A 576,716-nucleotide genomic window follows, 5' to 3' on the forward strand; every position below is an offset into this window, starting at 1 on the left:
GATAAAAAAAACAATGACCCAATTTTTTTCCCCCTCGGCGATCCAACTACACCGTACTGTAGGAACATCAGCTGATACATGGTTATCAGCCCCAGCAATCCAACATTAGTCACCCCAGCAAAAACACTCATGTATACCTTTCAGGCAGGTCCATCTACCAGTACTGCAGCATCGCACACACCCACGGGACTGCTGTAAACACACACACACACACACACACACACACACACACACTCTTGTTTGTTAATTCTTTACCCATGTGAGAGATTGGAAGCAGAAAGTGTTTTTTTTAAAGGTACTTAAACCTCTCCCCATTTTTGTTTCTTGATTTTATTCATATTTGTGTGGATGTGTCTCTAGTGTACAAGTCACTGGAAAGTCAATAGGAAAGTGAAAAGTCCCTCTGTTTAAAAGACAAACCTTCAAATTGTTAAAGTGCAGTGTCGTGTGAACCAGTTTTTATAGTTTTTTTATATTTTGTACATTTTAACATTCCCTTTTTAGACTTTGGACATTGTATAGATCACACTCCTGGCATGTTTTTTGTGTGCAGTTCTTTAACTGGACAGTGTTTCCTGTGTTCAACATAGACCTTATAAAAGATGGACGATGGTAGACTGACAACCTGAGTTTGTCATCAGGTTGTTGCCTCTTTGAAGCTGCAAGTGGCTGTTTGTGGGTTTAAAAAAAGGCTGGATGCTTAGCTACTAGCTGGAAATATCTAACTGCTTGATTAACGAAGCAAACTAAAAAAGAACGGATACAGAGAAGGTTCAAACATCATTGCTGACGTTGGAAACTGTTCTGTACACAGCGATACATGACAACCAAATAATAGTTGATGTTTTATGAAAGGGAGTCTGTAGACGGGATGGTTTGTAGCCATATCCTGTATATAAAAGATGTGTCGTCACCTCTGGCTTTGTAAAGCTCAAGTTGAGCATTTTTCTTTTTTCTTTTTTTACCAAGGGGCTGGATTTGATTGGTGCACTTAGGAGCTATATGCTCATCGGCTAATGATTCATGAACTTTTTTTATTCGATTGGACCTGAAACGAGCCCACAGCATCACCAGGAAAGTGTTTTCTCAGACTCTTATACGACTGGATGAGCAGTCAACTCCTGCTGGCCATTAGAAATAATATATGTTTAGGAGACATGTGCCATTGGCTTCATTTTGCAGTCCCAGTGGCTACGTCCATCTTTTATATACAGTTTGCATTTGTATTGGCATCAATGGTTTGCACTTACAGGCAGTCACCATGGCCCAGTGACTGCATCTATCTTTCTATATAGAGTTTATGGTCCTGCAGTTGTGTGTGGCATTTGATCAACGTGATCAAACTACTCCAGATGTTGCTTGTAGCGTAGCCGGGCTGGGTAAGGTTGGACATATTTTTTGATGCTGGTTTTTGTGTTGAACTCTCTTTCTCCTTTAATATTTACAGCAGCTCTTTATGTGGGAATTTGTTTAGTTTCAGGTGATTGTAGGATTGAAATCAATGGGGAAACAGATTTTGACACAACTATAGAAACGATATAACAGTTTGAGTAGTCTACATGCATATTTTATAAAGTGCACTTGATCTTTGTTTTCTCAAATCTGATGTTGTTTAATGTTTTAATACACAAAGTACTACAAGTTGTAAATTAGAGTATCTACTACTGAAGTATGCTAGTGCCCCGTCCCAAAAAAAGGTGACAGTAGAAAGACTTTTTCTACCCACCCTCCACTCAAATGAAGATTTGTGTAATTACCAGGGTCAGTGTGTCAGAATGTGGGCCATTTGTTACAACGTTACATAACACAGGTAATAATGACTTTTACAAACATGGAGTTTGTTCATCTTGAGCTGAGAGCTCAGTGATGAACGAAGAACCGTTGGGGGGAATCTAGGCTGTATAAATTTGTAGAGCAGGCTCTGCAAGGAGCAGGTTTAGGATGTTTCTTATTTTGTGTGTTAATATCTTTGTACATACTGATTAAAGATGCAGCTGTAGTGATTTAACCTGTTTAATAAGAGAAGGTGAACATTCTCACAAATGAAATAAAGTATTCTGAAAGCTGTCTTTTTTCCTTGATTTCAAAAACACTATGAACTCTCTCGGGCATGTTAGGACATGGCTGTGCTAGCAGCTAACACAGCCCTGCAACAAAGAGGGCCAAATAACTTCAAGGGCCAAATTGCAGTATATTGTTTCACATCAATATACGGGCCACAAGTAGGGGTGATGTGGGTCTAGTATATTCTTATAAAGAACAAATGCACTGAGTAGCTCAGCAACACCAAGAGGCCTGGGATGCAACAGATGACCTCGAATGTATGATGACAGAATTATTTCCATAGTTAAGCAATTTCACAACGTCAAGAACATGAAAGGAGGAGGGAGCATCACTGTAGAGGCCTCCAGTCAAGTGATGGGTTTAGCTTACTGAAAGCTCACCTGCAGCAGTCACAGGCAAAACATATGCAGAGCAACACACACTTGTCCAAAAAAGCTGTTTATGTGGGTTATAATGATAATGGATTATCACTATTATTACAATATTAGTATTGTGTAGAAAGAAAGGGTCTGCCTGCACCGATTACATGTTGGCTAAAATAACTCAAACATGTTGTTTTCTGCTAAGTAAGCTAACTAATACTAGGAAAGTCGAGCAGTTTCTTTCATGTGGACTTTGCTATGAGTTTAATTGCCACCTGTGGGTTTTTTTGTTTGTTTGTTTGTTTGGATAGTCAGACTTGGCTTTTAACTGAGCCGTTCTACAGTCTCTCGCACTCAGCATCAGCCAGGAGTGGGTAACCTGGACCAAACCAAATCTTGAAGGTTAACAATTTTCGTTAAAAAGCAAAAAACTGACAGTTGTACTGTTAGAATCGTCATCACTGTTCTCCCCTTTGCGATGCCCCTGATTCCATATAAAAGGTCGAGGTCTCCCTCCGGGCCCTCCCTCTTCCCTCAGCTGGGTTAGACGCATGGTTGTCATCGGGACGCGTGGCCTCGGATCTTCAGCTCCCGTGGATGCTGTGGATGGCGGGCGTCTCCTGGGTCTTGTATATTTGTTTGTGAATCTCCCTCTGTTTTGTCTTTTCGGTGCTGTGTATCATTAGAGTGCCTTGTTGCAGAAGTTGAGGACCCAGCGTCTCTGACTTCACCCTTGACCCCCCCCCCCATCTTCCCCAAGTTGGATTCTATAGAGGTACAATTACTGTTTTATGCCTAAGTAGGGTAAACAAAGGGGTAGACTGTACAATTGGGTGGTTGTTTTTCTGTTTGGAGAAACAACAGATGTCAGAGCAGTAACTATTCTATATCATACACACCACAGGCATATGTAGTCCACTGTTATTTAATAAAATGAAGAGCAGGGAATTCTTTGTATGCATGCCATGGAGCACTAGAAAGCAATAAATGTAAAGTAACAATCATCATATGAATGGGGATTAATATTGTCTGTAATAAAGAGTCAAGTAATTCTCTAAATGAGATCAACCACTCTCCTCAACACTATATGGGCAAACATTTGAGAAAGTTCATATTGTTCCATTTCCATGTTGTGCATTTGATGGAAAGCTGACTTGGAGACCTTAAATAGATCAAATTAAAACCAAACATAAGATCAACAATCTTTCGCAGTGTTTATCAGGTTGTTCTTGGTGGGCATCTGGCCCGTCAGTGAAAACAGTTACTGGCCCTGAATGAGATCTCGACTGTTCTGTAGCTTATAGGCTAGATAATGTATCAGTGTACAGGAGACCTGGTGGACATGATGTTAGGTTCACCATGGGTTGAATAGAAGAGTCAAAAGAATATAGTTGTTAGATCAGATCATTTATTAGCACCTATTAGACCAGGTAAACAATGCAGACTAGATGTTACATATGAAATATATTCCAATTTGCAAATGTTGCACAGTAAGTGTTTATTTCCTGCTCATGTAGGTGTGGAAAGAACTGGATGTAGATGTATTGGGGAAACAGTCACTAAAGTTACAAACAGCTGATTTACAGATACTATTAAGCAAAGATGTCAAATTATTATAGTTGTTATAGTCATGATCAAGTCAAGAGGCTTTATTTCAGCCATGTGCAGTGAAGCGAGACAACAGTCCTCGACCATGGTGCTACATATGACATAACAGACGATCAACACCGGACTACGTGAAGTGCAACACCAGACAGAACGATAAAGACACAGGACAGTAATAGAAAAGTGCAACAATGACAGTGGGTTGTGCAAAAGATTGAACACTGCAAAAAGTCACTTGATGTATGAAGGTGTGTGTGTCAGTCCAGTCACTGAGTGTTCAGGACTCTGACGGCTTGGGGGAAGAAACTGTTTCACAGTCTGGCAGTGAGGGCTCGAATACTCCGGTTCCTCTTGCCAGAAGGCAGCAGGGTGAAGAGTGTGTGTGTGTGGGGTGTGTGGGGTCCTCCACAACGCTGGTGGCTTTGCAGATGCAGTGGGTGCGATCGGTGTCTGTGATGGAGGGAAGAGAGGCTCCAATGATCTTCTCAGCTGCTCTCACTCTGTTGTAGGGTTTGCAATCCGATGCGGTGCAGTTACCAAACCAGACAGTGATGCAGCTGCTCAGGATGCTCTCGATAGTCCTTCTGTAGAAGGTGGTGAGAATGGATAGAGGGAGATGAGCTTTTCTCAGCTTCTGCAGGAAGTAGAGATGCTGTTGGGCCTTTTTAGTTATGGAGCTGGTGTTGAAGGACCAGGAGAGGTTCTCCGCCAGGTGGACACCAAGGAATTTGGTGCTATTGACAACCTCCACAGAGGATCCATTGATGTTACGTGGACAGTGATCTTTATGTGCTCTCCTGAATTCTACAATCAGCTCTTTTGTTTTGTCCACGTTCAAAGACAGGTTGTCGACTCTACACCAGACTGTTAGCTGTTGCACCTCCTCTCCGTTTGCTGACTCTTCGTTCTTGCTGGTGAGACCCACCACAGTCGTGTCATCGGCAAATTTGATGATGTGGATTAAACTGTGCATTTATGCAGAGTCATGAGTCAGCAGCGTGAAGAGCAGTGGGCTGAGCACACAGCCCTGAGGGGCTCCAGTGCTCAGTGTGGTGGTGGAGATGCTGTTACCAATCCAGACTGCTGTTCAGGCCCAGCAGGCTCAATTTTCCAATCAGGTGCTGAGGAATGATGTGTTGAATGCTGAACTGAAGTCTATGAACAGCATTTGACATCATCGATGTCAAAAGCTACTGATGTAGCTGGTCACAGATGTGTACTCCTCCAAAGTGGTGTGGTTGCAGCCTCCCTGAACACGTCCCAGTCAGTGTACTCAAAACAGTCCTGAAGAGCAGAAAGAGCTCCTGTAGGCCAGGTTCTCACCCGTCTCAGCACCGATTTGCAGTGTCTGATGAGCGATCTGTATGCCAGAATTAGCATAACAGATAAGTAGTCTGAGTATCCGAGGCGAGGGCAGGGCTTCGCTCGGTACACACTGGGAATATTTGTGTAAACAAGATCCAGCGTAAGATTCCCCCCTTGTTACAAAGTCTACATATTAATGGAATTTAGGAAGCACTGACTTTAGTTGATGATAAACGGTAAGATCCTAAAAGTATGGCAGGAGCACTGAAGCATCAATGACCCAGGAAGACATCTAATATTCAATTAAGTATTTGATGAGATGTGCCAATATTCAGAAAAATTGGCAGGATCTGAATGGAAGAAATAATAAATACCTGTTTCAGAGTAGAGCACACATTGTATTTAATAGACAAGGATCCAACTGGTCTCTGCATGCACTGCAGCCCAAATCTCTCCAGCATGTATACTTGGAGCGTCAGGCCTATGATCAGGAAAGAAAAAGTATATTATCATAATAGGAACTTTCAAGAAGCTGAAGATTCATTTTACTTTGGAAGACCTCATTGGAAAGCCACTGCTGCAGGTCTATAGGTAACTGGTGTGGTTACGAGAAGGATAGATTTATTAGAAAGAAGCTTTTTAAAAAATATTTTTTTAATTTAATTTTGTCAAGTTCAAGGTAACACTCCAGTTCAGTAGGTGGCGCTAATGTACCTTTAGCTGGTCTAACAACCGCCATTAAACCAAAGAGTATAAGAAAAAGAAGCGGCAGAAGAAATATTAACCCCCCCACCTCAACACAATCGACCAAAATGGAGTAGTGCCGAAGGCAGTACTAGATGAGCTTTCGTGTAATGTAATTCATTATTCGAACAGACATTATTCCATCGCAAGGAAAATTTAAGACTTTGAGAAACCGCAGACACCGTTTTTGTTCCTGTTGTCAAGCTTTCTGCAAGGAACAGGTAACTCCAGCGAACTGGCTGGGTAGCTAGCAAAGTTAGCATTAGCGGCTAGTGCTAATTTTAGCTAGCTATCCCTGTAACTCGACAATAGTAGAAAGAAATCTTAGCATGATTTCTTTGGCACAAAATATTTACATAAAACATTTATCTCGAGTCATATTTACTGTCACATTGCAACATCCCGAATAAGGCTATTTTTTCCATCGCACGCTGCAAGGCTAGGATTGCTAATCTGAACGGTGTGCAACGTAGTTTGCACCAGCGTACAGCTTAACACCCCCTGTCTTGTCTATTCTACTTTGCTGTTCAGCACAGCGCTGCTTTGGTTAACCTAATACGCTAGTCTTCCATATAGAGGATGTTCAAATCGCAGTTCATTCATTTTTAAACCAGACCTTACTCTTAAAGGTGACAGACCGCATGACGTTAGTTGTTGCCATTCGGTTCAGCCGTCCAAATTGTTGTCAAATGCCATTCTATCGTATTTATGCAAATAATCATGAGATGCACTGTGAGCCGCTATGGCTGAGGTCTTAATTCAACAGGGTTCGTGCTGTGGAGGTTGTTCAGTATCGCGGCTTCTCTTTTTTCAGATATAATGGAGCCATCGGAGCAATCAGGCCCAGACTCAGGCTCTCAGGATGTCAACCCAGTGTTTCTGCAGCAGCTCAGAGAGCTGGACATCCCAGAGGAGGCGGCCAAACAGGTGGGGCTGTGCAACCTCAGTGTGCACCTTATATCCTGTGACAGCATCACATTTCTTTAAAAGTTCATGGTACTTACTGTGTTAAATAATGTTTGTGTCTGAATTTAGGAATGTTTCTCACAGCTGTGTCACAAACACTGGAAATCGTAAAGCCATACTTGCACAGTGTGTGTATGTGTCTACCAATGTCTGTGTTCCAAATCTAAATGTATTGTACATAAGACACCTATTTTATTTTTATGTTTTTATCTTTATATTGATTTAGTGTACACTGAGGGTCATGGGAGCATTTTAATTTCAAATTCCTGTGTATGATCTGTACATATGGTTTTTGACAATAAAGCTAACTTTGACTTTGTCTAAATCGTAATGAGTCACAATAGCAACTTCATTGCTCCAAATAAGATTACAGTGTTTGGACTATTGATTTATTTTGTCCTCGGGAACAGTTTCTTCAAGGACTGATCGAGGATACAGCTCTGCAGTCTCAACCAAAACAAAAAGGACTCACCAATAATTAGATATGCGGAAATAATTCCTAATAATATCTAATCAATGAGGAAACTAACTGCAAAAGATGACAATTATTTCTATAAATGTATTTTCTTGGCTACCAAAATAAAGTCTACTTTTACTTCACGGTTTTGTTTCCTGTCCCTCTCCATTGTCTCTCCACTGTAGGCACTCTTGCATACTCGGAATGTGTCTGCCGAGGAAGCGGCCATGTACTACTTCAACAAGCTGGAGAATGAGGTGCCCATAAGCTAGCCTTAATCCCTGCAGGTACACCTTGGTACATTGGACCTTGTGGAGTTTATCCAAAGCCAAATCTCAGTGTCTCTTTGTGTGTCTGCTGTTTAGGAGGAGGGTGATGATGACCTCATTTACAAGATGGTGTTTGTGGTGAATATGGACCTCGCCATGGGCATTGGGAAGGTTAGTTCAATGGGACCATTTTTTCAGCTTTTTGTGTGTGTGTTAATCCCTGAGGAAATGATGTGGTTACAGTTGTGCCCAGACGATAAGGACAGTAACAGACTGAATTAAATAAAACGAAAGAATATATTACAAAGTTACAAAATATAACAAATAGCTTTAATATATACAAATAGCTCAATTACAGAGATTACATATATATGATTGAAATTTTACACTAAACTGTAAAACCTTATTAGTTAGTTTTACTTAGAGGATATGCAAAAGAGTGTAACTGTTGCACTGCGTACGGTCACTCCCTGGATTGAAACAGAGGCCACAGGTTTCCTGGTCGTCCTAACATCCAAAATCAGTTCTTTGGTCTTTGTCACATATTCTGACGAAGCCATCATTACTTTGCATGAACAGTGCACTTTGAGGTCAGCGATGTACATCGGAGGCACTCCAGTGGTCATTACAAATGTTGTATTTTTAACAGCTGCTACTAAACCAAAGAAAACAAGGGAATGAAATTAGGGTTTCCAGCTTTCCTTCCATTGGAAGAGGAAAAACAAGGAGAAGGAAAATTCCAAAAGTCTTCTTGGCACGTCTGCTTGCACGCATCTGAATCACCCATCCAGTGTTGGTTTTTGCACTAAAAAAAATAAAAAGTATATTTTTTTGTCTCATTTTGGGTTAAAGTGGGAGTCATTAAGCTGCTACATACTGCTGTCGTTTACAGCTGCGGTACTTTTTCTTCTCCACATGTCAGCTCATGAGACAGCTGAAGTTACATAAGATTTAATGTTGTGTTACTGTAAACAGTGTTGTTGTTGCTTTTTTTGGTTTTTGTCATTTTATGTTAAGTTTGTGAGAAATGTAACACTGAATTGATTGAACTCGACACTGTTTGTGTGCAGGTGGCTGCTCAGGTTGGTCATGCTGCTGTGGGCTTGTACCAGGCTCTACAAGAGAAGAACAGCTGGAGGGAGATGGCCTGGAGGTGGGACCACAGTGGGTAAGACCGCAGTATTATTTTCTAGAAGACCTGATGCTTTATTTTGGAGCTCTTCTTAAATATTTTTCAGCATTTCTTTGTTCATTAAAAGTCCTCCTATGTCAGAATAGTGCTCCAGATTGCTATCTGCATTGACAATCGGAGGGGGAAAAAAAACATGTTCATGTTGCTGATACAGGGCCAAGAAGGTGGTGGTCCAGGGCACCAATGTGGCTCATCTGCTGGAACTGCAAGCCCTGGCCATGAGCCTCAGTCTGCCCACATATCTTGTCCAAGATGCGGGACTTACCCAGGTAAAAGAATTTTTATCTTGTATCCAAATATCTGTGGTGGTGCAAGTAGACATTCCAAACATTGTTACATTATCAGTAGTAATAGTTGTAATAGCATGAAGATGTGTAAAGCTGAGCTCTAAACCAACCCTTCTGGTCTTTGGAAGGTGGAGTCTGGGTCCCGCACTGTCCTGGCAATCATGGGGGAAGAAGAGATGGTGAATAATGTCACTGGCAGTCTGAAGCTGCTCTAAACCGCTTCTAGCTACAGCTCGGGAGAGGCATGGCTCTGCAGTGTCACAACGATGCCAGCAGAGGACAGCATTTCCCAGCAGTAGGGAGAGTCTTGGACTTGACTCCCTGAAACATGTTCCTCCCCACCAGAAAACAAACACTCTGCCATTTGTTTCCCTTTCTGTTCTCTGTATAAGCTGCTTAGTAGAAAGCAAGAGGAAGAGAGACTGGTTCCTCACTGAAGAATAGGACAAAGACAGTAGGAAAAAAGTGCCCCCCCCCCCCCCCCCCCCCCCTCCAAAAAAAAAAAAAAGAGACCTAAAAAAGTAACCTGTTAAGAATAGTCTCAGTAGAGAGTAGAGTCAGTATACACATGCTTAATCTGGCCACTTTCAGTGTATTTCCTGGTTAGCCAATATTGTATATATGCTTATTCAAAGGGCCTTTTAATGCAGACACACACATTTATGTCATTAAAGTTAAAGCTTAATCAGATGTAGTACTTCTGGAGCGTCACTGTTCCTCAGTGAGGGTGATCTATTATCTAATATGTGAACACTCTTTTTGATGATGTAATGATTTTGTGTCTATATGCAACTTCTCACAAAGATCCCTGATCTGGAGAGTCACTAAAACCACTTATTGATAAACAACTATATTTTATATACACCTGCTTGTTAGGGCCATATTCTTAGAACCTGTGGTGTGCCATCATAAACAGTATGCACAGTTACTAGACATTGATGTTTTGTTTTTTTCTTCTTGCAAAGGAGGTAAAAAGTTAAGTTTGGATTTTCTTGTTTGAATTTGATGATAGAAGTTCTGTGAAGCCAAATTGTCATGTAATAAGTTTCTGCACATTAATATCAATACACAAAAAATTGTGTGAGCTGTCATGTTTCCATGTTGTCACTAAAATATATATATATATCTTGAGCAAGTCCCTTCTGTTCCGTTCTGAGCTTATTACTTAGGATCTTGTGTAACAACAATCATAGAGGGGGCAAGTAGTGTCATGCATGCAGTATTAATATTTATTGAACAGACTGTTGTGATCCTATGGTTATGTCATTTTTAGTAATGTGTCCACACTTTGATAACACCTGTCTTATAAATGGATTTGTGTAAGTGCTTCAGATTATAAGGACAATTAAAAAACCAACAACAACCTCCAAATGAAGTAACAAGGTGTGCATTGTGTTTTCACATTACAGAACCTCACGCAGAGACGGTGAGCAGATGAAAGATTTACTGAAGCTGTGGCAGTGGGGGAGGGTTGAACACAGCAGTGTTGCAGTGCATAGTTTGGACTGGGCCACATGACACTGCTTTTTCACGGCAGTGCTGTTAAGTATGGCCACAGCCTGCCAACACAGTGCGGCTGGGAAACTTGGTAGTTTTCCATCTGTTAATAAGCTCAAGACCTGCTTTTAAAAACGATTTCAGTGTTCAAAGAGGGATATGTGAATGTTATCTTAAGTAATCAGATAAACATCAAACACTGCAACTGTGCTACGTACCTGTTCACCATAAACACATTTGTGTATTTAGGTAGATTGATACTAATTTGGAACCCTGGCTTTGACATTTACTTTAACACTTCAGATGTATTTGAACAAAACATAGTTCTTATGTCCAAAGTTGTACCTCTAAAGCACTTCTGGGCGTGGTATACTACTCTAATCGGTCAAATATAACCAAAATAGAGCTGTCAAATCCTTTGACGTCGATTGTTTTTCTCGATTCTGTTATCTGAGTATCTAAGAGCTAACTTTATTATAGAAGCCCCAGAGTACAATGTATAAATTGTGTTATTCTTGCTGTCTAATCTCGTCGTTCGTCAGACCCTGCAACAAATGACGTTGGCATTTATCACCGTAGCCAATCCAAAGTCGCTCCTGAGTCTCATGACACGATAACAAACCAATGGCGTCATCGTGACTAGTTTGATTATAAATGTGGCAAAATTATCCGTCGTGTGCTTGTATCTTTTGAAAATGTATCCCCTTAGATGATTTTGTATATCCAATGTGTGCAGTAGGCTGGGCGACAATGTTATACTTCGGCTGCGTTCTTCTGTATAAATGCTAAAATCACAGAAAAAGAAGGTGCTCATTTTTCGGATATAACTCCCGGGAGTGGATTTATTGAGCAACGGCTAGCGTTGTTTTCGTTGTGACGGCCACTTTTTTCTGTACAAGTGTAGGAAGATACTGGTTTCGGCAGCGGGACAGAAGTAGGAGGGACCAGTAATAAGTGGATGCAACCCAGGAGTACTGGTCAAGTTCCCTGTCCAACCCCTCAGCAGACGCTACCAAAACGACACCTCATACTCCATTCATCTGACATATCGGTAGGTGGGGCTGACCCAGTGGGCTAACCCTGCCTTTGGTGTCCCTGGAACTGGGCCCCAGAGACCCCGTGTAGCTAACGCTTGCTACTATGTATTAGTACAAACACTCCTTCCACAGTAGATGAAAGTAACACACAAATAAAAAGCAATAATCCCACTAACGACTTAAAATAAATTCCACGGCATGTGAATTTAATAAAGAACAATTCCCGAAACTCTGAAGGTACAGATCCTCTGCTGGGTATCAAATTATCTCCCGATCCTGCCATTCACTCCTGCCTGTTCACCACCACTACACACATATAATGAAAGGAAATTTTCGCACCACTCCTCAAAGCAGTACCCGCCCTGTTTTACGTAGTAAAAGGAAAAAATAATCGACGCTGCCTTTCGCCAATGACTTGCACGTATATCGCGTGCGTAACATGAGTGACATATTGGAATCGAATCACTGACGAGAGGCGGGAAACATCAGCAAGGGCCGCCCAAGGAGAGGGCCCCTGCACGGTCGCCAGGGAAACCCCGTGGCGTGGTTGTGTGTCAGTTTCGCTGGGACCCGCGGTCGATGCCGGCGAGGAGGGGGATGGGCGCCTCTGCGAATGTAAGGACCGAGACAGAATCAGAGCTCTGTATCACATACAGCAGCTTATGCCCCATTATAAATAGCGATTGTAAATATACAAGACACTAAAATAAACTGATGTATTTGCCGGGGAGCTGATATAGATACTCAATGGATGCAGTGCACGTGAACAGCACAGGGAATTTAACTTTCCGTCTATGCGTGGGAGACCCTGAGAAGTTTGTTTCCTAACCCTGGAGAGGGAGCCACTTATAAGGGCAAAGGATACAGGAGACTCCGAGGCCGATATACAGGCCTACTGGTCTGATTGGAATTGATGTTGGGATGCTCTAAGGACTTCCTACTTTACATTATATTACCTCGTTTATACAAGTTTGGAATGCCTCTTTAGGTGAGTACCTAACATTTGTGTCAATTGGCTATATAGTTCTCGCTATATACGAGGGTTTGTAACTATAACCAACACACCAAATAACCATGTTTTCCGTCTACCCACCTCAGCTACCAAGCTACATAACTTAGCTAGCTAAGTACCTAGCGCCTACTTCAATTTATTACAATAAGTTATTTCCAGAAGAGTAGCTTGCTTGGCTGGCTAAAAAGCGACCTTTATCGATGGTCTGCCTTACAGGGCTGCTCCGGGCTGTGTCTGGACTTCCGTGCCCTTTTCGTCGGCTCCTCGTGTTGTTTTTTATAGCTAGCTCGGTAGTCTGAGAATCCATCACACTGTTAGTTTTGTTGAGCTCTAATGTTCGACCAGTATTGAAACTACGTACGTAAATCTGTTAGTAACATCATGTAAGTTAACACGAGTTTTACTCGTGTAGCATTTAGGCCATTAGAGGTCCCTTCATTATTTTTCTTATTATTTTATTGGTGTTAATGCGAAAGCTAAACGTGTCCCAGTTGGCTGTCGTTCTAACGTTACACGAGTACTTAAGTAAACTGTATTTTTCCACAAGAGAACTAATGTCGTTTTCAAACATTTATAAATAAACTTCAAGTTGTTTAAGTTTGAATAACGAGCCCCCGCAGTGGTTAACCTTACAAATTCAAAACATCAGTAACAGCACACTACACTTTTGCGTTTCTAGGCATGTTATTGTGTTAGTGTCAGATTAGAATACAAATGCATTCTGTTTGTTGGGCTTAAAAGTTCAGAACCAGAGCGCACAGGAAAATGCAAACTTGTTTCACCTTAAGTCAAAAACGATTTGTTGCGTTGTTTATTGACAGCATTGTTTTAAATAGTTTCCATTGTTACCACGAAATTCTCAAAGTGTTTGAAAGTAAAGTCATGAAATGGTTTGCCACTCATGTAAGCTCAGCGGCCAGCTGCTGCGTTGGAGAACGTTAGCAGAGGCAACAAATGCTAACTTAGCCTTTTAGCTAACTTTCTGAATGTTCTCCAGGCAATTGTGTCCTTATTTTGAACCAGTATTCTACAGCTCATGCACACGCAGAGAAGTCTTTGATGTGTGTACACACGATGATGTGTTTGCAAGCCGAAATCCCGTGGATTTCTGCCCCGAGTTTTATGGAAAATACGGCGCTCACATCATGGTGGTGTTTGCTACATCATGTTAATGCATTTGTCTCATTCCTAGCTTCGCTCGGGTGTGTTGTTCATACTGAAAAAGCTCAGTTGTGTTTTGGCCATACATCTCTTGCCTCTTGTTTTTCCTCTGTGGATGTAGGCTCTAACAAACAGAAAACCAGAGTTGTTGGGTAGTGACTTGCTGTTCTTCACCTCCCCCAACCTACCAACCCCCAGTCTCCGTGGTGGCGGTTAAAAGAAATGGGTGGTATTTCAGAGAGGGGAGCGCTTGTTTCCTTTTTTAGCCTCCATTTTTTTTAATTCCAGCGTGTGAGTAGCACTGTTGAAGTCTTACTGTAGCAATCACAACTTTTACTCAAGTTGAAGACTACTATAACTTCTTGTTACGTTTTAACACGTCGTACTTTGTGGTGTTTGACATTCCCAACCTTTTCTTGATTATGACACCGTATTTCGTTTTCACCTACACCTCCGTTGGGGTGAGAAGGAAAGAAGCTCTGGATTGTTATTCGATTTCGAAGTTTAGATTAGAGTATCTCTATGCAAAGTAATAGCATAAAACAATACCTTTCCCTGTGTGGCTTATTTGATGATGAGCGTATTTCGGAACACAAACTGTTGCCAGAGTAGAGTTTCTCCTCTGAGTCGCACCACATAAGCTTGCATTGTGCGGAGCTGAAATTCGGCGCTGTGGACGCAGCAAGTAGAGAAGAGAGACAGTGCTTTTGCTTTGGTAGGACAGTTGAATCATAACCACTGGACGTGAGGTCTGTCTTGAATTCACAAGGGCTTTATTTTGTTGTCTCATTTCCATTATTATTTTTCATTTATTTTAGTTTTAAATTACTTATGTAACTGAATACTATACTATGAACCCAGATGGTAATCGTTAAGTTATTTGTTGCTTGGTTGCTCACCACAAAAATCTACCTTATAAGGAGATTTAAGGCTACAAAACATATGAGGCTTCTTCTCCACTGAACCCTCTTTTACCTAGCTTCATGAGTACAAAGGTTACACGTGCCCTGCTGGGGGTTGTTCAGCCAGAGTTAAGTATTTGGATTGATCTGTATGACTATTGGAAGCCAGACCAGTTTTCCAAGGATTGTTTTGATCTTGCAACTAGCATTCTCTGAATATGTTTCCTGTCTTTTAATAGACAGAGTGAGCTGCAGTCCCCCCCCATTTCTTATCCTGAACAAACAATACACTTACTAACAGACACAAAGACATGGGAGAGAGTAAGAAATGCATTTAGTATTTAGGACAGGGGCAAGTACATACAGCAGCAAACCTTACTTCCTTGACCCACCACTCCAGGGAAGCTAAAACTGTACTGCTGGGTTGCTTGTTACTGCTCTGTCGGAAAGCCGTCTGCCATATTGGTTTTCCAGGCCTATCAAGCAGCTTTGCATATGTTTTAGCGAGAGGTGTGTGTTTTTGTGGTGGGGGTAGGGGTAGTTACATCAGTTAGGCTGTCTTTGAGAGCATAATAATCAGTACTTGTGTGTACATGTGAGTGGAAATGTCTGAGGGACATGGACCCTTCTTTCCCACTATGGGCCGCTGAAAATTTGGCAATACGAAGAATGTGCAGACAGACAAGGTTAGCTTGGCCCAGTTTTTGTGTTGGTGAGAAATGCTCCGCTTCACCTAATAATTTTCACCTAGCAATTTAAGACAAAGACATATAACTGCTTCGTGACATGTCCTTGAAAGCATAATTGGCCCCGGTAGGAACTGTGGATCATGCAAAATCTTTAGAGGTTTTTAACTCTGGTTTATGTTTATGTGCAGAGGAGAATAAAGCAGGATGTTGGCCTATTTCCAAATGAAGACAGGATTCTCTCTGCGTGCAGACAGTGGGAGAAGGGCGCAGGGATTGTTGCTGTGAGGAAAAGGGGGGGGGACCCTATCCTCTTAGCTTGCCATTTGCATGCTGATGACACTCTGTATCATTACATGGAGGGCAGGTGTAGCTATTGATATTGTAATAAGGTTTTGTGTGTGCGCTGTGCTCATGTGATCAAGTTAGCCAAGTTACCATTGTGGTTCTATGTAACCTGTATTCACTTCAGTGAATATGTCATATGCATTTTAGTTGCGGTGCATTTTATTAACAATGTTTTATTCCTTAAATACAAATCTTTTTTAAAATAAATTCTTAAAGTGTTATTTATCTTTTTAATATCTTCAGTGCCCTTGAGCTACCCATCAAGCCTTTTCTTCTTAATTTTAGGTACATATTACTTTCTCCTCTGTAGCATTTCCTCTGCAGCCGCTGTGTGTTATGCGGCTTGCTGTCTTTCACAACAGGGTTAAAAACAAGTCCCTGTGACGCCTGCCTTAGTGGTGGCTTCCTATTGGTGCATGAGCTCTGAAGTTGCTCCAATGGGGCGCAGCTCTTCCTCAGTGCTGGGGGAGCAGTGTTGCAGAGGGCTGCACTGGTTAATTCTGTTTTGTGCCGAGAAGCAATGCTTCTTGGGAGAATAATGGAGGAGGAGGAGGCGGCTAGGGTTAAAAAAAAAAAAAAAGAAACACAAGGCTGAAGGGGGGTGAAGCAGGCAATCTATGTAATCGTCTCTTTTGCTTGCTTGCTCGCTCTCTCTCTCCTTGTTTTAGTGCACTGTGATGTTGTGTCCTTCATTTCCTTTTCTTTGTCTTACCTCACATTGCTCATCTTGCTCTCTACTGGTATGTGGTTTTGCATACAGCTTAGAGTTTCTGTCTGTCCCGTCCACCTTTTGAACTGCAGGCAGCCATTTTAGACTTCGCCACATTAATCCTGTTTCTTTCTTTCCTCTCCAGTCTTACTGCCTCTTCCAGTGCTCACCACAATAATAATTGTGACGATGATGATGAACTGCCCAGCTGTTTTGTAAAAAAAACATCAGATTGGAAAATCTAAAAGGACAAATCTGGATGTGAGTGCCCTGAGGGTGCTGTCAGTCTGGTAGAAAGCTTAAAAATAAAACAGAGCAGAAGGAAAAGCATTTTTTTGGTACCAAAGTCAATCCAGACAACAGTCTGCTCACAGATGCCCTTTTTTCTAATGCACAACACTGGGACTAAAAATGGGGTAAATGAGTGACCAGTGCAAACTGGGGGGGGGAGGAGAGAGAGAGAGGGAGATCTGACTTGGACTATGAAAGGCTTATATATAACAGCAGTTCAAAATGGCTGCCAAGGTCCACTCTTTTCTCCTTTGAGTGACACCTTCCAGTCTCACACCAGAAAGTACAGCATATGTATGCTGCAGCAACGTGGTGGCAGGGCAAGGCCTCGTGCCACTCCAGATAATACTGTCACCCAAAAGAGGAAATGGAAATGTCATGTAAATGTGTTTGTCATGCAGTGAGATCACGTGGTGGAGGACAGAGGGTTTATATTATGTCAGAGCATGAGCTTACCTAACAACAAGATTCCTCCTCCTTTTGTGTGTGTGTGGGGTGGGGAGTTCCTCTCATACCTTTGCTAGACTACTCCTTGGGAAACATCTCTTCCCACATTTAGTAGTATTTTAAAGGGAATGCTGCTATTCCTGAACGCTCGAGTGTTCTCTGAAGCTTTTTAAAATGTTTAGCTTAGTTAGCTCAACAGAGAAATTTTCAGTTCAGGTTTATCACTACAGTAACCCTGTTGGTTATTATCCTTTTAATGTTGCTGTTGTTTTGGTGCGCTGAGTCAGTCTTTAATAGCAGCCCATTTGACTTCAGGGGAAGAATGACCATACAGGTGTGGCAGAAAGACACTGTCCGAATTTTGCTTAGTCCTTTGTTTTTTCCTCTTCAGGGTTACTGAGCCTGAAATGGACAGTAGCTGGCTTGTTTGGCTTGAAACAGATGATTGATTTTATGTCATGCTTAGCCCTGCTGTCGACTGCTCTCTCCCTCACCCTTCTTACAGCACCCACTTGGCCTTTGTTCTCTATTGTGTGTCTCTCATCTCCAGTCTGGTCCTGGTCCATTCAGGCAGCTGGACATTGTTGTGTTAATGGCAGGCCACACTGCGCTCCCAGGAAGCTTGACCGCGCAGCATGACAACAGCCACATCATGGCTAAAGTTGAAGCATTATCTAGTGACAGATAAACTCAGCTGCAAGTCACTATAGCATATAATATTCTTAACTGTGTGTGGACCTGATGCTTGCATCACTTATTCATACTTCGTCCCTTTACCCACATGTTTCGAGGTTATGCCGAGTAGGCTTTGTTGTTTATATTTGTGTGCAGTTGTCTGAACAGTTGGCCGATGCCTCAGTCACATCACAGCTTGTTCCAGGAGCATTATCAGCTGGCTGGCTGTGTGGAAACCATATCTGTTTCAGGCAGCTCTTGCACTTTGTAATTGTGGTTGAAGCCGACGATTATGCTGCTGCAGTGCAGTGAGGGATAGTCTGTAGTCCCAAGTATCTGAATGTTTCATCTTGTTTATTCAAATGTTCTATTTTGCCTCGTTCAAAGATTTCAGGGAAGAGAATGACACAGTTTGGAATAAGCTACTGATTGAGCTGTGTGGGTGATTTTTGCCTTCTTTTTATGAGAATAATAATAGTAATATTTTGTTGCTTGAGAGAAACAAACTGTTATGTCACCATGGCAGTGGAAGCCATTGTTAGTCATATTAGAATGTACAAATGAACTACATGGATAAAAATACCTACCATAAAGGCCATCTTTTCAAATCCTCCCTTAAGAGGCTCATTATCCTGTAGATGTTCTGTGTTTAGAGAAATCTGCGAAGCAGCATTATAATGCATGTCAAAATGCTCGGTACAAATCTATGTTAAAGTCCCTCACATCCTGTTTAGTGTGTGTGTTTATCATTTTGTTTTATTGTGAATTTGTTTGGGTAAGTGTGAAATAAGATCTGGACTGAGCCATGCTCTCCCTGACCGCATATCCCGTTTGTCTTTAAGCCAGGCGCTATTGATTTGCCTGCTCTTCATCTTCTATTTCCTTTTGCTGTTGCTTAGAGTGCAGTTCAACCTGCACATTTCTGGGGAATGGCAGATATATTCATATCCTGCCTAGTACAGCCAGCATGTGTGCGGGGGCAGAGTGAGGGGGTTGGTGTAATCTCACTGGACTGTACGTGTTGTGGAGGCTTGGTCGGGCACAGGTGGACACTGTGCATGGACATGCTGTTAAACTCCAGTTTTGTTTTTGGGGAATTTTTTGTTTTTGTTTATGTTTGTGCCTGTGAAGACCACTTATTGGTTTCATCAAAGCTATAGGTGGCAAGACATGGTGTTTGGCCTGCTTCGCCAGTTAATTTAATGTCTTAGTCAAAATTGTAATGGCACATAAAATAGAGAAAAAAAAATACACGCACAGGTTAATCTTTGTGAAATTGAAATCTGAGAATAGCCACTGGCTTTGTTTTTCTTTCATTTTCAGAAAGAAAAACAAAGCCAGTGGTTGTTTTTCAGTGTTCTACCTGTAGTGCCATGTTCTTTGTCTCTTGGAGGTCATTTAGCTCTTAGTGTAGCTTCAAAAACAGTATTTTAAATTTGCAACACTGAAGTCAACATTTTACTGTAAACAAAATGGCCACAGTACATGCTCTAGATTTTGTTCAGTTGACTTAATTGCATTTATTCCAGTGCTGTGCCTTTCTCACATGGTAATATCAGCATTACCTTAATGCAGCAGTGATGTTGCAGTCCTATTCTAAGGCTTGGAGGTGAAGGATTTTATAACTCGTTCTTAAATGCTACTTAAATGTTGTATAGTTCTAGTCAACCACATTACTGGATCATTTTTAGAAGGAAGGTTGGTACTCTAGCCGTCTCGAATGTTGTGGAGATGTACAGCTCATTGTCCTGGCTGGTGGCGTTGAACTGGTCACTGCCATTGTACATTGAAAAAACGAGAATAAAAATGTATCTGAGTAGCATTTCTGGCATCGATTACCAAGGGCAGTTTGTGAAGTTGGCTAGTTGCACCATCTAAAACAAAGCCGTATTCCTCAAGGACACATTATCTGTATTGGGATTGAAAATGTTGGTGTAATGCTCACCAGCAGCAGGTATGATGCTAAACTTTTGAACATTCACCATAGTTTTTTGTTACTCGTTTGATGTGGGAAACCAAATCTGGACTTCCTGTAGTTTTTATTGACTTAATCTGTACATTTCTTTAGAACAATGTTTTGTTTTGGTTTGTTTATTTGCCAAATTAATATGGTCCACCATGTAAGGTCGTTATAATTTGGTTACATAAAGACTTGGTTAATAGTGCTGCAGTAGAGGAAAGGATCTGGACTAAGATTAAATTTGCCATTCTGCTGTTATTTGTGAAGCACCATGTTAGATTGTATGTGTATGTATATGTATATGTATGTATATATATGTATGTGTGTGTGTGTGTGTGTGTGTGTATATGTATGTATATGTATATATATGTGTATATATATGTGTATATATATATATATATATATATATATATTTATATTTATTTAAATGGCCTAAATGTTATGCATCTATCTGCCACCAGATGGCGTCTCTTTGAGAAATGCCAAACATCTGTTAATCTAGGTCTAATCTTATTATTAACGCTATTAGAATGAGATCACGGATACCGGTAGTATAAATGAGCTTTCTCCGAAAGGTGGATGAGCTCTGGCCTGGCAATAGGATGACAAGTTTAGTCATGCGGGAGGGGTTCAGAGTAGAGCCGGTACTCCTCAACATCGAAAAGAAGATGGCTGTTGCCTCCAGGGTAAGCTGTTCCAGCCTGGCATGTCCTACCAGGACGAGGCTCTGGCGTAGATCTGGGACATGCTGGAAATATTACAGTATATTAGGACCATAAGGCGCACTGTCGATGAACGGGTCTGTTTTCATACATAAGGCGCACTGAATTATAAGGCGCATTAAGCGAAACAAAATCAGATCAAACTTTACTCAGCTTATTCTTTTTGCTTCCTCAACTTCCGTACCATTGATTCATTAATGTTGAAATCTCTCGCAGCTGCTCCAATCCTTTCTTGTATATTGTATATTAATGAATAACCTCGTATTGTGGATGGATTATCTCAGTTGTTCTCCTGAAGTTTGGTCCTTTTACAGCATCAGGAACCCTCACGTTAACTTTTATCAAGTGAAAAAAAGTCAGCGTTCATCCTCCAGCTTCACTGTGTTTATGTTATGCTAACATAGCTGTGTCGCTAGCGATCACGTAGCACAGCATTATATATGAGCTAGCCCAACTTCAGTAACCCTACAAACATCACTGCTGTTTAGTTTTTTGTCTTCATTTATGTTGGAAGTGATAGCAGAGCTGTATGTTTGAATCTTTCAGAAATCTCTCAGTCAGAACATGCTATATCATGTTTAGGTGGAAACTAGCGAGCTAACTTCCTGCTGACTTCTAATTTCATAAATTCTGTTTTCATGGATGTCTGGATGTTAAACTTAATTGTTACACCTGGTAAAGCAGCAACACTGATAATTTTATTAAAGGTGAAAATTTTTAGTTTTTAGCTCTCAGTGATGCCGCAGTGTTCGTTTGACTTTGGGGCCTGAAGCGGACTGAGTTTGGACCTGGATTACTCCGCCAGGCGCCTGACTACGGTAGCCGTAATGCTCCGATAATCCATCAAGCGGTGCAGCTTCATAGCTTACCAAAGTCATACTAAAACATTTTTGACAGATTTTTGAGTGCCGTGTACCTCATAAAATCGGTTCGAGGTCAGTAAGCACAACCAGAAATCATACATAAGCTGCACTGGATTATAAGGTGCACTGTCAATTTTGGAGAAAATTAAAGTTAAGTGCGCCTTACAGTGTGGAAAATACGGTATGTCTATGAGCTGGCCTGGGAAAGGCTTGGCATTTCCCCGGTTAAGCTGGTGGAGGTAGCTGACGAGAGGGAGATCTGGGATTCCTTGCTGGTGCTCCTGTGACCCACTTCAGATAAGAAAATAGCTGGATGATGTTGTGTTTTGTTATTTTAGAGTTTATCTTTTAGTGCAGTGCGTGAGCAGCGTACATCATTCATAGTGTGGCGCATTGTGTCATGCACTATTCAGACGCAGTTCATTTGTTTTTCTGATGTTAATTTGTCATATTTTAATAATATATATGCATGCTCGTCACTATAACCAGGTATTTGTACAATATAAAAAGACTCGTCTGGCATTATGAGAGAGATTTAAGTGACGTTTGTGTCTCCTTATGAGCTGTTCATTTTGTGTGCATGTTCCTCCCCTTTGGACTTGTCTCCGAAATGGCCTCTGTTCTACTGAAGTGAAAAGACTTTGAGCCTTTTGGTAATTTGAGCCCAGTATTCATGGCTGGAGGAATGAACAAGGGAGAGAGGGTGGCGTTAGGGAGGAGAAGCGAGGTAAAGAAAGGATTTCCTTCTTCGTATGGAATTTACCTCCCTAGCACCCCGTCTGGTTCTTTTGGAAGGATCCCAAGTAGTGAGACTTTGAGTTGGGTAGGCCCAAGGTGTCTATTTCTGAGGCAGTGATCTTCCACAGGGATCCCCAGCAGCTTAAAGAGCCTCTGAATGAGGTGCTCTACTACATGCCATCTTCTAAATATCTAAATCTGAGGCAAACTTCAGTTAAGTCGTTGTCTGTCTGTGCTTGTTGTTTGTTTTCATGTATCCAGTAAGTCATGCTTAAAGAGGAGCAGTTCCTGAATGAGCAAAATATTTTTGTGTGTCTCTTGTGTCCTTATCTGATAGATGCATGGGAGCTGTTTTCTTCTTGTCACCTACCCATGTGCATAGGCACCCATGCATTTTCAGCTCTATGGTGCTGACATTCTTTTTGACAGTGAGCTGACCTTGACATTATTGGAAGCTCCCAATCTTTCTGTAGTTGCCTTGGGGCTGGGGCGCAAGGGCAGCACTCGCTGTAGCCAAGGGACCACTCTAGAAATGTCATGCATCCTGTTGTTAATTAACATGGATGCCTGCTATTAAAGCAGCCTGTTTGAGTGTCGGGCTTACTCTTGTTGCAATGGATCTTATCACTATGGGGTTTTATAAGCGAATGTATCTATGTGCTTGTTTGACCAGGGGATGACCTTGGTGAGAGCCAAATCCTCTGATTGTCGTGTGAACAGCGCACAGGAAGACTCGTTCCTCTTTCTGCAGATCTTGCCTTTAGCTCCGCTTCTGTCAGGGTCGTTGAGCGAGCGCAAGCAGGAGAACAAGATACAGTGTGGGTCAGTGTTTCAGCTAAGTGTGGTCACATGACAAGAGGGATGGGCCTCATCTTGAATGACTCACCTCTACAGCTGTCTGAGCAAAAAAGCGCCTCCTATTGGTTTCTCCATTACTGCATCCTGATGGGAGTGTAAGCAGAGCTGTAAATCCCCTGGTTGTTTTTTCTGCTCTTTGAATAGTCTCACCTCCCTCCATGTTAAACACCTCCGTATGGATAAGAGATGGGCCCATCACACAATGTCCATATCGAGTTGTCATTGTAGATAAATGCTCTCTTCGACTACATGAAGCCTTTATTGTCAAGATGACTCAGCAAATTTGGTTCTTCGGTATTTGTGCAACAGTGGGTTTCCAGTTTAATGTTTAGGTTACGTGGTCGTGACAGCCTGACAGCACTGTCAGTTTTCAGTAAAGGCAGTAACCTGTTGTAAACTCTGGTAGTTGTTTATATATTAATGTTTATATATGGTAAAGAGCCCTTATAAACAAGCCCTGTCTCTTTCATTAGGGGATGTACATTCAGTTAGTGGTCATCTTTTTGTGTCTAATCAGAAATATGGACTTCACCATAAATGTTGACCTTTGAAAAGCTGTTGAAACAAATAAATTGTCGGAGGCAACTCAGTAACTTATTCATTGTTTAATCAAACAGCTGTGACAAGGAAAGTTGTTTGAGTAGGTATAGAGTCAGCGTTTCACTAAACATAAGTCTGTAGCCCTTTTTCAATGCTGACACTCTGATTCCATAACAGGAAAACCACACTAAATATGAAAATGATTAACAGCTGCATTCAATTTAGCGGTGTGTCCAGGTTCCTGGCATTGCACACACTTTCCCTTTGGTTTACTGCAGTGATTTTCAACCAAGGGTACAAGTACCTTTGTGGGTGGGAGTCGGGGTTGCTTTCGTGGGAAGTAACTGACGGTCCACTCCCCAATGAAACGCTTAAATAAACAAAACTAAGAACAGGAAGTATAAATTAACGGCTAGGTGTCATGAAAAACCTGTAGAAATACACAAATAAATACAAAAATACCTTACTTGGTACTGGTAACAAGTGAAAGCTTTTTGTTAAAGGCCTACACGAGAAGTTGAAACTAGCTAACAATAAGGATAAATGAGCAGAAATGTTAGCCAAACATAACAGGAAAAAATACCATGTTTAGCAAACAGTTACGTTTTGTAAGACATTCGAAAATTATTAGCTGTAAATAGCAGTTAATTATGATCTAAACATAAAGAGTAAACCATCTGACTTTTCATTTTTAAAGGATTTGACTAAATGTAAATGATAAATACTGCAGTTGAAATGTCAGACAACAGGTATGGATGAATAGTTGTTGGATGACAGTTTGCAAAAACGTGAAATGGATTTGAAATGTGAGTAAATTGTTCTCGAGTCCAAGATTTTCAGGAAATGGGGCAAAAAGGTTGGCATTTGATGCCTTACTGGAACCGTTTTATATCTGTGCCATTCCTGATATTACAGTTAAATCACAATAATACTTCCTGTTTTATGATATTAGACACACAGCTGTCTATAGAAGATAACATGTCTATGATTGAATATGCAGTTCATTCCAAGATGCATTGATTATTTTGAGCCGTTCGTTGATTGTCTGTATTCAGGCAGTGGATCTGTATGTAACTGATGGCATGTCTGTCTTGTACCCATTCTTCTCAGGTCCCCCATGACCGTGAGCCGTGGGCTACGGCTCGGCGGCACCCCACCTCTGGAGTGGTCTGTTGCTGTAATTGGGACCCTGTGATTCCTCGCTTCACCTCTCCTCCTTCCCCTATCCCATCCTGTCCCCCCCCTTCCCCTCCCCTTCCTCCCCCCTCTTCCCCCCCTCCCACGCGTCGCTGTGCTGGACGTCATGAGCATAGTAATCGCTCTGGGAGTCACCACACCTGAAACGTCTTATTCAGATATGGCTGCTGGATCAGAGTACGTAGTCAGTTTCAGCAAGGTGTGACTTGCAAGAAATGTTCTGTAAGAGCTGGGTGTTGTTGTTAAGATCATCAGCTCGACTGATTAAAATGTCTCCCAACCTCCTCATACTCACATGCGGATGTAACATGGCTTAAATAGAACAAGAGTGCCAGGAAAACAAACTTCCTGTTTAACCTGATTATCTACATGTATTGCTACTGTACTGCATAACAAGGAGTCAGACAAGTTTTCAACCATCCAAAGATGTCTGGAAAAGATAGACTAATGTTTATGTGGCACTATATAATGCTCTAGCTGCTCATTATTTGTTAAACATAAGCATTGATGTGGTTGAACAGGGAATTTAAGATTGCAAAGATCTGACAAAGGGAAAAGAGTCAAGTAGCTTGAGTGGCAAAAGAAATGCTGAAAGCAATGGCAGTCGTCATCATAAAGCAGAACATTTTCTTTCTGTTTGAAGGGCATTTCCTGTGTTTGGAAAATGTGATTATTTGTTTCTAACAAAGTATGAATATGATGCTAACACTGCTGCACCCCCAGTCCCCTCTATGAATTCAAGAACCGCTTACACAATGCATAAACAAATGTGTTATTTTGAAATAATTTCTAAGGGGACTGCTTTGTACTTTGAACATAAAACTGTAAAAATAGAGTACATGATGTTACATGAAGTCTGTAATTTGATAGACATTGAAAAAAATACCAGATGTGACATTTTGACATGACTGTAAAACTGACTTCTAAAATGAATTTTCAGGGTTTTAAGTTGACTTGAAACAACCACTGTCTGTTACACTGACAAAAAGAAGAGTTGAATTATTCTCCCTGTGTCACAGGTTCTTATCTTCCACCTCTTATTAAGAAGCTAGATGCATGTTGTTCTTCTCCGTGCCCAAACTATTGAATAGCATCTGAAAAAAATGTATACAGACAGATCAAGTGAGCGCAGTTGCCACTTCTTTGAAGGTAAATCTGCCTACGTGACTGAGGTTATTTGGAATGCAGTTGGACCCTTTCCCATCCAACCCTGTTCATGGCCCCCTTTAGTTTCCTGCAAAGCTCAGGCAGGGGAGTTAAAAAAAAAAAAGACAGACATACTACACACACATGGTTATTTATTATTATTATTATTATTATTATTATTGTTTTTAACCTTGATGTTAGCTTCAGTATTGGAGTACGAGGCAGGAGTAGGAAAGGTTGTTCCCTGTCTGGTTAGACCCTAACTAAAGGGCGAGGGAGTTGCATAACATAATGGCGGCCCACATTCCATTTCCTAAATTGCTGTTCTTCCAGGCGGGGCAGCGAGTGAAGCATCTTGGTGCCATCTAGTGACTGATCTTTATTAAAACAGATGCTTGTGTAACATTGGTAAAAAAGGCAAAGTGGGGAAATGTCTACAGCATTATCTATGTGTCACTTACAATGTTTTAAATATATATGTTGTTATTTTTTCCAGCCCTGAGTCAGTTGAAGCAAGCCCTGCAGTGAATGAGAAAAACTACAACAACCACAGCTGTGGGAGCGCACAGAGTCATGGGTATCGGGGGCTACCATATGCTGTGAGTTCACACAGCTCTTCCCTAATCATCAGCTCTAATCATAGCATGTCTTATTGAAGTATTACTTTTCATAATAGGATTACTTGTGTACAATTGTGAATGTTTTAGTGGCTTAAAATGACCCAGTTTAATCTATCTGATCTTTCCTTTTTCCTAATCTTTTCAAGTGTCTTCTGTTATGATTTCACAATAAGAGTAAAGCTAAGAACTGGTGATGTTTCTAGTTTAGATGTATAAATATGAGTCCTGCTATTAGTCTTTTGCAACCACACACTACTTCTGGTATTAACAACTGAACTGTTTCACATACTTGGTTTTTTTTTTGCCCTCATTTTCATTCGTCTCCATTTTCCGTTTCCCTTTTTTGCCTGAACACCCGTTGTTTGAAGATGCAACAGTCTTCCGTTGTGTGTTGTCAGGATCACAACTATGGCGCGCCCCCTCCCCCAACCCCACCCGCCTCCCCGCTCTCTCAAACCATCATTCCCCGTATGGATCTCAACGGCGTGGTACGCAGCTCTCACTATCACGATACTGCTGAGGACAACTCGGCCGACAGCGACAGCTCCTCAGAGGAGGACGGGGCCTCCTGGTGTCACTGCAACCTGACGCCGGACGGCCTGCTCATCAAATGCGACAACTGCAGGTGAGACGTGTAAAAGCCCGTCTTGTCTCAATGCTGGAACATAGGTGTGTAGCACTTAACCTGTTTAATGGAAATAAGAGAAAATTATTATTTATTCAAATTCAGGCTGTGACAATAATACAACATGCGGTAAAAGCCTTTATCACATCACCCCCTTTAATTTTTTTGTCTGATTTGTTGCCTTTGTATCACAGGGGACTGGACAGAAGGAAAGGAGTAAAAGGCCAACACAGGAAAAAAACAGAAAATGTCTCAGGTATCACAGTTCACTTCATAAACTACAGTTTTCATCTCAGAGAAGGCGGTTTATCAACACCTGCTAATTTGCTCTTTTTTTGTAGCTGGAGAGAGTAGCGCAACAGAGAGTGGTGATGAAGAGGTGTCACCCTCCACCATCTCCTATACTGCCACCCAGCACACACCAACCAGCATCAAACTCACTGTCAACAGAGTCAAAAGGAGCAAATCCAAAAAGAGGAAGAAGAGCACAGAGAAGGCCCGTGGAGCACAGAAGGCCAAGAAGATTAAAGTGAGTAAAGCAGAGTGTGAGAAAATACAGTTTCCCACATACAGGTGACTGTTATTATTTCTACATCATCTTGTCATTGCACGTCCTGCATCTTACAATATTAAGTGCCTTGAGGTGACTGTGATTTGGTGCTATATAAATAAGATTTAATTGAATCAGTTAAAGTATTTTCAAATTTCTTCATTCTTCTTTTACAATTTTAGTTAATTTGATGCAAACTAGCTAGCCCACAGCTCTTCCCACAGGCTCATTACTAGGGATGGGTATCGTTTAGGTTTTATCCGATACCGGTGCCAAACCGGTACTTTTGAAACGGTGCTGGTGCTTAAACGGTGCTTAAAGAATGGAGAACACAAAATTGGTCCAAAAACCTCTCATGTTCAGCTGTTTTTTTTGTAAAAAGATAACAATGTTAGCCTTTTCTGCAGCTATGGGGCATATATGGTATCACTCTTGGCTGGAAGCAGTGCTTAATCAATGGAAAAAACACAAACTTTGTCCAAAAACCTCCCATGTTTAACTGTTTTCCACTTTTTCTTTGGTCATTTTAGCCTTTTTGTCCAGGGTGAAGGGAGCATCTGCCATCAAACAAGAAGACAGCCGCATGTAGCTATGATGATGTTTGCTAGTTCACCTTACATGCATTAATGTAATAACGTGGTTAGCCTACTCAACGTACAGTGGGGCAAAAAAGTATTTAGTCAGCCACCGATTGTGCAAGTTCCCCCACTTAAAATGATGACAGAAGTCAGTAATTTGCACCAGAGGTACACTTCAACTGTGAGAGACAGAATGTGAAAAAAAAATCCATGAATTCACATGGTAGGATTTGTAAAGAATTTATTCGTAAATCAGGGTGGAAAATAAGTATTTGGTCACCTCAAACAAGGAAAATCCCTGGCTCTCACAAACCTGTAACGTCTTCTGTAAGAAGCTTTTCTGTCCCCCACTCGTTACCTGTATGAATGGCACCTGTTTGACCTCATCATCTGTATAAAAGACACCTGTCCACAGCCTCAACCAGTCAGACTCCAAACTCCACCATGGCCAAGACCAAAGAGCTTTCGAAGGACACCAGGAAAAGAATTGTAGACCTGCACCAGACTGGGAAGAGTGAATTTACAATAGGCAAGCAGCTTGGTGTGAAAAAATCAACTGTGGGAGCAATCATCAGAAAATGGAAGACATACAAGACCACTGATAATCTCCCTCGATCTGGGGCTCCACGCAAGATCTCATCCCGTGGGGTCAAAATGATCATGAGAACGGTGAGCAAAGATCCCAGAACCACACGGGGGGACCTGGTGAATGACCTGCAGAGAGCTGGGACCAAAGTAACAAAGGTCACCATCAGTAACACACTACAACGGCAGGGAATCAAATCCCGCAGTGCCAGACGTGTTCCGCTGCTGAAGCCAGTGCATGTCCAGGCCCGTCTGAAGTTTGCCAGAGAGCACATGGATGATACAGCAGAGGATTGGGAGAATGTCATGTGGTCAGATGAAACCAAAGTAGAACTTTTTGGTATAAACTCAACTCGTCGTGTTTGGAGGAAGAAGAATACTGAGTTGCATCCCAAGAACACCATACCTACTGTGAAGCATGGGGGTGGAAACATCATGCTATGGGGCTGTTTTTCTGCCAAGGGGACAGGACGACTGATCCGTGTTAAGGACAGAATGAATGGGGCCAAGTATCGTGAGATTTTGAGCCAAAACCTCCTTCCATCAGTGAGAACTTTGAAGATGAAACGAGGCTGGGTCTTCCAACATGACAATGATCCAAAACACACCGCCCGGGCAACAAAGGAGTGGCTCCGTAAGAAGCATTTGAAAGTCCTGGAGTGGCCTAGCCAGTCTCCAGACCTCAACCCCATAGAAAATCTGTGGCGGGAGTTGAAAGTCCGTGTTGCTCGGCGACAGCCCCAAAACATCACTGCTCTTGAGAAGATCTGCATGGAGGAATGGGCCAAAATACCAGCTACTGTGTGTGCAAACCTGGTAAAGACCTATAGTAAACGTTTGACCTCTGTTATTGCCAACAAAGGTTATGTTACAAAGTATTGAGTTGTATTTTTGTTATTGACCAAATACTTATTTTCCACCCTGATTTACGAATAAATTTTTTACAAATCCTACCATGTGAATTCATGGATTTTTTTTTTTTTCACATTCTGTCTCTCACAGTTGAAGTGTACCTCTGGTGCAAATTACTGACCTCTGTCATCATTTTAAGTGGGGGAACTTGCACAATCGGTGGCTGACTAAATACTTTTTTGCCCCACTGTAAATTACACACGAACAACATTAAGCTACTCACGCAGAGAAGAACGGCTGCTGCTGCATCATCATCCTCATCATTTCTGCTACACTGGCAGGGCTAGGGGCCAGGACTCTCCTCTTCGGGTTTTTGGGGGATGTTGCTAACTCCAGGTCCGATAACAGGCACCACACCCGCAGTAGATGTGCTCGGTGTGAGGTCTCGCAGCAAGCTATGAAATACTGTGGATTTCTCGGCTTAAAAAAAAACCCCGCTATGCGTCGCCAGGTGTTTCATCAGATTTGAGGTGTTACCTCCTTTGACAGTATCACAGTATCAGCTTAAAGCACTTGTTGCAGGCTGCTGAGTTTGCATCTTTTGCTGTGAAGTACAGCCAGACTTTGACCGCTTCGCCTTGGGCGTTTTTAATCTGTAGCTCTGCTCTAAAAGAACGTACGTACCTGGGCCCGCCTACTATCCTTGGAAACGTAAAACGATCGGCTAGAATCTAAAGTGTATCACAGCTCAGGAAAATAAAGCACCGAAATGTGCGCTGCTTTTCGGTCTGGTTACTACCGTTTATGTCAGAACCGGTGCCATCATGGCACCGGATACCGGTACCCATCCCTACTCATTACATTACTTTTGTGGTTCCCGATGCCAGTCGGCTGCTCTCCGGGAGATCCTCCTGTCCTATAAACTTCAACTCATTGTTGATTGTTCTTGAAATTGGGCGTATATTAACTGAATGCAATGCTAGCAGGTGGGGCAGATTCAGCTATTCTTAATGTATTTTAATGTTTCATCTAAGAAAATCATCTTTTATGCACACAATACATGCATGGACACACAAACCCTCTCTGCCTCATAAGATTACATTGTGTAAGATCCACAATGGAGTTTGTTTTGTTTTTTTCTTGTACTGATATATTGACCCCAGCTCAGTTTTTATGATAAAATCTCCATCTCTTTAAATTGGTTTATTTTTCTTTCTTTTAGGCTTTCAGAGAGGGTTCTAGGAAGTCTATGAGGATGAAGGTAAGATTAGACCGTTCTAGACAACAGAGCCCATTAAGAAAAAAAATCCTCTCTGTGCATCTCACAGACTCTTAGACAGTTCTCTTGATCATGACTTTTGCACAGAACTCTACCACAGAGGCTAGTGTGTTGGATGAGAACACAGAAGAGGGATGGGAGAGCAGGATCCGCCAGTGGACAGACCAGTATGAGGAGGCTCTTGCCAACCAGTACAGCGCAGATGTGCAGACACTGCTCCAGCTTCACCGATCAACCAGTACCACCATCTCAAAGGGCGAAAGTGGTGCCACGACACCTGCTTCAACCACACAGATGCATGCCTCAATGGATTCTATGGACACCATCAACCGCACTGAGCTGACCTGTAACAACACGGTTTTGGGCTCACAGATGCAGGTCAGTCATAGATTTTAAAAAATGTTGAAGAACATCCCAGTCTGTATGATAAGTGACTTAGTTGTGCCATTGTGTCTGCATTACTGGTTTTAATGGAATCTGCTGGCTAGGGATGAGAATTAATAAGAATTGAGCAATTCTGATTCCATTATCGATCGATCACTTATCGATTCGATTCCTTGCTCCAATTTGAGAATCATCATCTCTGAGCAGTATATCAAAGATATTACATTCATGCAAATGAATTTGTGCATGTTGGATGTTTTTCCCGTCTTTGTTGTGATCAGTGTTGGGGCTGTTACTCAAAAGTAAAGTTAAAAAGTTATTACACAGAATACTTTCTTAAAAGTAATGCAGTACGTTTCTTAATTACACCCAGGAGAAAGACATTCGATATACTGCTCACGTTAGTTTCATCTTACTCTGTAAAATGACCTCAAAGACACTGTCTCATAATTACAATTAACAATATAAACCTGAGGCTACAGCCCCACAACAACACAAATCCCTATCCTAATGAGGACACAGGATCTTTCTTAGTAGTTAGGTATGGACACAAAGCAAAGATGAAAACCACAACAAAGAGACTTTAAAGCATTTGCCACGGTCGTTCTACTGTAGCAGTCTCCACTCAACCAATGTGCTCTCATCCTTTTTATGTCATAAAAGTAATATCCACATCCACGCTGTAGACTGCACCACTATTTTCCTCCTGTGACACACAAACTGAAATCAGCTGATCGTAGCACGAGTGCGAGAACCCATAACCAAACTAACGATTCCCAGGAATTGGACGACTGGGAACTGGTTCTCTACAAAAACCAGTTCTCGATTCCCGTCCCTACTGCTGGCTGCTTGCTAAGATCCAATCGCAATTCTGTTTTCAAAGAACCCAGTGATATTAATTTTATCCTCTGATCTTTTCTGATTGACAGTTAAAAATGATCCTTTGTTATACTGACCCTCTGTGCAGTCTTCACTTCATCCGCTATCTAATAGCCCATTTTAGTTCCTCCCCCCTTCCAGGAAACTTTATTCTGATTGGCTGTTTCTTGCAAGGAAAAGGATTGAACAGGAGCCGCTCTCTGAGATTAAGGCCAACCCCTCTGAGTGCAGTCTGTGTCCAAGAGTCCAAGATTTTGGTTTATAGTTTTTACTTTATACCCTATGTACTTATGAAAGAAGATAAGGAAAAAGTCTAATATTTTTAATGTTTGCCTGTCTCTTTAAAAAATAACTTTATAGCTTCAGCTTGGCCGAGTAACACGGGTGCAGAAACACAGGAAGATACTCCGAGCAGCAAAGAACCTGGAGCCGGACACACTCATTATTGAATACCGGGGAAAGGTCATGCTCAAACAACAATTTGAAGTCAATGGGCACTTCTTCAAAAAGTAATTGTTAATGAAAATACTAAACTACAAAATATGTAATCGGAATTTTGTCTGAATATGTTGTTTCACCTGTGAACAGCTTTTCACTCTATTTTTCTTTCTAGACCATACCCTTTCGTGCTGTTCTACTCAAAATTTAACGATGTAGAGATGTGCGTTGATGCCAGGACTTTCGGAAATGACGCCCGCTTCATCAGGAGGTCTTGTACACCCAATGCCGAGGTCAGCTGTTAAGCATTTTGAACAATAAATCTAAATGCTTGCTAGTTAGCAACGTTTGACGTTTTCAGTTAATTCTTGCAGCTAAAACAACCCATAAGCTTGCTTTCTACCACAGGTCCGGCATATGATCGCTGAGGGCATGATCCATCTGTGCATCTATGCTGTCAGGCAAATCACAAAAGACGCTGAGGTCACCATTGGATTTGACTACGAGTTCAATAGCTGGTCAGTTGCTGTCCTCTCCGCCGTTCTCCTTTCTTTTAATCGGCAGTTTCTGTTTTCTTATTGTTTTTTTGTTTTTTTTTAACAAAATAACAGTAATTACAAAGTGGACTGTGCCTGCCATAAAAGCAACCAAAACTGCCCAGTGCAGAAGCACAACCTGAGCCCTAGGGATAACTTGGTGAGTCCCCCTTCCCTGCCGCCTCCTTCCCCTTTGATTGGTGCCGAGACACGAAGGAGAAAAGCCCGAAGGAAAGAGCTGGAGGGCAGTCGAGCTGCTGATGGAAACCAGATGCTGGAGCAGCAGCAACAGGACACCAGCGATCTACAGGGGACCAGTGACACAGAGGTGTGTGTGTGCGCACAGGTGCGCGTGGTTAGATTTGATTTTCCAAATAATCGTGTTCAGCGTCGAGGTTGGGCAGCAATAAGAGTTCTACATTAGCTTTAGATTAAAAATCGCCACATCTATAAACACTGCGTTAATACATTTTTGTAAAGTGCAGGCTTGCGGTTTTTTAGAAGTCGTTAAATGATTCAATTTGTTGCTTGTCAGGTAAGGTCATTACCTCATGTGATGCTTGTCTGTGCAATTAGGAGAGACTGACAGATGAAGTTAAGGTGGAAGAGGGGGACGAAGGAGAAGTTGATGAAAATGGGGTCATCTCCAATAAAAAAGTAAGTCACATTGCATTTCATGATTTAAGTTGTCCACTCTCGGTAATTCAAAAAAAGATAGATTGTCACATAACACTGACTTACATCTCTGCCACATAGTCTCTGAACATCCTCGAAAGGAGGAGGAGAAGAATAGGAGGAGCTGAAGTCAAGGAGGAGGGTTTAGAAACTGAGGATGGGGCAGGAAACCCCACAGGGAACTCCTCCATCCCCCAACACACTGGAGTTGGGATCAGCACGCGACGCACCACCTATGTTGTGGTCAGTCACGAAGAAACATTTCAGATTTCTAATTTCTCTTGTGTTCTATATTGAGCCAGTTTAATCATTGCATTTATTTTGCAGGAAGCACCATCTATTGAAGAAAAACCCTCCCTCCCCATCCCGCCTGCCCCTGTTGCTCCCCCTAAACCCATAAAACCCACCAAGCCTCGTCCTAAGAGTCGAATATCTCGCTACCGCTCAAGCTCATCCCAGCGTGCCCGACGGCAACGCCAAGCCCTCGCCCAACAAGCTGCAGCAGCTGCAGCAGCAGCGAGGGCAACAACACCAACATCAGCAGATCAGGGTGCTGCTGTGGACGAGGAGGGAAGTCAGGGTGCATACGGTGCTGAACACAGCCACGGGGAGAACAGCCTGGGCGGTCCTCTTGTAGATGGAGATGGCCAAGGCCTTAACTGCATGAACAGAGGCAATCTGCGGTACCCCAAGACCAAGAAGGTAAGACTTTCTACATATACTAGAAGTGATACAGTGGAACCCCGACTTACGAAAGTCTAAGCACCCATCGCGCCTTTTGAGTAACCGATAGGCTATAGGCTAATTGCTAACTGCAACAACAATACGTCGTTCAAGTGGAACAGCGAAGTGCAAGTACGAAAGCCAAGGGGGTTGTCACATGATTCAGAGCCAGCGGATTTTGTTACGCGGGCATTTTGCTGTAACACGGGCAGAAATATTGCCGTTCAGTGCCTTCGTAACTTGAATTTTTCGTTAAATGGGGTATTCGTACGTCGGGGTTCCACTGTACCCTTTACCTTCTATGAACTGTGCAAATGTAACTTTCCATTTTCTTCTCAGTACCTGGTGACAGAATGGCTAAACGACAAAATTCCTGGAGGAGAGAGAATCCACCAGGAGGTGCCTGTTGAGCGCCCACTGCGGATAACCACTGACCCCACAGTTCTAGCCACCACGCTGAACATGCTTCCAGGTCTCTCTCAGTCATCACTCATCTGCACCACACCCAGACACTACATCCGCTTCGGTTCCCCGTTCAACCCCGAGAGACGCCGGCCTCGTCCGCTCCAAATGGATGGCACTTACGGCTGCTACAAAAAGGTAAACGTGGAAAACGGTGTTTGTGGGATGGGTGGGTGTGTATCCCACACACACATTTGATGTTTCACATTTGGTGGCAAAACAAGTGTGTTCTTGTCTGTTTTCTCATAAACCCTTTGTTGTGGTCGTCTTTATGCAGAGATGGATCAAACAGGTGGAAGATGAGAGCTGCTCGGCCAGTGTGGAGGATGGCACAGAGTCCACCTCCTCCCAGCAAAGCACCAGTAGCAGATCCACACCGAACCCCCTGTCCAGTGGTAATTGCTTCCACACCTCCATCTAAGAAAGCACCAAAGCTAGCAGATCAGTGAAGCATGATTCAGAACTCGTTTGTTTGTAACTGCAAATATAAATAACTGTGGTCCTAGGCTACTTAACGCTCTTGTGTTGTTTTTGTCGTGTTTTTTAAATCACAGAAGTCACTGCACCTTTTAAAAAGCGTCGCTCCAAGTATATTACAGAAATAACACCAGCACCCTCGGACCACCTGCTTCGCCCGCTATCACCCATCACCCCTCCGCTTCCAGAGGACTCCCTCCACCCACTGCTCCAGACTCCCTGTGGCTCCCTGCTGCCCAACGGTCTGGCCTATTCACCTCTGCCCTCGCTGCCTGCCAGCCGCTGCAACACGCCGTTGCAGTTTGAAGTAAGGGCATAAATATCCACAGTTTTCTGACGCCTGAGCTTATTTACTATCAAAGTCCAGGGAAATCCAACAGGCCACAAAGGAGGGTTTAGTGATGTACAAATTTCTGTCACTCCAAGGGAGCTGCACTCCGCTCAGCTGACTCATCTGTGTCAGGACCTGTTGCAACAACCTCACATTACCTCACTTAGTTGTTCAGTCTTGTTGCACAGCAGCAAACTCTAGAAGGGCTGTGTGTAAGCGCCCCTAAACATCTCAATCTCTTGGTTTTGAACAGATTGCAAGACTTCAGGAAAAGACACGCTTGGTTTGACTCTAATAGACTTTGTTTTGTCTCTAGAACATATCATCCCCTGAGGCGTCTCCTGTCCATCGTCCCGAGTCCATATCCCCTGAGGTACATTTCTTCTCACGTATCATGGCACTGATAAAGGAAATGGCTTTACTGTTGACATAACGATGACGTTTATTTATTTGTTCTTCCCGTTTCCTCCGTCCTGTCCTTCAGCCATGTCTTCAGACAGACTTCGATGCCTCTCGGCTGCAGTTCCCAGACCTGTCACTCCCCTCCAACATGGAGAGCCCTGTTGCCATGACCTCGGATGATTTTTCCCAATCTGGAGCAGGCCAAGATTCGCAGGGCCCATCTTCTGTAGGGACCAGTTCCCTAAACCCACTGTCAGACATAAACCCCCAAAACAGGGAGCAGGCCTTCAGGACAGAGTTCAACCTCATATATACCTGCTCTCCCCTCAACGCCAACCTGGGCAACCCGACAGCCACCGACCGACGCCTCTCCCAGTCAGAAGGGGGATTCTCACCTGCAGATTCCTTCCACGGTTCGATAAGCGGCCAGGGCCTGTTTGGAGAAGTGGGCCCCGGGTCCATGTCACCGTTTGGAGAGCCCCATTTTGGAGGAGGCTACCCTGACAATGGCACACCACCTCACACCAGCAATCCACCACAAAAAAAGAAGGCAAGTTCCCCAATTCTTAATGATACACGGAAAAGATGTTTGAGGTAACTTTGCAGGTAAAGTTACTTCTCAGACACAAATAACTTGTGTGAAACACAAACTGAAAAGCCAGAACTCATGATGTGCTTTTCCCCTTGCTCTGTTTGCCCATTAACTTTGTCTTAAATCTGTTTGGTCCCCTGTGTCCGGTATTCAAAACCAAACATCGCAGGGATTTAGAAGCTGACCTCTTATTTGTATCTGAAATGATTTCCAGTCTGTAGATTTTACCCTTCCTCCTTTTTCCTTTACTCTCCTCCTCTTGCTCCTCCTCGTTGCTCCTTGACACTCTTTGCCAAGTCTCTCTTCCACTTTTCTTCCAAGGCAGAGGGCCAACCAGCATACCATTAGTCTGCTGACAGGGAAGCCAGATTACCAGGCAATAGCTGTAAGAAGTGAATACAAGCCAGTACAAAATATGGTGAATATTCTCCCTACAACTACATCTTTAGAAGTGTGCATGTAAATATTGTTTCTTTGCATCTGCATACAACACCCACGCCATGCTCCAGCAGCTCTGCCCTCTCCCCTTCTCCAAAACCTACATCGAATTATGATTCTGTAGTTTCCAGAAAGAGTTATTTTGCCATTTCAGTCAAGCTCATTGAAGTGTGTAAGGTTCATCCATTGCCTTCAACACAAGAGACAAATCCCACAAATTGTTATGATGGTGTCGGGTGTGCTCATGCTCCATCTCATCTATGGCTCTTTCCAAACTGGGACTTGTGGTTTATCCACATCCACTGTAAGAGGGGCTAAATTTGTCAAAGTGGTTTACAGCAACCCTCCCCCCCAAAAATGAAAACAGACAGTATCACGTGGCACCAGAAGAGGGGCGTAGCATGCATAGATTAACATTCATTAATCTGATTGATAATTGTTCTGAAGCTGCTTGGAAAAACTTAAGTAAAGCAGCAATTGCTCCTCAGACTGCCAGTAACATGTACTTCCTTACTGCCTTAACGAAAAATCTGTGCCTTAGTCGTGTTGTAATCTCAAACCCCTCTGAAACCCTACGCTGTAATCTGATGTGCGCCTCCCTGGAAATATAACTGTTGTGGTGACACAACCCTCAGCTATTGTGATCGGCCTGTTTAGTACCATCGATTCCTGCTGTGCATTTCCGAGTACTTTTCAGCTGCAGGGTTTGAATTCATCTGTTAGAAAATAACAATCACGACCAGAGAGAAAGTCCCAGCATTTTATTGGTTTCTACCAGCTGGCACTGCAGCAAAACAAAACACTAGAAAACGAGCACAAGGTAATTAATCCATATGGATAAAGGGTGTTAGCAACTTATGTAGGTTAAGTCATATGCTATAGAACAGGAGTAGGCAACTCCAGGCCTCGAGTGCTGGTGTCCTGCAGGTTTTAGATATCACCCTGGGTCAACACACCTGAATTGAATGATTATGTCAATACCAGGCCTCTGGAGAACTCCCAGACATGTTAAGGAGGTCATTTAGCCATTTAAATCAGCTGTGGACACAGCAGCAAGGACAAATCTACAACCTGCAGGACACGGCACTCGAGGCCTGGGGTTGCCTACCCCTGCTCTAGAGAGACTGACCACAGCCTTCAGTCAGCCACGTTGACTTGTTTACTCTTCAATCTAAGTTTCGTTTAAGGTTGTTAAAATCAAAATCAACAGAAGCATAAAAAACATCTTATAATTAACTGCGCTCGGCATTTAAACATCTTTCATGCTCTTTTAATAGGCGACCATTTGTAGACCTTATTGGGGGGTAACTGATAGCTTTTGGTGCTCTGTGGTAACTTGATCCTGACATCTGGTCCCTCTGACAGTACAGCCTTGTAGCTTACCTCACATGTGATGTTAAACTGGTTGAAAGATTCAGGCAGGAGCCATCCATGTCAGTCATATATATATTTATATTATATATATAAATATAAATAAAAAAACATAGATGTGTGCGTGTGTGGTCATGCCACTCCCCTGCCTCTTTCATAACCCTCTGTCTGTTCTTTTGTGTCATGATGACATTAAGCTGGGATGAGCATTCTCATTGTAAACAGTGCAGGTGTGTGTATGTGTCGTGTGTGTGCTCGAACCTTCTGTGGATATGTTTCCGTAGTTATTGTTTCAGCGTGATTGCATCATGGTGTGGTGCATTTAAAGTTGCTTGCTCCTCTGTCGAAGCTTATGTACTAACACTGCATTGACAACGCAACAGTACGTTGTGTTTGAGTCTCTCGTGACTACGACTCTGTTCGTGGAAGAACAACAGATGTTGCTCTCTGCTGGTGAAGGTGTTTCTCTAAAAACTCTTTAATAGTAATTACAGTTTTCAGGTGAGTCCTCTCTAGCGTGGTGCATGCGGTCTGCCTGTCACTCAGTGCAGTCTTGGTGAATGGTGTGATTGAGCGAGCAGCCTGGCATAAGTGAGTCCATCAGTTGCTCAGCAGCAGGGTTTGAACAGACTCCCTCTTCCCTCTGCTGCTGTAGGTGTCTTTGCTGGAATACCGCAAGAGGAAGCAGGGCAGCGGTCGTGACTCGGAGCCAGCCAGCAGCAGCTCCTCTCTGGGTGGCACTTCCATACAGCCTGCCTCCCACTACAACAAGGAGTCCCATCATCCTCATAACCATCAGCAGATGCCGCTTCCAGCATCTCCACACAGCACCTTCTCATCCTCAGCACACTCCACCTCAGTCCCACACGTAGAGGAAGTCAGTCCTCCGGAGCAGCAGGGCTTGTCAGTGCAGTCCAGACGCCAGGACAGCAACAACCAGTGGTGAGAAGTCCTTTTAAAGATGACTCACTTTCAGTACATGTTCGGCTTTGTTAATTGCAATAATTCAGAGCCTAGCAGATAAATAAATAAATGAATGCAGATCTAACAGTTGTCTGTTTTCCAAGGATGGTCCCCACTACTGTTGAGCGTCTGAGGGAAGGCCAGGGGGTTCTAGAGCGAGTGCTGAGAAGCTTCAAGGTGGACCGGAGTTACAAGAGGAGTGAAGGCTCCATAGAGAAGGAATCTGGTATGAATGCATTCGAAACGTCACAACAACAAGAATATATTGTTAGACTTTATAGACAGCCTAGTATAAAGCAGTATTTTAGGGATGGCTATTTTAAGGAAAATTAGTGTTCACTGTTTTTTAAAGGACACCCAAAGAATATAGTAATCGTCATCTTTGGCGTCTTTATTTCTTTGTACAGTAGGAGATGATCCCATAGCACCTCTAACAGCTAAAACCTGGTGGTAGCATGTTCTTTTATTTTATAGTAGTTGGTAAATGACTTTGGCTTTGGCAGTCCCTTACATCCTGCTGTGTGCCACTCTAAAGCAAAAGCAAATCTATAGTTTAATACAACAAATGGTCACAAGCAATTTGATTCATTTATATTTTAATAACTGTTGAAATATCTGTGTATGCTCTTTAATTTTGCTCTTTTCTCAGTGGTGAAATTGGTTTTCCTGTTTTGTTTTCAGATGTAGATCGATATGAGATGCAGGCAGCGTCCATGGCTCCTTCCACGAAGAGTCCACACAGATACAGCCCCTCTGTTTACTCTCACCAGGTAGCTGGTCCACATCACTTTGAACTTGCTGTCCGTGTTTTGCGTTACTTGTAAATTAAGTTCAGTATTCAACAATGACTTCTGTTCTCCAACCGTTATGAAGGAGATGATCAAAAACAATTAGTCCGCTGAATTCATTTGTCCTATTAAATTCAGCGCTTCCATTTTCTTTAGAGGTGCAGTCATCCCTCTATACAAGTATGTTTTTCAACAAGATACGATAATAGAGATCAGATGGCCTTTATTAGTCCCACACGTAGGGAATTTGTTGTGTCGCTGCAGAAAGTGGGCAGCGTGAAGTTACAGCAGCAAAGTTTAAGAGAAACAGTGGAACAGGATAAGAGATCGTTGTAGAAGTAATAGTCAAGGTTTCGATATTTGACCCTGTGTAGCATCACTTCAGGCGTGTCGGCCTTGAAAGATGAATACAGTACCTGAGACGAGACTTGAGGGAAAAAAACTGCTCAAACTTGCTTCATTTTAAGAGCGGCTCCCCTCTTAAAATAAAAAAGGGAGTTGTGTTTTTGTTTTTCCCTCCCCCCTCTTCTCTGAAAAACAAATTAAACATCTAGAGCTGGAAATGAGCTGAAGTGTCACACAGTGTGCCTATGTGTGTACTTGTGTGCAGGCCACAGAGAGTCACAGACAGACTGACAGCCCGATGTTCCTCCAGCAGACCTCCAGCTCGCCATTCCGGTGTTCCTACAGCCCGTCATCAGGCCAGAACGTCTACCAGCGCCTCTCCTCTTCCCACCAAGGACACGCCCAGGACCACCCCCCAGCCTCATACTCAAGTCCCACCCCCACTTCCTCAACAGACTCCAGGCCAGCGACAGGCTCGCTTCACCAGCAGAGTGGTAGCAGTAGCGCGGACGGAGGCTACAGCAGCAGCCACTTAAAAGCCAGCCTTTTGAACAGCAGCGGCCTGGTGGGGGCTCCTACCCCAGGATCCCGGGTCCATGGGCAGACTAAAACAGACTCTGGTGCGCAGGCCTCCAAAGGGAGTCAGCATCAGGCACCTCGCAGCCTGAAGTCAGGCAGCCCAGGTCAGGCAGTGCTGCAGGCTAGCCCCAGACTGCTGTCGGCCTCCGGACCGACACACTACCCCCAGCGAGGGACGAACCTCAGTCAGTTCCAGCACTCTTCCCTCCAGGGATCCGGAGTAAGGACACAGTCAGGAAGCTTTTAGGACCTTGTTTGTGTGTGTGTGTTTGTGTGTGTGCGCGCGAGTGTGAGCTGTGCATCTCCTCAACCCCTGAGGCTGCAGTACAACAGGGATCAGGAGTTTGGGGAGGGCAAATGTACAGACCTAAGAAGAACAAGGACTTGTTTGAGAATTTGTCCCATATTATTTTTTGTCTTTTCTTTTCTTTCTTTTCAGAAGAATAAAAAATAATTAGCACATCCTGCACAAAGATGAATCATTGACTTTGGACATTATTAGCGAATCAGAGGGAAAAGTGATTCGGACGACACGTTCAGAGAAAAAGAAAAACAAAGAAATCATATGTAAGTTGAAATTGTTCCTCGAGAGGCTCGATAATGTCAGAAATGAAAACCTTCCACACAAATGTCTGTACAAAGTTCTACCACACCTGTGGTCACTGTGGTATCCAGGTTGGAGAAATGCTGAAATGCATATGTAACTAAAAGCAAGAGTTATAGTTTAAATTGTTTGTTTTGGTTGAGGTTACCTGATTCGGCGAGTGGCCGAGTCTGTGCTGCAGTAATTGTTTCATTTGGTAAGGGGGGAAGACGACCTGTTAATCATCCGTTATATAGATGCATTAGAGAGACGGGGAGTTTGAGCTCTCCCTGAAAACTAGGATCATTCCATAGAAATACCAGCTTCCGTTTTCTCAAACATGAAACCAGCCCATTTCCCCCCAGCGACCCAGCCTTGGTGTTATCTTCTGTTCTCTCACCTCACTGGACTGTTTTGGTTTCACTTTAGGACTGCTCTGATATTATACTTGAGAAATACAGCTCTTTGATTCATGGTGCTGCATGTTTTGTTTTGTTTGTATTTGTTATAAGTTTATAATCCAGTTATGTTCCACCCCACAAGGCTGCATTCATCGTTTTTGTTCTCCAAATCTACACACTCATGCAGGAAAAAGAAGTTTATTAGTGGGGCTATATTTCTAAGCCAAGCTGTTGGGTTTTCATATTGCAGAGTTTGTTTGTTTTTCCTCTTGTCTGACCAATCGTTGCATTCCGTGTGACGCTGAGGGGAATCAGGGGCGAGGATCTCCGAGGGAGGTGAAAAAAAAGCTGCTATCCTCTCCTGTTGGAGCTGCTTCCCTTTCCACAGAATGCTGTATTTTGTTTGAATTTTTTCCCTTTTAATTACCAACACATACTGACTTGTGAAGAAAGCGACGGTCCCCCGTCGGCCGCAGCAGGACCTAAGACTAATGTCAAGGCGACAAGGGTGGCCGCCTGCTCCCTCACGTTTTCATTTAGGACCGGATGTGGGGGGGAATGGCCGCGTTTGCGTGGACGACTTCAAGGACCGAGGGGACCAGTTGTGCAACTGGACACCATCACACACCCACCACTACAACTCACCACCCTCTCCCCTCACTAACACACAGGAGGGTACTCATTTTACATGAATGTTTGACAGATATGGAAAAAAATAAAAGTTGTGACCCAAAATTAACCAGCACCTTAAACTGAAAGAGATACGACCTAAAAAACACAATAGGACATTATGTATGATTATGTGTACTTGTATAGAAAGAAATGTGATATAGACTTGTATGGAGAAAATATCGTACACTGAATTTACCGCATGATCTTTGTTTGTAGGGTCTGAGTGACCACCTTTTGTCAGATGGATGGAAGCGAATCATTGGGTCTGTTCTGGGGTTCCTCCAAAAACCAGGCGCTGCGTTTTTTTCTGTTGTTTTTGTAAAGATCCTTCTGTTGGTTTGCTTTTATTTTTACACAGATCATAGTAGTAACTATTTCAATTGTTCTCCTCCAGAAGATTTAAAAAGCAAGAGATGTAATGCATTTTGATAATAAAACAATCATGATGGTAATGTATTTTGAAAACTACCATTGTGATGGCATCTGAGGGAGACTTCTTGTGTGATTTGCACCTGTCGAGCTGTCTGAATGGGATTTACATCGTTGGGGCTTGTACGATAGTTAAAAATGGTCAGTTTGCTGCAGTATTATTGAAAACATTGCAGTCTTGTTTCAGCTAGCAAAACGTCTTCATCTCCATTAACAGGGTTGCTTCTCTTTCAGTTAATAGTTATCAAATGTCAGTGCAACATAATCACTTTGCTTAACCTGCAAGGATTTCTCTGGCTAGAAGAGTGTTAATTTGCATATGAAAGTTTCCGAATTTATACGAAAAAGCGCTATTAGACAAATATAAATACAGAAGGGTTGATACAGCCTTTCAAAGAAAAACTCTGTTACATGCGCTTTATTTTTTAAAGGTGGTGATGCATTGAACCAGTTGAAGGTTAGAGCATACTCATGGAAATGAGTGTCAGTGGCTGATGGTGGTTTGGTTCATGCACTGGCCTGTGGAGTTGGATGGGATAGTTTTCTGTATATGCTCAACTATTAAGAACTATTATGCAGCTTAAAGGTTTAAATGTACTTTTACAGAGTTTTCTTAACTGCATCAGTGTTTCTCAGTGCCGTCTCTCTCCACTAGAGAGCAGCATTGAGCTGCAGACAAACGACCCAAGTGAAAGTCAGCTTCTCCATTGTCACTCTGATTGATCTGATAGATACTCGAGCTGTGTTTGATCATATGTTCAGTCTCAAAAGTTAAGCTTGCCCATGGAGCTGTTAAATACAGTTATTTAGGGTCTTTGCCTTACAATATAAAGCGTTTGAGGCACCTCTTGTTCTGATTTATCACTACATTAATAAAAATGAAATGAATTAAATATTATGACAAAACAAACCCTGAACTTTTCTGACCTTTGGAGCTGTTGATGACGCTTTCCAAACAAGTTTTGAAATTTAACAATGAGGTTATATTTTTACAAAAGCACATTTCTCAGTTACAGCATCTGCTAAGTTGATTTGGTTTTAGTGTTTTACACAGATATATAAATAGTTTAGTACGCTGTTTTCAGTTTTATCTGCGCTCATAATCACTCTGCAAATCTTTCTGTAATAGGTGAATAACACTCTAAGAACATCATGCTCTAAGTTGTAGAACTAAATGAGTTACAGCAAATAACCCATCAGTGACCTGGAGAGTTGCACTGACGGTCTCTACAGAACGACTTTTCTGTTCAGTATAGAAAAATGTGTTTTCCTTTACTGCAATCAGTTTAACCCAGCAACAGCAAACATCCTCCTGTAACCACTTGCAAACCAGTCGTTGAATACGGATTTTTCCCTCATGACCAATAGTTATCAGGTGGCCACCAACTGATCAATAGTCTCCTGAAAATTGATGGATGGATGTTATTGTTGCTAAAAACAGGTTTACTGCACCTTTTGTCCCACTCACATTATGCTGACACTGCCAGTGGACGTCAAGGATCAGAGGCAGCAGGGAGAATGTAACGTGGTATGTAAATGCAAGAGATAAAGGGTTTCTTTTCTTGGATCTTACTGTGCATGGCAGCTGCACTGGTGTCGCTTTAAGTGAGAACTTTATGAACCTCATAAATCGGTTAGGGTTAGGGGGCATTCCTTGGAGTCTGTAGCATGTCCATAGCAGAACTGGCAGACTGTAATGGAAAGTCTGCACTTTTATTCTAATGACAAATATAAGCGTTATGTCAATGTTTGTTTGTGGGATGCTGCTATAGTGTTCTGGGTTGTGCCACTTTCAAAGCAGGAAGATCAGTTAAACAGAGAAAGGTCGCTGACGGATGTTTTCAGTTTTGTCAAGCCAGCAAATGCAAAAACAGAACTTTGTTAATTACCAAGACCACACTGAGGGGAAAACATACTGCAAAGGCAGTGGGTTGTCACCAGTGTTGGTCAAGTTACTTGAAAAAAAGTAATCAGTAACTAATTACTGATTACTTCCCCCAAAAAGTAATCCAGTTACTTTACTGATTACCTATTTTCAAAAGTAATTAATTACTTAGTTACTTAGTTACTTTTTAAAAACACGATTTACAACCTGAATAGGTGATAAAGTGATAGATCTTTCAGCCCAATTCTACTTTTTCTGCATAATCATCATACAAAATGTAATCAAATGGAAAAGTCTCTTTTTAAAACTTGTTTTATTAGTTTTAATCTTTTAACTTTATGCATCAAGCAAATATTAAATTATACGCAACATTCTCTGACTGGAAGAAATTTGTTTAATATTTAAACCTATTTTCTGCACATTCCAGCACATAAAATAAAATATTTTTTGTGTGTGTTTACACTCACTCTTTCAAATAGATGCAAGTAAAACACAGCAGAAAATAAATAAAGTCAAAGACTAGCGGTCCTGTTGCTCTATTTTCACCTGTAAAGCAGGAGTGGGGTAGGCGGAGGGTTACCCTGGTGCAGGTGTGCCGCGGTCAGTGGAAGAATCCGCGAGTTTCTCTGTAAATTTCCCATTACGTCGTAGCTACTCGGAGCTTGTTCGGAAGTTTAGGGTTTTTTTCGCTGTAAAAAGAAGTTTTCTTCCCACGCACAACGGACACTAATGTTTTTGTCACTTTTTATGGAATCAAACTCAAAGTAAGGTCAGTACTTCCACGCTTTAAACGCTGCACGCTCATACTCTCTCTGCACTCGATATATGATCCATTGTTGATCTGCACACAGCTGTTGTCACGAACGTCGCACTCGCTTACGTCACTGTCATGAGACATTCTCGCAAAAAAATCACGGTTTTAGTAACGCAGTAACGCAGCGTTCCTACGGGAAAGTAACGGTAATCTAATTACCGTTTTTGCAATAGTAATCCCTTACTTTACTCGTTACTTGAATGAGGCAGTAACGCGTAATCTCTGGTTGTCACACATGGTCATTTCTCACCACATTATGTATTGAAACACTGAAGTACATAACTAAGTATCAAAGTAATTAGGAATGTCCAGCACTGTACCTGACCCTCCCTGAGGCAAACCTGAAGGACCACAGCTGCTCTCTGAGGTCACTGCTCCAGCCTGAGCAGATGGAAGGCTGAGAGAAGGCACAGCAAGGGACTATGTTACTATTCAGCCAGTAGTCTGGACACACAGCACCACAACCAAGAAAGCAGCGATCACCCATGACTTACTGTGTAGCCTGCTGCCCCTGGTCATTTTTTAGAAATAACAGGAAACATGGCTAACCAACACAGGGGTAGGAAGTTGTCCCAGGACATGATGATAAGCTGAGAAATACACCAGTTAAGTTTGACGCATTTGTTTATGTAGTTTCATATAAATGTAATTAAATAAATAAATATAAGAGAAAGCAACTGTCTGAGTACGGTCAGGTTTATCGTGTCTCTCTAAGCTTGATATTACAGCTTTTGGTAGGGGGGAGATTCATAAAAATGTATAGAGTTTATCTGCGGTGTTAGAATTATATTGGCAATTGTCATTTGTACAAATGACAATTTGTGGAGGGGCGGGGCCATCTGCTGCGACCTGTTGGGGAGAGAGGAGGAACATTTAACCCTTCCAAGATGTTTTACACCTTTTCTGACAGCTGGAATGATCATCTGTTTACAACATCACAGCAGTCATAAGGAATTCCTTCCCTGTAGCTGCCATGCCATGAAATATCCAAGGTGGCTCAGGTGCACAGGAATTTGGCCTTTCAAAACAGAAGTCTTCAGTCTTACAGTTGTGCTGTGCCACAAACTCCACCCTGCTGCCACACAGGCAGTTTCACCCTCACACTCCTCCTTCACCAAAAATGCAGCATAATATGTTTAGCATGTAACTTTATTTGCATAGCATATAGATTGAAAGTAGATAATCAAAGTAACTAAAAATATGCTCATTTTGAATTTGATTGATGTCAGTGGGGAAGTTCATGAGTTTTGATAACAAACCAGGCCCCAAATGCACTGTAACACCACAACCAAAAGTCTGTTTAGGTTAGATTAAATTCTTCTTTGTTGAGGAGTCTTAACTCTTTGCTCCTTGATAATTCACGGTCACGGTTCCCAAGCATGTCTTTCATCCTGTCTTCCTTTTCTCTCCCCAACAGGTTGTGGCAGATGGCCCCGCCCCTCCCTGAGCCTGGTTCTGCCGGAGGTTTCTTCCTGTTAAAAGGGAGTTTTTCCTTCCCACTGTCGCCAAAGTGCTGCTCATAGGGGGTCATATGATTATTGGGTTTTTCTCTGTATGTATTATTGTAGGTCTACCTTACAATATAAAGCACCTTGGGGTCATTGTTGTGATTTGGTGCTGTATAAATAAAACTGAATTGAAAATCGAATAATTCAACATAGCAACTAGCTAAGCTGGCTAATGTTGTTGCTAGCAAGATATGATCTGAAGCCAGAATTTGTTTTGCTCTCATTTTGTGTTGGAGTCTGTGTTGTGTCAATTTCCAGACTGGTACTGGTCACCATGGGCACTGACAGTTGAAGAGAGGCATCCGCAGTCTCTTAGAGGCGACCCAGAGTGTCACCAAAAGTCATGACAGTCAGATACATCCAGACAGTGCCAGTAAAGGGCATTTAATTACTCATGTTTGAGAAGATTCAGGAATCCAGGCTTCACCGGTATCTTATCTGAGATCAGCTCGGAAAACTCCTTAAAGGTATGGCGAGATGGAATCACTGGTTCCTTACATGAAGGCGTCTCATTGACATGTATGTAAATAGAATGAAAGACTTTAACTAATGTTACATATAACAGTCATTCATCACCAATTGATCAGTATTAACTGTAAATTATATTTCATTTGAATCATGAGCTTTGCTCCTCTGTGTCTGTAAAACAGAAATTAAATTTGTTAGTTACTGGTTTATTATTATTATTATTTTTAAAAATGACACTAATGGTGATAAACAGGTTATATGGCGCTGGCAGCCATGCTGGACTCTCCTCTCCTCTCAAACATTCCTGTTTCACTACACAGAGACATCAGAGCATCCCATAACCAAACTAACACTCAAACAAAGGCAGAGGAAAAAGAAAACAAGTATAAACCAACCATTTTCATCTTGATTAGGTACAATTAAATAACAGTCTTGGGAAGGAAGACCAAATCTTTTTTATTTATATATTTATTTGCATGGATGTGTCTTTGACATATGACTCATTCAGAGCAGCTCAAATGTCATTGCTGAGTATGCCACAAATTATTCAAGGAAAAAACAAATCATAGCAAATACCAATTTACTTTTGCTGCTATTAGTACAACTGTTGAATTGATTGGAGGAAGATAGGGTGGTGTATAAGTGGAGGACGGTGCACACAAGTGGACTACATCTTATGTAGTAGGAGCAATCTGAAAGAGGTAGGAGACTGCACGGTGGTCGCACAGGAGAATTTAACTAGGCAGCAAAGATGGTAGTCTGTAGGATCGCTTCAATCATCAAGAGGAAGCGAGGGCAGAGGCTCAGGAAGGAATCGAGACGTGCTCTGGGTGGAAGGGAAGAATTACAAGCTGACTGGGAACATACAGCTGTAGTGCTGAGGGAAGCTGTTTGGTGCATCCTCTGGACAGAGGAAGTATTGGAAGGTTAGTTATGGCAAAGAGAGAAAAAAAGAATCAATCTATCAATTGGCCAGGCAGAGAGAGACTGAGATGTGCAGCGGGTTAGGATGATTAAACACAGAAATGGAAATGTGCTAATGATGGAAGAGTCTGTTGACAAGACAGAAGACAGAAGAAATACTCCAAGGAACCGATGAATGAAGAAATCGAGAGTGAGAGGAGGATAGATGGTGGAGAGTTTTTGAATCAGGAAGTGCAGAGGATTAGTAAGGAATAAGTGAAGGCAGCTATGAAGATGATGAAGAGGGGAAAGACAGCTGGTCCAGATGACATAACTGTGATGGTGTGTGAATTACCGGGAAACTGGTGGAAATGTTGACACGTAAGGAGTAGAGATGAGTTTAAGTACCTGGGGTCAACCAGCCAAAGCAACGGACACGGCAAAAGAGAGGTGAGGCAGGGTAGGAAATGAGTGTCAGGGGTGCTATGATAGAAGGGTAGCAGCAAGAGTGGAAGGGAAGGCTTACAAGGCGGCAGTGAGACCTTACTCCACCACGACAAGAGGCTGAGATGGAGGTGGTCGCAGAATTTTAGATGTTAAGATTTAAATTCAGATTGACCAGAAAGGACAAGAAAGAGAAATGAGTACATCAGAAAGATATCTCTGAGTGAGTGGTTTGGAGAGAAAGTTGGAGAGAAAAGGTGGAGATGGTTTAGGATGCAGAGGAGGTTTGTGGACGTAGTGCAGGGACAGATGGATGCAGATGATCTGCTGTGGGATCCGCCAAAACAAGTATCAATACATGTGTTGTAAACATATACTTGCTTGTGCAAAAACTAGTTGAGAAATCTGTACTGGAAACTTTAACCCTGAGAAAATCTCACAAACACTAAAGATCCTTTGGTGCTCACATGTTCTTAACTGCTCCAGTCACGCAGGTATTCAACCAATGAGGATCAAAAGTCAAACTAATATTACTGCAGATATTATATGATGATTGAACTGGATAAACAGAAGAGAACGGTTCGATGGATGAGCAGGAAAAAGGAAAAAGACTCCTGAGGCTGGCAGAACATGAAACGAATCTATCACTTGAGATGACTGAGTGCAATATCATAAATGCTCAGGAAACTCTTCTAAAGGTTAAATCTGCATACTTTCATTCACTGCATGCCTCTGTGTGTCTGCCACTACACCAGCGTTTTGAATATAGATGATAAATTTAATGCTCTTGATGATGTATTTTTTAAAGATGCCCAAACTGACAGCAGTAGCATCATTTGCCTGCAACAAGCTACACTGATATACAAATCCAAAACATGGTCACTAAATAGCTTTGATATGTGGTCAAAATTGAGGTAAGATCAAAGCCTGTCTTCTGACATCTCATTTTAAAGTTTAAAGAAAATATACTGTAAAATGTACAATTCATGAGGAAAACAGACTTCAGTGACTTTAGCTGGTTAGCTACGGCTAGCCCACAACCCTTTTTTCACTGAATAAAGAGATGCTCTAGCTTTGTTGAACATCAACTTTACAACTGAAATTTACAGAAAATATTAAAAACAAACAAAGAAACTTTCCCAGATAGGCAGAGTAATTAGTTTAAATGCCTTTTACAGCATTTAATTCATGATAAATGATCAAGCTAGCCCCTGACTATAAATGGGCGCGCTAACTAAAGCATCTTACAGACTTTTGCATTAATCACCAGAGATTTTCCACAAGGGTTTTTAGGCCACTTTAAACCCCAATAGCATCCTAAATGTTCCAAAGTTGTTTTCTTTCAGAAAATTATCCACGAGGCTTTTTTGTGGTTTTTATTAGATCGTCCTGATCTGAACCTGTGTTGACTTTCTCTGTATTCATGATCAGCACCAGGGTATTAGTGCGTCCATCAGAATCTAGATTCTATTTTGTTATTCACTGACTTTACAGAGCTGTTGGATTAAATCTGTCTGATTTTCAGGCAGCAACTTGGAAAAAGCAAGTTTAAAACTTTAAAAACATCTAAGTAAATAATGATCACGATAGTCTTTCTTTCCACCTTCTCATTCAGTTATGCCTTCCAGAATGAAAATGCCTTGTATAATCATCATGTCAGCCAATTGTCTGTGCCCATATAAGATTAAATATGCAATTCTTTTTCTTGTCCTCTCAATACTCTTCAACTGCTGGGCATGTAGCAGGACAGTGCAGCAGACTGAGTCTGAGCCCCGGCATCGTCTTTCAGGCCTGAGATAGATGCAGCATGCAGGGCTGTTTTTGGACACACAAACAGAACCCAGCTGAGGAAGCAGAACAGATATCGCCCCTTTGATGAACAAACCAAAAACTGTAACGTTGTGAAATACGAACGAATGAAACAGCTGGTTCTGCCCACCTGTTGGTATTATTACACACAGAGTAAAGGACAAACACATTATACTGTTAACAGCTGATGAATATGTGGTTTCACGTATGGGCAACAAAAGTATCTATTTACCTATTTCCATAGAAACATGTTTATTTTGACGTTCCCGGGCTCAGACTGTGTCGTGTACAAAGAGAAGTTGAAAATGAACCTAAAAAAGACTTCAAAATGACACCTTGTCTAAATTGTACAAAAGTTTCATTTCTTTTTTGTCATAAGTAGCACCTGTGTGCTTTTACATACGCACTTCTTCTTTTGACTTTTAAAGCTGTAAAGTGTTTTTTTCTTCATTCAATAATCACATTTGTTAACTCTGTGATGTAATAACTCCACGGAACAATACGAGCGTGTGTTTGCGAATGATTTTATCCCAGAGTTTGGTAAAGCTGATCATCCCACTTTCTCTCAGGTTTTGTTTCTTCTCAAACAGTTTGACTTTGTTAGATTCGTCCGTGTCAGTCCTGTTTAACAACCTTTGACCTCCAAAACCCAAACCAAAAGGGTTTCACCTGAAGAGCTTAGGACAGGAGATGGAGGAGGTGAAGTATCGGGGAACGAGGCACAAAGCTGGAAGAGGAGGAAGAGATCTTTGGTTCTCAATGGAACCGCTGAACACAAAATCTTGGATCCTTAATTTCTTGTATTTCAATCTGGTTAAGAAAGAGAGAAAGAACAGAGACAGTGTCAGGACAGCAGCATCTGAGCTGAGAAATAGAAACTGAAACATGCCATGAGAGACAGGAGGGGGTGGCAAAGCAGGTGTGTGCCAGGACTCATTCTTGTCCTGCATGCTATAAACTATTTTGTACTCGCAGGGATAGACTGTGACACTGGGGTTATATGTCAAGCACAAAATTAGGCATCATTTGCACACATTTCTATCTCATATGCAACAGTTTAGAGTGGAAATGTCTCTGTAAAATCATGCACAATTCACAGGCCTGCACAAGACTGCACACATGTGTTAAAACAGGAAATTCCTTTCTCACCTTCAGTGAATTTCATGTGTTTGTTATGTTGTGAAGAACACCAAGACAACGCCTCCTATATATTCTGAATAAAATCTGATACGTATCTGAGAAGATATGATGTGACATGCCCAACCTGTCCTGTCTCACAATGAATCCAAACATTCCTGGATCCAGACTTCTGACTCTGCGTTTTGCCTCAAAGTCAGTGGGGTTATTTTTGGTATATAGTTGGCACATTTAGATGATGACTGTATTCTAAAGCTTCCGGTGTAAAACACATATAACTGCTCATTACTGCCAAGTACCAGACTAATAAAATACACAAATTTCCCTCAGCACAACCACACAGCAGGTATTATTATTAATCGACAGGGACATTCATGAAGACCATAAACACTATCGAGCTGTTATGATGGATTAAATTCAAGATTTTTGTTCTTTTTTGTTTGTTTATTTGTCCCGGACTTCGGTCTTCAGCATGAATGTTTCAGAGTGGGATGTACCACAGAGAGAAGTGTCACGCCTTGTAGTTCAAACCAGCCTGCGATCTTTCTGTGAACCGTGTAGTTTAATAAAGTTATTTAAATTGATAATATCATATCAAAAATAGCTGCTAGTGTCGAAATCTGTTGGCAGTTGAATATTTTCCCTTTAAAAGTGGAAAAATAATTATTTTGTATACAAATGAAACCAGACGGATGTTAGAGGCTGTGACTACTGCCTGGTATGTGGCATTCGGACATTTTCTAGTATTTTCAGTTCTATTCTCCTGTAGATCAGTTTTGCACATTCATTATTTTCCTGCTGACACATTCAGCCACGACTGACTCTTCTTTCCTCTCCTGTTTTGTTTGGTGTTGTAACCTTTTTCAATTTAAATGAGTGATGTTAAAATTCAAATGACTGTTGGAGCTTCCTTTGTTTATGTCACATGACCGCAAGTCAAAGTAGGGGAACTGTCACAAGGACTTTGACATATGAATCAGCAGGTGGTGAATAAAAGGCCAAAAACATACAGAAACATTGTAATGTGACAGTCTTTAAAGTTTTTCTTACAGATTTTGCAGCCTCATTCTGACACATTTTCAATGTAATTTTATCCTTTAGAGTAGAGATGCACCGATACTGATACTGATACTGGTATCGGGGCCGATACTGTAAAATGTGTGTGTACTCATACTCATAAAAGTTAACCGATATCATGAACCGATACTAACTTATTTCATTAATCAGAGGGTGGCTTGTCATTTCTGTTGTAGTTTGTTAGATTGGCCACTAGGGGGACATCCCATGCTAAACAGGCACAGGGTTAGGCGAGTGAGACTGGCGGCTCCAGATAAAAAAGAGAAACTGGAGGCTGCTGTAGCTAGGCTAAACAAAATGTCAGCAGTGTGGAACAGCCAACTTTAACTCAGGTTTTGGAAAAGTATAGTTGTTGTAGTAAACTGTAGTAAAGTTGTATTTATTTGATTCCAAACAGAAGTGTTTATTTATTATTCTGAAAGCTCGAGACAGTGCCAATAGTTCAGTGATATTTTGTTAAATTACAATGTGAAGACTCTGCAATAATTTAACAGAAGTGCTTATTTTTCACTTGAAATTTTTTTGTGGTCATTTTTATTAAGATTTAATTTTTTATCAGCAGAGAATAAAATAAAACCTGTCTTTCAATTCATTGCATTTGTGTGTGTGTGTGTGGTAGAAGTATCGGTTTTTGTACTCAGTATCGGCAAGTACTCAGATCCAAGTATCGGTATCGTATCGGTTTGAAAAAATTGGTATCGTTGCATCCCTACTTTAGAGCTGCTATGTCTATTTGAAATGCATAAACCTTCATGGTTCTGCCATGAGATCTTTAATGTTTTATTAATGTTTATTGATAACTCAATGAAAAAAATTGTTTCTTTTGATGGATTAAGAGAACCGGAAACTATTGTAAATGTCACAAATACAAATGGGAGCAACTTGCTGGCCTGTGAATACAAAGGTCAGATCAAGTATAATTAAACTCAGTTAAGCAAGCAGCAGTCTGATTTGAGGATCCATTATTTAGCCAGTCACAGCTGCCCCTGGATGAACCTCCTGTTTGTGGCTGTAGGCTGGATGGGGGTTGAGTTTGAATGTTGCTGATGAAGGCTGCCTGTGGAGAAGGATAATCGCTCCAGAACTTACCGGATGACTCATACTCAAAGCAAAATCGTCGAATGAAAAAGATTTTTTACCCAAAGTTGGTAGGATGTTGGGTGACATGTGGAGATTATTGAATATTGTATTATCTGTTAGGTGCCGCGCCTCCAAGAAATACATACATACTGGACTCAGTTACACTGTGAGGCGATTTTTCTTGCACATTATGTTTCTTGACATTTATGTATGTTTGTAAACACTAAATTCTCTGAGCCTGGTTCTGCCGGAGGTTTCTTCCTGTTAAAAGGGAGTTTTTCCTTCCCACTGTTGCCAAAGTGCTGCTCATAGGGGGTCATATGATTGTTGGGTTTTTCTGTGTATGTATTATTGTAGGTCTACCTTACAATATAAAGCACCTTGAGGTGTTGCTGTGATTTGGTGCTGTATAAATAAAATTGAACTGAATTGAATTAAATTCCTACTGTATCAGATATTTGACGTGGTGGGCCTCATCACAACGGTAAGTCTAATATGGTTAAAGCTGTCAAAGAACTTGGAGTGATAAGGAGGAGAGCGAAAAGAACATTACACTGCAAACACCAACAGACAGCTGCAGAGTCAATGCTTTGCCATTTTAACTGAGGCCCACCAGTCTTTTAAAGCATAGGTTCAGATTTACATTGCAATAACGTCATAATGTTGCAAAAGAAAGGACGGCACAACATCGTGTGTTTACACACAAACGCGCCCCACTGTTGATCATTATGAATAATGCAGCCTAACTAGTAAATAAAACCCTCACTCCAAGAAATTTGAGATTTAAATCACTTCTCACAAACCCACAAATGATTCACAGCATAGAAAACATATCAAGTGATTAAACTGAGACCTAACATTTCATGACAAATATAGCTCATTTTGAATATGATGGCAGCAGCACTGTCACGGCTGGGTCCTCTTTTGTTTTCTTTGTTTTTCTCAGTGAATCTAAGCTTCAGTTGGAATGGTGGCTCCACCTCTATCTATCAGTACCTCTTGAGCCCTCTCTGGATTCACTCTTGTCCCTTTGTTCCCATTGTTGATCCTATTAACCGTGAATTCAAGCTTCCTCTCAGTCACCTTTGCATTATTTTTTAAATGATTTTGTGCAAATAAACTTAAAAAAAATGCAATCAGCTGGAATCTGCTCTTAACAGTCCGTAAATATCCATGGAGGTAACCAAGGAGACCAGCTGCTGGACTAGTGAAACCTATTCCTGCCTGATTCTGTTTTAATGCAGCGCTGCAGAGATTTCTCCAGACTGGCTGAATCTCTTGATATTATGCACTATATATGGTGAGATATTAAATGTTTTTACAATTTGAAATTGATGAACATTATCTTGAAGTTATTGCAGTTTTTTGCTGACTTCTCTTGTCTTTGGAGAAGCTCTGCAGGGTCACGTTGTGGTCAATGGTTGTTGGACATTTGATAAGATACTTATGTGGTCATATTAAGGTGCATATATTTCTACTTATTTAAGCTATGCGTTACATTTAACATCATTTTTAACTTCTTTAACAATGGACTTTTCCTAATTTTGGGATATCTTAAGTTCTTTCTGTTAAACAGAACTGAGAAAGGCTTTCTTTCCCACTCATGGTCTTCCACTCATGCGTCTCATGTTTGCCATTTTTTAAACAAGATCAAATCATCTGACATTGAAAATCAACTCTCACATGTTTTAATGTTATTTTTTCTTACTTGTTCTGTAAAGAACAGATACATAACACGAGGAATCTGTAGACAAGGCACAAGCTTTTTTCATCCATCTCCTGTTTAAGCACAGAACATGTACGGAGCAAAAGGACTACGTTGTCTTAACTAATAACTTTGCTTTTTATTAGCTTTTAAAATGGTAAATTTTGAACTAGTGTCCTTGTAATTGATATCCATCATCTACTACCTGGATATGATGGCTATACCAGAGGCCCTGAAAAACGGGCTGTGTTCCCCTGTGGGGAGTTAACATATTCCCAGAGTAGTCACCTCCGTTTCTTCATATAGAGTCAAATCCACCAGAGAGAGGGAATAAACCCTTTTGTCAAAAAGCAATTTATGAGGGATATGAAAATTGTCCTAATATGAATGTCCCATGAATAATTGATCATCATGATGATCATAATAACAATAAAAATAATAATTATTAACAACAACATGGCCCTGCGACAAATTGGCGACCTGACCCGGGTGTACCCGCCCTTCTCCCTACAGTAGCTCCAAACCAGCACGACCCTGAGCTGGAAGAGCATAAGAGAATGGATCAGTGCCTTTGGTTTTAATTATTCAGTTATACGCCGAATACTTAAGGTATGTAAAGTGCAATCCACAGCCCTCCTTAAAGCAGTAAACGTGGGCCAGTGCTGACCAATGAGAAACATAGACTATATATATTGCCCCCTGTGATGGCTGAGAAAGACTGAGGTAAGATCCTGTTTGATGTCCAGATGCAGATGGATGCAGGAAGATGACCAAACACTTTCCAAAAACTTTGAACACTTTACTTTCACTTTGTAAACTGTATTGAGCGCTTTCTTTGACAAGGAAGCTAATTAAACAGAATTACAAAATAAGGATAAGTAAAAGTTAAGTGCAAAGTTTCTCACAAGACAGGAAAGCCATCAAGTAACTGATCAAAGCACATGCAAGGAGAACATGCTGGAGATTAACTCGACAAAACTGCAGCGTCTTACACCATCCATTCGCAGACGGGGGCCAAGATGGAGCTAAAGGAAGGAAGGAAGCAGTTTTAATGTAACACTATGGTAACTAAAGGATCTCACTGTGCACGTATTTCGAACATTTCACATTCATGATGGTCTGCTGGTTTGTTTAGCGCTAGTAGTGTAGATTGCTATCCCATCAATGACATTGGTGCTTAAATTAAATCAACCTGATGAACATGAACACCATTGGATACAGCCGAATCCTCAAACTTAAATTCTACTTCTTTTCTTAAAAAACAAAAAAGTCATGATCTCAAAGAAAGAAGAAAAACTTAAGGATATAAGTGTTTCATAGGCCGACGCCAATGAGCAAAACCGAGGCATAAGATGGAAAATGCAACGGTATTTTCATAATGAACTGCATCTCTGATGGTGGATGCACCTCGTTAAATTGAGCATCATTTGCTTTTATTTCATAAAGGACATTTCACTATATCTTGTACTAAAACCGGAAATTAGAGCATATTTCATAGCTTAAATTAAAAAAAAGACTTCAAAGAAGCACCGTTGATATTCACAGTACTACCTCCAGTGATTGTAATCACCTGTCACCCATTTATGTGTGCAGAGATTTTTAAGTAGACCACACACATTGACGAATACACACAGAAGCTTGACATCCTGCATCACGCACAGTCTTCAGTGAAAGGCCTTTCCCGACTTGACGTCTCGACACATCCACTTGCAGTGGGTCCCGCTCCTTTGGGAAAACGTGCCCGGGGATGTTTTGCTCTACACGTGACCACCCACTACATTCTTTCGCATTTCTAGCTCTGTGCTTTTTATTTTAGCCTGCATTCACTCAAGTTGATACATGAGTATACAAGAGTCTCTAAAGTGAAGGAACCATCGCTCTTGTGACGACAAATGCTAAATATCTGACCTGACAGCAGGTCGGCTGAAGCTCAGACTGAAAAGAAATCGTTTACTGTGCCATTTTAAATCGACATAATTGGCAATTTAAAACAGACACTATTGATCGTGCCTAAATTAGCGATTAAGAAAAATGCATGGATATGCACAGGATAGGAAGTATTGAGACTCTCTGAATCATGCTGTAGATATGATTTTAAATGGATACCGTCAGTTTTCAAAAAGGGTAACAAAAGTAGCAAAAGTAGTGGCTCATCAGCAACTGCTTACACTTTTCAGCTAATTGAAAATCTTATTGTGTTGCTTTACTGGCAATACAATAAAAAAATACTGAAATAGGATGGCAGGATGTATTTCTATTCTAAATAATAAGCAACAGGATATTATTCAGACTAAATCTGAAGAGTTTAGTGTCTGTTATATTCATAAATACAGTAAATCATGAAACCACAGACTGAAGACATGATGTACTCGTACATGTGCACTTACCCTTGACACAACGAAGTCTGTGGAAAAGAAACAAGGACAAAGGTCACACTTTGACTGATTGAAGGTTGTTGAATGAAAACATGCCTGGTACTGGCTGTGACCTGACAGCTTTTAACAGTATTCTAACTTTATTTAGTATTAAATAATTATCTTATGAGATATCCAAATGTGACGTAATGTTTCAGTTTGTGCACTGATTGATTTTTAAAGCTCCCTGCATGCCAGAGCTTATACAGAATAACCATGTTTCACTTTTCAAATAATACTCGACTGTTTGCGGTTCATAAAAAGGGATCAGTTACTATGTTTTTAAAAATCTTGCAACAGCCAAATACTTCATACATACATAAAGGGAGTTCCGGTCACATAGTTAAGTCACTATATCAGAAGTGCCATCACTGTCTGTGAGTGCCAGTTAATGTACTCCAGTTTGATAAGCTGTTTGCTGAAGCACTTGTCAACACTCCTACTGTAATAGTCAATTCAGTTCAACTCAAAATGTATTTGCACACATTGATTTAGCACCAAAACACAATGGAAGTTACCACAAGGTGCTTTATATTGAGGTTAGGTACGTTCTCCTTGTGCCTGTATGGTTTCTACCATGAAGTCCTCCAAAGAGATGCAAGTTAGGTTCAGTGGAGACTAACTTTCCACAGGTGTGGGTCAGTGTAAGTGGTTGTCTGAATGTCCTCTGCTGATGAAAAGCAAAAGCAGAACCAACTTTCAGACAGAAGCTTATCCCAGTTCTTGTGCACAGTTTATTTTCAAGGCTTAAATGAGAAGCCTCTAATGCATTTACTGCCTCTAATGTACACTATATTTCCAAAAGAATTGGCTTGCTTGCCTTCACATGCATATGAACTTGAGTGACATCCCATTCCTTGGCCCAGATATAACATCTTCAGCTCTTCTGGGATGGCCTCTCCCTTAGAGATAGGGTGAGAAGTTCGGCCATCCAGGAGGGGCTCAGAGTAGAGCTGCTGCTGCTCCACATCGAAAGGAGCCAGTTGAGGTGGTTCGGGCATCTGACAAGGATGCCTCCTGGTTGCTCCTGGGTGAGGTGTTCTGGGCATGTCCCACCAGGAGGAGGCCCCGGGGCAGACCCAGGACTTGCTGGAAAGATTATCTCTCTCAGCTGGCCTGAAAACGCCTTGGTGTTCCCCCAGACAAGCTGGAGGAGGTGGCTGGGGAGAGGGAGGTCTGGGCTTTTCTGCTTGGGCTGCTGCCTCCGTGACCTGGCCCCGGATAAGCGGAAGAAGATGGTTGATGGATGGAAGTCTTCTGGGAAAGCTTTCCAAAAGGTTTCTAGAGTGTTTATGGGATTTTTTTTTACTGTTCTTCCAAAAGCACATTTGGGAGATCAGAGGCTGATGTTTTACAAGAAGGCCTGGCTCACAGGTCTCTGCTCTAATTAATCCCATTAGGTGGAGGTCAGTACTCAGGCTAGTCAAATTCCTCGACACCAAGCTCATTCATCCATGTCTTTATGGACATTGCTCTGTGCACTGGTGTGCAGTCATGTTGTCAATCCTGGAAATGTTCCCAAAGTTGGAAGTGATTATTTGGAGCATGAAATTGTCCAAAATGTCTCGGTATGCTGAGGCATTAAGAGTTCCTTTGACTGAAACTAAGGGCCAACTCCTGAAAAACAACCCCACAACATAATCTCCAAATTTCACCAAACTTCACACTTGGCACAGTGCAGTCAGACTCTTCTCCTGGCTACCACCAAATCCAGATTTTATTTGGATTGCCAGACACGGTGTGATTCATCACTTCAGAGGGCACAACTCCACTGCTCTAGAGTTGAGTGGCGGCGTGCTTTACACCACAGCATCTGACACTTTGCATCGTGCTTGGTAATGTAAAGCTTGGATGCAGCTGCTCAGCCATGGAAAGCTATTCCATGAAGCTCTCTAAGCGCTGCTCACTAATCTGAAGGGCACATGACGTTTGGAGATGTGTCGCTATGGACTCTGCAAAAAGTTGGTGACCTCTGCGCACTGAGCTCCTGAGAATGACCCATTCTTCATTTGGATTGGTAAGTGAAAACTTTTGGCAATAAGGTTTTCTCCAGAAAATCTTATCTTTAACCTGAAAAACAACTCTAATAGCCCCAGTGCAGTTTGTCACAGCCAATCTCTGGATTTTGGTTGGTTTTTAAATAAATGATGATAATATGCCATCTGTTATTGTTCATATGAGGCTGCTTTTACCTGCTATTGTTGTGATATGGTGCTAAATATACATCAACAAATATAAATAAAATGGAATTGAATGGAACTGAATGAGTTTTTATTATGTCTTGATATGTGAAACATGGTGTACTAACCCTTTTGTCATGAATTTTCTACATAACATAATGATGCTCTTTATTTCCAATGAATGTTTCTGCCTTGGTTTGTTTTCTCCGATCCTCACCTTTGTTTTCAGCCTTCAGCTCCTCCTGCAGGAAGTCCCTCTGCCGATTGCCCAGCACGAAGGCCAGAAAGGAGAGGATGAGGGCATCCAGCACGCCGATGATAGCCAGAATGTAGGCCCAACGAACAGAGCAGTTGCCCAAGGTATACTTTCCAGTGTCCTCACCACACATGTCCTGGATCACCTCTGCGTCCCAGCCATCCGGGAAGATCATACAGCCAAGCACGAGACAGATGGCTAAGAAAAAAAGGCCAGCAGTGAGCAAAGGGATTACTCAATTAATAGTACAAAGATGTGATAGATAAACAGTAGTCACAACAGCCTGAGTGGAACTGTATTTGTCTTGTGTGATACGGGATTTTGTTAGGGACCACGTATGATATCATGCAGAGTGATGGGTCAACGTAACAGATGTGTTACATTTAAAAACAGCTCATGACAGAAAATGTCAAGGCTGGCTACGTTGCTGTAGGACCCAAACGCACGATTCATAACATGAAGGAATAACAAAAAGCCTTTCTTTGCTGTAAGACCCAAACACAAGGAAACCTAACCTAGAACTGGAAACTAGGAACTGGGACTGGGACTGGAACAGAGAACTAAGAAACCGCAGAGCACAGATGACACACACAGCAATGTGGGGAAACAACAAGAGGCAGAGGAAGACAGGACTAAATACACAGAGGAAAGCGAGGGGATGGGATATACAGCTGGAACTAATCAGACATAATGAGACAGGGAGGAAGCCGACTGAACGTACTGAACACAGGACTAGGGACTATCAAAATAAAACAGGAAACATGTTTCACAAGGGGTAATGTTGCATGCTGAATTGGCATGTTTTAACTTGCTGTGTTTTATCATTTTTGATAATGTTGTTTTATTCTTACAGTTTTATTGCATGCTTTTATTGTGACATTTGTTGACCTGTTTCTGGGGAGCACGTCGCCCCCCCCCCCCCCCCCCCCCCTCTCCTATACTCCCCCACCCCCCTCTCCTATACTCCCCCACCCATGATCACTTAACAGTTTGACACACAGATCATGTGACACACCTGTGAGAGATCATTCCCTGCTAAAACTGCAAGGAGATTGACCAATCAGGGTTCACCTTTTGGCCACTGAAGGCCAATAAGAGGGCCTGGCAGGACGGATGAGAGTCATCGGGTGGTGAGCGGCGGCACATAACGGGCAAAAGGACTGATGATGATGATGATGGTGATGGTGATGGTGGTGATGATGGTGATGGTAGTGGTGGTGGTGATGATGGTGATGGTGATGGTGGTGGTGGTGGTGGTAATGGTGGTGGTGGTGATGGTGATGGTGATGATGGTGGTGGTGATGATGGTGATGGTGGTGATGGTGGTGATGGTGGTGGTGGTGATGGTGGTGGTGGTGATGGTGGTGGTGGTGGTGGTGATGGTGATGATGGTGGTGATGGTGATGATGGTGATGGTGGTGGTGGTGATGGTGATGATGGTGGTGATGGTGATGATGGTGATGGTGGTGGTGATGATGGTGATGGTGATGGTGGTGGTGATGGTGGTGGTGATGATGGTGATGGTGGTGATGGTGGTGATGATGGTGGTGGTGATGGTGATGGTGGTGATGGTGGTGATGGTGATGATGGTGGTGGTGATGGTGATGGTGATGATGGTGGTGGTGATGGTGATGGTGGTGGTGATGGTGATGGTGGTGGTGGTGATGATGGTGGTGATGGTGGTGGTGATGGTGATGGTGGTGGTGATGATGGTGGTGATGGTGATGGTGGTGATGATGGTGGTGGTGATGGTGATGATGGTGGTGGTGATGATGATGGTGGTGGTGATGGTGATGGTGGTGGTGATGGTGATGGTGGTGATGGTGGTGGTGACCACGAAGCAACGCCGGGTAAATAAATGAAACTGACTGCTCTCTTTCTTTCTCTTTAATTATTCGGCTAAGGCCAATGGAACTTTTTTGTTTTATTGTTTCTACATAATTAAGTTCTTGTTGGCCGTTGTCTTATTGTTTGTTTCTATGGTAAATAAATTATATTTTAGCAATTTTTATTAGTTTTATTTCTCTACTGCCTTGGCTCTGTTTGGCTTATTGTGACATTAGCATGATGCATACATTTTCACGGCAATATTTTCTTTGCTGCTGAACACAATGAGCTATTGATACCTCGTCACTTAGAATGAAGCAAACTGAAAGCACTGATCGGGCAATCTCCAAATCTTTCCTGGAAAGTCTGGCTGTCATGAAGCTTTTTCTTCGGTTGCTAGCACACCAAACGCAAATTTTTCCCCTTTGAAATCAGCCAGTAAATTGTAGCCACTGGACATATCTTTTTGTACAGAGGTCACAGACCGTATATAAATTCCTCCATGTGTACTCAACTGTAAATCTCCACATTACATCTGATGGCCCTGTTCTTGTGACAATTTGGATCACTTTTTCCCCCATTTTGAACTACAAAAGGATGCATCTGTGGAAACTTTGTGTGTGTGTTTATATGTGCATGCCCCCATAAGGCCCAAGTGATCCCTTGGTGTGTATGGGCCCAGCTGACGTCAGGCTGGCCCTAACAGATGGGTCCCTGAATGCCTCATTTACTGGACTATTGCTACTATTGAGAGCAGCACAAGGCAGAAACCCCCCCAGAAAAACTTGTATGAACTCAAAACGTAGGAACATGCAGGAATGTTGAGGGTTCAGCTGTTATAATGGACACTGAGCTGCATTCAGTTTACTTCAATGATAACAACACTATCCAAACACTCCATGTCTCGTTATAGACTGTGAAATAATACAGTTAACTATTATAGAAGGATTTGCATTTTTATATTCATTTGTGTAAATATCTGGATAGATGTTTATGTTAAATTTACTAACAAAACAACAACATGTAAATGGTTTGTTCTTCTTCAGTGGAACAAACATGTGAAGCTCTAGGCATGGAGAGTTTTTGTAAATCTGGACTCTGCCAGGGCATGAAGTAGAACCATTGCTCTGCATCTCCACCAGAAAAAAAGAGAGAAATTTGCTGCCAAAACCTGAACAAAAGCAGCTTTGGTGCGTGGTTTCCCCATTAATTTATTATTTCTAAGAAAATCATGGTCTAATAGTCATTTTAGTTATGATGCCAGACATCCCACAATTTTGAATTGGTTTCTGGGGATGTTATTTATGAAATACTAACCCAAATGAAACCCTCATTTAGCTCAGCTGATATTTTACCCACAATCTAATTTGTTAAACTCTTTGACTCTATCGATTCCTCTGCGGTCCCTCTAAATTGCTCTTTGCTATCAGGCTGTGTTCCAGGCTACTTCAAACACGGTGTTGTCCAACTCCTGCTGGAAAAACAAAGCCCAAACCTGGACTTGTCACTACCCATGGGCTATAGGACCATTTCAAAACTTCCTTTTATTGCCAGAATATTAGAAAAGCTTGTTGAGACACAATTACAGAAGGTTTTGAAGTAGCAAAACTTTCAGTGTGGGTTTCAGAAAGTTTCATTCCACTGGAATAGCTCTCCTTAAAGTCCTCTAATGACCAAATATAAGTGACTGTTCAGTCCTTGTTTTGTTGATAGAGTAGACAAACTGGCTTTCCAGGCTAAACGATAATCTTCTAAATTAGTGGGAGATGCTAGTTCCTCTTCAGCTTATGCCTTATCTGCTTTAAGGTACACATTTGAGAGTTATGTCAGGGAGTCAAATAGTCGACTACTCTTGTAAGAATTTTGGATAAAAGGAAGGTCGAAGATTGTTTAGCAGTTTAATTACTATCTGATGAAATAAAAACAAATGTGCAATCTGAAAGAAGTGGATCTATCAAATGATCCTAGATATATCACCCCTAGAGTCAGTGTCAAAGGGACTCTAAGTGAGAGTTTCTATGACAGACACTGCACAAGTATGATCTTTGTACCTCAGTGTTTACAGGCACATTTAAAGTACGTCATCTAATTTATGCCATTTACTTCAGAAGCAACGACAACAGGTTTAATGTGCTGTTACTGTATGACAGAAGTGAACAACATTCACTTTTAATGATTCATCCAGCCTCATTTTAATCCACGTCAGGAAAGCTGGGGAGGTCCCCTGTGTGAGTGTGTCTCTGAATGTGCACTCATGCATATTAGAGAAAAAAAATCAATGTAGGTTTCCTGTGAGTTAGCTCACTGCTGTGAGAGACAGTCGTTTGTGTGTGTGTGTGTGTGTGTGTGTGTGTGTGTGTGTGTGTGTGTGTGTGTGGTTTCCAGAGTAGCACAAACATGATCCCATTTTTGTAGCGTGATACTTTGATGTCCTCATATTCCTGTCACTCTTCTCACGGTGTGAGGTTTAATTTAGCCGCTCTCTGCTGTGGAACATGACGTTAATAACACAGCTGTGGCCTCACCGAAAGCTTTGCTCTGTCTTTTTCTTTTTAAATCTCTACTTGGTGCATGGACTTCCCCAGCTACGACGAGCCCCTAGGACTCAGTAAGGTTTGGGAAATACAGTTGTTTTGATTACAGGCTGCATTAAAGGTCCCGTGTGAGGGTTCAGACTAGGCATAATAAATCTAAACCTTTCTTGAAGTCTAATGTGCTGAAAGCTCATAAAATTAATCTTTTTTTAACATTTCATTGAAATGTAAAAATATGTATGAATTCAATACTACAAGTCACAAGCAACCACATCCTTTTTATATGAGACATACAAAAAGTATGTGGTTGGATTTTGATTTAGATTTATTCTACATCGTCTAGTTTTACAGCTAATTACGTGGAAATTTTGCTTAAAACCTTTTATCACTATTACCTGATAATTTACATGGATAAGTCAATGGCCATTAGAAGAGCTTTTCTTGCTTTAATCTTATTGAAATAACCCTCCATTAAAATTGAACCCCCACAAAAATTAGAGCCTATTCATTATTTTATACATGAGCAATCTTCAGCAATAGATGAAATAATCATTTCCCACACTCTATAGTGAAGCCAGTCAGCTATTTCAGGCATGCAATAGATCTTAGAGCAATGATTTGTTCTTCTCATATCCTATACCAACCACGCCCTCCCAGGTCAGGGATTGATTTAAGCTGAAGAATGTCATTTCTCCTGTCAGTGCTGCCCTGTAGCCTCCTTAATATCCACCTGTTATTCATCCTGCTTTCCCTGTATTGGTCATTTTTGTTGGGAGAGTTGAGCTTCAAGTGCATCCTGCTGCTGTAACAAATAAATGAGAAATAACACCTGTTTGTGCCGGCGTTATATAAGGGACAATCACAATGTAGCTGCTGTCAATTTACAATGATTCAAGATTTACTGGTTAGAGGTTCGTCAGTAACAAATGTTAGTCTCAGAAAGGAAGGAATGCTTAGCATGCAATTTAAAGAAATAAAAACAAGCAAAACAACCCAACAACCTACTGTGTGTGCGTAAAATGCTCATTGGATGTTCTGGTCTGTGGAACACCGTTCTTCCAAAGTTATTCACTTCAGTTGTGTTTTATTAGGATGCGTTCATGTTTGAGCTGTGGTGACTCAAAAGGCCACAGAATCTGATTCATCATCAATTCTGGGATCAAGCTGTATTTCCTAAAGAAGGAGAAATGTGTGCAGCAAAATGCTGAAGGTTTTCTACCACTCAGCTACGTCACGCACAGTAGACTGTGGCAGTATTGGATCTGGGTCTAGTCCAGATTAAAGCCCAACAATGAATAACAATTCTTTTCATACAAAGTTATAATGAACGGCCCCTGCTCTGCACAGACATGTGTTAATCTTTAGTTAATCACTAAAGTTCATTGTATGTTTCCACTTATTTATTTAGCTTTTTCTTTCCCCTGCCTTTCTTCTAAATGATTGTAAGTTTCATACATGCAGTACAGGTTAAAAGTACGAGTAGATGAGAGGCCATGGCTGAGAAGAGAAACACAAAAAAGAGGGTGGAGGGATGCTGCTGGGTGGAAAATGAGGCTAACTACACAAAAGACAGAGACATAAAGACAAGGTGGTGATGAGGATGGAAAGATTTGGAAGAGGGGAGAAGGAGGTGGTGAAAGGGCAGCAAGTGGCAACAGAGCACATGGTGGCCATTGTTTTTGATGTGAGGATGAAAGAATGGGATCCAAGGAACACACAGCGGCAGTATACGCACTGTCAGCCAAAACACGGCAAACAGCCAGGGCAAACAGACGGAAATCCAACACTTCCTGTGGTGTGCCAGGGAGGACTATCCCATTTCCAGCTGCTTTTTAGAAAAGTCGTTGCTCATTGTGTGATTTATTCTAGCATAATTTAAACTGATCGTATGAGCTAGTGGGCATTTGGGCTTCTTTGGGACCAGTGGAACAAGAGAAATGCCTTTCTTGTGTATTTTTTTAAATAAAGAAAATAAAATCACACTGATGTTATTTAATATGTGCTACATTCTAAAATAAAATCGGTTTTATAAGTCAGGAATATGCACTTAGTCAACTCCCTCCACTCCATAAACCCATTAATGGACACTACAAAAGAAAAACACTATTTGGGTTCAGGTTGAGCAGGCTGTTCCAGCCGGTCCAATAGCCACTGTTGAATTCCTCAAGTAGAACAAGATCCACCAGATGGAGCACATGGTGCCAAGAAGGCTGGGTACTCTGAACTTTCATTCAGTGTGTAAGTAAAGTTTGACACTCAGGACCCATCCTCTAACCTGGAGGTACAGGGAAGTAACCAGTGTTGGGAAGGTTACTTTTAAAATGTATTCCATTACAGATTACAGAATACATGCCCCAAAATGTATTCTGTAACGTATTCCGTTATGTTACTCAATGAGAGTAACGTATTCTGAATACTTTGGATTACTTAATATATTATCATGCTGTTTACAACTACATGAATGTACTATTGCTGTGATTTATTACTGTTACTGAAGGTCCGCGGCTCCGAGCCGTAGTAAAGGGACCTCTGACTAATACGGTGGGTTCGTGTCGGGCTCGTAGCCGAAAACTAGCTTTACTTTGTTGTCTGGGTCAACTTTGCTAGCCAGAGACAGAGAGAGGCGTTGAAAGGCTGCTCCAACGGAACTTATTGTTTTTGGAGGAAAACACGAACACGGTGTACAGTCGAGTCTTAATAGCTTACTTACAGCTGGGCTCGTCAGGCTCTCTTCTTGGCTGCAGTGGTTATTATTATATTTACATGCTTCCAGCTCCCGTTTTTGCTCGATGACAGCTCGTACTTTTCCTTTTTCTCCCTCCCTCGCTCACAGACACATAACGTGTATGGCAGTCCATTCTCCCTGCAGCACGGACTACACTGCCCATGATGCTACATTCTTTAGAGCTATACCTGTAGCATTCTGCCTGTTAGCTTAGCACAACAACAACAGGCCTCTCTCACCCAGGAAACACGCAGAGAGAGAGCGTCACCCTGTAACCATGGCAACCGTAAGCTGCCGCCTGGAACAACAGAACGTAGCTGTCAAACAAAACCCAAACAGTCCTGACGCGACAATATGAAACAGGGAAGTACCGCCGTGTAATCCATTTATTTCAACAAAGTAACTGTATTCTAAATACCACCTTTTTAAACGGTAACTGTAACGGAATACAGTTACTCATATTTTGTATTTTAAATACGTAACGGCGGTACATGTATTCCGTTACTCCCCAACACTGGAAGTAACCCTTTCATCGACTGTCTTCTCGCCCTGTAGTCCTAACAGTAACCTCTCCTAAGTGGACATCAACTCAGTCCACTCTGTAAATCTAGTATCTTACAGCTTTTGTTGTAGCTTTGAACCTCTGGTGCCTTGGATACTGGAGTTCAAATGTTTACAAAGACAGAGCCACAATTAAATTTGAACTTTGTGGCGCTTTAGCTTGAAGAAACTTTCTCCTCAACCCAATGAAATGCTGTGTTTTTGTATGTTAAAAAAAAGTACCTCGCTACCTGATGTAATAAGTTGACATCCCATTCATTTAAATATACCATTGTGGCGTGGGTGTGGTCTCTGGCCAGCTGCAGAGGAGGGGTGACGCAGTGAGCTCCCGGGGCGGCGCAGGGGCGGGGTGAACAGGTGTGCTGGGATCTGACAGTGATTGTGTCTCTTTATATGTTGGCAGTGACAGTCGGAGGAGGAGAGCGGACGTGACAGCAGAGAGAGCGGGAGTGTCTGTGTCCCAGTAAACGAACCACAGTATTAAATAAAAGTTCTGCTGTCATCATATTCGCTCCAGCCTATGTTTCTTGGGTCCAACGTTACAACCATATATAACTATGATTTGTTTGAACAGTGTCAGAGTAGCAAGTGTCTTAAAATAGCCTCTTGCATTTGTATCCATCTTTACGTAATATCTGGTGAGTTCAGTGTACTGTGTGTGCAGGCAGAGCAGAGCAGCTCACTCGTATATCGTTATGTTTCCTGGAGCAAAGACCAGATTAGGATCAGCAGTCAGCCTCTCAGGTTGCTTCAGAAAACAAACAGTGAGGACTCATTAAAGTAAAATATCTCATTTCAAACAAGATTTTGCATCATATGTTTTTGGTTCTTTTGCACTTGCAACTTAGTTGGCTTCAGTAACCGTACAAGCTATTTATGGACATTGAGGCTGTATCATTTTGTGTTTGACTAGAACGTCTTTGCTGTTATCACAAGATAATCGTGCAAAATATTTGAATTTATCAAGAAATTTTAAAGATAAAGACGTACTTTATTGCCCCAGGAGGAAATCTGTCTTGTGCAAACACAGATCAAACACACGCAACAATACTCCACGGTCTCTAGTCCATTCATCTATTTTCTTCCGCTTATTTGGAGCTGGGTTGCAGCTGAACAGAGGTCTCCCTCTCCCCCTCCTCTAGCTTATCTCCAACGAGGAGAAAGCTTCTCCAAAGGCTTCTCACTTAGAGTTAGTATGATGAGTTGGAGCGTTTGCAGCTCGGAGTAGAGCCACTACTCGTCCACATCCTCCACATCCTTGCTGGGGTTGATAAAGGTTTTCTTTGTAATTATGGGCACAATCAAACCTAGAAACAAATTACAAACAAATTACTAACTAGGCCAAGTTCTGCTTAGAAGGCAGTGCCCAAAACAATAACAACTATCCAGAGAAAGAGAGAGATTATTTGGTAATGTATTCTTTGCATTTTGTCAAAGTAGACTAATTAGAAGCACACATCTACAGAAAGCTGCAGGCATGTTACCATGCTCGATATTTTAATCTTATCACGTGCTTGCTAATTGGTGGATTGGGATGAGAAACAGAAAGAAAGTAATTTTACATGTTAAAAAATACTACTACTAATAATAACTTTATTTATAAAGCACTTTCAAACGTGCTGAACGGCTATTTGAAGATAAAAAAGATGAATGAATAAAAACAATACAGTTTAAAAACTGATGAAACAAAAAGGAATAGCAATAACAACCATTTAAAACTTAAGGCATAGAATTAAGACACATAGGAAAGAGTGAACAAGTAGGTCTTTAACTTAGGTTTAAAACCCTCCTAAGATGGGCATGAAAAGAAAAAGCATGCTGCCCAATCGTCTTTTTTCTGGCTTCAGGAAGTTTTAGAAGGCCAGAGTCCTGAGATCGGAGAGCACAGGATGGAACATAGAGGTGCAAAAACCTCTGTGTTCCATCCCGTGCTCTCCGATCTCAGGACAGAGAGATACGAACGTGCCAAATCATTTAAAGCCTTGTAGGTGAGCAGCAGGACCTTAAAATCTGCTTGAATCTGAGTTCAGTACTGGGGTAATGTGCTCAAATTTCTCCGTTTTGGTTAAAATGCAAGCAGCTGGATTTTACACTATCTGTAAACCTCTAAAACTTTTCTTTGGTTAACCCAGAAAGAAGAGCGTTACAATAATCAATGTGTGAAGACACAAATGCATGGACAAGAACCTCTGCAGCTTGTCCAATTTTAGCTATGTTCCTGAGGTGATAAAAGGCAGTCCTTCATGACCTGAAGGAGAGCACTGTGTCAAACCACACGTCCCTGCAATTTATGACAGTCATCAATTTTCATGGAGAAATTTTGGGGCAAGTGCTAAGATTTTTGTGGTCCAATGACCATCAAATCTGTCTTATCAGCCTTAAGAAGCAGTAAAATTATCAGATAACCAGCCTGCAGATAGACAAGCTTCTAATTTAGACACGTCAGCACAGTTTTCTATGGTTAAAGGAACATATAGCTGCAGGTCATCGTAAGAGTGAAAGGTTACATTAAAAGAACGTGGAAGAAGAGGCAGCAGATAGAGAGAAAACAGCAATGGGCCAAGTACAGAGCCCTGAGGGACCCCATGCCTCACAGCACAGGTCTCAGAGAGATCATTCTTAAAACTAACAGTCTGAGATCTCCCAGACAGGTAGGATCTCAGCCATGATAAAACATTTCCCGTAACTCTGTTAAAATGTTCTAGCCTAGCCAATAAAGTACAGTGATCCACAGTGTCAATCGCAGCAGTAATAAAACCAAGGTGCGATCATTGTCTGCATTCACCAGCAGATCATTTACAACTTTGATTACAGCTGTTTCTGTGGTGTTGTTGGGTCTAAAAGCAGGCTGAAGTGGCTCAAACAGATTGTTTGTTGACAGATGGTCAGTGAGCTGCTTAAAAATAACTTTTTCAAAGACCTTAGACAAAAAAAGACAGATGTGAGATAGGTCTATAGTTTGCAACCGCAGAAACATCCAGTCCAGGCTTTTTTAATATCAGTACTAACGCAGCTGATTTCAAACAGGCAGGGAAAACTCAGGGATGTTTCTGCGGTTCACCTCAGTAACCACAGAAAGGGAGTGATTATTGCTTACAAAATGTTTTTACTGGACAAATACACGCAGTTCAGAGTTTCCTGCTCCCATGGCCAGTCTGTCAAAAAATAATAAAAAAAAAATCTCCTTCCAGCCTCGCACCTACTAAATACACGGGGAGAGACTAATTAGCAAATCCATGCCAAGTGTGCACTCTCCCCAACGGATACCACAACCTTAGCCATCTTGCCCAACCGCTCCCTCCTAACACCAAGCCACAAACCACACCCCCTCATCCCTACATTTGTAGCACAAATGCAATTTCTTTCTTCTTTTTTTTAGTAGTCCAAAGAGTCCTTCATGACCGCATCTGTCGGCCTATGTATCATCAATAGGGGGCTCACCTCAAGCCACACTTCATCACTGTCTTGCTGTCCTCATATATGTATTCACCTTTTTCAGATTGTACATCTGCATAAGACATGGTCAGAGAAAATGACGTATTACTGTAATCACATTGTATTTATCTGTAACCATAATTATTTATTATTTGGGTTACATAACTGCTTTAGTTTGCTGGTGTGTGGCAGTTAAAATATAACCAAAATTGCCACAATGAATAATTTGTCATTAGTGGGAACACTATGGGCAGCAGACAGGACTTTAACAGTGTTAAACTGGGAAAAAAGGAATATTATAATGTGTCAGTCAAATATTTGTAAAGAAGACTAAAGCAGGAAACATCATCATTGTCAGTAACTGTGGTATCATAACTGAAACTGCTGCAGTAATTTTAGCTCAAGCTTCTGTCTTTGACCCGTTTGATTGGCTAACTGATGACTGACCGGTCCATTGCTCCACAGACCAGTGTTTAATATCTTGTCCTTCTTAGGCTAACTATAGCTACACCCCACAATCACCACACAGATACTGATCAAGATGCCAGCATGACCATTAGCACTTAATGTTAAAATGCAGTGATAACTCATTTTTTATTGTGATATTACAGGAAGATTATCATGCGTCTTCTAAAAAGGTACTCAGCATTTTCACCAACACTAATGCACCAAGAGCAAATACAGACCCTTTACCATTTAATGCACTCAGCACCAAGAGAGCTGAGTGCATTAAATGGTCTGTATTTGTATAGCGCTTTCCTTGGTCCTAAGGACCCCAAAGCGCTTTACACAATACACAATCATCCACACATTCACACACTGGTGATGGCAGCTACATTGTAGCCACAGCCGCCCTGGGGCCCTGCCGGATACTGGCGCCACCGGGCCCTCTGAATGGTGAAGTGTCTTGCCCAAGGACACAACGACCGAGACTGTCGGAGCCGGGGCTCAACCGGGGCAACCTTCTGATTACAAGACGAACTGCCAACTCTTGAGCCACGATCGCCCCATTAGTGCACTTACACATTTTCCCTGGCTTCCAGTCAGTCCTAGAGCAGTTTTTGAGTGCTGCTGTTAGTTTATGAATCACTTAATGGCTCAGGGCCAAAATATATTTATGATGTACATAAATAACAGTCAATTAGCCCTCAAGGAAGCAGTCAGATGGTAATGCTTCCAGGAAACTGCATTTTTCTGAATATACGGGAACTTCTTTTGTGACCTAGAACGCTCTTTTACCATTTGTAGATTGTAGTAAAACTCTCTGAATACATACAGGACCAAAGCAACTCCTGTTTTACCTACTGATGGAAAGATTTTGTCATGGTCCAATGTCCTAGAGTCAGAGTTTTGAAGTTTTGAACTTTATATTCTTTTTACTGGATGTTCAATTTGGTTCCTACCTTGTTTGTTGTGTATATTTCATATTCCTTTGTATCTTGTAGCTTTAAGTTCTTTGTTATGTACATTTGTATTCCAGTTAAGGCCTCCACCCTTGTGTCTTTAAGTTTAAATGCATTAGAGTCTCGTCACTGTGTGGAGTAAAATTAGTTTCAGCCGTTTCTTGTTACCCCGGTGTTTCTCTTATTGGACCTTTACATTGATAGTTTTTTCATTTCCCTAAAACAAATATTTGCTTTCAATCTGGCTCTTTGCATTTGGGTCCTCGCACTTGCTACACCCGACAACTTATGACAGGTCTCCCCATCTCCTCTTTGTTGGTCTTTTTGTGCTGTGAAGCATTTTGAGCAGGACCAGCCTCTCTAGGCTGCCACAGCTCTGCACTGTCCACAGCCAACTAAAGCAGAGCTGCACCACAGAGCTAATTAAACCATTATCTGCACGCTGCCCCAGAGTCTTCGGCTCGACTCATCCCATCAGGATATCACAGACACATAGGAATATGCCCTTCATTTTCTGAAACAAGAGGAAAGAAACCTCTTCCACTAGTAAAGGTTAGAGGAGATGGAACAAACAACAATGAGTTTGAATGCTTTGTAAAATGCAAAGAAATAAAATGCAATGAATTTATATTTTGGTCATGATAAAACATGGAGAATATATGTAAAAAAAGATAAAATGCAATAGATTATTTTTTTTAATTTGATGGAAGCAACAGGTCTCAAAAAAGTTGAGCCATGGACGTGATTACCGCTAACAATGCCTGAGAAGAGCAACTTCAGACATTCAGGAATGTTGTTCTTATGCAATGCAGGATTCCAGCCCTGATTCTGTGTTTTGTTTTTTACTTCATCATCCACAAACTTGTTTTCACTGAGTGAAAGGTTTGAATTTCAGGCAGGCCAATTCAGCATTGTCTTGCTGAAATATGAAGGCCTTATGTGGCTCGAAAACCTCTACAAATGATATAAAATTCAAATTTTGATTTGTCTGACTACAGAGTAGTTTTCCTACTTTTCCTCCGTTTATTTTAAACACTCTGAGACGATGTAGCATTCCTGGATGTTTTGTTCACGTATGGCTTCTTCTTGCATGATAGAGCTTTAACCTGCATTTGTGGATGAAATGGTGAGCTGTGTTCACATACAATTGTCAGAATCATGCCTCTTCTTTACAATTTCATACTGAACATTATTCTCAAATTGTACCACAATTTGTTTATGCATTTTTCTCTTTTTTTGCAGAACTTTTGCTCATCTGTACTTCTGAGAAACACTGCCTCTCTAAGATGCTTTTTAAATAAAACAATTATCTGCAATATCTTCCTCCAGCTGTACCCGTTTTACACACTTTTGTTGTCCCGTCTCAAGTTTTTTGAGACCTTTTGCTACCATTAAATTCAAAACAAGGTAATGTTTTTCTCAAAATGATAAAAAACTAACTTATTAAATAGAAGACCTTTCTGTGTCAGGAAAAAAATTGGGGTTTATGACTTGATTATTTGCAAATCACTGCATTCTGTTGTTATTTTACTAAATATCCCAACACATTTTTGGAACTGGGGTTGTAAAATAAGGACACTACAAACAAGATATATATAGCCACTAGGATAAATAATTCAGCATGAACTAATTTCTTTTAAACAGAAGATCTGAGTTTCCAGTATAACATCCAGCTCTTGTAGTAATGACCACATTTAGTCAGATTGGGGTGCTGGTGATGATTTGGGTTCACTGGTGTGATGTTGTCCCCGTTTTCTTTGTGGTTAACTTTAAGGAATTAAAGAAAAGCAATGTGCCAAAGTCCATGTAAGTCAAAAGAGAAAATGAGGTCAGACTAAGTCATTAACTTAAAGAAAAGTCGTAATAAATTAAAAAGAAGAACAAACCAAAGTCACCTTATCTGCTGCTCCATGTGGGACTAAAAAGAGTAATAGTGTGCCGTCCTTATGTAATGTGTGCCAAGTTGGCACAAGGAGCAAAGAAACTTAGGAACCAATCAGCAATGAAAAAAAGAGATGAGAGGAAATGAGGTGGTGAAGTGTGGGTGGGGCTACAAGGCAACAGGGCTGACTGCTGCATCAACACAAATACAGTGACTATTGACAAACATGAGTATGTCCTTTACCATCGTGGACCTTTAGTATATGTTGCAGTTAATAAATTATCATGAGCAGGATGTATCATTTCTTATGGCTAAACAAGCTCTTCAAAGTCACTGTTTAAACGGCACCAACAGAAATGTCTTTGAAGCTGTGTGAATATTTCGTTTCCAAGAAGAAACTGTTTCCATAGTTTTATCCGGTTTTTTTGTGGATCCAGGTAGTGCTGGAAAACGGTCTATGCTTACAAAAGGTCCCAAGTCCATTGCAATCTATGTAGCCCGGCTCCAGCTGCCAAATAACTGAGCCAGCAATATCTCCTCCCAGTTAATGTCAGTGCTTCCAGACCAATTCACAAATATACTCCCCAAACACATACACCACACTAGACTCCATGTTTTCATAAAAAACACGCACATGCATAGAAATTCAGACTTTTAAAAACTAAAGTGAGGAGTTCTGAAATAATCATGCAACAAGAGTATCAACAAAAGCCAAACCTCCAACACAACTATCACCGCTATCAACACTCACTGACTTTTTAAACCCATTTGAGACCAGTTTCAGGTGCATCACGTCCAGTTAATTAGTGTTTTTTATGATTAGGAATCTTCTAGGGGATTCTTGATGTTACTGAGCATGTGGGACACACTTGTAGACGCCACCTGAAGTGACACAATCTGTTCAACAGTCTGTGATGGGAGAGCTTTTTAAAGCTCACACAAAGAGTTGTAACTGAGATAGCAAACACCTCTGCGTCTAATCTGGCTCCTTTTGGAAGTTGACACTTGGTTATAGTTTAGTGAATGTTGAATGGGCCAAGTATGGCTAAATAGTCATGAGCAAGGCTCAAGAGAGATTATTGTTGTCTGGGCCACATTTGGCTAAAATGCCACAACACACCCAGCATCTGGTGGACATGAGAGGAAGTCAATCAGCCAGCGTCAATGGCCAAAGCCAAATGTGGCCCATAACAACCTGCAGATCAAATTTAGGCCAGACTTGCTATCAAGTGTTTCACATACAGCAATGCTGTGACTCAACAAAGCACCACTAAGCCAGATCATAGGCTGTATATAAATGTGGAGCCTCAGCATGCGAGTATTGGCCACTATCATCTTTTTTTGTTTGGGACCAGAATTGAACATATTTGGATGAAGAAGTGGGGTTCTGACTTTATCATATAAAGCTAGGATCTTTAACCAGCTGATACTTCTATACTAGAACTTTATTCACAAAACCTGAAGCACAAACTGAACCACACACACACCATTAATTAATTAATTAATTAATAAAGCATAAATAAATCAAAGCAGCCATGACCTTAACTCCAGTATTTAAATAGATGAAAATTATTAGGAAATTAGGAAAGTGAATATTATCCATTGAGTCCTAAACTGTGCTTTTAAAACCAGGCTGTAAAAATGCTTTTTAAAGCATTTTTAAAAATAGGAGTCAATACGCACTCAATCGCTTTTGGAGGCAGCTTCAAGTGCCAATTAGAACTGTAGTTTTTGTCCCTCTGCTTCATTTTCCAATCCTGGAGGTCACAGAAAAAATGATCAGTCACTGACAAAACTGAAAAGCTTCATCAGCTTAATGTGAAGAAGAAACACTTTGCACTGCACTCAGCACTGATGGGAGAGACTCCCCTCTCAAGTCAGCTCTACATGCTGTTTGTTCTGGTTTTGTATATATGAATGAATGAACGTACTGAGGATATATTATTGAAATGCACGATTTGTAGATCACACATAATGTTGGCTAATCTTGTAGATATAACAACAAACATAGAAACTTTGATTCAATGCTGCTGAAGGCTTTATTATCATAATTCCATATAATTACACTCTGACACATTATTTTAACTAGCCTTATGTAAAACAGGGTGATAGGGTTCTTGAGGAAAGACCCAATAATAGCCAAAGGCTGGGATAAAGAAATTATTTTAACTCTGAGGGATGATCTCTATTCTATGTGACCTCCCCCAAGCGCTCATCCTGCTGCACTGATTCTGTTGAGGACCTGGTGACACTTTTTGATAACGACACAGAGTGTGGGTAACACAAGAGGACCCCGTTCTCCTCAAGCCTGGGAAGACTCAAATCCCCCCTCTACCTCAAAACACACCGAAGTGTCTTCCATCCATACCGCATAGCAGCTGCATCCAGGCGCAGATCTTGTAGACCGTGGCAGTGTTGCAGAAGAAGAAGAGGGCGAAGCAGCCGATGCAGGTGATGATGAGCACCATGGACATCAGCACGAAGAATGAGGCCGCCTTAAAGGCTCCTGATGGGATGGAGCCGAATTCGGAGAAGCTGCCCTGGCACGAGAATTCCCGGTTGGAGTTCCCGTTACCCACGCAGTAGTGGAACAAACCGAAGTAGCAGGCTTGAGGTGTGTTGACGCTGTCGCCAATCCAATAAGGCTGGAAGAACACCACCACGTTAATGATGGCCAAGCAGATGGTGAATATGGCCCACAGGACCCCGATGGCCCTGGAGTTGCGCATATAGTTGTCATGGTAGATTTTGGAGGCTTCTTGCGAAGGCAGCATTTTTCTTTCCCACCCCCCAAACCCTCCTCACCCACCGTACACAACAGCGCGCCAACCTGCTATTTCTTCTTTTCTCGAACTAACTTCTTAATCCGCAAGTACAAAGGATGAAAATAAATTTATATTCTATTGAAAATCTCGGGTGTCTGTTCCCTTCTCCATCCAGATCCTGCTGTTTTCTTTCTTTTTTGTTTTAGTCTCACATCCACACGCCCCACTCCTCCTTCCGTTTTCCTCAGCTCTGATCAGTCACTCAGTCAGCGGTGAAACGTGATTCGGCTAACGGGAAAAAGCTCCCCTCTTCTCCGCTTTTCTCAGTGTGTAGAGAGCGGACGGCCGAGCTCAGAGCGAAACGCTGCGGCCACGGATGCGCATCATTTCAGCGCTTCTCGGGCGAAACGGTATCCGCTCTGCTGCGCATCCAGACCAGGATGTTCGAGCAAAAATAACACAATTAAACTGAAATAAAAACGCTTCAAAACGATGCGCGACAGCAGTAACTTTCACCGAGCTGATGAGGAATCTTTCTGAACATCAGCAGAGATCCAGAAGAAATGCAGAAAGACTCGTGCAGCTTCTGACATGCTGCACGAAGAAAACTCGCCAGAACACAAAGAAACCCAAGTGTACGCTGATGGACAAATCAGTGCTCCAACACCGCTGCACACACTGACAACCTCATGACTGTGGTTTTGGAGATTCACTTCCTCTCCTCGCTCCCTTGTCTATCTCTCTGCTCTCTCTCTCTACAGCCAAAAGCACGCACGCATCACTAATCAAATAAGTGCTGACATTAATAAAGGGCACAAGATGTAAACATTTCTTACAGCGAAGAAAGACATTTGCAGCTCTCTGCTGTAACCAGCTCTACCCAGGAACTCTCCTACAAACAAAGATTGCCAACCCAGCAGATCGAGGCTCCCGAGATGTTTCTTGTGGTTTCACTCAAAATATCTGAAAATTAACTCATAAATCAATTAACAGAAAATGAAGATCTCCATTACTGTTCAAGACCCGTTTAATCTATTGAAGAAGACTTCCCCTCCTGATAGAAGCAAAAGCAGTCATTATATGACCACTTATTGTGATAGTTCAAAGGACACCAGGACATAGAAATGCTTGACTGTAATCACCATTCACATCTGATTAAAAGTGACTTAAGGATTTGCTGTTTACCACAAAACAATGGTTTTGAACTCCTTTTCTTTTTCTCTAGAAATAATACTTACCAGTCGACTTGTACTACAGAACTCTCCACTAGATTTTGACTTGGGGTTCTGAGTTTCGTAGATTCTCCTTATATGACATCTGATCCCACTTCCCTCAGTTTACCACCAAAACCAGCTGAGCCAATTTTTATGCCAGAATTTTACCCCCACTGATGAAAATGTCATTGTCAAAAGAAATGACTACCAGTCTAGACTAAAGAATATTCAGTGTGTTGACACATCCAAGCTACCTAAACTGGGTTTAAGGTTTTATCTACTGCACCTACTAGAGGAATGAAATGTAGCCGATATAAAGGTAGTCATCGGTTGTATTTTGGTAGTAGCCATAATAACAGCTGTTAGTTTTCATCTTGTGTGTGAGTGATCATTGCAGATCATGGTCCCTGTGTGAACTACTCCAGTACTTATACAGAGATATGACAGCTGTGCAAAATACAGTCGCCAAATTTAACAGGTTCATATTTGAACTCAAACTTACGGCTGGCTTAAAAAGGGACTGGTGTGAGTGTCCAAGCTGATAGAACAGAGACAAATAGGCATTTAAAAAAAAAAAAAGTTTATTGGTTTTTCAATGAAATAAAAAAATAATTTTAGACCCATGAAACTATTTAGCTAAAAATATGACCAAGCGCCATTTAAAACACATTGAACTCAGGTGCAGGTAAAATAAAGGGTGATCAGGCCCTTAAGACGCAAAGAAGATAAAGTAAGACATGTGTCACGCCTGGCGTAGCAGACGTGTGGAATGGAGATAAAGACCCAAGATGCGACTGCTAAGTAGTGAGTGGGCTTTATTAACAAAAAGGTGAAATACAGCACAACAGGAAGGGGGGGGGGGGGGGGGGGGGCGAGGAACAGAACAGAAAATACTCTAAACTGGGAAAACTAAAACTTAACACAAAGCCAGAACACGAACGAGGGTACCTTGCAGGGAGAATCACCAGGAAGACGGAGGAACAAACACGGAATAACGCAGACGAACCAGCAACTATTAAGACAGAAGACACGACTAAAATACACAGAGGACACGGAGATTACACACAGCTGGGAGTGATTAACGTGACGCGACAAGGGAGGCAAACTGAAAACACTCACATAAGACGCAGACCTTCACAATAAAACAGGAAACAAACCACAGAATAATAGTAACATAAACACAGACTCTGGATCATGACAACATGACTGTTCAAACTATCCAAGATGCAACAGAGTGGTACAAACAAATAGCTGAATTGCAAAATACAAAATTTACCAACACTGTTACCAAATGTCTTGATGCATGCTCAATCATCCAGGTAAGGAAAACCCAAAAGTTGTTTCTGTTCATCTGGGAGAAACGTTTCGTCACTCATCCAAGTGAGTGACCGTTGACCACTGATCAATGGCCGTGAGTACCATTCACAGAGTTGGGGAATGGCTGCAATCACAGCATTGTAAGATGGTGAAAGATATACTCTTAGGCCCCCTCCTCGATTCAGAGATGGTCTTTCTCTTTTCTTGATTCCCCGCCAGCGTTCCTCCCTCTCCAGGATGTGAACATCCTCATTGAAAGAGTGTCCACTGACCTGTAGGTGTGAATAGACATCTAAACGCTACGTCCAGATGAACAGAATCAGGTTTTTGGGAGTGTTACCAAGTGGATGTTTGTGGATTCCACCACTGACGCAAAGGTTATGCGGGCATTAATGACTGTCAGAGTTAACTTACAGCTTGGAGGAGACCGTGATCACAACTGAGTGTTTCAAGGTTTATTTACAAGTGGTAAGAAATAGAGAGAAGGGCACTACAGGTGAACTCAGGTGGTGTTTGTAGAGAAGGGGCAACTGTTAGACGTGGCTGGACTGATTCAGAGAATTGCAACAGCTGAGAGAGAGGTGCCGGTGGGCAGGCAGAGATCTGAGATGAGCGGCTGGGAATCAATGGAGAGCAGGCAGGGACGTTATGTGGCAGGTAGAGCCTTGAATCCACAGGGAGTGTTTGACTGTGAGAGTGATGAAAGTGTATTTCTAGTTGTGAACTCTAGAAAATCAACCTGTGTTCCCTTAAGGATTCAAAAGGGTGGGAATCAGACTTCAGGCAAGGAACTGGGAGACTGGGTTACAAGAGAAAGCACAAAAAAAACCTCTAGACTTGAGAGAGCCAAGTTACCACCACTGTGGACAAACCAACTGTGAGAGAATGGAAGATATACAACCACAATGTATGTGTACACAGCATGTGTGAAAGTCAAGCCCAGAAAGTGCAGCTCACACCAAGGGTGGAACATGGACCTGCCCAGCTCTCCACCTTAAAGAAGAGAGAAAACACAGATGAACTCCACACCTGGCCAGATGCTGATAGACTGGGAAAAACTGGTATTAATGGTATAACTTCAATTTCTTCATAATATGACTTTAGATAAGGTTTGACTAGTTTATTAATTGTATTAAGCAGAACATTAAATAGAGCATAAGGAAAACTGTTGATTAAAACATGGCTCATGCAGTGTATGAAAGTGGGCCGATTACATTTGCCTTCATATCTGCACATCAAGTGGTGACTGCTGGATTTGACTTTTACAATCGTCCATATAGATTAATGTCACCACAGTATCACGTCCCCTGGAGAACAAAGCAGTTCTAAGACTAAAGAGGCAGATCATGCCAACATAACTGCCACGAGGATTCAGGTATAAGAAACTAAACAGACTGTCAGCTCAGCTGGGTTCAATTCTTCATGCCGTCTGTTGCAAGAACTGCTGTTCAGAAATGGGTGCATTCAGTCATGCTCTGAAAAGGCACCCCAACTTTACCCCGTAAGTATAAATGCCCTGTCCTACTCTGCATACCGTCTGTGTGCAAAAGAACTTGCATACACCACTTAGTTCTACCACAGGAAACTGAAGTCTAAACAATGTCATTTAAATTATGTTCTTTTAGTCAGAAAAGAAAAAAAAAAAAAAAAACCTGACCATGGTAGGCTAGTGCTTCTTTTCTCTGCTGCAGGCTACAAACTCCAAGATACATAAGTCACTATCAGCACAACACATCCTACTCTGACTTAATGGAGGATGAGAAACAATCTGGGTAACAGACTCCAAGATGTGACTAGAACAGAAATGGTATAATTAAAGAAAATCTCTCAAAGCACTTTGACCATGTTAGCATTTTGGCTCCTACCATACTTTTTACAGTCTGTACCCTTGTCATGAACTGGCTGTGTGGAGGCAGATGAGGACCCAAACGCAAAACTCACAAGACAAGAAGCTGAACTCAAAATCACCGCTTTATTGTAGGCTTCACAAAGAAACAGAACTAAACTGGGAATGCTAACTGAGGACCGAGGCCCAGAAAAGCACACAGGTTCGGGGAGGAGACGTTGATGACGCGACACTGAACTGAGGGAGACATGCACATAAATACACAGAGGGTTAACGAGGGAAGTGGGAGCACATGGGGAACACAGCTGACACAGATAATCGTAACGAGACAGGGCAGGAGTAAAACACTGACGGGAGACTGTCAAAGTAAACCAGGAAGTACACAGAGGGGCACACAGGAGAGAGAGAACAATGGGAGAGCACAGGCATAATGGGCTGGGGAAACATGGAATAAAACGGGCTCACAGACACACACAGAGGGGCTCACAGGGGGTAAAAGTCACAAGGGGAAATAAGGAACAACGTAACAGAGCAACCCAGGAACCATGGCCTAAATAAGGAACAAAACACATGAATACTAAGAATGCTGGGCCAACATGGCCCAGGGTCATGACAACCCTATTTGGATAAGACAGTCACAGACTAATTTTTCGGGTAAGTCAAGCATGCTTGACTGTAGGGTTTAAACAAAAATACATTTTTAAGCCACGTTATTTGTCAGATGAATATATTTGTGCTCCAAAAGGCACCAATGCAGTTGAGAAGTATAGTTGAATAACTTGAATTAGCAGAGGTGAGGCTGAGCAGGCAGCTACAATTAGTGTGGCAACGCCCCTTTAAGCTTTATCAGTAATAAATGTAGTAAAGGGCAATCTACTGGAATTAACTTGCTTTGGCAGCTAGCTCAAGTGGACATTAAAGGACACACACGTTACAGGGCCTTTCCCTGTCATGTTTTCCCTGTGCCTGCATGGGTGTCCTCCAGTTACTCCATCAACACAAGTTGACCATCGATGGGAGGTAGATAACGTGCTTTGTGAATAAAACATTGTATGAAAATATAGTTAAATGTCACTTGCAGCAAAAAATGCTTTAGTCAGTAAGACTAAAAAAGTACATTACATTTACAGAGATCATGTAAACAAAGCAAAACAAATTTACATACTCTGTACATCATCAAGCACAGTGCAGCTAAAAAAAACGAATTAGAAAAAGACAGCAAAAATCTGAGTCAGAAATCTGTCTAAGTTATATGGGCTGAAGTTTATTACTCCACATAGCTGGACACCTGTCCAGTTTGTTATCTATAATGAATGCTGGCAGTGTTTTTGTAGACACGGACCTGCACTAGTCAAACTGGAGGGAAAAATATTTTTCTAAAAATGTTATCCACATCATTCAGGACCTTTTGTTTACTGACAACACTGCAACCATGTTATGCATCAGGCACTGGAAAATTAGTCAAGGATTTTTTATGTTGTGTATGTAGCCGCTAAGACTGGTGGACCTAAATCTTCACCTCCAAGTCCGTTCACATACAAGAGGAAGGGGAGCGAGCGGGTCAGCGCTCAGGGCACAGAAACTAAACTGGCTTTGAACACACACAACATTTATTTCCATAAAAACACAGACAGAATCACAAATACAAGTTAAAAATCCCCCGTAAACAATAAAAAGAGTTTTCTCAATGCGCTAAAAACCCTGCCGGCAGAAATAACTATACCCTATTAAAACAAAGCTAAAAAGTTTTCCATATGCTAAAATTACCCTCCCACAGTCCCATAATCCCACAGTGCAGCCACACATGGGCGAATGGTCCTTATCTGAAACAGGAGAGGAATGTCTCTTGCTGGATGGAAACCACGCAGGCCAGAGGAACAAGGAGGGGGCTCCAGTCGCAGACCGGTCTCCTCCTGACAGCGCGTCGCCGCACAGTCCCGCCCCACTCCACACCTGAACACGGCCTCCCTCGTCTCACCGTCAGATGCAGGCAGAGGGGCATCCCTGCCCTGTTGTGAATTGCGGCCATCGCCACCCGCTGTTGCTGTTCCTGCCGTTGGGACTGGACCGCCGAACGACTCGCTGCTCCCCACAGTCAGGCAGCAGTTCCTTCAACACACGTGCGGGTTTACACGCGTTCCTTTTTCTCCTGCTCACCTTTCATGCGTCGCTCCTCTTGTCTCTGCGCTCACTATCCCCTTTAACAGGTCAATCTGGCGGCTGATAGGCCACCTTGGGGAACGCCCCCACCTCACAGGTGCCTACAATTGTCTGTTTAGTCCACAGTGGATTAAAGGAATATGGTACTACAACATTAACACACATAATATAAATATAAGGATAAAACCATGCAATATAAATATCACAATAAAATCATGCAAATAAAATCAACACTATGTACACAGATCGATTAAACATAAAAACACAAATTTCCACTGTGTGACATGTACTGGAAGCTTTAAATAAGGGTTAAAATAGACTGCAGTTTCAGATGGAACAAAGTACAAACAGCACATGACCTGCTCGATAATATCAAAATAAAAGCCCCCCCTTGTTAACATTGTCCAGTCTATGACAGAGCCAACACACAACCATTCACTCTCACATCCACACCTACTGCCAGTCACCAGTTAACAGATCATGCACGTCTTTGCTCCTGTAGCCCAGCAGGTTCAATCCGACAACCTTCTTGTTGTGAGACAAGAGTATTAATCACTGCAACAATATGTGATCCACTTTTTTATCAAACAAAAGTGCCAGTTGTATTTTCATTGAAGACCACGTTTCATGTCAATTTGTTGTAATTTGATGCAATAAGCGACCATATTTAAACAAGAAGAGTTCGAATTTATCAGCAAATATTAGCAGAACTTGTTAGCAAGTTTCATGCATTGCGCCCCCCCCCCCCCCCCCATTTGTTTGTTTCAGCAAACAGATGTTTTTTAGTCAGCTGCTAAACCTAATCCCCCAGCTATCTCTCCAGATAATATAGTGAATCTGATTAAAATGTTGTAACCAAATAATGAATGATAGATCCAAGCTATATATAATGGACTTTAGTGCCTATTTTCAGTAACTCTTCCTCTTCTGTAACAGAACCACATTGTGTTACCTCGTAATGTTTGATAATGTCAGCACTGATGAATTTGGAGTGTCAATTAAAGAGGGAACTCTTTAACTGAACTCTTTAAATAAGACTTCATGATTACTGAAGAAAAGGTTGAATGTTTTGTTTCTACTCTAATTAAGCGCTCGCTAATTGAGTTATTGTAGTGACGCACTTTGGGAAGCAAAAAATTAAAATTTTACAAAACAAAAGCAAAAAACAAACAAACAAACCGTAGCTCATTTTTTCTGTATGCATAGACCGAGCTCTATAATTTCTCCAATATAGTTTCTCATATGAAAGTGGTCTGCTTAACCTGGCTAGGATAATTAGAAAGGTAAGTAAAGTTAAGGTTAGTAAAATCATCGGGTTTTTTTACTTTAATTTTTAACACTGTCTTTATTTCCGATCAAATACTGTGATCAGATTGTTTAACCAGCTGTAGTAAAGTAGTAGTGAGTCCTTCCAGCTTGTAAGTTTACTAACAAAACACCATGTTTCTGTCATTTTTTAAAGGATGTGGAAATGTACATACAATCAATATCAGACTCCACCAACAAAAAGGCTCTCAAAACAATATATATATATGTGAATTTTTGCGTGTATTCTTATAATTGTTACTTTTTCCTTTTACCCCTGGCTTTATGTGTTCATGTTCTGTTGTTTTGTATACTTCATCTGTTCGTATGTTGTATACTCATTATTTGTTAAATAAAGTAAAAAAAAAAAAAAAGTCCTCCCAGCTGATCCAATCAGGCACCACTATTTAAAAGGGGTGATGGCTGTCACATGGTTAAACCTGCTTCCTGTTTATCGGCTGTTTTACTTCAGTATCTGTTTCACAGCTTGCGACACCACTCGGTATTGCTGAGGCTGTTATCCACTTTTATTTTGCTACCTTACAGCGACAGGACAGTTTACTGTATACATTTAACAGTTTATGGTCGTGGTTTCTAAGGAGACAGGAAGACATGGCACTGAGGAAACGTGAGTAGGCCGGGAAGGATCCTGGAGATTTCCTGACTCCAGGTGACGGGGAGTTTTACTTTATTGGTGCTGAGAGATGAACGAAAGTTTACCCTATGTCAGAAAATAAAACGGCTGTTTATTTATGTTGAATGAATTTACCAGGGCTTTGATTTGGTGGAAAAGACGAACGATAGGCTACGCCTGGGGACCTGAGCTAGCCTGTTAGCTAGTCTTGCTAACCTCTGTAGCCTGCAGCGGCAGCAGCTGTGGTTTGAGTGACCGGCTTTACTGGCTGGCTAACAGGCTGTGTTTGGAGAGTGGAACAGTTCGCTGGTGTCCTGAATTCAAGAAGACTCCCCGGCTCCGGCTCCCTCAAGCGGGCAGTCAGGAAAAAGCTGGCTGGGAAGGGATGGCCTGGTCGGTCTCCCCGTCCCAAAGGACAAGGCTCAGCGGTGTTTGAAGGAGGTCGAGTGCGGCTCGAAGCCACCGCAGCGGGTCCAGGCACTATGACTGACATCCACCTCCCCACGGCCGGCGGCTTCCCGGCTCCCGGGCTGTTGGTCAGAAAGAGTGAAGAAATAACGGATTTGATAGACCTGTTTTCCAAGACGCAGTACAGGGCAAAGGAAGTCACTCCTCGGGTACTTCTTTTTTCTCTCTACTTTAGCTTCATGATAAGTGACTACTTTTGCTAAGGATGCGCCAAATGCTATTTGTATTAAATCAATCAGTTTAAATGAGTTGCACTGAAGACATGCTCAACTCGGCAAAAGAATATCCAAAAAGTAGTACGTAACTTGCATGCATGTTTTTAAGTTGTATTGCTCAAGCTAGACTGTCTGATTTGGCTGGCAGTTTGACTGCTCAGTGTCTAATAATGCAATCTAAGGGTATGCATTTGGACTGTGTGGCTAGAATCTGCCATACCAAAACAATGGGATCTTATTGTCTCTCCACATGAGCCTTTTGGACTATAGTATTATCTAAAGGAACCATTAAGTACTATTAATATAATGTTTATCTCCTTCAGGTGGAGGCCATAGAGACACGCTGTCTGCACCTGTTTGCCAGAGATTACAAGTACAGCATCATCCAGAACACCAACGGAGAAGTGTGTGGACACTACCCCCGACAGATAGTTTTCCTGGAGTATGAATGCCTAGATGTGGAGAAAGACAGGTATATCTCTACTGCTCAGTCATCCGCTGATACAAAGTTCAGCCTAGTTACAAATTACCCACTTGTTTGGACCAAAGATCATCCTCCGTCTGCAGCCTCTCTGAACACATAAAGGAGGCAGAGGGGTAAAGTGACTGTTGTGTCACATGGAGTCAGTCACATTATAGCAGTGATTCAAAAAGGCCCTCTTTCTCATTGCTGATTCATGTAGCGCAACAAATTTCCAGTAGAGTGCTAGAAATAGCTGTAAGACAGCAGAAAATTCCTTCATATGCACAGCAAGATCTATAGATCTTGTCAATTGGTTTTACACAATTGAAACTCCTACATTGAAAAAGACATTTTCTTTCAGTTAAAGTGACTCCAAAGTTCATGTCAGCTGAAAAATTGTGGAACAAAAAAACCTGATTGCAGTTAATGCATGCAACCACATGTATAACTGCACCCAGCGGAGTATAGAAGCAACTTATCAGTTGACAATAAGAAATGTTAAGTCATTTAGTAATCTAAAGTAGCAAACATGGTTGAGGTCAAAATGCTGGCAGACTTTACATCAGAAACATCTAAATATTCTTTTTGAATGTATTCATGTGCAGCCATGTTTCCAGTTTTTAAGTGTCAGTTAAAAACAAAATGCACTTTCTCACAAATGTCTAAGCTGCACGTTAAATTGAAAATGGCAATGGACTGTGCATATTAACTACTGAGTATGATGCAAGAAACATGGTTACAAAAATTTATTTATGTAAATGTATTGTAGTGAAGACAAAGTGCACTGAGAATCAGGAAAATTGGGAAATTGTGTTTATCACTAAAGTGAATGTTTAAGAAAATCCAGAGTTGCACAGGGTTTCAAGTCTGTCGCAAAAATGTTGCAATGATCTAAAGTTGGATACAAAGTTAATACCAATATTGCAGCTTGCATCTGTAATAAATGTTTGCATTATGGGGTAAAAAGTGTGAGTAATCTGTTAAGTATCAGTTATTGACTCTAATCGTTGAGTGTCTCTGGCCGCTCTATCACGTTTGATCCCTTTACTTTAGGTAATCCTCAAGTGTTTCTGTGACTGCACTTGCATAAGGTTAAGTGTGGGTAAAGTATTGGTGGCTATTTAAAAAAAAAAACTAAATTTGTAGCGGAAGCTGAACGTTCTGCTCAGATCTTACCTTTGGTTTACATCAATTGGAGAGCAACTTAGTTTCCTCGTCACTATTGCAGAAGGCCTCTAATATGAAAGTAATGCCAGTGTTTAAAGAAGCTCCTTCAGCAGCGCAGTGCTGCTTCCCTGCCACTAACGATTTTTATATTAGTTTAAACTTTCAAAATGGAAGAGTCCAGTGATTTAGTCAGGTGGCAGGATGTTTAGTTAAAACGGTCAAACCAGAGCAATGTATGAAAATGCTGAGGGCTTTCATGTGTCAGTGTGCTAAAGTTTTTCTAAGAAAAGAGTTTTAAAAAAAGCTGCAACTGTCAATTTCATTTCTGCTATAGTGGTTGCAGTTTAGTTTTTGAAACTGGGGGAAGATCGACAATATGAGCGTAAAAGCTTTTAAGATTTTATTGTAAATTTGCATAAATGAGACTGGTTTCATTTGGAGTAGAAATTTGTTAACTGCTGGATTCTGTTGTGTAGTTGATGTGCAGAGCATGTGGTGGTTCGTGTGTACAGGTTTGAGAGCACGGTGCAGATCTCTAAGCTGCAGGACCTGGTGAACCGGAGTAAGATGGCTCGCTGTAGAGGGAGGTTCGTCTGTCCAGTCATCCTCTACAATGGCAAGGTATCTATATTGGTCTTGGTTACATACAACTGTTCTGTTTCCTCCATGTGGCAAAATTCTGATGTCAAAGGTGTGACCTCCTCACGCTGTGGTTGCTCCTTAACACTGACGCTTGTGAAGCAGGGAAAAAATGTACTCAAAACAAACCCAACCTAAATAGTTTGAGGTTAAACATGCGGGTAAAATGTGTACAGTGCTAACAAAGAAAAATCCAGCTGAGTTGGAAGCAGAAGCTCGTTTGAATTATGTATCCTTGTGTTGTTGTGAGGAACCAAAGGGGACGAGTAGAAGATGAATAAGGGCCAGAGCATCTTGGACCCAATTCAGCCTGCATGCATCAAACTTAAGTTTATTAGATCTGTGTGGGTGCAGTGAACCTGCAACACTAAAGATTACGTAGTGTCAGCTCCAGCTAATGTTACATCTGTGTTAAGGCACGAGGCGCTGAGCTACAATGATTCTAGGGTACTAATGCTAACTGTCCGTGCTGTTTTGTGAGGCCATAATTTTGGTCTGACTGACTTTGTGGAGCATTTTCCTTCTTTAAGAAGTAAAGTAGCTGAAGGTTCAAAATTTTCAGTTTTCTGAATGTTTAAATTTGACAATGACTGAAATATAAAATGTGGTGTGTTCTTTGCTTGCCATATTTTAGCATATATGCCGATCGTCCACACTGGCAGGCTGGGGGGAGCTGTATGGACGCACAGGCTACAACTACATTTTCTCAGGTAAAAACCACACACCTGCAAATGGCCTAAAGTTTAAACGTGAAGTTGTGGCTGATTTATTTTCATGATAAGTTTCAGTTTAGATTGTGACCTGTGAATAGCTGCAGCACTTTTCTTTCTGAGCCTTTGTTTTAACTGAAAGTTGCCTCCACTGAGAATCACAGCTCATCAGGGACGACTACAGTTGTTTCTGTTTTAGTTCCCTTTTAACATCAGTTGAGGGGAGCGTGTGGGGGGTGGAAATGCACCGAATATTAAGATCACTTAGCATTTCTCAGGCTGCAAAGTTCACTGCTGTGGTACAGCAGCTGTACTTCCTGGCAGTCTGACAAATGGTGCCATTTCTGCACACACTGACTCTATGAACTAAGTGCAAAGATTATGTCTGCATTACAGAAGCTTTCAGAAAATTCTCCAGAGACTTGGGATTGACTTTTAGGAAGACACTTGCTGTTAATGAGTGGAAACGTCTAGACTCACACATGCAAATTTCTTTGTATTTGACTACACAAGAGTGCATTCACTGTTTACACTCCATTTTAGGACTAGTGGGTGGAACAGGGTCCTAGTTTCAAGTCTGCATACTGGTTGGGCCTTTCTCTGTGGAAGTGTCTTCCTTTGATGTGGGTTCTGCTTGAGTACTCCAAAGATGTGCGTTAGGTTCAGTGATGATACTACGAGGTGAATGTGAGCTTGAGTGGTTGTCTCTGTTAGACCTGAGGTGTACCTCACCTCTTACACATGACAGTGGGGTGGGTTCCAGCCCCCCATAACTCTTAAATGGATGAGTGGAATAAGATGGCTGAATGATTTCCCACTTCCGTTAAGGTGTTAACTTCCCCCTTTATTGGAACAATGTTTTATCTGATGCTGCACTTATGCGAAGTCTGTAACAATTAATATTTCCAAGCCTGTATGTGGAGAGTGACCCACTAATGTGTTCCTGCTATTTTTATAATTTATCTTTGTTTAGGGGGCAGTGATGACACATGGACGGAGTCGGAGGAGTTTCCAGAGGATGACAGGGTAGTCAGGTAATGGTTACCTTATCTACTGTACACACAGGACATGGTTCTGTGGGTTAATCAGGACTGTGGGATGGCTTGTTTTTTTTAAATGTATTTATTTTGTAATTGTGTTAATCTCATGGAGTCAAAGTCTCATCTGTGATAAACAAAAACAAATTAATCCATTTTAACACTGTCTAATAAGACTTGTTTTTAAGAGAAAAGTCAGAATTTGGATTTGAGGGTAGGTTTGATGTTGGCACTGACCTGATCATACAGGGTTTAAAAAAAAAAAACTACAAACAAACCCCACAGCATTTACATCCTGGATATTTGGTCTTGAAAGTTAAATCTTAATTTTTTTTCTTAATCCAATCATTGGTTAACAACTTGAATAATTTAATGCTGTAACACCTGTAGATTTAGCAACTGCACCCAGCAAATGCCCAACATTTATATGCTATGTGCACAATCTCTATAAATTGGTTTTCTTTAAAGTGAAATAGAAATGACAAGAATTTTAACAAGTGTTAAACGTTAGTCGTACTTTATTTTGCTCATTAGATGAGGAGCCAAAATATCTCAAATATTGAGGTCTAACCATCTGCCTGGTCACTAGTTATGCTCATGTGTAGAAACTAATAAATGTACAGCAAGTACACACATCTGTGATGTGCCCCCCCCCCCCCCCCCCCCCCGTCCCTGCTGTATTTTGGAAAGTGGCTTGTTTTCCTTCTCCAGTGTTTTAGATCATTTAATAACAGTTACTATGTGTCAGATAAATTGTCTATGCTATCATTTTTTTTTTTTAACATTCCTCTGCATCTCTTCACTTTTCTCCTCGTCAGGAACGGTGACTCCCATCTCTTCGATAAGGTTCGAGGTTATGACATTAAGCTGCTGCGTTACCTGTCAGTTCGCTACATCTGCGACTTAATGGTGGAGAACAAGAAGGTTAAGTTTGGCCTCAAGTAAGGAACAGACTGTACTGGTTCATTCACTCTGTGCCATTTAGGTCAGTTTCCTAGAAGAAGAGGGGTTGGAGGGAGGCTTCTGATGAGGCTTCTCAGTTTAGCGTCAGATTTTTGTCAGTTTTGTCGTTAACAGCTGGGTGTGTGCAGTGTGATGGGATTATGGCGAAGCTTTTCTTTTCAGTTTACTATAAACAGCTATGTCTAGAGCACCGCAATCACTGCTGCATCATTCAGTGTATTATAAGGTCTGGAATGGCTGAGGGACAGATTTTTGATTGAAGATACATGGTGACAAGGCAGGTCAAAGGTCAGGAAAGTGCAAGTTTAAGAAAAAAAGGTAGAGGGCCAGGAAACAGTTGAAGTGTGACGCAGCAGTATCAGCAAGAACTAATACACTACGAATAACAGGAACACTTCAATGAAGTGGAGTAATTAAGTTCCAGTTTCCCCCAAGTGCTGCTCTGACACGGATTTTTTTTATTTTTGTCATTTGTGCAAATATGAACAATTTTATGGTTCTTGAATGAAAAGTTTGTGCAAATGCATTTAATTGCAAGGGAGACTTAACCTGCTTTTTTTTAAATGTATATTTTGCAACATTAATAAGCTTTAATTTTAAACAATATTGTCGGCTTTAGAAAGGTCAGAAGCTGCACTGCTAGTTTATCACATTAAAACAGCTTTTAATTAAAGGGTTTATTTCATGTTTCTGGGTGACTGCTTATAATGCATCTCATTTGGGTTCCTTGTGTCCCTGCAGTGTGACATCATCAGAGAAGGTAGACAAGGCCCAACGCTATGCAGACTTCACTTTGCTTTCTGTGCCTTACCCAGGTAAGGACCCTTTCACCAGAGCTAGGTGTGCTTTATCAGCCAGTAATGGAATATGAGTGGAATTACAGAGGCGGTCCACGAACAGCTGTGACTTATAGAACAAAGCCCTTGATTAATGATGATATAGAAATAAATTAAACTACCATTTGGTGTTTGTGCTTAAAACTTTATTACTGCTACTCTTTCATAACATGCACCTGTGCTGTCTACCCAAATTAAAGCTCTGGGATGTTGCACTTGAAGCTAGTAAAATCTGTCAAATCTTAAGCATTTGATGATTCACATTTTTCTGCTTTGCATAAAGTGCATATTTGCCATAAAACCAGGCAGAAAATATTTGGGAACTAGACATTTTATAGCTTTGTATACTATTTTTGTATACAAAGTATACAAAAATAGTATATTTAGTATACAAAAATATATATACACAAAGTCGGCTACTATTATAGCTTGACTTTGGGTTAATTTACTGAGGAGTTTGTTAGGGGGGGCAGATATGATTGTTGGGTTTCCTCTGTATTATTGTAGGGTCTACTTTACAATATAAAGCACCTTGCATGACTGTGATTTGGCGCTGTACAAATTACATTTTACTGTTTTTCAGGATGTGAGTTTTTCAAGGACTACAAAGACAGAGATTACACAGCAGAGGGTCTGGTGTTTAACTGGAATCAGGTAGAGAATCTGCTCAGACAGATCAGGCACTGGTCAGAAGTCGGCTCTGTGTTGAGCTTATTCTTTGTATCTTCTGACAGGACTTTGTGGACGCTCCTTTGACAATCCCCAGGTGCTTTACTCACAACTTGAACATTGACTGGACTCAGTACCAGGTTAGTTCTCTTCTCTTCCTGCTTTTACGGAGTTATCTGCCATAACTGTCATGTGCTGATATTACTGGTGTTATAGCTCCATCTGTTGTCCAACTTGCATAGATCTTAGCTCGTTATTCATAACTTTACTGCTCATACACTAGCATCACGATAAGTTTTTCTCCCCTGATGCTTTTACTGTAATGGGTTGACAAACTGGCACATTTATAGTAATATTATAGTGTCTTATAGTAATATTTCTGTGGGTTGCTGGTTTACTCGTGCTGATAAAAAAAAAACGTTACAGTCAAATGGTGTCTGACCTCACAGAATGTGGTTTTAGAGTCCACAATTGTAAAGCTAAATGTGCAGAAAATGATTTTCTTCCTGGGTTTTAATCCATTGATTTGGTTAAATGTGGAGGAACGGGTCGAGCTTTGACACACAGTATGAAGGACATTTCCAGTTTAAGATGTAATCCAGTAAGATCATTTCCTGAGTGCAAAGTAAGGTTTTATCAAACAATTAATGTTTGTTTCTCTGTGAAAACTGTCCAGTCATGGGACCTGGTGCAGCAGACCCAGAACTACCTGAAGCTACTTCTCCACATCATCAATAGTGATGGTAGGTGTGTGTTTCTTGTTGTGGATTGGAGGCAGCGCAACATTAATATAAGGCAACAGTCAAAGTCATGGTAGAAGGAAAGCTTGCCATTAACTGGCTACCTTGGTAACTCCTCCAGTGGTTTATGTTCTGTCAGAATGAGTGGTAATCTCGTTGGTCACTGGGATGTAATATAGACTCAACTGTCAAATAAGAAACCAGGTTTAGCATAAGGTTTTGTAGGCTAATTACTTCCTGTTCTGGATAATTCTGTGGTTAATGGTTAACCACCAAACAGCTGAAGACTTTGAGTAGACTGTCACTGTTTCAATGTCCAACTTCTAACATAATCTGAGTAGATATTTCTTCTTCATCTTCTGTTTTACTGGCAGTTGGCAACCCATTTAATTGGAGCAGGTAGTTGTACTGCCCTCTAGTGGAAGAGAATGTAATTGTTCTGCCTGTTACTCACACCGATCGCTTCGCGTACTAATCAGGTGGAATCAGATGATCTTCCACGGCACATCTGATCATTTCTCACGGCACAGTGGTTGGGAAACACTGCCTTAACCTAATTAATGGTCTGTGTAGCCATCTCAAATAGCCACAAAGGCCTTAAATAAGCATTAGTTGGCAGTGCTTTATTGTCTGTGAAGGTTCTCAGTCATCCAGGACATCGTAGTCTGAGGAAACTTGGAAAGAGAAGCGTCTGGACTTTAAGTTGCATGAAGATGTTTCACCTCTCATCCAAGAAGCTTCTTCAGTTCTAGTTAGAACCATCTTAAAGTCCAGACACTTTTCTTTCCAAGGTCCTTAGTTGATTTATTTTTTTGTTCATTTATACTACGTCAAATATTGGTACTATTTTAATTCCATTTATTTAGTATGATTTAGAATAGTTACATAAACTTCATTTCAACACACCAGTTAAAACTAAATCAGGCTAATGGAGTATAATTAATAACACTAGATGGTGTTTAGCATGATCAGGTCATTGCAGAGGATTATTATGCCAATTACTGTCTATTGTTTTGTCAGAATGCAGATCAATAAACAAGTTTCTCTGCATTTCCCTGCACATCTATACATGTCAAGCTGTGGTTCAGCAGCCTTATGAAGGCAGTTCAGCGCAGAGCTGTTGTACTGGCACTCACTCTGTGCCATTGCAAAACAGAATATGCATGTTGCTCAGTCTCGGTGCTGTCTTCACTTTAATCATTCAGTATTGTTTCCAGTTCAGTACACAAGTTGAGTTCATCTATCGAGTTCCTGTTACACAACACTTCTGCATTATGTACTCTACCTATTCATAATACTCTTGCTTTCCAGAAGGTGCTCACAGCATTGACCTCTCAGGTGTTGTCATTTCAGATGATAGAGGCCTCCTGGTGCACTGCATATCAGGATGGGACAGAACGCCTCTGTTCGTGTCTCTCCTCAGGCTCTCTCTCTGGGCAGTAAGTCTTTTCTATTCTGTGATTTTTAAATCTTATTTTCTTCTGTTTCTCCACATGACACCAAACACCTCAATGGGTCCTTCAGACCTTCATTAGAGAATCTTGTAAATGGTAAATGGACTGATTCTTATATAGCGCTTTTCTACTCTCCCGGAGTACTCAAAGCACTCTATACAACATGCCTCATTCACCCAATCACACCCATTCTCACAAGCACTTAATCTATACGTAATGCTTTCTAAGTACATTCATACTCCGATAGACGCATCGGAGAGCAAGTTGGGGTTAGTATCTTGCTCAAGGATACTTGACATGCAGACTGGAGGAGCCAGGGATCGAACCACCAATCTTGTAATCCCATGCTTAATCAGTCTGCCACAAATCCACCACTGCTCCTTGTGTCAATTTTTCTGTGCCGTAATTGGCCTCGCTGTATTCCCATTTGTTTTTTTTAAATTCCAACTTATGCAAAAAAAACTTCTTCTGAAGATGTGACCCACGTGGCTATCTTCTGATAAAACTGAAACTGTTGATCTGTGGACAACTAGTCAGCTCTGTCATGGTGTGCTGATACTGTAGTGCACAGGCAGCGGAAACGGCAAAATTAAGGCCATAGTGACTTTCTGAATCTTGTTCAGAGAGCAGTTCTGCTACCTTCTGTAGACTCATGACTTTGACATGTTTTACACTGGCCAATGTGACACAGCAGAAATGTGGCATTTCTGTAAAGGGCAGAAATGCCAACTCGACTTTTTTTTTTTTTTTTTTTTTTTTTTAAACTGTATCGGTTCTGTTTTGGCGATGTGGACAAATTGGTGAAGCCAGTGTAACCAGTACCTGCAGGAACTGGGAAGTTGATTCAAGCACTTTTAGGCTAAGCTCACCAAAGCTACAGTTGGTGGTCCACAAGACTGTAGTTGAAGTGAATCCATGGCCTGAGGAACATTGTGGAAAAGCAGCAGATTATTACCTTTTTATATAGTTACCAATGGTCAATATAATTGTCTTAAACCGTGGATAGTTTCACTTAAGTGCATTCATTTAAACCAGACTGCTGTCATGCTCCCATGGGCTTTTCCTGAGAGGTCTATTCAGAAGTAAAGCGAGCACTTGTACACAGTACCTGCTGAAGCCTAAACCTACTCAAATGCCACCCGCAGTGCGAGCTGTTTGACTCAGGTATTCCCATCTTTCACAGGATGGTGCAGTGCATGCCAGCCTGGAGCCCACAGAGATTCTGTATCTGACTATCGCTTACGACTGGTTCCTCTTTGGGTAAGAATGTTACATCTGTCATTTCAGGACTTCACAGCAACTTGTTAAGATGTTGATTTGGCCAGCAGAAATATGTCAGCGGTGATTTGGACACTTCGTAGTGCCGCCTGACTTGAGAGACGCTTGGTTGTCTACAGTACATATTTGAGTTGTGACTGATTAATGGAAGAATGGGAAGTAAACTTGCGACGTGCAGCATTTAAGATAATTAAGCCTTTTGATCCCATCACCGAACAGCTTAAACTCAGTCACTCATTTTCAGATCTTTAAGCTAAAATGTTTAGCTTTCAGGTTCAGTTTGTTTAAAAGTATTCAACTAAATCTGGTGCTATGAGTTTATCCCAAACACACTTGGATCAGTTGAATATATGGTGCATTGTCGTTTAAGTATCAAAGTCCTTTAAAGCTACCCTCAGGTGCAGATGTTGATGTGCTTCATCAACATCTCAGATCCATTTCAGCTCTGCTGGTATTCTGTATTTATCCTTTTTAACTATGACAAAGAACTGGTCAGTTTAGAACTACTATATAACTTTATATTATAGTGTTATTATGCTATATTATATTATGCTGAGGTTTGGCAATGGGGAAGCTTTTCAGTCATTCCTTTTTTCCCTTCTAGTCACATGCTGCCAGATCGACTCTCCAAAGGGGAAGAGGTATTTAAAATGAAGTTGTAGCTCTTTCTAAAGCCAGTAAAAATGACACTTAATCATTTAGCTTAATGTGGAATAACAACTCAATTTTGGTTTGTGAAAGGCTACATGCACTCTCTGTACCCCTTGCTATTACCAGTTTCTATTTTTGTCTTAATGGTTTGTTCATTTCATCACATTCTTCTTTCCTCCTCAGATTTTCTTTTTTTGCTTCAATTTTTTGAAGCACATTGTTTCAGAGAAGTTCTCTACTGTTAAAAAGCAGAGGTGTGTTTACCACATTACCCAGTCAAATTCCAGCTGTGTGGATTCACCATCAGTAGTTCACTAGTCTTTTAATGTCTGACCTCTTTAAGTTTTAGAAGGAAGAACTCTCACTTCAAAGACGGCGATTTCACTGTGGACGAGCTCTGCCAGCTGAGTGAGTCACTCTTGCACGCTTTCATCTGTAGAAGCTTTGACTGATATTTCATGGATCTAATTAATTACAGATATGTTGGGAGCCTATATTATAATAATATAATACCCAAATGCACCACTAAATGACACAGAAATCATTCCTGCCTGTACAAATCCATCTAATGCACAGTACAAACTGTATATATGTATGTAAATAACAAAGTTTTACAGTTTAGAGTAAAATGTCAATCATGTATATATTAGAGCCATTTCTTATGTTTTGTAATATATTTAATTAGTTCAGTCTGTTACTTTTTGTCTTGGAGCAACTGTAACCACATAATTTCCTCAGGGATTATTAAGGTATTCCGATGATATGTAGTATCAGAAGTTCACATGCCTAATCTGTTATTTAATCTAGTGAAATGTAAAGTGTTCAGCTTTGTGCTGGAATAGTAAGGTGAGTGATTGTGGAGACGAGATCGCTTTAAGCAGAAATGAATTGGGCAAAGAGGACATTTTAATCATATGGTGTGACTGGTAAAGCAACAGGCCTTTCAGCCCAATTCTATCTTTCTTCTGCGTAATCCATCATATAAAATTGAATCAAATGGAAAGTCTCTTTTTAAAACTTAGTACTGAGAAATTAGTTTTAATCATTTAACTTTATGCCCATTAAATCATCTCCTGGACAGACGGGTGCAATCCAGTTCAAGTACCAATATTAAACAAATTATGCAATAATAAAAAACATTAAAACCCTTCAATATTCAGGAAAATTAGGAAGTGCTTTAAACTGCAGAAAATGTGTTTGACAAACTCAACACAATGTAACTTAAAACATCCTGAAACTGTGCTGGCTCTCACTTTAGTAGGAGAAATTTGCAGCTAGCATTTTAAATTTTTGGTGAAATGGGGTCAATGGATGCAAATGTTCATTAGTCAGTAGTGAGTGAATTTTGTCCATTCATCTTTAAATGCCCAATTTTCATCATCCACTTTACGTATTTATGACAAAGCCATCTTCTTTTACTCATCTGTGCAGCACCAAGTCATAATTATACTGTCAACAAGCCTGAGCTAGCAATTTAGCAACCCGCGCTGAAGGGCCTGCATGGGTTTACTTTGTGTTTGTGTTGCACTATCGCCACCAGCTGCTTGGAGTGTGGACCTGAATGTCGCTGCCCCACATAGTTGCCCGACGCGCCTGTTCAAAAGTCAGCCACGGTAGCCGGCAGGAATAAAACATTTACCTATGGCAAATGAGAAAATGCTTTGCGGTCTGGGGGAAAAAAAACCCTCTTAGGGTTCAGATTTAGGCTGGAGTCCAGATGTTGGGGACCCCTGATCTATACGTTACAGCACGTCTCACTATGGTCTTTAAATGGCTTTGTGACATGGCTGCTGAAAACAACCATCAGAAGTTGGGTGCTCTGTTCAGCAACTCTATATAGATAGAGAGATGTATATCCTAAATGTGTCAAATGACCATCATTTGGCACTAAACACCTAAAAGGTATTGAGCATTAAGCAGTCTCTGGTGCTATGCTACAGACTGCAGTGGGAGCTCATCCTACTTGCCTCTGGTCTGATGCAAGGAGACTTTAAGTGCCTAAAGCAAAACAATGAGACGTGATTTTAAAATGGTACTTTAATCTTTTATAAAAGTGCAAGCCTAAAACCCAAAACGTGCTTGAACAAACTCTTAACCTTTTAATGTGGTAGTCACATCAGACTCGATCAGTTTCATAGGTGCAAATGGTTTGTTCAGGCCTTTGCTGCAGTGTTTGAGGACGACACTGAGCAGCAGGCGTGTGACTGCAGAATCCCCGGTGTATTGCTCCAGCCTTCCCCTGTAAATGTCTTTGTTTTAAACATCTAAATAATAGATTTAGCTGGGGTGGGGCGGGCAATACAGGAGCTTTGGGGAAATTGAAGGAGGGGGTAAACCTTTATTGGTTGGTGCTGCTCAGGCTCTCCTGTCTGACATGTGAAATGCTGTTTGCTTTCAGAGTCCAGGGACCGTGGCAGTGTGACTAGTTTGAACAGTGACTTTTCCCTCATCACTGAAGAGATTGCTAGTGGATCAAGCTTGACCAATGACACTGTGGACCTGTCCTCCAGTCAGCCCCAAGCCTCCAACTGGTCAGCACCACACACGCTCACAAAATTCAAGGATTAATTTCTCAAAGTGTCTTTAGGTTCTTTTCTTCCAGTTATTGCAAGCTTCTTAGAATATTTATACTGCTGTATAATGCATACGGTCCAGTAAAAAACAATCGTAGAAAATGCAAATCTGCTCTCCTTCAGCGGATAACAAAAGGTCTGCAAAACGCATGTAAAAGCTTTTCAATCCACACAATTACATTTTTTGTGATTCTGTCTGCTTGAGACCCTCCTCAGCTCACTCAGGAATCTGACTGGTTATGTAGAGGTGCATGAGTATTATGTAAATGCTCACCTCCAAGTCATTGCATTGTTTCATAGGGTGTTTTGCATTAGTCTCCAGGTACTTTATTATTAAACATTTTGCAGTCATCGTATGCAAGCTAGTTGGAGTGATTTGGATGGTTGTTGTAACCCTATGCTGGACTAGACTTTCTTTTTTTCAACCAAGGCCTCAAAGTGTCTGAAGTTGATGTGTCATCTCAAACAAGTTCTTTGCATTTTAAGGAAATGCTCACAGCTCCAACACTTTGCTAGTTTAGAACTAACACACACGTTCCTGTCTAAGGAATACCAAATACAACATCTAACTTATGCAGTGGTGTCGTTGGCCTCATAACAAGCTGTTGCTAATGGTGATTTTCTCTCTGCCCTCAGGAGAAAAGGCACCGCTTCCTCTTCTCCAATGGTGGTTTGGAATAAACAGAACCCTTTGGACGACCGCCTCTCCCACACAGCAAATGACGCCAGGTCTTCTAGCTCCTCATCCAATCATTCGGAGCATGGCGACACTCGTACTGGCAGCAGCCCATTGGCTGTTCCAGGGAGAAGGTGAGGGAGTCCATGTAGCTTAAGCCACCAGTTCAAGTTTGCTTGACTGCGTACTTTTACACACTTAACATTTTGGACAATCACCAGATGCACCTCCTCAGCTCTGTTGCTTTTACTTACAAGCAGTGAAATACAGTTGCTACGACAGTGCAACCACTGTTGTCATCTGAACATGTTAAAATGTTCAGGGTCTCGTCAGCTTTGAATTCTTTCATTTCTGTTTCTATCATTTCCCGTATTTTGGGTTTAACTGCAGCATTTGACGTATTCGGAAATTTTCCAAATCAGAAAGCTTGAAGTTCTCAGTCACTTAAATGCTACTATTAGGCAAGTGTACATGGAGGATTTTGTTGCATGGTACCTGCTCATTTCCTTCATTACAAAACTGCAACTGCAGAGAAACCTTTTTCCAGTAAAAGAGAAGTCTAAACTTGCTGCTTTTTAAACAGTCTTAGAAACCCTGTGACGGGTACAGGAAAAAGCACAAACCCTCTGAACACTTCCCATCCTAAGGAAGACAAGATGGTCTACATAACATGCTCTTTGCAGTTGTAGGCCAAAAAAAGTTTAGTGCATAACAGACCTGCTTTGTGTGGATTTTGACAAATTGGATTCCACTGTCATCAACACAGCACAACTTTTTAAGCTTTAAGTGATTGTATTGTTTAACTGATTTTTGCAAAATCCATGCAAAGCTCCGATAGTGTGCAGCTGCATCCAAAAGCAACAAAATGCCGTATGCTAAACAGTTTCAGCTTATTCAAATTTGCAGCATCTTATTAATTTGTATCACTTTTATCTAGCAAGAATACTTGAATAAAATGGATACATATGAATCTGGTATATTTTATTTATGAGACTGTGTTCATGGATAGTCCTTAACAAAAAGATTTAAAGTATATGGTAAGAAATGCAGACATTGGTACCAGTGTTGAGACTTGGGCAGTATTTGGCTTCTCCAAAAACAGCTGCAACTGTGCAAAGAAACGGGACAAAGTGAAGCATGGAGTGGTGTCAGTCATCATCAGTGTAGTCCCATTTGAAGGCTTTAAGATTCCATCATTCAGCAGTTACAACACAATATTCTGATGTCATACATCTGACACAACACTATGGTTTTAAGAAAAAGGTGCTATTGGAAAAGGTCCAGTGTAAGGTAGACATACAATGATGCATGCAGAAAGAAACCCAACAATCATGACTCCCTATGAGCAGCACTTTGGCAACAGAGGGATGGGGGGAAAAACTCCTTTTTAACAGGAAGAAACCAGCGCAGCCAGGTTTAGGGAGAGGTGGCCATCTGCCACAACCGGTTGGGATGAGGGAAGGAAGACGAGACAAAGACGTGCTTTGGACGAGAGCCAGAGATTAATAACAAGTTTGATTCAATGCAGAGGTCTATTAACACGTTGTGTGGAAGCCTTTAGCAAGCTTTAGAATTCAAAGTCCTACAAGGGTCTGTCCACAAGCAGCACGTTTTGTATTTCAATCCATTTGCTATGCAGCTATTAAGAAGCGTGGTGTGAACAGTGGTCGTGGAGGTCATGGGCACCTCTGGAGCGCCAAAAATCAAGCTGATTGTGGACCCAAAGCCTAAAACATCTTAGATGCATTATAGGAACAAATATAATGGTTTTGTTTTAGCAGCACTTGTTATCAGGATACAACTGGTTTGCTGATACAGACTTGAAACTGAGTCGGTATCCTAAATGGAGATTGCTACAACACAAATTTCAGTCATGCTACTGATCAAGATGATGAGCTCTGGGGGCTTTCTTTTACTTTGTCCCTCTTATCTGTCTCTCAGGTTAGCAGCGGACTGTGCTCGGTCAAGTTCCTCCCTCTCTACAGATTATGGTAGTTGGCAGATCGTTTCCGGTTGTGGCAGCATCCATGACCATACCCATTTCCCTCCACCTTTGGCCTCATCCTCCAACTCATCTGCTGCTATCGCTGCCTACGACTCCCCCCTGCCATTCAGCTTTCAGGATGAAGCCAGTGGACGAATGTAAGTACCTCTCCACTGGTAGAAAGATTTGTAGATGATGGCATGGTTTCATAGTCTTAAACAAGAGGTTCACTTCCCAGTGGGACGAGGATGCAGAGAAGCAGACCGTCACCCTTTTCTCAGTTGGTAACAAACAGCTTAGACTTCTTAAATTAAACCACGGCTACCTTTATGCTCAGGTATCTCCTCCTTCATTCCAACACTGATCTGTTTGCCATTACAGGGTCCAGTTTATTGTGAAATTTTCAGTTGTGATGCCATTTTTATTTTGTGCCAGTTTAGGATCTCTTTAGCAAATCAGTAACCATAGTTTGTGCTGGGCTGTATGACTGGGTGTAGTAAGAGTTTGGTTGTGCAAACCTACATACAATGCTAAAGTAACTGAAACCAGCAAAGTGATCTTTGTCATTAGTCTGTATTTCTTTTCAATGTATCTGTCCCTACTGTTCTTGACTATAACAGTGTTTCCTGGCTGTTAACACACTCCTGTGCTACCCAGCATGGTAACTTGTCTGTGTCACAAATGTTGTGCCCTTGTGTTTTTGAGGTGACCGTGCTAACCACTGTCACTTAACAAAGTTCCTGGTTTGGACCCCAGGGTGGGGCCTCCCAGGGCCTTCGGGTGGGGCCTCCCAGGGCCTTCGGGTGGGGCCTCCCAGGGCCTTCGGGTGGGGCCTCCCAGGGCCTTCGGGTGGGGCCTCCCAGGGCCTTCGGGTGGGGCCTCCCAGGGCCTTCGGGTGGGGCCTCCCAGGGCCTTCGGGTGGGGCCTCCCAGGGCCTTCGGGTGGGGCCTCCCAGGGCCTTCGGGTGGGGCCTCCCAGGGCCTTCGGGTGGGGCCTCCCAGGGCCTTCCTACCACAGTCCAAAGACATGCCGGTTTATCACCAATTCGGACTTGTTCACGGCTGTTAGGTTAATTGTATGAATATGAGTAAATGTACCACATTTGATCACATGATCAGTGATGGTAAATGTCGGTCCATATGAAGTTGACATCATAATTAGAACCATGAGGAGGGTGGACGTCTCATAGAGGTCCTATTACTGGGGAAGACCAGCTCTTTTGACCAATAACAGGGTTCAGAATTTTAAAAGGGCCTAATGACTGACTAGTGCTGGCAGCTGTACCAGTGCATCAAGTTAAGGTGGGGTAGTGTTTGCCATGGAAGATCATTTAATATCTTGCCATTTGTGCTGACATGAATAGTGCTACTTCTAATACAGCAGTATCATAAAGTTTGTTTTTCTTTCTCAAACAAGCTTTGATTTGTCAGGAAATTGTTTTTTAGAAGTTTTTGGAAGCAGGGCACTGAAATGTTCAGTAGACATGGCTTACTGCCCAGTAGACAGTGAGAATTGGGGAGATGCATTTCCACTGGGTCCTCCCTTTGACTCATCTGCCTTCCCTCTGGTCTTGGCAGGAGATGCTTTTTCTCAGACCTTTCCCTCCCATCTTATCCCCCCTGCTTCTTTCCTGTCCTCTGCAGGTGTTCCTTCCCCTCTGAGCGTCAGGCCCGTCTGGAGGCAGTACGTGAAGCCTTCTTGGCAGCCTACAGCTCCACTGTCGGCCTCAAATCCTCAGCTCCCAGCCCCTCTGGTGCCATCTCTGGCCTGCTGGAGCAGTTTGCCCGTGGGGTCGGCCTCCGCGGCAGTAACGCCATCGTCTGAGCCTCTTGATGGGACCTTGGATCCTCCTGCTTACATCAGTTGATTCAGCATGTCTGTGCCAAACAATCCCCTCTTCAATTTTAGGGGTGAAGCATTATTTTTTTTAATATTTTAATCTTTTTTTTTTTAATTTTTTAACATGCCCTCCATTTTATTTTAATTTTCCCCTGTGGACTTTAAATGTCTGAGGTTTTTGTCACATTCAGGAAGGGAAATGGTTTCAAAAAGGGATGGTGATCAATTTAAATGGCTTGGAGGTCTCATGTTATTACAGTGTAAAGAAGTCTGCCTTGGCCTGTTCATAGATTTGTAACTCAATGTCCAGTAAACAATATCACTGGATTTCTTTTGCTTATGCTGCTATTCTTCACTGATCCAAACAGTTCTGTGGTTCTGCTGGGCAGTGAAAACGAGACGAAGAACTTTATGTTTTTGGTTTTTTTCCCCTCAAATCTTCTAAAAGCAGAAAAGATTTGATGCAGTTCTGATTTTGAATTTGGCACAGTACTTTATCCGATCTGTTTTACTGCATAGAGCTTCATATTTGTGGGGGTCTAAAGTTAAAGGGCTTTTGGTGTTGATGTTCCCATACAGGAAACGTTTAGAACAGTTTTTGTTCCCCTGATGACCCATGAACGCTTTAGCTGAAAGACCTCGTCTAGTCTGACCATTGTCAACTTGGTTTAAAGAAAACTGAATCATGCTGCTTTCTTATTTTACAAACTACTCAATGCCAGATATTTGGTGCCTTGAAGTGGAACAAAATAATATTGGACAATAAAAATTTAGTAAAAACTGAAATTTTTCTCCAACAATGCAGTTTGGCTTTAGTTGGCACCATTAACTGAACAAGCCAAATGTTGCCTATTTGGTTATTACTCTGTTTGAACCTCTGCTTTGACTGGTGGAAACAGGACTGTGCCTGTGGCCAAAAGGCTGGTTAAGACCAGTTATCAGCAACAGTCTAGACACTGCAGAGGTTATCACTTAAGTCAAAATGCTAAAAGTTGTATATGGATGCATTGCTTTTAAACTTGTCCAGGGAAGCTCAATATCATACTACATGCAGATAAAATTAGTCTGTGACTGACAGATCAAATTATTTGCTTTGTAATTTTCGTAGGAAACGCTTAAATTTCAGGAGCTAAGATTTACATTAACCTTTTTTTTTTTTTTTTTGGTTGGGTTGAGTTGCACGAAAAAACTGACCTTAGATTTATGTGATACTTTAAACTTTTATAGAAAAAGACTAAATATAAGGACTGTTCCTTCATGGCTCTCACAGGGTTGATTATTTTAACCTTGCCAATTACAGTATCACCATATTGACTCATATCTGTTAAAGGTTTAGTGACTGTGAAGAAGCACTGAGCATTGTGGTAGCAGATATGAACTAAAGGCCTTTTCGATGTTTCGTCCCTCCAGTGAAGGGAGGTCCGCTTCATTCCTGCCAGTACTGAGATTCCTGCCCAGCTGTTATCACATTCACCTCCTTTCAGGTCACACGTGGACTTTCCTGCCCACTCAGTTGGGTCAGTTCATGCTTAAGTTGTAAACTAGCCTATCGGTGTTGCCAAACTGTTTCACAGTTGCTGTACCTCAGGGCCTTTCTGTTGTGCCTTTGTTGTTTTGGTCCCACCTCTTAATTCTTTAGCACTGGACGAGTCTTCTGTCCAGTTTCAGGTATATTTTTCTGTTAAATGTGTGCATTTAATTTTTAAACATTTTTGTTAAAGAGCTTTGTCTTAAGAGTCGACTGCAGTGAAACCCGTGAGGCTTTCATGTGGTTGCAGTTTGTACAATGACATAACGCTTTTTGTGGAGATTGATGTTGGCTATCGGGCAGCAGTCTTTCAGTTGTGCCTCTGTAAATGGCAGTTGCTGAAAATGACTGGTATCGTAATTTTTATTTTTATTTTTTTATGAATATAATATCCTTTTGGGAAATGTGCTCAGGATTGAGATGAAAAGGTTGGCACCAGGATAAGTGCAGCGCTACAACAGGATGTCTAGCCATGATTTGGATCAAAGATTAAACCTTAGTTTAAAAGAAGACTTTCAGAGCTTTGTTATATAGAGACGGTCTTGTAGGAGAGTGGAACAGCTTTGAACTTTATTTTTTATTCCCCACCCTGAAAAATAAACTTTTGGACAAACTTGAAGCCAGCAGCTTTTCCTTGGTTGAGCGAGGCTATTCTGACTCGCTGTCCTTGACACATGCAGCCTTTTGCTCTTGAGCCATCTCCCAAAATCTTGAATTAACAGAATGTTTCTTTTGCTATGCCTGAAACCAAAGTCTGTTTTCTTTATGCCTCAGATCATGAGCTGAGGCGTTTTAAGTCACTTGAATACTTACTGTGTCACGATTATTTATGATCTTGATGCAGTAAGTACTCTGAATGTGGCATGTACCAGTTGTTTGCACGAGCTGCCAGTGGTTTAATCTTGTACTTCCAAAGAGACTAATGGATCAATCTGCCCTGTTTTGATGTAATGAAAGTCTGACTGTTATGACACCATCTCCCTGTCAGGTTTTGAGCTAAATCCTTAAATTCAGTTCTCACATTTATCTGTGGTTTGGCAAAGTATCTAGCATTCAAAAAACATTGTCAATTTTTTTTTTTTTTTCTTTTACAATTTTTAATAAACAAACGCGCCGCCCTCAGTCTCTCAGTTGGGGTCGATCATTGTTTCACAAATGAGGTTTTAACTTGTTGAAATGCTGCATTGCTCTTGTCTAGTGTCCTGTGTAGAGTCTTTGTATATCTGATGCATTTTTAAAGAAAGCTAATTTTTTTTTTTTTTTTTTTTTTCCTTTTGGGTTATCAAATACCATTACTTGTTGATGGATGTTGAGCTACAGTTGAAAGTGACTTTTTTGAATAAAGGAAAAATAATAATTCTTGGTCAGATTTTTGTGGTGTTTTGTTTTTGGGGGGGGATTTAAAGGCAAATGGTAAATGGACTGATTCTTATATAGCGCTTTTCTACTCTCCCGGAGCACTCAAAGCGCTCTATACAACATGCCACATTCACCCAGTCACACCCATTCTCACAAGCACTTTATCTATACTTAGTGCTTTTTCTAACTACATTCATACTCCGATGGACACATCGGAGAGCAACTTGGGGTTAGTATCTTGCCCAAGGATACTTGGCATGCAGACTGGAGGAGCCTGGGATCGAACCTCCAACCTTCCGATCAGTAGGTGACCTGCTCTACCTCCTGAGCTACAGGGTGGCTGTAGCTCAGGAGGTAGGCCAGAAACCTATTCACTGTCATACAAGTGAGGCATAATCTATTTATATCATTGTAACCCTGAAGGACACGACTCAGGATGCTCTTTGTTTTTTATTTTATTCACACTGGCTGTTTGTGGCTCAGTGCTCTCTGCTGCAGCCGAGCCACTAACCACACACGCCCACCGCCCCCTGGCCTATGGACCACTTTGAAGTTAAAAGGCTGGAGGGCCAAATACCTCTACGGTGTTCCCCCCCCCCCCCCCCCCCCCCCCGCTGTGGGATCGGGTGGGCCACCCAATGCTCTGTGGAGCTTGGTCTGGATGGGCCCGGGCTCCCTGCCCTTGGTGGATTCTGGGAACTGGTGGTACCTGTGGGGGAGTTGGTTTGAGAGAGGGGCTACTTTGCCCTCCCCCAATCCTTTCATCCCTATCCCCAAGCGCCTCCCGCTCCATCACACCACAGCACATGCAGGCAGAGGGGAGGCATTCCTCTGTCCACTTGTGCCTCAGTTTTATTCCACAACTTAGAAACTCGCATTACTTACACTCATGACACATGTGTATAGGGTCTTGGGGGGTGGGTACACTAAACCGCGTCCAGAGGTCGGTCTGTTTATTCAGCCTCACCTCTGGTGCCGGTGCCCACCTCTCAGTTTTAACTACATGTAGACATTGAGGGTTCTCGGGAGGGGCCGTGCCGACACGAGCTACTATCTGGCAGAGGGTCGTTGGCACAATGCCCCCCTCCTGTTGTAAATGCACCTTAGAACAGCACGCATCAACACCAGATATGAGCAGGCGGAGTGAGGTGTGGGGTCTTCAGACACCTCCGTTCTGTTTGACATCTGGGGGGGGTGGGCTGGGAGGAGGAGCTGGCCTTCTGGTCGGGATCTGGGCTGTTGGACTTTGCTGCTGCTGCAGGACCGGGGACGGTCTGCTTGTCTCCACTCCAGAGTAAAGGAGCCATCTGCTGGGTCTGGGGTGGATTGTGTGTCCCTGTTGAGTGAGTGCTTAGTATTTGTGTATGTGTGCATGAGGCTGGGAATGCATGTTTGTCGATGTTTATGTGTTAGGTCGGGTCTTAGACTCACCTCTCTCAGAACAACTCAGGCCCCCACACCAGGGGGGCGGCTATCTCCCCCCCCACCACCACACTGCCAGTGGCTGATACCTGAGCACCCAGCCTTGGCGGGTGGGGGTAAGTACTGTCTCACTACCAGCGGCTGCTTGGTTGGGCCCCTTCTGGGGGTGTGGAGGGGTCTCGGGTCTCTGTGCCCCGTGCTCAGTCTGTTCTGGCATAGCTGGCTGCCAGCGGCGCCTGCAGGCTCGTCGTCGCACCTCCCCATGGTTTCTGCACCACAACCCTGTCCGGGGCTCCCCTCACCTCTTTTCTAGGTGGGTGGCGCGACTGCCCCTGTGGTGGTCCTCCTTGGGCTCTGGGGGGCTCTAGATGTCTAGGGCCTGGATCTCTTCTATGCCTGCTTCATGTCCTTTGGTGCAGAGGCTGTGGCTCCCCACACTTACTATTAGACAGTTACATGGAGCAACCTTATGCTTCCATGTGTTTGGCTGATTAGACACTTGCAGGTGTACCTATTAAAATAGCTGATGTAGATGGAGTGTAGATTGCTGTGTTAAGCCAGCAGAAATAAACCTTTATAGCCTGGCATTAAAAAATAACTGCTGATTGGGTTTTTTAATGAGAATGAGATAAGTAATCCATGTCTGTGTTCTTCCAAGAGAACGATGGGTTACTGTGGACATGTCCAACTGTGTCAAACACACAAGGGCTTGTTTGCCCTTTACTGTGGTGAAAATAAGCCTTCATAGCTGAGTTTAATAGAATTGTTGTTGGACATTCAAATGCATGGAAAACATACTGTTAATTAACATTTATATGGCTCTGTTTGTCTAAATCACTGAACATGCTGGTAGCCAAGCAGTGAAGCAGCTGGTGGCAGTGAGAAGTAACGTCCGGGGAGAGCGGTCACACAACCTGACCACGTTAGAGTGGGAGGTTTTTGTTAAGCTTTTATTTTGGTAGAATAAATTTGCATATTAGCTAAATATTTAGTTTCCTGTAACATTTAGTTTTAAATATAAAAAGTTACAAATATTTTTGTAAATTTGTAATTTACAAATTGCAAATTAATTTACAAAAGTGCCTCAAAAAAACATGTTTTATAAGGTTTGGAGCTAAATGTGGAAAAATGTTGCCGTAAATTTCAGCATGTTTCAGTTTACAAATGGCGCCCCATATGGTTTTGCCTCAGTTTGTTTTAAAAATTTAAATGGCGATCTGTGTGTATATAAATATAAAACAATTTTATAATGTTCTCGAAAAGGTCTTTCTTTGCAAAGGCTCCCTTTTGTTTTTTTGGGCACAGATCACTTTCCATACCAGATTCCTTGTCGAGCCCAAATACGGCTGAAAGATTTGTGGATGTCTGTCTCCACCTGGCGATGGAGTTAAGAGGAAAGAGGCGCGGAGAAGCTTGAGCATCCGGTTCTGTCAGCTTCGCTCTCTCTCTCGCTCTCTCTCGCCGTAAATGAAAGCCTCATCCTCAGGTATGCCTCCTAACCCGATGCGCTCCAGCGGCAACAACTACTACTACCGGAGGCGGCCGATTCACTCTCTCGGTTTGATGGAACACACACACATAGCCAAAGGAAAATCTGCGCTGTAATAAAAGTAGGAACTTCAGGGAGAACAGCTGATTTAAAGAAAATAAATAAATAAAAAATAGCCTCGGCCATGGCGACAATAGGGGATTTCGACCCACTCAACTCCACCGTACCTGCTACAAAGATTGAAATCACCGTTTCTTGCAGGTAAGCCCCGGATCTTTGAGCTCTGACAGATTTAGACATTACTGGATGTTTGTAATTAAAGTCAGTTTTTTTCTTCCAGATGTTTGTTTTATTTTTATTCCATCCTATATTCTCGTGCGTAATTTTCTGCCCTCGGTACACTTTTCCATGTTTCCATTCCAGTGTTCCTTGTCTTTATCCTGGGCTAAACAACTCTTTTTTTTCCTCAAAGGAGGAATTTGCATGTGCTGTGGGTGTTTAAGTGCGTGGGGTTGCAGCAACCAACCGTAGCAGGATTTATTCCGAGTGCCTCGGAGAGCTCCGGAGAGTGCAACTCTCAGATCACACGAATATCTAGATATTAAATGTACCATCTGTTAAAAAAGAAAAGAAAAAGATTCGCACGCCAACAGTGTTCAAAAAATAAAAAAATAAGTTATAAAACAACTGAAAGAGACCATATCTTAATTTACAAGCAGGATATCAGAGCACGGAAACTGCGCTCCAGCGCTGTTACACAGTAGTTTGTAAATAGTTATTAAAATCTCAATATTTTGTATTGTTAATGAGCCTATAGAGCAAAAGAATAAGATGTACAAGTATGCAAGGTGCTTAAACGTGGTCAAAGTTTTGATGTGTACTAAGAAGAGGGTCTAAAAGCGACATAAAAAATGAACGAAACGCGTCCGCTGGAGTTCATGCTGCAGGATGAACGATCTCCTCCCATAGGTTGACTCACGTACATTTGACCTCCAATGTTTAGATTTCATAAATTCCCCGCAAAAAATGATAGAAAGAGGGACTGGATGAAAAAAAAAACTAAAACAACATATGCTCACCAAGAAAAAGAAGTCTCACGCTTTTAATGTCTTTAACACACAATGTGCTGTGAAGACACAGCTCTGGGTTTTTGGTCATTTTTCTTTCAGATTTTCAAAGTGCTGTTGCCATTTTTGAAGGAAATCTTAAGGAAATGTCACCTGCCTTGTTTTCAGTCAGCCTCACTGATGTAGTTTAGATGCACATATATGATTTCATAAAATTAACTGAGATAGGCATGTGCTGTAGCCATGACATGTTTTGAAAATGGATTTATGAAATGCAACGTTGACACACATTTAAGCAGGTAAAGATACAAAAGCACCCATTCACCTTTCCATCCATCCATCCATCTATCCATCCTTCCTTTTCCATGTATCCATTTAGGGTTGCATGGCCACATGGCCAGGACAGATAGACAGATATACCATTCGCACTGACAGTTACACTTATGGACAATTTAGAATGACCACTTAACCCAACTCCATTAATTTCATGACTTTGACTGTGGGAGGAAACCGGAGTACCCGGAGAGAACCCAAAGAACACAGAGAGAACATGCAAACTCCACACAGACTCCAGTCAGACGGTGGAACTTCTTGTTGTGAGGCAACAGTGCGCCGACGTGCTTCCTTAAAACAATCATATTTAACATTGTATTCGTTTGTCCAGTCACTTTTGAGACGTTCAAAACTGGGATATTTCTATAAAATTGGCTGTAAATTCTTAATAAAAGCTGAATAAAAGCTGAAAATCTTCACTTCAGTCACATCTTAATTGTTTGATTTAAAACCTGCTGTGGTGGTGTACAGAGCCACCATTGCCAAAGAATATTTAATTGTCCAAAACTGTGTGTTTGAGTAGCTCACTCATTGTTGACGCACACAAACTTGCTACACGTAACGTTGAATTATGGTCGCAGGCCCTAAGGAGCTCCAGCTGCCTGGGCTTCTTCCATATCATTCCTTTTTTATAATCCAATTAATCTTTCATTTCTTGGCAGTTTGCAGGTCCTTGCTCTCCTCCAAATAAAAAAAGAGTTCTGTGGCTGTAGCTTAGGAGGTGAGAGTCTGCAGAAGATCAGTGATGGACATCTAGTTCCTCCATTCTGCAAGTCAAAATATCCTTGGACAAGATACTAAACCCTGAGTCATTCCCCCCCTATATTCATGTATGTGTGTGTGTGTGTGTGCCTTAGGCACTTAGACATAGAATTTCCCTCTTTATTTGCACATAGCAAATATTCACTTTTTGATTATTAGGTTAAAAGTAATTAATCAGTAATAACAATTATGAACACTGTTATTAACACTGCAGGCCTGCAGCACCTTTTTCCATATTTAAAATTCCATCGCAGATCCAAATTTTGGTGAGCATTAGGTTATTTATGGTTGACGTACATGTGAAACAATCATGAATGGAACAATTTGCAACATTGCATTTGCAGGGAGATGATTATTTATTTAGATGTTAATTATTACATTTTAAGGAGGAGATATAACGAGCTATAATGAGCATTGCTATAACTATGCTCGTTATAGCACGAAGATTAAAGAAATCAATGAACTAATTGATAATCGGTGCTAGGAAAGGACGAGGGACAGGGTCACCAGTCTGCCACAGGGTCAGGACAGATGTACCATTCACACTGGAACGACAACGTAACCCAACCCCACTAAGTTCATGACTTTGGACTGTGGGAGGAAACCTGGAGAGAACCCAAATAACACGGAGAACACAGAGAACATGCAGACTCTGTGTGTTTGTGTGTTCGTGCGCTTGGCACTGTGGCGATCAGGCAAATCTGGTAGCTCTTATTTCATTTGCACTGCCAGAATGTGTCTGCTCTGATTTTGCAAATTGATTTTCACCTGCTTCTCTACGCTAATCATAGCTCGTTATACGGGTGGGTTTAAAACTGAAGTGTTGGGGAAACAGTGACAGTGAGATTTATGGCTGAGCAACTGGAGACCCTTTGAGTTTGGTCCTGGCCCTTATTCAAAGCTTTACAAAAAGGAAACACTGACACACTTTTTAAAAGTTATGTATGCAGGTCAGCACTATGTAAAATAAGCCTTCAGTATATTTAATTAAAACTTGAATCCTTCAAGGGAAGCCAACGTTTTGGGGGACTAACTCTAGTTTTCTTGATATATATATATATATATATATATATATATATTAGGGGTGCAACGATACTCGTATCGATATTGAACCGTTCGATACAGTGCTTTCGGTTCGGTACGCATATGTATCGAACAATACAAAATTTTAAATTTATTTTATCAACTTTTCATCTGACGATGCTGTCTGTGTTGACAACTCAGTCGGTCTGCGCTCGACTACTCCGCCTAGGCTCCACTGTCGAGCGCAGATCCACTGAGCGCAGCGCAAGCTAGCAAGACAGAAGTTAAGCTCGTTGCAACATGGCAAATTGAACCTCCCCCACCCTCATTCAGATCTGGCCTTTGGAACTATCTTGGTCTTCATGTGACGTATGACCCTGAAGGTAAGCGCGTCATGGACTAAAGTAAAACAGTATGTTGGATGTGCCAGCAATGCTCAATTACATGGGTGGGAACTACTGTGTTAGCGCAGTTAGCTCATTAACTGTCGACGCCGTCCAGCCCCACGCACGGGGCGATCTGCGGGAGCTCGTTAACGGAGATTTGCCGTGTTGTGGCGTTAACGTCATTTCAGATTAACGCTGACAGCACTAGTGGGAACAACGAATATGACTGCACATTTACTCCGACATCATCCTAGTGCAAAGACAAGTGGAAGCAGACAAAAACAACAAGCAGGCATGCTACAAACTTTACCCGAGTCATTTAGACAGCCGTTAGCACATGATTCTCCTTATGGGGACCTGATATGTTTAATATGCTGCTGAGAATATAGCCCAGAAGAAGCGTATAGTATAGCTTTTATTTTGGAAAGAGACATTTCTCTGTAATAAACTCTCTTTTCCAAAGATGAGTGATTTCTCCATCAGATAGATTTATTATTTTATCCTCTTGTTGTTTCAGCAACATTAAATTTAAACTGTATGTTTGAGTTAAAATATATATTTATAATTTTAATAAATGACAAATTAAAAAGGCATGAACATGTTTTTGTATCGAAAAAATATCGAACCGTGACACCAAAGTATCGAACCGAACCGTGAATTTTGTGTATCGTTGCACCCCTAATATATACATATATATATATATATATATATATATATATATATATATATATAAATATTGTATATGTTAACATCAGAATTTTAATATTAACTGATAAATCCTATGCAGCACTTTAAACGTGTCTTTTATTAATTATGAACTGACAGCATGGATATTTTTTGTATTATTTACATTTTTTAATATTTATTATTTTTTATTATTATTTGTTTAGCTAAACATAACAGAAAATTGGATGCCTTATAAATATCTGTCTTTTGCATTTCAATTAAGCAAATTTCCTCATCAGAATTAAGTGTCTGACCACTAAGCATCCATGTCTGTTGTTATCCTCGACATCTTTTTATAATGAATCGTTTCACTAGTCTCGCTGCTCTCGACTAGCTCCTTTCCAGCAGTAGCCAGCACCACTCTTGTGACGTGTTAATAGTAAAAGCTAAGAAATGACTGAGTTATGTGATGGTAGCTATCTCATATATTGAGCTGTTTTTGTTCCACAAATCGGCAAAAGCAATTTCAAAAATTGGCACGAAGCCACAGCTGGCTGTCCTTCCTGCATAGATCACCTGTGTCAGACTTTGAAAGAGAAGTTCATGCATCCTCTCAGACAGCAGCATTTCCATGTCCTGGGTCATGTCTGTATGCTGATAGTGTCTGAAGACGCTGATCGTGACAAGCTGTTCCTGGACCTCAGTGTCTCTGGGCACCAGCAGTCCAGAGGGTTTAGGAGGGAGCTTTCTCAGCTCCCTGACACTGACAGAATAGGGTTGGCTCAGTGGAAGGATCCTCACTGCATACAGATCGAGCACACACAGCTGTGAGTAAGGAGACAAGTAAGGGAAGTAAGTCATCAGGAGAGGGAGACTGTGTTTTTGAAAAAGTGAAGTAACCTGGTTGTGGTTGACATTATGGTGCTAAAGCTTTGAGCTCCATTCATCAGAACAGGTGACCAATAATGCTGATAAACATCAGTGACCCAACAGGAAACGGTGACTCTAAACACAGGGATCCTTAATCGTGTTAATCATGGCTGCATTTCATTCAGATGGATCCTTTCTATAGAGTAGCTTGACCTCCTCACAAACTGCTAATTGGCCCCTCAGTGGGTCAGCATTTCCACCAAAGACACCACAGTGACACTGACACAAAGCTGCTTTCACACTGTTTGCGAGATCTCACAAAAGTTCATCGTATTTTTTCCTCTCCCATGTCCCTTGCAGGGCTCCGTAGTAACCCTCTGGGGTCCAGGGTATATATTGCCTTGTTTGGTGTCGTTGTTTTCAGCACAACCTCACGTGTCTGAATTTACAGTCATGTTTTCATTTTGACTGTACTAACACACTAATCTAAAATCAGACAAAAAACATAAAATCAGAGTAGAAAAAGTTATATTTTTACTGTAACAACCACAAACATGTTTATTGAATCATATTTCATAACTTTAAATGCAGATATAAATTGTCAATTTTAAAATCATACGCACAATCTTTGCAAACAACAACGTTTTTGCAGCCATTTACCTTTTACCCCCTTTTTAATAACCATTTCAAACTATTGACAGAACAATCAGCTGTTCTTCAATAAGATGTCACACAAATTATTTGTGCCACTCCAATAATTTCTGTCCACTATAAAGGAAACATCACAGAGTGATACCTGCAGGTCTGACAGCAGCAGGTGTATCACTCCTGTTTCTACCTGGAGACAGCAGTCGCCTCATTGTTGTGACACACAACACAAAACTATCCACAACACTACACATTAACTACACACTCCAAACACGCTAAACGTCACAAATCTCTCACATCTCAAAACTCGCTCTCTCTCGGTCACTCCTAAACTTCCTCCTCTTCCTAAACAACCAAATGTCAAGTTGCCGTTTTTGACATGGTGGATTTTCCCACCAGCACAAACGGGCTGTTTTTTGTTTTTTTATCTTTTGCTCATAAGCAGAGAGCGCTCGCTGCGCTGTCCTTAGACAGTAAACGTGACGAAACCATTGAGAAAAAAACACACGTAGATATTGTTGATCATGACTCTGGTTTCTATCAACTCAATTTAAAAACTGGTAAATATCACCTTGTTGGTTTGTCATCTTAAAGTAGTTGTGTGATTGGCTTACCACGACAAACAGCAGCACTCATGCGATTGTTTTGCCCCCCTGAGCTCCAGCTGTTGTCCCAAAAAGTGATCGTCGGGCAGAAAGTGATTGCCGCCCGCGGGAGCCGTTAGTAATGCCGTTACTTGTAACAGTTATTCCCATCACTGATAATGTGACGTCTCTTTTGTACAATATCATCACAGGATAAACCGTGGCATGTTTATTGGCTAATGACCTGACAAACTGTTAGCCAATGAGCACGATGTGTGCCTCAGGGAAATTATTTTCCAGCCATTAAGCACAATATAATTCATGAAGGTTTAGAAAGGTTGGTGTTTGGGGCTTGATGTTTCTGATACATTCATAGCTTTTTCTTTTCGAGCACTTAACTTATAAAATATAATCGCTCTGCTTACTCTAACTCTAATAGTGTGAATGTGCCTTGCTGCTTGTGCATGTCTCGCCTCGAGCTTTGTCTCAAGTTGTGAATCATAAAGATCAACAGCAGTCAGTGCACCATTGCACAAATTGTGTACAAATGCAAACCATCAACCAGAAGTAACATTTTAGTCACCTTAAAAGTTCAGGAAAAATTTGGAGTAGTCCATGTGATGGTACTGAAAATGAGCCAATCAGATCTGCAAACACACTTCAATCTTAAAGGTGGATGCCAACTCTGGGTCCTCTCGAAACTGCCATCTCTCTCTAGGACCTTTGAACCGAGTCTGATCTGAGCTGCAGCTCTATACGCATCAGCCTCTTTCATCTCCCTTTGTCTAAGAAAACCCATACCTGATGTCTTTTGACACATATTTGACATTTGGATGATTTTAAAAAGATTCCATGTAGCACGCTGTCTCATTATTGTGCAGATGTCAACACATCTGCAGTAGAGGTTACCTGGAGGTGAAAACGACTCGCCTGCTCTTTGACTTAGCTGCTATAAATCTTCAATTAAGTCAGCCATGCTTTTAGCATAAAGACAGTTTTGCTCCTTGAGAAACAAATCAGTCTCTACGCACTTGATGTCCCAGCTGATCTATTTTCAGGTATCGTTTTTTCCGTTGGGATTTCTTTCTCAAACAGCACAACAGTCGTGTTACAGCTCAAAGCCACCGCAGCTGGTAATGAGGGGATTGCTTTTCCCATTGAGGTTAAGATGGCTGACACTGGGATTTCTGTTCAAGTGGATTAGACATGAGTGAAACGGGGAAATGAGAATCATTGTTTTATGCAGAATGAGTGCATTGATTGGAAAACAGGCTTCAACTGATTGTTCTAATGCAGCTGTTTGACGTCTCATTGGCACAAAAATAGAGGAGACCACCCATGTTTGTACATTCTGCTAGAGAAATGGAAAGAAGGGCTACAAGAATATAAGTATTTTGTTTTCTGTAGTTAAGATTTAAGATAAATATATTATGCAAAATTCAAAGGAGCTTTGATTAATCGTTGCACATTCAGGTGCTCACTGAGTTGTGAAAGCATTCAACTGTAAGATGTGCTTTTAGGAGTGAAAGCTAATGTCATTCAAATCAAATCAATTTACTTATATAGCACTTTTCACAGGATAAAAACCACAAAGTGCTTCGCAGTAATATAAAACAGAAACACATAAAATACATTAATAATCAAACACACAATCTAAATAAACGAGTCTTAAGCTGCTTTTTAAAAGAATAAATACAATCAAGGCAACGTAATGATGGAGGGAGAGCATCCCACAACCTGGCGGCCGCCGCTCTAAAGATCTATCACCTCTGCTTTTAAAATATGTTCGAGGGACCAACAGCCTTTGATTAGATGATCTCAGGCTGCGAGAGGCCATTCAGAGCATTTAAACAACTGATTTCTAGTAAATAATTAGAAATATCTGAAGTTACCAGCACTGCTTCTAACATTACCAACGTACTGATTACCAGTTAGAACAGGATATTATATTAAACATTCAGTGTTTTCTAAAAACTGTTTGAATTTCTAAATTTCTACTAATTGAAAAAAATGTTATTTTCAAGCAGCCGTTGAAATTTATTTATGTATCGATTTTAAATCCTGATTATGATTTGAATGCAACACAGTTTGCTTTTCCGAGACGAGCTCTATAAATTCTCTGTAGGCTCCTCTGGTCATGTGTTTCTTTTACCTGCTTATTCATTCATTTCTGTTTCATGTTGTCTCAGTTGTCATCTATGAAGCGCCTTGAGGCGACATTTGTTGTGATTTGGCGCTATATAAATGAAATTGAATTGAATTGAATTTTATTATTTGCTTCGAGCCCTGTGTACAGGAGCTGCATGCTAAAAGATCTTTTGTTAAAAGGGTTGGCGTAATAAGCAAATGCTTCAGCCAATACCTTTTGATTAGCCTTGTCTCATGCTTTCTTGCTTTGTGGTAAATCTTTGTTCTGTCTTCACTGAGATATTTGAATGCTAATCAATAAACATATCAATCAGTTGTTACAGCGCAGGTGGTTTAGTTTAGTCTAAGGCAGCAAAGGCAGGACAAAGAAGAAAGAAGGAAGGGGGGAGAAAATAGGGTTAATGTACAAATAGAAATGCACAGTCTTCTTGTTGTGTGTGTGTTATTCAAATTTAGTTGGGTATGATTGATGGTGTTATTGAATTCAATTCAATTTCAATTCAATTTTATTTATATAGCGCCAAATCACAACAAAAGTCGCCTCAAGGCGCTTCATAGATACAGAGAAAAACCCAACAATCATATGACCCCCTATGAGCAGCACTTTGGTGACAGCAGGAAGGAAAAACTCCCTTTTAACAGGAAGAAACCTCCAGCAGAACCAGGCTCAGGGAGGGGCGGGGCCATCTGCTGCGACCGGTTGGGGTGAGAGAAGAACAGTACAATACCGTACTGGCGGCGTGGTGGTTGGCAGTGTTGGCTCAAAGCAGGAAGGTCCTGGGTCTGAATCTGTTTGCATGTTCTTCCGTGTCTGTGTGAGATCTCTCTGGATACTTTAGCTTCCTTTGACAGAAACAACACATCATGCTACAATCTAGCAAGAACAGATGAGAAATAAAGTAATTCAACAGAAGTGGAAGTTTTGCCTGCATTTCCCTCGGTATTCCCTTGTGAATTTAAGCCCTGTGTTTTCCTTCGTCCGTTGTTGCGTCGTTCTGTCATGGTTAGCTGTGTGGCAGGCAGGAGGTAGGACGCAAACGCAGGACTCGAGACACAGAAGGATAACCTAAAGGAGGCAGCTTTATTTTGCTGTTCAAAACTCGAACACGAAATACAAGAAAACATAACCAGAAACATAAAACTCAAACCAGAAATCTTAGGAAACTAGAAAACTAAACTGGGAAACCAAGAACTAGGACATTAGTTCACGGGAGAAACACAGCTGGGACTAATCTGACAAAACGAGACGGGGAGGAAGCAAAACTGAAAACAATCACAGGAAAACAGGAAACAAAAGACATACACAAAGACGCGGACTTGACACTGTGACATGGAGACTAGACCAAAATGCTTTCACAGTCCACACTGCAACGCGAGAACAGCGTTTTCAAGTTTATCCACTTTGGAGAGCGTTTTCAAGTTTTCTCGACCATAAATGCTGTCTCAGTGTGGACAGAAGGCCAAAACAGAGAAAACGTATTAGTGTGGAAGCTCGGAGACAAGAGGAGCTAACCATGAAACACAAGCAGAAAACAATAAACCAAAGAATTTAACTAGAATTACACATATGAATTCAGTTCTATTCATTTTCAGAACAGTATATAAAGCACCAATTCACGGTCACCTCGAGATACTTTAGATTTTGTAATATTACTAATAGTCACAGTGTGTGTTTGTTGCTCTGTTCGCTGCAGTCAGGGCTTGTTTCTGACATCACCATAATGACACAACATAATTCTGCTGTGTAAACACACAACTGTGACTTGATTTGCCACTTGTCACTGACATTATGGAATCTGTGTCTTGAAGAAGAGCTCTGAAAATGGGATTTGGCCGCAGCACGGTGTCTGTGTGGAAATCGCTCTGCCAGATGTGTCATTGTGGATGTGGGTCAGAAAGGGAGTCGGACAGTGTTGAGGGAAGCTGTGCTTTTTGTCTCCTTTTAAACAAGTGGCTGCCTGCCTGCCACCCAAACGCTGCTCCTCTAGATCCTATTAGACAAGCCTAGTGTGGCAGCCTGCCTGCAGTCTGCAGGGATTCCTGCTGGCACAGGATTGCTTGAATGAGACGAGGGAAAATATATGACCTGCGTTCTCTTGCAAGTAAACGACCTATTAACCCCAATACACATTACAAAGTAAACATTTTCTGGTGGCAACAGAGAGACTTTGTTTTCTCCTCAATCAGGTTCATGTTTTATAAGTAATCTGTATCTCATGCAATTATTAGTACTGTTGCCTCATAGCAAGAAAGCACCGGCTTGATGCACGTTCCAGATACCTCGGATGTCGGAGCCAGGGAGCCAGGGGAAAACAGGATTAGTTTTCTTAGCAAGATTTAGGTATCACTAACAATGCAGCATAATACTCATGTTTGTGCTTTAAAAAGGCATCATGTTTGGAGAGCATCAGTGTATGGCTTATTTACAGTGTTAAAAATACACAACAGTGGCAGTACAGATTAAATGTTCACAGTTTTACTGCTGTTTACCTTCAGTGCCGCCATTTTGGATCACTAACTTGGGGTATGTTGGTCAGCTCTAACTTTCTGAGTGGGAAATCTGAGTTGAAGGGATGTTCCAAAAAAAATCCTACTGGGAACTCCTAATTTCCGACTTCCGACTTCTGATGTATTCAAGAACACACTATGACACCTGTGGAAAACAGGCTTTATTTCAAGGGACTCGTGTGCTTTTAATGACACGCTGAAAGTCACAAGAGCATCTTTTCAAACTAATTTCTGCAGGAAAAAGGAATCCAAATGTGCTGTGAGCATCATTTCTCCTTATTCTCCATTGATACCATTTTTTCCACATAAAGGCTACAATGACTTTCTAAAATGTTTTCTAGAAAATATTAATTGCAGTAGCAAAAACATAGCTCCCACATATAGTCCCTTTAATTCATCGTCCTCCACATTCCATGATTATGGAGTTTTTTCACCTGTTTCTTTGGAGGACATTTCCTGAAATACACAAATGAAACTCTCAACAAGACCAACTGATATTTTACCCAAATCTCTGTTACATGTTTTTTAAAATATGAGACAAAGGAGACAGAGGGACCTCTGGAAAAGTGACCCCGTGAAAACAGAATTAGTGAGCCATTGCAGTTCAAGGACAGTCCTTTGTTAGGACATTAAAGAAGTGCATACTTAAATGTGCCATGTAGTAACCCTGGTGCCATCTTGTCCTAGCATTAGTATGTTTTTAATTAGATAATTAGTTAATTAGATGGAGTGTAATTATTAACTGAAGAGAGAAAAACTCATATCAGCATTAGAAGGTTTTGCTGTTCTTCTGTGAAGGCGTTTGCATCGATGCAGCTCTCAAACGGTGATGGCTGTGCAGTGTGGCTGATGTTGTGATGCTAAAAAGTGGCATTGGCAGCACTTTAGGAGTGAAATGCCAGGCAGGTCAGCGAACACGGGGAGCCAGGACTTCTCAGTGGGAGAATGTCAATGTCAGCAGGCGAGGGCTCTGATTGGCAACCCAGCTTCTCTCATATCATGTCCTGAAGGTTTCAAACACAAGGCCACGTTACAAGAAAAAACTTGTCTCCTAAATGAGATTAGTATCTAACAGATGTTAAGCTTCAAAGAAGGGCTCTTTGCTTTCTGAGTAACAGGATGGATCTAAACAAAGCACGATTCTAGATGCTTGTCTGCTTCTTTAGGATTTTCTGCATTATTGTAGCGTCTTCACCTTACAGTGGAAGCACCTTGAGATAACTGCTGATTTGGCTTTATAGGTATAAATAAAACGGTAAAATGGTTACCAGTAGTTACCAGTGTTGGTCAAGTTACTTGAAAAAAAGTAATCAGTAACTAAATACTGATTACTTCCCCAAAAAAGTAATCCCGTTACTTTACTGATTACTTATTTTCAAAAGTAATTAATTACTTAGTTACTTAGTTACTTTTTAAAAACACGATTTACAACCTGAATAGGTGATAAAGTGATAGATCTTTCAGCCCAATTCTACTTTTTCTGCATAATCCATCATACAAAATGTAATCAAATGGAAAAGTCTCTTTTTAAAACTTGTTTTATTAGTTTTAATCTTTTAACTTTATGCATCAAGCAAAAATTAAATTATACGCAACATTCTCTGACTGGAAGAAATTAGTTTAATATTTAAACCTATTTTCTGCACATTCCAGCACATAAAATAAAATATTTTTTTGTGTTTACACTCAGTCTTTCAAATAGATGCAAGTAAAACACAGCAGAAAATAAATAAAGTCAAAGACTAGCGGTCCTGTTGCTCTATTTTCACCTGTAAAGCAGGAGTAGGGTAGGCGGAGGTTTACCCTGGTGCAGGTGTGCAGCGGTCAGTGGAAGAATCCGCGAGTTTCTCTGTGAGTTTCCCATTACGTCGTAGCTACTCGGTGCTTGTTTAGGGTTTTTTTCAGTGTAAAAAGAAGTTTTCTTCCCACGCACAACGGACACTAATGTTTTTGTCACTTTTTATGGAATCAAACTCAAAGTAAGGTCAGTACTTCCACGCTTTAAACGCTGCACGCTCATACTCTCTCTGCACTCGATATATGATCCATTGTTGATCTGCACACAGCTGTTGTCACGAACGTCGCACTCGCTTACGTCACTGTCATGAGACATTCTTGCAAAAAAATCACGGTTTTAGTAACGCAGTAACGCAGCGTTCCTACGGGAAAGTAACGGTAATCTAATTACCGTTTTTGCGATAGTAATCCCTTACTTGTTACTTTAAAAAGTAATCAGATTACAGTAACGCCTTACAAGTAACGCGTTACTCTGGTAGTTACTGGTTGTGACTATCTGTGATGAACATGTCAACCCAGCATGTCCCAGTCCAACAGAAGACATATTTGACTAAATGTCTCCTGATCCAGAAAGGCTTGCACTAGTGTGGGGGGTGGGAACAGAGCCACAGGGCACCTCAATACATCTATGACACTGTGCCACAAGGACACTGGTGACTATGTTGTTCATGCATTGTTTTTTTGGTGTTTGTGTGTGTGTACATGTTTAGACATCTTTGTGAGGACAGAAAATTGGCATGCTACTGTACTTGTGGGGACCAACAGTCACTTATGGGGACAAAATGCTGAGGCTCAAAATGTGGTTTTAGTGTCAGGGTTGTAATTAGGTTACGGTCAGGTTTAGGCTGAGGGTTAAATGTAACCAGTTTTCGTGACATGTCCTCACTAAGATGGTAAATGGACTGGTTCTTATACAACTAATTCATTTACCCAATCACACCAGCACTTTTTCTAATTCAATTCAATTCAATTTTATTTATATAGCGCCAAATCACAACAAAAGTCGCCTCAAGGCACTTCATAGATACAGAGAAAAACCCAACAATCATGTGACCCCCTATGAGCAAGCACTTTGGCGACAGTGGGAAGGAAAAACTCCCTTTTAACAGGAAGAAACCTCCAACAGAACCAGGCTCAGGGAGGGGCGGGGCCATCTGCTGCGACCGGTTGGGGTGAGAGAAAGAAGACAGGATAAAGACATGCTGTGGAAGAGAGACAGAGGTTAATAACAGATATGATTCAACACAGAGAGGTCTGTTAACACATAGTGAGTGAGAAAGATGACTGGAAAGGAAAAACTCAATACATCATGGGAATCCCCCGGCAGCCTACATCTATTGCAGCATAACTAAGGGAGGATTCAGGGTCACCTGGTCCAGCCCTAACTATATGCTTTAGCAAAAAGGAAAGTTTTAAGCCTAATCTTAAAAGTAGAGATAGTGTCTGTCTCCTGAATCCAAACTGGAAGCTGGTTCCACAGAAGAGGGGCCTGAAAACTGAAGGCTCTGCCTCCCATTTTACTTTAAATACTCTAGGAACAACAAGTAGGCCTGCAGAGCGAGAGCGAAGTGCTCTAATAGGGTGATATGGTACTACAAGGTCATTAAGATAAGATGGGGCCTGATTATTTAAGACCTTGTATGTGAGGAGCAGGATTTTGAATTCAGTTCTGGATTTAACAGGAAGCTGTTAGTGCCTTTCTAACATTCACACTCCGATGGATCGGAGAGCAACATGGGGTTAGTATCTTGCCCACGGATATTTGGCACGCAGACTGGGGAAGCCAGGAATCGAACCACCAACCTTCCGATCAGCGGCTGACCCGCTCTACCTCTACAGCCACCCCAAGATATGAAAATGAGTGTGTGTCAGAAGCCACAGCAAGAGCTGACACAAACCAAAGTCGTCAATTCGAATGTAGTTTTTAACAGTTTGACAGGTTTGTTATCAGAAGTGAGAGAAGCTGGTGCAGTGACAGAAAATGAATCCTGCTAAGTTACAGTCATCACGTTTGTAGGTAAGCTGTTGCAGCATCAAAGTACTTGCTCAGGTTTAATGACTCACATTAGGTTAAATGATACATCGAAGCGTTTTAGCACTGAAGTCTCTAAAAATCCAAAGATCTAAAAGGATGGAACGTGGTTTTGGTAAGTTTTTTAATGCTTGGTTGTTAACAGTTTATTCACAATCAGCTAGTTTTACTCCATGTTGGATGGTTAACAAAGTGGTGTGAAGCCAAACCAGCTGCTGTCAGAGAGTGTGTGCAAACTGTTGGGATGCCTGCTTGGTAAACAACGATGTGTTTTCTATTACAAAGAAGATGCAACATGTGGGAGCGAAAGTTTTTAAAGGCTTTCTGTTCTTTTGGGATCCTCTTTGAAAGAGCGTGCTATTGTTAACTGAGACTAGACTGAAGATTGACAAGCTTATTCTCACAGCTCTATCTATTGACATTTAGCCTGCTACCATCTTTACCAAAGAATTATATTAAATAGCTATTTAAATGGTGTTGATTGCTTTCCAGGCAAATTGAATGAAGAGTATTATGTGTGGCTTTTTAGGACTACTCGTATTTGTGAACCTTTTATTAGGTTTTCTTGCATCTTGCTACAAACTGAAAGTTCCAGGTTTATTTGGTATCGCTGCTCAGTCTGCTTCTCTAGTTAAGGGAGAAAAATGTCCTCCAAAAAAGGCAAAAACCGTAGGATAAAATCATCTGCGTGGGGTACTCGTATGGTTGTTTTATAGCACTACAAGCTGCCACAGTGTGCTGACAGGCGAGGGCTGTTTTACTGGTGCCCACACATGCATGTGAACATACTGTATTCAGACACGAACAGAACAGTGTGAACATGCGAGGATGTGTGTGCTCCCCGTAGCCACCCTCATCATCCTGACAGCTCCAAGTCCTCAAGAGGGCAATGTTTCAATCTGTCATCTCCCACACCTCAGCTCTTTATCAAACGCTGTTTGTTATCACAGGCGGTTCTCAGTAAAGTGTCAGGTTGTTCGACGGAAATTGGGTTGTAATCCCGGCAATGATTTGACACACAAGTGTGGCTCTTCGTGTGTGTGTGTGAGATTCATTTTTCTTCCTGCAGGAACAAAATGATGAAGGAAATAGCACGTTTCTATCACTGTGGTAAAAACCGTGTGGTGCATGATCTTAGTTCACTTCAGAATGTATTTAGCTTTTAATTGTTGTCTTTTTCTTTTTACAAAAACCTGATTTGATCGGTTTTAGATATGTTTGCAGTAATATTTCCACTGGAATTAAAGTTTATTTGGATAAATCTTATAGAAGAACTTCACTGAGTCTGCGACAGTTAACACTGTAGGCATTTTCACGATATTGTGCAGTTACAGTCAGCCAATTAAGGTGTTTGTGTATTGTTGTAATATTTCTTCTACACCCACAAACAAAGAACCAATCATGTGCCTCTATTTTGTAGCATTAGCAGTTTAATCTGACCATAGTTGATTAGATTAGTTAGATTAGGTAGATTAGATACATTACCATAGTGTATGCTACCATTGTATATAGTGTATTATCTTACTTTTTTTCATTGATTGTACTTATTTGTGTTTTTGTATTTCCTTCTGATATCTGTACCTGAGCTGAGGTGACGCAAAAATTTCCCCGTTGTGGGATCAATAAAGTCTTATCTTATCTTATCTTATCTTATCTAGTTACATTCTTGAAAGCAGAGTTCGCTAAAAGGTGACACTAACATACGACTGCACATATATACAGTACACAGAGTGCACCATGCTTCTGTTGTAAGAGCCTCCTTTTTACAGTGCTGAGAGAGTTTGAAAGAAAGGACAGCCTTAATGCTTTTAGAACATGACTATGAACACATGAAATATTTTGTCATGCTGTTAAACTTCTCATGAACCATTTGTCCTTGCAGCACTTTGATGCTTCTGTCTTAAACACTTTTTTGTTGCAGGAACCTGTTAGACATGGACACCTTCTCCAAGTCCGATCCAGGTAACTGCCTCCTCTCTCACACTGATTCTTCACATTCATCATTCATCTGTGTAATTACTCCTCTGTTATGATTTTGTATTCTCTGCTTGAAACTGTCTCGTGCAGTGTTTATTAAATCACTACCTTTTGCATGTTAATTCCACACTTGGAGCATCAGTGAGCAGTAATATGGTGACTGTCTCCCACAGCGCTCACACACGCAGAATAGCAACTGACTGAATGAAAACCTGCATCTTGGGATCGAATGGGAAGGACTCTTAATTAAGTTGGTCCTCATTAAGAGTGACTAATCATCGGCGCCTGATTGACACTTTGCAGTTGCTGGGCCCACACACTGAATGTGATTATATTATAGTAACTTTTAGAAACAGCAGCTGCATCTGCAACTTAATGTAACAAAAGAGTGGAGGAAAAAAAGCAAAATGCACAAATGCCAAAAAACTAATTGAAAATGAAAGGCTTCTCTGGATCCGCTTATCTGTCAATGCACCTTTTCAATCATTGTTCAAGTCAGAAGCTGGAGCACTCCCTAGTTTATCCTCCTGACTCTAGTAATGACCACAGTTTACCAAATAAACATAGTTTCCTATCAACTTCCATAAAATCTAAAGTCCTGCACCCAGAGAAGTTAGAAGTTAGTCAAAGAACACAGGTTTAAGGCACTGTGATGGACCGAGCAGTGAAGGAAACTTAGGCCAAAAAAATGATTTTTTATTTAACCCAAAAAACATAATTGGTTAAATCATGCAAAAAGAATCAAAATCTTGGGCCCATAAAAGAGGTCAAAATAACAGAACTCTACTCAAAGTTGACAACACTGCTGATAACTCAAACAAACTGACCTAAGTTAACGAGACAAAGGGGAAACTTAAATAGTGGCTGATCAGCCCACAAAAACAGGGGAAGGGGTAAAACACACAAAACCTAACATAATGAACTCCAGTTCCCCCCCATGGTCCCGAGTTATGGCATGAACCAATTTGTAGTCTTCCTTTAAAGCTGGCTCCGCCCCTTTTCCACCTTTTGGCTCCTTAATCAAGGGACTGGAACAGCTGCAACTAAGGTAACTCAGAAAACTAAAGATTAATCACACATAACAGTGTAAACTAAAATGTGCGCACTTATTTTAGAATGCAGTGTTATGTGGATATGTGAATGAACTCTAAACCAAAACCAGTTATTTATTGTCCTGTAAATTAATTAATTAAAGAAAGACATGTGAATGCGATGTTACTTATAAGCCTCTACACTAACATGGTGGGTATTACCACTGTGTGGCTGTAAGTGCAGCCATCACAGGCACACATTGGCTTTACTTTTTAGACCTGGATGCTACATCATTCTTTGATTATGGAGTTTACAGTCAAAAATAAAGAGATCCTGACTGTTTTCTATGTAGACACACGTAGCTTGTAACTTTTTTCTTGCCGTCATGCTGGTAGAGGTCGGTCTTGGTTTCATTTGTTCAAAGAAAGCTTGTTTGATGTTGTCTGTTCAAAGCAAAATCTTCTAAATGCAAGCTCCACACCTCAAATCAACTGCAGGTCTTTTATCTGCTTAACTGATAATATTCACAACATCTACAGTCTTGACATAATGAAGAAATTGCCCACACCTGTCCGTGAAATAGCACTTTGAGTAAACTGTCCAATTACTTTTGTTCCCTTTAAAAAGAGGGTGCCACATGTTAAGTAGCTGAAACTCCTAAACCCTTCATCCAGTTTGAATGTGGATCCCCTCAAATGAAAGCTGAGAGTCTGCACATTATGTCCAGAGTATAACTATAACTGGAACATGTTTCAGTAAACAGGCAGTGCAATATACGCAGTTTTTAAATGCCTTCACAGTCTTGCCCCACCTTACCTCTCTGAGCTTCTTCATCCCCACATACCCTGTCGGTCTCTCAGGTCAGCTGACCAGCTGCTCCTGGAGGTACCGAGATCCAGGAGGAAGAAAATTATGGAATAATTTGCCCATGCATGTTAGAGAGGCCCCTTCACTGTCCACTTTTCAATCACGTCTTAAAACCCACTTTTATTCCTTGGCTTTTAACCTCAGCGAGACTTCGTTTCTCTTTTAATTGAAGTAGTTATTTAATTAATGATTTCACTCTTCTTTTATTTGGTTTTTACTTATATCTCATGTAATTTTATTTTACAGTTCCAATGTACAGCACTTTGTGTCAGCTGTGGTTGCTTTAAAGTGCTTTATAAATAAAGTTGATGATGATGATGATGATGATACAGCCCAATGAAAGACTGATGACTTATAAACACAGCATGCATTAGTAAACTACAGCCAAGCACATGGTTAAATGTTAGACTAGCTTTGACAACATCATACAAATATTTGTCTGATGAGTGTAATCAGCTATCACACGTTCCTTATATAGCTTTGCTTTGGTAAATGGACTGATTCTTATATAGCACTTTACAAGATGCCACATTCAACCAATCACACCCAGTCTCTTCCTTCTGTGCTTTTAAGTGCTGACTAACTAACATTCATACGCTGAGGGATGCATTGAGATCAACTTGGAGTTAGTATCTTGCCCAAGGATGCTTGGCATGCAGACTGGAGGAGCCAGGGATCGAACCACCAACCATCTGATCAAATAATAATGAAATAAAATAAACATAAGCAATAATTACGTAAGTTGCAGATGCTATGTTTTCTTTCTGTTAGGGTATAAATTAAAATCATAAATCTCAACCATCAATACAACCACTCTGACCATTCAGAAAATGTTCTTGGAGAAAAATGTGTCACTCCATTGTGCTACAGCATCAAGTTTCACTCTAAGCACCCAGATTTAAACCCACTCAGTGGACTGCAACTTAAATTTTGACCTATTTAATGTTATTTACTAGCAGTGTTGGGGAGTAACGGAATACATGTACCGCCGTTACGTATTTAAAATACAAAATATGAGTAACTGTATTCCGTTACAGTTACCGTTTAAAAAGGTGGTATTTAGAATACAGTTACTTTGTTGAAATAAATGGATTACACGGCGGTACTTCCCTGTTTCATATTGTGGCGGGTCAGGCCTGTTTGGGTTTTGTTTGACAGCTACGTTCTGTTGTTCCAGGCAGCAGCGTTACGGTTGCCATGGTTACAGGGTGACGCTCTCTCTGCGTGTTTCCTGGGTGAGAGAGGCCTTTTTGTTGTTGTTGTGCTAAGCTAATAGGCAGAATGCTACAGGTATAGCTCTAAAGAATGTAGCATCATAGGCAGTGTAGTCCGTGCTGCAGGGAGAATGGACTGCCATACACGTTATGTGTCTGTGAGCGAGGGAGGGAGGAAAAGGAAAAGTACGAGCTGTCATCGAGCAGAAACGGGAGCTGGAAGCATGTAAATATAATAATAACCACTGCAGCTGTAGCCAAGTACAGGATAGGGTAGGGAAAGTTAAAGTAAGATGGAGAGAATGGGCCAATAGCTAGATTCGTAGGAGGGAATAAGTGAGTTGCGTGGAGAAGAATGACTGGAGCCACAGGTAAAGTTGCTATGAATTGTATTAAACTATTTAGCAACAATTTAACAGCATTTCATGAACAGAAATGAAAACATAAAATAAAATACAGTGACAGCAATAATAATAACAATCAGAATCCTATCTGAGCTCAGATATGTCAGTCTTGCCGGCTTAATAGTCAGTGTTCAGTCAAGTCAAATCCAATAGGTCAAAAGTCTGTGATTGGTGCGATTTCGTCCTACCGCACTGTTGCAATTGTTCGTGAGAGAAGAGCAACCTGCCCTTCTAGGCCAACTCGGAATGGCTGTGGTTCGGTTCAAAGGGAAAGGCTCGCCATCTTCCTCCTCAGGAAGAAATCCAGGTCTCACGATCCCATAAAAAAAACCTAGCCTGTAAACAACAGGACTATTACTAATTCAGTTCACACTCTAATGATATACATGGCCATATGTGTAAATAATGCAAGTGCTATAACAAAACAAGCACAAAACATTAATTCTAATTTCTAACTATAGTCTATACAGTGCATCTTCATCATGAATGCAATCTTTAAATCACAATCAGCTTATTCATCAAGGTACACATTTCTATCAGAAATCAGAAATAAACCATAAACTATGGTAGATTATTTTTTTACAGTATTGCCCTTTAACTGAATTACAGGAACATTGCTTTACACTGCATAGCAATGAAGCAATATATTATTTACACTCAATGTACAGAATAAAATTACAAAAAGAATATACAAAAACCCACAGGCTGTAGTTTTACAGTATGTGGTAACGTATCAGCACAGTAAGAATACACACGGACATCTATCCAGTGCCGCTCGAGCATCAAATGTAACAAAAATAAAGTAAATTCATGACCTTTAAGATCAAAATTAACTTATTCCATCATCTTATTTTAGTGCATTTAATATTCAACAAGTAATACTAGAATATCATCAGCACACAAGCTGAGTGCTCAGAATGGCTGAACTCCGTGGGAAACCCCGTGTGTTCTCCCACAGTGAAAACGTGGTCAGCTACAGCTACAGCTATAAGCACCAGGCTAGTTAGCTTTTCAATTAGCCTGATTCGCCCAGTCCCAGTTTAACTCACCAGCACACTTCTAATGTTCAACTCTCAGAGAGGATCTTGTCCACTTCATCCGCTCCCGTGCAGATCTACAACATTGAAATTGGGCCATTATATTCCCCGTTAACTTCTTGTTAGCTTTTTAGCTTCAAGGTTAGCTTAACAGCTTCTGACTCACCGAGATGGTTTCAAGGTCCAAAATGTTCACAACAAATCAGGTCCGTTTCTCCAAGGTCCATGCAGATCTCCAGTATGGATATTTGCTCAATTTATCAAGTTAATAGTTATTTTCCAGCAAAAAGCTTGGCGGTGAAAATCAGCGATGGTCTCATGCACCTCCGTCTCTCTCTGTGTCTGAGCACGTGACGGTACAGAGCAGGGGAAGGCGGGGCTTGTTCCTTCCTAACCAGTAGGGGTGTTAAATATACTCTTTGGATTTTATTCTTATATTTATAGTATTTATCTTTTATTATTGATTTACTTTTGATCAACTCAGTGATTAACAGAGTAATGATGAATCACAATTAACAATAACAATGTTGTAGTGCGTTACTGAGTTGTGTAAACTCACTGGGTTACACAGCCAAGAAGAGTGCCTGACGAGCCCAGTTGTAAGTAAGCTATTAAGACTCGACTGTACACCGTGTTCGTATTTTCCTCCAAAAACAATAAGTTCTGTTGGAGCAGCCTTTCAACGCCTCTCTCTGTCTCTGCTAGCAAAGTTGACCCAGACAACAAAGTAAAGCTAGTTTTCAGCTACGAGCCGACACAGAACCCACCGTATTAGTCAGAGGTCCCTTTACTACGGTTCGGAGCCGCGGACCTTCAGTAACAGTAATAAATCACAGCAATAGTACATTCATGTAGTTGTAAAATGCGTGATAATATGTTAAGTAATCTAAAGTATTCCGAATACATTACTCTCATTGAGTAACGTAACAGAATACGTTACAGAATACATTTTGGGGCATGTATTCTGTAATCTGTAATGGAATACATTTTAAAAGTAACCTTCCCAACACTGGTTACTAGGTACGTAAAAAGACAGGACTCTTATTCACGAGTCAATGTTTCATCTTTACTTGAGTTGTCAAGAAAAAGGGAAAAAGGTGATAGAAAAAGCAAGGCTATAGTGAGCAACAGTTGAGTAGAAAATCAATTTCAAAGGCTTGGAAGGAGAGAAGAGAAGTGCTGACGAGATGCAGCATGTAAGACAAAAAGCAACCTTGGAGTCAAAAGACACAGACGACATATTTCGTAATATCATTTTTATTGTCAGTTGCATTGAAGTGTTACGGCTGATGACTCAACAGACTGAAGAGGACACAAGGAAAAACAACTTGGCTTATTAAAAAACAATCACTACTTGCTGTTGATTGGATTAAACCAATAAGTGGCCTTTCAATCAAACACGGGTTGAAGGATAACATTTTTATTAAAACAGAGAAATTTTGAGTGTTATTAGTTTTTCCTCCTGTGAGAGATCCACTCACTTCTATTGAATCTAAGAGAGAAATAATTAAATTCAGTTCAATTCAGTTTTATTTATATAGTGCCACTTCACAACCTCAGAGCACATGAAAAGCAAGGACCCTACGATACTGGAGGGAAAACCCCAACAGTACTTGACGACAGTGGGAAGGACGTTCCTTTTAACGGGAAAAGAGCTCTGCAAGAACCAGGCTCAGTGAGGAAGCTGAGGGATGAAGGGAAAGAGAAAAGGAAAAATGAGAGGACAGTGAGACCAAGATAAAACAAAACTATGGAGGAGAGAAGAGAGTTGTTGGCATCCCATCAAGGTACCGCACTGAGTTCCCGAGAGTGACCCAATCTTTCACGAATGTTTGTAGAAGCAGCAGTCTGCGTGCCTAGGTTAATTTATACACCTGTGGCCATAAAAGTAATTGTAAAGCACCTGAATTCAGTGATTTGGATTGGTTCTGGTAGGATATTGTGGGTCCATTGTGAAATACTTCATGTGGAGGGTCATAGCGTAGCGGGGGCGCTGGAGCCTATCCCAGCTGTCATAGGGCGAGAGGCGGGGTACACCCCGGACAGGTCGCCAGTCTGTCGCAAAGTTTTCTTTCACTCATGCTGAATCTGAAATTGTTAGCTTACGGGAAGAACTGCAGAGAATTCTTCACTTTTTCCAACCTTGCATCGTTGCTTGAAAACATATGCTGTCAATTTGTCTGACCAGCCAAATCATATAGTTGAGATTGCTGAGCAGACCCTGTTGGCAGTGTTGGGGAGTAACAGAATACATGTACCACCGTTACGTATTTAAAATACAAAATATGAGTAACTGTATTCCGTTACAGTTACCGTTTAAAAAGGTGGTATTTAGAATACAGTTACTTTGTTGAAATAAATGGATTACACGGCGGTACTTCCCTGTTTCATATTGTGGCGGGTCAGGCCAGTTTGGGTTTTGTTTGACAGCTACGTTCTGTTGTTCCAGGCGGCAGCGTTACGGTTGCCATGGTTACATGGTGACGCTCTCTCTGCGTGTTTCCTGGGTGAGAGAGGCCTTTTTGTTGTTGTTGTGCTAAGCTAATAGGCAGAATGCTACAGGTATAGCTCTAAAGAATGTAGCATCATGGGCAGTGTAGTCCGTGCTGCAGGGAGAATGGACTGCCATACCCGTTATGTGTCTGTGAGCGAGGGAGGGAGAAAAAGGAAAAGTACGAGCTGTCATCAAGCAAAAACGGGAGCTGGAAGCATGTAAATATAATAATAACCACTGCAGCCAAGAAGAGAGCCTGACGAGCCCAGTTGTAAGTAAGCTATTAAGACTCGACTGTACACCGTGTTCGTGTTTTCCTACAAAAACAATAAGTTCCGTTGGAGCAGCCTTTCAACGCCTCTCTCTGTCTCTCGCTTGCAAAGTTGACCCAGACAACAAAGTAAAGCTAGTTTTCAGCTACGAGCCGACACAGAACCCACCGTATTAGTCAGAGGTCCCTTTACTACGGTTCGGAGCCGCGGACCTTCAGTAACAGTAATAAATCACAGCAATAGTACATTCATGTAGTTGTAAACAGCATGATAATATATTAAGTAATCCAAAGTATTCAGAATACGTTACTCTCATTGAGTAACGTAACGGAATACGTTACAGAATACATTTTAGGTCATGTATTCTGTAATCTGTAATGGAATACATTTTAAAAGTAACCTTCCCAACACTGCCTGTTGACTGTGTCCTATAGATGCAGTATGTTAATCAAGAGAAATAATGAAGCACTGATGTGCACCCTCTTCCTCAAATTAACAGCGGAACAGCTCAAACTGCCTCGGTGGACATTTCTTTTGGCACTTTTAAGATAAAATCAACTTTTAGTGCTTCTTCCTTGTTATATGAAATTTTGTAGTTGAGGTTTGTTTGATGTAACATCTCCTAAGACTGCAAAGTGTTGTGTTTACATGCAACCTGACAGTACCAGAGCAGTCTCACGGTTCCCTAACGAACTCTCACGAGTCCTGATAGAAGCCTAATTATCTAATGTGAGATTGTAGATTTGGATCTCTTTCATCAACACAGATTAGAGAATGTTTCCCATCGTGTTTAGACTCAGTAATTACCACAAAGCTCCATGAAGCCAAAGAACCTCAGGTAAACTCTTTGATTTGTGCTAAATGTTGATTCATATGCAAGAAAGAAAATTTAAATGTCATCTGGGATCAAATGTTCTGAGCAGGCTGAGCATTTGTCACGTGTATCATTTTAGAAAGTCAGTGAGAGGAAGGCAGATTTATTATAATGAACTGAGCAACATATAAATGGGATAATTGACAGAATCTTTATGTCATTGTTTTAATGTTGAAATCATCAGTTAAAGGTACTATCCATTGACTAATCATTTACATTATGATGTGTAACCACAGTGTATATTATTGTACTGAATGACACTGATTTTGAAGGCAAAGAATCAAATACGGTCTCTCCGCAGGTCAGGGCTCCTTTACTGACACATCCCATAGATTTGCTCCTGTGCTGGGTGGGGGTGGAGGGTCGTGCTGGAAGGTAATGATTGTGTCAGATGGGGTCCTGAACTTCAAACTCTTCCTCCCCACTGAGGAAAAGGGGAAAGCTAGACTGACAGACCACAATGCCCCCTCAGCTCTTTCATGTCCCTGGTTAGATCCCTCTATCTGACCCGGTCCTCAAGCCACAAAAGGACAGCGCAGGTCAGTGTAGACTCAGAATGTCACAAAGCACTGGCAGCTAGTGATGAAATGATTGAACCTAAGCCACACTTGAACTACTGATATGTTTTAATGCTTCTGAGTGGCTGCGAGTAAACAGCTAGTTCCTCATCCATAAATAATTAGAACGAAATTTTGCATGTAACAGGTGAAAATTCCTGTTTATAGACTATAAATATCTTACTGACAACTCAAGCAACATTTTTAACCAAACATTCATATAGTGCTACAAATAGCCACATTGGAAACACCAGTATGCCTTTGGACTGAGGGAGGAAGCCTGAATACATGGAAAACATGCAGGCACAGGAAAGAAAGAAGGATTCAAACCTGGGACAGTGCTAACAGTTATGCTACCATGCTGTCCATGCTTGGACAAAAATTAATGACAGTAATCATAAGTAAGATATCGTATTTTTTATAGTATTTTTCTGAATGTAATCCAACCATTGATTACTCAGCCAATAAATGTAATTGATCAGATGACTCAGTTGCATAGAAATGCAGTTTCTTAGGACACATCTTTGAAAGATTAAAATGGCCTGTATTTATTTATTTATAGGACCCCAAAGCGTTTTACACAACCAGTCATCCACACATTCACACACACATTCACACACTGGCAAGCTACATTGTAGCCACAGCCACCCTGGGGTGCACTGACAGAGGCGATTAGAATATTAAAAGTCAAAGAGATACAGCTGCAGCTAATTTTGTCACAGACTGTAAGAAAATATCTTGATAGCATCCTTTGCTCTTGTTCTCTTCACATTTAATCCACTGTTAATATTAACCCAGTTAACTAGAATTGCATAGGTGATTTGTCTGTAGAAAAAAATGTTTGTAGAAATACTCCAGTATAGCAGGAGAAACAACTATTTCATCCGCAGCATGTCTTTATCCTGTCTTCCTTCTCTCACCCCAAACGATAGCAGCAGTTGGCCACGCCCCTCCCTGAGCCTGGTTCTGTTGGAGGTTTCTTCCTGTTAAAAGGGAGTTTTTCCTTCCCACTGTCGCCAAAGTGCTTGCTCATAGGAGGTCATATGATTGTTGGGTTTTTCTCTGAATGTATTATTGTAGGGTCTACTTTACAATATAAAGAACCTTGAGGTGGCTGTTGTTGTGATTTAGTGATGTATAAATTAAGTTGAATTGAACTGAATTTGTAAATTTGCTCACTTACAGACAAATGATTTATTTCAATTATTATAGTATCATTTCAATAGAAAGACAGAATATCAACCAAATATTCAGAAAAAATCCCTAAAACTGTTATAAAAAGATTTGAGTGAAATAAGTCGAGTTAGTCTTAGTTAGTCGAGTTTCGCTCTTGATCCCAGAGCGAAACTCGACTAAATTCGTCCTCGGGCTAAATATGGGTTGATGAGTGCTCAGTTTTGTTTTGATTTGACCAAAGCATGTTTTCCCCACTCTTCTCTGAATCATGTTCACTGGCAAACTTAAAATGGGCCTGTAGGTCTATGTTGTTGTTGTTGTTGTTGCTGCAAGATTTTAATTAGTTATGGTGTAGTGTGTTAACAATAGTGCAGTTGGTGATTGTAATTGCCATCAAATCATTAAGAAGCTTCCTTCCGTGTAGTTTGGGGCTGATCCAGTGTCCAGGTCAGGAGCTCCAGACTAAAAAATAAGCCAGTGGTACTTTTCATTTTAGATTTGTGTAGAAAATTTGCTCTGCAGACAAAAATTTATGATACCAGATTCTTGGACACTTGATGTGATTTCAGAATCACAAAATTAGGCTGGAGACAAACGATAAACACAAAGGCTGAAAAAGTCCAGTAAAACTTCCATGTTTGCCTGTCCTGAGCTCCTCCAGACGTCAGGCAGCTAGTCTCAGACTCCCAGTGCAAATATTTTAGAATTGCTGCCCTAAATCAAGAACATGCATTGTGTACATGAATGTGGATCATCATCAGCAAGCTTGCTGTTGTTGTTCTCTGTCTCCATTTCACTCTTACTCACTTTTTCTGTCTTACCACGCCTCTTTCAGACAGGTGAGTGTCCATATATGAATCACTTAGCCAACCATCCCTAAACTCTCTGCCTCTTGCTTACCACTTTGATCTTTATCAGTTAACACTGTTTTGCTTCCCTTGTTTCATCTGCATTTCCCTTTGGAGAGAAAAGCAGAGAGAATGGGGATGTATGGTTCCCAACACTGACTGGGTCATCGTGGCTGACTGGCCTCCTGTCCCACTGAAGCAGAAACATGATGGTTTCTATACATGGCCTGCTGTTACCATGACCTGCTTTGAAGTGAGAAGACGAGAGGCTGGGGAGAGGAGTGGAGGAGAAGAAGTGAAGTAAAATGAGTGAGGGAAGAGTAGAACGAACAGGACAGGGGAGGCACAGAGAGGGAGGAAAGAGAGGACATAGGAGGGAATGAGAGAAAGAGGAGGAAAGGGTGAAGGAGAAATGGAAAATCAGTAAATGGAAGGAGGACTTTAACAAAAAGAGACCACAGGGATAAGGAGAAGAAACTGATTTGGGAGCAAAAGGAGAAATGTAGATAAGAAAAAGTGGAAAGGACAGAAGAGAAAAGGCAAAGACAGATTTCAAAGAAAATATCTACATAAAGGAGGATGATGAGGGGAAGGAGAGAGAAATGAAGAAGGGAGAGTAGTCAAAGATACATTCATTTATTTATTACTGGACTATACAAGCTCAGTATTTGGCAAGATTTCTGCTGGTGTTGAACCCTAATCCAGCACAATTGCTTTCACTGCTGCAAACACCTGAGATGAAACCTTTCGGTAACACCGACTGAGGGACTGTTATTTCTTCCTTCCTCAGGATTGAGGTCATTTCCTCCTCCAACAGCGCTCTCTCTGTGGCATCGAGGGGGGGAGCAGTGCGTGGACACTGTTGAAAGGTGGAGGCTCACAGTAGAAATGTGATGCGTGGCACTTCCTACTTCCTCATTATATAGTCTAAGCAGAGAGGGAAAGAGATAATGACATATCAATAGATGGAAAAACCAGCCTGTCCCTCTCATTGTGCCGGGGCAGCTGCTTCATCTCTCTTTGTCTCTGGTGGCATGCACTTTGAGCTGAACACTTCTCTGTCATTCGCATCGGTTAAATAAACTGATCCATTGTGCTTGTTTTGTTAATAAAATCTTTTTAGTGTTTTTACTCTTTTACTGTGTAAATGTTGAAAAGACCCAGCCAGTGAGCAGGTTAGGAGCCTCCCTTCAGCTCATCATTTGGAGAAAATTTCAACACAGTCTGAGTTTTGGTATCCAAAGAAAGTCAGTGGCAAGACGAAGCCCTGCTCGCTGAGCCTTAAAATGACTGAAAATGGAACTCAAGCTTTTTGTTACAAAAGTAGCATAGCATAGCATCTTTATTTATAACGCACTTTACATCCAACAATGTTGACCAAAGTGCTACAAATATAAAACAGAGAGGAAACAGTTTAAATTACATATAAAATATCTTAAAATTAAAAATAATATAATTAATAAGAAACATATTAAGAGACATCAACAAGTCCTGCTGTGCTAAAAGCCAAGGTAAATAAATCTGCGGCTTAATTTGACTCAACACGGGAAACCTCACCCGGCCCGGACACGGAAAGGATTGACAGATTGATAGCTCTTTCACGTTTCTTTCTCATAAAGTAATACTGTATGAGAAAGAAACCTGACTTACAGTTTTAAAAAGATTATTTTCAAATACTACTTTAAAAGAACATTTATATATATATTTTACATCTTTAGAGAACAGCGATTTCCTGCGTTTACGGCTACTGATTTTGAGATATCCATTAGTCTTGAAAGGTGCAAAAATAACTTTAAGACATGCATCTGTGTTTCTCTTTTCAGTGGTGGTGTTGTACGTTCAAGGCCTGGGGACAAAAGAGTGGAGAGAGGTGAGTGAGGCACACCGGCAGCTTCAAGGTTTGTCCTGGGAAACCTGTTAGATCCACAGACTCCAGTGTTTTAACTGAGCTACAGTTAAAACCTTTGTCTGAAAAAGCACAAAAATCCTGATATTTTTTTGCGCCTGGTATATCTGATTACAGAATTATACTAACCTCTTTTTGTTATCATTTGTTGACACGCACGTACAGATTTCAGAGGTCGATGTTTATATTGAGGGAAAAGAGAATGAAATATCACAGTATCTATGGATTATCTGAAAAGAGAAATAACAGCTATACCACTATCAGGAAAATTTATATCTAACTTTTCTATCATGTGCTACATTTTTTTGGCAAATCAATTAAACTCAAAATATAAGTTACAGAGTTAATGTCTCTGAAATCATAAATATACGAACGCACACAAAAACAACAATAATGCAGTTTCTTACCTTGTTATCATATGTGCTTTATTGACTTGGTGTTATTTTGAAATATCATGGTTATCCTTGAATAACATCCCTATTCCACACACAATGGTATGTATATGCGTCACTGACATCCAGATGTTTTGATGAATGCAGAAATGTAGGAAGTAAACTCTGGCAGCTGCTTTTGGTTTTTTAAAGTTTGCGGTCCATAAATGTAAAAATCTCACGTGTCGCATAAATCAAAAACATGTTCTGGCTTTCAAGACTGCATCTGCTTTCCTTGGTTTACCTACTGCTTTAGTTTAGCCCTTTAAGACCTGCCATAGAACCAAGTCCGCCAGAGCTTATATTACATTTTTACATGCTGTGGTGCAATTTTTGGGAGCATTTCAAGTTGCTATACATCAATACAACCATTATAGCCCAAATGTTAATAATATGTCTGCATTAAGTGCAAAGAAATTACATAAATTGCAAAAAAGTGCAATAAACTACAAAAAAATTGAAAATCGTTTTTGTTTTTTTAACATATTTTTCTAGTTAGAGAAATTTAAGAGGCTTATCCCTCAAAACTGTAAATACAAAAAAGTTGCACAAAATAGTTTCCCACCACAGGAAATTTATTTTGAGTTTCTTCATATTTTTATTTTTGAAATACACCAATTTTTATACACTGCAGGAAAAACGAAAATAAATATTATTGTGCAAATTTGCAAAAAAGCAGCATATGCATCAAAATAAACTATTTCCAGCAGTGCAATATGAGTCCTAAGCATCCCAGAAACGACACAGAAAGTCATAAAGTCAAACATAACTTTAAAAACACCAGTATAGGCTCATGAGGCCCTGATGGTAAAAAACTACATTTCCGCGGAAATGACATCACTTCCGGTTTCAGGCAGGTAATGGCAGACATGGATAGTTCGAGCTGATGGACGTAGGAAGAGTTACGAACAGCTGATCGGATCAGCAAAGTGTGTTTCTGGAATATTATGTTTTTGTTGCTACAAGTGCTTTTTATGCAATTTTTGCAAAGCTTTATGTGGAAGGAAACTGTGACCGAGGACAAGCTGATGGCATAAGCTGTAAGTACAACTCCTCCGGTTTCATATGCAAAAAAATTATTGTGCTAGCTCACATGGTTGCAGTTCTACAAGGATTTAAAACAGAGCGTGCCTGCTCTGACCGGTTTTAAAGGGTTAACCTGATTTTTAGTTTAAGATGAACAAACAAACACCTGTTTTAACCAAAAGGTTCTGCAAAAAATGCTGCAAAAGATGCTAGCAATGAAAGACCCATATATCATTAGATTAAAAACAGTGCAAACACAGTAGGGAATAGTGGACATTTTTAATCAGGCGTAAAACAAACTTCAAATGAAATGCCTCAAAGTACAACAACAATAATAATTTAACCAAGGGGTGCTAAACCTTTTAATGCCACATCCTAGCAAAGCAGTCAGATTATTATTTAGAATTTGAACATTTTCACAGCTGGTTCTGCTGAGACTATTAAAATACCAGGGTCTCACTGAGCTTTATATTTGAAGTTTATTTAATGCATTATTTCAACTTTGAGGAGCTTAACTTGGCTGGTTTTCCATTTTCAATACTCAAAAGATGATTTCTAATGAATCACTCCCAAAAAACTCAATAAGGCTTCTTTTCAAGTGAAGTCAACAAGCTTGAAAGGATTTATAGCGCACTTACTTCCATCTCTTGTGGCATCAAATGATGTGATATATTACCTTAATTACTCCAATACTACATTGCTAGTATGTTAAAAATAAAAACAGCCTCAGCGTGTCAGCTTCCCTGTAGTGTGTCTAAGGATGGAAGGAAATATTTAGTCTTCTCCCACCTGCCATCAGCACTGTGCATAAGGAGTAAACAATACAACTAATCCAGCAGTGCTGCTGGTGCTGAATGTCAAAATTACCACTTATATTGCCAACACTCAACGTCACCTTTTAAGAGTCATAAATATGCTCTGTAGTTAATTTCAGTCAATTCTAAATTCACTCTTTTTGGTGACAGTGTGAGTGCACTGATGAAGGGTTTAATGCAATTATTCAACACAAAAACACGACACAACACGAGGCAAAAATCATTCGGAAAGTATTTGTGATTCTCGGCACACTTGCAGTAACCCAAATAAACTGACATATTAAAAATGACCTGTGCAGTAAAACGAGTCCGAGACTCTGGAGCAGACGGTCCTAAAAGAGTCTGATCAGAGTGTTTTATGGCAAACAAAACATAATAAAAAATAAGCCCTAGTGTGAAGCCCGAGCAGCCAAATATAGGAATTCATAAAGGGGAAAATCATTTGAGCTGCTTTGGGATGCCTGAGAGGAACACTGGCTGTGTAAACATATAGAAAACCTCTCAGCTGTGTGTGTGTGCTGTATTCATCAGTGTCTTTCAGTAATCTGCACTATGTGCTATCAAAGAAAACCAGGCCCACCTCTGTGGGGATCCACACACATGCACACAGGTCTCAGTGAGGCTCAATTAGACTTACAGCGTGGGGATGCTCTCAGCCGAGTTGTGTACCCTCACACACAACTGAGGTGAACACAATCTGAAAAGTGCTGCTCCTAGTACCGATCAGTCTGAAGGAATGAAAAGATGATGCTCGTTTAAAGATTACACAAATGTTGGATTGATTGCGCTGAAATAATTTCAGCCAGAGTTTTATTGTTGTTGTTGTTGTCTTGTCTTTTATACACCCCCCCCCCCCCCCCCAAAAAAAAAAAAAAAAACCCAAACAAAAACAAAAAGAGTTTTATAGGGAACATCTCCAACAGGAAAGTCATTCAGAGTCACCAAATGCTCTAAATGTGGGTTTGTCTAATCCTGCTAGCAGGTGCTAGCTGAGAGGAAATCCTGTAGCAATCTCCTTCTGCACTACAGAGCAGCTCCATCACTGGAAATGTAGTGGACACAGATGTGACTGCCATCACAGATAGAATGACTGGAAATAATATATGCAGCATAATACTGTTGAAATCCAGCGATGAAGAAGAACATTTCATACAACAAAGCTATTAAAGGCAAAACATATGACACACTCTGTGTCAAAAAGGAGGTTATGGCCCACGATTTATGAGACTGGGGAGGACTTTAATCTGATCCCTGTGAAACAGCTGTTCAGGGGGTAATGAACCCTCCTCCTCTTCATCTTCTTCTGAAGTCAGTGATTAGTGAGAGACCGGAAGCTCTCGCCTGCCTGACTTTTAGCTAATGCCCAAGACCATGGCTCACTGTTTGAGCCCCGAGCTGGGGATCCTACCTGAGGCCCTACCACAGACCCTTACCAATCAGATAGCCAGATAGCGGGAGACAGTTTTGACACTCTGACACCATTGGACTGTCTTCAGAGAGTTGAACCCACGCAAGGCTGAAACTCTTCGTCAGTGGGCGACTTCATGGGGGATGAATCACATCTTCAGACCGAGGCCATGTGGGCGCCTGAGGACCCCATCTTCAGGCCTACACCGCCAGGAGATCTATGAGGGCTACGAGGTTTCGTCCCTGACAATTGTAGAGAGCTTGATTCGTTTTTTGCTTATTTTCTCAAAGTTCTCTAAAGTCCAATAAACTCTAACAATACATTAATGCAAGAAATACATTATTAGAGTATTAATAAAATATTAAATGGATTGTTTTAGGTTTGATAATTAGAATTAGATGTACAGGTTTATATATTAGTAATTAGAACTAATTGTCCTTTTGTTGTTCTTTTTATCAAATATCCAGCTACAGTGGATATTACACACACCCCACTTTGCAGTTATTTATTTGTAAAAAATGTTTGGAATCATGTCTGATTTTCGTTCCACTTCTCACGTGTACACCACTTTGTGTTGGTCTTTCATGTGGAATTCCAATAAAATGGATTCATGTTTGTGGCTGTAATGTGACAAAATGTGGAAAAGTTCAAGGGGGACGAATACTTTTGCAAGCCACTGTATCTGTTCCTATCTCTGGGGCTCAGTGTTTGCAGCTTGACTCACAGCGAGTGCCTAAAACATTTTCCATCCTGCTTGTTGTGGTGATATACGTTCTGAAACTTCACAGCTATATCGCTAAGAAAATGCTAGATTGCTTGGAGTGATGGAGCAATAATCCTAAAACAGATTTAGAAACTGTGTAGGATAAACTTTCAAACTTCCATCAGAGCAAAGACGTCACAGATAGGAAATATCATGAGCTGCTTCTCGCTTCTGTGAGAAGATAAAAGTTTATCTGGGAGCATCCTAACTTTATTTCCCTCTCTGCCTTTCTATTTTAACACTGAGCCAAAGCTTCCACATTCACATGGTTTGAATGCGAATGTATTTTCCGCTTCTCTGAACTGACGGAAGAGGAAAAAAACTGTCTCTGGTTGGATTGCAGCCACCGTTGAATATGCTTCCAGGTCCCACTCTCTTGGCTGCGTCCTCCACTCGCAGCCTTCTTGGTGTCTGTTGGTGTGCAAATGGAAGCAAGCATCCTTCTTGTGACACGTGTATTGTCACCAGCTTGTTGTGTGTGGGCTGTTTGAACACACTGGCAGATTTGGCTTCAGGCAATTCTTGATGCAATTAGCAGAAATCTAATTCTCTCACTAATGAGGAGAAAGAAATAATTACAACTCTGCCAGAACGAAGCTATCAGGTTTGTGGGAGACAGAGAAGAATAGAAAAGTTCCTAAACAAAAAGAGAAGCCAGAGAGAGATAAAGACAAAGATTATACTGCCACACTGGCAGAAAAAAGGTGAAGCCGCTACAGCTCCGTACCATTTACACCAGCACTCAGGGTATGCTGCAGTATTCTCCTGAATTATTGGTGTTGCTGCTCAGTCAAAGCCTCCATCAGTGCTGGTATAGGAGGAGAAAAAGTCAAAACCAGAAGTCGAGAAAGTTTTAGAAAGCCTCATCTTTTCACATCACCGCAAAAGTGAATTGTGAGCTTCTGCACTGATATATCACTAAACTGGCAGAACAAACTGACACGAGCACGCACAACCGGCCAAAACAACACCAAACTGCAGCTTGCACTAACAAAAATAGCATCACTGTTATTATATGGCACCATTCACCATGGCCTCATTACTGTTACTCGTCTGCACTGCCTGTCTTAGCCTTGTCAGTGTTGGGCTTGTTACGCCTTAAGAGTTGTAAAGAGTTGTCATTTTTGTTTTTTCTTCGCTCATTTAAAAATAACGTGACTTTGCATTTTCAGGTTTTTTTTAAATACTGTGCCAGTCTCCGGTGCTTCTGCTTTTGTGAAAAACACAGAATTGGCCTGAGGCATAAGCAATCTCAGCAGATGCTTAGAGACTTGTACCCCCCCCCTAAATTAATTATTGAAATTTATTTATTATTCATTTCAATAATCAAGGTCTTTGTATTGAGAACAAAGACAAATACCTAAAGCTGACAGATTTTAATGAACTACAAGAAAAACAAGAATCTCAGTACAAGAGGCAACATTTTGAGTTAAGAATATTGACAGAGAATCGTTTAGGTTTGTTTAAATTCACCTTCAGTATTAGGGATGCACCGATACCGATACTGGTATCGGGTATCGGGGCCGATACTGTAAAATGTGTGTGTACTCATACTCGTAAAAGTTAACCGATACCATGAACCGATACTAACTTATTTCATTAGTCAGAGGGTGGCTTGTCATTTCTGTTGTAGTTTTTTAGATTGGCCACTAGGGGGACATCCCGCGCTAAACAGGCACAGGGTTAGACGATTGAGACTGGCGGCTCCAGATAAAAAAGAGAAACTGGAGGCTGCTGTAGCTAGGCTAAACAAAATGTCAGCAGTGTGGAACAGCCAACTTTAACTCAGGTTTTGGAAAAGCGAAGAAAAATGTCAAGAGAAAATCCACGGGCAGTTAAAATAACAGAGGCTCTGACTCATTTTATCGCTCTGGATGACCAGCCAATGCCGGCCGTGGAAAACATAGGATTGCACCGTCTTCTCAGCATACTCGAGCTGCGATATGAAATTGGACACTCTGCAAGTTTATTTTATTCTCAAACCTAATTTGTATTTATTTTATTCCAAACAGAAGTGTTTATTTATTATTCTGAAAGCTCGAGACAGTGCCAATAGTTCAGTGATATTTTGTTAAATTACAATGTGGAGACTCTGCAATAATTTAACAGAAGTGCTTATTTTTCACTTGAAATTTTTTTATGGTCATTTTTATTACGATTTTATTTTTTATTGGCAGAGAATAAAATAAAACCTGTCTTCCAATTCATTGCATTTGTGCGTGTGTGTGTGTGTGTGTGTGTGGTAGAAGTATCGGTTTTTGTACTCTGTATCGGCAAGTACTCAGATCCAAGTATCGGTATCGTATCGGTTTGAAAAAATTGGTATCGTTGCATCCCTATTCAGTATGATCACGGTGGCTCATGCTGACTTTGCTCTTTTTGCCTTGTTCTGTGTAAAAATTTGCCCTCGTGTTGCAAGTCATTTCTTACTTTCATACCAAACCCCTTTTCAGTCTAGCCTCCATCTTTTCTCACTTATGTTCTCCTTGTGAGGCATTGGTGAAATGCATAAATGCAGATAAAGTAGTGATGGCTCTCATTCTAGAAAAGGCTCTGGATGTTTTGCAGCATGATGCGATAGCTCTGTTTCTCTTACGTTTCTCTTGCAGTCTGACTTTCTTCTCTGTAACTAGCATCACTGTGGGATTTCTGGCCCTTTTGGCCAGAAATCACCTGCACTGATTTGTACTGATTTGTACTGATTGCAGGCACCCTGTCAGCATAACAGAGCTGCTAGGTCCTCTTATTGTAGGGGCAAATTTCACATTCTCTTTGTCATCTGTCAGTATCTATTCCTTAAAAGTTGCTAATAGTTTTGAGCTCTATAGAGCAGCACAGTGTTGCACACACATTTCCTGGTTTGAACCCCTTTCTTTGTGGTGTTTGCATGTTCTCCTGTTTGTGTTTCTTCTATGTACTCTGGCTCCACAAAGACATCCATGCTAGGTTAATTATTTCAAATGGGTCATTCTGTGACTTAAATATATGAAATAGTGCACTATATAAATGTATGTTTAGAAATGTGACTTGTAGTCTAAAGTGCTTTGAGTGGTCAGCAAAGAGTGAAATGGTAAATGGCCTGTATGTATAGCACTTTACTATTCCCTAAGGACCCCAAAGCGCTTTACACAACCAGTCATCCACACATTCACACACTGGTGATGGCAGCTACATTGTAGCCACAGCCACCCTGGGGCGCACTGACAGAGGCGAGGCTGCCGGACACTGGCGCCACCACCAGTAGGCAACGGGTGAAGTGTCTCACCCAAGGACAAAATGACCGGCAACCTTCCGATTACAAGGCAAACTCCCAACACTTGAGCCACGATCGCCCGCAAAGAGTGTCACATAAATACAAACTGTTAAATGGTTTTACAGTATTGTGAGATTGGGCAACAAGATTTACACAAGACTAAAGTGTAGACGTCAACATCTCCACACAGGGAGGAGCTCGTTCTTACAGAACCAGCATCAGAATACTTTATTAATTCAAAGGGGGGATTTGCTTTGCTACAGATGGTCAATTAAAATATAAATACAAAAGTAGTCCTCAGGAAGGATTTCCTGTGGCATTACGTGATGCATTTGTGGGGGAACGAGTCTTTTGCTGAGACTCTTTTCAACGTGACTGTTTGATATTGACTATAACTTGGACACCATCCTCCTTTCAGAGACTCAAACTCCTGTTCTTAGTCTTCTTGATTTATTATTTTTTATTATTTTTTTAATTAATTTTTCATCTAAGTTTAAATGTCAGACAGTATTTAATTGATAATTTTGCATATTTGGAGTGGGAAGTGTTTCCCGATCCTGCTCTCCACAGCTTGATGAAGTAGTGTTGCTTTACTAATGTGTTATTGAACTGGACACTTCTGTCTTTCCTCTCTTCCTCAGCCTGACTGTAAGCCCAAGCTATTCCCCGTGGAGTCACACAGCCTTAACATTCATTAAAAGAAAAAGAAAAAAATCCCATCTCAATTTATGCTGACATTTTGTGTCCACATTGTGACTGTTTCATGCATTATTGGATCCCTGATCTGTTGGGAAAAACTCACTTTTTCTTATTGAGACTGTCTCTGTGTCCTGCTTTCTCTCCGTCTACCACTGCTTCCACTTTTAGATGGTTCATTACTGATGCAGCTCACTGAAATAGACAGAAAATCTGCCCTGATTGCCTCCATGCTGCTGTTTTCCTGTTCGCACTACTTCTGTTAGCAGGGGTATAGAGACACACACTGACAAAAATGCAATGCAACAGACTGCGTTGTGCTCAGAAACCACCAAGCCACACTGTTCAATCGCATTGAAAAGAAGGGGCCCTCTGAGATTACTAGATGCTTCTCGACTCCAGTGTTGCGTTGTGTTTGACTGAACATGATGCAACCCTTTAAGGAACAGAGGGACATATCCATTTTAATACAGGGTTGACTTGCCAATTAGTTTATAGCAGTCTGGTGTTGGTTGCTCACAGACTCATACTGTACTTACTCAATAAGTAAGAAAAAATGTCAGTTTACCTTACGTGAGCCCCACTGATTATGAAATAGAAGTAAAATAAGATATCTCAAAATTAACAAAGCAAAACAGAATTTTAATAAAATTTTAAAATGAAAAAGAAAGAGACTCTTTGCCAGACTGATACATTGCATTATAAAGAGGAACTGAATGTGGCGTGAAAGATTTCCTGCATCTGTCGTGTGACAGTGGAGCTGAATCAGTCCATTACGTTGTGACCTTCCTCTCCATTACCTCAAGTGTTCAATTTGAAGCCAGTCACAAAAGCAGCCTTTATGATGAGTCCTTTCAGTCTTGTTGGTGTCATTAGCTCTCATGCTGTTTCCCCAGCAGACCATAGCAAAGTGCACTGTTCTTGCCACAGACATTGTGCTGCACACATCAGTGGACTTCAGCTTCCTCTGGACCGAGAGCCCATTCATCCACTTTTTGGTTACGACTTCTCTGTTGGTCAATCGATTTAATTCAACATCCTTTGTCCAGTATAAACACTATCCCTCCTCTGCACGTGTCCAAACCATATCAGCCTTCCTCTCTAACTTTGTCTCCAACCAAACCGCTCAACCGTCCCTCTGATATACACATTTCTAGTCTTGTCCATTCTCCCAATGAGGATCTTATGTTCAGCTCTGCCACCTGCAGTGTAGCCTCCTGCATCTTGTCCCACTCATTCCTCCCTGCGCTCTCTTCACTTCTGTTCGTTGCTTTGGATAGTTGAACCAAAGTATTTAAATGTAATCTTATTTCATCAAACAGCATGTGTAGAATCACTGCTAAAAAGCATAAAACTGCTTCCATAGTTGGCTGTTCAAAGAGTAAGGTTGTACCTCTACTTTGACTACGTTTCATAGTTTTACAACATTACAGGTCTATTAATGTCTCATAGTCTGGGTCCTTCAGCAGAGGAGTGAAAATGCTCAATCATTTGTTGAATACAATAAGCTCAGACAAACCTTCCTGCTACAATATATAGACATGTCTGCAACCACACAGCTACATTGTTGCGATCACCCACTGTGTGCGTGCTTTAGTGTGATTGGCACATATGCTTTGACCCTCGATTGACTCTCTGGTAGTGAGGTAGAGGTAACTGACCAATTCTTTTATAGTTTTCTATATAGTTCTAGTTCTATATAGTTTTCTTTTCTGTGGGTGACATTTCTCTGTCTTCTAATGTCCCTGGTGTTTTCCAGAATGTAATTCATGGCATAAAAGCATCCACTGTGATGACCTAAACTTCTTTTCTTTGTTTTCTATACTGAAACTGTACAATCTGAACCTGATACTATGATGTCATAAACTTAAGATAGAGAGAACTATACATGGTCAATATTTCAGTATTAGCTTCTGACTATGAAAATCACTTTGAAGAGCAGTAGCTCAGAATACTGCGGAAAATGTGTGTCAAGTGCAGCTCACAGGAGCTCTCCCTCCAAGTCACAGAGTATATTTTATTTTTATGACCACACACCTGCCTTTAGGTGTGTTCTTTCTGGAGAGTAAAGGCTGTTTTACTTTATGTTAAATCCAAGCTTAAGAAAAAGGCAGGTGTACGTGTTCTGTGGTTATTCATAGAAGATCGATAGATAGAAGTTATGGAGAACACAGATATCTAATTTCCTTTGCAGCAGTGATTGTGGAGGACCAGATGAGTCAAACACATAAAGCATTTTGTGATTAAATAACTATTGAATTGTGCAATAACATTAATAAATTCGTATATTTACTTTAAAAATCCTTTTACATTGATTTTTTTAAACATCAATAAAATAAGTCATAATATCTTTTGATTCACGCTCAATCCTCCAGGTAAGGAAATCCCAAAAACTTGAGTCTGTTAATCTGGACGTAGTGTTTTCAGTGGGAGAAACATTTTGCCACTCATCGTGACTGATGTGACTGAAAACACTACGTCCAGATGAACAGTATCAACTTTTTGGGAAGTCATAATATCGTAAAGAGAAGTTATAAATAAATATTTTTAAGACAACTATCAATCGATTGATAAATACTTTAAATTGAGTTATTTAATTATTTACGATAAAATAAAATAAAAAATTAAATTCAAAACGTGAATTAGAAATAGAGAATCAGTTCCACCCTTCCTTTCAGGTCCATTTCCTTTTCCTAGTAGTTTCTGGATCAGCTTTATTTAGGATTTCACTGCTGCTGTATTTGGGGTGATGACGTTGTATTGCTAAGACCTGTTAAAGAAGTGTTTGTGTTTGCTTCATATTTACTGTCTATATATGAAGACACTGCAGTGACATGGAGCCCTGATCCTCTCAGTGTGCACAGGTGGACTCAACCTGACCACCTGTGGAAAGTAGTGTGCTAACATGGCTAACTCTACTGTCACTGCATGTAATCTTTCAGTCATGTTAGCTTGTGAGCATATTGGTCCCTCTAGTATTAGCTAGGTGTGATTAAGCTAATGTATTTTTCACACATAAAGGTTGGAGGACCTAGCACTATTGGAACTACCAGCAAGCCCTGTTACATTTATACGTAGTGTTAGAACAATGGCAGCAACCTTACATTTAAAATTGAAACGCTGTCTCATCAACTTAACTTAACGATACTTGGGAGTTAAAAGAATGAAGATAATGACAACTGTCAGTCCCATCAAGACTAGAAAGGACACTTGTCATGAACTAGCTGTGTGGAGGCAGATGAGGACCCAAACGCAAAACTCACGGAGACAGGAACTGAACTCAAAATCACTGGTTTATTGCAGGCCTTCCAAAGAAACAGAACCAAACTGGGAATACTAACAGAAGACCGAGGGAACACAGAAAGGCACACAGTTCGGGGAGGAGACATTTACGACGCGACGCTGAACTGAGGGAGACATGCACATAAATACACAGAGGGTTAACGAGGGAAGTGGGAGCACACGGGGAACACAGCTGACACAGATAATTGTAACGAGACAGGGCAGGAGTAAAACACTGACGGGAGACTGTCAAAGTAAAACAGGAAGTACACAGAGGTTCAGACAGGAGGAGAGAGAGCACAGACATAACGGGCTGGGGAAAACATTAAATGAAACACGAGGGGAAACGAGGGCTCACAGATACACAGAGGGGCACACAGGGGGTAAAGGTCACAAGGGGAAATCAAATAAGGAACATCTTTAACAGAACCTAGGAACCACGGCATAAGAAACAAAATACAAAAATACAAGAAAACTAAGAATTATGGGCCAACATGTCCCAGGGCCATGACAACACTATTGATTGAACAGTCAACTCGCCGTTGCAGCGCAATTTCAACATAAATAGAAAATTTTATGAAAGCAAAAAAAATATTTATCCTAGGGAAATGTAGAAAATGTAAAGGACATGATTATAATTATATATCATTTTATTATTTTCATAATAACATGCAGCATTTGTCTAAATGGACGAAACACTTATGTTTCAGCAGCTTCTACAGTTGATTCCTCTTTAACACCGGATACCTCAGGAGTGCAGCTGTTCAATATGTTGAATAGTCTCTCATACGCGAAGTCAGCAGCCTCGGTGCTACCCTTAAGCATTTCTGCTCTGCTCAACATATCTCTACTAACTAGTTATCTCTCCAGTACTTCAAAGGACACCACTTGCTTTGACAGTAAATGTAACTGCTACTGACTGTTCACTTGTATAAGGTCTCAAAGGAGCACCCTATCTTCATTTATAGCACACATTACTGCTAGGGATTTAAGCCTACCTACTTACAGTTCAGGGCTCACAGAGCAATGGTGGTTTGCAAAGGCAGGTAGGGAGAAGCTGTCTGTCATACCCACCGAAATTTAATTTAGATGTCCCAGTTTCATGCCAGGGTCCACACATGATGTGCCCATCGTGGGAGGTGGAAACTGGCGGGTTTCTCTCCAGTCACCCATGACCATGTATAGAACTACTGTAGGTGGGTGTGACGACCAGATGGTCCCCGTATTATGTGGAACTGTAGTTTTTCATATTTAAATTAAACAATAAGCTACAGAAATTCTGCAAATTCTGAAAACACTGCAAGAATTGGTGAGTGAGAGTAGATCAAATGCAGATGTTTATTCCTTTGAACAGGAAAAAAAGAATAATTTAAACTTTTGCAATAACGTCTGCCAAGAACTGCAAGGAGGAAGACAATCAAAAATAAGGAATAATAATTCATTTACATTTTTCCATAGTTTTTGAAGGTTTCAGGGAGTAAACGTGTCTGAGTTAATATGTCTGCTTGCAAAGAAAAGCGTCTGGACGTTTCACTTCTCATCCGAGAAGCTTCTTCAGTTCTAAGGTCAAATGGCGGGGAATCCCAGATTTAAGTCTGAATTAATATTTCTAATAAATGTTTATCTATCGATTTATCTTGGCTTTCCAATATTAAGTGCCTTGAGGCAGATGTTGTGGTGATCTGATGCTATTTAAATAAAATTGAATTGAATGATCTTTTTCATTATGAAGGGCAAACTGTCATATTATACGAAGCATCTGTGAAGGTTTATTGCTTTGTGTTTGCACATAATTAACAAACCTGATAAATTCAACATGTTAATTTTTTTTAAAACTGGTGTCACATGACTGTACAAGTTCTGCAAGACCAGTGGATTATCTTGCTGCTTAAAAAATACTCCCACTGAGTTATAAAAAAGGTCCGTGACTCCAGACATAACTGGGGCGATTTAAATTTGGCCTGGACCAAACACACCCAGTGCATTAAGATTGCTTCCCTCAAAGTCTGGCATTTGCTCTCAAAGTTAACTGTATCAAACTAACCCAGCTTTTATGCTGAAGGTCAACGTTTATGTTTACAGGTGAAGGGGCCACAGTGTTCAAGGTTAAAAGTGGTGCATCAGGACACAACCATGGCCTGAGGGACCTGTGCACTCAAAACTTATCATATTTTCAGTGTCCAAACCAACCAGAGTTGCTTACATAGGTGCTGCACTGCACGTGGAAACAACCTTACAATGGAAAGCAGCTGAATTTTAATTACATTTTTTTATTCGTGGAACTCTTTGATTATAACTCTTGAATCATGGTTTTTGTAGTTTGAACATAGCGTGGCAAAGAGCCTCCAAACTACAAAAAGTAAAACACACCTAAAAATGGCTTCTCTTGTATATGTGCCCACAAACATTTGTTTAAAAAATTGCTAATCATATAACCTCAAAATGGATTGTTCTGTAATAAACTGTACTTATTCTGTACTTTTACTAAGTGTATTAATGTTATCATGCATGTCATTTTATGGATAACATACTAAGACCACAAACAAATTCATTAGGGAAAACGATATACAGCTAACAGTTACTAATAACGGAGCCCTGCAGGGGACATGGGAGAAAAAAAAATTAAGACGGACTTTTGCGAGATCTCGCAAAACTAACTTGGGATCTCGCAAAAGTTTTAGCCGCATTCTTCGGCCTTCTACCTCCCGTTAGCTCGAAGCTAACGGGAGGTCGAGACCTACTACAGCCGGGAGGAACACCGCTTTCCCGGCACATCATGCCTCGACCTCCCGGTCGGCTTCGAGCCAGCGTCCAAAGAATGCGGCTAAAACTTTTGCAAGATCTCGCAAAAGTTTTGCGAGATCCCGAGTTTGTTTTGCGAGATCTTGCAAAACTTTTGCGAGATCTCGCAAAAGTCCGTCTTAATTTTTTTTCTCCCATGTCCCCTGCGGGGCTCCGTAACTAATCACTGATTGCTATAAAGTGATAAATATAAAGTTCACATCTGTCCAAAGCGACAGCGTTCAAACTCATCAATGGAAGATTTCAGTGCCAAAGACTCACCAGAAGCTTTGCTTACAGTACACTTAACAGTACACACTTCCTGCCTTTAAGAGGGTGTAGAAGTTTAGGTAAGTGGACTTAAAAGTAAATGACAAACTGTACAAATATCTAGGTTACATTGCATCGTGTATATTCAGAAATTTCTTAAGAGAGTCGTCTTGTTCTTTAACTGTTCTATGAAAACACAGGTCATGGCACATGTCTGGCTGTATGGATTCTGCTGGTCTACACCAGCAGCAGCTGTGTTGCAACTTGGCAGCACTTTAGTGACAGCTCACAGACAAACACGTCCATTTCCACACTATTTTCTTTCACGGTAATAAAACCATTGCTAGTGGCAGATATTTTGACTTCTCACAGCAGGAAAAGGACTAATGCTAAGACATCTAAGTGGAGTCCAGCTGTTACTTCTCTTAATTGTACCTTTTCTCAACATGTCAAAGTGTCTTCTGTGAGAAAAGAAAATCGGCTTTCTCTTTTTGTTGCAGCTGTCCATCCTCTAATGCTAAGAATTTTAAATCTAAGAAATAAAATGCAACATAAAGTATATATATTTATTACTCACTGATGGAGATGTCAACTGAGATAACACTTCAAGTGGTAGCTGAGCACATGATATGGATTCAAGATATTTATCACAGGCATAGTTATACGAGTACAACACCCAGTGACATGTGTCCTGAAACGCTCCTCGACTGTGCAAAAAGACAACATTATATACAGTAAGTGAATATGTACAAGCAGGACATTATGTGCAGTAAGTGAGTGAATTATATATGTTAAGCAAATTTAGATAAAATAAAATAAAATAAAACAATTTGGAAATTTAAGTTGAAAAACTGAGAATACCATTTAACATCTCAAAGAAGAAGGCCAAGATAAGCGATAAAAATGGAAACAAATTTGACATCACTTTATATAAAATACAAGATCATTCGATATATATGCAAGTTTCGTTCTTTAGATATATATATCTGGAAAAGTAGATGCTTTTGTAACCATTTGTAAAATATAGAGGTACTTGTGTTGTTTTATAATTTTTCTGGACAGTGAGCTGTATGGTCTCCATGCTGCATGTCACTGCTGGATCAAAAACTTGTGATGCAAGAGTTAGATAAGACATCTACAAAGACACCCACACCCTCCTCACTCTGTCCCCATTTGAATCCAATGAGAATATGATGAAATATGTCCTATCCCGCCTTTTGATACATGTCGAGCCTCTTCCACTGAAGCTTGACAGAATAGTTGGGACTATTCTTTATGGAGCAGTGCAACTGCAGCTTCCACTGCTGGGCGTTTTGGCAGCTGTCTGCAGTGTAGTAAAAGGCAAGGGGGTAGGAAGTTTTTTTGCTATCCATGACAGGAACCCACTCCTTCAGGTTCACCCCACCTCTACACTGCAGGGAGGAGGAGGTCGTCTCTCTGTCTCTAAAGTTGATGTGTAGACTTCACAGCATGTCAGTGCATTCATTTATTTCACATGAATGACCTGGATAACAAGTACAGGTGGCAATTAGGGGTGGGCGATAGAAACGATATAAATTTGGCCAACGACAGAGATTTTGACTGTATCGCTCTATCGCGATAGCGCATGTTGATGATGTCATCAAGCGGCGCCTGTTTTGGTTGAAAGCATCGCAGCGGCTAAAACCATTATCATCTGCAAATTATGGCGGGCGACAGTCACAGCAAAGAGATGAAGCACTTTTGAAATATGGGGAAAGCCAAACACTGCACTACCTCCACTTCCGTAACATTGATTCATTAATGTTGAATTCTCTCGCAGCTGCTCTATTTCCATGTTGTTGCAGTGTATTAATAACTAACCTCGTATTGTGGATGAATAATCTCAGTTGTTCTCCTGACTGAAGTTTGGCCCGTGTACAGCATCCTGCTATGCGATTGCATTTGTCCCTGACCAGCAGAATCCCTCACGTTAACTTTTATCGAGTGGAAAAAAGTTAGTGCTCATCCTCCAGCTTCACTGTGCTAATGTTATGCTAACATAGCTGTGTCGCTAGCAATCACGTAGCACAACATTATATACCAGGTAGTCCAACTTGAGTAACCCTGCAAACGCCACTGCTGTTTAGTTTTCTGTCTTCATTTATGTTGGAAGTGGTAGCAGAGCTGTACGTTTTAATTAGTTTCAAAAATCTCTGTCAGAACATGGTATGAAATGTTTAGGTGGAAACTAGCGAGCTAACTTCCTGCTAACTTCTAACGCAGTTAAATTTAATAAATTCTGTTTTCATGGATGCCTGGATGTTAAACTTAATTGTTACACCCGACAAAGCAGCAACGCTGATGATTTTATTAAAGATGAAAGAATTTTGACCGTTTTTAACTCTTAGTGTTCGTTTGACTTTGGGACCTGAAGCTGACGGAGTTTAGGACCCAGATTACTCCTCGAAGCTCCTCACTACGGCAGCCGTAATGCTCTGACAATCCATCAAGCAGTGCAGCTTATCAAAGTTGTACTAAAACATTTTTAACAGATTTCTGCACGCAGAAATCGGTTCGAGGTCAGTAAGCACAACCAGAATTCATACATAAGGCACTCTCGATTTTTGAGAAAATTAAATGATTTTAAGTCCTTATAGTGTGGAAAATACGTGATATGAATTTTAGGCCATATCGCCCAGCCCTAGTGGCAATGCTTCTCTAGTATACATAAATAAGACAAATAAGGTGTTGATTCACCCAGCCTAAGTGCATTTCTTAGAAGCGACATATAAATTCTTTAACTGCATTCATCCTACAAACATAATGGATGTGACAAAAGCTTGTAGTAAGGGAGGCCTACTCGACAGCTGTGATTTCCTCTCCATGTCCCCTGTGGCATTTTGCATGTTTAGAAGAAACAAATCTGTATCTTTCAACCAGTAAGCTGACCATTTTCATAAAGCCTTCTAATATATGCAACACAGCTGTGTTGTTAATCTCAGCCTGTCTTTGTGAGTTTGCTGGAAATGCAGATTTACTGTACAGGCTCACTTTTATGGTCATCAGCGTTAAGCCGGATGATTTACATTAGCAACCACTGCATGTTTTTCTTGGCCTTCATGCATTAATTAAAGTGCAATTTGTGGTGTGTTTTCACGTGGTTGAATAAGTTAGTTGTGCTGCTTTGCAGTGTAGACACAACTCTGCAGCACGTTTTGCACATGATTCATCTTAGTTAACATCACTTTTGCTAAATCTGAAGTGTTTCTAAAAAGATGATGATTTCCTTTCAGGGGAAAGCTCTTTTATCTACAGCTGTGCCAGATATTTAAATGTTGTTGTTATTTGTCTTTAACATATTTTACTTGTTCAGAATGATCTAGTAATAGGCTAGGTTTGTAGCCTCAGTAACTAGTAACCTAACTAATTATTATTTCTATCGTTACAACGTTGTTACCGTTACTAACAAGAAAATGCAGTGCGGACGAGTTACTATATTTTAACACACATACGGTTGAACCTGTCTTCAGCTTACTGGGAAGGCAAAGCAGGAGAAACAGTTACACAAGTGCTGCTGATTGGCTGAGGAAGAATAAAGTACTTGTGGTAAACCAATCACATGACCAATTTAAGTTGACATAGCAAAAAGATGCTATCTCATCGCAAGACAAACCTGATTCTCAAATTTTGTGTTTAAAGTGTGGACTTAAACTATATACTACTTTTTAAATTGTAGTGAGAGCCCACGTCGAACCAGAGTTAAGATAAAAACTCTACACGATGTTTTTACTGAATGCATCGTTACGTTTACTGCAGGAAGAAACGGTAAAAACAGCATCTGCTAAGGCAGAGATTCCCAAAGTGTGAGGTTCGCCCCCTAGGGGGGGCGCAGAGCCATTGCAGGGGGGAAGGGAAAAAAAAAAAAGGACGCTTGCACACTGCTAGCATCATGGACAGGTTTTTGACGGGGCTTCCACACAAACGCAAAGCAGGTGATGAAGCATCGCCAAATATGTTTCCAAACCAACTTCATTCTAAGCCAAAGACTAGAAAATATGGTGAAGCAAATCTTCCCTTTGGCTTCACCTGCACAAGTGCCGAGGTAGGTCTCCCTGCAGGATTGCTTTTCCCTACGTCGGGAGAAGCGCTGGGCTGTTTAAATCACGGACAAACAGGATCCCACATTCTTGATTTTTAGTTCACAAACACTTCTTGTAATGACTAACTACTCCTGACATTTTGGAGATGTTACTTCTTTATACAGTGAAGTTACAGCGGGATACAAATAATATCAGGCTGATCCTGCCACAATTTGTTCCCCGGTTCAAATCACGGACAAACAGGATCCCACAGCTGTTTATGTTTTTGAACCTATTTTGCACAGAGAGGCATTTTTTGAAAAATGTATTGATAGCAATGTTGAACATTATTACACAGGAAAAAAAACAACTACACGCAAAATAATTACACCATAACGCCTCTGCCTTTGTAAATGAAGGGACAGTAACTGCATGTGTATGTAAGCGTGTAAAGCCTGACAGTGAGATTAACAGTATTTTGTCTCTGCCATTGTAGAAATTCTCATGTAAACAATAACGTGGCGCACAGCGTGACGTGAAAAAAGACACATACCTTTGACGTTGCGTGATGAACTCTGTATTCCTTGTCCACACGTAAACGCAAAAAAGGAGTTTTAAAGAATATCAGTTTTCGCTGATTTGAAACGCCGTTTACGTGTGGATGAAAGGCCCAAACGCATAGAAACAGCTGCGTTTTCAAAAATAACCGTGTAGGTGTGGACATAGCGTAAGAGTTACTAGTGTATTTTATTACTACATGTAATTTATTGCAGTTTACTTTTATGTATTTAATTGTTTAATAAATGTTTGAGGTGTGAAATAAACGCGATGGAGTTCTGCACTTCTGCATAGGTTTTTTTTTTTAAATTTGCAATTTATATTTGCATTTCAAGTTATGAAATATGATTCGTTAAACATGTTTGTGGTTACAGTAAAAAATATTAATTTTTTCTACAACATTTCTATAGACGTGAGGTTGTGCTGAAAAGAATGATATGAGCCCCTCTGGACCCCAAAGGGTTAAGCGTTTTTTCAAAGTAATGCAATAGTTACTTTTCCTAGTAATTAGTTACTTATATAATATTGTAACTCAGTTGCTATCTCAGTTACTTTTTTGAAGAAGTAACTATAACTAATTACTTTTTCAAAGTCACTTGCCCAACACTGCTTGTGAGGTGATGCTCAAGTGCAGTGTTCTCTTACAGGAAAAGCTAGCGAAACAGGCGCTGCAGCAGAAGCAACAGTGTTTTTCACTCTTTTTTCCACTTTGTTTACTGAAAGTGCTTTCTCTGTTACTAAGCAAACAGATTGACTTGTCAGCTGTTGACTTTGTTGTCCTCAGTGTCTCTCTTGTCTGTGTCTTTGCTCTAGTTTGGCCGGACAGAAGTGATCGATAACACACTGAACCCTGACTTTGTCAGGAAGTTTGTCCTCGATTTCTTCTTTGAGGAAAAGCAGAACCTTCGCTTTGATGTGTAAGTAGAAATGTCTCTGTCTTTTCCTTCTACAATGCCACTGTCTGTTTTCCTTTGTTATCACAGGGACTGAATCAACCCTACTATTAGTTTGGCCTTCTGACTCATACCCACTAGATTTAGAAGCTCGCAGTCATTTAATGACTCATCAAATTGTTACGCGGCAGTGATTTGGCAGGGAAAAAGTTTTACATGCCTTTGGGTGACAGCCTTCTTCACACTTTTGACAATTATTATTAAAAGTTTTATTATCACTGTCTGAGTATTAACAAACAGTTAATAAAATAAATAAGATAAGATAACTCTTTATTGTCATTGCACAGTCATACATAGTACAGTAGTACAATGAAACTGGAAAACTGTCCTACGTCGGCACTACATATAACACAACACGACACGATATGACACATCACAACGCAACACAAACAACACAACACAGTATATTAACTTAGTAATAAAAAAGAAGAAGAAGTGTATTTGTATTGCACACTGTTATTATTGCACATTAATTATTATTGCACCTTGTTATAAATATAAATATTATTATTGTTATTGTTTTAAACATTGTTACCTCCCCCCTAAAAAAGTCCAGGGAGGTAGCCAGTCAGGTCAGCTATCTGCATTGATCAGGGCTGTTGCCCTGTTGTAACAGCTGTCCTTGAGTCTATTTGTTCGGGACCTCAGCAGCCTGAACCTCCTGCCAGACAGCAGCAGCTTAATACATACATATAATTGCACGCTTTACATATAGTGGATAATTATTTCCCTGATGTGTGATGTCTATGTTTACCATCTCAATTTATTATAACAGGCAGTTTTGCTATTGTATTTTGAGATTTTGGTTCATTTTAGAAATCACTTTTATAGTGACATATACAAAAATGAAAATATTCAAAGATTTTGTAGTGGTATACAGCTGCTACAGATGTTTTTTTTTACATTTACATGCTGTTCTGGGTAAAATCAGATCTCTACCTGGTGTATCAGGTGCATTTTGGATCTATCACTGTGGGTCAAATAGAGAACGGTGATTTATGGAATTGTTAAACTGTGAATCTGTACATGACATATCTGTATGCATTTCTTCCACTGAGGCAGGGTATAGGGTACTCTCAATACTGTCACAACAACTGTCTGTGTTCCCCTCACTTTTGCCGAGGTTCTCTTGGGGGAATCTTAAGCAGTATAATAGTAACATAGCTGGTACTAATCCCAAAGTCAAGAATGGTAAATGGTAAATGGACTGATTCTTATATAGCGCTTTTCTACTCTCACGGAGCACTCAAAGCGCTCTATACAACATGCCACATTCACCCAATCACACCCATTCTCACAAGCACTTTATCTATACTTTAGTGCTATCTAACTACATTCACACACATTCATACTCCGATGGATGCATCGGAGAGCAACTTGGGGTTAGTATCTTGCCCAAGGATACTTGACATGCAAACTGGAGGAGCCTGGGATCGAACCACCAACCTTCCGATCAGTAGGTGACCTGCTCTACCTCCTGAGCTGCAGCCTAAGTTGATGAGCTCAACCTTACATAACTATGAGATGTAAACATTGTTCAATGTAAACATTGGATACTATTACATAATATCCTGTTTTTCTCCACTATAATTAAGTCATGAAAGTCAAGTCATAATGTTTAAAAAGGACAACCAGTCTCTTGGGGCATCGAGCTTAGGTCCTCCGATCTCCATGTCAAAATAACCTTGGGCAAGATACTGACTGTCCCCAGTGCACTGGAGTGCGAATGTGTGCATAATAATTAGAAAGTGCTTAAGGACACAGAATAAAATTCTGTATGATTGCAAATAAAACTAAGATTAAGATTAATTTAATTTCTGCTACTCTTCTCTCTCTCTCGCTCTCTCTCTCTGCGTGTCTAGTCGAATAGCTGACTAATTATCACTGTTATCAATAGTCTGTATCAGCGTTACTAGTCGTTTAGTCTAGTAACATTTTAATTGATGCGTAATGCTGGTAACTTGAGTTCAAAATGCCTCAATGCCACCAGATGGTGCATCGTTGGTAAGAAATGCCATAAATGCATTAATCAAGGTTTCATCTGTTTGTTAAAACTATTGGACTGAGGTCACGGATACAAATGGCGGAAATTAGTTTTCTCTGAAAGGTGGAAGGATTATCCCTTAGGGATACAGCTCAGTCATTATCGACAGGCACAGAGTACAGGCATCCTCACTGGTGCATCAAACTCTTCATGCTTGAAACTTTCTTGGATGTCTGCTACTGTAATGGTTACCAGAGCTTGTTCAGGGAGGTTGCTGTGGTCTGCTCTTGGATCCACTAGCCACTGAGCATTGTTGTTATGGGCTGCATCCTTCTCCCATATGCTCTTTCGATATTGCTCTGTCCCCAGCCTTGGTGGGCCTCTTGTCGTATTGTTCCCCTGTCGCTGAGTGTACACCTATCTGTCTGGTATACCTTTTCAGGTGGCTAGCTAAGGCTGTGAGTCTTTGGCAGTTTTCAAGGCCTCAGGTATGGCAGCTTGCTGTACCTCTTAGGGATCCCTGTCTTCATCACACCTTGGCTACCTTCCCTTCCTGTTGCCTTAATCTTGGCCTCTAGCCTCTTTCTCCATTTTCTCCATGGCGGGTACTGCTCCTCGTGGCTGAAGTATCAATTCTTTTTCCATGTGGGCACATTCACACTTTGGATATTCATTGGAACAAGTCCAGAAGTGTTTGGATAATGGCCTCTGGTTGTGGCTGTCGTGAATCCTTGGTCTCTGGACAACACATTTATCCAGCTTCTATCCACTCCACTGCCCAGTGCTATACTCCTTACAGTTCATGCTGTAAATCCTCCTTTAGCCTGAACAGCAACAGAACATGAGGCCCTTCCATTTTCCACCCCACTGTTCTGTAACTACTAGACTGATTCAGTCCCCTTGTCTGCAAAGCTGCAACTGAGAGAGGTTTGCCTCCATGTTCCATTATTGTGAGTTTTGCTGAGTATGTTGCGACACATTTTGTCACCAGGGCAGAACGATGATACAGCAGCGTATCCATCTGCTGGTTCTGATTAATTTTCTGTTCCCAGGAGGCTGTCACCTTCTGTTTGACTGCATTCTGTCTTCAGTGGAAGCTTTTGTGAAGATGCTGAGTAGAGGCCACCTTTCACACCATACCTCATGGTTTCACCTGGCATTTTTCTTTGATTTACTCTGATAAGAGTTCAATTTCAATTCAATTCAATTTTATTTATATAGCGCCAAATCACAACAAAAGTCGCCTCAAGGCGCTTCATAGATACAGAGAAAAACCCAACAATCATATGAGCCCCTATGAGCAAGCACTTTGGCGACAGTGGGAAGGAAAAACTCCCTTTTAACAGGAAGAAACCTCCGGCAGAACCAGGCTCAGGGAGGGGCGGGGCCATCTGCTGCGATCGGTTGGGGTGAGAGAAGGAAGACAGGATAAAGACATGCTGTGGAAGAGGCATACGCTTCTGTAACTGACTAGCTGCTCTCCTGGTGCTGTCACTCCTGACATGCTGTCTACACTCAAAACACTCAAAACACTCCTACAGTGTCTCCCTTCTTCATTTAGCAAGATTATAATAGGTATATGTGTAATTTGTGCAGTTTTTGATACTGTTGACCATAATATTATATTACAGAGATTAGAGCATACTGTAGGTATTAAAGTTTGAATCATTTCTAACACACTATAATTTGTTCGTGTAAATGGGGAGTCTTCTTCACACGCAGAGGTGAATTACGGAGTTCCACAAGGCTCTATGCTAGGACCAATTATGTTCACATTATGCATCCTTTCCCTAGGCTAGAGGTCAGCAACCCGTGGCTCTTGAGCCACAGAGTAGGGTTAACCATGCCTATTAGTACATATACTATATATATTGATTTGTCATCTCCCAATTACACCTGCCAGCTGCCCATCTGTCTCCCTTGGCAGGAGGAGCTTTAACAACGTTTGATGTTAAAGGTTGACGATCCCTGCCCGAAGGAGTACCATTAGAAGGAATATCATATATTTTCACGGCTTTGCAGATGATACCCAGCTTTTTATATACATAAAGCCAAACAACACAAACCAATTAGTTAAACAGCAGTAATGTCTCAAATGTTTCAAAGACATAAAGTCTAGTTGGTCTAATTTTCTGCTTCTAAATTCAGATATTAAACAAATAGGTAGGGAGTGCTTTCCTTCATTGGCACAGCATCTCTAAACTGAATACAATACTGGATGTAATGCACTAAAGAATGGTACTGACACTAAACAGGACAACCATCCTGTCTCAGGGTGATACTGAAAAGTAAGTTCATGTATTTATTACTTCTAGGCTGAGCTACAATTCATTATTACCAGGATGTCCTAAAAATATCCCTGAAAAGCCGTGAGTTGATCCAAAATGCTGCAGCGAGAGACAGACACATGGCCTAGACCAGGGTCAGCAACCTTTAACACCCAAAGAGCTATTTGGACCCAGTTTCCATGGAAAAGAAAACACTGGGAGCCGCAAATACTTTTTGGCATCTAAAATGAAGATAACACTGTTATTGTTTTTTACCTTTATGCTTTGTATAAACAACTAAATTGTGTTGCTTATGAAATCCATGAAGTGCTGCAGAGAAAATTAAATGTTATTTATATAATGAGCACATTTTGAACTCTTAAAAAATATAACAAAAAGGAGATACACCCAGTTGAAGGTCGCTTTTAAATGACGCTGAAGCTGAACTTAAATTATTCTTATAGCAAACAAAAACTGTAGTGAGCCGTCAAGCTTGTATCACCTTTGGAATTTCGCAGCCTGTAGCGGAGCCTTGACCTGAATTACCTGAAAATATTTGGAAAAAAGTACTATGCTGCTAAAGAAAAAAAGGGAAAATAAATATCTGCAAAATATCTGAATAAATATTTATTTTACGTGGTTAATGTGTGTGGCGGGGCGTGGTCTGCCGCTGTAGGGGAGGCGGACGCACCTGAGCGGCATCCGCAATCACGCCTCGCCGCCTTAAAGTCTGTGCTCTCGCTGCTGTTGTGTTGGTGTGTGTCGGGCTGTGAGCTGAAAAGCTACACCTGGCTTTGTGCGTACAGCAACCATGTGTGAAAAGTGGTCAATAAAGAGATGCTGAAAAGCATGTTCATGGAAACATTGTCGGGTCTGCCGTGATATGTTTACAATGGGACTTCTGCTCATGAACCTCTGCGCACAGCGTCTGCAGATCGAGGCTGCACGAAGTCACTTCATCTTTACGCAGGACTGTAAGCTGTCATCTGTGAGGCGTGAGCGGTGTTTGTTTTTACCATAGTTCATGGTGGAGAACAGCTGCTGACATAATGTGGATCCGAAGATCCATACTTGGTCTGCCTGGGGTTGAAAGTCTCCATAAATGGCATTTCGGCGGGTATGGTTTAAACGAGTGTGACGCTTATTTTCAGCAATGAAAAATAATAACATATAACTTTATTTTTAGATTTCAATATCACAATAATCTTCCAATTTAGAACCACAAGTTAAAAATAACGAACACAAATAAAATACACTTAAGTTAAATACCTATAATTGTTTTTCCAAACCACGCGGAGCCGCAGTATAAGGACAAAAGAGCCGCATGCACCCCTGGCCTAGACAGAGAGAGCATATTTTCAACGCCCCATCTTTTCTTAAAGACCTAATACTGATCACCTGAATAGGGCACTTTATTCTCAATAATGAGGGGCAGAGCCTTCAGCTTCCAGTCCCCTCTCCTGTGAAAACAGCTCCTAATTTGGATTCGGGAGCCAGACACTAGCTCTACTTTTAAGATTAGGTTAAAAATGTCCTTTTTTTTTCTTAAACATATAGTTAGGGCTGGATAAGGTGACCCTAAATCCTCCCTTAGTGATGCTGCAATAGACCTTGGCTGCTGGGTGCTTCCCATGATACACTAAGTGTTTCTTCTTCACTAACCTTTTGTCACTGACTATGTGTTTATACACCACTTTGCATTTAACCAGAAGTTGTTATTAATCTCTGGCTGTCTTCCACATTTCATCTTGGCCCTGTCTTCCTCCCCTCACCCCTGCCTACCTCTGCCCGAGCCTGGTTCTGTTGGAGGTTTCTTCCTGTTTAAAGGGAGTTTTTCTTTCCGACTGTCACCAAAGTGCTTGCTTGTAAGGAGGCCATCTGATTGTTGGGGTTTTCTGTTTTCTCTGTAGTATTGTAATTATTACCTTACAATATAAACACCTTGAGACAACCGTTGTGATTTCACACTGTATAACAAAACTGAATTGTACTGAATTGAATTGAATTATTAGAAATCTAAAAAGTCCCTCTGCAGATCTTCACTCCTTTGTTTGTTACAGTCAGCTTTATAGAAGCGACCCCATCATAAAACCCCCACGGTGTGCTGCAAACTCTGTGTCTGTGTGTGTATGCACGAGCACGTGAGTGCCTGTGTGCGCGTACCTGTGTGTATGTGTGAGTGCACGTGAGTGAGTGTGCATGTGGGTGTGTGAGTGTAACAGTCAAAGCACTGTGTGTGTGTCGGTATACGTGACTTCCTGCCGGTCATAAAAGTAATCTCCCCACCCAAGCTACACCAAATTCCTTTAGACAACATACAAACCAGAGTTAACATATTACAAACACTGAGACCCCCACTCTGCATCCACTGGGCCGTTGGCCTCTTATTGTCTTACATTTACAGATAAGCATGTGGAGAGTCTCCTGCAAACTTGCTTCTAAGTTAGAACAATTATGAGTTTTTATTAAAGGTACAAGCATCAGCCTCAGCAACCCCCAACTGTAGCTTCCTGTCTCCTTTTATGACAGGCAGACCCCCAGTGTCCATAAGTTCCTTTCCCTGTACACAATTACACACACTCTCAGGCTACAGCTAAGCCAAACTGAAACACAGACAAATCCTTCCCTATTCCTCTCATCTACTGCTGGACCCTCTCATCTAAGCAAATTTAACACATTGTATTCTAATAATTATTTTCTTGTACTCACAAATTGTTGGACAGGTTTTCAGTATATGTCTTTGGACTGAGTGCAATCAGTCCATTGACATATAGGACATTATTTACATCCATACACCTTCCTTTACACTGCATCTACTTTGTGCTACAGTTCTTTACATTTTCTTTCTAATTCATTACCCAGAAATGATCAACATGCACTTTATAATCTGGTTTCTTAATCACTACAATCTTCTAGCAACAACAAACTAAAAATTTGAAACGCAAATTTATGCAAGGCTTTTAAAACCATGAGAACTATCCACTGGTGTCTGGATCCTGAGATCCCCTCCTGCATGGCTTTAGTCAGGGTTACAGGTGGACATCTTCTGCCCCGAAGATGTCTTTGTACTTTGAAGAAGGTACTTCTGACTTTTGCTGGAAACTCCTGCCAAGTAACTGAATTTGTCCTCTCACAGTGGATCCAGTCACTTTCTTGTGTCACGCAAGCAGATGCCAGAAGAAAATAAGCAAAACAAATGAAAACAATATGCAAATGTCAGAAAATGACCAATAAACTCATCTACATGTTTTGCAGTGACATTAGGTGGGAAGGGTAGTTGTGCGGGAAAAGTTAATAAATAAGGTAAATTGAAGTTGTGCAGTGTGTTAAGTTAATTCCTTTTCTGTGTTAGAAATAATTCAGAAATGAATTTCAGTGTTATTCTCCCTACATAAACCTTTTCAGTTTAAAGCTTCCTCCTATGGGACTGCAGCCGCCCCGCTTAGTGAGGAGTCTTAATCTCTTCACAAGGTAAACCGTTAATGTTGAAATATTAAGTCATGCAAATTATAACTTATCCACTCTTACTCTGTTTAATGCCTGACTAAGTGTCATGCATCATAGGTTTTAGTGTGCTGTACATAGTTACCATAATCCCCATACTTCAAAGAGGCCAAGAAATTATTTGTAGCTGTACCAAACTCCTACTGAGTGCATGTGGCTTCACTTCAGTAAAGAATTTGTTTTCCAAATGTACGTTTAAAATAATTTTCATTGCAATGAACATTGTCCCTGACCGGCAGAGCTCTACCAAGTGTTTATAACATAGAAATAGAAAAAAAATAGAAAAAAGATATTTGAATAATAATAAACATGAAAACATTTTTGTCACTTAAAATCACTTCAAAAATTACCAAGCAAACAGACAAAAAGATATGAGGTACAATGTGCAGGTACTCAAACGGAGCACTAATGAAACAAAAATGTCTGCAATTTGGGAAAAGAATGAAATAAAATGAATGATGAATAAAATGTAGTAATGTTTCCAACTAGGGCTGCCACGATTAGTCGACTAGTCACGATTAAGTCGACTATCAAAATCGTCGACGACTGATTTAATAGTCGACGCGTCGTTTGAAGCTTTGTAAGATCACAAAAGACGCAGGAATAAGTAGTAGGATTTAAGAGTGTAATAACGGACTGAAACAGAAGATGGCAGCACTGCATGTACAAGGATGCCAGCTGCTGTTAAACCCCGAAGAAGAAGAAGCTGTGTCCCAGAATTCATAGCGCAGCCCAGCTCAGTTTCCAACAATGGCGGCAGCTAGTTAGTTTTAATATTACTCTTATTATTCTTTCTGGGTCACAAAATAAACGTTTAACATATTTTCAGGCGAGAATGTAGCTGTGTAAACCTCAAATATCTGCTCAATTTATCAAGACACCACATATTTTCAAAAGCGCTCCGACGTTTTCGGAGACGTCTGTTAGCCACTAGCTCGATAGCTAGCCGGGGGCTAGGCTCACTAGAGCCGTGAGAACACCGGACTCCCGGCTAATCGTTTTCAAACCCACCGCCGTCTTTCGCTACTCAGGTTAAACATGATATATAAGTCACTTAGATAACTTAAAAATGTTATTGTTTGGTTTTTTAGTATTTTATTTGTTCCTGAGTAAATCGGTTTGGCTGAGATTAAAGTTATAGTTTTTACACAGCTGAATAAACGTCAAGCAGACAGCTGATTATCAGAAGTGTGAGATGCTCGAGAATATACTCTGGTGTCCTGTTTTATTTTAGATAGCAAGGAGTTTATTAAACTTCACTGAAACAATCTGCAAACTTCATTAAAATTTAATAAACTATCATCTTGTCTTTATTTTTAGTTAGCACATACCTTAAACACTTAAAGCTGTAAGCTAATGATAGTTATATAAGAGCAGATGCTGCTGGTGCAATAAGCTGTACGTTGTACGTCCAATGGATGATGATCTGATTAGTTGACTAATCGCAAAAATAATCGGTGACTAATCGACTATCAAAATAATCGTTTGTGGCAGCCCTATTTCCAACAATATAAGTAGATGCAGAGAGTCTCATAAAAACATGTAGCACTGTCAATTACGGTTTTGTTAATGAACCTACGAGTAATAACTCTCCTACAGTGGTGATGAGTCTATCCAAGGCTCAAAGTGTGATTTTGCATGCGGGGAAACCCTAAATATTGGTGTAGTGGGGGAGGTGGAGGAAATGTGTCATTTAGAAATAAGTCACATAAGAATTTATATTATGAGTTCATGCTGTTTTCTTTGTGTAATGGGTGTGGTCAGATGTGCTGTAGTTTGAGGCTCTTTGTGGACTTAGTCAACAACAATCAACTCTATATAAGCAGATGTCACATCCTTTCAACCCCTAAACAGAATAATGCTACTGTAGTATAAAGGTGGAATTGGGGGCGTGTTAATAAAGAACATCAGCTTAATTCAAATTGATTACTTCTACCAAAGTACTTCTAGAAACAAGCCCTCTCACTCAGCAGTCAAATGAACATTGGTACTTTTTTTATTTATCATTTCAGTGGTCAGTGGGACACTGCACAGTCAACTTTGATTTAAAAAAGTTTTTACTTTTATGGGGTTGTGGATGTTATGTAAATGTTTCATAAATTTTAATTCAGAATTCTGAATTGAAATTCAGAAAGACACTGGATTGCCATTCGGATTTGAGAAGTGTAGTCGGATGGTAACGAAAAAGGGGAAGGTAGTCAGAACTGAGGGGATTGAAATACCAGAAGGCAACATTGCAGACATCGAGGACAGCTAAAAGTACCTGGGAATCCCACAGGGATATAAGAACCACAACGAGGCTGCAAGGAAAGCTGCAACCACCAGGTACCTGCAGAGGGTCAGGCAAGTCCTTTAGAAGTCAGCTGAACGGTAAGAACAACATCCGGGCTATCAACACCTACGCCCTGCCTGTGGTACCCTGCTGGGGTAATAGGCTGGCCAAAGGAGGAGATAGAAACCACTGACATCAAGACAAGAAAGCTCCTGACCATGCAGGGTTTCACCCCAAGTCCAGCACCCTGACGCTGTACGCTAGCAGAAGGAAGGAAGCCGGAGACTGGTGAGTGTCAGCACCACAGTCCAGGCAGGATGAGGCAGCGAACATCCACGAGTACATCAGCAAGATGGCCCCAACCAACCGTGTGCTCAGTGAATACTTCAGGCAGCAGAAACCCAAGATAGAGGAGGAGCAATCATGGAAGGACAGGCCCCTGCACAAGTATGGACCACCGGCAACCAATGGCTGAACTAATCATAGCATCACAGTGTAACAACCCTTAACATTGTGGTATAGCACCGCTAGGGGGTGTTGCCCTACTATTGTAGTAGTTGGGTTGGGGGGAGTCTCCTAGTGTGTGTGACGTGTGTGTGTGTATGTCATGTGTCTGTCCCAAGAGAGACCTCACCATTGTAACGGGCTGGCATCGGTGCCTGTCCATCCCCGCGCATGTATGTACGAACGGAGTAGAGCTGTGGAGACCTGGCTTGTATGGTCTTATGTTGCTAACGTCAAATAAAGGTCTGTTGTTCGATTTAACTGACTGGCCTCGAGTTATCCGGCTAACCTCCACACCACGCTAGCCGCTCTTTCCTCGCCAGAGTGCCGTTACAACAGGAGCAAGCTCTGAGCGTAAGATCCATAGAGGCTGGGGTCTATCACACCAGGCAATATTAACCAGGCAAGAGCCCAGGTGCAGGCACATAACAGCAGGGTGCATGGTTAGCAGGCAGGGCATACATGGAACGTCATAACCAAGTGGCTTTGTGGAGTATGGCCCGCACGTCCCGAGGTCAAAATGGGAGACGCCCCTTAGGGTGGTGGGGAATGACTAAGCTGAGGTCCTGTGGGACTTTCAGATACAAACGGACAAAATGCTGGTGGCTAAACAACCGGACATAGCAGTGGACGACAAGCAGAGGAAGACGGCCGAAGTGACAGATGTAGCGATACGTCTGTAACAAAATAAAAATGCAGACAATAGTGTACACATCAGTTTTTGACTGCTAGTGAAAATTGTTTTCTTTACAAATAACTCTCTCACTGGACTAACTCAGCCAATCCCTCCACGTTTGTGCTCTCTCTCATATTGCCCTCAAACTATTATTATTTTTCTTTTTAAAGAACTTTTTAAGTGGCCACAAGTGGCCCCCGGGCCGCGAGTTTGAGACCGCTGATATCGGGTCATGAGACGGAATTCCAATAAAAGCGAGCATCTCAGCGGAGAGCAATCAATTATTAAACTCACACCTCTCCATGCAAGTTATTTTTAGTCTCCTGAATCACAAGAGATAGATGTGGACGAAAGTGATCTCCCATCTGAACAGTATATCTATTTCTTAACCTGCATTTCACTCTGTGATGTTTTGCATATACCACATTTATTTGATAGGTCCGGTTAACAAATTTAACATGATATAATAGGGATTATTGTCATCAAACAGCAACTATCATTTAAACTGAAGTACAGATACTCGTGTTAAAATTGTCTAGAAAAAAAGAGTAAAATCCACCCATTCATGAAAGTGTTGTTTTTTTCTGCCTAAGCACTTAACATTCACATACTCACTGACTGCATCGAGAGTCACACAGGTTTGATATGTTGCCCAGCATACAGAAAATCTTTGATTAACAGAAGAGTTTTAATGAGTTTAATCAATTCCAGGAGAGGGACGTTGATAGTTCTACAGTTTCTACCAATCTGTACTTAATAACTATCATTTGGTTCAAACAGTTGACAACATGTGTGGCTTTCAGTTCTCAGACTGGCGTGTAAAGATAGCAGATCAGGATCAGTGGCATACACTACCAGTCAGAAGTGAATGGATGGATTTGTCCAAACTTTTGACTGGTGCTGTACAAACACAGTGGCAATAACCACAACATAATCAGAATGTGACCAAATACTATTAGTGATTGTGGTTTTTATGTGCAGATACAGTATGCTTTGGTGGTGAATAAACTGTAATGCAACATGTTTTACCATCAAAAATAGGCTCTGCACAGACACATTCAGTGCTGTTTGTGTGTGAATGAGTGAATGACTGAATGTAGTGTAAAGCGCTTTGGGGTCCTTAGGGACTAAGTAAAGCGCTATACAAATACAGGCCATTTACCATTTACCGTGTTTGGTCAAAGTGTGACATAGGTGAGAGAGGAATATAAAGGCCACAGTGAGATGAAAGGAGCCATCAAAGGCTTTCATTTTAATTTGTGATGAATGCACAACATGCAATCAAGGTAAACCGTTTTAACATCTAGCTGCTCGTGTCCCTTAACTGACACACCTAGTGAGTCACCAAGCTTCCAGCCCCCAAGCTAATCCATAAAGACGAGTATAAGTCACATGGCCTCTATATATGGCCTTTGCCTAGGAGGACACAAGCAGTCGTAGCTATATTTAGCAACACAGCTCCTTCAACACCTCTTAGAACTGATATAAAGGGTAGAAGTTGACATAAGTAACTTAGATGCACCATTGAAGAAGAGAGAAACTACATGCCTCAGCAACTAAACTTATGAAAAAACCCACTGGCCAGTGCAGTAAACAAACACCAGCTCAATTCTTAACAGCATAAAGTACTATCAAAGTGAGCACACAGGTGCTGCAATCACTGGTTATTATAGAAATAGGTAATTAGAGCTGGTGCACATTTTGTTGCTGCACCCTAAAGGAATGAATCAGCTGTTACTTAATGTTGCATATGCTGGGGTGTAATTCGTTTTTTCCACTTGTACAAAGCTCTCTTTCATTCAGGGCTTAAATGGACTGATACTTTTATAGCACTCTTCTGCTCTAAGAGTAGAAGAGCATTTAAAGCAATTTTATACAAGAACTGTTTTTCAGCACCTTGTCTAACATCGTCACACACACTCATGTGTTGTCAGTCTGGCTACACTGCTGGAGAGAAGCCTAGAGTTGTTTTATTTCCTTCAATCAATGATGGATAGTGAGGTGTTCTAGCTTTAGGAGGGGCTTTTTATTTGAAGGCTTTCCAGGCTAAATGATGATCTTCTGAATTTGTCAGATGCTATTCAACTGCAGCTTATGAGTTTCTGTTTTAAGGCGTGCATTTCATAGTTATACCAGGGAGTCAAGTACTTACGGTGGCCCTGAGAGGTGAAACGGACTGCAACTTAAGAAAACACCAGCAATAAGAAAAACGCTGCAAAAGCACATAAAACACAACGGAAATAGGAAAAAACAGATTTTCAAAAGCACAAGGGAAGTGTTTCTGGGGAGACAATAACCCGACGGACCAGTTGAGGGAACCAATGGCTGTGTCCCAATTCAGGGTCTGCACGCTTGAAGTACGCGCACTACGCATACTACGTACGTGCGTACTATAAGTACGAGAAGTGCGGAAGTGAGAGGCTTGTGAAATGGGACGGTCTAGCCTTCATCGCGCTGTTCAGGTTGCCTAGCAACCATGATACTAACCGCGAGAAACGTTACATACAGCTTTGTGTGACAGAAATGAAGGAGAAAAATGTTTTGTTGGTCATTCATTTTTGTCATGACATCACTTTGATTAGTTGAGTATCTGAGGCTGAAACCACAGGACTGTAAAACATGATTGTTGGGCTTCATTTCTGTACTGAACAGTCATTTAAGATTAGTGAGTAAATAACAATTAATTGATGTTGGTCACGAGACTAAAATCATCTCACTGTGGTAATGTAAATACAATATGGCCAATATTATAGTTATTGTCAGATTATTATGATATATATATATATATATATATATATATATATATATATATATATATATATATATATATATATATATATATATATATACACACATATATACATATATATATCAATGTTTTAATGTTCTTCGTTATTAAACATTCGCACATAAATAAGTGACGTCATATTCAGTACTTACTTTTGACAGTTCGCTCTTCGGCCGCTCCCTTCTGCCGTATTTTGCGGCAAAATTATCCACACCCACCGCCGCGCTATGAATTGTGGGATATATGGGACCACGAAGCGTGCACCGGACCACGCTTGATATTTGGGGAAATCGACGGCGCATTTGGAGTACGCATTTGAAGTACACTTCGAATTGAGACAGCCGTCGTCACGTGGCGGTGACGTAATCGCACTTAAAATGCGTACTTCAAGCGTGCAGACCCTGAATTGGGACACAGCCAAAATATGCTAAGAATTGCGCTGAGACACACTTAAAAGAAGTGAAGGATCTCTCAGTTTTGTGAGGAAAGAAAAGATGAGCGGTAAGTGTGTTAGCCTAACTATTAGCCTAAAATCAATCATCAGTATCATATGAATCATGATAAAACACCATGTTTTGTGCCATTTTTGTTCACCTCTACACTCATTTTTAAAAATTCTTCTGTACTTCTCTCTGTTACAACAGTGCTAGTCTCACTATTTGGCTTTTACACATCGGCAACCTTCAGTTAGTGACAAGTTAACAGTTCAGCGAGCCTCTTCATTAACTTTCTCAGCACAGCCTTCCCCCATCCAGCATCAATGTGCTTCCCTTTGGGACACTTGACTCTGGCCCTTTGTATCATGCTTCTAGTCCATTCCTTCATTATTACTCTCTCTCTCATCCACAACATTTCTTATTATCACAATTAAACTTGATAAGTTGTCTAAATCATAAATGTGATCATCCTCTTAAATAGACCAACTATAATCCCTGAGACATCTCTCTCCATTAATGCAGACAGCGTGGCCTTGATCAACATAATGATCTGTCATCATCTAATGTGACTACATTTAGAAATTTGACTTATTTCAGTCTATTCCAGTTTCAACCTGCTTTTCAGAAGTTTCAGTGTTGTGACCCCATTTCCCAAACCCATCTCTTCCTGTAAATTAAAATGTGCAATATAAGGTTATCACAGTGGCATGAATTTCATCTAAATTAGAAACTGGTTCCTCCCATCTACCTTTAATTATCAGCTGTCACTACTTATTACAAGCTTTCAGCACTAAATGCATCTTTCTCGCTGTCTAGTGTTGACTTATGATTTCTTCCCGCTGCATCATTAAACTCCATTGAAACACATTAACAACCACCTGCCACATATGCGTAAATTCAATCTGCTGTCTTTGGGAATCTGACACTGTTAGGGCACTGCTGACCTTGATGAGACCTTCCCCAAACCATTATCAATAAATCATTTGTCAGTCACATTTGGGATTGGCATCAAGTGGTATTATTTTTTAAAAACATCATCAGTGTGTGAATGTGTGTGTGAATGGGTGTGTGACTGAATATGTAAAGCGCTTTGGGCTCCTTAGGGACTAGTAAAGCGCTCTACAAATACAGGCCATTTAAAAACATCATGTCCAGGTTTCAGTGCTTAGCCGTGTAGCGCCAAGAGTGTCATATTTGATGAGATGTGTTTTTGAGATCGCTACATAATCTGTTTTTTTCCTGGTAAACCTGATGTATACAGACATAAGCAGTGCAACTGTGAGCACAAAAATGCAGTAAGTAAGCAAAAATGATACAAAATTATTAGTTTTTATTAGTGATGTGCGGATCGATCCTGAAATATCGATTCCTCCGATACCAGTCATTTATGTTCTAGAATCAATTCTCACATTAAAATATCGATATTTTAGTAATTTAGGGTAAATTTGTAGTTTATCATTAACAGGAACACAGTGGAAAGAAACTATATCATTCGGATTGTCTACAATTGGAAGGAACTACTTCCTCTTGCGCCTTTCATAGTGCGAAATAGGGTTTTATAAATGTGGCAGCACCTTACTGTGCGCACTCACAACAATAGCTGAGCGTAATTGGAGTTATGTGCGGACGTATTTTACCTCCACGAACAGCTGAGACGTGGTTTGCAATACATGTGGCAAGAAAGTGAGGTGCTGTGGCAACACCACAAATTTGTCAAACACCTCAGAGTAAATCATATCACAGAATATGACGAGCGTATGTTGAGGCGAACTCAAGAGGAGGACAGGGACAGGTGCTGCCGGGGCGAGACAGTCCTTTAGTGCTGCAGGCAGGCAAGGTGTTCAAATAGGCACAACTACAGGTTTTTTATTTCTATATGATGAACTCTGCATTATTACGTGATAAGAACAAGTAATCTGATGTCCTGTAATTATTATTATGCTATAATTTGAGATACAATAAATAAAATATGTTTTTGTACAAAGTATCGGTATCGGATCAGTATCGTCGATACCACCCTGAATATTACTTGGTATTGGATCGGAAAGGAAATCAGTGGTATCGCACATCACTAGTTTTTATTTTGTCAGAAGGTTCAATAAAGACTTCAGTTTCAAAAAATGTATTTTTCTGTGATATATTTCATGGCCCAGACTCAGTGTAAATGCTCGTAGTCATGCATTTATGTGTTCAAGTTATGAAATTCTCAAGAGTGATCAGGAACTGCTCACTAAGGACTCCACATGTAAAACTATTACGGTTTTCTTCCCCCCAAATAAACTTCATTTTCTGTCTTGGATCTCTTGGATGGTTAAAAACATTACCTTCATTATGGTGTTGATTTTCACTGCCTGTCACTTGCATAACAGTAATGTGATTTAACTGCACTAATCACCACCATGATGACTGTATGAATCAGCTTAAATTACCCTGCTTCTCATTTTGCACAGTTCTCTTACTGCTGAGGCAAAAAAAGTATGTATAAATGTCACAAAGTAAAAGACATACACATGTTTTTTTTGCCATCTGAATCTCAGGGGTACAAAGGATGCAGCAGACAAATCATCCATCTGATCTTAATCCACGATTTAGAAAAAATAAAGAAAATGAATAAAGTGAGACATATTTTTTATTTATTTATTTTTAGAAAGAGGGGCGATACATATTAATGAACATTTTAACAAATGTAAATATGCCAGATTATAGCCTTGGGCTAATTTCCATCTGCAGACCCTCTGGCAGGTTGGTGTTAAACACAAGTTAGTAAAAACATACAGAGACATTATTTACAGGTCATGTGACAAGGACAAAAACAGTCATCACATTATACTAGAACAAACAAGGACAAGGAGAGTGGACACAGAGGACAGTATAGATAACAATAACGGAAACACATCAATTATATTGCACAAACCCCAGCATTGTACATGCCCTGACTGTCGTGATATTGTGTTCACCCATCGCACTAACAGTTGTTTCCCTTTTTGTAATACACTAACTCTTTTTCCCGTCCAATACAAAGCATGATTATTAAACATGATCACATGTTTGTGTGTCCCTCAGCCGCCCTTTTAAGTCACTGACAGTGGAAGACTATTCCAGAAGCTCCGCCTGAATGTCACTTCACAATCACCTCTAACAGTGGCTCGAGTCAGTCGAGACCCGGCAACACTGCTAGACTTTTGTTTAATAAAATCACTCATTGGTGGAGGCGCCAGACCATGTATAACTTTGTATATTAGGCAGGCAGATCCAGCTGCCTTTCATATAAATGAAAGTCATTCGAGTTTCTGGCAACTCTATTGCTTGTCCTTACTTAAATTTCATTTGGCAATCCTCCACAGAGCTTTGAGTTGCAGGACGTAGTGAGATTGAAAGATACTGGTGATACACTCAGGACAGCGATTTAATAAAAGTGTATATGTATAGAAGTGTGGGGAGGAAGTGTATGCAGTGACTCCTTCAAATGGCAGCGAACACTAAATTTGGCATTTTTGGGTAAGCTGGCTCTTTGGTATTTTTTCACCTGCTTTTAGTTCCTTTTTCAAAGCCACACACTATGCTTATTCTAAATAAAATCAATAAATACAAATAAAATAACAAAAGCAACCAGCAGGCAAAATAATTTCAGTGAGAACTATAATTATACTCATCAGACAGTGTATCTTCATAATTTGTATTCCTTATCAGCTGATGTGACAAGAGGAAAAACATGATATTTACTCAGATGATACTCAAACTAGTGATGTGCGATACCACTGATTTCCTTTCCGATTCGATACCAAGTAATATTCAGGGTGGTATCGACGATACTGATCCGATACCGATACTTTGTACAAATACTTATTTTATTTCTTGTATCTCAAAAAATAGCGTCATAATGATTACAGGACATCAGATTACTTGTTCTTATCACTTAATAATGCAGAGTTCATCATACAGAAATAAAAAAACTGAAGTTGTGGCTATTTGAACACGTTGCCTGCCTGCAGCACTAAAGGACACCATGAGAGACGTCTGTCTCTCCCTAGCAGCACCTGTCCCTGTCCTCCTCTTCAGTTCGCCTCAACATACGCTCGTCATATTCTGTGATATGATTTACTTTGGGGTGTTTGACAAGGTTAGTGATGTTGCCACAATCATACATGCCAACCCTGCTGATTTTTCCAGGAGAATCCCGAATTTCAGTGAGTAGATTAAATTAAATTTAACTTTATTAATCCCTCGGGAGGTTTCCTCCGGGGTTTTCACACAGCTGAATAAACGTCAAACAGAAAACGAATTAAACAAAGTCTGAGACGGTCGAGAGTTTACGTCAGCGCCCGGTTATATTTTAGATAGCAAGGAGCAGATGGCAGAGTTTCACTCCACCGAGGGAGCTCGTGACGTACTACCCGGCTTTAGACCGCGAAGGCCGGGTCCTCAGGTGGAAGCAGCCTCTGAATTTGGACACCCCCGCTGTTTCCGGGCCGGCCAATAATAACGGTGACATTTAACGTATTTTACCCGATAAATAAACACTGAAAATGTAATTTTAATGTCTCCCTAATTCTGAGGTCTCAAAGTTGGCAAGTATGGCAACAACATCTCACTTTTTTGCCACATGTATCGCAAACCACGTCTCAGCTGTTTGTGGAGGTAAAACACGTCCGCACATGACTCCAGTTACGCTCAGCCATTGTTGTGAGTGCGCACGCCAAGGGGCTGCGAGACTTTTATACAGCCGTATTTCGCACATAACTATGAAAGGCGGAAGAGGAAGTAGTTCCTTTGAATGTAGACAATCTGAACGTTACAGTTTCTTTCCACTGTGTTCCTGTTAATGATAAACTACAAATTTACTCTAAATTACTAAAATATCGATATTTTAATGTGAGAATCGATTCTAGAACATAAATGACTGGTATCGGAGGAATCGATATTTCAGGATCGATCCGCACATCACTAACTCAAACTACCAACCCTGTCTTTTTCAGGTGGAGACCATGTATGTACACGGTTGTAAAATATTTAGAGCTAAGCAAAGTCAGCTGGTTTTATGACGACTACAGATGTTTGTAATTAAATTCACACCAATCCATCCAATATTATACTTTATATTTATATAGTCTTCACTAAATTTAGTAGCTAAGGAAGGAAAGCATGAGCTCTACCACAAGTAAACATTGTAAAATTACTAAATGTAGCTAAAAGAACAGATAACTTTAGGCACCAAATAAATAAGTAATAAAATAATGTGGTTAGATTTTCCTTAGGATTAAGAAATTGTTGTTAACATGATTAGTAGTGTCACGGCCTTTTATGTTCCAAACACCAAAAAAGTCCAAGAAAAGGTTTGTTTTAGAACGCACTTCTGACTCCATTGTTTTAAAATCATATGGCGTTTATTTCGTGGAAAATTATAAACAAAAATCAACCAAATAACTTCTTAAAATTTAAAATTAAACGAAAGTTAACTTACTTTGCTTTAACAACTTCAAAAGTGGTCAAAAAATCCTTTTCTAACCCTCCCGTCTTCCCATCAGACATTTGGCAAACAAAAAAAATATCCTTACCACACCCCTCCAGGGTGCTCCTAATCCCGTGATTAATGGGAGGGTCCATAAGCCAATAAACCAATCACTTTCCAAAACCTTTTCCAATAAAATGAATTACAAATTTACATAACAAAACTAGGTCAGCATATTCTTACAACTTTAAAGAAAAAACTAAAATTAATACAAATTGAATTATAAACATTCAACAAAAATGGCCACAACAAGTAGAGTTTTCCCATTGCCAAGAATGAAGGAGAAAACAAGGTGGTGTAGTATGTATCAATCCAGGAGTCACTGGATGTCTCAATATCACTGAAAATTGAATTTTCATACTCCCGACTAAGAGAAATAACCTCAATTGAAAGCAAAAATGACAGAAATTACATCTAGTCCACAAGAGCCACATGCATCGAAATAAAGAGTTCTGTGCTTTAATAATGAATTGGACAATAAAAGCTGCATCTGTAAATTCATTTATGAATTCTTTAAAAAAATCATTTTATTTATTCAAACATTATTTTAAATTAAATTATTACGTAATAAATTACTTTAGTAAAAACACTATTTTTAAATCAGTTTTTCAAACCGAATTACTAATCCACCAATAAATACTTTAAATCGAAAATGAATTTCACCGTATCCGTAGGCAGCGTTGTTAACGATCTCACTGAGGGGCTTCAGGCCGATGCAGAACAGCAGTGGGGACAGAGCATCTCCTTGGTCGATCCCGCACTTGATGGTGACTTGTGCTATTGGCTTGAAGTTGGCCTCTAGCGATGTCCGCCACATCCCCATTGAGTACCTGATGAAGGCTCTCAGGGTCCTGATCTTCTATAGTTCTCGGCATTCCAGGATCCAGGTGTGGGGCATTGAGTCATAGGCCTTCTTGTAATCAGTCCAGGCAGTGCACAGGTTGGTCAGCCTAGTCTTGCAGTCTCGGTTGACTGCTCAGTCTACCAGTAGCTGGTGTTTTTGCGCCTCTGGTATTCTTGCCAGTTCCTTTCTGTGCCCCACTCATGTATTGACCCATGTGCCTGTTCATCTTAGCCGCTATGATGCCTGACAGGAGCTTCCATGTGTCACGGCCAAGGTCGGCTGACCGGAGGACTCAAATGCAGAATGCACATATAACGTAGACGAGAAAACATGAACAAAACTTTATTTTTTCCAAAAAAACAAAACGTCAAGACATAAATTACTAAATACTATGAACTAAGGCGTTCCTTCAATGCCTGAACCAAACCTGAAACAAGAACTTGATCTCTAAGTAATAATTGGCAAAGCTTAAATCTTCATAGAAACTCCTCATGACCAAAGAGGGGAGACGCAGAATGCGGGAAATGCACCGGGAGTCTCAGCACACTGCAACGAGAGGAGAGTGGCTTTAGTGACGAAGCTTAGGGAAAAGTATCCGGGTAAAGCTTGAAAACATGGCATTACTTTGCCTTACTGTTCCTGGGCGGAGGGTGGACGCAGAGGGAGTACAAGGTCCGGGAGTGGTGGCTGACGAGGCCAGCTGGAGGCAGGAGGGCAGGTGAGCGCGGTTGACAGGAGCTGAGAAGACTGAGCTGACAGGCATGAACCAGCGAAGAGGGTCCAGTAGGTATTGCCGTGGGTGGAGTGGATAAGGACTGAGCAGCTGTGGGGAAAAACAGTAAGTCACGGATGGCAAAATTATTCCTTGGCTTGAATTGCCTGAAGCAACACTGACCAGGTGTAGCAGAAACCGTGGCGAGTAGTGGAGTGAGCGCTGGTCCATAAATGCTGACAGCTCAGCACAGGTGAAGAGACTCGTCAGTGTGCGGTGACTCCACCCCAAGGCGGAGACAGCAGCTCAGAGACAACACAGCTGTGCCCACCTGGATCATGACACCATGTGGTACTGAGGCAGGTTACTGGCCGATAGTTGGATATAACTGGTCCTTTCCGGGGGGGTCCTTGGGGATCAGGCCTGTCTGGCCTTCAGTTAGCCAATCTGGGTGTGTCTCGTCAATTAGCAGCTGGTTCATTTGTGCTGCGAAACGCTCATGGAGTGCAGTCAGCATCCCAGCCAAGCATCTCACTGGTAGATCAGCTGATTAATCTTGTGAAGGTCTCAGTAGAAATTGTCTAGTAGACCTTCCTTCAGGCTTGGTACCCATTGTTGGGTAGGGATGATGATAATATTTCAATCTGACCTGTCATCCTGGCTCCCCCTCGCCGTTGCATTTGTCTTGTACCTTGTCAATTTCTAGTCATGAGAGCAGTTCATTCACCGAATGTTGGAACACTGAGCTACTAGTTGTTTCACCGTCAACCTGGACGCTGGGTATTCAGTAGCTCCCACATCCTATTCATGTAACTCCTTCCGCTGGGGTTACCTGGATAGTAGCATTGCAACAGCGTCCTGTTATCATCTCTTGCCCATTTGTGCCTTCTTGTTTCAGTAGCTCACTTCTCATCAGTGGTTCCTGAACACTTTACCCGAACCTTGTTAATTGTTAATATCTATCTATCTAATCTATCTAATCTATCTAATCTATCTAATCTATCTATCTAATCTATCTATCTATCTAGATGTATGCTGTCCTATACATGCTGTCCTATGCAGTTTTCATTGGGATAGGGATGTATGCCAATCCTAACATATCTAACCAGATATATTTAGACATGATGTCTTAGCAATTCAAATATCTGGGATGGCCAGTCTTAAGTTCTCTTTGAACCCAGAGGACTTTATTAGCCACCTGCCATGCCTGGTGCAGCCACAGCCCACTGAGCCCATGTGCCCTGCAGAGACCAGAGCCCCAGTCCAGAAGTACATGTGCAGCTCCAGCCAGAGCCAAAGTGTCCACAGGGTGCTGCACACACATCTCTATCCAGAGACTTGGCAAGCAGGGCTCTCCTGCCATGTGAAACTGCTCCACATTCCAAGCTCCTGTATCAATAGCAGGGCACTCCTGACCACAGACTGCCGGAAAAGCCAAGCTAGCCCACCTTGGACTTGTTTTCATTGGGGATGTCTGGGAGCTGCTCCTTAAGTTCTCTTTATTATGAGATATTTTCTGTTTGATTATTAGTTTACTTATTGTCTGCCCACCATACTACCAAGCCTACCTGGGAAAATGTGCAAGAGATACAACGCTGAAGCCATGAGGATCCATGACATAGTGTTTAGAAGTAGGCTACTGGAACAGGGCATACATGGAGAATGACTGACAATATGTTATTGATGGAATAACTTGGAGAGACCAAACAGCCACTTCACAAGCGCATGGCACAACACAGAAGAGCCACCTCCACAGGACAAGACTCAGCAGTCCATCTGCATCTTAAGGATAAAGGTCACTCTTTCGAGGATGCCAATGTTCACATTTTGGACAGAGAGGACAGATGGTTTGAAAGAGGAGTGAAAGAAGCCATCTACGTCCACTGTGAGCGACCATCTTTGAACAGAGGCGGTGGTTTACGACACCAACTCTCTGCCATCTATAATCCAGTTTTGAGATCCCTTCCCAGACGCCTTAACGCCCACTCACATCCTGGGCCATCTGACCTCAGGAATTCGCATGATAAGGTGGGGCCAGGTTTCACAATGAACTCACCCGAAACTCTGGCTGATTGGGACCCACACCCAGTTTCACACCTTGGCTCAGGCGATTAGAGGATCATCAGGGGGTCCTTTTGTCCCTCTGTGGGGGGACACTCCCACTAGGGTTATATCTGGGACTCTCCACCATTTGACCTTAGAACTGAAGAAGCTTCTCGGATGAAGGTGAAACGTCTTCAAGTAACTTAAAGAAGTCCAGACGCTTTTCTTTGCAAGCTCCTTTGATTATTGGTGGAATAGTACAATGACAGCCAAGCCACTGAGAGAGTATCTCAGTGCAATAACATCAGGAGACTCATATGGATACAGTGGGAAAACCCAGGTAGAAAAAAGCAGTGGAATTAAACTAGATGATGTCTAGCCATCGAGGGCACGACTCCCCAGATCACTAACAAACACTCATCAGAGTAGATGCTTGCAGATTTGATCACTGCTATATGCACCATCCCCATCTACAAGTAGAGGAACTCCAACCCTCCATGTAGAGGAAGGCTGGAAGCCAAAATCGAGGAAGCACAGAGGGATGTACAGAAGTCAGGGCTCTAGACTAACCTTTTGACATGGGCGCACCGCTACGCCTAACTTTAAAAATTTAGGCGTACCGGCACAAAAGTTAGGCGCACTAAAATTTTTCAACTGCATCGCTTAACGCCGCAGTTTTACGTGTGCACTTTCTTTGGGGGGGAAGTCCATACAGACAATATTAATTTCTAAATTATTAACTAACAATCTTGTGCTTAAAGTGCTTTGTCAATATTGTAGAAAATGATAAACTTAATCATCATCTCGGCTCCTCTGACGATGAAAGGCAGTGGGGAGAGGGGACACTTGGGCATTTATTGCAGCATATAATGTGTTTCCTGGATACACTGCTGCTTTTTCAGCATTCAAAGATTGATGGCACCGTGTCAGAGCTGGCTATGAATTTCAGACTGATCAGGCCTTAACTTAACAAAAACGTTATCAATAGTTCTTTTCATCTTTTCTCATTACCCACAGCTACATCCATTTCTCTCAGGCCTAGGCTGCTCACTAGGGCTGGGTATCATTACTGATTTCTATAATCCATTCAATTCAGGTTCTCAAAGTCCTGATTTGATTCAATTTAGCCTCAGGCAGTCAGAAATATTATAATTCTGATCATTTATCAGTACTGATACACATGAGACTTCATCAGAACTGTGAACATCACAGCAGATGCCTTTGTGTGAAAGTAACTGAGAATAAAACACAGAAAAACATGAAGATTTTCCTGGCCTGGCTTTTTATAGCAGATAACCTTAAAAATATTCTGCAATATTTTGCAATTTTGCATAGTTTTAAGAAGTTTAAATTTCTTCAGTATTGAACAGCAGAAATTAGGCTTTCTTGTCCGAGGTCATTTAAGTGAAAAAAGAAAAAGACAGCGCTGTAAACAACGGTAGACTGGTGGGTGATAAGCGAATGAATAATGCAGAAAACAGAGATTTGAGACAGGAAACTGTTCCTGAAGTACAGAGAGAGAGAGCTGTGCAGGAAGTGTGATTTTTATCGTGGTGGAAGCAAAACAGCAAAAGTCAGAGGACATTGATCAAATGTGAAGCGTAGTTTGCTGCTTCTTTTGCTGCTGGCTCAGCAAATTTTGGTTGGAGAGAGACAAAACCAGAATCAGCGCAAAAAGACGTAAACACAGAGCGGACCGGACGCATCAGAATCGCTAAGCTCCGACAGCGTGTCCGTGTTCGGGCCGTCGGGTGAGAAAGCCGAGAAAGACAAAGCTGATTCTGATGCGTCGGGTCGCTCTGTGTTTACGTCTTTGTGTGGAATCCGTTAATGAATCGATATCGCTTTATTCAAGCTACTCACCTCTCTCTTCCACCTGCACTTTCAACTGGACCACGGCCAATCAGAGAGGTCCCGCCCCTGACTATCTCTGATTGGTTTAGTCCACGATAGGGGCATAATGTGTGTCTGTTGTTGACCACACGGAGAGTTGCAGAGATTTTTTTTTTTTGTTACCCGAACAGTTCATGAAACATCTACTTAAAGCAGTGAATACCAGAGTAGCAACACTTAAGGTGATGTCGGAAAAGTGGATGATGTCCAAGACAAGGACAATGCTGTACAGCAGCGGTCTCCAACCTTTTTTGCACCACAGACCGGCCTTTAAGGTGTCGCGGATAAATACAACAAAATAAAACTAGTACTGGTACCGAAAAAAAGAAGATTTATTCATAACACACGTGAAAAGACCCAGGAAAACCGAGTTAACGATAAAAACGATAACAAAATAACGCTGAAAACCGATAAAAATCCTGAAAACTATACATTTCACACCTGAGCCTCAACTCTCGCGGCCCGGTACCAAACGACTCACGGACCGGTACCGGTCCGAGGCCCGGGGGTTGGGGACCGCTGCTGTACAACACCTTCCACCCACTCCATGACGTGCTGGCCAGGCGCAGGAGCACCTTCAGTAGAGACCGAGATTACCCAAATGCACCACTTAACAACACAGGAAATCATTCCTGCCTGTACAACTCCTCCATCGTATGCACAGTACACAGTGCACCATTACACAGCTACACACCTTTGTGCATCCTCTACAGTGAAAATAACAAATAACAAGTAAAAATAAACCCAAAGAAAGTAATTATTATAATTGACAAATTTACAGAGATAAAAACAAAATCTGTCTATCAACTCAACATTTGTTCCTCTGCATATCATTTTGGAACAAGTATCTTAGAGTGTACTACCCCACTGACAAGGCACGGTAACACGGCGCTTTATTTTCTGAGAGTGTATGTGATTAGGCAAATGGACATAATCAGTGATGACCAAAATCCCACTCTCAAACTTTACTCTGTTTTGAAACTAGCAAAATGTACGTCTTTGGAAAAATGCAGTCTAAAGTCATCTTTGATGTGTGTCGGGAAACTGTGGGTTTTTCTTTTGATTGCCAAAAAGTCTGTGAAAAATTCTAGAAAATACAATTAAAATGAAAAACATGTTAGACACAGTATGAATTACAAGCACTGACAGGTCAGAATGAAGGAAAGCTTTCTAACACTCTGTAACCTTTAACAGGTCTCTGACGAGCTTGAGTCAGTGGAGGGATCAGGTTCTTACACTTTATATAAAATTATCATCAATGTCACATACCCAAAGAGAGATAATAGAAGAATTATAAGACTGAGATGCATGTAAGAGACTTGATTTGAGAGGTGAAATCTTCTAGTTACTGAAAATTAGGGGTGGGGAAAAAAATCGATTCTGTGTAGTATCGTGATATTTTGTTTGCTAATAACGTATCGATACAGGGACAGCAGAAATCGATACTTTGTTACAAAAAGGTTTTTGTGCTCTGACTTCAGAGCATGTTGATCCTTTTTCTGAGCAAGAATCCTGACATTCCTTCACTGTCCAAATGTGTTTAACTTGTTTTTTGGCAGCAATAAACATGACAGTTTACTTATTTTAATTTAAGACATGTTTTATTTTAATTAAGTTTAAAACTTTTTTATTTAATGTAAAATTATATTTAGTTTTAATTTACTTTCAAATTCTTCAGTTGCTGAAGGGGCTGCATAGTTTTCATAAATTGCATAGTTCAGAATAGCTATAATTGTACCAGATGGTTGATTCAGTTAAGTTGGACTAGACTGTAATACAAACCGTTCAGTTTGTCAACAATCAAACTGAAATGAGAGAAAGACTGAGTGTGAGACTTTGTTATTAGATAAAATGAATATTGATAAAGTTTATCTTTATGTACAGAATCTGAATATCGCAAAATATTTTAAAAAATTGCAATAATATCGTATCGTGCGTTAAGTATTGTGATAATATCGTATTGTGATAATATCGTATTGTGAGTTGTATGGTGATTCCCACCTCTACTGAAAATGTGCAGAAAAGTGCAACTGAAGACTAACCCCAGCCTGCAAAGCAGCAATGACCTGACAGATGAAAAGAGGTTAAATATATAATCCATGCAAGATTTTATTTCTTACAAAATAAATATGTTGGATGTGGAATGAAACAGAAAATATGAAAAAATGAAGTATTTGCAAATAAAGACAAGAAGTTTGCTAAAGACTGAAGATTGAAGGTAAAACAGGCGCATAAACATTCAACCATTTCAAACTATCCGCTTACATTGAAATAATACTTTGGAACAATGCCACAGAATGTCTGAAAAAGCATTTAAAGACAGGAGTTTTCTTCTTTCAACTGTTGAAAGTGTTTCAGATCATTTTGACAAACCTATTTTTTTGCCTTAGCATTGCGTTCGCCTAACAGAGAAGCAGCTGTTCCCCTGAGCTTCAGCACAAGTAGTACAATAAGGACCTTCATCACTCTTCTTCTGCAAGGCTGCCTGGCCTCTGGAGAATAGATGACTGAATGAGATAGTGCAGCTAAGATCTCAGTGGTTTACCTGGTCTATGATAATAAGCATGAACCTTCATGGGCCATTGATTTCAGGACCCCTTAGAATCCACCCAGAAACAAGGATGTTAATTTGTGTCAGAAACAGAAGTTTCTTTGGGGAAAGCACATTTTAAAAGAGAAGAGGCAAAGACAGCAAAAGAGAGAGTCTTCCATCTGCAGATCAATCCTTATTGTATGTTATGTGTCAGTGTTGCTCCAGATCCATAAATTTCTGTTTTATAACTCTTGACTCATCCCTCCTGTGGAGACCATATCGTATTATTTAATTAGCATACATGAATTTTTTCTTTGTTCTCCCACCAGAGCTGTCCATCATGTGTGCGTTGCTTGTCAAGTCAAGTGCAAAAGGGAAATTAGGAAGGTGTCTCTTTTTCTCCACAGTTGTAATTTTTCTGTATGCATTTGTGTTTTATGATGTTGTACAGGATGCACTCTAAAGGAAACACTCTAAAGTCTGCAATTTTGCTTTTCTTCTGCAGGTACAATGTGGATACTAGGAGCTCCAATCTTTCCAAACATGTAAGCAGCTTAATATGTCCAATGACCACAGACCACTGGCATGAAGCCCAGAAAAAAATGGAGTTAACCTTATTTAAAAAAATAAAAATAAAAAATTGAATCAAGTTTTATTTCAGTGGGTTTCACAAAAGTGGTTTTGCTTATTGTAGTTTGGGTGGTACTACTAAAAAATATGTTTTTGTTATTATGATAAGTGTGACATTTGTCAGACTGTAAGAACAGGTAAAATACTGCATCACAATACAAACATTGGACACCTCTCAACATGTCTTGTTGTCTACTTTGCATTAAAATTGTTATATTGATATCGATTGAAACCCATCTTATAAAAAACAAAATTCCTCATCACGCGTCAGATTCAGTTGTGGAGCATCAAGAGCCAAGAAATGGAGCCCTCTATTATTTGCAGGTTGACAGATGTGAACAGGCAGGCATCTCTGTGGACTATACTGTTTACAGATGACACTATGATTTGTAGTTAGCATTGGGAGTAGGTAGAAGAGAGCCTGGAGATGTGTTATTATGCTCTATTGAGAAACAAGAAAGAACACATGTGTAAATAACAGGGAGACACATGTAACAGTGAAGATGCAAGGAGTCGAGGATGTGAAGGTAGCAGACAAGATTAGAAATAATACATCAGAGCTCAGGCTGAGTGGTTTTTAGAGGCAAGGCTTTGGTGAATATAGAAGATGTTGAAGATGGGACTGCCATGCAGAAGGATAGGAGGACCACAGAACAGAAGGCAGACATGCAGAGGGTTGGTGTGCCTGTGATCCGGGTACTGCTGCCTATATGTCAGATATGTAGCAACTGACTGGCACCTTGTCCAAGGTACATGCTACCAGTGTCAGTGTGGTCCGGCTCCACTCCAGCTGTAGTTTTACCTGAATTCAACATCAAACAAAGTTTAGTACAGTACTAAAGTATCTACAGAAAGCATAAATCAAACCATTATTTTTTAATTTGCATCCTACAGTAATGATTCATAAAAGCATTACTTTAAGCTCAGTGCACTGCAGCTCTGACTGGTCTTCATCTTTCTTAAATTTGGAAGAAAAATGAATTTATTTGTGAACTTGAGGTCTTTTCATTGTGTCTTTCCAGCTTCTCTAACATGTGTCTGCCTTTCCTTACTGCCTCCCCTCCTGGATAAACAGAAGGTAAGCTATCATTATGTTCTGTACTCCCTGCTTACTGCACCATTTCTTTAAGTGATGTGGACCCTAGCACCATAATCCTAAAGCATTTTTTGGAGAAAAGCAAAAAGAACCCAAATCTATATAAATAATATTTTGATTTATCTCAGAATTATTTTTTGCCAAAACGAAGACTACAATGAAATCTTCTGATAGTATAGAGTTAACCTCTAAGCAACGTGTTAAGCATACAGCAAACTGACCTTTCAGTGTGTTTCTGTAACTGCATCGCTAATTCCAACAGAAATGAATGAAGCTGCACTGAGATTACAGAGATTACAAATGTAGTCTGAAAATCCTGTAAGAGAATGTTTCAATTTCAATTTTAAATTTCAATTTCTTTATTGTCCCACAAGGGGAAACTAGTTTAGCTGCAGGATATAAATAAACAGAACAATACTATAAAATAATAATGACAATAATAGTGATAGAAAGTCCTAGGACAATTATTTGCCATTGAGGAGACAAGATGCAGTAGGGATAAAAGAGACCTGGAGTCCTTTAGTCCTCCTCGGTGGTACTCTAAAACTCACTGTGAAGTGGATGGTTCAAACAATTAATAATAGAATGAGCCTTTCTAAGCACATTTCTATTGTAAATGGCCAAAAGTCCATCTTGCCAGCGCCCTGAAATTTTGCTAGCAGTTTTTACCAGAAGTCCCAACCGATTCTTATTCTTCACCGTCAGGTTACCAAACCAGCCAGCGATACAAAAAGACATCACAGATTTGATAAAACTTCTCAGATGAGACATTAAAAGATCTCATTTTCCTTAAAAAGAACAGTCTTTGTTGAACTTTTTTAGTAGTGGCATCAGCATGAGATTCAAAACACAGTTTATAGTCAAGTACCACACCTAGATATCTATAACTCTCAGCAATCACAATATCGGCAGTTTTAATGATAGTGGGTGATGAGCTATAAGAGGACTTCCTAAAACCAATAATCATGTCTTTAGTTTTTGACACATTAAGTGAAAGGATGGACTCATCACACCAATTCACAAAATCATCTACAACCTGAATGTGGCTTCATCTGTGCCTTTTTATGACAGCTTACCAAAATACCTATGGTGTATTATTTTGACTACAAAAAACATTGCTTAAAGCAGAACAATTTAATTACCAAAGCTCAATTCAATGAAGTATAAAATATGGACAAAATGCAAAGCAATTAGACAGTTTCAGTAACTAGGTGCTAACTAGCTGCTGTGTTAGTCCTGAGCAGTCTGCTGTAATCAATCAACGTCTAGACAGCTCATTACTATTGCATCTTCAATTAATGTTTACAAAAGAATTTCCGATTACTTCTTTATTTTAAATCCAAGTAACCCAAATTGAAATCATATATCACATGGTAGCTGTAACTTTGTTAACCTATCAACAGCCACATTTTAGAAATTAGCCAACGTGCAGCACACAGGGACTGAGTGCAGTGAATTAACTATGATGATTTACTCTGTAAAGGACTTCCTGGGTCAGATGTTCTGCACATTAGGTGAGATCATTGGTTCACCTGGCGGCAGGCTGGAAAGGACTCTTTCGTAAGTACACCATACACACAGCGTCACCCATACAGTAGTTGTCTTTGAAGCTGGTTTAGGACACTATCCTTAATGTCAACATCTTCTTTAGTCCTATTTACAGCCTGATTAACAAATACAAACAGTTCAGAGGCGACATCTCAGCCATAAGCATTTCAAACATTTAACTGGGTTGAGATCAGAGATCTGACTTTGACCGTGCCACTACAACCCTGTGATTGTTTTTGTTTTCAGTCATTGTGTTGTAGCTTTTCTGGTGTGCTTGTGGTCATTGTGCTGTTGTATGACCCACCTTGGAAAGCTTTATCAATCAGACAGCTGGCCTCACCTTTGACTGGAATACTGTAGTGTGCAGGGGAGTTAACGGTCAAGGGGTGGCTGTGGCTCAGGTGGCAGATCAGCTACTGATTGAAAGGTTGGTGGTTCGATCCTTGGCTTCCCCAGTCTGCATGTCAAATATCCTTGGGCAAGGTACTAACCCCAAGTTGCCCTCCAATGCGTTCATCAGAGTGTGAATGTGTGTGAGTGTAGTTTAGTTTGCACTTGTGTTTAGAAGTGCTTGTATGAGTGGGTGTGAATGGGTGAATGAGGCATGTTGTATACAGCGCTTTGAGTACTCTGGGAGAGTAGAAAAGCGCTGTATAAGGCTACGTCCACACGTACCCGGGTATTTTTGAAAACGCAGATTTTTCTATGCGTTTGCACCTTTCGTCCACAGTAAACGGCGTTTTCGGTCACTGAAAACGGAGATTTTTAAAAACTCCGGCCAGGGTGGATATTTTCTAAAACTCAGTTTTTGCATTTACGTGTGGACAAGAAAAACGGAGAAAACGCAGCGTCAAAGGTGTGCGCCTTTTTTGACGTCACACTGTGCGCCACGTTATTGTTTCGGTGAAATGAATTTCTACAATACTGTTACTGTTAATTGTCTCTGCAGTGTTTAAATGCTTACATATACACACACAGTTACTGTCCCTCCACACATACCACTCGGTTCTGCTTCTATGCCCCATCTTTGTTTACTATTTCCCACCGAGGCTTCTAGACTTCTGATTGGCCAACATTTCTGCACGGTTAGGAATATAGCGCCACCTGCTGCTTTGGCATGTTCCTAGCAGCGTTTTCCTTCATTTCTGCCTTTACGTGTGGACGGGATTATTTTTTAAAACGAAAACGGAAAATCTCAGTTTTCAAAAATACCCATGTACGTGTGGACATAGCCTAAGACTCAGCCCATTAGCCCTCCACCACCATGCTTCACAGTAAGCATGAGGTATTTTTGCTCATATCCTATGGTTGAAAAAGTGCATTATGGCCAAACAGCTCCACTTGTCTGTCCGAAGGAAATTGGTCCAGAAGTCTTCTGGTTTATTTAGATGATTGATACTACAAATGTTTGGTTTTTTGGTTGATTTTTTGTTGTTGCATGGTTTGAATGGGTTACGACTCCTACAAATATTGTGCCATTGTGTTAACACACACCTGAATACTCCAGAAGACTGCCTAAAACTTGCTGATGATCCCGTTTAATTAAGGACTTAATTTTTCTCAGGACTGCATAAAATGTTGAAAAAGAAAAACATTTTCTTTTTCACTCTATTGTGAATCACCTGAACGAGACTCACCTCCTTACTTAGGCAAGTATAACTTGAGCCAACAGATAAAATGCTAACTATGTGTTTGTCTAAAGGTGTTGCATTATGGCACAGCAGTTAGTACTGGTGAAAGAATACATACAACTGTACTGCACTTTGGGTGAAATTCAGAGGCTGACCTGTCTACCTTTGATGGATCCATCGTCACCTCAGCTCAGGACGGCACATCTGATGAAGCTGCAGTTAGTGCTCTCCAACCTTGGAGAGAGCAGAAAAGCAAGTGGAGCGTTTGCCCGAGGCTGAGAACATAAAACAAGATGAGGTTCCTATTTCACCTAGCGTCCTGTTTATGTGCTTTTAGAGCCTGTGGCCTTCCATATGTTCTGCCTATAATTAGATGGTCACCATAACTAACTGAGTAGCAAACTGTTCAGGTTCAAACCATGATGGTAAAAAGAGGTCATTTGCTTTATTGCACATATGAATGAAGTGAAATTAAAACTTAAATGATGCAGTATGTCATGTGTCTTGTAGAGATATACAATTAGTTAAAAAGAAAGAAGCTACCACTAAATGAAAATTGTGTTGATTGTGCGCCACACTGCAGTTCCTCTTTGTTGAAGCCTGAAGGAGCATTTCCTAGTTCAGGCAGCTTGTCAATGAGTGGAGGAAAGGCTCTGATACCCGTGGATTCCAGTGCATCATTGTGTGTGTAGAACTGCTGGCCTGATCCTATCACCTGAAGCCTTATAAGGGACGTGGGTTGTGTTCTTAAGAGTCAAAGTGTGCAGAGAGATTATTGATTACAGGAAGCTACAACATGGATTGAAGTCCCACTCACTTGGTAAAAAGCAACATATGTATGAAGGCAACAGAAATATTTGATGAACACTGATGTTCATGGTCTAGATAAATGCCAGCACAGTAAAAATTCAAATTTAGTGACAGTCTGACATTTACTGAATGTAATGATACGACTGAGAAATTTAATCTTTGTGCATTTCAGTTGGCTTAGCTTAAAACCTGGGTGAAATAGTAGGGGTGGGTAAATCAACCTTCCAATATCTCTACAATGTGTTATTTAATTATATTTTAACTAGTAACCCTCAACAGAGGAATGACAAGTCCATGCATGTCTTATGATAAGAAAGTCTTAAGTCAAGATTTATAAGTTCCAGTGACGTCAAAATCCAAAGGATTCGTGTTTTAATTCCTAAACTTCTGCCAAGTTCAGAACATGTAATTCTTAATATCAGTAGTGAATATTCTTCAAACTAAAAATGGTTTTGTACTAAGTGACAAAATAATTCCTCACAAGTGAAACATTTGTAGTCACCACAGAGCAGATAGCTTAAACTTTGATTTGACACACACACCGACGCACACAAAGAGTCAAAACACAGAAAACACAGTTTATATCATACATTGTGATGGACCAAGCAGTAAAGGACAGTCAGACACAGGTCGTGTCCAAATTCATGGGCTGCTTCCTCCTGAGGCCGCATTTGTAGACCGATTACGTCACAGCGACGCGCCGAAGGCTGTCCAAATTCGTAGACTCCTCCGAATGCAGCCGACAAATGCGTCCTCCTTTTCCCCGAATTTGAAGGATGGGTCGGGTGTGTCCTTCGTGGCCCACCATATCCCAGAATTCATAGCGCGGCCCAGCCAAACTCCAGTTTCCAACAATGGCGGTTTTAAAATTAAAATTAAAATTAAGTTTTAAAATTACTCTTACTAATCTTTCTGGGCCACAAAATAAACTTTTAACATATTTTCAGGCGAGAAAGTAGCTGTGTAAACATCAAATATCTGCTCGGTTTATCAAGATATCGCATATTTGCAAAAGTGCTTCGACGTTTTCGGAGACGTCTGCTACCCACCAGCTCGATAGCTAGCCGGGAGCTCGAGGGTCACTGATGCGGCCGAGAACGGCACAACTCCCGGCACATCATTTTCAGATCACCGCGGACTTTCGCTGCTCGGGTTAAACGTAATATATAAGTCACTTAGACAACCTAAAAATGTTATTGTTGGGCTTTTTTCAGTGTTTTGTTTGTTCATGAGTAAATCGGTTTGGCTGAGATTAAAGTTATTAGATTAGATAAAATAAAACTTTATTAATCCCCCGGGTGGGTTCCTCCTTGGTTTTTACACAGCTGACTAAACGTCAAATAGAAAACTGATTATACAGAAGTATGAGACAGTCGAGAATTTACGCCAGTGTCCTGTTATATTTTAGATAGCAAGGAGCAGACAGCTGAGTTTATTAAACTCCATCGAGACAGCGGTGATGCTAATCAGAAGGCTAGACCGTCCAATTTGCCCAGCCGTTTACTTCCGGCCTACCCGACCTTCTGAGGACCCGGCCCACGTAGACCGCGAAGGCCGGGTCCTCAGGAGGATGCAGCCCATGAATTTGGACACGACAACAGGTTAAAGTAGAAAAAACAAGAGCTTGGGCTCATAAAAGAGGTCAAAGTAACAGAACGCCACTCAGAAAAATGACAACACTACCTCAAGCAACCTGACCTACCAAAATGAGACCAAGAGGAAACTTAAATAGTGGATGATCAACCCACAAAGACACAAAAAGGGGTAGAACACACAAAAACCTAACAAAAACTAACATAGCAAATCCCATTCGCCCCCATGATCCAGAGTTGTGGTATGACCCAATTTGCAGGTCTCCACATAGGCTTGCCCCGCCCCCTTTTACACCTCTTAGGGACTTGAGCAGCTTTTACTAAGATTAAACTAAAATGTGGACACTTATTTTAGAATACATTATTGTGTATGAGATGGTAAAAATAAAGAAATTATAAACTAACACCTATTCTTTATTAATCTGTAAATTCAATCCTATATTTAAAGAAAGCACAATACAAGTGTAGTGTAATAAATACGTCTCTATTGTAGCCCTGTGATGTTTGGCAGATGTAACTGCAGCCATCACGCACATTTTGACACGTAGATAGCCTATAGGAGAAGCATGATGATGTAAGAGTTTTCACTTCAAAGTGAAGATACAGACAGGATTGTATTAGAAAAATACTTGTTCTTTTAATAACAGATGTGTTTCCAAGGCAACTGTGAGCACGGAGTCTACTTTATGCTCCCTACTGCTGAAAAATCCAGTTGGTGAGCCATTTTCTTCATATTGGCCCATTCTCCTCTGATAAAGATGACATCAGAGCCATGGCGAGGATCTATTTTGAGATAATGGGTGGGGAGAGGAAGAGAGCCCTGTGGCATTTAACGTGTCAGATGAGAAAATTATTGGGGAAACCCACCTTGCGCATCAAGTCACGATGCACACTTCTTTGTTTAACCAGGCTAAGTGCTTGCAGGCAGACACATTTTTGCATATGCAATAGCAATCACCCACCTGCTGAACTAAGTTCATTTGCCTCCTGTGCTTTTCCTAATGCACTCCACAGTCAAATGCTGGATTAAGATGTGTGGGTGCAGGGACACTTGACACATGACCAAGGAACAAGCTTATTAGAGGTGCATTTATTGTGTGTGAAAAGAATTGTTGCAGTTTGTGACGGAGAACTGATCTAAACGGTTTGTTTTAAGAAAATTCTAAACTTTCATCTGTTTTAAAGTAATTCCTGTTCACTAAAGCACAAAAGCAGACTGCATTCTGTGAGGAATATACAGAGAAGGCATTTTCGTGCTCAAGAGCGAGAACAAAGAAGCAATAATTAGTGTGAAGCAGTGCTCGCTAAAGCATGTAGTGCTAAATCATTCTGCATATCATGTAATGTGCAGATAAGTATGTTTTATTTTTAAAGAAAGCAACCCTTATGGTTGGGATGGGTATCGTTTAGGTTTTATCCGATACCAGTACCAAACCAGTACTTTTGAAATGGTGCCGGTGCTTAAACGGTGCTTAAAGAATGGAGAACACAAAATTGGTCCAAAAACCTCTCATGTTCAGCTGTTTTTTTGTAAAAAGATAACAATGTTAGCCTTTTCTGCAGCTATGGGGCATATATGGTATCACTCTTGGCTGGAAGCAGTGCTTAAACAATGAAAAAAACACAAACTTTGTCCAAAAACCTCTCATGTTTAACTGTTTTCCACTTTTTCTTTGGTCATTTTAGCCTTTTTGTCCAGGGTGAAGGGAGTATCTGCCATCAAACAAGAAGACAGCCGCATGTAGCTATGATGGTGTTTGCTAGTTCACCTTACATGCATTAATGTAATAACGTGGTTAGCCTACTCAACGTAAATTACACACGAACAACATTAAGCTACTCACGCAGAGAAGAACGGCTGCTGCTGCATCATCATCCTCATCATTTCTGCTACACTGGCAGGGCTAGGGGCCAGGACTCTCCTCTTCGGGTTTTTGGGGGATGTTGCTAACTCCGGGTCTGATAACAGGCACCACACCTGCAGTAGATGTGCTCGGTGTGAGGTCTCGCAGCAAGCTATCAAATACAGCACATTTCTCGGCTTTTAAAAAAACGCTATGCGTCGCCAGGTGTTTCATCAGATTTGAGGTGTTACCTCCTTTGACAGTATCACAGTATCATTAAAGCACTTGTTGCAGGCTGCTGAGTTTGCATCTTTTGCTGTGAAGTACAGCCAGACTTTTGACCGCTTCGCCTTGGGCATTTTTAATCTGTAGCTCTGCTCTAAAAGAACGTACCTACCTGGACCCGCCTACTATCATCAAAACGTAAAATGATTGGCTAGAATCGAAAGTGTATCACATCTCAGGAAAAAAAATAAAGCACCGAAATGTGCGCTGCTTTTCGGTCTGGTTACTACCGTTTATGACAGAACCGGTGCCATCATGGCACCGGATACTGGTACCCATCCCTACTTATTGCTTTACGTAGCCTACGACCGATTCATCTGGATTTTCTTTCATAGTGAATCCGCAACAGAAAAGCACAATTAACACAATCCTCGTGATGACTCTGATGTTCCCATCATTCTTGTAAAACCTTTCAAAGGTCAGTTTCAGCTCCTGAACATTTCTTATTGATAACAGATAATAACAGTGCACTCGGCCGATTGAGCGTTGCACTTCTGCTACATTTGCACGCCCAGAATAGGTGATTAAAAAAAAAACGAATGGAAATCAATGCAGCTGTACCACAAATTGTATATTTTTTCCCTATGAAAACTCTGTACCTATCTAAGATCTAGTCAGACTCTGTGTGTTATACCAATTCTGGTTAATGCATCCTGGAGTTTGTAGCCTGCAGAGAAGATTAGTAGTGAACTGTAGGGTTTTTTCTTTACTCTTTGAAATGTAGACTTTCCCTCTAAAGAGCACTAACCAAACTGATGCTACTTGAGGACATCTATAAGCTGAAAAGAAGGGTTTAGGAACCTTTAACACCTTTAGAGAAATAAAAAAATCATCCCTCAATTGTTGTTTCTGAAAGGTGTGACGCATAAAACTCAGATATTCAGCATCATAAACTAAAACAATGAGCACTCCAAGAGCATAAATCTCTGCCACAGGAACTGCGTAGGCAGTATTTATTTTACCTATTTAACTATTTACAGGTCAGAGGTCAAATAAATGTTAGTCTTGGATGTCTAACAATCCTGATGCGTCCACTGAGCGAGACCTACTGAGCATTATGCAAATGAAATAAACTATAGCAACCATGAGTAAATTAACAAACATATATTCTCTCTCAAAGGAATAAAAACACTTTCATGGCATCGTGCTTGTTATGTGGAGAAATCGGGCATGGGAGGGCTGAAGATAGATGTTAACTTACTACCTCTGAGAGTGTTTACTGATGCTCCCTCTGACCTCACGCCACACTATTTATATTATTATGCTATCAACAACCCTCATGTTGTACTAGACAAGATCCGAAAGCCTACAAAAGTTTGGATGCTTATCCAAATTTTTGTAGGCCAAGATGGGTAACAAACCTCAGTCACTGGACTCTGCCTGGAGCTGCAGTCACTTGAACAAGTCAACCACGGTCACTGGTCACTTCTAAGGTATTTACCCAATGTTTATTAATTGTTCATATTGCCACGTCTCTGTGTATTGCCCCTTACACTGTCAAAGTGTCAACACAGCTCATTTGTGAAGGATGACGATGATACTGTGTTCAGTTGAGGATATCCTTAATTTTCGGTCACTAAATGCTGCTGTTTTTGCCTGTTAGCTGCTGTCACAGCTGTTCCTGAAAGTTTATTTTGAAGCACAGTGATATGAGAAGATAGTTCTCATATCACTGTTTCAGAGGAAAATTACGTAAAGAGTCTAATATTAGCTGGCATAATGTTAGATTATAATATTATGTTGTTGTTTAGCCGAATCTTGTCAGCTGTCCAGCGGCAGGAGGGCTGCATGTTTGTTGATAACCAACTGTGGAAATATAAAGAATGAATGAACATGTTCCTGTGGGATTTCTTATGCTAGAACCCAAACCTCAGGTGAGGAGTGAGTGATGAGCCTACCAGCTGTCACATCCAATATAACAGCTCTTGAGCAACGTGTGCGTTACGTCACATGCAAAACCTCAATATGGCTTTTTTGTCAGTTTTCAACCAATAAATTATTTAGTTGACCTTAGATTTTAAACATGACCTTACTCTACACCCCTACAAACAATTCCATCAAAACGTTTCAAGTTATCGTGTTTACACTATGATAACCCTAACCCAGAATGACATACAGGCAATCGCTACCCAAAACATAATTAGATGCCATTTAATTATGATTGAAATGCTAAACTCTTGTTGGAGCACAAAAATATTTAATTTTTCAGTGGACTTCTGGCTAATTGGAAGGCATGTAGAAACAAATACAGACATTTTGCAAGCCATACCTAAACTAAGCATATTGTTTTAATAAAGGGTCCAACTTACATACACTACAAAAGTTTTAGAAAACCCCAATATTTATGCTTGAAATGGTACAAAGGTAAGTCGTGAACTGCCAGGTTAAAAAAAAGGTAAGGTTACCCAAAACTGAAAAATAATGTACGTTTCAGAATTATACCAAAAGGCTTTTATATGCTGTTATATCTGCCAAAGGTTGATGACTCAAAAGTTTAGAATACATTTTGCATAATTTTCAATGAAAAACTGGCAAAATTGGGGTGTTCTAGAACTTTTGACTGTTAGCATGTGTGTGTATATGTGTATATATATATATATATATATATATATATATATATATATGTGTGTGTATATATATGTATATATATATATGTGTGTATATATATATATGTGTGTATATATATATATATATATATATATATATATATATAACACGGGTTGAACCAAAGTGCTGTACATAATGAAAACACTAAACATTCATAAAGAAAAACAATGAAAGACAAGTCACAATTGAAAGCTAAAGAATACAAGTGTGTTTTCAAGCAGCTTTTAAAAATGTCAAGTGTTGGCGACAACACTTGACAGTCTGCTCTGGAACAGCCCGACTGTTCCAGAGCTTGGGGGCAGCAACCGCAAAAGCTCGGTTACCTCTGTTAAGGTAACTCTACGTGGACAAACTGACCGAAATGCATTGACAGAAACAGTTCAGGGATTTTGAGTCATTCTGCACTCCAAATGCGTTAAAAGTGATAAATTTTTTGTATCGCGTTAATCGTGATGACGGCTTAATCTGTGTTAACGCGTTAATTTTGACAGCACTACTTTTTACTTCTACATGGGAAGCAGCAAGCAGTGCCTGTGGTTAGTATTTACAGCACAGTGAGTATGAATCACTTCTTTGGTCACAGAAGTGAATAAGTGAATTGTGGAGCAGATTTTCAGGCCGTCAAAATCATAATTGATTTGCTCTCTGTCCTCCTGAGCTATGGGATCTGCTTTGCAGATATATTTTGACACATTGCTTCTTGCTTGATTCCACATTGCCTTCACAGGCCTTTTTGGCAAAGCTAGGCCATTAATCTCAGCTAAACCAAACAGCTCAGACACTGCTACATACTCATCTGGGATCTGACAAAAGTCAGCTGGCACACTTTATTAACTTTCTTGCTTAATGAGGGATCTGCCTCTCAGATGTAAATCTTTTTCTATTGGTCCGTCTGATTAAATATTAAAAAGTCATATGTAGAAGGACGCTTGATGTTTCTCCCATCCAGTGTGCCACTGGCAGATCAGTCCCTATAACTCTTGTAACAGACCTTTGCACTGACTTGTTATTCCATGGGACCACTCTTTATGGCCCACCCAATACTTAAATATTAGTTCTGTTCATCTGACAAGAACCAGATGATCCCCATCTCTCTGAAAGCTTCAGATTTAAACCTGAAAGTAACATTGAAGACGCGGTTTTGCCGTTGATAGGTTGCACGAGTTTTGATAGAGGAGGACTGATTGTTGCTTTGATCTGATTGTCACCTGCGTGTCCTTCTACTGTCTGAGTTGTAGTTAGTGTGAGGTGTTCAGTGATGAGGTTGCCATGGAAAGTTGTACTGAGCCCCTGTGTGGGAGACTCTGACTGCTGCTAAGCTCTCAGCCAGACAAGTATCGAAAGGAAGCTCTAAATTAAGTCCTTGGAGAGTCTTTGGAGAAAAAGATATTCTCAGGCTGTTTTCACGCACACAAACTCTGGAAATTGTTGAAAGAATCAGGACAGACACTGTCAAAATGTTGACCTTTCAGACTTGTTGCACTCAAATGGAGATTTGTTAGATGCGTTTTCACTACTGGAAATACACCAGTTTGTTTGGGATGCCTGGGCACAGTGCAGAACTCTGCCTCACTCTGTCTGCGAAGTGTCTAAAAGCTTTAAATACAGCTGGACTTGAAAAGTGTAGAACTATTCAAGGTAGCATTGTATTTGTGAAAACTGCTTTGGTGGAAAATTTTAAGGGTGGCAGTAAACCTTAAGAGTGAAAGTGAAAGTACCGTATTTCCCGGACTACAAAGCGCACCTGAATATTAGCCGCACAAGCTAAAATCAGGGGAAAATCCCGTTTTGTACATACATTAGCCGCACCTGACTAAAAGCTGCAGGTGTTTCAATGTTGACTTATCATATGTAAGAGAATATGCACAAAGGGAATTGTCAGGAAAGAGATGGCTGTTTGGAGACACACCCCTTTTATTAATATTTTGAAAAACAAGTCATGGTACATATTTGTATAACTTTTTAAGGTATATGTACAAGTAGCGGTAATTACAAGTACGACACGTACTGTGCTTCATAAATGAGTAACAAATGTAGTACATAACAATAACCTACAGCACACCAGAAAAATAGATTGGACTACCTTTAGGCTCAGGTGCAGTGACACAGCTTTAACAAGAAGAAAAGTCAGTCATTCACCACCATCTTTCTCTTCTTCCTGCGCACTAAAACCATCAAAGTCCTCTTCTCCAGTGTCGGATACGAACAGGCTCAGGATGGCTTCGTCATCCACTCTCCGCTTCTCTCCTTCGTTGTCACTTTCAAAACCAAAGAAATCCTCGTTGTCAGTGTCAGAGTTGAACACCCTCTGAAGGGCCGTGGCGCTGTCCTCCTCTCCATCATGCAGCAGTCCAGCCCTTCGAAATCCGTTGGTGATCGTGGATGTTTTCACACTTTTCCACGCTGTCAGAATCCACCGGTGGAGTTGAGCATAACTTGCTTTTCGCAAGTTTATCGCTGCTCGTCATCCACGCCTCCCGCTGAACGCGTAGCGCGACTTTGAAGTTTGTTTTTCGCGCTACTTCGTACGGCACTATGTTGCCTGGCGGACGGACATGTGACCAACATACTTGAACCCCGATTGTCACGGCTGAGGAGGCGAGCCGTGTGGTGTGGAGGAAGGAGGATCCAAGATGCAAGCAGTGGATGAAAATGCTAGTGAAGTTTATTTACAAGGTGGTGTAGTGGCAAACGAGCAGTGGGGCATGACAAAATAACTGAAGACACCTAAACTGGGAGAACTAAAATAACAGACCTGGGAGCATACGACAAAGGGATGAGAGGCAGACGAAGAGCAGGACACCGAGGAACACAGAGTAACACAGACGAACCGGCAACAGGCAGGAGAACACACAGGGCTTAAATACACACACCAGTAATCAGGGGATGAGAGACAGGAGGGCAACACAGCTGGGAGAAATCAGAGCTGACGGGACAGGGGAAACGTAAACTGAACACACTCACATCAGACGGTGACCTTCACAATAAAACAGGAAACTCACAGACACACAGAACTAAACAGACAGATTCACAAGCAGACAGTGTGACACCATGGACAGACGGAGGGAACACAGAGAAGTGGGAGCAGGCAGGCAAAGAACAGAAACCTAACAAATGGCAAATCACAACAGAATACATACTCGGAATGAACAAAAGCATAAGGAAACACAAAACACTGAGTCGGCAGACTCAGGACCATGACACCGATACTGTGTGTCTGATCACATGCCCTTCCGCCAGGCAACGTAGTGCCGTACAACAGCGGAACAAACAAAACAAATCCTCTTACGATATCACAAAAATCATGGACAATCCATAGAAAAGCCGCACCTGACTAAAAGCCGCAGGGTTCAAAGCTTGTGCAAAAAGTAGCAGCTTATTACGGTACAAGTTTTCCACTTCTCCACCACAGTCTGCAACTTTGTGTTGGCTAGTGTTACGACCTGTCTAGGGGCCAGGTCGTAACATGAATGGAGCACTCGCCCCCCCTTCCCCCCAGATCCAACCAACCACAGGAAACAAATATCTGTTCATTGCAGTGTCATTTATTCACAACATAACGAAAAGGAAACAACAAAACAGGAGTGTCAACACTTCGGGATGAGCCAAGGCCGATTCCCACAGACATAACCTTACTGAAAACAAGAGGCAAAAGCAAAGACAGAGTCTGACCTGTCCGACTCAAAACAGGAGACAAACGAGTGATCAAAAGAAAAGGCAGCTCATCCCTACCCACTCCACTTCGTTAACTGCTACAGGGAACTGCAGCTGTCACAGGCATACTGCTCAGGTGTTGGGAGAAGCATGAGAACCTCCAGACTTCATTTAACAGGCAGGTCCTCCAGTCACTCAGGAGCTGTACATCCACGCACCAATCGCAGCAGGGCCCCTTCTTCAGCCGCCTTTCTCACTCACGATGCATTTATACACCTCTCTGCATTTAATGATTTGTTACTATTAATCTCTGGCTCTCTCCCACTGCATGTCTTTGGCCTGTCTTCATCTGCTCATCCCCATCCGAGAGGCAGCCTTCCTGAGCCTGGTTCTGCTGGAGGTTTCTTCCTGTTAAAAGGGAGTTTTTCTTCCCACTGTCACCAAAGCGCTTGCTCACAGGGGGTCATATAATTGCTGGGATTTTCTTTGTTTTCTTTGTATTATTGTAGGGTCTTTACTGTACTATATAAAATGCCTTGTGGCAACTATTGGTGTGATTTGGCGCTATATATAATACAATTGAAGTGAAGAATCCACTGTTGCAGAACTGTTTTGAAAACAAAGATTGGAAATTGATTGTAAAGAGTACGTGCCTCTATACCTCTGACAGTATGTTTAACCAGCTGTTAGGGGGACTTTACCCGGATGGATTTAGTGGCAAAAACACACACGAGCACAGAATAGTAGTGATGCAGATTTATATACAATGATGGGGGAATATTTACAAGGGAAGGGGCTATATACAGTGACAGGTAAAAATGTGCACGGAGAGCAGCGCTGAAAGGATGAGACGGAGCCGAGGTTTGCGGGCGGACCGATGACGCACCGGAATTACCTGAAAACGAGGGACAAACAAAGTTACAGAGTACGTCGATAGCCGAGAGTTCAACTAAAAGTGGACGAGGAGAGTTGGAGAGCTTACTTGCAACACCGACATACAGCTGTAGCGGTGGTCACAGCCTGGTACGAAGTAACTCTCCGTCACGGATCCAAAGAAGCCAACACACAGAAAACTAGGCAGGCGAGCAGGCAGCGGGACAGGCTAGAACAAAGGAGAAGCAGGCAGGTGATGGATCCTAAAAACATGCAGCTCAATCGCGTGGAATCAACAGATTCAGCTTGCAGCAACACGTTACCACTTATGAAAACGACAATACTCCGACATCAGACGTCCGAGATTCAGCTCCATAAAAGCGCTCACTGATGACGTCCGATGCGCCGCAGGTGTGCCGGAATGCCATCAAGCCCCGCCCCGCCTACCTGTGCCAAGAAGGAAAACAAAACCCAAGAACAACAATACACCTACCCACCAACTCCTAACACCAGCAAGACCATCAAGTTGTTTCCAAACCAAAAGTGATGCCTTGACCAAAATGTTCGGTCTCTCTTTGAGGCACAGGGGAAAAATCTCTTACAGTAATGCCTGGAGAGAAGTGAAGCTCTGCTCTCTGTCATAGTGCATTACATACGCTACACTCCAGAAAACCCAGAGCCTTTGCCAATTAGTTAAAACAACATAAATGACTGTGAGAACCAAGTTCTTCACATCGAAACCTGTTCCCCTTCCTTCAGGTAAAAGACACAGAACCATCAGGGCACATCCCAATATACAGGAGGGCACTGACAAGACATATGTGTTCTTTCTCATCTAATGATATAAAAAGCTTTGCAGTGGCTGTTTTCTCCTCCTGTCCATGCTCCATTTAAATAGCTCTGCACCCATCCATAGGTCACTGTACCACCATAAACTGTTCTCAAATCTACTTATTTTCTTCAAACATGCTTAATTAAATCTCATCCAGTACAGAGGATGGAGTTACTTATAAATAAATTAAATCCCAACAAACATCGATTTACAGCAGGAACAAGGTGCGCGCGCACACACACACACACACACACACACACACACACTGCCTTTGGCATTCTCAGCACCGTGAGAAATAAATGTGAGAAATAAATGATGGAACGATAGAATTGTTTTATTTTTCATTTGCATTGTTCAGCTGAGTCTCTGACTGGCTGAACAAATGTATTCTCTCTTCCTTTCTTCAGTCCTTTCATGTATAACGTGGTTAACAATTAAATGATGCAGCACTGGACTAAAGCCATTCACAAAGCTATTACACTGACTCACTGTGACTGACGGCTAAATCACTTTGAATACAACACAATGTGACTAAAAATGTCTGAGATGTTCTTTGCCCACAGGTATTTTTATTCGCCGCTTTGGGTTTGTTCCTTCTCTCTCAGCCTCCTCTCTTGCTAAGCATCCAGGAAGGTCACAGCCTCTTAAATTCCTACAAAGGCAATCCACATTTCTTGGCTCTGACAAGATTAAGATTTAGATGAAAACTGTGATTGGGTTCCAAAACTGCCCTCCTTCCTATCTCACTTCATTTGAGTGTTTTTCTTAGTCTCTCTGACCACTTGTTTTGGCCCTGTTAATTAAACTATGAACCCCGTGTGCAATTATGATAAAATCATCACTGAAACAAAACAATGTGGTGCTGTTCACTTGAGCTTCTGAATAAAAGACTTTCCTACTATTCGGTAGTTGAAGCTGGATGTAATTCTGTACAATATGACTGATTGTGTTTGAGATTATCCCTGCATCACCAGGCACCTGTTATTGTGTGGGACATATTAGGTATTACAGAGCAGGCGAACCTTTTGTCCTCACTGATGCACGTAGGAAGCGAAAGCTGGGCTGTGTAGTCGGACCCAACAGACAAGCATACAAAAACTACAAATGGCCCAAAAAGTTAATGCTGGTTCTGATGGAAAGGTGTCAGAATAAAGTTTCAGTTTGTTGCATACACACGAGTTAGCGTGCCCATGCATCCCCTCTCTACTGCTGACCAGTGTTGGTCAAGTTACTTGAAAAAAGTAATCAGTAACTAATTACTGATTACTTCCCCAAAAAAGTAATCCAGTTACTTTACTGATTACTTATTTTCAAAAGTAATTAATTACTTAGTTACTTTTTAAAAACACGATTTACAACCTGAATAGGTGATAAAATGATAGATCTTTCAGCCCAATTCTACTTGTTCTACATAATCATCATACAAAATGTAATCAAATGGAAAAGTCTCTTTTTAAAACTTGCTTTATTAGTTTTAATCTTTTAACTTTATGCATCAAGTAAAAATGTAATTATATGCACCATTCTCTGACTTGAAGAAATTAGTTTAACATTTAAACCTATTTTCTGCACATTCCAGCACATAAAATATATATATATTTTTTTGTTTACACTCAGTCTTTCAAATAGATTCAAGTAAAACACAGCAGAAAATAAATAAAGTCAAAGACTAGCGGTCCTGTTGCTCTATTTTCACCTGTAAAGCAGGAGTGGGGTAGGCGGAGGTTTACCCTGGTGCAGGTGTGCAGCGGTCAGTGGAAGAATCCGCGAGTTTCTCTGTGAGTTTTCCATTACGTCGTAGCTACTCGGTGCTTGCTCGGAAGTTTAGGGGTTTTTTTCGCTGTAAAAAGAAGTTTTCTTCCCACGCACAACGGACACTAATGTTTTTGTCACTTTTTATGGAATCAAACTCAAAGTAAGGTCAGTACGTCCACGCTTTAAACGCTGCACGCTCATACTCTCTCCCACAATCGATATATGATCCATTGTTGATCTGCACACAGCTGTTGTCACGAACGTCGCACTCGCTTACGTCACTGTCATGAGACATTCTCGCAAAAAAATCACGGTTTTAGTAACACAGTAACGCAGCGTTCCTACGGGAAAGTAACGGTAATCTAATTACCGTTTTTTCAATAGTAATCCCTTACTTTACTCGTTACTTGAAAAAAGTAATCAGATTACAAGTAACGCGTTACTTCCAACAATGATCATGTGAGCATCATAACTGGACTGCATTGATACCCAGATGCGTGTGTCACTTACCTGGCACACACCTGGCAACATGATACACTGTGGAAAGAAGGCGAGTTGGTTGAGGCAATGTGATGCTTTGGGCAACGTTTTGCTGGGAAAAACCGTTTGCCTCTTTCAGATGCATAATGTTCTCTGCCCTAAAGCAAAAGATGGTTCAAGAATGGTTCGAGAAGCAGCTGCGTGTTTGAAATCTTGACTTGGCCTCCAAATCGCCCAGATCTGAATCAAATTAAGCACCTGTGGGATGTGTTGGACAAACAAGTCTCATCCATGGAGACCCTGCCTCACATCACCAGCAGCCACATACCACAGCACACCTTCAGTCTAGTGCGCACAAATCTTCTTTAAGTTATTAAAAATTATCCTGTACAACGAAATCCTGTTCATTTCATACTGAGAACAAACAGTTTAATGCAATCATGAAAAGCTCACCATTACCATGTCATTCATGGCCATGAAGAGTGGAAATAAACTTCTGACCTCACCTGTAAAACAGGTACTAGGAGTCTTCAGTCAGTGTTCCCCCATTACACCATGTGATCAACATCACACATGTTTGTGACCACTTACAGTTGTTGATAAAGTAGAAGTACCGTGATGTAAAAGGGCTCCGCCAACAGGTCTGGGATAAGTCAGCCTCCATTGTGAAAGCTCCAGCTGATTATCCTGTGAAACACACGACTTTGGACCTTGACCTTCGCAAGGCTGAAAATAATTTGCATTCTATTAACGCCGTTTATGCCGTTTGGACATTCACACGTGTTTTTTGAAGCCACAAATAAAAAACCTCCCCACATATATAACCCCAACTTGAGATACAACTATGCAGCAAAGAAGAAAAAGTATATTCAGTGTGAGTGACATCCAGCCAGCCTGTTACTGCGCCTAAATAAAATATTCTGATCACCTGCAGGGTAAATACAGCAGAGCCATTGAAAAACCTCTCACCTAAAGCCCTCACGAACCTCTCAAGATCCCTCCCCTCACTGACACCACCCAGACCATGACCCACTGGTAAAACTGGATCACGTTTATTTGCCAGCATTTCCTCACAGCACGGGTGAGACGAGGAGACAGTGGGTGGCGTACTATGGCATCTCCAGCTAATTATCTATTTGGACAAGGATCAAACACCCCACTGTGGAAATTATGTCCATGTTATGTTTATGCATGTGTGAGCATTAGAAATACCAAAAAGTCTGCTTACTGACAGGAAAGAGGCCAGAAGGAAAGGGCTCTAACAGAAGCACTGACACACACTGGGTGTAATGTGATTGTTACTGTAATCATGTTATATTTTTCAGTTATGGACTAATGTAACACATTATTGTACTAAATTTAGTAATTACACTACAGTTGCAGTTATGTAGTTTCTTCAGTTACAAAGGTTTGTTGTTCACTTGAGCTTCTGAATAAAAGACTTTCCTACTATTCGGTAGTTGAAGCTGGATGTAATTCTGTACAATATGACTGATTGTGTTTGAGATTATCCCTGCATCACCAGGCACCTGTTATTGTGTGTGACATATTAGGTATTACAGAGCAGGCGAACCTTTTGTCCATGTATCTGCAGTCCAGGTAAATCGAAAAGGGATGAAAAAATAGTGTTTTTCTTCAATTCCATTAACTTCCGTTTCAGTTTGTGTCCCAGAAGGGGGAAAATGGTGGAGTGACATTAAAGTTGAGTGCTTGTTAAAACCAGTCGAGGATCCCTAAACTTGCTTTGTCTCATCCCTTTGTCCTCATGCAAAACTAAAATATGTGTTTTAATCCTTATGTTTCATTATTTGTCGTTTATTATTTAAGTCAAAAGGGGGATATCGTGGTCTTTGGGTCTTAGTTTTGAGTTTTGAAAAGTAACATGGCAGGGGTTCCCCTTTTATGTTACTTCCTGTTTGATTTTGGGAGTTGTTTTCTTCTGTGTCTTGTTCCTGGCTTTAATATCACAGGCATCCAGTCACCATCACCACCAGTCTCATGAAAGACACTGTCTCCATTACTTCAGAGGGTTTTTGGCTCCTTCACCTTTGCTGCCCCCCTGCTTGGTCACCACAGGGACTCCACCTCCTATAGCTTAGGGATGCAAAGTTGCATCTGAAAAAACAAGACTTCTTAACCGATGTCTGCTGGATAAACTAAAGTGGAGATGTTTGCACATAGATGATACGTTTGGTAAAAACACAGCACAGCACTTTAGACCTACAGTCAAGCACAGTAACGGAAGGCTGATGGTTTGACCTCCTCTGCATACTGAAGTATCCTAAAGTCAAATGTGAGCCCATCTGTTTGATAGCTAAAGCTTGGCAGAAAGTGAGCCATGCAACAGCATAATGACCCCAAGCACGCCTCTAAGAGAGTGGCCCAATCAAAGTCCAGACATCAACCCATCTGAAATCCTTTGGGAGGAACTTACGAAAGTGTTACATAAATTAATGCCACAAATCTCAATAAACTAAAGAAGAGTGGGCTGAGATTCCTCCACAATGATGAATCAGAACACTTTATTAATCCCTAAGGAAATTATGTGGGTTACAGTTGCTCCAATACAGTAACAGAAACAGATTAGACTATTTAAAAATACAATATGTTACAGATTTACAGATTTAAGAAATAGCACAATACATTCAAATCACTCAATAATAAATATCAAGGATCGACAGAGTTGATAGAATTTTGACAGCAACATTACTGAGTAGAAAAGAGCGCGTAAAAAGGGTGTAACTATTGCAGTGTTTACTGGAGTTGTACAGGGAGATGGCCACGGGCAGAAATTTGTCGTTCAGTGGTGCTTTTTGGTAATCTCAGTCTCTCACTGAACGTGCTCCTATGGCTAGCCAGCATGTCATGGAGTGGGTTGGAGGTATTAGCCAACAATGTCTTTATGCTGGACTAGGGATGCACCGATACCGATACTGGTATCGGGTATCAGGGCCGATACTGTAAAGTGTGTGTGTACTCATACTCGTAAAAGTTAACCGATACCATGAACCGATACTAACTTATTTCATTAATCAGAGGGTGGCTTGTCATTTCTGTTGTAGTTTTTTAGATTGGCCACTAGGGAGCCAATTATTATTTTATTTATTATTTATTTAATAATAATTATTTTGTTTGTTTGTTTACAATATGGACACTCTGCAATAATTTAAAAGTTCATTTTATTCTCAAACCTAATTTGTATTTATTTTATTCCAAACAGAAGTGTTTATTTATTATTCTGAAAGCTCGAGACAATAGTTCAGTGATATTTTGTTAAATTACAATGTGGAGACTCTGCAATAATTTAACAGAAGTGCTTATTTTTCACTTGAAATTTTTTTGTGGTCATTTTTATTAAGATTTAATTTTTTATCGACAGGGAATATAATAAAACCTGTCTTCCAATTAATTGTATTTGTGTGTGTGTGTGTGTGTGTGTGGTAGAAGTATCGTTTTTTGTACTCTGTATCGGCAAGTACTCAGATCCAAGTATCGGTATCGTATCAGTTTGAAAAAATTGGTATCGTTGCATCCCTATGTTGGACAACATCTCCCTCTCAGACACCACCTTAAGGGTTACTGGCCTTACGGATCAGTTTATTGAGTCTGTTGGCATCTGCGACCCTCAACCTGCTCCCCCAGCATGCAACAGCATAGAGGATCGCAGTGGCCACAACAGGCTCATGGAAAATCCTGAGCATTGTCCGACAGATGTTGCAGGACCTCAGAAAATAGCCTTTCCTGTAAAGTGCAGCTGTGTTTTTAACCCAGTCCAGTTTATTATCTATGTATGCGCCAAGATATTTTTAGTCCTCCACAATATCTACATTGACCCCTTGGATTGAAACAGGGGTCAATGTAAAAGATTAGTAAAGTCATACAGAAAAGAGTTACTTTAATGTGTTGTTGTTGTTCATCTGAGGCTTTAGCACAATTATGAATGGCAAAAGATATTTTTCAGGGTATTAAGGAAAGGATGGAGCGACTTTCAGCTGTTCTTTTATTCACAAGGAGTTACTCCAGTGGGCAGCTTTTGTGCATACCGGACGCCCTTCCTAGGACAATCCCAAGGGGATTTGTTGTCCTCCGGGATCAAAATGAGGATCTAATACACTATAGAGCTATTTGGAAGTATTGGAAGGCGTTTAAAAGTGCTATTTTTCTTGGATAAAGTAATATTTTTCTTTTTTCTTTCCTCCCAGCTATCTCTTTTTTTGTGTATTACCTTCATCTGAACAAAAAATACCTTGAAAAGTGGAAATTCTTGAATAGCAGCTGTGCTTTTGTTTTTTGGGGGTATTTTTCTGATCACATAGCTGTGGTTTTCAGCTTCATCTCTTTTCATCTCTGCTTTTATCTTTCGTGTTTTCCTTACTGAAGGTTCCTGTCAGGAGCAGAACATAATTTCTTGCCTGTGACTGTTTGAGATCGAGATCATATGCTGACTATAAATAACTTGTCAACCCAGACTGGTGGCCATTATTGTGTGATTCAGTTAAATTTTAAGAAAGTAGTTGTTTGTAGTTCAGTGGTTTCTTTGAACAATGGAGAACAACAGATTTCAGGGTATTAAGAGAGATGTGGATCTCACTGAGGAGTTTAATGTTTAAACTGTCAGTTCAGACCATAAAGTCATCAGTGTTTTGTCAGGGACCAATCACTCGACATGCTTAGACTGCTGTCGCTCAAAACCATGCAGTGAGGTAGTGTAACTCCATTTTCAGGCTAGGTGTACACCTTCATCTGGGATGGTCAAAAAGTCTCTCTCATAATGGATGTATACCATGTAATACATTACACTATACCAAGCCCATTAACTGAATGGTGAAGACAGGTGAGAGATCATCGCTGATAGATCTGAACACCAGACTGGGACAGTAAGCTTAAATAGCTATGAGGCTCCCCGTACTCGGCTATTCTAAGTCAAACGTTTTGGAACACCCTAATTTCTACAGCTTTTTATTGAAAATTATGCCGTTTACTGTCTCATTGCACTCTGGAGTGAAAGCATAGTACAAATAAGCAGTTGGAGTTACAAAACAAATCATGGAATCAATTTATAGACCCAAATGTATTCTAAGGTTTCGACTCATCAAAGTAGCCTCCTTTGGCAGATGTAACAGCTGAACACACCTGCGGCATTCTTTCTACAATAGAAATCAAATATTCTTCAGAAAGTTCTTCCCATATCTGTAGCAGAAGTTCCCATAAATGTGGCACTTGTAGGTTGCTTTGCTTTCACTCTTCTGTCCAGTTCGTCCCAAACCAGCTCGATGCAGTTTAAGTCTGGAGACTGTGCTGCCACTCCATGTTTTAAAACTTACCATCTTGTTCTCTTTTCTTGAGGTAGTTCTGGCATAGCTTGGACTTATGTTTTGGTCCTTATCTTGCTGTAGGATGAACCTCTGACCGACTAGGCACATACCAGAGGGTACTGCATGGTGCTGCAGACTGCTGTGGTAGCTGCTTTTGTTCAGAGTGCCTCACTCTGCACAAGTCACCGACCCGGGATCCAGCAGATTATCACACTTCCTCCTCCATGTTTGACAGTTGATGCCACTGTGGAACCATCCTTCCACCTACTCGACGGTGTACAAAGATCCTGCGTGATGAACCGAAGATTTCAAATTTTGATTCATCTTTGCATAATACCTTCTTCCAGTCTTCCAGTCGCTGTAGTCCGGTGTTTCGTGGCCCAGACAAGCCTCTTTGTCTTACTCTGACTTCTGGCCTTCTTGCTGCAACTCATCCTGTCAAACCTGCAGCTCAGAGTCTTCTCTTCACAGTTGAAACTGAGACTTGCTTATTATGACCACTATTAAGCTGTGCTGCAAGTGCAATGGAAGTGTGCAAAATGCAGAGTATTGTGTGCATGTGTGTGTTTGTGTGTGTATATGTGTGAGATACTAAGTGTTATGATGGTCTGTCTCTCTTCTATTGTTCATTGCCTTTTTCTCACCATTTTTGTAGCAACACACTACTTTCTGCAGTACAGTACTGTTCAACTGATGCTCACGAGGGTTTGGCACCACAGTGTGTTCCAACACTGCTTTTGTAAGTAATTCAGAAAAGTTGGAACAACTGTAGGAATTAGCAGCGCCAGTTTTCAAGGCTTGATCAACCTCCATTTCTGCAAAACAGCTTTAAATTGTAAACCCATGTTGTGTTCCCTAAAAAAGGCCTTTTTGTATAATTCTGAAATGTACATTATTTTTCAGTTCTCCGTAACTTTACCTTATTTTTTAACCTCTGTCAGTTCACCACTTACATTTGTAACATTTCAAGCTATTCATTGGACTTGAACGACTTGAATTGCAATAAATAACTGGAAAAATTGGGGTGTTCTAAAACATTTGACCGATAGTGTAAATATTTTGGCGAAATGTATGAGGACTGAGGGTCCATAGATGTGAGAAACCTTCATTCTATATTTTCCTCAGTCACTCTTTCCATCACCACTTTCTGTACTTCATAGGAGCAGCAAAAGGAGGTCAAAGTGTCTCACGAGATTTATGTCTGTTTCCTCTTATTCATCCATCAGCTCTGAGCCTGAACCTTTCTAACCCATCACTCATATACACGATACAGTCCAGCAATCATTTAGTAATCAATTAGTCTAAGCAGCAACACAGCTGTGATGTTTAGTACGAGATCACTCTTAAATGAGTCTGTACTAAAATAGCCAAGGTAAATATGAATTAAGACGAGTTTGCGACATCACTTCAAATTCTATCATTAAAGTTAAGAACTTCCCATGAGAAGACATAAATTACAGCCGAATTCAACTTTTTTCTCACATGCTCTCAATGCCCAAAGCAAGTTCCCAAGAGCTATTTCTTTGATTCTAATGAGGATAATAAGCATTGAAGGCATTGCACAACTGACTGATGAATGGCTTTCTTGGTATTTCACATCCCCTTCTAGATGCTCAACCTTACTCCCGGCCATGTATTATTAAAGGCAACATAATAGCAGTTCGCTGAGCTTTGGTTCTAACCTAGATAGCAGTCTCAGCTGGGGCTCTGTACAGACTCCTCACTTTGGAGCTGAGATGACATCATACATATTGTATAAGACAATAGCAGTGTGGAAGCTGTTCTGCTGAATATGTTTTTTTTTTTATTTGTTTTTTGACCTGAAGTGACCATATTTGGACTAAAGGCTAAAGGACAACACTAATACCAACTATGGTTTGTATGGTTAGCAAGCTGCATACATCAGCTGTCCAGGTATAATGCACAGACAAACCGACCTAATAATCAGTGGTAAGTAACAGACTAATAACATTTCATTCAAGCAAAAACTGCAGCACATTATTCTTGGATGAGCTTCGCAAACAGCATTACTTATCACATGATTCTGGCACAAACACGACACCCCGTGGAGTCCAAGAACTTGATGAGGATCATAAGAGCAAGGCAGAGGTTGGTTAGCAGTCTTGGGAGTGAGTGGAGGCTTGGAGGGAGCATGAACGCAGCTGGTGAATATCGGAGAGTTGTCAGACCAGGTTATCATGATCAGGTGTTTGCAAACAGCATCATCTAATGTTCACCGTAGTAATAATCTTGCAGAAAACCTCTGGCCTAATATACTCCACAGCTGATTAACAAATAGAAGGTCAGTGTAGGAGGGACCTTTCAAATGGAGAAACTCTGTCCTGGGGCAGAGCAGGAGAAAGGATTTAGCCCAGCAACTCCACCTGTAGCTTCAAAACAAGGAAAAGGTTAACAAACAGCAGATTTCCAACCAACCAGAGGCCCCATGTCATGGTGGTTGTATCACAGCCAATATCAGACAACTCTTGAGCAATAGGCTCATGATGTAATGTAAGAAACTTCAGTACACCACAGCTATAGTTCCCCACGTTGGCACACAAATCAGATCCTGATAACAATTCAGTGTAAACCAGTATTACACTGGGTAAAGCTACATATTTAAAAAAGAGATTTATAATCAGTTAGCACGTTAATTACTACTTAAATCAGAGAATAAGCAACCTAAAAATCGCATCGTGGCACAACTCTTATAAGTGACAGAGACCATTCAGTAGAAGGATTTTCCAGTACATGTTCAAGAAATTATGAAGTGCCTGACTCTGACCTCCTTTTGTCTAAAACATTATTTTTCCAGCACTTGAAGTCTTTGGAGTGTTTTCTTTTCATGTAGCACTCAGTGTTTGTTCCTATGTAGGCCAAATCAGCATGAAACTGGAAAGCTTCCAGAAAGACAAAAATAGAAAAAAACAACTTCTGTCTCTCCTAATTCACTTCCTGTTTTTCTGCTCTTAAACTTCGGTATATTCCATTTAAAGCACAAGAAGAAAGAATAATTGCCCACAACACTTTTTGACTTCCAATTAAAAAGCCCTTGTCTCATTTTGTGTAAAATTTCTCATCACATTCCACAAGAGGATGAGCACAGTGTAAGAACCACAAATACAAAGCATAATGAATCAAACTCCTTTTATGAAACAGGCCAATGAACATAGTTCATCTCTTATTATTGGCTTCTGTTTTGGATCTGTTATGCTTGCCCACTCTTTGTCTGCTGTGAAATTGGGGTTTGGTTGGTGGATAAAGCCCAGGTCCAGTTTAGCATCGGGGGAAATAACTCACTTTTAATACTTTGCACTTTTGTCTTGATCTGCTGGCCTCTGCTCCTGCTGTTTCTGAGCGTTCCTGCTCTTTGTGGATTTAGCCAGTAGATAAGCACATATTGCACAAGCTATCACCTTGGCAGCTTTTGGATCGCTAGCCAGCACAAAGTTAATATAAAGGCTGAGGTGGGAAGTAATGAAGTACAAATACTTGTACTTAAGTTGAGTCTTAAGGTACAGGCATCTATTTTAACTTCATCTCATTTTCAAAACATATCTCTACTTTCTATTTCTTGCAATTTCCCGGAAAGCTTGTTGCTTTAGCTTTAAGACATTTGAGGGGAGCTGTTTCCCTCAAATGTATAATACTAATAATACTACTAATAAAAAAAATAACACTAATAAAACACGCGAGTCTGCACGCACGAAACACAGTGGTACAAACAGTTTGTACAAACAGTTACATCCAGTTTGAATGTAAAAGTAGAAAACAATAACTCACTGGTGCTTATTGCACAAGACAAGCTGGGAAATACAGTAAATAAAATTTATGCAGCATTTAGTAATATACTCGGGGTTAAAGTGGTTCAGGCCATCTGGAATTGCTGCATGCATGCCAGTGTGCATGCACACATAATTTGTTATTTGTTTCTAAGGCTATTTTATGAGAGTGACCAATTTTAAATTATTTAACTATAACTGAAAAAAAAAGACACACTGAATCATCTGTTTTCACAAACTGCTTACAGTATGTGTGTTTGCATTTTCTCTTTTCTTTACTGTGGGTCACTGTCCGCTCTCTCTCTGACTTTGATCTCTCTCAGGAAAATTTTGAATTTGCCACTTTTTCACAGAGTTAATGTCAGAATTATGGATATATCTGACATCTTAGGTGAAGGAGGATTCATCCAGTGGAGGTCTGCTTTATGACAAACTCTTCCACCATATCACCCTGAAATCTTGCAGAAACATTTACTGTGAGACACTGTCCATGAAGTTATACAGTAACTGTGTGTGCACATCACCATTGTCTTTTCTCTCTGTATGCCAGGTATTTCTTAAAGTTAGTACTTTTACTACATGAAAGTAATTTGAGGCGTTGCAGAGCTGTATCACTGTAATTGTGTACATTATGAACTGATGTCTAACAAAAAGAAAATGCGAAACACTGCAAATCCTGCAGTCCACGCCTGCAATCATCTTATCATGTGACTCCCCTGTAGCACTCTGAAGAGAGAATTTCTTAAAAATAAATATTTAATGAAGCCACCTGCAAAAGTAGCTTCGTCCACGGGACACATTTACCAACACTTAGCTCCACAGCAAAACCCTCTTTTGGCCTTAAAAAGCTACTGTCGGGATTTAATGTTTATTTAATGCATTGTCAATTTGGTGACTGGAAAGCGAGGACACAGCAGGTATTTTGGTGGCTTGCCTTATTGCATGTGTGTTTTTAGGAGTTTCCTTTTTACAACATACAAATTTAGCAGGATAATGTATTAATGATTTGTACAAATGTGATTTGCTAAGGTTTGCAGCCCACAGTTTAACCCTAAACTCAATGCTGTATTTTAGCTTTGGGGTTTATGATAGTTGGGGCATTCATCTATTGGGAGTGTGTTGTTCTGATGGGCTTACAGCTGTGAGTGCAGTGTCCTAAAACTTTTCAGTCATCCCTCATCCAACATGTTTAGAGCTTATTGCCTTGCTGCTCCTCAGTAATGATGCTAGTATTTTATTGGTAAATGGACTGGTTCCTATAGAAATTGAGCCTCAAAGCACTTTATACAATATGCCTGACTCAACCATACACAAACATATACACTCTACACATAAGTGTTTTCTATCTGATGAATGCATCAGAGAGAGGTTGGCTTCAGTATCTTGCTGAAGAATACTTTGTTATGCAGACCAGGGCCGTGCAGAGAGGTTTAAAGGGGCGGGTGCTCAAAGTTAAAAAGGGGCACATTGAACCAGGCTGAATAACAACAACACACATTCATCAAGAATCTAATATGGGAAGGGCAGGGCTGTGTTGATCTGAGACTGTAGACATTAAAAAGTCCATAGGAGAGATGGTAGCTGATTAAACAAGTGTCATGAGATAATAACAAAATGCAAAGATTGGTGACAGCGCTTGGAAACATAAGGCAACAAAAAACTGTGAGAAATAATTTAGGCTCTGCCTGTGAATCACTCTTTGCTTCTCTTCTTCCTTCCATCCCATCATTTCATATATCACTCTCCACTTGCTGTCTATGTGAGAACAAGGCACAACTTGCTATTGCAATAAACTATAATCTAATTATCCACACCTAACAACTCTTGCACTTAATCTATAATAAAATGATGACAGAGTAGCCTTTAGTAGCCTCACACAGCTCCTACTGTTTCCTCCTCATGTCCTTACCAGCCATGTCTGCACAATGTTATATCATGAGTAATATTTTTTTTTAAAAATCCATCTAAATAAAACACACAAATGCACGCACACACATTTTAGACCTTCTTCAGAATACTGTATATACTATGGGCATCACGGTGCTAATCCAGAATCCTTACATTATTATTTATTACTAGAGCTACAATAATAAAGCAATGAGGAGGGGGAAGTAATAAATATGAAATAATGTATTTATGATTATTCCATTTGTTTCACTATCCACTCTGTGCAGGGGCAAAGCTTTTTTAAACTGTAGAGATAAAATCATTTTACTGCTGTAAAAACCAAATTTTGTCTTATTTAAAATATAAATCTAATATAATCTGCTTCTTAATGTATGTTCTTTAAAATACAGCGTGTGTTTTTTAATATAATTATAATAATGCATAATTATGTGGACATGCATATTAGATCGTTTTTTTGGTGAAATATAATCCTTCCAGAAAGGCAGGAAAAGCCCGGAAACTTACTTTAAAACTAAATATGTTCCCTAAAACGGTGACAGAGCTACAGACCCATGACAGCCTTACACAGGTAGCCAGCAGCTATGACCAGCACTACTTGTGCAGTTAATAAAAGGACAGGTAATGTTTGTCGCGCTGTTGCACACACAGCACGCTCGTTTGTTTCAGTTCGTCAGTTGCAACAAGACAGCTTACCAACGTGTCCGTAATAAGCTAATACTCCTGTGTGCTACACACTACAGTGTACGCTGTACACCTACTTACTGGTTTTGTCGCATTAGTCTGTGTCTCTGAGTTAACTTGTGTTTCTCCTACAGCTCCGGACCGCAAAAAATGCGCGTGCTCTTTGTGAGCTCGTTCCCGGCTCGTAACCAGCGCCTTCTGCCGTCAAGGGCGATCATTGGTTAAATGTGATCATGTGACAGATGCAAGCCAGATCCTTTTATTTAGCAAAACTGTGATTAATAGTTAAATATTATTGTTGAGGGGCACAGACAGGACTCCGCACGCACACACACATTAAAAAATTTTTAAAAAAAAAAAAAGTTGCCTCAACAAAAGGGCACTTTGGGCACCCATCAGGAAAGGGGCGGGTGCTCAAGCCCCTCTAGCCCCCCCCTCTGCACGTGCCTGATGCAGACTGTAGTAGCGAGGAACTGAACCAGGTCCACTAGTCCTCTAATTGGTAGATGATCTCCTCAACCTGCTGAGCTACAGCCATTAGAAACCAAGCCAAACTGAGCTAAACTGCAGTTCAGGTTTTTAGCTGCTTTTCTGCACTGAGATCGGTACATAAACGTCTTTGCATGTCTCAGCAGTTCACACAGAAAGTGATTTTGTTCTTTTGTTTTTTACTTTTCTCTGACCCATACATGCCACATTGAAATCAAAATGCAACTGTTAACATGACTGTCTTAGTGTGTCAGATTTTATAAGTACATGCAGCAAAGAAAACCAAGGCAATGTGTGCATTTACAAAAAAATGGCACCTAACTATATGCTTTAGCAAAAAGGAAAGTTTGAAGCTGAATCTTAAAAGTAGAGATAGTGTCTGTCTCCTGAATCCAAACTGGAAGCTGGTTCCATAGAAGAGGGGCCTGAAAACTGAAGGCTCTGCCTCCCATTCTACTTTTAAATATTCTAGGAACAACAAGTAGGCCTGCAGAGCGAGAGCGAAGTGCTCTAATAGGGTGATATGGTACTACAAGGTCATTAAGATAAGATGGGGCCTGATTATTTAAGACCTTGTATGTGAGGAGCAGGATTTTGAATTCAGTTCTGGATTTAACAGGAAGCCAAAACAGGAGAAATCTGCTCTCTCTTTCTAGTCCCTGTCAGGACTCTTGCTGCAGCATTTTGGATTAGCTGAAGGCTTTTGAGGAGTTTTTAGGACATCCTGATAATAATGAATTACAGTCGTCCAGCCTGGAAGTAATAAATGCATGAACTAGTTTTTCAGCATCACTCTGAGACAGGATATTTCTAATTTTAGAGATGTTGCACAAATGGAAGAAAGCAGTCCCACATATTTGTTTAATATGTGCATATTAAATATCCTGGTCAAAAATGACTCCAAGTTTCCTCACGGTGTGTATTATCTGGCTTCATGGATAGATAAAGTTGGGTGTCATCTGCATAGCAGTGTAAATGTATGCTATGTCTTCTAATGATACTGCCTAAGGGAAGCATGTATAATGTAAACAGAATTGGTCCTAGCACTGAACCCTGTGGAACTCCATAATTAACCCCAGTGTGTGAAGAGGACTCTCTATTTACATGAACAAATTGACTGTTTAATTGCTGCCAGTTAATTACTGTCTTATTAAATAAAAATAAATTTGCAGTATAGATGTTTGATGGCTTTTCAAGTAAAGGTTTAACTACTGCCAGCTTGAAGGCCTGTGGTACATAGCCGATTAATAGAGATAGATTAAAAAAATAATTACTGGTAGGACTTCTTTGGGTAATCTTGTAGGAATGGGATCTAAAAGACACGTTGATCACAGTGATGATTCTAACTTTATGGAAGGCTTTTTTTAATAAAGCAGCAAACTATTTTTCCAGGCTAAACGATGACCTTCTAAACTAGTGAGACACCATTTCCTCTCCAGCTCACGAGTTACCTGCTTTAATCTGTGTGTTTGAGAATTATTCTTCTGAGGCGACTGTTTGATTTGGCGCTATGTAAATAAAATTGAATTGGATTGATTTGAGGCTTTCTGTTGCAGAGGACCTACAGTATCCAGAGTCGTACCCAGCGAAGAAGTAAAATCATTATGACATGAATAATGAACTCACTTGACAGTATGTTTTAAAAAGATGACATATATATTAAATTACTCATTGAAAGTATTTTGAACTCTAAATTATGGACAGCTACCCCAGGGGAGTCTATGAATCCAGAAAGCCAGAAAGAACCACAGTAGGGCCTTAACCACAATGCTACTTTGAACCAAGCAATGATGCTTGCATGCTAACATGCTATATTACTATGATTTTGCTCATTTACAAGCCACCTCCACAATCCAACTTCCTGCTGAGATCATCTCTCTATGCACCATTTGTTATTTGAACCCTAGCACTAGTCTTGGGAATTCCTCATTCTGCAGCTTGCCAGAGGAAAAGTGAAGCTTAGTGGGTACGACCATCGGTAATAAACAAAACAATGGACACAAGTGACTATAAGCAGTTATTTTTTTTAGATGATGAAGACGTGCCCGCATTCCTGTCATGATCAACCAACAATGTGCTGAAGAGGTGGAGAATTTTACATATCTTGGCAGCATCATCTCGAATGACGGGGTCTCTGATCGGGATGTTGACGCCAGAGTAGGGAAGGCAGTTGGTGTCCTGCGACGTCTCCAACCTATTTGGAACTCGACCTCCCTGAATGTTAGGGTCAACATCTTCCCTACTGCACTTTATGCTAGTGAAACCTGGCGCTCAACAAGTGCAATTATTCAACACCTGAACGTGCTTCAACAACGTGGCCTGCGGCGAATCCTGAGAATTTCCTACCGGGACCGAATAACAAATGAGGAGGTCCTACGAAGAGCAGACACCCGCCCATTAGCCGATGTTGTTGCACAAAGGCGCTTCCGCTTTGCGGGCCATATTTTACGCCTACCCTCTCATCGCCCAGCTAAGATTGCCATGACATGGCGTCCACGCACTGGCAAGCGAAAGCAAGGCCGACCAAAGACCACATGGCGTCGAACATTCATGGACGATCTGAGAACTGTCGACATTGCCTGGGACGAAGCTGAAGCAGTCGCTGCTGACCGACATCGATGGAGATCACTAGCTGCCCGATGCGCCGCCCGGCGTAGGAGGAACTAAGCTAAGAAGACCGCAGGAGTGAGTGCTGTGGCTCGGGCTGTGCAAGTCTTCTGCTAATAAAACGTTTTGTGGATTGATTACAGACTCCTTAATAAGATACTGAACTTTGACTTGCACTGGTATGTATGAAAAAGTGGTCAGTGAGGGAAGTGTTACATGAACAACTGTTCTGACCCCATCTGCTTTTGGTAATGAATGTGGAGTGCTGTCACTATATCTTATTTTGTTTCCTATAGATATATATATATATTTTTTTCCAGTGGTTCAAACTTTTCGATAGGGTTCTCTTACTTAATTTTCTCCTTCATTCATAGGATAATTGAGAGATAAGAATGACTTCCTTTAGGTATGGGCACACGCACATTGATAAACAGAAGTCTTTTAAAGTCCATGGATGACTGCTTTTCATCTATCAGGATAGCAATAGAACAAAAGAAACTGGGATAATAATATCTAAGTGCAGTCTCTAATTGGACTGGAAGAAACAAGACAAAATACGCTCTTCTATAATCCAACTTAATCCCTTTCCTCTCTTGTTTAGTTCTTTATTCTTTTATCTTTCCTTTCACTGGCTACTGGTTACCTTTAAACCTACATAACAGAAGAGTTACTGCCAACGCAATTAAGAAAATGATGTGATTAAAGTTGTGATACTCCTAGCCTTCTATTTTTGGAGTCTAAAGATAAAAGTCTTGTGTGCTGCAGTACACACAACCAAACTCTTTGGAACTCTGAAGCGACTGAGTCAGCAGAATGTTGGCAACTGTTACATTATATGTAAAAGTCCCTAACGTTACCACCAGGTTGCAACACCTGGTAACCCCACTCTCTAACTATGTGGTGCGATTAGAGCTGACGTAGGAACGAACTGCTCTTGTGTATTTTAATAGCCTTTTAATCAATTTCACCGCTCCAACTGCCACTTTAAAGTCGTTCTTCTCCACAACTATTTTTTTTAGATCTGAATGTTTTTGATGTATTGTAACGGTGCTTCCATCATCACCTGCATCCTTCACCTCCACCGGTACCAAACCAAAGACCTCATCATCCAAAAAACCAGGAGGAGAGGGAAATTTGACTACCGAGGCGCGTCCATCCATATTGTCGAGCCAGCAGGCGTAGTACAAGGACATCATGATGGAGCTCTACAAGTGAGGTTTGAAGGCGGCTTTTCTCTTCAAAGCCCGGCTTCAAATAACGCAGTCCAGCGGCGCCATAAAGTTTTTCAGCTCCATGGATGATGCTCAACAGTACACTAAGATGCTCCCAAAGTCTCCAGAGCCTCATAAAACAACATTACTAACTAAACACTGACATTAGTTTCAGGTAACAAACATCACACGCACACACAGAGGGCACAGTCTGGATTCACTAAGACACTGCTCTCCTCCTTGAAGTGCAGTTATATAGTTTGAATATCAAGTGTTATACTACTGAAAAACTGAATGTTATGTTCCCTTTGATTCCATAATTTACCTCAATAATATTTATCAGACTGTGGGCTAACAACATAATACCTGTTGCATGGAGATTGGGAGCTTCATTTTATTTATCCTTGCTGTTTATTTTAAGTTTGTTTTAATCTAGTTTTATTAGCACTATTTATTGAATTGTGTAAACCTTTTTTTTTGTTTTTAAATTGAATATATTTGCACTCTGAATTGTTCCAGTTTTGATATTTAGACTTGGTGTCCAATACACAGTTTTATCAGCTTACTATTCTATGCCTAACTGGAGCAGTGGTTGGTAGGGATGGGTATCGTTTAGGTTTTATCCGATACCAGTACCAAACGGTACTTTTGAAACGGTGCCGGTGCTTAAACAGTGCTCAAACCGGTGCTTAAAGAATGGAGAACACAAAATTGGTCCAAAAACCTCTCATGTTTAACTGTTTTCCACTTTTTCTTTGGTCATTTTAGCCTTTTTGGCCAGGGTGAAGGGAGTATCTGCCATCAAACAAGAAGACAGCTGCATGTAGCTATGATGATGTTTGCTAGTTCACCTTACATGCATTAATGTAATAACGTGGTTAGCCTACTTAGCGTAAATTACACACGAACAACATTAAGCTACTCACGCAGAGAAGAACGGCTGCTGCTGCATCATCATCCTCATCATTTCTGCTACACTGGCAGGGCTAGGGGCCAGGACTCTCCTCTTTGGGTTTTTGGGGGATGTTGCAAACTCCGGGTCCGATAACAGGCACCACACCCGCAGTAGATGTGCTCGGTGTGAGGTCTCGCAGCAAGCTATCAAATACGGCGCATTTCTCGGCTTTTAAAAAAAACGCTATGCGTCGCCAGGTGTTTCATCAGATTTGAGGTGTTACCTCCTTTGACAGTATCACAGTATCAGCTTAAAGCACTTGTTGCAGGCTGCTGAGTTTGCATCTTTTGCTGTGAAGTACAGCCAGACTTTGGACCTTTTGACTGGTGCCATCATGGCACCGGATACCGGTACCCATCCCTAGTGGTTGGATTGTTTCAACACTTTAATTCTGTTGCGTTTGAAGAGCTTGCTGCTTGTTTTTTCTGGCAGACATTCTAGTTGGCGGAGGGTAAGGGTCACTACCAAGAGTCTCACACATCTACTCAACTTTCTTTTTACCTGTTCTGGACTAATTCCCACCTACTGCATAATTATTCCGTCCCTATCATTTAAGGCAAGTCTGCACATTCTCTTTGTTCTAGGAATCAAATGAGTCAGCATTTAAACTTTCTAAGATGGATGTTAAAGGTTTAAAAGGTTCATCCATTTGAGAGAAGGAAGGTTTTCTTAAGCACTATAACACTGATGTGGCTTGCCTGGAGCTCTGATAATAGCTGTTTCCTTTCACGGTGGAGGGGCCAGCACTTCCACTCACTGAGAGGTCTTTTTACTGATCACCCAGAATATTCCCCATTGAGGCTCCGTTGTTATAGTCAGTGAGAAATTGTGCAACACTGGTTGCTCTAGTGTTTATGGTCCTAACAGAGATTGATGGGTAATTTTAAGACTTTAATTGTCGGCTTAGTTCTAGTTCGCTTACCTGTTAAGAGTAAAGTAAAAGCAAATCTGCATTAGCCATTCAAGCCTTTTTATCTCAGTATGGAATCATAAACTAATGCAATGAAATTAATGACTTTCTTGCTAATCTAAGCCTAACATTCCTGAAATTCCACCAGAACTTAAAACAAGGTTGGTTTCCTCAGCCATAGCTTCTGACAGCTGCTCAGGTACGGATGGTTATCCTGCAGAATTTTTCAAACGCTTCTCTACATTACTGTCTGCACAACTTGGCACAACCCTCACTGACTGCTTTAATCTCTCCCTCTGTCATGTTACGAAGCCTGTATCACACTTACTGCAAAACAAGGAACATATCCAATGGAACGTGCCTCTTATTTGACCGATTCCTCTCTTGAACACAGACACCAGAATATTAGCCAAGATTCTTGCCCATAGACTAGAAACAGTTCTCCCCACAATTAAAAGACCAAACAGGCTTCATTATATTTCAACATAAAAAGGCTTCTTAACATAGTTTCCAGCTCTGCATGTTCTGCTCAATGTGTTGTCTCTCTTGATACTGAAAAAGCCTTTGATTGAATTGAGTTTCACACTTGAGAGATTTGGATTTGGAGCAAAATTTACTTCATTGATTAAGCTACTGTACTCTCAGTCGTCTGCTACAATACAGACTAATGTCCAATTGTCGCCCTCTCAGCCCTCTGCTTTTGGATCAGGCCATAGAACCCCTTGCCATTGCCTTTTTGTAGTTGCAAAGAAGTATCTGGGATTTGTTGAAACAACACAGAGCACAAGGTCTCGCTTGACGCAGATGATCCTCCTGCTTTTTCTTTCCAAGCCAGTAACCTTACTGCTGTCTGCATTGAATCTTCTTAGACAATTTCCCAGCTTTCAAGATATAAACTGAACTTCAATAAAAGTCAGCCTTTTCCCTTCTGTAAAGCAAATATGTTATACTTCACTAACTTAAAATAAATAAAAACTAAAAATAAGAGTTCTGTTATTTGTATATCTTATTTGTATTTTAACATGACCCCCAACAGCACAGATACACAAAATAGCGTAATAAAGGGAAACTGTCGACTGCCTGCGTGCGTGCATACCTGCTAATCAGAGCAGGCACACCACTAAATTTTCCCCTAGCTTTTTTCATAATGGCTTCAAGTGGCCATTAGAGGAACAGTAGTGTGGTTAGTGTAGTTGTATTGTAAATGGACTGCTTCTTAGATAGCACTTTACTCATACTCAAAGCTTTTTGTACAACATGCCTCATTCAAACACATGATGTGGCAAACAGTTAAGAATTTCCTGCATACTATATACCGTATTTGTCTTTATTGCCAATAAATATATTTAGTCCTGCTGGGCCTTTGGTCAGTGGTCTTTGTTGGTCTCCCAGACACTTTCTCTCCTACCCGCCTGACTTCCAACAAGTTTTCCTAAAGGATCACATTGGTACATTCATTCATTCAGATCACTTGAACCTTCGTGCAGGGCTAAGAATCTAATGAAGCCAAGAGGACTGGGGAGAAAATTCAGCCCCGCTGAACCTGTTAGAACCCCAAATTTCCATAGTTCACTATATTTCCTAGGATGTTGACAAGAGCCTGTCCTCTGTAAGGTACCACCACGAGGAAGAGAATGTTGTGTGAACTCATACAGTGTTGTGGAAATGGTCAATTCCTGCTTGGACATTGCTACATCTCCAGCTAATTGGTTGATGAATAGTGCTTGGGACTGTGACATAACCAATGTAATGTGTTATGAGACCATTGCACAGGGAAGCATCAGCTGTATACATGTAATATAAGGAGATGGATGCTTTCTTTTGGTTTGAAATTTAAATACTGGCCATTAGAAAGTCATCAGAATGATGAGCCGCTGTGTTGTAAAACTGTACATATGGCCAAATGGTGACTGTTGTGCTTTCTAAAGTGGAAGCAGCATCAAGGAGCAGAGGTCACAAAGCTAACTTTACCTTCAGCAACATTACAAATATATGTGCTTGTATCACCACAGAATTGCTATACTGGCAAGTTATGAGACAAATATGCCATTGTAGTTATCCATCGTAGCACTGCTGCTATATTACACATCTTAGGCGTGCCAGCTGTAGCTGCATAGTAACTAGTGATGAAAGAGAGCCAGGGACAACAACAAGAGACAACATCGTCACATTAGAAAGGTAAAGTAATCATCCACAACTATTTTTATTTTTAGTTGCGGATCATAAAGGATTCAGAAAGTTTATTCATGCAGTGAATCCTATGTATGCAACTCCAAGCAGGAAAACACTCTCTCCAAAAATCACCCCAGAATGTGCATTTTCTTTTTGTTTTGCATATTTTAATTTATATTTTATTGTGTTGTGGTTTGCAGTGTTTTGTGTTGTTTCACTTTAAATTTGTTTAAAAGGAGAAAGCTGAAAATTTAAATAGTTAAAAGTTGAAATGTAAATGGTTAGTTTTTGTATTTTATAGTTTATTTATTACATTTTATGTGGAGTGAATAAATAAAAGTATATTTACGGTGGCCCCTAGATACACAGCACGTACAAACTCCAAACCACGCACAAATTCTGAAGCACGTACATATAAATGTATATAGATAAAACCACATTTTTTTTACATCAGTAATTCCTTTTGTGCATAATTTTATATTGTTTTTGATAATAAATTAATGAAAGCAACAATGCAACCTGCAGAGCCGGTTGGGAGCTGAAAGAGCTCGGCTCTTTTTAGTGAGCCAAGCCGAAAGAGACGGTTCTCTAAAAAGAGCCAGAAAGCCCATCACTAATAGTAACATAGCTAGTCTTTATGTTCTTGTTATTTTAAACAACAGCCTATAAAATGTGACAGTGTGAACTTGACTGGGTGTTATCGTTACATTTCACCAGGAACATCTGTTACATAGTTACAGGTTGCAGGGCTGCTGCAGTTTAGCTAATCCAAACAAACTCTTTATGCCTTTTTATTAAAAACCCCAACAGATTCTGAAATACAACAATGTGAAAGCAAGCTTGAAGCTCTTTATAATTTCTTAACTTGTTTGATGTGTAGGTGCTCACAAGAAAGTCCTGAGCAGTGCTGCCCTGTTCATGAGTTTTATGAATAGAATTTCTGGGCAGAGCCAAATGAACCTCGGAGGCTTCAGGATCTCATCTGTGCTTTTTGTGGATGAGCCGGCTCATCGGGTGGTGGCCGGCAGCTCGCACTGGGGCTAAGTGTGAAGTGGCAGAATGAGAATTAGCACCTCCAAGTCCAAGGTTCTCAGCAGGAAAAGAGTAGAGTGTTTACTCTGACGAGTTGCTGCCCCAAGTGGAGAAGTTTAGGAATCTCATGGTTTTTTTCCTGAATAAGTGGAGAGTAGAGCAAGACACTGTAGCTGTCCGCTGTGGTGAAGAGAGAGCTGAGCATGAAAGGAAAGCTGTCAGTTTACTGGTTGATCTCCATCCCTGCCCTCACCTGTGATCATAAGCTCTGGGTAACACTGAGATTACAGATACAAGCAGCAGAAATGAACTTTTCCAAAGGGTGCCTGGAGAGAAAGGGTGAGAAGTTCAGTTATTCACAAGGGACTCAGAGTACAGCCGTTACTTCCTGACATCAAAAGGAGCCAGCTGAAGTAGTTTGGGCATCTCATTAGAACGCCATCTGGGTGGCTCCTGGGTGAGGTTCTAAGGCAGGGGTGGGCAAGTCCAGGCCTCGAGGGCCGGTGTCCCTGCAGGTTTTAGATGTGTCCTTGAACAGCACAGCTGATTTAAATGGCTAAATTAGCTCCTCAACATGTTTTGAAGTTCTCCACAGGCCTGGTAACGAACTAATCATGTGATTCAGGTGTGTTGACCCAAGGTGAGATCTAAAACCTGCAGGACCCTCAAGGCCTGGAATTGCCCACCCCTGTTCTAAGGGCATGTGCTACTGGGAGGAGGCCCAGGACGCGCTGGTGAAGGTGTGGCTGAGGAGAAGGGACCTGGGTTTTCTCTGTTTAGGCTGCTTCCCTTGCAACCCAGCCATAGATAAGCAGTAGAAAATGGATGGATGGTTGGATGGATGCATGTAGTTGTGTAATATGAACTCCCCCCCTAGGGTCAGTTCTACTGAGCAGAAAATGCCAAGTAATTTAGGCCATTAAAGATAATTAGACATATTAAACCACATGAAGGGTGGTCTAAATTTTTGTTATTTAAAAAATGAAATTAGTATTAATAAAAGTCTAAAACTGCAATTATCTCATATAATTAACATAGTCATTGTGGAAATGAGGACACACTATGCATATTGCCTGCCTCAGGATGTCACTCATTCACTCTAGTCAGGAACTCTCTAGAAACTTGCTATTATTATTATTATTATTATTATTATTATTATTATTATTATTATTATTATTATTATTACCAATTTATATGCCACTATGACAACCATTCATCCACAAGCACGACAGGGTCAGTGATGTCTCACCGCTGCCAGAGTCATCACACTGACCACACATCTCTCTCTCTGCTGAGTGGCTATGATGACAGCCAGCCTATATGGGGCAAACTGCTAGAGGCCATCAGTGCAGCCTAATGACAGGCTGCGAGGAGAGCATCCCATTTTCTCTATTTAAAATGGATTTATAGGTGGAAATATAAGTACAAAATTATGGGGCAATATGTTTCTGCTGAAGTAGTTTTTACACTATATATGAACTGCAGCTAAGTGCTAATTTTAAAACTACGCATAAATTATATTACATGATATTTGAGAAAATGAATTTCTCATTTGAATCACAAGGATCCTATTCAAGGCACTCAAAGGACACCTTAACAACACAATACACAGTAAAAATCAAACAAAATAGCAATGCTGTAAAATACTGTGCAATAAATAATGGTACAAAATCTGCAATCTGAGCAATCTGGAGTTTAAAAAAGGACATTTTAAAGTGCATTTTGTGTGAAAAATGCAAGCAATGTTGCATGTCTGTGCAAGAGAGGCCTAAACACCTTCCCATAGCCACATATGCTTTGCATTCAGACATTCAGCAAGGTACCATAGCTGTATAAGGTACATGTTACCAATGTACATGTGTAAGGTACAGGTTACCAACTAGCCATGAAATGCCCCAGACACATCTGGCCAGTAAGTGTACTGAACATTATGTAGTTTGTAGCTATGCATTACAGTTCATCTCTGTATGGAAAAAATCTACAGGTTCACAAATTTCAGACCAGAGTAAACGAACTACAAAATGCCCCTAAGGCAGTGGAGGCGCTGTCATGGTTTGGAGATGCACTTCAGCCAGTGGTTTGTTTTTTTTTTTTCAAAACAGATGGAATTGTGAACACAGAAAAGTACCATCAAATTTGGATCCATCGCTGAACCATTTTCAAAGCATCTAATCGGCAACAGCTTCATTTTTCAGCAAACACACTGCCAATGCAGTAAATCCAGGATGGAAGTCCCAGCTGTATATCTGTAATATATGGTTTGGTTTGAAATTTAAATAGCGGACATTACAAAGTCATCAGAATAATTAGCTGTGTTGTAAAATTATACAACTGTACATGTGAACAAATGGTGACTTTTCTGGTATTTCTGGTTCTCCCATAGACCTGTGCAAACTGTTTCTGCCTTATATACTGTATATCCATGTATGCTTGCACGTTTTAATAAATCATTGCACCTACACTGCCAGTCAAGTTGGGACACACCTTCTCGTTTAATGGTTTTTCCTTCATGACTGTTTACATTGTAGATTCTGACGGCATCAAAACTATGAATGAACACATATGAAATTATGCAGTAAACCAAAAAGTGTGAAATAGCTCAAAACATGTTTTAGAGTCTTTAAAACATCCACCCTCTGCTTTGATTACTGCTTTGCACACTCTTGGTATTCTCTCGATGAGCTTCAGGAGGTAGTCACCTGAAATGGTTTTCCAACAGTTGGGAAGGAGTTCCCAGATATGCTGAGCACTTTTGCCTTCACTCTGCGGTCCGTCTCATCCCAAACCATCTCGATTGGTTTTAGGTCAGGTGACTGTGGAGGCCAGGCCATCTGCCAGAGCACTCCATCACTCTCCTTCTTGGTCAAGTAGCCCTCACGCAGACTGGAGGTGTGTTTGGCATCATTGTGCTGTTGAAAAATAAATGATGATCCAAAAGGTCTGATGCATAGAGTCTCCTCTGAACAGTTGATGTAGAGATGTGTCTGCTACTGGAACTCTGTGCTGCATTAATCTGGGCTCTAATCTCAGGTGCTGTTAATTTGTGATTTCTGAGGCGGGTGACTCGGATGAATTTATCCTCAGCAGCAGAGACAACTCGTGGTTTTCCTTTCCTGGGGCGGTCCTCATGTGAGCCAGTGTCACAGTAGCGCTTGGCGGTTTTTGTGACTGCACTCGGGAACACATTACAAAGTTTTTTAATTTTCCAGATTGACTGACCTTCAGTTCTTAAAGTAATGATGGACTGTCGCTTCTCTTTACTTAGCTGATTGGTTCTTTCCATAATAGGAATTCTAACAGTTGTCACAAAGAGCTGTCAGCTGTGTACCAACTTTCTGACCAACACAGCTGATGGTCCCAACCCCATTAACCCTTTCACGCATAGTGGTCACCAGTGTTGGTCAAGTTACTTGAAAAAAGTAATCAGTAACTAATTACTGATTACTCGGTAATTAGTTAATTAGTTAGTTAATTAGTTAATTAATCAGTAACTAATTACTGATTACTTCCCCAAAAAAGTAATCCAGTTACTTTACTGATTACTTATTTTCAAAAGTAATTAATTACTTAGTTACTTAGTTACTTTTAAAAAACACGATTTACAACCTGAATAGGTGATAAAGCGATAGGTCTTTCAGCCCAATTCTACTTTTTCTACATAATCCATCATACAAAATGTAATCAAATGGAAAAGTCCCTTTTTTTTTTACTTGTTTTATTAGTTTTAATCTTTTAACTTTATGCATCAAGCAAAAATGTAATTATATGCAACATTCTCTGACTTGAAGAAATTTGTTTAATATTTAAACCTATTTTCTGCACATTCCAGCACATAAAATATTTTTTTGTGTGTGTTTACACTCAGTCTTTCAAATAGATGCAAGTAAAACACAGCAGAAAATAAATAAAGTCAAAGACTAGCGATCCTGTTGCTCTATTTTCACCTGTAAAGCAGGAGTGGGGTAGGCGGAGGTTTACCCTGGTGCAGGTGTGCCGCAGCGGTCAGTAGAAGGATACGTGAGTTTCCCTGTGAGTTTTCCATTATGTCGTAGCGCACTCGGTGCTTGTTTGGAAGTTTAGGGTTTTTTTCGCTGTAAAAAGAAGTTTTCTTCCCACGCACAACGGACACTAATGTTTTTGTCACTTTTTATGGAATCAAACTCAAAGTAAGGTCAGTACTTCCACGCTTTAAACGCTGCACGCTCATACTCTCTCCGCACTCGATATATGATCCATTGTTGATCTGCACACAGCTGTTGTCACCTCACTGTCATGAGACATTCTAGCAAAAAATCACGGTTTTAGTAACGCAGTAACGCAGCGTTCCTACGGGAAAGTAACGGTAATCTAATTACCGTTTTTGCAATAGTAATCCCTTACTTTACTTGTTACTTGAAAAAAGTAATCGGATTACAGTAACGCGTTACAAGTAACCTGCCCATCTCTGGTGGTCACTACAGTGTAAAGCCTTTCAAAGGCTGTTTTCTTGTATTTGCGTCAGTGTTGATCGTATACTTGCACATAAAGCACTACATTGGACACTGATGTGTCACTCCATACACTGCCACCTTCTGGTTGTTTAATGTTACTATAGATGTATGATGTGTTTCATTGTAATCATTGTTATTTCAGGTGACTATGTCATGAAGCTCATTAAGAGAAGGCCGAGGGTTTGCAGTGCTGCCAGCAAAGTAAAGGGTGGCTGCTATAAGGACTGACTGTAATGCTCATATCAGCTGTTGAAATCTAAAGTTGACATTGCTGGATTATATTGAACTTCGTGATGGTCACTGGTGGAATTAACACTTTATTTGCATCACATACACACTCACTCAACTCACAGGAGAAATATTACTTATAGCTGTAAAGAACATTTACTTATGATTACTGCAAAGGGTGATAAAACAATGCAGTGAAAACAGGAAGAAGTCAAAATGTTTAAAACAGCCTTCTTGGTAGTCACTGGTTAAGGAATTACCATCACTGTTTATCTTGCAAAGGCGCAAGCTGCAACAGCTGGTGTGCCTTCAACAAAGCTGTCTTCATCCAGCAGTGCAGCTTCCAGTATATTAGTTTCAGGTTGCCATTATAAGACACACAAACAAACAGCAGGGATGAGTGGGGTGGCGGCATAAATACCCAGAGGTGAACAGAATAAAAAGTTGGGAAAGGAACAGAATAAAATGTAACAGAAAAGAAGAGATCAAAGCAGAAAAGAACACAGAGGGGTGGCTCTTATAAGAGCCTTTGGGTTCACTTTAAAAAAAAATGATTCTGTAGGTGGTGATAAGGTAGTAAAAGGGTTGGTGAGAAGAGCTGCAAAGTAAAAGATTTATAAAACCATTAAATAGAATCTCATAACTCGGCTACTGTAAAAATCTGAACTTCAAAATGTCACGAGGTGCTGTATGAAGTTAGAGTTAGGACACAAATGCATGGGAGCAGGACTAATCTTAAAGGCAGTGTGATTGTGATTCTGCTTTGTATCATTGAACATACTGGTAACTGTTACTAAATGTTTAACTCACATTAATAATGAAGAAGTCTAAAAACAAGCAGATTTGCAGGACTTCTTTTGCGTAGAAAAATAAAATAACAGTCAAGTTTCTTTGTCAAGGGAACTGTACTATGTCACTTCCCATGTTGGCGGTTCCTGGGTTGTTCCTGAACATCCTAGGCTCAAGCCTGAGATGAACCAATGCCAATATCTTCAGTGAAGTTTTACATCACCATGGACTGACCAAGAAAAAAAACCCAATTGCCTCAAAATTTACAGCGTCAAGCTCCCCTGAAATCTGCGGCTGCCCACATCAACCAGAGAAATGCCTTCTGGATAAAAGTTTTATGGTCAGACGAGACAAAAATACAATGCCAGCTGTCAAGCATGGTGACGGGAGCATCATGTTCTGGGGTTATTTTGTTGCCAGTAGTACTGATATATTGCACTGGGTGGATGAGATAATGAAGAAGTAGAGCTTCATCTGAAATCAGATGCTACATGGTTAATACTTGGACACAGTTGTGTGTTCCAGCAGGGCGATCATCTCAAACACAAATGACAAAAATAGGAATGGATAAAGCACAGTGTTCATATTAGCTGTACTGTGACACAGGTCGGCACTGTGAGAATAGAAGAGAACCCTGAGGTACACCACAGGCAGTGTTGGGGAGTAACAGAATACATGTACCTCCGTTACGTATTTAAAATACAAAATATGAGTAACTGTATTCCGTTACAGTTACCATTTAAAAAGGTGGTATTTAGAATACAGTTACTTTGTTGAAATAAATGGATTACACGGCGGTACTTCCCAGTTTCATATTGTGGCGGGTCAGGACTGTTTGGGTTTTGTTTGACAGCTACGTTCTGTTGTTCCAGGCGGCAGCGTTACGGTTGCCATGGTTACAGGATGACGCTCTCTCTCTGCGTGTTTCCTGGTTGAGAGAGGCCTTGTTGTTGTTGTTGTTGTGCTAAGCTAACAGGCAGAATGCTACAAGTATAGCTCTAAAGAATGTAGCATCATGGGCAGTGTAGTCCGTGCTGCAGGGAGAATGGACTGCTGTACCCGTTATGTGTCTGTGAGCGAGGGAGGGAGAAAAAGGAAAAGTACGAGCTGTCATCGAGCAAAAACGGGAGCTGGAAGCATGTAAATATAATAATAACCACTGCAGCCAAGAAGAGCGCCTGACGAGCCCAGTTGTAAGTAAGCTATTAAGACTCGACTGTACACCGTGTTCGTGTTTTCCTCCAAAAACAATAAGTTCCGTTGGAGCAGCCTTTCAACGCCTCTCTCTGTCTCTCACCAACACAACAAAGTAAAGCTAGTTTTCGGCTACGAGCCCGACACAGAACCCACCGTATTAGCCAGAGGTCCCTTTACTACGGTTCGGAGCTGCGGACCTTCAGTAACAGTAATAAATCACAGCAATAGTACATTCATGTAGTTGTAAACAGCATGATAATATATTAAGTAATCCAAAGTATTCAGAATACGTTACTCTCATTGAGTAACGTAACGGAATACGTTACAGAATACATTCTGTAAGTAACCTTCCCAACCTTCCCAACACTGACCACAGGTTACAACATCAGCTGCTAACACTGAAAGAAAGACTTATTAGTCAAATAAGACTAGAATCAATTAGTGCAACAAATACCGATACATCGATGAGCTCACAAGATGTGAGATCCGCATGTTGTGGTCCACTGTATTATCAGTAAGATCTCAAGTACAGTGGAGTCACTAGGATCGACAATACATAAAAGGTCATTAAAAGGTCATTAAAAACTCTTGAAAGAGTAGCTTCTTTGTAATTCAATTTGGAGTCAGACTGAAAAACCTCACCAAAAACTACAACTGCTGGAAAAACCAATTTCTCTAACACTTTAGATACTTTTGATAGAGAGAGAAAGTCTAAAATCTGATGGACAATTTATTATTTTTCGTTTTTGGTGAGAGAAGATAAAATTCCATGTTTACAGTTGGCTGGTACCATTCCTCATGACCAAACAAGCATTCATAATCGTTAAAATTGATGACACAATTACATGAAAACGTGTATGTAAACAGTGAAGCGGAACTTCAGTCTATGGGAATGAGAATAAAGCAAATTGGAAAAGTGTTTTTGTGTTTGTTTGTTTTGTTCTTGAGGTCCTGAAAACCTCCTGATATCTGTTAAAATTATTTTCATAAGACACCAGAATTAATTTATCCCCCTTCCTTTCTGCTCTCCTACATTGTTGACAGAGCGCCCGAGTAGACTCATTTAGCCAAGGCTGATGTTTTAATTTAGGGCACTAAGATCTCAAAGGAGCAACAGAATCAAGGATAACAGTGCAAATATTGATAAAAGAATTTAAGGACTCTTCTGCATGAACATGAGATTTAAGGGGTGGAACTTAATAGTTCAGCTTAGTTTCTATTTGCTATAACGAACTGGACAATCTGGGCAATGAGCTACCACAAGTTTAGAATAGGGTCAAATATAACACAAATATAACACAAATATAACACTCTTAAGATACCAGAGTCTACCAGAGTGCTAAAGTCAGATTTTGTCATGCTTGACTGTTGCCAGGTGGTGTCACTGGTACCTACATGAGCAGTAATTATATTGACTGAATTGGGGAGTTGATTTGAGTTCAACTGGCATAACGGACACTGGAATTACTGTTTAATAGACAGTAGGTTCTGCTGGCATTTCTGGTGGATGGTCGGTGGACTTCATAGGTGAGGCAGAGTGGGCAAGTGCACCTATAGGTGAGCTGCAAATCTGGTAGTTGAAGAGAGGAAGAGCATCATTCTCTGTTTTTATTGCCACCTGTGGTGCAGTGATCAGCACAGTGGAACAGGTCACGTCACCTTGTGGTGCCATCGTAGAGTAGCGGCCCACAACATAAGTTGCTGGATGAATGGCTCTGACCACGGAGCTTAAGGGAATTGAAGCGTGTGTTACTTCCAGAGATGCTGGGTCAGCAAAGATCCCGTCCTTCGTCCACCACTGCACCAAACTAATTGGACTGAGTTTCAATGAAATTATTTCCTTGGTTAATGGTTGTTTTAGCGTGACTATCATTTTAGCTTGTTCCACAGCAACGGTGAAGAAGTTCTGCTTTTTGTTTGAAGTCCCAGACCTCCATGTGTTGTCCTTTGGACTGGATATATCCTCAGTTGCATTTTTTACTGGAGGCACTTTTCAAACATATATGCTTTAGGTAATTCATAGGCTTCATCTGAAATCCCTCATTTAATCATTTTAAAACAAATACCACTGGAAACATCTGGTCTGTTCTGTAGAACAATGGTTCTTGTACAGATGCAATGAGTCTTACACACAATGGTTTCTTCTGAAGAGATGAATTTTACCACTGTACTGTAACAGAGTGCCAAATGCAAATCTGGAAGTGCTTAGAGATGAGAGCAACGTAGCCAAAATGTGGCAGACCGTTTATGTTAGAGAGTGGCATTGGAGAGTGCTAAGGCACATAGTGCTTAAACATCACAGATGCTCTGTTCACTCTGCAGAGTCCCAAGCTTACTTGGGCATTAACATTAGCACAAAAACAGTGTTTTGGGAGTTTCATGGAATGGGTTTCTATGGTAGAGCAGGTATGTGTAGGTATGATTGAATTTAGTTTTATTTATACAGCGCCAAATCACAACAACAGTCACCTCAAGGCACTTTACATTGTAAGGTAGACCCTACAATAATGCATACAGAGAAAAAACAAACAATCATATGATCCCCTATGAGCAGCACTTTGGTGACAGTGGGAAGGAAAAACTCCCTTTTAACAGGAAGAAACCTCCAGCAGAACCAGGCTCAGGGAGGGGCGGGGCCATCTGCTGGGGTGAGGGGAGGAAGACGGGGTAATAAAAATATAATGTGCAGTAATTTGTAGTTGACCCAGTACTTATGTCTGTACAGTATACTAAATACTGGACAAATCCAGTCTTCATGTTCAGCTTTTTCTGTTTTTTCTGTTATCAAACTGTTCTCCCACTAGGAGCTCAGTCTGAGTGGAGTTTTTTTTCTCCTCCTCTTACCTCATGTTATGTATTTTCGTTGTTTTATTTCCTATCAGCCTACCTTTCTGACATGTCTCCCCAATGTGATGTTTGTAAAGTTGGTCAGAAGGTTCCTTTGTAAGTGCGCATGCGCCATTAGCGTGCTGCCTGCTGTAACCCTAATTTCCTTCGGGATTAATAAAGTATTCTGATTCTGATTCTAACTAGTGGGTGACTACAGGCTGCTTTGCAAACGTGAGGACATTATCAGTCTAATTCAGGTTAAGAATGTGTATTTTTGCTATATAAGTGTATTTTCTCAGAACTATTAAGAACAGTTGTAGGACAGAGGTCTCAGGTTTTGGTCCACACACAACTATATTTAAGTATCTTGCTAGAGATATTCAAAGTGAGAAAATCCACACTGCCGCCTGTTCTGTGTTTTCATTCTTTTCCCCTCAACTTTCATATCATTGTTGCTGGAGTATTTTGTTTAATGTCAAAAATGTCCTTGCATAAAACAAAATGAGAAGGCTTTTGTGTGCAATGTTACATGACTCTGTTACTGTGGAGTAATTGTGATTTTGTCTTGTCTAACATATGTGGGAGTGGGAAACCCACATTAGGCAGTGAAAAACTGAAGTGGTTGGACGACAAAAAATATGTGGGAAAAGGCCTGCTGAGACCCCTCCCCACCTTAAAACACACACACGCCCCGATGTCGTCCACGTTTAACTTATTTTCTTCATCTGTGTTGTAGTGACCTGTTTTGTCCTGCCATGCACAGTTACTGCAGTTTAACCACAGCTAGGCTGTAGCAGCAGCAGCAGGAATGTGAATAGGAGGTTCTGTGACAGTCGAGAGAGGCTCAAGGTATCTTCAATATCCCACATGACCTTGCAAGATTCATTATCAGAACTGCTCACAGACACTCATGCATTACTGATAGCTTTCTTTGTTTAACTGAGAGGGCCAGCAGTTAAATTAAAAAGCAAACCAAACTGAGATTAAATTGTCAGAAGTGTTGGAATTAATACTTGTTTCAAGCCAAATCTTTGAGTTTTACCTGCCCTCGTGCAGCTACGGTTACGTGACTGGGTTCATAAAAGAACCAGCAGAAGGGACAATGGACTAAATGAAGCAAAACCAGTTTAAGGTCACAGAAAACCGTCTCTCAAGGATAATATATTCTTTGTTTGTGTGGAATCTTCCGACTATCCCTCCTGCATAATGTAGTGTGCATGTGTAGCGGTGTGTTGGTGCCTGCGTACGTTGTCACAGTTGTTTACGGCAACATCCTTGAATCTCAGCTGGCGTTTTAATCACAGTGCAGCATCAAACAGAAGCGCAGCGTCGAGTGGATGGAACGAATCACTGTGTCACACTGTGAGGTGGAGTGTGATCTGCAACCACAGGGGATTATCAGGAGGATGATAAAGGCTTCCCCACTTCTCTATCTGGCTTCAACTTGTCTTGAAAAACTTTTAATTATGCACTTTTCTTTGTCAGGGTGTAATTTGCTTGCACACAGATCTCAGATATTTCAGACAAGGACCAGGAGGATTATGGGCCCAGAACTAGACAGGTGTGGTTTCATGATGTCTGCTTTGGATCTATAATTAAGACGGTGTGCATCTATGCACAAAATAAGATGATCTCAAATTGAGCGGCCTGATGATATTACACTTTCTTGAAGACGTTTCATCCGAGAAGCCTCTTCAGTTCTAAGCCTAATAACAGGAGCCAAGAAGTTTCGGGTAAACCCACTGTGAGACCTTGTCACAACCTATCATGTGATTCACTGAGGTCAAATGACCCAGGATGTAAGTGGGTGTTAAGGCGCTGGGAAGAGTCTCAAAACGGGATTATAGGTGGCAGTTGGTGTCGTAAGCCACCACCTCTGTTAACTGGGTTGATAAGAATGATATGAGAAATCTGAAAGAGATAAGCAACCACTTCAATATGGTCCATTTAACTGAAAAACCAAGGAAACAAGCAAATACACGCCTGAATAATTATTTTACTGATGCAGTAAACTGCTCAGCATTTCATGACATAGTCCCAAAACCCAATACTTAAATCTGTCAAGAGGCTTGAAGGAGCTAGGATGGACTGAAATTATTTCATGTGATGATGTTACAATAAATAGTCAGACACCCTCTAGTCCTAAATTAAAGGTGTTATGTTATTCAGAATCAGATGTGGCCGCTATTATAGACAAATTTAAAATAAAATCTAAAGTTAAAGATGTGTGTGGTTTGAATATTTATTTTAGAAATGCTCACAAAGATTCTTTGATGTTTCCAATAACACATATGATTAATCTATCACTCAGGTTTCCACATTGTTCCAACAACATGAAACTCCAATGTACAAACTGGGGAATAAATCAGATCTTAAAAATGACCTGTTAGTATATACTAATATCCTGAAAACATGGTTGTTAGTTTGAGGCAGATAGATTGTAAGTATAGTAAATTCATGAAAAAGAAACAACAAAGCATCACTTCCAGCAGTTTACAACAGGGCACGAGCAGAGAAAAGGGCACAGAGGCTTTGCTTTAGCAGGTGATTTCTCTCTGTGAGAAATGACTTCACGTTTCATTTTCTAATCTTAATTAAATTTTAATGCAATTGCCAAGATTGTTTTGTAATTCATCACTGAATGAAAAGTGCTCTTTCCTCTGAGACAAATTGGATGACAGGTTGACTTCTGGTTGGAAACAATCATGGTGACGCGCCTCCTGAGCCTCCAGAATTCCTCTTTTATCCTCTCCTATATCTGACAATGATAACTTGTAGGAATCAGCTCCTGGGCCAGTAAAGCTGCTGAGATTAATCACTGTAATGGAAAGTTACTGGCGATAAAGGATTTAGCAAATTGACTCTTCCTCTATAATTGTGTGATTAACTTAATGTTAATATAAATTAAGAGAAAGTCAGAAATTATGTAGTCTGCTTCATGAAGCATTTATAAAGACTGAAATAGGAAATCCTGCTATTTCCAAAGCTTTACATAGAAGCTGTGTAGACATGCAGTGCAATGAAAGAGTATTTTCCCCCTTCCTGATTAATTAATTCGTTTTTGTGCATCTTTATCCTTCAAACTCACGTACTCGACCAGTCTGGTAGCTTGAGGGTCAACATCAAAAAACAAGCAAAAAATAACACAAAATAAAGCAAACAACAACAACAACAACAAACAAACTGGTTTAAAGACCTGAAATAATTATGTCCTCTTTCTCTTTATTTTATCTTCCTTCATATTTCTCAACCAAAAATTAAAGTTAAGTGATTTTTTACAGGGAAATATAGTCATTGCTCATTTGTTGATGTCTATAACATTGTAAATTTAATTTCTGGCCACAGCTTATTTCTCTGTTATTTTCTTATTTTTGATTTATTCTCTTATTTATTTTTAAAGGACACTAAAATTTTAGCATAAGCTGAAATTGGGAAGTAGTCAGATTTTCCCAGAGAACAGTAAACTATAGCTTGAATGATTCATACTTAGTTTTAAGTATTATTCTTTTATTGTGAGACATATAATTATACAGCCACAAATCTTTTTTCAAATACTTGTTGTCCTGTATCTTACACTTTTCTCTCTCCCTTTCTTAGTGGTATTCCTGGGAAGAAGTGTGGAACCATCATCTTCACCGCTGAGGAGCTGAGTAACTGCAGAGTTAGTATCAGCTTAGACGAACCTTGTGATACAAACAGTAAGAGGAGTTAGAAAGTTAAGCATGGCAGCCCGACCTCATGATGGTCACAGTCTGTGTTTCCAATTGTTAACCAAGTAAATTTAAATTACCTGGATATTGAATGACCATTTAAATGACTTCAGGATAATTTTGTAATTTGCATCATACTCTCAGTGTGATGAGAAGAGCTGCTCATGAATTATAAATCCTTTTTTACACTTTGTTTTTTATATCCATGTTAAAGAAAATCAGATTATGTATATATTAGGGGTGCAACGATACACAAAATTTACGGTTCGCTTCGGTTCGATACTTTGGTGTCACGGTTCGATATTTTTTTTATACAAAAAAAATGTTCATGCTTTTTTAATTTGTCATTTATTAAAATTATAAATATATATTTTAACTCAAACGTACAGTTTTTAAATTTAATGTTGCTGAAACAACAAAGGGATAAAAAAAATAAATAAATCTGATGGAGAAATCACTCATCTTTGGAAAAGAGAGTTTATTACAGAGAAATGTCTCTTTCCAAAATAAAAGCTATACTATACGCTTCTTCTGGGCTATATTCTCAGCAGCATATTAAACATATCAGGTCCCCATAAGGAGAATCATATGCTAACGGCTGTCTAAATGACTCGGGTAAAGTTTGTAGCATGCGTGCTTGTTGTTTTTGTCTGCTTCCACTTGTCTTTGCACTAGGATGATGTCGGAGTAAATGTGCAGTCATATTTGTTGTGTTCCCACTAGTGCTGTCAGCGTTAATCTGAAATGATGTTAACGCCACAACACGGCAAATGTCCGTTAACGAGTTACCGCGGATCGCCCCGTGCGTGGGGCTGGACAGCATCAACACGTGAACAAGCTAACTGCGCTAACACACTAGTTCCCACCCATGTAATTGAGCATTGCGTGGCACATCCAACATACTGTTTTACTTTAGTCCATGAGGCGCTTACCTTCAGGGTCATACGTCACATGAAGACCAAAATAGTTCCAAACGCCAGATCTGAATGAGGGTGGGGGAGGTTCAATTTGCCATGTTGCAAGGAGAGCTTAACTTCTGTCTCGCTAGCTTGCCCTGCGCTCAGTGAATCTGCGCTCGACAGTGCAGCCTAGGCAGAGTAGTCGAGCGCAGATCGACTGAGTTGTCAACACAGACAGCATCGTCAGATGGAAAGTTGATAAAATAAATTAAAAATTTTGTATTGTTCGATACATATGCGTACCGAACCGAAAGCACTGTATCGAACAGTTCAATATCGATACGAGTATCGTTGCACCCCTAGTATATATGTAATCAGGTTTGACCTTCTTTGCTTCAGTATCAGACTCGTGGTGGTGGTGACAGCTCAAGAGTCCTTGAGAACTCTGAGAGCCCTGTTGGATTTATTGTTCAAATGTTTGTCTCTGAGCAACAATGTATCTTCTATACATTTCAATTAACGGTCAACCCAGTACTGCAATACCTTTTGCACCAGAACCTCATTTTTTTTTTCTTAAAGAAACAAAACAAATTGGTAGAAATATACCAGCCATTCACAGAAGTAGGCCCATTTCCAGAACCCAAGGACCAATGGGATTTACAATCTCTGGATAATATCTTTGCTGAAGATGAAGCAGAGGACACAAAACAGCATATGGATGACCATCTTTCTGAGGATCCCAAAAGGTTGATTCTGTTCATCTGGACGTAGAGTTTTCAGTGGAAGAAACATTTAGAATAGAATAGAATTCAACTTTATTGTCATTGCACATGCACAGGTACAGGGCAACGAAATGCAGTTTGCATCCATCCAGAAGTGCTTTAGTGATATAGATATATTATACAATATATATTAGCAATAATATAGATATGTAAGTATATTACAGAAATGGGTCTATTATGGTATGTTATAATGTACACGGTATGAAGTATGTTATGAATATTCTATAACTATAAGTATGTACAGGCTGTAGTGAGTACAAGCTATGTACAGGCTATGAACAGGATATAAATATGAAATAAAAAAAATATACAGAAATCTGACATATACAGTTATACAGAAATGTTAACTATGCAAGTTATAAACAGTTGTAGGATTAAAAATTATCGTCACTCATCCAGGTGACTTCTTAAGTCTCAGCTGACTGCAAGTCTCCCCAACCTTATAAGCAGTACATTTGCAGAATGACTGAAACTAGCACCACTGAATGAACAATGGGCTGGGAGGTCAGTTCCTTGATCATTAATTCTCATGACTATTGATTAACTCCACTGATAAAATCCCACTGATCGAAGCTCATTGATCAAAGATCACTGATCAATGGAAAGAAAGCTCCACCCGATCCAGGATTGAAGGACAACTGTTGCCTAAGTGAAAACCCTTATGTGTCAGGAGTATCGGAACAGTTGAGAAGCATTTTTTCTAAACACCGCGTCTCTGTGGCTTTTAAACCACCCGACACAAATAGAGTAATATAGTGTACGCTGATGATTTATACACCAGGGAAACCAAACAACCTCTAGCAAAGCTGATGGTACGATGAAGAATTCGTCAGGCGAGGACTCCGCAGTCTATTTACACCTACAGGCCAGTGGACACTCTTTCAATCATGAGGATGTACACATCGAGCGGGGAGTCAAGGAGGTCATTTACGTGAAAAGGGAAAGACCATCTCTGAATCGAGGAGGGGGGCCTAAGGGTACATCTGTCACCATCTTACAATGCTGTGATTGCAGCCATTCCCCAACTCTCTGTGAAGACCATTGATCATGATTACTACTATGTCCAGCCTGGGAGCTTGAGGGTCATGCCCAGTATCTTTGCTGTTCCTAAGAATGTGCTCTTCTAGACAGAGATCTCGGATGTTGTTCTTGAGATATGCTGGAGCCACTTGCCCAGTTCTTGACTGGTGTGATAGACCCCAGCCTGTATCATGTGCTCAGAGCTTGTTCCTGTGCTGTCTTCAGTCCAGTTTTGTCCAGCCACTGGTAGGATTCCTGGATGCCAGCCACTTCCTCTATCTGCCGGTGCTACATACCATGCAGGGGCTTGTCCTTCCATGATGGTTCCTCCTCTTTCTTGGGTTTCTGCTTCCTGAGGTATTCACTCAACATACGGTCGATTGGGGCCATCTTCCTAATATATTCCTTCCATTTAGTGTAAAGCCTCAGGGTGCTGGACTTGGGGTGAAACCCTCCATGCATGGTAAGGAGCTTCCTTGTCTTGATGTCAGTGGCTTCTATCTCCTCCTTTGGTCAGCTTATTATCCCAGCAGTGGACCTGACCACAGGCAGTGAGTAGGTGTTGATAGCCCGGATCTTATTTTTACCGTTCAGCTGACTCCTCAGGACTTGCCTGACCCTCTGCAGGTACTTGGTGGTTGCAATTTTTCCTAGTGGCTTCTTCAGGGTTCCTGTTTGCCTGTGGGATCCCCAGGTACTTGTAGCTTTCCTCAATGTTATATATAGTTTCATGACTTTTTAAGCAGTTCCTCCCCGAACAAGATCTTCCATGCTACTCAAGCACACAGTTTTCACACAGAAGTGTCATCAAGGTTTGAATCTCATTGAGACGTCTTTTGAGGTGGACATACTCATAATTCCATTCCCAATAAGTGGTGCTTTAACTGTTTCTGACTATTAGCATATCAGTGTGTTCAAAATATTTTCTTTTTCAATGTAAAGTCTGGGGCAAATGAAAATGTGTATTTATATACAGTTATAGCATTTTCATACTTAATGAACATTTTACACACCACCACAGTCATGCCATTTAATGAAAACTTGCACTATTATAATAATATAATACTAATTCCTGAAGGCTTTGCGGACTAAACCAACCCCCTGACCCCCTCAGAGGGTTGGGAAGCGCATCTGTAACCGGAAGGTCGCCGGTTCGATCCCTACCGCCTACTGGTGTTGGCCAGAGGGGCCGATGGCGCGATATGGCAGCCTCGCTTCTGTCAGTCTGCCCCAGGGCAGCTGTGGCTACAGCTGTAGCTGCCTCCACCAGTGTGTGAATGTGAGAGTGAATGAATAGTGGAATTGTAAAGTGCTTTGAAAAGCGCTATATAACTGCAATCCATTATTATTATTACAAATGGCTCTGTGTTATATCCTGTTGCCACTAGGTAAAGTTCTTGTTGGGTTTGAGTCATGTGCTCAATAGACTTTTTGTCTACGGATATTACAGTTTGCTAGACAACAGCCTCTTTTAAGTACTTATTGTCAAATTATGTTCAAAAATTCATAAGTTCATTCTTAAAAAATAAACTTGAAGATAGACAGGATTCTGAAAGAAACTGTTCTTGTTTTCCTAGGACATAGCCACTATGCAGTTTTGTGCAAACAAGCTGGATAAAAAGGATTTCTTTGGCAAGTCTGATCCTTTCCTTGTCTTCTACCGGAGCAACGAGGATGGCACGTGAGTGTTTTTGTTTGGAATGTGTGAATTGTTAGAGAAACTGTATATCCTCTGATATGCAGTCAATCTGTTAGCTATAGTTATCTAAAGAAAAGCGCTGCTCCTCTGTTCCAGTTCTGGCCTTATTACTGCCGGTGAGTAAAAAAAAAATGCTAACACATTTGTCTTTTGGATCCAGTCCCACGAGGAGAGTGAAAGGTACTAACTCTTCAGAAGGAAGAAGTAGTTATAGATTTTCTCTACACTAAAGTAGAATGTTTTAATTTGTACTTCGTTTAAGTTTTAAGTATTTCAAAAATATAGTTCAGGATAAAAACGTTCTGTTTACTCTGGACTGTTTCTGGTGTCTAATGTTACATTTCATTTAGATGATGAGTAGCATGAAGCCTTACCAAATGTCGTTATTTAACCAGGGATATGTGGTATCCAGGGATACATTTTGTTCACTATTTCCTGTCAATCCTAGAGCCCACCAACATGTGTCTCATGAAAAAAAAAAAAAACTCTGACATTTCATCTGTGTTGAGATGTCTCCTTTTGTTTGCAGGTTTACGATCTGCCACAAGACTGAGGTGATCAAAAACAACCTAAATCCTGTGTGGCAGTCATTTACTATTCCTGTTCGAGCGCTTTGTAATGGAGACTATGACAGGTGAGAGAACAGTGCACTGATTACTTTCTTATTTTAAATCTTTTCTGTTTAATAACAATCTTTACTTCTTCGTACGACATTATGCTATCAAATATAAAGGTTTATACTGAGCTAACACAGGGTCAGCTACTGCAAAAAAAAATAAAAAATAAATAAAAATAAAAATAAAGACAAAAACCCGACAGCTACTACTTCAAATTTAATTTGCTACTAATTTGTAGTCGAACAAAAAACAGCTCTCACCTCTTTGATATGTGTCTTTACCAGTGTTGGTCAAGTTACTTGAAAATAATAATTAGTTACTAATTACTGATTACTGCTCCAAAAAGTAATCCCATTACTTTACTGATGACTTATTTTCAAAAGTAATTAGTCACTTTATTACTTAGGTACTTTTTAAAAACATGAATACAACCTGAATAAGTAATAAAGCAACAGATCTTTCAGCCCAATTCTATTTTTTCTGCGTAATCCATCATATTAAACTGAATCAAATGAAAAAGTCTGTTTTTAAAAATTGTTTTATTAGTTTTAATCTTTTAACTTCATGCACATTGCATCAAGCAAAAATTTAATTATATGCAGCAGTTTCTGACTGGAAGAAATGTGTTTAACATTTAAACCTATTTCCTGCAGTTTCCGGCTTATAAAATAAAATAAAGTTTTGTGTTTACACTTTTTCAAATAGATGCAAGTAAAACACAGCAAAAAATAAATAAAAGCAAAGATTCAGCAGCACTGAGTCCTGTCTCTTAAATCTGTTGTCACCTGTTTAGCAGGAGTGGGGCGGGTGGAGGTTTGTCCGGTGCCACAGCGGTCATGTCAGTGGGAGGATCCGAGGGTTTCTCTGTGAATGTCACATTCCCGTGGCAGCGTGCTCGGAGCTCGCTCAGATTTGAAGTTTAATTTTTCGCTGTAGAAAGAAGTTTTCTTCCCACGCAGAGTGAACAGCAGACGCTGATGTTTTTGTAATTTTTTACAGAATCAAACTCAAAGTAATGTGAGTACTTCCAAGCTTTAAACGCTGCATGGTCGTACTCTCTCCTGCTCTCCATATTATCCATCGTTGATCTGCACACGTCTGTTGCTGTGCAGGCTAATTTGTCACAGACTTTTGCCACCTACACTATGTCCAGGTCACAGTCTGCTAGTCAGAATTTGGTTATATCATGGAAATGTGATGCAGCTACAGTGTCAATGCTAGTTTTGCTTTCCCTGTGTCTTTGTCAAGTCTTTCCAGCTGTGTTTCCAGTGTGCTTCCATTCTCCCTAATCACCCTCGTGTGTGTATATATTTTGTCTGTTTTCTCTTTGTCTCTTATCAGGACGTCTGCTTCTCTTGTCCATGTTTCAGGGTTCCCTGTCCCAGTCTTGCTAGTATTTTCATTCAGCTTTTAATAAATGGCTCATGTTTTGTTAAAACCCACTACTGCCTGTACATGTATGCATTTGGGTCCTTATCCTCTTTCCTCACTGTCTGCTGCCATAGTCTCATGACATACTGTGCTTTATTGGACAACCAGCGTCCCTAACCTTAAACCCATAGAGGTATTGTGAGGAGGAAGATAAGAAAAAACCCAACCTAGAAATATAGATGAGCTGAAGGAGGGTGAAGGAGCCCCAACCAAGTACTCATTACATTTTCGACTGTACTAGTAGTTTGAAGTTTCTTATTTCTTTACTTTTTTCTAATTACATAAGCCACCTCTGACCATTGGAAAAACATCACCACAAAAATATACTTGTCATCCACATGTAAGTTTTTGACATTCTTATCTGGAAAAATATTTATAGTGGAAATTTCATGTTTCCACTATAAAAAATATAGCTGTAAAAAATATAAAAAATATATTTTTCAGCTATAAAAAATATGCAGCTATATTTTTTTAATACAACATTTACAATATGAGAACTTACATTCACTCTGATGTTAGAGGCACACAGTGAATATGAATCACTCATATATCCCAAATTAGTCAATTTTTTGTTGTAGTTTCTATATCAGCTTCTTATTCATCTATTTGTAGCATATTTTTCTTTATGGGATAAACAGTAATCTTTCAGAAAGTTCATCTAGGATTTTACATAGAATTGTGCAAAAGACCACATTAGTTGTTTGTGTTGTTTTTCACTTATTTTATAGTCTAAAAAAGAATTAATGGAAATACTTACACTTAAAAGATACTGTACAACTTAACGTTTCTACACACTTCGTTGGATTTGTAATGCCTGACGTAAAGTACAATGAAAAATAATACAAGGTATAATTGAGAAGTTCCATGACTTCATCCATGAAAAGCATAGAACGTCTGAAGGTTCACGTGTACTCATCAGGACTGCAGAAACATCTTCTTTCTTAAACTGGGTCTGCCTTCAAATTGAAGATTTGAGGTTTGTCTTTCCATATTCATACTGAATCCTGTATAAAGCTGAACTCTGTGGTGGTCAGAATAATGCCAGCAGTCGGCCGTGAACTCAGTGTCGGGCCAGTGCTGGTGTTATTGAGACTAATGCAGAAGTAATAAGCAGCAAACACACACGAACAGTATGTACATCTAAGCCTAAATCAATCAACAAATAAGGGATTACTAAGGATTTTCCCTTAGACAGTAGTTGTCTTTCTTCGCACCTGAAGTGAATGTCCAGTTGGGATAACCACATTTACTCAGGGCCTTCTTGATAGGATATTCTTCTGCTTCCATGGCTGCTGTATCTGTGGGGATGCCTCTCATCATCCACTGGAGCACAAAGTGTCTGTCATCAGGAGGCTACAACACAGAGCGAACACCAGCACAAGTAGCACATAATCACCAGACTCTTAATAGAGCAGATTCAGTGCTGTGGTGAGTTTTAAAACAAGATTGGAACACTTCCAGAATTTCATATTCGTACAGGAAGGACTTAAATTGAGTGTAGACAAAAATTTAAAGGAGTTTAGACAACAAAGGTAGCTTGGAGACAGGCCCGACAAAAAAAGGGTTAAGAAAAGGGTTGCACAATAGCATCTTTAAAAAAATTTTGGCACCACACTAGAGGTCAGACTACTGTTAATAATGGCTAGGATGAATGTGTGGGGGGTATGTGTGTGATGCTAAATTTTGAGTCCTGGATTTTTGAGGGTTCTTCGCAGTATCTTAGGTGAACCTAGGACTGTGTTGTTCTGCACAGAGACTTCTTATACACTCGGATTCTGCTGGAGCTGCTCTTCCAGTATCAGGGTTACAACTCCTGTTACCACCGTGACTGCTTTGGACTTTACTTTCCACATCTGCTCCAGTTGTTCCTTCTCTATTTTCTTGTCCTCCTTCCTGATGTTGCTGTCTGTTGGGTTTGCCATATCTATCACAATATTTTGTCTTCTGCTCCTTGTCACCCACTGCTACAGGGGTGTCAAACTCCAGGCCCCAAGGGCCGGTGTCCTGCAGGTTTTAGATGTGTCCTTGATCCAGCACAGCTGATTTAAATCGCTAAATTACCTCCTCAACATGCCTTGAAGTTCTCCAGAGGCCTGGTAAGGAACTAATCATGTGATTCAGGTGTGTTGACCCAGGGTGAGATCTAAAGCCTGCAGGACACCGGCCCTCGAGGCGTCGAGTTCGACACCCCTGCACTACTGTCTGGTTAGTTTGCCAGCAGCTGCTTGTCTGTCTGGAACTTTTGGTGCCATAGGACCTTATTGTTCTCCACCTCCTTTGGTGGTGTCTTGTATTGGGTATTTGGGACTTCTAGTCCATATAGTGTATACTGTTCTTTGCATCTTACGTTCTGCTACTATATGGTGGATAGTCTCTAGGGCACCTTTGGACGGACTTGTTGGCTTTGGTATATTCCTGCCTCTATGGCTGGTGCTTAGGGCCTGTTATTGGGCTGCCATGATCAGACATAACAATGAGGTGGAGTTGTTGCTACGAGTAACACAAAAGTACAAAGCTGCAAAAGCGAGTGAGAATTAAAGAATTTAAAGAAAAGCTATCTGGAGCATGTACAAACTGATATCCATCTTTTTTAGGGCAGTCAAAATTGAGAGCAATCAAAACAACCGCTGATAAGGTACTCCACTATCTTTGTTTATTTGGTCACATGACTGCATCACATGACTAAAATACGTCATCGTTTTAGAAAGTCTGCGTTTTCGTGTGTCCACACTGCAACGGGACAGCTGCGTTTTGAAATGTGTGCGTTTTCGAGAGCGTTTTCAAAACGCTGCCTTTTTCCTTGAGGAAAAAGGCAGCGTTTTCAAAACGCTGCCTTTTTCCTTGAGGAAAGCGCCGTCTCAGTGTGGAGGGGAGGTCAAAACGGAGAGAAAACGATGCGCTTTCAAATGAAAATGCATTAGTGTGAACGTAGCCTAAATAAACTCCTATCAGCAAGGATATCATCTGATTGTTGGGGCTTTGTCTCAAATCTTGTAGGGTCTTTACTGTACAAAATAAAGCACGTTGAGCGGACTACTGTTGAGATTTGGTGCTGTTTGTTTAGACACTAAAGCTGGTGGGCCTAAAGGAGGTTCTTTAAATACGAGGAGTATGTGTATCAGAAAACCAGGGCACAGAGACTGAGTAGGTCTAATCAAAGAAAGTTTATTCCCTGAGGAAGAAAACAGGCATAAATACTTTTTACACTAAAAATCCCACAATAAAATTGTCCAAGAAACGCAATACAAATATCAAAGTAAAAAACTCAAAAATAAACACTAAAATCACAATAAAACCGACTATAAAACAAATACAAATTTCTGCTGTGTAACATATAAATGTATTAAATTTAATTACATTTAATTACTTCTTACACAGTAGCTGTTTAAGTCACAGAAAACTGGACCTGCATGTCACACAGGCAATCAACCTGTACAGGAAAAGGGTAACACGAGTCCCCCTCATACTTGTGCCTAAAGCACAGCGCACACAGTCACGTGGATGATTGCACGGCTGAAAGAATCTGAGTCATAGCACCGACTTTAAGGATGTTTTTTAAAGTTGTCTTATTTCAAATATATAATCCATTATACATATTATTTTTTCCATTATTTTCATTATTAAATGAATTTTTATATATTATATAATTATATAATTTTTGACATGACAAACTGTATAACTTTAGGGTCACCATTATTTTAATTGATTTCATAATGTGAAACATCTTTTGAAGAAAAGTTAACTTACTCAACTTTCTGACAGTCTCTCTCTATTGTCTTCCTGCCATTTCACTTTCTCACCCTCACACTCCCGCTTATCTTCTGTAAATCTCACCTATGTCTATCTCACCTTGGCTTCCTTGTCTCACCTCCCTCCAGGACAGTCAAGGTGGACGTTTACGACTGGGACAGGGATGGGAGGTACGTGTTCTCACTCGGTGTGACTCTCCTTTTCCTTGCTTTAATTTTCAGCTCCACACGTAGTCTCTGAAATGTCACACATTATTCTTTCTGACCCAAGGCATTTTATTAGAACAAGTGAAGAGCTCCACCTGCTTGGCACACACTGGGCAATGAATGAAATCTTGTGAGTGAAAGGTTGCAGCTAAGTGGGTAGGAGGTCAGGTTATACATGGCTTCTGCGTCTCATCACAGATGCTGGCTACAGTAGGAGCCCTCATACATGTGGGGCTTAATTTGCAGATATCTTGTGGGGGTTTTCAGGCTGTCTGACCTCATGTTGCTGTTCCACAAATTTTATTCTGAAAATAAGTTTTCAGTCTGTTCTATCTTCTGTCTCTCTTTTCACGTTTTGTGAGAAAAAAGTAAACCTGAAGGAAATGTTTGTCTTCATCAGGCTGTAATTCTGATGCATTTTTACTCAGTTTCCCTTTTAGGCTTTGACACAGTATTCTGTTTTGTCAAAACATAAACATAACAATGACAAATATATACGCATAATACATTTTTGGATAAAATATCTCTTAAATATCTCTATCGACCAATGACGTGTCATTGTGACAGGGACAAAGAAAGGGAGTGCTTTGAGGCTAGACACTTTTTCAAAATGCAAACAGACACTGACTAACGAGCCACACATCACAAAAGTTAGAGCCATTAGAGGATCTGAGTGCTCTGTTGGGGCTATACACGTCGAGAAAGTCTGTTAGGTAACTGGGCGCCATTTTTAAAAGTATACAAAAGGATTTTAAAAACAATACGGTATTTAACAGGGAGCCAGTGTAGATTGGCTAGAACAGGGTGATGTGATCATGCCTTCTGGTGCCAGTTAAGAGGCGTGTTGTGGCATTTTGAACTAATTGCAAACGCTGGAGGAGAGAGAATTGGAGGCCCATGCACAGAGAATTGCAATAGTCTAGTCTCGAAGTAATAAAGGCATGGATAAGCTGTCCAAGGTCTTTATGTGGAATATGGGGCCTTGCCTTGGAGATTTAGCGTAGCTGGTAAAAACTCGTTTTCACAACTGAGGACACTTGTTTGTCTAATTTGAATCTTTGTGATCTAAAGCACAGGACAGCAAGGTTTAAAAGGTAAATAAAGCCTAGTTAAATTAAATATCTACAGCTGATTTAATTCGGAGCAGCTCAGTGGTGCGGTAGTTAGGGCTGTTGCCTCACAGCAAGAAGGTCCTGAGTTTGACTCCGTCATCTGGCCAGGTCTTTCTCTGTGGAATTTGCATGTTCTGCCTGTGTTTGTGGGAGTTCTCTCCACTTCCTCCCACAGTCCAAAGACATGCAGTTAGTGGGGTTAGATTGACTGGTGATTCTAAATTGCCCATAGGTATGAATGGCTGTCTTTCTCTATGTGTTAGCCCTGTGTCAGATTAGTGACCTGTCCAGGGTGTACCCCGCCTCTCGCCTTTTGGTATCTGCGATAGTTTAATGTGTGAGAAATACCACATCATAGAAGCTGAAAAGGATGCACTTCTCTTTAAATTAGTGCAACTTAATTGCAACTATTTTGTATAAGTTTGTAATACAAGACAACAAAAGGAAGATCCATGCAATCCTTCACATTGGTTAAAGGGAACCCCGGCTATTAAGACATGTTTGCGCTAAAATATGTACTGTGCTTTCAATAACACATATGTGGTACTAAAATACGCCAAATGTTTTCCTTAAGCACCATCCATCCATCCATTCGCTTCCGCTTGTCCTTTTCCAGGGTTGCGGGGGGCGCTGGAGCCTATTCCAGCTGTCATGGGGCGAGAGGCGGGGTACACCCTGGACAGGTCGCCAGTCTGTCGCAGGGCTAACACACAGAAACAGACAACCATTCGCACTCACATTCACACCCGCATTCACACCTATGGGCAATTTGGATTAATCAACTAACCTATCCCCACAAACTGAGTTTGACACCCCTGTTCTAGAGCATCGTCTACTAGGATGCTATATGAGCACAAGTGGCATGTGTTTGAAAGCTGGTGTGTAGAATCACAGGCCATCCCTTTTCAGTGCTCTGTGGCTGTGATTCTGTCATTTCTTCAGGCCCTGAGTGATAAGGGTAAAGCCTTCTCCACCATCAAGGTGTATTTGGCAGCAATTTCAGCCTGCCATATTGGTTTTGAGGGGAAGACTGTTGGCCAGCATCCCTTAATATGCCGTTTCATGAAGGGTGCACGGTGTAAATTGCCTACATCTAGGCCACTGGCTCCATTGTGGGACCTTCCCACAGTATTAGCTGCGCTCTCCTGTTGCCCATTTGAACCCCTGGAACAGGTTGAGTTAAAATTTCTGTCCTTGAAGACGGCTCTATTAATTGCTTTAGCTTCAGCTAAGCATGTAGGAGAGATCCACGCTCTCTCAGTGCATCAGTCATGCATTCAGTTGTCCTCGGATAATACGAGGGTCAGTATGCAGCTAAACCTCGCCTTTATCCCAAAGGTTGTTGGCACATGTTCCCCTACAGACGTGCCGGCCTTTCACCCACCGCCTTTCTCCTCAGAGGAGCAACAGCGGCTGCATACCTTGTGTCCAGTCCGTGCAATGCGCGTTTATATGGACAGAACCCAGAGTGTCGGACAAAGTGAAAAGCTTTTCATGTCCTGGGCTAAACCACATAAGGGAAAGCCTGCGTCTAAACAGCGCCTCTCCCATTGGATAGTAGGAGCAATTGCCCAGGCCTATACTAGCAGGGGTCTTCAGCCCCCTGCTGGCTTGCGTGCACATTCAACTAGAGGTATGACAACCTCATGGGCTCTCTTTAGGGGAGTTTCTATTCAGGAGGTGTGTGCAGCTGCATGCTGGGCCTCACCTCACACATTTGACACGTTAGATGTAACAGCACCTAACCAAGCGCATTCAGTCCTCAGTGCAGGTTCTTCCCCTGTGAAGTGCTGTTGGGGACAGTTGTCTTCTTAACAGGCATGTCTGGCAATCCAGGAGTCAGTATTCCTCCCGTAGTGAGACAAGAAACGAATGCTATGAAAGAGAACTTAAGGTTATGTATATAACCCCGGTTCTCTGAGTAGCATGAGTGAGTGTCTCACCAGACCGCCCTCCTTGCTATGGAAGTGAGGAAGAGGAAGAGGTGGGCTTGTTTTGAATGACATCTGACGCTATGTCAGCCTATTATATAGGGAGGCACTAGCTCCTCCTGACATGGGTGTCACTTAGCCAGCCTGTAAGGGCTGGCGTAATGGTATTTGAGCTTCTGATGAGGTCATGCAGGAGGCGTTCCCATAGTGAGACACACACTCATGCATGTTTCGGCTTTTCCACGTCCCACGTCGGTTAAAGCGCTGCGGGAGTTCTTGGGGGGTCTACAACCACTTTCTCCCCAGAGCTGTGCACCTGCTGCAGCCACTCTATGCTGCCTTAAAGTAAAACAGCTAAGGACCCGGTTGATTGGCTCCCTGAACGCATCCAGGCATTTTCTGGGGCCAAGTCCCTGCTGGCTAACGCCGCCCTGCTGCCCCACCCGTTTCCGTCGGCGGAGATTGCGTTGACCACCGACGTGTCAGACGTGGCGGTGGGTGCGGTGTTAGAACAGCGGGTCTCCGGTGTCTGGCAGCTGCTCGCTTTTTTCAGTCGCACGCTCAGGGACAGTGAGCGCAAATATAGTATTTTTGACAGGGAGTTGCTGGCCCTGCACCTCGCGACGCGGCATTTCCGCTTTTTTTTGGGGGGGGGGGGGTCGGAGCTTTACCGCGTTCGTCGATCATAAACCCTTGACATTTGCGATGTCCAAGGTCTCTTCTCTGTGGAGTGGGCGCCAGCAGCACCAGTTGGCTGCCATTTCTTAGTTTACAACAGATATTCAGCACGTGGCTGGTAAGTCCAACTGTGTGGCTGACTGTCTGTCCCGCGTGCTGGTTTCTCCCGTTTATGTTGGCATAGACTTTGACGTTACGGCCGCTGACCAGTGTGCTGACCCGGACGTCCTTGACCTCCAGTATGCGTAAACTGACCTTGTACTGGAGGACAGACCCGTGTGGAGGCTGTTTCCATTGACAGACTTAAACCGGCACATGTTCTTCTGGATGATCCAGTGGTGCAGGCCCAGACCCCCCGCCATGGCCATCCGCCTTCCACTCGACTGCACAACTCTGCTTATTCCTTTGGGAGAGCCCCCCCCCCCACCTGGCGGGCCCGAGCTATCTTCAGCTTTTCCTGACTGCCCATGCCAGCCTGGTCCTCTTGCTCGTTTCCCCACAGCCAGTTTTCCAGGTTCAGCCGTTCTGGACATTTGATTAAAGCAAGGGCTTTGGACTAGGGGATGACCCTAGTGGGTGTTCGGGGGGGCATGTATGGTGGACCACTGGAGGGCTGCACTCACACCCAGTTCTCAGGAAGTGTTGTTGCTGTGTTTTGGAGGGAAAACTGTTCAGTTGTGTGGTGATGAGTAATAAACGAGGAGTGTTAATCAAGAGCTCCCATGGCATCTGTGTTTACCTTTACAATATTATATTTAGATGTATTTAGATGGAAGCTAGCGAGCTAACTTCCTGCTAACTTCTAACTCAGTTAAATGTCATAAATTCTGTTTTCATGGATGCCTGGATGTTAAACTTAATTGTTACACCTGGCAGAGCAGCCACACTGATCATTTTATCACAGATGAACAAATTTAGACAGTTTTTCAACTCTCAGTAATGCTGCAGTGATCATTTGACTTTTGCAGCGGAGTTTGCTAAGAATGCTAATAACATCAGACTCAAAGACTAGATAGTGCTGGTCTACCAAGTCGTAACCAGGTCACTAATAGACAACTTAATTGACACCATTGCTACACTATGAAAAACAAAACAGGTTAGCTGAACTTATACTGCTAACAACCAATACACGTCATCGTCCCAGAATGCATTGCGTGCGAAAAAACATGGCCGCTCCCACGGCTCCAAAATAGTTTTAAACAACAAAGATTTAATGAATAACAACAAAAAAATTTTAGTTATTCTTAAGTATGTTTTTATGTGGTGGAGATAATTTGTAACATATTTAGAGTTCTTGTCATAATAGTCGGGTTCCCTTTAAGTGGACCCTTTCTATTTATATTTTTTATATATTTATATTATATTTTGTATTTCACAGCTTAAAAAGAAAGAAAATATTCGGACACCATGTTGTTGAACAAAAGGACTATAATTTTTTGTCAAAAAGAATAGAAAGTCATGTTACAGATACAACAATATCTGTTTTCTTTTTATTTGTTATCTTTATCTCATTCTCCCTTCCAGTCATGACTTTATTGGAGAATTCACCACAAGCTACAGAGAACTATCCCGAGGCCAAAGCCAGTTCAATGTCTATGAGGTAAAAAAATGAAAAGAAAAAAAAGACAGAGTGCAACAAGAAGTTTCACTTTGGTCACAAAATAACAAAGATTTTCTCCAAAACCTATTTTTTGTTGATTGTGTCGATGGTATTAAAAACACAGCAGTGCTTTAGGAACAACACACTAGTTCCTTCAGTGTTATATATTATTCATGAAGTAATATTCCTTGTGTTATGAATTCCAGCCTTTATTTGAGGACAGTATTAAATCGCCACCTGTTCATATTAGCTTAGAAATATGAGGAAAGACTATATAATGTGTTCTGAAAAGCTTGTTTCATGTTTCCTCTCTTATGGTCAAGGTGTTGAATCCTAAAAAGAAAGGCAAAAAGAAGAAATACATCAACTCAGGGACGGTAAGACTCGTCAGTGTGTCACGTCGGATGACTCATAGCAGTGATTTATCAGTCCAGTAAATGTATAATGTTTGCCGTTAGCCTGTCTGTAACCTCTCTTGGTTCTCTTGATATTTTTCCCTTTCTCCCAATCTTCAAGGTGACCCTGCTGTCTTTCAAAGTGGAGTCAGAGTATACATTTGTCGACTTCATCAGGGGAGGGTAAGAACTCAGTCAGTCATGTTTCATTAGGGTAGAGTCGAACATACACAAATGATATTACTGGAAGGTAGTACAAAGGGTGCAATGTGTTATAAATAGGGATGGGTACCGGTATCCGGTGCCATGATGGCACCGGTTCTGACATAAACGGTAGTAACCAGACCGAAAAGCAGCGCACATTTCGATGCTTTATTTCGGTGCTTTTTTTTCCTGAGCTGTGATACACTTTAGTTTCTAGCCAATCATTTTACGTTTCCGAGGACAGTAGGCGGGCCCAGGTACGTACGTTCTTTTAGAGCAGAGCTACAGATTAAAAACGCCCAAGGCGAAGCGGTCAAAGTCTGACTGTACTTCACAGCACAATATGCAAACTCAGCAGCCTGCAACAAGTGCTTTAAGGTGATACTGTGATACTGTCAAAGGAGGTAACACCTCAAATCTGATGAAACACCTGGCGACGCATAGCGTTTTTTTAAAAGCCGAGAAATGCGCTGTATTTAATAGCTTGCTGCGAGACCTCACACCGAGCACATCTACTGCGGGTGTGGTGCCTGTTATCGGACCCGGAGTTAGCAACATCCCCCAAAAACCCGAAGAGGAGAGTCCTGGCCCCTAGCCCTGCCAGTGTAGCAGAAATGATGAGGATGATGATGCAGCAGCAGCCGTTCTTCTCTGCGTGAGTAGCTTAATGTTGTTCATGTGTAATTTACGTTGAGTAGGCTAACCACGTTATTAAATTTATGCATGTAAGGTGAACTAGCAAACATCATCATAGCTACATGCGGCTGTCTTCTTGTTTGATGGCAGATACTCCCTTCACCCTGGCCAAAAAGGCTAAAATGACCAAAGAAAAAGTGGAAAACAGTTAAACATGAGAGGTTTTTGGACAAAGTTTGTGTTTTTCCATTGTTTAAGCACTGCTTCCAGCCAAGAGTGATACCATATATGCCCCATAGCTGCAGAAAAGGCTAACATTGTTATCTTTTTACAAAAAAACAGCTGAACATGAGAGGTTTTTGGACCAAGTTTGTGTTCTCCATTCTTTAAGCACCGGTTTGAGCACCGTTTGAGCACCGGCACCGTTTCAAAAGTAGCGGTTTGGCACCGGTATCGGATAAAACCTAAACGATACCCATCCCTAGTTATAAACTTTGACTAAAATGTTTACACACTTTGCTTACATTCTGGTTTTCCAGTGAAAAAAATCAGCCCTCATTTGATTCTTGAGTCACAGTTTAGTGACTCTTCACAGCTTCTGTCTTTTATCCCCACTGCTCTGTTTGTCGAAGCTGACATTTAGTTTGCCACTGCACGCAATGTTGTTCAGATAAATGAACCAAAATAGCAGATTTCACTAGAAAATGTCTGCTTCTGATTGATGAGAACTTGAGTTGTCACTGAAGATGACCTTGACTGATGTTATACTTTTTACTTACATCAATTATTCAAAACAAAAAAGACACATTGAGTATCACGACAAGCTGGGCAGTCATGGCATAACATGAACATTCGTCTTGTTCCAACATGACTGTATACAAAGCAAGCTCCATAAAGACAAGGATGAAGAACTGGGCCTGGAAGAACTCTGTGCCTTTGGGATGAATCAGAGCAAAGTGGATTCAGGCCGTCATGTCTGACCTCACAAATATGCTTCTGGAGAAATGGCCAAAAATTCCCATTCTAATCTGAAGCCAGATGAGTGAATACTTTCAGCAATGTAGTGTGTTTCTCATACTTTTACTTTATAAAACTAGGGGTAGAAAATGTTTTGGAACAAAAGAGCATCTGTAATAATGCTGTGGTTATAAAACAATAACATATAAATAACTAACCCCCAACATGCCAGAAAAATGCAATATAACTCATTAAACTGAAATGGCAATAAAGCAGAGGGCATAACACAAGAAAGTCAGCTATGCTAACTGCTCTCAGCACAACCTAAACACAACAGTAACTAAATCTAAAGCAAAAGCTTAAGAAAATTCACAGTAATTCAAAGAAAGTGCTTCACCCCTGTACTTCTAGTTGGTTTACTGACAACCACAGATTGCATCAGGCAGAGCAGACAAGTGTAGCTGATGATGTCATATTGCATCAGCTCTAACTTTGACCAATATGAGCATGCTTTGAGTTGCATCAGCTGCATCAGGGTCACTCTGAACGTTTGATTTGTTAACCACGTAAGCTGAAGTAACTAGCGTTTCACTCATAAATACTGTGTGATATTAATACAATAAATGTGTTACATCAGTCAAGCAAACAGGCTGGAAGAAAAAAATTCCAAGGTAGTGCACTTTATTTGAACACTGATGTCTCTTAAACCATCAGTGAGGCGTTTGCTGCTGCCTCACTGCTTTTGTTTTAGAGTTTTATATTGCTGAATTACCCTCCGGGTACTCCGGCTTCCTCCCACCGTCCAAAGACATGCAGCTTTAGGGGATAGGTTAATTGGATAATCCAAATTGCCACTAGGTGTGAATGTGCGAGTGAATGTGAGTGCGAATGGTTGTCTGTCTCTGTATGTTGGCCCTGCGACAGACTGGCGACCTGTCCAGGGTGTACCCCGCCTCTCGCCCTATGACAGCTGGGATAGGCTCCAGCGCCCCCCGCGACCCTGAAAAGGATAAGCGGAAGCGAATGGATGGATGGATGGATATTGCTGAATTTGTTTTCTCATCATTCTGGACAGTAAAAATTATTTTTGTTGTGAAATGTAAGTTACAGAAAGCTGAAGAATTCACTGGGCAAAAACAAAACTACATACATTAATAATTTGTAGATTTCAAAGACTTTAGATGTCTTACAATTTCTAAATGGCACCGGTGACCAGTACGTACGTTTCTCGATCTGGCATGAAGAGCTGTAGATGTTCTTCCAATCTCAAGTCCTGACCACTGTGACTGATATCAATGTGCTCAATCTCCCACCAGGACACAACTCAACTTCACTGTAGCCATAGACTTCACAGCATCCAATGGTAAGACAGTGTTTCATCTTAATGCATGCAGGAAATGTCCACACATCTGTTCAGTGAGATTTTTTTGCCCACAAAATAATTTGTTGTCGCTTTTTTACTTTAGTTAGACTCTTTTTGTCTTCTTTGGAAAAAAATCAATTTCAATGGCATCGACAAATAATTGCTACACAAATATTTGTCTGTCTTGGTGGTGGTCTATATGGAGACACTATTCGTGCTATTATGTTCCCAAATGTCTATCATGCTATCATCAACCATCACACATATGCACAATATGTACTTTTTTTTTTTTTTTTTTTTGCCTGTCCTGTTTGGCTCTTTTACCATCAGAATTATTGTCTAAAGGCGAAGAAAGATGCCCAACAGATTTACTTTACCAAATTGACCATCCCAGCTTTGCCGTAATGGTCCATTTGATTCACCTTTTATTGTTTATTTTATTTTCACTTGCTGAATACGGGACAGAGTTGACTGGGGGAAAGAAAAGGGAGAAAGAAAGAGGGAAAGAAAAACAGCTGAGAAGAGGGACGGGGGAGAAGGACAAAAAACAAAAACCAACAGAATAAGCAGAAAAAAAATACATATATCGATCACCTGGATCACCTGTTGAGAAAGAAAAAAGAAAACAAGCAGAAGAAAATGAGAGTAATAGAATAAACAACATCACAATGACAATATGTACTTCTGTGTAAAGTATGGAAACTGGAATATGTCCAAAAAATATCATAATGGACCAGCTGAAGAATATAGCGCACAAGCTGATTGTCCATTAAAAATGACCTTCACATTGAGAGTTGCTTTTTGATTAGCCACTTAAGAGCATTTTTAAAAAGCCTGAACACCAAGTCCCTGTTATTCTACAGAGGTGCCTGCAAAGAAACACAATGACAGTCACCTATCAGCCAGACAGGAAAAAACAAACTCCTAACTGCAAAGTCTTTAAGTGGAAAAATTCTCAAAGAAAGAAGCTCTGTTAAAGAAATAATGAGAGATTAGCAATATTACACCTAATCTGGTTGTTCAAATACTCCATCAGTCCATCAGGATAATGGGACTTACTAAACTGAGGCAGCCAGATTATTGTTGTATTGTAATGAGTGTTTATAAGACATGATTGATAGTGCTGATTGACAGCACAATTTGTCAGTTTCAGCACTGTTGCCAAACCACAAAAGGATCATTGGGCCAGGAGTTACCTCTGTGTTTGCAGGATTTTTATTTTTTTTATTTTTTGAAAGACCGTGGCAGCGTGCTCACTCAGATTTGATCATTTTCTGCTGTAGAAAGAAGTTTTCTTCCCACGCAGAGTGAACAGCAGACGCTAATGTTTTTGTCACTTATTACAGAATCAAATTCAAAGTAATGTGAGTACTTCCTGCTTTAAACGCTGCACGTTCGTACTCTCTCCTGCACTCCATATTATCCATCGTTGATCTGCACGTCTGTTGCTGCCACGGACGTCACACGCTCGTCACTGTCATGAGACACACTCACCAACAAAATCATGGTTTAGTAACGCAGTAAGGCGTGCTTATGGGAAAGTAACAGTAATCTAATTACTTTTTTGCAATAGTAATACTTGTTCTCGTTACTTGAAAAAAGTAATCAGATTACAGTAACGCGTTAACACATTACTGCCTATCTCTGCTCAGCACATTTCAAAGCATGGAGTAAAGGACGCTGCCACAGCATATGTTTCCTGGAGTTACAAATCACACTTCTGTATTCTGTCTGATGTACTTGGCTGGGTTTGACAGGTGCCTGGAGAACGATACTTGCTCTGCATTGTACCAAGTGTAATCAATAAATACATATTCCCCTTTACATAATTCTATTATATAATCACCCCACATAATTATGGTGTGGGGTTGTTTTTCAGGAATAGATCTCACAGGCTTAGACAGCTTAATGCTTCAGGGGATGGCCCCTTCCTCTTCCAACGTGGCTGTGCATCAGTGCACAAAGCAAGGTCCATAAAGTCTTTAATGAGCAGGGTTGGTGCGGAAGAAAAACGTTGTTATCAAAAAGTTGTTATAGCTGCAAAAGGTGGGGTATTTTATAACTTTGTGACCACTGACAGGTAAGGTGAATAATACCGATTATCTTCTAGTCATGGCACCTGTTAGTGATTGGGATATATCAGGGAGCAAGTAAACATTTTGCTCTTAAATGTAGATGTGTTAGAAGCAGAAAAAATGGGCAACCATAAGCATTTGAGTGAGTTTAACAAGGGTCAAATTGTGATAGCACGACAACTAAGTCAGATTTCCAAAACTGTGGGGTGTTCCCAGTTTGGAGTGGCCAGTATCAATCAAGGCTATCTATCAGGCTCATGGATGTGGAGCTAAGGCTGGTTCGTGTGGTCTGTTACGGATTCAAATATTGGGAATGGATACAAGAGGAAAACCCAAAATAACCACACTGGTCCGGCCGGGTCAAGTCAAACGATGATTTAATGAACACACGCGTGGGAGATGGACACCATACACAGACAGCATCAGATCTCAAAATGGTGGAGCCTTGATCAAACTCTTATAGCCTCTAGTGGCCCCCACCTAATCATCAGAGCCTAAACATTCTTTCTCACACAGCGCCTAAGCTACGACCTTGGCTCCCTGTTTATCTGCTCCTGATGAAATGGGGCAGTATGCTCTGTTCTCTTCAGACAAATGAGACGATGACTTTCTGTGAACAGTATTTCTTATAACTCAGCAGTATAATGCATCATAAAACAATATCATTCATTCACAATAAATCAACAGTCTAATGTAATGCAAATCAGTTTACCAAATGTAATAATTATCACCTTCTTCTAGTTCAGGAGCATAATGCAAACTGAAACTACATAATAATTCACAATCTTTAATTAGGGGTCTAACATGGCATAAAATAATATCATAATCCCACAATTCCCCCTGATGAGCTCTTTAGACATAAAGAGCTCACTTACACCCTGCAATCCAGTGTTGCCGGGTTCATTTCTCCTTACTCCTGAGGCCTTTTGTCCCCCTGTTGGGTGAACCATATGTGAGATGACCTCTGTGTTTACGCAGTTCAGATGCAAGAAAAACTTTTATTACAACAACAACAGTAGGTACAGATTATACTCCCATCACTCCCCAGTTCTCCCACAGCTTTATTTCGGTGCTACCTTATACCCTCCAAACGTACTCAGACTAGAACCTCTGTCCAAGGAGCTTTTAACCTTTATTTTATTGCTGTAGGCACCAGTGTCTTCCAGTCGGGTGATCCTCTGCTCTTGTTTCCTTCAACCTCAGGGGTTAGACAACCCTTCAGTCGTTGCACAGATCAGGGGATTATTCTGCCCCGATTTCAAACAATGATCTGTGTATTCTGGGATCACAGCTGTGTTCCCCAGGAAAAGGAACAGAAAGGTGTTCTCCTTATGACCAACAGCCTCTCGAACGTCGTTGGTGTGGTGTTCCTGGATTTCCGTCAACCCCTTCGTGGTTATTGCTGTGTTTATTGGATCCATCCTTTTGAGGTGACTAACTGGAGCCCAAAATGCCATGACACTTGAACCCCGTTGATGTTTCAGCAGTCACCGTAACTGTCTCTGCTGCCAAGGATCCTCGTATATCTGTGACCTCGTCTGGTGTCTGTTCCTTTCTCTGTAAGAGACAGAAAACCAAAACACCTCTCTTCCTAGCTCTAACAATCTAATGTTGCTGTCTACTGATCTTTTGGTGATTCAGAATTTGTTTAGAATATTCAGAATGTCCCAAGGACTTATCCTAATTTAGTGTATGTGTGTGTAAGCGTGTTTGCATGTAACCCGCTGCACTCAAGGCATTTCTTACACTTTATCAGTCCGGACTATCGCCGAACGAAGCTTATGACCTTCAAAAGACCGAGTGCCAACTCATTATAAGCACATTTGCAAGATATATATAAAAATGATTAAAACCACTCATTCTAATAAAAGACATAAAAAACAAATTAGCCATTTCTAATTCTAACATGTGTCCATTCAATTAAGCTAGAAAATTAAAAGAAAAGGTTAGTGACCTCATATCTTAGAAAGTATCAGACTTTCTCCTGTCCAGTGTCGTTGGTCCAATCTTGTTATTCTGTGTTAGGGAATGAAATCAATTTAATTGTCATGTTAGATCTGTTCAACACCTGGCTCCGCCCAGAGCCTGCGTCTTCACAATCGTCTACAAACAAAACCTGTATTATTATGAACTTCACTTCAACATGAACTTGTTGACTACTTTTGACACCTGTAGATAGAAGATTAACATGGGGTTATAACAATCACTGTAATACAAATGTTAATATGTCAATAGCTTCAATAAGTGTTCAATGCAATGCTTGTTATATGATTCTGATGTAACAATAATGCTGATGCTAAAATAACAGTAAAACACACCCCTTTTTATCCCTCACTGACCACAGCAGGGGCATCTATGTTTTGATTCAGCCATGAAGCTCACCTGGTTCATCACTGAGCCCCACCGGCACTGGCATCTGACAGGGTGGTGCTGCATATTCTTCCTTTAATGTCACTATTTTCAATCTGTTAATTAGAGTGCTTAAACATGAAGTAGACTACGTCCACAACAAGTCAATACAGCTATAAATGTGGCCAATTATCAATCTATTACCAATCAATAACAAACGACAGCTTTTATTTTATGCATGCTTTTAGTCAACCACTCACCCACAGGATCTCCAATCCCAGAAAATTCCTTCTCCTCATTTAATAAGTCTGTCCTCCTTCCATGCCCTGGTAACTGGTCCATCCAGAGCTGTATCATTATGAAATATACATACAACAAGCCAAACCACACCTTGGTCACACCAACCCTTTTCCGCCCTGAAGATGTCCAACGCCATCTTAGTCTGGACTGTCAAAGGTGATTTTAACGCTGATTGTTCCGACAATCCATTTATAACATTTCCTGGTCAGATTAGCCAATCCCTGCACACTGGAATAAACATATTCAACATGATCAACATTTTTCCTGCGTGTTATTTCCCCATCTTATTAATTCCAATGCTCCATCCTTACGTGGTTTGCTACATTATGTTTATCTAGAACTCCACTCTGTCTCTAAATGTTTGAAGAATTTTTCATGTTTGGGGTCAAGTTTTAAGAATTTGACCATACGTGAAATTAATGGTGTTATTGTAACATGGTAGACTAGTGTGCCTGTGTTAATTCAGCTCCATATTATTGTGTGAAGTTGCACTGGGTTGGGAGTGGTTTTTTGTGCGTGTGTCACATTTTTGGTGAGCCAATGGCTGGAATGGGGTTGGACTAATTAGAGACAGGTGTACTTGATTGCACTGATACACTGGTCTACTTATAGCCCACACTGCAAACACTGCTGTGTCATTTTGTCTCTCTGTGCATGTATGTAATGTGATAATCTGATATGTTTGAGATGGATGGGTTTTGCGCTATGAATTTTATACTGAAGGTGTCATTTTGTCTCTCTGTGCAGGCCAGGGCCTATTATATGCCACAGCCTAAAGGCAGCAGAGTTTCAGAGGCTGGAGTGATCACTGGCTATATGCTTGCAGGGTAGTGGGTCTCCAAGGACAACTTCTACCCCTGTTAAAGGCAACATGTGGAGTGCAACTGGCCGTGTGGCATAGCTGGCTCTGGCCTTGGGACTGTGTGTTTTTATTTGATTCATAAATGGGACACTGGACTGTTTTATCTTTTATCTCTTGATATTTTTGTCACTAAATTATCTTTTAGAATTTTATTGACTGTCATCGTTTTGCCCACGACTGAGACGGTTGGTCAGACCTGAAATCTTTCTTTGGGTGTGTTACATTATCACCCCCATCGGGGCTTACCTTTCCCACTTCTGATGATATTCCTCCCTATTCTTTGCAAGTACCCGCTTTTGGTGGCGAGAAACTGTTGGCGTGGTCAAGTGGGCGCTGTAAACACAAAAGCTCAGGACAGAACAGTTATCAGTCATGTACTTCATACAAAATTAGCATATATTGAATTTCATATTGATCCTCTGAGTGTAATGGTACATTTTAATTTTAATTTATCAAAGCTAAACACAATAATTTTTCTTTATTTTGCTCTTGTTCTTGTGCAGCACCACATGCCCCTGTCGGTTCTATCTTACTTTTCTAAATTATTGACTATTTCAATGGAGAACCTAAATGACGTGGACCAAGGTTTGTCATTACATATCTCTATTTTGAATGTGACAAGTCTATCATTCCCCTGTTATTCATACACAGCAAATTCAAAAGTGTTAAATGTTTTGGTGTTAGTAGTCTTACAGTTAATTTTACTCTGAGTAGAGTCACATTCTTTTAATGTAACTCTGAGGTGTAAAATGATAGTAGTTAAAATCGAGTGTTAAAAATGAGTGTTTCTATGTCAAATCTGGAGGTGTTACAATGGAAACATTAACGCTTGACCTCTTAACTCTGAACTCCTACAGGGGCTATGACACCAATAGAGTAAATTCACAGACTCCGCCCCCAGCACGGCTCCAATCGAAGCTGAAGTGAAGCCGTTTCAAAACATTTTGCTCTACATATTTGAGTTGTTTGCCATGCTTGGTAAGTCATGTTTTCAAAGATTGTTTCAATTATTGTTATTAGCTTTTACTTCTGTGGCTCTTTGGAGTTGAGACAAAGCTGTGTGAAAGGCATTAGCCATGTTGCTCGGTGATAGCATAATATTCTGTTTTAGCTAGCTGAAAGGTATTGTTTGCGGGCAAATACCACAGCCTTGAAAAAAAAGCTTGCATGTGAATTTTCAGTCAAATTTCTTGGTCAAATACACTTAAAACAATGTCTAGAATGTGAAATGTTGATATAATGGTGCTACTTGAAACCTGAAAACGATCTCCCATAAAAACGAGCAAACAGCAGTAGCAGATGTCCCAAGTCCCGACTGAGTTCTACGTTAGCACTTAGATCCCTCCAGAGTTTTGTGCACACGGTTTTAGGTAAAAATGAAAAAGGTTGAGGTTTTACATTTAGTTCAGCATTACCTGTTGTCTGTGTCCTTGTCTTTTGGGAAAATACTTTACACAAGTAATGGCTCAAAAAGGATTCCTTTTTTTTTTTTCTTTTTTTTTTTTTTACTGTGCTGCAATTGATTTGTGCCATTAATTAGTGTCAACTAATTTTTATTCAATCTCCACATAGGATATGCTTGTGAAGATGGAATATGGGGGAGAGCAGAAGTGCGTTGAAGTTCCACAAAGTGATGAATGAAGGACATGCATATTGTATTTTGTATTTATTGAAATAAGTGATGAGAATGCTGTTATTTGCATTTACCAGCTCACCTATGTCAGACCTTTTGATAAACGAAATTCTAATGAAAGTGAGAACATGTACACTGTTACATCTTTCAGAAAATGTTTTGAAATTGTGGTGCACAGTTCAGAATAAATGTTTTTCAAGAACCATTGCGTCTTTTTAGTAAATGTTTATTTCCAAAAGAAATTTCTAGAAGTTCAGAACAGTAAAATTCCCGCTTTTTAGAATTAATTAGAAGATAACTCTTACGTAGCTAAACTAAAATACTCTTTGAGAGTTAATATATAAACTCTTAACACCAAGTGCCAAATTATCAACTCCAGAGAGATTTGGTGTTCAACACTAAATCAGAGTTAACGTACCAACTCTCCAAAAAGAGTCAAATTAACACTCTCTGGTATGGACCCATATAGACACTTTAAAAGTGTTGAAATCAAATCTGACAGTGTCAATTTGGACATGCTGGATTTGCTGTGTAGGTATCAATAGAGTTTTTTCTTGCTTTTTCTATCAAAATTGATTGACTTTTTACAGTGGCCCGCTATGGTTAATAATAACATGTTCAGTCATGAGTGAAATCAAAGCTTCTCTTCACTTTAGCATTTAACATTCCCAACAATATAATGTGCTGCATTAATCGAAACACAGCTAATAAAACACAATTTTCTTGATGGAAACATCAGTAGCTCAAAATTAGCAACCAAAGGGTTAAGTCTGCAGTTCACACTCATGTGAAGCTACAGCCTCCCCCCCTAGTCTCTGTCCTCCTACTCCTGCAAAAACAAAACAAAGCGAGACAAAACATCCACCCTTCTTTTACAAGCTGGGTGAATTGTTTGTAGACATTTACTAATCCTAAAGTCGGTATCGTTTTTGTCTCAGTGTCAAGTCAGTTTAAACATTTAGTCGTCAGTCCATCACAGTCCAGTCACATGCATACATTCACACACATTCATACCAGATATTGCTGATAATGGAGTCTCACGTGCAACCTATTCGAGGCTCCATCACCAGCAAGATGACGTCATCATTTTAAAGGAAAACAGTTCCTTGTTTTTTGACTGGATTGACTCGCTGCAATCCTTTTAGGCTCAGGACTTCTCATGTGATCAATGTCCCATATAAGTGAATTTCTCCAGAGCCCATTATAATTATGGAGAAAAATACTTTGCGACTGTTTCTAGTAATCATGTTTTATAGCGCTTTAAAGTTCAATCTCTCAGGCCTGGATTAAAGAGCTGATTTGTTAAATCAGGAACTCACAAAATACCAAAATATCACCACCGGTGGATCACTCCTCTCAGATGTTCTTATTTCAGTGCACTGTAACAAAAGCAAAGACAAACGTAACCAATAAAATACTCATATAATAACAAATACTGGGGCCCGTTGGAAACATGTCCAAGCATAAAACCATCTTTCTCTCTCTTAGAGAAAGAAAACAATCCAAACCTCACTGATAAAATCAACCTAGTGTTAAGCAAAACCCAAAATCAACCAAAACTTCACCAGAAAGTTTTTCTCCGTCCCGGGACAATATTGTGTAAGCATACAGGTACCGTAACTTCTTTTTTGCACTGACAAAAACATGTTGGACTTACTTCAGTCAATAGTGGACACTAGTTGCACACAAATGTTTTGCTTTGGTAGAAACTTAAACAACTGAGTTAAATCAACACAACCTTTTCATATTCAGTAAACCTGTGCATTTTGAGTTCATATTACACGATTAAGACATGTTCAGATGGAGTAAGTTAAGCTCCTGGAATATTTTAATCCTTCACAATTCTGTCATTTTTTCAACACTATTCACTAACTTTTATCCAAATTCTACTTGGTCCCTTAAATACTACATGTTGTCTTCATATTGCCTACGGTTCAACAAAGTCTAAATTCTGATTACCATAAAAATTGAATGGGTCTACAACAACTACCATCCTCCTATCTTTATCCTGATTACACGAGGGCTGGGAAATAACTCTAAAGTGATACGTTACCAGGCAGGGTGCACCCCGAACAGGTCACCAGTCTATCACCTAGAAACAAACAACCATTTACACTTACATTCACGGATAATTTAGAATCATCAATTAACCTAACTCTAATAGCTTCATGACTTTTCACGGTGGCAGGAAACCAGAATACCCAGAGAGAGACTACTGCAAACTAGCCAGACTGTGGACTTGCACCCAGGACCTTCTTACTGTGGAGCAACAGCACTCACCAGCATGCCAACAATGTAGGAAATACAGGGAAGCTATGATTTCCTGTTGAATTTTGTACAGATCTTTAAAGCCTGAGGCAATTGTGTTAAATACATGTAGGATGCTTACGTAAATCCGAGGGCTGGCCCCCTTTTCTTCTTTTTATTTTATATTTTATTATTGTTATTATTTTTATTTTTATTATTATTTTTTTAGTGTGTCCCTCCTTCAATTAAATCTCAATCACAAAAATGTGGTGCTCCGAAGTAAGGCTCACACCGTTAATTCATCATTTTCACTCTGTACCACTGCTCCTTATCAGGCTGTGTGAAGCACAGTAAACAATTCAGTCGAGGCCTTGAGCCATAAACAGACATCACTCACAGACATTGTTTTCATAACCAAACTGCTTTAGACCCTGTCCCCTAAATCTGCACAAATGCCCTCTGGGTGACATGAAATGCATTTAACCAATTAACAATCAATGGCTTCTTGTTGTTGTAACAAATTCTGTATTTGGACGTTTGTGTGCAGCATTTTGCGTATCAGCATAGCATTTGTTAGTAAAGCATTCTTCATTGCAGCAGCGTGTGTGTATCACTCTTCATTGCACAAACATGTGTATGTGTATGTGTGTATGTGAGTGTCTGTGTGGATCACTTCTCAGTGAATTGAATCAGCATTTTGATTTGTGTGCATGTGTGTGTGTCATTTCTCAGTCAATCAACAAGTGCATATGTGTTCATATGTGTGTTTCTCTTGATTCTGAGTCAGTGTATGTAGAGGTGTGTGTTTGTGTGTGTGTTTGTGTTCATCACTTTCCTGTTCTGGTGTTCTGGGTAAACCATGGCCTGAAGCGCACCCTGGGGTCCTGCCCTCCCCCTTTTCAGTCCGTTTGGGTCCATTGGTGCTGCTGCCCAAAGTTCTCTCCATACTGGTTCTGGCCCCAATTGAGGCAGTCCTTTTCTCCAGTGTCCTGCATCTTCTCCTTGTCCAGCTCCTCCTTAACTTGACCCTTTTTGCTTCTGTAGGTCCTTCAGGGTTTGCTCCTGTGTTGGAGCTTCTCGTCAGGTTTGGCAACCTCCTGCTCCAGCAAGCTCCGGCCTGATTTTAAGTCCTGTATCTGGGACTCCAAGCCTGACTGATGGGTTCGATTAGCAGCCAGCTCCTCCTGAGCCATGCTCAGTTTCTGCTCTGATGTCTTGAGCTCTCACTGAGGGCAGAAACCTCAGAGTCTTTTCCGTACACGTCAGATTGAAGTTTATTGATGTTTTCCTTGCTTTGCTCCACGGCCTTCTGCAGCTCTGCTGTTCGGCTCTTCTCAGAGGTCAGCTCCTGACCGAGCCCCGACACCTGTGCCTTCAGCTTATGTTCTTCTGCTGCTTTTGTCCAATCTGAGGTGCCTTCTGACCTCAGTTACTCCTCGTGTCTCTGGCACGCCCTTTTTGCTGCCCGATCCTCCGTGTTGGTCCGTCACTGTCCTGCACAGTTTTAATGCAGAGTTGTTAAGGTCAGCATTTTTTGCTCGGCCTCACTTTTCATCCGGGCTTAATAGGCGTCTCGTCACAGCTCTGTCAGCTGAAGCTGTCTGGAAATCTCCCCCGTGTAGTGAAACGGGCCTTGGATTTAACGTTCTCCGTCTCCGCTGCATGAGATCTTTTTCCTGCAGCACTGTTGACATTCTCAGGCTGTTGTTGTGGGTCCAGCTGCTGTAGCATTTGGTCAGGGTCACATCAAAGATGGTAGAAGGGAGAGCCAAGATGGTAGAGGGGAGAGCAGGAGTCCAGGTCAGCCTCGGCTTTCCGGGCCGACAAAGCAGCCTGTAATTAAGCATAAAGAGAAAAAACAAAAACAAAACAAAAACAGACGAACAGGAAAATGATGTTGTTTGAAAATAATGTTGTTTTGGCTGTGTTGTTCAGAGAGGGGCCAGGCTCTGTGTCAGCCTTCTCCCCCCCTTTTTTTGTTTTTTCTCACTATATAATCAACTCATAACCCACCAAGTTGACAGGACAACACAGGTACACGTTAAAATTCTTAAGATCATGTTTAATAATTCAAAAAGGAATTTTATTTCATTCAGTAATCACTTATATTACTCAATCAGAAAAAAAACATGTCACAATTCGACTCTTTTAACCACAAAATTTATTATTTTATTATTTATTTATCATTTTGAAGTCAAGTTGTTGTCCTGCAACCCAGAGAGTTTATTTGTTAGTAGTGGATAGACTTTATCATTTAACATCAGGTGTATGTTAAGTTTTGCTGCTTTAAACTTGCTGGAAAATCTTCACGTGTTCATGAGTGTAAGCTGTTTCTTCATTGCGTGTATGTGCGTTTGTGGGTGGGATATTTTAACTTTTTTCTCAAACAAGGCATTTCTCTAATTGTGTGTGTTTTTAATTTTGTTTCCCAAATTTTGATTTCCCACCTTAAATAACAGCATTCCATGTCTTCAGCCAGGAATTAGAGCTTGCTTGTGAGATTCAGGGACACATGGTGCCAAAAACAATTCAGTGAAAAACTTGCCTGAAAATTTCCAGTGATGGTAGCCGATAACTGGAGGAGAAGATGTCCTTTAAGCTTCTTTTTCGGGTGGGGACAAAGTGATAGGTCAACCTGTAAAATTTTGAGCCAGAGCTTGGCATGTGTGTCGTCCCAATTTTATTAATCTATCCTTTTGCTGCTGTACTCAGGTCTCCTGGTTGAGAGAAATCCACCTGTATTAAGAGACTAAAACATTCATTTACTATTTTTCTTACAACATCCATTTAATTCATCCACCTAGATTTTACTCTCTCTCTTGGTGCATAGTTCACACAGTCAGGCAGTTGCCTTTTATGGGCATGCAAGTTTCCGGTCACTTACCCCCAACAGCTGCGAAGCCGTCTGTCCCATATCAAAACTCAGCCAAACATTAAACATTTCGTAGTCATTTAAAACTTTATTTGTAATATTATAATCAGCAAAATCAGCGTTTTAATTACAGGCATGTATCATTGTTTGCAAATCATACTTATAAAACTCAATAACACGCTAAACAGGAAGTCCTCTGTGGGCTTCACAGCAGCCACCTCATTTGCATGTTCACACACTATCTAAAAATAGCTTGCAGCGCTGCAGCGCACTGTCGTCACACACAGCCTCGTTTCACACTCAACTTTCTATGTTATTTTACAAAGACGTCTTTTATTTACACTCACTCTCAGGCCTGAAAGTTTTAGCGCCTACAGAATTTTGACAAATTTAAGATAACGGGTCCAACCGAAGAAAGTCCAACTTTTTTGTAGTCAATTAACCAGTATCAGACTCTAACTGTATCTGGCCTCATCTCTAAAATCCTAAGTCAATTTACAGTGCCCAAAAAAGCGCAGATACCGTTCAACACGGTAAGGAGACTCTAACTCCTAGTTATTCTGGAGTGCCCCAAGCTCCACAGTGACCAACTGACTATCCCTCAAAGAGGACAAGGCCTAGGCGTCCCTGGCCTTGGCAAGCGTTACCTCTGAGCACTGCGCCTCCTAGTGGACTCTAACCACCGTTCTAACAAAATTTATAATACTTTTAAACAACAGACAACACCCAAAAACAAGAGTATGACTGAGGCAGATGCAACGTTATGGACAATGGAGACTCTAACTCGCAACATGGCCAACACAGATGCAATCCTTAGACCAATGGAGACTCTAACTCACAAAATGACCAATTCCCTATCAAACTACCTGAGACTCTAACTCAGTATTATTTTCCTTTACCTTGGGACTCTAACCCAGTATTATTACCTTTACCTGAGACTCTAACTCAGTATTTTTACCTTTACCTGAGACTCTAACTCAGTATTTTTACCTTTACCTGAGACTCTAACTCAGTATTTTTACCTTTAAGCTTATTTCAAGTTTCAACACTCATGAGATTTTTCATCAAAATCAAAACAGACACCCACCGGCAACTTTTACTGAATAGACATTTAATTTCATCGTCCAATTCAGCACACTTCGGATCAAATCAACAGGCCTGTGCCTACCTCTTTTTTAAAGGCGCCTGTCCACTCAGTTCGATTGCCGGATAATGTCTGCCCGTCTGACCACCTCGGACCGTCCAAGCCTCCAAAACTTCCATCCCAATACCACAGGACGAGCCCCCAAAACTGTTACGGATTCAAATATTGGGAATGGATACAAGAGGAAAACCCAAAATAACCACACTGGTCCGGCCGGGTCAAGTCAAACGATGATTTAATGAACACACGCGTGGGAGATGGACACCATACACAGACAGCATCAGATCTCAAAATGGTGGAGCCTTGATCAAACTCTTATAGCCTCTAGTGGCCCCCACCTAATCATCAGAGCCTAAACATTCTTTCTCACACAGCGCCTAAGCTACGACCTTGGCTCCCTGTTTATCTGCTCCTGATGAAATGGGGCAGTATGCTCTGTTCTCTTCAGACAAATGAGACGATGACTTTCTGTGAACAGTATTTTCTTATAACTCAGCAGTATAATGCATCATAAAACAATATCATTCATTCACAATAAATCAACAGTCTAATGTAATGCAAATCAGTTTACCAAATGTAATAATTATCACCTTCTTCTAGTTCAGGAGCATAATGCAAACTGAAAACTACATAATAATTCACAATCTTTAATTAGGGGTCTAACATGGCATAAAATAATATCATAATCCCACAGGTCCAATCCAACAGACAAGATAATGTAGCTCAAAATACTAAAAATGTTTGTACTGATTCTGATAGAAAGATGTCAGAATACACATTGCATCACAGTTTGTTGTATATGGGACTGCAACCTGCCCTAGTCACAGTGCCGCTGCTGTCCACTTCTGAAAGTGCCAACAGTGAGTACGTATGCATCAGAACTACACGACAGAGCAGTGTAAGGTCTGAGGAATCATATTTTCTTTTTACATCATGTAGATGGCTGGTTGCTTGTACATCACTTTCTTAGGGAACACCTAGCATAAGGATGCACTATAGGAGGAAGTCAAGCCGGTGAGGCAGCGTTATGTTGAGCAATGTTCTGCTGGAAAACTTTGGGTTTGCAGTCAATTTGGCTGTTACTTTGACACATACCACCTACCTACGCACTGTGTACACCCTTTCCACAGCTTGTCTTTATCCTGTTTTCCTTCTCTCGCCCCAACCGGTCGCAGCAGATGGCCCCGCCCCTCCCTGAGCCGGGTTCTGCTGGAGGTTTCTTCCTGTTAAAAGGGAGTTTTTCCTTCCCACTGTCGCCAAAGTGCTTGCTCATAGGAGGTCTTATGATTGTTGGGTTTTTCTCTCTATCTATTATTGAACGATTTACCGTACAATATAAAGCGCCTTGAGGTGACTGTTGTTGTGATTTGGTGCTATATAAATAAAATTGAATTGAATTGAATTTCATGGAAATGGTATTCCCCGATGGCGGTGGCCAGGATAATCCACTCTGCCAGAAAGAAAAAAACATGACTGTGGAATGGTTTGAGGAGCACAACAAATTCCCAAGCTTTCAATCCAATTGAGCATCTGTGGGATGTGATGTATAAGCAAGTCAGACTGACGGTGGCCCCATCTCACAACTTGTAGGACTTGTAGGAAGAATATTGCTAACATCTTGCTTCCAGATACCACAGCACACTTTCGGAGTCTAGTTGCTTCAATGGGTCAGGGCTGTTTTGGCAGCAAATAGGGGCCAACAAAATTTTAGGCACGTGGTCATTATGTTATGCCTCATTGGTGCATTTTGAAACATAACATTTCAAAACTAACTTTTCAATACTTTTGGTTATCTGTGGATAGATTTTGGTAACTTAGTTGGTGTAATCCCACTGCAAGGTTGTCTCTAGATAAATACTTCCCCCAACCACAGAGATTTGAGTTTCATGAGAGTTTAATCTGGGAATTGCAGATAGCAGTGTGTCAGTCTTAATAATGTACAGAGAACCAGGGAACTTACTGGGAATGAGGAACAAATATTTTACAACCAGGAAAAGTTGTTTGTGGTTGTAAAATATTCTTTAATATCTGCTATTAAGCTAACATGCATTTGTGGCAGTAACTTAACAGACAGGTTTAAATAGTACATAGTGGTCTTTATTTTCCTGTAAGGGTTTTTCAGTTTCCCTTCTTTTTTCCTTTTTTTTTTTTTTTTTTTTTTTTTTTTTACATAGCTTTACTGTGCTTTGCAAAGGTTGCAAGTTGAGAATAACGTGAGTGAAATTATGATCTTTTTGCTTCATATGATGCGTTTCCTCTCTTACATATATTTTCTACTGATCCGGTTCTCTATATTTTTAAAGATAACTATTGTTTATGTATATGGTTTTTTTGCACTTCTGCGTAGACCAGTCATTGTATACGTATATTACTCAATATTCCCCTTGTGCTTGAAACCTACCCTGGAGCAAAAAAAACATCTTAAAACTTAAATTAGTTCCAAGTTTCTGCATTATACGTGCACAAAAAAAGGAGGTTATAGGAATTCAATAAGACTTTTATTAAAAGACTTTAAAATACTGGAGAAAAATACTGAGCAGGTTATCATTGAGCGTAAATCTGTCAGCTCCTCCATAATCTCAAACTCGTTTGTTACTCCATATGATAAGATGAATAACTGAGTCAGGGACATCACAGCTCTCATTCAAATCAAAAGAGAAAAAGTCAAAGCTCCAGATTTGTTGCAGTTTTCTGGATCCATCTGGTTACAGTTTGGCTAGAGAGAGGTATTTTGTGGGAAATCACAAAGCTGGATGTCTAAAGCTTGGTTAAATGGCAGTTTTGCTAGCAAAGGTTCAGATTTCCGTTCCCACACTGAATCAGTCAGGTTCCTGCATTTTTCTGCATGCTAAATGGGAATCCGAACTACTCACCACAAACTAAGCACACAGCTTTGAGTTAAAAAAATAAAAAAAATAGACTTTTTAAGTTGAGTATTTTGAAAGCTGTGGCCTTCAAAATAAAAGCAGCAAAGTTGTATTGTGATTTCCTACAAAATCTACAACAACAATAAACCGTTCTCTGATAGTGAGTTTATCAAAGAGGGTTTAGCGGCTAAAACACTGCTTAAAACCTTTCATGCTAGGTTGTGATCCCACAAATTGAAAAGACCGCATTCAGACTTAAAGAACTGACAACATGTCAGACAGCAAAGAAACTACACAGACACGAATAAGGATGCTCTTTGAAATGTATTTTCTTTCCACGGCTCCGTAATATCAATCCTACAAAACCACGTTTCTCAAAATTTAGTTGGGTTTTTTTTGGAAAGCAAATAAAAAAAACAAACAACTAATTCCAGTAGTTACACAACATAGTGGTTTCTTCATCATGTCTGCATGTGTGTGTTTTGCAAGTCTAATAAATGTGTAATTGCTTTTCTTCATTCTCTGATAAGAACATTCTCACGCTAATTTTGCTGCATGCTGGTGGGGGTTTCTCTCTTTCTAGGTAACCCGTCCCAGCCGACATCGTTGCACTATATGAGTCCATACCAAATGAATGCATATGCCATGGCCCTGAAGGCTGTGGGAGAAATTATCCAGGACTATGACAGTGACAAACTGTTCCCTGCGTATGGCTTTGGAGCTAAACTTCCCCCAGACGGCAAGATCTCCCACGCCTTTCCACTGGTGAGAGTCATGATTGAAACTGAGGGAGAGACTATTTTAACTGTTAGTACTTGAAAATATTGACTTTATGGGCTATTTTGGGGCGATTGTGGCTCAAAGAGTTGGCAGCTCGTCTTGTAACCGGAAGGTTGCCGGTTCGAGCCCCGGCTCGGACAGTCTCGGTCGTTGTGTCTTTGGGCAAGACACTTCACCTACCGCCTACTGGTGACGGCCAGAGGGGCCGATGGCACGATATGGCAGCCTCGCTTCTGTCAGTCTGCCCCAGGGCAGCTGTGGCTACAACTGTAGCTGCCTCCACCAGTGTGTGAATGTGAGAGTGAATGAATAGTGGTATTGTAAAGCGCTTTGAGGGCTCCGAAAAGCGCTATATAAATGCAATCCATTATTATTATTATTATTATTATTGTTAATGGTGGTGTAATTGTGAAAAGCGACCGACTCTGTGCAGTTAATCAATTTACTCTTGGTCATTCAAATGAATGGTGTCATTAATGGTGAGCTGATGTAGCAGAAATTAGTTAGGTCCATACATTTCTGGATTATTTGTACTTTTTTTCTCAATTTTTTAACATTTCTTTTAGTCCTGCCACTGTGCCCCACCACAGACAATAATAAAAAATAAATCCAACAATCAAGATGTGATTGAAGTCCAAACTTTCAGATTAGGCATTAATTTAGGAATCACAGCTATTCCATCTGGTTCAGATTCACTGCCCATTTTCAAATACTCAAACATAACTGAGCAACTCATAAATAGCTTTAAAGAAGCCTGTTCTCTCTTTATTCCACGACAAATTTAGTAGAGAAAAGATCTGGTTCCAAGTGCTGAACTTGGATTTAGTAGCTTTTCAATCAACCTCTCAATATGAGGTCCAAAGTTTTTTATTAGTCTGAAAATCAGAATAAATGGACACGTCAACAATCTGGTACATTCTTGAAAAGAAGGAGTGAAGGAAGGGCGCACTAGTGAATGCAGTTTGAGTTACAAAGAAGACTATTACAGAAGAAGCATTACATTTAGTTTCCCTCGAGGAAACCATGTATATAACAACATAATGCACGAGTACATCCTTGTGAATGTATTTGCATGCACTCTGCACATGTCTGTAAACCACCCAATCAAATTGACTGCTTGTAAATCTAAGGTGGATATATAAGTGTTAACTCGTCTTGTTCACTATAGTTACTGTGAAACTCCAGTGTATGGATGCGTATATACTCTAGCTTTGAAAAACAAACGGGCATCACTTGATTAATGAAAATGTTTTCACTCAGCATTCCTTAAACAAACATACAGCAACACGATTAACGCTGACTTCTCTAGTCAAAGTGATGAGTGCTTTCATAATGTAATGGTTTATTCACTTGTCTCCCTGTGCAAGGACTCTAAAGCCAGGATGGTGCAGTCTGTGTTTTAGCAAAATAGAAATACATTGGAGCTATTTTTTATTGTCAATTGCCCACCCCATTTATTGTCACAATGGGGTGGCTGTAGCTCAGGTGGCAGAGCGGATCAGCCACTAACCAGAAGGTTGGTGGTTCAATCCCAGGCTGCTCCAGTCTGCATGCCAAATATCCTTGGGCAAGATACTAACCCCGTGTTGCTCTCCGATGCATCCATCGGAGTGTGAATGTGTACGAATGTTAGATACTTAGCACTTAAGCTTAGAAGTGCTTGTGTGAATGGGTGTGATTGGGTGAATGAATTAGCTGTATAAAGCGCTTTGAGTGCTCGGACAGAGTAGAAAAGCGCTATATAAGAACCAGTCCATTTACCATAACCTCGCAGAAATATTGTAATTAGACAAACAAGAAAATTCAAGTTACCAAACGCTTGTCTAAATGAGTAAATCTGAGTAAAGTGAGAACCAACAGTTGAAAGCTGGGGAAAAACACAAATGTATTAAAGCAAGTTCAGTAAATGTTTTGTGTTTTCTGGGCATCTTCTTTTTTACATTGTGAGGCACAAAAATGATAAAACAAACAACATGGACCATGGTCCAATAACCTGTGGAAATAATTGTACTGTGCTGACTAGGGATGGGTATTGATAAGATTTTCACGATTCCGATTCCATTTTCGATTCTGTTTAACGATTCAATTCTTTATCGATTCTCTTATCGATTATTTTTTTTTAAAAAAAGGAGAACACTAAGGTCAATTAGCTTAGATCTTTGTTTTATATCTTCTCTTTGAACAAGATAGAAATTTAGGAGTAACATGGCCTTACAAACCCAACAGTGAGATCTTAACAGATCCAACCTACGGCTCTTCAATGGGGTGTCACAGGGTCCCCAGGAAAAAAAATTGTGAATGTAAAATAATAAAATAAATATTCTTCTGTAGCAATAACACAAGAATATCCAGTAATGTCCCTGCCTACAATTAAACACATTCACTTACCGAAAATCGGGGGCATCTGCTGTGGCAAATGGGTGCAAGCCTTTTACCACAAACTTAGTCACTGCTCGGTGACATTCGTCTATCCTGGCCTGAAAGGAGACGCTACCGGTAGACTGCAGCGAGAACTGCCAGCATCTGAGCCAGACTCTGTCTGTCTCTCTCATCATAGTCACCTAAATGCACAGTAATGGCAGGTTTTGTAATAAAGCAGATCGCGCTAACATAATATGCACTGTTAGTTGATTATTTACCTGCCGTATTAACGGGAGAGGACGTGCAAACGTTACCGCTGCTGCTGGGTTGAGATTCACGAGTCTGGAGCGGAATTAAAAATACGACATTCATTTAACGTTATCGGGTGTTTTGTGAGCAAATGCTTTTGCATATTCGTAGTGTTTCCTCCCTTAAATGAAATATCTACTTTGTAAGTATTGCAAGTTGCCCTGTTGTCATCCGTTCTCGTAAAGTATAACCAAACTTTTTAGCGTTTGAGCCGCCATGTTTCCTGCCAGGTAAATGACGCTCCGCAACGTGGTGACGTCATTCGGGGCGACTGGAATCGATAAGGGAATCGTTTGCAAAAATGGCAAACGATTCCAAGGAATTGAAACAGTGGGAACCGGTTCTCAACAAGAACCGGTTTTCGATAGCCATCCCTAGTGCTGACTGGATGATGCAAATAACACAACTGTAAAACCTCTGAAAACAGCAGGCTGACAGTGTTTATATAGCCACATTACTTATCTCAGATTTCAAACTTTGTTTACATCTTGATTAGGGCTGGGCGATATGACCCAAAATTCATATCTCGATATTTTTTAGCTGGATGGCGATAGAAGATATATATCTCGATATTTTTTTTAAAGCCATAAGTTAAGAACAAAAAGAGAGTTCTTAGTCAAAGCTGTGTCCCAGATGTCACACGGGCACTTTTATTAACATACAGCACAGATTTACATGAAAAAAACTACTCAAAAATAAATTATGAGCATTTATTAAATAATAATGCTCCATAAATAAAAAAAAAAACTATATTGCTTTTGTGCATAACAAAAAGCTCACAATTGTGCAGTCAAAATGTAAACTAAAAGATGCTGAGCATAGTAACAAAGATTTCACAGCTGCTCTGTTCCCAACTTCTACTGTGTGACTGACAGCCTGCAGTTTGAAATCCTCTTTGTAACCACGTCTCTTAACAGGTGCCATTTATGGTCCTTATACACACACAATACGCTAATATTACGTTGAAGCACAGTACGTATCACTCCGCGAGGCTCCTCGGTAGCCGTAATGCTCCGACAATCTATCAAGCGGTGCAGCACCGTAGCTTAGCAAAGTCGTACTAAAACATTTTTTGACAGATTGCTGAGCGCTGTGTACCACATAAAATCGGTTCGCGGTCATCAAGCACAACCAGAATTCATACATAAGGCACACTGTCAACTTTTGAGAGAATGAAAGGATTTTAGGCCGTGCATGGGGTTAGTGTGGTTAGCTTGTTAGCGTGGTTAGCTCGTTAACACGTTGACGCCGTCCAGCCCCACGCACGGGGCGATGCGCAGTAACTCGTTAACGGAGATATGCCGTGTCCATCTTGTCGCTGCCTGCAGGTGAAGCGATGGGGGAGGGAGGGGGAGTTGTGTTCAGTGAAGGAGGGGCGAGGCCGAGTAACGTTGCGTAGAGACGAAAGTGGACGAAAGAGAGGCAAACTTGTGGCTCCACAACTATAATTATAACGTAACATAGACTATATTGATATAAAAGATATTGTCACATCTTATATCTCGTATAAAAATATATCGATATTTTTTAAAAACTCGATATATCGCCCAGCCCTAATCTTGATGGTCATATTTTACTACAAAATCATTTCATTAAAGAAGTGTGGGCACCTTAATGCATTTCATGAATGAAAAACAAAACCCTGTTTTTCCTTCAAACGTTCACATCCTGTGGCACCAACAGACCTGCAGTGGAATGGTGAGACTTGAGTCAGTTTGCAATCTGATATTTCTAGTGATGTCAATGACAACAATGGGATTTTTGGATCAGAAAATGGATATTTATTAACATATACTATATTGTACGCAGCGAGTGGATCCAGAGGTTGCATGACATAAAGGAAAGTTTTTTTTATACAGCAACTAAATAATAAATTAAGGTCTGTTGGCCTTTCTAACTTGGACACGTTAAATATTGATATGTTATGTTAACCCATCTGCTGGTTAGACCACATAAACTCCAAGTATTTAGTTTGGTCTAAATGTTAAAACAGTTTACTCCGTCTGACATGTCTGTTCTCATTTTGCAGCGCTCTGCACTCTAAACTGTTGGAACACAAAGTAATCCCTTAGACTGCTTCACTACAGTTAGATGTCGACGTTTTTTCTGCTCATGGAACAACAGAAACTTCAGTTAAACATCTGCTTTTTCAAGTTCACCATATTCATGAAGCTTAAAAAACAGGTGTGAAGTCAGATTTTTTCCAAGGATTTATTTTTGGTTGACATGTGTCAGCTCTGACTCACACATTCAGCATTGTAGTCTTGCTTCTATTTCTACTTGTGCATTGCTGTACAGTAGAATCACTGTGGAGATCGCTTGGGATGATGTAAACTGGCTGTTTTGATGCATTAGAGTACCAGCTCTACTCTGAGCCCTTCCCAAGTGACTGAGTTACTCATTCTATTACTAACTGTGAGCCCAGACCTTATGGTCACCCATTGTAGGAGAAATTAAGATAAGCCAGTATGGGAGAAATCTGCTCTCTTTCTAGTCCCTGTCAGGACTCTTGCTGCAGCATTTTGGATTAACTGAAGGCTTTTCAGGGAGTTTTTAGGACATCCTGATAATAACAAATGACACTGGTCCAGCCTTGAAGTAATAAATGCATGAACTAGTTTTTCAGCATCACTCTGAGACAGGATATTTCTCATTTTAGAGATATTGCGCAAATGTAAACAGAATTGGTCCTAGCACTGAACCCTGTGGAACTCCGTGATTAGCTTTAATGTGTGAAGAAGACTCTCCATTACATGAACAAATTGGAGTCTGTTAGACAGATACGATACAAACCACTGCAGCGCAGTACCTGTAATACCTGCAGCATGTTCATCTAAAATTTCCTCAGAAGTCAGTGTGCTGTATGATTGCATTAGCAATAAATGTAATAACGCTCTATATGAACAGTTACACACAGAACAACTTTATAGAATTATATCTGTTCACAGATGTTGGCAGCTATCAGCGAATAGCTATCAGCTATTTTGAAACAAAAAAAAGACTTTTTATCCATAACAGCAAATGAAATGTACAACAGAAAATATTTATGGTTTCTTCACAACAATGATAAGAAAAATAAACTGGGCCAATATGGCATGTTTGTTAATACAGAGACACACATGTTAATGTGAACTCTGGAGAGGCACAGGTCTCCGAGTGTCCAGCATTCAGATGGATACTTGAGGACTCATGTGAGAGAACATCTGCTCACACAGATATTAGAGCCAAATACTGTCAATAAGGCCTCTGCAATGTTCTGAAGACAGTTAAACTTGTCAGGTAGTGATGTCCAGCAGGTGAACATGCAGCTCCATGAACACGCACAGCTGTGGATTCCAGCTGTGTTCGTAGTTCTGTAAACTTTGACCCCACAGAGTCGAGCTTTTCAGTTCAATCAGCTGCATTTCGATGTCCTCTGTGTCCAACCACTTAACAAATCCTGCTGCTCATTAAAGTTTTCTGGTTTGATTAGAAAAGAAAACATTGGTCCAAACACCTGAAAGTCCCAAAAACGCATTGTGAATTCTGTCTCGAGTCTACGGATGTATCCGTAGACATTATTGAATAAATAATGTATCCATTATTTATTCAATCATTTTACATCAGAGAAAAACTTTGGTTGTAAGATTCAGATAATTATTTATTAAAAGTGAGACATTTTAAATGAGAATAAGAAAGAAAAGTATTTCCTTGTGCCCCCCTCTCCCTGTTAATGCCCTACCTGCCCCCCTGGCAAAGCTTTGCTAGACCCGCCCCTGCACACGTAGCTGTCAGCTACATAAAAAAGGATCCTGGTGTTATTTGTCTCTCAGAAACAGTTCATAACTTCAACTCATTCATGTCACCTAAAAGGTAAACCTGTTTCTCCATCACCTGTTCAGCTCTGATGATTCAGTAAGGACATCTCCTGGTTTCATCTTCATGTTTCCCTCTCACCACATATCCAAACCGACATCATGACCAGCAGCTTTACAGCTGTGGCTCCAGCAAACATCAGCTGATACTAGAAATTAATATTAAATAAATTCTAACAACAGCTGATCAAGCATAAACTGCTGCTGTTGTTTAGCGCAACATCCGCTGGTTTCCTCTTTCTGGCGCAAAGTGGGCGATAAATAAACAAGAGAGGAAAGCCGATCAGCTGATCATTGATCAGTTTCATGATTGAAGTAGAAACAGGAGAGGGAGGGGGAGAGGATGAGAGACGAGGCAGCTGTGCAGCAAAGACAGAGTAACTCCAGCTTTGTGTCTTTTTATCCGTTGTAGCTGAAGTCCGGGACAAACTTTGTTCCTTTTCACCTCAATATGAAACGCGTAATATTTTCTCTGAATACGAGATGATTCGTTTTTTTACGGGACGGTTGGCAACTCTACAACTAACCTTATGAATAAAATAAAGTTCACTATCAGTAACATCATAGCACCCACCCAGCTGTAGAGAAACTCTGTCATGCTAGCTAGCACGCAGTACAAGTTATTGTAACTGACTGTAAAAAGTCAGCACAATGAAAATAAACTCCACCTAAACTTGGTTTATATCTGACCCAGATAGACTGCAGGTCATAACTTCTTACCTGAAGTTCAGGTCACCTGACACTCGGACCGGCGGCTGCCTCGGGGCTCTCCTCTCCTGCCTCCCCTTCCATCATCCACCTGCTGGCCTCTGTGGAAGCTCCGCCATAGTCACCACCAAACAACTGAGTTATTTTTACACATTGGCCAGCATTTGGCCAACCCGCCACCTCTCATTGTTTATACTGTCACAAGAGAAAAACAAAAATAAAAAAAACAAACACCATCGGCCCATAAAAACTAAAAATCACCATCGGCCCATACCCGGTATGTCCGATGGCCAGTCCCGCTATGGTCGTGCATCAGTTAACTCGTTGCGTGCCAGCTGTGGCACACGTGCCCAGGGTCGCTGACCCCTGTTCTAATCTCTCTAACAGGATATTATGGTCAACAGTATCGAACGCTGCACTAAGGTCTAGCAGGACAAGCACAGAGATGAGTCCACTGTCAGAGGCCATAAGAAGATCATTTGTAACCTTCACTAAAGCTGTTTCTGTGCTGTGATGAGCTCTGAAACCTGACTGAAACTCTTCAAATAAACCATTCCTCTGCAGATGATCTGTTAGCTGTTTGACAACTACTCTTTCAAGGATTTTTGATATGAAAGGAAGGTTGGAGATTGGCCTATAATTAGCTAAGACTGCTGGGTCTAGAGATGGCTTTTTGAGTAAAGGTTTAAATACAGCCAGCTTGACGGCCTGTGGTACATAGCCGATTGTCTGTGTAGGTTCTCGGTCATACAGGCCATCTTCACCCAAAAACCTTGGCTGATTGTGACCTACAGCCGTTTTCACACCTTGGCTCGTGTGATTAGGTAGAGGATCAATATGGGGTCCATGTCCCTCTTGGGGGACACTCCCATAGGGCTTAAATCTGGGACTCTCCACCATTTGACCTTAGAACTGAAGAAGTTTCTCGGATGAGACGTGAAACGTCTTCAAGCTGCTTAAAGAAGTCCAGACGCTTCGTTTTCTGAGCTCCTTAGACTATATAGCCGATTATTAGAGAAAGGTTGATCATATTTGATATTGAAGCATTAATTAATGGCAGGACTTCTTTGAGCAGTTTTAGATAATATTACATCTGCGAGATAATTATGATAAATTTTTTCTCTAATGGTTGAAATTTTATTTGTGAAGAAGTTCATGAAGTCATTACTAGTTAACGTTAAAGGGATGGTTGGCTCAACAGAGCTCTGACTTTTTGTCAGCCTGGCTACAGTGCTGAAAAGAAACCTGGGGTTGTTCTTATTTTCTTCAATCAGTGACGAATAGTAAGATGTTCTGGCTTTGTGGAGGGCTTTCTTATAAAGCAACAAACTATTTCTCCAGGCTAAATGATGATCCTCTAAATTTGTGACACGCCATTTCCTCTCCAGATTACGAGTCATCTGCTTTAGGCTACGTTTTTGAGAATTATACCACGGGGTCAGGTACTTCTGATTAGAGACCTTAGTTTTCACAGGAGCTACAGTATCCAGAGTCGTACGCATTATATTCTTAAACTTAGTTACAGCGCTTTCAGAAAGACATCTACTTTGATAAAGTCCACTCTCCACTGCTGTGTAATCAATTATTGTAAATGTAAATGTTATCAGGAAATGATCAGACAGGAGAGGGTTTTCAGGAAACACTGTTAAATGTTCAGTTTCTATGCCATATGTTAAAACATGATCTAGAGTGTGATTAAAGTGGTGGGTGGGTTCTTTTACATTTTGAGAGAAACCAATTGAGTCTAACAACAGATTAAATGCCGTGTTGAGGCTGTCATTTTTAGCATCAACATGGATGTTAAAATCACCCACAACAATTATTTTATCTGAGCTCAGAACTAAATCAGATATAAAGTCTGAGAAATCAGACAGAAACTCTGTGTAAGGCCCAGGTGGACGATAGATGATAACAAGTAAGACTGGTTTCTGAGTTTCACAGCTGGGGTGGACAATGTTAAGCATCAGGCTTTCAAATGAATTAAAAGTCTGTCTTGGTCTTTGGTTGATTGACAGGCTGGTGTGAAAAATTGCTGCCACACCGCCCCCTCGACCTGTGCTTCGAGATTTCTGGTAGTTAGAATGACTCGGGGGTGTTGATTCATTTAAACTAACATAATCATCCTGCTGCAACCAGGTTTCTGTAAGGCAGAGTAAATCAATTTGTTGATCAATTATTAAGTCATGTACTAACAGAGACTTGGAGGAGAGAGACCTAATATTTAATAATCCACATTTCACTGTTTTACTCTTTGGTTCAGATGTGGATACTGTATTGTTCTTTCTTTGTGATTTTTTATGTTTAAATCATTTTTTGCTGGTTTTTAGTTTGTTTTTGTCTGTTTGGGAGCTGACACAGTCTCTAAGGGGATGTTGTTTTGGGAGATAACAGGAGGAGTTAAGCTGCAGAGAGGCGTGTAAGACTGCAACTCAGCTTCCTGGTCCCAACTCTGGATAGTCAAGTTTTAGGGGCTTTAATGAATTTAGGCAGGTTTCTAGAAACAAGAGCTGCTCCATCCAAAGTGGGATGGATGCCGTCTCTCCTAACAAGACCAAGTTTCCCCCAGAAGGTTACCCAATTATCTATAAAGCTCACATTGTAGGGAGCTAATTACTGACACTTGTTTCTGTGATTTTGTACTTTTTGTCACTAAACATAATAGTGATCTATGGTCACTACTTGTCACGGCCATAGACTGACCAGTAAATTAAGAGCTTCAGCTGTCTTTTTACCATAACATTATAATACAGCATCATCTTTACTGTAGATCCCGTGCCACTTTCTTTCCATCTCATGCTCAACTTTTCCTTAGCTAATGAACAACAGCCAGAGAAAGCTGAACTTCTCTTGAGGCAGTGAGTCATCCCAACCCGGAGGTGGTACTCCATTCCCTTTTGACTGAAAATCCAGCCATTCACACTAATACTGCAAGTTGGTGATCATTCTCAATGACGCTAAGATTATTCAAAAACCAAATATGTGATGTCTTTGTGATAGTTATAACAAACTAAAATATCTTTGATTAAGAAACTAAATTGCAGTTTAAACTGAAACTTGTGATTCAACAAAATGAGGGGCACATAGTCAGTGTCGAGAGTAATCATAAGTGTGTTTGATTTTGTGAGCTGTCAAATCGGCACGCTTTCTAAAGTCTGGATCCAAGCTGCCAGCTCAAGATATCCAGAGGACATTTCATGAAGTTATTTATCATCATTTATAATCATGGATTAACGGTTCTAATTAGCATTCGAATTAACATTTAAATGAGTAAGATAATGTACCTGGTGAGCTCAAATTATTCCTCACAATGCATGAAACATCATGCAGCAATATAATCTGGAACAACATGTTTAGTCAATGGAAAGAGGGCTTGTATAATTCTCCAGTTATAAGCATTGTGGAGTAGTCTTGTGAAGCTGATGACTGAAGCAGAGAGAAGGAACAAAAGGTAGGAGGGTAAAAAACACAGTGAATCACGCTGAGAGAAAAGTTCATGTGTTTGATGGTTTGGGAGTGATGGAAAAATAATAGCATAAACAGACAAGCAGCTACAATGAATGACATTTTACAGAAGGACAGCTTAGCTCAGCATTGTCCACCAACAGGATGGCAATGCTGACAGTGTGAAAAGCAGAGAAAGGAAAAAACAATCACGTGTGCTGTGATTCCAGAAAGTGGTCTCCTAGTTTAGAAGAAATTCAGTGGGTAGGAAGCAAAGACGGAAAAGTCTTTTTGTTGTTCTAAGGCTGCAGGCAAAGATTAGTAGGAGGGTTTAAGAAAACCATATTATTACCAGATCTTTTTATATGGGAGTAAACATCCCAATGATATGCCTCAGGTCTTTCATTAGTGCACTGGAAATAATTCTTACTCGAGTTTTTTCTGACCTGAAACTGTCAAGTTTTGTCAAGTCCCAAGATCCCCTTGGCTCTCTCCCAGTCAGAAATCAGAGGTGTGCGAGTGAGTGTCAGCACACTTTGCAAAACTTTCTCTCATTTCCACGTGAGCAGCCATTCAATCAGCTTTCCCAATTAGAGTTCACCTCAGCGTGACAAATCCCAGACCCACGCCACACTGAGGCAACTAAAGTATGTTGGGCTATCGTCAACTGCAAAGTGTTAGCATTTGGTCTTATAAAAGACGACTTATGTAGGACAGATCATTGGGTCAGTTACTGAACAGCAAGTCAATGGGATTTTTTTTTTTTCATTTTTTAAACTGACTAAATGCCCATATTTGGTTATTTAAAGTGCAACCAATGAGGAGAATCTGAAACTGTGAGCAGTGACCCAGGTGTCTTTCACAAGGACACTGCATCAGGGGCTCAGACCATCAAGCCCAAGCTAATGGTCAAAATGAAAGAGCATTACAGTAAACCCAAAATATAGCAAACTAAGTAACACCGAGTTCTGATAAAATGGTAAATGGCCTGTATTTGTATAGCGCTTTACTTAGTCCCTAAGGACCCCAAAGCGCTTTACACATCCAGTCATCCTCCCATTCACACACTGGTGATGGCAGCTACATTGTAGCCACAGCCACCCTGGGGCGCACTGACAGAGGCGAGGCTGCCGGACACTGGCGCCACCGGGCCCTCTGACCACCACCAGTAGGCAACGGGTGAAGTGTCTTGCCCAAGGACACAACAACCGAGACTGTCCAAGCTGGGGCTCGAACCGGCAACCTTCCGATTACAAGGCGAACTCCCAACTCTTGAGCCACGATCGCCCCATGTGCCCATGATGTAGAACAATTGTCTGTATTAAAGTAATTTAATTTATAGATATAAATTGAAATTTCATTAAATAATTTAAAAGAAATCATTTAAAAATAACCCAACTTGGGATAAATAAAGTATTTCTTATTCTTATCAGTATGAGCTATAGCTATAATGGACCTCATAGTAGTCCTTTACCCACTGTCAGCCTGCCAGTTTTCTCACCTGCATGATCCCATATCTAGAAACAAGCTGTTTATCGTTGAAAGGCTTAAAAATAATAATGTACTTAATACTAGTTTTATAGCTAATCTGTTTCCAGTGTTAAATGTTGTGTCTTTGAGTTGGATCCATTATGTTATTGGATTATAATCACTGACTCACTAATATGTACATAAATTTAATGTTGCAGCCGGAGATCATTTACATGTCTTTTATTCTGCTGGATATCTTTAGCTATAGCAATAAATTATCATATGTTAGTAGATTTATGTTAAAATCTGCAATATAACAAGTATAATATGAACCGTCCCGGACAAAATGCAGTGGAGTCAAAGTTAAAACTATAATAAAAAGTTATGTTAGAGCTTAATTAACACAATCTTCAGAAGCAGTTTTACTTCCTTTAAAGAAAACTATATTATCAAACAGAAACTTCAGTCTCAGTGGAAATAATTAAAAAGTATAGCCTTGGGGACAGATAGCAGAAGGCCTCAGAGCTTTGGAAAGAAAGAGATGATTAGCTGTAAGTAACTACGACATCAGGTCACTGCAAAGGAAATGTCAGCATTTCAATAATGTGCCACTAACACTCGAGTATCTACAAATGCTGAATGAGGATAAAACGAGGCGACATACAGTCTGAATGATTGCAGTTTTTTAGAGGTCTGTATTCATGTTGGATAATTCCACTCTACTCGGCTTAGGAAGTTTCCCTGCAGTGTCAATATGAATAATATTATAAAAGGAGAATTTCAGCCACAACAGAGCACCAAGGACCTGCATTGGTAAACAAACACTTAAAATGCACCAGAATAAAATCATAATACAAATTCAGTGTGTAGCAGGAAAGCAAAACATATTCTTGTATTCATTAATCACCTCGTGAATTATTCCTAGTAACTAACAACTTTCTTACTTTATATACCTCTTGCGTGTCCTCTGAGGACAGGAACTGTGCAGGTGCAGCACGAGCAAAGGTTGAAGCACAGCAGCTCCCACAATAGAAAATCTGGAGACCAAACTTGAACAGAACACAGTTCATATAGAATCTCATCACAGGGTCAGTAAGTCCGTTTGTGAAGGTGGGATCATAATAATATTCTGACCAAGGAGAATTTGTTTTAGACAGGAGTAGAGATCAGGAAGAGGTGAATTAATTTTACTGGGTTAAAATGTGAATAAATGTGAGGTGCACAGTGATGAACTGAGAATTTACAAAAGTAAAAGTAATACAAAGGAACAAAAGCAAAACTGAGGAGACGTTTTCTCTATGATTTGTTTGAAATAATAGATGTCATTTGGTCTCATTCTTCAACTTAAGATAAGATATTATGTGGTATTTCTGAATCCTGTCTTTTCACCAACGAAGATAAAAACAATTCTCACAGGTCTGGCATGCTTGTCTTAATGATTTACTTTAAAATGTAGCTTATATGTTGCTTATTTTAACATGACTTGTTTAAGATATGTAAGCAGCGTGGTTAATATCGAAGCTGACCCATCTCTGGTCTCTAAAGAATCATTTCAGGCTGGAAGAACACGTAGAAATTAAACCAAGTTGCATAAAGTGGCGTCAGTGATCTTTCAGCTGAATACACAGTGTGTGGAAGAAAATCCTTCAAAGGATTCAACTGACCTGAACAATTAAGTTTAGTGTGTCTTAATTAGCTTCTTTCTTTCATTGTTAAATTTATGAATAAATGAACAACCAAAATCCATCAAGAGTATTTGTCTCACTTAGTGGTATGTCCCAGAAATTGGTGCTATCAAAACACTACGTTTACTTTGAGGTAGGGGAGTTTGTTCTAGGATGTTTTTATATTACCATGGGCCCAACTCAGTAAAATACCAGTTATTGTGAAGCTTCCTTTGGTGTTTCATAGCAACATTAGCTGCGAATTGTGCAGCTAGACACACTACAAAACAGGAAGTTTATGGTCAAAGAGGCACACAGTCAAACCCTAAGGTTGAAAGGTTTCTACATATTATCAATCTTGTGAGCTAACAAGTGTTAACTGTGAGAGGGTAAATATAATAAACCTGCATATACTGAGTCATGAACTTTTGCTTTCATGCTATACCCTCCTTGACTTGGTCATGATAATGTCTTCAGGATGCATGATATGAACAAGCTGCTGCTCCTAAATCTCAAGTAGATTTTGCGGTCATAGCAACAGTCGCACAGTTTAAGCGCCTTGAGGCGACATTTGTTGTGATTTGGCGCTATATAAATAAAATTGAATTGAATTGAACAGTCGGTGAACTGCAGCCAAGTTGTAGAAACATGACTTCCACTGATCGTCTGATAGATCATCAGTGGAAACAAAGCCTGTGAATACTTATGTAGACATTCTTTCAGGTCATATATCAGGTATTTGTGCCTGATATGTGTGTATGTATGTATATATTGATTATTGGTTGCTTCTCAAGCTATAGTGTATGGTGAATAATAGCTATGTACATCAGCAGTATGTAAACAAAGATAATTAGCTTTTGAGGAGACCATACAGATGAAATTGCCAGTCAAACCAGTAGAAAAATATTCTACTTTATCCCCTTGGGGTTAGAGTGCTATAAAATTTAAATACAAGGACGTAAAGGTAAGTTAAGTTACAGACACAGAGTGGAGCTCAGTATTGCAGGATTTCTAGCGGTAGGTCAAAGCATCGTTGAATGTTGGCGTCAGTATGAATGTTCCCTCACAAAGTGAATTTTCTTCTCTGCAGAACTTTAACTCCGAGAACCCAAACTGTGTTGGCATTGAAGGTGTACTAGAGGCTTACTTTCAGAGCCTGCGAACTGTTCAGCTGTATGGTCCAACCAACTTTGCTCCTGTCATCAACCAAGTGGCTCGGTGAGAGACAAAGCTTTACTCACACACATTCTCTCGTTGTAAGACACAAATAGCTTCTCATGCAGGAATACTTTTTACATTCAAACTCACCCAAAGGGCCCATAATAACTTCATATTCAAGTCAATTAAGTTTTATTTATAGCAAGTTACAACAGTCACCTCGAGGCACTTTACATGAGTATATATATCTTAGTAAGGCAAAGATCCTACAATAACAGAGAGAAAACCCCAACAATCAACACTCCATAGTCAACTGTTGGGGGTATTATAACTAAGTGGACACGATTGGAAATGATTCAGCCATGAAGTGGAAGGCCACACAGCGGGGGTCAGTGGATGCTGAGGCGCTGACTTCCTGCAGAGCCAATCGGTACAGACCTCTAAACTTCATGTGTCTCCATGGAATCGAGCGGCCAAGCAGCTTCATCACCACGGGCAATGAGAAGTGTCAGATGCAGTGGTGTTAAGCACACCGCCACTGGACTCTAGAGCAGTGGAGATGTCTTCTACGGAGTGATCGATCACGCTTCTCTGTGTGGCAATCCGAAGGTATCAGCTGCATGCTAGTTTTGCTAAGTTTTCATGCTTTGTGGTTAAGACTTCTCCGCCTGCTCAGTGGATTAACTGTAGTTCATCCTATTGTAGATCCCTCACTCTGGTCTCCAGCCTGCTGACCACAGGGAGAGGACACATCTTTCTGTTGCCTGTTGTCACTGCTCAAATATTTATTTACAATTAAAGTTCTTTTAATTTTAGTTTGATAAGTTTATATATTAGCTTATTTACAAATCTTAATAGTTTTCATAAAGAGACAAGAACAATGTTATAGAGCTATTTCTGACAGGTACTTGGATCTGTGATAAACAACAACCCAAATGCTGATTATCAACTACATCCTATACTTATATACAAGTAGTAATACTACAGTGTGTGTACATTCTATAATAATGAACTTTTACTGAAGTAAAATTAAAATATACTTCAAACTCTATATAAATGTTTAGTCATTAAAGTGTACAGCACAGCTGGAACTAATTCACTGTAATTAAAATCGAACCATAATTTATTAGTTAAATTATATTTTAAATTTTGTCTTATAGGATTAGAAATTTAAATGGAGTTCATGGTGAAATATTTCCCTTTGTATAGTTTATCGTTTGATGAATAAACTTTTTAAAAATTGCTTTTAAAGAGTGAAAGATTTGTGCAACACGTAAGTAACTTGTTTACCAATTTAACTATAGCTGTAATTTCTACGGCTCATTGATGGATGTTGTAACGTCGGGTTGTGTTTAGTGGTTGAGGCGGAAAAACACTTAGGATAGTTGAAAGAATACACACTCACGCTGGCTTTGGGAATTCCACAGCGTATTCTTTAATACACGTTCTCTTCGTCGACCATATAAGCCCGGTTGAACGGCTGCAGCTTAACAAACAGTGCACAGTGTTCGTACAACCCATACGTTGCAAAAAAAAGGGTGTGTGGAGAGGTAAAACATAAAATCCGTCCCTCCTCATGCACTAGCGTGCAAGCACATGTCCACACAATCACAGAGAGAGCAGTGGCGCATACTGATGACAACATTAACCCTCGACTTGGGTTGTCTTAAAGAGACACCACACCATTGTGACTGTTACATTGTACCGATTTATCACCGGCTTCACTTTTATACAAAAAAAATCTTAAAAGCTGAAGTTCTGAGGCCCCTTTTGAAGCATTCCCATCCACTCATGGTATGTGCAGTTACATGTGTTTGTCTCTGAGACACAGACTAAGCAACTTTATGCTGGCAGGTTTAAATGTCTGTATTTTGACTAAAATAATTGCTAGATCCCGATGCACACTTCCATTCCTGATCCCCATTATGCTTTTCTCTTTTCTTTGAGAAATAAATAGTTGTTTCTTATTATCAGTGGAAGAGTTTCCAATATGGACATTTAGAATCTTTATAGAGGGTTTTTACGTCCACATGAGAGATAACTGAAATAAGTGAAAACAGATTAGGACTCGCATTAGGACACAGATGACACCAGGAGTATTGGGACGTGTCAGACTTAGTGAGCCGTGATGAATCGATTTCATCAGGAGTGCCTGAGTGGATAATATAATTTGAGGAAAGATGTTTTGCTCTTTTGGATGTTTGCCATTGTATCTTAATAACTGGCTACATTAATAAACTCCACACAGTAGTTACATTAATTTAATTTATTCGTGTGTATTTTGTGAAACTCAAATAAATTTTTCTCCTTTTGATGGCTAAACGTAACAGTAAGAAAGTGAAACTGAAAACTTTAAAAAAGGATAAAATGTAAGTAAACACTGTATTTATAAAACAAAGTAAAAAAAAAATCCCCACCAGAAGCTAAAACAATAATGGCACTAATTGGCATTTTTGGCAGTTACGTGATAGCAAACAGAAAAATTACAATTAACAATTAAAAAAAATATATACAGACATTACACGTTTTTCCTTCAGTGGGAAATTGTGTTTGGCATGCACATACGGACAAAAGTCAAATCATCTTAAATTCAGCAGTTTTCAGTTGCATTACCACAGGTATAGAGTAGAATAGAATAGAATAGCCCTTCATTGCCATTATACATGAACAGTGTTGGGAAGGTTACTTTAAAAATGTATTCCATTACAGATTACAGAATACAGATTACAGAATACATGCCCCAAAATGTATTCTGTAACGTATTCCGTTACGTTACTCAATGACAGTAACGTATTCTGAATACTTTGGATTACTTAATATATTATCATGCTGTTTACAACTACATGAATGTACTATTGCTGTGATTTATTACTGTTACTGAAGGTCCGCGGCTCCGAACCGTAGTAAAGGGACCTCTGGCTAATCCAGTGGGTTCTGTGTCGGGTTCGTAGCCGAAAACTAGCTTTACTTTGTTGTCTGGGTCAACTTTGCTAGCGAGAGACAGAGAGAGGCGTTGAAAGGCTGCTCCAACAGAACTTATTGTTTTTGGAGGAAAACACGAACACGGTGTACAGTCGAGTCTTAATAGCTTACTTACAACTGGGCTTGTCAGGCTCTCTTCTTGGCTGCAGTGGTTATTATTATATTTACATGCTTCCAGCTCCCGTTTTTGCTCGATGACAGCTCGTACTTTTCCTTTTTCTCCCTCCCTCGCTCACAGACACATAACGGGTATGGCAGTCCATTCTCCCTGCAGCACGGACTACACTGCCTATGATGCTACATTCTTTAGAGCTATACCGGTAGCATTCTGTTAGCTTAGCACAACAACAACAAAAAGACCTCTCTCACCCAGGAAACACGCAGAGAGAGAGCGTCACCCTGTAACCATGGCAACCGTAACGCTGCCGCCTGGAACAACAGAACGTAGCTGTCAAACAAAACCCAAACAGTCCTGACCCGCCACAATATGAAACAGGGAAGTACCGCCGTGTAATCCATTTATTTCAACAAAGTAACTGTATTCTAAATACCACCTTTTTAAACGGTAACTGTAACGGAATACAGTTACTCATATTTTGTATTTTAAATACGTAACGGCGGTACATGTATTCCGTTACTCCCCAACACTGTACATGAACAACAAAATTATGGGTTCTTCACACCAAATGTACAGGACATCAGGAAAAAATAACAAACAGAAGAGATATATACATTCAACAGGAAATATACAAACTAGAGGAATATGTACAAAACAAGAGAAAGGCACAGAGAGCAAAGTGCTTGGAAGGCCTTGGTCTGAGTATAGAGCCTGTATGTGAGTGACCTGAGTGACTGAGTTACTCAGTCCATGGCTCAGATTGGTGAGGTGGGTGGGCAGGGATGGGGTGTGGGGGGAATAAATGCAAGCACCAAACATTTGTGAAAGAACAGATTGCTCCAAAGAACTCACAAAATTCTTGCATGGCACCTTAATGAGATGACAACTCTGCAACACATTGTGCAATTTGTTCCCTCCTAGACATCCCATGATCAGCTGTACATGTACGCGGCATTATTGGAAAGTGGAAGCATTTATCAACCACTAAATGGCAAACCACAAAGTGTTGCAGATGGGCATTAGTATTATTAGTATTTGCGTAAAAATTGTGATCAGCAGCTTCATGGCGTAAATGTTCATGTCTGAGTAGCTTCTGTAGATACAATATGTTGGTGGCCTCATACTTTTCTTCAATAACTGCACCTAATTACGATTTTTATTTTGTCTTTCCAGTTAACTGTTAATGCAGTTTTCTCATGAAATATTTAAGGCCTATGTGTCAGACACTAAGTGATTTTTATTGGTTTTCAACATCCTCTGAACAGCTGCGTATCCACATTATCCTTCCCCTTAATCCTGCATCCTAGTCTACCAGCTCATTCAGGAGCAAATTGGATTTTAAAACTTTTCTACAGCACAACTACAGCTCGTGTTATGTTTTTAATGGATTGTGGTTGTTTATTGCCCACTATTGTATTTTTAGTCCTCATATAAAGCAATCATATCCTGTCCCAGTTAAGTGTGATTGTGGTTGCATAATCAAATGAGTATAGCAGTACTGTTAAGCTGTGAGATTCAAAACTGCCAACCGTTTAGAAAAAGAACAGAAAATGCATTCTCTCTTTTAATCTCACTTCCTGTACTCACACGTTTCATTTGCACTTTTTCTTTGATGCATTTTTTTACTTCTGTCTTCTCTATTTGTTCTTTGTCTTCCTCACTCTCCCATCTGTTTCCATTTCTTTTTGCTATCTATTATTTACTGCTCTTTTTCCTCCCTTTCTAGTGCTTGCTCATGCTGCTCCTCCTCTGTGTCCTCATCTTCCATCACCTCTTCACCCACTACTTCTTCATTGTTATCTATGTGGGAGGTTAAGAATAGTGATGAAGACAGAGAGCAGAGGAGGAACATTAATGGTGTAATCCATATGTACGTAACTACTTATAGTCACACACAGCTGCTCTTATTACAACAACAGTGTTATTATTGCAGGCAATGAATGATACGCTAAACATGAGGGTTGTTTTATTTTATTCAGCTGAGTGGTATATATCAAAGGGTTTAATAAAGTTATATAAACTGCTTTTGAAGAAACATTTGCCTTGCTCTCTATAACTCCGTAGTTTAAAAGGGCAGGGAACAGCTAGTGACTGAATGGACAGATGGAAGGACGAATTAGTGGATTAATCGATTTATGGATGGACATGCAGAGTATATCAGACTAATGTCTATATTTATTTAAGTCACTTCAGCAATTTTCCGATCGACTGCAGTTTCACTCGTTTGATTAAAAGAACTTGGTTGGATACTGCTGTTTCATGCTTAGATCCCTTTTTCACACAGATATTGAACACAGCACACCTGCAGTACTTAATACCACCACATCAGTGATGTATGATAACATACCAAAGTGCATATCTATGTACACAAATAAATCATAAGACCCAAAACATGTTAGACATATGTGCACAAATGCAGGAACTTTCAAAGTTTGATCTCACACACTTCAGTCACCTGAAATATCACACTTCTGAGCAGGTACTTTGCAACTGAGAGCAAAAAACCAGAGAAAGTTACATCTGATGTTTGCATTTCCTTCAAAGCCTCTATTGGTGATCAGCCATAGTTGAACATGTACATATCCCATGCACATAAAACAATATTATCTGTTGGTTATTTTAACCAAAGCAACAGTTTTGCTCAGGCATGTGTGCATGGAACATGTTCGGGGCCTAACATTTGCATGTTTGTGTGTTTTATGCTGTAAGGAGTGCTGCAGAAGTGACTGATGGCTCACAGTACTTTGTGCTGCTGATGATCACAGACGGCGTCATCTCAGACATGGCTCAGACTAAAGAGGCAGTTGTCAATGTGAGTATACATAGCACACTACACACAGAACATTTAATTGAATGTAGAGGCAGCACATCAGTGGGATCCACATCAACCCAAGACAGATGATATGATGTGTAAAGTCTTGTATAATAGCATATACTGTGATGAACGCAGCTATCAAGTCTGAAAAGTGTTTGTTAGTAAGAAAGTGCCTCAAAGTGCCTGCTTTTTCAGAAGTCCTTTAGATTTAAAATATGGCCTGGCCTATATTTGTATAGCGCTTTTCTAGTCCCTAAGGACCCCAAAGCGCTTCACACAACCAGTCATCCACTCATTCACACACTGGTGATGGCAGCTACATTGTAGCCACAGCCACCCTGACAGAGGCAAGGCTGCCGGACACTGGCGCCACCGGGCCCTCCACCACCAGTAGGCAACAGGTAAAGTGTCTCACCCAAGGACACAACGACCGAGCCTGTCCAAGCCGGGGCTCAAACCGGCAACCTTCCAATTACAAGGCAAACTCCCAACTCTTGAGCCACGATCGCCCCGGCTCAATTGTGGCTCAAATATGAACAGAAATAAAATAATATGGGGGAGGTGAGAAGAGGAGGAAAAAGTCAGAAGTTGATTACCTCATGTAGACTCACCAGTCACAGCTGTAAGCGCTGACATAAACAAAGTCAGGCTTGCCTCAACCCACACTTGGAGGAGTACCTGTGGAGTACCAGAGGCCTGGGAGCTTCAGGGTTCAGTATCTTTGCTGTTCCCTGGACTGCGCTCTTCTGGACAGAGATCTCGGATGTCATTCCTGAGATTTGCTGGAGCCACTTGTCCAGGTCACTGCCTCACGTGCTCTGTTTACCACAAGCACCACTTTTGCCTTCACCCTCCATATCTTCTTGAGCTCCTCTCTCAGCCCTTGGTATTTCTCGAGTTTCTCGTGTTCCTTCTTCCTCATTTTGCTATCATTTGGTATAGATAGATCTATTACTACACCTGTCTTCCTCTGCTTGTCCACCACTTCTCTTTCCGGTTGGTTGGCCATTACTAGTTTGTCCGTCTGTATTTGGAAGTCCCACGGGATCTTATTCGGTCATTCCCAACCATCCTGGGGCACATATCCCATTATCACTTCAAACTTCCAGGCTATGCTCGGCACTGATGTTTTTGCTGTTATGTGCTGGATTGTCTCAGAGGCATCTTTACACAGCCTGCACCTGGGGTCTTACCTGGTGTGATAGACCCCAGCCTCTATGGACCTTGTGCTCAGAGCTTGTTCCTGTGCTGCTATGATCAGTGCCTCTGTGCTGTCTTTCAATCCAACTTTGTCCAACCACTGGTAGGACTTCTAGATGTCAGCCACTTCCTCTAACTGATCACACAGTTTTTTATTGGTATGTGTATGTGTCTAAATTATTAGGGATCAACTAGGTAGTTAGTTTAACCATTGCCATGACTAGCATGCAATGTAGAGAATCTCAAAGTTGTACTGATCAATATTAAAACGAATAATAATGGAAATATGGAATGTAAGTATTCTCTGTGTTACCCCGGGCAGACTGGCTTTCTGTGACCTTAATGGAAGAGAACAGATGGATGGATGGAAAATATTTTGATTTACAGATACTGTGGTTAACTACCAAGTGTCTGATCGACGAAATGTGTTTGTATTGGACTTAAATTAGATGCTACTGCAGAAGTAAGGCTACGTTCACAATGCATGCAAAAGCGCATCAAATCCAACTTTTGTGACCCTCTGTGACTCATATCCGATCATGGTATGACAGTGTGAACGGCACAAATCCGATATTTTCAAATCCGATCTGGGTCACTTTCCTATGTGGTACTGAATCCGATACATATCCGATGTTTTAGAAAGCGACTGCTGTTTGAACGGTCAGGTCGCATTAAATCCGTCTTTTACGTCACTGACACAAGACAGACGCCAATTATCAGCGCTGGAGAAGACATCGCGAACGCTTCCTGGCCATTCCGTGTAGATGTCAGTGAAACTGTTGGGAAGACAACGTGAACATTTTATTTGTACTGTATAATCTGCAGATTCTGACAGAAATCTGCAACTATCCTTTGAAGCACCGCTCCTCTAAAACAGCAATAAGGATCATTATTAGGTTATTTACATTATTATGTAAATAACAAAATAACTTAAAGCAAAAATTGGGAAACGTAAAGTCCGAAGTCTTTATATTAAGGTCATCAGTCAAACAATACTGTTGCTCTGGGTCTAAACAGAGCGCGTTGTGTGTGACGTCTTCTTTTGCGCATGCGGCCGCTTTGAGCGTTCACACTAGAGCGCGTTTGCTGTCGCATTTTATTTGTAGTGTGAACAAGCAGACAAAAAAATCGGATTTGATCAAAAAATCGGAATTGAGCATCAAGACCTGCAGTGTGAACGTAGCCTAAGAGAAACAGGCAGAGCCAAAGACTGGTACTAATTCCATAATGTTCTTCAGTCAAACTGTATCAGGTAAAGCTAGCTTTTCACTGGTATGCCATTCTGTATATTGCTGCATTACTGTGTAAAACTGTCTTTCAAAGAGTGGGGAAACTGTAATCTGTCTCGTATTCATTCTGTGCTCCTTCCACAGGCAGCCTCTCTGCCAATGTCTGTCATCATAGTAGGAGTGGGCCCTGCTGAGTTTGATGGTAAGTGCTTGTGTGTGACATGGAAGAGGGGATGTGCTGAGTACTTTCACGCTGACAGATACATGTCAGAGACGTCGTTATTTGTTTCACAAATACAATCGAGCATCTGTTTCTTTGCTGTGCTCCATTATGTAGCACTGTTAAAACCAACTGTTAAAACCAACCTTGCAGGAGCAAAGAACATTTCAGTGTGTATTCCAGGGCACAAACCTCATTGGTTCCTACTTACAGTATATGTCTGTAATATCATTCAGTTCTCCACATGGTTTAATCATTTAAAATGGAGCTGTAGTAACCCGCAGAAAATGTCAGCCTCAGTACATCCAAGGAGATAAAAATGTCCCAGTGGAAAACCCAACCTATTTAAAGTGAATACCAAATACAAACCGGCATGAAAAGTCAAATGGCTCCAGGACACTACAAGAAATAATTAAATTTGGGCTCTTGAGAGAAAATAATTTTCCTGAAGAAAATGTCCTGTGACTGCTGTAAAGCTGACTGAAGCAAATAGAAATATATATTTATATGTGTGTGTGTGTGTGTGTGTGTGTGTGTGTGTGTATGTATTTGTTAATGTGTGTGTATAGATAGATAGATAGATGTATATTAGTTTTCGATCGGCACACGTTTCTCGTCACAGAGCAGGTTCACATTTTTTTATTTTTGGTCTTGGACAAAGCCTCACAGACATCCGTCCAGAACTTTTGTATTTTGGGACGGGACCAAAACATATGAATCAAGGTGGCCTCTGCCAATTTACATCTTTCGCACGTTGGGTCAATCGGGGGATACATCTTTGCCAATTTCAATTTGCTGAGATGAACCCTGTGCACTATTTTAAACTGCAGAAGGCAATGTCTTGCACACATGGAGGACGAGTGAATATTACTTAAAACATCGCCCCAGTCTGCTTCAGCAATACAGATTCTGAGATCCTCTTCTCAGGATCGCTTAATTGCAGACATAGAAGAAGAACCCAGGCGCAAAATCAGAACAAGTATTGATGATATGGCCTTTTTCTTAGCTGAGTTAAAACACATAATGTCATCCATTACATCATTAGAGGGTTTATTTGGGAACCCTGGGATAGAGCCTGAAAGAAAGTGTTGTATTTGTAGATACCTAAAAAAATGAGAGGGGGGTGAGTTGTATTTATTAGTCAGCTGTTCAAATGAGGCAAACGATCTTTTAAAGATCTCAGCCCTCGCCTCTGCCAGCCCTGAAATGTGGCATCAGACATTGAAGGGGAAAAAACATAGTTACTGGACTCCCTAAGCACATCTTCAGAAGATTAAAATGTTTTCTAAACTGAAAGCAAATCTGGATAATATTATTAACTACAGGATTCTCAATTGTCAGGCTTTTGGGTAACGGGATAGATGCACCTACGACAGACGATAGCAAGAAAGAACCAGAAGAGAGCTTCTCCATTTCTACCCATACGGGTCCGCTGCAGTCGTGCTGATAGTGCAGCCAGTAGGTCAGACAGCGTAAATTGGAGGCCCAGTAATAATAACGGAAATTCGGTAGAGCCAGGCCTCCGTCTTGCTTTGACTTTTGCAGATGTGTTTTATGCAAACGTGGTTTCTTATTGTTCCAAAGGTATGATGTAATTACAGAGTCCAATTTCTTAAAATAAGCATTCAGAATGTATATAGGGAGGCTTTGAAACAGATAAAGATATCTGGGTAATACAGACATTTTAACTACATTCACTCTCCCAACTAACGAGAGAGGAAGCGGCAACCATTGTGACAGGTCTTGTTGCATACTGAGGTGTAACTTAGTAAAAATTTCTTTAAAGAGATCGCTGAAGTTTTTCGTCACAGTTATGCCTAGATAGACAAAACTGTGCGTTGCAAACTTGAAGGGAACAGTAATGTTCGCTAATGTGGAAAGAGGCATATTTAGAGGCAGTAATTCACTCTTGTTCAATTCAATTTATAGTCTGACACAAGCCCAAATGTATCAAAAAGTTCAAGAATGTAGGGAATTGTTACCTCAGCCTTGGACACAAACAGCAGGAGATCATCGGCATAGAGAGATTTTTAGTTTATGCTCAGTGCCATATCGCGAAATGCCTTGAATGGCACGATTACTTCTTATAGCTATTGTCAACGGCTCAATAGCTAATACGAAAAGGAGGGGGCTGAGGGGGCAACTTCCAAACCCAAATCTTTGCAAGGCCTCAAATAGATATTCCCATTCTACTCTATCGAAAGCCTCCACATCCATGAAGAGAAGGCATTCGGAAGAACCTTGGCGGTGTGCACGATCCAGTTCGGGGGGAGAGGGGAAAATGTCTCTCCCAAAAACGTCTTGCAACAACTGTGAGAAAAACTTAGATGGTTGTGGACCCTCAATCCCTTCCTCCAGGCCGATAAGGCGGGCATTGCAGCGTCTGTTTCTCGACTCAATGTCCGATAGCTTAGCCTTCAGCTTTTCATTAGCGACCCGTAGTGTCTCACAGGTATCCTCCACTTTAGCAAGGCGCTGGTCGAGCGTTTCGGCGCTTTCCTCCAAAGATTCTAGGCGCTCACCATGGTTGTCCGATGCCTTCTGTAGTCCGTCCAGCTTTTTATTCACGTCATCAAAAAAGCTGACTTTTAGCTCCGCCAGTAAAGCCAAACGGTGCTCAGCTAGCAGTGCTCTTATGTCGGCTTTGCTAACATTCGCAGGAACGCTAGCAGCCGCGCATTTGGTTGTTTTGCCATTCGACTTCGCAGGTTTAGGCAACATGACAGGGCATCACATGTTCTGACGGCTCCACCAAATCACCAAGATATTTGCCTCAAAAGATAAGTTAGGTGGGCTCGCTCAAGTAAAAGTTGCGGGAGCTAAGGGAAAGTGTGACTACCCCATGCTCATCAAAACCGGAAGTCTAAAATATATCCAATACCTCTGTTAATTATATTCAATATTACTGGTCATAAAGCTTTAGTATCATGTTGACGTAAAGACAGTGGGATATAATCACAAGCCAATGTCACTAAGGTTGGTGTTGAGGTTTCTGTTCCTGACATTGCCACTATGTAGTTTAACTTACGTCTTAATATTTTCACATTTCAAAAAATAAATAACTAAATAGTTTCAGGAGCTGCAGCTGCAGATCATGTGAGGCAGAGACCCAAATGCCGATGATGCAGGAGAACAGGCGAGCCATTCAGTAAGGCTGAAACAAAACAAGGAAAGCCAAAATGATCCACAGGACTTAAACTGGGAAACACTTTATTCATTTAAAAAACTAAATAAATACAATTTTTAAAAAGCAATAAAACCTGAGCAACAACTAAGAAGCTGGAAGATAAGCGGAGACACCAACAAGGGACAAGGGGGGACTGAGATAATATATACACTACGGGGTGATTAGGGAAGTGCAAACACATGGGAACACAGCAGGAACAAATTAGGCATAACAAGAAAGGGGAAGCAAAACTGAACACAATGCACATGAGATGAGGCCTGACAAAATAAAACAGGAAGTTGCAGGAGCACCGAGACTCACCGAACTTGACACCAAGACGGGGAGACAGAGAGGATGAAACAGAGAGCCATCTCCAAAAAATGCACCGTGTACTAGCAGCTGTGTCACCACAGCAGCTCCATCAGATGCTTCAGGATGTTGCTATAAAACTTCATTGATGGTATAGTTTCTTTGTGAAGCAGTTCATGATATAGAACTCCATGAATACTTTAAATATTTCTGAATGCCTCGTCTGAATATTGCTCAAATGTAGCTAGAAAGCCAGCTTTCATTGCCAGAAATGATTGCTGTTTGTTATCTATATGGTCAGAGGGCAGTGGCGCCAGTGTCTGGCAGCCTCCCCTCTGTCAGTGCGCCCCAGGGTGGCTGTGGCTACAATGTAGCTGCCATCACCTGTGTGTGGATGGGTGGATGACTGAATGTGTAAAGCGCTTTGGGGTCCATAGGGACTAGAAAAGCGCTATACAAATACAGGCCATTTATCGGTGAAACCACACAATGTTCCCATCTATTCATGTGGAGATGGCTGAGAAGATGACCTTGATTGGGATATCAGCTAAACGTAGATCTTGTTTTTGGTGGGCCAGAACTTTTACAACAAGTGTGATCAACACGTGCTGTCAAAGTTTCTCTTCTAGGCTACATATCCCCAAGTTGTCCTCACAACTACTTTAATTTTCCATTTTCTGTTTAATAAGATTCTAATCAGCCATCAAAATGTGCTCATTTTCTACTGATTGTACGAGTGGCATTATGTTAAATGTTTGCAGTTCTCCAAATCCCAGGTTGGTATCAGACCTCTCCATCTGACTGCCAACACACAGAGCAGTTCCTTTTTTCAAACATTTCTGCAAATGCACAATTAACTAGCAAGCAGGAACAGCAAGCCTTTAATTAAATTACTGAGGGTTTTTTCTTCTTTCACTCAATGTTCAAGAAACAATTTGTTCCCACTTGGGTTTTGTTTTTATCACTTCTGTTAATCCTGATAATATTGTGCTCGTAATTAAGAGATTGATTCAATCTTTGTACAAATGAATCAGAATCAACAGACTTGATGGCCGAGCTCCAATAAATAAATCATATGTTTATCTACTTTGGAGCATGTTTTTAAAGCTAATCCTTATTTCTTTTTAAAGAGCCTTAAAAGGCAACTGTGTGTGATTTGCTGCTATATATAAAATAAATAAATGAATAAAACTGAATTGAATTGAATCAAAAGGTTTTTGGTGACAAATTTCTGTTGTTATGATATCATTGATCAAATTGTTATTATATTTACTCTTCTGACACCGTCACTGCGTCTGTCAGGACTTGTGCAATCAGTAGAAAATTACTGCATTTCTCAAAAATTATTAAGCTTCTTTCAAAGCTTCTGAGTTGTATAAATTGTCTTGTTTAAATAATTGTCTGTCAGAAATCAAACAATGGTTAAATGACAGTTTCCTTCAGTTAAATGCAGATAAAACAGAAACTTTGATTATTGCACCTGATCACATGCTCTCAGAAATTCGGCAGCATATCAGTTTTTTAGACCCTTTATTTCAGTCGAGTCTCAGAAACTTGGGTATTATATTTGACAGTTCGATGTTTCTTGAGAAACACTCTAAACAACTTGTCCGGAACTGTTTTTATCATCTAAGAAACATTTCTAAACTCAGACTGGTGTCAAAGGCAGAACTTGAGATGATTATTCATGCTTTTATCTCTTCTGTGATGTTGACGTGTCTCAACAAATCAGCTCTGGATCGCCTTCAGTCTGTACAGAATGCAGCGGCGAGACTTTTAACTGGTACAAATAAGAGGTCACACATTACTCCAGTTTTGGCTTCTCTTCATTGGTTGCCTGTAAATTTTAGGCTTCATTTTCAAATTTTAGTTGTAACTTTTAGAGCTCTGCACGGTGAAGCTCCCCAGTATATCTCTGACCTGTTGAAACCTCAGGTCAGAGGCTACTGGTGGTCCCACGTAGGTTTAAAACACGTGGGGATCGGGCTTTTCAGGCACCGAGGCTGTGGGACTCTCTGCCGTTATCTTTACGCTGTCTAGACTCTACTGACTCCTTTAAAAAGCAGCTGAAGACATTTTTATACAAACAGGCTTTTAATTAATTTTAACTTGTATGTCTGATCTTATTGTGAAGCACTTTGTGATTTTTATCTGTGAAATGTGCTATATAAATAAATTTTACTTACTTACGTACTTAAGCATTTAACACATCAGGAAATGGAAAACACCAGAATCAAGCTTGGTGCATTGTTTTGGCATTAGACTCTGTACTTGAGTAGATAATGAATCCATGTGCTCCTCCTCTGTGAAATCCTAGAAATATACTTAACATAATATTACGTTAATGGCGAAAGAGGCCTGTCATCTTATGCTCACCACCTGACCTATAAAGCGTCAATTCAATTCAATTCAATTTTATTTATATAGCGCCAAATCACAACAAAAGTCGCCTCAAGGCGGAGAAAGATACAGAGAAAACCCCAACAATCATATGACCCCCTATGAGCAGCACTTTGGCAACAGTGGGAAGGAAAAACTCCCTTTTAACAGGAAGAAACCTCCAGCAGAACCAGGCTCAGGGAGGGGCGGGGCCATCTGCTGTGATTGGTTGGGGTGAGAGAAAGAAGACAGGATAAAAGACATGCTGTGGAAGAGAGACAGAGATTAATAACAGATATGATTCAACACAGAGAGGTTTGTTAATACATAGAGAGCGAGAAAGGTGACTGGAAAGGAAAAACTCAATGCATCATGGGAATCCACCGGCAGCCTACATCTATTGCAGCATAACTAAGGGAGGATTCAGGGTCACCTGGTCCAGCCCTAACTATATGCTTTAGCAAAAAGGAAAGTTTGAAGCCTAATCTTAAAAGTAGAGATAGTGTCTGTCTCCTGAATCCAAACTGGAAGCTGGTTCCACAGAAGAGGGGCCTGAAAACTGAAGGCTCTGCCTCCCATTCTACTTTTAAATACTCTAGGAACAACAAGTAGGCCTGCAGAGCGAGAGCGAAGTGCTCTAATAGGGTGATATGGTACTACAAGGTCATTAAGATAAGATGGGGCCTGATTATTTAAGACCTTGTATGTGAGGAGCAGGATTTTGAATTCAATTCTGGATTTAACAGGAAGCCAATGAAGGGAAGCCAAAACAGGAGAAATCTGCTCTCTCTATGCGTCAGTGTCTTTTTAACACGCAATTTAAATTATGTTCTTTGGTGAGGGAAGGGAAAGGCAAAAATGATTTAAGCTGAGCAAACACTGAGCCCTCATAGGGACCTATTAATCTGTGCTGAGCGTTTGGGTCAAGGGTGAATACTTGTGTGTGACATAAGAAGCATAATTAAAGCAAAAGTCAGACAGTGAGAGCAGCAGTCTGCAATTTAACTGAATTCTGTGGTAAAAAAGTTTATTTCACTTGACAGAAAAAAAACCACAAGAGACTCGAGGAAATTAAAGAGATCTTCACTGCTGTGTTTGAATCATCTTTAATAATCCTTCGACACTTCTTCTGTCAGTGGCATTCTGGGCTCAACAAAACAGTCTGCAGGTTCTGTCACTCAGCACGCAGCGCTTCATTTATCCTCTGTGATGCTTGAAAAGCTTCAAAAGCAGGCACACGCTCAGAAAAGAGGATAAATCAAATACTCCGCTTGTAATTTTTGTGCTACAAAAATGTATTCAGCTGCAATTCTACTCAGGTCTGCTCCCTGGATGAGTAAAGCCTCCACACATCACTCATCCACAGTCAGACTGGAGCCTTTCAGGGGCGTCTTGTGGGAATGAGCCTTTTGAAATCAAAATTTATAATAAACCATTCTGTTCTGGAAAGGTATCATCCTTTCCTTGCATCCTTTCTTCTCTCTGTTCCCTCCAGCTCATCTGGCTTCCCACGCTGCTAAAAATAACATCTCACACTTATTTTAAGGATCTCTTTCAAATGTCCAAAACTGGGCCACATATGTGGTTTCAAACAAAATTGTTTGAGCATAGCAGGAGATCAAAATGCATTTTACTGACTTCTTCACAATTGATTTCTTCACAAGAATTTAATATTTTTGAACTATAAAGATACTATTAAGATGTATTATTGTGTCAGTTACATTAAAAAACATCTTAACAGAAACATGGTAGCTGTAATGAAACATGAAGGGTAGAGAACTAACCAGAAAAGCAGTAAGAAGATTAAAAAAGAGATCAAAGACCACAGTGCAGGAAGCGGATATGTAAAGTACAGTTCTTTTGTAGAAAGTTCCTAAGAGAGCAGGCGAGCTGGACTCCCCACTGGAAACAGCTGCAGCCAAAGATCCATCAGATTGTGAAGAAACTCAAAACAGCTGGTCTACAAATGCAAGTGTCAACGTGTCACAATCCAGAGAGAGTAAAGAACGGAGTTACTAGTGCAAGCTGCAAACCTCTTATCAGGAAAAAAAATCAAAGGCATTTGACAAAAAAATGAACAAAAAATGATCCAGAAAGGATCTGAAGATAAACGTGATGAACGCTACGCAAAGGTGAGGAAAAAGTGTGACAAAAAAATGGAAACCATTGCAGCTTATAAGTGACTCGTGGAGCTAGCCTATATCTCCTCCATTTTCACCAACCCATATGGAAAAGATATTTATAAATCTTATAAAGTTTGTATCTGTCTTGTATGAAACTTGTATGAAAAGCATACAAGAGTGAAAACACATATAAGATCCCTTGAAAAATTATATAATGAAACTTGTATGTTTTGGATACTTACAAAAAAAATATATGAAAGTAATGAGAAAGTGGCCACTTTCATGAGTAAATCATATATGTTTTTACTATTTCTTTTCCATATGGGAAGTATGTTGAGCGAAGGATTTGACAGCTGATAAATTAAACGTTTTTCAGACCTGTTTTTGCACAATAAACTAAAATAATATTAAACAACAAAAGGGCTTGTTTAATAGAATGAATAGATGTGATAAAAGGTTGTTTGTCTGTTTGTCACATTTATCACATCATCTTTAATCATAATAACCGATCACCCGTTCACTCATGGTGTGAATGGGTGAATGAGGCAGTTGTGTAAAGCGCTTTGAGTGCTCAGAGTAGAAAAGTATAAGAACCAGTCCATTTACCACCTGTGTTGATTGGTGCGGGTTCGATTCCAGCATCTGAGTTGCAAAGCAGGTGGGATGGTGGTGGCTAACTAGACTAGCAGCCATTAAAAATGGCTGCCAGTCTAGTTAGCCACCAGCTGATATGGGATTCATATCAGCTGGTCTAACACTGTCAATGTTCAGACGCTTTGTTTTGCCGTATTTATTTGTATGTACTTGCTGCATTTTTAATGCCTCTTTGTATAGCTAATGCACTTCAACAAAAGACATAAAAATACTTTTTAAAAAGAAAACCAACAAAGCCACAGGATGCCAGAGGAGGTGGAGACGGAGTAGTCCCCCGTTACTGCTGGAGGAGACACAGAGCATGAGATGATCACTGCCTACTCACTATTATTCAGACGGATCATGAGAAATAGCCACAATGGTCCCTATCATATTTCATGACATTGACATTACTGTGAGCAGAGTAACAGTGGAGCATCTACTCTCACACACAGTCTTGTGTTACTCAGGGCCGCAGGAGGCTTTCTATCAGCCTGTGTGTCTCCGTGGGCTCCTCCCCTCCCTGGGATCACCCAACACAGCTGAACCCTCACTACCATTTTTCAACACCTTCTAGCTGAATATATTTCTGTCTCCTTCTCTCTCGCGTCTCTGCTCATCCCGTCCCTTTGCTTCTTCTGCTCCCGGCCACCATCTGCCATCGCTGTGTGACATGTGGAGCCCCACCAGCCTGCCCTCAACATCCGTCACTCAGCATCCTTGTTCCTCTCCTTTATCTTCTCTTTTTCTTTGCTTCATATCTTGTCCTTTCTATTTTTCATTTCCTTATATTTATTTCCTTTTTTGTTGTTTCCTTGACATTTTCTTCCTGCATTTGACCATTTTAACCTTTCCTTTTTCTTTTTTTTTACTTTCTTCTCTTTACTTCATTATATTTGTTTTCCCCTTCTTTTTCGTTTGCTTCCTTTAATTTTTTCAGATGTTTTCTTTTATTCACATGACTTTCCATTCTTTATTTTAATCTAATTTATTTTCTCTTTTTCCCTCTGCTTTAAATTCAGACATGAAAAACCTCTCTTGGGATTACTGTTTGTCACTTGCTCATCTCATTCAGCTTGTTGATGACAAACTATAAATAGAGTGATGCGAGGCTCAGGCGGCCCTCCACTTTTATATATTAACTTTGCATGGCCTATATAAGCTCTAATGAGGTTGGTTTACACAGTTTCTTCTTGTTGCTTCCCCACTTTGAGAGCATCAGGGAGCAGATGTGGTGCAGAAAGACCAAACTGGCTTTGCTCTCGTATATTTTTCAGTCCCTGAGGACAACTGAATGACTCGTCAGTAGTCAGATCTGCGCTTGTGTTCTCACCGGTGTTAGTTTATATCAGTTTGGGTTGAAGGTTTGGGATTTGGAAAAAACACAAAAAGATTTGGGAAGAATCAGGAGCTGTTATAGTCATATTTGTCATCTTTATTCACGAGATAAAAGTGTAAATAAACCTAATGAAGTTCTTTCACAGCCAAACTTAATATTTACACACCAGAATCCAGTCATATAGGCAGGGAAACAAAAAACAACACAAAACTGTCTGGCTTATTGTTTAGATAACAAGTCCAAAGGAAAACAAAAAGTACTCCAAGTGAACTTCTTCTCTTTTTCCTGTGAGATGTAATTAATGTTGTTTACTCTGGAAGTGAGTCGACTTTTATCGCTGAATTCTTTCTACTAACTATGAATTTGTTTGAGTGTAATTAACAGCACATATCCTGAGTATACAGGATATTTTTTATTATTTTCATTTGGTAGGGCTCTGATCTGGATGCTTCTGTTGTTACAATTTAGCCTTCTGTGACATTAAAGAGGTCACCTGATTCTATTAGCACAGCACTGCTGTATGTCATTGTTGTAAGGTAACACACAGGCTGGACTGCAGACTGTGTGGAGGTTGTGATGTGGACCCAAACGCAGACAACGCAAAGACTGAACGTAACAAAAAAGCGAGCCTTTATTGTGACTGATTCAAGACATAAACCAAACGAGAAAATGAACTAGGCAAGAGCTGATCATAAAACCTAAACTGGGAAAACTAAGACATGGAAATACTTGGATAACTTGAAGACATGGAAACACAAAGGACGGTTAACAGACAGCCTGAAAAAGGACCAATTACAACTCACACCATGGCTGTGTCCCAATTCAGGGTCTGCAGCCTTAAAGTACGCAGCCTCAACGATCATCAAGGGCCGCGTACTTAAAGACTGCTAAGGCCGGAAGTGCGAGGCTTGTGAAATGGGACGGTCTAGCCTCCGTTGCGCTGCCCAGGTTGCCTAGCAACCATGATACTAACAGCTGGAAACGTTTCATACAGCTTTGTTTGACAGAAATGAAGGAGAAAATCTTTTGTTCATTTGTTTGTTTGTTTCTACACGAGCTTTGATCATTCTCTGATTAAGCTCAGCTATTGGACGGCATATATTTTAAAGTAAAGGCTTTAAAACCAAGTTAGTACAAACGTCACTAATGTCACATGACTTTGCCGACATGTGGCCAACAGTAATGTTTTCATGTTCTTCGTTATTAAACATTTGCACACAAATAAGTGACATAATATTCAGTACTTAAAGTTTACTCTTCGGGCGCTCCTCATCCGCCATTTTTTTCGGCAAAATTATCCACACCCACCGCTGCGCTATGCATTCTGGGATATGTTGGGCCACGAAGTCTACACCGCCACGTCCTTAAAATTCAGGGAAATGAAGGACGCATTTGAGGGCCGCATTTCGAGCAGCCTTCGAATTGGGACAGCCTTCGTCGCGTCGCTGTGACGTAATCGGCCTTAAAATGCGGCCTTTAAGGCTGCAGACCTGAATTGGGATACAGCCCATAAATCTTAAGAGGAAACACACGGGGAACACAGCTGACGCGGATAAACATAATGACACAGGACAAAGCTGTCAAAGTAAAACAGGAAACACTAAGACGGAGACAAGAATACGCAGCTTGACACGAGGCTGGTAGGAAGGAATGCACAAGGGTAACAAGAAAGACTGGGGAGACAAAGGGAGGAGAGACAAAGAGGGAAATACAGAGAAATTAAGATGAGACATGACAGGAGAGGCGAGGGGACAGGACAGGCTGGAAAAAACATACACAAAGACAGACAGAGGAGACATGGAATAAAACACAAGGAGGGAAACATGTAAACAGAAAAGGGGGATCAGGCACATTGACAAGAAAACAGAGAAACAGAAATAGAAGCAAAACCACGACTAAATAACAGAAAACTACAACACTGTAACCTCTGGATGTAATGCAGACTAAATCTTTATTAACGTTACTGCTTCTTTAACTTGATGCTGATCTTATTTTCATTGCCATTCAGTGTCTTTCCCATTACACACAAACGTTGTTTTCTTAGTTTGTGGACAGAACACAAGTCTGCTGATTGATAGTTTAACCCAGGGGTGTCAAACTCAAAATTCAAAACTGGAACAAAGTTGCGAGCTAACATTAATGTTTATTGAAAAAAAATCTTCCTCCAGATATAAGAATGAATCTTTTCTTATGGACTCAAATAAGTTTTGCTGGAAAACTGAATATGGAACAAGCAAAGCTTAATACTAAACAATATATATATTAGCTGTATAATACCAGTAGGCCAGCTCTAATAGTAATTTGGTATGGCTTCGCGGGCCAAATGTAATTAGGCTGCGGGCCAGAGTTTGACACCTATGGTTTAACCTTTACTCCTGTCTCAGCATTTTAGACAGATTGTTCTTGACTGGCTCACAGTATTTATAGTTAATATTATAAATTAAACACAAAAAAACTACAGCTGTGAAAATATGTATGTGAAAGTATTTCTGTAGGCTGTCTGAAAGTGTGAGTGTAATGTGTATAACAGCAGTCCTGTCACAATGTTCGTCTGTTTCAGGTGTAGGAAAATATGTATACGTCAAACCTTTTAATAATTATGCAATGCAAATTGTTTAAAGCAAACATTATTAAAACAGTCGGCAAAAGTTAACTAAGAAATTTGTCTAAATTCTAAATAATGGAGCTAAATTTTAATGAAATTAGGCAATACTGTAATTTAAAAATGTAAATGTATGTGTTAAAAAAACAAACCTATTTATTTAGAAGGTTATTATTCTGATGCACCCATTTCAGGTCCTTTTGTAAAACTAAAAGCTGTCCTTACACCAGTGAATGAATGCTGTGATCTTTGTCATTGTCATTTATTTCTGTCTGTAACAGACGGATCCCCCATCCTACTACAACACTTGACACAATTTCACTGTACAGCTGGGTCTTTTACCTCAGCTGTTTTCTGTTTAGAAAGTAGAATCACATAATCAACAGCTGCATGTTTTAACTATTAGGTAACGATTTGTATACAGTATGTCATTGTCACCGCTGCATTTTCTCCCCCTTATTTGGCTCTGAATATCAGGGGCACCTCCAGCTCATTCAGGGAGACTAGTTCCCAAACCAAACAAGAGGTATAACCTCTCCAGCATGTCAGGGGTCTGCTCTGTGGACTCTTCCTGGTAGGACATGCCCCTGAATGTCTCACCTGGGTGACGATGAGGGGGCACTCTTGTCAGATGCTCAGACCACATCAACTAGCTCCTTTCGATGTGGAGCAGGAACAGCTCTACCCTGAGCTCCTCCCAAATGACTGAACTCATCATCCTCTCGGATGAGGAGGAAGTTCATTTTCACTGCTTGCACCTAAGACCTCATGTGACCATAGGTCATCAATAGCTGTCTGCCAAACCACTGACACTCTACCGTTCCTGTCTGTCAGTGTCGGCTCCACTCTCACTTCACTCATGAACAAGACCCAAAAAATCCCGAACTCCTCCATATTGGCCATCAACTCCTCCCAGAGTGGGCAATCCAGCCTTTTTCAGCCACTCTGCAAATCATCCTAGTGCACGCTGGATGTCACCTCCTGATGAGGTCAGAAGAACCACATCTCGGACCTTAAGCATAGTTTATGGTCCTGCAAATGTGTCCATCCAACATACATTCGCATCTGGACAGGGGGGGAGGTTTTCAGCCACCCTAGACATGCTCCCATGCAGTCTTCCAAAGTATTAAGTGTGTGTTGCTGGAAGCAGATAACATGTGCATCTGCCAAGTGCTACATTCAGGGGCATGTCCTACCAGGAAGAGTCCACAGGGCCTACTTGGTTGAAACAGCAGATTTCAACAGGAATGGGAGGAGGACAAAAGAAATTTCAAAGATCAACATATGCTGTTTTTAGACCAGCAACTGGTCCACAGGCCGGTTGTACCACATACTTTGCATGACTCAGATGCAGGCAGATGATCCATTCTCTGTCTGCCAGCAGGCTGAGTAATACTACCTCTGCTGGGCCACAAATTCCACTCCAAGGGACTCACGGTGAATTTTTACTCCAGTCCTAAGCTGGATAGGACTACTTTTTCATCTCGATGGCTCTCTTCACCACCAGTGTACCTCTGAAATTTCTGGTTCTGGGGTTAATACCATGACATCTTACAGCCACAGTTCTACACGCACTAGCTCAGGCTCCTTCCCACCAGAGAGGTGACATTCCATGTTCCTAAAGCCAGAGTTGTCAGCTAGGGACTGGAACACCAGCACCTCCTCTCCAAAGCCTTCAGTGCTATGATCGACTGTGCACCAAGTGCTAGAATCAAATGCCTAAAGCAGTGTTGGGGAGTAACGGAATACATGTACCGCCGTTACGTATTTAAAATACAAAATATGAGTAACTGTATTCCGTTACAGTTACCGTTTAAAAAGGTGGTATTTAGAATACAGTTACTTTGTTGAAATAAATGGATTACACGGCGGTACTTCCCTGTTTCATATTGTGGCGGGTCAGGACTGTTTGGGTTTTGTTTGACAGCTACGTCCTGTTGTTCCAGGTGGCAGCGTTATGGTTGCCATGGTTACAGGGTGACGCTCTCTCTGCGTGTTTCCTGGGTGAGAGAGGTCTTTTTGTTGTTGTTGTGCTAAGCTAACAGGCAGAATGCTACAGGTATAGCTCTAAAGAATGTAGCATCATGGGCAGTGTAGTCCGTGCTGCAGGGAGAATGGACTGCCGTACCCGTTATGTGTCTGTGAGCGAGGGAGGGAGAAAAAGGAAAAGTACGAGCTGTCATCGAGCAAAAACGGGAGCTGGAAGCATGTAAATGTAATAATAACCACTGCAGCCAAGAAGAGTGCCTGAAGAGCCCAGCTGTAAGTAAGCTATTAAGACTCGACTGTACACCGTGTTCGTGTTTTCCTCCAAAAATAATAAGTTCCGCTGGAGCAGCCTTTCAACGCCTCTCTCTGTCTCTGCTAGCAAAGTTGACCCAGACAACAAAGTAAAGCTAGTTTTCGGCTACGAGCCGACACAGAACCCACCGTATTAGCCAGAGGTCCCTTTACTACGGTTCGGAGCCGCGGACCTTCAGTAACAGTAATAAATCACAGCAATAGTACATTCATGTAGTTGTAAACAGCATGATAATATATTAAGTAATCCAAAGTATTCAGAATATGTTACAGAATACATTTTGGGGCATGTATTCTGTAATCTGTAATGGAATACATTTTAAAAGTAACCTTCCCAACACTGCTAAAGCACCACCTGCGAGCGGTGAGCCCACAGAAGGGTGGGCCCACGTAATGCTTTGGCCTAAGGCCCAGCCACCAGGGCAGGCTCCAGACTGGCACCCCAAAATTATTCCAGGTAGGGTAGCCATGTTTAATTGTGCGTTTTTATCATAGGGGTTTATCTAAATTACTCTTAATCAGGCCCCTCACCCAGGACCAACCTGTCTAGACAGATCCTTCCAAGTGTAAATTGGCCCTGATGACCAATCTGACAGTTTGGTCCATTGCAACAATATTTTGGCCAAATTTCTAATCTAATTCAGGATATGACGAGTGGAATTATATATATTCAGTCAAATATATAATAAAATGTATTAACATTATAATGTTTGCTTGTTATTTTAATCATTTGGTCAACACACACAACAAGAGCTTGATGAAAACAGAACATGGTTTTTACAAATCTACAAACTTGGTCACATCAAGGAACTGAAGCACTAAAATTTCTTGAATTGTCACTATGAAGATTTCTTCAGCCACATTTTTAAGTACTGCTGTGGCTTCATAGTGTAGTGGTTTTATACATTTAAACAAATCCCTTGGAGGTTGCAGGAGGAAGAGCATCCAGTGTAAAAATCAGCCAAATTAAATATGCAGACCTACCCACTGTGGAAAATCCTTGTGAATACGGGAGCTTTTGTTTATTCTGGTTTGGAGGAAGAGTACAGAACATTACTGACATGTTTAGTGTTAAAAAGCAGCTCAACTGAATATGTTCGTCCTAAGAGACGTTGTGTTAATGCAGCTACAGGTGAAAAAAGCAAGGTGTATTTTACATATGCTTATCTTACTGAGGAAATATTATTGTATGTTAAAACTGTATATTATTATAGTTGGTACTGATAAATGGGCTATATTAAAGGCCAAGTTGTATAAATGTATTGTCTGATTTTCTTGTCTAACCATTAAAAATAAATAATGAAAAAAACATAATTTTTATGCAGGAATTCAATCACTCATTTGATCCAAAGCAAACATACTAAACTGTGGTTAACATGAGTGAATTAAGACATTTCTACTCAAAATAATTGAGATAAAATTACCACTTTAATCATTTTCACAAACATCAAGCATCCTAGAAAAAATATATCTGGATTTAGACGATTTTCTGTTGTGTGTCTGGATAAAAAATTCCAGCTCAGCTTTTCCATTGTACATGTAAGTCATGCAATATTTATACCAGTAAATATAATGTTGTTTTTATTGTCTTCAGCTATGGAGGAGCTGGATGGAGATGAGGTCAGAGTTTCCTCCAGGGGACGCTTTGCTGAGAGAGACATCGTCCAGGTGCACTGTATAAGATATATCCACTCTTATTTGGTGTTTATCAGTATAACACTATGCAGAATTATTTTTGATCAACTGTCCAGGATACAGCCCGAATCAAAACTCAATCAAATTTATTTAACCTTCTTACCTGCAAAACATTCTAGTGATGTCAACAAATGTTGTTTATGAGAAAAACACTCTTTGCATGTTTGATCTGTCTCGAGTAAACGCGCTTCTGATAAGTTTATGGTCTCATTCACTGGTTTTAAAGTCATATTGTATATATCGTGATATTCATTTGTAAGTTAAGGTCAGAAAGGAGGATGAGGCTGGTGATGATCACTGGCAATTTGTTAGCCAACAATCTCACCTTTTTCTTTCATTTATGCTCACAATCAGAGCTGTTTGCATGAATATTAAAGACATTTCCTTTCACTGACATAAGAAAGATCCAAGACCAGAATATTATTATTTATTGTTCAATATGAGCATCATCGACTAGAGTAGGATATAGAGTATAAACGGACTGGTTGTTATCTAGTACTTTTCTGCTTACCTGATGCATGAGAGAGTAGCTTGAATGCACCCGACGTGGGGTTAGTATCTTGCTCAATGATATTTGGCTTGCAGACCAACCTTCTGATTAGTAGATGACCCGCTGTGAGCTCTAACCACCCCCAGTCTAGGACAGGAAATAAGGAAAAACAGAATAGTTTTCCTTTGAGTGTGTTTCAGTTGAAGTGGAAAAAGCCTGCGAGGCATAAGTCGTCAGTAACAACGACGATGACTTACATCCTAGCTCCACACTATCAAAATATACGATTTTTGAAAACTGTTGAAAAAATGTTTAAAGTCTTGACAACAGGGCAAAACCCAACATTTTCAGATACATGAAAATTTACTTACAGTTTATGATTTACTGTGCACTGTGTGATTTTTGGCAGGTCATTTTTTGTGAATATTTCAATCTTAGAGCAAAAGAATGTTACCAACGATAATCTGAAGCCTCACAGTTTGAGCTTGATGTACTGTTATGTCAATACATCTGCAACATTAAAAGTAATAACTCCTCAACTGTATGAAAGCGTATTAGCAGCACCTTAGATGCTGAAGGAACCTACAAACACCAAATGAACTGAACAGTCACTTTTGCCTCCGATCCAGTTTGTTCCTTTCCGGGACTACATCGACCGGTCAGGGAACCAGGTCCTGAGCATGGCCCGACTGGCTAAGGATGTCCTGGCAGAGATCCCTGACCAGCTGCTGTCATTCATGAAGAGTCGGGGGATCGAACCCCGCCCCCCCCTGGCCGTCACCTCCGACTCGCCCTCAGTGTCCACCACAACTGCAACCAATACGTCTACGACCAAGCACTGCAACCCTCACCCCTGAGAGAAGGACAGCAGGCAGAGTGGAGCAAGCTGTTTGGGCAAAGGGAAGTGTGTGTGTGCATGTGTGTGTGTAGGTGTGTTCTGGGGTTTTCAAGGTTATCTGACAGAAACCAAATCAGTAAACTGAACCTAAGAATTCCTTCTGAAAGCACTGACTATGAGGATTCCTCTGCAAGACAAGAAGCATAGAGAATAGATTTTTAAATCTTTTTTTATGTTTCTGATTTTTTGTCAACATCTGTCACAAACACTCTCCAGGTATAACACAATTCTGCACAGACACGGGCTCCATTCAAATCTATTGTTTCCTTTGTGTGTTTAATCCACTATGGACGTTTTATTGACTTTTCTTGCAAAGGTGGGAAGTCAAACGATTCTACTACTGGTCTTGTTCACAGTCTGCCGTAATAGAATAATAAATGCTGTAGCAGCCATCTAAACTGATTTCTATCAGCTGTGAAGAAAGACAGCTCTGAGGGTGATATCCTGTCCTTATTTGCTTATTCTCAGGGTGTTACAGTGGCTATTAAATCATGTCTTGGTTCTTGCAACTGAGGCCCAAGGAATACTGGCTCTTTTCTTAAAATTATATGCTGTCTATTCCTGTAGAAAATGAAACTTTTGTTTTAGTTTACTTTAGCAAAGGCATGGAAATTGCTCTCCTTTTCAAAGACACTGTTAGAAGACAGGACAAGTTTAAAGTTAAAATCTCCCATGGACATGAAGAGAGTTTCTTGTGAGCACCTCCTAAAAGGAGTAAACATACAAGGGTATGAAACCAGCCATCCCCTGCTCCTCTGCACCTGCAGCCGCTGTACAATTTGAAAATATGGAAGGGCAGATCATTTCAGCCCTGGTTAAAAAGTCGAGCAAAGCCGTGTCTGTGAGCTCTGTCCCCAGTCTTCTTCTAAATTGTAAATCTCCTGGCTGTGGCTGTCATTTGGGATGAATCATGCATGAGGAAGGTGCCTCTGGTTCTGAAACTGTCTACAGCTTGTACCTATTTAAAATGAAAAGGGTTTCCCATTGCAGATTTTACAGGTCAGAAAACTTCAAATGTAGCAAAGAAAATGTGTGGGAAGAGTGGGAAACACCAAGAAGAAGAAGAAATCGAATGTGAGGTTTGGTACTTAATGCTGCATTGTTCAGTTTGCAAACTTTATCTTCATCATGCCGAATTCTTGTTTTTTTTTTCTTCTCATACCCTGTATTTTTATTTTCCTTGCTTTTGTTGTGTGCATGAATGATTTAAGCAAAAGAGAGCAAGAGCTTGAAGAGAAAACCTAAATCTTTCATTGGCAGTCCCAAAGAGCCCAACACACTGCAGCTTACAAGTACACCGACAAAACAAATGCAAGAGTAAAGCAGGAAAAACCAGCTGCTGTGTGGCCAAGAAGTAGGATAAAATGCAACAAACATATTAATCATTATTAAAATATTATTATTCGTCAATTCACTTTTCTCATGCCTTTTATGCTCCTGTCTCTGTAAGAGCCCTCTATCCCTGAAATCCAGTCTTCTCACTGGCCATCCTCTGGAAACTAACGGAAACCACCCAGTGCTTGAGAGCATTGCTCGAATTTTGTAGGTGTGACCACAGAAAGAAATCTGTGGTGAACTGACGTCAGCTCATTGCAAAAGAAACATTTCCAAGTTCCTTCAAAACTTCGGGAACTGAACTCTGTTGTCTCGGTTAACCCCCCATGTAGCCACCACCATCAGTTTTTGAAGCCGGAAGTGACCATATTTAGATAAGAGGGACAAGTTTTAACTTACCAGCTAATGCTAGCAAGCTAATGCTAGCAACCTAATGCTAGCAAGCTAATGCTAGCTAGGTTGAGCAAGGTGCATCGATAACATGAATCAACAAAGACAGCACCAGTTTAGCAGTGACTCAAGCTCCCTGTAGATGACACACCTATTAACCAAATCAGCACCAACCCTAACTTTAAGTATTTTCAAAAGGTTGAATTTAAAAAAAAGCTGTACTACCATAGCTTTTATGAAGGGAATCCTATTCATTCAATCCTGTTTTTTTTCTACTATACATGCTCTTTAATGGTGTCGAGACAGGCATTTGATTGTAAGCCCAACAAGGGACAATTGTTGAAAATTAGCAATAGCTATAAACTTATGTGCGTTACATCTGTTTCATGTTTTGTACTTGGACCATGTTAAACTGCACTGTCCCTTTTAAATAAATAGATTAACATGGGAGACAGTGAGGTTAGACTTGCTTTTGAAGCCAGCCTCAAGTGGCCATTCATGAAACTGCAGTTTTGGCACTTCAGTTCTGGCTTGATTTTGTTAACCCCATTGTTTCTGTTTCTGGTGTGTTTAGTTTGCAGTTCAAAGACAGGCTACACGTGAATGTTGCTAGTAAAAAGGTGCACAGTGCTAGAATTACAAACAAATAGTTTGTTAGGACTTCTGTCCTGAAACTCCAGCATACTGAAGGAAAGAGGATCTGCCACTGCATTAGAAACACTTGATCAAACTTGGTATATCACTAGCTAAGAAGTGGAGAGACGTAATGAGACAAGATGAGGTCAAATTAAATAAGATATAAGAGAAAAGTATTTGATTTTGTGCAGTGTGGGTTCTGTCCAGTAGCATATTTGTATTAGGATGTGTTTTTAATTATTACAATGGATTTCTGTATTTATTGTATATGTTGTAAAATGGCTCCATTTCATTGGTGTTTATTTTGTCCATTTTCATCTATATTCTAACATTTTAGCCTTCTGAGTTTTTGCAACGACAGTATTTTTGCTGTTAGGTGGGCTCTTTTTTTGGTACCACTCCATAAAACAAGTACTGTGAAGTTTCATCAATTTTCTTTTGTCTCTGACCTTTTTATGTAGGGTTAGCAACAGTTTTAAAATGTTCAACCTGGCTGTGTCACGAAAACAGAAACAATAATAACAACAATGAATGGATTACATGATATTTATCTGGATTACTGAGTATTTGTCACATTGTATCAGAAGGGAAATGGACATGTGGCCTTATTTCTGTCATAATCCTGCAAGTAAGTGTGAGGGAGGACTCTATTTTTATATGACAACACCAGGAAATATGTTATTTTGCATGCTTATATGGCTGTTATGCTGCTAATGATTGTACTATCTGTATTCATATCTGAAAAAGATTTCAGACAACATTCCTCTGTGTGTTTACTTGTGTACTGTGCAGAATCAATCCTTCTATTTCAGACTGCCAGCCTAATAATCCAGCACATAACAGATATATGAAAAGTAGGGTAGATTTGTATCGAAACAACGTTTAAAACATGCATGTTTGTGTTATGACTATATGTAAACAAACCCAAAGTCACATAACCTGTTGGATATTTTTGTATGAAGCATGCTGAGCTTTCTACACAGTGTGTACAGGATGAGGTTATTATATACTGCTCACCAGTTCCATTTGTTATGTAGAAGCTGCGTGTAAATATAAGTGTTGTACAGAATATTTTGTGAAGTCTTCCTTCTTTCCATTTTTTCACTCTGTTCCAAATATTTCTTTTATTTTTGTTTCCACTTGTGTTGGTCAAAGTTTTTCATTTTGTCACTGTTTTCTAGCTTTTGCTTAAAAACCAAATAAAGATATTATTGAAGGCTGAACTGTAATCTTGTTCACTGTTTTACAGTAATTGCTGTGTTAAACTTCACTTACATCGCCTTTGTTTGTTTGTATTTTTAACTCAAAGATAAATTAGACCAATATCTTTTTTTTTCAAGCAATGATGAATTTTTTTTTATTATTTATATATTTGTAAAGGGGCCAAATTATTTCAAATTTATGTACATTTTATACTTACAATCTGCATATTGATATCTATTTTCAAATTATTAAACTTTATGTAACTATATTTTTGATTAGCCTCTTTTAGTTATCAGCTGAAGACAGAAGAAAAGTAAAGGGGGAAGTTTATTTGGAGTCAGTGAGACAGAAAAAAGATGAGAGTAGTGACTTTAAAAAGTAAAGACTATGACTAATAAAGGGAGAGAGCTGGGTGATATGAAAGAGAGAAGGAGGACAGATATATTGTGTGTGCGGGAGAAGGGAAGTAGAGCCAGGAGCATTGGACGTGGATTCAAACTCTATTACTACAGTGCAGATAGTAAATGAAATGGAGAACGGGGAATCATGAAGGAGTGCTATGGAGTTGAAGAGAGTGTCAGACAGGATCATGAACTTGAAGCTAGAAACTAATGAGCGGATGTCAGAAATTATCTAGGAAATCATGAAGAAGTGAGTGAATGCAGTGGCAAGGATTAAATGGAGGAAGTGAAGAAGGAAGAATGCTTTGCAGAGTTTAGTGGTGAGTTAAAACAGGCTCAGGAAGGTAGAAAAGAATATTCAGATGACTGGGAAAGTACAGCTAAAGTGGTGAGAGAAACTGCCCAAAAGCTGGCACGTGTTTCCTCTGAGCATAAGAAAGAGGACAAAGAGATGGTGGTGATGCATCATTTGCTAGTCAGAGAGATGGAGTTAGAAAGGATGTGCAGCAGGTTAGAGTGATTAAGCATGGAGACAGAAATATAATAAGAGTGTGCTGAGAATATGGGAGGAGTGCCGTGATGAGTTGATGAACAGAGAAATTGAGAGAGAAGAGGACAAATGTCAGACAGTTAGTGAATTAGGAAGTGCAGAGGATTAGTGACGAAGATTAGAGTGGAAGGATGCCGATGATATACCTGTGGAGGAATGAAGAAGGCAACGGACTTTAAGCTGTGGAAAAGAGCTTTTGAAGAAGAAGACAAGTTACAGTCAGTGAGCAGCAGAGATGGGCAGTAACGCGTTACAGATTACTTGTAACGTGTTACTGTAATCTGATTACTTTTTTCAAGTAATGAGTAAAGTAAGGGATTACTATTGCAAAAACGGTAATTAGATTACCGTTACTTTCCCGTAGGAACGCTGCATTACTGCGTTACTAAAACTGTGATTTTTTGTGACAATGTCTCATGACAGTGACGTAAGCAAGTGCGACGTTCGTGACAACAGCTGTGTGCAGATCAACAATGGATCATATATGGAGTGCAGAGAGAGTATGAGCGTGCAGCGTTTAAAGCGTGGAAGTACTGACCTTACTTTGAGTTTGATTCCATAAAAAGTGACAAAAACATTAGTGTCCGTTGTGCGTGGGAAGAAAACTTCTTTTTACACCGAAAAAACCCTCTAAACTTCCGAGCAAGCACCGAGTAGCTACGACGTAATGGGAAACTCACAGAGAAACTCGCGGATTCTTCCACTGACCGCTGCTGCACACCTGCACCAGGGTAAACCTCCGCCTACCCCACTCCTGCTTTACAGGTGAAAATAGAGCAACAGGACCGCTAGTCTTTGACTTTATTTATTTTCTGCTGTGTTTTACTTGCATCTATTTGAAAGACTGAGTGTAAACACAAAAAATATTTTATTTTATGTGCTGGAATGTGCAGAAAATAGGTTTAAATGTTAAACAAATTTCTTCCAGTCAGAGAATGTTGCAGATAATTACATTTTTGCTTGATGCATAAAGTTAAAAGATTAAAACTAATAAAACAAGTTTTAAAAAGAGACTTTTCCATTTGATTACATTTTGTATGATGATTATGCAGAAAAAGTAGAATTGGACTGAAAGATCTATCACTTTATCACCTATTCAGGTTGTAAATCGTGTTTTTAAAAAGTAACTAAGTAACTAGGTAATTAATTACTTTTGAAAATAAGTAATCAGTAAAGTAACTGGATTACTTTTTGGGGGAAGTAATCAGTAATTAGTTACTGATTACTTTTTTCAAGTGACTTGACCAACACTGGTGAACAGCACTATGGCAAGAGTGAAAGGGAACGTTTACAAGACAGTAGTGAGACCGACTATGTGTGGTTTGGAGATGGTGAAGGTGAAGCTGGAGGAGGCCGCACTGAGGATGCTAAGATTTTCAGTGGGAGTGACCAGACCAAGAGTATAGAGAAGGACGGCTCAGGTAGAGTGTTTTGAAATGGTAAATGGCCTGTATTTGTATAGCGCTTTACTAGTCCCTAAGGACCCCAAAGCGCTTTACACATTCAGTCATCCACCCATTCACACACTGGTGATGGCAGCTACATTGTAGCCACAGCCACCCTGGGGTGCACTGACAGAGGCGAGGCTGCCGGACACTGGCACCACCGGGCCCTCTGACCACCACCAACTGGTCAGAGGGCACCAACTTTGGAGTCATAGTTAGCGAGGCAGGCTCAGATCATCTGGACTTGTGCAAAGAAGAGATAGTGGATATGGAGGAAATAAGAACACAGAGTGGATTAAGGGATGGAGGACACGCAGACAGTTGGTGTGACAGATTAGGACGCTGGGTATAGGGTGAGATGGAGACAAATGATCCACTGTGGCGAACATTAAAGGGAGCAGCTGAAAGAAGAGGAAAAAGATAGCAGTGACTTAACATGCTGTTTTATTTGTACTGTTCATTTTTTAAAAGGGAAAATAAACATTATTAGCCCAGTGGATGATTCTCAAATCTTGTCCCTTGATCAGAGTCTACATTACGTTTTAAACTAACATATTAAATGTGGGTTCTCTCCAGGTAGTCCGGCTTCCTCCCACAGTCCAAAGACGTGCAGTTACTGAGGTTAGGTTAAATGGGGATTCTAAATTACCCATAGGTATAAATATGAGTGAGAATGGTTGTCTGTCTCTCTGTATTAGCTCTGCAGCAGACTGGTGATCTGTCCAGTGTGTACCCCTCTATCACGCAATGATAGCTGGGATAAGCTCTAACCCCGAGCTAGCGTTGCCAAATTTTTAATTATCAAATAAGAGACACTCTGGTGTGCCAGAAGCACAATCCACAACCAGCTGGGTAGTGTAAATATGTGACCGTGCAGGTAACGGTCAATATACGTGACATTTAAGGTAGAATAAGGAACCAATTGAGTACATTCAGTGTTAAAAGAGAAGCTGTGAAGGTCTGAGATCAGCAGCTCTCTGAAAAACCAACTGAGGTAGTGTTTATGCTCCTATATAATGAAACTCTTATATGGATGATTAATCTCCTTGATTTTTTGTCTTTAAAAAGCTGCAACTTTCACATCATGTGGTACTTTAGACTTTGTACTTTTTTCAAAAGTTAATTTTGGAGTTTCTACAAACAGTAAACATACAGGATGATTTGTCTGTTGTCACTGGGTGGTGCTGAGGTCTGAGGGCAGCTTCTGTAATAACAACGAGAACAGAATCATCACAAAACATGAAATATAAAGTCTGTCCCTCAAATCTGAAAGTAAGTTCTGCTCTTACATTTTTTTCCAGTTCTACAGTTCTGCTAACAGCTGGCATATGAACTGCTTATTTTAAGAAAAGACAAAAAAAAAGACTAGCAGTTTATCCAGTATAATATTTACCTTTGAGTTATTGGTGCTTTTTAAATGTATTTAAATACAGTTTGAAACAGTCGGTGTGGTTTTGGAGCGTGGACCTCCTCTTAGCATCCCTGATCTATCTGCCATTGCAGACATATGCAAACTTCTCCATGATCGCAGCTGCCAGTCAAAGCGGTCACGATGACGTTATACCCCAATTTAACAGCATTATGTCAGTAATTAGAATCAAACTTATGAGAAAGGAGACCACTTGAACACAAATCAGCCTGATGAGAACTACTGATAATGAAATAAACCATGTTTGAGAAAATTTTATCTGAGTAGAACTTATTTTAGTTAGGACCCCCTTCTGCTAAGGGGGGTTTATGACCAGCCAGACACCAGGGGCCATTTTGGCTTCATTTTGGGGGCGATGTTAGGTCGTCCATGTGTGTCAAAAAACTAAAAAAATATACACAAATTGATCAGAACAGGTCTGTAATGTTTTCTCTTAGGAGAAAAATGTTGTTTTATACTGCTGCACTGCCACTTAGTGGGAGAAATACGAACTAAAAACTGTACCAAACTGGAAACGGGAATTTCCCAAGTTTTGGATTCACTTTTCAGTTAAAAATAAATAAATAAATAGTGTAGAATGGTTATCTTAAATGTATTATTGATAATAACTAATCCGCACAAATATCCAATACTACACTATCCACATCACAATTTCACTGTGGCATATTCTCGCTGCCTTCAGGTACTCCTCGTGGTTCAAACCATTACATTTAAGGGCAGCAGTATATATTGCACTTTTTGACCCAAAGACAATTGGTTGTCCCTCTGTTAATAGCAGACTGTAAGTTTAGCTATCAGCTGTGGCTTTATTCGTTTTCTTAAATATCAGCTTCTGTGCAGAAAACTGAAGAGAAGTTCTATCGACCTCGACAAAGCTTTGGTAGTTGCTAACAAACACCCGACTACCAAAGCTTGTTGGTTCCTCCACCCCTAAGTTGAAATTTCATTTCATTACTGCCCCTGAACGCAACACTAGGCCCACTGGAAACCGTGTAGTGGCTCCATGGATCATATCCATTTAGTAGGGCGGGCCTTTTTCCGTGTCGCTGCTACAGGGATACCAAGATGGAAATCCAGGGGCTTTCTGATGCCCAAAACATTCAGTCTCAACATGGCGCCCTACACAGAAGCATTTCGTCTCCACATCGATCGGCAACGGGGTCAATACCTCATTTTATTTCCAGCGAAAATGAAGCGGAAGTGCTGCTGGAGTCGCTTGAGCTACACAGCGACAACAACAACAACACTAGGCCGAGAACATCGCCGTTTCGCCTACTGGCGGAAAATGGCAGCGAGGTGGCTTGTTCGCCTGTCAGCGCACCGCAAACTACGCTTAAAAGCAATTTACCGGGTAACAGACCGGGCGTGGGATTTCATAACGTGAACCCGGAGAAGGAACACGAGCTCAGTGCCCTACTAGCTTCACAGGAGTTTGTCAAGACAGCCTGGAAATACGGATTAGAAAGCGGGGATGTTGTAATGCAAATGGCGCTGCCTCTCTTTGAAGGGGAAGAGGAACCGATGCCGCAGCGGCAACCAACGTTTCCAGTTTTACGGCAGCAGCGTGAGGACGGCTCCTGCAAACAGCCCTCAGTAGCCAGCCATAGCGCTGCGGCGCTGGGGAACTTGAGCACGGTAAACCTGGCGGAACAAACCACCCAGGAGTTTTATGTTCTTTTTAATGTCGTTCAAGACGAAGGCAGCGGCGAGACAAGTAAACAGCGCGATGTGCCTGAGGATGGCGATCAAATGAAAGGTAAAAAGCTGTGTTCCAAAGCAAGTCACTGTGGCCCCATGGAGGCTGGAAACCGCAGTAACGTTGTTTCATGTGAATCTAATGACACTTTGAACTGCCTCGATACACAGGGCTTGAAACCTGAGCATGTTTTCAATTTACTGAACGATAATCCCGCGGCGGGTAACGTTAAACAGACTGCCTACCACCCCACCGTCGAAGACGTTGTTTTGACAAACAAATATGGCGATAGGATTTGTGGCCAGATGTGTACCGAAAGCAACGAAGGTAAACTGGTCAGGGAGCTCTCGTCGCAGCCTCGCGTTGACGAGAGCAGTACCTTGATTTCAGGGACTGCGGGGATCGTGGAAGCCATGGATACATCGGACTTTGGTACAGATTCAGCGGGGCCGCAGGGCGGTACAAACCCGGTCACGGCCTCCACGAGTCCGCCTGCTAGCGAAACATTTTCCGGAACTATCACGATAAACAACCAAAGCATCATAGTGACTATTGAAAACGGGGTACTAACTCTTGCTGCCCCACCCGAGGGCTATGTACATAAGGAGGATGACATGGTTAGCTTAAAGGAGCACTTAGGAATGAAAGATCATGAAGATATTGTTCTCCTCAACTATGACAGTGGTACCAAATCGATCGGGAAGATCAGCACACTGGCAGTAGCCAGTTCCAGCCATCAGGAAGAGCCCACACCTGGTTTGTCTGTCAGCGACTCAGAGCTGGCTCTGGTGGATGACTGCTCCCTGTCAGAGCTAGGTACTTCACTGGACTCCTGTGCCAAGCAGGAGGCAGGGTCACTATGTGCAGTAACAGAAGCAGATATGGGCCCTCCTCCTCCCGAAGCCGCTGTAGCTGGCTGTGACAATGAAGAGTGTCACTCTGTACCAGTAATCAGGTCCAAGAAAGACACCGTGTCCACCTTTGACTGCCCAGAACCAGGCTGCCCCTCCACATTTGACACACGACAGAAACTCAAGGTTCACCTCCTAAACCATGCTGAGGACCCGCGTCCATATCAGTGCACCGTGGAAGGCTGCGGCTGGGCATTTGCCACCTCCTACAAGCTGAAGCGGCATCTCCAGTCCCACAACAAGCAGCGGCCACATACATGCCAGTTTGAAGGCTGCGGGCGGCGTTTTACCACCGTCTACAACCTCAAGGCTCACGTCAAAGTCCACGAGCAGGATAACGCCTTTGCCTGCGAGGTCTGCAACGAGAGGTTTCGCAGTGCCACCCGGCTCACCAACCATCAGAGGGTCCACTTTGAGCCACAGAGGCCTCACAAATGTGAATTTCCAGGTAACTCATACATCAAACTGTGAATTTTGTGCTTTTATGTAACCATTTGGAATTTCTAGCTTTTTATTCTGCACTTGGAATTGGCTGATGGGTACTCCACAACATCACTGCTATGATATGAAGCACTTTACCAGAAGGTTTGACGTGTTTTGAGCAACACAGGGCATTTACTTATTTCCTGCTACACATTTCTATTCATTTTCTGTGCTAGAATAGCTTTGCATGTCTTGCAGTTCAAAAATACTCCAAATTTATCTGATACTGGGACTCAGTATCAACCCCTGAAACGAGCTGTTTTAACTCCTACTGGTTTTAAACAAACTCTGTGGCTGCCCTACCTAAACAACCTTAAAGCAGCAAAGTTCCCAGATGACCATATTCTGGATCCCTTCAGACATCGTATATAACCAGTAGTAGAAAAAACTGTTTAAAGGTGAGTGTTAAAAGCAGTGTGAATCCTGAGCTTTTGTCTCACAAGAGTTAAATGCAGATGCACTGATCTATGTTCAGTATGAGGGTACATGATTATAACAGCTTCTGTTTAACAGAATATGATGAAAAAATATATACATATAAAATATGCCTTTATGGTACCGTTGGTGTCCTACATGTTTGTCTTTCTGTCCTTTGCAGGCTGTGAGAAAACCTTCATCACCTTCAGTGCTCTGTTCTCCCACAATCGCACTCACTTCAGAGAAACTGGCCACTTCATGTGCACCTACCCAGGCTGTGACAAGACCTATGATAAGGCCTGTCGTCTCAAGATCCACATGAGGAGTCACACGGGTAAATTGAGAGTAGATTTAAGGGTCGGTTCAGCTGGGCCTGTTGTTTTCTGTGGTTAATTTTTTTTAAAAAGCAGCATGTAGTCTACTAAATTAACTCTGGCTTATTCCTAATACATTTTTGTGAAGCAGTCAGCTGCAGTGCCGCAAAACACATTAGCTGTGATTGTTCTTCAGCACTAATGCAGAGAGTAAAAGTTCTTTCTGAGCTTGGAGCGACAAGTAAACCCGATGCTTTTGTGGGGAATATGTATAGCTGTAAGTTATTTAAAAAGGCCAAAATTGTGTTTTTTGTTTGTTTTTTATGAGCGTTGAATTAAATAGAAATCACAAACATAAGTGTGCATGTTGTCACTTTTAGTTCTTAGAAGGACAAAACCAATCAGCAGCTCTAGCGTTCCGAAAGAAAATCGGCCAAAAAAATCTCGATCCAGCTCACATGAAAAGATTTGTGAAGTGAGGATCCTTGCAGCAGCAGGTGTAGTGTAGCGTTAGGAATTAAACTTGTAACTTCCTTTCTCCAGGCGAGAGGCCGTTTGTCTGTGACTCCGAGGGCTGCGGCTGGTCTTTTACAAGCATGTCAAAGTTGCTCCGACATAAAAGGTGAGTGCTTATTAATTTATGCTTTGATCATGGTATAAAATAGTGGACACACTCCATTTGTGTGTAACTCACTGTTAGGAACTGCTGACACTGTATCTTTCTGCGACTGCAGATGGAAAATAGCTGATAGGTAGATCTGATGCAACGCAGCTTTTCCTTTTGTGTATTTTCTACATGTTCCTAAAGGCAATAAACAGAAACCTGAAGTAATGTTTTATAACATCAAACAAAGTTATCAAAGGAATAAAGGGACTGAATGTCTACATCGTGCGGTGAGAACAAACCTTGTTAGATAAGCTGACCATGTCAATTTTAGTTTTGTGTTCTTTGCATAAAAGTTTGAAAGAACAAGGTTATGAAAATGTGAAGTTTTCTCTGTAAAGGTCATCTAGTTGCAAGTCTTCTCTACAGTGTTGATACTCATTTAGTATGTTATGGTTTTATATCAAGTTATATAGAATAAAGCAGCGGTCTCCAACCTTTTTTGTGCCACGGACCGGTTTATGCCCGACAATATTTTCACAGACCGGCCTTTAAGGTGTCGCAGATAAATACAACAAAATAAAACTAGTACCGGTACCGAAAAAAACAAGATTTATTCATAACACACATGAAAAGACCCAGGAAAACCGAGTTAACGATAAAAACGATAACAAAATAACACTGAAAACCGATAAAAACCCTGAAAACTATACATTTCACACCTGAGCCTCAACTCTCACGGACCGGTACCGGTCCGAGGCCCAGGGGTTGGGGACCACTGGAATAAAGCACTATTATAATGTAGGATGTGGCTACCTTTTGATTGACAGGTGTTTCTCAGTGTGCTTGGTATACTTGGGCTGTCAGTCAGACCTCTCATCATATGCTTCTTTGGCTCCAAATACCCAAAACAGTCTTAGCAAAATGCCTAAATCAGTGGTTCTTAACCTGGGTTCGATCGAACCCTAGGGGTTCGGTGAGTCGGTCTCAGGGGTTCGGCAGAGCCTCCACCGTGACATGCACGGCTCATTTTGTGCACCAATAAAAAACATATCTATGTCTTGAATTTGAAAAAAATCATATTTTATTTTTCACTAAAGAGGGGTTCAGTGAATGCGCATATGAAACTGGTGGGGTTCGGTACCTCCAACAAGGTTAAGAACCACTGGCCTAAATCGAGCCTTGCGAAAAGCAGCATACACCCTCCTCTTCCGTGCTGTCTGTGGGAATGTTTTGCCACTACAGGAAGTGCGATTGCTGTTACATGCCTGTTTTTGTTTTAGTGAACTTGAGCTTGTCGCTGCAGTTCTGTTTTACTGGTGCAGTTTGACTTTGAAAGGCTTTGATTCCTTGTTAAGTTTAGCTTCAGTTTGATGCAACAAAATGTAAATGAAATTCTGTTTTTGTGCTATGACTTTTCTTACTTTGTTTTAAATGTGTGTGTGTGTATAAGGAAACATGATGATGATCGGCGCTTTGTCTGCTCAGAGGAGGGTTGTGGGAAGTCCTTCACCCGGGCCGAGCACCTCAAAGGACATAGTATTACCCATCTAGGCACTAAGCCTTTTCAGTGCCATGCAGAAGGTACAAACCTTTTATAAAGGAACAACAACAAAACTAATAATTTTCCACGAGACAAATCTTCACATTTTCTCCCTGAAATATTTACTTAAGACCAGCGTTTCATGGTGACTGATTTCAGTAACATGTGCCTCCTTTGTGTTTTTCAGGTTGTAATGCCAAGTTTTCAGCACGTAGCAGCCTCTACATCCACTCCAAAAAGCATAAGCAGGACGCCAGCACCCTGAGGACTCGCTGCCCTGTGGCCAACTGCTCCAAACACTTCTCGTCCCGCAGCAGCCTTAAGAGCCACATGCTCAAACATCACCACCTCAGTCCTGGTTAGTAATTGTTCTGCAGACTTAAAGTTCCTCAGCACTGTGCTGCATTTCAGTATGCGAGTCTCGTACTGTGTGTGGACATCTATACGCAGCCATCTCGATACACAAACCCTGTGTAACAGAAACGAACCTTACTGGAACGTGTTTGATAAAACATCTGTTTCCATGTGGGACGATGGATGGAAACCGTTCCTTCTTTCTTGTGTAACAGTTTTAATCTTTTATTCCACTTGCCGTTGTTCCTGAGATGTTCATTTTTAACTCAGGGTTTTTGTTTTCGTTTTCCTTCCCAGATGTTCTCAGTCAGATGGAGACCACACCAACCCTGACCCCCAGTAACGAGCTCGTTAGCTCCACACCTACCACGGTTGCTGGACCTGGTATTGCTGGGGGCGACCAGTTGACAAACCTGGACCTCAGCTCTCTGTTCTCTTCTGTGCCTGGAGGAACTGCACCCACTACAGGCATTGGAGTGGGAATCCCAGTTGGTGGGGGTACGTCGAATGGCCCATTCACAATGGACCTTTCCCTGGTCAGCTCTGGCATCCTGACCATCGACCCCTCTTCAGTGGGAACTACACTTGTTACCAGCACTAACACCACAATGGCCAAGGCTGTGGACCCTCTCATATTGGCAGCCAATGCCGACATGACCCCCCACCACAACCTGGAGGGAACGGCAAGTGACGTCCTGCGCCCACAAGGCACCCTTAACCTGGACGATGTGCAGACAGTTACCCCAGAGGCGCTGGGAACCCTCACTGCCCTTACTATGCAGGGTGCTGGTGCCACTGTGGACCCCACTCTGCAGCACCCACTCAGCTCGTCCAGCTCCTTGAGCGTGGAACCCACAGCCTCCCTGGCTGTAGCTCCCGTTGCCGAGCTCCTTGGCTCACCATCTAAGGTGGTGGAGGTGGGCGGCCAAGGAGGTGCTGGGACTCTGTTGGGTTGTGTGGAGGTGCTGGGACCCCAGGAGGGAGGAAAAGTGCTCACTCAGTTTGTCTTTCCTGGTCACAGCAGCAGCTTCAGCCCACAGAAAGATTCGGAACTCAGTTCTGTGTCACCGAGCAGTTTCCTGGTGAGCATAGATACTCACAGATTGAATAAACCAATCGAAACACAGCTGATACAGAAAATACATTTGCGACTTACAGGCATACAAGCTTTCCTCTTTATCTCGAAAGGTAACCGGTTGGGTGAGGACCCTGCTCACCTTTCTGTAACAAAACCAGAAAAGACTCATAGTTCAATGACATATAAAGTCTTTGATAATGAATTGTCAGTCTCCATTCTTTCATCTAGAAATGGAAATAATATAGCCATTGTCTCAGATGTTTTTCGTTTCTTTTCTTTCTTTGTTGTTTTTCAGTCTTCGGATCTTTGAATGAATGTCCTTTTTTATTTGACAATATGTTCTTCAGTGGTGGCACATATTTAACAAGATTAATCACAATCAGTAGAAAAAGTAGTCAACAGACAGATGATGAAAGGTGGTGCAAACTAGGGATGCAACGATACCAATTTTTTCAAACCGATACGATACCGATACTTGGATCTGAGTACTTGCCGATACAGAGTACAAAAACCGATACTTCTACCACACACACACACACACACACAAATGCAATGAATTGGAAGACAGGTTTTATTATATTCTCTGCCGATAAAAAATATCTTAATAAAAATGACCACAAAAAAATTTCAAGTGAAAAATAAGCACTTCTGTTAAATTATTGCAGAGTCTCCACATTGTAATTTAACAAAACACCACTGAACTATTGGCACTGTCTCGAGCTTTCAGAATAATAAATAAACACTTCTGTTTATTTATTATATTTCATATCGCAGCTCGAGTATGCTGAGAAGACGGTGCAATCCTATGTTTTCCACGACCGGCATTGGCTGGTCATCCAGAGCGATAAAATGAGTTATCGCTCTGTTATTTTAACTGCCCGTGGATTTTCTCTTGACATTTTTCTTCGCTTTTCCAAAACTTGAGTTAAAGTTGGCTGTTCCGGTCCACACTGCTGACATTTTGTTTAGCCTAGCTACAGCAGCCTCCAGTTTCTCTTTTTTTATCTGGAGCCGCCAGTCTCACTCGCCTAACCCTGTGCCTGTTTACCGCGGGATGTCCCCCTAGTGGCCAATCTAAAAACTACAACAGAAATGACAAGCCACCCTCTGATTAATGAAATAAGTTAGTATCGGTTCATGGTATCGGTTAACTTTTACGAGTATGAGTACACACACATTTTACAGTATCGGCCCGATACCCGATACCAGTATCGGTATCGGTGCATCCCTAGTGCAAACCTAACATGCTCCCATTTTGCTTGACAGGAGAGTGGGGGCTCGGCTAGGACTGACTACAGAGCCATCCAGCTGGCTAAGAAGAAGAAGCAGAGAGGCCCCTCGGCCTCCTCCGGTAACTTACTTTCTTTAGTTTCATGCTAGCCAAAGCTCCATTAACTGTTAGACTGACAAGACTTTCTTTTGACTTGTCCAGGGACTTCAAGCTCAAGTCAGAGAAAAGCTAAAGGAACAAAGGCTGCCACAGCTCCAGGACCACTCGCTCCCTCTGGGGCTCGCTATGGTGATGGAGCTGCAGTAGCAAATGGGGGCCTGACTCTCCGTGACCCCATCACCGGTGCCCAGTATGTCCAGATCCACCTGCTGCAGGTGAGATATGACAAGTTGGGGAAGGTGGCAAATCTGCCCTGGTCAGAAAACATAAAGCTGTTTAGACCAAACCGTGATACTTACGGTTCAAATAAGCTCGTGATTTGGATAACTCGCCACTGCTACTGTCTGGGCGCTTGCCTTTGTTTTAATGAGAATTTGGCTACGTTCACACTGCAGGCGAAAGCGCATCAAATACGATTTTTTTGACCCTATGCGACCCATATCCGTTCATGGTGTGACAGTGTGAACGCACAAATCCGATATTTTCAAATCCGATCTGAGTCACTTTCGTATGTGGTACTGAATCCGATACATATCTGATGTTTTAGAAAGCGACTGCTGTTTGAACAGTCAGGTCGCATTAAATCAGTCTTTTACGTCACTGACACAAGACAGACGCCAATTATCAGCGCCGGAGAAGACATCGCGAGCGCTTCCTGTCCATCCCGTGTAGGTGTTAGTGAAACTGTTGGGAAGACAACGTGAACATTTTATTTGTACTGTATAAAACAGATTCTGACAGAAATCTGCAACTATCCTTTGAAGCACCGCTCCTCTAAAACAGCAATAAGGATCATTATTAGGTTATTTACATTATTATGTAAATAACAAAATAACTTAAAGCAAAAATTGGGAAACGTGAAGTCCGAAGTCTTTATATTAACGGCCATCAGTCAAACAATATTGTTTGCTCTGGGTCTAAACAGAGCGCGTTGTGTGTGGCGTCTTCTTTTGCGCATGCGGCCGCTTTGAGCGTTCACACTAGAGCGCGTTTGCTGTCACATTTTATTTGTAGTGTGAACACGCAGATGAAAAAATCGGATTTGATCAAAAAATCTGAATTGAGCATTAAGACCTGCAGTGTGAACGTAGCCTTAGTTCCTAGAATTTTAATTCCTTCTCCTGCATTTTTACTGCACAGTGTGAAATTGACCTTTTGTGTACTGTGAAAATACTAGTTGCTATTTGGGAACTAAGAACAGAGTATAAGTGCAGAGCAACATCCCATAAGCTCATTAAAGTGCCAGTTTAACACTGGCTACAGGGAGTTGTTCTGTCTGAGGCTTGTTTTTACCATTTTATCAAATGTGTGCCATTAAAACCAGCTGTATTATTGTTTCCCATTACAATCAAGTACCAACTTATGTGCGTCGGGTCGTTTTATAGCAACGTGCCTGTACTTCCTGTGACATCATTTGTATGCCACACGAACAAAGGAGGATGACTGGCAATGGTATACCTGCTGGTGTCTGTGGGTTTTTGTCACATTTGGGGACCACCGTGCTGTTTTTGTGCAGCCTTGTCCCTCGTTGCCAGGTTTCAAAAATGGTGGTTTTTGATTTTCATGATGGAGACACTCATGACATTAAATAGCCAATCAGTGGCATGCAGTCTGATGACGTCACATTTTTAGATCACTTCATGACTAAAAAAAGTACCTGGTACCAGGTACTATCACCTAATGGAAAACCCTAAAAACCATGTCGAGCCAACCTGTGTAGGCCGTAATGGAACAGGGCTATATATGCCAGAAGCTACAAGGACATTGGTGGAAGTGAAACCCAATTCCTCAGCTCAGTATCAGGAAACACCTGAAGCAAAGGTCTCTGTGTGGCGGCCAAAGTGGAAGAAGTTGAATGATGTAAAATAACTCGAGAAAAGTGTAGAAACATTCTGCACAGACCTCATGAAAGTTGGTGCTGCTAGCACAGCTAATGCTAGCACAGCTAATGCTAGCACAGCTAATGCTACCCACACCCACACATAAAACACTATGGCCCTTTCTCAATTCTCAAGTACGCGAGTACGTACTCACGGACTCGCGATTTGTACAATTGGTACACCAGCGTACTTGATGATGTCACAGGTCCGGAGTTTTTACTGCCGTCCCCTCTTAATTTAACTGTGAGTAATATGTTATGAAGCTTGACTTTAATCACAGCCAAACCGGTTTACTCAGGAACAAATAAAACACTGAAATAAACCAAACATTAACATTTAGAAGTGATCTAAGTGACTTATAAATCATGTTTAACCTCAGTAGTGAAATCTCTATTAATAAAAATAGTGTACATGTACATACGTGTACATACCTTAATAAAAACAAGCAGGTGAGATGTTAAAACGCTTTTATTTTTATTTTAGTGGACACTCAATACAATAGACAGCTACTGGGGTTTGTTTAACCTGAGTAGCGAAAAGACCGCGGGGGGGGGGGGTTGAAAACGATGTGCCGGGAGTCTGCTGTTCTCGCCGGCTGTAATAATCCTCGACCTCGCTGTCTGCTATGGAGCTGGTGGGTCACAGACGTCTCCGAAAACGTCGGAGCGCGTTTGGAAATATATGATATCTTGGTAAATCGAGCAGATATTTGAAGTTTACACAGCTACATTCTCGCTTGAAAAGAACTTAAAAGTTTATTTTGTGACCCAGAAAGGGTAATATTTAAAAGTTTTTAGCCTCGTCCGCCATTGCCGCGTTTGAGTTTTGGACGAAATGCATTCTGGGATATTTAGCTGTACCAAGTCCACACAAGTCACCACCGATGCATGCTCCATAAAACGGGCGGAGCGAGAACACATCCGGGACTTTTTCGCGTTCTCGGCTTGATGCGTACTTTGAATTGGAACAGTACTTGGTCTCCGACTGATGACGTATCATGAGTACACGAGAACGCAAGTACGCACAAGTACGCACAAGTACGCATATTGAGAAAGGCCAAATGTTTAGTTTCAGAGTTCCAAGTGTGAAATCTCCGTTAATCTGATTTCTCTCCTGTCTGATCAACTGTAAATTAGTAAAAAATGAATAGAAACATCCAACTAGGGACTGTTTTTCTTTTCACTTACTTTTGTGCACTGAACAGCACACTAATGCACAGCGGTTGTTGGAGTGTCTAATCAATGTGTGAACACGCAGGATGACCCAGCCAGTGATGGAGACCTGGCCTTCCAGCTGAGCTCTCAGCCCTCCAGCTCCCACTCTCAGCTCACTGTTGACCTGCCTGTCAACATTTTACAGGTGGGAGTAATCTTTTGTCGTTAAAGAGACATTCGACTGCATTTGTGCTTTTCTGTGTTTGTCCTTTGTAATAGCCACAGATTAGTGACACTGTCAGCCTTTAGAGAACTGAGCTGTGATGCTTTTCTTCACAGGAGTCTTCGGTGATTACAGAGGACGACAATGGCTCTGACAACTCCCAGTTCACAGGAAGCACAATCAACCTTCAGGACTTGGAGTGACCACCTATGCTGCTGCGGGGTCAGAGGTCTATCAGCAGCTGGCCTCCATCCACAGTTTACATGAGATGATAGATTTCATCAAACAGTTGCCTCACCCTCGAAGGGCTTTTTGGACATGTGCTCCGTGGAGTTTGTGGAGGGGGGTGGTCATGACTCAGCAGATAATGCACCTTGAGAAGAAGAAAAGAGGATTCTTTGTTGGGAATGTTGTCGTATTATTTTAAGTCCAGTTTGTACCAAATTCAAAGCCTGCGAGCGCAGTCAGAGGCTGCTCCGTCCTCTGTGGGTGTTAACAGTAACGATGTCTGTTCCACAGTGCCACATTGCCACTCACATGCACACACAGTGCGCTGTTTATTCTCCAGTTGCCTTATGAACTCATGCTTCACGCTGTGCACGCCTCCACCGGCAGGTTACCTGTTTTACTTGTTGTTCTTTTCTCTTGTGTTTTCTTAGATTTATTTTTCTATGGCAGCAGTAATTCCATGTTGAAAACATGCCTGTCCATGCATTTGTATACATGAGTAACTCCCTTCTTATGATTTCAGTTTATTTATTAATAGCTACGGGTTTACAGAATGGCAGAGCCAAACGCAGAAGAATTAAAGACTCAAAGCACAATCAGAAGAGCGTGTGAAGTAGCAGTCATTTCACTTTGGTCGGTTAAATGTCACAAAGGGGAGATTCATTTAGTAAGGAAGTATCCCTTTACTGAATGTGTTAAGTCATAGCACTGGTAAAGCTGATCATCTCACAGAAGAAACCGAGTTTGGAGCGAGGACCAGTCGGCAGCAGATATGCAGAGTTTTAGAAAAGGCAAAAACAGAGGTTTAAAAATAGAGAGTGAGTAATGGAAGAAGTGCTGTCAATAACAAACTGCAAAGTTTGGTCACATGGGGTTTTTGTGCTATCATTTATTTTTAAATGTCCCATTTAGCCAATATAAACAGTGGCATATATAACTCCCTCTGTGCAGCTAACATTTAGTTACATTTATCTATGTAATCTATTTGAACTACCCAGTTAAACTGCGAGTAAATCTAGCTGGGAGCACATCCTCATTTAGATATGACAGCGTTTCTAGTAGGTAATGGCCGATGTCTTGAGCATGAATTGGGGAAGGCCTCAGAGGGGACTGGCCACAGATCCCCCTGTACTAATGAGAAGTGAATTAACTGGGGGAGGGGCATGAGTATGTACTGCTTGTAGTGCAGGGGGCCATATGGAGGTGTGGACCCGCTCTTGAAATTCAGATAAATGATCTCCGATTCTTGAAGGTCTGGATAATCTTTGATTTTCTCCTGAAATCAAACCAAGTTAAAGTGGCCTCAAACACCACAGACACATTTAACCACTGACACTGGCGGGAAAAAGGTTTGGGAATTTTACTAACCAAAAAGTGAAGCACATAATTCCCATAAAAATGTTCAAAAATACTCTAAAATGCAGCAACAGCACAAAGACGATAAGCAGGTGCAGTTCAGCCAGGACAGGCAAATGTGCAGTTACAGCTTCCCGTGTAGGAACACACCTAACATAAGGATGAATAAAGGGGTCACTCACTGTATCGTTTTAAAAGTGAATTCAAATCACATTTTCTTAGCTGGACCCAGCAGAGTCGCCAGGGCCTCATGGAAAAAACGAATCACTTTGGCCCGACCACGCCAGCCCTAAATCTATAACACTGGATCAAAATTCTGCTCAGATAAACACATTTTTTGACTTTTTAATTATGATTATATTCGATTTTTTATAACACTGATTGGTACCGTACACCAAATACAGTGGATGAAAGTAAATTAGAATTGTTTATAGGTGCAGTATTTTTTACTGCTTCAAGTTTTTGTCATAATGTATATTCAGATGTAACTTAAATAATCCTTTCGATATCAATCTTTAAACAAAGTATATCTAACCAAAGTATGTCTCTGTGCTGAGACCTAGTGGAACTCAAATAGTGATTACATGTTATGGTTTATGGTTTAATTATTTATATAGCACATTTAATTACATCAGGAGCATTGACCAAAGTGCTGTACAAGAATACAACATACATAATAAAATAACTTAGAGTATTGATAGCAAACACCAAATATGAATTAACCAATAACTCTCATGCTGTATTAAAAGCCAGTAAATAAAAATGCGTTTTAAGATAAGATTTAAAAAGATTGACAGTGGGAGCCTGTCTGATGTATAGGGCTAAATTATTCCACAGCTTGGGCGCTACGACTGCAAATGCTCGATGTTGACTAAAAGAACTCAAACACATTGTTTTCTGTTAGAAATGAAGTACCACCACTAACTCACTGCTATTGGCAGAAGGCTGGTTTTTACTGACGTGAACTGGCTTTTTACAGCACATTGTTGGGTGATCATCCTGCAACTGTGACATCCCAATAATTTACCTTGATTGGTAAATCCATATTATATCATATGGTGTGTAACTCCTGTCCTCCTCCCTGTTTAGGATTTCTGACTGTAGTAAAATTCCCTTCATCTATCACCTACTCCAGCAGAACTGAAGTAAAAATGTATCCTAAACTGTGTCATACAACAAAGGATATTACTAATGAAGACTGGTTATACAGAACCTTCAGCAAATATGGCGTCCTGCGTTCTTCACTCAGCGACAACTCAGCAATAAAACGTTTTTATTCCAGCAGTGTGATGTTCAGAGTTCAGCTGTGAGTTCAACTAATTGTTGTTAAAATTATAAATCTATTAGGAGGCTATGAATGAAATCGAAAATGCAGTTACAGTTAAAATTTATATGATCTGCATAGCTGTGTTTAATTATGTTGTTGGCTTTCATGAATGGCTGGATGGTCCATAGCAATGAATTATGGGACAGCGTTTTCTCCTCTCTTTTCATAAAGGATGGGCCAGTGTGTCATCTGCTAAAGAAAGCCATAAAGCAACCATTGGAACTCCTCTCCTCAATATTTAAAGAGTTGGAGCCGCTCTTACTATGGCTGCCATGCAGATACTTGGTCACATCTCCCACTGAGAAATCTTCCTGAGCAAAATACACTTTTGAAATGCACCCTGACTTTTTCCAGCCACGTGATCAGGACAGGTGTAGAGCCATCATCTTTCACCTGTGTGTAATGTATGTATAAATAATCCAGATTATGGGCAAGCATATATTAAAGAAAGCTGTTTAAAGTTATAAAAGTTGAAGATAACCAATCACTGTACCAGTGAATTAACATGCACAGACAATTTTCTTTTCAAAATGAATGTAGTTGTGACAGAACCGCGAGTATTAGGAGGTTTTTTTCTTCAGATCTCTTGTATAGTAATATTATCAGTGCTAGAGATTTAGACTGTTTTTATATTTAACCCATAAACCTTTGTATAGACTGTCCTCTCCTCATTTCTTAAGGGGACAAATATGTTGCAAATCATTTCTAGTTGATCTCTCTCTCCTTCCGTGCAGTCATGCAGTGCTTATTTACACCAGCAGATGGAGACCAAGTCATATGAAGCATCTCCGTGACTCCCACAGGGACAGCAAATCCCGTCATATAAGTCTCAGCTCTTCATAATCCGCAGTGATCTTTCAACCATTCTTCCAACACTTATGTATGAGGAGTATTGTCTTACCCGACCTAAATCTGCATGCAGATCAGTACACTAGCATAGCACGTGGAGTCAAAGACCTGAGTTGGAGATTTTCCCACTTAGGGCTCAAAATAAATATATTACAAAGCACATTGTTTCCTGAATCTAAATAAGTAATCTTCAGTGCCTAAATCTAACCAAGTAGTCTTGACTGCTTAAACCTAACCACATTTGAAGCAAGAGTAAAAAGTGCATGGGGGAAAGAGCTAAATAAAGTGCAGAATACAAAAGTCCAAACATGAGCCTAGCTGCCGTTTCTTAGATGACAAACATGCAACTTCTAGCTCTTAAAAACAGGAGCGGTGTCTCTTGGCAGTCATTACTGCCGCAACCAGTTTGTCAAGGCAAGAAACACCTTACATGTAACAGGAACACGGAGGTGGTATCTGCCAAAATGGGATAATGTTAAGCCCAAGAAACAGTTTCCAAGGTGCACATAGCGCACACAGCCCTTTCTGATTCACAGTGTGTCAAATACACGTATATAGTTTATAGTAACTACACCTAATCAAGAGGGAAAATCACGAGTTATTTCAAATATGGACTTTATTGTTCTTTAACGAGGAGTAATAATAAGTCTGTGCGGCTGGTGTATCAGCGCACACCCACACCAAAGTGCAGGCTACACAATTCTCTGTGACACATGTCACAGTATGGCAGTTTTATAGAATATACTGGTGCACCTATTGGAAGGTCCAAATTTAGCAAAAAATATGAACCCCTCAGTATTTCTAGGAATGGATTTATCTGGAGGCAGCATCTAATAGCTGTTAGTGATATTGCATTTTAGTTACTGAGTTTTGATAGCCATGCTTCACTGCTTTCTAGCTGATGCATAAGAAATAAAATACATGCACAAGATGACTTTGCTAGTTGAGGGCTCGTTAAGATAACTACCATTAGCAAATGTTGCTATTTGATGAGGGTCTAGATTTGAAACAGAAGGCTCACGGGTGCCATCTTAGTTGGTTTAATAAATTTTAGACAAACTAAGGTTTAGTAAAACAGACAATTGGACTATACAATATTACAATATTAATAATTTCTGGATTACATTGAGTCAGTGTTGGGGAGTAACGGAATACATGTACCGCCGTTACGTATTTAAAATACAAAATATGAGTAACTGTATTCCGTTACAGTTACCGTTTAAAAAGGTGGTATTTAGAATACAGTTACTTTGTTGAAATAAATGGATTACACTTCCCTGTTTCATATTGTGGCGGGTCAGGCCTGTTTGGGTTTTGTTTGACAGCTACGTTCTGTTGTTCCAGGCGGCAGCGTTATGGTTGCCATGGTTACAGGGTGACGCTCTCTCTCTGCGTGTTTCCTGGGTGAGAGAGGCTTTTTGTTGTTGTTGTGCTAAGCTAATAGGCAGAATGCTACAGGTATAGCTCTAAAGAATGTAGCATCATGGGCAGTGTAGTCCGTGCTGCAGGGACAATGGACTGCCATACCCGTTATGTGTCTGTGAGCGAGGGAGGGAGAAAAAGGAAAAGTAGAGCTGGAAGCATGTAAATATAATAATAACCACTGCAGGCAAGAAGAGAGCCTGACGAGCCCAGTTGTAAGTAAGCTATTAAGACTCGACTGTACACCGTGTTCGTGTTTTCCTCCAAAAACAATAAGTTCTGTTGGAGCAGCCTTTCAACGCCTCTCTCTGTCTCTGCTAGCAAAGTTGACCCAGACAACAAAGTAAAGCTAGTTTTCAGCTAGGAGCCCACCGTATTAGCCAGAGGTCCCTTTACTACGGTTCGGAGCTGCGGACCTTCAGTAACAGTAATAAATCACATTCATGTAGTTGTAAACAGCATGATAATATATTAAGTAATCCAAAGTATTCAGAATACGTTACTTTCATTGAGTAACGTAATACATTTTAAAAGTAACCTTCCCAACACTGCATTCAGTTATGTCAGTTCTAGGCTTCTGGTGTCGCTGGAATATGGAATTAATTAATATAGCTATAGCATAGCAAACATGGCATTCTCACCAGATGTCATGTTATCTCAGATGGTCCCGTCCCTCCCTGAGGCTGGTGCTGCCGGCGGTTCCTTCCTGTTAAAAGGGAGTTTTTCCTTCCTGCTGTTGCCAAAGTGCTTGCTCACAGGAGGTCATATGATTGTTGGGTTTTTCTCTGTATGTATTATTATAGGGTCTGCCTTACAATATAAAATGCCTTGAGGTGACTGTTGTTGTGATTTGGCACTGTAGAAATAAAATGAAATTGAATTGAATAGATGTTGGCAACAACCCATCCAAAGATGTCCATGAATGAAGTTATGTGTAATAATGAAAAATAAGAAGGTACTGAGCACACTTACTAAAATGTATTTAACACTTCATACAAAAGCCTTTGTTGGTGATGAGAGCTTGCAGTCATTCCACACCGTCTTCAAATCAAATCTTTAAGGCTCTCTTGCCTTTTCTATGAACTCTGACCTTTAGTTCTTTTCATAGTTTTTTAATAGGATTCAGGTCAGGTGATTGGCTGGGCTATTCTCTTTCTCTGAAACGAATTAAGAGTTTCCTTTGCGTGTGTTTGGGGTCATTATCTTGCTGACACGTCAACCCTCATTTCATCTTCATCATCCTGGTAGATGGCAGCAGATTTTTATCAAGAATGCTTCGGTATATTTTCCCTTTCATCCTTCCCTCAAGTATATGAAGCGTGCCAGTGCTGTATGCTGAAAATAGCCCCGCACCAGGATGTTCCCACCTCCAAACATCACTGTTTTTGGGGTGATGTGCGGTGCCTTTTAACCTCCAATAATTGTGTGCATTATCACATTCAAAGAGTTCATTTTGGGTCTCTTCTGGCCAGACTACTCTCCCAGCGTTTCACAGGCTTGTCTCAGTGTTGCTCAGCAAACTTTAAACGTGCTTCAACATGCTTTGTCCTCAGTAATGGAGTCTTGTGTGGCGAACGTGCATACAGGCCATGCGGTTGAGTGCATTACTTATTATTTTCCCCAAAAGTTGATTCTGTTCATTTAGATGTAGCATTTCAAGTGGAACAAATGCTTCATTACTCATCCAACTGTCTCCTTCGGTCTCAGCTGAATGCAGGTTTCGCCAAAGGAATCATGATTTTGGGATTTCTTACGTGGATACTTGAACATGCATCAAGATACTTATTGTTTTCTATGAAACAATTGTACCTGCTCATTCCAGGTCTTTCTGTAGCTCCCCACAAGTGGTCCTTGGCTCTTGGACAACTCCTCTGATAATTCTTGTCACTCTTCTGTCCGAATCCTGGCTATTTTATGGTGAAATGACATTATTTCCAATTCCTCAACAATGTTCACTAAAACCTTCAGTTCTGTAACCAATGCCTTCAGTACGGTTTGCAACCAAAGGTCTTGAGAGTACTCATTGGTTTTATACATCATGCGATGTTTCTTGTGTGACAGCTTGGTAATTTCTGATTATTAATAGATTTCAGCTGGTGTCATGGCTGTGTTGTGTCATTTCTCATGATTATGCATGACTTAATTTATGAACATCTATGGTTTGATTTCTTTGCATGTGTGGATTCGATGGGTTGTTACCGACATCTGGTGAGAATTTCTTGTCAGTAGCACCTTTAGAAATATATTTACTTAAAAACTGGTGGCGTGTTCAAGACTTATTTTACCATCCGTATCCACCATTGCAAATCTATATTCTGCAGTTCCTGGGTGAATTTTAATAAAACCTACTACTTTGAATTTGTACTTGTTGGTGTTGGAGCTGATCACTTTGGGCTTGAAGCTAATACATAGTGAAGAATTTAAATGCAGAAATTACACTTCACGACTAACCTGGTCTCTATACAGAGCTATGAAAAGAAACAAATCGAAAAGATTGCATATGTCTACAATGTGAAGATACAGTTTCAGTCTACACTGGCAGAAATGTGTTCAGATATCACGCTTTTTACTTAAACTGTGTTCATATGGCAGCAGGTAAAAATATCACAGCTATGACAGCACGACACAGACAAACAACAGGTTGGTGAGACTGAAGCTTTGATCAAAAGCAGCAAGCCTAAAGTGGAATAACCAGGAGTCCACGGGTAACAGGAACAGGGAGTGGAGAAAAGTCTAGGCACAAGTTCAGGGGGCTTACAGTCAAAGGTGCTATAATACAGAAATGTGTACAGCCCATCTTGGTAGGCACATTTGGTTGCCATGGTAGGAAACTAAGCACAGTAACTCTCCGGTAACAAGTGTATCCAGTTTTGTTACATTTTAAAGGATGTAGACGAGTCTGTTATTGTCATTCTGCTGGCCATGGCCCGGGTCTCAAGGAATTTGTTACATTGTGTCATGAGTTCTAACTTCAGTTGAACATATCCAAGACAAAAGATATAATCACTGACTCTAGAACATGTACCCATACACAACAGGTCACACCCATTAAGGCTCAGATAGTCGAATGCATTCAATGTTCTAAATATTTTTGGAAAAGTTATTTATTCAAAGCAGAATTTTAAAGCGAACTGTTTACCTGTGTTCAAAGAAAGGGCGACTCGTGTTTGGGAGTCTCGTTTTCACACTGATACAAGCGTGGTGGGTTTTTTATGTGCTTTTACAGAATATGTTTGATCTTTTTTTAATCAGTCAATCAAACTGTTGAGTAGTCTAACAGGCAGGTTGGTGAACCACAGCTGAACCTAGCTTATCTGTACACCAGACAGTCACAGCGGTTGGCTGCTTCAGTTGCACTCTTTGGATAGTGAGGTCCAGTCTGTCACTTCTGGATGGTCCCAAAGTGTAGAACGACAAGGTTTGCAAACAGCTTTGTTCCAGCACTCAGAGGAACAAATCATAGCGTTACTTGTGTTGCATTTTTTGTTGATTCAACTAAAGAAACAGGAACAAGTGATGTGTTTTTGCAAGAGGCTGCCTGTAATAAAGAGCCTGAAGACAACGCTGAGTGTGTGTTTGCCTACTGTCTGACCTATTTATGCTCGAATGATTCTTAGATGAGTGTCAAGCGTGACGCGCTGAAAGGTTCAAGGTTAGCACTTCAACTTAAGAAAACAACAGGAAATAGAAAAGCAGTGCAAAAGCACACAAAGGGTTTTGAAAGACTTTAAGACTTATTTATATTTGTATTTATATTGTGCTAAATCACATATTCTGTTACCTTAAGGTGCAATCAAATTAAAAATTAATTAAAAAATTAATAAATGTTAATAAATTTCCATTAGAAGATTTAATGTTTAGAAAGTCACTTGTTTCTGTGAGATGAGAAAAGTTGTAAAAAGGTTTATTTTCATTTATTTTTTAAATCTGAGAAGAGAGAGCATTCCTAAATGTAAATAGGATTTACTTGTGTAACTCAAAAAATCTACTTTATACTCGTCCAAACTTAAGATCTAGATAGTTTCTCAGAAGCAGCCCCGGGTGGATGACTGGATACAACCAGAGGGAAGTGAGAGTTGGCTGACAGTGACTAATTGTCATATCTGGGCAGTTCTTGTGACAGCAGAGCTGCAGATTGCATTTGCTGCTTCGTTGGTGCTAACAACATTTCCACACAGATTTTCTTATCTTCCGGTTTGCCTCTGATGGATTGAGGATTGAGGAAACTCCTCATAAGGCCACAGACAGACAAATCTCTGGCCTGTGACAAAACCCTCAGAGTTTGCAGTTTTAGATAAGCATTTGAACTTGGCCCTGTTAAACATTAAATTACATCATAACCTTTATTGCATTAATATTTACAAAGATCAGTGGGATCTTACTGAGGAATTAAGTAATTATGACCTTTATCACAGCTCAGTAATGTGTGGAGTTTTCCTTTTTTTCCTTTGTGGGTTTTATCTGGGGCGGGTAGTCCAGCTTCCAGTCCAGAGACATGCTTGTTAACTCCCCAACACAGGACACCCCAACAGACATGGCTGAAGTCTTCTCTAAGCTCACACAGCTGTAGACTGACTGGGGAAACACCCAACTAACCTGTAACGTAAAGAACAAGATAATCTACTGTTCCTCGATCAGAACAACTAGAACTAGAATCTGATGTTCAACTAGCAGGTGTTTTTCCCCTCCAGTTCCCTAGTATTGACCTTTGCTTTTCTTTTTAAAAAAAATATTTCTCCAAAGTCTGGGCACTCAGAAAATCATTATTCAGAAGGACATTTATCAAAAAATATTATACAAGTATAGCGGACAAACAATTAGATGTAAAACATTACACATTTATGCTTTTATATTTTGCACTAAAACAGAAAAAGTAATTGTTCTCCCTTGAAATCTTACTCTTAAATCACCTCCTGTATTTACACCCAAAGCCTTTTGTCTTGACTAATGCAGCCTCCTCAGGCTTTTACTTTGGAGGCAAACAGTAACCAGATTTCAACACCCCACATGTGAGAAGGAGAGATCGTATACATCCCTGGGGAAGTGGAGCCACAGAAGAAGAAACAGGGCAAAGGCAAGTGGCTAATCCTCAAATCAGCAGCATTTCCAACCCTCCGCACTGAGCCTGTAATCTGTGGGCCAGGCAGGAGCAGGAGCAGTCTTGCAGGTTTGGCTCCAGCTGTTTGATGGCTTAATTAAGAGGTCCAGTGGGATCAGTCAGACATGCTGCACTGCTTGTTGTAGGCCTAAAAACACTCAGTTACTGTAATACATTTAACATAATTCTCATGCGGCGCCTGGTCAAGCTCTTTACTTTACACTTCACTGGAGACAATGTGGGATCTGAGGGGAAGGCAGGGAGTAAGTGAACTGGATAATAAAGGCTTGCTGATTTTAGATTTTGTAATATTTGTAATATTATTTTAACATTATTTTGTTATTTGGTGGCGTTCTATTTCAATAAGCAATATGCAAAGTCTTTAAAAAATGTAAAACATTTAATGAGTTGTAGGTAACATGGTCATGGTTGTGTCGTGGTGTTATAAGATTAGCTTGGAATCTGGTCAGGCGGTATTACAAGGTGGGCTGAGGATCGATAAAAACAATTTAACATTGTATTTTGGTCCATCACAGACTGAGCAAGTGTTACACAATAGAGCTTTAAAGACATAATTTGCTATTGCATTAGCCATCATCAGTTCTGGTCATGTATTTTCCTACCAAGCTCTGTCTGAAAAAAGAGAGAAGCAAAAATAATAGCATAGACCAAGCTGGGAAGCACAGGACATTTGACCTTATTTAAAGGTGTCTCCATTTCTAGATCATTTTACTGTTTTGAACTGAAAATTGCGGCAGAGTTGACCCACATGTTGAATATAAATATTAAAATAAATTTAAATTTATACGTTTAACTCAAGCAGTTAAAAATGTTATTCTACAAACTAAGACAAGGGTTTATTGAACAGGAGATTACAGTCCAACTTTACCAGAAAAGCAACAACATTAGTTGTTTTATAAGTTTAGAAGACACTTGGGTATGTTGTAGAAAAGGTTTCTTTTTTGTTTTTAAATCCTGAGACAGTCCTTTGTGTAGTGAAAAAGTACTGACATCCTTTATTTAAAGTAGCACAAGTTGTATTTTTTTTTACACTATTGATGTAGCAATTGTAAAGTGAAAGACTATACATGCAATAAAACCCATGGATTCAGTGGTTAGCCTCCTTTCTGGTCTGACGCCTGGCTGGGATTTTTCTTGTTCTCCCTCTGGTCCTTCTTCTGGTTACCCCGTTTCCTCCCACAGTCCAGCGACAGACTGTACATGTTATGTTTAAGGATCATTTTGTGTTGGGTGGTAAATGGTACTCTGCCGGAGTACTCAAAGCACTCTATACAACATGCCACATTCACCCATTATCAGAAGCACTGTCTTCTATGCTTTTAGGTGCTTTTAACTACATCACACTCCAATAGATGCATCAGAGAGCAACTTGGGGTTGGTATCTTGCCCAAGGATATTTGGCATGCAGACTAGGGAGACCTAGTGAGACCTAACCTTCCGATCAGTAGATGACCTGCTCTTCCGCCTCAGTTTCAGCCACCCCAATCCAGCCCAATCCTTGGGCAAGATACCGAACCTTGAGTTTGCTTTGATGCATCCATCAGTGTGTGTGTGTTAAAGAAACCACTGATCATACACCATGGATACTTTGTGACATTATTTGTCAGACCAGTGTACTCTTGGTGCTTTCTGGTGTACGATCGGGCGATCATGGCTCAAGAGTTGGGAGTTCGTCTTGTAATCAGAAGGTTGCCGGTTCTGACAGTCTCAGTCGTTGTGTCCTTGGGCAAGACACTTCACCCGTTGCCTACTGGTGGTGGTCAGAGGGCCCGGTGGCGCAAGTGTCCGGCAGCCTCGCCTCTGTCAGTGCGCTCCAGGGTGGCTGTGGCTACAATGTAGCTGCCATCACCAGTGTGTGAATGTGTGTGTGAATGGGTGGATGACTGGATGTGTAAAGCGCTTTGGGGTCCTTAGGGACTAGAAAAGCGCTATATAAATACAGACCATTTACCATTTGATCGACCTTATTGAGAAATACTATGTCAACTTAGAAATGAATTTGAAAATGTAATTATTGAGAGGTAAATCATTTGATATTGACAATATCTTGCAGTTATCTCAAAACTTTTCACATCAGTTCCACTAGAACTGGCTTCATGAAACTGATCTCCTGTCTTTTTTAATAAATAAAGATTATTTTTTAAAGTAAAATCCATTTCAGCCGATCAAAGGTTGTAAGGCGCATCACGCCTCCATCTCGGATCCCTGAATGCCGACCCTCCAGTAGTTATTCATCATGACAAGGTACCACTCCGCTCCCTGCCTGAACAACAGTCCCACATGTTATTCCACGCAGCAGATCAACGGCGTGACAGACCGGACAACCCGCCTCCATCCCTGCAAAAACCAACCAATGAGACTACAGAGCGGGGACGAGCCTTCAGCGACATCCTCTCGTTTCTCACTACGCCGAGGCTGTAAGGTACCCTGGCAGTCATGTGACGGCTCCATAGTACAACTCAGTCAGCACTCAGTCCAGTCTGAACTCTTCCTCTGCTGCTGCTGCATGGAGAACCTCAAGGGCAAACTGTGGCTCGACGAATGCAACGGATAAAACAGATCCTCCTCGCGTATTTTGCTCTGGAATTATATTCTGGTTGCGCGATCGAGGTAAGATCGGAGTTTTTCTCTTTTTTTCCCCCCCAGGTCTCAGAGCGTGCAGGACGCGTTTCCCTTCCGTGCCATATGCTGCAGCAGCAGGCAGGATGAAAACATGTTTACGTTGAGAGCGGAGACGCGTGCCTACTCATGCGTAATGCGCCGCAGAGAGGGACACTCGGGAAAAACAAAGCACACAGATCTATACGGAGGACTTTCAGGGTTCACAGTTTAATCAGTTTGACACCAGAGTGTAAGTGAATGGAATCTGAATGAGTTTTGCTGCCCCATTTTCAGCTGCGCCTCTGAGTCACTGCTGTCTGAAACCCGATGGCGTGGAAGAGTTAATGGTTACACGTGCCAATATAATTATTAAGCAAGTACAAATAAGGAGAAAAAACCCTCAGCCATGATTACAATTTTAACCTATGATTACAAAATATAGCCTTGAAATGTTGCACGTAAGGCGACAACATTTTGTGAATATAAATGCAACAACTTAAATCTAAAAGAATCATTTTAGATGTGACTGATTTACTGATCCTTTATCGTCCCGTAAACACGCCGAACAGGTGATTTACGCATTCAGAGGAGGAACCCACGCTGCTCCTGGCTGCCCCCTGCGGTGTTTCAGGATAATGTTTTTTTCTCTCTCTCTCTCCCCCCCCCCCCCCCCCCCTCCCTCTCTCTCTCGCTGGTCCGGGTTCATCCTCGTTCATTCAGACCATACAGGGGCCCCTAAAAAGGGAGGGCAAATAGTGGAGGCAGGGAGAGGGGAAGAGAGTATGACCGACGCTCCTCGTTCCAGGAAAATGGCCTATTTATGAAGACTACACTAGCACATTGTAAAACTATGATCATGTGAACTCATACTGCTACCACTCTGATCTGGACACATGTAAAGAAAGTACAGCCAGCTGACTTGTAAACATAGATCAGATACAGAAACCAGCCTCAGTTAAGGTATGTCATTGAACCATAGCTCTGTTAAGATATTATGAGAGAGATCTGTTCCTGTAAACAGCATATTGATGGTTAGACATAAAAGAACCTGAACTTAAGCAATGTTTAAAAATTCAAATATTTACATGTTTAAAATGGTAAAAGCCTTAAATTGGGAAAAATAAAAAATAAAGATCTTGTGATTGTGTGAATAACACGAAAGATGTTGAAGCAGAGATTCAGGCAGATAAAGTCCAAACCTTTGTGACTAGTTTAAACATTAAAAGATCAGGGCCTCCAAAGTTGGCTGAGATTTGACGCTTTTTTTAAAACAGATTTTGAAACAAATGTTGTAAGTACAGTGTTGCTATCAAAGGTCATAGCACACTACTTCAAATCCAGCTGCAGTTTTCGGTGAACTGCAGGGATCATTTACATTTACACAAATTTTGTGTGGTAGAAAAATAAACTAATAATACGTAACATCCTTTAACGCTTGCACACTGGCATAGAAAATTGGGCTCCTCTATTAGTGTATGTGGATTATTGACAAAATATGGGTGTTTTAAATGGTTATAGCCAATGTACATATCGAGACAACACAGGGAGAACACTAACTTAGTAGTTAAGCCCTCCAACATTACTTTTTGTCAATTCATCTTTTCAAAAGAAACCAAACAAACCCAAAGAAGTTAGCAGAACTAAAAAAAAGGCTTATTAGTTTATGAACTCATCAGAACTCTTTCAGAGTCAAAAATGAGCCTCAGTGTTTTTCATACACTTGTTGTTTCTGCACTCAGACCTAATAAAATGAATCATTTTAAGAAGGTAACACAATTAATTGGAATGCAGCATTGATACAGTTTAGGGACTTCTTTAACAATGAAGACAGGGACACACTGTGTATACATATATTTGTTTGCACTTTTTGTTTGTTTATATATAATGGTATGATAATGGTATGCTTTCAGGCTTTGTCAAATGTGCAGCAGCTGCTTGTGGCATGGAGATTAACCGACTTCTCATTATCTCTGTTTATTCTTTTAGACATACTGTTTCCTGTCCGGAGACCTTGGATTGCGAGCTTCTCTCTCCAGCGCTAACACCAGGTGTTTTTGGTATCTCATCCGTGAGAAGTGTGGCTTTTGTGACCTGGGTATATTTGGTCTTCTCCACCAGCAGAAGGAATAATTCTCTTGCAAGTCATCCCTAAACACAGAGTCTGAGTCCAGAAAGAGACAGTGGTTTGGCAGTATCCAGGGATGGTAGATAACTTCCTTGTGAGTGAAGACACTTTTCTTCTTTACAGCGGTGCTCCACTGGCCTGCCAGCAATCTGACATGGTCAAGGACTTGGGCTCCTACCAGGTTATGCCGTCACCATTTTCGGAGGAGGACCTGAGCGACTCATCCAGTCCTCGTTCCTGCTCCAGCCCCGACTCCCAGGTGCTGAGCTCCAGCTATGGTAGCAGCTCTAGTGCTGAAAGTCAGGACAGTATACTGGACCACCTGCTGTCTCAGGCCTCCTTAGGGAGTGCCAACAGCGTTACCACAGAATCCGTGGATCCTATGCCATTATCCACTTTCTTGTGGGATTCACGGAAAGACGAGCCGTTCAAACGTGAGCAAGTAAAGGAGGAAAATTTTGACTTCCTCACCTGGACCCATGGTGAGCTAAAAGAACAGCTTGTAGGGTGTTTCCAGCCCACGCTGGAAGAGATAGAAGAATTCCTGGAGGAGAACATGGACGTGGTGACAATGAAACAGGAGATCCGAGAGGATTGCCCAGAGTTGGGAGTAACGCAGGAGTCTTTTGGTCTAGAAGTTGGCCTGGAGTGGTGCGTAGAGGCCTCGGCTGAGCCTAAAGTAGAGCCAGAGGCAAAGTATTCTGACCAAACTGTTCCCACTGTCGGCACTGCAGGTCTGGTGGCTGTTGCGTCGAGTGACACCAAAACCACAAGAGTTAACCCCACACAGGAATCCAGCACAGGGGCCAAGAAGGAATCCACTAACAAACCTTCATCTTCAGACAGTGACACAAATGGTAATGGGATGCCGGTCGTTCTGCAAATCCAGCCTCTACAGATCAAGCAGGAGCCTACAGTGCCACCACTTACTCCAGCAGCCCATCCCCCACAGCCTGCCCCGGCCTCAGACATCAAAATTGCACAGCTACTGGTCAACATCCAAGGTCAAACCTTTGCCCTTGTGCCCCACATCCTGCCCTCCCCCAGCCTTAACGTCTCCTCAAAGTTCGTACGAATCGCTCCAGTCCCAATTGCAGCCAAACCTCTTGGGCTCGGGGACAGCTCTACTAGCCAGGCGTCAGGAATCCTTGTTGGCGGACAAAAATTCCAGAAGAACACAGTGGCGGATCTCATCAAAATGCACAAATGCTCTTTTCCTGGCTGCACCAAGATGTACACCAAGAGCAGCCACCTGAAGGCCCACCTGAGGAGGCACACAGGGGAGAAGCCTTTTGCCTGCAACTGGCAGGGCTGCGGATGGAGGTGGGTGCTCTTACATATAAACATAGTATGTTTAGTATGTAGATTCAAAGATTGACTCATATATACGAGTGATTAAGTGTAACCTGTGTAAAGGTTTGTTTGTTAACAGAGCAATAACAGCAGGCTGTAGCAGGCATCTGCATAATTTCATTACTGGCCTAGCTGCAGTAATTCTTTGTCAGTCGGACATATCCCTGTTCATCAAGTGTGGTGCAGAGTCCACGTAACTTAAACCCCCAAAATCCACAATCTAATATTAGTGTTTTAGGTTTAGACAAAAATTAAAAGGGGCATTTCTTAAAAAGGAGATTATGTTACATTTCACATTCAATCTAATTCAGTTTGGTACTACACTTTTTCCCTTAATAGATTCTCCACATGTGGTATTCCAGACCAGGAAGAAATTATATTCAAACCCAAAACACAGACAAGCAGCCCTGCAACATGAATGTCACTATTTGTAACCAAGTAGATTACCATGGAAGCGAGCACTTGTTGTATTTCTGAAATCTCAGGAAAACGGCACAGCAGTGAGACAGGCCACTCACAGTTAGCCAGGAAGATGTAACAGTGAAGCAAAAGATGCCATCCTGTGGTTTTTTCCTTTTCACTAACCCATTAAGCTGAAGAGCTCTGCCGTGCAGTCTAGCAAGTGCTAATTGGAGTGATGTGAGGTGGTGGCAACACAATTACACAATGTCATCTCGTCTGGCAGTGAGATATCCAATGGGTAAGAATAACCATGGTGTCTTTTTTCTGTGGATGTAAACTAAATCTGTCACAGTGCATGTGGACTGGAGTCACATGGTCACAACATGGATGCCTCCTGTTGAGACCTGACAGCTGTGCAGTTGCCGGGGCAGCATGAGTGTTTGTGTGTGTTTGTGTTTTTTTTAGAATAAAACAGCAAGAGTTAATTTAGAACCTGCAGTGTTTAATGGCAGAGGAAGAAGGTGGATGTCTTCATCAGTAGGCAATTACTTTGCTAATTAAAGTAAAGTGTCTTTTTGCTTTCATTAATGTGGAAGTCTGTTTGTGTGAATGTGACGGTTTGACTGCTGTTCAGAGTTAGCAGAGCTAAGCTGGCCTGTTTCCTGAGGACATCAGGTGGGGTGTTCAGGCTGACCTTAAGCTAGTGAAGAGTACAACACTGACTTTATGTCCCATGAATAAAATGAACTTCTTGTACTTTTTAAGTACAAAAAGGACCCAGAACGGATGGAAAACAGACATGTTTTAACTTAAAAAAATAGTTCTGCCACTATCTTGAAAAGCTTTTCCTTAAACGTTGATAGTGAATAACATATTCTTGCCTATCTATCTATCTATCTATCTCTATCTCTCTATATCTATCTATCTATCTATATCTATCTATCTATCTATATCTATCTCTATCTATCTATCTCTATCTCTCTATCTATCTATATCTATCTCTATCTGTCTATCTCTATCTATCTATCTATCTATCTATCTCTATATCTCTCTCTCTATCTATCTATCTATCTCTATCTCTCTATCTATCTATCTATATCTATCTATCTATCTATCTATCTATCTATCTATCTATCTATCTATCTATCTATCTATCTCTATCTCTATCTCTCTATCTATCTATCTCTATCTCTCTATCTATCTATCTCTATCTCTCTATCTATCTATATCTATCTCTATCTCTCTATCTCTCTCTCTATCTATCTATCTCTATCTCTCTATCTAGCTCTATCTATCTCTATCTCTCTATCTCTATCTCTCTATCTATCTATCTCTCTATCTATCTCTATCTATATATCTATCTCTCTATCTCTATCTCTCTATCTATATCTCTCTATCTATCTATCTCTATCTCTCTCTCTATCTCTCTATCTATCTATCTATCTATCTATCTATCTATCTCTCTCTCTCTCTCTCTATCTATCTATTGTCTGTCTTTAGGCAAAACGGACTTTTTAATATTTTTAGAAAAGTATTGGAAGTGGAAGTTTCCACTAATGATGACGCAGATTCTTTATGACCATGTAGCCACAACTACAGCCAATTTAGAGTCACCAGTTAACCCAATATGTGTGTCTTTGTATTGTGGGACTACGATTTCCTGGAGAAAAGCCACACAGACAAAGAGAACCCACACAAACTCAGAGTGTTTTGAGTGCTGTACTCACCACAGTGTAGTCCCAAGTAACACTCCAGTGGAACAGCTTCTGTGGTGTAGCCATATGATAACAACACATAAAAGAGGTTGTGGTCATTTCACATATTTCTGTCAGATCAGGTTGATGTCATATTGACTTTGGACTGAATTGAAAATCTGCACTTTGGATTTGTTAAAATGTGTTTGAATTAGATGACATGTTTTCAAATATGTAATTTTTACAAATCCAAAATATCTTTTCCAGTAAGGATTTCCCAGGAAAAGATTTAAAAAGCATGTTGACCATGTAGAACACTGACGCTAGACTGAACTTACAGCCGGTGACGATAAACAAAAACTGGCTAAAATATTTGGACGGGTCAGAAGCAGAGCCTCTTCAAAGTTGGTCATAACGTCTTTTGCCTTTGAATATGAAATGAACAGTAAATAAAAAATACTTCAACCAGTGTGTTTTTACATGATTTGACTTACAAGAACCAGTCTTTCAAGAGATAACATGCAGTCACTCATAAACTCAAAGCATGCAGGTTGCAGGCAATAAATAATATCTCCTAAAAGCTTTGTGTTGTGGTGTTCCCAACCTGGCAACATGCCACCAGGCATGTACCCTACAGCGGGACTGCTGTGTCCTGATACATGAGCTGCAGAAATTTGTGCAGTAGTAATCCAGGCAGTGTGTCCCAGCTAACAAAGGGCTCTTGTCTGTACACAAAAGGCAGGATCTAGTTAGGATGAAAGTGTGTGTGTGTGTGTGTGTGTGTGTGTTTCAGAGAAAAAAAGAGAAAACCAGTGTGTGTGAAACCCACTGTATGTGTTGGGATAAATGAGGGGGCCTCCCAAAGGGGGAGGGGGGGCAAGTTGGGAAAATTATTAAAGTAGCTGCTGATTGAGTCGAGACGCAAAGATTTTAAGAGAAAAACGGGGAAAAAAATGTTGCTTATACTGTTAGCTTAACTGTTGTCAAGACGGTGGGAGAAAAAACGAGTTTTGCACACAGTCACTTGAAGGGAGCAGCAGTGAGGAAGTGAACAAAGACAAAGTGTTGAATAGTTACCATGACTGTGGGTTAGGAACGTCCAGGCTGCACACTGCATGAAAGGGAAGAGCGGGTATCAGGCAGGGTTCCTCATATGGACTAGGAGGAACAGGAGAACGGTTAAAAGAACAAATGAATGCAGTACAGTGTATAACACATCACTCTACATATAACTGTGTTTACAGTGTAAAGAGTTCAGATAAGGTTCACCCTTAGATCTCCCTGTTTTTCCATCCATCCATCTTCATCCGCTTTATCCGGGGCCGGGTCGCGGGGGCAGCAGCCTAAGCAAAGAGGCCCAGACCTCCCTCTCCCCAGCCACCTCCTCCAGCTCATCCGGGGGAACACCAAGGCGTTCCCAGGCCAGCCGAGAGATATAATCTCTCCAGCGTGTCCTGGGTCTGCCCCGGGGCCTCCTCCCGGTGGGACATGCCTGGAACACCTCACCCAGGAGGCGCCCAGGGGGCATCCTTACCAGATGCCCAAACCACCTCAGCTGGCTCCTTTCGATGTGGAGAAGCAGCGGCTCTACTCTGAGCCCCTCCCGGATGGCCGAACTTCTCACCCTATCTCTAAGGGAGATGCCAGCCACCCTTCGGAGGAAGCTCATTTCCGCCGCTTGTATCCGCGATCTCGTCCTTTCGGTCACTACCCACAGCTCGTGGCCATAGGTGAGGGTAGGGACGTAGATCGACCGGTAAATTGAGAGCTTCGCTTTTACACTCAGCTCCCTCTTCACCACGACGGACCGGTGCAGCGTCTGCATTACTGCAGCTGCAGCCCCAATCCGTCTGTCGATCTCCGGCTCCCTTCTCCCATCACTCGCGAACAAGACCCCGAGGTACTTGAACTCCTCCACTTGGGGCAGGACCTCATCCCCGACCCGGAGTGGGCACTCCACCCTTTTCCGGCTGAGAACCATGGCCTCAGATTTGGAGGTGCTGATCCTCATTCCCGCTGCTTCACACTCGGCTGCGAACCGCTCCAGTGCGAGCTGGAGGCCCTCACCCGATGAAGCCAACAGAACCACATCATCCGCAAAAATCAGAGATGAGATCCTGAGGCTACCAAAGCGAAAGCCCTCCGCCACTTGGCTGCGCCTAGAAATCCTGTCCATAAAAATTATGAACAGAACCGGTGACAAAGGGCAGCCCTGGCGGAGCCCATCACCCACCGGGAACGAGTCCGACTTATTGCCGGCAATGCGAACCAAGCTCTTGCAACGGTTGTATAGGGATCGAATGGCCCGTAGCAATGGGCCAGACACCCCATACTCCCGCAACACCTCCCACAGGACACCCCGAGGGACACGGTCGAATGCCTTCTCCAAGTCCACAAAACACATGTAGACTGGTTGGGCAAACTCCCATGCACCCTCAAGTATCCTCGAGAGGATGAAGAGCTGGTCCAGTGTTCCGCGACCAGGACGAAAACCGCATTGTTCCTCCTGCATCAGAGGTTCGACTAGCGGACGAACTCTCCTTTCCAGCACCCTGGCATAGACTTTCCCGGGGAGGCTGAGGAGTGTGATCCCCCTGTAGTTGGAACACACCCTCCGGTCCCCCTTCTTAAAGATGGGGACCACCACCCCGGTCTGCCAATCCACGGGTACTGCCCCTGATCTCCACGCAACATTGCAGAGGCGTGTCAGCCAGGACAGCCCTACAACGTCCAGAGCCTTCAGGAACTCGGGGCGGACCTCATCAACACCAGGGGCTCTGCCACCAAGGAGTTGTTTAACTGCCTCAGTGACCTCGCCCCCAGAAATTGGCGGGTCATTCCCCTCATCCCCAGACTCTGCTTCCTCCTTGGAAGACGCGTCAGTGGGATTAAGGAGGTCCTCGAAGTATTCCTTCCACCGCCTGACAATTTTCTCAGTCGACGTCAGCAGCGCTCCGCCAGCACTATACACAGTGCAGGTAGAGCACCGCTTTCCCCTCCTGAGACGCCTGACGGTTTGCCAGAACCTCTTCGAGGCAGTCCGAAAGTCTTTTTCCATGGCCTCTCCGAACTCCTCCCACACCCGAGTTTTTGCTTCAGCCACTGCCCGAGCCGCATTCCGCTTGGCCTGTCGATACCTGTCGGCTGCCTCCGGAGTCCCACAGGCTAACCAAGCCCGATAGGACTCCTTCTTCAGCCTGGTGGCTCCCTTCACCTCTGGTGTCCACCATTTGGTTCGGGGATTACCACCACGGCAGGCACCAACCACCTTGCGGCCGCAGCTCAATGCAGCAGCTTCGGCAATGGAGGCGCTGAACATGGTCCATTCGGACTCAATGTCCCCCGCCTCCCTCGGAATGCTGTTGAAGCTCTGCCGGAGGTGTGCGTTGAAGATCTCGCGGACTGGGGCCTCTGCTAGTCGTTCCCAGCACACCCTCACTACGCGTTTAGGTGCACCAGGTCTGTCCAGCGTCCTCCCCCGCCACCTGATCCAACTCACCACCAGGTGGTGATCAGTTGACAGCTCAGCCCCTCTCTTTACCCGAGTGTCCAGAACATATGGTCGCAGGTCTGGTGATACGATTACAAAATCGATCATCGACCTACGGCCTAGAGCGTCCTGGTGCCACGTGCACTTATGGACACTCTTATGTTCGAACAAGGTGTTCGTTATGGCCAAACTGTGATTAGCACAGAAGTCCAATAACAAAGCACCGCTCGGGTTCAGATCAGGGAGGCCGTTCCTCCCAATCACGCCCCTCCAGGTCTCGCTGTCGTTACCCACGTGAGCATTGAAGTCTCCCAGCAGGACAACAGAGTCTCCAGGTGGAGCACCTTCCAGCACCCCCCCCAGGGACTCTAAGAAGGCTGGGTACTCCGAACTGCCACTCGGCGCATAAGCGCAGATGACAGTCAGGACCCGTTCCCTGACCCTAAGGCGCAGGGAACAAACCCTCTCGTCCACCGGGAAAAACCCCAACGTACCGGCAGCAAGCCGAGGGGATATTAGAATACCCACCCCAGCCCGCCGCCTCTCACCAGGGGCAACTCCAGACTGAGACAGAGTCCAGCCCCTCTCCAGGAGACTGGTTCCAGAGCCCAAGCCGTGCGTAGAGGTGAGCCCGACTATATCTAGCCGGTACCTCTCAACCTCACGCACTAACTCAGGCTCCTTCCCCACCAGAGAGGTGACATTCCATGTCCCTATTGCCAGTCTTGGCAGCCGGGGGTCAGTCCGCTAGGGCCTCCGCTCCTGGCCGCCACCCGGCACACAATGCACCCGACCCCTATGGCGCCTCCTGCGGGTGGTGGGCCTGCGGGAGGATGGGCCCATGTCTCCACATGTCTCTCCCTGTTTTTGTAACGCAAAAACTGTGAACTGTAAAACCAAATTGCAAACAAGAGACTTCAAAGGTAACATCTGCTGGTTTCTTAAACTAGTGTAGCTCAAATGCACCCAACCCGAACTCTCTTAAAAGGATCGTGGAGACCTGGTGAGGAGGTAAAGTAAGTTATTAGTAGGCCGTGATGTCATCTTAACATGCCTCTGTTTACCCCTGCATTCATGAATATGCTTCAAAACAAGTGATGTCAGACAAGCAGTGCATAATTTTATCTCATTGGCTGAGAAGGGTTTTGTAAAGTGAGCTGTGAGATTTGATTCAAAATAAAAGAAAGTTTTGTGATCTGGAACCTGATTAACAACACAAAGCTCCAAAAGCTTGGGTCAGCCACAGACACAGCTGTTCAGTACAGTGTGTGCCAGGCAGGGGTTTGGCATTAACTGGCATTAAAATACTGATTCCTAACACGGGGCCAGAAACGAAGACATAATACAGAAATTCTCTTTACGAGAAGGATCCAGGTGTCTGTTTTCTGGCTGAGTTGGACAATAGAATGATTTTTCCCAAAGTTATTTGTGTTCTTTTCAATTTGAGTCAGTGCTGCAGGAACATAGTTGGATAAACACTTGGCTGGATACTGTGCAGCCCTCTAATTCAAGGTTAGAAGGAAACAGACTGTAGAGGGCTGCTTTTAATTGTTTCCCTTTCTCACAGATGTCTTAACCCAATCTTTTATTTCTTTCTACTGCAGTTTAGTTCAAGTGTGACAAATATAGATGTTGTTTGCTCAAAAGAAGAGTAACTACAAGCTGAAATAAAACCAAAGTTCATTGCAGGCAAAAAAAAAATGGACACAACATTAGAAATCCTGTCACTGTTTCTCTGACGCTCTCTCACAGAGCAACAGATCCGAACCAGATGTTGGAATGTCGGAGCGATAGTGTTTCATCTATGCACGCCATGTAAAACTGTTTGCTGATCAGATTTGGGTGCACGTGGTTTATTGGAAGATATTATATGATAAAATTAGATTCAGACTTTGGGCTCTGTTCGTGTATCAAATATCATCCACACACCCGCCCTGCGATGAAGACACTGTCTGCCACTACACTAGGGATTACTCGTGCCTTGATTGTGAAATCATGAGGCAATGCTGATATTTTAACCCTAAACTTAACTTTGTCTTGTTGGAATATCTGATTTTGAGCTAGTACAGTAGTCAGTGTGTTCAACTTTGAAAATCATTTTTATTTCTGTGTAAGGCACGTGGTTAGTCGTGGTTTAGAGGTTCGGATTGGTTATATTCATCTTATTCTTTGTCACTGCTAGAATAACTTTGCATGACTGCACCTGTCATTCCTTTTAAGACAACCGATTGGCTGCTCCGAACAAACAGCAGGTGCTTGGGCCTTCTGTGCCATAGCTGTTTTCCTGAGAGTACATTTTTAGGGATATGTCAGTGAGATCCTACAGATCCAAGTGTAGAAAGCTGAACAAAGTGTGTATTCTGAGCTTTTTGTCCACTAAGATTAAGCCACATGTAGCTCTGTTTAAATCGAGCTAACAATGTCAGGCTAGACGAAATATATCAGCTGCAGTACACATTTTTTTTCATTCATAACATGAGAGGTAATTTTAATACAGTCTGGTGTTTATATGCACTGAATTATTTAAAATAAAACAGTGTGAAATCCACTAAGGCAGTGGTTCTTAACCTGGGTTCGATCGAACCCTAGGGGTTCGGTGAGTCGGTCTCAGGGGTTCGCCGTGACATGCACGGCTCATTTTGTGCACCAGTAAAAAACATATCTATGTCTTGAATTTGAAAAAGATCATATTTTGTCTTTCACTAAAGAGGGGTTCAGTGAATGCACATATGAAACTGGTGGGGTTCGGTACCTCCAACAAGGTTAAGAACCACTGCACTAAGGTGATGAATATATGGATGTTTCTTCCTCCGGCAGCTATCTTATCTCTTTGGCAACTATTTTTTTGCACTATCCCCAACCCAGAGAACCAGTTCAGCCTAGACCCTGTACCACTTCTGGAAAGCATGGTAGCATACGTCCAAAGGCATTTACATACACTCCAGCCAAAGTAACCTTATGCTCTTCATTTTATGTGTTGTTTTTACCTTGGAAGTCAGATGTCGATGCTGGGAGTGATCGCATACACAAGTTGACTATGTTCTAGCTGAAAAAAGTATATTTGATTGAGCACACTTAATTCATAAACTAAACTCCAGATATAACGATGGCAAAAAACAAAAAAGTTTGAACATTACAGAGAAGATAAGTATCTATACACCGTCTATCCTACACATAGAGTTTGAGTTTTGCTGTAAGTCTACTGGTCTCTGTCGGGGACTCTGCAGACACTTCTGGTCAGTAACTAGTCACAGTGTGGACTTTATCTACTTGTTTCAAAGAGTTTTTATTGGCTAGATGCTGTGGTTGGGCTTGGAAGGGTTTCATTGGCAGGGTCCAGTTTTTAAACTGCTGTCAGGTGTTGCATGCAATCTAACTTACATGTGTGCAGCATCATTTTTAAGCTCTAAGCTTCTTGTGCCTGCCAAGGATAGAGGGTAGATTGCATTTTAGTCTCGCTTTTTAAATGTTGCTCCTTAATTATAGGGCGCAATTGTACCAATTCATCATGCTGTCAAGTCACCAGAGTAACATCTGGCAGGCAGAGCCCAGCTGGGGACAGTCAGTTTCAGAGAACTAGGGTGCTGGGAAGAAACCCTGGAGCTGACTCCAGACAAGTTTTTGTTTGTCCAAATGAGTAAGAAGGAAATGAGTTGAAGCATCAGCATTTGAAGCATTCTTGCTTGTGACCAGATAATGATGCAGTTTCAGTAAAAATCTTGGGATTGGCAAGAACAAGTTTCTAGCTAAGGTTGTTTTCAGAAGTACAAGGTAAGAGACAAGGGCGTTATATATATATTTTAAATTTCATGCCTTGAAATATCCATGCTCATGCAGGGATATTTATGTTGTGTGCCTTGCAAGTGTTTCTTTTTGTTCAGAGCTGCCGAGCATACCGAGCTCCATTAAAAAGAGAAAAACGGGTCTGGGTGAATTATGCAACTAGGTTGACAAAAGCGAGGCCGGATTTTCCTGAAACCACACGCAGCTGAAACAAACCCATACACAGACCTGGACAGACTGTCCTGGTCTTTTGACAACAAACATATTTTGTGATTTTTTTTTACTGTCAAAGACAACAGGCCCATTCATTTAGAGCTGAACAATCACTCATTGTTTTTTAACCCTCTCAGGCTCAAATTAAACTTTTTGTTGCTAATGCACAACCAAGTCCTGCAGTGGTACTTCTGAGTAAAAAAACCTCATAAAATATGTATGTGGGGTAATCAGGTTGTTAGTTTTTAACTGTTGCAAATCGTCAACGCCTGCTTCGAGATGGTTAAGAGTCAGCTCCCACTGGAGCTAACTGGACAAACCAATTGAGGCAGGTTTGTCAGGTTGGTCCTCAGTCTTATTCAGCTGCCTCGTGGTCTTAATCATATCCCACAGCAGGTGGAGAGCAGTTTTCTGAGGCTGCAGAGTAGAATAAGGCTGCCAGCTGCTGTCCAAGACTGTGCTGAAATCTGTTCACGGGAGGAGGAACTTACTGAGAAGGAAACTGATTTCTGTTCTGTTATTCATTGTCACAAAATATATATTGTGTTACTTTACTGATCTCCTTTTATACACCCTGCACTCACATGATAGTGCACTATATACATGCAAGTTCACTGCACACAAGTGCAATCTAATTTTGTAGGAAACAAGCCACACCTGTAAAGCAAAGTAGTGCAAAATTGTTCGAGACATTTCCAGACAGTTAACAAAAGTGAAGTCTAAGGTCACCAGATTTGTGACCTGTGCACGCGCCGCCACCTCTCTCGGTTCGCCTTTGTTGAATTCTGAAACATTTCTGTTCTTCTTTCAGGTTCTCACGTTCAGATGAGCTGTCGCGTCACCGGCGGTCCCATTCGGGGGTTAAGCCCTACCAGTGTCCTGTATGTGAGAAGAAATTCGCCCGCAGTGACCATCTGTCAAAACACATCAAAGTCCACCGTTTTCCACGAAGCAGTCGGACAGTCCGCTCAGCAAACTGATGCTCCACCTGCTGAGATTACTGGGATCACTGGGAATCCTTGGAACACCCTCATACTATATCAGTACTTTTAAAAATTATTTTTTCCCCCTTTTTTTTGTCGCGTCATCAGCAAGTCATCTGGAATATGTGAGTTGAAGCAAACCTCACTTGGCTGGGATTGCTCTAAGTTATTGTAAGAAACCAACACACTTACCATCCTGTCTGTAATCAGCTGAAGGTTGATGTCGGTGCTTTGGTCGGTTGTGCACTGTTCTTATCACCTGCCTGAGAAGAAAATAAGATAAGCTTATTTCGGTTCACTCTGGATTATGTGATACGTTTGGTTATAGCCTTGCATTTCCATTCTAACTGGATACAGGAGCTGCCGTTTATTTTCCTGAAAGCTGCTAATGTCTCAGACGTGTTAAATTTATGCAAGAAGTGAAACTCACTTGGATCCTCATCAGCTACTACCCGAGTCGTAGTTACTTTTCCTTGGGTCCAGAGAGCTTTCTCTCAAGGTTTTGTCCTGTTGTTGTTGCTGCCTTGCACCACTGTTAATTGACTAAGAAGGGTGGATAACTTTCTATTCAGCTTGTGTCTGAAACACAATGAGGGAACTGTTTCACTGACGTGGACATGAACTACTGATTGCATAACAAAAGGAAATAGAACACGATAAGCTATCAGGACTCCTCTTACTTTTTACAGGAACTTTGTAAACTGATGTAAAGAGGAGAGCTAAAAAGTGACAAACTCAAAGGTTAAGTGCACAGCGATTGTTAAAACTGGCCTTCTGATCAGTGTTAAATGTTATTTGTTGAATTTTAAGCCGTCATGTCTACCTGCTTCCTGGTCTTCTGTTTGTATCATTGTTTAAGCCTTACTGTAACAAAAACAAAATCGTTGTTGGAGCGTGACATTGTTCTGGAAATCAAGCTTCTCATTGCGATGTGCTGTTTGACTGTTCACAACAGGGCCCTGAACTAAAATCGTTGCCTACATCTGCTACTTTTACCTGATCTATTACTTTGCTGATGACACAATTTCTGCTTTATCTGTTACTCGAAACGCCCCGACGGCCTTCCACCTCAGCCAGCACGTATCTTACCTTGAGGGGATGAATGAATTCCCACACACATGGTGCTGAGCTGCCATGAGCTGGAGAATGTGGTGGCAACGTCCCCAAATTTTTGAATGTTTTTATTTCTCTCGAACATTATTTGCTGTGTGTACAACAGCGACTATGCCGTCCATGTATAATTCATGTGTGTATAGTGACAACATGCAGGGGTACACAACATTGTACATCATTCCTTTTATTCAATTTTGAATTTTTAATGCTTGTGTCAGCACAGGCGTTTTATCGCATCCTATGAATGTATGTAAATATACAGGCGCGTACATCGCTGCATCCAGGAAACACACAGAGACTATTCTGATGATTTATAGTTTTCAACCCTAAATGTGTACATAACATTTCAGTACATATGGATATATTATATATTTTTCCTTTGTTCTATCCAAGATGCATTTACAAATAAAAGTGAAAAGAATCAGTCGTGTATTGTTGTTGTTTTTGCTGTGTTTATTACTTCAGGAGAGAACGGTGCTATTTCTGCAAACACACACATCCAGGTAAATAAACTAATTGTAAAACTGAAACTGAGATGAAAATTCAGGACGGATTCTTTTCCAAGTTTCCTGTCCTACATCTAAATCTGTGACTTCAATGCCTTACTTCATAAGTATACCCCCAAAGCATTATGGGAAGTGTAAGGCAGAGGTAAATTTCATCTTATTCTTGCAAGTCAATAAAAAGATACAAATATATTTTAATACTTTTTCTATATTCTTTGTATATTTCTGGTGACTCGTTTAGCTGTTCCTTCTAACCGTACTGAACCAGTGGTGACATACACCTGGCCGTGTTGGCAGTGTTGGGGAGTAACGGAATACATGTACCGCCGTTACGTATTTAAAATACAAAATATGAGTAACTGTATTCCGTTACAGTTACCGTTTAAAAAGGTGGTATTTAGAATACAGTTACTTTGTTGAAATAAATGGATTACACGGCGGTACTTCCCTGTTTCATATTGTGGCGGGTCAGGACTGTTCGGGTTTTGTTTGACAGCTACGTTCTGTTGTTCCAGGCGGCAGCGTTACGGTTGCCATAGTTACAGGGTGACGCTCTCTCTCTGCGTGTTTCCTGGGTGAGAGAGGCCTTTTTGTTGTTGTTGTTGTGCTAAGCTAATAGGCAGAATGCTACTGGCTCTAAAGAATGTAGCATCATGGGCAGTGTAGTCCGTGCTGCAGGGAGAATGGACTGCCATACCCGTTATGTGTCTGTGAGCGAGGGAGGGAGAAAAAGGAAAAGTACGAGCTGTCATCGAGCAAAAACGGGAGCTGGAAGCATGTAAATATAATAATAACCACTGCAGCCAAGAAGAGAGCCTGACGAGCCCAGTTGTAAGTAAGCTATTAAGACTCGACTGTACACCGTGTTCGTGTTTTCCTCCAAAAACAATAAGTTCGTTGGAGCAGCCTTTCAACGCCTCTCTCTGTCTCTCGCTAGCAAAGTTGACCCAGACAACAAAGTAAAGCTAGTTTTCGGCTACGAGCCGACACAGAACCCACCGTATTAGCCAGAGGTCCCTTTACTACGGTTCGGAGCCGCGGACCTTCAGTAACAGTAATAAATCACAGCAATAGTACATTCATGTAGTTGTAAACAGCATGATAATATATTAAGTAATCCAAAGTATTCAGAATACGTTACTCTCATTGAGTAACGTAACGGAATACATTTTGGGGCATGTTTCTGTAATCTGTAATGGAATACATTTTAAAAGTAACCTTCCCAACACTGCGTGTTGGTATATTTAGTTTGGCTTAACCCAAGTTTAGTGTATTTTAATTAGCAGGGATAGCAGGAAAAGCCTGCTCTGTTATTTGGCAGTAACACACTGTTCTTGGGCCACGAATGAAAAGCCAGAGGTGAGAAGAATCGCACAAGACCCCAGCACAGCAGAGCAGCGTTAGTGATAAAGGGATGTAGCAAAAAGCAGAGTTAGCTGGAGGTGGGTTGCAAAGCAGCCTGCAGACTATGGACAGGATAAAGCACTCTAAATAACAATTGGCATTTGTCTTCCTGCGCTTCCTTGTCATTTCAATACTGCCATTGTTCTAAGCATGCTGAAAAACGACACTCTGGGTGGCAACAACTCTGTGCCAGACAGAAAGTCTTGTGGGACAGTGACCTGATCTTGAAATATAGAAGGCGCTGCAATCAAGTCATCCTAAATTTAGACAACCATTGGTACTCCCACTCGTGTTTAGTACCTGGAGTAATTTTTCTACAATAAATAGTATAAAAGACATAAAACCGCATGCACTTCCACTGAATTCTGATGAATTAACGGAGACATCTGATGGAAAACTGTTGCAAATCTCTCCCATATTGCCACGTCTTACTCTAACAGTGTCCTCTGCTAGCCAGAACCTAACCATGAACTAGACCATAGACACCACAGTCTGCAGTCCTTAGTAGAGCTAGCTGAAGAACCACTAGGTGTAATTTATTGGCATTGTGCATATGAACCCATGACAAGGATAAAAAAGGCTGAGTTCTGGTTACTGAACATGACAAATGAGTATTTTGTATCTTTCCACTTTATGATGACAGTCATAAGCAGTAAATGAGGCAACTGACTGATATGTGTCATTTATCTCAGAGGAACACAAAGTGTATTTGTTAAAAAGATTAAATGAGTGTTTGTGCAAGCTTTGTTTGAAACTTGTCTTACTGGTAGTTACGAGGAAGTCTTACAATGACGCACATGCTAAGCAACCGCACAGTTATAAGTGCGATGGCCTACAGATGTGTTCTCGACTCTGTGAAGAGGATATCCTGATGAATACCTGGTGCAGCTGCCAAACCTTTACAGAAACACAACAGGTAGACTGCAGATGAGAACATGAGTGGGGAAACATTTGTGTTTCAGAGTGAACCTTCTTCTGGTGAGGCCACTATGTTGCACATGACGATGTTGAGATAGAGCCAAGAAGGAGACGTTCTCTCTGTATCCCTCTGATCCCTGCATTACTGTGCAACAGAGCCACTCCCCATTTCTTCATATTTTGCTGGGAAACCAACCACTTCCACTTTCCAACACTGCCAACCTCATTGCTGACATCACTGATCTAGTCCAGTCATGTCTGTTTGCTTGTTTATTTAGCCTATGACCAGCAGAGTCTACAGTTTCCATAAGCTGGAGATGGATTGTGCAGATGTGCAGGAGGCAATGTGTTCAAAGCACATGGGCAGGGATTAGTATGAGCTGCCTATTGTATGATTATTTCCCGTCGAACAGGAAACGTGGTTCCTGAGGTACTTCATGTTGCATGCTGAGCATACAGAAACACATGTGCACACAAACGCATCCAAAATAAAGGCTCTGTCCTTGGACATACATAGACTCATCATTCATACGCTATATCCATCATCATGTCCACACTATAAATGACAGAGATTCTTAACAGCTTCTGACAACTGCAGCTTTCTGCGACGCCCATGGCAATTAATCAGCCCAGACAATCTGCTCAGTCCTAACTCACTCAGCTCAACTCAGACATAAAGCCATCAGCATGCAACCTTGAACCTCTCCGAACACTATACAGCCAGCAGGAACACTGATAAGATACTGCATGTTCCCTGTGTGTGTGAATGTCTTTCATTTAGTGTGTTTCTCAGTTCTAACAGAACGGAAACCTCAGAGTTTGGCTCTGGTGCAAACAAGCAGACATTTATGTGGCTGAAAAACCCACTAGAGGCTGGTCCCCTAAAGGAAGTCAGTTCTTTAGCCAGTGAGCATGTCCTGGTTTAGTCCATTTTCTCACTTTGATAAAAACGGTAATTTAAAAATGAACCTACATGTTGTGTTCAATAAGACCTGAAACTAGGCACGGGGCACCCAATTCTAACTTTTCAAAACTGTCTCGAGCTTCCAAAGTGCAGATGATTTGGAATACTGCTCCAAGTGTGATTCCGAACACACAAGTCGTGTGCTCATGGCTAACTGAGGTTTTGAAAGGTAGCTTCTGCTTCCAGCCAGGTGCCAGGATTCCTATTTTTCCTGAACCAGACTCATTTGGACCGGGCCTTGTAATTACTGTTTTTCATGCTACTGGTTTTATTCATTACAAGTGGGCACACGCAAATATATAAAAGAATTCTTAGCTTGTTTAAATTTTTACTGACACATGGATGAAATGAAGAGAGAAAGAGAGAGCGGTGTACTCGTTTAACTTCATTTAATCCTCTCTGTGAATGGAGCAGAAAAACAAAACCTGCAGGAACATTCAGGTCTAACTTTATCTATTCTGCTTTAAACAGAGAAGTTTGCTATGTCATGCTAACCGATTGCCTGCATACTGGAAGAAGGAGTATTGATAGTGAAAAAAAGCGACACCCATTACATACAGGCAACCTATTTTTTAACAGTTGTCATGACAAATAATTTTTCTCCCCTTCTTTTATTCCCATTGGTTCAGGAGAAGGGAGAAAGGTTCATTATTACCAAAATTCACTGAGTTAAACTTCAGGCCCACGTTACTGCAGCCACAGCCGTACACTGTGCAAATGAAGTTAAGAGAAGTATTTTAATTATTTAAATATTACTTTCTGAATTAATTTATGACTGTGTAGAATAAAGATAATGACACAGCTTTTACACAGTCTATGGTACCTACACAGGTAGCTGTAGCTAATGAGTGTCTGCTAAGTCTTCAGGTCACTGAACAGGACCTGTTGGTGCTTTTTAAAGATTTTGTGGATGCAATAGTTTTTTTCTTCTTTTACCTCGAACGTCAGACACTCAGTGCTGTTGTTTACATTTTTGCTTTGCCAAGATGATCCTTGGATACTCATAAAAGTTGGCAGTGAGTAGATTAGTGTAGTCTGTGTACAGTTCTGGTCCTGATCCCTGATCTGACACGGTGACCTTCTTATCAGACTCAGACGTTGTGTAATCTGCTTTGAGTATTGGTGAGAAGGTGCAAACATCATTACATAAGTGATTGTTGTTACCATTCTCCTCCTGACAGCAGCAGGTTTTTATCATAATTTAATGGTGGTGGTGTTGTTCCAGATGGTTTCCACACTGCTAAAAAACAAAAACCGCTGCAAGAAATGTTTCTAACTACCATCAATCAGGTTTGTGTTTTTAGGCTTATTCTGCAATTTAGCAGTAATGCCAGTATTGGGTCTATGTTTAATATTACAACTGATGTTTCATATATTATTTACTTTTACACAGCAGCTTTGGCACTATAATATATACTATAATATAGCTGCTGTTATTCATAGAGGAGTCCAACCCACAAATTATACAGGGAGCTGTCAAGTAAAATGATAAACATTAACCTTTGACCTACACAGTGTGGGGATCTCAGCTGAGTTATAATATTTTATAGTGTGTGAGGGCATTTTTCCTGGGTTTGATTCCACTTGTCTGCCTTTTGGCATGAATCTTATTCTATGACCTTTGTGATCACAGGGTCTCAAATGAGAGATTTGTGACCAGCATGTTAGAAAGCACTCCCCACTGTCAATGACAGGGTGGGTTGGTTCCACTTGTGTTGGGCTAAGTGGGTCCTATATGCCAATACCCATAAGCCGAATCTTCTTTTCAAAGCTTGAAACCACCAACCTAGCTAACTGGTCACTCCCGACTGTTTTTCTTCTTTTTTTTTTTCCTCCTTTTCTCTTTTTTCTTTCTCTTTTGTTTTGCTTTGTTTTTCCCTTGTAAATTATGTTGATTAATGCCTGTAATCACCTTCATGAATTAATATTTTAGAAATAAAGAATTTTTAAAAAAAGAGTCTAAAATAAGTCTAAAATTGAATTAAAATAGGCAGAAATATTGGTAATTTTAGGATGTAAATTGATTCTTGATTTTGTTGTATTTTATACCATTATAGAAACTTTTTCTTTTCATGTTTATTGTTTAGGCTGTTACTATAAACCTGTGGACACAGTTTTCCTTTTTTCTGTGATCTTTGTAAAAATCAAAAGCATGTGTATTCAAAATATATAAAACATGATTGTGTGGCTTAAATCCAGATCTGATCTTTGACTTTTTCTTTATTAAACTGTTCAATATTGAAAAAAAGAAAAAAAGAAAAAAAAAAAAAGAAAGCACTCCCCACATTATCAGCTAAAGGGTGCACCTTGAACATGTTATAATTTCCCCCCACCCGGCGACACACCCTCTGAGGAACAAACTCTGGTAACTGCAGATTCTGTTCTGAGACATGTGAAGCCAGAGACACCAGCAACCATAGTCAAGTGTCTTCCAGGGGCCAGAGCAGCCAGAGTAACACATGGTTACGTCAGACAGAGGTCACTAAAATTAATGTTGAACTAGTGTGTAACTTTGCCAAAACAAAGTCGGACTCTAGTTTTCTCTGGTCCCCTCCCCAGTTGGAGCAGGAGTGACATGTTTAGCCGCATGTTCTCCTTAAATTGCTGTCTGAGTGGCGTCCAAAAAACCGACGTGCGCTTCATAGATAATTGGAAAACTTTCTGGGGAAACCTTTCACAGTTCTGGGTCATTTTGACCCAGCATTTTGAGTTCTCATGTTTTGGTTTGATTTTGTATTTTTGGTTATTTTCTTGATCTATTGTCAGGCGATGATGATGATGATGATTAGCATTATTTAACCAGCTTATTCTGGTTTAGGTTTAGTTCTGCCCGTGTTTCTTAGTCTGCGTCTTTGTGTATTGTTTCCTGTTTTATTTTGAAGGATTATGTCTTATGTCAGTGTGTCCAGCTTCGCTCCCCGTGTCTCGTTAGCCCTAATCTCTCCCAGCTGTGTCTCCCTCCTGTTTTCCATTCCCTGATTACTCCCCTGTGTATATTAGCCCTGTGGTTGCCTTTGCTCAGTGTCGCGTTGTACACTCAGATCCTGCCTGTGTGTTTCTGTTTCCGGTTTTTTAAATTGAAATCCTGTCTCCACAAGTCCTGCATTTGGATCCTCACCTCCGCCTGCCCGCACACAGAGCCCTGACAGAACGACGTGACCATAACACGGATCCAGCGGACTCTGCTCACCTCGAGGGAGAGGTGGATCTTGCTCGCATCATCGGACTGATGAGTCACATTATCCACGCCTCAGATTTGCGGACATTCTCAGTTGGGCTGAGTGCAATAGAAGCCATATTTGACAAAAATCCTCACCTGCTCTCTATAGCCTCGGAGTCCAGCCGTTCGCTGACCCAGGCTAAGGAGGCAGTCAAAGCAGAGCTGGCCCAAGTCACCCTCATCTCCCCATCCACACCGCCTCAGTCACAGCGAGCAAGCCCTCTCACGCCGCTGCAGCAGACGGAGCTCTCCTCAGTACCGCTGCTGCAACTGCAGTCGCAGCATCGGACTCCTTCCTCCCTCACGTCTGCTTCCGACCACCCGTCACCTGCCTCATGTTTGGCAGGAATGTGGTCGGAGGATGAGGGGCCGGTCACCGTTGCTCCGATACCTTCTGTTTCCTTTGCCGCTCCCATTTCCAGGAGAAAGTGGCGTTCTCATCATTGCCACCCCTGACCGCAGCTGGAGTCCAGTTCCTGCTCCAAACGGCCGGACGTGGTGAGTGAACAGGACAGTTTTCACCAAGCTTCTTCCAAGCCAGGAATTTTAAGCTCAGAGCCAGTAAATCCAGAGTCAGTTAACTCTGTGACTGTTAACTTCACATTGGTAACAGTAGAAACCGATGATCCTACGATGGCTGACTCTGAGGTTGCTTTTTGGGACTCTGAGCTTTCTAATGATCCATTCTTTGTTTCTTCCAAGTTTGAGATAATTCAGGAGTCAGATGATCTTATTTCACCAGAGTTGAAAGAAGTTTTTTGTTCTGTAACTGAGCGTGGGGTTTCTGGATGTAATTCTGGATTAGTTAATTGTACAAGGTTAGCTTCGGTGATACAAAACAATAGCATGATTTCTGATGCAGGTAACATGTGTGAGTCAGTCAGGGAATGTTTTGATTTGGACAACAGTAGACTCACTCAGGATATTAAAGATGCTGCTCTAAATGTAACGGAGCGAAGGTGATGTTTTTCACAGTGTTTGTTTAAAGGAGGGAAACCTTCCTCCAAACGGACAGAGCAGTGGAGCCGCCAAGGGAAAGCACACGAATTAAAAACTGTATAATTAAAAGATAATTTATTATATTTAAATAGTTAAAAATTTAAAATGAATTAAAACAACCCTGGCCAGGGGACAACACAATAAAAACCAATAAAACACAACATTAAAAGTCCAGTGGCGTCCGCCACGGTATAAGAGTCACTAAGAATTAAAAATCCAGTGGAACGGTGCAGGAGGGGAACCCGGCGGCGTCCTCGCCTTCCTCCCCACGTTCTGCGCTAAAGGAAGGGAGGCAGCGGCAGTTACTACTCTTTTAGGCAGCTTTCATTCATTAAAAGGGGAAAGTCAAGACTTACCCCGGGTGGGCAGAGCTCTTAACTCTGCCCCCGCTTCTTTGTAACCGCCAATCGGCACCGGCCCATCTCGTCACCTCCAATTCCCTGCAGACGCGTACTCTGGCCTCCTGTTGCTGCAGCAGTCGGACCGCTCGCTCCGCGTCTCTGGTTGCCGGCGCTGTATCCTCTCTCGAACGCCAAGCTCCACCAGCCCCCCCGGGCTTGCAGGCGCCGCCGCCTGACACCACTCACTCCTGCCCGTCTCTCAAGCCTCCTTTCCAAGCCTCTTCCTCAAGCCTTCCTCAGGTCTGCCAGGCCCTCTTATTGGCCTCTGGGACCTCCCAGGTGTGATCAGGTTTATAATCAGGTAGGGGCGGAGTCTTTCCAGGACAAGTCACCAAATAAATACCATAAAAACATGCAGTAAAACTCATAAAAATAAACCAGTGTACAACATTAAAATATCAAAAAGGTAAAACACAGCAAAACATGCATAGTAAAAAACCCTAGAAAACTTGTCCCTTTCCACCCCGTGACATAAAGACAATTTCTCCAACTGCTGAACTAAACATGGACAGTTCAATTTTCCAGCGAAATTCCATCTATGCTGTTCAGACTACACCTCATGACACTGTTGTTGGTGTTACTTCACCCATGTGTTACGTGGCTCACCAAGCAGTTCATTCTGAGGCTGCCTGTGAAAAACCTCATGTTTCCATAACCTCTCCTGAGTTAAAAATCACAGCCCAGAGTATGTCTAGTCAAAGACTGTTTGTGTTACTTGTTGTGAACTCTTCAGGTGCATTCTGTGACTGTCCAGGTTAAGACCAACAAGGTGTCATCTGCTGTTAACAAGCTGGCAAAGGAACTTGATTTGAGCACTGCAGAGTTGGTTGCTCAAGTTTTAGTTCCCTCGATCTTGTCTGTATAACTGTGCGCCATGCTTTTCAGCCAGTAGTCCTGGAAACTGTGGGTGTAACTTCCCAGGCTGCATTTTGTAAGACTGTGTTTAATGTTGCTAGACACCCAGTTTATTCATACACTGCTTGTGTGAATTCTCCAGTGCCTGTGAATGCTCCTGAACTCACCTTTCCTAACACTGCTAATGCTTACCTGGATGACTTAAAAATAGCCTGCCATAAGTCTCTGTTTCCAAAAACCACACCGGGTACCATAAACCTGGTTTTTCCCATAACTGTTACTGCTCCTATGCTCTGCTCTCCGCCTCCCGTTCCTGTTCCCAGGGCAGCTTGGGCCCGGCTTTTTCCCTTGCACCCATACCAGCTCCTCGAGTGGGGGTGGCTGAGGTCCAGCTGGTCCCTGCTTCAGTTCCCAGGCTAACTGAGGCTCCGTTCATCCCTGCACCCGTACCCGCTCCTTGGGTAGGGATGGTGGGCACCCAGTCTCTGCCAATGCCTGCTCCGGCTCCCCGGGTGAGGGCAACCGTGACCCTGCCGACTCCTGCACCTGTTTCGGTTCCTCGGGTGGAAGCAGCAGAGGCCCAGCTAGCTCCTGCACCCACACTGGCTCCCAGACTGAAGGCAGCCAGAGCCCAGCTTGTCCTTGTACCCATATCTGTTCCTTGGGAGGGGATGGCTGGTGTTTAGCCAAGCCCAGTACCCGTACTTGTTCCTGTTCCCCGGAGGAGAGCTGCTGAGAGTCGGTTGCCTGCTCAGTCGCAAGTTCAACAACCATCATCACAACCACCACTACAACTTCTGTTTCAGTCAGCTGCCCAGCCGGAAGCTCAGCATTTAGTGCAACTATCCATTCAGCTACACTGGTCCTGCATCAGCTCCTGCTGGAAGCTCTAAAGAGCCAAGCCAGCAGTCCGCGGCTCCCATGCCACTGTCTGTCTCTGCTGGCAGTTCAAGAGAACTGTTTCAGGTGTCTGCCTCTGCTGGAGGGTCCGAGGGGCCCGTCCAGTCGTCTTCTGTTTTAGCTGGTCCCGCCGTTGCCACGCCGCCCTCTGATCCAGCTCGGCCTGTACCAGCTCGCCTTTGCCGGCCACTTTCCAGGCCTCTAGTTGGACGTCATGGCCATCGAGGGCGGCCTCCTAAATGAGTTCGTCGCCATGGCCGGCCTCTGGACCTGTTCTGTCGCCACTGCTGTCCGCACAGCCGGCCCCCTGAACTGACCTCCAGGTTGACTCCCTGAACTTTTGATTTGTGGACTCGTGATGGATCTTGTTTTGTGTTGAACTGTTTTCTTGTGTTTTTGGACTGATCTGGACTCATGCTCCTTGTTTTTTGTTTCTGTAAACTGAACGGCTCTGCCTTCCATTCTATGGGATCTCAATTTGTTCATGTAAATGGAGAGTCCTCTTCACACACTAAGGTTAATCATGGAGTTCCACAGGGTTCAGTGCTAGGACCAATTCTGTTTACATTATACATGCTTCCATTAGGCAGTATCATCAGAATGCATAGCATACATTTTTACTGCTGTGCAGATGACACCCAGCTCTATCTATGAAACCAGATAACAACAATTAGTTAAACTGCAGGAATGTCTTAAAGACATAAAGACCTGGATGGCCTCTAACTTTCAGATGAAACTGAGGTTATTGTACTCGGCCCTGAAAATCTTAGAAATATGGTATCTAAGCAGATTCTTACTCTGGATGGCATTACCTTGGCCTCCAGTAACACTGTGAGGAACCTTGGAGTCATTTTGGACCAGGATATGTCCTTCAACGCACATATTAAACAAATATGTAAGACTGCTTTCTTCCATTTGTGCAACATCTCTAAAATTAGAAATATCCTGTCTCAGAGTGACGCCGAAAAACTAGTTCATGCATTTATTACTTCCAGGCTGGACGACTGTAATTCATTATTATCAGCAAGTCCTAAAAATTCCCTGAAAAGCCTTCAGCTAATCCAAAATGCTGCAGCAAGAGTCCTGACAGGGACTAGAAAGAGAGCCTGATTGTGCTCCGGTAGTTTTCTTCCTGTTAAAAGGGAGTTTTTCCTTCCCACTGTTGCCAAAGCGCTTCCTCATATGATTGTTGGGGCTTTCTGTTTTTTCTTTGTATTATTGTAGGGTCTTTATCTTAAAATATTAAGTGCTTTGAGGCAACTGTTGCTGTGATGGCCTGACCTATATAAATAAATATTTATTTGTTTTGTTACAGCAAAAGTGCAAAGTTATGTAGCAGAAATGAGAAACACTGGAATGCAATAAAATAAAATACTATATACAATAGAATAAAATAGAATAATATATGCAATAGAATAAAATAGAATACAAATGCTATATACAACTGAATAAGAAAGTACAAAAGTACAACTTTTGTCAGAAAAAGAATTGCACATATAGCAGTTTTATTGCACGTGTGTGTGTTTGCTGCAAAAGTCTTTGTTGTGGAGTCTGACAGCAGTGGGGAGGAAAGACCTGCGAAATCTCTCCGTCCCACACCGTGGGTGCCGCAACCTGCCACTGAAGGAGCTGCTCAGTGCTGTCAGAGTCTCATGCATGGGGTGGGAGATGTTGTCCAACAGGGATGACAGCTTAGCCACCATTCTCCTGTCACTCACCACCTCCACTGGGTCCAGAGAGCATCCTAGAACAGAGCTGGCCCTTTGGATCAGCCTGTTCAGGCTAATTAATTGTTAACTGTTAACTGTTAATAAACATTCAAAGGAATAAAACATATAACCCAGTAACTGACCAGTTTTTGATAAATGTAACATTGTTTCTGATCATTATTGGTATATTGTCGGCCTGATTGTTACAACAGACAGCATGGCAGCACTTTTACTGTTTTTCAAATCTATGCTTGTGCTTCTGTGTGATTTTCTTTTTGCATCTAGATTTGCATTTGTGTCATAAGCCAGCCAGTCTCAGATCCGTCCGTTCATACATTCGTTCATTATTTATGGTCAAACCATATCAAACTTGGCCTCTGTGGAGAGAAGATGCTTGTAATCCCAGTACATTATACAAGGACAGTGGTTGCTAGTAACAACTCTTTGTTTGCCCCTAATAATAAAGTAACTTCTGACCCAAACCAGCTTTGGTTTCTTATACAGTTTTTATGAGCAGCTGTTAAGAGTCGGGTCGTATGGGAATAGTTATCACCTCGCTCACCTCACAGCTATTTTTGCTCTCAATAACTCCTCCTCCTAAAGTAACGCACACAAACACAAAGATGTACATCGCAATGTTGCCCGCTTTACACCTATGAGGTGCACATCTTTACCACTGTATCAGCTCTCCATCTTTTATAATCCTTGTCAACTGCAAAACATGGTCCACAACTTCTTGTATGTGCAGTTTTTTTAAATACATCAGCGAAATCTGTTCAGCAGGGGTGCACCAAGACTGAAATTCCACATGAAAACCAGCTAATCCAGTTTAACACAAAGCCACGATGTGGGTGGTGTGGGGTATAGAATAGAGTGCCAACTGCTGCCTGTTTGGAGTACCGAACACAGACCCCTGCAGAAGAACACAACGATGTGCATTAGCATTATTTTATGTATCATGACTATTTGTTGAATGCACGTGGTCAGTCTCACACTTGCTGCATTTCACTCTGTACCATTTTGTGTGCAGTACATTGGTTTTGGGCCACTTACTGAGCATATGAAAAGAAAATCATGAGGTTAAAACCTTTTGCCTACATTACAACATTACTGTAGCTCTTTTTACTACATGTACACAAATTCAGCTCTATTAACTCATATTTATGTCCCCTGGCAGAAAAAGTGCATAACTTGAGACTACATAAAAACCTAGCACCGCCCACTGAAACCAACCCAGCAGCTTTCTGGGCCCATTTAGTCTGCATATTGTCTGAGTAAGGTCCAATTTACAGCGGTTTTGTGTTGAAATCTACTTTTCTTTTGTGGTTTCAGGAGAAGAGCATATAAGCACAAAGACAAAGAAAAATCAAAATAGATGCTGCATACATTTCAGCAGACTTGAGATTGCTATCTCTATGGTTAAAATTGTATATCTGCCCCATCTGTGTAGGTGAAGTGTGGCTGGAGAAAAAGAAAGGAAAAAGGAGACGATTAAAGGTAGAGTAGGAGATGTTAAAGGACATTAAAGAAGAGTAGTTAACACATACATGCACACTTAAAGCTAAGATAAAATACTAGAGTAGCTTAGCACTAAAAGCGTACTCCTTAACCCAAAGCTTTAGAGACAAGCATTTTTTAAAGCGATTACACAGACTTCAGAGGGGTAGGAGTATTTGTTTTTCCTTTTGGTGTTCTATACAGACAAACAGCGTGCAAATGTCTTGTCTTGAAAGTCTTGAAAGTCAGCAGACCAAAACAACCACAACAAGAAAAAAAACTTAAAAGGATCAGGCCGAGGTCATCATCAATGATTAGACCTCGGAGGGTTCGTGGAAGAAGAAACCGATTCATAGTGAATAAAAATCTTGGTGTTAAAACTGAACCAAATGAGTTGGTTATGTTATGTCTGCACTTTGGTATCAAACTTCTATTTAACTTTCAGGTCATGCAGATCTGCTGCAGCATTCGAACACCAACAGATTTCTAATAAAGCCGAGTCTGTCAGGTAAAAGGATGGTCCTGTGTACCATCACTCACAGCTGCTCAGGGATCCTCCTTCACCCGTATCCCTCGGAGTTCATGGTGAAAGATTAAATCGATTTCTAGGTCAACAAATAAAGCATATATGATGCATGATCCTCACAGAGCTCCTGACCTTATAAAATAAATTTATCTATTATAAAACGAATATGAGAAATAAAAAAGAGGAGTACTAGATATAAATATCTAATTTAATCAAATTCCACTTCAAAAAGAAATGAAACATAAACTGGGGAAACATATTAGTGCGAGGAAGGACAATAATGTACTTGTAGAGTGACTCAGGGTGACTGACATAATCACAACAATCTTAAGACAAAGTTTGAATAAAAACAATAATAATAACAATTCTCCACAGAATGCTGGTTTACTCTGTGGAGAGTTTTACATCACGTTTCCTTTTCATGCTTAAAGACAGAGCTGGCATAACTGACATGCCTAATCACGGCATCATTTACCTGAAGATTGGGTACAAGGTAAAATAATTTTATATGGGCTTGAGCAAATAATAGCCTCCATAAATACTGCTCCACCAGGTGGGAGCCTGACAGTTTGTGAACTATGAGATCATTTTTGTTCTGCCAAGGTAAGCAGGCTACGCCGGGGCTATGAAATCCTGCCGGCTCTTATGTAATGAACAGGACGATTGCACAAACGTGAAAATTTGCTGCAAAATCTTGACATTCAGTGTCAGCTGTCTGTTTGGGTATTACTCAAGGGTAAACAAGGATGTGTGTGCGTGCACTTGTCCACGTGTGTGTGTGTATTAGAGACTTTTGATATCCTGGCTAGGTGGATTGTGTTGACCTTCATATAAGCTCTTTCAGCACTACAAAGTCAACTATATTTCCAGTCTTATTCTTTTTAGTTTGGGTTACACGTGCATACTCATGTTTTTTCCTCACATTTTACACTTTCACACACCTGCAAAAATCCCATGCTGTAAACCACAGTTACACTTTCTTTAATATTAGTTTTAAGGTAATCTGTGTTTTTTCAATCATTATTGGTTTAAGACTGGGCAACAAAGCCACTTGGTTATCTATAAAATATGTTCATACATTAACTCTTTGAGGTCATTGATGGTGAATGACCCTTACTGCAGCCCTAACTGTAATCCTATATCTGAAGACAAGCAAAGAGGGCTCTTTATTTAATATGCTGCATATTCTCAGACCCAGAAGTGTCTGTCATATATAATTTTACCTATAAATTTTAATTTGATCTACATCCCAAAGTAATGGAAGGAAAGGGAAAATGTTTTTTCAATCTGAAAGAAGCATCAGCAATTTAAAAAAGAATAATTCTCATGATGTTAGTGGCTCTATGCTGCAGTCAAATATCTGTGAGGACCCCAGCTGTTTATTGATAAGCAAGGCCAAAAGAAACACAGGTGAACAACTGATGACGGCAGCAAAAAAATAAATAAATAAATAAATTGCGTCACACTTTATATGACTTGTGAAAAATAATTGAACACTGGATGTTTGCTGTTACATCAAAATGTACCAAGGAATGCACATTGTTGGTTCAGGAATCTTTAAGGTAGATGTAATGTTTATAAAGTCGCAGTCTTACATACCTCGCTGCACCGTCTCTCCTCTCATCCTGTCCTGTCATAGAAACTGAACATTTAACAGTATTTCCTGAAAATCCTATGTTGCCTGACCATCTTTCAGTAATGGATTACAATGCAGATTCATGCCCCAGTCTGGATTTGGGATGCAGATGCATTATTTCTACTTTTAAGATTAATCTAAAAAATGTTCCTTTTTGCTGAAGCATATAGTTAGAGCTGGATCAAGAGAGCCTGAGCCATCCTTTAGCTGCTGGGAGACTTCCCATGATGCACTGGCCATTTCTTCTACACTCACCTATTTTCACTCCCTGTAGGTTTATTTATTATTTATATTCTAATATGTTTGGTTCTGCTGGAGATTTGTCCCTGTAAAAGTTTTTTCCTTCCCAATGTGAAGCGCCGTGAGTTGACTGATGATGGAAAATAAAAATAAACAAATAAAGCTGAACTGATCATCTTTCAGTAGTTGGTCTGGTACCTCTCCACCCCATGATGTCACCTTATTATTTACATGTAACTTACTAGTTGAACACAAAAGGCCTACGAGGTTCTTTTTGTCAGGAAATCATGGAAAATTGTGTAACTCTGGAAATGCTGGATGTGGGTCCTTGTTTCTGTTTTAGCTTTCACTGTTTCAGAAGTGAAGCATTTAGTCTGTAAAGTATTACTTATTATTCAAATTAACCAGATACTCTGGTCCTGTCTAAAATTCAAATCCTTCTCATGTGTTCTTAGAGCGACTTCCATTATAAATAGACTTTTATGTATTTACACTTGTGGGATGCTTTGAAAGCCCTCTGTGCTGTATTATATTACACAAGCAATTATCCAGCATCCAGGTCAAAGCCAAACGCAGGATTCAATGAGTTTTCTGAGATTTTCTGAGATTACAAAACAGATGGAAACAGTGCAGACACATACATTTCAATTCAATTCAATTCAATTTTATTTATATAGCGCCAAATCACAACAAAAGTCACCTCAAGGCGCTTCATAGATACAGAGAAAAACCCAACAATCATATGACCCCCTATGAGCAAGCAGTTTGGCGACAGTGGGAAGAAAAAACTCCCTTTTAACAGGAAGAAACCTCCAGCAGAACCAGGCTCAGGGAGGGGCGGGGCCATCTGCTGTGACCGGTTGGGGTGAGAGAAGGAAGACAGGATAAAGACATGCTGTGGAAGAGAGACAGAGATTAATAACAGATATGATTCAACACAGAGAGGTCTGTTAATACATAGTGAGTGAGAAAGGTGACTGGAAAGGAAAAACTCAATGCATCATGGGAATCCCCAGCAGCCTACGTCTATTGCAGCATAACTAAGGGAGGATTTAGGGTCACCTGGTCCAGCCCTAACTATATGCTTTACCAAAAAGGAAAGTTTTAAGCCTAATCTTATACATACATGGATTGAATTTGTTTGTACATATAAAATATGTAGTATTCTGTATGTCCTTTATATTTAATCAGATACAGAATTGGGCAACAGCATCAATCTGTAAATACAGTAAAAACTATCCACTGTATTAAATGTTGCTTTACTAAAAATGTTCATCATTGGGACTCTTGTCCATAAAAACAATTCTCATGTTTCTCCTGTGGTGTTGTTTTTTGCAGCAGTCTTTTTGGTTTTGGGGGTTACAAACGGGGCCTGCTTGGACTGAAATGACTCTGGTCTTTAAAGTAGATGCTCAGTCACGTTGGGTTTGGGAGGTGGAATCCTTTTTCCCCGTGAAGACCTGTTTTATTCACCCTGAAAATGTTCATATAACTGCAATGCAGAATTAAACTTCCTACCAGCAGAAAATCAAAGAGGACATTTTTAGGATGTGTGAGAGCAGTTGGGATGGTCCATGTGTTTCTGATAAGAAACAACACTTGCTTAAGTAAGAGCTTTGTCCACATGAAACCTCAGTGAAAGGGACAATTTATGTCTTCAATTACATTCAAAAGAACATAAGAACTGAAAGGATGACAGATTTCCATATGAGGAATGTGCAGTCATGGTTTGGGATGTTCTTTTTGATGAATGAAGTTTGAAATATTCTTAGAAAACATTTCCAGCCAACAGCCAAAACATCCTCATGAAAAAACGTATTTGTGTGTGTGTGGTTTGATCATATAACAATATCCTCTAGATCCATCCATCCATTCGCTTCCGCTTATCCTTTTTCAGGGTCGCGGGGGGCGCTGGAGCCTATCCCAGCTGTCATAGGGCGAGAGGCGGGGTACACCCTGGACAGGTCGCCAGTCTGTCGCAGGGCCAACACACAGGGACAGACAACCATTCACACATTTACACCTAGTGACAATCGGGATTATCCAATTAACCTATCCCCACAAGCTGCATGTCTTTGGACGGTGGGAGGAAGCCGGAGTACCCGGAGAGAACCCACACAAACACAGGGAGAACATGCAAACTCCACACAGAAAGACCCCGGCCTGATGGTGGAATTGAACTCAGGACCTTCTTGCTGTGCGGCAACAGTGCTAACCACCGTGCCACCGTGCTGATCCTCTAGATGATAATTATAAATTAGAATGGCATAACATGTAAGCAAAAACATTTACACACAAACTGGTCTAATGGCAAAGATGATTACTTTTGCAAAATAAAACGTTTTGTTCATTAAAGCTAGAAAAAAATGCAGACTGGTCTTCCTTTAATGGTTTGGCTGGATGATGAACTGGCATTCAAAACAAAACAGAGTGTGATCAGGCCCCAACACGACTCTGGGGCTCTTTGTAGGGCTTTTATTTTCTCACTCTTCACACACTCTTTGTTAGTGTTTGCTGGCTCCAGTACTCCACCAGCAGCAGCTCCTCCATCCATGGCAGCAGCAGCCCCTCGCGCACCTCCTCCACCTCTGGCTGGTGAGCAGTGTTGGTCAAGTTACTTGATAAAAGCAATTAGTTACTAATTACTGATTACTTTACTGATTACTTGTTTTCAAAAGTAATTAGTTAGTTCAGTTAGCTGTGGGATAAGGTATCAGCTTGCTTCAGAAAAGAAGTGAGCGACTCTTTAACTGAAGATAATACCTTGTACTGTTTGTTAGTATTAATCCTGTAACTGATGTATCGTCACGGTCCTGGGTCGGTCACCCAGTGTTTTCAGTTTTGTACTTTTACTTTTATCATGGATTATGACTGCTTGTGTTTTGGTTTCTGTCCTAAGTATTTCTAGCTCCCTCCCTTCTAGCTCTTAGGTTTTGTTATTTGGTTTCCCGGTGTGAGCTCTGTGCCCATCCATCCCACATATCAGGCCTCTATGTTCTGTCTCTTAAGTTAAGTTAAGTTTACTTGTCTAGAGTTCAGTCGGTGTGTTTCCTGTTTTACTTTAAAGGTCCGTGTCTCATGTCAGTGTTTCTCGATTTGCTTCCCTTTGGTCTCGTCATGTCTGATTTCTTCCAGCTGCGCTCGCCTCCTGTGTCTCATCCCCCTCGTTCTTCCCCAGTGTATTTAAGCCCTGTGTTTCTCTGTGTCATTGTCGCATCCTCCCTCGTGCTGTGAGCTCTGCTGTGCCTCTGTGTGGAGTTTTAGGTTTTGTTTAGTTCTGCATCATTTCCCCGAGTCTGTTAATAAAGCTGCATTTTTCTGAGTTCATGCCCGTGTGTGTCGAGTCCTGTATTTTAGGTCCTCTTCCTGCACACAGCTGAATCGTGACACAGAGCAATGCTGTTATTTGATCCACCAGAACATCAGCAACATGAGCTAAATGACTACAGAACACATTTATGGTTTCAGCTTTACGTATCCAATCAGTGTTTAAAGCATACTCAGATGTATCCTATAATCTTACATAATTATCCTACATCAAGCACTAGTAGTCACGTTCCAGCACTGCTTATCAGTGTGTAAATGTAGACATGTTGCAAGACCTCACGCTTCATCCCACATGCCTGGCTTGCTTCCGCAAACCTCATGCCACTGACCTGCTTGCATGTTAGTATCTCTATGCTGCAGTCAAATATTTGTGCAGGCAGACGGTGTGCCAGAAGGTCCCCTGAGGTCCCCGGGTTCGGCAGTTTATTGATAAGCAAGGCCAAAAGAAACACAGGTAAACAGCTGATGACGGCAGCAATGATGCAGTCAGTCAGTCATCCTTTTCATTGATCTGCAAGTGAATGTTTCTCATAAAGTTTGAGTGCTGTACTTTCAATTTCAAAGCAATCCACATCTTCAATGTACACAAATGACACCATTATATTTGCCGCTGGCCAATTCTACTGTTGTAAGTGTATGAACTGATTGTTCATACATTTCATAAAAATAAGCTGTTCTAAATTCAATAACACTACAATAAAGACTGTGCTCTTCACAAATGTTCATCCTAATCCTTCATGGTACCTGCCTTAGTCCCTAGGGCAAAGCCAGGCACACCCCAAAAGCAATACATGGATACATGGGCCCACCCTCCTGTGGGCCCACTACTAGCAGGGGAGCGCTGGGAGGATTCGGTACTTTGTGATTCGGCCAGCAGTCAAGGACACAGGTCCTGCCAGTCCTCTCCCCAGATGACCTCTCACCCCACGGTCTATCCTTTGAGCTTGGGGAGCTTGAGGGTCCTGCGCGGTATCTTAGCTGTTCCTTGGACTGATCTCTTCTGGACAGAGATCTCCGATGTTGTTCCTGGGATCTGCTGGAGTCACTCGCCTAGCTTGGGAGTCACTGCACATAGTGCTCCAACCCTATGACTGGCCGGGCTTGAGGGGAGGAAGCAGGACAAAAGACACACTGTGGGAGAGACCCAGAGATTAATAATAACTCATAAACGAATACAGAGATTTGTAAAAACACATAGTGGGTGACAAAAGCGAGTGAAAAATAAAAATATATTATCTGATTGTAAATGTGTCTTTTTGTGCTTTTCTTGTGCTGCTGAAAGAGGTGAAATTCTGCTTTATTTAAAAAAAACGAACCCAAAACAAAAAAGCTTTAGAAGGTGAGAACTAAAAATCCCATCAGTGTTAAACATGTTCTTTCACAATGCTTTGTTGTCCAGACGGACCTCGATGTGTGCATACTTCTGTATCACACCTCCTTCACTAATCACATGCTCAAGTGAGCTCAGTGCTTTGGCCTCCCTGCTGCTCACACCTGGCTGGATGCCGGAGCCTTATTTTTTCTGCACAAGGTCAGTAATAACAAACATTGTACAACCAGTGCTCTCAAGTTTAAAACTCAGTGCGTTCATATTCACTGTGTGCTATTAGGTATGCCAGCTGGGAATCACTGTTTAAAATGTGTTCACAGAGACAGCGAAGTGTTTAGGAGACATACTTTTAAACTGGGAGCTTTATTTTAATTATTACAGGTTGTTTGTACAACTTAAACCACGATCTTTAGCAACGTCCGTGAGAACTTCTGGGGACAGCTCTCCATGATCTGTAGTCCAGTGTGTAAGGTGAGAAACAACAGGTGAAACGCTGTAACCTGCAGCCCCTGTACTATAGACCAGAGATGGGCAGTAACACGTTACTTGTAACGCGTTACTGTAATCTGATTACTTTTTTCAAGTAATGAGTAAAGTAAGGGATTACTATTGAAAAAACGGTAATTAGATTACTGTTACTTTCCCGTAGGAACGCTGCGTTACTGCGCTACTAAAACTTGATTTTTTTGCGAGAATGTCTCATGACAGTGACGTAAGCAAGTGCGACGTTCGTGACAACAGCTGTGTGCAGATCAACAATGGATCATACATGGAGTGCAGAGAGAGTATGAGCGTGCAGCGTTTAAAGCGTGGAAGTACTGACCTTACTTTGAGTTTGATTCCATAAAAAGTGACAAAAACATTAGTGTCCGTTGTGCGTGGGAAGAAAACTTCTTTTTACAGCAAAAAAACCCCCTAAACTTCCGAGCAAACACAGAGTGCACTGCCACGTAATGAGAAACTCACAGAGAAACTCGCAGATTCTTCCACCGCTGCGGCACACCTGCACCAGGGTAACCCTCCGCCTACCCCACTCCTGCTTTACAGGTGAAAATAGAGCAACAGGACCGCTAGTCTTTGACTTTATTTATTTTCTGCTGCATTTTACTTGCATCTATTTGAAAGACTGAGTGTAAACACACAAAAAATATTTTATTTTATGTGCTGGAATGTGCAGAAAATAGGTTTAAATGTTAAACTAATTTCTTCCAGTCAGAGAATGTTGCATATAATTTAATTTTTGCTTGATGCATAAAGTTAAAAGATTAAAACTAATAAAACAAGTTTTAAAAAGAGACTTTTCCATTTGATTACATTTTGTATGATGGATTATGTAGAAAAAGTAGAATTGGGCTGAAAGATCTATCACTTTATCACCTATTCAGGTTGTAAATCGTGTTTTTAAAAAGTAACTAAGTAACTAGGTAATTATTACTTTTGAAAATAAGTAATCAGTAAAGTAACAGGATTACTTTTTTGGGGAAGTAATCAGTAATTAGTTACTGATTACTTTTTTCAAGTAACTTGACCAACACTGCTATAGACTACCATCATCGTTGACAGTTTGATATCTGTCTATGTCTGACAGGTTTTCAGTGGAACACTCAACAGTTTCCAATCCCAGAGTTTAACATTGATAGGAATGCCTGTCATTTTTTTTCTGCATTAATGAGACTGTGCATCGTGAATTTGTTCCTCTGGGTGAAACTGTGGGCTTAATGTCCTGAATAGCTCAGCAGAAATGATGGGATTGTTCTGTCCAAACCAACACCATCTTCACTTCTCACTCTATAAACTTTGTCCTCTTCCTGAAGCTTAATATAAAGAGAAAGCGACATAGAAAGGAAATCAATGTTAATTTGGTTAACATGAGAAAAACAAGACGATAACTAACTAAAAAGTATGATGAAATTAGACCTGAATACTTTGTAGAGATGAACACTGAAGGAAATATAACATTGCACATTTTGCTAAAATTACAGGGCATGAAATTGAATTTGCTGTCATCTGTGAAATGCACACCTCAGTTATATTCAAGTGGGAATGTCAAACTTTCTTCAAGAAATGACTCCAGTTTTTTACACCAGTGTGGCTCTTGCTGCAAAACTCAATACCTTTTCAGGTATGCACAGTAACTGTGATCCATGACAGCATAACAGCAGATGATCTGTCATTGGATACCCTCTAGTTTACATGTTACTGGCACATATCAGGAAGCATGTATGGATATTTAAGTTGCTTCAGTAAACATGTGACATCACCTTCCATCCAAAGGAGCTTTTTTAGGCAGTGACTTGAAACCTGAGAAGTGTCTGTCAACCTTTAAAGTTCGTTTAAAGGTGCAGGCAGATGTTTTTTGAGTTCATTTAATAGAAAACAAAAAGAATATTTTACTCGTGCATATACATTTATATGAATACACATGGGGAGGGGAGTAGGTGGGTCATCTACACGCCCGTTTCCTGCACCCTGCCTGGCGCCAAGGTTGGCTGGTGATTGGGGGACTGGTTGGCTGCATCACTGCTGGCTGTCATGGGGGGGCACATACCCGTCCACACTTCAGAGGGTGGGGCGGATGTGAATGGATGTGCGTCGCTGTGCAGTTTCTGTGTGTGTGTGTGTGGCTAGGTCTGTGTCTGGGGCTTGCTGGGCCTTGGTGGCTCTAGTGACTGGGCGTTGTGGCGTGGTTAATTCAATTCAATTCAATGTTAAATCACAACAACAGTCGCCTCAAGGTGTTTTATATTGTAAGGTAGACTCTACAATAATACATACAGAGAAAAACCCAACAATCAAATGACCCCTATGAGCAAGCACTTTGGCGACAGTGGGAAATAGTGTAGGGAGTAGACCAGTAACCAGTTGGCTACTGGTCTACTCCCTTGGGGGTTGTAATCTGTCATTTGTTGGGGAGTTTGTTGAGTGTCTGGTGGATCTCGGGGGCTGGGAGTCTCGGGGCCCCCGTCTTCAGCTTGTGCTGGGGTGGCTGGCCTCGCTGAGTTGGATGCCCTCTGCCTTTGATCCCCAGGTATTTTCACCCCGGGAAAGGGTGGACATGTGGTTTTCATTGGGACATGTGGCCTCAGATCCTCAGCTCGCTTGGGTGCCATGGACAGCCGGGATCTGCTGGGTCTTTCCCTGTCTGCCTCTGGCTCTTGGTGGTGGGGTGGTGGGGTGGGGGGGCATGGTTGCAGTCCCTGACCCTCATTTTTTAAGAAGGTTTCATGACAAACGCTCATATACAGACACTCACATCCTCTCTCTCTGTCTCTCTCCAACACGTTCCTATGTTTGTGTAGCTCCCTCTGCTTTGTCTTTCAGGTGTTGTGAATCGTTTGAGTGTACTTTGTGTCAGATGCAGCAGCTGGAGGCCCAGTATGTCTGTTTGCTTCATCCTCACTTTTCCCCCCACCCCAATTGTTTCCTCTCTTATTTCTGTTCCCTTTTTCTTTTATTCCTCAATGTTCTTCTCCCGTCTTGATGCATTCCCACAAATTTAGAATTAATTCGTTAAAAATACATACATCATTTTCATTTAGTAGGAAAATTCTATTCTACATGTTTCTACATATTTAAAGGGATTGTATAATTATAGTTTGGGGGAAAACAGGCTCTGTAATATATGTTATAGATACGTAAAGACAGTCAGAGTACTGTGAATGTTACAGATCTGTTTGAAATCATTTTTCCACACTGGAGGATAGTAGACTTCAGAGAGCAGAGGCTTCTCTTTAAGCGAGCTCTGTGTACTTTCAGAATAGTCCAAGTGTGTGTATGTGTGAGCATGTGTGTAGATGTTTCCCTTATAGTTTTCCTTAGTCCCTCTGGGATATTCCCAGAACTTGGTTTGTTTTAAGCGCTGCTAGGAGCCAAGTTACTGGCTCGCTCTTACACATCTCTCTCTTTCTCTCTCAAACACATACAGATCAAGGCAGGAATTATCCCCACTTTTTCTTACATAGCTGGTCGTGTGTGTTTCAGCTAATATTGCAATATGCCAAACCACTGAAGACCAAAATCCAGGATTTGTTGAGTACAGCGTAATGAAAAGTACTACTCCTATGACTAATACATAACAACAGCGGCTACTACTAACAGTCATAATCAGGTTAATAATGACGTTATGCATTTTGCTTTAATAGGTTGAGAAGCACAGTGACCTTTAAATCAGCGTGATTAGAGAACTCTAAGTGGCGATGGGAGCACTGGGGTCTGGTTACAGCTTGTGTCTGTGGATCAGGATATCATGGTGACATTACTTGCTGTTGAACTAGCTATACAGTTTCACAGCACCACGTCACGACACTGTATAAGCATGCCAGCTATCATATTCACTGTGCCCACATGGAAATAGAGACAATGGAAAAACCACTCACTGCCCTGGAACAATGGTTTCATTCATAGAGAGAAGGTCCTTATTAAGCAACGACACAACGACATACGAGGACTTTTTTTTACTGTTTTATGTGATTTTATGTGAACAGTTGCGTCTTTTGATTTCTTGTCTCCTCGCACTGCTCACTGACATTGAACCTTTAATGGCTTTAATCTGATTCAAAACAGAGCCTTGTTTTAGTTCCCAGAATCCCAGATATTTCCATTAACTCACTTACTGTTGAAACTGTGTCCATACAGATTAACACACACTGCTAAACTCAGAATTTTTACAACATGTACGATTTTGCTCACTCATTTTTCCCCTCATTTGAAAACCAAATGGTATTTCCTGACAAAATCTAGCCTAATCAGAGCCAAGAAGAGAATATTGTAAGATAAAGACCCTACAATTATACAGAGAAAACCCCAACAATCACTCCCTATGAACAAGCAGTTGGTGACAGTGGGAAGGAAAAACTTCCTTTTAACAGGAAAAATCCTCCAGCAGAACCAGGCTCAGGGAGCGGCAGCCATCTGCTGCAACCATAGGGGCTGAGCCTCTACCTATCTTGTGCTTAAAGCTTGCTCCTGTTCTGCCATTTTTAGAACCTATGTGCTGAATTTCAGTCCAGCTTTGTCCAGCCACTGGTAGGATTTCTTGATATCAGCCACTTCTTCTATCTGCTGGTGGTACATGCCACGCAGGGGCCTGTCCTTCCATGATGGTTCCTTGTTCTTGCTCTTCTTACTGAAACTTAAAACTAGAAATACACACTATAGCTAGAAGCTCTGCATGACACAAGGTTAGGTACACTGGAACATAAACAGATGAACTGACAAAAGAAAGGGGAGACAGAGACTATATACATAGAGGGGCAGTTAGATGAAGTAGAAACAGCTGCAGAGAGGACGATCCAATCATCAAAATTGTGCAGCGCTTCCACCTGTATAGACAGTAGTGAATTACTTGAAAATTATCTTTCTTGATTTTGTATTTAACACAAGCCAGCAACTGCTGGCTCATCATTTCATGGATCCATGAAATGATGGACTTGTTTACAAAGAGACAGCAGCAGTATGTGAGCCTGGGCAGCGCTCTGAATATTTTGGTGATATGCAGCACAGGAGCATCACAGCTGGATTTGCAATGCACAAACGTGGTAAATAAAGTGGATAAAATAAAGTCACACTAATACAAATGAAAATAAATGAAGAGGGAACAAAAACTCATACCGGTTCAGCTTAATCACTCATGGAACAACAGCAGGTATGCCCGCTCACACGAGCTAAGCACTTGGGCACCCTGGAAAGAACTGGAAAAACAAGAACTGTACCAGTTAAACCGTACCAGTTTAGCATTCAAGTCTAGCACCACTATACAGGCCCACAGTCAATTCTATAGTTTCAACGTTTCTCTTGCTTCAGATGCTCTTGTATGTTTTCCTTTCCTCTAACTTCCTGCCAGCACTTCTTTTGAGTGCATAGGTATAGAATTCCTTATAACTGTATCCAAAGATGTTCTTTGGAATTTTTCACTTTACAAGTTCCACAGAGTAGCCGTTCCATTGGTCAGACCAAGCTGTCGTCATAAGAGACAACACTCTCTCTACAAAGGCTTTGGTAACAGGGATTTGGACAAGAAAGAATGCAACATTTAAACTCGGTTGGCTAAGTGATTATTCCATTTCAGAGATCAGAAATCTTAGCAACATAAATTTGATTTCACAAATGAAATACCAGGAATGTAACACCAATAATCCCCCCCAAAATTGCCTTTTCGGTTAAATGCAACTGTTGGCGTGAGCACCTTGTCAGACTGACGACTGACGAGCTGTCTTTGCAGAATTGGTGTGGGCACCTTGTGTAAAAGCCTCTGCTGCCAACAGTTCTATGGCAAAGCGTGAGTGATGCTAAGCTCAGATTACACTCTATTTTTGTGTTAAAAGACAGTTTGCTATGTCACATTATGAAATTTTAGCTTCATGCTTTCATGCTGTACTGTCAAAGCTCGCAATGCTTCATCATTGTGCAATGAAACTGCAAGGGAAGGGCAAAGGACCAACGACCAGAAAAGAACACTGTGCTCCTACTTTACATGTTTTTGAAATTGTCAAACTTTTGACAAGATGTCAAATGTGGGCTTTAATGTTGGAATCCATCCATCCATGGCGCGTCAGCTACCCAGCGAGAGGCACGGTACACCCTGGACAAATACAATAACAATAAAATGCAATTTTGTTACAGATGGAAGAAGAATGCCTCCTAAAACGTGTTAAACATAAATTAATGATGTGCAACAACCACAGTCCTTTACTAACAATGTGATTTGGTTCAACTTGGTTTTATACTTCTTCATCTGTAAGAAACAAGCAGGCAGGCAGAGAGAGAAGAGGACCTGAGTATGCACTGGAGAACAGGCAGGCAGATAAGCAGGATCTTTCCTTTCACAGGTTTTGCAGGTATATAAGTCCAGGTGAGGAGATGCATGCAGGAATTGACCAAATTGAGAGTCAAATACAGCTGCAGGAGAGTGAAAGTCGTGGATAGGATAGGCTAGATAGGCTCCAACCCACTCAACTCAAACCAAACAGGTGGAGCTGGGAAGGGCCATGCTTACATGTAGAGAAAGCACAGTCAGCCCAAATCCTCACTGCAGAAAAGAAAGAAAGTCAGAAAGAAAAGAAAAGGAAAGGCGAGACAAAGAGAGAAACTGTCTGGACTATGACATCCTGCAAGTATCTGAGCAGCTGGGATTTTAAATGTATTAATGTGTGTTTTATTTGGTTGTTTTATTAAAATGTCTGATCTTAACTTGAATTATTGCATTGTTCTGGTGAACATTAGAACTTAGAGTTTGTGTGTCACTCTCACGTAGTCATTAATTAGCCTCATACTAGAAGACTGCTATTTTCAAAAGGGTCTTTATTAGTGGATCATATTCTTCACATCACAACAGTACCCATATTTTTGAGTGTTTAAACTGGCTGCCAAATTCCCAGGCCCACTAGACCGGGAACATTTGGCATAGATCATGTCGTGACAGGGTTGGTGTTTGGATGAGCAGTGACACAGTGAGCGGGAGCAGGCACAATTCGGACAATGGGCTTTTATTCCTGATGCAGTTTCTTTTTTCTCTGCCTTTCTAAGGTAGCGACATAATCCAGTGTATATGTGTACAAAGCGAGAGCCCCACTTTTTCCTATCAGCACAGCAGAAAGGGCCTTAATGAGGTCTCATGGGAGGTGTAGTGTTTTTTATGTGACAGCATATCAGGATGCAGGGATATGCTGTGTCAGGACACATGATCGTACCCAGTTTTTCTGATGTAAGCATCAGCATTTGAGGTGAACAGTAAGAAATATAAATGTCAGGGGATGTTCTGCAGTTTGACAAAGGATGGCAAAGTGTGTCAGTATGTATGTATGGCTGCACTGTAACATCTTCTGTCATTCATGTCACTTATTCATGTTATTCATGTCACTTAAAGTCATCTTGCTGATCAAACAGAAGAGGTTTTGAGGCTCGTGCAGGTAAAACATATTCAGAGGAGTGATGAGAGATGGATCACTCCCGTAATGTCACTGCAAGGAGTCCTACTTCACTGATAAGAAGGAAACTTCTTATCAGTGAAGTATGGATGCACAATAGACATTTTCACTCGGTGCTTTCTTCTTAGCACCTTTTTACAAAGAATAGCACTATGAGCTCTCTTTACAGTAGTTAAATATAGTGGTGTTTTCCTACTAGCCACTAAAGTGGAGCTTGGAGCTTTCAATGTGCAGGTAGCAGCTAATGATGTCTGGATAAACTAGCCTTTTCCTGACTCCCCCAGATGTTCTTTTAACATTTAGCCTTAAAACTAACTCAAGCGACACTTAAACACATCATTAGACTTCACATGGTTCACTCTTGAGACACGAAAGAATTTATACAACTCTCTCCACAAATAAAGTAATTATCCATCAGCTCGCAGAAATCCTTAACACTTGTCTAATGTTGTTTTGGGGGATCAGGGGATCTGTATATCAGCCATACTGCTCCTGAATGGAGGTTTAACTCAATTCAGCTGAATTTCTACAATTTTATTTCTACAGCACCAAATGACAACAACAGTCGCCTCAAGGCGCTTTATATTGTAAGGTAGACCCTACAATAATGCATACAGAGAAAAACCAACAATCATATGACCCCCTATGAGCACCACTTTGGTGACAGTAGGAAGGAAAAACTCCCTTTTAACAGGAAGAAACCTCCAGCAGAACCAGGCTCAGGGAGGGGCGGGGCCATCTGCTGTGATTGGTTGGGGTGAGAGAAGGAAGACAGGATGAAGACATGCTGTGGAAGAGAGACAGAGATTAACAACAAGTGTGATTCAGTGCAGAGAGGTCTGTTAACACATAGTGAATGAGAAAGGTGACTGAAGAAGAAATACTCAATGCATCATGGGAGTCCACCAGCAGCCTACAGCTATTGCAGCATAACTAAGCCAGGATTCAGGGTCACCTGATCCAGCCCCAACTACCGTAATTGTCGGGCTATAAGCCGCTACTTTTTGCACAAGCTTTGAACCCTGCGGCTTTTAGTCAGGTGCGGCTTTTCTATGGATTGTCCATGATTTTTGTGATATCGTAAGACGATTTGTTTTGTTTGTTCCGCTGTTCTCAGGCACTACGTTGCCTGGCGGAAGGATCGGGGTTCAAAAGTGGTATGTTGGTCACATGTCCGTCCGCCAGGCAACGTAGTGCCGTACGAAGTAGTGCGAAAAACAAACTTCAAAGTCGCGCTACGCGTTCAGCGGGAGGCGTGGATGACGAGCGGAGATAAACTTGCGAAAAGCAAGTTATGCTCAACTCCACCGGTGGAATCTGACAGCGTGGAAAAGTGTGAAAACATCCACGATGACCAACGGATTTTGAAGGGCTGGACTGCTGCATGATGGAGACACCGCCACGGCCCTTCAGAGGGTGTTCGACTCTGACACTGACAACGAGGATTTGTTTGGTTTTGAAAGTGAAGGAGAGAAGCGGAGAGTGGATGACGTAGCCATCCTGAGCCTGTTCGTATCCGACACTGGAGAAGAGGACTTTGGTGGTTTTAGTGCGCAGGAAGAAGAGAAAGATGGTGACTGACTGACTTTTCTTCTTGTTAAAGCCGTGTCACTGCACCTGAGCCTAAAAGGTAGTCCGAATCTATTTTTCTGGTGTGCTGTAGGTTATTGTTATGTACTACATTTGTTACTCATTTATGAAGCACAGTACATGTTTCGTACTTGTAATTACCGCTACTTGTATATATACCTAAAAAGTAGGGGTGCAACGATACACAAAATTCACGGTTCGGTTCGGTTCGATACTTTGGTGTCACGGTTCGATATTTTTTCGATACAAAAAAAATGTTCATGCCTTTTTATTAATTTGTCATTTATTAAATTTTCACGGCACATTCTGCACCACCTCTCTGTGCGTTCATCATTTGTTTGAAGCCAGCTCACCTCCTGCAACCACTTTTCCGAGAATACGCGCTTCTTTTGTGGTTCGGACTCCTGACATTTCTTTGGAGGTGGAGGAACATCACAGTAATTGCTTAAAGGAGCTTCTTCGACATCTTTATGAGTTCTAAACAAATGTCTGTCCTCCTCCTGAAAATCTTATGTATGCAAACACGCATTGCAACTTCTTATCTTGTGCGCGTTTTTTATTTTGACAGCGAATGCGCACCTGAGGACCACTTATGTGTAGACCTGGTTATTTAGCTCGTCATATTGCAGCCACAGAAATTCTTTTGCCCATGAAACCATAAAGCTGCACTTTCTTTTTGCCTTATAGTCTGATTTGTCATAACTTTTCCGTTTTGTGGTAAGCTTTTCTTTGGCTGTCACTTCTTCACCCTGACCTGTCTTATTTGGCTCAGCAGAACTAAAATATATATCCTGCTGCTTTTACACACGCATTCACATAACGCTCAGCGATTCTCTGCGCGATCAACCTCTCACATGTTTAAGCTGCGGGAGATTTCACTTGTCATGTTTGCATAGTAAGCTAACGATTGATAAGACCATGTCAGAGGAATTGGTGCGCAAATTATCATCACTCACCAATCAGTGCTGTCGCTCTCTATACACAGTTCGCGCGATTGCAAAGTGAAAGCAAAAAACAAGCGCAAATTCAAACGCGATTTCAATATGTCACATATTGACAGTGGCTCACCGATGCCAATGACATAATTACCCAGCTACATTTCCAAAAGAATGCAAAAGCATTGACATATATTTTTCCTTCCTACGATAGGCCGACGAGCAGGGGCAGGGCAGCCCGACTGGAAAAATCGCTAGCGATTTTGCGAGCCCTGTATCTGATTGAGGAATCACTCATCTTTGGAAAAGAGAGTTTATTACAGAGAAATGTCTCTTTCCAAAATAAAAGCTATACTATACGCTTCTTCTGGGCTATATTCTCAGCAGCATATTAAACATATCAGGTCCCCATAAGGAGAATCATGTGCTAACGGCTGTCTAAATGACTCGGTAAAGTTTGTATGCGTGCTTGTTGTTTTTGTCTGCTTCCACTTGTCTTTGCACTAGGATGCTATCGGGTAAATGTGCAGTCATATTCGTTGTGTTCCCACTAGTGCTATCAGCCTTAATCTGAAATGAGGTTAACGCCACAACACGGCAAATCTCCGTTAACGAGCTACCGGGGATTGCCCCGTGTGTGGGGCTGGACAGCGTCAACACATTAACGAGCTAACTGCGCTAACACACTAGTTCCCACTCATGTAATTGAACATTGCTTGGTACATCTGACATACTGTTTTACTTTAGTCCATGACACGCTTACCTTCAGGGTCATACGTCACATGAAGAACAAAATAGTTCCAGACGCCAGATCTGAATGAGGGTGGGGGAGGTTCAATTTGCCATGTTGCAACGAGCTTAACTTCTGTCTTGCTAGCTTGCCCTGCGCTCAGTGAATCTGTGTTCGACTACTCCGCCTAGGCTGCACTGTCGAGCGCAGATCCACTGAGCGCTCAACACAGACAGCATCGTCAGAAGGAAAGTTGATAAAATAAATTAAAAATTTTGTATTGTTCGATACATATGCGTACCGAACCGAAAGCACTGTATCGAACGGTTCAATATCGATACGAGTATCGTTGCACCCCTACTAAAAAGTTATGCAAATATGTACCCATGACTTGTTTTTCAAAATATTAATAAAAGGGGTGTGTCTCCAAACAGCCATCTCTTTCCTGACAATTCCCTTTGTGCATATTCTCTTACATATGATAAGTCAACATTGAAACACCTGCAGCTTTTAGTCAGGTGCAGCTAATGTATGTACAAAACAGGATTTTCCCCTGATTTTAGCTTGTGCGGCTAATATTTGGGTGCCTTTGTAGTCCGGAAAATACGGTATATGCTTCAGCAAAAAGGGAAGTTTTTAACCATAATCTTAAAAGTAAAGATAGTGTCGTTCTCTTAACATTGATAGAGAGGTTATGCATCCCACAACACTTATTGTGTCATTAGCAGTAGATGACTGTATTTTAAGTGGATATTCTGTCTTTGCTCGTTTAATAACAGTCTCCACATTTCTCCTTCCTCTTTAGTTCCAGTGTGTTTACGGACTTGAAGGACACGTCCTTTGGGAGACTCAGCGTCTCTCCATTTAACCTGGATTTCTGTATTTTACGGCTTGTTTGGGGTGGATGGTGATCTTTCTGGTGACAGCGGCAATACATTTGCCGATTTAACTGCAAACAGATGGAACATAGTACTCCAGGTCCACCCTGCCCTCCTCAGCCTCTCTGAAGATTTGGTTTGCTCAAAGCAGTTCTGAAGCATGGAAACTGCTGTACTGAGCCACACTGTGATGATCTGAGGACAGGGAGCAGGGTTCAGCATGATGTTTATGTGGTTAGAGAAATCCATTGGTGTACACCGGATCTAATGTGTTGGTTCCCCAAAGCAGAATTTTCACCAGCTTAACGTGGTTAAAGTCCTCTATGAAAAACACAGAGCCATGCTGCATGTTGCAGGCTTGGTGTTTATCCATATTCCTGTTATGAAAATGTGCATTGGCTCCGAAACTCTTTGCAGGTACTCATTCTGAGTCAAATTACGGCTTTTTTTGTCCAGCAAGTGGACATTAGGAAGAAAGAGTGTTGACCAAGCAGATCTGTTCTTAGTTTTTAGCCTGGCTAGCAGGCCCACTTCTGGGTTTCATAGAACTGCAAGCCTATCAGCTTTCCATCTGTTTATAACCCAAAATATTTATATTTACCCTCAAAAGAAGAAACACAAAGCTGTGACGTGGGGTTTGGAATTTCAGTGCATTTGTGGCAGTCAAACAAAAAACTGCAAAGTTCCTACCAGCATGTGAAGACAGTTTTGTGAAGTTTTGATCTGCATGGGTCAGTACTGATGATTCCTACTGATGACGTATTAAAGTCTGCACAACATGCATCATATACTTGGTTTAGGTATAGGCTCACCAAGGTGAAGGAAAGATTCTCTCACTGTAGCATCGTGTAGAGTGATTTCCTTTTTTTTGTCTTTAGCTTGATTAATTACAAACGTTTACATAGCAAGTTACTTCATATTGTAACCTACGCATGCTTTTTTTCTCCTCTCTTCTTTCTCCTTTCTTTGACATCAGGTGATCCTGAATATCTTATACTGCTGGGAGCTTTTTTTCTTCAGTTAACCCAGGGGTGTCCAGCTCCAGGTCTCAGGTCCTGCAGGTTTTAGCTGTCTCCTCCACATGTCTTGAAGTTCTCCAGAGGCCTGAACTAATCATTGGATTCAGGTGTGCTGACCCAGCCCTCGAGGACTAATGTTCCCTACCCCTGCTATAGGTGGAGCTGCTGTGTAAAAAGGTTAAGATAAAAGGTCCTGGCAAAACCTCAGTTCATGACTAGCTGGGAGTGAGAATGTGTTAGGCTGGATTTATCAAACATGCAGCAGCTAAACAACAGTTTTTTTTATTCCAGTTGTTGATTAATAGAAGCTAAAATCAGACTGAGTATTAGACAGAAAATCATTATATTGTTTCTCTGTTTTACTAAAGTATAAATAAAGGCAACTGATTAACAAACCAAATAATTTTATTTTCATCCCTCCAAATTTCAAAGATTTCAGTTTTGCTTTATTTAGAAAAACGAACTGAATAACTTTTGCCTTCTAAGTAAGAAAACCTTCTCCTGTCTTCCTCGCCTCAGCCCAACAGGTCAGAGTCCGCCCATCACTGAGCCCGGGTTTGCTTAAAGTTTGTTCCTGTTAAAAAGGAGTTTTTCCTTCCCACTGTCACCAAAGCGCTTTCTCATCATGTGATGAGAGGTCATGTGATTTGGGGCTTTTCTCTGTTATCTTTACATTATTGTAGGGTCTGTACCTTACGATATAAAGCGCCTTAAAGCAACTGTTGTTGTAATTTGGCGCTTTGTAATGCAATTGAATCAAACTGAAAACTTCTGCATATACCACCCACTGCTCAAAATTTAAGTCTTGAGTATTATTTAAAACATTTGCCCAGAATTTCTCATTCGATGCATCCTTATCTGTGTACTAGTCTGTGGCCTCCTGTTGCCATTGTTTTCTTTCATAGGACAGCTAATGTCTTGTCAGTCGTGCTGCTTTTGAAGTCCTAAGCCATCCACACTCTATCATGGTTGGTTTGGCCAAAACAGAGCTGTAACCAGGCACTGGCACAACACAGGCACTGGCACAACACATGCACTCTCAGAGATATCTGGGCCATGTTTACAATGGTCAGATATCTGATGAAGCATCTCGATGTTTTCCTCATGGATCTATATATATGAAGTTTTCTAACATGGAAGAGACACATGTGAATTTGAGCACATGTACACATTTAGATATGGTGGCACACAAAACAACGAAACAAATCTGGAAGGCCTCAAACGAGGCTGGGTTTGTGTGTCTGTACCCACACACACGGAAACACACACAAGAGAAAGAAGTAGGGCATGAAATGTCCCAGTGTGAAAAATGAATGAACAAATATTTCAAAATAAAAGCAGCTCGGTGAGCAGTTACTGCTGATGGGAAACTACTCAGTTTCAAACATCTCAGCTCATGTCAGGTTAATGCTCACCTGAAAATGGACATCCATTAAATGAAGTAATGTTAAATACTTTACTGTAAAATGAATACATACATGAATAACCTTACACAAATCAGATTAACTCAACATGACTTTCCACATAGACAAAGAAAAATCAGTTTATTGCATGAACAAGAAATAAGAGTGTGACCAATATTAGCAACCAAAGTAAGCTCAATATTGACATTGCATTCAATTTAAAGATCTAATACCTGAAAAGATGTTTTTAAATCTGTAAAAGTGTGCATCTGTTTATTTTGTTGTTTGAATTGAATGTAAACCAAGACCCTTGTGCCATTGGCATATCATCTGCATGCTATCTGCATACTGCCTTCATTTCTCAGGGAAACATTTACCTCCAGGTGAAGAGGAGAAAGCAGTGACTCTGTTGTAAGAGAGAATTTTGCAACACTAAGAAAGACAAAGTCTGGTTGGAGAAACAGAAACAACAATTTCCAAAAAACAGCAGAAAAAATTATTTTAGTCAAATAAAATATTATTTGACTAAGAGTGTTGTAACATTTAACTTTGTCTACATTGCTCAAGCAAGAGTTTAAATGAGATGAGAACCTGTTAAGATCATCTTCCTGTCTCAAAGGCAAATAGAAAGTGTTACACGTGTTAATATTAGTATAAATCTTCTGTATCACATTAAATAATAAACATTTAAATACCAACATTTAAATACTTCTCTGCACAAAATATGCAGTGTCTTGAAAGACAAAATGATGTTGCAGGTTTTTGCTGTTTCCCTGTGGTGCCCCCTGTTCGGGCTGGCAGAGTTAGTGGGGTTCTGTCAGTTCAAACCCCAGTTAGCTCCACTGTGCCAAAAATAGCTCAAGTCCGGACAGGGCAACACAAAGAGGTTTTATTTGGAAGCCCTGTCCCTTTTCAAAACAACATAAAAGAATGGTTGTGTCCAAGCCTAAAACGATACATCAAAAGTAAGAAAACTCAACAGTTGCCTGTACTGTACAAGCAAGAATGCTGGGATGTGCTATGAGTAGGAAACACGGGATCACTCTATTAAATTTTGGGAAACAAACAAAAAAAATCTGTTGTTGTTATGCAGAGACGTGCAGACAGGATCTCTGAGCAGCCGAAGCACACAGTTACTTGCAAATTGTGTTTTTGAATTCTAATCAGACCATAAGTGATGTGGTAGCCTACATCAACGTCTCGCTGGTACTCAAATGACCAGATATCTCCTAGAATTATTTATTTATTTAAAATGATTTAAAATTGCTTTTAATTAGTCCTCACTTTAATCTCCTTCTCCTATGTCTAATTTTGTTTCAGTTCTAGGTCATTTTTTATTTTATTTGCTGTTTGTTTCCTATCTTGTCTCGTGAAGCACTTTCTAACTTCACAGAGCATTTAACTTCTTTCTGTCGTGGTTATTAAAAACATACACAAGTGTTTTCACCCAGCAGAGGACAACTTTTGCCCCAAACACCTGAGACAACCACAGTCGTAGAAATAACAGCGTACAACATTGATCTGATGCTTAAACCAACCTGTGACTGATGTGTACTTAGTGAATGCCGTGGGAAAATGTGCTCATTGGTGTGAAAAGGTGTCTGCCCCTAAACCCATACATGCCAATCCTCCCAATTTTTCCGGAAAATCCCGAATTTCAGTGCTCCTCGCAAAAATCTCCCAGAGCCACCATTTTCTCGAATTTCACATGATTTCTACCCGGACAACAAGATTGCTAAACCATCCTTAACTGGGCTGCCGTTTCCGGCCAGACAATAATAACGGTCACGCCTTGAAGTCAGAACAAAGGAAGAGGAAGCAGAAGAGAAATGGCAACGACCAGTAAGAGAAGGAAATATGCGTGCAAGTCCCAAAATAATTGGAAAAAAATAATTTGATTTCGTCCAGGACAGCTCGAATGGAAAGGGGTATGCTGCAATAACTGGTTGGGCGACCTTTTGCAACAACAGCTGCAATCCAGTGTTTGCAATAACTGGCAATGAGTCTTCTACAGCGCTGTGTAGGAATTTTGGCTCACACATCTTTGCAGGATTGTTGTAATTCATTCACACTGGGGTGTTTTTAACCACAAGCTGCCTTTTTAAGGTTTATGTCACAGCATCTCAATCGGATTCGGTCAGGACTTTGACAAGGCCACCCCAAAGTCTTAACTTTGCTTTTCTTGAGCCGTTCAGAGGTGGACTTACTGGTGTATTTTGGATCAATGTCCTGTTGCAGACTTCAGCTTTAAGTCACAGGCAGACATTTTCCTTCAGGATGTTTTGGTAGACGGCAGAATTCACAGCTCCATTTACCACATCAAGTCTTTCAGGTCCTGAGGCAGCAAAACAGCCCCAGACCATCACCACATTTTCTGAAATGCTGTGTTACTTTTAGGATGTAATGGGACACGCACCTTCCAAAAAGTTCAACTTTTGTCTCACAAGTCCACAGAACATTGTCCCAAGTCTTGGGGATCATCAATATGTTTTCTGGCAAAACTAAGACAAGCCTTTATGTTCCTTTTGCTCAGCAATGGTTTTCGTCCTCGAACTCTACCATACAGGCCATTTTGCCCAGTCTCTTTCTTATGGTGGACTCATGAACACTGATCTTAACTGAGGTAAGTGAGGCCTGTAGTTCCTTGGATGTTGTCCTGGGGCTCTTGGGGTAATTTTGGTTGGCCGGCCACTCCTGGGAATGTTCATCACTGTTCCATGTTTTTGCCATTTGTGGACATTGGTTCTGACTGTGGTTCGCTTGAGTCCCACAGCTTTATAACCTTTTCCAGCCTCAGAGATCTCAGTTACTTTGTTTCTCATTTGTTCCTGAATTTCCTTGGATTGCAAAATGATGTCTGGCTTTTAAGGAACTTTTGGTCTACTCCACTTCACCGGGCAGGTCCTTTTTAAGGGATTGGGGTGGGGGGGTTGCAATCAGTTTTCACACAAGGGCAAGACGCTGTCCAATATTTAAATTTGTTTGATGATCTGAAACATTTAAGTGTGACAAACATACAAAAAATAGGAGATCAGAGACGGGGCGAACGCTGTCTAACATGACTGGATGTGTGACTTGTCACTGTCACTCCTACCGCTTTACACACACACACACACACACACAATGACATTTGGAGAGCAAAGCAACTCGTGACAACATGTGACATTAGGAAATCCATGACACTGAAATATGACAAGGGGAGAGCAGGTGGGTCAGTCTATGTTTGTTGTATTGCATTTGTACGTGAGAGACCTTATCAGTCAGGTGTGTTGAGAAACTCCCGTGTGTCAGAAAGAAGAGTATTAAAATCTCCAGAACAAACTCTGGTGTTGCATGTCTGAGTGTGTAGGGGACTCTGCTGCGGGGGAAAAGGGACCCCCGGCTTAAAATTCAAACATGTGATAATGGGGCTCTGGTTATGTAACGGAAAGCAGCGTGTGTGTTTATATGTGTGTGGCTGGGGCTCGTACTGGATGGGAGCTTGAAAGAAACAAGCAGGGGTTTCTTCTCCGCGGTGCGTGAAGGAATGCACATAACTCCAAAGATTTAAGTCCAGCCCTGCTCACACGTAGCAGGGTACTTAAAAGACCCTAGGCCCTCATATGTCATCACTGTTTTCACACTTAAGGCTTTAAATGACTTTTTCATATTAAGTTATATGTTCAATCTGTAGTGGATGAACATTTCTGATCCTTAAAGCTGCAGATGGAAATGACAAAATGTTTCACTTTCTTTTAAACATTTCCAAGACTTCATTATACAGATATTACATAATATATTTTAGGGTCTTTATCACACAATTTATAGCATCTTGAGTCAACTGATGTTTAGATTTGGTACTATGAAAATAAAACTGAACTGAATAGAGTAAAGACTGACTTTTTCGTACCGTTAACCCTCAAATGCAGACTTTGGTTGTCCTTAAAACGTTAAACAGTGTTTCACATGTAACATGTTTGTTTGATAATCGGTAAATATTGCTGGACATAAAGTGTAAACCCAGACACAATGACAACGTGTGTCTGATTGGCTTAGCTGACGAACACCACTGTTTGTCAAAAAAGATGACACATAGATGGCACAATACTTATAATGTGTCTTCTTTCTCTCTCCCCAACCGGTGGCGGCAGATGGCCCCGCCCCTCCCTGAGCCTGGGCCTGCTGGAGGTTTCTTCCTGTTAAAAGGGAGTTTTTCCTTCCCACTGTCGCCAAAGTGCTGCTCATAGGAGATCATAAGATTGTTGTTAAATTGAATTACAACAATACTTTGGATTACAGATGAAAATCTGCATTTCATGTTGATGGTTTGATGCAAAATTCACTGGTGTGGTGTGAGAGGCAAAATTACAAAAAAATATATTTTTGGTAATCATTGTGGATAATCTTATGGAGCTCTGAGCTGTACAAATGATACATGCTTTAAAATTGTCATTTCACAATCAATGTTAATCGTAAGATTTACATATTGACTTTTTAAAAGTCAGCAAGTAGCATTAGCCCATTAAACACTGAAAACAACAGGGCTTTTAAAACTTTTGTTTCATTATACTACATATGTATATTTATGGCACAGTGCAGAATAACGTATTGTTGAAGCTTTGGGCTCTCTGACCGTTCTATGCTCCTTCAAACAGCTTTCTTAGATTTTAACTCACACAGCACATGATCACTGCCAGAGATTTGCACATAATGAAGGAAGTGCATGCAAATTCTCTGTCACTATGTCAGTGCCACGTCACACCTGCCAAAAAGATCCTGTGGCTGAATCCATAATGGATGGTTAGGGAAAGTGTTGTTGTGCTCAGCCAAGGAAGAATTTTTCAGCAGATGCATACAAAGTGAGAGACGCAAAGTGATTATGTGACAAAGAATAAGTCTGAAGTTCTAGACCAGGGGTAGACAACTCCAGGCTTCGAGTGCCGGTGTCCTGCAGGTTTTAAATGTGTCCTTGATCCAACACAGCTGATTCAAATGGCTAAATTACCTCTTCAACATGTCTTGAAGTTCTCCAGAGAACTGGTAACAAACTAATCATTTGATCCAGTTGTGTTGACCCACGGTAAGATCTAAAACCTGCAGGACACCGGCACTCGAGGCCTGGAGTTGCCTACCCCTGTTCTAGACCTTCATTAGCATTTCCGGAGCTTAGTACAACTGTTGAAAGTACAGCAGGTAAAGTGTGGCAGATTGTTGAACCCTTTACCATAGACATTTTATCTGTGTTTTAGGAACAGAGCAGTCCATGCACTTGTTTCTACAATGGAAGCAATGAAACTAGGTTTTATTGCCTGGAACCTTCAGGCAAGGAAGGACAACAGAGAGGGAGCATGTTTGTGCTGCAAAACGACAGCACAAAAAGCATTGCTGCCTCTGTTTATTGTATTTATGTTTGTCCATTAAATCTTGGTATTAAATGGACAAACATAAAGTAAAACAGTAAAGCCACGTTAATATAAAATAGTAAATAAGCTCAGGCATTGCTAATAACGTTAATGAAGCTTCTTCCTAACTAAAACACCCTGTTATGGTGCTCAGTGTTTTGGACTTGAATGAATCCTGTGTCTTTTGATCTTGAAGAACGGGTTATGTTTCCTAGTTTTAGTTTTCTTGTGATGTGTCGCTCTCTCTCCACCTCGTCTCAGTCATGTCTGTTCTGTCTCCCTGACCTGTTCCCTTCTTCTTCTCTGTTTCATCGTCAGTCTCATGAGTCTGTCGTGCATTTCCATGTTTAATTATCCCCGTCTTAGCGTCAGGCCCGCATGTTCTTGTCTGAGTCTCGGTGTTTGTGCTACTTCCTGTGTTATTTTGATAGTCCTTGTATATTGTGTTCAGTTTAGCTCCCATGTCTCGTTATGTCCAATTTGTTCCAGCTATGTTTCCATGTTTTTCCACTTCCCTGTTCACCCCTCAGTGACCGAGACCTAGACGCGCTGCGGTTTGCCTACCAGCTGAACATCGGGGTGGATGACGCTGTCATCTACCTGCTGCATCGGGCCATCTCTCATCTGGAAAGCACCACTGTGAGAGTCATGTTTTCTTATTTCTCCAGTCCCTTCAATACAATCCAACCCTCAGTGCTAAGGGGGAAGCTGCAGGGAGCAGGAGTGGAGTGGGGAAACTTGACAAACTGGTCAAGAGGGCCAGCTCTGTCCTGGAGTGTCCGCTGAAGTCCATCGAGCAGGTTGGGGAGGAGAGGATGTTGTCTAAGCTAACATCCATCATGTGAGACTGTACAAGCACCGAGCAGTAGACTTTTACACCCACAGTGTGGGAAGGAGCGCTACCGCAGGTCATTCTTACAGCAGCTGTCAGACTCTATAACACAGTTTAACATCCTTTGGTCATCTTACTCACCAGCTGTTTGTTCACCGTACATTTTATACATATCTGTCACAATCTGAAAGCAGGGACTCAAGCGCAGAACAGGTTGACGTCTCAGAGCACCATTTATTTACACACCAGTGCGATAATATATACAGTGACGGGGAATAATAATTCCAAGGGATTAGGGGAAGGTTCTCTCTCTCACGCTCGCTCACGTCCTCACATCCAACTCACACACGTTCGTACAGCTGGGAGGTCACAGGTCCGGGAAGGTAAACTGGAACAAGAAAGGGAAAAATCACTCACAAGTCACGAAGGTCGGGCGTAAAGGTACAAGACCACGGGAGCTGGGAAGAGAGACTAACGTTAGTAGCACAATCATCCAGCGATGAGAAGATCTGTGGTCCAGCCTCAAATAGTAGTCGGGAAATCAGCTGATTGCCAACAGGTGTGTGAGCGAAGGGCGGGGCCAGCAGTGAGCTCCGCCCAGGCAGGGAGGTGGGGGGAGAGAGAGAGAGAGAGAGAGAGAGAGAGAAAGCAAAAACACAAGTGTAGCCTTGTGAGGCCGGCTGGGCAGGCACGGGGACCATGACAATATCGCTGTACAAATTTTCTATACATATTTCTGTACATTGTTACCTGTACATACAAACTTCAGTTGCTTATAGGACCACTTTGTGTCTTCCTTTTATATTTTATATTCCCCTTGCTATAAGAGCTGTGTAACACCGAAATTTCTCATTCGTGGGATAATAAAGGCTTATTCTATTCTATTCTATTCTATTCTATTCTATATATTGTTGCTGTTTTCCTCTGTCCTTTGTCTGTTCACCTGCCCCTGTATCTCCAGGTTTCAAAGTAATATTTTATTTCAATAGTTTGTTTAATGAAGATGAGTCACTGTGGAAGAAATAGAAAGACAGTAATAGGTATTAACATGAGCTCATCTGTAATCTGTACTAATGACAGTATAAGTTACCTGCATCCAGCCTGACGTAAGTCACTGTAACATTTATACCAATATGTTTAATGTATAGCTGCATGAAAACAAAATCATTCATCGTACTATACAGGAACAAAGAACAGGTTGATTGCTACAGACCTCCACCATAACAACCTAATGTTTCCTTAGTATTGACCAGACCTTCAAAAAGTCTAAAGCATTCACCCTTAGATTTTTATTTTCCTTTTTTATATAAGAAGAAGAACTGTAGCTTACATTTTAAAAAGCTTTTACAAGCTTCTGTGTTTATCTGGTTATCAGGATGACAAATCTCACCCCTTCTTATCAACTGTGATCACACCAGCAGATACACTTAAACATTTATAGACATAAATTAATGCACCAAAGTAAATCAATCTCTCTCTTTTTTCAGGCTCCTCACCTGTTGGAATCCATCCTTTGCATTACTGTCATCTTGTGGCCAAAACAATCTCAATGAGATTTTCAAAACCGCATCTCTTTGGTCAACTAAACAACTAGTTTTACACAAGCAACTTTCAGCAACGTCTAAAACCTTTTCTTTAAAAAGCTGGCAGTTTCCAGGGGTTCACTGACCTGCCAGCAACCTCAAGCAACCATTCAGGGAATATAGCTTTTCCTTGGAATATATTTTTCCATCCGTCCAGATGATCTCGAGATTTATGTGCCTGAGGCCTAAGTAAACATCAACTCTTTGAACCCTCTTTAACAATGTTATCATTTTGAGTCTTTGTCTTACAAAGTTGGCCTAAAATCCTTTTAGTTGGTGCATAAGAGAACTGCATCCAAAAAACAAACACATATTTTAAAAACAATTAACTGTAATTGCTATTAGATAAATATAAGATAATGTCAAGAACACTAATAGCATGACAAGGCAACACTTACACTGGTATTCAGGCTCATATTCCTGATATTTACATTTTCACACAGAGCAAGAAAAATGAGCAAAAACATACATATTGATCCTCACACTGCTAATTTTTCTTTGACTACCTGTTTACTCTTCCTTTTTCAATTTCAAACAGCTCCCTTCTGTGTAGTTGATGCCCTTATTATTATTATTATTATTATTATTATTATTATTATTATTATTATTATTATTATTATTATTGGTGTATGTGTGCACGTCTGTGTACTTGTGTGCACGATTACACACAACAAATGGCCTTCCACAGTCCTCTCAGATCACACTGGCACAGAGAAAAGCGAGGTCATTTCTAAAAGAATGAAGAAGTAAAAAAGACCCAGTCAGAGACGGTGAATCATGTCAGCAATAAACTCCAGACTAAGAATGACCTCACATTGTTTCATAACATTATGTTATGTAAGTAATGTTTGCAAGGAAAGAAAACAGATGTACTTTTTGCAATCAAACTGTGGTGCAGGCATCTGGATACAAACTGCACAATGTGTAATATCACCTTGTAGCGTTTTTAGTGTCATCCAGGTGACGTCTTCAGTCTCAGCTGACTGCAGGTTTCCCCAACCTTATAAACGGTACATTTGCACAGTGACTGAAACCAGCACTGCTAATGAACAATGAGCTGTGAGATCAGTTCCTTGATCATTAATATGCAAATTGTCTTGACCATTGATCAACAATCACTAATTAAAGACCACTGATCAATGGCCATGAGTACCATTCACAGAGAGCTGATGAATGGCTGCAATGATGCACCCTTAGGCCCCTCCTTGATTCAGGAGAAGAGCGAGCATTAAGGAAGTAATTAATTTTTTACTCACAGTTAAAAATCATTTTTAACAAAAACTGTTTGTCTTCCAATTTTGCACAGTGTGTAGATAGCTAAAGATCCAGCTGCTGTATTTCCAGGGAGAAAGAAAGGGCTAGAGAGGAGGAAGGGAGATTATATTAAGAGGTAAGCATTGCTCTGTGACACCCGATAAAATTTAAAGATTGCATGTAATGGCATCATTTTGATCACATATTAAATCTGCATATGATTTGTTTTGATAAATTATATATTTTTATATTGTGAAATGTCCTGCAAAACAAGTATGCAAGCTTTGTGTTAATCAAATGTGTTGAAAAGTGGTTCGTTTGTCTGTGGTGAATTTATAGTAAAGCACCGTGTTGGACTGTTGGATCTGTTACATCAGGTAGTAGATTAATTTGAATTTAAGCTGATGATGCTTGCATTAATTCACTATAATCGATCTTAGCATTACCTCACATGAAGAATCTCACTTATTCAAATCTCACTTTGAATTTAGAATTTAGATTTGAATAACATTTGTATTCTCACGCACTAATATTGTTTTATTATTATGTTAATGTAGACAGATTCAGTTACCTTTGCATAAAAAATAAAAGTAAGTAAATTGTCCTTCAAGGATCTAAATTTTTACTTTCTTATACTTTTTCCCTTTTACTTGAGTGAAGAAGTTTCTCTACCTCCAGATAAATAAAGAATGTCTGCCACCTCTATGCATATGCAGGAATTAGAGCTTTAAAAGGATTTCTTGGTGTTACTTTTAAATCTTATCAGTGGAATCTACTTTACCCAAGGTTTTTAAAAATAATAATAAATAACATCACCATCTCCAACCTTTCTCCTCACAAAGACTACAACAAACTCAATTAGATGATTATAATTCAAATGATTTGATTCTGTTTCTAGTTTGTTGTTGTTGTCGTTGTTATGCTTTGCTTTGCTTCTGCTAAGTTGCTGTTAGAGGTTACTCCGGGCTCTAAAAGGAACAGACATTTGGGGCTTGGTTTTTTCCAGGCCACTAAATTAAACTCACTTGCATTTCAAGAGGACTGATCAAGAGGAGAGCTGCTGGAACAGCTGTGGCTGATACAACTGGACCTGCAACGCTTCTCAGGGTTCCCAGTTTTTGATCAGAGGAGGCAGGATAGACACTAAGAAGAGAGAGGTAGTTAGTACACTATAAAAATGGCAGTGAAATTGAAATAAAAACCATGTAAAATCCCTACAGAAATGTATAGTTTTTCTGTTTCAATCACAGTGAATTTTTGTAAACTATTAAACAGAATGTTTTTGTTATATTTACAACATCAATGTGCGATTTTAATCAAATTTATTTGTTAAAACTACAAATATTGGGAACAAAAACAGTGAAATACTTTAATACTCATAACAAAACAATTATGTCAATTTGACATGCAAATATTGTAAAAACTATAGTTTTAGTCAGTTGTTTTTAAAAATACACAAATAATATGGAAGTCACTTTACAAGTTTATACTGTAGGCCGGTAACGGATCTACTGTTAACATGATTCATGAAATTATGCAAATTCAGGTAGAGGGCTAATCAGTGGCGGTCCTAGTCTGCCCCTCCCTCTGATATGTTTACGTATTAATTAAGAATTAATTCTGCTACCACCAGTCACATCAGTTGCAAATTGTATCCCCCCTTGCTCATTCTCAAGAAATGCGTTACTGTTACTGCTGCTGCGTTAACCCCATACAGCACATACTCCATAACCCCATATGAATGTGTTAATGAGTCTGTGGTGGTCTGTGTTTTTGAGTGATAACAGTCTGAAGCCCCTGACTCCACTACCACTAGCAAAGTTTTGCATTAAACTTTTTGCAGTGATTTATGTGCTGTGTCTCCTTTCAAGTTTTCTCTTCCAAACATCTGTTCAAGCTGCTCGAGTATCTCTGACTCTGTAGCCTCAAGCATTGGCCTAACTTTAATCAGCATGATGCCATTGTGAGTGTGGTAAATGTAATTACATAATTTCCTCTGGGATTAATAAATCATTCTGATTCTAAATCAGATAAATGTGCAGATTCAGACATGTTTAAAAAAAATGTTAGCAATAGTTGGAGACTGAAGATAAGGACTACCGTACTTAATTATGGATGGTATGTACTTTATTGGAATTTGAAATAAGACAAAGAAAAGATAAAGCAAAATGTTTTTACTCCAGTCATCTGGTCATGGTGTAACCGGTGAACTTCAACTCAGCTTTCCAAAAATAGTGTTTAATTAATTATTAACAAATTTTGCATAAACAGCTGGACAGGTTTCAATAGCTTAATAAATTACATCATCTTTTAAAAATTACTTTCTAGATTTACTCTGGTTATTTTTGTCTAAAATTAGATTTTCTTTGATAATCTGAAATATTCAAGTTTGAGTAATATGCAAAAAAACCTATGAAATCTGTAAGTGTTAAAACTGTTTTTACTGCACTGTATAACTTACTGAAACTTGCACTCTGCCTGGAACTCCTTATGTTCCCTGCTGTTGTGTTTATTTGTTTTAATCTGACACTAAAGTCTGCAATCAAGAAAGGAGAAAAAACACTTTATTAGCTGTCCTTGCAGCGATGGTGCCTGGCTTCCAGACACACTGTGTGGAGACTGATAATACATGTTTGCTGTGGAAAGTACTTGTCTTCATAAACTGAGGAGGTCCTGGCTCGAGTTTTCAGCCGTGTTAGACAATCAGAGCACAGAGACAGAAGCAGTGACAGTGTCAACATACGTGCAAGGCTACTGGTTTAGAGTGTCGGGGTTAACGATGGGGTGTAAGTGATTCATGACTAAAGGATAATTGTGCTTGTGTCCTCACAAGCTATTTGAAAAACATTCCTTACATAACCGTCAGCCCTCAATGACACACAAACTCTTCCATGTCAGGGTTTTGGGCCAGAGGCACAAACTCATTGAACATTGGAACATTGGAAGAAAAAAAGAGATCCAAACCTCTATGTGAAAAAGTAATTGCCACCCTTTGCAGCATCAACTTCAACCATCTGCAACTGGCAATGACTCACTCTGGAGGAATTTTGGCCCACTCTTCTTTGCAGTTTTTTTTTAAATTCAGAGGTAAAGCGTCACATCACCATCACAGTACCACTACCATGTTTGACTGGTCCCAAGGCCATGGCTATTAGGGGTGCTGGGATGCAACAGCACCCATGTCACAAAAGGCAGACATCACAACCTGCCCTGCCACCTGCAACAAAATAAAGGTGTTTAAACACTATTCCAATAGTTAGTTTCTTAGAAATGTAGGATTTAAGAAGTTGTGTTAAATAAGTAAAAATACTTTTTCTCAATTCAGCTTCATCATGTCTAATATGGACGTTTACACTCGACAGGAGTAGGAGTGGTGCGTTTTTTTAGAATTGTCCTCACAGACATTGTGAACACTTTGACATTAGTGCCTCTCATGAGGAAGTGTACTGAGTGCCGATCAGATTTGGAATATTATAACACTCAGATGAACGAAACACTCTGGCTTATCTTTAGCTGCACCTGTGCGGTCTCATGGCAGAAGAATGGTTTATGTTTTAATGGTTTCAACTGAAGTTGCTCACCTTTGTTTCTGCCTGACATGTGCATGCTGTGAGGTTTAAATATAGCTGCACCGTGAGTACATTTTTCTCAGCTGTCATACCCACACAGCATGATGTCTTTTTATGAAACGCTGTGTTAGTTTGATGCCAGATGTAATTCATTAAGTCTATCGATACAAGTTTCTTGGCAAATGTAAGACTGTTTCACGCTCAGCATCATATTCTGTAAATCACGTTTGTGGTGAGCAGTGTTGGTCAAGTTACTTGAAAAAAGTAATCAGTAACTAATTACTGATTACTTCCCCAAAAAACGAATTCCGTTACTTTACTGATTACTTATTTTCAAAAGTAATTAATTACTTAGTTACTTAGTTACTTTTTAAAAACATGATTTACAACCTGAATAGGTGATAAAGTGATAGATCTTTCAGCCCAATTCTACTTTTTCTACATAATCATCATACAAAATGTAATCAAATGGAAAAGTCTCTTTTTAAAACTTGTTTTATTAGTTTTAATCTTTTAACTTTATGCATCAAGCAAAAATTAAATTATATGCATTCTCTGACTGGAAGAAATTAGTTTAACATTTAAACCTATTTTCTGCACATTCCAGCACATAAAATAAATTATTTTTTTTGTGTTTACACTCAGTCTTTCAAATAGATGCAAGTAAAACACAGCAGAAAATAAATAAAGTCAAAGACTAGCGGTCCTGTTGCTCTATTGTCACCTGTAAAGCAGGAGTGGGGTAGGCGGAGGTTTACCCTCGTGCAGGTGTGCCGCGGTCAGTGGAAGAATCCGCAAGTTTCTCTGTGAGTTTCCCATTACGTCGTAGCTACTCGGTGCTTGTTCGTTTAGGAAGTTTAGGGGGTTTTTTTGCTGTAAAAAGAAGTTTTCTTCCCACGCACAACGGACACTAATGTTTTTGTCACTTTTTATGGAATCAAACTCAAAGTAAGGTCAGTACTTCCACGCTTTAAACACTGCAAGCTCATACTCTCTCCCGCACTCGATATATGATCCATTGGTGATCTGCACACTCGCTTACGTCACTGTCATGAGACATTCTGGCAAAAAATCACGGTTTTAGTAACGCAGTAACGCAGCGTTCCTACGGGAAAGTAACGGTAATCTAATTACCGTTTTTGCAATAGTAATCCCTTACTTTACTCGTTACTTGAAAAAAGTAATCAGATTACACGTTACTGCCCATCTCTGGTGGTGAGGACCACGTACCTCTAAAAAAATATATAAGTTGACGTTCATGAGCTCAGAAACACATTTAGATCTTTTTAAAAAGCATTTTAAAATATTAATGGCAAAATAATCATCTGAATTAAAAGTGTTGGGCAGTGTGTGACGTGGTCGACAGGGGGGATTAACATACTGATGAAAAATGAAGGTGTAGTGTTGGCAAACAGCTGATTAAATTTATTACATTAAATACATTCTCAAATATGCAAATCTGAAAGTGCTGCTGAGTCTGAACCTGCTCCAGCACAGCAGTGGTTTTACCTTGTAACTCGATCGATGCCATTTTTGCCCAGTTACCTTCTTATTGTTGAGTTGTGAACACTGAACACTGAGGCAAGTGAGGCCTGGAATTCTTTAGATGTTGTTCTGGGTTCTTTGGTGACCTTGGACGGGTTGTTGATGCACATTGGTGCAATTTTGGTAGGCTGGCCACTCCTGGGACGGTTCGTCCATGTTTTCTCTGTTTGTTTATAATAGCTCTCAGTGGTTTCCTTAGAAAGCCTTAGAAACGTGACATTTGTAAAGCTTTCCACATTTTATTATCTGTCCTTCAGATTCTTTAGATCATGATTAATATATTTAACCCTGTTCAGTTTGCTAGACTGGTTCTATTTTAGGTGAATTCTTTGAGCGGCCTGGCAGTAATCAGGCCTGGGTGGGAAATGGGTAAGGAATTTCCACTCAGCTTTCAAAAAATGTGGTTAATCGCAGTTAATTCATGATTTACTAAGGGGGCGTGGGAATGTGGGGGTGGGGGGTTCACACATAACAGCCCTCACAGTTCACTGAGTTTCTACTGTAAAGATGCTAAACTACTAAAGCTTGGATTTTTTTTCCCAGTAATGCGGTCGTCCTTCTATTGTTGTAACAGATTGTTGGTATTAAATTTGAATGAAACTAATGTTCAGTCTTTTCTTTTTGTTTGATGTTTTTTTGTGTGTGTATTGTTTTCTGTATTAACAGAATTTAAAAAGGGAAAACCAAAATAACTGACACAGGAGAGATTATGTTTTTGATTATGTTATATTTTTTAAACTGCCCAGCACTTGCTCTGCATGTTTTTAAATAGTTAAACATTTGATAAAATATTACATGTGTTATCTGATCCCTACTCTGTCTTTCAATGCCATCATTAGTGGTATTTATTATCTATTAGATGATTAGTATTGATTGAGCTATTCAGAACCATCTAAAGATGGACTGTAGTAACAGACCCTAACCCTAAATAATAATGTAAATTGTGCTCTCATCAACCTCACCTATAATCTTTAGTTTTACTGTGAACGTTTCTCTCTCAAAGTCTGTGTTTTCTGTGCTCTTGCCTTATTGCTGGAGTTTTTTCTCTACTTTTGTAAGCTTTTTACTTTATAATACAAACAACTTGAGGCAGCTGTTGTCATTTTATTTATTTAGTATTGGTACTACATCAAAGAAACTGAATTGAATTGAGTTGTGCTGAGTTGGATCAAATAAACCTGCTAAAGCTTTCAAGGATCACATTGTGAGTGTGAGCATGGTAGTTGTCCGATGTAAGCATTATGGTCTGAAAATAAGGAGAAGTGGGTAAAAGTTTTGTGCTCGTACATATTTGGAAGGTTTCTCCTCAGAAGCACAGTTATGCAGGTGTATTGTATTTGGACGTGAAAGTACAAGTGGAGCCATACTGGTTCTGTGGTCACTAAAATACTGTAGTTATGGTAAATATTCACAGCAGCACAGCACAAAAACAAGGAGGCTGTGTTGTGGGAATAACAAGGTTATGTAAGGCACAGTAAAATAAGGTGTGGCTTAGGGAGAGAGGGAGAGTACAGGGAACGAGGCTCCCTGCTGCTTAGCAGCGAGGAAGGAGAGAACATAACGACTCAGAGATCATTCAAAATGAAATGTTATGCTAGCTACTGTTAACAAAGAAATAACTTTAAAGTCTGTACACAGGTTTAGTTCTCAGTGGGAGCCCATAGTGTACGCGTAGCACTTAATGGCACATGTTAGGCTCATTCATGATGCTGGCTGGATTTTTCCCCGACTCGCTTTGTCATCATGCAAACATAGGGTAACAATAAACATCAGAATGGGACCTCAGTGCATAACTGGAAACGTCTGCTTCTCATTGATCTAAGAACTTTCCAACTTCAGTATGAAAAAACTGTTTCTCAATGTTTTTGTAAAAATGCCCTTTTAAAAGAAAAATAAGTAAATGGATTCAAAAGTCCAAGTAAGCAATTTGACTCCTGCTTTTCGATCCATTTCCTTTTCCTAGTAGCTGTTGGATTAACTTTTGAATTAACTATTGCATTAGCAACTGGATTAGCTTCTGTATTTAGCATTTCTGAGACTCTTTTGGTCACTGGAGAAAAAGCATCACAAATTAGCTGTATGGTGTAATGTAAGGAGGAGGGATGGGTATTGATAAGATTTTCACGATTCCGATTCCATTTTCGATTCTGTTTAACGATTCGATTCTTTATCGATTAATTTTAAAAAAGGAGAACACTAAGGTCGATTAGCTTAGAACTTTGTTTTATATCTTCTCTTTGAACTAGATAGAAATTTAGGAGTAGCATGGCCTTACAAACCCAACAGTGAGATTTTAACAGATCCAGCCTACGGCTCTTCAATGGGGCGTCACAGGGTCCCCGGGAAAAAAAATTGTAAATGTAAAATAATAAAATAAATATTCTTCTGTAGCAATAACACAAGAATATCCAGTAATGTCCCTGCCTACAATTAAACACATTCACTTACCATCTGCTGTGGTAAATGGGTGTAAGCCTTTGACCACAAACTGAGTCACTGCTCGGTGACATTCGTCTATCCTGGCCTGAAAGGAGACGCTACCGGTAGACTGCAGCGAGAACTGCCAGCATCTGAGCCAGACTCTGTCTGTCTCTCTCATCATAGTCATCTAAATGCACAGTAATGGCAGGTTTTGTAATAAGGCAGATCGCGCTAACATAATATGCAGTGTTAGTTGATTATTTACCTGCCGCATTAACGGGAGAGGACGTGCAAACGTTACCGCTGCTGCTGGGTTGAGATTCACGAGTCCGGAGCGGAATTAAAATCACGACATTCATTTAAGGTCATCGCGCGTTTTGTGAGCAAATGCTTTTTTATTTGTAGTGTTTCCTCCCTTAAATGAAATATCTACTTTGCAAGTATTGCAAGTTGCCCTGTTGTCATCAGTTCTCGGAAAGTATGACCAAAGTTTAGAGGCACCGTGTTTCCTGCCAGGTAAATGACGCTCCGCAACCAGTGTTGGGAAGGTTACTTTTAAAATGTATTCCATTACAGATTACAGAATACATGCCCCAAAATGTATTCTGTAACGTATTCCGTTACGTTACTTAATGAGAGTAACGTATTCTGAATACTTTGGATTACTTAATATATTATCATGCTGTTTACAACTACGTGAATGTACTATTGCTGTGATTTATTACTGTAACTGAAGGTCCGCGGCTCCGAACCGTAGTAAAGGGACCTCTGGCTAATACGGTGGGTTCTGTGTCGGCTCGTAGCCGAAAACTAGCTTAACTCTGTTGTCTGGGTCAACTTTGCTAGCGAGAGACAGAGAGAGGCGTTGAAAGGCCAGCGGAACTTATTGTTTTTGGTAAATGGTAAATGGACTGGTTCTTATATAGGGCTTTTCTACTCATCTGAGCACTCAAAGCGCTTTACACAACTTGTGCATTCACCCATTCAGACCCATTCCCACAAGCACATCTTTCTAAGTGCTTTATAGCTAACATTCACACACATTCATACTCCGATGGATGCATCGGAGAGCAATTTGGGGTTAGTATCTTGCCCAAGGATATTTGGCATGTAGACTAGGGGAAGCCAGGAATCGAACCACCAACCTTCCAATCAGTAGATGACCTGCTCTACCACCTGAGCTACAGCCACCCCGTTTTGGAGGAAAACACGAACACGGTGTACAGTCGAGTCTTAATAGCTTACTTACAACTGGGCTCGTCAGGCTCTCTTCTTGGCTGCAGTGGTTTTTATTATATTTACATGCTTCCAGCTCCCGTTTTTGCTCGATGACAGCTCGTACTTTTCCTTTTTCTCCCTCCCTCGCTCACAGACACATAACGGGTATGGCAGTCCATTCTCCCTGCAGCACGGACTACACTGCCCATGATGCTACATTCTTTAGAGCTATACCTGTAGCATTCTGCCTATTAGCTTAGCACAACAACAACAAAAAGGCCTCTCTCACCCAGGAATCACGCAGAGAGAGAGAGCGTCACCCTGTAACCATGGCAACCGTAACGCTGCCGCCTGGAACAACAGAACGTAGCTGTCAAACAAAACCCAAACAGTCCTGACCCTCCACAATATGAAACAGGGAAGTACCGCCGTGTAATCCATTTATTTCAACAAAGTAACTGTATTCTAAATACCACCTTTTTAAACGGTAACTGTAACGGAATACAGTTACTCATATTTTGTATTTTAAATACGTAACGGCGGTACATGTATTCAGTTACTCCCCAACACTGTCCGCAACGTGGTGACGTTATTCGGGGCGACTGGAATCGATAAGGGAATCGTTTGCAAAAATGGCAAACAATTCCAAGGAATCGAAACCCGGGTTCTCAACAAGAACCGGGTTTCAATACCCATCCCTAGTAAGGAGCTCTCTGACTGATTGGAAAGATACAGGTTGGCTGCCTGGATTTTTCTATGCTGCCATTAGTGCCAAAAGCATTGCACTACTAGGGAGACCTTTTTAAGAAGTGTTTGTGTTGTGCAAAGACATTTAGGCTCGGTATTCACTCTCTTCAATTCTCCAACTTGTGTATATATAAAAAGAATATGAAGGGACTCTGCAGTAAAAGAGAGAACTGATCTTCCTAGTGTGCACCTGCCAACCTCACTAGTTTTGGTTCATGTTAGATTAAGCAAATATAACATGTCAAAGTACTAGCTAGCTACTTTTTTTTAGTAAGCTAGTGTGCGTCTCACAAATAAAGCTTGAAGCAGCCCAAACTGTTAGAACAAAGCTCCATGTATCTCCTTTCCAGATGTGCAAACTGCCAATTCTATTGGTACCAATACACACCTTACCATCAAAGAAGCAAACTTTTGAACTGAGCCTTGATAACAAGTCGTCGTGATGCATGCTCAATCATCCAGGTAAGGAAATCCCAAAAAGTCGATTCTGTTCATCTGGACGTAGCGTTTAGAGAAAATGCTTTTCAACTGAGCCGATAGTCCCGTCACATAAAGGATCACTAAGCGTCTTTGATCAGTGACAATTTGCATGTTAGTGATTAGAAACTGACCTCGCAGTCTGTTGTTCGCCAGTGGTACTATTTTAAGTCACTGAGCTGATGTACTGCAGTAGCTGAGACTGAAGGAGACACTTGGATGAAACATTTCTCCCATTGATGCTTCCTTGGAAAGAAGAGAATTCCACCAAATTTGCATTTTGTGTTTTGCTGACTGCTGAAGTTCAAGTTAAATTCCCAGTCGAGAAAGCTTCTTTGTGTTATGCCCTAATGTCTTCATTATCAACATCATGAGCTACAGTATTATGTTTAATTAAGAAAAGGCTGAATCCTATCTAATTATCAACAACATTATAACACCACTACATTCCCTACTTTTCTAGCTCTTGTACTACTTTCATTCAAGTCACTAAGCTTTGGTTTCCCAGGTAGCTTGTTGCTACGTTTTTAAATGTCCCTGTGGATTAATCACTCGCTGAGAAGAAAAGAACTCTTTTTTTTCACAGAGTTCACCCCAGGACATGGTCCATCATGGTAATGATGTTTCTCTTTTCCTCTGTAGCACCAAGACTCTCTCCCTGGAGAAAATCACAGGTCATTGAGAGGTAGAAATGCTACAGTAAACCCAAAAAGTCCAAAGAGTCCCTGGATCATACTTAGTTTTAATGGGGAACAAACTGCACGGATGAGTAAAATGAGTGGGAAATGCTACATTGGCCCAGAATGTGTTGGTTTAGTGCCTAATACACCTTGTTGGGAAATTTGTGTTATTTATGGTTGATTTTCTTTGTCCGCCTGCAACAATGATGTCCAGTTAGTTTTCAGCGGGAAGTTTTCTGCTATGCTTGTTATTTGTAGCACAGAATTAAAACTGGGCGTCAGACATTAGGCAGACATGGGGTGCAGATTCAAGGCTATAAAAAAGGAGCAGGAAGGGGAAATATAGCAGGTTTTTCCTCTGTCACTGTTATGCTTACTGTTTGAGCTGCTGTCCTGGAAAGGAAGGCATTTTAAATAGAAGGTGTGCAGCAGTGATGTACATAGATGGCAACCTCATGCCCTTAGGTTATTTACATGACATGTTAGCTTTTTATTTTTGCCTACGCTGTGTGTGCACACACGCATCTGCAGGCATTTTGAAGGTAAACCTACATTTTTTAGTAGACCTATAGATTCAACATGAGGCAGTATGTGGTTTTCAAATTTGCTGGCTGGATGTTTAAGCATGTGTGGACCTGGAGTCAGGTTATATATCTTGTGTTACATGTAGGACTAAATAGTGAGGTGAGACAGAAAGACAGAAATACCAATTTCACTGCAAGCTTGAGAGCATATTTGTCTCAAACTACAATACAACACCATTACTACTAATCATATAAATCTAAAATTGGCTGGATGAAATTATTTCTGCAAAATAATCCTTTTTAGATCATTACTTATATTACACTTAAATTGTTATGAAAGTGGCCGTCACAGTGTTTTTATGTCCAACTGATGGTTCCATTAACAGGAAATAGCCTTTAAACATGATACATTGAGGTCCATGTAAGGTGTAGGTGAGACGGTTAGATGCATTTATATAATTTGAACATTATTATTTGCATCTGGAACTATTGTAGTGGAGTCTTACAGCTATTAAAAATATATTTTTCCTTGCGTTCATCTCCATATCTCACTTCAAGCAACTCTGACAGGTGCAACATATGAAACTACTCAGGACCAGACTGTGCCTTGGACTCTTACTCTGAGATGGAGTTTTTCCTCATTACATCATATGATTTGGGTCAAAGGACTGTCAGCTTTGGGAACTACAAAAGATAAAAATCCCCAATTCGGTTCATCTGTGAAGAACATTAGCTACAGATCTGTAGTGTGACTTATATTCTTATGATGAATGCTCCTTTGTAAATTGTATTAATGGCTAATATTTAAGACTTCTTAGGTCATAGCTAACATGGATGTTTTATATGTAGCTTAATTCTGTTTTTCAGCTCTGTCATCTGGTCTTATAGCAAACAAGATAAACAGATGAGCAATCAGCTCGTCCTTTCTCCAACCTTGTGACTGGGTTTCTAAACATATTCACTGAAATTTACAGTTCAGAGAAAATCACAACCAGTGCAGGACTGTGGCTTCCTAGAAGTGAACATGGATCAAAGGATGATGCTGTGTGTTTGTATCATTTTGAGATGGACGAGGTAAGTCAACCCAAAAAAGTGTAAGAGTAAAGATTCTCTGTCATCCTTAAGTAAAGGCCTGCCTGCAACATAAGCAGTAATATCTGCTCACACGCAGAGTGTGTTAGTCTGTGGTTCTTGTTTCCTGCTTTTATTATGTAATCTTGGTCGTCTCCACAGGGACGTAATAAGTAATGTATTATGAGTTCACCCTTGTGTTGTTAGAGGCCATAGTTTGAAATAGAAATTCATATTTAGGTAAGAGCAGAGAGAAATCTCTAAACAAATAATTAAACATTGATTTACATGTGAGGTTAAAGGTTAGCTAGTCAGCTGTAGAGCTCAGTGTCATGAGAAAAGAGGAAGCCAGACTTTAGGCTTAATAATAACTCTAGTTGGTTCTCTCTTCTATGGCTCACTGATAATTGCAGCGTTGCCTTTCCTGCAGATTAAACACTATTCAACCACAAGTTTCTGTGGTTTTTGTTACAGAAAACACAAGATCCAATTACAGAGAAGTTTCAGCCTGAAAAAGAACATTCACATTTCTGTTTTACTCAATAGGTTCTGTGCATGACATGCTTTACATTTGCCAGATTAGAAGTGAATCCCAGCTTTCACCCCAAACATGAGGTTAAAGGAGCACAGGTCATTGATAGGGATTTGATTCACACTACTGAACTCTTATGAAAATATTTCAATCATCTATCACATGTGTGTTTACACTTTTAATATTTTAAGATTGGACATATGTTGTGGTTCTGAAAGGTGAGTGCCTTAAACTTGCATTCGTTCTAGTGGCCAGTAGGTGGCGACTCCTCTGGTTGCAAAAAGAAATGTGATCAAATTCAAATTTTATTTGTCACACACACAACCTTACACAGTACGATATGAGGTGAAATGCCCGACTGTTAAATGACAGTAAGAATTGACAGTAAAGTTTACAGATTTACAGAATTTAACTTAGATAACTTAGATAGAAATTTACAGTAAAAATGTACAAATAACAGTTTACGTAAGAAACGATTAATAAAAAAGAAATTATAAATTATAAGAAGTGTGCAAAAAGAAAAACCAGAGTGTGTGTGGAGATGTGATGTGTGTCAGAGAGTCCAGTCCTACACCTGGTTCAGGGCCCGAATAGACTGGGCGAAGAAGCTCCTCCTCATTCTCTCTGTTTTGGCCTTAAGGGAGCGGAAGCGCTTCCCAGACCTCAACAGTGAGAAGAGTCCATTGTTGGGATGGGAGAGGTCCATCATAACCTTCCTGGCTTTAGTCTTGCACCACTTGGTGTAGATGCACAGCAGGTCAAGAAGCTCTGATCGAATGATGCGTTCGGCTGAGCGCACCACTCTTTGCAGATCTCGTCTGTCCTGATTGGTGCTGTTCCCAAACCAGGTGCAGATGTTTCCCGCCAGGATGCCCTCGATGGTGCAGGAGTAGAAGTTCTTCTGAGGAAGAAGAGACGCTGGCGGCTTTCTTAACCAGGGTGTTAATGTGACAGGACCATAACAGGTCCTGAGCGATGTGGACACCCAGGTACCGGCAACTGTCCACTTTCTCCACTGGTGTGTTACTGATGATCAGGGGCTCAGAAAGCTTTCCTCACGGCACGCTCTGTGATGATGAAGGCGTTGTCTTCACTGGTGCACTCTGCAGCCGTTTGTTGTTTTAATTGCTGCAGCGTGGACGTGAGCATAAAACGTGTTCAGCTCAACAGCCAGTGAAGCGTCGGCATTCATCATTGAAGAAGCTGGTCGTTTGTTGTTTGATCGTAAGGAAGCTTATAAGAAGACCTCCGATTCCTTGATCTGTGACCTCAAGTCTCACTGAATGCAACCTGGTGATTATTTTGTAAATTATGATCTTCATCAGTGTTCAGAACGATGGACTTTCTTCTGCTGTAAGTAAATGAGTCATTCCCTGTGTTAATAGCTTATGACTATTTGGGTATCAACTCATATTTGGAGACCTTAAATCAGGGGTCCCCAATCCCAGTCCATGAGGGCTGGTGTCCCTGCAGGTTTTAGATGTGTCCTTGATCCATCACAGCTGATTTAAATGGATAAATTACCTTCTCAACATGTCTTCAGTTCTCCAGAGGCCTGGTAACGAACTAATCATGTGATTCAGGTGTGTTGACCCAGGGTGAGATCTAAAACCTGCAGGACACCGGCCCTCGAGGACTGGGATTGGGGACCCCTGCCTTAAATGGTCTTAGAGGAACTGCAATTTCTTGCACTTTTCGTTTGACGTAAAGTGCTGGAGTTGCTGCTTGGCCTTAACATATTTAACCTAGCATTGGTTTTCTCATCATACCAATGAGGAGAAACTGAAACCTCTTTTTTGACTCGACTCGACTCTTTTCTACTCAGTTTTGGTCATTTTCAAATACAACTGAGTACAACTGTGGGGTCGTTATAACAACGTACTCAACAGTTCTTGACATTGGGAAGCTCGTGTTGGTATTTATATCCCACCTCTGACGGTCATTTTTAGATAAGTGCAGATTTTCATGGTTAAAGCCTTTCAAAGTAAAGGTAAAATACTTATTTATAGGCATATAGACAGAGCTGTGGCTTCCCAAAAATGATATATTTAATGTATGGCACCGATTTGCTTTAAATGCACAGGTCTTTTTTCAGAAACAGATGTGCTTTCTGTAGCGCAATTCCACGATCCACCCAATGTTTGTTTAAGTTAAAGCGGTGGGATCGTTCCTATGCGACTGATATTCCGATGGGGCCATCTCGCTCCAGACTGGACTCTCTGTTCCAGCGGAGAACTGCTGCCCTGTTCCCAGTTTTCTTATCGAGTCAGCCCCGAGTGAGGACTGCTTACCCAGCGTAACCTGCGACCATGATGAATTGCTGCTTTACAAACTACAACTAAATCGGGTTTATGTTGGTCTGTGGTGGCGTTGCGCGGCAGACAGAGAGACCAGCCTGTCAGAGCCTGTTTAGTGGGAAACAGTGTGTGTACTGTTTGCTGTGTGTATGGGTCAGTGTGTTGCCCTGTGGATGTTTCACTGTGCACTCCACAGGTATGATGTCATGTCTTTTCACAGGAGGTTGTTTTTACAGAGTGATTGACAGGATAGCATTTATAACTTTTTACACATAACTCATATATCTTCAACTCATTTTGATATGTCTGAATGAACAGCTGCTGCTTCACATTATGCTGTTTACTACCAGCTTCCTAAAAACATGTAGCTGTATAGATCTTACTTGCAGTCATTTTCCTATTATTTGGTATTTAATGTGAAAACTCCCCGAGATAATTAATATGTCCTAAAGCCAAAAAGAGTGACCCAAAAAGCCCGTGCCATAGTAAAACTTTTTGCTTTTTTTATATTATTCTTTCAGACCACAGCAGAAAGTTAACCCTTTAAGACCTACCATAGAACCAAGTCCGCCAGAGCTTATATTATATGTTTACATGCTGTGGAGCCATTTTAGGGAGCATTTCAAGTTGCTATACATCAATACAACCATTATAGCCCAGATTTTAATAATATGTCTGCATTAAGTGCATAGTAATTACATAAATTGCAAAAAAGTGCAATAAACTACAAAAAAATTGAAAATCGTTTTTGTTTTTTAACATATATTTCTAGTTAGAGAAATTTAAGAGGCTTATCCCTCAAAACTGTAAATACAAAAAAGTTGCACAAAATAGTTTCCCACCACAGGAAATTTATTTTGAGTGTCTTCCTAGTTTTATTTTTGAAATACACCAATTTTTATATACTGCAGGAAAAACGAAAATAAATATTATAATGCAAATTTGCAAAAAAGCAGCATATGCATCAAAATAAACTATTTCCAGCAGTGCAATATGAGTCCTAAGCATCCCAGAAACGACACAGAAAGTCATGAAGTCAAAGATAACTTTTAAAAACACAACTATAGGCTCATGAGGCCCTGATGGTAAAAAAAACTGCATTTCCGCGAAAATGACGTCACTTCCGGTTTCGGGCAGGTCATGGCGGACATGCAAAAGTTCGCACTGACGTCTATTCCGTAGGAAGTGTTATGAACAGCTGATCGGATCGGCAAAGCGTGTTTCTGGAATATTATGTTTTTGTTGCTGCAAGTGCTTTTTATGCAGTTTTTGCAAAGCTATATGTGGAAGGAAACTGTGACCGAGGACAAGCTGATGGCATAAGATGTAAGTACAACTCCTCAGGTTTCATATGCAAAAAAAATTATTGCGCTAGCTCACATGGTTCAGGTTCTACAGGGATTTAAAAATAGTTACGCAAAACAGAGCGTGCCCGCTCTGACCGGCTTTAAAGGGTTAAACACAAACAACATGGACGCTTACTGTAGCTTTTTGTAAAACTTGCCTTATTCACTCATTCTTACAAGCACTTTTTCTGTGCTTTTCTTTTTTTAAAACACACTCTGATCAATGTATCAGAGAGCAACTTGAAGTTAGTATCTTGCCCGAGGATATTTGGCATTCGGATTAGGAGCAGCAACATTCTGACCAGCAGATAATGATTAGACCAAATAGATGCAGTGATTACCAGGCAAGACGACAAATGTAAGGAAAGAGAATGTGCCCCCCCCCCCCCCCCCCCCCCCCCCCCACTCATGAGAGATATTATCCAAGTAGTAAACCAGCTTTGGTTTAATAGGAGATAGGGTGAGAAGTTCAGCCATCCAGGAGGGGCTCAGAGTGGAGCTGCTGCTCCTCCACATCGAAAGGAGCCAGCTGAGGTGGTTCAGGCATCTGACAAGGATGCCTCCTGGGTGAGGTGTTCTGGGCCAGCCCGTTCTCACTCCCGAGGCGTAACATGCCGACGTTTTGTCACGTCCCGCCGCGTTCCTGAGGAACGCGAAAGGAGACCTTCAGCGTTCTTATGGTAGGCGGCGGGTTATGGGCGAAATCCAGTGCAATGACGCTCCCGCGGTAATAGACGTTCCAGCCCTGTATTCCAGCCCTAAACCTAACCTTATCCCTTGCCCTAACCATAACCTTTTTCCTGAGCTTAACCATGACTTTAATTATGTTAAATAGCGTGTTTCTAAGCGATTTGAAGAAAAAGAGCGAACATGTGTAGATTGAGTCCACACGGTTCTCATATTTTCTCATTTTTCTGAGGTCGTCATTTAGGAAAGTGGTGGGTAGCCGAAAACGTAATATGTTGACGATTTGTCACCTAGCGTAAAATGTTACGTGTTGTCTGGGCATGTCCCACCAGGAGGAGGCCCCAGGGCAGACCCAGGACACGCTGGAGAGATTATATCTCTCGGCTGGCCTGGGAACGCCTTGGTGTTTTCCTGGACAAATTAAGGAGGTGGCCAAGGAGAGGGAGGTCTAGGCTTCTCTGCTTAGGCTACTGCCCCCACGACCCGGCCCCAGATAAGCAGAAGAAGATGCATGGATGCATGGATGCATGGATGGATGGATGGATGGATGGATGGATGGTTTAATCACAGTGTTATGGTCCCTTATTTAAATGCATCTCATCCAATTCAAATTCTGTAATATGAAAGCAGCTCTATATGCCTCATTGTTCATTGGCTGCATCAAACATGGGCACATCTGGTTTATTTTGGTCGTGAAATTCAATGATGCTAAAAAAATTCAGAAAATGTTAAAATTTTCAGCAATTTCACTGATCACTTTTCAGTAACTTTCTGGTTTAAAATGAAGTAAGCAATGCAAAAACTGTTTTACAAACTACAAAAGCACATGTTCAGACATCTCTTTGGTGCAGTTACAAGCTCTGTTTTCTGCTTAACTGCTGTCCGTTTCATGTATGGGGTAAATAAACTATTAAAGTGAGCATCCTTCATGTTACAAAAGGAACACACTAAGTAGGAACCCATTATAATCTCATTTACATTGAGCAAACAATGATGAAACATGTACAAAATCATTTAACTGGTTAGAGAAAGGAGTGTTGATGTTCAGCACTCCTTTCTCATAACTAACGGCCTGTAGTCCATGCACGCTCACAAATGTTGCTCTAACATTAACTCTGTGAGGTCTAAGTCTTCATTGGTGATGAACACAACTCACAAAGAAGGCTTGGGCTTAAAAATGTAGATAATTTAAACTATTTAAACCACGTTTAAGTAGTTTAAGTATGTTTCTTTTATATGGACTACTCCAAGTGAGGCGAATAAAGCAACACAAAGAGCTAAAATAATAGATGCACTGATTCTTTCCATAACTAAAACTGCTGTTTTGGCCATCACTGTTAACAGGGGAGCTGTGGCAAACATGTAACGTTATGAGAGGAGCTGAGGGTACAAATGCTGGAAGTAGGCACAAAAAAGGCATTTGGCACAGAAGCCAGCAGAGGAGAAAGAACAGCAACTTTAAGTGCAAACATATGTGGAACAATGTCTGGTGATGCTGATACACAGCAGATCTGTGTGTGTGTGTGTGTCTATGTGCATGTGTACATCTTAAATGAGCCTAAATACGGGGGAAAGAACTGGAATGTTAGTGATACAGTGCAACTTTCTGGATCCTGCAGAACTTCTTTAGGCCAGAATGTAATTTTGGATTTCATTGTTCAACACTGCTGCTTGTGAGTGATTACAGGCCTGACTGAAATGAATGTAGGCCCTTGGCTTCGCCTCAGCTTGAGGTTTGCTGTATCTGAGTGCTGGCCACTTTCACCAATCACATAAAGCCTCTAATGTACCAAAAATGTGCCAGTCATCATAAATGCAGCAAACATGTCAAATATAGGCTTGAGGCTGGAGATAGAGCAGATCAGTGCCACACACACACACACACACACACACACACCTGCATTGCCATCCATATTTAAAAATGTGATCATTTTTGTGTCAGTTTAAGCAGACGTGTTGTCTTTTGATTGGAGGCTGAAGCTGCTACACCAGTTTTCAGTTTAACTGTTACTTCCTGTCACATCACTTTTGTGCTGAAATGTCAAAACAAAGTTAGCAGGGGGAGCTTTAGCCTACCTGTGAGTACAAGATCACATAGCCTTAACATAAGTACCTGCTAGCCTTCTAGCTAGCTTGACACAAACTGGGTGCTTAGTTAAACCAGTACCAGTCCACACTTTTATACTGTTCACTGTTGCACCGATGCCAACAATAAAAAGTAACAGCAAAGCAAAGTTTTGAAACAGGTTGACAAAGTATTCCTTCAAACTTAACTACAGTAGTAATGATTTCATCAGTTTCTAAGAACTATAAACTCCTAAACATCTCACAGATGTATCTTTACATGCACCTACTTTCAGTACTACTAATATTTAGAGCTTTGCTTCTACAACTCAACAATGATCTGTCTCTAAGCTCCGGCTCTAAGGAGACAGTAATTAAGCCATTTCTTAAAAAGCCATCAATACTTAAAATAAAAAAATGCATCAATACTTAAAAAGCTGTCAATAGGCAGATTACACATACAAATTAGTTAAACTGCAAGAATGTCTTAAAGACGTGAAGACGGGGATGACCTGTAATTTCCTGCTTCTAAATTCAGATAAAACTAGGTTATTGTTTTCAGCCCAGAAAATCGTATAAATGGCGTGTCTAACCATTCCTGCAGTTTAACTAAATGTGTGTGTCATCTGGCTTCATGGAAAGATAAAGCTGAGTATTGTCTGCATAACAGTGAAAATGTGTTATGTCTTCTAATGATGCTGCCTAAGAGAAGCATGTATAATGTAAACAGAGCTGGAGCTAGCACTGAACCATGACATTTACGATAACAGTGAAGGATGTATGTCCTTAAACGTAGTTACAGCATTTTCAGAAAGACATCTACTCTGACGAAGTGTTGTTATGTTGATCAGTTATTAAGCTGTTTACTAACAGGGACTTAGAAGAGAGAGTTAAACCTTATGTCTAATAATCCACACCACCAATGTTTAATCCAACTGTTTTACTTTTTGTAGCAGTTGTGAATACTATATTTTTCTTTCTTTGTGATTTTATTAGTTTAAATGGCTTTTGGTGACATTTGGTTTGTTTTTAGGTGACCTGGGAGCAGACACAGTCATGATGGGGGTCTTTTGGGGGGGTGACAGGAGAGAAGCTGCAAAGAGGCGTTTAAGACTGCAACTCTGCATCTTGGTCCCAACTCTGGATAGTCACATTTTGGGGGAGTTTCTAGAAATGAGAGCTGCTCCGTCCAAAGTGGGACTGATGCCGCCTCTCCTAAATAAAACCAGGTTTTCCCAACAAAGTTTCCCAATTATCTATGAAGCCCACATCGTTTTCTTGGACATGACTCAGAGAGCCAGCAATTTAAGGAGAACATGCGGCTAAACATGTGACTCCTGGTCTGGTTGTGGAGGGAACTAGAGAAAACACACTGATTCAATATCAATTTAGTAACCTCCTATTGATTTAACTGGGTGACATTAGAGCCACTACTGGTGGTTGTTGGTGTCTCTAACTTCATGTATCTCAGAGCTGAATTCAATTCAATTCAATTTTAATTATACAGCTTCAAATCACAACAACAGTCACCTCAAGGCGCTTTAAATTGTAAGGCAGACCCTACAATAATACATACAGAGAAAAACCCAACAATCATTGCCAATAATTGCCAAGTTTGTTCCTTGTCGAGTGGAGAAAAACGGTTTGAGACGTGAATGTGACCTTTTGTTTAGGACTACGTTGCCTCCTCACTGTCATCCAGCCAATCTGTTTTCCTGGCTGCTCTGGACAATCTGGGGGAAAGCTAGCGGGGGCTATGCTACCTTGCCCTACCATCTGGAGCGTCCTGTGTACTGTTTGTTTGTATATGTGTCTTTCTGGCTGCTGTTACAACCAAATTTCCCCTTGTGGGACAATTAAAGGATTATTCTATTCTATTCTATTCTATTCTACAGGGTGGGCCATTTATATGGATACACCGTAATAACATGGGAACGGTTGGTGATATTAAAGTCCTGTTTGTGGCACATTAGTAAAAGTAAAAGTAAAAGTAGAATGGGAGGCAGAGCCTTCAGTTTTCAGGCCCCTCTTCTGTGGAACCAGCTTCCAGTTTGGATTCGGGAGACAGACACTTTCTCTACTTTTAAGATTAGGCTTAAAACTTTCCTTTTTGCTAAAGCATATAGTTAGGGCTGGACCAGGTGACCCTGAATCCTCCCTTAGTTATGCTGCAATAGATGTAGGCTGCCGGGGGATTCCCATGATGCATTGAGTTTTTCCTTTCCAGTCACCTTTCTCACTCACTATGTGTTAACAGACCTCTCTGTATTGAATCATGTCTGTTATTAATCTCTGTCTCTCTTCCACAGCATGTCTTTTATCCTGTCTTCCTTCTCTCACCCCAACCGGTCGCAGCAGATGGCCCCGCCCCTCCCTGAGCCTGGTTCTGCCGGAGGTTTCTTCCTGTTAAAAGGGAGTTTTTCCTTCCCACTGTCGCCAAAGTGCTGCTCATAGGGGGTCATATGATTGTTGGGCTTTTCTCTGTATCTATGAAGCGCCTTGAGGCGACTTTTGTTGTGATTTGGCGCTATATAAATAAAATTGAATTGAATTGAATTGAATAGTATATGTGAGGGGGCAAACTCCTCAAAATGGGTGGTGACCATGGTGGCCATTTAGAAGTCGGCCATCTTGGATACAACTTTTGTTTTTTCATTAGGAAGAGGGCCATGTGACACATCAAACTTATTGGTAATGTCACAAGGAAAACAATGGTGTGCTTGGTTTCAACGTAACTTTATTCTTTCATGAGTTATTTACAAGTTTCTCTTTGTTCACAGCCATTGACATGTCGAAGAGATTAACACGTGAGGAGCGGATCGAAATTGTGTTGATATCTGGTGAATGCCTGGCTAGCTACAGCTTTTTAAGGGTGTGGTCTCCAATTTAGTTTTATTACAAGTACCATTACTTCTAATGCTAATTAACCAAACATCTTACACACTGGTGCAAGAAGGACAGGTGAAGAGGCCGTGCTGCTAGTGAGTCAGCTATGAGTTAAGCTACTGAATCCCTAAGGACACAGTGAATAAATATCTATCCATCTATTCTCTTCTGCTTATCCAATTCAGGGTCACGTCAAATCGGGGAGGGGGGGGGCCTAGAGCCTATCCCAGCTGTTTAAGGGCGAGAAGCAGGGTACACTGGACAGGTCGCCAGTCTGTCACAAAGCTAACACATAGAGACAGACAGCCATTCACACTCACATTCACACCTATGGGCAATTTAGAATTGCCAATTAACCTAACCCCCACTAGTGAATGAATACTTTTAATATAATTAGCGGGTGAATCGACAGAGACTGTGCTTTGGATAAAGCATGTGGAGATTACACTATGAAATAAGACATTTTCCAAGAGTTTTTAATTAAATGGTGATACTGTTCTGCAGAGAGATCCAACACCAGAATGAGAGCAACCTACCTACAGTGTTACAGTGTTAAATAAACATGTTCCCTTATTTCCCAAACCAAGAGTACATATGACGTAACTGAAACACAGGTGTTTGCTTTAATGCACAAATGATGAAGGAGAACTTTGAGTCACATAACAGCTTGTGCTTTAAATGTTTTATTCAATGATTTGATTCAATTATTTCGTTTCTAATCTGAAATAAAGGAACCTGACTGATGACAACAGCAGAGAATTGTGGATGGCAGCATGTCAGAAAGAAACTCTCAGAAAGCAAAAGTGATATTTACCTGTCAGAGGGCTTTGTCACTGTTTGGCAGTTGGTTCATGCTTCTTCAAGGCAGGATTGTCGAGTTGCCCTCAGTATACAGTTTCCCCTTTACAACAGCTTTAAGTGTAGGTTGATGTTTAAAGTGATGTGGCTGCTCTGGTAATTTGAGTCACTGAACTGGAACTGGTATAATTGGTATATCCATCCATTCGCTTCCGCTTATCCTTTTCAGGGTTGCGGGGGGCTGGAGCCTATCCCAGCTGTCATAGGCCGAGAGGCGGGGTACACGCTGGACAGGTCGCCAGTCTGTCGCAGGGCCAACACACAGAGACAGACAACCATTCGCACTCACATTCGCTCCTGTATTCACACCTATGGGCAATTTGGATTAATCAATGAACCTATCCCCACAGATCGAGGTCTTTGTGTGTGGAGTTTGTATGTAATCCCTGTGTGGGTTCCCTCTGGCTACTCCAGCTTCCTCCCGCCGTCCAAAGACATGCAGTTTGTGGGGACAGGTATAATTGGTATAATCTGGGAAAATTGTGCTGCTGTGCTTCAGTTTTGGTGAGTGAAACTTTTAACAGTGAGATACTTTAGCAGCAATGTGTGTCTGTGCCTTGGACCTGCACAGTTTCTGGAGCTTGCTAACAAAACTAAAGGTAATAAGTTAGCACTACATCCTCACAACCAAATACATAAATACACTTCACACTCCAGGAAGTGGAGAATTATGCCAAACTTACTGTCTTTTATTTGTAAACAGTACAAATCAGCTGATTCTGTTGAAAAATGTCACTTTTTAATTTTAAATCACAAACCTTGATATAATCTGAACGGCTTGGCTGCTCGTTTGTTGACAAACCATCATGTTTAAATTGATTGACAAGCTTTGTATCAAAGTGAAAAGCCTGTGAATCCAAAACGAGTCAGTGTGGAGACAGGACAGGTAAGTCCTCTCAGTGCACAGTTATGTGAAATAGGAAGCCATAGCAGAGCAAGCCGCCAGCGCATGACTGCCTACGCTGCATAGTCATAAATCCACCGTGTGCTTCTGATCTAACAGCAGGTCTAAATTAACAATAACTGCTGTCCCTCTTTTCTTTGGCCTCCTCAAGGTTTTGACAAAGTGCTTCCAGAGGAAGCCTGCTAAAGGCTTTATGTCCCAGTGGCTCATTTTTATATTCAGAGATGTTAAATGCCTGTTAGATCTGCCAGATTCTGTTTTACTACTTATGCTCCAGGCTGAGAGGCTGAGGGTTTGATTCTCTAAACCTCTGACGGTACATTTAAGCATGACTCTGCATATATTTTCTCTTACAAACACACAGGTAGTCCACAATCCTCCACTTCAAACCTCATCTGAGACCAATTTTAAACCCTCAGATACACATCCATAATGCATTCCATCATAATAATAAACACATGCTGACAGTGTGGCGAAGACAACGGGCCCCAGGTGAGCTGGAGAAACATCTCTGGTTAAATCGGGCACATGGAAAGTGTGTCTGGTTTTATGAGCTGTGCCAAGCAAATAAACCGTTTGGACACATCACAGCAGTAATGCCTGATTCAGGGCATTTTTCAGACCAGCCGGCAGTCCAAAAACTGTCCGCAGACACATGAGTGAAAAGATCCAGCAGCCAAACACAGTCCAACTGTGTTATTTAAGGCTTGATAAACTCACCAGCCATGTGGGCATCATTTATTAAGCTTCTTTTCTGCATGTCAACACCAGCACAAGACTGGCATTTAAAGCATGGTGAATGGTGCTGCACTGGAATCACATAGACCTCAGTACATGATAAACTGCAAGGAAATATAGAAAGCTCACACTGGGCTATATTTAAAGAGATATAGAAATGAGGAGTCATGGCAGTCTAAGAGATTTAATTCATTTCTGTCACAGAGAGGTGAGCTTTTTTGTGATTGAATAGACAAGCACACATCCTCCACCAGCCTGTTTTCTTCATATCATTGTAGAGTCTTTACCTTACAATATAAAGCCCCTTGAGGCAACTGTTGTGTGATTTGGTGCTATATATATAAAACTGAATTGACAACACACACACATGCACTGTCATGGCCCTGGCTCTCTCTCTCCCTCTCCATATTGTTGTGTGTAGGATCATCTGTGGGCTGGACTCTTCTCTGCCCTATTCCTTAGTGGCTGTTTCCCCACCTGTGGAAGATGTCTTAGCTCCTCCTGAAGCCATTCTTCGCTGAAACATTGGCCTGTATCGTTAGTGAGAGCCCAGCTCATTCTCTAGTTGACTTCTCGTATACCTTTGTGGCTTCTCCCAGTGACAGTCGTCTTCCTTGTGAGCAGGTTGTTGTTCCCCTTCGTCGTGTCCTAGAGCACGGTAACAGAGAGAGTTCTCCTCCTAAAACTGAATGAGTGTGTGTGGATCCTGTGGATTAACCTGCTGCTTGGACCCGCTGACTCCCTGGATCTTCCTCCAGGATTAACCCCTGTCCATATCAGTGTTTTCTGTCATGTTATTAACATGAAGTTTTACCGTAACCTCCTGAGGCAGTTTAAGGAGGCTGGTGTGAGCCAGCATCCCAACCTACACTGAAACACGCTGAAAACATGTTTCAAAGTTATCATCACCTACCGTCTTATGAGGTTTACTCAACCTCACAACCTCTTCCTTGAAATCAAATTGAAGTTGGATCTGAATTTTACCATCCTGGAGAAAATCCAGCAAGCATCACAAATGCAATAGTGCTAGTGTTCAGAATAGGAACATGTAAATATAGTGGTCCAGAGATGCACAATCAACTGCTTGTTTATTGACATATCTTGTCAGCCAATCATGTGGCAGCAATCTAATGCATTTAGGTCTGTAGAAATCATGAAGACATCCTGCTGAAGTTCAAACTGAGCATCAGAATTGGGCAGAAGGATGACTGAACTGAATTTGAACATGGCATGATTATTGGTGCAAGACAGAGTATTTCAGAAACTGATTGACTGCTGGAATTGTGCATCCTGCATGTGACCTGGCAAATCTGCAACAACTCTATGATGCTGTTATTTCGATATAGCCCAGAATCTCTGGGGAATGTGCGCCATGAAGAACTAAGGCAGGACTGCAGGAAAAGGACGTAGTACTAGCAAGACAGGCCTAACTGAAAAAAGAGTCTGTACAACTGTGGAACATGTTCATCGATGTCCCTGCAAACGCACAAGCACCCATATGAACATGCACACCTGTTCACTACCTTTCAGCAGGCTTAGTTTTACACCAAAAAATCATGTCTTTTGGCCAGCTAGTGAGGGAAAAGCCAAGAACACTTTGTCCACACCGCTACACTACACTGCAGCACAGCCACACAGAAACAGGTCAGCGGCTTGTCAGAGGTTATGTGTGAGCTGCTGGTGCCTGCTGTGTAAACTGGCTTCTGCTTCTGTTGGTGTTTTGTTTTGGAACAGAGAGCCTGGGAGGCATATACACAATTAGTTACTGAAATCAAAACTCTTCACTTTTTTCTTTGCAGAGGCGTCTGTGTTGCAAAAAAACCCCAAAAAACAAACAAAACAAAAGAACAGTTGTCACATGACGTTCTAAAATAATAAGTTTATTAATAAAAATGTATCAAAAATGAATAGATACTCTACTAAAGTTAGAATCTGCTCACATTAAACACTCTTGCCCTCTCTTTTTTCTACATTCCTGTGGTGGTTGGGGAAAAACTCCAAAACTTTTGAGAAGGAGAGATATAAACACACTTTCATTTTAACTGTGCAAAAAAGAAGGACCGTGACTATATAATAGACTTTTAAAAAAGTTATCCCCTGCTGATAGCACACACCTCATTCTAATACAGAGCTAGAAACAAACAGTCTCCCCTACATACTGGGTCCGAAACTCTGCCTGCCACACACAGCGTAATGTGACAGGAAGTAGAGAAAAATATCTCAAAAGCAGAGTGAGGTTTTTTGGGACATGATGCTGCTGAAGCGAAAATTAAAACATGCAAACGACTGCAGTGGGACACGCTTAAAGGAAGCCACGATTCATATAATCCTGTAGATCCATGTTTGCTATTAGCTGTTGTCAAAGGAGATTGCAAAGAAAAGCGTCTGGACTTCTTTAAGTTGCTTGAGGATGCCAATGTTCACATTTTGGACAGAGAGGACAGATGGTTTGAGAGAGGAGTGAAAGAAGCATCTATGTCCACTGTGAGCGACCATCTTTGAACAGAGGCGGTGGTTTACGACACCAACTCTCTGCCATCTATAATCCAGTTTTGAGATCCCTCCCCAGACGCCTTAACGCCCACTCAGACCCTGGGCCATCTGACCTCAGGAATTCGCATGATAAGGTGGGGCCAGGTTTCACAATGAACTCACCCGAAACTCTGGCTGATTGGGACCCACACCCAGTTTCACACCTTGGCTCAGGCGATTAGAGGATCATCAGGGGGTCCTTTTGTCCCTCTGTGGGGGGAAACTCCCACTAGGTTTATATCTGGGACTCTCCACCATTTGACCTTAGAACTGAAGAAGCTTCTTGGATGAGAGGTGAAACGTCTTCAAGCAACTTAAAGAAGTCCAGACGCTTTTCTTTGCAAGCTCCTTTGACTACGATGACCTGGATGACTGAGAACCTTCACAGACATATTAGCCGTTGTCACTTCCACAGCTGTCACATTATTGTCGTTCCAAAAACATTTTGTTTCGTTTTAAGAGGATTCTTAGTGAACTTTTGTGTGACTAAGCTTTATTTTCTTAATCCCTGGATGTGTTTGGAGGAGTGATGGGGCAACTCACTCCAATTTATACAGGAAATCCCCAACAGCAAAGACTCTTGGTTTTTGCTTCCTTGGTTCAGGATCATATTTGTAAACGGTGTCTAGGATATACAGAAGTTTTTAATTGTTATATTTGGAGTTTTCTATAAATCTGATTTAGTACTATCCCCATGACTGTCTTTCCCCCCCAAAAAACTCAATAGTCCAATGGAATTTTTACACAGTTTGACTAACCTTATTCCTGCCTGCCACAGTAGTGTACTTATATAACTGTGTTCAGGACATATAGAAACAACTCAATACATTTTGTTCAATTACCTGACCTGACTTTCCTGAACCAAAATATAATGATGAGAGTGAGAGCTTCTCTTTCATGTGAGCGTAAGCTTTATTGGTGCACAAATGAGGAAGGAGGCTGCAATGATGGGATAGGAAGTATTTTTATCGTTGTCCCTAAGCAGCACAAAGGCCAAACATTTCATGAGCAAGGATCATGCAAGTCGGGAATGCTTGGCTGCTGTTTCTTCAGCAAGCCTCTGGAGAGCCAGACTGAGGCAGACGGCCCCTCCAGCAGAGAGGGGATTACAGAGAAGATACAGTAAGGAGACATGATTCAGACTGAAAATGTTTTGTCAACCTATCCTGTTCTTGGGGGAAAAAGTATCTTCTACAGAAAAGTGAACCTTATAGGAATCCATCAACACAAAGTCTGGCTTTGTGTGCAAAAACAATCAGCTTGGATGCTGAGGTCTGGGGGGGAGGGGGGGGGGGGTCATAAAACATGCATACAACCTTATATTAATCAGGAAAATTCAACATTTCCACGTGAAGCAACCACTTGCATCAAAAGAGAAAAAAACAGGAAGAAACTTTAAATCAGTTAAATCAGACTCAGGGAAGGTGACCACATGTGGTTCTCATTTAGCAGGAGGGGAGAATGGAAAGAAAAGAAACAACCTTACACTGTAGATGAAGCAGTAGATGCTCCCTGTGCATTATCTGTACCCTTTAAAATGAAAGCAATGGGACACTCAGTGGCAATGGTAGGTGCACGATGTTGTAGATGTTTATAGTTGCAAACTTTTCCAGACTGAATGGCCTCAAAAAATTAAAGCCACCTCTACTGATGCTGCACTCTGTCTGTTTAATGGCTGCCTGCTCATCCTAAAACTATTCTGAATGTAGGAGATGTTCCTTCAATACATTTTATCTACAAGGTATTTCTTGGCTTGGTCCTCAGGCGATAAGTAAATTGTGTCTAGTCCTTCCCCACAACACACATACAAACAAAATAACAATCAAAACAAAAGATGCAAGATGAATCTGATTTATACTGCTCTCTGGTGTAAGTAGTGCTGCTCCAGAGAGTTCAGATAACCTTGCATTCTCTGAATGTCTCTGGACAGTCTCTCCCTAACTTATGCAAGACGTGTTTTTCCCCAGGTGAGGTTGCCCAGTGCACCTGTGCAATGTGTGGGAGCACTGTTAGGAAGGGAAACACCTGCACAGTAATAGAGAAGAGACTTTGGATTGGTCACTTAAATTCAGGCTGCCAAAAAGGTGGGTGATGCATGCACATACATTATTTACTGGGAACTTCCAGTGTAAACGTTCACACTTGGAAGAACAGTGCAGTTGATATTAGCTCATGGATCTTCAAAATCTCCCATCAGTAAAAATCCCAGTTTTCCGGATTAGACAACTTCTACAAGTCTAATGGAGAGCTTTGTTCTGCACTGCATTATGTTGTACATGTGTGCATTTACACACCAGTTACTTCATTAACACAAGGACAGGTCAGGGCCTGATGGTCAGCTGTATCACAGATTTAAACTTTTGTGCATATGGTGGAGTAATGTGTAACACCTGGTTCCTATTCCCCCAGTGCTTTCCAAGCCTACTTTAGAAATTGAGAAACAACTACAACTATATTGCATTTGGATGTTGCCCAGGTGAACAAGGTCGTTGGAATTTTGGATATTGATACTCTGAACTTTGAAACTTGATATTTTAATGTTGTACAACATGACTGAACTGATGATGATTGAATTGATGATAGCTGATCTGAATAGTAGTTACTGCACTGTGACACTACTTTAGTTTAATTTGTGAGAGTTATCCTTAAAGGGGACGTGACATATTTGGCCATTGTTTATAGGTCAGGTTTTTATATGGGACGAATCCAAAGACCAGGTCAGCGATTCCAGAACCCAGAGTGTTCCAGTGTTCATTGGATGGCGAGCCAACCCAAGGTCCTAGGATGCGATATACATATACACGCACACTCACACGCACATTGATGGACTACAATCCTCTACTGTACAAGTAGTACGGTAGGACAGACAATCACACACACTCCTTGTCGGACAAATTCTATTGCCATACACCCGTTTGTCGTGGGCCCCACCGGTACCATTTGGACTTAAAAAAGACTAATTCTTTTACTTGTGCACAATTTTATTTTATTCTATTTTTTTGCTACTTTGGGGGAATTTTTTTATACTTGACATTCTGTTAAAACCTGTTGAAATACTGTGTTGTTTACAAATTTATTTTACAAGGCTTAACATCACTAAAGTACTTTTAAAGCCACACAACTGTGTTTGTCTGGTTTCTCTGCCATTCGTGTACCAGAGCTCTAAGAGTCGTTCTCAGTCTTCTGATACTAGCCCAAATTACTTATCACCTTGGTAATTATCCATTGGTACTTTATATAACTCCACGTAAGTGCTACAAAAGTGGCACAGAAAGTGATCACAGAAAAAGGACGGGGACTGAGAACGTGGAATTGATAGAATACATAACGCATGTGAGAACTATGAATAAGCAGAAGACCAACATCCACGCTAACCAGGAAGCTAGCAGCTCAATGCTAAAACATCAATAGAAAAATAAAAACCTTGACAACCAAAGGTTACAGCTGGAAGGATGTCAGCCAACAGAGGTGCAGAAGGGCTCCATAAGAGACAGGTCCTGAATAAGATGCCTGAATAAGAGCCACAATAATATGTCCACAAGTGAGGCTCTAGGCTGAAGAGATACACCAGACAAGCGAAGGCTTAGAAAATAAATGGCCTGTTGTCTAAAGATCCTTCCAGGCTGTACTCCCAGCTCCAAGTAAGAGAACAAATGTGCCCAGAGCTTAAACTGGATAATACTGGCAGAACATCTGGGTAAAAAGAACCATCACACAACACCAGTGCCAACACTGTGAACACCTGGCAGCAGTTATTTGTGCAGGCAGTCATTGAGGGAAGAAGAACTGCTCAGTGCGTCATAGGTTGTTGTAGCACAGTTATGGATGGCTTACATTCAGCTGATCCAGCCCTGACTATAAGCTTTATCAAAGGTTTTAAGCCTAATCTTCAAAGTAGAGAGAGTGTCTGCCCTGAATCCAAACTGGGAGCTGGTTCCACAAAAAGCTGAAGGCTGTGCCTCCCATTCTACTTTTGAAAACTACAGGAACTACCAGTGCAGCCTTGCACACGCATGCATGCACACACCATCCAGAGGGGTGAGAGGGAGATTTATTTTTTTATACAATTTTTTTTAACTCCACCTATCACCCACTCATGTGAACCCTGTCTACATTTCCTTGACTTCCCAGATTAATGGCATTATGTAAGTCACTGGTCTGAAACCCTGGCAGCATCCTGGGGTTTTTATTAACTGGGCTGTATTTTATTTTTATACCTTGTGATGGTGCCAGTACTACAATACCAGCAGTCTGATGGATGAGGCTTTGGGCAGAGAGCCACAGGACACACATACACATTTAAGTTTACTTTAGTGTGTCTTCCCATTATCACCAGTTTTAGCACTTTAGCAGTTTGTGATTCTCAAAGCTATCAATGCTTCATTCTGCTGCTGAGGAAGATGAAGGCAGTAGTTAAACTAGTTGAACTAGTTAAAACTGAAGAGTACATTAAAGAGAACCATTAAAATATATGTTGGTTTATTTCCGCTCAAAGCTGTATCTCCTATTATTCTTCATTAAGCTTGTGCGTGTTTGTGGGCTGGAAAGCAGGTGTTTCATCTTGTTCCAGGAAAGCTAATGGAGGCCACAGAGTGTATTTATAGCCAGTGACTCTCAAGAGGTGTGGAGCCAGAGTGTGGTCTGAAAATACACTGTGCATACACAACAGTGACCCCACTAGAGAGCTCGCTGCCAATCAGGGCACATGCATACATACACACAGGCTATAATTATAATCCCCATGATTGATATGTGCGGCTCCTATCCACAATGGAGCGTACAGAGCATCTTTCTCACTCCCGACACTCTGTATACACAGTAAACACTGAATATATGTACTCAGCTATAAAGAGACAGAAGAGAAACACAACCAATAATACGGATCAGATGATTGCTCTGTTTAAGTTTAAAAAAAGGGACATATTTCACCAATATCCTCTGAATATTTGCACACGTCCTCTAATGTAGTTACTGAGAAACACATCTGGGGTCATATTTAAAAAAGTAATAACAGCGAGAGGTCACCCAGCAGCTACGGAGCAGAGCCCGCGGGCACGCCACTGCAACCCCCTCCGGCCTCTGCTCGGTAGCTGCTGGGTGACCTCTCGTTTGGGGCTCTACTCAGCTCTTCCCAGGAGGGTGGCACGGTTCCCCCACTTTTGGTGGTCCTCCTCGGGTCCTTGTACTCTGGGGCCTCTGGATATCTGGGGCCTGGATCTCCTCCATACCTGCTTAATGCCCTGGGGGACGGGGCTATGGCTCCCCACACTCCCTAGCAGATCGTTACATGGAGAAACCTTTGGAATACAAGCATGCTGATCCACACAGGTGTACACACGGGTGTTCACAGACGTGGACTACACCTTTCTTGGCTGCTGCCTCAAAGCACATTGTGCGCTGTCTATCTTGCGTGCTGCACAATATCATTTAATATTTAGTATCTACTGTTATCTACTGCTCGCTAGTTTATTGTGATGGTGCTGTTTTTATTATGTTGCTCTTTTTTTGTTTGCTTTCTCTTCTGTTTTTTTTCTCCATACAGGTGATCCAGATGTTTTGTTTGTTTTTCTTTCTTTCTTCCCCACTTTCTCACCGTCTCTTCTCCCCTCTGGTTTTCTTTCTTTCTCTCCCTCTCTTTCTTTCATTCTTTCTCCCTGTCCTATCCCCCAGTCATGTCTGTCCCGTTTGTAGCAACCGAAAATAAAATAAATACATAATTATAATAAAGGTCAATCAAATGGACCAATATGGCGAGGCCATGATGATTCACTTGGTAAAATAAATCCGCTTGGCATCTTTCTTGGCCTTAAGACAACAATTCTGATGGCTAAAGATCCAAACGGGACACACACAAAAAAAAAGTAATAACATAACTAGTTCAATTCAATTCAGTTCAGTTTTATTTAAATAGTCCCAAATCGCAACAACAGTTGCCTCAAGGTGCTTTATATTGTGAGGTAAAGACCCTACAATAATACAAAAACAACAGAGAAAATTCCAGCAATCCCCTATGAGCCCCTATGAGCATGCAGTTTTTCAGCAGTGGGAAGGAAAAACTCCTTTTTAACAGGAAGAAACCTCCAGCAGAACCAGGATCAGGGAGGGACCACCATTTCCCCCAACCAGTTGGGGGTAAGGAAAGGAAGACACAAAGTTAAAGAGAGCCAGAGATTAATAATAAATAAACCTATTGCAGAGTAACTAAGGGAGGATTCAGGGTCACCTGATCCAGCCCTAAGTATATACTTTATTAAAAAGAAAAATTTAAGCCTAATGTTAAAAGCAGGAAGAGTATCTGTCTCCTGAATCCAAACTGGAAAATGGTTCCACAGAAGAGAAAGCTGGACTTCTCACCCTATCTCTGAGGGAGAGGACAGCCACCCTTCAGAGGAAGCTGATTTCTGCTGCTTGTATCCTCACTACCCACAGCTCGTGACCATAGGTGAGGGACGTCGATCAACCAGTAAATTGAGAGCTTCGCTTTTACACTCTCTCTTCACCATGATGAACCAGCACAGCGTCCGTGTCACTGCAGCCGCAGCACCAATTCGTCTGTCGATCTCCCGCCCCCTTCTCCCGTCACTCGTGAACAAGACCCTGAGGTACTTAAACTCCTCTGCTTGGGGCAGGAACTCGTCTCTGACCTGGAGTGTGCACTACACCTCTTTCAGGCTGAGGACCATGAGTTTGGAGGTGCTGATTCTCATTCCCACTGCTTCACACTCAGGAGCAAACCGTTCCAGTGCGAGCTGGAGGCCCCCACCCGATGAAGCCAACAGAACCACATCATCCACGAAAAGCAGAGATGAGATCCTGAGACCACCCAAGTGAAAGCCTTCAGCTTCCTGGCTACACCCAGAAATTCTGTCCATAAACATTGTGAACAGAACCAGTGACAATGGGCAGCCCTGGCAGAGCCCATCACCCACCGGGAATGAGTCCCACTTATTGCTATACGGATATCTAGATGATCAGTAAGTTGTTTACAGGTACTCTTTCAAGAGTAGTTATTTGGACCTTGGTCTATAATTAGCTAAGACAGCTTGGTCAACTGATGGCTCTTTAAGTAATGGTGGTGGTGGAGAGGTTTGTGTGTCCCAGGGATCCCAGGCCTATGCTGTCTGAGGACATTTGCTCCCTGGTAGGGTCTGCCATGACAAATTGGTCCTGGTTGAGGGACCAGACAAAGAGCGATTCAGGAGGCCCCTATGAGTAGAACATAAAGGGAACAGTTCAGCCTGCCCTGGGGTAAGGTTACCGGGGCCCCGCCCTGGAGCCAGGGCTAAGGAGGGCTCGAGAGCAGGAGTTTGGTGTCCGGGCCTTCGTCCATGGGGCCCAGCTGGGTACACCTCGAAAAGGGGGCACCATAGGGGTCGGGTGCATCGTGTCCCAGGCAGCAGCCAGGAGCGGAGGCCCTAGCGGACTGATTCCTGGCTACCAAGACTGACAGGAAGGAGCCTGAGTTAGTGGGTGAGGTTGAGAGGTACTGCTAGATATAGTGTGGCTCACCTCAGTGCATGGCTTGAGCTCTTGAACCAGTCTTCTGAAAAGGGATTGGACTCTGTCTCAGTCTGCAGTTGGCCTCGGAGAGAGGCGGCAGGCTGCAATGGGTATCCTAGTATCCCCTCGGCTTGCTGCCTGTACGTTGGGGTTTCTCCCAGTGGACGAGAGGGGTTGTTCCCTGCAGGTTCAGTTCCTTGATCACGATCAAGGAACTGAACTAAGGACTAAAAACTCCTTTGTACCCTCAGCCATCAAACTGTACAATTTGGGACTTGGGGAGAGTCAGAGGAGTAGCAGGCTGAGGAGAGGGGTGTCAACCAACTGCAATAAACCAAACAAAATAGACCGACACTGCCATTGTTCACACTTTAATTGCTGGACTTCCTTTAATTGTTACCTTTTTAAATTCTTACTGCTGTTGATATTTTGTTTTTAATTATTTGTACTTTTTGGGGGGTTTCTGTTTGTTTGTTTTGTATTTAATGTAAACTGATGTTGTGCTGCTGGAATCATAATTTCCCTAAAGGGACCTCTCCAGGGATTAATAAAGTTAAATTCAATTCAATTCAATTCAATTTTATTTATATAGCGCCAAATCACAACAAAAGTCGCCTCAAGGCGCTTCATAGATACAGAGAAAAACCCAACAATCATATGACCCCCTATGAGCAAGCACTTTGGCGACAGTGGGAAGGAAAAACTCCCTTTTAACAGGAAGAAACCTCCAGCAGAACCAGGCTCAGGGAGGGGCGGGGCCATCTGCTGTGATTGGTTGGGGTGAGAGAAGGAAGACAGGATAAAGACATGCTGTGGAAGAGCAGTTCTATTCTATTCTATTCTATTCTACTTCCAGGCTAAATGATGATCTTCTAAATTGATCTTCCTCTCCAGCTTACAAATCATCTGCTTTAAGGTGTGCATTTGAGAGTTATATCAGGGAGTAAAGTACTTCTGATTTAAGGCTTTCTTTTTCAGAGGCACTACAGTATCCAGAGTAATACACAGTGAAGAAGGAAAGTTCTTAACAATTGAGCTCAATCTCTATAGGAGTAGTGTTCCTACTGGGCGGAGCCAGTGAGCTACAGACAAGAAGTCTGATGCAACCTTTCAGTTATTGATCAGCTGATCAGTTATTGATTCTGACAGACTGAAGCACAAACGACAGAACAGCTTCTATTTATCTTTGTACAAGTTGATGATAATTTTCAGGAAAAAACTAAACTAAATATAGAAAATAAACCTTTTTAAAATCAAAACAACTGACAGTTTATTTCAGTTCATAGCAAGGACTTGAACGTGCATTAAATAATTGCTTAAAAGAGTTTTTTTGGCTTTTAAAAAGTTGCACTCTGCACTGTTAGCACAAGGCATAGAAGAAGATAACAGTGGATGAATTATATGCTTAAAACCTATCCTGGTACCATTACTTTTCACAAAAGCACTACATTAATTTACTTATTTATATCCTGAAGAAAGTAGTTTATTACACTTCTTGTTGCATTACTTGTGTGTTCTGAAATGTCAGAGGATTTATGAGAACGGAAAAGGAAGGTACAAGGATGTAGTATACCTGGTGTTTCATGGCATTGTGAAAGTACTCAGCCACCCTGGAGTAATAAGTGTCAAGCTTAACCAAAAGCTGTTTGAGCAGAGTAGTTGGGACCAGAACTGGTGCTGTGCTGTGACATGCACTTTTTGAAACTCTGCAGTTCAACTGAACTCCATCCAAGCCCTTGAGACAGCAGTCAAATAAGTCAAAAGGGATGTGACTTGGCTTTGTAGAAACCCCAGAAATTTTTGTAGTTCTTTGTGGCCAGTAGGAGTGGGCCGTTAGAACACTCTGGGTTGGTCTTCCTCCGCTCACTCTGAAGAGTGTATTCTAGGAAAGACTCACTTTTCTCATTTCATACAGAACCCACTCAACCTGATGTTTTTTGAGAACAGACAAACACAAAAATGTGAAGAAAATGCATCACTTACTAATGGTTGGAAAACTGCTAGAGCATAAGCTATGCCAAAGGACATAACAGTCCCCTCAAAGTGCCCCAAAGGAACACTGAAAGCAGTTTTCCACTCAAGTCACACAATCTTCTATTATGCATACACAACGGTAAGCATTTCGTAAATCAAGCTTGCTGAAGATGGAAACTCCACGTGAAGCCTCAAAAGCAGGTAATGGGGGGTTATTTGCTCTTTACAGCGATCTAATTTAATCCTCAGTAATCGATACATCGTTACAACATCTTGTCCTTTTCAACAAACAAGAAGAAGCCTGCATCAAGACGGTTGGATTATCAGCAGTACGTAAATCCTTGTAGGTTTCCATGGCTTCTCTCTCTGGGCAGCAGAGATTGTAAAGGTGGCTTAATGGCATTATTCAGGTGGCACCAGTAATAAATCAGGTTGAGGGTATATTGCTGGATAAGTGGTTGGATTGGTTGGCGGTACAGCGGATTTTAAACAGTTAGACAGGCAAAACAAACTCCTCTGTCTCTCCCACCATAAATATATAGTCTGAGGAGCAGAAAAGACAAAAAACTCCAGGTACTTACTGATTTCTTAGTGATAAATAAGATAAATTGCCTCAATCCGAAGTATACTCCTGGTGTATAGTTGACCATTTCGTGCAGTTATTGATACGCCAAGGAGAGTGTGTTAATTGAGATTTGAAATTGGAGAGCCGACTGGTCACGCAGGAGATTTTGATCTACTCTTCAGTCGATCAAAGCTTGCATGACAAACTGTCATTGCCAAAGCGTACTGTTGCAGGAAGCTGCGTGTGAGGAACATTATTACTGTTTGACCCATCTACCAGTAACCCCACATTTACTGGCGGGCTCCTTCTTCGGGATGCACGGGACAAAATGCTACAAAATGAAATGAAACCTCCAGGCTTGTAATGCCTACCACTTGATTACCAAATGCATAGCAGGAGTAGGAAGGACTGCACCAATGGAGAAACTCCACCCAGGGCTGGAGAAAATAAGAGAAGTCGGCGCAACAAGAATTAATTAGAATTAATTTTATATTCAGCTCAAGCACTTTCTGTGATGACAAGATGTGTTGCTTTCTATAGTATATGTGATGAAGTATCAGCTCAGAGACTGATTAATCACTTTTTTTCATTATTAATGTAGCACTGCCACACTTTTGTTTTTGTTCTCAGGATATTCTGTGACCATGAAAGTATAACAGTCCAAAATTTCTTTGGTGCTCCAAACACTCTGTAGTACACAATCATATACTCAGTCAAATATCTCAGAACCCTTTGACTCTTTACTGTAGTTAGTTTTCTCTAACCTGTTCTGTGATAGAGTGCTGCCCCCTTGTGTTTGAAAAAGAACACAAGAGGTCTGTTGATTTGGAGTTTTTATGTTTGAAATATCCATAGAGCAAACTTTAAGGCCAAAGCAATCAAACCAAATCAGTTAAATACATTAAGAAATTAATGAAACTGCCTGGGTACATTTCTAGAATTTCTGTGGCATTTTCTCCCTTTTCCCAACACAAAAGAAATTTGTGTATAGAACTCATATTTGTGCAAAAAAAAAAACATTAATGTTGGGGATCATCAGAAGGAAAGGTGATGGAGATCGATGCTTTAAGAGAAAATGTAACACTGGTATTGCAAATACTACAAGAAAGCAATGCTGGTAGAAAACGGTTAACCTCACGGCTTCGTAAATGGTCTGGTTCTTGATTACTTTACTTGAGAACTCAAAGCACTGTAAACAACATGCGTCATTGTTTACTACCTGCTGTCACTAGTATGCACTCTATATGCACAAAAGTACCAGAACACTTACACGAGCCGCTTCATGCCATCAGTCTCACGCTGTCCCATAACCTCAAAAAGGAGATCACAGTAGTTTGAATCTACTTTGTGTTATGGGAATAAATAGGGAAAATAGACCAATCAGATTCCTGTTGTGTGTCCACTTAGCTCTAATTCCTTTTTTTAATATAGATTTTGCATCAGCTTGAGAATAAGGAAAATCTTTTTAATTTCTGCATAACCAAATTCAGCTGACAAACAGCATTTTTTGGCTGTTGTAACATTACTAGATTACTTCCTTTTTTTTTTTGGAAACATGTGGCCCAACAGGCCACGTTATGTTTTCATTTTAGGAACTCTTTAAAATTACAGTCAGCTGGCGAGAAAGCTGAGTGACAGCTTTCTTGAGAAATCTATTAAGAGAATGATAGATCAATAAGAAATCGAGGAATAAAGTCAGTTTGGTAGCACAATGTATGCATATGAGAAACTATATCAAGGAGATCTGTCGTGGAAATCAGATAAAATTCAGAAAAAAGAAGTGGATGAGACACTTGAGAGGAAACAGGTTGAACTTTTTCACATTCAGCAGATGACATGACAGAAAAAACAAACTGAGCAGGATGAAGCGGTGGTGCTAAGCAGGATACTTGCATGGTGCTTATTACTGCTAATCAGTCCAGAAAAGTAGGATGTTATTTAATCTTTTATGAGAAAGTTTAATAACTCCTCCATTCAGCTTTCATTTGTGGCCGTGCATATGATCATTGATTCAATGAAAAGGGTTGACAGGTGGAGCATATCTGCATTTCACAGGCGCTACATTATTGAGTGCTAAAGTACAGACTATTAAACCTATTGAGTGAATTACTGATATTTCCCAAATCTGGGTGCTGAGATGCACATTTAGGAGAAGAGAGCTGAAAGCCTGGGAGCTAAATTCTCAATAAAGATTTAGGACTGTTCAGTTCCCCTCCTGAAAGGCTATAAAGCCATGAAGAGAATGATACTCAGGCAGTGAATCAGACATGCAGAGAGAGCTTAAAGGCCACAGAAGCAGAGTTTTAATGAAGTCACAGTTCAAGGTGTTGGCTACATCCCCAGCCCACAGAGACGGACAGGAGAGATAGAACATGAGGGGATAACGACACTACCCACATTTGCCATTTCACAAGCCTTCATTACAATAAGAATGTGACGGCTTGCCTGGTTAACTGATGGTGCGGTCATTCGCCCAGTCAAAGCTCAGCTTCTGCAGTAATCTCTTCAACACAACAGACAGATCTTTTGTACATAAAGTCACAGCTAGAAAGTTTCACTAAATTTACTACATTTACTACATTTTTGAAGAGAGGACATTACAAGTAGCTTTAAGCTATCACGGCTGCCTAAGCAGGGAGAAGAGAGCCACCTTCATGAAACTGAAAACTTGACATTCAACACGCCTCACTACCCGATCGATGCCTCTTCACATTACACACCTCTTCATGCACCCAGACGTTTTAGTTTTTGATGGTAAATCTGCTAAAACTGACCTCACAGTAACTTTAACCAACTTTATCTGGAAATGTAATTATTAACTTATTAACAGAGCGTGACTGTGTAAACAGATTCATGTCCCCACAACATGAGTATACACACACACACAGAAAAATAGTGAAAAAGCCATCCAACCACTGAGTCTGTAGATCTGGTGTGATGGTCAGGTTACAAAGTAGATCATTAACTTCAGTGACTCCTGAGGACCAGAACCAACAGGTTCAGGTTAGACTGAAGCAGACACACACAGAGCTAGCAGTCAGAGTTTAAAAAAAGTCATGTGGTGGGCAGTCAATAATTAAATGGTATTTTATATTCGGTCATGGATCAGTGCAGATTATGCAGAGTTGTTTCGATGAATAATAAATGTGCATCAGAGTATTTTTGCAGAGCAAAGGAAAGGTCCAGCTCTCACTGCAGTCTCGTCCCCAGAGTTTGACTTTGTTTGAAATGTATTAGTCAACATCCGAGCAGTTATCAAGGCCTAACTGTCTCCTTTGACATTCAGAAAAACTCATCAGAATGAATATAGGAAACTGTTATGAATCTTTTCAGATAAGATACAAAAACACAACATAGTCCCTCGTTGAAAAAATATCTCCAAACAACATCAATAAAAATGTCCTGAACTGAACTCAAATTAGCAGAAATGAGCTGAAGCAGACAGCAGGTGTCTACAGCTGCCTGCGCCGGCACCAGCGCTCTGCACACAGAGGCTCAATCTGTTTGTTTGTTTGTTTGTTTGTTGTCCCACGATCTAAACATTCTGTTTAATCCTGTAAAGTTGAGCATTTTCAGTCTGATGTTGCTGCTCTACATAAGATACAGAAGAAAGTGCAATGAGTACGTCAGCAATGCTTGAAAGTGAATAATGCTCTAAATGATGTAGGGGTGGGTGCAGAAGGTATGTAGAGGATATTCTTTTAATGACTCACACATTTTGACCTTGCTGCCCTTTGACCTTTCAACAAAGAGCTTATCAGCTCCCACATTTGTTAGCGTGCTCTTCTTTCTGTGAATCCCTGATGGACAGGAAATAGAAACCAGTTTCAAACAACAATCAGCATCAGCGTAAAGATTTCAAAACCAAGTTAAGGACTGACGAATAGAGCAAGTATTTTAGATCCTCCAGTTTGATAAACATGTGAAGAAGATTTCAAGACTGATCCAAGTTAATTAGATTACACCCACTTCAGCAGCTCAGTTATTCGTTGATTCCACAATATTTCCTCCTTTTTTATTTTGTACGACAGTTTGGTCACGAGCACGAGCATCACCATATATAACTAAGAATCTGACATCTTTATAAAATCAAGCCAAAGCCAGTTCTGCGGAGTCCTTATCATATTTTAAAGAAAATAATTTACTTAGTTTTAATTTAGAGTTTTATTTATTTGTTTTCTTAATTTATTTTTCAAATGAAGGTAATAGAATAGAGTTGGTTCACACCTATAAATATCTGGGAATCTTAATTGATGACTCGCTTACCTTCAAACCACATGTAGAGAATCTTGTGAAAAACCTGAAGTTAAAACTGAGATTTTATTTTCAAAATAAGTTGTGTTATAAAGAAGCGGCTTGTTGCTACAACATTCTTGCCTGTGCTGGATTATGGTGATATTCTATATATGAATGCTTCTGCTCAATGTCTTCTTCTTCTCTGAGGTTCATCACTAACCGTAAATTTCAGACTCACCACTGTGAGTTATACTCTCAGGTAGGACGGCCTGCTTTGGTAAGTCGGAGGAACTCTCATTTATACAGTTTTATATATAAGGCGATACTTGGGTTGCTGCCTTCTTATCTATGTTCCCTGCTTGTAATGAAACATGCTGGTCGGTTTTCTCTTCGTCCGCATGGTTACTTGTTGCTTTCTGTTCCATTTGCCCGAACTGAACTTGGTAAAAGAGCTTTTGTCCATTTAGCACCCTCGGCTTGGAACAAACTGCAGAAGGAAAATGACTGAATTTATTTCATTAAGTGCTTTTAAATCTAAACTATTTTAACTGACTTTTTAATTTTTATTTGAATTTTATTGAATTTTATTTTATTTTATTTGTATTCTTTCACTTATTGTTGCATGTGTGTTGTTGCTGCCTGTGTTTGAGTAATTTCTGTAACTGTGAGACACCTGCTGCTGCCTATCTTGGCCAGGTCTCCCTTGAAAAAGAGGTTTTTAATCTCAATGGGATCTTCCTGGTTAAATAAAGGTTAATAAAAATAAAAATAAAAATAAATGTATAAATATTCTTGCCCCAGATTATCTTTCTAGACACATTCATGGGCGAGACAGTAATCTCATTACAAAGAGTGTGGTGAATGGCAGCTGTGAAATCTAAATAAATTAAATCTAAAGTCTGTCAACCAGCATTTTCCACAATGGCTTATCATCCATGGAACGCACTTCCAACTGAAATCCAGTTGATAACATATATTAAATGTACATATAAACATCGAAGGCTGGAGCTGTAGTCATTTTAATTCATTATGCTGTACTTTTCTAATTATTCATACTTTTGGAAATAATTTTCATTTCTTTCTTATTTCTATTACGGAGCCTTTGTTGTATAACTGAGAGGGACTGAGATCCCTCCATCTTTCTTACACTACATTTACACTGTGTGTATATATTATATTTACTGTATATAATGTAAATGAATGCGATGAATTTAGTTTTTTCATTGTGAATGTAAAACCACAACATCGGACAAGGGTCAGAAATTAGAAATAGCCAAAAGCTCTATGTGCAGCACTTCTTCATACTGGAACTATGTTAAACTGCACTGTCGCTTTTATATAATAAATTGAATGATCAGCATCATCATGAAAGTTTCAAAATCAACTTAACAAATGAAGAAAGAAATATATGGGCTTCTTCTAATGCTCCAAGGTCTCAAATGACAAAATGCAGCTTTAGAAAAGTGCAGCTCAGTGCTTTTCTCCTTCCTCCCCTTTAATAAGTACAGCGTTTCATAATAATGTAATATACTTTAGTACTTGTGTGATATACTTCCTGGACAACTGAAAACAAGTATTACTCCCGTGCAACAATGCAGCAGATCAGATAAAGTTAGTGAGCCCTGTATACACGTCAGGTTGGCGGTTATGCTGCATGTATTTATAGTTGCTGGACTGATTGGCTGATGATTTAAATACACAGAAATGTTTTGAGAGACTGGAGGTTTCTAAACAACCAAAGCAAGATAAACGAGTTTAAGTCATTTCTCCTGTGGACACTTTTGGAGCTTTACAAAAGTGACCTCAGTGCTCAGCTGCAGGCCAAACACTTGCGTTATAATTGAAGTGTGTGCTGGTCTGTCATAGTTGACGTTTCTCAGTTTGTGAATAGGGTCCCGTCACAGAAAGCGGCAGCTGATTGGCTGCCCCGCAACCTCATTATCAGCCCCTGTCCAATCACTCTGCTGTGTGTGCATGTTATGTAAATGGGTCGCTGGAGTGTGAAGGGAGGAAATTAAAAGCGACGCTTTGCCTTCGGTCGCTCTTTCAAGCAAGCAGAGGAGCGCTGGGTCTGCAGGCAGCGGTAAGTGAAGCAGGATTTACTCTTTCAGACTCTTCAGACTCAGAGTGCTCTCAGCTGATTGGCCTCTCGCCACTCACACGCATGTTAAAAACTGTGTAATATTAAAGTAGTACAGACGCTGCTGAGAGCTGCAGTTTGATTGCACGTACTGTAACAGTCTGTTTATTCTGATGAACGCAAGTGTGCTCTTCACCTCAGCTGTCTGAAGTTGTCTCGCAAGTGTTCAACTCTTCTGCGCATTTGATTGGTCAACACCCGAGGCAATCCTCCATGCCCCGCCCTTTCAGCTCAAAGTCAATAAACTGTCAGAGTAGTGATTACTGAGTTGTACAGTACTGTGCAGCGTAATGATCGAGTTGCACGGACACACGTCTATATATGAACACAAACACGGACACACTAGGCTGCCTGTAATAGTTACTGATAGGAATCCAGTTTAAAGTTACTACAACTTTGGATTCATTGACATTTCTTGTGTGTGCAATACTTTTTAGATGTCACAGGTAACGATACTAATGTGTAACATGCACTCAGCTGACAGTACAACAACAGCTAAGACTAAAACAGTGAAGTCATTTTTATTTATAGAGCATATTAAAATCCATCAGGGTGTTCTTCATAGTACCTTTAGTCACTTAATATAACAAACTATACAACACAGATAGTTACGATATCTAGAAATTGCATAAGACTATGTGAGAAATGCAAAAACATTATGAAAATCACAAATTGCTGCACTGGACTTTATGTGGGACAGACTGTTCTAGAGTCTTTGGTTTATAACTGAGAGGGACTGAGAAAGTGTAAGTAAGCCAAAACAGGAGTGGTGTGTTTTAATGTGTGTGTAAAGTCCAGCAGCTGCATGATGAAGCAGTGGTGGTTAGAAATAATGCTTCTGGTTTCTGTAGAGGCTTTAGTTTATCATGCTGTTGAACCATTCTACATCATATTGAAAAGTGTTTCCATTATTTTGGCCATCCTATTTATTTCACCAAGAGGAGGTTAAATAAAACAATGCAGCTCGCTGTATGCAAACAGGTTCACAGAGGGACAAACTGAAGGCTAGAAATTAACTATAAACAAATCAGCACCTTCCTAATAAGTAAAACAAAAGAGAAAAACATGACTGAAACTCTAACATTAAATGGTCCAATCAAAACTGCTGTTGTATGATGGCAGAAATGTTTGTTTAATAGGAATCTGTTCAGTCCATCTCTAATGCAATGAATAATATGAAAATCCCATTCAATTTCATTTTTCTGTGTGCACATGTCTGCCACTCAAGAACACATAAAGGCTTGAGGATGAGGATTGCAGTGATTGGTCAGAGTCTGTTTGGCCAGGAAGTGTACAAGGAGCTAAGGAAGGATGGGCACACCATTGTAGGAGTCTTCACGATCCCTGACAAGGATGGCAAGGCAGATCCACTGGGTAAGGACTCACAACGTCAACACCATTTCAATGGGAATATTAATGGGAATACTGCCTTTCTCCTGTCACCAAAGCAATGCTGAAAGTGACTTTCCAAGCAAGCATTTTTTGGCACATCTGCGAGGAATAAACTGATGATGGTGTCAAATGAAACTGTGACTTGAAATCGGGCCACTGGTTTTATCTCTGCAGCTCGGTCATCAAACCTGCATTGTCCTTTGCAGTGTGTTGTGTTTTCTTTATCGGTGAAAGTATCAAATGAATGCAGTAAAATATCTGAAACTGATTTACATCACTGCAGAAGAATAAGGAACAACTGGAAATGAATTAGACTTTGCTTGACTGCATATACACACCAGTAAGGTTTGCTTACAAATGACTCTACATGCTGTACACTATAATAAAAACAGAAACATAACCACTAGCCCACATTTGGAAGCGCTCAGAATCCTGTCATGATCAGATATTGTCCAGGTGTTAATACAGTCTGTGCAGAAATAAAGGACTGTCATAGACATCTGCTAATTAATGCTAAGTAAAATATTTTTTAAAAAAAATGCTAAAATCCACTTACCAAAGCTGAAGCACAAAATTCTTGGAAAGTTTTTACCACACAGAAGGCCACATTGTTTGTCAGATTGTTCCATTAGAAAAACAAAGCAAGAACAACACAAACATAATTATCAGGTGAGGTCACTATTTCAGGTGAGGTTGTGCAGTCATCCACAGGCAACACTTAACAAAACAGCCACTCACTAACTGGCTGTCTGATTAGTTCCCCAAAAAGGAATGGACTTTAATAGATCATTGGGAAACTTTCTGGGGAAAATCTGATCTTGTTGGGACATTGTTCATCCCACTTTGGATGGAGCAGCTCTCATTTCTACAAATCTGGCCAAATTTATGACTACAGTGGCTACAGAGCTGTTGCAGGATGTGCAATAATTATTTTATCATTGTCTCCTGCAGCCACAGAAGCGGAGAAGGATGGCGTGCCTGTCTTTAAGTTCCCCCGCTGGCGACTGAAGGGCCAGGCTGTTCAGGAGGTGGTGACTCAATACAAGGCTACAGGTGCGGAGCTCAACGTCCTGCCCTTCTGCTCCCAGTTCATTCCTATGGAGGTTATCGACCACCCAAGACATGGCTCTATCATCTACCACCCATCCCTACTGCCTCGCCACAGGGGAGCCTCTGCTATCAACTGGTAAGTGATGTTCATGAGATCAAGTTGGAGAGAAGCAAGACACAGTGACAGCTGTTTTATTGCACTTCCTGTGTCGGTCTTCACAGGACACTGATCCACGGTGACAAAAAGGGCGGGTTTACAGTGTTCTGGGCTGATGACGGACTGGATACTGGTCCCATCCTGCTGCAGAGAGAGTGTGCTGTTGAACCCAATGACACTGTCAACACCATCTACAAGAGATTTCTCTTCCCAGAGGGAGTAAAAGGCACAGTAAGTAAAGAAAGAAAGTGTGGTACAAAGACACTTTTATTGTAAACAAACTTCATACATTGGAAGGTGTGCAATATAATGTGTGGTAGCTGTGTTTAATGTGACTGCAACACTTCACCAAGGCCTTCTACCACAAAGATGATAGGATGCATTCTCCCAAACAACTGTTTTGATCCTCATCCTCACACTTACATCTTAACATGCTTTTATTTTACCTCTTAATAGCTACCTGGTCCCTGGTGGCTCATGTTAGCATTAGAGATTTTGTAATACTTAATTCTGCCACAGAGGCACTGCTATCTATAGTAAAAGCATTAATGCAACACTGTCCATGCAAAATAATGACTAGTGCATCGCCATAAGACATATTTCGTGTACTTCCTGATCTGAAAGGTGATGCCGATGCAAAAATTCATTGTCCCTCATTCTTTCTAATGGCCAGTACTTTGGAAACTCCAAGGTTGTAAAAAACATAAATCTATAGGTTATCGGCCCTTGGGTCTGTCGCTCCAGAACAGGGATGTGAAACTCATTTCACATCAAGGCCCACACAGGAAAAGTGCAAATCGTATATATGCCTGTCATATTTTCCAAAGCCGTTCAGGAGGCCAGATGGAGTGTTTGCAGGACTGATTCTGATTCCTTGTGTTTGACACCCCTGCTCTACAGCATAAAATTTAGACAAATTTTATTGAATTCAGTTTTTTAGATCCACCAAATTACAACAACAGTCACCTTAAGGTCTTTTTATTACATTATAAAGTAAAAACACTACAATAACAGAGAGAAAACCAAGGAGACTGCCCCCTATTGGCAAACAATCTGCAACAGTGGGAAGAAAAACTCCCTTTTAACAGGAAGAACCCTCCAGCAGGAGGAGCGTCATCTGCCATGACCTTTGGGGTTGATGGCGCTTGTTTTCATAATCAGACTTCACTGAACAATAGGTGACATCATGGTGGCTATGTTCATCTTTTATATAGTGTGTATCTTGACCACGGTCACCATCCTGTCAGTTCCTTGGTTATGAAATGAACTGGTGATCATAAAGCTGTTTTTATTTAAATGTGAAATCATTGTTATGCTGTAGCTGCAGGACACACTTTTTGAATCAGTCTAGTCATGTTGCTTTCTCTTGCAATGGTGTGAAGTTAATACAGTTTGCTATGCTAAAGGTAAGCTAAAGATCGCCTTGAAGTGCTGGAAAAAACAACCTGTAACAGGAATTAAGTTTGTTTTATTATATTTATAGAGTTAGTTATCTGTGTTTTATGTGACTGATCATTCTGCCTGTGTCCTGTGATTTGCCTGCTGCGAGTTTCCCAACATCGTAAATACTGTGATGACAAAGTTCAGAAAGATAGCTCATGCAATTTAAGATAGCGCAGCTTGAACTGCATTTTTCTGGTTCCAGGTGGAAGCTGTGAGGCTGATTGCAGAGGGGAAGGCCCCGAAGATCACACAGCCAGCGGAGGGAGCCACGTACGAGTGCATCCAAAAAAAGGACAATGCCAAGGTAAAACACAAGTGTAGCTACGCCACATCCACATCCACATCCACAGACATAAACATGCCGAGTGTCGGTCACTGCTGTTCGTTCGTTCGTCGATTTACAAATATCATTAGTTATATATTATTTAGTTATAGTTATAATATTATTAGTTATATTATTATTATTATTGTTATTATTTTATTTTATGGGATATTTAGTTAAGCTTAAAATTAAGGGGTTTTTTTCTTATGCTGATAATAATGTGGTGCAGCTGACTTTTTTCAGGGGGAACTGGACCAGTTTAAATGGACTCATACTTATTTAACACCTTTTTCCCTCAATTTGAGAACTCAAAGTACTTGCTGGTACAAGTCTCATTCACTTAATCACACATATTCATATCTTTTATCTAACGTTGCACAATTTTCAGTTGATTTTCAAGCAGGTTCTTTTTTACCCCTCAGCTGTTAAAGGCTGATGAGTTCTTATCGTCACCCAGGCGTGGATCCTCAAGTTTGTGAATACGATAACCTGAGAACGAGGCGACATAAGATTTTCGTAGATTAGTAGATTGATACCATAGGTACATCTACTAGGAGTAGAATATTTACAAATATCACTAGTTATATATTATTTAGTTATAGTTAGAATATTATTAGTTATATTATTGTTATTATTTTTATTTTATGGGATATTTAGTTAAGCTTAAAATTAAGGGTTTTTTTTCTTATGCTGATAATAATGTGGTCTTGATATGTTTATTGTACATTTTACAAAATGCAGAAATGACTTTTTGTGATGCTTTGCTGTGAAAACTGCAGAAACAGCTCATCATTTAAATGAGCTGTCTCTCCTGTTCTGTCAAAGTCTGACTTGAATTAACATCCGTCATCTCAGCGCTGCCGTCTTTATCTGTCTTCTGATTGCCAAGCTACGTGCGATCGTGGCTCAGGAGTTGGGAGGTTGCCTTGTAATCGGAAGGTTGCCGGTTTGAGCCCCGGCTCGGACAGTCTCGGTCGTTGTGTCCTTGGGCAAGACACTTCATCCGTTGCCTACAGGTGGTGGTCAGAGGGCCCGGTGGCGCCAGTGTCCGGCAGCCTCGCCTCTGTCAGTGCGCCCCAGGGTGGCTGTGGCTACAATGTAACTGCCATCACCTGTGGGTGTATTACTGAATGTAGTGTAAAGCGCTTTGGGGTCCTTAGGGACTAGTAAAGTGCTATACAAAATACAGGCCATTTGCCATTTTTTGCCATTCTATCTTTTGTGAATATGTACACATATAAATCTGTGTGCTGCTATTCTTTCAACTGACCATGATGTAAAGAGACGTATCCAAAACCACAGTTGTAAATAAGAAAGCGTTCTTTTGCGTCGTTAAATAAAGGTTAGATTACCATCCTGTGGTACAAATTGGTATTACATGCAAACACTTTGGATATAAAGTCACTGTGATTATTACTTCTCATTCTCTTGATAGTTTTTTGTTAATTTTTAACTCAGATATCTACAAGTGATACCTTTAACTCAGTTATTGTTACTTAAAAAAATTCTCCTACATACATTTAGAAATATCAGATCAGATTACCCAGACTCAGACCGACTCCCCAGGCAGTGGCAATGGATGCATCTCACAACGTCACATGTACAGTGAACCAGCAGTTCACTGTACATGTGGAGGGAAACATTTCAATTCAAACCTTTGCATTTGAATGTGAGCTTTTTCTTGCTGCTGCAATACAAGGAACAAAGTACAGTTTCTGGATGTTACCTACATTGTCGTGATTTACACTTCCACCTAACACACAGTCCCACTTTGAGACAGGAAGGACATGCAAATCCCTTAAGAGGTTGCATCATGAAGGGCATGTGGCGTAAGGATCCAGTAGATAGAATATGTGAAAGGTAAACGGACTGGTACTTACATTGGTCCACACACTCACATGGATGCATCAGTGCAACCCTAGGGTACTTTGACAGGCTGAGGAATCGACCCACCAACACCCGCAGTAGCAGACATCCCACTCCTCCTGAGCCGCTGTGGTGAAGCATTTAGATTTGAACTGGCAGTGATGACTGTTTGAATTTCTAACAGATTGACTGGAACCAGTCTGCTGAGGCTCTCCACAACTGGATCAGAGGAAACGACAAAGTGCCGGGAGCCTGGGCCGAGGTCGATGGACAGGTAACAGCTTCTTAATGCTTTCTGTCTGTATCCTGTACAGCCAACTAAATACAAAATTTTAGACGCAATACTTCTGAATTTGAACCTGATCAGAGCGACGGCTCACGCAGACATGCAGAATCAAAACATGATGAGCAACTGCGTTTGGACTGAGTCCCGTTTTACATCTCTCTCTGTAGAAAGTGACTTTCTATGGCTCCTCTTTGGTGGATAATGGGACTGCAGTTAATGGTCAACCCCTGGAAATCCCTGGAGCCAGCCAACCGGGTATCGTCACTAAATCTGGCCTGGTGCTGTTTGGCAATGACGGCAAGACTGTAAGTGAGATTATTAATCTCAGGAAACTGTTCTAGATTTCCAGAATTCACATTACAGATAAGTGCTGTACATATATTTGGGGCGACTGTGGCTCAGGGGGTTGGGAAGCGTATCTGTAACCGGAAGGTTGCTGGTTCGATCCCTGGGCTCGCTGTCCTGGTCGTTTTGTCCTTGGGGAAGACACTTCACCTACCGCCTACTGGTGTTGGCCAGAGGGGCCGATGGCGCGATATGGCAGCCTCACTTCTGTCAATATGCCCCAGGGCAGCTGTGGCTACAACTGTAGCTGCCTCCACCAGTGTGTGAAGGCCTTCACACAAGCGCTATATTGAAAAGCGCTATATAAATCCAATCCATTGTTATATCTGAAATGATTGATATAATAAGTCATGAGTCAATGATTGAAATGATTGACTCAGACACACAATGGCCCCATCACTGTGTCGATATAGCTACATCTTGTTACTGAATTAATTGAAGACCACCCTGACTGCGGTGGTGAAAACATCACTTGCAGATATTTGGGTGCTTTTCACTGGCAGGGACGCCAATTGTCAGAACAAAGCAAATACCTTCCTACTAGGCTTGACTTATGTAGTAATACCAAAAGTATCACATCCAGTCCTTCAGCTATGAGGTGATTTGGTCTTTGAATGCAGCCCACAGCTCGTTATTCTGCATCCTTTCTTTCCACTCAGACAAAAGCTCTACACTCGTGTCACGACTGCAGAGAGAAGATTTTGAAACATTTACGCTAGAAAAACCCGACAGAGCAAAGGAACAAAGAGATCACTGTGACACTGGATATATGACTTTTTTTAGCTTTATATTTTTATGTTCACATAACAGGATCATCGTGAAATAACTTTGGCAAAATATATACAGTATATAAATCTATTTTACAGTGCAACATCAGTAACACATGACGTACAGCATCATTTGATATTATGGTGCAATTTAGATTTGAAAACTAGTTTTCGATCAGGTTGAACTTTGTCACTGTAGACGTCTGTTTAATACTCGTGTTTGCCAAATATGTTAGTGTTTATTAGAGGCTCTGAACAGAACAGGAATGTAGAGTTTAGGAAGTCCACAGTACCAGAAAAGCAGTAGAAAAACAATCCTCCAACATCCAGCTGTATCTACAGTATTGTGCATATGAAAAGCGAATATTCAGCTGGCCATCTCCGTGTGTTTTGTGTGTAGTCTCTACAGGTGCTGGTTACTGAGCACCTGTGTTTTCCAGTGTTTAAAGTCCTGCTCAGCACTGAAAGTAGTTAAGAATGCTTGGTTGAATTAAATGGGAATATTTTAAAAAGTACATTTTTAATCCGTATCTTTTTAGTGTCCGAGTCAGGAAGAAGTTAGCTTACCTCAGCAAAAACCCGGGATCGGTAATAAACTGTTCCCTCTATCATAACTTCACAGGCACTTAGGGAAATGTACTTGTATGCAAGTTAGATGGAAAAAGGTATTTTTGTCTTTTTCGTTTATGTTGTTTTTTTGTTATTATTTGTTCCCATTTTGTTTTGTTATAAATCAGAAATCTTTTAGCTGCTGGTTTGTCTTGTTACAACAACAAAGTGCTGCTTAAAAAACACTTTGTAATCAGAGTGTGACATTAACCTCCTAAGACCCGAACTCTTCCACGACATGGATTTTTAATTTCTCTTTGATATTTGGGCTGATTGGGGCCCGATGAATGAAAAAACAAAGAATTACCAGATTTTTTTTTTTTTACCTTATTTTTGTTTTTAAGAAAAATAAGAGCCACATATGAGGATATTCGTTTAAAATCTTGATAGAACAGTAGCAGTATAATGTCCTCATAAGTGGATATCAGGCGCTTGTAGAGCAAAATTAACTATTTTGGTCTAAATAACCCAAAATGTGATGTCCACATATGTGGACGCCAGGTCCTAGGACAGTGGTTCTTAACCTGGGTTCGATCGAACCCTAGGGGTTCGGTGAGTCGGATTTTAGGGGTTCAGCAGAGCCTCCGTCGTGACATGCATGGCTCATTTTGTGCACCAGTAAAAAACATATCTATGTCTTGAATTTGAAAAAAATCACATTTTATTTTTCACTAAAGAGGGGTTCACTGAATGCGCATATGAAACTGGTGGGGTTCGGTATCTCTAACAAGGTTAAGAACCACTGTCCTACGAGGTTAAGCCACTGAAATCTCTGGGATGTTGATGTTGTCAGTTAAGTAGCAGAAAGGGCTGTTAATCAGTTTCAGCTGAAATTACCAAGAGGTTCACAAGAGGAGTAACAATGAGACAATTCCCAAAACAGGTTTTACAGGTGGAGACCCCCCCCCCCCCCCCTCCTCCAATGGAACCCGTCTGTGAGCACTGTCAGAGCCACAAAATAGACTCCAGCATGTGAATGTCTCAGACCAAATAATCATCAACAGACTTCACGAGGGCCTCTAGTGAGCCCTGTGCTCACTGCCCGACGCTGTGGAGTGTGACTGGAATTTTCCATAGAATACCAGAACTGGCAGGTACACCACTGGGACTATTTGCTTTTCCCATATGAGAGCAGGTTCACCCTGAGCACATGTGACAGACGTGAAAGGGTCTGGAGAAGCCCTGGAGAACATTACGCTGCTTGTGACATTGTTCAGAATGACTGCATTGGTGGTGGTCTGGAGAAGCATATCCATGGATGGACACAGAGACCTCTACGGGTTAACCAACATCGCCCCGGCTGCCATTAAGTATCGGAATAAAGTCTTTGGATCCACTGTCACACCCTACACTGGTGCATCATTTGTAGTCAAACTAATGGTCCAATAATTACTGCAGACACATGAGAGTTCATTTTCCATCCAACCTGCATATAAGTATACAACCCACAATTTCAAATTTAAAGCCAATTTTAGTATATTTACTATCTTATTGCAATCTCTGGACAACATTTGGCAGTTGGCATGAGTATTTGGATTCAGTCTCATTCATGGCAGTCTGGCTGCTTTGCTGATTTTGTTGTGTACATGTTGAAAATTTCAAAAGACAAGCTCAGTTCTGTACTCAGATTTTCGACTACATGCGCCATCAGCTCTAACGCCTCTCAGGTGGGACTCTGACTTGTGGACAGGTTAATGCCGTGAACCTTTCTCATATGCCTCTTCATCAGCAGCCGCTCTGTAAACAGCTCATCGCAGTCCCCGCATTTGTACGGCCTCTCCTCTTTGTGTTTGGCTAGAACGTGCTTCCTCAGAGTGGAACCCCTGTTGAAGGATTTGTCACAGATGTGGCAGCTGAAAGGTTTCTCCCCTGTGTGAGTCCTTATGTGTTCTGTCATGTGTCCTTTCAGCTTAAAACACTTGCCGCAGTAATGGCAGCTGTAGGGTCTCTCTCCTGTGTGCACTCTCATATGATTCTGCAGGTTGCTCTGGCAGGGGATGTGCTTGCCGCAGATGTGGCAGTCAAAGTTGCTCTTGCTCTCCTGTGGCTTGCTTTCATGCGTCTTGAGGTGCCACGTTAGCACAGTCTTTTTGGTGAAAATGTAGTTGCATATGTGGCAGCGGTACAGGGTGGTGCTAGTCTTCTCTTCCAGAAGGTTTGGTTCATCTGCAGATGTTTGCCTCGACTCTCTGCTCTCCTCTGCTGCTCTGCAGTCCTCTAACTGCTGCACTGTTTTGATGAGTTCTTTTGTCAAGGCATCTCCGTCATCGCTGTCTTCCATCGTTGGTTGCTCCTCGCCTCCATTGAGCCACAGTTCCTCCCTCTGCTCCTCTTTAACCTCGGAGGGTCCCGGCTCATCCTGCCACACACTCGAGCTCCACTCTTGCTGTTTAGGTGGAATGTCCTCAGTTGGCTGTTGTTTGGCATCTGCAAACAAAGGAGAGAGAAAAGCATTACACTTCAAGTATTGTGCTGAGATCTAAGCGTTACAATTGACCTCACACTGGTCATGAGCTGCGTCCAAGCTTCAAGTAAAGGACAGCATTTGCTATTAGAAGAGTGCACATGCTAACATGTGTGGAGTATGTTATGACTTCAGTTTAGACAATAAAAGTCTTTGGTAAGTTTTTTCTGTTTTGTTTTGTTTTGGGTTTTTTTAAGTGAAGTGAAATAGTCACCAGCTTAGACTGCAAACTGCCCTGTGTGATAAGTCACCATGACCTTATGCTGATAACTATATACAGGTCAATGAACAGTGGTTAAGGAACTTCTACAAAGCTGCAAGCTAACAGTAAACAAAACAGGCTGACAAAATGTCATGTGTTCTGACACAGTGAATGACACAGACCAAACCAGAGCCAAAGTTACTCTGGAAACACTGGGTTGCATCATGTCTATCAGGTAAAAATGGGCCAGTCTGCACCAAAACACCAGTTCTGATAAGTTTGTTCCATAAACCCCACTAACTTCATGAAGAATGCTAATTTTCCAAATCTACAATGTGATAAATTGACTGCTTTTCTGCTCTCCCGGAGTTTCTACACATTATTACTCTGATGGATGCATCGGAGAGCAAGGTTAATATCTTGTCCAAGAATATGTGGCAGACTAGGAATCGCCTTCCAATCAGTAGATGATGCTCTACCTCCTGAGCTCCAGCGTGGGGAAACATGGCTGAACTGTTCAACTATTTCAGGAGTGGCCAACTCCAGTAGATTGTGAGGGAGACCCTACAATGACATTTATAATAAAATGAGATTTTCTTATATAAAATATATAACTATAGTTTGCCCTGTGCTTTGATGCAAAGTTTTTATGCTGCTGAAAACAAGATGGGTATAATGTAGACATTAATTAATATTAATGATAATATGATGTCCACTTTAACAATGTTCAGGTCAGAGTTTTACTGGCCCATGTATATTTGTATTGGGTTGTTTGAAAAAGAAAAAAAAAAAACCCTTTGTTTTTAGAATTTCTATTATTATTATTAATGCAGTTCAACAAAATATTTTAGATTATTTTACTTTCAATCTGAAAAATGTTGCAAAAACTTTGGAATAAATATGTACCCCACGCCCCCTTTAGACACGCCCCTGTTCGGTTCCAGGTAAACTAAGACGGCGGCCGTGAGCCTTCAACTATGGTGTTATTTTTGTGCCACTATTCACTATTCAAAAAAAACTTTTGAGCACATGTTAAAAAAAAAAAAAAAAAAAAAGGAATAGCAGGTGCAAGTGTTGCAAATTGAGGAGAAATTTATTTGTATTTCAGTGTTTGCTATTATCCATACATGGATAATAGCAAACACTGAAATACATTTTTTGCACGCAGCATTTAATTTTTTTTTACTCAAATTTAGCTTATCTTCGCTCAAAATAAACTTCTCCTGAAAATGCAACACTTGCACCTGCAAAAATTTTTTTACGTGCACTCAATTTTTATTTTACGTGTACTCAGAATAGTGGCACAAAAATAACGCCATATTCAACAACAAGCTGTATAATTAAACATGTAGCACACCGAGTTCACAGTTCACCTGCATATTTTAATACAACTTCTGGAGGCTTACTGCAGATTTCTCTCTGTGTAAAACAAACGGTGAAGGATGGAGCAGCTGCAAAATGTGTTTCTCTTCACGTCTGAGTTTGTTAACCAGGAGCTCTGATGAAGGACTCTCTCGCTTTTTCCCAGTAAAGGTTTTAATGGTGATCACAGGAACAGCGCCGCTGTTTTCTATCACTCAACCCGAGCTCACCGTCTCGGTAACCGCTCCGCCTCTTTGCTCTTCGCGGTGTGTAAACAGGCTCGGGCTCCACGTTTAACGATGCCAGGGTCATCATCACTGCTGCTGTTGTGTTCTCAGTGTTTGTGTTTCAAACTGGACCCCTGCGTGGGCTTAATGTTGTCAGACTTATAATCCACACGCTTCCCCTAAATACGTTTGTATCGCAGGTCTGTTTTTAGCCGCTAACGTGAGTGAAACGCTCTCGTTCGTGTTTCCATGGTGACAATGGCGAGCTACAGAGCCGTTCCTTAAGTGAAGCATCGAATCAAATAATTTGTATCAAGATTTTTTTTAACAATCGAATCATTCTAAATACACGATAAATCGTTGCAGCCCTTGTTCACTGGCATTATTGTAACATTTACAAAATAAATATTTACATTGTTTCCTTAAATTAGTTTACAAATGTATCAACATTATAATCCCGACACTTTCTTACTGGATCCATCCAAAAACAAGAGAGTAATAGACGTACTAGGAGTGATTCTTAGGGCAAACATAAGCTTTCACCAGCTTGTATGAGTTGAGAGTTTATACAAACCAATGCCATGATGTCACATCCTGCAAAGTGTGTTAAAATGTTACAATCATCATTTCACATTTGTTAAATAGGAAGGTAACACAGGTGTTTACATCGAACTGATCGGTGGTCAGATCGCTTTTGATTTATGTAACAGAAACATACAAGTACGAGTCCCCCCCCCCCCAATTTATTACAATTACATTTGATCAGAATAATTTGGATTGTTATCTGAAGATAATATTCACACATAAATATCTGAACTTGGTGATATTTTTAATATTTAATTAAAGTTGAAGGCACACTGTCGGGCAGTGCAGACCAGTTGTGGTAAAGGGAACCTGCAGATGCAACATCTGGACAACATGAAGAAAACTCACCAGTTAACATGAAAACCATTTACACTAGAACTCCTGTACAGAGCACAACTGACACTCCTGTACAAGACTGACGTTTTCATAAATAATACAAAACAGCTTATGACATCTGTGTATATATGACATATTACATACTGTACGTAGCTTCAAAACAGCTTGTCCGTATCTATAATTATATACAGATGTGTTCACTACACCAAACAATGTTAAGAACAAGTGTTAAACTCGCGGGCTGATTGGCTCAAAGGGTGCAGTGTCTCCGGCGGTCATATACGCTGAACTATAAAAGGAGGATTTAAGTTGCTAACGCGCACACGCTGAGATCAGAGTAACCACAATGAACGACAGTCCTCTTTGATATGATAAGTGCGACCTGCCGCAGTTTGACTGTCATTTGAACTCATGTTTCGATAAACAGCATCCTTACTGTACTGTTTTATTTGAGGACATTGGAAATAAGCTCACCGGAAATTTAACGCTCCTTTACTATATGGCTAACACTGCTTGCTAATGTTGCTAGCTAAATGCTGTGAATATAAATGTAACTTTCTGTCCGACGTCGCTGAGTCACTTATTGGGTTATTAATAAGATGCTAACTGGCTGAAGTAACCTGGGGTACATACCAGCCCTGTGCAGCCTTATCTCTGGTTTGTAGACGAGGTCCAGCAGCCGCTGCAGCCTCTGGTTCTCCAGCTTGGCTCGGTACACCTCCTCCTGGTACTCTACCAGGGTCTTCTCAACGAATCCGTAGATGTCCACCGCAGCTGCGGTTAGTCTTTCCGTCAGGAACACGTTAAATGTCTGAAGGGTAGCTGTGGCCATTGTAAGGCTTCTCCGTTATTTTCAGCTCGCCCTGCTTGCTACCTATGGATGTGTGATCGTCTATGCAGTGTGTAACAGGGGTCACAGCGCCCTCTAGAGCACTGGACTTTGTAGGACACTGTACCGTCAACATGCATGGAAATGCTCTCTAGGCACATTTAGGCTCGGATTAAACTAGTCAGTGGTAAAACTGACTGCACGCACTAGAGTTCAGCTAGTCTAGAGCTGAACTCTCATTCATTCTCGTTCATTTGTCTTCATTAATTCAGTCATTCACTGATAGAAAAGTTGACCATTTTTATTTGCTGACTAAAATAAAATCGGTGTTGGGATCTCTGATTTTTCTGCTTAAGTAGTTTCCAGCTAACATTCACACTCCAGTGGATGCTTTGAAGAGCAACTTGGGGTTTTGTTACTTTGCCTTTGTGAGGACTTTCAAAACATGGAATTGACAAAAAAGTAAATTAGGCAGAAAAGAAGTTGTTTAGTCAGAGTTCTTGTTTAATTTTGTTATTTTTCTTTCAATAAAAATGTTGCTAACTTAAAAAAAACTGCATTGCATAGATCACTGATGAAGCATTGGACTTTGCTGTAGCTCAGGTGGCAGAGCAGGTCAGCCACTAATCATGGCCACTCCTGGCTGCATGCCAGGAGGCAAATATCTTGGGCAAGATACTAACCCAATGTTTGCCTACTGGTGGTGGTCAGAGGGCTCGGTGGCGCCAGTGTCCGGCAGCCTCGCCTCTGTCAGTGCGCCCCAGGGCAGCTGTGGCTACAATGTAGCTTGCCATTGCCAGTGTGTGAATGTGTGAATGACTGAATGTAGTGTAAAGTGCTTTGGGGTCCTTAGGGACTGAGTAAAGCGCTATATAAATGCAGACCATTTACCATTTACTTAGTCTGAATTGCAGAACACACTGCAGTCACTTGCCTTGAAATTCCCTGTTATAATGCTGACTATTGTTTAGGATCATTATTTTTCTATATGACTCTGACTCAGATACTAGAGTGGGTTGTCTACCAATTGTAATAGTGTAGCACTTTTCTGTTCTACCTGAGCACTCAAAGTTCTTCATACAACTCATTCATTTATTCGCAAAAACATGTCCTTGAGCAATATATTAAACCCTGAGTTGTCCCTGATGCATTCACTGGAGTGTGTTGAAAGTTAGACAACGAGCTTGGGCATATAAAAAAGTGCAATAGGAGTGTGTCTGTGTGTGAGTGATAATTTATTTTATACATAAACTTATTTGTGCCTGTATGATGATTTTAAGAGCTATAACAATACGCAAAGTTGGCAAGCTAGCCAAATATTCCTCTTCTTCACTAAACTGCTTGCAGAGGTTTGACGCACTTCAGCACGGTGATGGTGGTGCTTCATGGAAACTTCCCATCCAATCGAATGGATCCTGATATACAAGAAGAATTGAATAACATGTTTAAATCATAATTCTGATTAAAATTGTGGTCCATTCAACGTATTCTGTTGACCTCAATGGAGACATTGAAGTGTTAGCAAAGTACAACATTGATTAAAACAGGTGGTGTCGCATTTTGTGTTTCTCTGCAGCTGCTGGTGAAGAATCTGCAGTTTGAGGATGGAAAGATGATTGCTGCAGCGCAGTACTTTCGCTCTGGGAGCAGTGCTGCTGTGGAGCTCACTGAGGAGGAGAAAACCTTCGCTGTGCAGATGAGGGTAGGCCCTCCTCTCCCACTGATTCAAGAAAACGTTACGCTGACAGTTTAGATTTTGTCTTTGTGCTGACTTTTAACATCATGTCTTCCAGGCAGTGTGGCAGAGTATCCTGAGCAATGTGAGCCAGATTGAAGACTCCACAGATTTTTTCAAATCTGGTGCTGCTTCCATGGATGTGGTCAGGTGATACAGGAAAAAAAAAACAAAAGCATGTCAAATGTCTTTTTATTGTTCATCACTTATGTAACACACAGTTCCAGTCAAAACTTTGGCCTTACCAATTTGTAATTAGTGTGTTTATTTCGCTGTGGTGTAGAACAAATGTTAATACATTAAAGTTATTAAACAATGACAGAATTATGTAACAAACAAGCAGCAGCTTTAAGTTTCAGTTTTGTTTGGGCTCAGTGAAACCAGGCACTGAGCGGGTTGTCTGTGCATATTCATTAATGTCCAAAATACTTTTTAACCAGTTTCCATCAACATGTAACTCATTCTTTCTGCGCTTGTGCTCTACCTCCACCAAATTTCATTGGATTTTGCTCGATGTCTAGTATGTGGTACCCAGTGTTGGGGAGTAACGGAATACATGTACCGCCGTTACGTATTTAAAATACAAAATGTGAGTAACTGTATTCCGTTACAGTTACCGTTTAAAAAGGTGGTATTTAGAATACAGTTACTTTGTTTAAATAAATGGATTACATGGCGGTACTTTCCTGTTTCATATTGTCGCGTCAGGACTGTTCGGGTTTTGTTTGACAGCTACGTTCTGTTGTTCCAGGCGGCAGCGTTGCGGTTGCCATGGTTACAGGGTGACGCTCTCTCTCTCTGCGTGTTTCCTGGGTGAGAGAGCGCCTGTTATTGTTGTGCTAAGCTAATAGGCAGAATGCTACAGGTATAGCTCTAAAGAATGTAGCATCATAGGCAGTGTAGTCCGTGCTGCAGGGAGAATGGACTGCCATACCCGTTATGTGTCTGTGAGCGAGGGAGGGAGAAAAAGGAAAAGTACGAGCTGTCATCGAGCAAAAACGGGAGCTGGAAGCATGTAAATATAATAATAACCACTGCAGCCAAGAAGAGAGCCTGACGAGCCCAGTTGTAAGTAAGCTATTAAGACTCGACTGTACACCGTGTTCGTGTTTTCCTCCAAAAACAATAAGTTCCGTTGGAGCAGCCTTTCAACGCCTCTCTCTGTCTCTCGCTAGCAAACTTGACCCAGACAACAAAGTAAAGCTAGTTTTCGGCTACGAGCCGACACAGAACCCACCGTATTAGTCAGAGGTCCCTTTACTACGGTTCGGAGCCGCGGACCTTCAGTAACAGTAATAAATCACAGCAATAGTACATTCATGTAGTTGTAAACAGCATGATAATATATTAAGTAATCCAAAGTATTTAGAATACGTTACTCTCATTAAGTAACGTAACGGAATACGTTTCAGAATACATTTTGGGGCATGTATTCTGTAATGGAATACATTTTAAAAGTAACCTTCCTAACACTGGTGGTACCCGTTATCTACAACTGAGGCTTTAGGTATTGTCAAGCCATCAAATGCAAAGAAAGCCTGGCTAAACGCATAAATCCACCTCAGATAGCTACAATCCAATAATATTATGTATATGTGTGCAGGTTTATATGTGTAGGTTTATTTAAGTAAGTTTTTAGTTTAGGTCATTTTCTCCTTAAAGAGTATTTTACAACCTGATGTCAGTGCTTTAATCTAAGCATTACTTCTTATACCACTATTTCACCTAATCTTCTCTTCTTTTTCTTGTCCCCCATATCTTTTCTATCCCCCATCTTCCATCTTGCCTCTTCTCTGTCTTCAGGCTGGTGGAGGAGGTGAAACTTCGAGCCAGCAGTTGCCAGCTGCAGAACGAGGATGTCTACATGAACACAACCTTTCAGGATTTCATCCAAATGTGTGTGAGGAAGCTCAGAGGGGAGGACGATGAAGAGGAGTTGGTAGTCGACTATGTAAGTGTTTGAAATTCCCTTTGTTCGTTATGGATACGTGGAGAGGAAACAGCCGTGTGTTGATGTGTATCATTTACCTGCTCAGGTGGAGAAGAACATAAACAACATGACAATAAAGATGCCGCATCAGTTATTCATCAACGGAGAGTTTGTTGATGCAGAGGGAGGAAAGACCTACAAAACCATCAACCCCACTGACGGCGCGGTGAGAGAAAAAGAAATTACAAAAAATGCAAAATTTATGTCCTATATGATATTTTATTAAATAGAGTAATGTCTTCTCTGTAATGTGTAACTTTGTGTCCTGCGTCATACACTGGCAGGGATCTATAATGAAAAGCAACCATTTCTTTTCTCAACTGATGATGGAAGCTGAAGCTGTTGATTTGTCTTGATGCATTCTCAATCATCCAGGAAAATAAATCTTAATCTTAATTATGCAAATTCTCATGATCATTGATCAACAACCACTGACCAAAACCCACTGATCAATGGCCATGAGTACCATTCACAGAGAGTTGGTGAATGGCTGCAATCACAGCATTGTGATTGCAGGAACTGACTTCACAGCCCTTTGTTCCTTAAGTGGGCTGGTTTCAGTCATTATGCAAATGTACTGTTTATAAGATTGAAACCTGCAGTCAGCTGAGACTGAAGAAGTCACTTGGATGAGTGACAAAACGTTTCTCCCAGAAAACGCTACGTCCAGATGAACAGAATCAACTTTTGGAGAAGCTGTTGATTCTTTTTCGGGTTACAAATATTAAAATCTCCCGTCTTTAGTGACCAACAAATGATGATGGCCAAAAATAGTGCTACAGTCTGTTTAAAGCTTATTTCAACAAGGTTTAGGGGAAAAACTACAAAAAAGGGAAGTTCTCTTTCCACTGCTGAAGGTGATCTCATCAGGATTGGAGGCCATAACTGAGGTTTGCCATCTTTAATTTCCTTGTCTGTCCTGTGTGTGTCCTGCAGGCCATCTGCGATGTGTCTCTGGCCCAGATCAGTGATGTGGACAGGGCAGTGGGTGCAGCTAAAGAGGCCTTTGAAGAGGGAGAGTGGGGCAAGATGAACCCAAGGGACAGGGGAAGACTCATCTACAGGTCAGATATATGACCCTGGAGTGTCAAAAAACTTCATCCATATTTTTTTTTCTTAGCTTTATGGCCCATTTCTCTTTACGGTAAAGTGAGCATCTCCATAGAATGAACCGCTTTAATATCTTTGTTCTAAGGGAGTAAATGGCTTCAGTAGGTTTGTTTGTCTTTGATAGTATTAGTGAAGAAAAGTTGTTGTCTCAGTTGTGTTTCATAATATGTCTTCGCTGTTAACCCACCTCCAGGCTGGCTGACCTGATGGAGGAGCACCAGGAGGAGCTGGCCACTATCGAAGCCATTGACTCTGGAGCTGTGTACACTCTGGCCCTCAAGACCCACGTGGGCATGTCCATCCAGACTTTCCGCTACTTTGCTGGCTGGTGTGACAAGATCCAAGTAAGACAGCTGGCTTAAAATTCAATTCAATTCAATTCAATTTTATTTATATAGCGCCAAATCACAACAAATGTCGCCTCAAGGCGCTTCATAGATACAGAGAAAAGCCCAACAATCATATGACCCCCTATGAGCAAGCACTTTGGCGACAGTGGGAAGGAAAAACTCCCTTTTAACAGGAAGAAACCTCCGGCAGAACCAGGCTCAGGGAGGGGCGGCCATCTGCTGCGACCGGTTGGGGTGAGAGAAGGAAGACAGGATAAAAGACATGCTGTGGAAGAGAGACAGAGATTAATAACAGACATGATTCAATACAGAGAGGTCTATTAACACATAGTGAGTGAGAAAGGTGACTGGAAAGGAAAAACTCAATGCATCATGGGAATCCCCCGGCAGCCTACATCTATTGCAGCATAACTAAGGGAGGATTCAGGGTCACCTGGTCCAGCCCTAACTATATGCTTTAGCAAAAAAAGGAAAGTTTTAAGCCTAATCTTAAAAGTAGAGATAGTGTCTGTCTCCTGAATCCAAACTGGAAGCTGGTTCCACAGAAGAGGGGCCTGAAAACTGAAGGCTCTCCCTCCCATTCTACTTTTAAATACTCTAGGAACAACAAGTAGGCCTGCAGAGTGGGAGCGAAGTGCTCTAATAGGGTAATATGGTACTACAAGGTCATTAAGATAAGATGGGGCCTGATTATTTAAGACCTTGTATGTGAGGAGCAGGATTTTGAATTCAATTCTGGATTTAACAGGAAGCCAATGAAGGGAAGCCAAAACAGGAGAAATATGCTCTCTCTTTCTAGTCCCTGTCAGTACTCTTGCTGCAGCATTTTGGATTAACTGAAGGCTTTTCAGTGAGTTTTTTGGACATCCTGATAATAATGAATTGCAGTAGTCCAGCCTGGAAGTAATAAATGCATGAACTAGTTTTTCAGCATCACTCTGAGACAGGATATTTCTAATTTTAGAGATGTTGCGCAAATGGAAGAACGCAGTCTTACATATTTGTTTAATATGTGCGTTGAAGGACATATCCTGGTCAAAAATGACTCCAAGGTTCCTCACAGTGTTACTGGAGGCCAAGGTAATGCCATCCAGAGTAAGAATCTGGTTAGATACCATATTTCTAAGCTTTTCAGCGCCGAGTACAATGACCTCAGTTTTATCTGAGTTAAGAAGCAGAAAGTTAGTGGCCATCCAAGTCTTTATGTCTTTAAGACATTCCTGCAGTTTAACTAATTGGTGTGTGTTATCTGGCTTTATGGACAGATAGAGCTGGGTGTCATCTGCATAGCAGTGAAAATGTATGCTATGTCTTCTAATGATGCTGCCTAGGGGAAGCATGTATAATGTAAACAGAATTGGTCCTAGCACTGAACCCTGTGGAACTCCATAATTAACCTCAGTGTGTGAAGAGGACTCTCCATTTACATGCACAAATTGGAGTCTATTAGATAGATATGATACACTGTTAAAAGCCTGGACCTGTCACGCTGTCAGTTGACAGTCTGATACATCTGTTACAGATGTGTAAATACATGCAAACAACATGATGTTGTTCTTTTACAGGGCAGCACCATCCCCATCAACCAGGCCAGGCCCAATCGTAACCTGACGTTTACCAAGAAGGAACCAATGGGGTGAGAATAGATTTTTGGAAAGTGTCATACCCTACACAGCACTGCAGTGGAACCTGCAAAATAATTACATTTAGGAAAATATTCTGTGGACCTTTTGAAAGGTTTGCATCCTGTTGCATCTGATGTAAAACTAACAAAGCATTTCAGTCAAATGCTTTTTCACAGCACTGAACATTTACATTAAAGCTAACATGCCTTTGGTTCGAAAGCTGAACAAACTACTGCTTTTTATGAACCACATTAGTAGTTTGTAAAGAACAAATTATATATGTGCTTGACAGAAAATCTTCAATCAGGTGGATTTCAATCAAAATGTTATAAAATGGGTGTGATAAGTATTTCAAATGCTCTCTACCTGTCCTCAGAGTTTGTGCCATTGTGATTCCTTGGAACTACCCTCTAATGATGCTGGCCTGGAAGACAGCAGCCTGCCTGGCAGCTGGAAACACAGTGGTCCTCAAGCCTGCACAGGTCAGACTCCCATGTCACACATGCTACCCACAAAAGCTAAAACCGCAGGGTCATTCATGTTGTTGTTTGTTTTCAGGTCACCCCACTGACAGCACTGAAGTTTGCTGAACTGGCAGCAAGAGCGGGACTGCCTAAAGGAGTGATTAACATTCTGCCTGGATCAGGTTGGATCATAAACATTCATGACACGAAGCTGAGGTCACCTAATGAAGCTCCGTGAGTTGCTATGCATCTTGTTCTCTATTCTAGGCGCCCTGGTGGGTCAGCGTCTCTCCGACCATCCCGACGTCCGGAAACTTGGCTTCACAGGTTCCACAGAGATCGGTAAACACATCATGAAGAGGTGAGAGGTAACGTAAACCTTACACAAGGTGTTTAACAAAGTCTTATAGTATCGCTCACAGTTGCGTGTCTGTTTTCTTGTATATTTGAAGCTGTGCAGTCAGCAATGTAAAGAAAGTCTCTCTGGAGCTTGGAGGAAAATCACCACTTATCATCTTCAGTGACTGCGAGATGGACAAGGCCGTGCGCATGGTGCGTTTATCTTATGGCAGGTTTTTGTGTTTTTTTACAAAACAGAGTAAAAAGTTGTGCATCCACTATGTTGCTGTCTGTATGTTACAGGGCATGAGCTCAGTGTTCTTTAACAAGGGAGAGAACTGCATCGCTGCTGGCAGACTGTTTGTGGAAGACTCCATTCATGACCTGTTTGTACAAAGAGTGGTAGGTATAACACGCAGTAAACTTTACTTTGACTTTTTTTTCCTTTTTTACAGTGAAAATGTCATGTTGTGTTTTCATTCCACCTTAAAAAGCAGTCTCTCACCTTCAGACGTAATAGGCTGATGGCCCGCTGACATTTTAGTCAAAGAGCAAGGCCAGTAACGCACTGTCGGTGGTAGTAATGAAACTGAAACACATGCTCTAAGTCTTAGAAATGAGCACACTGAGCAGGTTGAGCAGTTACACGCCTTTGTGTGGATCTGCGTGTGTCCTTCTAGTATGCAAATTGAGCCGCAGCGGTACGGTTTCTCTCCCGTATGCTGTCTCATATGAGTAATTAGTTCTTACTTCTTTAAATCTCTCTTATTTTAGGTTGAGGAAGTCAAAAAGATGAAGATTGGTGATCCACTGGACCGCTCAACAGACCATGGACCTCAGAACCACAAGGCCCACCTGGACAAACTGGTGGAATATTGTCAGACTGGTGTCAAGGAGGGAGCCACCCTGGTCTGTGGTGGCAGACAGGTACAACGACCAGGTAAGGCAGCAGAAGTTTCTAAACAGAACTGGTTAGGATGGACTAACACTGATGTAACAGATGCCGTTGGATGTTTGTTTCCCCTCCAGGTTTCTTCTTTGAACCCACAGTGTTTACTGATGTGCAGGACCACACGTACATTGCTAAAGAGGAGTCTTTCGGCCCTGTTATGATCATCTCCAAGTTTAAGAGCGGGTTAGTTAAAATTGAATGATTGCTCAAATGCCAGCTTGCTTCATATACCCAACATAAGACTGACCTTTTGTCTCTTCACTGTTGTGTTGGTCCGGTGTGCCTCCTCCATCTTCCTGAATTCAGTGAAGTGGATGACGTCCTGAGGAGGGCCAATGCTACAGAGTATGGCCTGGCATCAGGTGTTTTCACACGGGACATCAGCAAAGCACTGTATGTCAGTGAAAGGCTCAATGCCGGCACAGTTTTCGTCAACACCTACAACAAGACCGACGTCGCTGCGCCCTTCGGAGGCTTCAAGCAGTCCGGATTTGGTAAAGACCTGGGTAAGGCAAACGACTGCTTTTATCGTGTAGATGTATTCTTTCATGTCAAGAAACACAAATTTAAAAAAAAAAAGAATAAATATATACTATTCAACCTATGTCAAAACATTTTCACATACAACACCAGCAGTGGGGAAAAAGTCATGTTTGGAGGGTAAATGTTCTTATATAGCACTTTTTACCATGTAAGTGCTTTCTATCTAACATTCACACACATTCATACTCCAGTGGACAGATCAGAGAGCAACTTGGGGTTAGTATCTTGCCCAAGGACATTTGGCGTGCAGACTAAAGCGGCCAGAGATCAAACCATGACCTAACTCCTGAACTACAGCCACCCCGTATTTAAACCATTAAATAAACAAATACTAATTTACTTAAACAGTGAGTGTAGATTTTATTTGCCAGAATTTATCACACCTGTATCTGAAGCAGTCTAGTACCGTATTTTTCAGACTATAAGGCGCACTTAAAATCCTTTCATTTTCTCAAAAATCGACAGTGCGCCTTATTTATGAATTCTGGTTGTGCTTACTGACCTCGGACCGATTTTATGTGGTAAACGGTGCTCAAAAATCTGTCAAAAAATGTTTTAGTACGACGTTGGTAAGCTATGAAGCCGCACCACTTGATGCATTGTCGGAGCATTACAGCTACCGTAGTCAGGAGCCTGGCGGAGTAATCCAGGTCCAAACTCCGTCCGCTTCAGGTCCCAAAGTCAAACGAACACCGCGGCATCACTGAGAGTTAAAAACTAAAATTTTCACCTTTGATAAAATCATCAGTGTTGCTGCTTTACCAGGTGTAACAATTAAGTTTAACATCCAGACATCCATGAAAACAGAATTTATTACATGTAACAGAGTTAGAAGTTAGCAGGAAGTTAGCTCGCTAGCTTCCACCTAAACATGATATAGCATGTTCTGACTGAGAGATTTCTGAAAAAAATTAAAACGTACAGAAATCTGCTGCAATGACCCGGTTACTGCGTTCACCAGATATCAACACGATTTCGAGTTGTATCCAAGATGGCCGACTTCTAAATGGCCACCACCCATCTTGAGGAGTTTGCCCCTTACATATGCTAATGTGCCACAAACAGGACTTTAATATCACCAACCATTCCCATGTTATTACGGTGTATCCATATAAATGGCCCACCCTGTACATTCAGAGAAAAACCCAACAATCATATGACCCCCTATGAGCAAGCACTTTGGTGACAGTGGGAAGGAAAAACTCCCTTTTAACAGGAAGAAACCTCCAGCAGAACCAGGCTCAGGGAGGGGCGGGGCCATCTGCTGTGACTGGTTGGGGTGAGAGAAGGAAGACAGGATAAAGACATGCTGTGGAAGAGAGACAGAGGTTAATAACAGATATGATTCAATGCAGAGAGGTCTATTAACACATAGTGAGTGAGAAAGGTGACTGGAAAGGAAAAACTCAATGCATCATGGGAATCCCCCGGCAGCCTACGTCTATTGCAGCATAACTAAGGGAGGATTCAGGGTCACCTGGTCCAGCCCTAACTATATGCTTTAGCAAAAAGGAAAGTTTTAAGCCTAATCTTAAAAGTAGAGATAGTGTCTGTCTCCTGAATCCAAACTGGAAGCTGGTTCCACAGAAGAGGGGCCTGAAAACTGAAGGCTCTCCCTCCCATTCTACTTTTAAATACTCTAGGAACAACAAGTAGGCCTGCAGAGCGAGAGCGAAGTGCTCTAATAGGGTGATATGGTACTACAAGGTCATTAAGATAAGATGGGGCCTGATTATTTAAGACCTTGTATGTGAGGAGCAGGATTTTGAATTCAGTTCTGGATTTAACAGGAAGCCAAAACAGGAGAAATATGCTCTCTCTTTCTAGTCCCTGTCAGGACTCTTGCTGCAGCATTTTGGATTAGCTGAAGGCTTTTCAGGGAGTTTTTTGGACATCCTGATAATAATGAATTACAGTCGTCCAGCCTGGAAGTAATAAATGCATGAACTAGTTCTTCAGCGTCAATATTTCTAATTTTAAAGATGTTGCACAAATGGAAGAACGCAGTCTCACATATTTGTTTAATATGTGCGTTGAAGGACATGTCCTGGTCAAAAATGACTCCAAGGTTCCTCACAGTGTTACTGGAGGCCAAGGTAATGCCATCCAGAGTAAGAATCTGGTTAGATACCATATTTCTAAGACTTTTAGTGCCGAGTACAATAACCTCAGTTTTATCTGACTGATTTGTTTTGCTTAATGCGCCTTATGTATGAAAACAGACCCGTTCATCGACAGTGCGCCTTATAATCCGAAAAATACGGTAATTCTGATTCCATTCAAACTGCCATTTTTTCATCTTCTCCCATTTGTTCCATAAAAGTTACAACATTATGCTGTATTGCCATCATAGACCATATATAAAAGCTGGACATTGTGATGTCATCCATTGGGTTTGAGCTTCACATACTAAAGACACCATATTAGCACAGTAGGGTGGAGTGCAATGTTATCAGCTGATACCACCATGCTTAGTTAGCCAGCCGCATCCACAAACTCTGTGTCTGTAACACATGGACACAAATCAGTACTCAGTAAGACAGTAGATAGTACTACTAATGCTTTAGTAGTACTATCTACTCATTCATCAGCCTATCACATCCATAGTCTTCACTGGTACCTGCTTTGAGCCAGTGCACTCAACCCTGTGGTGACCAATAGGTGACTGGTGCTCATGCTTACTATCAGTATCTTTGTCTCTCCACCAGGACAAGAAGCTCTCAACGAATACCTGAAGACAAAGGCAGTGACCATTGAGTATTAGGTGATATCACAGGAGAAAGAAGACCGTAAGAGGGCAGACTCAGGTGGACATGTGTGGACATTGCTAGAGAAACACACTGCGATACCAGGATGTTGGCATTAAAAGTGTACGTGCCTTAATATGCTAACTGATAAGTATGTCTAACATGTTGAATAATCAGTAACAGAACCTTGAGCCACGCTGTAATGAGGATTGTTCTGATCTACACAAATGGTGAATGCTAGCTGGTAGCTCAGTGAGACTGTGATTTAACTAAAAGGGTTTTTATTTTAATACATCTTTAATTTCTAATATGGCTTACATTAGGTCAGACAAGTCTTGCAATGTAACATTTCCAATAACAATTATTGGTTACGAATTAAAACTGCTGCACAACCAACATCTGCAGATTGGTGTAATTCTTCTGTGTTCAGTCTTTCTTTAAATATAACAAATGTAACGTCTGGATTTTGAGGAACCTTAGGCACATTACATTTATTTTGATTAATGCACTGTACATGATTGTCTACAGAAAACATGTCATTTTATTCAGCAACATCTTACATGCATTTTAATGCCTGAAAAGCACATATACACTTTCTTTCAACAAAATACATCATTAGATGTTTATTTAAAGGATCTCATTCACTCAAACAGCATCCCTGCATCATCTTAAACCATTTAATTACATTTAAATATGGAGTTTTGATGGCGTTACGGAAAGAGGCGGTTGGGATTAGGGCTATCGTTTGTTAGAAAAAGATAATTTTGGTAGTTTTTCCTCCTTATACCACCATTGTGGATTTTAAATCAATCAATATAGGATTTTGATTTAATAACACACATTTAACAATGATGGATTACCTGTGTTTTTCATAGTCCCCCATTTTTAGAAGCAAAACTAACTTAGGTCAGGTTAGGTCTCTTCCCCCGATACTCTGTCACAAATGAGGAAAACATATCATAAGGTGTTGAATTTGGATTTCATAGATTTTCAGTATAATTTTAGTTCAAAGATGTGGTTTAAGAAACTTCACATCTAACAAACTTAAGAACGCTCTTGATGAGGTAGGTGTGTCACTGTCGAGGTGATCAATGGAAACACAGCGTTTACCACAACGTGCTAAAAGAACCAGCTCTCTATTGTGTGATGATGGGACTGCTGACAGGATGCACTTTGAAGTGTACAGGGCTGCACTCTGTGCTGATTCAGCCAAATGCTGCAAAACTGACTGTGTCACAGTGCACCCACAGGGCTCCCTGTTAAATATCGCATAGATTTTAAAATTCTTTTGTTCACTTTTAAAATTCTGAATAATTTAGCACCCAGCTGTCTCTCTGAACTACTCCACTTATACAATCCCAACAGAGCACTTAGATCATCCAATCACAGGCTCCTAGCACAACCTAGGTCTCGAATGAAGTCGAGAGGTGACCGGGCCTTTGCAACCGTGGCACTTTGGCCTTTGATTCTAACTAGTTGGCTGTTCTAGGTTATTGTGTTGTTACCTATTGTTTGTTGTCCTGTTTTATTGTTTGTTTTAATTGTCTTGTGTTTTTACTGACTGTGAAGCACTATGGTCAACACTGTTGTTTTAATATGTGCTATATAAATAAATTTTGATTTGATTTGATAATGACCCAAAGTGTATCACTAAAGCCACGCTAGAATTTCTTATTAGTAATGTCTGACTACTTGTCAATTCTCTAATTACTTCTGGGCCTCAAAAAATTGGGGACTATGAATAAGAAAAAGAAAATAAAAGGCTGTAATTCCTAAACAGTTAATGCAATACTTTTGTTAAACCCCTTGTTTTAAAGCTAAACGTCTGCACTTCAATCACATATTCTGACTTAAAACAGCTGTGTATATCAGCAAAACTACAAAAACTGTGTATGCCCCCCCAAAAATATGGACCCAACTCTGACCACTAACTGTGGTGAAAGGGGAGCATGCAATTAAGTATGATAATGTTTTTATTACATTAAACGTTATATGTGGGGAAAACCTGTAGAATATGGAAATCTACGCAACAGCAAATTAAGGTGCATTTGTGTCCTTATTTTATAGCAGTATAAGTCAAATGTAACTGCAAGTTTAACTTTGAGAGTACTTTGAGAGGGATCTTCAAACTGACAGAAGTAACTCACAAGAGATGACAGCTTTGCTCAGGTTCTTATACAGCCTCAGGTTTAAGAAGATTCTTGGATCTTTACTTCATGTTATTAATGCTGATATCATTTTTCAAACAAATGCTGTTTACAATGGAAACATTTTAGCGATTGCCCATGTTCCATTCAGTCAATCATTGGACACACTTATACCTCATATACTGAGAGAAAAAGCATTGAGGTAGGAGCTACCACAGAGTTCAAAGATCTGCACTCATCCTCAGCTACACGAAAACATTTGAATTCTTCCAACAGCAACATTGAAGACTTTCCTACAGTCCATAAGAACCTACAGGCGAGAAGCAGAGTTCACACAGACGGTAAACGATCGCTTCTGTGACTTTGGGGGCTTCTCCTTAACGCGCTCCCGGAATAGGGCTCTGGAAGACCCAACCAAAGCCCTACTCCGGGAAGCATGTTTAGCAAAATCTGAGTTTAGAAATAAAGTGAGTTGGTTACATTTGATGTCAATAACTCTGGGCTTCTCAATCCAGAAGAGCTGACCAGTTAGTTCAATACAACTGTGAGTATGTTCAGGATGGGATGGAGCACATTTATGAGTACAGAAAGAAAACCACCATCAGAGGAGCTCTGACACCGAGAGTCTCCAAGAAAGCACAGCCTCACTTCGACTCCAGTGGACTGAGGAATATCACTGTGTCACGATCACGATGGCTACGTTAAGAAGCAGGAGGGGAGAAGAAAATAAAATATATATATCTCACAAAACTGAGTACACCCCTCACATTTCTGTAAATATTTCATGGGACAACACTGAAGATATGACACTTTGATACAATGTAATGTAGTCAGTGTATAGCTTGTACAACAGTGTAAATTTGCTTTTACCTCAAAATAACTCAACATACATCCATTAACGTCTAAACCACTGGCAACAAAAGTGAGCACCAGCATTGCTGCAGAAGGCGTCAAAGACCAGCCTGTCAGTGCTCAGACTACACGCCACACACTGCATCAAGCCTCGTCTAAAGATAATGCACAAGAAAGCCCGCAAACAGTTTGCTGAAGACAAGCAGACTAAGGACATGGATTACCTGTGGTCTGATGAGACCAGTGGTTGCAACACAAAATATTGACACTTTGGGCACAATTTGGACATTTTCCCTTAGGGGGTTACTCACTTTTGTTGCCAGCAGTTTAGACATTAATGGATGTATGTTGAGTTATTTTGAGGTGAGAGCAAATTTACACTGTTGTACAAGCTGTACACTGACTACTCTACATTGTATCAAAGTGTCATAACTTCAGTGTTGTCCCATGAAAAGATATACATCTACTAGTGGTGCAACGATACTCGTATTAATATTGAACCGTTCGATACAGTGCTTTCGGTTCGGTACGCATGTGTATCGAACAATAAATAATTTTTATTTTTATTTTATCAACTTTTCTTCTGACGGTGCTGTCTGTGTTCAGCGCTCAGTGGATCTGCGCTCGACAGTGCAGCCTAGGCGCAGTAGTCGAACGCAGATTGACTGAGCGCAGTGCAAGCTAGCGAGACAGAAGTTAAGCTCTTGTTGCAACATGGCAAATTGAACCTCCCCCACCCTCATTCAGATCTGGCCTTTGGAACTATTTTTCATGTGACGTATGACCCTGAAGGTAAGCGCGTCATGGACAAAAGTAAAACAGTATGTTGGATGTGCCACGCAATGCTCAATTACATTGGTGGGAACTAGTGCGTTAGCGCAGTTAGCTCGTTAACGTGTTGACGCCGTCCAGCCCCACGATCCGTGGTAGCTCGTTAACGGAGATTCGCCGTGTTGTGGCGTTAACGTCATTTCAGATTAACGCTGACAGCACTAGTGGGAACACAACGAATATGACTGCACATTTACGCCGACATCATCCTACTGCAAAGACAAGTGGAAGCAGACAAAAACAACAAGCACGCATGCTACAAACTTTACCCGAGTCATTTAGACAGCCGTTAGCACATGATTCTCCTTATGGGGACCTGATATGTTTAATATGCTGCTGAGAATATAGCCCAGAAGAAGCGTATAGTATAGCTTTTATTTTGGAAAGAGCCATTTCTCTGTAATAAACTCTCTTTTCCAAAGATGAGTGATTTCTCGATCAGATAGATTTATTTTTTATTACTTTGTTGTTTCAGCAACATTAAATTTAAAAACTGTACTTTTGAGTTAAAATATATATTTATAATTTTAATAAATGACAAATTAAAAAGGCATGAACATTTTTTTGTATAGAAAAAATATTGAACCGTGAATTTTGTGTATCGTTGCACCCCTAGTATATACATCTATGGATAGATATATCCATATGTATAAAAACAGAAAAACCATTGGATTTATAGTGAGGAAATAACCCTCGTGACTGACTCAGAACTGAAGTCGACTCTGGAGCAGAAACTCAAGGTTAAATAACTCAGAGCTGTTTCTGGAACAGGGCCCTGTTGATACCCTTAAAAACAGAACAGGCTGTTCACACACATGAACACACTAAAATGATATTATTAATTATTTTAGAGAGGTTCTACACATTAATGCAGCTATATTAAAAACACCCAGGACCCCCCCACACACCCACCCATGACATGTAATATTATGTTGCTCTTGTGAGACACTTTGCAGGCCTGCTTAATGTCAAAAAATATAATTCAATTGGAAATTAAATAAATGACAAAGACACTTTCATCTGGTAGAAGACTGGGCAGCTTCTGGTGGCGCACAGTCTCAACTGAGAGGTCTGACCATGCAGATGTATGAATGCATCCAGGCAGCAGCAGACTCGCTTATTTTGAATATTTATGAAATGTTTTTTGTTTGTTTTTTGTTTGTAAAGGAGGTTAAAATGGGATTAACTGCCTAGCCCTTGCAATCTACAACAAGCATTTTGAAAATGCACTTTGCTCTATTAATAAACACACTTTCACTTCTCTTTTTTCACACTTAACCAAAAGGAAAAAAATTTATAACAGCAAACAAGTTAAACTCAGAAGTACTAGACCAAAGCTTATCACGGTGGAGAGTCTTTCACGTCTTTGTGTGGATCTGCGTGTGTCTCAGCATGTCCTTCTTGTATGCAAATGGTCTTGAGCAGATGCCACAGCGGTAAGGTTTCTCTCCCGTATGCTTTCTCATGTGAGTAATTAGATTACTTCTCTGTCTGAATCCTTTCTCACACACTCCACATGTGTACGGCCTCTCCACTGTGTGGATCCTCATGTGCACTCTCAAACACTCGCCTCGTGCGAATCTCCTGCCGCACTCCTTGCAGCAGTGAGGCTTCTGACCCGTGTGGATCAGCATGTGCCGTTTTAAATGGGTCTTTGTGGTGAATGTTTTGCCACAGACGTGACACAGATTGTCCTCCTTGTGTGTTTCTATGTGCTGCAGCGCACAGTCTCCGTGTGTTTTCAGGTGAATCATCAATGAATTCCTGTGGCAGAAAGATTCTCCACAGAGCTTACAACAGAAAGGACTTGTCCTTTTCTTAGTGCTTAAGCTGGAACTCTTCTGCTTTTGCTTTGTTTTTGTTTTTGGCTGCACTGTCTTTGAATTGGATGCTCTGCTCTCCATCCTTTCATTATCACAGGCATCATTTTCAGCCCCACTATCTGAGGAGATGGGCTGGCAGAAATCCGATCCTCCACATCCATCTGCTTCCTGCTTAATTTTCCTAGACTCTGTTGAGGCATGGGGGAAAAGCACTACTCCCTGTGTGCTTGCCACACTTTGGCTCTGAAAGCATGAGGAGGGGGACCCTGCGCTCTGTTCAGATTTGAAACAAGCCACAGCTTCACAGTGTAACAGATCCTGCAGCTGGCCTTTGTCTCCTCTCGGCCAGTGTTCCTGATTTACCAGAAAGTCTGCTCTCAGTATGTCCTGCTTCACCAACAGCTGACTGGCCTGAGCATATGTTGTCTGTGTGGAGACCTCTGCTTCGGATACACTCGCCTGTTGGGAGCCTGCAGACATGACAGGGAAAGATATGACACTGACAAACATTTACAAAAGGCTTACTGTTTAAAGTGATAGACATGGAAGCTTGTGGTAAATGTTTTAATTCATGGCTAAATATATCATTTTACTTACAAAACTTGCAATGTTGACAAGTGCTTAGGATGCACAGCATATGTCCATGTCATAGTCCAACGTGTCCCATACACTTGCGAACATGTCTGGAGTGACTGCTGTTGTTCTGCTACCTACCAGCAACCCATGAAGCTGGTAGGTAGCAGAATAGGGCTGCCACGATTACGTCGACTAGTCACGATTACGTCGACTATCAAAATCGTCGACGACTAATAAGTCGACCCGTCGTTTGAAGCTTTGTAAGATCACAAAAGACGCAGGAATAAGTAGTAGGATTTAAGAGTGTAATAACGGACTGAAACAGAAGATGGCAGCACTGCATGTACAAGGATGCCAGCTGCCGTTAAACCCCGAAGAAGAAGAAGCTGTGTCCCAGAATTCATAGCGCAGCCCAGCGCAGTTGTCAACAATGGCGGCAGCTAGTTAGTTTTAATATTACTCTTATTATTCTTTCTGGGTCACAAAATAAACGTTTAACATATTTTCAGGCGAGAATGTAGCTGTGTAAACCTCAAATATCTGCTCAGTTTATCAAGACACCACATATTTTCAAAAGCGCGCCGACGTTTTCGGAGACATCTGTTACCCACTAGCTCGATAGCTAGCCGGGGGCTAGGCTCACTAGAGCCGCTGAGAACACCGGACTCACGGCAAATCGTTTTCAAACCCACCGCTGTCTTTCGCTACTCAGGTTAAACATGATATATAAGTCACTTAGATAACTTAAAAATGTTATTGTTTGGCTTTTTTTTTTTTTAGTATTTTATTTGTTTCTGAGTAAATCGGTTTTACTGAGATTAAAGTTTTTACACAGCTGAATAAACGTCAAGCAGACAGCTGATTATCAGAAGTGTGAGATGCTCAAGAATATACTCCGGTGTCCTGTTATATTTTAGATAACAATGAGTTTATTAAACTTCACTGAAACAACCTGCAGATTTCATTAAAATTTAATAAACTATCATCTTGTCTTTATTTTTAGTTAGCACAGACCTTAAACACTTTAAGCTGTAAGCTAATGATAGTTATATAAGAGCAGATGCTGCTGGTGCAATAAGCTGTACGTTTTACTCCAATGGATGATGATCTGATTAGTCGACTAATGGCAAAAATAATCGGTGACTAGTCCACTCAAAATAATCGTTTGTGGCAGCCCTATAGCAGAACAATTACGTGTTAGAAAGAATCCACTCTTTACAACAGTGCGTGTTTTAACTGTAAATGGCTGCAGACTTAAAGCCTTTCTAGCTCTTCAGACTACCAAGAATCTCCACACACATCTGTAATAAGTCTTTTTGTTCATCTGAAGTCACATTTATCCAATTTTAAGACCTGCTAAGTATTATTTTTATTATTCCCCTGGTACATAAACGTTTTTCCAAACATATCTTATAACAGGTCCCGCTGCCATCTTTACAAGCCTTCTTTCTCTATTGCTGCTGTCCTTCAATCACAAACCAGACCCTTTAACTCATCTCCACCGACTCCACCCTGCCTGCACTCTCTTCTTCACCTCCCTTGTGAACTCTGTTGTTTTGTATAGTTGACCCACATACTTAAACTTATCCACCCATCTCATTCTCTTTTACACACGGTGTTGCTTCTGCTGACTCTTACTCCTTTCCTCTCCAAAGCACACCTCCACCTGTGAACATCGAAGTCCAGAGAGACTCCTCGCTGAGCTCATATGTCAAACTGTCCATCACCACTGAAAACAAGAAGCCCAATCTATGATGTAATGTCCCCTCAAAAAGAAATCTAACCAAACCTTATAGGAACTAAGTTATTTATTTTAACTTCTGTAAACCCCCTAATACAGAGTCATATATGCTTAAATAAATATATAGATAATTGCCTAAATTAAAATATGTTTACATTACAACCTTTATGAAATTTGATATGCAAATTAGGTTTAATTAATAGAGAACACCATGAACGCCTAAATATGTATTTGGGTCACTCTCTACTCTTCTGAACCTAAAACGGTGCATTTAACCGCTGCATGGGAAAAACGCGGTTTCTTAGATGGTTCGTCCGCCTTAAGAAAATCCGGGGGTCAGCTCTGTGACTGCGGTCTGTGCTGACTGTAGTCCCAGGCTACACGCACATTAAAACTGGTCTGATGGCTGACAGCAGCCTGCTTATCTGCATGGTGATAATAGACCAACCTGCCGGGAACACCTCCTCCTCCTCCGCTTTCAGAGCCTCGGCTAGCGTTAGCAGCTCGCTGGGCTTCACATCTTCTGACTGGGACACAAAAGCTTTGTCAGTGTGAAACTCTAATATGGTTCTCTCCACGGCGCCGAAGATTTCCTCCGCTGCTGCTGTCAGACGCTCATTCACGAAGAGTCTGAGCTGCTGTAACTTGGACATTTTGGAGGACAAGAAGACGCGCTGGTCCCTGCGAAGGAGCGAAGTCTTCTTCTCCTCTCGTAGACGGCAGTAGCCGCTGTGGGAGCTGCTGCCCTCTTCTGGTTAGTTGTTAAAAGCTTTATTTTGGTCCCGGTGTTGTGCCAAAAACTGATTTCCAATGTTTCTGTGTATTTGTGTAATATCTGTGTATGTGTAATATCTTTATGTATCTTCGTAAATAGACTTCGGTGAACAGAGTTTACAAAGGGGTTTTATAAGTATCTTTACAACTCTGTGTTATTGTACTTACATTATAACCAATCCAGTCTTTTATCCAAACTTAAAATATTTTTACTGAACTATTGTAATATTTGCTGCCATTTCTGCTGTCTTCTTGGCCAGCTTACTCTTACAAAAGACATTTTTAATGTTAATGAGATTTTTTTAACTGCATAAATAAAGGTTACATAAAAGTCGCTGCCAAAAACTGATTGCGGCTTCTACCTTGTTACACGAATGTTGTTTGTGGCTCAAGATGACTCTATGTCATCCATAAGGGATGCATTTGACATATGTTTCACATATTATAGCCCAACAAGTTACTTATAGCAGTTTAAATATGAGCAATCAGTTTTTGGCAAATACCGGAAATCAGTTTTTGGCAGAAAATTACTTTTTGGCACAACACCGGCAATACTTGCAAAACAATGAGTAAATATACAGTAAATACTAAACAATTCCACAAGGAAAATAGTCGATACCAACTAAGTATCTGAGCTAAATATATATATTTTAGTATTTACTAAAGTACATGTAACATGGTGGACAAATGTCACCTCCATGTTTGTTGTGGGAAGTTGCACTGGTGGTTTTGTTTGCCACATTTGCTGTGATGGGGTTGGATTAATTGAAGGCAGGTGTATTTGATTTCACTGATACTCTAGTCTACTTATAGTCCATACTACAAACACTGCTGTGATGTTTTGTCTCTCTGTGCAGGTGTGTCATCAAGATGACTTGATTTAAATGTGTTTATGATGGATAGTTTGCTGCTCTGTGAATTGTATAATGAAGATGTGGTGACATCTTGTCTCTCTGTACAGGCCTGGGCCGACCATATGCTGCAGTCTAAAGGCAGAGTTGGGTTGCTGGGGCTGGAGTGATTACTGGCCTTCTACTTACAGGGTGGTGAGACTTGGGGGGACAACTGCTGATAAAGTCCAACTGACTTGATGCATCGCTGTCTCTGGCCTTATATTATTATTATTTTTAATCTCTTTTGCAAGTGGGAAGCTGAACTGTGTTATCCTTCCAATTTTTGATCATTGTACTAATAAATTATCTTTTAGAATTTTATTGGTTGTCATCTTTTTCCCACGGCCGAGACGGTTGGTCAGACCTAGAACCTCTGTGTGTGTTACATACATTTAATTTATTCTCTTATTCTCTAATATAAACTCAGTAACGGGATAGCAGGTATCTGGTATGAACTGAGTATATTTTACATTTAGTTCAGCACATTTTATTTTTCTGTACCTTTATACACTAAGTTTTCAAGGAAGTCACAGAAGAAACAGTCAAATGCTCTGATCCGGGTTCCTGCACATCCCCCAATACATTTATTGATGTGTATTATTCATTGTTTAGCTCTCTGGTGTGTGCATTGGGTCCTCTCTCTTGTGAATCATTGAACTGATTGTCCTCAGTATAAACCAAAGGTGTCAAATTCACTCCAGGTAATGTTGAGCACATTTCACGTTGAGTGGGTCGGACTGGTAAAGCTGTCGATTTAGTTTATTTTAAATACACGGAGGCATTTAAGCTGCCGGTACGTGTATGAACCACTCAGCACATTAACCGTGCTCCCTCTGTGAGCCCCACTGCCCCCTGCTGGGCGGCAGGTGAATCGCACACAGGGATCCATACCTAAACACAGTTGTGTTTGGTTCATTTCAGCCCACTACTCATTATGATCACAGCACCGTGTTTCGCGTGAACAGCTCACTCGCCCATTTCATTGGTGCCCGCTGGAAGCTGGGATGGGCACCATTCTGCAGGAGCAAGTGGCACAGCGGTGTGCCGAGAGGCTGTCCAGCAGGGAGAGGAAATGGAAGAAGGATCTGTGGAGCATCGGGCCTAATGTGGGCAGGTACCGCCAGATATGCTTATTATTGGGGTTACACGGTGGTAACGGATGAAGACATGACTGCTGTTTGTTGCCGTGTCCTCGGTGGCGGCGCAGACGCTGGTTGTCGGTGGTGTGTGACTGCACTTTGATGTGTAAATGCTCACTGTGTACGTGCGTGAACAAAGAAGACCGCCATGTCTGCCCTGTGCTGCTGTTTCTACATTTCATGTGTTTCATCGGTCACATTTAACTCGGAAGATTTGTTTATTTCTCTCAAGTAACATAATGGGAAGGCGGCAGTCTCAGAGGAAGTCCACAGCGCCGCAGCACGCGCTCCCAAGTCAGGAAAACAACAGCGAGAAAGTGAGTGTGGATCGGATCACTGTATCACACACACGATCAGTCAAATGAGCTGGTGTTCCGGTTCTGTTTCATATGATGGTACATTAACTAGTGACTGCTTTCATACAAGATACAGAGCTGCTGTTGTTTACATGTCGCTATTTTTCCCTTAATTCCACATAATGACACATTTCTGTGGCACAATAGCTACTATTTATATCAGGCAAAATGTCAACAAGTCTCAATTTATTACCATGGTAATAACATTACCATGACCATGTTTAAGTGATAAGTTGAACATAATGTGTCTGTAATTGCAGAGGCTGCAACAAAGAAGAAAGCACAAGTCTAACAACTCCTCAGCTAAACGCAATACTTCTCAGCACAGGTGAGGTCGCAGTTTGTGCAAAGTTTGTGTTGTTCGCTGCTGTCTCAGTGCTCAGATAAGAGCTTTGCTTTGCCTCGCAGCGCTCACAGATCCTCAGAGTCAAAGCCTCTTCCAGTGTCCCCCACAGAGGGCAGGATGGAGCCAAAGGTGCTGCCGGTCACTAAGCGCTCCAGCCACAGACAGCACAAGCATGCGGGGAGCAGAGAGGGCAAACACGCAGCGGCCGTCTCCCACCACTGCATGTGCGGTTGCAGCACCGAGCAGCTGGAAAGACGCTCGCCAGAACTGGAGGTCGGACGCCTGAGTCGCCATGGAGAAGATGACAGCGACACCGACTTGTCTGAGTCAGAGAGACTTCCTGTGTCAGCCTGCGGTCGTGTTCCTCCTCGGCTCGAGCTCAGGCCAGAGGTCATCGAGGCCGAGGACTGCTCCCCTCGCAGCCACAGATCCAATTTGCAGAGCCACGGAGGTTTTGACTTCCCAGACTTCCTCCCTCCACCTTTTAATTCGTGGAGCCTGAGTCAGCTGGCTGTTTTCTACAACGTGGAAGGCCGAGGTACCCCCCGGCCCAGGCCTGTGGGCCCTTTGGAAAGGTATCTGGAGAAGCTGCTGCAGCTGGAGTGGCGTCAGATCCAGACCGTCCAGGAGGAGAGCGGGAAGTCGGCAGTATCAGAAGTGATATCCAGCTGTCACAGGTCCCCTGCTGCCGCCACATCACGCCTCAGCTCTCCCAAGTGCATCCTCCAGTGTCAGCGTGCCTTCCCCCTCACTTTCCTCTCCTCCCTGGCTAGTCACTCCGCCCTCCTCTCCGGCTGCGCCTGCACTCTCTGCCGGATCCGCTGCTCCCGCTGTAGTGCGCCATGCTGTTGCTCGACTTACAGCCACAACCGCCAGTCCAGGCCGAGTGCTCCGCTAGAGCCCAAAATACTCCCGAAAAGGAGCTACAGCGAGAGCCGGGTGCACTCCTCAGACAGGCGCTCACAAGCCCAAAGGTTCAGCAGCCCTGTGCGGACCAACAGCCACCTGAGGAGAATGCAGGCATCAGGAAACATCCGCAACCCCGTCCAAGGTGCCACCACCAGCCTTCAACACACTGCCAGCGACTGTAATGAGGTTGCCCGGAAGGGGGATGTGTGGGACTACAGGATGGGCGGGTTTCGGAGGAGGAGCGGCTCAGAGCAGAGGAGAGGCGGAGGAGACAGGAAACAGAACGGATGGGAGAAAAAACGGAGCGGCTCCGAGTGTAGAAAAGGCGGAGCTGAGAGGAGGAGAGCGGCTAACCTCAAAGAACAGGAAATAAAACCTGACGCTGTCACTGCAATAATAGACAATTTACCAGGATCCAAATATTCTCCTATACAGAGGCCAAGCAGGCCCAAACAGGTGGAGTTTGTCACATAACAGCAGGCGTAGTGATGAATGTGTAATCTGAATGTTACACAGTGTCATCACCTTAAAGTTTTATTATGAATGTACAGTCAGCAATACTGTTCATTTGTCAATGTGATGTTATTTCTCTGTGCTGTGGGGGAGAGAGCCGCTGGACATCCAAGTTTGAGAAGTTTGTGCTTTATTTAAAAGAGATGGCTTCGTGTACTGTATGTGATCATATGATATGATTTACAGCAATTCAGGTTTATTAGTCTTTTGAATGAAGCAGCAAACATCACCAAAAGTTATTAAAGAATACCAAACAGTCTTGTGAAGATGGTGTATGATGCTGAGCGGGGAGAAAAGGTGAATACTGGACTCGCAGGCTTACTTGTAGGTGGTGAGCGTGTGATGTTTCCAGGAAACTGAGGGTGAGGGCGGGCAGGAGGACAGGAGGGTGAGAGCGGAGAAAAGTTTAGTTTCCGAGAGGAAGGTAGCGATGTAGTGAGAATTGAGCCGCAGGTCACTTAAGCAGTGTTGTGGTGGAGCAACTGAAAACAGTTAAATCAAGGTAAGTACAGAACAGACATAAAGTTACAAAGCAGCGAGGCTGGGTTACCTCCATGAGGTAGCTGATATATAGAGTGCATGATTGCGCTGGCCTTAAGTATTGCCTCGCTGACTGGATGGCAGGTGGGCAGAACAGGTGAGGAACCAAGGCTCCGCCCACAAAACACCAGCGACTCAGTCAGATCATGACAGGGATTTCTTCTAATCTGGATCAGACTGAAGGATAAACTGATCAGATTGATCTATGAAAGGAAGTGACACAAATGTGTGTTCAGATCATTAAACATCAAATGCAAAAACACAAGTCTGGCCATAACGTGGGAACAGAATCAGATATTTTGAAGACGAGTCACTTTTGGTGCAACACAGAATCGGTAACGCCTATAGACTGTACAGAAAAGATGGAGCTAGCTTCCTCTGGATGTGGAAAGGCTTACAGTTGTATGGATGTTAAACGTTATTACCTTGCACAAAAGGTAACGTGCACAAATCATTTTTGTTCTTAGCATCAATTTGAATCAATCTAAATCAACATGCTTGGCTTGCTGCTGCAGTCTGCATACTGCGACATTTCCCCATATGAGGAAACATGTACCTCAAGGTGAAGTGGAGACAACAGTAAGAGCCTGCAACACTGAAAAGGAAGAGAGCAGAGGAAAGTCTGACTGATGAAAGAGATATTTGTGCCTGATGAGGAAGGCACATTTCCAAAGTGTTCCCTAAGATGTGATGGTGGTTAAAAATAAGGTGAGCTGAAATACTTAAAAATAGACTTAAAAACAACTTTTCCCACTGAGACAGTCGCTGTGGGTTAAGGAAAAAAAGGAAGAAAGGTCAGCCTCTTGCTAGTTTTGTTGGCCGTGAGGTTGAAAAAAGTTATCTCAGGTCTCAAACTTTGTTTCATGAGTGGTTACTTAGAACTGAACTGGATAGGACTCGTGGCAAACTCTTCACAACGTTCAAGTGAGTTAAGAATGACACTGGCTGACATGACCTGGCAATAAATATGGAAGAGCCTGGAATGACTGGAAGCAACCAGCTGTCAGCCTCAAAGTGATGCAAGATGAGCGAATCAATTCCAGTGTGCACACGGCTTGAATCAAGCCAAAGACTATGTTTGTCTGTTATGCACAGTCTGAGGTGATCACATATTAAATCTCCTCAAAGTTATTAAAACAGACACGAGCTCTTTGTCCCTCTGTTTGAATGCAGTGAATCCCCTCTCCCTCTCTAGTCTGCGTTTATGGACAGGGAGATTTTTGTGTTTCGTACAGTTTAAGTTATTCTGCAGCAGAGTAACAATGGTAATAGGGTATATAGTTCTGCTGTATCCTGTGAGGCAACTTATCTACTTACTGAGAGAAAAAAATACAAATGCGAAGCCCAGAGTCTACAGGGGTGGCTCCAAAACTGACCAACAGACAGAGAAATGTACTCAAAAGTGTCTCTAAATTTAGTGTTTAAATATTAAAATATTTCTGTTTATCGGTCTCCCTGCAGCTTTAGAGAGTATACGCGTGAGATGATTTTACCAAGCAGGTAAAGAAGTACAAAGAGGCGAAATCATCATCAAATCAAATCATTTCTCGCATTGCACAAGTACAGTTACTGAAATCAACTCTTGCACATAACATTACTACACATGAGATGTGCTGCAGAACGAGCCACGTCTTTCAACTGAAATGTAGAAATGAACGTTCTCGTGAAACGGCTGGAAATGACAGAAACATTTGCGGCCAGTTTCCGAGCGGACCTTGTAGTGTTCAGCTGTTGTTTCACACCGGACATATTTTGGAAGCGGCACTGCAACCATGGACGAGGTGTCCCAGCGTGTTTTGGAGTATTTGACAGAAGTCGAAGAGGCAGCTGAAGATGTTCTCACCACTAAACAGCAGGTAAGTAAATACTGAGCTGAGGACGTTCACACGGGAGGATCGTTATGCACGTTACAGAGGTATGCTAACGTAGCTAGTGACGTTAGCTGCTAAGCTAGCTAGCTAAGTTGTCAGCTCATGGATGAGAGAAGAACACATCTTTTGTAATATATATATATATATATATATATATATATATATATGTTGCTAACTAATACCGTCTGTTGTTCTAGATTGTGGAGCTGGACACAAAGAGAAACAGGAACAGGGAGGCACTCAATGCCCTGAAACATGATGTGGCAGATTCAGGTGAGCAGCCTCTCCCAGCAGCTGTGCCACTATAAGAGTCAAACAACAGAAGCTGTTAAAAACACAAAACCTCACAGTGATAGGAAAGCCAGGTGTAAAGTTTATTCTATGTGTGTTTATGCAATGAATGACATAAAACACTGCTCACATTTGCAGAGAAAGTCAAGGTTTGCTTGGGAAGCATGTTTATCAAATTCCCCAAATCCAAGACAAGAGAGATGATTCAGAAAGGTAAAACATTTCAACTCACTGACATGTGCAGTTTTATTAAGAACACATCACCCTAAACTCTTTTGATGTTTGTTGTGGTGTGTAGACCAGGAGCAGCTGGACAAAGAGATAAATGATCTTCGCAAAGGGCTGAAAGCAAAAGTGAATCGTCTCAATGAGATGCAAGGTAAGTAAGCTATGCTCTTACTATAATACATAATACTTGTTAACAGTTAAACTGTTTAGTTGCAAAATGTTCATCCAGTTATTTCTTTTTAGTACCACTTAGATTTCCAGCCTTTTGTTGCCCCATCTCATTTTTTTGAGATGTGTTGCTGCCATCAATTTCAAAATGAGCTAATATCTTTGATGAAACAGTAAAATGTCTCAGTCTAAACATTTGACTCTGACACTCTGACCAGATGTTTCTAATTTTAATAATATTCCACACATATAGGAAAGCAGTATTAGTTTGTTTAACTTGCACCTTGAAGGACATCCTGGTAACCCCTCCCCCAACAAACCCCCCAAACTCACGAGTATTATTAGTTAAATGTGAAGAATATATGAAGAAAATCACTTTCATTCTGGTTGTATAGAAAAATAGAGGCCTCAGAAGCTCTTACTAGTCAGTACCCAAGAGGAAACAATCCAGAAAGTCTATTTGAAAGATAGATTTGATCATAAACTGCGATTGGGAAAGAACCAAACATTGCACACGATAAAGTTCAATCGATCAATTAGATTTTATGAGGGTCCCGGGATCACAGCCTCATAAAATGCCAAATGGTTTTGGAAGGTGTGCAGGATGTTTGGGATCCTTCACAACCCCTAACAATCAAACCAGATCTGAACACAGAGACACTGTGCTGCATTTAATCCTTACATACTGGTCATATTTTCATACCTAGTCTGGTCTGGTCCAGAATATCTTCATAATGAGCGTCTACACCAAATTTTGAACTACAGATTGTTTTTGGAAGTATAAATAGCTACTAATGTATTTTAGGATTTATGGATCAGATTTGTTAAAGTCATAGGTTTGAAGCAGCCATAAGTCAGTGTAGTAGATAGCAGGATGTGTGGAAAGTCTGAATATATAATGACATTTTAAGTGTTTTATGTGGAGTCTGCTGTCTGTAAAAACAATTCCATGACATCTGGAATATTCCTGCAGCCTCCATAGCAAAAATGTCTTGTGTGGTCTCCAGTAACTTATTTGTACAGGAAGTGCAGTGTTATCTGATGGAGGTTTCATTGCTTTACATCATTAAACTCGCATAATTTCTCCCAGTGGTTCTGTTGTTGGAAGCAGGAGAGGAAACTGAGTCCAATCTGCCTTCAGTCAGATACCTTTAGATTAGGAGGAATAAGCAGGGAGGGCTTATGACTCGGTCATTATTCCTGTGGGAAGTCCTTCATATTATTATTGGGAAAAGTCCTCAGTCACAGTGATCTCTATTGTTCTGTTCCTACGACTACATTTATTTTAAGTCAGTCTTATATGGTCTCTTAACCTTTTTTGTGTCTTACTGTTGCAGGAAAACCTGAGCTGAGAGGCTACAGTCTTTCTCCTCTGTCCACTGATGAAATCAGAGCTATTAACAGCCTTTTAAAGAGATGACTGGAATTCAACAAATCACTGCATCTGGGGACAAATGCCACATGCTGACATGTTGACTGCAGCACTCAGTTGTTCAGATGGGAGCACAATGTGCCAGAGCTTCAATTACACATTTGTTAAGATGAGACACACACACAGATTACAGTAGGAGGATCAGGTTGAATGATGGCTCGAATGTCAGCTCAGCCTGGGAAAAGAGGAGATTCGTTGGTGTGGTTAGAACTTTATCTTACTAAAGTATATTTTATACAACCATATTAAAGAATGGAAGAAATTCATGGTCTTCCCAATTGCTTCTTTAAACAATAATCAGGTTTTTCTTTCTGCAGAGAGCTTTACAGTTCAAAAACACTCAAAACATCTTCTGAGTTTACTACCTGGAACCAAACCAGGCCTGCCTGTTAGTATAACGCTGCACGTAGAAACAAAAAAAATGCCAAACCATTATCGACATGAGAAGTGATCGCATTTTAAATGTGGGAGTAGCTAATGTGGCAACCAATACAACTCCCATTCTGTCTAATGGCTAGTAAGAGCTAACCTCACTGATTGAAAAGAGAATTTCAGTTGTATTTTAGTTTTTATCTGTGACCTCGGTTAACACGTTCCAGATGAATTTATGGTTTAAATTTTTAGATTTAACCTTTTTCTTTTCAACTATAACATGATTTTTTTTGTAAATTGAGTGAAGAGAACAGTTTACCCTTTATTGTTTGATCGGCAAGTTGATTGCTCAGTTCGAGGAGTCGAAACAAGCATCAACTAGTAGTTGATGTCACCACAGACAACTTTTATATACAGTATTTGGCTGTGATGTATATAATCCATCCCTCAAGCTAATAAAAGCTGGTAACATACACCCAGGCTTTGTGTTATTCCCCTTATTGCATAAATAATTCAGTATTTATTAATAATAATTAAGAATTCACTTGCTATCATGGACAATGAAATGATTTCGTCTTCCCAAGTCCACTTCACTGTAACACTTAATGTCTAAACACAAGCAGAAAGCACCAGATCTGAAATCTTAGCTCAGGGGTCGGGTCCTGAGGAGGCCGTGGATCCATAATGTCTATCTTGTTAGAATCTCCTTATTCACACTGGACTTATGAAGATCTCTTTCTTATGCATTTTCAGGGTAGTTTAGTCTAAATGATTGTGGTCAAAGTCAACAGCTTAATGGAATAACAAATTCAGAGCAACAGACTCATGTTGACACATCAGCATTTAGCAGTTTCTTTTTTGGGGGGGTAATAGTTCATAATACAGCCTGGGACAAAAGGGCATTTGAAATTACAGTGTAATTATATCCACCTTAAAATACTAGGCACATTAAAATAAGGGGGTAACAAGTCAGGTTTTTTTAAAGGAAATACAGAAATTACTATAAATTTGAGTACTGTATGACGTGATGAACCCTGCTTCCGGGCCATAACGACTCTGCTTGTCACTGTCGGCCTCTCTCGGTTTTTATTACCGCTAATCATTTTAAAGCTCAGTTTTTAAAACCTTATAATGTAACTACAGCCCAGCCCGTGCAGCAGTACATTAATGACTAACCTCATATTGTGGATGGATTATCTCAGTTGTTCTCCTGACTTAAGTTTGGTCCGTTTACAGCATCCTGCCATGCGATTGCATTTGTCCCTGACTACCAGAATCCCTCACGTTAACTTTTATCAAGTGGAAAAAAGTTAGCGTTCATCCTCCAGCTTCACTGTGTTTATGTTATGCTAACATAGTTGTGCCGCTAGTGATCACGTAGCACATCGTTATATACCAGCTAGTCCAACTTCAGTAACCTTACGAACGTCACTGCTGTTTAGTTTTCTGTCTTCTTGTGTGTTGGAAGTGATAGCAGAGCTGTACGTTTAATTTTTTAAGAAATCTCTCAGTCAGAACATGGTGGTTTATCATTAGATGGAAACTAGCGAGCTAACTTCCTGTTAGCTTCTAACTCTGTTAAATTCCATAAATCCTGTTTTCATGGATGCCTGGATGCTAAACTTAATTGTTACACCTGGTAAAGCAACAACGCCGATCGTGATGCTGCAGTGATCGTGTGACTTTAGGACCTGAAGCTGAGTTTGGGCCCAGGCACAGCTAATGACGTCAGACTTAAGGACCGGATAGGTGATTTTAAGTAGTGAACATTTTACATCTTACATCTGATAAGGATTTAAGATATTTTTTCCATTTCATTCTATAATACTTTACTTATTTTTCTATGGCGGTGTAAACTTTGAGAGTGTTTAAACAAGAGAGAAAAGTATGAAACTGTTCATGCCTGTCTGAGAAAAGTGTATAAAGTGTGTAATGACAGGTTTTACAGCCTTAAAACATCTAAAATAATTGTAAAAAATAAAGCTGGCTACTTCGCAGATTTCACCTATCGCTGGTTATTTTTAGAACATAACACCCGCGATAAACGAGGGAACTTTATATACAAATACTGAGAAATTTCAATCCCTTCTCTCTTTTGCTCTGAGGCGCAAGGGAAAAATATCGACAAGTCGATGAACATCATCTACAGATATATTCGGTAAATGCTCAAGACATCTTGAGAAATGTAAATCGTCGCTTGATTCGTCCATTTGGTTGACTTTTTTTGGAAAACCCGACCGTAAACAAGACGCGAATATCACACCGGAAACGAAGCACACTATAGGAGTTTCCCTACCGGAAGTAGCATATGCTAGTCTATTATAACCTACATTGTAGGAGAGAGAAATATCGTGGAAGAGACATAAAGTGAGTAAAAAACACAATAAATGCATTTCGAATATATTTAGAACTACAAATTAAATTTCATTTAGCAATTGGTGGTTTTTTAATGTCACAATTCCAACCCACCTCCTTTTTCTAGGCTTGGTACCAGCAAAAGTGACCCAAAAAAGGCACTCTGGCAGAGTTACTTTTTGTGTGTGTGTTTTTAAGTAGTTTTAAACCTTGTGATTCACAAAAAGTAAGAGTAAAAGAAGATCTGATTGTGCTACAGTCAGGGCAGGAGCAGCGGCTTCGCTCATGCACAGAGTTTAGATGTATTGAAAAAACACACATATACACAGCAGCTGTACAAACCTGCAGACCAGCCAAAACATATCCATACAGATATACAAATACATTTATTAAAAGAATAATAATCAAGAGGAGGAGATGTGTGCTGGTGTGAAGGCTTTGGAGACAGTGAATATGGGCTCTGTCACTGCTTCTGATTCATTTTTTCCCAATAAGTAAAACCTGAGAGTTTGACACTCTTCTCCTATAAACAGCAGCACCATCAATCGTAGCTGCATGTCACAGTGAGAGCTGCTGTTTACTGGAGAAGAGCATCAGTGCAGTGAGAGTTGGTCCTAATGCATGTTTGTGTATGGAGGCCGAGGCCTGCACACAATAAAAATCATAATAACATAATAATTCTGAATATGTGTGACACACAGTGATTAAATAGTAAACTTGAGTATGTACTTTCAAACTTGTATCCTTTTTTTCTTTAAATGGTTTAAGCATAAGCTTAATTTAGTATCAGAACAGTCACTAAACATCAAAACTTAAAAGAATTATATTTATGCTGTGGAAAGAAATCAATCGAAATAAATTCTTAATAGGAATTAAAATGATCAACATAAAAAATGCTGTACAGAAGTTTAGCATTTTTCACTGGGAATGGGTCAGAGCACCTGAGCATGGTCGCAGCAAAGATGTATTTCATAAGCAAAGATGCAGCATCCACCAAAGTATATACACTTTGGTCTTCAGTTGTGTTGTGAAGAGTCAAATGTCAAATACACTTAAGTAACGCCATTCCCCCAGAAGAAGCCGGTCCATGAACGCATCGAGGGGTTGCAGAAAGGTCAGAACAAAAGCAACTGATGTCGCGATGCCAGGACTTTTTATCCAGAGTGAGCAACAAAGGAAAGACTGAAAGAGACATTATGAGTAGTTCAAATAACATGTCATGCCTTCCCTTCATTATAGAAGTGAGGACTATGAAGATAGGTTAAAATAAAATACGTTTGCATCAGATAGTTATCTTATGTCCTTGTTGATCAAAGTTATGTAGACTACTAAAATAAAATCAGTTCTTGTAGTTGAGGTCAGAAGGTGGCACTGCAGAGTCAGAGCCTGCACCCACTGCCTCCATCGATCGCCTTCATACAAGTAATAACATGCCCTGTAATTACTCACAACACAATACTGTTCAGAGTTTTCCTTTGGCAAGTCTGTAACATTTATAATCGTGGGTGGAAACTACAACGAGGATATCGTGTTCAAATGTTATGTGTATGTAATGTAAGTTAAATCATTCACATTCAAGAGCTTTTCTTTGGTTTTTGATGCACTGATAGTGTTTTCTTATTTTCCATGAGCATACCCTGACTGGCTGTGGGACCGCTTCATGAAAGCCCTTTAACTTCAAACACACCTGCCACTCCAAAAGGACAGGTGACTCAGACCAAAATAAATAAATAAATGTCATCACTTCACTGATGGAATACGAATAAAAGAAGCCAAAACAGGAAAGGCTATGAAAATATAGTCTCTACTGCCTGCTTTTGGAAAATGGGAGGTGCAGATTAAGCCGAAACACACCAAAGTGCTCAGTGATGTTACCTTTAATAACATGGCTCTGCCGGCAGCCAGCTGTGCCAGAGAGGACCGAGCTTCAGGCCCAGAGGCCTGAGGGCATCCCATCCCCCGGAAGGGGCCCAGCCAGGCCACAGGCGCCAGGCCACAGGTGCCAGGCCCCGCCAATCGGCCACCAGGAGTGAGCCGGTACATACATGAGCGCCCAGCCCCAGTCGACAAGGACCACAAGCACACCAACGTCTGAGGGCACCAGCCACCGGCAGGGAGTGTGGTGAGGGGAGATAGGCCTCTGTACTTTGGAGGGCCTGAGATGTACCCAGAGAGGTCGAGTCTAAGACCCGACCTGACATATAGACACAGGCTGTATCCCAATTCAGGGTCTGCAGCCTTAAAGGCCGCATTTTAAGGCTGATTACGTCACCGCGACGCGACGAAGGCTGTCCCAATTCGAAGGCTGCTCGAAATGCGGCCCTCAAATGCGTCCTTCATTTCCCTGAATTTTAAGGATGTGGCGGTGTAGACTTCGTGGCCCAACATATCCCAGAATGCATAGCGCGGCGGTGGGTGTGGATAATTTTGCCGAAAAAAACGGCGGATGAGGGGCGCCCAAAGAGTAAACTTTAAGTAAGTACTGAATATTATGTCACTTATTTATGTGCAAATGTTTAATAACGAAGAACATTAAAACATTCCTGTTGGCCACATGTCGGCAAAGTCATGTGACGTTAGTGACGTTTGTACTAACTTGGTTTTAAAGCCTTTACTTTAAAATATACGCCGTTCAATAGCTGAGCTTAATCAGAGGATGATCAAAGCTCATGTAGAAACAAACAAACAAATGAACAAAAGATTTTCTCCTTCATTTCTGTCCAACAAAGCTGTATGAAACATTTCCAGCTGTTAGTATCATGGTTGCTAGGCAACCTGGGCAGCGCAACGGAGGCTAGACCGTCCCATTTCACAAGCCTCGCACTTCCGGCCTTAGCGGTCTTTGAGTACGCGGCCCTTGAGGATCGTTGAGGCTGCAGACCCTGAATTGGGATACAGCCACAGACGAACAGGCGCACGCGGACACAAACGTGCATTCCCACCCCCATATACACAACCAAATACTCGGCACTCACCCAACGTGTAGACAGACACAAACAGACAGTCACACTCCCCAAACATACTCTATATCCCAGGTCCAGGTACCCCCGACCCCAGAGGGGCAAGCCACACCTAGACCCAGGAGATGTAACCCTTCTCTCTGGGGTTAATCTTAAATCTTTCTTAGTATCCCGTCTTAGAATAAATGTATGCGCACACAGGTCTGAAGTTTTTCTACAGCTGCTGGGTTTTCATGTGTTTTCTATTATCTTAGTTTTCTTCAGGTGAGACATACTTTACATCCTTAGATGGAATCTGCATGATAAACACCCACCGTGCTGACCTGAGGCAGAGGGAACAAAATGAATAACAGCATTGTGGTTTAATTCCGTTGTCTGACATGCTGCTGAGTACGGGGAGGACACGAATAACTCGAGGGAAGAAGAGGGAGTGTCACGGAGTGTGTGTGAGGAGGCAGAGGTGGTGGTTTCGGTTCACTCTCTTCTCTGACTTTGGTTGCGTGCCACCACACTCAGGCCTGAATCCAGCTCTGAGTGATGAGTTTATGAGTCAAAGGATGGGAACCTGCTGATTGTCTCAAATGTGAGACAATCATACCAAACGAGACACGCGATGGCAGCGAGAAATGAAAGTGACACACTGGCATTCTGAGCCGATGATTGATTATACAACCACGCTGTTTGCCTCCACCAGACTACAAGAAGAAAATTAATCACACCCGAGAGGAATGAAAATAAATCCATAAACTATGTGTAAATTATAGTGGCTTTGACAGTTCGGTGTGGAGCTGTATCAAAGGCCAACCCTATGGCTCTAATTGTGCCTTAGCTACACTGACATATTAATCACAGTTTGCAGGTTAGCTCCCCTCATGTGCTCCAGAAAGCAGCAATGTTGCTGCAACATTTGGATTAACACATTCAGCAGCTGTCACTCCCTGGGAGAGGACTTTAATTTATCTGCTATCAAAATGTGAAACTCTGAACTACCCACGTGGAAACGCTACGAGTTTTCCTCGGCATGTTAATTGTGCATGTGTGAGGCTACGGTTCCTTCCTGCTGTGAGCCTGAATTGGTTAATAGCTTTCTGGAGAAAGATCTCATTTTGCTGTCATTCCCACATCACCCTAACCTCCAGCGCTGCAGCGATGATTTACTGAAGGCTGTCCTAAGTATAGAATATGTCCCGTCAGAGAGGTGAGCGTGCAGGCAAATCTGGAGGATATGAGTCAAATGTTATGTGTGCGGTAGAGATGCTTATTTTGACAGACTTGGCTCGGAGAGGTGTTGTTGACTTGGCAGAAGAGACTTCGTTGCTCAGCTGTCGCTCACAGAAGCGTCTATGCTGTGTATTACAGCATAACATTTTTCACAACGGCGATGAAAGCTCATCTTACAAAAGCACCGGCGAATAGAACAAAGGAAGTCAAAGCTTCACACACCTCATGCAGCATTTAGACGAAATGCTTAAAAGTGAGGAGAAAAACCCCGCAGCTTTAGCCCTGAACATAACCTCAGACTCATTCGTATGTTGCATCAGTGCTTTGAGTCCTCCGCTAAAGCAGAAAAGTGCTATTTAAAAAAACAGTCCACGTACCATTACCACAGCGGTCTCCAACCTTTTTTGCGCCACGGACCGGTTTATGCCCGACAATATTTTCACGGACCGGCCTTTAAGGTGTCGCGGATAAATACAACAAAATAAAACTAGTACCGGTACCGAAAAAAGAAGATTTTTTTCATAACACACGTGAAAAGACCCAGGACAACCGAGTAAACGATAAAAACAATAACAAAATAACGCCGAAAACCAATAAAAACCCTGAAAACTATAAATTTCACACCTGAGCATCAAATCTCGCGGCCGGGTACCAAACGACTCACGGACCGGTACCGTTCTGAGGCCCGGGGGTTGGGGACCGCTAATTTACCACACACCACAATTCCTACCTGTCAGAGCAACAGTGAGAAATTATTATATTGTTGTGGTAGTTCAAGTTTAGTTATATGCTATATATTATTACTAGCATACAGGGTTGGCATTTAAAGCTAATAATAAGCGCCACTCTTATCAGTGTGCAGCAGTGTTGGCTTTCTTCACGTTCTCTTGTAACACCTGCTGTTTATTAGCTCCCCTCTTTATTCCTTTAGCATTTTTCTCTTCCAGGCAACCTTATGACCCTCTGAGCTGTTTCCAGTAACACGTCTCATGCCAAGAGAAATTAAAGTGATGAAAGATCTGCCAAACACTTCCTGCCGAAACAAGTTGGAAAGCTGGTGATGCCTGCCCTGTCTGTGGATTATTCTACAGTTATCTTCATTACAGTCACAACACAGTATTTTTGCAACATGTCAATTATTTGTGACATACTGACATCATTCAGATCCGGTTTCACTAATAAAAATCATTTGTATAAGTTACAAATCTATTTTCAGTCTGTCGATTCTCTTGGTTTATTTGTTGCCACATATTTGTCTCATTGTTGTGCGTCACCGTTGTCTTTTGTGTGTGGCTGTTATCTCAAGGTTTATATTGTACTTTACTCCTTTGTTCCATGTTTTGCCTCACTGTTAGTTGCTTCAACAACGAAACTTTAACCTGACCAAATATTCAAACTAACCACAATACCATAATATCATATTTTTCTTTTGCATTCCCTCCCAGCAGTGTTAAGATCTGAGTCTATGACATCATTGTGGCCTGTGTGATATAACTGTGGTTAATGCTGGCAGACAGTAACATTTTAAATCTCTCCTCCTGAGACACAGTAAGACTTGTCGTATCCTGAATTGGGATAAGAAAGAACCTGTTTCCTTTTCCTGTTTTCTGCCCATGGAAGCTGTTTTGAAATGTTTTCACTTTTATGTTAAACTCCGCCCACCTCTGCTCTTACACCTACGCACTCCACAAACATCTCTCCGATCAACTGACCAGTCACTCCTTGCTGTCCCCATGTCGAGACTGAAGCACCTGGGGGACGGAGCTTTCGCTGTTGTGGCCCCCAAATTATGGAATAAGTTGTCCCTCCATGGGCTGGCCCCAACACTTGAAATCTTCAAGTCACTTTTAAAAACGCATCCTTTTCCCAAGGCGTTTTAGGAGTAGTACCTGAGTCAGCTTGTAGTCAGTTTTAGCCAGTTTTTGGTTGCTCTTAATCTTCTGTGCTTTTATTTATTGTCTATTTTATTCATGTTTTAATATTTACTGATTCATTTTTTCATTTATTTTATTGTTATCTGACTTTCTTTGTTTAATGTATGGTTTTTAACTTTTGCCACTGTTTTTTACTGGAAAGCACTTTGGTCAACTATGTTGTTTTTAAAATGCTCTATAAATAAAGTTGGATTGGAATAGATAACAACCTAAATTAGTGAAATTAAACTTGGACACCTTTTTGTACTTGTATTTTCTCCTGCATTGCAAGGACCGGTATTTGCACTGAACATTGGTACTGGACCTCAAGATGCAGAACTGCAGTGGCACAGAAACCTGAGCTGGACAGAGATGTCAATCATAAGCACTTGGAGAAGTAGGAACATACTGTATCTGTCCAAGCATTACGTCCTCAGTGCTGCAAAGCAACACAATTGATGATGAAAAGATAATGCCCTGGAGATGCAATGTAATGTAGGGTAATGTAAGGTCTGTGCATGGATTGAGTTAAAGCCCTTAGTGACAGTATTTTTAAACAAATGTGGTTTCAGTTTTGGGGCAGGCATCAAGCCCTAGGCAATTTGGAACTAGGTATCGCTGTTTTTTCTAGATTGCGCTGCAGTGTTGTGCCTTATGCTTATGCTAATATGATATTCATGTGGTAAGGAAAGAAAAGATGAAATAGGTCATCTTTTGTGTAATGTATAACAGGGGACAAAAGAAAACCTCACAAATTCCAGACATAAAGACCAGTATATCTAAAAGGCAAATACAACAGACCATTAGCATCGTAACTTTCAACAGGTCACTAGCAACCAATCTAGGGTTTGAATTGAGCTAAATAAACAAATATTCTAAAACTAGAAGATCTTCCATTTCAAAATAAGTGTGATACAGTTTTTCTATTAAAATAAAAACAAAAGCAATGACCCCCAACCAAAGCTCCAAACCTCTGCCCCATGTTTAAACCTGCTCTGTAAATCTCTGCAAAGCTGTTAAATAAACTCCAGCTGCAAAAATGTCACTCAGGCTCTAATCAAAGCTGTCTCCTGTAGTAGTTTTAAAGGGTTTCTTTAATACATACAGCTGTAGTGGACACCTACAGTGATATTATTATTATTAAATAGAGAAACTAAAATACGAGGACAAAACGAGCTGGTGACCACGGCACTGGATGAATTAAGCTTTTAAATTTTGGACTGACTAAACTATACAAATGTTTTATTGTTCAGGATTATAAATGTTCATATAATTCTTCTCAGCCTCTAGTCTCTTGTGGGAAACTCTGCTTAGAAAGTTTCCAGTTAATGTAGAGCCACATCAGTCATTGCTCTTCTGCTCAGCTTCAGCCAACATGACTGCATGTGGTTATTTTCAGTTGTGACACCAGTTCTGAGCGGTTGGCAGTATGCTAGTGCAGTTTCTCCATAGGATATAAGCTGAAAACATTTCCAGTTTTCTAACATATGTCCAGCTGGTATTTTTCAATAATCTGATGTATATCTGACACAGAAACAACAGCCTATTTCGTGATTAACCCTTTAAGACCTACCATAGAACCAAGTCCACCAGAGCTTACTTTATATTTTTACATGCTGTGGAGCCATTTTTGGGAGCATTTCAAGTTGGTATACATCAATACAACCATTAGAGCCCAAATTTTAATAATATGTATGCATTAAGTCCATAGTAACTACATTAATTGCAAAAAAGTGCAATAAACTACAAAAAATCGTTTTTGTTTTTTTTACATAAATTTCTACTTGAAAAAATTTAAGAGGCTTATCCCTCAAAACTTTAAATACAAAACAATTGCAAAAAATTGTTTCCAACAACAGGAAATTTATTTTGAGTGTCTTCATAGTTTTATTTTTGAGATACACCAATTTTTATATACTGTAGGAAAAACGAAAAAACAATCCTATGATGCAAATTTGCAAAGAAAACAGCATGTGCATCAAAATAAACTATTTCCAGCAGTGCAATTCGAGTTCTAAGCATCCCAGCAACTATTCAGAAAAGCATAAAGTCAAACATGACTTATAAAAACACCAGTATAGGCTTTTAAGGCCTACAAATAAAAAACTACATTTTCCGCGAAAATGACGTCACTTCCTGTTTCGGGCAGGAAATAGCAGACATGCAGTCGTTTGTGCTGACCTCTGTTTCAATGTGAGAAGTGTTACGAACAGCTGATCGGATCGGCAAAGCATGTTTCTGGAATATTATGTTTTTGTTGCTGCAAGCACTTTTTATGCAGTTTTTGCAAAGCTATATGTGGAAGGAAACCGTGACCGAGGACAAGCTGATGGCATAAGATGTAAGTACAACTCCTCCGGTTTCATATGCAAAAAAAATTATTGCGCTATCTTACGTGGTTTCAGTGCTACCGGGATTTAAAAATAGTTAAGCAAAACAGAGCGTGCAGCTCCGATCGGCTATAAAGGGTTAATGCACCAGTTTTTATTGTTATTTGTTTGACTTTGTTGGTGGTTGGTGATGTAAATGTTTGGAGGACCACATCATGAATACATAAAAGCTCCAGAGGCCACATCAATCTGTAGCCTTCATATATCCATGACACAGGCATAGACCAGGGCTGAGGTCGGCTGGTGTGGAGTCCTGCTCTCACACCAGTGTTACTGGCTTGGCTCTGCACAATGACTAGAATGCACCAACATGTGAAACCCCGTTTTAAGCTGAAACTTCTAGATATTAAGCATGTCCAATTTTGAAACAGAAAACATTTGCATAACAATGAAAATGCATTCATTTTTTCCCAATAACTTTGCAGATGGGAAGCATAAATAATGTAAAAAGAATTTGTCCCCATTCACATGAACAAACTGCAGCCTGCCAGATAGATTCAAACCATTGCAGTGCAGTTTTATGCCAATGGTTTGCTCTAATTTCTGTAGTAAAAACACTGTGATGAACGATTCCAATAAACCATTACTTTCAAACTGATCACTGAGCTGTTTTACAACTACTCTTTCAAGAATTTTGGAATTAAAAGGAAGGTCTTGGTTTAATTACTGCCAACCTTAAAAGCCTGTGGTACTGTAATAAAAAATAAAATATTCATTCATTGTAAGACTTCTTTAAACAATAAGAATGTGATCTAAGATGATACCAGTGATTTAGAGGAATAAATTACAACAGCTGACTTGAAAATATTGATGGAGTGAGTAAATATGTGGAGTAAATATGATCAGTTATTAAATTTGCTGCACATAATGACACATCTTACAAGGCATCTGCTTTAAGAAGCACGTTTGTGAGTTATATCTGTCAAGCATCTGCGATTTGTTGCCTTCTTTTTCAGAGGAGCCAAAGTAACCAGGGACTGAGGATCTAATATTATTAATGAGGTAACCTCTGTGAGAGTAACAGTGGAGGGTAAGGAGCTTGAAAAGCATCTGGACTTCTTTAAGCTTCTTGAAGAAGTTTCACCTCTCATCCGAGAAGCTTCTTCAGTTCTAAGAGCGATTGGTGGAGAGTCCCAGATTTAAAGCCCTATGGGAGTGTCCCCAAGGGGGTCATGGGCCCCTATTGATCCTCTAACTAATCACACGAGCCAAGGTGTGAAAACAGGTGTGGGTCACTATAAGCCAATGGGTCAACCCATTGTGAAACCTAGCCCGACCCTATCATGTGATTTATTGAGGTCAGATGGCCCAGGATGTGAGTGGGCGTTAAGGCGCCTGGGAAGGATCTCAAAACTGGATTATAGATGGCAGACAGTTGGTGTCGTAAACCACAGCCTCTGCTCAAAGATCAAGAAGGGGTCCATGACCCTTTTGGGGACTCTCCCATAGGACTTTAAATCTGGGACTCTCCACCAATTGCTCTTGTTCTGAGAGCAATTGAAGAAGCTTCTCAGATGAGAGGTGAAACTTCAAGGAAACTTCCAGACGCCTTTTTTTTCCAGCTCCTTGAACTACGATGACCTGGATGACTGAGAACCTTCACAGACATATAACAGTGGAGGAATAACCTCCTTCACAAAGACATGGGGCATATCATATGGAGTAAATATACATTTTCATTCCTACATGATAATACATGACTACAATAACCATCGATATTATCATATGTAGCCGATGGACCCTAAACAAGATAGTATCTCCTTTCTGACTAAAAAGCCTCCTCTGAGACATATTTTGTCCAGCTGAGACAACTAAAAACAATTCCACTCATTTATGATTCTGCAGGTCATGTATGTTTTTACCTCCCTAATGGGCTTGAGATTGTTGGCCCATCATTTTTCTTATAAACTGTTATCTAATGAAATGATCTAACATACACTGTCCTGCAGTCAGTTGTTAACAACTGTTGAGTGAAAAAAAACAACGCAGAGGAAGTTACGTTCTTAAATTATTGGACTTATGTTAATATCAACCCCATGACTACACTGTTCCAAAAAATAGTAATGTCAAATTATTTTACTGTGTATTTTACAGTTGTGTACTGTTTTTCTAGAATATCATTACATTTACATAAGTAGACTGTGATCTGACACGTCAAATGTAAAATAACATAACATCACTGTAAATGTAATAAAACACAATTTACTTGTTTTTTTAATATATTTTTTGGTACATATGCATATTTAGATTGTTAAAATAATTCACAAATGTATCATGATTTCAGAAATATCTGTCCGTTATTTGAAAGATTGAACTGTTGAATTCAAATGTGATGCTATGGAAAAGCATATAACATGATCCCTATAAGCTTGTGTTACATCACATAAGTATTGTTATCATTGCTAGTTAGGGCGATTGTGGCTCAAGAGTTGGCAGTTCGCCTTGTGATCAGAAGGTTGCCGGTTCGCGCCCCGGCTCGGACACTCTCCGTCGTTGTGTCCGTGGTGAAGGCACTTCCCCTACCGCCTACTAGTGATGGCCAGAGGGGCCGATGGTGCGATATGGCAGCCTCGCCTCTGTCCCAGGGCATGCAATCCATTATTATTTAAATCAACTGTTAGCTGTATATTTCTGTACATTTACGTATTATTATTCATATTGCCACATTCAGTGACCTTGTTTATAGGTAATTTCATTGTTTGATCACGTTAAAATGTTCCTAATTTAATGTCTAAAAGCACTTGGAAAAGGCAGAATCCCATGTAAAATTAGCGTAACAAACTCTATTTTCATTACTGAAAATGACCGTATTTTTATGGGACAGTTATTTTCTGTAATTATACGGTCGTATTTTGGCGCCCCAGCTGCCGGAATATTACCCTTTTTTTAAGATGTTTTTTTTTCCTATTTATAGATGATTTCATTGTTTAATGACATTAACATGTTCCTAATTTAATGTTTAGCGGCACTTGAAAAAGGCGAGATCCCATATCAAATTAGCGCAACTAATTGTATTTTCATTACTGGAAATAACCGTATTTTTATGCGGGAGTTATTTTCTGTAATTATACTGTCATATTTTGGCGCCCCAGCTGCCGGAATATCACCGTTTTTTCAAGAAGCTTTTTCTAACAGTGTAGTCTGTACGATGGACTATAATCAGTGTTGGGGAGTAACGGAATACATGTACCGCCGTTACGTATTTAAAATACAAAATATGAGTAACTGTATTCCGTTACAGTTACCGTTTAAAAAGGTGGTATTTAGAATACAGTTACTTTGTTGAAATAAATGGATTACACGGCGGTACTTCCCTGTTTCATATTGTGGCGGGTCAGGACTGTTTGGGTTTTGTTTGACAGCTACGTTCTGTTGTTCCAGGCGGCAGCGTTACGGTTGCCATGGTTACAGGGTGACGCTCTCTCTCTGCGTGTTTCCTGGGTGAGAGAGTGCCTGTTGTTGTTGTGCTAAGCTAACAGGCAGAATGCTACAGGTATAGCTCTAAAGAATGTAGCATCATGGGCAGTGTAGTCCGTGCTGCAGGGAGAATGGACTGCCATACTCGTTATGTGTCTGTGAGCGAGGGAGGGAGAAAAAGGAAAAGTACTAGTTGTCATGAGCAAAAACGGGAGCTGGAAGCATGTAAATATAATAATAACCACTGCAGCCAAGAAGAGAGCCTGACGAGCCCAGCTGTAAGTAAGCTATTAAGACTCGACTGTACACCGTGTTCGTGTTTTCCTCCAAAAACAATAAGTTCCGTTGGAGCAGCCTTTCAACGCCTCTCTCTGTCTCTCTCTGTCAAACTTGACCCAGACAACAAAGTAAAGCTAGTTTTCGGCCAGAGGTCCCTTTACTACGGTTCAGAGCCGCGGACCTTCAGTAACAGTAATAAATCACAGCAATAGTACATTCATGTAGTTGTAAACAGCATGATAATATATTAAGTAATCCAAAGTATTCAGAATACGTTACTCTCATTGAGTAACGTAACGGAATACGTTACAGAATACATTTTGGGACATGTATTCTGTAATGGAATACATTTTAAAAGTAACCTTCCCAACACTGACTATAATGTGCATGTAGCTATTTAAAGGTAGGATGATGGAGCCAGTGAGATGCTGCTAATAGTTGTCCGAGGTCTTTATTGTTGTCCTCTGGACTCATATCATATGCTATGAGTTTCAAAAAGGGACGTGCAGTTGTGAATCACAACAAAGTGGATCTAAGCAGATCTTTGGTTTTGTGGAAAAATCTCATTTTGAGCTAGTTTCCAAGTTCGTTTTAAATATTAATGATAAATAAAAACATTTCTGTCACAATCAAGTTAAAACAGCTCGAATAGAGTTTCAGGAAGGTGCAAAATCATACGTACGTGTATGCACTGAAAGCACTTTCCATGGATTCAGAGTGCCCCTTCTCTCTCTGTGTGCCTTCTACAACATTTTCTTTTTCACACACATGGTGTAGGTGCTTAGGGTCACTAGTGTAGAGCAATATGTCGTGACACTGTGCTTCACCCTTAACATTAGCATTTAGCATTCCTTCAATGTGATCTGTCAGTGGGAGGATGTGTGTGTGCACATCTATTTCCCACTATGCATTGACTTTTGAGTACTGCCCTGTGGCTCACCTTTCCAAGTGGAAAGATGCTCTGCATACCTTAAATAAAAGGGCGCATAAATATTTCGGCATCTAGTTCACAGAAATCATATTCCACAAATTTTGCCCAAGAGTTGGGCTTTCTGCCTCATAAATGATAGCATTCGGCAGATTAACGAGTCCCTTTAGAGACCCGGTGCTGTAATTTGTCTAAAGATTGAGACACAGAGGTCATGTCTGGTCTTGAAGCGCTGCTTCAAACATATCTTTTAAAGCAATCACTATGCTACTGCGTCCGGTTCGTATCTTTCATTACTCAGAGATTGTAGGTCACAACAGTGTCACCGAGCTCCATCAATTAAGGAACTTGTGGAATGCTTAGAAATCCCACTGAGCTTTGAGAAGTTCGATTAAGAAGTCACAAAATGACAACAACAAATGAGCAACAGGCCTGGCTGTTTACTTTTGCTTAAAATCAAAGCTTGGTCAGTTGTAATCAAACCTATTTGGATAGGTGTAACAAATATTATGGTTTGGGTTTTAAAAAATAAAGACTATTCAAAGTCTTATCAGCTCACCAGTCACCCGTCAAGGGTTATGGTTGTACTTGTATGGTTCTACTAAATAGACAATTTCTACTGATCCTAAAAACTAGGGATGCACCGATACCGATACTGGTATCGGTATCGGGGCCGATACTGTAAAATGTGTGTGTACTCATACTCGTAAAAGTTAACCGATACCATGAACCGATACTAACTTATTTCATTAATCAGAGGGTGGCTTGTCATTTCTGTTGTAGTTCTGTAGATTGGCCACTAGGGGGACATCCAGCGCTAAACAGACACAGGGTTAGGCGAGTGAGACTGGCGGCTCCAGATAAAAAAGAGAAACTGGAGGCTGCTGTAGCTAGGCTAAACAAAATGTCAGCAGTGTGGAACAGCCAACTTTAACTCAGGTTTTGGAAAAGCGATGAAAAATGTCAAGAGAAAATCCACGGGCAGTTAAAATAACAGAGGCTCTGACTCATTTTATCGCTCTGGATGACCAGCCAATGCCGGCCGTGGAAAACATAGGATTCTTCTCAGCATACTCGAGCTGCGATATGAAATTCCCAACCGCCCACACATCAGAGAGATAATGGTGCCAAAACTTTCTGAAGAGGTAAAGACAAGCAGTGTGTGCGCGATGTCAGTCCTCGGTTTAACAGCACAGTGGACTGATGATCCACGGGCAGATGGGGAGTTTGTTCATTAATGCCAAATACTTTCGTTATTTTGTTTGTTTGTTTACATTATGGACACTCTGCAATAATTTAAAAGTTTATTTTATTCCAAACAGAAGTGTTTATTTATTATTCTGAAAGCTCGAGACAGTGCCAATAGTTCAGTGGTATTTTGTTAAATTACAATGTGGAGACTCTGCAATAATTTAACAGAAGTGCTTATTTTTCACTTGAAATTTTTTTGTGGTCATTTTTATTAAGATTTAATTTTTTATCAGCAGAGAATAAAATAAAACCTGTCTTCCAATTAATTGTATTTGTGTGTGTGTGTGTGTGTGTGTGTGTGGTAGAAGTATCGGTTTTTGTACTCTCTATCGGCAAGTACTCAGATCCAAGTATCGGTATAGTATCGGTTTGAAAAAATTGGTATCGTTGCATCCCTCCTAAAAACCATTAACTTGCAACTGAACCTTAGAATTAAACCTTGATGGGTTGCCAATAACCTGGTGGATATTAAAATCTTCATACTAAAGTATACTGACAATTTGTCCCAGTATAACCAGAATGAAACCAGCCTCAAGGTCATCATCTTACAAGCTGCTGCACAACTGTGCAAGCAAAAAAATTAAAAACACAAGGAGGAAGAATTTGACAGACTTTGGCTTTAGTCTTTCTTACATTAGAAACTGTTTCAACTGATGCCAGCTGCACGTTTTGTGCCACTCTAATTCAGCCCAGAAACACTGACTTTCTGACGCATTGCAGGAACTAGTTGTGAATCTCCGGGCAGAACAAGAGCTGCGTGCTAAAATAGGTCATGAAATTCAACCAGGATTTCTTTCAGACCAATGCTAATCAGCGTAGCACTGAAGCATCAGTGAGGCTGACCTGCTCAGTTAGACTTTGCTTTGAAAAATGCAGTTAAACAGCCAGATAATAACCAGAACAAATTGGAGAGAAATAGACAAAGCAGTGTGAGTTCGATCAAATTCACTTTCCAAGCAGTCTTTCTCTCTCTGAGGAGCTGTCAGGGAAGAAAAGAGGAGCTGGTTATTTCCTCAAAGCAAAATGATCCAATATTCTTTGTTGTTCAAAGTTGATTGAGTCCAGCTGCGATTCACAGGATCCAGCTATACTGAAATCTGCTGACAGCTTGACAGCTAACCAAAGCAATAAACACAAATGTTATTGTGGATTATCAAGTGAAAATAATCAGACAAAAAGCAAAAATCTTGGATTGATCTCCGTTGACCCTTTCACTGTTATATGTGTTAATTGAATGTTATGTTATGAAGAGATTGTACAGTTAAATATCTAACACTATCGATTTTAGATTGAATACATTAAACCTGCAGGCAACCTAATATTAAGTAATGCAATAAAAAGGCTGTATACCTGTATAAGTCAAATCTTGTGTTTTTATATCAGCTTTCCTTTTGATGACAGGCTCAAGCCTTCTCTGCATGTGTTGAATTATCTGCCATTCTTCAAAGACACTTACTTACAGCTGAATGCGTGTCAGTGTGCTGTGTTCGTTTACGTTGGTTTTGCCTTTGAAATAACCCAAACCACTCCTGCTGGATTTAAGTCAGGCAACAGATGTTTTAGAAACTCATATGTGCTTTTGTATTGTTATTATGGTGGAATGTTTTTATTTAGTTTTAGTTTTTGTCTGCCAGGTTTCTGAGAATTGAGACTTCTACACTGCAGACTTCACCCACAACTCCAACCAGTGTTTCCTGCAGAAGTTCTCTGATGAGTCTGCAATAGTACAGAGAACTGACCCAAGGCTTTGTGGACTGGTGCCAGCTGAACTACCTCCAGATCAACACTAGAAAAACCAAGGAGCTGGTGGTAGACTTCCACAGGCACAAACATCCTCCACGGCAACCACTAAACATTCAAGGTATGGACATGGAGGCTGTGGACAGCTACAGGTACCTTGGTGTTTATCTGAACAATAAACTGGACTGGACTCACTACTCAGATGCTCCCCACAGGAAAGGGCAGAGCAGGCTGTACCTGCTGCAGAGACTCAGGTCTTTTGGAGTGAAGGGCCCACTCCTGAAGACCTTCGATGATTCTGTGGTGGCCTCAGCCATCTGTATTGGTGTTGTCTGCTGGGGGGCAGCATCTCTGCTGGGGACATGAAGAGACTGAACAGGCTGATCCGGAGGGCCAGCTCTGTTCCAGGATGCCCTCTGGACCCAGTGGAGGTGGTGAGTGACAGGAGAATGGCGGCTAAGCTGTTGGACAACATCTCCCACCCTATGCAGGAGACTCTGACAGCACTGAGCAGCTCCTTCAGTGACAGGCTGCAGCAGATACATAGAAATTGCTGTTTTCTATTCATCTGCTGCCTCTTGGTGTTCTTTTATGTTCTTTTAATGTAACGTTTCATTGTGACGCTGATGACCTGCAGCTTTATGTTCCTCTAACCATTGGAAATTGTGCTGAAGTCTCTAAACTGCAATCTTGTCTATCTGCATTTAGGGGCTGGTTATTGGATAATTTCTTGCTTCTAAATACTGATAAGACAGAGTTGATGGTCATTGGACCACAAAAATCTCAGCACTCGCCCCAAAATTTCATCTTGAAAATCGATGACAGTGTCATAAATTGCAGGGACAAGGTAAAAAACGTGGGCGTGTGGTTCGACATGGTGCTCTCCTTTGAGTCTCATGTTAAAGAGATAACAAAGACCGCTGTTTATCATTTGAGGAACATGGTCAAAATCAGACAAATTTTATCAAGCGACACTGCAGAGTGTGTCTTCACATATTGATTATTGTAATCAGTGTTCCCTCTAAGCTGCGCACGTGCGCAATTGCGCACTGCTGGCACGGTCTCTGCGCACAAAAAAATCTAACCTGAATTGAAATTAAAATTAAAACTTTAACAATTCTGTTTTGCAGTGTTAGTCAGTGAGTGACTGGCTGCTCCCGTATGGGATTAGAACGATATTTAAAAAAAGAAAGAAAGTTGTTTTCAAAGTTGGAGTTCAAGTTATTTTTACTTCCAATAGTGTTAACATACTGCACAGGTCAATGACTTGGTTTTTTTTTTCAATTTTCATTGTAAGTGGGCTAAATTAATAGTTAATTAAAAGTAGTCTAACATAAATGTAAATGCTGTAATTTGATTATTTTAATAAACCAGGTAACTTGCATGGATTCGATGCTGGTGTGACCACAGTGCACACGTCTGCTGTTGCTCACAGTGGTCCAAGGAACCGCTCAGGGAGTTTGTGTGTTCGCTCAGACACATGAAACATTAGAGGGAACATTGATTGTAATGCTCTTCTTTCTGAGTTAACCAAAGAAAGGTTTCAGAGGCCTTTTTGAGCACATTAGCCCTGTACTGAGATCTCTTCATTGGCTACCTTGTCAGGTTCGAGCAGACTTTAAGGTCCTGCTGCTCACCTACAAGGCTTTAAATGGATTGACACCTTCATATGTCTCCGACCTTTTACACCTTTATGTTCCATCCCGTGCTCTACGATCTCAGGACTCTGGCCTTGTAAAGGTTCCTAGAGCCAGAAAATAGACATTTGTTTACCCTATCCTGTCTCAATTAATAAACTTTTAAGAATTTTACTTGTACACACTTGGACAGATGCTCTGTTGCAGAGACAACCATTTACTCCCACATTCACAGCTTTTAGCATTTATGATTCGTATTTAAAAAATATACTGCAGTTACTCAATTTTTAATATGGTTACATCAATCATTGCACCATAAATGTTATGTATATCACGGGGAGGTCTATTATATCATGTGTAGCTGATGTAAACATCTGTCACGTGTGTGGCAGACATGTGGAGTTTGTAGAAAGGACCCAAAAGGCGGCAGCTCTGGTGCAGGTGAGTATTTATTTACAGGAGTGGGTACAAACAGCAATGGTGGGTGAACATGAAACTGGAAAACCTAAACTGGGCAGAGCTCAGAAAACAAACCTGAACGAAGATGCAGGGAGGTCCGGGGAAATACACAGAGAGCCGGCCGGAGAGACGCAGGAAGACCGAGGGGAACAACACAGACGAACCAGCAACTACTAAGACAGAAGACACGACTTAAAAACACTCAGAGAACACAGGGAGATTACACACAGGTGGGAGTGATTAACGTGACGAGACTAGCGAGGCAAACTGAAAACACTCACATAAGACGCAGACCTTCACAATAAAACAGGAACGTACACATGCAAGGACAAAGACTAAGAAACGCGGGCTTGATACAGGAACACACAGGCAGAACAGAGTAAACACTAAACAGAGGAAGAACAGAACCAACAATCACACTAATAGAAAACACAAAACGCTGGGTCAAAAGGACCCAGGACCATGACAGTGTGAGCACAACTAAAACTCAGTGGCAAAGGTGAACATCACATTTGCAGACAGTGAACTGTTAACTGCTGCTAATCACTGAACATTGTGGCCATTCCTGGAACTAAAAATCTATTCTTCCTGCAGTGTTAAGCAGATGGCTGAACACTATTTTAAAGATCTGATGCAGAGTTGAGTCACTGACTAGAATCCTGGAGGCAGAGAAGGAATCCCAACCATAACATTTCCACCACCGTGCTTCACCAAACATTTGTAACTATGAATATTATCCTAGGAATGAACTGTTGGTTTGCTCTAAGGTTGTCTGGTATTTCTGGCCAAACAACTCTATCTTTGATTCATCTGTTCAGAGCACACAGTTCCAATACTCTGCTTCTGCTTCTGTGTTCATCAGTGCACTTTTACTCTGTTCTTTTTGGACAGCAAGTACTTTTTCCTGGCACAACTCCAATGTAGCTCTGTAAATACATTACTGTAAATACAGTAATGTATTTACAGTAATGTATTATGTATTTATCCCTAACTCAAGCAACAGTTACCTACAGACTCTAGGACGGCATATTGGGGTCTCGAGACTTCTACTACTTCCATTGGGATTATAGCAAACTATGGATGAGGATGGAGAAACATTCATTTCTTGGTTCGGGGCAAAAGGTCGAGCACTGTTACTTTTAAAGAGGTCAGCTGAAATTTTATCAAACGCAGGTGAGATGTAACTTGGATGTACTGTACCTGCTCTGAACATTTGAGCTCAACAATTTGATCACCCTCCCACTACATAAACAGCACATTTTTAACCGTGCCAAGCACAACAAGAGGAAATTAAAATTGTATTATGGAAATTAAAGCTTTTTTTCTTGCCTGAGTTTTTATCTACTCTCCAAAGTTCTCTTTAGACAAGTAGGAATACTTGACTCGCTCTCGAAAAGACTTGCGATATACTCTAGCATTACCATTAAGCATTATCTTGTAATTTTCTTGGTGTAAACATAAACTCTACAACCCCTCTTTTGGGGAATTTTCAAACAAGCGTCTCTTTGATGTGAATGTAAGGTTCAGGTCAGTAAGGACAAAAGTGAGCTTCTGGAATCTAAATTGAAGTTATGGTCTCTCACAGCATCAGCTCAAGTCTTCCTTCTCTGCACTGATCCTTCAGAAAGAAGGATAAAGCTTCATAAAAATTCAGATTGAAAATTAATGTTGAACTTCTGATACTTGATAAGAGAATGGGCTTTGTGCTAAAATCACAAGAATGAGCAAAAATAAGCAATTCTCACTTGCTGTATTTGAGTTTCTCAAGCTGGAATGTGCAAGCACACAAAGGGATTTTTCAGCACAAGAGCATTTCTGACCATATTCATATACAAAACACACAACACATCTATAATGTGTGATATCAAAATATACTGTTCTTGTAATTCCTGACACCAGAAGGTTTACTCTAGGATTACAGTAACCTTTGGGGCACATGAAGTTGATGAGGCTGTGTAGCATAGTGCAAAATGTGCTCACCATTTCTTCCATGCTGCATGTTGCAACAGTACATGTCATTCCTTACAGGGAGAGACAATTGTAAGTATTATGGTTATTTGAGACAATACAGTGTCGTAAAGTGCCTTGAAGGTAAAACTGTGTATGTATGTATTGATGGTCCAGGGTTAGTGACCATCAGTATTCAGAATCTTTCAGGAGCATTAAGCTGTGTGAGTTTGGTCATTGAAGAGGCCTCTGAGTACAGCTGCTGCTCGTCCACATCGAAAGAAGCCAGTTGAGGTGTTTTGGGCCCCAAGCAAGGCGCAGGACTCTCTGATTATATCTTTCAGCTGGTTTGGGAATGACTCCCAAAGTCTCCCTTCAGATGAGCTGGAAGAGACGGCCATGGTCAGAGATGATCACGATGAGGCAATCTGGGCATCTGTGCTTAGACCTTCCGAACCCAGATAAGCGCCAGAAGATGGATGGATGAGTTTGGCAATAGATTATCAAGCATAAAAAAATATAGATTTTCTGCATTTTTACCAATCAAATGCAAATTCCACTGCAACAGTTTGTGCTGCGGTACTTTTACAGCTGGGGTTCATTTGGTTGTGTTCAGCTCCACAGGGTGCATATTTAACACAATCCTTCAGCAGAGAATCTATATGGCAACTGTAAAAGAATTAGTGAAAAATGTGGCTATTCCATCGCATTTTAAACTAAAACTCTGAACATAGCTCCAGCTGATCCAATCAAGCAGGAAGCCTCACCATGAGTGAGGCTTGCAGAGCCTTCTGTTGCTACGTAACACAGCACACGGTGCCAAATGTGCTACTTGTTAAAACTTGCACACAACAGAGTACAAGATGAGTACAACGTTAGTTCACTTCGTTATGTTCATCCCTGGTACAATCCATGGACACTGCAGTCAAAATGCTTCCACATCATCTTATTGTCATGGTGCTGGGTCGTGTGACCCAGCGTTCTGAGTTTCGTGATGTTTTGTTATTCGAGTCTAGTTCCATTTCAGTTTATCTATTCTGTCAAGCCAAGGTTACAGTTTTAGTTCATGATTTATCAAGCTTCCCTTTTGTCTCATCCCTGTGTTAAGTTTCCCGTGTCGGCTCGTCATGTTAAGTCTACGTGTGTTTATCTGTCATGTTTCATGTCCAGGTTTTCTTTGGTTGTCAACTTCGAGTCATGTCCGTGTCTTGTTATGTTTCCTGTTTTATTTTGAAAGAGTCTTGTGTTCTTTGTTCATCGTGATTCACTTCCCCTGTAGCATCATTAGGTTCATGTGTATCCGCTGTTTCCTTGTGCATTTTCACTCCCCCTAATCACCCTTGTGTGTATTTAGTCACTGTGGTTCTGTTCAATTATTGTCAGGTCGTCCGTTATCCTCACAGATTTCATAGGTTTACCTCATTGTTTCACTGTGTTTCATATTACTCTTAGTTTACTCCGTGTTCATAGTTTTTCATATTTTTTTCACTGAGTGTCAAAGTTTTTAGTAGGGATGGGTATCGTTTAAGTTTTATCCGATACCAGTACCAAACCGGTACTTTTGAAACTGTGCCGGTGCTTAAACGGTGCTCAAAGAATGGAGAACAGAAAATTGGTCCAAAAACCTCTCATGTGCAACTGTTATTTTGTAAAAAGATAACAATGTTAGCCTTTTCTGCAGCTATGGGGCATATATGGTATCACTCTTGGCTGGAAGCAGCTTAATCAATGGAAAAAACACAAACTTTGTCCAAAAACCTCTCATGTTTAACTGTTTTCCACTTTTTCTTTGGTCATTTTAGCCTTTTTGTCCAGGGTGAAGGGAGTATCTGCCATCAAACAAGAAGACAGCCGCATGTAGCTATGATGGTGTTTGCTAGTTCACCTTACATGCATTAATGTAATAACGTGGTTAGCCTACTCAACGTAAATTACACACGAACAACATTAAGCTACTCACGCAGAGAAGAACGGCTGCTGCTGCATCATCATCCTCATCATTTCTGCTACACTGGCAGGGCTAGGGGCCAGGACTCTCCTCTTCGGGTTTTTGGGGGATGTTGCTAACTCCGGGTCCGATAACAGGCACCACACCCGCAGTAGATGTGCTCGGTGTGAGGTCTTGCAGCAAGCTATCAAATACAGCGCATTTCTGGGCTTTTAAAAAAACGCTATGCGTCGCCAGGTGTTTCATCAGATTTGAGGTGTTACCTCCTTTGACAGCATCACAGTATCAGCTTAAAGCACTTGTTGCAGCTGCTGAGTTTGCATCTTTTGCTGTGAAGTACAGCCAGACTTTTGACCGCTTCGCCTTGGGCATTTTTAATCTGTAGCTCTGCTCTAAAAGAACGTACGTACCTGGACCCGCCTACTATCCTCGGAAACGTAAAATGATTGGCTAGAATCTAAAGTGTATCAGCTCAGGAAAATAAAGCACCGAAATGTCCGCTGCTTTTCAGTCTGGTTACTACCGTTTATGTCAGAACCGGTGCCATCATGGCACCGGATACTGGTACCCATCCCTAGTCTTTAGGTTAACACAGTGTTCATGGTCTTCTTAGTTTCCCTAGTTTCATGTTTTTCTCGTGCCATCAGCCACAATAAAGGCTCGCTTTATTTTTGAAACTTGTGTCTGCGTCTGGGTCCACCTCACCCCGCCGTGACACTTATGACTAAATAACCAAACTGGTTGACTTTCTTAAAAATAAAAAAGTTCCTACTGGGTTAGACCTACTAACATGTTTTCAACATGACACATGAAAACACATTACGACTAAACAGATTCAGTCGTAGTAGTCTTATGCTCTTTGTGAATTACTACATGACCACCTGAAATCTGAAAATAACGTTTCTTCTGACTAATTAATTTCATAATATACAGTAGAGATATAGTTCTGGTTTGAAGTTTATATGGACATAAATGGCATGGCCATATCAGGCTTTTGTTGTTGTGACAGCACAGCATCTTTAATGACTTTTAAAAACAACAATTGGGTGCACCCGTTTGAATTTGTTCAAGGTTTTCCCTAATCCACGCAGCGTAAAAAAAAAAAAAATCATTAAAAGCCTGAACTCGCACTATACTCCAAGATCTAAGCCTACGTATCCTTCGTGAGTCTCAGCCTCTTAGCTCCCCTCTTTCATGCACACATACATTCATAAAAAGCATTCTTGCAGAACACAATGAGGTTTGTGATTTTATAGGTTGATTTGGACAGTTCTTGGAAGCAGTGATACACTGTCCTGTCACATTAACTGACAGTGAGTTTTATCGAGGCGGCTATATTTAAGGAAGCATTTGAGTGCTTGGGAGTGACTAGCAGTCTTGCTACATGCTCGCTGTGCCTGATTCGGACTGAATCTGTGTCCTGAAACAACTCAAGTGAACTCGGTATTTAAAAGTTCCTTAATAATTTAATGAAACCACAGCTGTAACAAGCCTTGCATGTATGACAAAAATGGGACTTAAATGTTATCAATGTTATCATTTTATAAGGTCAGCAAAATTCCCTATCGTGTGAAAAGGATTGTTGTTAGCAGCCTATCCCATATGGAAAAGAAATAGTAAAAACTTATATGATTTACTCATGAAAGCAGCCACTTTCTCATTACTTTCATATATTGTTTTAGTAAGTATCCAAAACATACAAGTTTCATTATATAATTTTTCAAGGTATCTTATATCTGTTTTTACTCTTGTGTGCTTTTCATACAAGTTTCACACAAGACAGATACAAACTTTATAAGATTTATATATATCTTTTCCATATGGGATGGTTCAGGACATAGAGCGAATTATTTGTCAGTAGTTACTCCTAGCTCCCCTGGTCTGGTCTCCAAGTGTCCTCAGGAAAGATGCTGAACCTCGGATTGTGTTTTAAGACAGAAAGTATCGCACATGTTTAAATGCACTAAAAAAGTGCTGCATGAATGTGCATGTGGCTTTGTGCAAAAGCTGTTGATTCCCGAGGCAATCTCAAACTGTCACAGCTGAGGAGCAGTCGTGTGGTGTATTGAGAAAAGGATCCAAAATGCAGACACTGGCTAGGGTGCGAGTGAGTGTTTATTTACAGAAGTGACAAAAACAGGACGAGCAGAGCGGGGAGTTAACAAACCTAAACTAGGAAAAACTAAAGAACTAACCAGAAACCAAACACTCACGGGAGGAGGGGGAAAATGCACAGAGAAGGATGGCAGAGAGACGCAGAATGAACACCAGGTTACACAGAGTAGTGAAGACTGACACGGAGTAACACAGACGACGCGACAGACAGCACAGGAAAACACAGGGCTTAAATACACGGGGAGTAATCAGGGAATGGGCCACAGGAGGGAGAAATTAGGCTAACGAGACAGGGGAGCGGTAAACTGAGCACACTCACATAAGACACAGACCTTCACAATAAAACAGGAAACTCGGACACAGGGAACCAGACAAGACGCTGAACTGAACAGACAGATTCACAAACAGACGGGGTGACACCATAGACAGACAGAGATACAGACGCAGACCGAAGAGAACTCAAACAATAATAATCATAATAATAATAAACTAGAAAATGATAATAATAAACTTAAAGCGCTGGGTCGCCGACCCAGGACCACAACACAAACTGTACAGGTGGTGGTGTCATGACATCTGATCAGACATGTGTCTGTGTGATCTTTTATGGGACTTTAATCCCAATTGGAAACATAAATGTATGACGTGTCACAAAAAGAGGAAAAATATGTATAGTTGTTTCAGCTGGAGCCTTTAACACACAGATATTGTACTAGAGACATAAATCAAACCTATTATGTTATAGACATAAAACTGTAAGGTGGTCTGTGTGAAAAGATATTACCTACCTTCTGCCATTTTCCCCACAGATGTCTCTAGGAAGTACGTTTAATTGGAAACATGTAAAACTACTGTTCTGTTAATTTGAGTAGTCACTATTGGCTTGCAGCCATGTACGAACGAGTACGAGTATTTCCGCCCTTTGATGTTCCATATAGTTTCCTTAAATACTCCTTAAGATACACATGCAACAGAACTTAAGCCACCTGGAATGCACCTGTGGCAAAATGAATGGACTAGACATAGAGCTATTTAGTATAAAAAGCCCCATAACTTACAGAGTCAAGACAAGCTATGAAGTTCAGGGATTTCAGTGCAGACTGCCGAGACTGAATTATGCTGGGAAACAAGGCATGGTTATAAAACGATCTCGAAAGTTTCCGCTGTTCTTATCCGCCTCAATAATTCAGTTTTAATTTCATTTCAGTATGGCTCCAAACCACAACATTCATCTCGAGACACTTCATGTTATAAGGTAAAGATCTTATAGTAATAGGTTGAAAAAAACAACAATCAGACAAGCAAACACTTTCAAACACTTGGTGACAGTCGGAAGGAAAAACTCTTAACAGGAAGAAACCTCCAGGGGAACCAGTCTCAGCCATCTGTCATGACCAGTTGGGGGTGAGGGAAGTGAGATGGGACAATAACAATAACTAATGATTAAATGCAACGTGGTGTTGTCATGGTACCTGGTTCATTTATCCAGAGTTTTAAGTTTTGGGATGTTTTGGGGGTTTTCAATTAATCCTGTTCTACAGATTTTTTTGGTTAACATAAGTTTTTGTGTTTCAACTCCATAGTCTCCTGTTTGTTTTTAATTCCTAGTGCCTTTACGTTTTATTATCTGTATTTCTGGTTCATGGTTTCTTGTGTGATTATGTTTAGTCATCATTTTTTGTAGTTCCTTTATTTCTTCCCAGTCATTTCTCTACCTGTTTATCCCCTGTCAAGTTCACATGTTTCAGTCTTGGTCTCTGTGTGTAGTAACAGCAATAAACCTGCCTCTTTCAGTTAATCATTTCTGTCTCTAGGTCCTGCCTTGCCTATCACACAGCACACTATGACAGGTGTGAAGAAAGGTGATTGAAGAAGACATGCTCACTGCATCATGGGAAGGCTTCTCTTCATCTCAGTGTGGAGTCCATGCAACTCTGGCCCACAATAAATAAAAAACATCAAAACATCAAAACATCAAAACGATGGTGTGGTTTCCCTCAACAGTCACTTCAAAATCAGATGTAATAGCGGAGTAAAAGAGACAAATATGAAGCAAAGTATACTCAAAAATAAATACTGATAATCACTTATAATCAGTGATGGGAATAACGGTGTTAGTTTTTTCAGTAACGAGTAATCTAACTACTATTCCTATCGTTACAACGCCGTTACAGTTACTTATAAGAAAATGCGGTCCGTTACTATTTTTCAACAAACAGACGGTTGAAGCTGTGTTCATCTTACTGCATCTTATATCAGTTGCAGGGAAGCAGCTGTAAGTAATCTGGACGCTACAGCTTTAAGCAGCTGCGCGCTCCCGCGGACCTCATCTCTTCCTATCCCTCGAAGGTGAGCTCTCTGTTCCATCTGTTAAACATCATCTCCGCAGGTGCCACCGTGTCTGGAGGGCCATCCAGGCTGCTCTGCTCTGCACAAAGCAAGAGAATAAATGGTGGACTGCAACTAAGTCCCTGATCCTGTCTGCAGTCCTGATCAGCAAGTTTGGCTTTCTACTCATGTTATTGCCCAAAGATTTTCTCCTTTATTGGTCCTTTTGTTATTGACTCCATTATTAGGTCACGCTCTGCCCATCTTAAATTACCCCAAAACATTACAAATCCATAATGTCTTCCATGTGTCTCAGCTGTCATCTCAGAAAAAGGAAAAAGGACTGGAGATGACAGGTTTCAGACACATGGAAGACATTATGGACTTTGATGTTTTGGGGTAATTTGAGATGGGCAGAGCCTGTCAGAGACACAGCCCTGTGTCCTCACATACTGTGGGGGCCCAGTGAGGTAGTCCAGTATCCACTGGGACAGGTGGTGGTCCACTCCTGACAGCTTCAGCTTGTCCCTCAGAAGTCCAGGCTGGATGGTCTTAAAAGCACTGGCAAAATCAGAGTATGTCCAGGCTTCCCCAGGTGGGTCAGAGCTTGGTGCAGGAGGCACCTAGCTCACAAAGCCAGGCTGGTTGGTGAACTGCAGCGGATCCAACGAAGACCTCACCGTGGGGTGGAGATGTTTGAGGACCAGCCTCACGAGGGTCTTTAACAGATGCAAGGTCAGTGCTGACCTAAGCTATCAGTGTCATCCCCGTGAGGAACAGGGCTCTTCCAACACAGTGGAACTGAAACAGTCCCTCAGAAAGTCTTCAGACCATCAAATGCTTACCCTTGTCCAGCAGCCAGAAAGTGAACTTCAACAGGTAACCAAAGCAGTGATGAGCAGTCAGGCTTGTAACCTCCGTTCCCACCTGTTCATGTTTCTAAAGTAGAATCACTGCAGTCATCACTTTAAAGATTCATTCTGCTGGTTTTCATCTTTGCTTTGTGTCGTTGGCTTTGTGTTCATATATAAACACTGAAAGAAAGACTGTATGTTTGTTCTCATTACATTAGGGCTTAGATGTTGTGCAGAGCTGCAGCCTAAGATTTATATTGTTAACTGAAAGCCATGAGACAATGTGTTTCAGGCCATTTACAGAATGGTAAATGGTAAATGGCCTGTATTTGTATAGCACTTTACTAGTCCCTAAGGACCCCTAAGCGCTTTACACATTCAGTCATTCACCCATTCACACACACATTCACACACTGGTGATGGCAGCTACATTGTAGCCACAGCTGCCTTGGGGCGCACTGACAGAGGTGAGGCTGCCGGACACTGGCGCCACCGGGCCCTCTGAATAACTTTCTTGAGTGAGTAACTAAGTAATGTACTGTAATGTAATTGTAGTAACTCCATGGCGGACCGGTCCACAATTCAATGCTTTTCAGCATACTTTTATTGACTCGCTTCTATACACGGTTGTTGTTCCTGCACAGCTGCAGCTTTTCAGCCCCCAGCTGAACTTACAAACATCAACAACAACCACATTTAACAGTCACAGACTTTTACGCCGGTGAGGCGTGATTGCGGATGCTGCTCAGGTGCATCCGCCTTCCCTGCAGCGAAGGCCACCCGAGTGGCGAGCAGCGGCGACGCAGCACTCGCAACCTCCGTCTTCAGCTGCGCCGGTCTCTCGCACGCCTGGTCCTCCACCTCTGGCTGGGCAGGTGCGTGGCTGTTGCTCAACGGCCCTCCTCTGGGGAGCATGAACGGATGCCGACCCCTACCGGGCACCAGCCACTCCCACCCGAGGAGTGAGGATGGGTGCGCCACAATAATGTATTTCTGGGTTAAAAGGAAAACATGAATACACCATCTAATCAAAAAAGTAAACATTTCCAAATGTGAGAGGGTTTCTGTTAAGTTTGTGGCATCAGTATTGTGCAAACACAATTTAGTTTGCACTAAAAACGTCTCATAATCTTATTCTCAGTTTTATTTGAGAACACAACATCTGTCCGTACCAAGAGAATACATTCCTCAGAGCTATGTTTATTAAATCTTCAAAGCAATGCTCATACCATGTATTCTTAAAAGATCAAAAGATAATGAAAAACGCTGAAGAATAACCAACATAAATGAATTTACTCCATGACTGACACCAGCATTTTCCCAGGTGTCTTAACTTGTTATTTGGCTTCAGACTGTCCTCTGCCAATATCAGGAACAACCACAAACCACAAGCTTTTTTTTTATTTAGTCACATAATTGTTCTATTTATCATTCGTACTCGAATGGTTCTGTCATTACAAGCACGTGTGGGAAAAGTGAGTAATTTATGTGGAACATTCTTGAATATGCTGTGTTGGCAACAATCCTGCAGTCACAAGTTACAGACAATACGAAAGAACTGGCTCTTACATGTTTAAGGTACATTCCTCTGCCATAATGAGGAAAAGTGTCCAGATATAATTAATGTGGGGCCTGCCATCTGAATCCCATGTCGTTCAGATGGCAGGCAAGTACCTTGAATTACCACCGTATCCAAGTGCAGACCATTACTGGAACCGTGTAATGCAATCCCTGGATTTTAATTGCCAGTTAATCTCCAGTTAAAACACAAACTGCCTTATTTTGTTACTAAATGTTCCTAAGAGTGGCATATTGACAGAGATATAAAATTTGGTGGGAGTGAATTAAAGAATTCGCTGTTTCATTCGCATCAGTGTCATTGCCTCTAATTAATTGTTTTGATAGGCACGAGAGAAAAAAATGTGATTTTTAAAAACGTTTATTTCAAAAACCAGGCTGTAGGTGGTCAGTAATCTGTCATTCCACGGTACGTCTAAGACTGTGTTTATGCCATATAAACCATAATTAAGGCTGGGCAAAAAAACAACAAAGATTAGGAGATCTTTGTGGTCATGGTTAAAAACCAAGTCTGAAGTGTTTTTGACAAAACTCTTGTGTGCGAAAAAGTCACTGCACACCCATTTAATAGCACTTACTGATCCAAGCCATCATCCAACAGGACAACAAATACACATTGTCTGCTGGAGTGTGACACGATGCAAATCCTTCTTTACTCTTTTGCAGGAAAATTGCAATACAGATCCATCTTTCACAAACATGTGCAGTGTTGACTGCTTCTTACACTGGCATGGAGCAATGCCCCTTACCCAACTTCATGTTCTTCAGAATGAGTGAAATTCTTTACGACACAGTATGAACTGTGCAAGTTCTATTGACGGGCAGAGATGGGCAGTAACGCGTTACTGTAGTCCGATTACTTTTTTCAAGTAACGAGTAAAGTAAGGGATTACTTTTGCAAAAACAGTAATTAGATTACCGTTACTTTCCCGTAGGAACGCTGCGTTACTGCGTTACTAAAACCGTGATTTTTTTTGCGAGAATGTCTCATGACAGTGACGTAAGCGAGTGTGATGTTCGTGACAACAGCTGTGTGCAGATCAACAATGGATCATATATCGAGTGCAGAGAGAGTATGAGCGTGCAGCGTTTAAAGCGTGGAAGTACTGACCTTACTTTGAGTTTGATTCCATAAAAAGTGACAAAAACATTAGTGTCCGTTGTGCGTGGGAAGAAAACTTCTTTTTACAGCGAAAAAAAACCCCTAAACTTCCGAACAAGCACCGAGTAGCTACGACGTAATGGGAAACTCACAGAGAAACTCGCGGATTCTTCCACTGACCGCTGCACACCTGCACCAGGGTAAACCTCCGCCTACCCCACTCCTGCTTTACAGGTGAAAATAGAGCAACAGGACCGCTAGTTTGTGACTTTATTTATTTTCTGCTGTGTTTTACTTGCATCTATTTGAAAGACTGAGTGTAAACACAAAAAATATTTTATTTTATGTGCTGGAATGTGCAGAAAATAGGTTTAAATGTTAAACTAATTTCTTCCAGTCAGAGAATGTTGCATATAATTAAATTTTTGCTTGATGCACAAAGTTAAAAGATTAAAACTAATAAAACAAGTTAAAAAAGAGACTTTTTCATTTGATTACATTTTGTATGATGGATTATGCAGAAAAAGTAGAATTGGGCTGAAAGATCTATCACTTTATCACCTATTCAGGTTGTAAATCGTGTTTTTAAAAAGTAACTAACTAAGTAACTAAGTAATTAATTACTTTTGAAAACAAGTAATCAGTAAAGTAACGGGATTACTTTTTGGGGGAAGTACTCAGTAATTAGTTACTGATTACTTTTTTCAAGTAACTTGACCAACACTGCTCTTGACTGATGCCTAAATACATATACGGCAAATACTGGCACTTCTTTGGGATTGTTTTATATGCATACTATATAACATTAATGTTACCCTGTCCAGGAATCATCGGCATGTACAAACCATGCACAGTTTTAATATTTTATCTTTATTTATTACAGAGACATAAATACAGCAGATTTAATATGAAGGCTAAAGCTCTCTGAAGTTATGCTGCATAGCTGTGTATGTCAGTTACTCAAATGCAGGATAATGTTTATAATAGTACTGACCTCGCTGTGCAATACAATAAACATGGTGTGCTGACTTTATCAGAACATATACAACAGCTAGTTGCAACAGTTTATTATCCCTGTGTAACGGAGCCTCTGATCAGACATGTTAATTAGGTATCAAGTTTATTTTAAATATCTTTAAATAAAGCCTGATGTTCATCAGAATGTTTCAAACATGAAGCAAAGAAGTCTTCAATTTGTCCGAGTTCATCTGCGTTTTAGTTATTTTAACATCCCTCCTGCACAGGTGATCAGCTGTTTACTCCGTGGTCATTTACCTTTTAACATCCACCAGGGTGCCAGTTAACCACGTAGTGGTAGAGTTAGTTAGTCGACATTTAGCCACATGGTAAAAAAACATAGTTTTAGAAGGTGAAACATTTTAACTTTGAAATCAACTCTCTTACATGCACTTTGGCTTTAGAGATTTCCGGTTAGATTTCCATGTGCTATGTCAGAGAGGTAAATATAACAGAGTAGATGTCAATCTAACCTTGCCAATACTCCCCAAAGGATTACTGCCAGTATGATGGATGTTAAGAGGTTAAGAAAAACAGACGAAAAAGAAGTGGCACCTTAAATTTACTTTGTGGTACAATTTTTTTACTTTTCTAAATTTTTCAATACAGAGACTTGCTGGCTAGAATAATCAGATATATCTATATACAACATCTTATTACACACCTTTACTATCGTATTTGGTTTGTATGAAAAATAACTTATAGCCTTTATATATTGGATCACATTTCACATACACACGACCGTGGAATGGATTCAGCTTATAAAACAGACTGCTAACTTTTGTTTTCAGTTATGTTACCTCCAAAAATCTCAGATGTGCTTTACAATAAAGAACATCCTTAATGTGATGATACAAAGAAAAAAAAAGATATCCTGACTCTTTCAGTAACTGTGACAAACTGAATTTGTAAAAAAAAGAAAGTAATGCTGACTTCCTGGCTTTGATGATGTGCCAATGTTGCCATGGAGTTTCAGTGATGTCCCTGGAGCAGAGGCATCCACATTGTGTGTGAGCAACCAAATGTCTTATAGTCCGCACAAATCAGCCATGTAAACTAGCTTCACTTGTCAGAGTAATGGAAACCATCATGCACACCTGCTGAACAGACACAGGAAGCAAGTTCTCAAAGATGAGCAGAGGTTGGCAGGAGAGAAGAGGGGCGGAGATTCTGTTAGCGTCCAACGTGGAATTGCTGGCTTTTAGATTTGTGCAAGCACCTTTGGTGTTACACATCCTTCAGTCTGATGATGAGACACTACAAGATAGCCACCTACAGAAACGCAGATATACACGCTATGTCTTAGAATGTGTAACCACTTCTCAGTTCATAGGCACGCCGCTTTTAATGCACTTATTTCACAGCAGGGCCGCTCCGCTGAGTTGCTGTCCTCTCGTCTGTTTTTGGCAATGCTGTGTGTGGTCTCGTCTGACTGTGGAAAAACAACACACATCTTAAAGTCAAATTCAAAGAGGATCATTTCTGAAATACTGCTAATATAATTATAATCATTATTATTGTTTATATATCACCTATTAGAGCACTTCGCTCTCACACTGCAGGCTTACTTGTATTTAAAAGTAGAATGGGAGGCAGAGCCTTCAGTTTTCAGGCCCCTCTCTTGAATTATATACCTGTTAGATGAATAAGTTTAATTATGTAACAGTAAGGTTGAACTCCTTTGCACTGGAAAAGAACGGTGTCATGATCCTGGATCTCTGACCCTGTGTTTCAGTTTGAGTCTTTGTTTGGTTGCAGTTTAATTTTTCACTTTTGTGTATTTACTTTACATTTATGCCCAGTAGGAGGTTTTGGCTGTTTTGTACTCCCAGTCTAGTGTTTAGGTTTTTCAGCTCTCCACTTCCGTCATGTCCCCTAAGCTCCTTGTGCTGTAAAGTTAGAGGCATAAATTTGATGCATCCCCAGGATGCTCACTAAATACAGGAGGCGAAATCATTCATCCTCTGATAGACTGGCCACCTATAACAACTGCAGTAGGCTTCAGACCGCTTGTGATGGTAAGCTGGACAAGAACAGAAAAGGATGGATGGAAATATCTGTCACCGAATGTGAACAAAGCTGATGATTCACTGCTGTCTTCCAAGTATATTATGTGTTACTTCCTCTTTATGCTGTCTCTGTTCATGCTAGAACCATCTGGATGCTGTGGTGAAGTTATTTATGGCGCAGCAGAAGAGGATGGAAATTGTGCTGTTAGGTAGGTTATTTATACTACAGCAACATTTTGGGAAGTGTAAGACATTTTAAGACCTTTTAATTTTTTAAAGAAATAGAATAATACTGGCATACAACACATTCATTTGTTTTATTTCGTATCGCACCTCTACCTGATCTTGCAGAAGCTGATGCAGTCCACGTCGCTGTATTGTGAGCACACGCAGCGCTGAGCCTCCACCCCTATCCTCACCCGCTCGGTCCTAGCGGAGCGTCTTAAACGCAGGGAACCTTGGTAACTGGACATACCAAATGGTACTGTGTGCCTAAAAGAAGAAAAGCAGACACAATGCACTTACTGACCACAGAACTATGAGTTTTACAGCTGGAAGCATACATCAGTGTTACAGTTTCCACATTTGGTCTGAAGTACACTTTACTGGGTGATGTGAATTTTGTCATCACCTGCCCCCTGTTGTGACTGCAGAGACACTACACTACAAAGCACCAACATGCATCCTCGAGGAAGGAACAAAAGAGAACAGCTACTCAGTGTCTTCTCCAGCTGCCTGTGTGCATGTCCACAAGCAAGCACGATCGTGGCCTTGGGATGTTTATTCTCTGACTCTGCATCAAAGGGGTGCAGCTTACACTCTGTTGTGGTTTTATGAGGGTAAAGGTACTCTGTGGTGGTTCTAATTTTTGTCTTGTGATAAAAAATAGGGGCAGAATATATAAAACACCTTTCGGAACAATTCAACCCAGCACATCACGACCACAGCACGACACTGCTGCCTAAAAATATCCCTGTTATTCACTTCTTAACATCAAGCAGGTGAGCCATCTAAGTTTAGGATTCAGTTAATATCTGTTCCTTTTCATGGAATTTTCACCTGATTAGTTTAGACCAGGGGTCAGCAACCTTTAACACCCAAAGAGCCATTTGGACCCGGTTTCCACGCAAAAGAAAACACTGAGCCGCAAATACTTTTTGACATCAAAATGAAGATAACACTGTATTGTTTTTTACCTTTATGCTTTGTTTGAACAACTAAGCTGTGCTGCTTATGAAATCCATGAAGTGCTACAGAGAAAATTACATTTTATTTATGTAATTAACACATTTTGAACTATTTAAGAAATATAACAAAAGGAAAGCTGAACTAAAATGATCCAGCAAACAAAAACTGTTATATCGCCTTTGGGCTTTTGGAGCCTTGACCTGACTTTAAAAAAATAATTGGAAAAAAAGCTCTATGCTGCTAAAAAATGAAAAATAGATATTTGCAAAATTCTGCCTAAATATGTATTTTACCTGGTTAATGTGTGGCAGCGTCGCTGCAGGGGGGGCGGACGCACCTGAGCGGCACCCGCAATCACACCTCGCAGCCTTAAAGTCTGTGCGCTCTATGGCTGTATCCCAATTCAGGGTCTGCAGCCTTAAAGGCCGCATTTTGAGGCCGATTACGTCACAGCGACGCGACGAAGGCTGTCCCAATTCGAAGGCTGCTCGAAATGCGGCCCTCAAATGCGTCCTTCATTTCCCTGAATTTTAAGGATGTGGCGGTGTAGACTTCGTGGCCCAACATATCCCAGAATGCATAGCGCGGCGGTGGGTGTGGATAATTTTGACGAAAAAAACGGCGGATGAGGGGCGCCTGAAGAGTAAACTTTAAGTAAGTACTGAATATTATGTCACTTATTTATGTGCAAATGTTTAATAACGAAGAACATTAAAACATTCCTGTTGGCCACATGTCAGCAAAGTCATGTGACATTAGTGACGTTTGTACTAACTTGGTTTTAAAGCCTTTACTTTAAAATATACGCCGTTCAATAGCTGACCTTAATCTTACAGAGGATGATCAAAGCTCATGTAGAAACAAACAAACAAATGAACAAAAGATTTTCTCCTTCATTTCTGTCAAACAAAGCTGTATGAAATGTTTCCAGCTGTTAGTATTATGGTTGCTAGGCAACCTGGGCAGCGCAACAGAGGCTAGACCGTCCCATTTCACAAGCCTCCCAGATAGCAAGGAAACATTGAAACAACGTTGAGTCAATATCAGGCGACGTCATTGAACCAACGTTGAAGTGTGACGTTGACCTAACGTCACTCTTGCACCCTTTTTTAATGTTGAAACAACGTCAGGTTTTGATGTTGAATCAATGTTGAAACCTGACATTGAAACAATGTCAGATTCTGATATTGAAACACTGTTGAGCTATGGTGTTGATTTTCCACCTCTTTCGCACAGTTGCTTTTTCTTAAAACAACAGTTAAATCATGACTGGAAATCTACCTTTCTTTATAGGTATTTTAACCAATACTAAACTACTGCATGTTTCCATCAATACTTAAACCACCTAAACACATAATTGTACTTATTCCTCAAATTGGACACCCTTTATAAAAACAACAACAACAAATGTCTCACAATGTATCATGTCAATATTAATATCCTAAAATAAGAAAGCATTGCATGTGATGTAACAGAGAAAAAAAATAAACAAAAAAAAGGTCAATAGGCATGTTTCGTTTGCTAAATACTTTATTAAAAGACAGTTTCCTATTTACATTTATATGTTTCACAGAAGTTTGTAATTTTTTACTCTGGGATGGGGATGCATGATGTGCGTCCTGCACCACCCATACCCATACGATCTGGGGCGTATCGGAGCCATTTCTGCACTGCTTGTGCAAAGACAAACTCGGACATAGAGTTTGCCCCTAACTGCTGCGTCAGGCCATCTAGGAAAAAAATACACACACACAAACACAAAAAGTGAATTAGAGCACATGAATAAGCTCTTGTTAACTGTCTTCAGCGGGGAGAAAGTATGTAAACTCCTAGGCTGATAAACATGAAAGTCACCAGGCGTAAATCTGCAAACTGCCGCATTTGATTCCCAAAGAGCTATGAGCGGAAAAAGTGATAAGTCTTAGCATGGTGTGCCGTGTATCCTTTAAAACAAAATAAACATGGGGTCCTCGGGCTGTACAACTACAACCCGAGGACTAAACAAGCCAAAGACCAAAGACTCCATCTCCAGATTAACCGGACATGAAAGTCTTGTTATTAAGAAAGACAAAGTAATATAGCAAAAAAACTGTAAAACTTACCACCATATATGCATTTGCAGAGCGCTGTATCTTTAAATGCCATTTTTTGCTTTGTCTGGTCCTTGGTTTTTTTCCCTGCCCAGTTGAGTACCAAGGCCAGCTCGTTTGTAATGGCATAAGCCATTACACGGCGGACTCGCACCTCCAGTGTGGTCCCTCCAATCAAGGCAAAGCGTCTCACCTATAGACACATTTTAAGAGATGGAATTAGCGTGTCTCATGTCTTAAATGTGTATGCAAGTGCTTGTGTGTTTAATCAACAGGCCGTTGTTATGTATTTAAATCACATCTGACAGCTATTACACTTTATAGTTACAAAGTGTACATAACCTTTATATACTTACCATTGCCTTATTTGCCTCTTATGATTGAAGAGCTGCCTCTGCATTGTTTAGCTCCTCAATGTTGTGCAAGGGCAAATCCAGAGGCAGTACCCCAGCATCTACCAATTCATTGCAGCAGGGATGGCGGATGGCTCTGACCTCCTCACGGAGTTCGTTAACAGCTGTCGTCAGGTCTGACAGCATAGCTAATATCTTTTGTGAGGTCGCATCTGTTTAAAAAAAACAATTCCAGAAAGATTAATGGCTTAAGCAGTGAGAGGCGAAAAACTAATAAATAAATAATAAAACGCAGTTTACGTGTGGACAAAAGGTGCAAACGCAAGGTAGGTGAGCGTGCATCGTAAAGTTAGGTGAGCGTGCAACGTAAAGTTAGGTGAGCGTGCAACGTAAAGTTAGGTGAGCGTGCAACGTAAAGTTAGGTGAGCGTGCAACGTAAAGTTTGAATTGAGTGCGAATCGAAGCGGGTGCTCTCCAATCATTAAAAGTAACAAAGTCATTGAACACATTTATACAGTTACCTTTACGTTTATCAATCATATATCACAGATTTACAATTTTTTGTAGTACTATGCTAAAAAGCAACTGCAGAGCGAAAGTCTGGGTCAAGCGCCGAGGCGACGGCAAGAACAAAGAAACCCTTGAAGCGTTACAGCTAGCTAGCTAGCTTTGTAAGGGAATATAACGGAAAAGTATGAAATGAAAATGTTTTCTTTGTTGACTTTGTTCGCAGTGCAGTTTATTTGTTGCCGGATTGTAAGATGAAAGTAGACACAATTTCGGGTTCCCACATTTTGTCCGAAACTTTACATTAACAAGTTTGTTTGTTTTTTACTGTTATTCAAATGCAACCGTGGAAATAACGAATAGAACAAAAGTCATTCATTCTTACCTTATATTAATCGTGGTGCAGGCCAGTGCAGTGCATGAAGTGATGCCTTCTCCGGTCAATTCCGCTGAGAGTAAATCTAATGTCCCGCTCTACCGTACAAGACAATGGTTACCTGAAGGGATGTACCACTGTGAGAGGGGGGGCTATGGAATAGTCCAAGTGGTAGCAGCTTTAATTTCCCGCGAAACCATAAATCAATGGTTTTTCAACGTGATTGTTGTCACCTTGTCAACTATAAATAGATCAACAATCAACGATGACAGAACAACAGTGAATCAATGTTATTTCAATGTCAGTGTCAGGTTTCATCAGTATTTCAATGTTGTTTCAACATTGGTTTTGTGTTGACATTTCAAGCATGACGATTCTGATGGTTCAGATGGAAAATCAACATCTGTTCAATGTCTCCTTGCTATCTGGGCTCGCACTTCCGGCCTTAGCGGTCTTTGAGTACGCGGCCCTTGAGGATCGTTGAGGCTGCGGACTTTAAGGCTGCAGACCCTGAATTGGGATACAGCCTATGCTGTTGTGTTGGTGTGTGTCGGGCTGTGAGCTGAAAAGCTACAGCCGGCTGTTGCACCCATGCGTGCAGCCGCGTGTGAAAAGTGGTCAATAAAGAGATGCTGAAAAGCGTGTTCATGAAAACATCGTCAGGTCTGTCGTGATGTGTTTACAATAAGACTTCTGCTCCTGAATCTCTGCGCACAGCGTCTGCAGATCGGGGCTGTATGAAGTGACTTTACGCAGGACTGTAAGCTGTCATCTGTGAGGCGTGAGCGCTGTTTGTTTTTAACATAGTTCACGGTGGAGAACAGCTGCTCACATAATGTGGATCCATAATTGGCCGACCTGGGGTTGAAAGTCTCGATAAATGCACAGCGTTTCTGCGGGTACACCGGCTTCCGCGAGTGTGAGGCTTATTTTGAGCGATGAAAAAATAATAGAATATAATTTTATTTTTATATTTCAAGATCACAATAATCTTCCATTTTAGAACTACAAGGTAAAAAAGAACTAACATAAATAAATACACTTCAGCTAAATACTTCTAATTTATTTTCCCAAACCACGCGGAGCCACAGTATAAGGACTAAAGAGCCGCACGCTGCCGACCCCTGGTTTAGACCAAACAGACAGTAATGTGAAAACTTCATTTGAATTGTAACATTTTCTAGTTTCTGGAAATGCTTTTTGAGTATGTGTATAAAACAAAACGCAACACCACGCTAGCTTTTTGGGGTTTTTTTTAATCATCCATGGCTATGACTCCAACCTCAGCCCCAAACGTAGCTCCAAACTCTAATTGTCTGTTTTTGGAGAAAAGCAAAAAGGGGAGAAATATAACGAGTTTTTCCTCGACTTGAAATGAAACAATAAAGATGCACTAACGTCTCAGTTTCTACAAAAATGATATATCAGCAAGTACAGAAACGTTTGCACAGTTTCTCTATTTTTATGGACAAATTAATGTAAATGGAAACAGAAATCTTCATGCAAGTTTTGGCTTCAGTCTGGAACAAATGGACACTGCCAGATGCTTAGTTTCTGTTTTCATGATGTTTTGTCAGGCTTTAACTGCAAATGCCCTCAACTGCTGCTTTTTCAGGCGTTTTTCTGCAAAAAGTGAAAACCATGCACAGTTGGGTGTAGGTCAGGTGATTCCACTGATCCTAAACGCTGTGGCTTAGTGAGCTGAAGGTAATCTTTTATATATATATATATATATATATATATATATATATATATATATATATATATATATATATATATTATATCAACAATCTAATAGATGGCAGCAAAAGTAAAAGCTATAACTTTTAATGCATTTTTTAAAATGATTTGAACCCAAAGTCCATGTTAGTTTTCTCTTGTGTGGGCATTTTTTATACATTTAGGATGACAGCCCGAGATACTTCGTTTTTAATTCCTTAAAACTTGTTTTATGTTCAAAAACATAAAACGAACTTAAAACCCTCTGAGGTCAACGTCTTCACTGATGACCCTAACCCCGTGCAATCACAACATTTCTTGTTTGTTTTTTGTTTGTTTAAATTGTTCCAAGTGCACAAAACGAGTTATGTTTTATGTTTTTAAACTTTCACATTAAAAAACATTCAAACTTCAAATAGTACGATGTCCTACGAGTCCAAAATAAAAAATTCATATTTTTACTGATCCCTAATAAAAACTGAAAAACAGATCATACATAGCAACCTTTGAAAAATGAGCGCACTAATGATTAGCCATCAGTGCCAAAGAATGGAGGCAGTGCTAATCCAAAGATGGAAGGAGATTAATTCTTTCTGATATCAGGCAAATCTTTTGCAGTTTTTTGTTAATATATGTTTTGTTTTTCTTTGTTAACCGTAGCCAGACAAAAATGGACTGGTCAAACAAACAGGTCCATATAAAATGCTCATATAAAAGATGTGAGGCAGCTATACTGTTATGCTGGTTTGGGTCCACGTAACATCTCAGAGGGAAGGCTCGTTGCAAATCCAAAGTTTTTGTGACTGATCACTGTTATCCTACAACGACTCCATCTAGATGTCGTGAAGGCTCACTGAATCAAAAACAAGCTCAACTTTGTACACTTTCTAATCAGAGTCAGTAATCTTAAGTTTAATCACTTTCAGCTGCTTTGGTATTAATAAAATTAACAGGTGCACTAGAGGAGGAACAATGAGACGATTACAAACAGACTTCATGAGGGCAGCCCGAGGACCCGGCGTCCTCTAGTGGGGCTTGTGCTCAGTGCCCGGCACCATGGAGCCCGATCGGCATTTGCTTTAGAAGACCAGAGTTTGATGGTCCACTACTGGTGCCCTGTGCTTTTTATAGTAAAGCTCCAGAGATATAAAGTCATTGAGGAATAAGGGTATCTTGGCAGCACCCTAATAACATGTTTGTTTTTTCATGTTTTAAATTTCTCATCTATCGATCAATCGTTCACTTTCTTTTCTTTTCCAAATAAGTTGACTAACGTAACAAATTTTTTCACTGAGATTTTAACTTCGCAACACCCGGGTTTCCAGGTTTCTGGGTGTGGAGTCAGAGTTAGAATGCATTTTAGCCACATGATAAAAAAAAGCATTTCACAAACTAGAAGCTGCCTTTCAATTATTCGCCCATCGCTTCCAGTGTTACACCCTAAACTGATGTCCTCCATCTGGTGGATGGCCAAACTAGTCACCAAATCCCCTCTCTTTCTTCCCCTGATATGTCAAACACAGATCTCCATAATTAAGTTTGTCTATCAGTACTACAACAAAAAATGACAAAAACCAGACCAGCTAGAACCGAGCTGTACATGTAAACTCATCATGTTGACCTTGCTGTCCAGTCTTGTTGGAGTCTCCCTCAATGGCTCCCTAACAGATCACTTCACAGTGAACATGTTGTTTCCTTTGAACTTCAGAAGCGGGTGTCTTGAACAATATAAGCTGCGGTGCTGCAGGAGGGCCGTCACGCTGACCACGAACCTCCTCTTCTCTACTCTTACAAACAGAAACAGCATGTGGGTGATCCTTTCTCTTACAAAATGGTCAAAGGAGCTTGCAAAGAAAAGCGTCTGGACTTCTTTAAGTTACTTGAAGACGTTTCACCTCTCATCCGAGAGGCTTCTTCAGTTCTAAGGTCAAATGGTGGAGAGTCCCAGATATAAGCCTGGTGGGAGTGTCCCCCCACAGAGGGACAAAGGACCCCCTGATGATCCTCTAATCGCCTGAGCCAAGGTGTGGAACTGGGTGTGGGTCCCAATCAGCCAGAGTTTCGGGTGAGATCATTGTGAAACCTGGCCCCACCTTATCATGCGAATTCCTGAGGTCAGATGGCCCAGGGTGTGAGTGGGCCTTAAGGCGTCTGGGAAGGGATCTCAAAACTGGGTTATAGATGGCAGAGAGTTGGTGTCGTAAACCACCGCCTCTGTTCAAAGATGGTCGCTCACAGTGGACATAGATGGCTTCTTTCACTCCTCTTTCAAACCATCTGTCCTCTCTGTCCAAAATGTGAACATTGGCATCCTCGAAAGAGTGACCTTTGACCTTAAGATGCAGATGGACAGCTGAATCTTGTCCTGTGGAGGTGGCTCTTCTGTGTTGTGCCATGCGCTTGTGAAGTGGCTGTTTGGTCTCTCCAATGTAGAGGTCTGGGCATTCCTCGCTGCACTGTACAGCATACACCACATTGTTAAGTCTGTGTTTTGGCGTTTTGTCTTTCGGGTGAACCAGTTTTTGTCTGAGTGTGTTGCTGGGTCTGAAGTACACCGGGATGTCATGCTTGGAGAAAACCCTCCTGAGTTTCTCTGATACACCGGCTACATAGGGGATGACAATGTTGTTGCGTCTGTCCTTCTTATCCTCCCTCGCTGGTGTCTGATCTTCTTTTCTGTGCCTCTTTGCTGACTTTAAGAATGCCCATTTAGGATAGCCGCACGTTTTGAGTGCTTCCTTTACATGTGTGTGTTCCTTCTTTTTCCCTTCAGGCTTAGAGGGAACATGTTCTGCCCGGTGGTGTAGGGTCCTAATTACTCCAAGTTTGTGTTCCAGAGGGTGGTGGGAGTCAAACAGGAGGTACTGGTCCGTGTGTGTGGGCTTCCGGTAAACTTCGATGTTGAGGTTGCCATTCTCTTCAATGTGCACAGCGCAGTCCAGGAAAGGCAAACAGTCATCCTTTGTGTCTTCCCTGGTGAACTTGATGTTTTTATCCACTGCGTTAATGTGCGCAGTGAAGGATTCCACTTCTTGTGTCTTGATTTTGACCCAGGTGTCGTCTACATATCTGTACCAGTGGCTGGGTACTCTTCCTTTGAAAGAGCCAAGAGCCTTCCTTTCCACTTCCTCCATGTAAAGGTTGGCTACAATAGGTGACACGGGGGAGCCCATGGCACAGCCATGTTTTTGTCTGTAATAGCCTTCGTTGTATTTGAAATATGTAGTGGTGAGGCAGAGGTCTAACAGTGTGCAAATCTGATCGGGTGTGAAGTTGGTCCTGTCTTCCAAGGAGTTGTCTTCTTGTAGTCGTTTTCTGACAGTCTCCACTGCCTCCGTGGTGGGTATGCACGTGAAGAGAGAGACTACATCAAAGGACACCATGGTTTCATCTGAATCCAGGGTAAGTTTCTGGACCTTGTCAGTGAAGTCGGTGGAGTTCTTGATGTGGTGTGGGGTGTTCCCCACGAGAGGAGCAAGGATGGTAGCAAGGTGTTTTGCAATGTTGTAAGTGGCTGAGTTTATGCTACTGACTATGGGTCTGAGTGGGACAGCTTCCTTGTGGATTTTTGGAAGTCCGTAAATGCAGGGTATGGCATCCCCTGGGTAAAGGCAGTGATAAGTAAGGCGGTCAATGATTTTGTCCTTTTCCAAGTCTTGAAGGCAAGCTATAACTTTCTTTTTGTAGCTGCTTGTGGGGTCTCGCTTTAAGGCTTCGTAGGTATTGTTGTCACTGAGGAGAGTAGTGATCTTTGTATGGTAATCTGTAGTGTTTAGGACCACCGTGCATCTTCCCTTATCCGCTGGTAAAACAGTGATGTTGTGGTCTTTGCTCAGGGAAGCGACAGCCTTCTTTTCCTGTATTGTGAGGTTGGACGGAGGGACTTTGGCACTGGAGAGAGTGGCTGAGACTTTCATCCTGATTTGTTCTGCTTCTGTCTGTGATAATTTATTAATCCGTATGGCAGATTCTGTGGCTGTGATGAGGTCCACTATGGGCAAATGTTGTGGAGAAATGGCAAAATTGAGACCTTTGGCTAATACTCTCTTTTCAGGTTCAGTGAGATTCCTGTCTGAAAAGTTCTTAACCCATTTCTCCTGACTGTCTTCAGGTGTGTTTTCTTCTATGGGTTGTGTAGGTTCAGATTCAGAATGAGGAGTGTGAGTTTTTGAAAGCAAGGTGTGAAATTTCCTGCGTTGTCTTTCTTTTCCTTTTGAGTGTTGGGCCCGCTGAGCCTTGTCCACAAACTTGTAAACCTCTTCTAAGATTGGAGAGGGTAGAAGGGTTTCCAGTTCCTGCAGAGTCTGGCTGATCTTGATCTGGAGGGCATCTATAGTGAAATGGACCTGTCTTATCCTTTCACTTAAAAGGTGATTTTGCGCTCTCTGTAGAATCAAGTCTGTTCTGTATCCCCTGACAGTGGATCCAAGGCGCAGGCTCTTAGGAACAACTCTGGTTTGTCTGCATCTTAGGTTGAAACGGAGATGGTTCCTATAATCCGCTAGTTTCCTTGATTCCCTTTCATACTCCCGCACCAGTTGAAGGGTGTTCCTCCCAAAATGTACGGCAATATGTCTGTGAAGGTTCTCAGTCATCCAGGTCATCGTAGTCAAAGGAGCTTGCAAAGAAAAGCGTCTGGACTTCTTTAAGTTACTTGAAGACGTTTCACCTCTCATCCGAGAGGCTTCTTCAGTTCTAAGGTCAAATGGTGGAGAGTCCCAGATATAAGCCTGGTGGGAGTGTCCCCCCACAGAGGGACAAAGGACCCCCTGATGATCCTCTAATCGCCTGAGCCAAGGTGTGGAACTGGGTGTGGGTCCCAATCAGCCAGAGTTTCGGGTGAGATCATTGTGAAACCTGGCCCCACCTTATCATGCGAATTCCTGAGGTCAGATGGCCCAGGGTGTGAGTGGGCCTTAAGGCGTCTGGGAAGGGATCTCAAAACTGGATTATAGATGGCAGAGAGTTGGTGTCGTAAACCACCGCCTCTGTTCAAAGATGGTCGCTCACAGTGGACATAGATGGCTTCTTTCACTCCTCTTTCAAACCATCTGTCCTCTCTGTCCAAAATGTGAACATTGGCATCCTCGAAAGAGTGACCTTTGACCTTAAGATGCAGATGGACAGCTGAATCTTGTCCTGTGGAGGTGGCTCTTCTGTGTTGTGCCATGCGCTTGTGAAGTGGCTGTTTGGTCTCTCCAATGTAGAGGTCTGGGCATTCCTCGCTGCACTGTACAGCATACACCACATTGTTAAGTCTGTGTTTTGGCGTTTTGTCTTTCGGGTGAACCAGTTTTTGTCTGAGTGTGTTGCTGGGTCTGAAGTACACCGGGATGTCATGCTTGGAGAAAACCCTCCTGAGTTTCTCTGATACACCGGCTACATAGGGGATGACAATGTTGTTGCGTCTGTCCTTCTTATCCTCCCTCGCTGGTGTCTGATCTTCTTTTCTGTGCCTCTTTGCTGACTTTAAGAATGCCCATTTAGGATAGCCGCACGTTTTGAGTGCTTCCTTTACATGTGTGTGTTCCTTCTTTTTCCCTTCAGGCTTAGAGGGAACGTGTTCTGCCCGGTGGTGTAGGGTCCTAATTACTCCAAGTTTGTGTTCCAGAGGGTGATGGGAGTCAAACAGGAGGTACTGGTCCGTGTGTGTGGGCTTCCGGTAAACTTCGATGTTGAGGTTGCCATTCTCTTCAATGTGCACAGCGCAGTCCAGGAAAGGCAAACAGTCATCCTTTGTGTCTTCCCTGGTGAACTTGATGTTTTTATCCACTGCGTTAATGTGCGCAGTGAAGGATTCCACTTCTTGTGTCTTGATTTTGACCCAGGTGTCGTCTACATATCTGTACCAGTGGCTGGGTACTCTTCCTTTGAAAGAGCCAAGAGCCTTCCTTTCCACTTCCTCCATGTAAAGGTTGGCTACAATAGGTGACACGGGGGAGCCCATGGCACAGCCATGTTTTTGTCTGTAATAGCCTTCGTTGTATTTGAAATATGTAGTGGTGAGGCAGAGGTCTAACAGTGTGCAAATCTGATCGGGTGTGAAGTTGGTCCTGTCTTCCAAGGAGTTGTCTTCTTGTAGTCGTTTTCTGACAGTCTCCACTGCCTCCGTGGTGGGTATGCACGTGAAGAGAGAGACTACATCAAAGGACACCATGGTTTCATCTGAATCCAGGGTAAGTTTCTGGACCTTGTCAGTGAAGTCGGTGGAGTTCTTGATGTGGTGTGGGGTGTTCCCCACGAGAGGAGCAAGGATGGTAGCAAGGTGTTTTGCAATGTTGTAAGTGGCTGAGCTTATGCTACTGACTATGGGTCTGAGTGGGACAGCTTCCTTGTGGATTTTTGGAAGTCCGTAAATGCAGGGTATGGCATCCCCTGGGTAAAGGCGGTGATAAGTAAGGCGGTCAATGATTTTGTCCTTTTCCAAGTCTTGAAGGCAAGCTATAACTTTCTTTTTGTAGCTGCTTGTGGGGTCTCGCTTTAAGGCTTCGTAGGTATTGTTGTCACTGAGGAGAGTAGTGATCTTTGTATGGTAATCTGTAGTGTTTAGGACCACCGTGCATCTTCCCTTATCCGCTGGTAAAACAGTGATGTTGTGGTCTTTGCTCAGGGAAGCGACAGCCTTCTTTTCCTGTATTGTGAGGTTGGACGGAGGGACTTTGGCACTGGAGAGAGTGGCTGAGACTTTCATCCTGATTTGTTCTGCTTCTGTCTGTGATAATTTATTAATCCGTATGGCAGATTCTGTGGCTGTGATGAGGTCCACTATGGGCAAATGTTGTGGAGAAATGGCAAAATTGAGACCTTTGGCTAATACTCTCTTTTCAGGTTCAGTGAGATTCCTGTCTGAAAAGTTCTTAACCCATTTCTCCTGACTGTCTTCAGGTGTGTTTTCTTCTATGGGTTGTGTAGGTTCAGATTCAGAATGAGGAGTGTGAGTTTTTGAAAGCAAGGTGTGAAATTTCCTGCGTTGTCTTTCTTTTCCTTTTGAGTGTTGGGCCCGCTGAGCCTTGTCCACAAACTTGTAAACCTCTTCTAAGATTGGAGAGGGTAGAAGGGTTTCCAGTTCCTGCAGAGTCTGGCTGATCTTGATCTGGAGGGCATCTATAGTGAAATGGACCTGTCTTATCCTTTCACTTAAAAGGTGATTTTGCGCTCTCTGTAGAATCAAGTCTGTTCTGTATCCCCTGACAGTGGATCCAAGGCGCAGGCTCTTAGGAACAACTCTGGTTTGTCTGCATCTTAGGTTGAAACGGAGATGGTTCCTATAATCCGCTAGTTTCCTTGATTCCCTTTCATACTCCCGCACCAGTTGAAGGGTGTTCCTCCCAAAATGTACGGCAATATGTCTGTGAAGGTTCTCAGTCATCCAGGTCATCGTAGTCAAAGGAGCTTGCAAAGAAAAGCGTCTGGACTTCTTTAAGTTACTTGAAGACGTTTCACCTCTCATCCGAGAGGCTTCTTCAGTTCTAAGGTCAAATGGTGGAGAGTCCCAGATATAAGCCTGGTGGGAGTGTCCCCCCACAGAGGGACAAAGGACCCCCTGATGATCCTCTAATCGCCTGAGCCAAGGTGTGGAACTGGGTGTGGGTCCCAATCAGCCAGAGTTCCACACCTTGGCTCAGGCGATTAGAGGATCATCAGGGGGTCCTTTGTCCCTCTGTGGGGGGACACTCCCACCAGGCTTATATCTGGGACTCTCCACCATTTGACCTTAGAACTGAAGAAGCCTCTCGGATGAGAGGTGAAACGTCTTCAAGTAACTTAAAGAAGTCCAGACGCTTTTCTTTGCAAGCTCTTTTGACTACGATGACCTGGATGACTGAGAACCTTCACAGACATCTCTTACAAAATGTTTCATCTACTGACTTCCGAAAGGAGAGACGGTCTATCCACACAGACACACACACTTTACATGCATCTGCATCAGGGTTTTAAATCAGAGTCAGTGTAGAAGACATTATCCATACCTCTGTATGAGTTTAATGATGTGGCTTTGTCACATGTCTGGGTACAGATCTTTGTCATTGTAAGCTTTCTTTTATTAAACATATACAGTATTATCTATTGCGATGGCTGTGACTCGGGTGTTGCAGAAGGTCGATGAACCGATCCTCTGCTCCTCCAGTCGACCTGTCGAGGCGGAGAATGCTGAACCCAGAGTTGCCCTCGATGTAACCATCAGAGTGCGAGAGTCATATGACTGTGTGTGTAACTGGGTGAATGATATTTTTAATTGAAAATGCTTTGAGTGTTCAACTTGAGCAGGAATGCTACCTGTCAGTGAAATTTCTGAAATTCTCTGAGCTGAGCACCAGCTACACTGAAAGTTACTTAAATGACCATTTTTCCCCAGTGTGATAATTAGTTTCATAGGTCATCTTCACATGCAAGCGTGCATCTCCATAGTTATCTAGAGGTCCAAAAATGAGCCCTGAGGGTAAAATCAGGTAAACTCTACCTGAGAGAGAAGTGCAGTCTGACTGACTGTTACTCTAGTTCTGAGTATTTAACCTTTTTGCATCCACCAGATTACTGGTGACCCACCGTGAGTATAAGGTTGTGGTAAGGTAAAGCCAGGCCTGTCCTGCAGGTTTTAGATGTGTCCTTGATCCAACACAGCAGATTTAAATGGCTAAATTAGCTCCTCAACATGTCTTGAAGTTCTCCAGAGGCCCAGTTGTTACAGATTCGGTGGTATTGCAAAAAACAGCTTTTCGGGTGACTGAGTTTTCATAAAGTCAGCCACATACATAAACAAGCTTGTATGTATGATTATGTAGGGTAATGAAATCAGCCTGAAAGTGCCCCCACATGATGAGACCTCATACATTTAGGAAAATAGCTGTTCCACATGGCTGATTTCTATCATTAACCCTCTGAGGTCAATGTCATCTTCACCAATGACCCTAACCCCGTGCAATCACAATATTTCTTGTTTGTTTAAATTGTTCCAAGTTCTGGAAATCGTGGGATGAAAGAAATAGCCGGCTAATTAATCTACTGACCTTCCAGTTGGTAGATGACCCACTCTATCTCCTGAGCCACAGCTGCCTTAAGGGAAAAAACACTATCCAAACCTGCCTGGCCCTTTGTGATAAGGGAGGAAAGGGAGGAAGTATGTCAATACTGTATATTGATTCCATTTGTTTGTCTTTCTAGCATGTTAGCAGTGTAGCATCCACAGTTTTATGATGTTATGTTCAAATTTTGTGTGATTGTAGATAACAACAACATTTCGATGGATTTAATTTTGGTGAAAATCGGGTCAAGGATAAAACCAAGTGTGAAAATCTGTCAAAACTTTACATTACCCGCAATTTTTTATGGACCGTCTTCAAAATTTACAACAATATACTAGACCTTTGAGGCTATGCGTACCAAGGTTGGCTACGCATTTGACCTTGATCTTTATTGTTAGCGCCCGAGGTCACATTTCAAATGAAAGTGCCTGGAGATACCTGTACAACAAACTTTTTATTTTCTCAATATGATGGCGTCACGGTGACACCATAACAGGCTGAAGTCATCATATTTTGAGATACAAACAGGCTGACATCAGGATGTTGTAATAAAAACATCATAAGTATATCTCTCACCCTGCTGAATTGTGCTCTCTTGTTAGATCACGAGTTAACCTTCCAAAAAATGTAATTAATTAAAGTTCAGTTTCACTAGTCACACCCAGGGTGGATTACTGACAGACCTGTTGAATCAAGAAATAACTTCAATAAAACCTGTCTGACAAAGTGAAGTAGGCTTAAAGATCGGAAACAACATGAAACAACCTCAAGAACCAAAAACAAACTGTCCTCACTGACATCTATCAGTCGGGAAAGGGTGAAACACAGTGAGAAACACTATCCACTAATGGAGAAAACCTGGAACAGTGATAAACCTTCCCAGGAGCGGCCCGCAGACCAAAATGACTCCAAGAGTGTACTGATGACTCATTCAGGAGTTCACAAAAGAACTGAGAAGTAATCTAAAGAACTGAAGGTCTCACTTACCTCAGTTAAAGTCACAGTTAATGATTCAACAATGAGAAAGAAACTGGGCAAAAATGGCATCCAAGAGTTCCAAGGCAAAACCCACTGCTGTCCAAAAAGAAACAAAGGCTCATCTCACGTTTGCCAACAAACATACTGATAATCCCCAAGACTTAATATTCTGCGGACTGACAAGAGAAAAGCTGAACTTTTTGGAAGGTGTGTGTCCAGTCACACATTTCATAAAAACAACATCATACCAACAGTCAAACATCGCAGCAATAGTGTGATGATAGGACAAAGACTACCTGCCACAAATGAAAACATCCTGAAAGAGAATGTCGAGCCATCAGTTTACGCCCTGCAGCACAAGTCGCACTTGGGTTGTGTAGCAGGACAATGACCCTAAACACAACAGCAGGTCCACCTCTGGATGACTCAATAAAAACAAAATGAACGTTTTGGAGTGGTTAAAGTTAAAGCCTGGACTTAAATCAAATTGACATATTGTGACATGACCTTAAAACATGGCATTCGGGCTGAGGTGGGTGGGTTAAAATTCCTCTGTAGAAATGTAAAAGACCCACAGTCAGTTATTGCAGTTCTTTCAGTTCTACTTTAGGTAAACCCTCTACAAAGTGTATGTCTTTATAAGCGAGTTTTCTGATACAGTACAGGAAGAAATGTTGAAACAATTACATGAAAAAGGAGGAGCATCCACGCTTAAGACTCTGATGTTAGTTTATATTCTGAATATCCATAAATCTGGAGTGCAATGTTACAACCATAACTGTGATTTATTTAAGCGAGCCCCAACAACTTCACCCCCTATAAACACATCAATTTGACCTAAACCTTTAAAGTCACCAGATAATCTTACACTTCTGACAGCATGCATACCTCACACTTGTTTGATCTTTGCCTTTCAACTTGGGGTGGAGGTCAGTCTTACCATGCATCATACACATTTTCACATTAGTAGTAACAAAAATGATACATGACTGAGACAGACAGAGGAACGCACCAAAATCTAACTCTGTTATCACAGCTAGATGATGGCATAAAACCTTAGTAATAATAATGGATTGGATTTATATAGCGCTTTTCAAGGCACTTTACAATGCCACTATTCATTCACACACTGGTGGAGGCAAGCTACGGTTGTAGCCACAGCTGCCCTGGGGCAGACTGACAGAAGCCAGGCTGCCATATCGCGCCATCGGCCCCTCTGGCCATCACCAGTAGGCGGTAGGGTAAAGCGTCTTGCCCAAGGACACAACGACCAGGACAGAGAGCCCAGGGACCGAACCGGCAACCTTCCGGTTACAGATGCGCTTCCCAACCCCCTGAGCCACGGTCGCCCGAGGAAACAACTAATTTTAGTCCAATCACTTATGTTCACCTTTTCAACATGCGAAATTTCACCCAAAACATAAAATACTGTTTGCAGACTACTGCCAAGTGATATGTTAAAAGTAAACCCCAATGCCTGATGTCTAAGGATGACCCTTGACCTCCTCAATGATATCCCCATTTACGGTTGAGTTAGTTTTTATGTGTAGCGAGCAAGTTAAACGTTGATATTTTGCAAATTAAGTGTCACACATGCATGTATTTTGGCCTTAAAGTTCTTCTGTCATAAACATATTAATTTGGGTAGATCAGACAGTTGAAATTTCATAACATGAGTGAATGTTATCGTAACCCTACCCTTAATCTATGCATGTCTAGCCTACTTTCCCTCTGACCCAAGACAGGTTGCTTGTGACTGGAAGGAGACAATGTAAATGTTGATTTGAGACTATGTTGATTTCTACTTAAATAGAAAACAAATTGAACAGTAACAGATGCTGTACATGCATGTAGAACCAAACCTACCCAATAATACAAAATGCAACAGTTTTGTAATCGAGAACCTTGGATACTTGGAGTATTATATTTTATCAAATACCTTCAGAACAAATTTTTGAAACCACAGTTTCAACACTTTAGCCTGTTTGTCCACACCCAGTCACATTTCTGGCTGCACCACTGCTTAAAAATTGGGAGCTCTGAATCTGATGTGCCAGTATTGATTAATATCTGCAATACATTTGAAGAGGAAAGACATCTTGATTCACTCCACATGGCACAATGCCCAGGTACCAAAGGAAGAAAGCCGACACACAGAGGCTTCATCTGTAAGGTGTTACTGCAGAGACAAGGAACTTCTTTGATCTCATCGCAGATGTTCGCTATTGATCACATGTACTTCTGCATGTGGTTACAGGACACAGTTGCTGCTCTGCACTGAAACCAGGCAGCTTTTACTCTGCTGCTGATGGCCACACTTCAAGCAAAAATCTGAGAACTGATAGTAGATGGATGACCAGATACCATTCCCCTCCTGGCTTTAACCATCACCCCACTACACACATTCTCATAACACACTACGTCTGGGTACTGCTAAACTTGCCCTGAGGCCTGTTGTTTGAAATCAGTAAAGGCGGCTAAATCTACATACTACTCTGCAGATAGGCATTAGTTAATGTCTTATGTTGCAGGTGAATTAGCTTTTGCTTTGTCTCTCACTTATCAGTGATGAAAAGGTTCACAGCGAGTTCAGCTGTGGAAAGAAAAGCGCAATATTTAGAGATTTCAAATTGAAGACTGTTAAGCTAATATAAAGGAACAAGAATGCTGAATGAGTGAAAAACAGACGAAGGAAAACAATCGTCTCAGCTAGTCAAACCTATCTGATTGGTGTTGGACAACCCGTTTCTTCTGTTTTAAGATTCAACTTTAGAGTAAATTTCCAAAGGGTTCTTTCTATCTCACATTCCAAGGCTACCTATAAACAATCCAAACATCCAAGATGGCCAAAAGGTGGACACAGCCCCCCCCCCTGCTGCCTGCAAGAAATCCTCAGTGGAATTAAAATACCAGAGGGCTCAGGGTCTAGACCTTTACGGATTATATGGAATCACTACACTTCACAAAGACACAGGAAATACTGACATATGAGAAAAAGCCCAGTTTATTTTTAGTTGCCCCCAAAATCCATTCCTGCTTTTAAAAAAATGCAAAGGACTCCCGAGTTGGAAATGGATGGACAAAAGAGCCCAGTTGCAGAAAACACAATACAATGATTTGCAAATTATATATATATATATTTATATATATATACACCATCCATCCATCCATTCGCTTCCGCTTATCCTTTTCAGGGTCGCGGGGGGCGCTGGAGCCTATCCCAGCTGTCATAGGGCGAGAGGCGGGGTACACCCTGGACAGGTCGCCAGTCTGTCGCAGGGCCAACACACAGGGACAGACAACCATTCGCACTCACATTCACACCTAGTGGCAATTTGGATTATCCAATTAACCTATCCCCACAAGCTGCATGTCTTTGGACGGTGGGAGGAAGCCGGAGTACCCGGAGATTTTGAATTTTATGCTAGCAACATGTTTCGAAATAGGTGGGGCAATAAATTACTGAAAAAACTGTCACCATTGGGGGGGAAAGTACTCTATAGAACATCTCATAAAGCAGAGGCCTAATAAAATCCCAGAGAGATTCTTTGTTTTCTAAGAAAATATGGGGAGGGGTCCATTGTACTGTTAAAGTCTGTTCTAAACATAATTTAGGAATTTCACGATCTATGGCTACTCAAGAAAAATGTTTACAAAGAGCAAAATGGAAAAGTTAATGGGAATGAGACAGCAACCAGCCAGTCTGATTGGTCAGTGAATTGTCAGAGTTATACAAATGGAAGTTAAAACTCTTCCATCCAAAGAAAAAATATACTGTAACCAAGATCTGAGGACAATGCTGTTGTCTCTGGTATTAAGCTCTTTTAAATTCACTGCGGTGAAGTGCAAACTTTGCCTGGCAGCTGACCAATCAAAATTTTCAATTTCATCAAATCGAAAGAGGAGAAGAACCATCAATCTTGTTAGCAGTGCACATTTCTTCGCCAGCATCCATGATATTATGACGCCAAATCACAACAACAGTTGCATCAAGGCACTTTATATTGTTAGCTAGTCCCTACAATAATGCATATGGAGAGAAAACGAACAGTCACATGACCCCAATTGGCAACAATGTGTCAGTTTTTCACAAATACACAAACTATTCACCCAGCAGAACTTATCTATTGGACCTTCCTTGCATTCACTAAAGTCATTGCCAACGCTGCTCAGATCCAAAGTATTTACACTATCTTCATCCTGCTCTCTTCCTTCCACTTTTTTACTTTGCTTGATAAACACAATTTAAAACTGTTCTATAAGATACTTTCCAAAAAACTAATTCCTGCGTAGTTGACATCAACAGGTTTGTGGGGATTTTGCACAAATTACAGGGAGGAAGGTTATGAAGTACAAGCGTTTCCCAGCATGCCTCTCTGCCTGCAAAGTTTTTCAGAAAATGTGCTTAATTTAATCAGTAAAATGTAAAATGGCTGAGTAAATATTTGCAGTTGAAATTTAATTCATAAGGAAAATGTATTCAAGCAATGTTTGGCTTTGGTTCACAAGATAAAATCTTATGTGTCCAAATTGTGTGAAGCATCCAGTATAATGTAGACGGGGAGGGGCCCTCTTTGAAAGACATTTCCACGGGGTGCCTGCTACCTTCTGGGCCCGGCTATCTCACCACATGTTACACCTTTGCACTAAACCCTCTGTAAGTTTTCCAACAGCATTGCTAATGTGAAAAAAAAATAAGGCCAGCTAACCTGGCCTGCGAAAACATTCAGCCAATTAAGAAGCAAAACACGAGACAAAGGAGGCCTTGAACTGTTGAGCTGAAACCCTATATCAAGAAGAAACGTTTGACTTAAAACTACAGCACCCGGCCTCCCCAGATCACAAAGACTTTGAAAATGTAGCTAAAGTAAGAAGTGATGCAGATCAAATGATCAAAGAAATCTAATTTCTACATTTCAGCATCTGATTTGTTGTCTCTGTATTATTTGTGTACAGTGCACACTAAGAAACATGATGCCCAACGCATTAGTAACCTATAGTAACCTAATAAGACATTAGCTACACACATCCCTTGCTTAAAAACTGGTGCAAACTGAGAATGCCTGGAGAAGGACACTTACTCCGGTGTGTTGATCCAGATGATATCCAAGTGGCAGTAATACACACACTCCTTGTCTTTGTAAGTGTAACATGTGCACCTCTTGGATCGCCTCCTGGCTAATGGTGGCTCGCAGTCAGAACACGGCTCAACGTGGGAAGCAACAGTGGCGAGATCCTCCACCCCGCCAGGCAGACGTGCGCTCTGCTCGAATGCTGTCACCTCCTTCCTCTGGCTCACATCTTTCTTAAATGAAGAACCTGCAAGATTACAGCATATGAGAGCTTTCAATCGTAGTCTTAACCTGAAACAGCGTTTGGTAAAGCATGAAAAAGCTCTTTATAGATGCATGTATATTACATTTCTGTCTGAAAAGGTTACAAAAGATCCAGATTCTAGAGTGTTTAGCAGTTAAAACAAAATATCAAGTATAAATAGTTACAGATTTTAGTTTCATAACAGTAATTGGTCAATTCTGTTGAGAGTAGAGTTTGTCTCAGAGAGAAAATATATGTATATATATTTAAAATCCCAGTTTTGATGGAACTTTAAATAGTGAATTTCTTGTTTTAGTGATTCAAAACAATAAAAATACTGAATGCGTTGGAGTCACAAAACACCGATGAGTTTTCAAAAGATTTAAGAAATAACATGTGCTCACTTTCAGTGGGATTTTTTTGTTTGTTTTAAAAGGGTTAAAACTGTATAGATATCATGACGTCAATTGCAATGTTATAATAATAATCGATATAATCTTATACCGATGATTTCAGTCTAATTGCATGTTTTGATCTATCTGTTGTGACCTGTCTGTCACTGCTGCACAATAACGCACAGCAGCTGGTCTGTGTGACCATTACTTCATTAAAACACAAACACAACAAGGACCGAGCACTACTCACCGTTGGTCAAAGATGCTGTCACCACGATTAGAAACAAAACTCCCACATCAAGCGATGATGATGCGTTAGCCATCACACGTGAAACATTAGAAATGAATAATCAACTTTAAAAAAAAAACAAACGAAAAAAGTCGAAATGTGAGAACAGGTGAATGAAAACGTCCGAAATTCTCGAGTAGCCGCTGTTATCTTATCTCAGTGAAGCGAGTCAAAGATGTCCTCATAGAGCATCATGTGTCTGATACAACTCTGCACCGCTGCGCTTCCACACTCCGTTTGCCTTTTACAGCCACTGGGGCTCGTTATGAGCTGACACCGCTGTGACAAGTGAGCATGGATATCCCGCCAGCTTCCTGAGACACCTTTCAAAATAAAAGACCCTGTTGAACGCTGCTGAAATCAAAGACGCGTTACACCCATGTTTGTGCGCCAACAGCACAAACATGACACAGAGACCCAGTTTAGTGACTCCAAATAGTGGCCTAGCACACAGATATCAAGCATGGTGACAACTTAGGTTGAGCAGTTTAAGTGGCAAAGTTAGAGAGACAAGGGTGGACAAGGGATGTTGAAGTTGGAGCTGTCAGGAAGGAGGACAAGAAGAAAACCTCAGAGAAGGTTCATGGATGCAGTGAAGGAGGATATGCAGAGGGTTGGTGTGACAGAGGAGGACGCTGGGGATAGGGCTTATCCTCTTAGTGCAAGAGGCGGGATACACTCTGGACAGTGATGCAGTGATGCTAATCTGATGCAGGGCTTATATATCTGTGTACATTTCTTAATTATAATTAAGAAATCATATGTGTATTTTGTATTATTGTTTGTGTTGCTTTTATGCTTTTATGTTGAAAGTAACCTGTAGTTCTGGTTTGCCAATTTGACAGGGCTGTGCCTGCAGAACACCAGCAGCTGGGTGTTTTATGTGATGCATGAGGGCAGAGGTCAGGATCTCTTCAAGGATGCACTCCCTCACAGGGTTCTCCCGGCCATAAGCTTCGGGCAGCTGCAGTGCATTAGTATATCATACCTTTGTGGAGCTCTTATTCTACAAGTGAAGCAACTAAGAAAATATAAACAAACTAAGATGGTAAAAAAACGAACTATGATACACTACAGATCGTGCAGAGGGTTGGTATGATAGAAATGGATGCTAGGGTGAGATGGAGGCAAATGATCTGCTGTTTCAACCCCTAAAGGGAGCAACGAAAAGAAGATATGGTTAGTTTGAATTGTTACAAGCATGATTACTTGCTTTTTTTCATTACAACCTCACTCTCATGTCTCACCCACTAAGTAAAATCATTATCCTTCCTTGTACTACCCTACTACACGTCAGTCAGCGGTATCCTCTGCTCACATTGGTAATCTCAGGTGCTGAATGTGATTGACCTTTTATGGTCTCTGGTTACCACATCACCTTGAATCACTTCCTCTGTGGATGTTTTGTAAGTGATGTCAGCAAAACTTCATTTTCAGTATGTGCCATTAAATACTGTCAGTGAGTCTTCCTACTCAGTCAGATCCTGCCTATAAGCACAGGATGATGAATAATATGGTAAATGAATAATTTGACAGTTATTCCCATTTGTTAAGGGTGTGAAGCAGTAGTCAGGACTTAGTCACTGTGAGGAATGATAGAATTCCAGTGAAGTCTGTTATTGTTGTGACATCTCGCTACAATTCAGGAGGTCAATGTGGGTCTTACATGACTTTAATGTTTCTGGTGCTTTCATGAGACACGTTACCATCAATCTGTCAAGTTTTAATCTTTGATTTCTGTTGATCATGTCTTGATGCATCCTCAATCATCCAGGTAAGTAAATCTCCAAAGGTTGATTCTGTTCATCTGGACATAGCGTTTTTAGCGTTTTCAGTGGGAAAACGCTGAAAACGCTGAAAACGCGAAGTCCAGATGAACAGAGTCAACCTTTGGAGGTTTTTATGATAATCTTTTTGTTCCTCATGAAATGTTGTTATAGCTTAATTATTAATAACGGTGTGTTCACACCGAACGCGATAAAGGCGGCCAGAGCGTCAGGTTTACATGTAAAGTCAATGGAAAAGCGCAATGACGCGCGATTGCGGGTCCCGCGAAAATTCGGAAGCAGATTTGCTTTGCGAAAATGCCAAAACGCCTGAAACGCGCATCAGTGTAGCGCGTCTGGCACGTTTGACTCGCGAAAAAAACCACGCGTGTCAGTTTTTGTGTTGCATTTTGTGCATAAGGGCATATCGCGTCAACCGCTCAGTTGGAAAAATCTGAACTCCAGCTCAAATCGCGCCGCAACAACCAATCAGGAGCCTGGTGACGTGGCTCTGACCTAGGTCAAAGGGGCAGATCCAGCCAAAGCCCTTGATTCTTCATTCAGTATGGAGGAAAAGCTCATCAGTGCCGTGGCTAATCACCCAGAGCTATATGATGCTAGCTGCTACTTCTACCGAGACAGGAATAAAAAGGACCTAGCTTGGAGGCACATAAGTGAGGAGATCGGGCAACCTGGTAAGTTCATTCCTTCTTCTTTTTCATTTTCAGACTGACCCGATGAAGCCGCGCAAAAGCTAGCAAGCCCGCCTACGGTCCCGCTATTTTCCCACTGATGTACAAATACCTTTCTAGCAAGATAATGTGTTTATTCAGAGGACATCTGCAGGAGAAAGTGGAAGAGCCTCAGGGACACGTTTAATAAGGAGAAGAGGACAGAGAAGGAGAAGAGGAGTGGGTCTGCAGCAGGATCGGGGAGGAGATGGAAGTTCTTCGCGGTCATGGGGTTTCTGGACCCCTTCCTCACCCCGCGGGAGACAAGCGGTAATATGGTGCGGACCGTGGAGAACTTCTCTCCTCCTGGCTCCCCAGTCCCTGGTCCCTCAGCTCCTGCTGCTGCACTCACAGGTATGAACATCAAGCACTGATAGCTTTTTACTTGCTTGGATTCCCTTGTGATCACCTTTACTAAATATCTACAACCAATCTGTTTATATCCTGTTTTTCAATTTTGAAAATGACAATCTAGTAGCAGCCTTCTCATTACTTTGTGTTGTTTTGTGTTGTGTTTTACAGGCCCACAGAGGAGGACAGCTCGAAGGCGGTCCCAGGACGGTCCATCGGCGGTGGAGCTGGTCATCCTGGAGTCCCTGAAGAGGCCACGCCCGTCTCCAACAGAACATTTCCTCCGCTGCCTTGTTCCTGCTCTGGAGAGCATGCCGCCTCAGACACGAGAATTCGTGAAATTTCAAAATTAGCTTTTGAAAACAGCACAGCTGTGTTAAATTTGCAAACATTGGACCCTAATGATCAGTAGTTTTCTGATGAGGCAGCGGCTCTCCAGGGCAGAAACAATGTTCTTATTTTTCTCCTCCTTCTCCCTGAGGCTCTTCCACTCCAAGCTGGGTCCTTTTTATTCCTGTCTCTCTGTAAATAGTTAAATTTCATATATTTATGATAAATGTTTTTGTTAATGAATTTATATATTTTTTCCAATAAACATTTGTAATGACTAACGTCTCTGTTCTACTACACAGCAAATGTTGACACACGACTTGACACAAGTAGAATTTATTTCATATTATACTAATGACAAAATATACTAATACAGTGGGATGCAAAAGTTTGGGCAGCATTGTGAAAAGTAATTATTTTCCTGTACCAATCGTTAGTTGCTACAATAAAAAATATCAGTTAAATATATCATATAGGAGACACACACAGTGATATTTGAGAAGTGAAATGAAGTTCACTGGATTTACAGAAAGTGTGCAATAACTGTTTAAACAAAATCACGCAGGTGCATACATTGGCAACACAAAAAAAGAGAAATGAAATAAATAGTGTATATCAATGTGTGTGTCTCCTATATGATATATGTAAGTGACACTTTTTACTGTAACAGCGATTCATACAGGAAAATAATGACTATTAATAAGGTTGCCCAAACTTTTGCACCACACTGTATATAGGAACATAGTGAAGACAAGTTACTTAAGAGAGTAAAGAGAGGTTAGTTTATTTTTGAGTAGAGCTCCATTTATTAAGAAAAATTTAAAAAGACAGGAACACTCTTTAGAGGTTTGTGGGTGGCTCTTAAAAGAGCCGGTGTGGGGAAGTCACTCGGACTTCAAACAGGCTACTCCTTTGGTTGCCAAGACGCAGCTCCCTCTGCCGAGAAGTGGGCCATGAACTTCTCCCTCACTGGGACAGCCTCTCTGGAGGAGTTGTTTGCTGCTACACGACCCAGGCCTTGCAACGGCTCCACCACAGCAGGTGCCCCTCTCTCGTCCAAACAGCGCAGAAAATTGTGGAGAACACACGTCGCCTTCACACACTTCATCGCAATTTCAGGACGGAGCTCCATGGAGCGCAGATACAACCTCCACTGTGAGGAGAGGACACCAAAGGCACCCTCCACTATCATCCAGGCCCTGGAAAGGCGATAGTTAAAGATCCTCTTCTCTAATGGGAGGAGGCGTCCAGGGAAAGGCCTCATGAGCTCACGCCACAGTGGGAACGCTTCATCAGCCACAAAGACATGGGGCTGGGCTCCACGGTGTTCTCCACCAGGTAGAGGCTGGTCAGGAGGCAGATGGAGAGTCCCAGCCCGAAGAGCCTGACCAAAGGTTGAGTTGGCCAGAATACGCTGGTCCTCCCGTACCCCCCAACATCAATAACACGGAAGCGATACCTTGCATCCACAACCGCAAGGAGAACAATGGAAAAAGTTCCCTTGTAGTTGTGGAACATGGATCCTGAGTTGGGAAGTACCTTCATCTGGACGTGCTTCCCATCCAGAGCTCCACAGCAGAGAGGGAAGTTCCAGCGCTCCTGGAATCCCTCTGCAAAGGACCGCCAGTCTCCAGGTGAAGGCACAGCCATGAAATCATCCACTAGACAGTCCCAGATGGCCGTTGCTACCTGGGGGATGATCAGGTATCAATAAAGGACTACCGTATTAAACACTTTTACTAACCTCGGGATGGACAGGGCGCCTGTAGTTGGTGTCTAGGCGGGCGATTCTGGGACCAACGCGGGACGGCAGGTCCTCAAACTGGCCGAGTGAAAGACGGCGATATCGCTGGAATCGGCCGTCATACAGGCGCAGCTCCTGGAGCAAATGGTGAAACTCACGAAACTGCTCACGCCTCTGGAGGACCTGATGGACCCAGGTACGGCGAGGACGTCCTCAACGCCGCTGCTCTGCTCTCCACAGTACATAGAGAAGAGAGACTCTCTCTTCAAGCTCTAGCTCGACAGCTGCCATCTTGCAAAGATACCGTCTGGCACAACTTCCTCCCACATTCCTCCCTCACGCGCATCAAAATATGCAATTTTGTTTTCTTGGACACGCGTTGAGGTGCGAATGTGCACGCGTCAAATTAGGGGTGTTTGGGGCGTTTTTGCTGTCTCAAGGCATAAAGACCTGGATGGCCTCTAATTTTCTGCTTCTAAATTCAAATAAAACTGAGGTTATTGTACTTGGCCCTGAAAATCTTAGAAGTATGGTATCTAACCAGATTCTTACTCTGGATGGCATTACCTTGGCCTCCAGTAACACTATGAGGAACCTTGGAGTCATTTTTGACCAGGATATGTCCTTCAACGCACATATTAAACAAATATGTAAGACTGTGTTCTTCCATTTGCGCAACATCTCTAAAGTTAGAAATATCCTGTCTCAAAGTGACGCTGAAAAACTAGTTCATGCATTTATTACTTCCAGGCTGGACGACTGTAATTCATTATTATCAGGAAGTCCAAAAAATTCCCTGAAAAGCCTTCAGCTAATCCAAAATGCTGCAGCAAGAGTCCTGACAGGGACTAGAAAGAGAGAGCAGATTTCTCCTGTTTTGGCTTCCCTTCATTGGCTTCCTGTTAAATCCAGAACTGAATTCAAAATCCTGCTCCTCACATACAAGGTCTTAAATAATCAGGCCCCATCTTATCTTAATGACCTTGTAGTACCATATCACCCTATTAGAGCACTTCGCTCTCGCTCTGCAGGCCTACTTGTTGTTCCTAGAGTATTTAAAAGTAGAATGGGAGGCAGAGCCTTCAGTTTTCAGGCCCCTCTTCTGTGGAACCAGCTTCCAGTTTGGATTCAGGAGACAGACACTATCTCTACTTTTAAGATCAGGCTTCAAACTTTCCTTTTTGCTAAAGCATATAGTTAGGGCTGGACCAGGTGACCCTGAATCCTCCCTTAGTTATGCTGCAATAGACGTAGGCTGCCGGGGGATTCCCATGATGCATTGAGTTTTTCTTCTTCAGTCACCTTTCTCACTCACTATGTGTTAACAGACCTCTCTGCATTGAATCATATCTGTTGTTAATCTCTGTCTCTCTTCCACAGCATGTCTTTATCCTGTCTTCCTTCTCTCACCCCAACCAATCACAGCAGATGGCCCCGCCCCTCCCTGAGCCTGGTTCTGTCGGAGGTTTCTTCCTGTTAAAAGGGAGTTTTTCCTTCCCACTGTCGCCAAAGTGCTTGCTCATAGGGGGTCATATGATTGTTGGGTTTTTCTCTGAATGTATTATTGTAGGGTCTGCCTTACAATATAAAGCGCCTTGAGGCGACTGTTGTTGTGATTTGTTACTGGAATTAAAAAGAGAAAACAAATTTTAAGTGAATACTGTATATCCAGAATATCACTCTGAAACATGTATTTCTCTAGACATTGCTGTGAATCTGCAGGGAGAACACATTTTAATCAAAAGTTCCTGAAAAAAGTGTTTCATAATAATAAAAATGTCTTTTTTCTAAATAAAGCACAAACACTTGATTATACAGTGTTTGTGCTTCTCTCCCTTCCCCTTCTTCCACCAACAGCCCACATGCCCGTACACCCACAAAGCGAAAACAAACGCAAAAACTCCAGGAATGAAGGTAAAACAGTTTAGGAGGTTGGCCCAGCAGAAGGACAGTTTGGGTGGCCAATTACGAAGTGGTGCAAAGCCAAGTAATAGCTGAGGGGGCCGGCCCGAGGCCAGAGCAAAACTGAGGGACAGTTCAGGGCTACAATGGAGACTTCGGTAACACAGGACATGTTGGCTCAGGCTTCACAGACCGCACTGGACCGTGGATTGGACACGCTCTCGTAATTCTAGCAAGACACAGGAACCAAATGTGTGCCTCACAGATGGGCTTGAAGTTAAACGCAACAAACTAAACATTAACTAAGAAGTACGCGAAGAGCATGAAACAATAAAAACAGAAACACACAAATCAGGTAAACAGGCACACCAACAAAAAGCAAAGGAGAGACAAAACTTTAAATACACTGAGGGCTAATAAGGGGGTTGAGACACAGCTGGGAAAAACAAGGTACAGACTAATCAATGGAAATAAGATGAAGGAAGTAAAACTGAAAACAGATACAAGAGACAAAGGCCTCCTAAAACAAAACAGTAAGTCAGATCACATGGAAATAACTTACATAGAGTAAGAATTACAAGAAAGAAAAGGTTGTCAGAATAAAATAAACACAAGGAATCAACATAACTACAGCACAAACAAAAAAACATTTCTAAAATATCAACAAGTAGAATCCTTATGGTAATAAACAGAACATCGTAGATAGTGGCTTTGCCTCTTGGTGTCGTTCAGGCACATAACAAAGCTGGTTAGGTTTAGAAAGATCAGAGTCTGGGATCAGTTGGAAGCAGGGCCGTGCAGAGAGGTTTAAAGGGGCGGGTGCTCAAAGTTAAAAAGGGGCACATTGAACCAGGCTGAATAACAACAACACACATTCATCAAGAATCTAATATGGGAAGGGCAGGGCTGTGTTGATCTGAGACTGTAGACAGTAAAAAGTCCATAGGAGAGATGGTAGCTGATTAAACAAGTGTCATGAGATAATAACAAAATGCAAAGATTGGTGACAGCGCTTGGAAACATAAGGCAACAAAAAACTGAGAAATAAATTAGGCTCTGCCTGTGAATCACTCTTTGCTTCTCTTCTTCCTTCCATTCCATCATTTCATATATCACTCTCCACTTGCTGTCTATCTGAGAACAAGGCACAACTTGCTATTGCAATAAACTATAATTTAATTATCCACACCTAACAACTCTTGCACTTAATCTATAATAAAATGATGACAGAAAAATGTTATAGCACTGCCTTTAGTAGCCTCACACAGCGCCTACTGTTCCCTCCTCATGTCCTTACCAGCCATGTCTGCACAATGTTATATCATGAGTAATATATTTTTTTTTAATCCATCTAAATAAAACACACAAATGCACGCACACACATTTTAGACCTTCTTCAGAATACTGTATATATTATGGGCATCACGGTGCTAATCCAGAATCCTTACATTATTATTTATTACTAGAGCTACAATAATAAAGCAATGAGGAGGGGGAAGTAATAAATATGAAATAATGTATTTATGATTCCATTTGTTTCACTATCCACTCTGTGCAGGGGCAAAGCTTTTTTAAACTGTAGAGATAAAATCATTTTACTGCTGTAAAAACCAAATTTTGTCTTATTTAAAATATAAATCTAATATAATCTGCTTCTTAATGTATGTTCTTTAAAATACAGCGTGTATTTTTTAATATATTAGAATTATAATAATGCATAATTATGTGGACATGCATATTAGATCGTTTTTTAGTGAAATATAATCCTTCCAGAAAGGCAGGAAAAGCCCGGAAACTTACTTTAAAACTAAATATGTTCCCTAAAACGGTGACAGAGCTACAGACCCATGACAGCCTTACACAGGTAGCCAGCAGCTATGACCAGCACTACTTGTGCAGTTAATAAAAGGACAGGTAATGTTTGTCGCGCTGTTGCACACACAGCACGCTCGTTTGTTTCAGTTCGTCAGTTGCAACAAGACAGCTTACCAACGTGTACGTAATAAGCTAATACTCCTGTGTGCTGTACACTACAGTGTACGCTGTACACCTACTTACTGGTTTTGTCGCATCAGTCTGTGTCTCTGAGTTAACTTGTTTCTCCTACAGCTCCGGACCGCAAAAAATGCGCGTGCTCTTTGTGAGCTCGTTCCCGGCTCGTAACCAGCGCGTTCTGCCTTCAAGGGCGATCATTGGCCCTGTACCAACACAGAGCAGAGCAGCTATCTGAACGTTACCCCAACAGAGGTCGATTATCTTGTTAATAATTTCACCTCCTCACTACGTACGACTCTGGATACTGTAGCTCCAGTGAAAACTAAGGTCTCTAATCAGAAGTACCTGACCCCGTGGTATAATTCTCAAACACGTACCCTAAAGCAGATGACTCGTAATCTGGAGAGGAAATGGCGTGTCACAAATTTAGAGGATCATCATTTAGCCTGGAGAAATAGTTTGTTGCTTTATAAGAAAGCCCTCCGCAAAGCCAGAACAGCTTACTACTCATCACTGATTGAAGAAAATAAGAACAACCCCAGGTTTCTCTTCAGCACTGTAGCCAGGCTGACAAAAAGTCAGAGCTCTTTTGAGCCAACCATCCCTTTAACGTTAACTAGTGATGACTTCATGAACTTCTTCACAAATAAAATTTTTATCATTAGAGAAAAAATTACCAATAATCATCCCACAGATGTAATATTATCTACAGCTACTCTTAGTTCCATTGATGTTAAGTTAGACTCTTTTTCTCCAATCGATCTTTCTGAGTTAACTTCAATAATTACTTCCTCCAAACCATCAACGTGTCTTTTAGACCCCATTCCTACAAAACTGCTCAAAGAAGTCCTGCCATTGATTAATTCTTCGATCTTATATATGATCAACCTATCTCTAATAATCGGCTATGTACCACAGGCCTTCAAGGTGGCTGCAGTTAAACCTTTACTCAAAAAGCCATCTCTAGACCCAGCAGTCTTAGCTAATTATAGGCCAATCTCCAACCTTCCTTTCATATCAAAAATCCTTGAAAGAGTAGTTGTCAAACAGCTAACAGATCATCTGCAGAGGAATGGTTTATTTGAAGAGTTTCAGTCAGGTTTCAGAGTTCATCACAGCACAGAAACAGCATTAGTGAAGGTTACAAATGATCTTCTTATGGCCTCTGACAGTGGACTCATCTCTGTGCTTGTCCTTCTTGACCTTAGTGCAGCATTCGATACTGTTGACCATAATATCCTGTTAGAGCGATTAGAACATGCTGTAGGTATTACAGGTATTGCACTGCAGTGGTTTGTATCATATCTATCTAATAGACTCCAATTTGTGCATGTAAATGGAGAGTCCTCTTCACACACTGAGGTTAATTATGGAGTTCCACAGGGTTCAGTGCTAGGACCAATTCTGTTTACATTATACATGCTTCCCCTAGGCAGCATCATTAGAAGACATAGCATACATTTTCACTGCTATGCAGATGACACCCAGCTCTATCTGTCCATAAAGCCAGATAACACACACCAATTAGTTAAACTGCAGGAATGTCTTAAAGACATAAAGACTTGGATGGCCACTAACTTTCTGCTTCTTAACTCAGATAAAACTGAGGTCATTGTACTCGGCGCTGAAAAGCTTAGAAATTTGGTATCTAACCAGATTCTTACTCTGGATGGCATTACCTTGGCCTTCAGTAACACTGTGAGGAACCTTGGAGTCATTTTTGACCAGGATATGTCCTTCAATGCACATATTAAACAAATATGTAAGACTGCGTTCTTCCATTTGCGCAACATCTCTAAAATTAGAAATATCCTGTCTCAGAGTGATGCTGAAAAACTAGTTCATGCATTTATTACTTCCAGGCTGGACTACTGCAATTCATTATTATCAGGATGTCCAAAAAACTCACTGAAAAGCCTTCAGTTAATCCAAAATGCTGCAGCAAGAGTACTGACAGGGACTAGAAAGAGAGAGCATATTTCTCCTGTTTTGGCTTCCCTTCATTGGCTTCCTGTTAAATCCAGAATTGAATTCAAAATCCTGCTCCTCACATACAAGGTCTTAAATAATCAGGCCCCATCTTATCTTAATGACCTTGTAGTACCATATCACCCTATTAGAGCACTTCGCTCTCGCTCTGCAGGCCTACTTGTTGTTCCTAGAGTATTTAAAAGTAGAATGGGAGGGAGAGCCTTCAGTTTTCAGGCCCCTCTTCTGTGGAACCAGCTTCCAGTTTGGATTCGGGAGACAGACACTATCTCTACTTTTAAGATTAGGCTTAAAACTTTCCTTTTTGCTAAAGCATATAGTTAGGGCTGGACCAGGTGACCCTGAATCCTCCCTTAGTTATGCTGCAATAGATGTAGGCTGCCGGGGGATTCCCATGATGCATTGAGTTTTTCCTTTCCAGTCACCTTTCTCACTCACTATGTGTTAATAGACCTCTCTGTATTGAATCATATCTGTTATTAATCTCTGTCTCTCTTCCACAGCATGTCTTTTATCCTGTCTTCCTTCTCTCACCCCAACCGGTCGCAGCAGATGGCCGCCCCTCCCTGAGCCTGGTTCTGCCGGAGGTTTCTTCCTGTTAAAAGGGAGTTTTTCCTTCCCACTGTCGCCAAAGTGCTTGCTCATAGGGGGTCATATGATTGTTGGGCTTTTCTCTGTATCTATGAAGCGCCTTGAGGCGACATTTGTTGTGATTTGGCGCTATATAAATAAAATTGAATTGAATTGAATTGAATTGGTTAAATGTGATCATGTGACTGATGCAAGCCAGATCCTTTTATTTAGCAAAGCTGTGATTAATAGTTAAATATTATTGTTGAGGGGCACAGGCAGGACTCCGCACGCACACACACATTAAAAAAATAATAATAATTTTTTTTTAAAAAGTTGCCTCAACAAAAGGGCACTTTGGGCACCCATCAGGAAAGGGGCTCAAGCCCCTCTAGCCCCATCCCCTCTGCACGTGCCTGGTTGGAAGACCTTTGATGAGATAGGAAAAAGAAAACACTGATTCATTTGGGCCTTTCATCACCCTAACTTCTCCCTCTGTTGACTCTCTCCTGACTGTATAGACATAAAACTTACCTTATACTTTCTCCTTTACACAAAGCTGGAAAATGGTACTGTCACAAATAAATCATTTTTTGGATCATAATATGCTGGGTGCCCGTGCAAACTTAGGGGTTGTTTGTCTGGAACAACAGACAGTGTGTTGGATACTTCAGTGGTGTGAGAAAGTGTTCGCCCCCTTCCTGATTTCCTATTTCTTTGTGTGATTGTCATTGATTGAAATGCAGTGGCGTGACCTTGAAAAGGCAGTTCATGTTTGAACCCCTCCAGTGTGGCTGAATTGTAACAATTTTGCAAAGATGAGCGGCCAAAATTCCTCCACAGTGCTGTAAAAGACTGTGGAGGCGCACTGCAGGTTATTGCAAACACTTGAGTAGAGTTGTTGCTGCAAAGGCTCGCCAAACAGTTATTAGGTTTTAGGAGCCAATCGCTTTTTCACTCAGGGCCATGTAGGTTTGGATATTTTGCCTCTTAATAAGAAACATTGCATGCCACAGAATGTACACTGGCATTATTTTCACCTTGCACAACCCTCTGTGTTGGTATCTGTACAGGCTCTCTAATGTTTGTCCTAAAATAGTTTCAGCTATCGTTTGCTATCTGTCATGCTCCCTGTGCCTCCCCGGCCAGCCCAGTGTGGCCACAAGTGTTTGTTGTTTTACTCTCTGCCTGGGCGGAGCTCCCGCCCTTGGCCCACGCACCTGCAGCTGATCTCCGGTGATTTGCAGCTCTTCTTAAAGCAGGGGCTCTGAGCTACTCGTCGCTGGAATATTGAGAAACTCTCGTTAGCATTGCCTGGCTTCATTGCGATTCTGTTGTTCCCGAGCTTGCCTTTGACTCACCCTCGTCTGTGTTAATAGGTTTACCTGGATCAGCCCTTTTGTGACCCCTGGACCCCGTGAGTGTGAGTGGGCTGCTTGTGTGGAGATTGTTTGGACAAGGAGCGGAGCGAGTGCGAAGAAGTGTGTTTCCCCAGCCTATTGATCCCCGGGCCCTTGTGTCCCCCCCCCCCCTTCACGTGTACATAGCGCACCAGTGTGATTAATAAAGTATTGTTGAACCGAGCTTTCTCAGTCTGCGCCTGAGTCTGTTCCACCACCGTGACACTATCTGGGTTTATTTTTTATCAGCACAACAATGTAAACACAGTGTCAGCACAACGATGCCAAGTTCAAAGATGAGTTACAGATCAGTGTGGTGGTGACAAGGAGTTCTTAGTCCACACCCTTGGAGTGTGACCCAAATACTTTTATGGAAGATAGCTTCCAAGTAAATGTTTGTTTATTTACATTTTTAACAAGTACCTGCAGGTGGTGAGACGAACATGTTATTTTAACTGTATAAAAGCGCACAAAAAGGACAATTACACAGTTATTTACGGTGTTGTTGTTGTTCATTTTTAAGCATTACAGCTGTCATCAGTTTGCAGTTATTATGAAACCCCTAAATCAATCCAAAATGTAATGTTAATATCAGTAGTCAACCTACGCAGATGATGATTTAGTTTAATTAGACTCAACCCTTCTGTTGTTCTGTTTTTTATTTATTACCGTTTTTCACATCCATCACCTGCACATTTATATGAATCTACATCTAGTAAATGCAGTAAGCTGTATTGTTGCAGACAGGGACAGACCTGCTGACAGAAGCTGTCATAACCGTAATCTGCCAAACATCACATGGTTGATTAGCGTCCAAGTCTGGAAACATCTGTGTGTCAGTATAAGGTCACACTCACAGCGCCACGTAGTGACTTGGCGTTACACATTATTCGATGTACATGACATTTCATTTGACATATAGGTACTGTGTCTTCTTTGACGCAGCCTAGAGGAAGTAATAAGGAACTATTTTGTCCAACAGTCTGATTAGAAAACAGTCTCAATGCCAACAGGATATTCCCTCAGCTGCAGCATGCAGCACATCTCAACGGATTGAAAGGTGCAAGGCCCCTATAATTACTGCTCGTATTTTTAATTGCTATTATTATTATTGCTGCATGTAGTTTTATGCAGTATGAAATGTCCCATTTCAAAAGCAGCAATGTTAATGCATGATTAGCACACCTTGCAGATGTGTAGCCAGTCTATTATTTTAGTTAAAGACACTCTGATGAACAAGCTAAACAATTTTTTTAAATTATTAATTGAAATGTATCATATTTATTTATTGTTTATTTGTACAGTTTAACTGTCAACAGCCATCTCAACAGTTAGCTAAATTGTTTTTCAATCTTCCACTGCAGAAATTCCCATTTCTTATTGTACTCAAAGAAATTCAAAGTAGAGATCTGAGAATGCATTACAGACCACAGAACAGTGTATGCCCTTCTGGTTAAGGTGTTGAACGATGTCGTAGACAGTGTTGGGGGGTAACGGAATACATGTACCGCCGTTACGTATTTAAAATACAAAATATGAGTAACTGTATTTCGTTACAGTTAAAAAGGTGGTATTTAGAATACAGTTACTTTGTTGAAATAAATGGATTACACGGCGGTACTTCCCTGTTTCATATTGTCGCGGGTCAGGACTGTTTGGGTTTTGTTTGACAGCTACGTTCTGTTGTTCCAGGCGGCAGCGTTACGGTTGCCATGGTGCTTTTTGTTGTTGTTGTTGTTGTGCTAAGCTAACAGGCAGAATGCTACAGGCATAGCCCTTAAGAATGTAGCCTCATGGGCAGTGTAGTCCGTGCTGCAGGGAGAATGGACTGCGTTATGTGTCTGTGAGTGCGAGGAGGGAAAAAAAGGAGAGTGGAAAAGTACCAGTTGTCATTCAGCAGAAACGGGAGCTGGAAGCATGTAAATATAATAATAACCACTGCAACCAAGAAGAGTGCCTGATGAGCCCAGTTGTAAGTAAGCTATTAAGACTCGACTGTACGCTGTGTTCGTGTTTTCTTCCGAACCAATAAGTTCAGTTGGAGCAGCCTTTCAACGCCTCTCTCTGTCTCTCGCTAGCAAACTTGACCCAGACGACAAAGTAAAGCTAGTTTTCAGCTACGAGCCCGACACAGAACCCACCGTATTAGTCAGAGGTCCCTTTACTACGGTTCGGAGCCGCGAACCTTCAGTAACAGTAATAAATCACATTCATGTAGTTGTAAACAGCATGATAATATATTAAGTAATCCAAAATATTCAGAATATGTTACTCTCATTGAGTAACGTAACGGAATACATACAAAATACATTTTGGGGCATGTATTCTGTAATCTGTAGTGGAATACATTTTAAAAGTAACCTTCCCAACACTGGTCGTAGATAAGCAGGAACGTCCATGGTAGACTTCAGGACTCAACTGACAAGTTGCAGCTCTAGCAAATGATTTATGGTGAGATTGTGATGGTGTGTGACAACTCACATTAGTGGGGAGCTGAAAACGACCGATTGTGGTTCAGTGTAATATTCACTGTCTTTGTTGACTGTAACTAAACAATAACTAAAAATTAAGAAATAATTCATGAGGTTAACTTTCTCACCTTATGCACCCTGAGATCATACTGCTTTAAGCAAGCTTCAGCTTCTGTTAATGTTTTGTTAGAATATGTTTCATGCTCGTTGCCCTGCTTCTTACACAGGTTTACTTGTGCAGCTCCAAGTGTCCTATGTGCTATCTGTGCCATTACTGACTCAGCATTAGTGTTGAAATGGCTGGTGCCGATTGTGCATTAAAAAAGAAGCCTGACCAATCTTTCATAAGGGGGACCATTTACATGAACAAAATAGCTGCATGACTGAGGGACGGGGAAGATGCAAAAAGCACAACACAGCATCTTTAAATCAGTTCGTCTTTGGATGGTGGATCAGTTTTGAATCACAGTTTTTGTTTAATTTGCTACCATGCTGTTTCACATTTTTCTGACTGCGATAGTTGCCAAGAACCGAAGTGTTTACAGCTGTCTGCAACACTTGAATAATAGGACAATCATGATTTATTGGGGAAAAAAAAGTGAGTGGCATTACATTATTACCTCTGGAACTAGAAGTTTCCAAGAAAGAAGACTGCTGATATGCTGGATGTATAAACTAGCAACTGTTAACATGAATTAACAAGCTAATACATGAAGATTTAATTAAGATAATAATGTGCTAACACGTGTGTCTGTGTGTGTCAGTTATATGCTCGATATAATTACAAAGAAAAAAATGGCTGGCCTGATGCAGCTCAGGCTAGAGAGAGCACGCAGTGAAAACAGAAGTATTTGGGGTCAAGTTTCATTTACTTTTTTCAAATAATTGAAATCATCAAACAATATGCAAACAATTGGAGATGAAACAAGAATATAAAATTAGAAAATGAAAACAGATTGAGAAATCTGCTTGAAACACAAACAAGGATTGCTTTCCTTTGTGTCAAACCCAACAGGAAACACAACTGAACACAATGTTCCCTCCGTCAGGTGCAAAAGGGTTTTTTTTATTATTAACGGGCTGACGAGTGACAAGCGAGTCAGCGTACAGCCGAGTGCAGATTTATCTACAAAAATGTTACACACATGCACACTTCCTGTCCCAGGTGCCTTATTGTAGATGCTGACTCATTACAAAACCCAGACTAGGAAAAGGGTCACGGCCCCGCAGCCAGTGTCTGTTTTACCTGGGTGAGCTGATTGACAGCAGAGATCAACTTAATAGATACTTGGCAGCATGTGTACATGATTCACACAAGCAGGTGTTGTCTGGGCAAGTTACAAAGTGCAATTTATCAGAGAGAGTCATTGTGGGAAGGTAGACACTAATTATGGCAAAGTTTGTTTGTGTGTCTGTGTATATGTGCATGTGTGAGAGAGCAGAACAACATTTCTCAGAGGCAGAAGAAAACTCAGAGGCTGGGTTAAGCAAACTGAGTGATAATTGATAACTTTCAACTAGGGATGCACCGATACCACTTTTTTGGAAACGAGTACGAGTACTTGCATTTCAGTACTCGCCGATACCGAGTACTTAATAAAAACATGATTTAAATTTGTAGGTAACAGCTTTAGTCCTATAATTTAACAAACAACAAACAAACAAACAAGGGACTAGTTTGGAATTAAGAACATTTATTTAAAATGAAAAGCAGGTTGTATGCAACATATTACAGAATAAATAATTATAAAAAAAACTAAATTTAATTTTAAATTTGTTCGTCTGTTTCTCTGTTTAGAAGTCTCACTAGCACAGTCACAGCTGGGATGACATCAGAGGCTAGTGTGTCGTAGCTGCTCACTTTTTTAGTTAGTTCCTCAAAGGGGGCGAGGATGGCAACAGTCGTCTCCATAAGAGCCCATTGGTGAGCGGTGAGATAGTCAGGGAGTTCATGCTCGGCGCCTGTGATTAACCCCTTACATGCCGCTCAAAAATAGACAGGTCTCAGACCGTAGTATCGGTCCTCGGTATTGGGGGACTTTTAACGAGTACGAGTACTTGAAAATGTGGTATCGAGGCCGATACCCGATACCGGTATCGGTGCATCCCTACTTTCAACTATCGAGTGGCATTAGCAATGACAGCGCTAGGTTCAACTGTACTGGTACAGTGTACCCCCGAGAGGCAGACAAAATGGTTTTGGTCATTTTAATGAACGCGCCTTTTAAATAGCCGATGGATTAGCTTTGGTGTTTTGGTGTACTTAAGCCTGGGTTTGAAGTCTTGCAACTTAATAAATGATTATTGTTGTTTGCAAAAGCATTTTTAGTTATTAATGTATCCACCTACAGCAACTTCCTGTATCAGAAAAAGTCTTGTTATTGCTACTAATTTGTCTTTCTGTAAAAAACATCACGTGCACAACAATGATGTAACAATTGTCATAATTGTCACACAATGGTGCAGTGGTTAACAATGTTGCCTCACAACAAGAAGGTCCTGGATTAAATCCACTGGCCAGCTGGTGCCTTTCTATGTGGAGTTTGCTCTCGTGGTTACTCTGGCTTCCTCTGACAGGCCAAAGACGTGCACCTTAGGTTAACTGGTAATTCTGAATTGGCTGTAGCTGTGGATGTGAATGCTGGTCTCTGTGTGTTATTCCTGTGATAGCCTGATGACCTTTCCACGGATTACCCTACCTCTTGGCCAATCACAACTCACACAGACTGCTGTTTCCCACCATCAGGAACCAGATAAGTGGTTAAGAAAATGCAAGGTTGTGTATTGACAGTTCCAAATACTACGGAAATATTTTTGGACTTTAAACAGGTCAGACTTTCACTGAGCTTGAAAAAATGTTCCAGCAGCTATGACAGAGCTCAGGAGCTCAAACTGAGGGCAGATGCTACAAAAGAGCTGATTTAACTGTAAAAAGTGTTTCTAATAGCTCACCTGTCTGAGGTGAGGAAAATAATTGTCATACGAGTGAACACGAGTGCAATGGACACTTTGGGGATTCCTATGTGGAGGGTTTGAAGCTGAGGTAACAAAACACATTAAGGACCAATGCAATTCATGCAAGTCTAATGAATAACCTCTTATAGTATGACCTGCACCTCAGGTTGGTTTGGGCTAAACTATGAGCTGTTAATGAACCAGTGCTGGAAAAGCAAGAAGCTCAGAGTTCACTCTCTGTGCAAAAAGAAAGCCTTACTGTGAAGAAGAGAGTTTGAAGCTTCGTCTTGTTTGTTGTGTTTGAACACTCCCCTACTTTTATATCAACCGTAAGATTTCCAAACAAGCCTGGAGGCCTGTTAATGGCATTGTAGGCTTGCAAGCGTGTCCCTACATGTGTTCTGCTGTTGGCAGAGTGGGAAAGAGGAGGAAGAACTCCAGTTATTCTAGACTGTCAGTGTTTTCACATGAATCAATGATGACTATCTCAGTTGTTACTCTGTATTCATAAAGTGACAACAAAGCTAAAAACAAATCTGCTCTATTGCGCCATATGCTAGATACTGTGATTGAACTTCCTGTTCCGTCAAATTAAGAGAGTGGTACAAAATTACAGGACTGTAGCATTACTTTACCTTAATGTATGGCCCCATATTGAAATATCGTGACTTTTAATTAAATAAAGCTCTGCCACTGAGTTAACCCAGTCACTGACATTACTTCTGCCTCCTGAGCAACTTAACCTCTGAATAAATATCTACAGCAAATAAAATTCAAATAATAGACTGCATGTATGCTTTACTGTCTGTTAAAGTTCAATGATAAGCTTTCCTTCATCGTCACTGCTGCTCGTGTCTTCTGTATACTCCTGGCAGCTCTGCACAGGCCTCACTCCACTGTTCAGACACTCAGCAGACTGGTAGCCATGAAGTGGGCCGGCCAAGTAAAAAGAATGATATTTGCTGGTAATGTCAGCTCTTCCAGAGTCACTGGCTGTAGTGTCATGCTTCTCGTCAGGTTCAGAGTACAGAAAAGGCTTGCATGGAGACCCAGTATCGTGATACATCTTTGATGGTTGGATGTCTCCTCTAGCTGCAGTAGCAACTCTACAGGCTTGAGAAACTTGATCGGCGTGTGTGGAGGGTAATGTCCCAACATTAGAGTTTTGGTGACCTGTTAAGTTGAACTTCCTACAGCTGCTTATTGCTGTGCTGCTGTTACCTGCAGTGCTATTTCCTGGTTGAATGGTCAGACTGACGCTGGTTTGCTTTTGGTCTGGGACTGAGAAAGTTTGTTGAATAGTGGGCTCAGTTCTTGAAAAAATATGTTGTGTTTGTGATAACTGAGCTCCTGCACTTATATGTCGACTTGAATTGAATT

General features: G+C 41.1%; 15 protein-coding genes and 1 pseudogene across 27 annotated transcripts in view; 10 read left to right on the plus strand and 6 right to left on the minus strand.

The window, feature by feature from the left end:
- The window catches only part of plxnb1b (plexin b1b), a 112,167-nt gene extending 110,106 nt beyond the window's left edge, over nucleotides 1-2,061 (plus strand). The window contains exon 38 of the mRNA XM_087840455.1: nucleotides 1-2,061. This exon is cut by the window's left edge and continues 1,064 nt beyond it. The gene's annotated coding sequence lies outside the window, so the exon portion shown is untranslated.
- Nucleotides 2,062-6,096: 4,035 nt separating this feature from the next.
- si:dkey-19e4.5 (UBA_like_SF and PTH2 domain-containing protein) lies at nucleotides 6,097-9,733 on the plus strand. Its single transcript, XM_087840456.1, has 7 exons — nucleotides 6,097-6,301; nucleotides 6,895-7,007; nucleotides 7,689-7,760; nucleotides 7,869-7,943; nucleotides 8,843-8,940; nucleotides 9,119-9,233; nucleotides 9,380-9,733. Exons 2-7 carry the CDS (start codon nucleotides 6,900-6,902, stop codon nucleotides 9,464-9,466), a joined length of 555 nt encoding a protein of 184 aa, XP_087696582.1. The 5' UTR covers nucleotides 6,097-6,301; nucleotides 6,895-6,899; the 3' UTR covers nucleotides 9,467-9,733.
- Nucleotides 9,734-12,333: 2,600 nt separating this feature from the next.
- On the plus strand, nucleotides 12,334-43,655 carry setd5 (SET domain containing 5). Of its 4 annotated transcripts, none has more exons than XM_087840458.1 (25): nucleotides 12,334-12,773; nucleotides 24,808-25,071; nucleotides 26,537-26,639; nucleotides 27,029-27,285; nucleotides 27,480-27,541; nucleotides 27,627-27,814; nucleotides 31,073-31,111; nucleotides 31,217-31,507; nucleotides 32,753-32,901; nucleotides 33,006-33,123; nucleotides 33,239-33,348; nucleotides 33,442-33,694; nucleotides 33,943-34,023; nucleotides 34,123-34,284; nucleotides 34,369-34,743; nucleotides 35,104-35,364; nucleotides 35,504-35,621; nucleotides 35,781-36,010; nucleotides 36,351-36,407; nucleotides 36,519-36,986; nucleotides 37,354-37,446; nucleotides 39,493-39,779; nucleotides 39,905-40,026; nucleotides 40,482-40,570; nucleotides 41,199-43,655. In XM_087840458.1, the coding sequence occupies exons 2-25, from the start codon at nucleotides 25,001-25,003 to the stop codon at nucleotides 41,757-41,759; spliced, it is 4,545 nt and encodes a 1,514-aa protein (XP_087696584.1). In that variant the 5' UTR covers nucleotides 12,334-12,773; nucleotides 24,808-25,000; the 3' UTR covers nucleotides 41,760-43,655. The 4 variants fall into 4 exon arrangements, with proteins under 4 accessions (XP_087696584.1, XP_087696585.1, XP_087696586.1 ...); XM_087840459.1 differs by having other exon boundaries at nucleotides 27,059-27,285; XM_087840460.1 differs by lacking the exon at nucleotides 37,354-37,446.
- A 7,687-nt stretch (nucleotides 43,656-51,342) lies between these two features.
- lhfpl4a (LHFPL tetraspan subfamily member 4a) lies at nucleotides 51,343-79,136 on the minus strand. Of its 2 annotated transcripts, XM_006800220.3 has the most exons (5): nucleotides 78,013-79,136; nucleotides 61,239-61,475; nucleotides 58,815-58,831; nucleotides 57,420-57,452; nucleotides 51,343-52,238 (listed from the first exon to the last, which is right to left on the minus strand). In XM_006800220.3, exons 1-5 carry the CDS (start codon nucleotides 78,416-78,418, stop codon nucleotides 52,185-52,187), a joined length of 747 nt encoding a protein of 248 aa, XP_006800283.1. In that variant the 5' UTR covers nucleotides 78,419-79,136; the 3' UTR covers nucleotides 51,343-52,184. The 2 variants fall into 2 exon arrangements, with proteins under 2 accessions (XP_006800283.1, XP_035767653.1); XM_035911760.2 differs by lacking the exons at nucleotides 57,420-57,452; nucleotides 58,815-58,831.
- Nucleotides 79,137-86,703: 7,567 nt separating this feature from the next.
- mtmr14 (myotubularin related protein 14) lies at nucleotides 86,704-108,140 on the plus strand. 3 transcript variants are annotated; one of them, XM_006800218.3, is made up of 20 exons: nucleotides 86,704-86,921; nucleotides 87,024-87,502; nucleotides 87,892-88,040; nucleotides 89,711-89,819; nucleotides 90,472-90,547; nucleotides 91,521-91,581; nucleotides 92,403-92,525; nucleotides 93,289-93,362; nucleotides 93,967-94,037; nucleotides 94,118-94,192; nucleotides 94,729-94,795; nucleotides 96,146-96,231; nucleotides 97,430-97,506; nucleotides 98,129-98,165; nucleotides 98,359-98,429; nucleotides 98,519-98,583; nucleotides 100,574-100,706; nucleotides 101,385-101,558; nucleotides 103,366-103,566; nucleotides 105,052-108,140. In XM_006800218.3, the coding sequence occupies exons 2-20, from the start codon at nucleotides 87,368-87,370 to the stop codon at nucleotides 105,230-105,232; spliced, it is 1,965 nt and encodes a 654-aa protein (XP_006800281.1). In that variant the 5' UTR covers nucleotides 86,704-86,921; nucleotides 87,024-87,367; the 3' UTR covers nucleotides 105,233-108,140. The 3 variants fall into 3 exon arrangements, with proteins under 3 accessions (XP_006800281.1, XP_006800282.1, XP_087696588.1); XM_006800219.3 differs by having other exon boundaries at nucleotides 86,704-86,879; XM_087840462.1 differs by having other exon boundaries at nucleotides 86,704-87,502.
- Nucleotides 108,141-110,965: 2,825 nt separating this feature from the next.
- Nucleotides 110,966-324,160, plus strand: LOC102782854 (copine-9-like). The gene is made up of 21 exons (XM_087840463.1): nucleotides 110,966-111,306; nucleotides 127,791-127,831; nucleotides 140,445-140,491; nucleotides 160,664-160,767; nucleotides 189,275-189,314; nucleotides 190,475-190,477; nucleotides 191,979-192,055; nucleotides 242,599-242,662; nucleotides 246,990-247,093; nucleotides 247,641-247,745; nucleotides 253,038-253,079; nucleotides 258,361-258,436; nucleotides 258,760-258,813; nucleotides 258,953-259,014; nucleotides 261,945-261,991; nucleotides 278,924-279,105; nucleotides 294,018-294,145; nucleotides 299,895-299,997; nucleotides 302,574-302,631; nucleotides 319,096-319,169; nucleotides 320,316-324,160. Exons 1-21 carry the CDS (start codon nucleotides 111,230-111,232, stop codon nucleotides 320,541-320,543), a joined length of 1,716 nt encoding a protein of 571 aa, XP_087696589.1. The 5' UTR covers nucleotides 110,966-111,229; the 3' UTR covers nucleotides 320,544-324,160.
- A 4,846-nt stretch (nucleotides 324,161-329,006) lies between these two features.
- si:dkey-156n14.3 (zinc finger protein ZXDC) lies at nucleotides 329,007-340,844 on the plus strand. Of its 2 annotated transcripts, XM_006800217.3 has the most exons (10): nucleotides 329,007-331,028; nucleotides 331,662-331,814; nucleotides 332,338-332,416; nucleotides 333,852-333,982; nucleotides 334,129-334,299; nucleotides 334,593-335,377; nucleotides 336,640-336,724; nucleotides 336,806-336,978; nucleotides 339,901-340,002; nucleotides 340,137-340,844. In XM_006800217.3, exons 1-10 carry the CDS (start codon nucleotides 329,039-329,041, stop codon nucleotides 340,221-340,223), a joined length of 3,756 nt encoding a protein of 1,251 aa, XP_006800280.1. In that variant the 5' UTR covers nucleotides 329,007-329,038; the 3' UTR covers nucleotides 340,224-340,844. The 2 variants fall into 2 exon arrangements, with proteins under 2 accessions (XP_006800280.1, XP_087696591.1); XM_087840465.1 differs by lacking the exons at nucleotides 339,901-340,002; nucleotides 340,137-340,844 and having other exon boundaries at nucleotides 336,806-337,653.
- An 11,904-nt stretch (nucleotides 340,845-352,748) lies between these two features.
- klf15 (Kruppel like factor 15) lies at nucleotides 352,749-368,502 on the plus strand. The gene is made up of 3 exons (XM_006800216.3): nucleotides 352,749-352,931; nucleotides 354,909-356,370; nucleotides 366,794-368,502. Exons 2-3 carry the CDS (start codon nucleotides 355,124-355,126, stop codon nucleotides 366,960-366,962), a joined length of 1,416 nt encoding a protein of 471 aa, XP_006800279.1. The 5' UTR covers nucleotides 352,749-352,931; nucleotides 354,909-355,123; the 3' UTR covers nucleotides 366,963-368,502.
- Nucleotides 368,503-455,405: 86,903 nt separating this feature from the next.
- On the plus strand, nucleotides 455,406-482,064 carry aldh1l1 (aldehyde dehydrogenase 1 family, member L1). The gene is made up of 23 exons (XM_087840466.1): nucleotides 455,406-455,494; nucleotides 456,780-456,925; nucleotides 457,895-458,129; nucleotides 458,216-458,381; nucleotides 459,796-459,897; nucleotides 461,966-462,055; nucleotides 462,235-462,372; nucleotides 471,370-471,495; nucleotides 471,587-471,678; nucleotides 473,332-473,479; nucleotides 473,565-473,684; nucleotides 474,455-474,582; nucleotides 474,822-474,972; nucleotides 476,544-476,614; nucleotides 476,980-477,085; nucleotides 477,162-477,249; nucleotides 477,335-477,428; nucleotides 477,520-477,619; nucleotides 477,710-477,808; nucleotides 478,181-478,346; nucleotides 478,436-478,541; nucleotides 478,665-478,864; nucleotides 481,610-482,064. Exons 2-23 carry the CDS (start codon nucleotides 456,799-456,801, stop codon nucleotides 481,663-481,665), a joined length of 2,709 nt encoding a protein of 902 aa, XP_087696592.1. The 5' UTR covers nucleotides 455,406-455,494; nucleotides 456,780-456,798; the 3' UTR covers nucleotides 481,666-482,064.
- Nucleotides 464,697-469,863, minus strand: LOC102797969 (uncharacterized). The gene is made up of 2 exons (XM_006800214.3): nucleotides 469,598-469,863; nucleotides 464,697-466,215 (listed from the first exon to the last, which is right to left on the minus strand). The coding sequence occupies exons 1-2, from the start codon at nucleotides 469,794-469,796 to the stop codon at nucleotides 465,452-465,454; spliced, it is 963 nt and encodes a 320-aa protein (XP_006800277.1). The 5' UTR covers nucleotides 469,797-469,863; the 3' UTR covers nucleotides 464,697-465,451.
- Nucleotides 482,065-485,982: 3,918 nt separating the features above from the next.
- Nucleotides 485,983-490,333, minus strand: LOC102797673 (uncharacterized). The gene is made up of 2 exons (XM_006800213.2): nucleotides 490,067-490,333; nucleotides 485,983-487,771 (listed from the first exon to the last, which is right to left on the minus strand). Exons 1-2 carry the CDS (start codon nucleotides 490,269-490,271, stop codon nucleotides 486,837-486,839), a joined length of 1,140 nt encoding a protein of 379 aa, XP_006800276.2. The 5' UTR covers nucleotides 490,272-490,333; the 3' UTR covers nucleotides 485,983-486,836.
- Nucleotides 490,334-491,382: 1,049 nt separating this feature from the next.
- On the plus strand, nucleotides 491,383-494,797 carry LOC102797382 (uncharacterized). Of its 3 annotated transcripts, XM_087841240.1 has the most exons (5): nucleotides 491,383-491,438; nucleotides 492,207-492,399; nucleotides 492,657-492,741; nucleotides 493,041-493,108; nucleotides 493,189-494,797. In XM_087841240.1, exons 2-5 carry the CDS (start codon nucleotides 492,290-492,292, stop codon nucleotides 494,507-494,509), a joined length of 1,584 nt encoding a protein of 527 aa, XP_087697366.1. In that variant the 5' UTR covers nucleotides 491,383-491,438; nucleotides 492,207-492,289; the 3' UTR covers nucleotides 494,510-494,797. The 3 variants fall into 3 exon arrangements, with proteins under 3 accessions (XP_087697366.1, XP_006800275.2, XP_087697365.1); XM_006800212.3 differs by lacking the exon at nucleotides 491,383-491,438 and having other exon boundaries at nucleotides 492,182-492,399; XM_087841239.1 differs by lacking the exons at nucleotides 491,383-491,438; nucleotides 492,207-492,399 and having other exon boundaries at nucleotides 492,452-492,741.
- Nucleotides 494,798-496,754: 1,957 nt separating this feature from the next.
- pdrg1 (p53 and DNA-damage regulated 1) lies at nucleotides 496,755-499,929 on the plus strand. Its single transcript, XM_006800211.2, has 5 exons — nucleotides 496,755-496,944; nucleotides 497,157-497,232; nucleotides 497,389-497,463; nucleotides 497,549-497,629; nucleotides 498,984-499,929. The coding sequence occupies exons 1-5, from the start codon at nucleotides 496,861-496,863 to the stop codon at nucleotides 499,064-499,066; spliced, it is 399 nt and encodes a 132-aa protein (XP_006800274.1). The 5' UTR covers nucleotides 496,755-496,860; the 3' UTR covers nucleotides 499,067-499,929.
- A 32,798-nt stretch (nucleotides 499,930-532,727) lies between these two features.
- On the minus strand, nucleotides 532,728-557,390 carry LOC102796795 (endothelin-3). Of its 2 annotated transcripts, none has more exons than XM_035911761.2 (4): nucleotides 557,094-557,390; nucleotides 556,214-556,451; nucleotides 535,232-535,390; nucleotides 532,728-534,321 (listed from the first exon to the last, which is right to left on the minus strand). In XM_035911761.2, exons 1-3 carry the CDS (start codon nucleotides 557,164-557,166, stop codon nucleotides 535,234-535,236), a joined length of 468 nt encoding a protein of 155 aa, XP_035767654.2. In that variant the 5' UTR covers nucleotides 557,167-557,390; the 3' UTR covers nucleotides 532,728-534,321; nucleotides 535,232-535,233. The 2 variants fall into 2 exon arrangements, with proteins under 2 accessions (XP_035767654.2, XP_006800273.2); XM_006800210.3 differs by having other exon boundaries at nucleotides 535,238-535,390; nucleotides 557,094-557,385.
- A 3,804-nt stretch (nucleotides 557,391-561,194) lies between these two features.
- Nucleotides 561,195-562,299, minus strand: LOC148102677 (uncharacterized; annotated as a pseudogene).
- A 10,930-nt stretch (nucleotides 562,300-573,229) lies between these two features.
- Nucleotides 573,230-576,716, minus strand: part of znf831 (zinc finger protein 831) — a 19,818-nt gene continuing 16,331 nt past the window's right edge. For all 3 annotated transcript variants that reach the window (XM_006800209.3, XM_087840468.1, XM_087840467.1), the window contains one exon: nucleotides 573,230-576,716. This exon is cut by the window's right edge and continues 283 nt beyond it. In XM_006800209.3, coding sequence (XP_006800272.2) covers nucleotides 576,145-576,716 — 572 coding nt within the window. In that variant the 3' untranslated portion in view covers nucleotides 573,230-576,144.

The sequence above is a fragment of the Neolamprologus brichardi genome, chromosome 5, assembly GCF_056152115.1.
Source record: "Neolamprologus brichardi isolate AB-2024 chromosome 5, ASM5615211v1, whole genome shotgun sequence".
Lineage (NCBI taxonomy): Eukaryota > Metazoa > Chordata > Actinopteri > Cichliformes > Cichlidae > Neolamprologus > Neolamprologus brichardi.

Bases quoted from the DNA above. Each gene is read 5' to 3' on its own strand.
- si:dkey-19e4.5 (XM_087840456.1), top strand. From the start codon at position 6,900: ATGGAGCCATCGGAGCAATCAGGCCCAGACTCAGGCTCTCAGGATGTC. The intron at 7,008-7,688 runs GTGGGGCTGTGC...TCTCCACTGTAG, and splicing joins CAGAGGAGGCGGCCAAACAG to GCACTCTTGCATACTCGGAA. The intron at 7,761-7,868 runs GTGCCCATAAGC...TCTGCTGTTTAG, and splicing joins TCAACAAGCTGGAGAATGAG to GAGGAGGGTGATGATGACCT.
- setd5 (XM_087840458.1), top strand. From the start codon at position 25,001: ATGAGCATAGTAATCGCTCTGGGAGTCACCACACCTGAAACGTCTTAT. The intron at 25,072-26,536 runs GTACGTAGTCAG...TATTTTTTCCAG, and splicing joins GATATGGCTGCTGGATCAGA to CCCTGAGTCAGTTGAAGCAA. The intron at 34,024-34,122 runs GTAAGTCACATT...TCTGCCACATAG, and splicing joins GGGTCATCTCCAATAAAAAA to TCTCTGAACATCCTCGAAAG.
- lhfpl4a (XM_006800220.3), bottom strand. From the start codon at position 78,418: ATGCTGCCTTCGCAAGAAGCCTCCAAAATCTACCATGACAACTATATG. The intron at 61,476-78,012 runs GTATGGATGGAA...TTTTTTTCTTAG, and splicing joins CTGGATGCAGCTGCTATGCG to CCATCTGTCTCGTGCTTGGC. The intron at 52,239-57,419 runs GTAAGACGCTGC...TTTCTTAACCAG, and splicing joins CCCGTCTGCGAATGGATGGT to ATTGAAATACAAGAAATTAA.
- mtmr14 (XM_087840462.1), top strand. From the start codon at position 87,368: ATGACTGACATCCACCTCCCCACGGCCGGCGGCTTCCCGGCTCCCGGG. The intron at 87,503-87,891 runs GTACTTCTTTTT...TATCTCCTTCAG, and splicing joins CAAAGGAAGTCACTCCTCGG to GTGGAGGCCATAGAGACACG. The intron at 97,507-98,128 runs GTAAGAATGTTA...TTTCCCTTCTAG, and splicing joins TACGACTGGTTCCTCTTTGG to TCACATGCTGCCAGATCGAC.
- LOC102782854 (XM_087840463.1), top strand. From the start codon at position 111,230: ATGGCGACAATAGGGGATTTCGACCCACTCAACTCCACCGTACCTGCT. The intron at 242,663-246,989 runs GTTAGTATCAGC...TTGTTTTCCTAG, and splicing joins AGGAGCTGAGTAACTGCAGA to GACATAGCCACTATGCAGTT. The intron at 302,632-319,095 runs GTAAGTGCTTGT...TATTGTCTTCAG, and splicing joins GGGCCCTGCTGAGTTTGATG to CTATGGAGGAGCTGGATGGA.
- si:dkey-156n14.3 (XM_087840465.1), top strand. From the start codon at position 329,039: ATGGAAATCCAGGGGCTTTCTGATGCCCAAAACATTCAGTCTCAACAT. The intron at 331,029-331,661 runs GTAACTCATACA...TGTCCTTTGCAG, and splicing joins TCACAAATGTGAATTTCCAG to GCTGTGAGAAAACCTTCATC. The intron at 335,378-336,639 runs GTGAGCATAGAT...TTTGCTTGACAG, and splicing joins TGTCACCGAGCAGTTTCCTG to GAGAGTGGGGGCTCGGCTAG.
- klf15 (XM_006800216.3), top strand. From the start codon at position 355,124: ATGGTAGATAACTTCCTTGTGAGTGAAGACACTTTTCTTCTTTACAGC. The intron at 356,371-366,793 runs GTGGGTGCTCTT...TTCTTCTTTCAG, and splicing joins TGGCAGGGCTGCGGATGGAG to GTTCTCACGTTCAGATGAGC.
- aldh1l1 (XM_087840466.1), top strand. From the start codon at position 456,799: ATGAGGATTGCAGTGATTGGTCAGAGTCTGTTTGGCCAGGAAGTGTAC. The intron at 458,382-459,795 runs GTAAGTAAAGAA...TTCTGGTTCCAG, and splicing joins CAGAGGGAGTAAAAGGCACA to GTGGAAGCTGTGAGGCTGAT. The intron at 477,620-477,709 runs GTGCGTTTATCT...TGTATGTTACAG, and splicing joins TGGACAAGGCCGTGCGCATG to GGCATGAGCTCAGTGTTCTT.
- LOC102797969 (XM_006800214.3), bottom strand. From the start codon at position 469,796: ATGGCCACAGCTACCCTTCAGACATTTAACGTGTTCCTGACGGAAAGA. The intron at 466,216-469,597 runs GTATGTACCCCA...CTTTGTTTGCAG, and splicing joins GATAAGGCTGCACAGGGCTG to ATGCCAAACAACAGCCAACT.
- LOC102797673 (XM_006800213.2), bottom strand. From the start codon at position 490,271: ATGTCCAAGTTACAGCAGCTCAGACTCTTCGTGAATGAGCGTCTGACA. The intron at 487,772-490,066 runs GTTGGTCTATTA...TCATGTCTGCAG, and splicing joins GGAGGAGGTGTTCCCGGCAG to GCTCCCAACAGGCGAGTGTA.
- LOC102797382 (XM_087841239.1), top strand. From the start codon at position 492,535: ATGCTCACTGTGTACGTGCGTGAACAAAGAAGACCGCCATGTCTGCCC. The intron at 492,742-493,040 runs GTGAGTGTGGAT...CTGTAATTGCAG, and splicing joins AGGAAAACAACAGCGAGAAA to AGGCTGCAACAAAGAAGAAA. The intron at 493,109-493,188 runs GTGAGGTCGCAG...TTTGCCTCGCAG, and splicing joins CGCAATACTTCTCAGCACAG to CGCTCACAGATCCTCAGAGT.
- pdrg1 (XM_006800211.2), top strand. From the start codon at position 496,861: ATGGACGAGGTGTCCCAGCGTGTTTTGGAGTATTTGACAGAAGTCGAA. The intron at 497,233-497,388 runs GTGAGCAGCCTC...TCACATTTGCAG, and splicing joins ACATGATGTGGCAGATTCAG to AGAAAGTCAAGGTTTGCTTG. The intron at 497,464-497,548 runs GTAAAACATTTC...TGTGGTGTGTAG, and splicing joins AAGAGAGATGATTCAGAAAG to ACCAGGAGCAGCTGGACAAA.
- LOC102796795 (XM_006800210.3), bottom strand. From the start codon at position 557,166: ATGGCTAACGCATCATCATCGCTTGATGTGGGAGTTTTGTTTCTAATC. The intron at 535,391-556,213 runs GTAAGTGTCCTT...TTCTTCTTTTAG, and splicing joins ATCTGGATCAACACACCGGA to GCACACAGTACCATTTGGTA. The intron at 534,322-535,237 runs GTAGAGGTGCGA...GTTTTTCCACAG, and splicing joins ATCAGCTTCTGCAAGATCAG to TCAGACGAGACCACACACAG.